We start from the raw sequence: 415,396 nt of genomic DNA on the forward strand, positions 1-415,396 counted from the left end.
AAGTTTTGTGTCTCCAAGCAGAATGCTCGTTATCAGCAATGAAAGTCGAAGAGATACAGAAGCTCGAGTAAAATTCTAACTGCTGTGAAATGAACATCGTTTGAGCTTGACGTGTATTTATAGATTGCTCATTTAACAGCAAATAATCGGGAGAAACATGAAAGGGTTACAGTCGTTTATAATAAGCAGTTTTCAGGTATTCTTTGCTTATCTTGAACAAATACATGATCTTTGTCAAAGATATGGCGATTTTTGAGCGTACGATCGTTTCTCCAAATTTTTATGTCGGCAACTTTATTTTGTTGTCGAGATTATACGCTGTTGTTATTCAAGTATTCGTTTCACAAGAACTTCTGTTGCTCGCATTTCCCAAATCACTGTTTAAGAAATTGCCCATTCCGTAACAGGGTCATTCTTACTTTTTCTTTAAAAATTACTAGGAAAGCAAGAATGCCATAGAACGGTTTTATACTAGTGAAAATACCTGTCAGACATAACTTCAACTGTTTGTGTTATCTGGCTGTTTTCACAAATATGCAAATTTAGGAATTCTTAAAGTGCCTATCTTTAACTATTTCACGCTTAAAGATTCCTCTAAATCTTTTCGCCTACCTTTTGGCCAAACGAAGTTTTGTGTCTCCAGGCAGAATGCTCGTTATCAGCAATGAAAGTCGAAGAGATACAGAAGCTCGAGTAAAATTCTAACTGCTGTGAAATGAACATCGTTTGAGCTTGACGTGTATTTATAGATTGCGCTCGAGCTCCGTTAATTAAGTTTATTCATTTGGCGATCAGATAAAAATCAATGAATGATCAGAGTTATTAAAGTCCATTTCTAAGCACGAGAGACACGGAAGTTTGTTTCAGAAGCATTTATGCATAGAAATACCGGTTTATTTTTGAGCGGGAAATCTGCATTTATAATAGCTGGGAGTTTGGGGTGTTTTTTGGTGTAGTTTTTTTCTGAGGGGGCTCGGGGGGGGGGGGGGAGGGGGTGTGGAAGTGGTGCCTTCGTATCCTCTTTTGTTCTTTTACACAGTGGCCTGAATTTGGAACAGTTCGGGGAATTGATTATCAATTACTCTTCGTTATGCCATGTCACCCCTTAATGTGGGAGCGCCGTGCCTCAATTTACGATAAAAAAATTTATGGCCGCCCGGTCCATTTATGTAGTTCTCCGCCAGGTCTCTCAATAGGCAGGTTACGAGCCTAGTGGCCCATCCGGCCGGAGCTCATACCGGTTTCCGCAACGTGAAGCGACAACGAGTATTTTTTACTCCACCCGGATGGGATGCTATTCCATCGCAGGGCTACCTCCCTTCCCGAAAAGCTAAAGATTGACTGGTAATCATTTTTTAACCTGGGTAAGGAAAGGGACTCTGGGAGTTGAGAGGCTTTCCAAAGAACTTAACGCATTGTCCCCCAAAAGCTCTATCCAGGACTGTTTGGTCCAGAGTCCAGCGCAGTGACCATTGTTAGGCCATCACGCTCCCCAACCGTGAAAGAAAGTGCAAAAATCTGCTTGTATAAGCCCTGGGGTTGTACAGTTTGGTACGAAATGTGGGCTTTCAAATGTGGTAGGTCTTATATCCGTGGTTGGGGTGCGGTGGCTTAAAGCGAAATTAAAAAAACTTCTTGTTTTCTGAAAAACGTTTTTATAAACTGATTTGAATTACATTAATGAATTAAAGGGACAGTGTCACCAAGATTTAATAAAATTTAAAACTCTCAAGACGGTAACCTGGTAGGAAAAAAGTGGCCTTAAACTTTGACAGTTGACTTGGAAGAAATATATGGGCCTTGAATTGGGAGGGCTTATGAGAGAAAAGGATAAAAACGGGAATTTCACAGAATCTGCTCAACAGCGTACTCTCGAACAGCTTTCATTTATCTGCCCACTGTCTTTTCTCTCTCCAGGTTTTAGTAAGGCCAGACCGCTATGAGTGGATTTACAATTCATATTAACACTTTTTTGAGATTTTTAAATCCCGGTTCGAGCTTTGGGGGGATATTGCGTTGAGTTCTTCGGAAAGCCTCTGTACTATCATACCGTATCTACTCGAATAAGCGCTGCCCCCGAATAAGCGCCGCCCTCGAATAAGCGCCGCCACCGGCGCCGCAGTCCCGATGCGGCGCTTATTCAAGGAAATCTGTTTAACTAGAAACAGAATTCTTTTCCATTTCTTTCCATCAAAAGCGACGTTCTGCAGTTCAAAGTGCTTGTTTTACCGCTCAGTTTTTCTATTGAACATTCTTCAGTACAATCTTCAGCAAGAGACGACTTTTGGCAATCAGGGGACCCTATTTTAATAAATGTAAAGGATTAGATTCTTTGTGGCGTCAAACTTTTTAATAAGCGCCGCCCTCGAATAAGCGCCGCACTGGAGGCGTAAAAAATTTAATAAGCGCCGCGGCGCTTATTCGAGTAATTACGGTAGTCCCTTTCTTCACCTAGCTAGGTCGGCGATAAGGACATACGTGATGTAAGTCATGACGCATCACGAGAGGTGTCCTTATGGAGCTCGAGAGGTTCGACTTTAATAAAAAAAAAAGTCCGAGATAACAAAAACAGCCAAGTTCTCACCTGCTTTTTTTGTAAAAATCTGGACGAAAAACATTTGTATCTTTTAACTTGCCCTAGAAAGAATTGATTCGAAATTCATTTCAAATCAATGAGGAAAATGTGTTAGCTTCACTGTTATGTTGTTCTTGCCGCGAGTAAGCCACGCCTTCTTCGAACACGATAATTACTGATGACACAAACGTAAAGTCATGTTCATTTCAAAATCAGCTCGCATTATGCTTATTAACAGATGAGCTCTTTTGTTCAACATTCAGACCACTGTGTCAGAGATCTAAAGAGGATTCGGAGGCACCACTTCCACCCCCTCCCCCCGCCTTCCTACAACAACACCAAAAAAAAACCCCAAACTCCCAGCTATTATAAATGCAGATTTACCGCTAGAAGCCGAGTATTTTTTAACCGCGTCAGTCAATAATAAACCGGTATTTCTATGCATAAATGCTTCTGAAACAAACTTCCGTGTCTCTCGTGCTTAGAAATGGACTTTAATAACTCTGATCATTCATTGATTTTTATCTGATCGCCAAATGAATAAACTTACTTAACACATTTAAAAGCCCACATTTCGTACCAAACTGTACAACCCCAGGGCTTATACAAGCAGATTTTTGCACTTTCTTTCACGGTTGGGGAGCGTGATGGCCTAATAATTGTCACTGCGCTGGACTCTGGACCAAACAGTCCTGGATAGAGCTTTTGGGGGACAATGCGTTAAGTTCTTTGGAAAGCCTCTCAACTCCCAGAGTCCCTTTCCTTACCCAGGTTAAAAAATGATTACCAGTCAATCTTTAGCTTTTCGGGAAGGGAGGTAACCCTGCGATGGAATAGCATCCCATCCGGGTGGAGTAAAAAATACTCGTTGTCGCTTCACGTTGCGGAAACCGGTATGAGCTCCGGCCGGATGGGCCACTAGGCTCGTAACCTGCCTATTGAGAGACCTGGCGGAGAACTACATAAATGGACCGGGCGGCCATAAATTTTTTATCGTGAATTGAGGCGCGGCGCTCCCACATTAAGGGGTGACATGGCATAACGAAGAGTAATTGATAATCCATTCCCCGAACTGTTCCAAATTCAGGCCACTGTGTAAAAGAACAAAAGAGGATACGAAGGCACCACTTCCACACCCCCCTCCCCCCTCCCCCCCGAGCCCCCTAAAAAAAAAAAACAACACCAAAAAACACCCCAAACTCCCAGCTATTATAAATGCAGATTTACCTCTCAAAAATAAACCGGTATTTCTATGCATAAATGCTTCTGAAACAAACCTTCGTGTCTCTCGTGCTTAGAAATGGACTTTAATAACTCTGATCATTCATTGATTTTTATCTGATCGCCAAATGAATAAACTTAATTAACGGAGCTCGAGCGCAATCTATAAATACACGTCAAGCTCAAACGATGTTCATTTCACAGCAGTTAGAATTTTACTCGAGCTTCTGTATCTCTTCGACTTTCATTGCTGATAACGAGCATTCTGCCTGGAGACACAAAACTTCGTTTGGCCAAAAGGTAGGCGAAAAGATTTAGAGGAATCTTTAAGCGTGAAATAGTTAAAGATAGGCACTTTAAGAATTCCTAAATTTGCATATTTGTGAAAACAGCCAGATAACACAAACAGTTGAAGTTATGTCTGACAGGTATTTTCACTAGTATAAAACCGTTCTATGGCATTCTTGCTTTCCTAGTAATTTTTAAAGAAAAAGTAAGAATGACCCTGTTACGGAATGGGCAATTTCTTAAACAGTGATTTGGGAAATGCGAGCAACAGAAGTTCTTGTGAAACGAATACTTGAATAACAACAGCGTATAATCTCGACAACAAAATAAAGTTGCCGACATAAAAATTTGGAGAAACGATCGTACGCTCAAAAATCGCCATATCTTTGGCAAAGATCATGTATTTGTTTAAGATAAGCAAAGAATACATGGAAACTGCTTATTATAAACGACTGTAACCCTTTCATGTTTCTCCCGATTATTTGCTGTTAAATGAGCTGATCCGCTGAATTGGCGCTGAAATGGCCAATTTACTAGAGGTTCCATAATTTTTTATTCTTAACGGTTACATTTCCCCAATTTTTTTATTAATGGAATCAATTCACCAATGAACAAGCTTTGTTCATGGTAAATGGCTTGTTCTAAATCGAGATAACAGTGGAGTTATAAGCCTTTCATTTTGTAGTAAATTTGAGACTGTTCAAAACATCGTTAACATACCTTCGAACTTCTTGGCCGTTGATCATCCAAACTCAACATTTGCCAAATCTATTTTGATATATAGAAAGAAGAAAGATAGTTCTTTATAACTATGCCAAGTATGATCGAGAAACTGTGACGGCAGGTTCAGTGTCGAACTAACAAGAACACCTTCGATCCGCCATGTTGGCGGGCCGTCACGGACGCTTCAAATCGGCCTTCTCGATATTTTCCAAAATAAAAAGAATTGAAACTTTTTAATATCCATTTGGTAGTTAGGACCCTAAAACAAGACTGCATGCCAAATTTCAGCGAAATCGGTGAGGTACGGTGTCCGCGAACTTTAAAAAAAGCTCGAAAATTATGGAGTATTACACTTAAATACGCATCTATTTTTTTCAAAAAAGGATAAAATGGGGTTTCAAATACCCGCATTGAGCAGCGTTTTCGAAAAGTTCCGTTTCCAAATTAATTGTCTCCCGTCCACACAAAAACGCAAAGCCGGCGTTTTCAAATTAATCAACTTTGAAGAGCGTTTTCAAAAAGTTCCGTTTTCGGTGGATAATTTATCCGTTTCAGTGTGGACGGCTGGCCAAACCGGAGAAGAAAAGATGCGTTTTCAAGTTTTTCCGGATTACGGGACCTTATCGAACCTTAAATTGAAAACCAGCGCAAAGTCGCGTGTGCGGGTGACAGCTCGTAGGATTGCAGTTTTTTCCACTTGTTGTCGTCAATTGTGTGGGAAATTTTGACCCAAATGTTCCAGCTGACATTCCAAGAACTTGCAGGATGGAAAAGTCGAGACAATTTCTTAACTTTTCTGAAGTTTGAGTTAGTTACGTTTAAGGTAACGCTACTTTCGTAGTGTACGTTCACGTCGACCATACAATAGGCGACAAACGTTGTTGAGACAGTTGGTTGAAATGAGTGCTAATTTTAGTCATTCTACTCTAAATCCGGTGTAGATTGTGGCACCCCCCCCCCCCCACCCCATGTGGCCAACCCTTTTCAAACTTGTTCAGAAACGAAGCAAATCTTACAGATAGCAAATCCACTTTTGTTGCAGGGGAAGGTGGTGGTGGTGGTGGGGGGGGGGGGGTGGGCTAATATCGAAAAGGTGAGGTCTGTAATTTGTTTAAGGTACTGACTCAAGAAGACCAGAATGTCTCAATGACATATTTTTTGCCCATTAAAAACTCTCAGCCAATGAGCATGCGAGAATTTCTTGAATTTCTTGTATTAATTGAATGTACTTGCTTCAATATAACTAATTAATTCTCTCTTCATGTTTCTAGTGATTGGCCATTTTAATTGCTTTGGTTTCAAATTTGCCACACTCAGTTGAAAATCTATGTTATTTGCAGTCCATTTACTAAATTGTTATGCTTTTGCATATATTGTATAACTTATCTTCCAGTTAATTTGATTGGTTTTTATGTATTTGACAGCCGTTACTCTGTTTGAGCAAATTGTATTGTTTGAAAGGTTTTACAAATTTCAGGGCTTAAAAATTGTTGGCTAAGACTGATGATAGAAAATAGACAGATCAACAGGGTGTACATGAAGTAACAGTCGTTGCCATGCAGTTATTCTCCATGGATACATTCACTTTCTCTTCAAGGTTCTAATCTTGCAAGTGTCATCTCTTGGGATACACAGTCTTTGGCATTTTGAATGCTGATTTCCTGCCAGGAGGTTGGGCGTAGTTCCAAGGATATGTAGCATGTGTTATAGGTGTCAAGTATGTGTGCTTTTTGATCACCACTCTGCCTAGTTGACTGTACAAAAACTGAGCACCTGGGGCCTAGAAAAGAGCAAAGAGTTTTGATAATACGTAAGCAACAATGTGCAATCAAAGTTGATGAAGTTACACTTGAGCCACTGGTGCAAGCGCAATGGAGCTCATCCCAGGTCTGACATAGTACAAAGTTACTAGGGTAGTTGCAACTCCCCCTGGAGGTTCTGAAGGGGATGCAAGTCCATTGTAGGTTACTCCCTAGGATTACCCATTATTCTGGGGAGGGGGTACTCTCCCAAAATGCATATACAGGTATGGGCTGCCCAAGGGGGCTGTGATTTTGGGCTCCCGATCTAGAATGGGGTATCCATTTTAGAGATGATTCCTAGAATGCGGTATGATATTTCGAAGGCATGAAAGTTTCGAATTCTCAGCAGCCAAAACAGCGTGTAAAAAATTGACCTGTTTCTAGAATGGGGTATCAATTTCAATGCAAATTCTTTCAAAAACATAGGTGCTACTTTGGAAAATGGGCAGCACATACCCATCCAAAACATACCTGAGTACCCTCCCCCCAGGCCATTTATACTTCTAGGTGGAGAGAGGCACTGTAAAAGTTATAAGTGTCTGCCCTTAGAAGGCCACAAAAAAAAGTCGCCATAAAAAAAAGCTAGAAAAATCGATTTCAGGCTACACAAAGAAAAGTATACACTGGTCAGTGTTTCTTCATTTTGTTGTCAGTAGTAATTCATATTTTCTTTAAAATAATAATAATAAAAAAGGTTGGATGCCTGTGGCATAATTGGTTCCTTATGTCGTCTTGGGCCATCTACTACTGTAACAGTACTAATCATGACAAATTAGTTCTCGGCGGGTTAAAAAAGTGGCTCCCTCTATTTTGTTCCATATCTATTGCAAAATATAGCAAAATGTTGCAAAATTTTAGATGTTTTCTTCTGGTTCCCGCCACCTTAAGAATCTCACCTTCCCATCCTCCAATCCCTTTTCTCCCAGGTTCCTGCCCTCCTTTTCCCCCTCCACATGAGCCATGCACTTGCCCAAAATTAATGGCCTCACAACCTGTCATCAGCAAGTGTCTATTGGCTAGCTACCTTAGTATTTGCAGTTTACCCCATCAATCCATGTAGGGTATTTGTCAAGGGATTCTATTGTTCTCTTGACATAAGCTTATTCAAGTTTCATTAAGCCCGGGCCAAACGAGGATGAGAGTTGACTCTCATGAGAGTTTTCGTCAACTCTCATCGACTATCATCGACTCGGGCCAAATGAGAGAAAAGACTCTCATGAAAATTCAATTCGTTTAAGTCGATAAAAGCGCATGAGAGTCGATGAGAGTGCACGAGAGTTTCAGGCCAAACGAGAGCGAGACTCTCATTACATGTAACTCTCACCCTCGAAAGTTTAAGATAAAAGTTCCCCTAGGCACGAAATATATCTCCCCCCAATTTTATCTGGGGGAAAATGATTAAACAGTCAACAAGCCAAGTTTCCCTAGTGCGTAGTGTGACCACAACTATTGTTTTGTAATTTTGAAATTTACGTTTTGTACCTTGTGATCTTGCTTTGTATGCCTTGGTAACGAACGTGCTTCGGGTTTTTCTGGTTTACTTTCTTGCCTTTCATGAGCTCGATAAGTTCGATCACACACGTTTTCCTCCTCAGTCATTGCCCTGTTAACGTCAGTCGCAGAAAAAGCTCAGTATTTCAAGGAAATTTTCAAATAAAACGCGAATTCATTTTCGCCTCGCTTACTGAAAACACAACAATGAAATGCAAAGAAATGCAAGGCGCTGTCTCAGTCGGTCCCAGTCCTAGGACCGTGCGTTAAAGATGGCGGGAAGTTCACAAAGCTAAAACTCGACCTTCTCGATAAACAAGTTGATGAGCAGAAGATTTCGGGTTCTCTTTGGCTTCAGATGGAAAGGAAGCGAAGTTTAGCTTGGAGAGCTTCTAATGGAAACATATACTCTGCTAGAAAAGTTAAAAGAGACCATTAAAAGCGATTTTCGAGGTAAGCTAAATTAGATTAGATTGTTTATTTCTCAGTCGAGGCAGCTTCACAAATTAGTGCATGCAGAGCTTTTCAAGCTTAATAAAGATTTCTTACACTATGAAACCCATCATTGTACATATTCGGTTTTATTTCCTTGATGGTGAAAATATCAGTCTTGCTTTTATAACTTCGATGAAGGGGTTTATATACCTGCCAACTCTCACGCTTTTAATATAATTAGCATTTTTTTTCGAGCATTTTAATGAGGCAAAAGCATTGAGCATTATTCGAGCATTTTAGTGGCATTTTCCGGGAAATATGATTTTTTTCCCGAGAAAATAAAAAAGAAATTAATTTTTTTAGAGAAAATGAAGACTAAAACTCAAAATTCAACTTCAACTGTACTTAGCCTCGTAGATGATTTCGAGGATTATGTTGTTTTGGCTGTATTTATGAACTTGTATACGTTGTTGTTGTTTCTTACAACACTTGTACGTTTTTGTAAGTGTTAACAGTTTTTTCAAAGTTTTTTTCAAAAAAAAAAAAACTGTTTGTATAATGAGCATTATCCGAGCATTTTAGTGACTTTTTTGAGGGAGACCGAGCATTTTAGTGGGAAAAATGGAGCATTAAGGTGGAGCATTTTAGTGGGGAAACAAAAGCATAATGTACAAAAGCCTAAATATAATAGGCGAGTCTCACGCCTGCGAGTTGAAAACTTCGATATCACGCCAACTCACGCTTACGAACCAATTTCTCACGCCTAATTGAAAAATGTGAGTTATTACAACTATAACTGAAGCACTTTCCAAAAATATGTAAACTCAAAGCAATGTGAGAAACCAAAACTCCATGTAAAATGAGTAAATGACGATACTTTCCCCGAAATCTCAAAGTTTTTGACAAGAAAAGCATTGTGAACGAGGTCATGTTTAGGCACTGGGATTGGGATATGTTCGGAACGTCTTTGGAATACCTCGGATGTCTTAGGAAAACTTCGGACATGGTCATATCATCTTCGGAAATCCTGGCACTCTCAGGATAAAAATCTCACGCCTTTGACCCAGAGTTGGCAGGTATAGGTTTTATTTGATTCATAACCTTAACTTATCTAGACTAGTCTAGAGTTTTGTTAACTTATGTTGAGACTGTATCTAAGCTAATTAAAATTAGCTATAAGCTTAATTAGAAGTGCATAAATTTAGGCACCCTTTTAAGGGAGTGAGTGGGTACGAGGGGGTGGGTCAGCAAAAAGTACTTCACAAAAGGGGAGGGCCAGAGGATGTGACCTCGATCCCTCCATTTGCACCAGCTTTCCCCTGCCTCTAAATAATGACCGGTCCCTTACTTGGCAGCTATTCACGGCTGTATTTGATTCTGGCCAAGTCTCGGTGGTCAAGTGGTGGTGGGGGGGGGGGGGTCTTAACTCAGGGGCATTGGGATTTTGGTTTTTGATGATGGGTGACACCACGTGAAAACAATCAATACAAGTATACGACCCCATCTTAAAGGATAAATTGGTTTTTTAGCTGTTTTGATCTGAAGTAAGGAAATTATTAATAGATTTTTCTTGTTTGGTCTGGAATACTTGGGTAGGGGACTATTGGCTCCACCAATGTTCAGGGGCAGAAACCTTGTGTTTGAGCATTGTCCCCTGAGCATTGGTTGTATTATTGCTCTTCCGGTTCCCCAAACACTGTTTGAGTATTTCTAGCAAGTCATTGTATTTTGTTCCATATTTCTGTAAATCCCAGAATTTGAAGAGAAGTGCAATGAAGCGAATAAGAAGATTCAGCATTTGGAGAAAGAAAACAGTCTGGTTAAAGGGCTGAACAATCAACTTCAAGAAGAAAATGCCAGGTATAATGTTTAATTTTTATTACACATATTTATCACTTTGTTATATTGTAGTCTCAGTCACAATATAAGATTAAGATAATTATATTAAAAACCCCTATTCCACATGTACCGGTACTTTGGTCAAGTAGTAAACACCAACAATAACAACATCTTTATTATTTTGTAATCTTTCTTGCCTCTTTCTTCTTCTTCTTAAAAGGATTATTTCCAAAAAAAAATATTAAAAAAATCTATTACATGTAGAGTACTGGCTGTCTGGAGTAACCATAGGGGCTAGTGGAACCAGACAGCCAGTTGACATTAGCATTAAAGATGAATACCAGTCCGTACTGCGCAATCTCGGCTGCAATGTTTATGTGAGCCTCACACGAAGGAATGTTTACAAGCAAAACTAAAATTCCGTGACAAACTTACCTTTTTCTTCATTATTAACGCCAGATATCCTTGCAGAACAAATAATAACAAGTAGAAGAACCTTGACGCTATTTCTAACCGACGTTTCAGCTCATCGGAAATTCTTGAACGAAACGAACTGTAATGGCGGACTAAAAAACTTTATGTATGCTGCCACCGAAGTGTAACGTTTCAACGAATTCAAAACAAAAAGGAAAACAAACCCCAAGTCTGCGCAGTACGGACTGGAAATCAGCTTTAAATGAAAAAAAAAAAACTACAGGCCGGGAGGTTAGAACAAAATGCACACATAAAAAAAAAAGAGAGAGAGAGACTTTCACTAGTTGCTGTGGAAACTACATAGAGCACTTCTATGTAAGCATCAGTCTAGTATTTAACCACCTATAGAGATTTGGGGTATGGATTTCATCTTGATGAAATCTGTAAAAAATGAGCAGAAGTCTGGAGATTTTCCCAATCTGTGGGGGGTGGGGACAGCGGGTCCAAGGACTCTGAACCTCCCATTTCCCGTACCTTTTACTCCCAGTTCCTGCCCCTTTCTTTGGTGGTTCCTGCTTCTTTTTGCTATTTTGTATTGCAAAAAATTTGTAATATTGCAAAACGTTTTCTCGATTTCTCCCAGTTCCCACTACCTGGGAATCCCACTTATTGCCATCTCTTCTCCTGCCACGCATACCCCTCCTCCTCCACTCTCCCACATTCCTGCCTCTCCCCTGTCCCCCTCCAACAACCACAAAAACTTTGTGATTGTTAAAAAAAAAATTATTCAGTGAGTCAAATATTTTTTCTAAAATTTAATAATAATTGTAAAATCTTAAACACTACATGTAGCTCTCACCCCACCCCCTCCCTTGACATTATATTCCGGTGTCTCAATACATCATGGCCACCTCACGCTTGCAATAATACTGTAAACACCTTTAGACTTTCGAACACTAGCATCACATTCAGTAGAGTAGCATTACTGTTTATTTCTTCAATTGCAACAACAGAAACTTCATGGAGTAACAATAACCATGATGAAGTCTCTTCAAAGGGAGTGAGAGGGGGACTTGTTTCTTAATGATTTTGTGGAGATGGACTTTTTCTAAATACTTAAACATAATTTATACAAGGCATAATATTGTTGTCTACACTTTGGGTATTTAAAATGCTAACAGTCTATCTTTCTTATATACTAGTCTTAAAGAAACCTCAGCAAGATTAGAAAAAGAACTTGCATATAAGGATGAAAAACTCAAAAGGTGTGCCTTATAATCATAAAGTCTCCTGGATAAATTCCAACTTTTTTTTTATTTTTATGGTTAATGTTACATATTTTATGCAAACAACTAAGTTTATATACTGCAGGTATTTACAATGCCATCCAGAAAAAGTATTTGCTTGAAGAAGTGAGTCTGGAATTTTGTAGTAATTAAAAACCAGAAATAACTAATGAGTTTTCTCTTTTAATTTTCAAGAAAGAGAGTTTTGGAAATTAAGTTTTTCAAATGTTAAATAGTGCAGTTTAATGTTAAATATTGAAATGATTAACCATTTTAACCCATTTTTGAATTAATTTTGCTTCCAGGAAACATGAAGAATTGTGTAGAAAAGAGCAGTGGTGGAGTCAATATCTAAAGACAACTGAGCATAGACATAAAGGTCTGACAGACAGTCATGTAAACAGACAGTTATGTATTACATGACTGTCTGTTTACCAGCCATTGTACAGTTGAATCCCGATAACTCGAACCTTCAAGGGAAATCGAAAAAGGTTTGAGATATCAGAGTTTGAGTTATCAAGGGTAAAATAAGTAAGAAAACAACCTGGAGGGGAATCGGAAAAGGTTCGAGTTAGTGGGAGGTTTGAGTTATTGGGGGTTCAAGTTATCGAGATTCAATTGTAGCTACATGTAGAAGCTAGGAAAAGCTCTAAAAATAAAGTGAATGAACTGGAATGAAGAAAGTTCTACTAGGGATTTTTTAAGGGGTGTGTGATAAGTAAGTGATGTCAGGGAAATTTTGAGGTAACCACTAATTCTTCCCTGATTTAACTATTTTTTGTCAATTTTGAACTGACTTGCAATGATCTAAAGGCAATAAAATATGTATTGATTAATATTAACAGAAAATTGCAACATTTCATATGCCAGTTTAAACCCCTTCCAGGGTGCAAAGAAATCGAATTTTCCGAATTTTAATCCCAACAGGTTTTTAAAATTTGAAAATTCTGGTGTCTTGCAATAGTAGACCACACCCCCTAACTTTCACACCCTCCCCCCCCCACCCCAGATAACAAGCCCCCCCAAAATGTTTTATTATAAGAATTTTACAGTGATACTACATTAATAAAAATGTTGCCATGTCTTTTTTTCTGAGACAATTTATTTAAATGTGTTTTTGTAGTCAAAACTTCAACTTTTGTATTTTCTTTCTTGATCACAGCAATAAAAAAGTATGGTTCTTTTCCTGCTCACATCCTTGAAAAATATGTGAACAAAGATATCAATGAATTGATGTAAGTTGCTCTGTGAAAAATTTGTAAACATTACAGGGCTGCAAATAACAGTCGGTCATCGGACATTGGCCGACCAAAATTTTCTCATGTCCAATGAAATCCCAAGTGTGGTCGGACATGATATCCGGACAATTTTTTTGATCATAAATCATCTACGGCAACAATAAATAAGAATCTGTCCAACCACAATTTTGTTTTGTCCAAACAAGATGGTGTCTTAGTAGACCATATGTCCTTTCAAGTGAAAAAAAAATATTTGCAGCCCTGACATTAGTTCATCACCAAGTAAATTGTCTTGACAAGCTTTTAGACCAGTCGTTAATAACACTCACCATGTTTCATGCAGATATAATATATTTTTATTAAATACTGTAGCTTCACATTGAGGCCCTATGCGTCAACTTGGCGCCAGGGGACAAGTGAAGTGAAGTAGCTTCACATTATCTCTTTTACTCGTTAAGTACATGTAATATGCCATCCTTCTAGAGCACGACAACCATGTATAAACGATTATGCAGTTTTGAGGCCTAGTAAAATGTAATCCAGGTTGGGCTTAGGTGCATAGAAAGCCCAAACTAAGGTTGGGGGAGGGAAGGGTACTGCTAGTATTGAGCCAACATGCTCTTATAACCCTTTAGGGTTAAGCAATATTTCTCTTTATTTTTCATCTCAAAGTCATGACAATTCTCCTTTGGAAATTTATTTAAATCATATTGATAAACTACAGTAAGATAATTTTTCTTTGATGCTAATATAATTTGACCGCGTCAATTCTGTTCCAGGAATGATGTGGCCCCTGACAACTGTTCTACTTTACAAGACAGTGAGCTGAGCAAGAAGCACAGAAACCTGTCCACCTTTAAGATCAAAAGGAAGGTTCGGTACAACAAGGTGTCAATGACAAGATCTGGCGCTGCAGAGGAAACAAAAACAAAGGCGTGTCATGAAGATAACTCGCAAGTCAGCAGAGTGAGTGAACAGCATGAAAAGTCAATGGAAGAGGTTGATGTTCATCTTTTTCCTGATGCCAATGAGAGTACAAAGCTTTACCAGAATTCATCTCACAACCTTGGCAGAAAGGTGTTAGCAGATGGAATTCCTGTCCAACCTGAAATTCTGGTCCAAGAAACTGAGGATGTCTATTCAGAAGAGCTTGCTGATGGCTTTCATTGCCCATTAGGCGCCCCGTCTGCAGCAAGTACCCCACTGGCCGCAGTAGACTCTCCCCTGTTTGCTTATGACAACGATGACAATGATGTGAGCGTTGACATTCTAGAAGGCATGCCTGGAAAATCTACTTGCGATGACACTGTGGATCTTTTAACCAATGCTAAGGCTCGACTGGAAAATCTGCCCAAATCTGATTCGCAGTTTCCTGTTGACCTGTCATACACCCAACCACAGTCGCCAACCATTCCAAGCCGCACTCGCTTTCTGCAACAAGATTTGAACCTGACGGCAGACTGTTCTGTGTCACTGTTACCTCATGGCATGGACAAGGAGGAGGAACAGAAACCCAAAACTGATTCTCAGTCCAGAGTGACCAATGACAATGATGAGACGGTTTTCATAAGCAAAGAAACGGAAGAACGGCCTCATAAAGAGAGAACTGAAAACTGTCACAAGAACAAAGCAACAAAGCAAACAACTCTAGATGCAAAATATTTAAAAACAAAAGTAACTTTGAGCGAAAAGGATACTAATGCAGGCAAGAGAAAACGGGAAAGTTCCGATGAATGCGAAGACAGTACATGGCCAAGTAAAATTAAGGAATCAACGGTTAGTGTTGACTTAATTTATCAGAATTAATCACAACAAGCTTTTTGCTATTTAGTATTTAAACTGTAGTTTTGCAACTGGCTTTGATGCATTTACATGTTAAAAATAAGACATGTTCAATGTGAGAAAAAATGGAGTATGTGGTCGATGCAATGCACCTGGGCCGGATTTTAATAGATAGATTTTACAATTGCACAAGGGGAAGAGCTGAGTAAACCGTAGAAGCCATGCAATTTACAACAGGACGGTAATCATCAACTTCAATTTGATTAGGGTAAATAGGCGACGTTTCGAATTTGGAATGCAGCCGTTTTCAGTGTTAGCTCTTCATCGATGCAAATAGCTAATGCCGACTAGCTAAGGGTACGGTGGCTAATATACCTTAATTAACATTAAGTTGACAATTAACCCGCCGATGCAGCACAACAGTTTCTTCAGAAACTAATTGCTTAGATAAAATTTATAACTGCCCTCAAACACAGTGAATTTCCTAAGTATACAAAGAGTTTTAAGGGGGCTAGGTCACGGTATTTTAGTTTATTCGATTTATTTTTTTAATTAAGAGCTCTTAACTTCAAATTGGCAGAGCAAAAGTCATTTATTGGCAAAATCACGGTCACAAAACAGGTTTACCCGAACGAAATCTGTTTTAATCTTCTCGAAAATTGCCCATCCATGTCGCTTTTTGGCCTTTCTGTGTTCCTTTTGAGTTCTTTTACAGTTTTAAGCCGTTATTGTCATTTCAGTTAAGGTATCACGGAAGGAAAACTGGCGTTTTCGTTCCAAGTCAAATTGTGTGAAAACCATCAACGATAACCCCAATAAAGTATATATTTTCTGAAAGCTTATTGAATAAAGATTGTAATTTTGGATTTTGCTTTGATCATATAGACCATAATAAGCAACGTCAGCATTTTGTTTGCAATTATGATGTTGCGCAACTTAAGGTTTATTTGAGAACACATTTACATGAGAGCCAAAACTTTTATGTGGAATTTGATCTACATATATTGGTCTAAAAAACGGTGTCTCAGATTTTCTTGCTCCATTAATTTATAATGAATTTTTAAACTTTAAAATGGCATTTTTAGGGCTTCTTTAGGATTAAAAATTCATAAAAAATTAATGGAGCAAGAAAAGAAAAATCTGAGACACCGTTTTTTAGACCAATATATGTAGATCAAATTCCACATAAAAGTTTTGGCTCTCATGTAAATGTGTTCTTAAATAAACCTAAAGTTGCGCAACATCATAATTGCAAACAAAATGCTGACGTTGCTTATTATGGTCTATATGATCAAAACAAAATCCAAAATTACAATCTTTATTCAATGAGCTTTCTGAAAATCTATACTTTATTGGGGTTATCATTGATGGTTTGCACACAATTTGACTTGGAACGAAACGCCAATTTTCCTTTCGTGATACCTTAATTCTATGAACATAGAAAGGAGAAGAACGACACGTACACATGTCTTGGTTGTCTCCAGAAAATATCAAAAAACTATCTCTGTCGGTTATGTGGGCCAACTTCCTGTTAGGTACATGTAGTATTAGCAAATTTTGCCATTGTCAATGTATTCTTCTATAAATACCAGAATTAATTATATTTAACTTACCTTAAATAGATCAATTTACACAAATTTTTCAATCCTACACCCTTTAGGAGGAGCCGTCTAAAACAGTTTTTAAAGTTCCCATGTTGCCACCACCCAAAACTCCAGAAGTAGTTCTATTAGAGGAGTTCCCTGCACGAGGATCTGGAAAGAAGTCTTGTAGCACTCCCCTCAGCAGCAGTGGAGATATGACAGGGCTTTACACAAGTGGTATGGACCTGTTCGGCAATATGGACGATAATCGGTCACCAGGTAAATCTCGCACTGAATGAGCTTTTAAATTTCTTTTGAGTAACTTTGTGATTTCACTAAGGGCCTGTTTATTATATTTGGAGAAAAGTTGTCCCTGGTTGGAGGTTTACCCTCCATACCAAGCCATCCTGAGCGAAAGAGCTTTACAACAATTCCCTCTAAATAGCTGCAAACCGTTTATGTGCAAAATGACAAGGGCACGTGCTTGAAAGGCAGAGTGACCCTTGGGGGCAAGTCGTGACGATTCAACTTTTTTTCCATGTAAACATTTTGACTATGTGGAAGGCAATGGTGGGCTAATGGTTAGTGCAGTGGACGTCCGATCAAGTGGTCCAGGTTCGAGCCCTCGCCAGGGTACCGTGTTGGGTTCTTGGGAAAGTTGCTTTACTCCTATAGTGCTTGTCTTCACAAGGTGTATAAATGGCTACCTGCTAATTTAGTTGTGAGAATACCTTCTAACTTGTCCTTTAGCACTCTTACGCGTTAAGTCTGTTTGAAATTTGCAGATTTGCAAGAAGAAAATGAAAGAGAACAAGATGGTTCACAAGAAAGTAGTGACAAGGAAAATGTTTTAAACAAGAATAAGGTGAGTAGCATGTTTATAGCTGTTTGTGTCCTGCCACCACCTGTTGACACAATACAGTACCCATATCTCGTAGATAGAAAACTCAATCTGATTGGTCAATTTTATTTTTTCTAAGAGCGACTCCTTTCCAGCGCTTGATTTGAAGTGTTTTCCTTTCTCCAGGGCGAGAAGTACATGCTTTATGAAGATCTTTCCTTATTAGCACTGTATTAGTTCGTTCCGTACTGTAAAGTAAGATTCTCCGCTTTTTTTCCATCAAGAAAAAAACTGCAGTACAGACCACGAACTCAATTGATATGAGTATTGAATACAATACAAAAGGCCATTTCCGAGTTACCCTGTGTCTCTGTCTCAACACAAGTCTACGTGCGAAACCATACAGGCCCATTTTAATACAAATGAAACTCATTTTCATTTGAATGGTTTCGCACGTACTCTCGTTTTGAAACAGAGGCAATGGGTAACAAGGAAATAGCCTATACAGTGCATTGTAGTGCACTGCAGCGCATTACAGTACGTTACATTCAATTGCAGTGCAGTGCAATAATTTTGGAGTCGTCTGACCGATTTTCTTTCTTCCGTAGCAGAATGACAACAAGGTGATACAAGAAGACAAGCTCACAAATGAGGACAAGTGCCCACCGATAGAAGTGAAGTATGTCAATCTCTTTATTTCGCATGTATATATTACGTTTTTGTCATTGTCTGAATTCTTCACTTCATTTGTGCCTTGTCCAGAATGAATTACAATCTTTATACTTTACTAGGAATGGTGCCGCTGAACCGAATTTCAAATATGTGGAAGTTGTTCGAAAGAAAGATGAAAGAGCCAAGTTAAACGGGTATAAATGCCGTGACTGCCAGGAGGTATAAAATTATTATAAATGTGAAATGTGATACTTGGGTCTTGCATCATTTGTTGGTGTGAGTTGACGTTGCGATATACGTGAATGCTACGTTTTTCGTACGTTTCAGATCTTTTCATTCATTTACATACATACATACATAAACTTTATTTAAGTGTCAATGGTATTTAGCTAAAGAGCTAATTGGGGACACTAAAATAAATATTACAATTATAATATTATAAATACTACATTTGTCTCTTTGAGGTTTTATACGATCTCCTGAATGAAACTTTTAGACAATTTAAAAAAAAAAAAAAAAAAAAAAAAAAAAAAACTGTACCAAGAAAGAGAATGGAATCGTTGCTTAGTGGATTTGAAGTAAATAGGGGAAAATGGTGAATTCTGCAATCGACGTATAAAATAAACTTCATTCTCCTCGACTAAGCTCATTTCGTTTTCTTTTTCAGTATTACCAGGGTCTTAATCTTCCTGAAAATGAGCTGAAAAAGCGTTTGAAGCACTGTTCACGTCACCGAGCAAAGTTCTCCCCTCCCCCCTCCACCCCTCCAGGATTCTGGAACCTAAGTTTTCCCGACACTCAAGAATACATGGACAAAGGCTACCTGAAGACTGAGTCTCAAGCCCCGGCTCCAAAGAGACTTCGGAAAACACGACGAAATAAGATCGCAAAGTAGCGACACTTCTCCGTTGATGTTACGGTTGGTGCCGAAGAAGAAACGGTTTTTTCGTTAAATCGCGAAGATACGTCCAATAGTCGCCAGGATCACCGATGATGTCAAGATATTTGCCGAGGACAACCGAAGATCAACCGAACAGTAATTGAAATATTAACAAAATTCATCATGGAAGACAGATCCTCTGAATTCTATCAATTTTCAACATAGGAAACAAGTGTAAAGCCTGCATTACATACACTGTAAAATATAAACCGTTAGGGTCGGAATATTTATTGCATGGATACGTGCAAGAAGCTCTTTTTTTTTTTCAAAAAAATAAAACGCAAACAAAAGCAACATCAATTCACCAGGTGATAAACTCTTTCATAAAGAAATACAAAAACAAAACACATAAAACAATTTTTTTGCCGTCAGGTCTTAAAAGGTAACTGGCATCAGTTTCCAGCACTTTGCTCTTTGTACTTTGATGGGTCAGCACTACAAATGTAATGGTAATGGTATTAAACAAATACCCAACATTGTTAAGCAAATTGTGGTTATTTTCTTAATATCACTGGTTACCATAGCAACAGTATAACCTGTAAAAACACCCTTAATTTTAGCTTTAAGCGCTTATAACTCAAAAACGAGCTCTTTGACCCCATTTTTCATTACCGAGTAATATCAGTATGGCAAGATACAATTTTTTGCATTTTTTTTTTAAAAAAAAACCTTCGGAGCGGTTGCCTAGCCACCTTAAATTTTTGAAAATGTTCTTGCTTTGTGTATTCAGTTATTCTAAAGACGATCTGTCGAAAGTACTCTCGATGTCGCTGAGTTGTGGTTCAACTCAGTCATGAATGGTGGGTAAACGCCATGGGTTGTGGATAACAAAAAGTAACAGAACAAAACAGCTAATTTTGCATTTGTTAGCACAAATGAATATCATTATATATATATTCCACCTTTACACTATGATTAGCCAGTGAAGCAGTCCTTTCTTTTTCAAAAAAACACAAAGAGGCCAAAAAAATGTAGAGTAGGGTATGTGAACGCTTCGATCCGATTCCCACGTTTTCAGCTGCCAATTGACCATAACATGGATGACCAATATCTTTGATACAAACCGACGTTAAACTTAATGTTTCTTGGGAGATGATAAGATGACGTTCTCCTTCCCCCGGTTGAGTTACGTTGCCTTTTACTTCCCTTCTCCTTCCCAAGAGTCTGTAGGGTGGGTCGGCGGGCGCGCTTGCGCTCACTCGATATCCAATTTTTTTTCGGCTTCATGGGTTTGCCAAATTTCCTTACAAATGGTGCTCCGCTGGCGCGCTTTGCGAGCTGGAGCTCCACTATCGCATAAAGTTTTCCAAATAAGGACATGTTCGAACTAGGCCGACAAGTTTGGTTTGATGTTTACAAAAAAAAATATTAATAAAATATAAAGAAAATGAAGTAGAATAAAATAAATATTTTGAAATTGCGTTATTTTTGTCTGTAAAAGAAAACATGCAAAAGTCAGATATATTGTGATTGAAAGTACGGTTAAGACAGCAAGTTTTAAAAGTAATATATTTAAAAGCAGAACAGCAGCTAGTTTCCCTTTAAAAAAATATATTACTATTGAATCCTTTTTTTAAACGTGAGCCTGTTTTTAAATGCGTCTAAAGACATTTGTTTTGTGGCAGCTGAGAAACTCCACCGCTTAATGCCATGATTGTTTTGGTGGTTTTCTGAAAGGTAATTCCAGGTGCGGAATTGTTCTTTGTAATTTACAATGTATCAATCTTCTACAGCTATGATACAGCGGCTTTGTTTTCGATATAAAAGAAAGAATATCCCCTACCTTTGACTAATACTTGCTTTTGTAAATAGGTGGGTTATTTTCAGTTTTTAATGAAAACTCTTCCCAGGAAACTCAATTCGGGCAATAAGCTGCTATATCAACTCTGCATGTCGCATGCGTGAATTGAGTTAATTGGAATGCTCATGCTGATGTCCTTTTGAAAAAAAAAGGAAACAAAAAAACAACAGTGGCTTTTAGCTTAACTTTTCCGTGTATCAAAACACTGATGCTGACTCCGGTAGATGCCAACAACTGTTGACAGGAGAAATCAAAAATAATCTCTCAGGTAAAGTAAACTTCCTCATTTTCTTATTTTCCTTTCTTAAATAGCTTTTCTTCTTATTACAACTAGAATTAAAAAGGCAGTATGAAGTTACCGTATTCCTCCTAATTTTCGCGTGTACTTAATTTCGCGAAAATTCGGGAGCCGAATTTCGCGAAATACGAGTACTAGTTTTCGCGATTGCAAAAAAAAATTAGAGCAAAAGTGTATTAAATTTTGCAATTTTGTTAGTGCTTTATGGATCAAGGAACTACTAGAAATGTACAAAGTTCTGGCTCATTGTAACTACAAGGAGCCTGCAAACGGAAACTTTTTAATTTGGTGTCTATACTAAAGATCGATGTTTTGGCCGATTTTTAAAGATGAATTCCAGTCCGTACTGCGCAATCTCGGCTGCAATGTTTATGTGAGCCCACACGAAGGGAATGTTTACAAGCAAAACTAAAAATTCCGCGACAAACTTACCTTTTTCTTCATTATTAACGCCAGATATCCTTGCAGAACAAATAATAACGAGTAAAAGAACCTTGACGCTATTTCAAACCGACGTTTTAGCTCATCGGAACTTCTTGAACGAAACGAACTGTAATGGCGGACTAAAAAACGTCATGTATGCTGTCACCGAAGTGTAACGTTTCAACGAATTCAAAACAAAAACGTAAACAAAGCCCGAGTCTGCGCAGTACGGACTGGAAATCATCTTTAAGCTGAAGAAAACAGTAATCAAGGGAGGGTGCTAGTCAAAAACAAGACGGAAAGATATTTCCAAGAGTAGATATTTACAGTTCCAAACATTTAAAGTTTTTATTGTTTTGATCAATAATATTTTCCCGTATTTAAATTTCGCCCAATGTTTTCATCGCGCGTATTAAATTTCGCGATTATTTTAAAATCGCGAAAATTAGTACTCGCGAAATTTAGTAAGAATAAGGTATTTTATGTTCTTGTAGCACAAATAACTTATTTTGCGCGAAGGAGTCGGTCTACAGTTGAACATACGTACATTCTTTCAATATACTGTTTAAAATATAAGTGCGGCCTAGCCAGACTAGCTATGATGACCATGTTCCATCGCTAACTGACAACTTTGAAACACCTAGCTTTCGATTGCTGAGCTGCAATCAAGATAACGCCATTTTCTACATTTGAAAATGAATATTATATATATGACCACAGAAGTGCAATGAAATTAATCGTTTCTGCATTATTCTCGTAGTATCCTGTGTTGTTAATTTCGGCAATGTTTACATTTTTAGAACACACTTCATTGTTTGACAGGTGTTTCGTACGCTTGAGTCAGTTTTGTCGGTTTTTCGAAAGTGAAACGTCGTCAATTAATTTATGATCAATGTAACTTCTCTTTCTAGTATAAATACATTTTCAAGGTGACATGTGATGAGAGTTAAGAATAAAATAGAACTGTCAGATTGATGTCTTAGCAACAAATTCAGAAGAGCATAACAAAATGGAGGTTCATCCTTAAGGCTGCATTCATTCATCATTCATCGCGCGAAAAAATCATATTTTCACACGTGAAAATAACATGTTATTTTCACATGTGAAGATATCGATTTCGAAACATTTTCTAACAAGTTTGCCCTGTTTCAATGCTGAATGAGCCAAAGTAAATCGATATTAAGTCGAAACATCTTCGGATCTTCCTCGGCAATCTTCGGCAATCTTCGGATTATTTCTGAAATTTTTGGAAAAGTTCGGAAAATGTTCGGAAACATTCGTACGACCTTCGGACAACATTTTTCAAATCTTCGGAAATCTTCGGAAAATGGTCGGCAATCTTCGGAAAATCGTCAAAAACATCGTAATTAGTAGGTTTATATAATAAACAGAATATTACATGGTTGCTGAACACTCGAAGATAAATTTCATATCTCCGCGCAACCATGTAATATCCTCTATAAGCCACGATCAGATTAGTCTTCTTTAGGAGTTTAATCTATATTTTTGTCAAGCATTAGCGTCACTTTCATTCGGAGTTTCCCACTGATGTCCAGGATTGAACGCACTTTCAAAAATTAGCGTTTGACGAAATTCTGCAAACGCAACGATGTTTTTTGGTAACTTTACGGCTTTTTATCATGTTTACAATTTTCCGTAGTTTATTGTCTTGCAAATTTTCGCGTCTTGAAGTGCATTGAAATGCTTATTCGAACACTTCATTTAAGCCTGCTTGCAGATTTGAAAAAAAATTACAAAATTCGCGATTTCTCTCCACTTTTACGGTTTTTCGTCATGTTAACGATTTTCCGCAGTTCATTGTCTTGAAAATTTCCGCATTTTGTAGTGCATTAAAAGGCTTATTCAAACACTTCACCTAAGTCTGCTTGCTAAGCCTGCCTGCCTGTATTAGTGTAGTTTTTGAGTCTAATGCTTGCGTGCGCTTTGCGCATGCGCATTAGACTCTTTGTTATATGAAAAAAGCTGTTAGCAATCCCAAGGGAATGGTTCGGGATCGATAATCGTTCGCTGTAATGTAGAAAACAATGATCAGCTGCAAGAACGGACTCCGTACGGACACGCACGATTAGTTTCAATTAAAAACAGCCAATCAGCGACACGTGTTCCCACGCATAATTAAAAGTTCTTTCTCAAGTCACGATTATTCAACACTTGAACAGGACGAAATAATTTTCCAGTTAAGACATTTGTAAGCTTTTTGTGAAAATAAATCTTCGTTTTCAGTTCAGTTAAGCACTTGTGTTTTCGTCTTGCTTAAAAAGCAAGACGTCTTTGAGAAAAAATATTTCGACGGCGACTCGCGTTTATTTACACAATGCGACCAAATATTTATTTTGTTTTAAAAAATAGAAAACTTTACCTCGGTTTTTGTATTTAAGTCATTCGAATTTTGACCAATTTTTTCTTTACAGTGCAAACAAAAACCTTCAAAAATAAAAGATGTACATGGATAAATGTAAATCAAGTTACGCGACTAAATCAAAATGCGTTTGTTTGGCCGCTTTGCAGTATTACACTGTCCCGGCCTTTGCCATACACTGAAATCGAATTTCATGCTTTTACGACTCTCAGAGATCTTAAGTTCTTCTTACAGCTAGAAAAATCATAAAATGGTTACATTGATATGGAAGTGATGATTCGCGAAATTTGTACATCATGATAAACAGTCTTCGCTCCTGTGTATGGTAGCTCGATAATAATTGCCTAGTTTCCAGCGTTCAAAAGGTCATCATTATATTGACGTGAGCATTTACACCCGTTTTTAGGAAAATCTGTCACTAAGTGCTTACAGTACAATGGAGTAACAGTCACTATTTCAAGTGCTTTTATTGCAAAATCTGTTTCAAGAGTCATCATCAAAATGGTGAAAAATCTGAAAGAAAACGATGTGAAGTTCTTCAACCCTTGTTGTAATGAACATGCTTTTTGTAAATCGTCACGCAATCTTGTCCAAATGTTTAATCGTTTCTGCTTTTACGGACAATACGGAAGAAGTAACATCAACTCCTGTTCATACTTTAAATTTTGTGAAGCATATAACATTTATGACTGTTTCGTTTTCATCCATAATCATCCACGATGCCCCTAGCTTGCTATAAGCATTTTAAATTAAACTCCCGAACACAAACCTCTAACCAATTTTAACCGGCTTACGAAAACCGCGCAATCTGTATCACTATGCCATACGGCATTAGACTCATGTCACCCTTGGTGACCTATTTTTTAGTTTTTACCAGTGTCCCCTAATTAGTATGGTGTTTTCCCAGGCTATAAGGTTTTTGACACTTAAGTTAAGTTTCTTATCTTATCTTATCTTTAGATTTGACAAAATTTACAAAATTCGCGATTTTTCGCTACCTTGACGAGTTTTCGTCATGTTAACGATTTTCCGCAGTTTATTGTCGTAATTTCATGTTTGTGGTAATAGAGTGTTGGTGCATTAGAAATAATCTCAAATTTCTTGCCAGAAGACAGCAGTTAAATTATTTAAGGGGGGAATTAGCAACAACAAAATTAAACTTTTTTTTCCGGAATGCATGATATTTTCAAATCACTTTAAAACTTCACTTACTGTTTGAAAGTAAGTGGGACACTTGCATAAAATGAACGGTTTACTAATAAAATAACATCAATAAATTTCATAGCAATGGAAAACGTGTGGGCTGTCATCCTTGTGTTAGGTATGTGAAGTCATTATCTTGACATGAATTTCAATGCCACTGCACTGAGTTGTAGTAAATTAGTTGTTTTGTTTCTATCCCATTTTTGAAAACATGTGATGGCTTCGAGTTGCTAAAGTAACTAGACAGAGGCGAAATGGCGAAAAAAAGTGATTCCTTTACTAGGTCAAGATGGTGGGAATCACCGCACAGTTCGCAAAGCACGATGATACTAATTGATAAGTATTACCGGAAGTATGAACACCACTGGTAACCGTTTCCTTCCCGAGCAAATTCTCCGCTAAAAAGCAAGACAGATATAGCGAGCGAACTGGCTTTGTGTACATACTTCGTTTGCATGAGAACACAACAAAAGGACCGCAGTCAAGCTGTTCGCCGATTGGGCAGAATAATACAAAGGGAAAACAAAAGATTTTTCTGCCCAATCACGAGGCAGTATTCAGAGAGCTTTTTGAACTGGTCCGGTAAGAATCTTTCCCCAGGGGCACTTTCAGTCAATAGAACTTTTATATGCTGATTTATGTAACTGGCAGTTTCGCACTATTTTTTACCCGCTTTTTCGCGTTTCCCTTGCCCCACTAACTGCCCCTGGGTCTCCGAGGATGTTTCCAAACACGTGTGGTTTTCAACTCGTTTTTCATTGGGTTTCTAAATTCATCCACCTGACCAGAATGGGGCGTTCTGGTAGGCTAATAACAAATGAATAATTAATGAGTTTGAGAAGGGTTAGTCTTAAGTTTACAAACGAAGAACCAATCAGAATGCGACAATTCTTTTCGCACGTGCAACATGGACATAAATATGCAAAACAAAGCATGAAGGGATGGAGAAAAAGAAAAACAACATGCCAAGAAAGTACATATCACCAATGTTAGCAAAAATAAAGCTTGAATTCTTCGGCTTCTAGCATCCTTACTTCATTTTATTTTCTTCAACGCCGAGATGCCGTGCAAAAATAGAAAAAATAGAAGAACAACTAGACACAGATCAACAACAAGGACTGTCATGAACTAATTTAAATTTGAAATTATTCAAAAGCTAATCAGAACTAACTATAGTTAACTGCATTGGTGTGACCGCAAAGATGACCAAAAGCACTAACTATAGTTAGGTATGACGTCACGTAACTTGAGACTAACTATACTTAAACTTTAGTTACGTCGTAGATGTGACCGCAGCCATTGCTTTATTTTGTTAATGGATAAATGAGGCCTCTTAAAAGGAAAATATATACAGTTGAATCCCGATAACTCAAACCCTCAACAACTCGAAACGCACGTTATCTCGAGCCTTTTTCAAATTCCCTTGAGGTACTTTTCTTACTAATTTCACCCTTGATAACTGGAACCTCCTTCGATTCTCATTGAAAATTCGCGTTATCTGATTCAATTGTTATTTCTTTTTTTCTTTTCAAGGATATTAAGCAACAACCCTTTGCAACACTTGCCTGCAGGATTGTTTTATAATATGACTTACCTAAGGCTGCTGTAAGGAAGACGAATCACTATTCTTGTTCTATTTCTTAGAGAACACATTGTGCCATGAAATATAGTTTAAAGCACATATTACTATATAAAAAAAATTCTTTTCTCAAGACGTTACAACTGATGTTCAGCCAACGGCATAGAATTTAGAGAGTCGGAACTGAAGTGGAACCCACAAAAGAAAAGTGAGAAATGATTTGTTTTTGCCTGAGGAAAATTACAAGGCGTTAACGGGATTACCGCTGTGTTGCTTTACCAACTGAGCTATGAAGCCTTGATACGTTGGAAGCAGGTCAATTGCAGGTCCTAATGTCCCGCATATGAAGTAGATGACAAAGTGAATATATGAACTCGAAAGACATACCGTAGAATTCCGGTTATAAGCCCTGGGCTTATACAACTTCGTAAGGTGTTTTGAGTGGGCTTATAAACGGAGGGGCTTATATCTGGGAGGGCTTATAAGCGGAATGAAAAAAACATTTCTAAAAGAGCCATGGGACTGTTGATCGAAATACGTTTTTAAGTTAGAAACGCATAATAAAGCAACATTTAGCCCTATTCAGTAGTGTCATCCGGCAGAGGGGGCTTATATGGGGGGGGGGGGGGTGGGCTTATAATCGGATGTATTTTTTTGTTTCCAAGAAGATGGGCCTATAACCGGGGGGGGCCTAATAAGCGAGGGGGCTTATAACCGGAATTTTACGGTATATGTGACCTGCAGTGTAAGCATGAAATGAGTGATTATTTGTTGCTAGGTATTTGAACAACATCCAGTTGACGGAGTTTTTTTTTTTTTTTTTTTTTTTTTTTTTTTTTTTTTAATTCATTCACAAAAACAATAACACTTATTACACGAAAAGAAACTACGTAAAAAATTACTTACATTAACAACATACAAAAAAAGAAAAATTAAATAAATAAATAAAAGGGCGACTCCTCTGCCTAAAAAGGTTTCCTTTTGCCTATTATTACATCAGTTCATTATTATTATTTTTTAACAAATATTATACGCGATAGCTACTTCATATAGTTCAGTTTGATTAACAGCAGTTACTAATAATTAATATTTAATCCTAAATGTTATTTATAGTTAATAGTTGATAATAATTGACGATAATTGGTGCAGAAAGATATCCTAGATAAGTAATATAAAACAAAAAAAGTATATTTATCTCTCAAATGCACTTTGGCCTTGGTTCGCTTAAAGAAGGTTAATATACGAGGGAGTTTTTTTTTTTTTTTTTTTTTTTTTTTTGGCAAAAAAGACTACGTAATGTCGAGAAGTGGAAGTAAAAGATTCCATTTCCTAGAGGTAGTATCTAGGTTGTTGGACTCTATATGAAACTGCGATTTAAGGGACACAAGAAAAGTTGTTAAAACCGGGATCTTCTTGTTGACTCTGCAGCTCCATATATAGTTGACGGAGTTGCCTGCGAGAGTTTTCAGTAGGAATACTCTGCTAGAGGAGCTGTAAGTGGAATTTTTCTTCTTTACTTATCAGACTTGTCCGAATTGCAGTACATTGCAATGCCCCTGCCGTGTGAATGATTTTTGTTTCATATCAAAGCAACCCTGGTTACAGTATTCGCACTGTAATTTTCGAATTTTTTGAACGTATCATATTGCTTTACATGTAATTAACAGTTAGTTGTGATTATTTTTTGTTACAGATTTGCATGAAAACCAGTTGACGGAGTTGCCTGAGGAAGTCTTCAGTAATAATACCCGCCTTAAAAGACTGTAAGTGAAAAGTTACATATGACAAGTTTAAGCTGGCGGACTATATAATAACTTTAATTATTATATGGCTACCATAGTACGCGCGCTCTGATTGGCTGCTGAGCGGGCATTATTTTCTTGTAATGACCGGGCATTATGAAAATTTTTCTCGGCTCGACGGTTTTTTGAGTTGTGAGTAAAAGCTACTAGCAAGGGGGCAAAAACAACAAAAAATGCCGACAAAATATAACTATCTTTTCAATAACTGAAAGAAAAATATAAGCATACCGATACTTCTTTAGTATGAGCGACGAAGAGAGCCACAAGAGAGCGAGTTTTACCTCCAGTGTTTTTTCCCTTGATTATACTCTTTTTTGAATAGTGCTTAAACGCCATATAATAAATAACTTATTAACCTCGTCCGTTCGGTCATTACAGGGGAATCTCAGACCGAGGCCTTGATGTATTGACCGAGCGACAGCGAGGTCAATACATCAAGGCCTCGGTCTGAGATTCCCCTGTAATGACCTCACTCTCGGTTAATAAGTAGTATTTATGTGCTCAGCGTCAGGGGGTTACGTTAATATGTTTATAGCCTGTTTATGTGGTTATTTACAGTTTTTATAGTATAAAATGAACTTGAAATTTTTGTCAACAAGCGTGTTGTCATGTTCTCATGATCATACCTTTCAAACGGGGACAATATCTCTTATAAATTGTTAAAAATGCGGAGAAATAAGAATAAAAATTGCTGGATAAAAATTATTTATCCACGGTATCACATTCATCAATTGCTGGTCTTCCAGAGATCCGTGCTATTAACTAATATCAGAAACCCCAGGCGCGTAGGAGGGGGGTTCGAGGGGTTCGAACGAACCCCCTTTGGAGGTCAATAATGGAGGAATGAAAACACGATTGTTGATTTTCAGCTTTTGGCAAATAGTGGGGGAATGAAAAACAAACTTTGAATGTTGCAGCTTTTAAATTAACCTGCACGAAACCGGTAAAAGTATCGGGAAAGTATTACATTGTTAAGAGAATGGGCTCTCCCATCTTTCTCACATATAAAAATACACAAAATGACCATGCTGCACGTTTTATTTAATAACTCAATAAAAATACACAAAATGACCATGCTGCACGTTTTATTTAATAACTCAATAAAAATACACAAAATGACCATGCTGCACGTTTTATTTAATAACTCAAAAGGTATTTACAGTAGTGAAGGTTTCAATATCTCATTTGAAAGGACAGAAAATTTGCTTTCTAAGAGAAACACATCTGCTTCATGAAAACTTACCACGTCGCAAAAAAAAAATTCAATCACAGGAAATTAGTAAAAATAAGTCACAAAATTTTAGCAAAACTGAAATAGTGCAGAAACGCTCTATTGTACAAATTCTCAGGTCTACGAGAACATTTTCCCTGTTCTAAGATGAAAACTATCCTGAAAACCTGATCAAAATCGACCGAATTTGGAATTAACTACGAATTATTTTTCCTGCGAAAACACAAGGATTGCATCTAAGTAACCATGGCAACGGCTGGTCAAAGCTTAAATTCCGCGTTCCTTCTAACATTGAAAAAATCGCTTCAAAACAGGTTTTTACAAAGTATTTGAGCTTTACATTTTGAAAAAACCATGAAAGACACAAAATGTATGACATAGGCGAGATGCGAACAGACCGAAACACGTGCGAAGCAACATGAAAGATCATTTACCTCAATGTTTCGCTTCGAATTTCGACCCAAATGTCCAAATAACTTTCTCTGACACTCGAAAAACCTTTTGGATCATCATCCTTCTCAGAGACCATCTTCACGGGCTTTTAAAACCTATTAAAGCTCGTTCGACCGAGTCCGCCATCTTGGTGAAGGAATGGCTTGTCTGCAAAAATCGTCATGTAAGGCACATTCAAGTGTCTTGGCCCAAAATCGCTAGGTAATTGGCTAATTATATCCACTTCCTGTACACCAAATTTGGAGGGGAACGGAAGTAACGCGAATTTCTCAGAATTTTTTGCGATTTTTGGTCGAATTCGACAAAAATCTGGTGCACGTGACAAGAAAGGGTTAAGTATGATACACCTGTCGATCTGGACGAAATTGTCAATCTATTTCAAGGCCTCCACCCGAGGATGATGCAATTGTCAAGTTTGCTTTACGAATAGTCCTGTAGTGAATGACGGTAAGTAAGTGGCCTCAATATATCCTCGTGACCTAGTATTATATGTAGTCAAAATAATCCTGTCGTTGAAAAATATTTCCTTAACAAGCGTTCGGGATTTGATAAATGGAATATCAATAGACGACCTGTTATTTTACACTCCATCGAGTTTGAAATATTGACGTGCACAATGCTGAAAATAGCATTTCCGGGCCTCTAGATTTCAAAATATTCTGGGGGGACATGCTACCAGACCCCCCTGGAGGCTCGCGCCTTCGGCGCTCGTATTTAATAATCCCCTTATAAATATTCCTGTCAATACGAACACCCTTCCAAAAACCCCAGCTACGCGCCTGAACCCATAAGGGTTGAAACGTGTAACGCGCGCACACAGCGTTTGAATATTCATTTTGCTATGTACCATATTTAGAAACACAAAAAATTTGTACGCGAATGCTTTATACACGCAATGCAAACGCAAAATAATTTTTGGTTTTGCTGTAAGTTGCTTGAATTTTGACGTAAACGGTAGTCCATGAGCCAAGACCCCAAAAATGGATTTTCGTAGCACCCCCCCTTCATACCTAGTAAAATTGGTATCAAATTAAAGCTTAAGGAACTACTTGTTACCAGGATGGTAACTGGTGCATAAGGGAGATAGGGCAATGTTTTTTCGAGGGGATGGTAGGGATGCTTTTCACTTTGTGAATACAAGTGATGACAAAATTCTGCTACAACTCACTAAATACTCGGCCCAAAAATTATTAAATCTTTTACAAATATGCTTTAAATTAGTATTTTGTCATATTTCACACTTTTCATGATTCTGTAACCAGCCTTTTGCACCCGTTGCCATGGAAACCATGAATATATCTTATTGTAACTGTATTTTATTAATTACAAATTCTGTTTCCCATGATTACAACCCAGTTATTACGAAAAAAATATTTTTTTTGTTTTCTCCTTGTAATTGCATTTGTTTTTTTGTACAACAATGTCAAAACTTTGTTCCATCATGCATTTAGTAAGCACAAGGCAGGGTCCTTCATCTTTGAAATTTGATGAACTTACCCAAGACGGACAATTTGGCCTGTCCCCTCGGTGTCCGTATTAATTGGGTTCCACTGACGGATCAATACTAGGACTATCTTTCAGTTGACGCAACAATTATGATATCAAACAGATGGTCAATCATTTGTGAGCAAGTTGCGATTACTTCCCTGTCATTATAAGTTCCTATAGCAACGGTATAACATGTTAAGAACACCCTTAATTTTACCTATAAATGCCCATAACTTAAAAACGAGTGCTGCGACCGACATCTTTTATTATTTTATTTAATCAACATGATAAGATGCAACTTTCTGCAAATTTTAACAACTGATTGTTTTTAATTTAGTCGAAAACAAACAGTTTTTCTTCACACGTCTTCTTTACTTGTAATGCTGGTTTAGATATCACAAGACCGTAGAGTAATTAAACAAGTTTATGTCGATGATAGTTATGGGTATTTTAATAGTTCCCAAGGCGAACAATTAATATAGAGTTAATTCAGTGGCTATATCTTAACAGAGACTTGACTGACAATCACTTAAAGGACTTGCCATCTGGAATTTTTGATAATAATACTCAACTCCGCGAACTGTAAGTGGGATTATAAGTCAGCTTCATAACAAAAGACGAATATATCCATGAAAACGTCAACGTTTAACTTCGTCCTTGAGCTAGTTGTGTAAAGCTTCTTGTCTGATATAAATATAATATGATTTTTACAAACTGGGTATCTTTGCTTTATAACCCCAACGCAAAAACAATTTGATCACAAATTTGCTTGAAGGTAATTTGTTCTTCCCGTTGCGTCTCGTGGCAGTATGTCGATTTTTAATTCATTAAAATTTAAGGAGATGATTTTGTTGATAATACTGAATTTGTAAATATTTCTGTTAAGGATATTTGTTATCTACATTATACAATATTGGTTACGTTTTGTTTATGCCATGGGGACAAGATTAAGGAGGCTCGATGTAGTTTTTTTTAGCCGAAGGGTGGTTCTTTTTAAAATTTAAAATTATCTAGGAAGGCAATGTTCGATTTTTGCCAAAATACACCATAATAATGATCAAATATGACCAAATTTTATTTTTTTATCTGTCACTTTGTCACAAAGGTTACCATAGCAACGATTGACGTTTTCTTTTGTTCTCAAACAAGCTTGATTTTCTCGAAATCTAGATTGACTCTTGGTGTTTATTTTTTGATATGTTAAAGTTTAGTACATTGACTAACTGTTGACGAAATTTTAGAAAAATCTGTAAGAGCGTTTCCAAGTAAATCAAGAATGAAATTTTCAGAAAAAAACTGTTTTTATATAAAATAGGCGCTTTAAAATTGTTTCGTATTATCTGAGCACAGTTACTCTCACTGAAATATAAATACTTACACCATCAAAGACCATTAACTAAAAGCGAAAGATTTTCCTAAAATTTTGTGTACAGGTAGTCAATTTACTATACTTGAACATATTAAAAAATGAATACCAAGAGTCAATCTAGATTTCGAGAAAATCAAGCTTGTTTGAGAAAAAAAGAAAACGTCAATGGTTGCTATGGTAACCTTTGCGACAAAGTGACGGGTAAAAAATTAAAATTTGGTCATATTTGATCATTATGGTGTATTTTGGCAAAAATCGAACATTGCCTTCCCAGATAATTTTACTTTTCAAAACGACCACCCTTTGGCTAAAAAAACTACATCGAGCCTCCTTAATAAGTAGTTTCAGTATTGCTCAGATTTTCTAATTTCTCCAGGAAAAGGTTCAACTCCATCTTATATAGTGTTTTTTCCCTTTATAGAGCCTTATTTAACAATCAGTTAAAGAAATTGCCACACGGAATTTTTGATAAAAATACTCTGCTCTTTATGCTGTAAGTAGAAATACTCCGCGGCTTCATAACTTCCCTCTCCACAATTCTTCCTCACATCGGCCCCACATCGGCCCCATATCGCATCACATCGGCCCCATATCGCATCACATCGGCCTCACATCGCATCACATCGGCCCCATATCGCATCACATCGGCCCCATATCGCATCACATCGGCCCCATATCGCATCACATCGGCCCCATATCGCATCACATCGGCCCCATATCGCATCACATCGGCCCCATATCGCATCACATCGGCCCCATATCGCATCACATCGGCCCCATATCGCATCACATCGGCCCCATATCGCATCACATCGGCCTCATATTGCATCACATCGGCCCCATATCGCATCACATCGGCCCCATATCGCATCACATCGGCCCCATATCGCATCACATCGGCCCCATATCGCATCAAATCGGCCCCATATCGCATCACATCGGCCCCATATCGCATCACATCGGCCCCATATCGCATCACATCGGCCTCATATCGCATCACATCGGCCCCATATCGCATCACATCGGCCTCATATCGCATCACATCGGCCCCATATCGCATCACATCGGCCCCATATCGCATCATATCGGCCCCATATCGCATCACATCGGCCCCATATCGCATCACATCGGCCCCATATCGCATGTCATCAGCCTCATATCGGCCTCACATCGGTCCTAATTATGATCAATTAGTATTAAATCATGAGGTGGGGGCTAAGGCAAACAATAGAATTGTGGTGGTTGTGAAGGTGGTGGTAAGGTAGGAAAATAATACACGACTAAAAATGCGGCATAGCGGTGCCGGACAACCGAGTGTGCGCAGTAGCTATGGAACGGTTGCTAAAGGCGTAGTGAATAGCTTGACAAAGTTCTCCGTTTGGTTCGCATGTTTTGGTTTTGACCGTGCACAAAACACAATAGCTATTTGCCTTTTGTTTCTTCCTTTGATGTTTGCCAGACATCCAAACAACAAACTGTGATAACGACTAAGTGACCAGACTGGCAGAAATAAGGCTTGCGAATTATACTAATTAACGTAACTCCAATGATTCTGAAATGATTTGCCATTTTTTTGGTTCTTAAATGTCAACCGTTAATAATAATTGAGGTCACCTAGAGGATCGCGTGCCTGTAAAGACGGTGGCAAATATGGACACATTATTCCGACACATTGCTAACTGTGATGTTTCTTAGGTGAGCAAACGGGAACAACACAAAGCAAATGTCTTTTCATGATGCGCAAATTGGGAAACATTTGCTGCGTACAAAAACGTTTCTGACAAAAAAGACAGAAACGTTTTCGTGTCTCGGACAGAAATGTTATGCGCGCAACAAATATGGCGCGTACGAGGTGAAACCACAGGTTTTTATTTTCCCGAGCACTCTACGATTATAAAGGCCTAAAAAAAACATTTTCAACTTGCAATATCTCTGCGATGCAATGTCCAATAACTTTGAAACTTCAGGATATGTTTATTTGGCTCTTTTATTAACACACTTGCAAAACAATCGAAAAAAAGAATATTGTTGGGTGAAAAATGGTGGCTTTTTAGTTTCGTTATCTACAAATAAAATGCTGAAACAAATATATTCAATTTGTTGTCGGTTACTTTGACAGAAACATATAGGCCGTTTTTTTAAAAATTGGCGTGATTCTAGATTATAAAATAATAAGATAGTACGCGCGCTCTCATTGGTCGATAGGTGAGTTAAGATGAGAGTATGTAAGCACGGTTGTGACGTCACGCTTTCTGTGTAAAACTGCCAAAAAGACTTGCAAAGTAATTTCAAGTACGATACTAAAAAAATGGAATGGAATGTGTTCCGGCTTTCTCTTCCCATACAGTGTGTAAGCTCGAGGAAAAAAAGCAAAAGAAAGAAGAACCCCAGCGCTTTTCCTGGAGGGAGCTCAAGCGAACGACAAAATATGCAACAAAATACGCAGTGAACATTTTTCAATGTTTTCATTTAATTACTACAAAAAAATTCCCTATAAGACATTCTTTATTAGAAAAAAATTATAGGCCAACGCAAACGAAACTATATGCTACAAACTGTAAATCTTTAAGCTTAACTGATTCAAACTTTGCACGGCCGATCGGTTGCCGTCTTTTTGCCGGCAAATCTGCTTAAAATGCGATTAAAATGACGATTAAAATGTATTTTCTCAGAGACTTCCTTAGCGTAAAAATTCTACTGTTACATTGGCAATAATAGTCGTGAACTTTTTTCATTCAAAATGGGCTTGGGGAAGAGGAAAGAATGGAAATATTTGTCAACAAACCAAAGCAGAATTTGATGTCAATTTGAGGTTTATTCTATGCTTGAAGCACATTACAAAGACGGCGGAAACGACAGTAGAAGAAACTGGACTCGTTTAGATGGCTATCTGAACAATTTACCGTACAATAAATGCATAACATTTACTACTACTATTTTTTACCGATAGTTCAAGTGTTTACGAAAGTGCTCAAAATACTAATTTACGGGCTTACAATATTTTTAGGGTTCTGTGTAGTATATTTCGAATGCCCCGCTTACCTGCCAAAGGGAAATTTCATACGTTCAACCTTCTTTCCTTACGAGTGTTGAATACGCACGAATTTTTGACAAAATGTTATGGCGGCAGGGACGCGAAAACGGCATTTCACGTTTTGTTTTCAGTAAACATCATAAAGTAAGGTAGGTCAGGGTTCTTCCATTGGTATATAGTTGTATATCTGGGCCACTTTCGTGACAATTGAAGAAGAAAGAACTATAAAACACAAATACACAACAGTTGAGATCGAAAAGTCCCGCGATCGAGTAGGTTGGATATTTATGATTGTTTTGTGCTTGACATTTTACTGACTGAAATCACAAATGTTGCCCGTTTCTGCCATGTGCTTGGTTTTCTTTGGCAAAGGAATATTGCTTATTGTGTTCGCACTGCACAAATAAGTGACACAGGCTATAAAATCATGCTTTATTTTTACATGTAATTAACAGTCAATTGTTATCATTTAATGCTAGATTATTGAATAACAACCAGTTAACAGAGTTGCCTGCTGGAGGTTTTAGTAGGAATCCCTGGCTACGCTTTATGTAAGTGGAATCCTTCTTCTTTATCAAACAACATTATGTCTATTCACACCGGGAAGAGATAAATCCAAAACCCGTTTTTCCCTGTGATTTATTTTCTGTCGTTGTATGTCTAACTCTAGGGAAAGATGCATTTTGCAGGGGAGTAAAGCGCTTCCTTTAAAAAAAAAAAACTAAGCCAAAAGATTGATCCCCTGTAGCTTTTTTATTTTTAATTTTTTTATTTTTATTTATTTTTATTTTTAATTTTTTTCTTAGATGTATATAGTATAGTATTTTTTAAATGCATAAATGTATATAGTATAGTAGCATAGTAGTATACAGTAACTTAACGATTATAGAGTTTTAATTGTAAATATCATTTTATTTGTTGGGTTAGGGTTAGTTTGGTAAATGAAGGGCTACTCTGTAGAAATGTTACCAATAAAACCATTATTATTATTATTATTATTATTATTATTATTATTATTATTATTATTATTATTATTAAGTGCTGTACCGAAATATCAGCATTTCAAAACATAAGATGGTTAAAAACTTTCTGAACATGTCTTTGCTCCAGTCTAGATAATAAAATTACCCAAATTTAGAAACACCATTACATCATCGATGTGAAATAAACATTTAAGTCGGTTACGCCAGCCATCAGTGCGAAATCTGACTATGTCCACGCTGGGAATTTATTGCTCTGAAATCGGCCAAATGTATATGTGGGCGCGTGATAGGAGGGCCGAATTCTCCAAGTTATAACTCTGGTTATATTTGAGTTTTCGAACTGAAATTTACACATACAATAAAGCTCCGTTAAACACATATTTTGCACTTGAGGTTGCCATGGTTACTGGTCACGTGACTGTTAACTGGCGGAACTAAAATTTGAAAACTCTCAGAGTTTATTCCAGATTCATTATTAAGCCAACAATAAAGATATCTTACATGAATGTAGTACACAAAAATCAGGAAAACTTGTCCGATTTAGAATCTCAAATTTCACTACTGTGACGTCACAATTAGATACACTTAAAATGGAATGCATGGAATGTTGTCAATATCTCTAAGACTCTGAGTGATAACGAAGTACAGCTTTCAGTAATTTACTTTGCTCAATGAGATTATTCATTTATTATATTATCTATCTATTATATTATTTTATCTGTCTTTTAGATCAGTACGGTGAAAAACGGAAAAACTCAATTTTATGACGTCATTTATTGTGACGTCACAAAATTGAAATTCGAGATTCTAGATCGGACAAATTTTTCCGATTTTTGTGTATTAAATTCATGCAAAATATCTTTTTTGTAGGGTTAATATTGAATGAGGAGAAACGTTTTTAAGTTTCATTTTCGCCATTACATAGTCACGTGGCCAGTAACCATGGCGACTACAAGTGCAAAATATTTTTCTAACATAGCTGTCCTTCATGTGTCAATTTCAATTTGATATGTTTAATATAAGCAGAGTTATGACCTAAGTGAATTCACCCATCCTATCACTTAGCTACAAAAGCATTGGCCGCTTTCAGAGCAAAAAATTATCGACGTGCAGAGAAGTCGGTTTTGGCGTTGTTATAATATGAAAACACAAGAAACAACAGTCCATCGAAAATTACAAACACAACCTATGATAGTCTCCTTAAGCGTATTACACAGGGATCCAGTCTTCTTAACAGGCTTATTGGCTTATTCACTATCTTTTTTACCGATAGTTCAGCTTTTACGCATTTCAAAGGCATTCGCATCCTTTCTGAAGTCAGTTTCGGTTAAAACATGTGAAGTTTTCACATCGCATGGTGTATCTGTATCACGAATTTACGAATAGGTGACCGCATAGGTTTTATCATAACAAAGGTGGCGGTGACTTGTTTTAAACTTGTCTGAAAAGATCCAAAAAAGCCCGGTCTGAATAGGGTTAAGAACTAGCTGCTGCTTAATATTCAAAAAGAGCGTTCAACACCAAATAAAAAAACCAAAAATTAGCTGTCGTGGCTGACGTTTCCCAAAATACGCAAAGTTTGGTCATCTCACGTTGTTGTTCTGCAGAGAACGGCTATGAAACGTACCAAAATTCAAAACGCACGTGCGAAGCTATTATACCGCTCATTAAATGGAGGTAGGGCTTTCCACAAGTTGCTCGGCAACTTTTTGGCAACTTTTCATGTTTCGAGCAACTTTTTCCCCTTCGAGCAACTTTTTTCCTCTCGAGCAACTTGTTGCATCTTGAGCAATTTCCAGACCGAAGATCTCCGAAGATTATCCGTATGTTGTTCAAAGGCCATACGAACGTTTCCGAAGATTTACGAAGTTTGACGAAGATTTTCGAGAAACGTCTGAAGACGTTTCAACATTCAGCTAATTCTGCATTTAAACATTACAAAAACTCCTCAGCAAACATGTCGTCATCATTTTACAAATTTTCCCCTTGATATGTTATTTAGATACTTTTTTGCGGTAAAATTGCATAAGACTTCTTAGAAATCTTTTTTTGTTTAGAAATCTAACCCTCAAAGGGAAATTAGCATATATTTAAAGCAGCGAAGCAGCGTTGTGGATTTTTTGGAGCAACTTTCGAGCAACTTTTATTATCAGTAGAAGCAACTTTTTTTGATTTTTGGGCAACTTTTGAGCAACTTTTTGAGAAATTACGGGCAACTTTTTGGGAAATCTCGAGCAACTTGTGGAAAGCCCTAGCTGGAAGCCAGGAGTTATAAAATGGTCTTGACATTTATTTAAATTCTAAGATGCGGTCTGCGGAATCGGTGTGCGGTCGTCTTCAAAAGCACCAATTATGGCGCCACAGGTTTTATTTCCGACAGTTTTCCCGAGCACTCTACGATTATGAAGGCCTTAAAAAACACTTTTCAACTTGCAATATCTCTGCGATGCAATGTCCAATAACTTTGAAACTTCGGGATATGTTTATTTGGCTCTTTTATTAGCACACTTGCAAAACAATCGAAAAAAAGAATATTGTTGGGTGAAAAAATGGTGGCTTTTTAGTTTCGTAATCTACAACAACAACAACAACATCCTCTTTATTTCCTTATCATTAAATTACAGAATTATTATATATATATATATAAAAATATATTGCTAAAGATAAGGGGTTCTGGGAACCCGAAATTACCACTAGGTTAAAAATGCCGGGTTGTCAGTTTACAAATTGAGTAGTCAAATTTTGGCCGGACACACACACGTACACACGGACACACATACAAAATATAATATAGAATATAATATATACCAGAAAATAAAGAAGAAAAGAAGCTGAAATTACACGCGTAATCTATATAATAAATGCTCAAACAATATATAATAAATGCTCAAATAAAATGCTCAAACAAATATATTCAATTGGCGTGATTCTAGAGTGCAAAACAGTAAGTGACGTCATGCTTTAAAATATATACAAACGGCTTTCACATATAACCGACCTGCTTGAATAGACAGTAACAATTCAGCATTTCCGGTTGCTTATTTAGGGTAAGATAACTGATTATCCGTTACTTAATAGTTTTGCGTTAAAAATTATTTGATCATTTGTTTCAAGTGTTTACAAAAGTGCTCAAAATACTAATTTTCGGGCTTTCAAAATGATCTGTTAAAGTGCATCTTTTTGCAATATTTGTAGGGTTCTGTGTAGTATATTTTGAATGCCCCGCTTACCTCCCAAAAGGAAATTTCATACGTTCGACCTTCTTTCCTTACGAGTGTTTAATACGCACGAATTTTTGACAAAATTTTATGGCGGCAGGGACGCGAAAACGGCATTTCACGTTTTGATTTCAGTAAACATTATAAAGTAAGGTCGCTCAGGGTTCTTCCATTGGTATATATGTGTATATCTGGGCCACTTTCGTGACAATTTAAGAAGAAAGAACTACAAAACACAAACACACAACAGTTAAGATCGAAAGTCCCGCGATCGAGTAGGTTGGATATTTATGATTGTTTTGTGCTTGACATTTTACTGACTGAAATCACAAATGTTGCCCGTTTCTGCCATGTGCTTGGTTTTCTTTGGCAAAGGAATATTGCTTATTGTGTTCGCACTGCACAAATAAGTGACACAGGCTTTATTTTTACATGTAATTGACAGTCAATTGATATCATTTAATTGCTAGGCGATTGAATAACAACCACTTAACGGAGTTGCCTGCAGGAGTTTTCGGTAGGAATCCCTGGCTATTCTATATGTAAGTGGAGTCTTTCTTCTTTATTTACCAAACAACATTATGTCTATTCACACCGGGAAGAGATAAATCCGAAAACCGTTTTTCCTTGTGATTTATTTTCTGTCGTTGTATGTCTAACTCTAGGGAAAGTGCCGAAATATCAGCATTTTAAAACATAAGATGGTTAAAAACTTTCTGAACATGTCTTTGCTCCAGTATTAAGAGAGGTAAAAATCTAGATAATAAAATTACCCAAATATAGAAACACCATTACATCATCGAAGAGCCACCCAGAGAAACTTTAAAGAAGTTCGAGCTAAGTACGTAAAGAAGTGAAATAGAGCTTGAGGGACCTACCAACGCGTGCTTTTTCGGATACCGCTTCACATCACTCGCTCACCCCAATCCAACCAGGTTTTATCTTGGAAAGAGTTATGTACACGCGCAGTTATCAGAGAGTGCCAAACAAATCGTAGGAGAGGAAACATGTTAACCAAGCAAACTGAACGCCGTGCCTATATAGTAGGCTCTAAACAGTCACAGTAGTTTTTGACAGACAAATTTCTTTGCATGCTCTACTGGGAGGCTATCACTGTTCAGGTCGAGATCCTTAACATATTCATACCGTGCTTTTTGGATCTTTTCAGCGGATTTCCCCCCTCCGTAACTTCCACAATAATTAAGCAATCACAGTGAAACCGGCGTGAATAACTTCGCCCTGGTTCATCTGCGGCGCAGTGGGGTTGGTGAACGCACGGAAGATGAAACCACGGTGCTCGTGCCACCACGACACCCAGTTAGTCAGGAAAGCTCTGCTATCGTCGGCTTCAATAAATAAGTCCATGTCAGATTTGGCGGCCTGGAAACCAGTGGTAGTTGTGCATAGTAAGAGCCTGTCGCACAGTTGTTTGAACTCGTCACTGCCCTTACTGTCAAGTAAGGGCAGGTCTTTGAAGTGGAACTCGCACAATTTTATATCAGCGTCATCCCAAAAGACCTTCAAAATTCGGGCTATATTAGCTCCTGTCATATCGCAACACCAACCAATAGGGTTAAATTTAAAGCTATCATAAGCAGCCACTTTCCTATGGGCTTCATTAAATAAACGCCAAAAAGGTTCGACGTTTTCTGTGTTCTTGCTTTCTGCTTCCATTATAGCCATCGGTATTTGCTAGGGATGGTAGACACTGGCCGTTAGCGTTACAAACCCTTTGCACCGTTTCCTTTTACCGTAAAAAAAAAACAGAATTCTTTACTCAGAAAGTGGTCTCCTGTTTTGTCCATGTGAAGTGCCATTGTCATTTTTGTCTTGCTTGTCTTTAAGACAAAGGATGGCATGTCCGGGTTTCCACTTTTGTCATTTTTCTTATACACATAAAGGGGATCCTTTTTATCCGCATACTCCTTAAACGATATCTTTGCCTCAAAGTTGTGTCCAAAAGGCTCTATATCCTTCCTTAATTTCTGTTTCATGTTGGAAGCTCGCTTCTTGTCCATTACTGCACTGAATTCTCTTTCGACGGCGTTCCAGTCGGAAGGTTTGATGTTTGGTTGATTTCGTATCATTTGTTCGATACTCTTCACTTCCTTTTTTGGACGATTGTAAATGACGGGGCAGGTGAGATTGCCAATGTGGTAAACTGTCACTGATTTAGAACCATCACTGAGGTAACTTCGCGCAATGCAGGCAACATATTATCCTACTTTACCACAGCCTTTGTAAACCATTTCACCCCGTTTCTTTTCGAACTGCCTTGTATTTTTAACACCAAATTCTATTCTAAAAGGACATTTCTCTTCTACGCATTTATATGAGCCCTTAAAATCCGCAAAGCGCACACGACCATGTTTTTTCCATTCCGTGGGACATTTTTTTTCATTTCCTGCCATCTCTTAGGTATTCAGGTCTTTGTTGAAAAACCCTTGATGACGTACACGTCCCACGAATATTTTTAAATATTGCGTTGTTTTGGCTTCTGGGGAATTATGGAGTCTTCAGATTCAGATTCAGATTTTTTTTGCAAAAAAATACGCATAATGTAAAAACAAGTCAGTGCATATGGTTAAGGTAAGACGTAAGATTTCCCTCACATAGCGAAATATTACTGCAATATATATTTTCTACCTGCTTCTAATGAGCACCTCTAAAAGGATGTCAACTTTGCGATCCTCTTCTGAGACTCCAGAGGCACTATAAAAAAATACAATTCGTAATAGGTATTCCGAATGAGTAGAATTAGGGATTTATTGTGCTGCTCTCGTCCAATCAGAATGCAGTAATTTTGTTTAGTGTACTACAAGTCGAATAACGGTAGCCCATGGATGACCTGGTAAGTACAGGACGTACAATGGTAACGGTAAAGGGTAGTCTTGTGGCGTTTTACCTGAACGCAGGTTGTAGCAGTTCTTCGTCTGAAGCATCCTCTTGTTCTATTTTGACTGGTTCGTCAGGGCAAGCCCCAACACTGACATAATAACAATAACAAAAACATGAGCAATGTTTATCACCTACAGTCTTGAATCGCTTTTTCCAAAGAAAAGTTGTGATTCAGTCGCCTATTTATAAATTCGGCTTAAATTGCAGTATCTCACAACAATTCTTCCTACATCGTAGCGATTTTAGTCACGAAAACAGTTTTTGTCACTCTCTTAGCCTTGGTGATTGCACTTTCTTTACCTCGATTAAGCATTGAAGATATCCTTGGCTTTCGCATTTGAAGGGCGATGACTCTGCCCTGTCTTCGTCGGTGTACTCTTAGCAGAGCTAAGCCGGTCAAACGACATTGTAAGATCAATCAGATTAGCATCCTTCTCCTTCCCTCGTTTCTGCAATGGGAACATTGTTGCACTATGGTTATTGGTTATTCTTTTTAACTCTGCTTTATTTTTTAACGCCATGAATTACGCCGTCTTTTAGTCCGATTAGCCACCTTCAAATTGATGAATGGACCAAGCCGGGGGAGGGTGAATGGAGTGCGCAGAGCAGCTGTGGTCAGAACATTAAAAAACATTGCTGCGAGGCACAAGGCATTTTTTCCTCTAGAATGCCCCTCAAAGGCCTTAAATGTTCTAGCGATCTGTAAAATTTTTAAAATAGTTTGTAATTCATGGCATTGAGAGTTATAAACGGATCGCGGGATGGGAAAGCGAAAATACGAGAGATTTGGCTCATTTTGACTCCCAATTTTATACAATGTAACTGCACACTATTTGACCATCGTTTAACTACCATTGAGGCTTAAAAAGAAACGCTCATTTTCCTCACTGTATGGTCTATTCCCCAAAGCCTCACTTTCGCGTCTTTATCTTGCGCACCTAAATATATCGGAAATGGGCTATTGTATATCAGTTAATCATTTGCTTTTTCTTAACGGGGCCCTCCCGTAAACCACGTTTGAGTGATTGGAGGCTTTCTCCTAAAATAAGTTACTATTGTATTTTTGTTATAATTGTTTTAATATTATTGTTGTTGTAGTCACAAAAAAACAAACAAACAGATTTTGCAATTCTCTAAATTAGGAATTTAATGCACTCAAGATAAATTTCTACAAATAAAAAAAAAAACAAAGTTCCTACACTACAGTTTCTACACTACAGTTTCTACCTGACAAGACCAGTCTATCCGAAATGCAGCAACTGTTTGAAAGGCATCTAAAGTAGCGAAGGCCCTAAACATTGGTATATTAAACAGATTTAGCCAAGCCTAAAAGCGGAGCTCCCAATTTACTGACCAATAAAAAATATAACACTTGAGCCCGCGATACAATGAAAACCATTAATTGGTCAGCGGTAAACATCAAATTTTTTGACCTCGATGAGTTCTATATGTGAGCCCGCGATATGGTCATGTGATACTGGTCAACGAATAACTTGTTTTGACAGCTGTCATTTGACCATGACATGTATGTCCAATATCAAAGATATAAGCTGGCGTTAACTATGACCTTAACACGCCCGCGAGCCATGTCACTAGCCATGATGACCATGAAAAACCAAAAGCAGTGGGTCTATTTATTTTCTGGTGGTATGGGACTCCGCTCTGCGGCCCTCCGGGCCCCTGGGAGCTCCGCTAAAACCAGTTTTCAGTTATGGCAACGTAAAAATACAGCTGCGAATTGAACGATCGATCTCCACAGGAACATGCCAATAGTTGTCGATCCAGCGCTGGTAAGAGCGGCGTAGATAGTAGACATAAAACATTTTAATCAGGTGAAGAAGAAAGGGAATGTTGTCCGTTTCCGTGTAAAAATGTATTTTGGCCTGGAAGACAGTTTTAACAGGTTTTGACGACCATCCTCGATCAGCTCGATGTCGAGTCCAATCGACCACAGCATTGAAGTCTTCGCATGCAGCATGAATCTCAGCCGGTGATCGCCATTCCAGCAATTCAGTCACAAACAGCATCACATACTAAATCAATATTTGTCGCTGCACCTCGTTTTGAAAAGTTGTGAACTCAGTAAAAATAAAGGAGGGAAAAAAAGAAACTAGCACTTCGACTGTACTTCGAGCCATGTTGAACATTTTTCGCGCCTCATTTCATGTATTTTTTTTTCTGTTTTCTCTCGTTGACCACAACCAATCAGAGAGCGCGAAACGTTTGTAACGTAGGAAAACTCCGTTTTTACCCGCTGTTTTCCTCTGACTGACTAATTTAAATTTCACTGGCGTGGACCGTATGGCAGGAGGAGAACGCATATTGATCGCGAGCTCAGCGGGTTTTATGGATCAGTCCCGTGGGTATCGGTCGAAAGCACATGCTTTTTCAGCGGTTGGACGCCATCTTGAGTCGACTGGCCGTCAATACCTTCGATCTCATTCAGAACTATATGGAGTCGATTTTGGAATCGCACAAACGTGTTTTGCTTGAAGAAATGGCCGAAATGGCATTGACCGAAAATAACATGCATAACAGGGTTTTACTAAGGGAAGTAGAGTTTAAGTCCTCCACCGAACGTCGTTAAGATAGTAGCCTTTTGCGGAAAGTTGTGAGCTTCTTCGCGGCCATGTGACGGGAACTGGTATTTTTGTTTTCAGCTAACACTTCAACAGAGGGAAATAAAAATTTCATCTTTATCAGTCACATTATATAATCACTAGTACGAGTACATTAGCATCGCTCTCCCTATAGTTGCACGCGCGCTTGCTTCTTTTTAATTAGGTTAACTTCGAAATTTATCTAGCGTGTTGCTTTCCAACGCAATGTAACGTATGTGCCGTACCTCTTGTAACTTAGACTGCTTCAAGATCTTAGACTCTGCACCTCCTAAGTATCAAGTTAAGCTTAAGGAGTTTATGTACATCAAGTCTTTCCCTATAGTTGCACGCGCGCTTGCTTCTTTTTAATTAGGTTAACTTCGAAATTTATCTAGCGTATTGCTTTCCAACGCAATGTAACGTATGATTTGTAACAGGCACGTTTTAAATCACTGTAAACTTTCATAACCGTCACACTGACGATGACGGATGTACCGTCGAAACATGTTTGTGAAACTTAAAAAAGTCTTATTTATTTTTGAAAATTTCTACCATGTCTACATTTTTGCTGCTGTCTCGACCATGTTCTGAAATGTTTTTCAAAATCTTCCGTTATCAGAGTTACAGAGATTAAACCAGAAAATATCTTGGTAACATTGAAATGTCCAGCACTTAAAAAAGAAAGATGATTGAACAACTTTGAGGCAGTCTTGCTAATAGGAAATAAAATATATTTTTATTTTGCGTTAGCTATTGAACACTTTTGATTTTATGTCGCTAGATCGCTAGAAGCTACTACAGGGCCTTCTTTGGCCAAGCATGGCTATGACTCGCTGCACACGTTAAAATTCAGGAATCAAAATGAATACCCGATTCCCTCTATAGCGCGCGCCTGCAGGGAATCACGGTAGTTGTATTCATCAAACCACGCGCGAGACTCAGCAATGTGCATCGATGCTGAGTCTCGCTCGTGGATTGATGAATACAACTACCGTGATTCCCTGCAGGCGCGCGCTATAGAGGGAATCGGGTATTGTCAGTTTGTAGATTACGATTGCATGCGAACGGCTTTGTATTCAAAGTTTCTAGGGGACCAGCCCCAAACGATATTGTTTTAATGCAATTGTTTTATTACATAATTATTGACAGTTTTATAGGCAAACTTTACTCGAAGTTACTTCCAAGCTATTTGTTCTTAATATTTGTGTAATTTCGTTTGCAGAGACCTGTCCAATAACCAACTAGAACACTTATCCGCGGGAGTTATTAGTAATTTAACTGGCCTACAAGTGCTGTAAGTACGACGCATCGCTTTCCTCCTGATTTATTTCTTAGGGTTTATGCAGTGCTACTAAAATGTAGATCTTTTAGTTATTGTATTCTTCGATTAGCTCTGTCGGAATGCAGTCTATGTTCAAGATGGACACTCCTGTAGAAAGATCTATCCAAACTCTACAAGTTGCACATCACAAAAATCTGCTGACGTGTAAATTGGTGACGTCAGAAGTGGTTGAATGGCCATTCCTCCAAATCCCGGAATAATCCAGACTTAGCATATTAAGGGTTAATACAAAGATATGTTACTCATCAAAGTTTCAGCTTGCAACGAAAGCTAAAACCTACGAAATTCTTCTCTGAAGTAGCCCAAAACTCGGCAACGGAACGCCGTCATCTTAGAGCTGGTAATGTATGCGTGACGTCAAAGAGCTCAGTTTGAAGTTTGGCGGGAAAATTTAAATACTCGAAACTCCTTGTTTCTTTGTAGTGGCTTTTGCTTGTCAAGATACCTTTCTATGCAGCTCCATTTTGCTCAAACAGAGCTCCAAGAAATACAAAAGAGATCTTTCTTTTCACCGTCTTCCAATATTTAAAAGAACAATTGCTCAAAAGCGAACACAAATATTTTAGTGTTCCGAAAACTAAATGGAAGACTACTTCGGAGTATATCACAGACACAGTCTCCTGCGTGGAAATATCAAAGAAGGAAAACGTCAGACACAATACCAACCATTCTAAAGAAATTTCCCTCTGTTACTCCCTTCAAACGTCATGAAAGCAAAAGGAGGCGAATAAATAAGGAAAGAATAGAGGTTCGTCATTTTGCTCACCGTATTTTCTCAATCAAACACCCTCGGCGTTTATTCCAAACTTGGTCTGGTCAACCCGGCGTTTACTTCAAACCGGCGTTTAATCGGGGTCCGGTGTTTATCAACGAAGTGCAATTTTCTGTATTTTTTAGGCTGATTTGTTATTACATATCCTTCGAACCCACGATTTTTCGCGTCGTCCGGCCCGACAAACTAGTTACTATAGAGGAGTTACTTGCGAGGGATGAATACAATGGTCATCTCAAAAGTCAACACCACTACATTTGGACTACAATCTGCAAGGTACACTGCTGTTAAGGCGTGGAACTCGATTCCAGACACAATGCGGACGCTGACGTCAATTTAAGGCATTTAGGAAGGCAGTACGTCAGCTGACCTTCAATACATCGCAAGTCGGATAGTGTATTTTATATATATATATATAATTGTAAACAGTTTCTTAATGTTTTGTGTTTTCTTTTTATTGCCATTTTTTCTCGGCACATTAACATACTTTTGCTAGAGGCCTAATCAGCCCCATCAAAGTGAGGTTAAATAAATGTTATTATTATTAGGATGATTATCACCAAGGTTACGGAATTGAATACGGAACGTGCATGTTGCAATCAAGATTTGTTACAAACAGAACATAAACAACTAATAAGTTCATAAATGACAATGTCGCCAACGGCCTTCGCGGTAAAAACGTCCTCCTCCACTGTTATAAACAACAGTGCGTAAGTCATGACAATTGCTGTTTCATTTTGTTTATAGCATCCATCCTTTATATTTTACGCCGGACGTCTCCTTGATCATTAAAAAAAAAAAATACCAAAGTAACAAACCGTACCAGTTTGTCGTAGCAGTGCTATTTTAGAGAATATATTTACTTGTTTGCTCGACGGCAAATAAACGCCCGAACCTCGATCAAACGCTCCCTGGCGTTTATTTAAAGCTAGTAGTCTTGACCCAGAGTTTACACGAAGCCGGCGCTTCATCGAGGACCCGCGTTTATCGAGAAAATACGACGACGGCAACAACAACAACAACTAGAAAAATATTAATAATTACAGCATGAACAAAAATTAACTTAAATCGGCAAAAAACTTCTCAGAATTGAAATAACAAAACGGGCTGAGTTGTTAACTTTGGGTTTGAAGATGGTGACTCCATTGTTTCCTGTTGTTTATTCGATGAACATGATTAATAATGGTGAGTGCGCCACAACAGAGGTCTAGAAAGGCTTAAGTTTAATGCTTACATTTGTATATCGCCATTGTTCGCTTATTCCTTCTTATTGAGTACGGTTTGATGTCTTTACTGTCTGTGTAAATGATCTGTTTCTTCTTTTTTGCCCCCGTAATCCTGTAATTTGGGTATTTTTTAGTTAACTTTTGAACGGGACAGAAGGCGGGACCTCCATTTTGCTTTCGGGACAAGCGAAGTCCATGAAAAACATCCACCTTTACACCCAAATATTTTTCTCAAATCGGCTTCTTAATAGGAGGTTTTACTCCTTGAATATTAACGTTTAATCCATGTGTCGTTCCGTGTCGCTTGATTTAGCCAAACGTAATTTATATCTTTCTGTTTGAGTGCAAAGGAATTATTTATATGCAGAATATGTTAACAACTGACGTACAAAGTCGACGTACATCAAGAACCATGTAACCTGTGCCAAACTTCCTATTTCTTTTCTCGTCCATATTTTGTCCACGAAATTCGCTTTCCGCAAAGCTAGGAGGCTAGGAACATCTCCCGCAGTCAGGGGGGTGGGGGGGGGGGGGGGGGGGGAGGTTGGAATTGAAGATGGTGACTCCATTGTTTTTAGTTGTTTATTCGTGACCGACTCATCACGGCCAGTGTGACGTCATATGGCAAAGAGAGAGCGATTTCCTCGGTTTAGTCAGATGAAAAGGATCACAAGTTTTTTTTTCCAAGCATCGCAAGTACTTGCACCACACCGTCGTATCAAACTTACTCAATAAAGTGGTCCATTATCATAAGAGCATATCTGCACATGGAAACCCGGTAAGCTGCAATTTGTCCAAAACAGGGAAAAGATGAATTTTTAAACTTTAAAGTAACTTTAAAGCAAGTTTTGATGTTTCGGTTAGCGATCGCTCGTATTATGAACACTCTGCTTCCTGTTCAGTGTGGAGTGTATGTTTGTGTCATTCGTCCGTTTGATTCAGCGGGCACTGAATGTTTACAATGCAAAGCCGAGAAGTGTTTTGACATGTCCAAGCTAATTAACCGTGCGAAGCCGGTTCATAATCTGGCTGGCATTTTTTTGTCGTTTTTTTTTTTTTTGTCGGTAAATCGTTCCAGACCCACGCGGCCCAGCCGGCTCCTTTGTCACGGTCACGCAAGATTTGATGACCGCTTGGACATGTCCAAGCTATTTTAATAAAAACTACCAATATGTCAGACCCATGCCACGCGATCGCTCGCCTGTAGCTATAAATAATCATTCACCTATTTTAAAAATATTTACGAACACTCTACTTTCTGTGTGAAATAGTTATTTTTGTGTTATTTAGGCGTTTGGCTCGGAGCAAGTACAAGTCGTACAATTTACCCGGAATGTGTTGAATATTGCAAAACAACGACTTGTTTTCTGGATATTCCAATTTTTGTTTTGAATTTATTCTGGGAATCGAAACGTATATTGCAAGCTCAGCAAGAATGTGTCAAGGCACGAAATACACGTCATCGCGCCAGGGGAATTACCTTCGCACTCATGCTCTATTTACAGCTAATTCGAGAAAGGTTGTCGGAAAGACTAGTCTTTATTTTGGCGTGAAATGGACTTCTTTTAATGCCATTCATGAACTGGTTTGGGTTTATTTTATTGAACATTCGGACAAAAATAAATATTTGCATGCGTAAGCAGGCATTTATGCGGCCAGGCGTGCTGAAGGAAATTTATGTCACGCACACTCCGTGACTCACACAAACACGACTTGTGTGTTTCTCAAGTGACTGCTTTTCTAAAGATTTTTTACTGTGCGGCGCTTTGCCTTTCTAGCCAAAGAACTGAAAGAGGTGGTCAAACACTAACCGCACGGTTATAAACTGCTTGCAGATTCTTGTTAAAAATGAAACGATTACCCACGGGCCCAGGGGACTCGTTGATCACGCAAGTTTTGATGTTTATTGGCGATCGCTCGCCTGTAGTTATAAATAATCATACTTATTTTTTTCTAAAGCATCTATCCGGTCCGGAATCCGGAATCCTTGAATTTGATTGGCTGTTGACGCGCGTTCCGCCGGTCCAGTTTTTTTCTATCCGGACCGGCTTTGCCAAATTTTTTCCTTTGGTCGCTATCGCTGGGCTAACAAACACATGAAAGTTTTGCTCTCCAAAATCGGAGTAGCTACCCACCAACCTCTGTACTTGTGAAAGGACAAAATTGCAATGGAATTAAAGACCTCGAAGTTCTTCAAAAGGCGAGTATTAATTTCTTTCACAACAAAATCGAGTGTTAGTTTACCGTTCGTACTAAGTTTGTCGTTGTTTGTGCACTTCGTCGAACTTCGCAAAATATTCACGCCATTGCCAAGTTGCACAGGTTTTCAGACTCCATTTATGAGTTAAATTGCCTCGTTTATCTGTCTTATCTGTCACTTTTTGCAAACATTATCTACTATCATTCAAGAAAATAAGATTCGTTGATTGAAAACGGTCAAATTAATCTTCCAATGTTGTGCCGTACGTAGACGACCAAACTACTAATTTCATTCAGTTACGCTTTCGCACTGTTTATCAGAATAAAATTCTACTCGGAATCAACGCGGAGATTATTAATTCGTCGTCTGCAAGTGTGAATAGCTTGAGAAAATGCTTTTCATTCAGAGTATTTTTTAGTCGGCGAGGGTTTACACGCTGCGAGTAGTTTCTTTCAAGACCTTTAAAGCAGTTATCGCGGGTTTGATTCGGAAGCCGAAATCGATTTAAAAGTGTTTAGTTTTGTGCTACATTTGTGCTATATTTATTACTTCATTTGTTTTTCTTAGATTTCTCAAGTGTAAATTAAATATGCTGAACCCTTCCTTGAGTACGGTTCATTTTAGCGAAGCTATTTTATACGGAATTTATAAATATAGCAAACAGCATTATTATTCACTCTTGCTAACCCGTCGATCGATTGAACAATGAACTTGAATGCGCGCGTAAAAAACAAAGATTTTGCGACACAATCTTTCTCGGTTTCTTTAACCAAACAAATTAAAGTAGGAAAAAAATAAAAATGTTATTTGCCGGCCTAGGTCGGTCCGTATAGGGAAAAACTGTGCCCGAGGTCTTGAGTACGGCCCGAGGCCGTAGGCCGAGGGCCGTGCTCAAGACCGAGGGCACAGTTTTTCCCTATACGGACCTCCCGGCCGGCAAATAACATATATATCTATTTTAAAAATATTTACGAATTCTCAGCGCTCTGTTTTTTTTTTGTTAAATATGTATTTTTTAATTCAAGCGTATGGCTCGGAGCAAGCACTGAGTATTCACGTTGCGATTTGACATGTCCAAACTACTTATAAATGAAAAATGAATTATTTTTCGTGTGTTATGCATGTGTTTTGAGTTTATTTTTGGAATCGAAAGGAAATTGCAAACCCAGCAAAAATTTGTCAGGGCACGCCGGACAAGGGGAAATTACCTGCTGAATCACGTAGTCAGGCATTCTCTATTTGCGTGCTTTCAATCACGCGACTTCGCAAATGCCACTGAAAGCTGTGTTTTTCTAGCAAAATAGCAGTTAAACTTCAAGAACTTAATTTTTAAGCTTCTTTTATTTTAACCAAAATCAATTTATGCCATTCAAGTGGTTTGAGCGTATTTTATGTAAGATTCGGCACAAAATAAATATTTGCAAGCCCAGACAGAAATTTGTTTATGCATCAGTGGATCAAAAAAGAAATGACGTAATCAGGGAAATTTCGCTTTAATTCTCCAAACTTTTTGACTGGTGCAAAACTCGGACTTGAGTCGTCGGACGACGCTAAACGGAGAAATACAACGGGATGGCCTCAGTCTACTTTTTATTTTTGCGTGAAATGGACTCCCTTTTATTGTCATTTAACTGGTTTGGGTTTATTTTATTCAACATTGGAACAAAAAAAATATTTGCATGCCTAAGCATGAATTTATCCGGCAAGGCATGTGGCATAAGGCAAGAGATGATGCAATAAGGGAAATTCAGCTCACGCACACTCCGTGACTCACGCAAACACGACTTGTGTGTTTCTCAAGTGACTGCTTTTGTAAATACTTTTTTACTGTGCTGCGCCGTACCTTTTTGACCTTTCTAGCCAATTTTAAAAAAGAACTGAAAAGAAGTGGTCGAACATTAACCGCCCGATTATAAACTACTTGAAGTTTTTTGTTTTATATAACGGAATAGGCAAAATCGTGAATTCGTTGAATTTCCCGTAAAATAGCTTTCTTCAGCTTCAAGAAAGCCCAGATATGTCTTGATTACAGTTCATGTAGACGAGGAAAATTGGCTTATTTTTATGTGACAAATATATTTGGTGCGAAGCTGGTGTGTTAAGCTTTTATGTGACGAATAAAAGTTGTCACATACGAAAAATTGCACGTGTAGACGACTCGGCACATAAAAGTGGCAAATATTACGACAGAACAAGTGATCCTCAATCTCCCAACCTCCCACTTAGCACTGTGCTGCGCGTATCTCTGTGCGTATCTCTGCTGTTCAAGGTCATTACTGGTGCACTGAAATTTGAACTGTTGACAAATAATTGTTGTGCCATCTACACGATCAAATATATTTTGTACATAAAAATTGTCACATAAAAATTCCGGCTTTACACTTTTACATAGATTTAATAAACGGTGTTTGTATTATTTGCTGGAAGGTGCTTGGAAAACAACCTCCTCGTGTTTTCTTCTTTATTTACCATACAATATAATTTAAATGAGGCAGTAGAAAGCAACAATGTTTGTTTGTTTGCTTCACAATCCGTCCAGAATCTTAAGGTTAAACAGTTGTATTCAAGTAGAAATCCCACTAATATCTAACACCTTTCAAGATCACGCGCTACCCTATTTAACAAACTTCCGACGAACCTTAAAAACATTGTGGACCATGATGCATTTTGCAGGGAAGTAAAGCGCTTCCTTTTTACAAAAATCTAAACCAACAGATTGATATTCAGTAGCTTTTTTTATTTTTATTTTTATTTTTTATTTTTTTCTTAGATGTATATAGTACAGTATTTTTTTAAATGCATAAATGTATATAGTATAGTAGTATAGTAGTTTACAGTAACTTAACGATTATAGAGTTTTAATTGTAAATATCATTTCATTTGTTAGGTTAGGTTAGGTTAGGGTTAGTTTGGTAAATGAAGAGCTTCTCTGTAGAAATGTTACCAATAAAACCATTATTATTATTATTATTATTATTATTATTATTATTATTATAATTATAATTATTATTATTATTATTATTATTATTATTATTATAATTATTATTATTAACGACTGTGTTGGGAACCTTAGTTTTCTCCTGATGCATTAAGTTTTCAAATAATTAAACCAAAGGCTTTTCACTTGATTTTAATTTGTTCGCGATGATTTTTACAACTTTGCAGTAAAGTCTAGCCAGGGGTTAGAGGTAATCGTTACAAACCGGACAAAAGTACCAAACTTGGCATACAAAGACCATTGCACATATCATTTTCAAAAATCTAGTGCCCCAAAAAATCCATTTTGTTGGAGGCGGGTGTGACGTTTGTTGCGCCGGTTGAGGATGATGTTTGTATAATTATTCTCAAACAAGTCTTGCTTCAATTATACCAATAATGTTCCTCAGAATAATAAATAATAAAATCATAAAACAAATTGCAGATATCATGGGAAACAAATCGTCGTACTTTCCAAGAGAACTATGTATTTCATGACGATAGACGAACTGAATATTCAAAGCAGACACTCAAATTCGCTGCGGTGTAAATGTTCTACCAAAGAAACCTTAATAAGTTTTAGTAGCGTGTTTTAAAATAAATACATGCGCTGCCCAGTATTTCTTTTTATTACAAGGAACGGGTAGTTAACTACATGTGAGCAAAGATCAGAAACTGTGCAATACTGGGATATTATTTTATCCTATTAAGCAATTAAATTCTTTCTGTACTTTCTGGAAATATGCGGCTATGGCGTTTAATGTTTTCACGCAGTTTGAATTTTTACTGACTGGCGATATGATGTAGAAGTTTTTATTTTATAGAGCTTATTATAGCTTGAAGCGTCAAAGTGATTAAATATCTTTATCATTAACATCATCGTCATTTACAAAACCTTTGCCGTTGTCTTAATATAATCATTGTGACTGTTGGTGTCGGGATCAGTCAATTCGAAAAAAGAACAAAAAGAAAAGACTATAAAACAATCAATTTTGTTCAAAAATAGTAAAATTTGATAATTTCAGTTCTTTTTGCGTAAGACAGCAGACAGAGCCAGGTTGATCAAAGGATTAGTCACTATAACGTGCAAAGTGAAGTTTGTTTTGTCAACATTTACTTAATGGATATTGATTCATCAATTGACCAGTCAAATGTATCTAGTGAATCTCTGTTGAGATGCTTGGCAAGCTGAACACCTCAGATTCAATGTATAGATTCAATGTATATTATTATCAATACACGCGGCCAAATTGAAAATCGCCTTCTTGAAAACACGCGCTTTGCGGGCCGCAAATGACTCCTGGCGGGCCGTTAATGCATTAACGGCCCTGCAGCTGATTGGTTCTCGGTTCATCAACCGATTAATTTTAGCCAATCAGCGTCGCTGACGTGGGAAAGCCATTCAGGTGCGTACGCGTACAGCAAGCTTTGAAGTTAACGCAACTATGCGCAGCCTTGAACAGTTTCTCGCGAAGCGAATTGTGTTCGGAAAGAAAACTCAAAGTCCATTTGTTGTAAATGGGACAAAATGCAGCCAAAAAATCGGATTTAAGCAAATGCACAAGGCGAAGAGACAAAGAGAGCAACTTCTTGTTGTCTTGCGAGAAACGAAACATCGTTCACTTGAATTGTATAATTTTCCGGTCGAACTAATATAGCAGCAGCTAAAGCAGTTGCAGGAATTTTACGCCGAAGCTCAATCGGAAAATGTAAGTTTGTAAAGTCTTATTATCCATGAATCAACCCATTGCTTAATTATTATTTTCAGAGACACTGCAGCTAGCTCTTTTTTACTACAACTGCATGCACAATAAGACATAGGCCTCAGTAGTATCGTGTAAAATTTTCATTTTGCGACGAAGTACTTGTGTTATTGAATCTAAGATGTTAACCTCATTAAATGCATTTGTTACCTAACTGGATGTTATTTGGCATTTTATATTGATAATAATGATAATAAAATTTGACACTACGCGGCGCAAATAAACAATATTCCCTCAAAAAGTCATTTTATTCCCTTATTCTCAGTCGATTTTTTTTCTCCCCAAAGGTCAAGAGTCAAATTTATCTAAGCATGGATAGATGTTTTGGTAACTTTTACACGTGCGCCGCCGAACATCCGAATTTTTCGGACATACTTTACTGACTGCGGTTAGAGTTTATCTATCCGGCAACCGAGTGACCAAGGAAACGAGGGCCTGAGAAATAGACGGCTTATAGCTGGGGATGATACAAAATCAACAATAAAAGAGTTCTCGTTTAGGATTTAACCAGGATTCATTAAAATATTATAATTTCTAAACATTTTCACATACCCTACAAGATTTATTAAAAAGTCATTAATCCAAACTCATTTTTTCTTGGGAAAATGTCACATCCCATTTTATTTTTTTTTTATTTCTGCACGGTGATTACTTTCAAGTATAACACCACCATACCTAAAATATAATTAACAAAATATGTTGGTTGCGATCCTAACCTCTCTTGTCATTAATCTTGTAGTGATTTGTCCAATAACCCTTTGGAAGGATTGCCTTCGGGAATTTTCCGCCACACTAGGTCGCTTCAATATCTGTAAGTATTCAAAATATTATCATTAATAATTCATTCAAAAAATACCAGGAAAATTTGTGTTTAACGAGTGTCGTAATATCTGATAATGACACGGCTAAATTTTAAGTCCAATTTCCTTGGCCGAAATAACCCAAAATCTTAATGTTAGTGCAAGAATAAAAAGTTCTACATCAGAGGTTTTTGAATAAGCTCGCAGTTCGTGCTTTATCTAGTCTAAAGCGCCTCGTGTTTTAAACTTAACGTACGAACTGCGAGTTTATTAAACATTACGAAATCTTTGTACGAAATGTAATGTATTGTAAAATCCCGCAAGTTTTGATTTTCCTTCCGTTATAAGTGATGTAAAGCGCATGGGTTCGATAAGAATAAAGGAATAAAAAACGCACCCGAGTGCATTGTTGAGTTATATAAGCACGCGGGAATTTTTAAGAACACGAGAGAAGTGCATAGAGAAGCACGAGGCGCAGCCGAGTGCTTCTCGCACTTCTCGAGTGTTCTTAAAAATTCCCAAGTGCATGTACAACTCAACAATGCACGAGGAGAAAGTTTTTATTTCTTTTATGAAATGTTAAAGAAATTGCGCGCGCTAAAACTTGTGACGTAAGCAGCGTGCATTATAACTCAATAAAGCACGCGCGTGACGTATGCAGCGTGCTTTATGGAGCTATAATGAAGTGAAACTGACGAATTACAGCGCGCGCAATTAATCGGACATTTTATAAAAGAAGATATGTAATAGTGGTGCACGTGGGGCAATTAAAACTAAGACCGCAATGTGTGAGCTTATAAGATTAAACAAGCATTTCTTATACTACGAGATACCATCAATTTAAACGTGACCCTAGAACGACGGAATTCAACATTTCTCAATAAACATAATAATGGTATTCTTTTTAAAAAATATGGGGATTACTTTGAAATGCAACAGAGAAGTAGAGTCGGCAATTGCCATATAAATTAAACAGGCTATAACAACTAACCTACAACAACGATGATGATAATAATAATAATAATAATAATAATAATAATAATAATAATAATAATAATAATAATAATAATAATAATAATAATAATAATTTTTTTTTTTTTTAGAAAAATAAATAAAAACTTTATTAACCAATTTCTAAAAGAATTACAATGATTTGACTATTCGAATAAGGACTTTATATATAAACATATTATTTACATAATAATAAAAACAGTGTCTTTAAAAATGTAGAAAAATAGTAAAAGCGACTTCGAGAGCAATAATAAAAGAAGAACTATATATTAAAAAAAAAATATTCGATCTAAATTGCAGTACGAGAATTCTCTACTTGAAAGTCCATATCATAAATGTCAATGTTCCTGTTTCTCTTTACAGTTCTTGATCCCCTTAGGCAGATTAAGGCGGATCGGAGGATCGCAAATGAGACTTTTGATCTGATCCAAGACACCGTTGTTGCGTAATCCTCCCCTTTCTTTGCGGCGATTAATTCTGCAAGCCTACTGTGATACCTCTTGCACTCCTCGCCCATTCCTCCGGTGGATGTAAACACCAATGGAGTGAAAGTTCCCTGTTCTACTTGAAGAACCCTGTCTGCGTAAGCCCTCTTCTTCTCATTCTCATGGTTACGGTATATCTGCTTGGGGGTTTGGTCCTTGTAGGAATCCGCGTTGGGGTGACACACCCTCACATCAAAGAACGCGGATCTCTGCTTCTCCCAAAACCCCCGGGCATGTATATCTAGGCGAGCATCTGGCGTTGTGTTAGCGCCGCTTGGTAGCCTCTCTCCAGTCAGTTCTTGAAGGACGGGCTCTATTTCGACATCATTACAGACCATCTTAAGCAAGTCAGCCTCGAGGTCACGGAGTTCATTATGGCGCTGAATTATGAATCCGCCTCTCCTACAAATCATTGCATGATCGATTGTAATAATAATAATAATACATAGATTTAGGCAGGCCTTAAAGCGAAGCTCCCAGGTTATTTGGCCTTTATACTTTTTAAGACTGATTTTTTTATTCATGCTATTTTCTTATATATAATACGTATCCGTTTTCACTATGAACAACAACAACACCACATAAGAGTAAACAAATCGATAAATCAAAAAAGGATTATGATAAGCTTTCTGTGCATAACCCCCCAAAGATAAACTAGCTTAAACTCTCAAAATAAACAAGAACAAAGAAAGTGTTGCTCTAGAAAATATTCATTCCCCCACCATAACTCGTATGTTACAGCGTTACATAGCATACAACTGGAAATGGAACCCTATTCGATGGAACTGGTAAGACGATACGAGTATTATTATTGCCCGATACCAAAAATAACAGTTTTTTGCTACCAAACCGGAGTAAAAGCTAGCCGCAAGCAAAATATTGACATTCTGTCATTCCGCCAAGTAGGGCCCTCCAAAACAATAACATCATTTTCCTTTATAGAGTCCCTTTGAGCTCTTATGGGTTTAACTTTGCTTTATTATATGTAAACTAAGCAAAAATTCTGGAGAGGCAGGAATAATGTTTGTTAGTCCTAAACTCAGGCATAGATTGCTCTTGCAAGCATGAACAAAACATAATATGACATATTTAATTCTACTAAAACAGAAGGCTTTTATTATATTACAACAAATAACTGATCTGTGAGACACACCCACACATCAAAATAGCTGTGTTCAATGTTTTATTATTTGATTTCTGAGTTCGGTTTTTATGAACTAAAAGTTTGCCTTAGAACAACAAATATCTCATCAGTTTATTATTGTATTTGTGACGTTAGATAAGTGACGTAAGAACCTGGGAACGAGGTTGAAACCACTTGCAAATTCAAACGATCCGCGACACTCCAATGGAAGGGCATTTGTGGATTTGAGTGTCTGTTCTCCTGTCTGGCAACATTTGGAAGACTTGAGCCCAAGGCATTGATAAAAGTCTCTTTATAATTATTTGTTGGCTCACTAACAGGGTTTCTCACATTTTCTTCAATTACATTGCATCAATAATAGGGTGATCCATAGCTTCTGTCGAGATCAGGAAGGGAACTGACATATCATGCTTGTCATCTAAGGTAATTAGTTTGAAAGAAACTTCAATCCATCCTTCGTATGGGATTTCTGTACCATTAGCTGTTTTCAGATCAAGTCCTTTGTCATTTAGCAGTTCATCCATTTAACGACTCTCAGCTATAGGCAGGTTCTCAGCAATCCAATCCTTGGAACCAATAGAAAATTGGGCACCATTGTCCCATAATGCTTCAGTTTGAACTCACTGAACCATACATCTCTTACCCACCAATTATGCAACTTTACCTTGTTGTTTGGTGTTAGGTGACTAACATACATGCAATTGTTAGAAACATCTCTTTTCTCCAGGTAAGTCAGGTACTTGATTGCACTACACAACAGCGTATGCTTCATCCAGTGGGCTGTTTGGCATTTCTGAGAACAATAGTGTACTGAATGACAATTTGAACATTACTTTAAAGATAATCCTTTCCTGCCACAGTTACACAAACATGGAACCTTTTTAATGTGGTCATCAGCTACTCCCTGTCTCGCGGTGGTAGCCTCCTTCGGTTTCCCTGATGTGGTATGCTGGCTGCACCCCAGCGACATCCTCGTGCAAAATTGTCACTTGAACCACAGCAGAAACAGAGGTCACAGAACTCGTGGTTTGTCGTTTGGCATGCTGGGCAGACACTTCTCCTTTGGTTCTCAAATGGTTGCTAGAGTGGACTCTTTCTCTGTCTCTGATATTCTGGGTAGCCATAGCTTCTTTAAAGACAACAATATCCGATTGGACAGTCTCAAGGGTGACCATCAGGACGTAACAAGTCGATAATTTCGATAGTCGATAAAATTCGATCGTTGTCGATCGAATTCGATACTAATCAATCGACAGATATCGGAAATCGATAAAAGTCGATCACACAATTTCTTGTGATTATCGACTTTGATCGACTGCGATCGACAAGTATCGGAAATACAAAAAACTGTGGTGTTACGTGGTGTTCCAGTGTTACGGCGGGCTACAATGAAGCTGCATGAAGTTCTTGCCATCATTTCGCAAGGTAATTTAAACATTCAATACTGTAATCAGCTGTAATGAATAACAGACGACTTGGTTGTTTAGTTTTTTATTAAACTTTATTGCCATACGGACGGAATAATACACTTCCATATAAAATTCGTTCGAGCTATTACTGGTTTCGATAGTGCTCGGTATTTGTCGATAATTGTCACTGATTTGTCAATCGACAAGTTTAATTTGTCGATAAAGGTCGATAATCAGTTGAAAAACTTGTGATTATCGACTTTTATCGACAAATTAAACTTGTCGATTGACGATTATCGACAAATATCGAGCACTATCGACTTATCGACTACGTTTCCGATGATCGACTTTGATCGACTTGTTACGTCCTGGTGACCATTAATCTGTCAGGCCTTTCAGCCTTCGCTTCCTGTTTTGACAGGATTTTTTGGCTGCGTTTGATCACCTGAATCGACCTGCGTGCCGTCAACTTTCAAGCAATTGACTGATGTTTTTTTTTGTGAATGGTAGCTCCAAGCTTACCCTTTCGCTCTGACTCTTAAAATACGACCACGTTGATTTGTGCCATTAACTCTCAATCCGTAACATCTACTTTGTGGGTGAACGGCCGCAATTTGTTACGGACAGATTTATCTTGTAGGCCAGTTTCAACAGCATGCAGAAACAAGGGTGCATCGGAGATGATTCGTGTTTTTCAGTACCACCATCAGCTTGCGATGCAAAGAGAACCTGTTGTCGTAGATGAAGTGCCATGCTCGACCTACTCGCCGTCAGCTTGCAAGCAATTTACTCTGATGTTTTTGTGATTGGTGGCTTCAAGCTTACGCTTCCGCTCTGGCTCTTTAGATACGACCACGCTGATTTATGCCATTAACTATTCATCCATAACATGCAGATGATGCCATTTTCCTTGACCTGTCGAAAGCATTCGATAGTGTGCCTCACGAGTGCCTTCTACTTAAGCTTAGCCGCTACGGTATTGATGGGCCATTGTTGCGATGGTTAAGAAATTTCTTAACAAACAGGCATCAGAGGGTCGTGATACGTGGCACCCACTCTAGTTGGTCCCAGGTAACATCTGGTGTGCCCTAGGGCACAATTCTCGGACCTACTTTGTTCCTGATTTATGTTAACGACATAACAAATGTCGTTACATCTACTATCAAACTGTTTGCAGATGATACAAAGATCTACCGTGAACTCAATCATGTCGATGATACGTTTGTACTACAGTCTGACCTGGAATCTCTAGAAAACTGGACAAAGAGTTGGCAAGTTAAGTTGAATTCTGAGAAGTGCGAAGTAATGAGAAAAACGCTTAAGCAGGACAAAAGTACACATCCTTATTACCTGTCAAATATAGAATTAAGATTTGTCGACTCATATAAAGATCTAGGTGTGAACATGTCGAGGGATTTATCCTGGTCGAATCACGTGGACGTAATTGTGAACCAAGCTAACAAAGTGCTGGTCTTATTAAAGCGTACAGTTGAGAATAAGAACAAAGAAATTTTTCCATGCTTTACAAGTCATTGGTGAGACCGATCCTAGACGAGAGTACCTGTCCTTAGTAGAATGTTATAAAACAGTGTTCGGATTAAATGGTCTAGACTTTAACGATTATTTCGAGTATTGTAGAAGCAAAAGCACCAGAGCCAACCATCCGTTTAAGATCCAAACGAAATCAGCAAGAATTAACGCATTCAAGTATTCCTTCTTTGTTATAATTATTAAGGAATGAAACAATTTGCCAAACTATTTCTTCGGACACGACATTAATGTAAATATTTTTAAATCAAACCTTAAAAAGTGGATGGACATTCATTAATTATATGCCACAGTACCAGATATTATAGATATTTTAGATTTTAACTTTTAGATTGTTAATTTTTTATGTAATACTTTTTAAAATTTTTAAATTTTAGATTGTAATTTAGTTAGGGGACCTAAATAGGGATGACCTCATGGTCCGCCTTTTCAGATACAATTTGTGTAATACCATTTGTGTGTTTGAATAAAGTATTATTATTATTATAACATTTACTTTTCTAGATGAAGAGCCGCAATTTATTATTTACAGTACCACCCTCAGCTTGCGATGCAAAGAGAACCTGTTGTCTTAAATCAAGGTCCCTGATTAAGAAGTCCTGGGGAGTTTCCTTAGGTCTGGTTCGGTCTTAACATCTGCCTTAGGTTTTCTAAGGTAAGCTCTTTCATGGTTTCTAGGTAGAATCTAAACTTCAAGCTGGGGTTTATAGTACGAATGACTGCATCAATTATCTTACGTTCTTTGTATCCTTTCTCAAGTTTTGCATCTATTTGGCGCAACTAAACTAACGAAAGGCAATCTGTCTTTTTGTTCCTCCCCTCCAGTAACACCAATGATCTTACAAGCGATCTTTAGAGCAGTTTTTACATCAACGCGGGACACGTTACCTTCTTCTGGTGAGTTTGTGTCCTGGCGCTTTACCAAAGCCTGCTCCATTTTCTTCTTGTAAGACTCCACCATTTCCTCGAATTGTTTACATAGTGCTTTGTATTCCATTTTCGGTTTGGCCGACTCTTCTTAGTTTTGTCCTGTTTCTTCGGGTGGTGATGGCGTCCCAGCAATAACATTCTGAAGTTCCGTAAGATATTCAACTTTATTTTCCGTTTTTCCAAGCTCAACTTCTACTTTTGCACGAACGATCCGCGACATGGCAAGCTTACTCTTCCCTTTGTATTCCTTTGATTCCAAACCCACATACTCCGCTAACTGCTTCATTCCACGATCGGGAGCTTACAAATTCCTCCCTCGACTTGAAGTTGCAGTTCTTCGAGCTCTGAATCCGTCACCTTTCTTCTTCTTACCACATAAGTTATGTTCCAGTGCAATTAAACTCTGGTAAACACAATTTACCGCCATGACTTCGATCGACATTCCTTTGCTTTGATCACGGTCTCCACACAAAACAAACGCAAGACATCGGTTGAACATCGGTCCTGACAGGGTCGCCATTTGTTAACAGGTAGGAGAACCGACAATGTCCTTTTATTGGGTTGTCTTCTCGAATAATATACAGCAACCGATCGAACAAGCACACCAAACAGATCGAACGAATTTTAAACCTCGTTCCGAGGTTCTGCGTCACTTATCTAACCTCACAAATACAATAATAAAATGATGGAAATTTTTACTCCACAAAAACCAGACTCAGTCATCAAATGATAAAACATTGAACACAGCTATTTTGATTTGTGGGTGTGTCTCACAGATCAGTTATTTGTGAAGCCTTCTGTTTCAGTAGAATTAATTTTATTTTTTGATCATGCTTGCATGGTTTTGTATACAAAGAAATGCATGGTAATTATTTCACCAAGCAATCTATACCTTAAGTTAGGACTAACAAACAGTATTTCTGCCTCTCCAGAATTTTTGCCAAGTTTACATGTAATTAAGCAAAGTGAAACCCTTTAAGAGTGCTAAGGGACTCCTATAAAGGAAAAATGTGTTATCTTTTTGGGAGACCTTATTTGGAAGAATGAAAGAATGTCACTATTTTGCATTCGGCTAGCTTTTACTACGGTTTGCTAGCAGAAAGCTGCTATTTTTGGTATCGGGCAATAACATACCAGTTAGGGTGGGGTATGGATATTTTTTAGAGCAACACTGTCTTTGTTCTTGTTTAACTTTGAGAGTTTAAGCTAGTTTATCTTTGGGAGGTTATCCACAAACTGCAAATGATAATCCGTTTTTGATTTATCATTTTTCCACTCTTATTTGGGGTTGTTGTTTATAGTGAAAGACGATACATAAAAAGTATAAAGACCAAATAACCTGAGAGCTTCACCTTTCGGCTTCCTAAATCTATATAATAATAATAATAATAATAATAATAATAATAATAATAATAATAATAATAATGATGATGATGATGATGATGATGAAGATGATGATCATGATGATGATGATGATGATAAGAGTAATGATTTTTTTGCCATGACAACCCCACGAACAGTGATCACGCACGTGTTCATCTTTCATCAAGGTGTTCTAGCCAAAACCATTCAGCATACAGCCTTCACAAAAATCACACGCCAGAGCAATTTGTCTTTAGCCTTAAGCATTATGTGGCGATAACGAATCTCAAACCGACGAAGTCTGCAAAAGATGATCAATACAAACTACCTTATTATAGGAAATTAACGCGTCATGAAATTAACGCGAATTTCAAACATTCGCGTTAATTTAAGTCGCGTTAATTTTTGTTAACGTTAATTTCCGCACCGTTAATTAAGTGGAGCGTTAATTTCCATGACATTAATTTCCATTATTTTGGGTCCAGTTGCTCGTTACAGTCCAGACGTTCTTGACACCAAGGAAAAAGCATTATTTTGTCTGCCACTATCCTTGATACTGCGAATAACACTCAAAGTGGAAAAAGTACCATGCACATTGTTTTTGTTTAAGATTATACGCCTACAAGTGTTGAAATAAACTTGTTTCTGATGTGTGCGTCGCGTTAATTTACTTCATTTTGAAATGTTACCCCCTCATTCGCGTTAATTTCCTTTATTGAGAAGTAATTTTTCCTTCAATTCGCGTTAATTTAAGTCGCGTTAATTTCAAATACCTTAATTAACACGATCGTTAATTTCCTATAATAAGGTACACTCGTGACGATTTCAGAAAGTAAAAGTTTTCGTAGGTACACAGTTACTGTTCAACAAAACCTGCTCTCAGTTTAAATGAAACTTTACAATGATCAATCTACCGTTTCGATTTATAATTAATCATTTTTATGTATTATCGTAGTAAGAAACTTACCATTAACGAAAATAATTGTTAAAGGTCTTTGTCCGATATCGGAGTACAATCTCTGCCACAGGGGATTTTAAACAACTATGCAGAGTTAGCTTTTCTGTAAGTACAAAGGCTTATCTATTTACTCAAAATTGGTTCTTATTAATTTATTTTTCGTACTTTAACACACTCATTCCAGCTTTCTTCAGTATCGAGTTATTAATAAAGTTAGGCTACTAAACAAGCTTTATGCGCTGTTGCTAAACCCGTTGTGCTTGCACGGGTAGACAAAACATAAAAAAACCTAGAGAGGACTTGACTTATACTAGTACCCGGATATTCTGTCATAGTTATTATTAGTAGCGTAACTTGACTCTCGTGCTATGTACGTTGTGTTCCTTTGTGAAAGTTGTACAAAGCCGTAAAAAATACATCGTAAGTTGTGAAACCGCGAATAGAATATTTTCTTTACCAGAGCATAGGAAGACTTTCTTTGGGCTCCTCGCGTATAATTTCTTCCGTACACTTTATGCGTGGTAAGCCCAACGAAGGTCTACTACCAAACTAAATTCAGTTTCTTTGTAAAGGCGCATCGATGGGGGGATAGTAATAATACTGTGAAACTGACGTGTTAGCTAAGTGTGTTAAACACTGAAGTTGAAATTAACGTTACACGAAAATTTCCCCTGGCATTTGGCCTTTTTTTAACTCTTGGACGTACAAGCAAATTCATACCCCGGACATCGTGCAAGGGGGAGGGAGGAGGGGTAGATGGACCCCCCCCCATTGGGTTTTCCTTCTATTAAAGCACAGCGAAATTATTTTGCTCTGTATAGAAAGCCCGTAGCTTTCTCTTCACGATGACGTAATTTTAATTGGCCTTGACGTAATATGACGTCATTAGTACCGCCATCTTGGATTTCACCTTTTTTTTAGAAAGTCAGAAAATAACGAAAATTGATGCAAAAGCAATCCAGAACGCTTATGGATTGTAAAAATAAACAAATCGTACGATTTCCTTTAAAAAAATGGAAAAATTAAAGAAAAATTTAAAAATAACGATTTTTGCGCCGACCAGCCTGTAGCTTTTGAAAGTTTCAGCATGGAAGAGTACATCCTGTTTTCAAAACAGGATGTACTCGAGGGTTAAGTTATGAGACCCATCTAAAGGAACATCATCGATCTCAGACAACTAGTGCTAAAAACTAAATTCGATTTGTAGAAAGGTAAAGATATCCGATCATGTATTACCGTGATAGTTTGAAGAAAACCTATTGTAAACGATCTTTAAGTCGAGTTGGCGAAGAAGGAAGAACGAAAATGGTTACACTATAACATTACGCACAATAGTGACCTTTCTCCAGGCGGATTACAATTAATCGAGAAACACCAACGAGCGGGCGTTAGATCTTGTGAAACTGAAAACTGCAGTAAAATAGCGACATCACTTAAAATTAAATTATAAATTTATAATTATAAATTCTTTTTCCTACGGATCTTTACCGTCCTTTTCTACCTTTGTTTCAAATATTAATTTTTACTGTTAGTATTTTATAATTGTTATCACTTCTTTTTTCTTTTATTTGTAGAGATCTTTCTTACAACGATATCCAATACCTGCCAAAAGGATGTTGTAGTAAACCGTTGAGAACTTTGTAAGTATTTGTTAAGAAATGTGGTATTAGGAACTGGTTTGATTAGTGCATTGTTTGCTTTCTTTCGGTACGACATAGCAAATGAACAATCTCATTTTGAGCGATTGAAAGATCACCCACAATGAAAAAAAGGTTCATTTCTCATCATTTCTGATGTGGACTGTGAATTAAATAATGTGCGATAAATCCAAGAGTCAGGCAGCGAGCCCTGAAACAAAGTTCATTTAAGGCACATGCAAAGATTTGTGAAAATAAGGCCCGGTTCAGACGCCGTACTTTTCATGAGCCGAACTCAATTCGAATTTGGACCGACCCAAATTGACAAAAGTACGCCTCTTGATTCAGACGCCGTACTTTTTGGTCGTTGAGGTTTTGGCCGGCTGATTGGGTCTTTCTTCTTAAGTTCTTAGCTTGTTGTTGGACAGGTGCATCCTCGGACACTCTTGACTCAATAAGTTGACGGATGGTAGACTGCACAAGTTTTGTTTTTGTTAATTTATTTATTTATTTCAAACACACAGATTCTAGTTACAAATTACAATTAACGAAAGCGCTACACTAGTAAAAGTTTACAAATTATAGAATACACTACATTACGTTTCACAATATTACTTTTGATACACTACATTAACAACCTGTTTAAAATTGCAGTGACCACTTTTTTGATTGATTAAAGTAAAAAAGCTCAAGTGCGAAAATATTTTGGAAGTGCTTTTTTCAGTCGTGATTTCTTTAAGAATTTCAAGTTTTCCATAAAGTAACAATAGAAAGCATTGGAAATCTAGGACATCTCCGCGCACGCTTGTGCAAAAAATACAGTATTTAGTTATAAGTAGACAATAATTGAGTGCTTGCCAATGCTTTGTTCTATCATGCCAGCCGTAAAGTACATGGGTTGCGGATAACTTTATAGTTTCATTGGTCTTTTGGTGCCACCAGTTTTGGAACAGTGTCCAGAAGTCAACTGATAGAGTGCAGTTTATAAGTAGGTGATGCAAAGTTTGTTGTTCGACGTTGCATAAGTTGCATATGGGGTTTTCTGACAGGCCGTCTCGATAAAGTGTGGCGCGAATTGGAAGCACATTGTGAATCACTTTATACTGAAACTCTTAGACTGCACAAGTTGTTATGGGTACCACAGCCAGAAAAAGGGTCACTTTGAGGCGTTTATACTCTGGGTGAAAAGTTTTCACGTAGAAGAGATCGTGAATGCACGGTCGTGCACGGTGTTCAACAATGGCCGTTTATATCTTACATCCTCATGGCTAAGATAATGTAATGGTAGCCCGGTGTCCGTAGGCTTTCGTTACACCTTTGCGTCTAAACGCATCCATTGCTGATGATATTCATTCCCAGAAAGGAGAGTCTGCAATTTTCTTTAAGCTCCATTGTGAAGTCGATAGAAAGATGACTGTTTTTTAATGTCATTAAGAACTCAGAGGCTGTTTCTGCATTAGGCATTGTTCTACGCGTATCATCGACATAGCGTTTGTAAAGGGCAGGCATCTTGTTTCTGGCTTCTAGCTGTTTATCTATGTTACACATAAAGGCGTTGGCCATGAAAGGTTTTAGTGGTGAACCCATAGCAACAACATCTATCTGTTCGAATAGATCTCCCTCGAACTGAAAAAGCTAATTTTTGGTGGCAACTTTTAACAATTAAATCAGATCCGACCTCGAAAAGTTAAGATTGTCTTCCTTGTTAAACGAGTCATTTTCGAAGGCTCTTTCTGTGATGTTCTCAATGGTTTCATCTACAGTTACGTTGGTGAAGAGTGAGAAATACGGTTGCAATTCGACACCATACAAATATGCAAATTTTGCATAAATTTATTAAAATAGTGAAACAGGCAAACATGTCACGAACGCTAAAATGCGATAAAATATGAAAAAAATGTAGTTAAACAGGTTAAAAAAAGACTTAATACTTCGAAAACAATTAAACTTGCCCATCTTTACGGTTTACCAAAACCCACAAGAAAGAGCTAGTCGTGTGTCCAATACTGTCTGCTACGGGAACGTAAAATTATCAGTAGCAAAGTCGTTGGACGAAAAGCTGAAACCCATGTTACAATTCGCCGAAGAACTCCACGGAATGATAATTAATGACCGTGACATCTTATAGTCGTATGACGTATCCTCACTCTTCACCAACGTACCTGAAGATGAAACCATTGTGAACATCCCAAATGTCGAAAGACCGATCTCCACGATATTTATGTGCATGTCTCCGGTTGAAAATAAAATTTGAAAATTTTCCTTTCTTGGTCCATATGTGTTTGACCAATCAGCGCGCGCGTAGTACCTCCGTTCATTACGAAACGCAAAAACGCACGAGCGTGACGAAGGCTGCGTGCTTTATTTTGATCAACTCGAACTGACCAATCGCAGCGAGAGCCATTTTTTGAATATTTTCTAAAGCGTTATAAGCCAAGCTTCCCGACCAAATTTCATATTGACCTCTGGATATTATACTAAAGGTCGCAAAGTGCCGAGTCACTATTTGTAGTACTGTATGAAGTACGTTTTAGAACCACGTGACATAAATTGTGTCATCGGCCTCGTGCGAGTGCTATATTAAATTCTTCTTCACCCGAACGCAGGTAAGAACGAATGTTTGAAATTTTACTGCGATCGCTCTTGCAAGAAAAGCAGTTGACTTCGTAAAGACTAAAGCATCTTTGACGCTCTTCAGAGGGAATGTATGTAGGCTGAGAAATGAGCAGAATCTAAATTACTTTATTTTTTGCTGATCAACAGGTCTTTGCAGAGTAACCAGATTGAGTCTATTTCAAACACGACCTTTACCGCCTCTATTCCAAATCTGTACGTATTGTCACGTTTTTTTTGTGTACATTCAATAGGACTTAATTTCTTGAAGCCAATATTCTGCTGTTCGATATTTCGAAGGTTTTAAATTAACTAAATTTAATGATCGTGTAAGTTAGAGTGTCAAGCTGTCCTCCCAAGCAATGAGTTCATTTCTGGAAATTCGACTTTGTTTTAAGCTGTAATCCCCTTCGTTTGAAGTCAACAGTGTAGAAATGAAAATTATACGATCTTAAGAAAGGCCAGGCCATTGTGGTATTTTAAATTAAAAAAAAGGTAGCGGTGAATGGAATTAACAAAACGTTTGATTGAAAAATGATAGTGTAATTGTGACCCTCCACGGGATTTTGGTCACTTTGGTGTTGACACGCGCACGACACGCTCGCACGGTAAGACAAAAGAGACACGATTTAACACGGAACAACCGTGTCCAGTAAATCCCTCATTAAATTTTTCCTGTTAAAGAAATTTCAAAGAAAGAAGTTAGAAAGAGTTCTGGATTCAGCGGGATTTGAACCCGAGACCTCCGCGAAAACCGGTGCGACGCTCGAACAACTGAGCTACTAAGCCACGCATTGGGAGCAAGGTCAATTGTGATCTCATATCTTTCCATGAAGTGAATACAATTACGGAAATGATATGAAATAATTCATATAAATGGGCTCTGTTCCCGATGTTGTAGAGTCAAGAGATCAAAGAAGTTGTTCGAAGCGCTCAAAAATCAAAAGCAGCTGCCAGATGACATGACACATTCTTGCCCTAATAATCGATCCTTTTTAGAACTTTAATTTTAAACCTTTAAGTGAGTTTGGACTTCTTATAAGGTTAAAAAAAGCACCTATTAAATGTTCCTCGAACAGTTTTGTGTATCTATTGATTCCATTCAGAACTAGTCATTTATTCTTCAATAATTCAGACCAATGAAATTATCGAATATTTACCTTTTTGTTTTTTGGGCTTCCTCTTCAGTGTTCGAAAATGATCAAGAATTTGGTCAAATTGTTTGCTGCCCTTTTAGGTCATTTGCAAAAAAACTTGACCAAACTTGTTTGGTCAAGGTTGGTTGATTTTTGCATATTTCTTGGACTGCGTCTCGGGCCATAAACCCGCAAAATTAGTTTGGCCAATATCCAGTCTTCATTACCACACTCTAATTCAATAACCGATATATTTTACATAGAAATTAAAATCCTACAGCCGACATACATCTCGGAAGTCCCAATGTTATTTCTTTTATTTTCTAAATTATTTTTGTCAACTTTTAGATTTCTAAACGGTAACCGTTTAAAATATATTCCATATCGAGCCTTCTATAATCTGCATACGGGGCAAGACAGATACCAGGTTATGTGAGTATCAACCAGTAATCTAGGTCAGTATACATGTACGAGTAAAACAACGAGTACTACAAGGAGAACTGCGACGTAGTTTCTTGGAATGTTGTAAGGCAGCATTTGGCAAACAATCGAACGAAAATGATCTTTCTTGGTCGGGGAAGGAGGGAGGGGGTGTTTTCCTTCTCAATATTCGGATATTAAAAAGAAGGTGGATTCCTCTCCCCCTCCCCCCCCCAACACTCGATAGCAATTTTAAAAAAGGACTTTTCTTCTGTGATGCTGTAACTTTCTGTAGCTGCTTATTCATTACCCTCGGAATTTTCGATATGCAGGTTTGCCCAATTATATAATTTTGCAATCTTTTTTTCAGGGTGATTTTTAGCACAATTACAAATTTGCATCGTTTTACATTTCCTTTGCATTTAAGCTTGATGTTTATGAACTTTCCGTTATATATTTTCTCACTTTCTAAGAAAACAGTGATACCCATGAGAGCGGATCTAATGACGTCATGACACAAAACATTGCGTCATCTTGTTGGGCAAACGCAGGGTTTTTATTTAATGTAAATTAATTTTGACGTGCCTCATACCCACTCTAATGGGTTAGTTTGCTATATTTATTGATAGCTATAGTTTCTTGTATTCATTGCCTGTGTGTTTTATATATAAAGTTCTTCTTAGAACATATAAGCATGCGGTCAATAATAATAATAATAATAATAATAATAATAATAATAATAATAATAATAATAATAATAATAATAATAATAATAATATTAAATATATGTATAAAGTGGTCATGCGCTTAGCTTCATATCTCAACGAGATAGCTAGTTTACAGGCATGCCACTGAAACAGAGGAAACAAATAATTTTAAATGAAAATGACAAGGTTAAAAAACCAAACTGGCAGGCGGCAGACCAGTTGGCTATATACAAAGCGTGGTCGAGGATTTGAACTCAGAATTTCCGAGAAACAAATCCAGCTAGTGGCAAGGGCATGTCTTGAACCGGGACCTCCGGATTACAATACCAGCGTACTAAACCACTCGGTCACGCTTGTCTCCCAAATGTTTAGCTTATTCTAAACTACGTCGCTTATTAACTCCAATGCTTGATAGTTATTTATTTTGCTGTTGTTTTTCGAGAATGTTGTCGGATAATCCTATAGAGACAATCGAACCAGAAGCATTCAGGCTTGGCGTTCCGCATTTATCAGTGTAAGTAAACTCTCCAAATGACTGATAGTTTACTAAATTTAGTTTAAAAATGGGGTTCGTAGCTACCATCTAAAATAAGCTATCCCCTCAAGGACCGTGAAAAGTAACGACAACAACAACAAGCTTGATAAGCTTAAAATCAGGCGGTTAATAATTAAATATCCGCTGGGGGTTACGAATTTGCTTGTACGTCTGAGGGAATAAACATGTATTTCCCTTGCTCTCAGCGTTGAATTCAGCAATATAAACTGATATCTAAAAATTATGCTTCTTTCATGACATCCTGCGCTAGACATGTATATTTAATTTCTTCTTTCCACAGGTTTTTGTTAAGGACGAAGCTAAAGATGCTGAACCTTGAATCATTCATTGGGCTTGGTGGCATGGATTCTAAAATGTAATTTCATGTACACAGTGATTCCTGCCGTAAGAGAACACAAAAATGCTAAGCCTGTGTGGTCGCCTACGAGAGGTGTCCGCTAATGAGAGGTCAAACCATAGGGGAGATTCACTTAGAGTAATAGGCTGTAGTCATTTGACTTAAATCCATGCACAAAATGCGTCCGTAAACACAACAAGTGGCTATTTCTAACATAAATAGTGTTTCGTTTCCGGTTGGCGGAACGGTGCATAATAATATAAGTGATAAGTATGGCGGGAACGAGAATGAGAATTACGGAAGAATTGCGAAACAGTGACGCTTTTTGTATACATGCTATTTCCTATGTGCTAATTGCTTTGCTTACAATACGCCCTTAGGCGGTAATTCTTCCGTGTGAGTAAACACGACACAACCGAAGCCATCGTGTCCTCGTTTGCTTTTCTAAGCGCTCTTATTGGTGGAAATTTACAAAGTTAACAATAAGGAAGAATATAAAGCTACAATGTTAACACTTTCGTATTATTTTTTCCAGGCTGATGACGAATCGAACTGTTAGAACACTGAAATACCAGAATTGCATAATATATCTGTCAGTATCTAAATTCAAAGAAGGAAAAAATAAATAAATAGATGGTTCGTTTTGTTTGTATATTTATATAAAAGCTACATAGAAAGTAAACCCTATCCAGAACGGGGGGGGGGGGAGGGGCGGGGGGGGAGGTGCCCGCGCTGACTTTGAACGCTTATAACTTTTTTTAATATTGAACCAAATGCTGCCAAAATTTGCGACTGTATCTTAAATTTATCTGGAAATAATTTGGTATGATAGGTTGGTTTGTCAGGTACTATACGTCACTATTGCAACGGCTTTTTTGACAGGCAATGTTTCCAAAATTAGTAATTATCGTGTTTCTATTCAATAAAAAAACTTTAATGCATTCATTTTCACCATTGTACGGTTTGCGGAAATTTTGGTATGTCAAAAATGATATTTAACGTTGCCATGGCAACGTCATAAATACAAGCAGTTCTTTTCAAAAATCGTCATTTTTAACATTTTAACATTTTTTGAAATAGAAATGTACGGTTTTTGTGGGGGCAAAGCCCGCACATTGTCGTCGACTGAGGGATTTATTTATTTATTTGTGCGTGGGTTTGCTTGTGTCACGCGGTCTTCTGCGAAAGAGCCTGAAGCCGGAGACGGGAAAGAAAATGAGAGAGAGCCTGGGGATGAGCGTGTCGAGTAGAAATCGGCCATATTGGATTTTGGCGTGTCGTTTCTTTTTGTACTGTTTTGATTTCAGCTGTTCCTGTAGTTGCTCGTCATTACAGCAGCTCACGAAGTCATACTAGCCAACATTTCGTTTGGCTGGAAGTCTGTGCAGGTTGCACATCAATTCAAGAGGAGCTTTTACGCTTACGCAAGCCAATATTGAGAGCCGCAAAAGCGATGTAATGATCGATCTCTTTCGTATCTGTCGAGCTAGCGTCGTACATGTAGCAATATTCGAAAACTAAATCGGGTTTCACATAAGCTTCATTAACGATGGATCTATCTAGAAACCAGAGCGTTGGCTAAAATCGAGTGCGTGGCTGCTTGTTGGGAACAAAAGGAGGAGCTTTTCAGATGAAACAGCACAATTTAATACATTTGTACTTGAATCAGTCTATATGGCTATATGTTCTGATATATGTAAATTATTCTGCAATGCATACCTACGGAGCGATATAATAAACAAACCATTTTAGTGCTACTGGTTAAAAAAGAAAAAAAAAGAAAAAAAGAAAAAAAATTGTCTCCTCTGGGAATCGAACTCGGGACCTCTCACGACCTCTCGTTCCCCAGTCAGATGCCTACCCGAGTGTGCTACTGAGACATACTTAATAACGTAAGGCGAAAATATCTTATATCAATGTAATAGACATTCCGCTGTTTATCTGTTATCATGTGCATCAAAGAAATGTTTGAATCACCTGCTGCTCATAAATTTTCAAGGAATGAATTTGCAAAAAATCGCAAAGATTATTTGCCGCAATAAATAGCAGCCTTAAGGTAATTGAATGTACTAAATGAATTCACAAAAAAGAAGAATCAAATTTGAAATTATCAAGCCCCCACACGTACGCATCGCGGACCGATTTTTTTGCACATGCCATAAGCTTTCTGGCTTGATTTTGCGTCAATTTCTGTTATATTCCCTGACTTTCTAAAACACCGTAAAATCCAAGATGGCGGATCTAAGATAGCGACTCTAATGACGTCCGTGACGTCATATGACGTCACAGCCAACAAAAATTATGTCATCTTGTAGAGTAAGCTTTCTACTTTTTCATCTTGTAAATAGTTTTTAAACTGAAGAAAGCCCAATTAAAACGTGATTAAATTACTCTACCGTCAGCCCAGAAGTGCTCTATGAAGTTTCTTTAATAGTTCACCAGCCTACAAGCCGTATATAGTTAAGAATTAGACCACTAGACCGAGTTTTGTATGAGTGAATTGTTAACGGGACGCATTTTTTTTAGTATAAAATCTAAAGGATTGCAGTCTAAAACGCATAGTTTTATGCTAAGAATCAACCCGCTCCCAGTCGTGTTTTATGTAAATAGAAAACAATGGGAGACCCAATCAGATTCGCGGATTTCCAATGGAACATGGCTGGGTTTCTATTATAAGATTTATAGCGGCCTAGATGGATTTAAATAAATAGAAATATCGTTGAATAAAGCCTGCCTACCGTTATCTCAAAGTTTCCCTGTTTGTGCTGGCCGATCTTAACGACATTTTGTCGATTTTTCCACTCCGGAAGTAGTATCCACCAAAGAAAAAAAGTAAAAGGCTGGGGACCTTGGCAACAAACCACCTTGAATTTCCGGAAAATACGATAGTCGAATGGAACTGCATTGTAATGCACACGGTGTGACGTACAAGGTTGAATGCCAGGGACGTGAAGATAAGTACATTGGTGAGACAGCCAGAATTGCCTAAACGAGAGGCATAGAGTACACAGAGGGTTTAGAGAACCAAGACGAGAAATCAGCATTATGGAAACTGCGTAGAAAAACATGGAAAGGAAGAATTCAAAATGTCTTTGACTGGGGTGTATGGTAATCAGAGAGCGTGAGAATCAACCGAGTGGCAAAGAGATCCCTCATCAACACGAGGAGTGGAATTATGTAAAACTTTCTAGAGTAGTGCCTGACGAAGGAGAAATATGATGTGGCACTCTATGTGAGGCCTTGCATGAAGTAGGTGGACTATCCAAGACACTTGGTGCATTTTACACTGAGTACCAGGGCATCTAGAATCCAAATCCAAGATGGCGGAACATGCCTGACGAGGCTGAGTTTTCAGCGAAATTTATAGCAGTGACACAAAGATATACAAATACTTTTAAAGACAGAGAATGTCAGAAAATTACCGAAGTTTAATTGTACTATTGCGACTAAGACGATCACATCGTGGGAGGGTACGCACAACATTAAGATTTTTATATCCGTTTACGCCGTTATAAATCTTGATATATGCGGCTCGTATGGCTGGTCATACAGCACGTCGGGGCTGCCTGTGAAAAGTGATAAGTGTCAAACGTTTATATATTCGTTATTTCTATCAGTATAACAATCTACAAAATGATTGATTTATGGAAAGAAACACTTGCGTTTGCTCCTTTTGTAAAGAAAGATATTTGCTTTCTTCTAGGAATCCTCTCGTTTCCGATTCAGAAGGTATCACTGTCCGAGACCCCACATTCAAAAAAGCGGAAGCCTATATTTCCAGTCTCTTGGCTTCGGGATTCAGACTAAAAGATGAATATCGCGATAAAAACACATATATACCGTGTCCCTTGGGAACATTTGTTGATCCTTCCACTAAAGGAAAAGGAGGATGTCAAAAATGCCCTCCAGGTACGTTCTACTGAACTCCTCCTGTTGATCTAGTAATATGTGTGTAATGTCAGTTACCAAATAAAGCTATGGTAATATAAATGTAAATTAATCTTAGTTCGTTATGAGCAAAGGATACTTGTAACCTGACTTCATTATTCGAAACAATTTGGATGTCTATTATATATACCGGTGACGAGTTTTTGTCTAGGTTAAGACAAAAACTAGCGGAAAAGTCTTAAATCTCATGACATTTTTGACAAAAGCAAAATTGTCGATACAAGACAGAGACATCTTGAAGAGAACAAAAGGTTAAATAATTAGTACAATAGCTTTGCAGTTGCTTCTAGCATCCCTGCACAATTCTCAGCACGGCCGTCGTGGGCAAACATCAAATATGCAGTACCACATGGTGAAAAAATTCTAAAACAATTCACAGTTAAAGTAAGCATGTTCTCATGCAGTAGAAAATGAGTTACCACAAGATGACGTTTTTTCTTTTTTCACTCTCACATTGCGACAAACACTTCACTTATAAACATGCTTTGCCAATCGCGGAATGGTTTTGCAGCTGAATTATAATAGTAACAGCGACATCACGGTGCATACTACCGGAACAATTTTTGAGTTCTTTTTTGTTTCGTTGCAATTCGGGCCAAACACAACAGCCAATCAACAACGTATTGTTATCTGGCATTATAAGGGGCATGAGAATGCAGATTGTCATGAATTGTCCTGCCTTGGGGCAGGACAGCGGCCCCTTTTTTCTGTTTTGACAAAATTTGTCCAGTCCAGACAAGTTGTTAGCACTTGTTTTTGCGATTGTTTGACAAAATGTATCGCGCGTGCAACGAGGACCAATCATAAGACAACTGTTTCTTTATTGTCATGAATTGTTGGACAAGTTTTGCGTCTCAAAAACATATTCGCACTTGTTTTTTGTAACAATTGACACATTAATGATGAAATCTACCAATTGTTACAAAACTTGTCCGCTATTGCAAATTGGCACTTAAAAAATAATTGCTTTGTTAACAACAGTATATAAGACTCTTTGGTCTTATACTGTCGAGAAAGGCACTGGGGGGAGGGGTACCAAACCTAAGAATTATGAAACGAGTATTTTAATCAATACCACATGATATTGTGTGTGCAAATTTGGAGTTGAAATATTATCTTATATCATAACCCCAGATCTATAACATAATAAATTACGATACGTTTTCTCATTACAAAAATTGTGCTTGTCCTTTTTTCAGGAGGTTTCTACTCTGACACCCTCGGCTTCGTGGCCAAAACTTGCAAGAGATGTCCAAATGGTTCGTTTGTTGCATACGACAAAACACCAGGAAAACAACATGGAGATTGCAAGTCTTGTCCCTTAAATAAAGAAAGATTAATTAGGGAACCTTGTAATGAGACCAATCTTTATTCGTCAGCGTTTCTTTGCAGCGTTAGCTAATTTAAGAACCAGGAAACATAAATTATTTGACAATTAAAACACGAATGGCATTTAAAGTGGCGAATCCATGTGGAAAGGGTGAAAAGGAAAACAATGTTGGTATACACTGGCATCAATTCGTAAATCAACCTGTGAAAATGTCGGAATAACAATTAGTGTTTTGGCACATGTTAAATTAGTAAAGGTAATCGCATGATTTTACATGAGTTCGGGTAATTAAAAGTTCTCTTTTTTTTCGTGTCGACTTCATTCGTGGTCGGGCGGTATTTACTTTCCCAGATTTCACTTGAACTTTTAAACAACAATAATTCCGAAAACTGTTCACCAAACTGCTCTTTTTGACGTTCAAATGTTTGGTTCTGTCTGGGATTGTCGATATTGACAGACTGACGTTCTTAACGTTGTTAAGTTTCTAATAGTTTGACTTCTATGGTATTTTACTACCCAAGCTTAACTTAAATTTGTCAGTGTTTGCAGGTTATCCTTTCCTCCTTTCTCTTTGGTCATTTCCCTATCCTGTTAAGTACTGTTACCAGAAACGAGCCGCATTTTTTGGCAAATGTTCAAGGCGGTGAAAATATAGAATTTAGTCGAACAAGTTCGTGAATTAGTGGTTCCAAGTCCTCCCATTTGTGACTTGTATCAATGTTATATGACCTGACGCAAAAACGTTTAAAACGCAATTACTCAAAACCAGGAAACAAACAACTCGCATAAATACATAAAATAATACCAACATTGAAATCTATTTACAGTTTAATTACATTGTCCTTGGTGTTATTAAAATCTTCAACAGGTACAGAAACTGACTTCTTTGCTGGAAACCGTGCTTGTAAATGCCTGGAGGGACAGTATCGAACCCACATGTTCAAAGAATGTTTCAAATGTGGCCAAGGAGGACTGAAATGCCAAGATGACTATGCTTCACTGAAATCTGGTCACTGGTGGGAATGGCGAAACAAGAGTCACAATGATCGCTACAAACTTTATATTAAAAATCTCTTGACATCTTCGCCAGCCTTAGATGTTTTTCATGTACAATACCCTTTTCCGATACCAACACCTTATAAATGCCCAACAGATGAGTCATGCAAGGGTGGTCTAGACTCCCCGTGTGAGAATGGTTACGAAGGTCCACTTTGCAGTGTTTGCAGTTCAGGATATTATAAACAGCTGACACTCTGCACACGATGCCCGTCAAAGAAGTGGATTATAGCTCAATTATCGATTATCACGATCATTGTGTTAATCATCGTTGCCGTCTCTGTGTGGACGAGCAGAAGAAAGATTAGGAAGAAAGAAGAAAACTTTCTGATAGATAAGTTCTTTTCAAAGGTGAAGATCGTAATTGGTTTCTATCAGGTCACTTACGGTTTGCTGGAGTTGTTTTCTTACATCAAATGGCCAGGTTCTCTTGAAACTATCGCAAAGTATTCGGGATTTCTCCAGTTGAATGTCCTGCAAATAGCACCTATCCAGTGCCTATTCCCCGGATTACACTTGGATGCCTTTGGAAGCCTCTTCGCTACGACGGCAATGAATTTTGCTGTCATTTGCTTAGCCGGAGTCGGTTATGGTCTGCATAAACTGATCATCTCGAGAAATCACAGCCTAGAGGAAGAAGAAAAGTCAAGAAGAGTCTCACAATCAAAGGAACTTGTGTACAAAAATGTGTTTTTCTTTCTTTACGTGACATACCTCAGCACGTGTTCGAAGACAGTCAATGTCCTTCCACCTGCTTGCAGAAAGCTTTGCCGAGACGACAAAGAAGCGGTGTGTTCCAAGTACCTGAAAGCAGATTACAGTGTACCATGTGACGGCCAAAAGTACAATCACATGCTTGTCGTGGCATACATTTCTATTGCTTATATCTTTGCCCTTCCGGCTGCCTCATTTATAGCCCTTTGGAGACAACGAAGAGCACAGTCAGCCACAGAAGACGCGAAGAAATCCCAGGATATCACCTCTGGCAAGGAAATGATAAATGGATTGCGTTTTCTCTTTGAAAATTACAAAGCTCGTTCGTGGTATTGGGAACTGGTTGAAACGACCCGTAAAGTGATCCTTACATCTGGTCTGACTTTGGTAGGACAAGAGAGCAGGTCCTACATTGGTTTGGCATTGGTTATCGCCGGAATGTATGGGATCGTCTTCTCCTGGATCAAGCCCATTCAAGACAGTATGGAAAACAAATTAATGGCAGCATCTCTTGCCGTAACTGTGGTAAACTTGGTTATTGGATCGGTGAGTAAAATTCCTTCAGAGAACGTAACTGGCTGGATTGGGCCCGATACCGACGCCATCTTGTTCAAGATATTGGTGTTCGCAGCAAATTCGATGGTGATTGGCCTACTTGTTGGTAAGGTGATTTTTGTTTGATTTCTTCCTTTATTTCCTTCCTTCTTTTGTGAACGTTGGAGGGTTATGAGTTTGACAATATTGTTGCTTCCCACCTACCTCCCACCTACCTACCTACCTACCTACCTACCTACCTACCTACCTACCTACCTACCTACCTACCTACCTACCTACCTACCTTCCTACCTACCTGCCTGCCTGCCTACCTACCTACCTACCTACCGACCTACCTTTTCTACCTTCCTACCTACCTACCTACCTACCTACCTACCTACCTACCTACCTACCTACCTACCTACCTACCTACCTACCTACCTACCTTTCTACCTACCTACATTCATATTTCGTTTAAGCTCCCTAAATGGCACGCTACAGCGTCACGTGATTATGGTCACATATTGGTCCATCAAAAAACTGTAATTCAGGAGTGAGATAACAGATATGTTTTCCTTTGCTGGGGAAAGTTTTCACAATTTTAAAACAAAACGATAATTACCAAGTAATGTAAGCAATAGCTCCTGATATAGTTTCAGCATCATGGAGTAAAGCCTCTTGAACCTCGAACCGTAAAATTCGTCTGACACAATTATATGCAAACACGTTTACTCATGTTACAATTGTTGTTCCAATTTAATTTTTCTCCTCTACTTCCAGTTCAGTACGCTTTACACCTGTATGGTTACGTCAAAGAATGGGTCAAAAATCCACACTGGTCGTTTACTTGCTGCCTGGCTCTGCTTCTCCCTCTCAACGATTTACAGGGGGAAATTCGCGGTTTGGCTGGGACAAACGTCCTCAACACGCAGCTACAAACAGGAGAGTTTGGAATGGTTACATTTGAAACTGCTGTACGAGACAGTGGCGCACTCGATGTCACTCTTAAAGAAGTCTACGAAGCTGATCATGACACAGAGGAGGAGCAGGATAACAGTCTTCAGGGCGCCAAGAACAACGACCAGAAATGTGACCAATGGACACAGACAGAGTTATTTTCTATCCCTGTATAACCATGAAACATACACCCGATCGAATTAATATTATGTATTTATCAGTTCTATCTACTCGATTTTTAGATATTTAATCAGAGTATATGCATGTAGCTCTCGTTCCTCTTGCATAAAGATATGTAAAACATTTTACAAGTTTCGGCAAAAGCTAAAGCCTGAACACTGAAGGATTATTCATCCATTTTATAATCATATTTGTTTTTTTGAAAATGTGATATTGCTTGTGCTTGCAAAAAAGTGTTTGACGACAATAATTGTATTTATCACTTGTGCCAGCTATGATAGAATATGTAGAGGATTTTGCACATGAAAACAACAGGTTGTTTATTCCATATTTATCATGCTGTAATATCGTATCACTTGTGCGTGCTGTTAAAAAAATAAAGCCATAGACGTTTTTTAGTTATTTAACTCTTGTACCTGATACAAATAGTAGGTAGCTATATGTACGTGGGCTGTAAATATTTGGCAGCGATACGAAAAAAAAGTGATGCACCCGTTTTGATTTAACTTCGAAAGTCTTATCACTTACACCATAATCTCACTGAAACAATTGTGAGGCATTTTGTGACCAGTGTCAATAACCCGGGGGGGGGGGGGGACTCCCATATAAAACGGACGGGGATGCTCGTTGGAAATTTTGAAAAGAACCCCTAAAAGAGACCAATCTGGGTGTGGCTCAAGCCTTTCTTGACCCCTAAAAGATACCAAAAAACTAAGAATGGAGTTTATATTTGTATATTTCTTCGTGTGTAACCCTAAACGAGACCATTATGGCGAAAAATATTGGCGTTTTGGGCGTTTTTTCCCGGAACACCCTAAGCGAGACCAAAAGTCCGAAATTTACACCCCTAAGCGAGACGACGAGCATCCCCGTCACTTTCATATGCGAGTCCCCCCCCCGGGGGGCCAATAAACATCTCGTTTATTGATACAGAATACAGAGAGCTTATTCATAATCTACATTTATGTATCCTGTTCCTACTAGATTAAATGCTATGCATATAAACAAGTATGTATGTTTTGCTTTGGCAAAGCTCTGTTTGCTGGGATAATGAAAGACAAGACTACCATTTGGCAGATTTTGGCAACGGGTGTGGCAGTTTATTTTTTGTATCAAGTATAGAAAGCTTAAAATATGGAAACCTTAAACTATTATCCCAGCAAAGGTGAGGGAGAACCCGCCAACCCAAATCAACAACGACAGAACGGAGGGAGTGGAGGGAGGGGGAGATTTTCTTGACTATTTGGAAGCCATGCTGGAAAGGGCGAGGTAACCACGCTTGCATAGCCTAAGAGCCCGCAAAAATGTGACCGGAAGTAATCGTAGAAGGGAATTACACCGGAAGCTGGGAAAGACTTACGAAACAAGCTACATAAAACCATTTATTTTTGCAAAAACGATATCCTTTAGAATACAGCCGCTGTATACGATTAATGGAATTTTAGCAGGTATTATCTTTTTATAATAAAGTGCCAATCTAACAATCGTTCTCATTGGTTTAAACAGCGTGCCTTATGGGACTACAAAGCATGGAGATGACAAATGATCTCGCCATCTTCTGCCGTTTGTGCACGCATGCAGCTTGTTTTTGAGAAGTGATTTCGCTAAGTGGCTTGCCTCAATTATTAAGTTATGTAACTTGGATGCCAGTAGATACAACGGTCACAGCTTCAGTGTTGGTGCCGCTACTTTTGCAGCTGAACAATGTCTTTCTGACACCCAAATAAGGAACTTGGGAATATGGAAATCTGATGCTTTCAAAAAATATATCAGAATAACTTCTCTCAAATCTGTTTCTTAAATTTAGTTTCTAGAGGTTAGATGTTGTTGCTTGCAGGGGCGGCGCAACTTCAAGAACCCAGTATTTAATTTCTTGAGATTTAATTATGTATACAAAGAAATTTTATCCTGTGGTATAATATCTTAAACCTGAATGGAATTTGTGCTAGGGTGGGGCGTGCTCTTGCTTTGCAAGGTCTTGCAAGGCGGTTTATTGCCCTCACCTTCGCCGGCAATACATGTTTGTAACGAAAGTTTGAGTTCACAATATATTGGATATTCAGAGTTTAATAAACAGGCCATATGTCAATTTTCACATAGCCATTTTTTCTCCATCTCGTTGTTTGCATTGCCTTTACGAACGGAGCACAGCACACATTTCATTCTGTTTAACAATTTAAGAGTTTGTGGGTTGATTGAAGCATAAAAAGATACGTTGACGCAATCGTTTATGATAGCTAACCCCATTTCACGCACGCATTTTAATATTGCATCTTGGTTAAAGCCAACTCCCTGTACTTCTTTTGGGCTCTCGTCATTTCCTTGCGTGCTTTGTAACAAATGAGAGCACGGTTGTGGCCTTTAAATTTGTCAAATAAAACATGGCAACCCATCTTTTAGTTAGTAAATAAAAAACAAGTAAGTAACACAAAAAATAAAAAGAAATGTTGATATAGATACCTGTAAATGCCAAGATTCCAAGGTTGCGCATTACTTAGAAAACTTAACAATTACAGGAATAGCGCTGTGCGAGACGATAGACGATTCGAACTCCACTTGATAGCATGATTAAAAAACACATTTCATCACAGTTCAAAGTTCAAGAATAGCATAGGTAGCGACGGTGAGGACAGGAGATAGCTTATTGTAAAACAGATCCAAAAATAACGATTTGTAGACTTGTAACTACTAGTAGCGACGAAACAAAGTTCGTAGTAGCGATGGTAGCAATAAACGTAGCAGTAGTAGAATGTGATTGTTGGTTCGAACTGAAATACGATAGTTAAATATAGTATTTAGCTACATATGGATTTAACGAGCGTGATAATTCGATAATAGATACTTGAAATGTGTCTCCAGTAAAGCTAATAACATAAACTAACAACTATAAAGAAAAGATTCGATGCCGAGAACATCTTACAAAGTGGTACAAAACTGAACTGGATTTAAAAACACTACACACATATATCGAAATCACGAGCAATAATTTGGTAAAAATCAAACAATTGCAATTATAGCGTGACGATAACACCTAGCGTTGAAAAGGCTAATTACTCGGCAATTACGGCTAGAAAATAAGATAAAGAACTACAAACTTACTTTGGTGACGGCTCGCACAAAGATAGCTGAAAACCAAAGTCTTCAAGAAAGGTAGCCTGTAGCTGATCCTCTGATCGTAGCGGTTGCGGAATAACTAGCGACTAAAGCTATTGCGAGTCGCTTTTATAAGGTACAGCTACGTGATTATGCCTAGGGCGTTGCACAAACGAGTATACTAGATAAAGTCATTTCCTAAACAGCAAATTTAGCTGTGAGTAAGCATGAATTCGCAAATTCCTAAATAAAGCGTCATGCAGTTTAAAGCACGTTCTACTAACGGAAATTACAGCTATAATTATTACTAGAAAATACCTTAAAAAATAATAAGAAAGAACTGGGGGCGTTTCAAAACTAACAATACCTTCCAGTAACTCCTGCAAACCTACAAAACGTTAATTAAAAGGAGCCTTTCAAACCGTGGGGTTTCATCATTGCAAGCAGAAATGATAGCGGGGCCCCACAGCGGAGCGAAGGGCCGCAGAGCGGAGCCCAATAACCATAAAAAATCCACAGAAATAGGAAAACGATGACCTTGAGTTTTCATGGTCATCACGGCTAGCGTCATGGCTTGCGGGTGGGTCCGTCCGTCCGTCTGTCCGTACGTCGCCCACTTCAGAAATAGATTAACCCTAACCTCTTTGATACTGGGCATCCACGTTATGGTCAGTTGACAGCTGTCAATACAAGGTGCCTGCTGACCAGTATCACGTGACCATATCGCAGGTTCAGGTGTATAACTCATGGAGGTCATATTTTTTAAAGCTGATCGCTGACCGAAAATTGTTTTCTATTGAAACGCGGGCTCAAGTGCTATTTTTTTTATATGTGCTATCTACATATATAATTTAATATACATACCCTTGTGTAATAAGCAAAGCGTTTTTCGATGTATACTCTAGCCACACTGAGACGAATATAAAATACTTTGAAACTAATCAATAAACTCGAACTCAGCATCAGGAGCAGGCATCTAGATCTCGTTTATCAATGTCTGATTTTGAAAATTACGAAAGAGAACGATTACAATAAGTATGTTAACTCCTAGACACCTAGAGTACTCTCGTACTAAATTGTCTACTTACCACGGTAGTGTACATCGGGTCAAGTCCGCCCAGTTCGTCCTTCCGATTGGTTGATTAATTGCATCAGCATTTGCATGCGGATGTTGCAGACTTTGTTTGTGCACTCGCGTACATACGTGAGCTGGTAAGAAAATATAGTGGATTTTAAAGATTTCATAAAAAAACGATTTCTTCTTTTGAACGTCTCTTAAGTGAGGTGGCTACAGACACGAAACAGTCTCTAGTTCAGGCTTGTTAGTTCAAAAACAGGTCAATGACCATGTCTGTGAAGAAAAATATGTGTATATGTGGGCTGTTTTAAAATGGTGATGTAATTCTCACGTCATCATCCCACGTGACGTATACCAAAAGATAGATTTCGGACAAACTATATATCCCCTAGTTTTAATTGTGATTGCTTAAATATTCTGGAAGTAACGAAGGGGGATTCCGCCCCCCTCCCCCCCCGTCTGAAAAGATCGGTCTGAATAGGCTTTAACTATAACACAGAATGTTTTAAAGTTAGGGCATGTTCATAGTAGCCTGGAAAACTTGGATTGGTGTTTCCAAAAATGAATGAATTAAAAAATAAAGCAAAGTTAAAAAAAAAAAGGTTTTGAAGCGGCTGTGAAACTCCACCGCGAAATGCCAAGTTTGCATTGGCGGTTTTCTGAAAGTGATATTCAAAAGTTGCTAGTTTTAAACTAAACAGGTGCGAAATTGTTCTTTGTCATTCACAATGTATAAATTTTCCACAGCTATGCTACAGCTGCTTTATTCTAGACATAAAAGAAATATTCCCTACCTTTGACCAATATATGCCTTATGAAATAGGCTGGCTATTTCAGTCGTCTCAGGAAACTGAGTTCGGGTAATTGTACTGCTTTGTCATCTCTGAATGTCGCATGCGTGAAATGAGTTAATTGGAGTGTGCATGCTGCTGCCCTTTTGAAAAAGAGAACAAAGAAACGACAGTGACTTTTAGCTTAACTTTTCTGTGTATCAAAACACTGATGCTGTCGCCCTTAGGAAAAATCAAAATAGTCTTTCAGGTAAAGTAAACACCCTCATTTTCTTATTTTCCTTTCTTAAATAGCTTTTCTTCTTAGTATTCTAGAAATTAGTACACACAACTATAATTAGAAAGGTAATATGAAGTTACGTTATTCCTACTAATTTTCGCGTGTGCTTAATTTCGCGAAAATTCGGGAACCAACTTTTACGAGTACTAGTTTTCGCGATTGCAGGAAAAATTAGGCAAAAGTGTATTAAATTTCGCTTTTTAAGTGTTTATGGATCAGTTCTCAAAAACTAAGGAACTTCTAGAAATATACAGAGGTCTGACTCAATGTAACTACAAGGAGCCTTCCGGCAAACGGAAACTTTGGTGTCCATACTTAAGAGGTTTTGGCCGATTTTTAAGCTGAAGAAAACAGTAATTATAGGGAGAGTGCTTAATAGTCAAAAACAAGACGGAAATATATTTTCAAGGATAGCATTTGCATTTCCAAACATTTAAAATTTTTATTGTTTTGATCAATAATATTTTCGCGTGTTTAAATTTTGCCAAATGTTTTCTTCGCGCGTATTCAATATCACGATTGTTTTAAAATCGCGAAATTTAGTAAGAATAACTTACTTTGCGTGAAGGAGTCGATCTACAGTTGAACACACTTTCTTTCAAAAATACCGTTTAAAATATTTGCGCGGCCTACCCAGACTAGCTATGATGACCACATTTATAAAACGTGTAGGAATTTTCCATCGCTAAACAGCTTTCAGTTACTGAGCTGCAATCAAGAAAACACCATTTTCTACATTTGCAAATGAATATTATATATTTAACCACAGACGTGTCCCGAAATTAATCGTTTCGCATTATTCTCGTAAAATCCTGTGTTGTAAATTTCGGCAATGTTTACATTTTTAGAACACATTTCATTGTTTTACAGGTTTTTCGTACGCTTGAGTCAGTTTTGTCGGTTTTTCGAAAGTGAAACGTCGTCGGTTACTCGTCGTTCTCTTTCCAGTATCAATAAATTTTCACGAATACATTTGACGAGAATTAAGAATAAAGTAGAACAGTAAGAATGGTGTCGACGTAAAGTAAGATGTCAGCAACTGAAAGCATTCCCAGTGTGACTAAAACTTGAAGAACATGGAACTACAGTTTTGTGATCGTTGAAAAGCCTGAAATACACAAAAAGCAGTATCTGATGCAGTTTTATCGGTACTTTATGGCGGACATAATACATTGACGTAATTCCATGTCTGTGGTAACAGAGTGTTAGTGCATTAGAAATGAACTCAAATTTCTTCCCAGAAGATAGAAGTTTAGACGCATTTCGCTGAAAGTTCGAGCAATGAGTGCAAAAATTAGGTACCAAAAACCTACTCATCGTACGTTAACATTTTATATACTATTTAAAACACCTTACTGAAATTTTTTTGTCTTAGTGATCCCGTGATTAAACTCTAAGGCATTCTCGAAAAAAATTGAAGTCAAACCTCGTAAAAATGTTATAACGCGCGCCATTTTGTTTCTACCGGTGTTAAACGTCCGTTTTAACTGAAATGTAGATAATTTCGAATCTTTTTTTTTTCTCGCGGGGTCAGGACAGCTTGAGCTAAAGTTTTGATAAGTTTTTGTTAGCTGTACTCGAACTGTTACCATGTTATGAGATCTCTGTGGTAACCAAAGTTTGCCTGTATTGCTCGAATGTTCGGCGGAAACCATCTTAAACTAGTTTTGGGATGTAAAAATATCAGCCACGACAAAATTAAATTATTCCACGGATGGAATGAATGATATTTTCAAAAAGTCCCATTTTAACTCCACTTAGTGCTTGAAAGTAAGTGGCACACTTGCATAAAATGAACGTTTTACTAATAAAATAACATCAATAATTTCAGAGCAATTACAGATGCGAAAATGAAATCCAGGGAAAACGTGTGGGCTGTCATCCTTGTGTTAGGTATGTGAAGTCATTTAACACATGTTGACAAGAATTTATATGCCACTGCACTAAAGCTTGACGTAACGAGTCATCACGTATGTTTCGTAATGGGAAGGAATAATACTTACCGTCGATTTTATAAATATATTATTATTATTATTATTATTATTATTATTATTTTGTACAGCTGCGGTTGGTACTTCACAGGGAAACAATGACCGTAAGTATAAAAGTTTAAAAAAGCAAAGTTACTCCGTGTCACGTTTTTTTTTCAATGAATTTTCCGAAGAAAAAAGAACCAAAAATCTCTGTGTGTTTTTCTTATTTGACTCTAAAAGCGGAGCATATCAAACTCTTCTTTCCTCAACCCCCACTAACCCCACAGTCTTAATATGCAGACTTATGCGACAAAATAGAAGGAATATCAAATGTCTTGTTCTTATGAGCTGCATTATGTGCATTTATCACAAAATTCAGAAACGCGATAGCATTATTTTTTATATTAATAGCGCACCATTTAAGATTATTGACGTCCCTTGTATTTCTCTTTTGATAAGAATGCCCTGAACGATGTGAATGCACCTCTTTTTTTTGGGATGATATGTCTATCAGGTGTGAAAATCTGACTTCTGTTCCAAGGCAAATACCGGCAAATACGAGAACTCTGTAAGTATCTTTCCCCGGCAAAAATGACAATTAATACTGAAAACGCGTTAACCACCCTCTCTATCCCAAAACTACTGATTACTGTTAGGCGAAATAAACATTTTTTTCTTCACACGCTGTTTTATTTTTAGTTTTGCAATTTATAACTTTAGTGATCTAATAAATTGGTTATTTTAACAGTCATATATGTTATTTGCCGGCTGGGAGGTCCGTATAGTGAAAAACTGTGACCGAGGTCTTGAAAATGCTGCCCGAGGCCGCAGGCCGAGGGCAGCATTTTCAAGGCCGAGGTCACAGTTTTTTACTATACGGACCGACCCTAAGCCGGTAAATAACTTATTTATTTTTTTCCTACTTTAATGTGTTTGATTAAAAAACACCTAAAAAACCTACAAAGACTTTCTTGCCAAATGTGTTTGTATTTATATACGCGTGCATCCAATGTTGAGTCGATCGCCATAAGCTACGCCAAGAGTAATTAATGATCTGTTTGCTATAAGAGCTTACTGCCAAACAAAATAAATTCACTTTAATGAACAGTACTCAAGGAAAATTTCATCTCAAAAAAAAAGAAAGCATCTGAAATAATAGAAAAGCACAATGTAGAACAGAGCAATCAGCGAGTTGCGAAACACTTTTAACTCCATTTCGGCTTGTGAGTTCTTTAGTCAATTAAACTTACTTTTCGGACTGGAGAGCACTTAGCTATTTACATTTGTATTTAACGAGTCAAAAGCCTCTGTGTTGATTCCCACAGTATTCTGTTTTGACAAAACGTTTGCGAAAGTGAAACTGAATGAAGCTGAAATGTGTAGTTTGGTCGCCTGCACAGTGGCGGCACAATATTGCGAGAATTAATTTGACTGTTTTTTAATAAAGCATCTCATTTTCTTGAATGGCGATAAGCAGTATTCGGTTTTGGAGAAAAGGAGCAGAGAAGCAAGGTGTTTGAAAGGATAAATCGAGTCTGTAAACCGGCGACTTGCAGTTAACCACAATGGCGTGAAAATCAGTGCGAATGCACAAACAACGATCGGCAAACCACGGCCATAACTTCATTTTGTCACTAAATAAATACTAAATAAATACTAAATACTCGCCTTTTGGAGAACTTCAAGGCCTTTAATTCCACTGCTAATTTTCCCTTTCAAATTTACAACGGTTGGTGAGCAACTACATCGATTTAAATCATTTTGGAGAGCAAAACTGTCATGGGTTCGTTCGTCTCGCCGCGAAATGAAACTCACGAAAGCGTTACCGTGGCCCGTGGGCAGAGATAGGAGAATCTTGCCCGCGCTAATAACCAATCAGATTGCAGGATTCGTTACCGTGCCCTCTTGGAAAAAAATAAATTAAGTTATCTACGGATATATCCGATTCGATGTCGGTTTCTTTGCTAGAACGTAAATTTGAAGCTTAACATGGACTGATCTACCCGATAAAAACCTCACAATCATATTTTATAATCAAAAACATTTAACAAATTTTGCTTAATAAGCAATACCACCACATAAAAATGTAATCCGAGGTTGACATCCTTCAGAAGCAAAATTTATAAGCATTATAAATTAAAGTTAATGTGACAACCAAGACCCTTTACATTGTGTGACATACTATCCAGGCAAATTTTGCTGTCACGCTCAAAGGTCATCCTTTGTTCACGTGCAAACAACATCTGATTTCACGCTTGGCCAATCACATGCCAGCTTTCACGCAAACAGTTCGTCATAGTGATTTTCCTCAGTTCATCCTTGCCATGTGCTTCAAAGCAAAGCTTCTCACTTAGCCTGCTACAAAATTTTTGTCGGATAAATCCCAAAAAATTCCGCCTTTTTCTTCCGAGTTTCGAAACCTACTTGGTTTAGAAGTGACGTTTTCCTTGCATCATGTCACCCATACGGACTGGTAGGACGTGTTATGGCGATTGAAACGCACAAAAAAAAAATCATGTGAGCGCCGCCATCTTTCGCCATTCGACAAATGCACAGTTGCAGGAACTCTGCCGAAGCAACGGGTCGGCACACATTTCTGGAAAAAAGATTAAAGGACGGTGGCATCGCACAGACCGCTCACTTCACAGAACAAATCGCAGATCGAAGCCCGTCTACTAGAACTCTCCAGCAGCGCGCCAGCCCTGTGGCATTTTAAAACGAAGGAGCAAATCTCCGAAATCAAGCAGCTCATTCAAGATTCCGTTAAATCCGCGTCCAGAGATATTGCTAGAGAAGCCGCTTGTGCTGCTGCCGAAGTTATGCAGTCACAAGTCCCGTCTTCGTCGCCTTCTTCATCACTGCAAGTTGTGAATCCAACTAACCCCGGAGGTGTTGACATTTTACGCCCACAAGAACAACATCGAACTTGGCAGAGTCTTCAACTAATAAATGATGGGCCGCTTTCACTAGCACCTTGCTGTTACGGAGCTCCATTTCAGGACGTCCCGGCGAGCTACGTTAAAGAAATCCACACTGGTAAAGTTTCACTTGACAATACCCCCTAGTGAATTATTTTCCTATTCACATTCACCACCTGCTTGAAATGTTTTCATGGTAAGGAGAAATTGCATGCTGATTACACCTCGGAGTGGAAGGATTTGTTTGTTAATTATCAATTTGTTTGTGATTCGTCTTGGGGAATACACTGCGTGTATTTTTGGGGATGAAGTGCTCCCAAACAGGTCATCCTTTGCCCCATAGACTCACGTGTTTCTGTTATTCTGGGGCATTGAGCCCCAATCCAGCTTTCTAACATTGTTACCATAGCAACTAGGTAAAAATCTTATAGGATAAGGACCTCTTTCATGGGGATCTTGACCCCTTGGAGAGGGTTGGGGGATTATCACCCCCTGGCTGGAGAGGATTGTGACCTCTCCTTTAGCTCCCTAACTCTGATAGGATAAGGACCTCTCTAGTGGGGGATTGTGAACCCCCCAGAGAGGGTGTTGAGAGGATTGTTGACCTCTCCTTTAGCTCCCTAACTCTGATAGGATAAGGACCTCTCTAGTGGGGGATTGTGAACCCCCCAGAGAGGGTGTTCCCCCTTGCCAGAGAAGATTATGACCTCTCGGTGCCATGTAGTGTTAGTTCAGTCCTGACCTGTATATGCATTTTGGAGCACTTGATCCTCAACCCCCTTTATCCCACAAACTTGGTAGTGTGTGTCTTTTTCTTGGTCCTGGGTTGGGAACATTAACATAAAATTTTCATCTTTAATTAAAAGTTGCGAGAGTTGTTATCTGGATTCAATTGTACATTTCTTTTTTTCTGTCCAAGGTTACTAAGCGACAACCCTTTACAATACTTGCCTGCAGGAATTTTTTATGATATGACTTACCTAAGGTCGCTGTAAGTAAGACGAATCAGTATTCTTGTTCCTATTTCTTAAAGAATAAATTGTGCCATGAAGTATAGTTTACCTTTTCTCACGACGTTAGAACTGATGTTCAGCTAAGAGAATAGAATTTAGGGAGTCGGAACCGAAGCAAAACCCACAAAAGAAAAGCGAGAATTTATTTATTTTTTTCAGAGGAAAAATACAAGGCTTTAACGGGATTCAAACCCATGATTTCCGCGTCCACAATACCGCTGTGTTGCTTTGTAGGTCCTGATGTCCCGCATATGGAGTAGATGACATAGTGAATAAGACATATATTTGAACTGCGGTGGAAGCATGAAATGAGTTGATTACAATCAACTCTCTTTAAATGGACCTCTCTATAAGGCGGATACCTCCATAAGTGGGACACATGGTGATGTTCTCTTTCGTTTTCCAGTCATTTTACTGTAACCAAACTTTCTATAAGACGGACACCTCTCTACGACGGAAAACGGACACTTTGAAATCATTAACGGACACTTGAGGGGTGCTTTTTATTAGTGAAAATACTTCCAAACTTCGTATCGACCTAAAGTATAGTTAGTCAGCGCTCTTAGATTACGTGTTTACCAAGCCTACTAACCACGAACAATGACGCTTAAACGGATTACTTCTCTACTTACGAGTAAGGGCACCAAAGAGGTCGTTTTTTACTTACAGTATTACATTTGTAGAAACTCTCCACTTTTGCTTTAACAAGCGAATACGGTCCGTTTATTAGTATAGGTAATCACATGATTTCGAGTGCAATTTGGGATAAATAAGCACGAGTAAATTTTTCAAAGACTAACAAAATTGCACAAGCCCGTAGGGCGAGTGCAATTTTTAGTCTTTGAAAAATTTATTAATAATATTCATGAAAAAATTGCGAGAAAATAACAAGCCCAAATCTCGTACAAAAAATATTTATTCAAACTCGGCAAAAAAATCATTCGTTCATTCAAAACAAGGTCAAAGCCCAGACAACGTACAGGCCGGGTTTCTCAATGCTTCAAAAGTTTTTAGCCGAAAAATCTGGCTAAACAGTTCAACAATTTATCCAAATACAAGATTCTGGGTTTTACCTCATCTAGAGATTTTCTTTGCTTCGTACTTGTCGAGCTTTGCTTGAGCGCTTTCGATTCGACCTCCAGCCAAGTGAAGCTGTTTCGCTTTTCTTTTCAACACTTCCTTGGACAATTCTCTGTCCCGTACAGTTCTCTAAGTAAAGTGTCTTTCAAGCGATGTATTCATTATTTTGAGGCTATCTGGTCCATAATCTTTGCCAATTGTTTGTTTTTGAATTCGGCAAATTCGGCGTAAATAAGTTCGCTCAAGCAAAGCGTGAAGCTTAGTCGGCTTGTAGTTTCCATTTCGTCGGCAATTTCCTTCTTAAGAAACCAGTTATTCCTAAACGAGAACCAAAAACCAATGCTTTTCAGTGCTATGGTATTTATAGCTGTCTTCTTGTCCTCTACTGTGCTCAAATCGCCAGCCATTTTTTTCACTCGCATGTCGAAGCAGATCCAAACTTCGCGCCATTCAGATCGCGTGGAAGCGTTTGATTGGCCCCCTGTGGCTGCCTTTGTTTATAAACCAATCAGGATGCCGCGTTTTATTCTTTTTTTGCGCTAAATTTCGTCATTTCTTCACTGAATTTTGTCATTTCTGCATCGAATTTCTTAAAAACTGCATTTCTCTAAGCCAATCAGATTCGAGAAATTTTTCGATGTATATTATTATGTATGTCAAAGGTTTGTTGCATTGTGCAAAGATTTAGCTTTATTCTGGGCTTTATTACCTCAGAATTACTGGTGTCATGTTACCTCGATTCTCTTCAGAGCGGACACCTTTCTAAGACGGACAGTTGCGTCCAGTCCCGTCCCATCCCGAAGTTGTCTGTCTTAGAGAGAGTTCACTGTATCTGTTGCTAGGTATTTGAAAAACATGCAGTTGACAGAGTTGCCTGTGAGAGTTTTCAGTAGGAATGCCCGGCTAGAGGAGCTGTAAGTGAGATTTTTCTTCTTTACTTATCAAGCAATATTAAGGCTATATCTATTCACACCAGGAAAACCCAACTCTTATACTCGTTCTGCCCTGTGATTGGGTTTCTGCCGTTGTTTGACTAATACCTGGTCTAATTAAGTGCTGCACTGTATAAACAGCATTCCTTGTAACGAAATATGGTTCCTGAACACATTTTTACTCAAGTCTCCACTATAGCGGTTTTTTTAAGATGTCAACGGTGATAAAGGAACTGCGAAGTGTTTTAACACTAAACTCTCCTGTTGCAGTTCGTACTCCACGCCGCTCAAAGGGTAACTGCAATTTGATACAAATACTCGTCCCTTAATATTACAGAAGTTACACAAAATGAATGATCTCAACGAGATCTGACACAAAACACATTTTAGTACCGAATGCACTCGATAGTTATTACGAATTGGGTAGGCTGGCTCTTAATGTTTTTCTTGGGTTTATTACAACGTCACAGAAACACTTTGGGAGTAACTGCAGAATACTTTGCTGCACGATCAATATTCTACACAGGTTGCAGCTGGGACCTGAAAATTAAACGAATAAAGAATAACTTTACGGATGAGAAATTATTTTCACTCCGAGGCCCCGCTCCCTCGCGAGTACGCCTTCGCGCTTGCTTCCAGTTCTTTTAGGTTTGTTTTCGCGCGTTCAAAAAACAATTTTCCTCGCACGGGCTTACTTTCGTCTCTCTTATATTCTAATTTTGCAGATCAAATTTTATTGAGAAAATAGAAAAAGACTCAATTAAAAATACAAAAATTTATAGTAGGCTGTGAATAGTCTTAATTCGTCAGGCTGCCGCGCAGTAATTTTTTTCTACACAATGATCGCGGAAGATTTTTACATTTGGGTGTTTTCTAGAGCTGAAGTCGGATAAATACATCTATTGAGAATATTGCACATCAAGACCAAAAACAGTTTAATAAGAAAATTAACGATAAAAAAGTAACTTGACGTTTCGATGACTTCATGTCATCATTATCAAAAGTGAAATGTGAAAAAAAAATAACATACAGGTATATATACGAAAAAAGAAGTGTAAAAAGAAAAAAACAACTTATGTATTTTTTCTTTTCACCATGATATCCACATTACAAATTCCCTGTGGATAGATGTCATAAATGGACGTTAAACATTATTTTATCAGGACCACATAGTCAGCAGCAAAAGCAGCGAATGCCAACAGGGGCCCTTATAAAAAGCGTTAATAGTTGTGAGAATTTGTTGACACAAATGTTCGAATTGAAGTACACTGCAATATATTGTACCTGTTCTACCCTGTGAATAATTTTTGTTGTCAAAGCAACCCTGGCTACAGTATTCACATTGTAATTTTTGATTTTCAAATACAAGAAAGGTTTTGATGTATCATATTGGTTTACATGTAATTAACAGTTAGTTGTGATTATTTTTGTTAGAGATTTGCAAGAAAACCAGTTGACGGAGTTGCCTGAGGAAATTTTCAGTAAAAATACCCTTCTTGAAAGACTGTGAGTGAAACGTTACAAGTGACAAGTTTAAACTGGCGGACTAACTATAATTACGTGCCCACCGTGTAGAGATATTGCGTTTCGTAACACTGCACGTGCCCTGGCCTGTGCCGTTTTAATCACCAGTTACTTGCTTACTTTGATTTCAGCCAATCAAATTCATATTTTGTAACAATTTAAGTACAAAGACTGTCTGTATGTTACTCATGGAAGTCTGCGGTTGTGTGTAACCTTTGCGATTAAAACGTTTAAACAGGGGAACCCATCGAGAATATAGTTCAAAACCACTTAAAGATAGCACCGTTGAACGTATTTTAGTATTTAAACGGTAGATATAGGCATATTTTTATCCCCTAAAAATTTTTTATCTGTTCGGATTTCCTAGCTGAAAGTCTAGTGATTCGAAAGTTATAGGGATCAAAACTTACCTTTTCGAAAAACGTCCAGCCAGAGAAGGGCTCCCGAAAATTCTAGGTGACCTTTTTAGAGTAAAAATCCGTTAAAAATGAACAATTATACCATTTTTTAGATATTCGAAAATCCTAGGAAAGGCAGGCAAGCAAAAAAAATTACAATGAATGTTCCGAAAATTCTAGATCTCAAATCGTCTTCCGAACAGATATTTTAACGAAATATTCCGTTGGGTGCCCCTGGTTTAAAGCTGTTCTTGTTCTTGTGTGTTATTACACATCAATTTCGCTACACAGCATTACGTTAATATGTTTTTGATAACTTGTGTTTTGCTCTCACTGTCTTTCTATTAGCCTGTGTATGTGATTATTTACAGTTTTTATGGCATAAAATGAACTTTACATTTATAATACGTGGTCTTTTGGTCGGCATTTCTTATAAATTGTTAAAAATGCAAGAAAAAAGAATAAAAATTGTTCTAGCGCTTCTTCAACGCTGTGATATTTTGTAAATCGCCAACAGTTTAGGGCTTTTTCCGAGGAAATTTTAGACAGTTGTATCTCGATAACTCGAATCCTCAATTACTCGAATCTCCCGCCATTACGAACCTTATTTTCGATTTTTTTCTAAAAGTCATTTTCTTACTAATTTAACCCTCGATCGACATTTCGAACCCGCTATAACTCAAACCTCTTTTGTTCCCCTTGAGGATTCGAGTTATAGAGATTTATCTGCATTTGTTTTTTTTCACGTTCGTAGGTACTTGAGGAAAAATAATTTAAAACACTTACCTACAGGCATTTTTAACCATCTAGTCAACCTAAAAAGGCTGTAAGTAAGACGAATCCCTTTTGGGGGGGGGGGGGGGGGGTGTCCATCATCCCTTACCCCTTGTTTAACGAATTTGATGTACATCCTAGGGTTAATAAACTAAGACAATCGCAATTTATATCACAAGATTCTCACGCTAGCTACAAAATTATAAACAATTGATCATGACGTAAAAATACTCATTTCTAAAAACATATATTGTCCTTCAATGTCCGATTTGGAATTCATTGTAATATTGTATAAATTGATTCTACCCCAACATTGATTTTCGTTGTCAAAGCATTTCTGGTTACAGAATTTGCACTGAAATCTCTGATTTTGAATGACTAAATGAAAACTTTTTTTAAGGTGTCGAAACCTTTCAAATATGTGAGACAGGTTTTGAACGTATCTTATCGTTTAAGGAGGCTCATAACGTTTCAAGCAATTTCCAGCCTTTATACTTTGATGGCTCAGTACTACAAATATATTTCAGTTGGTGCAACAATAATAATATCAAACAAATGTCCAATTATTGCTAAACAAGTTGTAGTCATTTTCACTACGTCACTGGTAACCATAGCGACAGTAGTTACCCTTAATTTTAGATTAAAGTGCTGATAACTCAAAAACAAGCTGGGTTAATCCCCATTTTTATGATGAAAGAATGATTGCTATGTTAAGATATAACTTTTGGCAAAGCTTAAAAATATTCTGTTCTGTGGGTTTAGAGCCACCTTAATTTTTCAAAAATTTAAGGTGGCTCTGAGCCCACAGAACAGAATTTTTTAAACTTTGCCAAAAGTTGTATCTTAACATGCTGATCATTATTCCATTATAAAAATGGGGGTAACCGAGCTCGTTTTTGAGTTATTAGCACTTAAAGCAAAAATTAAGGGTGTTTTTAACAGGTTATACCGTTGCAATGATAACGGGTAATGTCAAAAAAATAATTGTAACTTGTTCATCAGTGATTGGGCATCTGTTTAATACTAAATTGTTGTATCAACTTAAAAAGAGTCGTAGGATTGATTTGTCAAAGTTGAGGTGCTGAAAATTCAGGAAACAGTGTTTTAAGCCACCTTAAGAAGTAATTAACGGATGTTTGTGATTATGTATGTTAGATATTTGGAAGACAACCAGTTGACGGACTTGCCTGAGTCAGTTTTCAGTGAAAATACCCGGCTTGATAGGCTGTTAGTGGAAAATTACAAGTTACAAGTTTAAGCTGGGCGACTATAGACTTACTAGTATTACCTGACTAGTATAAACGTTAATATGTTTTGATAACCTAGGCAATGGCTCATTGCCTTTTTACATGGTTATATACATCTTTGATAAGGCTCCTAATTAAGCATCCTTTAATATAAAATGATCATGAAATTTTATTTTCTTTGGTAAACAAGAGTTCTGTCATGTGATACCATTCAAAAAAGGGACCCCATTTGTTACAAATTGTTAAAAATGAGGAGAAAAAAGGCTAATAATTGTTCTTGCGTTTATTTGAAATTGTGATATGTTTTCAATCGCCAAGATTTTAGGCCTTTTCTCGAGCACACATATACAGTTGAATCCAGATAACACGAATATTCGCAAACTCGAACCTTCGGCAATTTCTCGAAATTTTTTTTCGATTGTCAACTAGGCCATTGCCTTACAAATTTTAGCCTCGAAAACTCGTATCCCAGATAAATCGAACCTCTTTCGATTTCCCTTGAAGCTTCGAGTTATCAGGATTTAACTGTAATTTTTTTTTACTTTTGTAGGTACTTGACCAAAAACCATTTGCAACACTTACCTGAAAGAATTTTTTTAATAATCTAACTAACCTAAGAGAACTGTAAGTAAGACGAATTCATCATTTCTCGTTCGGTTAAAAAATCCTTTATATATATTGTCTGTTAGAAAATGTAATGTGGCATAAAATATACTTAAAAGCACATTTAACTACTATAAAGTTGTTATTGTTCTCTTTAACAAAAGATGGTTCATTTCCGCCACAATCATGTTTTCAATAAAACCAACGTATTGTTTTTTTAAATACTTAAAAATACTTAAAAACTGAATTTCAACCAACGAAATAGAAGTCAGGCCTGGCTAAACTGAAATTGAACCTTCAAAACGAACATATTTTCTTTGAGCGGAAAGAATAACCGAATTATTCTTCACAAAAAAATGTCAAAATTAATTGTTTTAAAGGAGCTGTGTCACACTGAGTATTTTAAGTCTATTTTCTGATTGCTTTCAAAATGTAAAAAGCCTCAAAATAATAGTTTTCTAATGTAAAAAAAAAAAACAATGTTAGAGTAATAAAAATCCTAAAATAAACAAGGATGGTTTTGACTGACAACGATTAAGAAGGATAACGAACAACAAACTTGAAAGAAATTGAGATGCATTGTCCACGACGTGCTTTTTTAACCCGGTATTCTCTCGGTTCGTTGATTAACAGAACAAAAATTAAAGCAGTGTCAATTTCTGTTTCAATGCTGCAATTTCTTTTTTTTTGTGGTTTGTGAACTTTTACGTTCCGTTGTTTTGGTTCAAGTTTAGTTTTTTTGGAAAGAGAACTTGATATAAAGGATTTTGACAAAGACGAACTGTAATAAAAAAGTGTCTGAATTTCTTAATAAAGTCGAATAAAACATCAACAATTATATTCAAATAGTCTGCAATGTCAAAGAAAGCAAAAAATACGTTTTCGTGTTTGATTCTTTGTCGCAAAATTAATTGAAATTTCGTAGCTTACTCAAACTATGACGTCCCACCCGTTAATGTATTTCACCGCACACTAATGAGATTTTATCGCAAAAAAGGACGAAATCATTCCTACCATACTGCGGCTTACAGTATGAAACAGGTCCTAAAACGTCCTTTATGATTTCTGTCGTTTGTATCACGTAATTTATTTTCGGTTTTCCTAAACATTTTTAGCTGAAATCACGAGTCACGGTCATCAAAGTGAGCAGATCAAATGCCATTTTAGACTCGGAATTAACGGATTGTGGCCATATTTGAGATTTCTCCATTTGCCACAAGCTCAGTTTTTGCTCAATCAAGCGTCACGCATAACCCCTGTACCACCCTGATGAAACGTTCGATCATCAAACGTGGGCTACCTGTGCTTCAGTTTTAAGTTTATTACAAGTAATGCATACTTTGCTTTATTTAATGAGATCATTAATGAGACTGGCTTTTAGGCTTCTAGCGAAGCTCCATACCTAAGAAAATTTGGTAAACCCAACATGCTTAAAAAAATGGTCTCAGTGAACGACCATCCACCCACCCGTCGGCGCGGACATACGCTGGGGATAGGGTAGTGGAGTCACAAGACAAAGTTTGTTGCGCGGTTGTCTCTGTGTGAGTTGAATTGAATACGAAGGAAAGTCAGCAAGAAATATATTTCAAGTAATGTCTCGAATCGAACTTGTCGGTAACGTGAAGTAAGGGACAGACTCAAATGTTATGTGACCAATGTTGATGAATTGCTAAGCCTAATTTAATGACCTTTTTCGGGAATTCTGTGCTGCTTTTTAGCTTTTTGCCTGCATTTACATTCGTCCTCTTTACTTGTATATGTGTCACGTGTACATTTTCTATCCTTTTCAATATAAGTCTAGTAAACTTTTGAGCTAATTTTCTTAAAACCATAAGTTGATTTTCTTTTTTGTGAGTTTCTTTTGCGTGTGCTGCGAACATACTTTGTTGTGCCTTAAGTTGGCCAGTTTTAACGTGAGTGATTGTCTACTATATAAATGACATTTTTGCCGCCTATTTACTAAAATGCAAACACTATTGTAAAGTCCATCTTCGCTTCTAGGCTTGCATTTATCTACATATTGTTTTTTTTTTCTTTTTTTTTGGAATATCCACTAGCGCATGCAGTTTGGAATTTCTATCATTAGAAACATCAAATGATAACTACATTGTCAAAACCCAGCATGTTAAGTTTTCGAATACAAGACGGTTGAGATCGAGAGTTTTGCGATCGAATAAGTTGAAGATTTATTGTTTTGTACTTGACTTTCGCCGAATTAAATCAAATATATTGCAGTGTGTTGTACCTTTTCTGCCCCGTGATCGTTTTTTTGTTGTTGTTAAACAATCCTATCAAGGTTAACGTGCCCGCACTGCACAAATAATTGGGATAGATTACAAACTCATGCTATATTTTCATATGTTATAAACATTTGATTGTTATTATTTGTCGCTAGGTATTTGGAAAACAACCAGTTTACGGAGTTGCCTGCGGGAGTTTTCAGTAGGAATACCCAACTAGATGAGCTGTTAGTAGGATTCTTCTTTTTTATTTATCAGACAAAAGTAAAGGGCTTGCCAAACGGAAACGCAAGTGGACGCAAGTTTGCAACTTGCGTTTACTTGCGTCTCTATTTGGCCAGAACTTGCGTGCACTTGCGTTGACTTGCGACGACTTGCGTTCACTTTGGTCGAGATCAAATTTGCACGCAAGTCGACGCAAGTTTTTCACCGTTTGGTCACCCAACGCAAGTCAACGCAAGTTTTGCTGCTTACTTCAAATACTGAATTGCAGCGCGCGCAGTAGCATTTAAATAATGGTTTCTTTGACAACTTGTGTGCACTTGCGAGTCCGTTTGGCCACCCAACGCAAGTTTGTACGCAAGTTGAACTTGCGACTACTTGCGTCCACGTGCGTTACCGTTTTGCCAAGGCTTAAGCCTATTCACACGGGGAATATGTAAAGCCCTGGCCAAACGGTAACGCAAGTGGACGCAAGTAGTCGCACGTTGAAGTTACGTAAAGACTTGCGTTGGGTGGCCAAACGGACTCGCAAGGTAAGTCCCAAGTGCACGCAAGTTTGCAAAAAACCATTTTAAATGCTACAGTATTTGAAGTAAACTGCAAAACGTGCGTTGACATAAGTGAAAATTTGATCTCGACCAAAGTGAACGCAAGTCAACACCAGTGCGCGCAAGTCCTGGCCAAACGGAGACGCAAGTTTAACTTTCGCCTACTTGTGTTGCCGTTTGGCCAGGGCTTAACAGATTAAATGGGAAATATAGAGAAGAATAAAATTGCCGTACACACGAAGGGAGACGGTCGTCGTGTTCGCCGTTTTCTGTGAAGTTGGAACTTCCTTTCCATGGCGACATCAGTTGACATGTGCACATTTATTTTCCTACTGTGTTTTCAAATAAAAAAACGTGTAATATAAAAGATCTCAAATAAAAAAATCACTTAAATCGAAAATCCAACCTGGTTGAAGATCAATTGTGTTCTACTGACATTTCATTTTCAGAAATCACTAAAAATCACTAGAGGCCTAACACGCTTCATAATACTGAGGGTAAATAAAGTTTTCAGTCATTTTCATTGCAATGTACTCAGTACTTGCTGCTTTGTGATTGATTTGCGTTGTCAAAGCGATACTGGTTACAATACTCTAAATTTCCGATGCACAAATATTTAAGACAATTCCTGAACGCATCTTATCGCCTTTTATTTAATTGACGAGTTTCTTTTTTATTATTTGTTGCCAGGTATTTACAAGGTAACCAGTTGACGGGATTGCCACAAGAAGTTTTCAGTAATAATATCTTGCTTTATAAGCTGTAAGTTGGAGTATTCTCCTTTACTTTCGAGACAGTATTTACAGACATCAGTTAATTTGAGGGGAGGGGGGGGGGGTTGATGCAAAAATGCGAAATATCGGTCTACATGACGAAAAAAGGGCATGTAATATCTAATTAAAAATGCAGGAGGTTCTAAACGAGTCCTATCATTTTAAATGTAATACATTGTTGTTGTGATTATTTGCTGAAGGTTCATGTCCGACAACAATTTTACAGACTTGCGCGTGGGGTATTTTAGCAGCAATACTTGGCTATTGTACCTGTAAGTAAGCCTAAGGAAAGTATTAAAGCCGTTTTGCCCTGTTATTTATCTTCTAGCCTTGTCTGAGTAAACCTGGATATACTAGCTACCAATAAATGTTTTGATATTATCTTTACTCCATTCTAAAAAATCAAGATAATCCAAATACATAATTCGTTTACATCTCTCTTCCCCCGGTTGCACCCGGGCGTCCACCTACTCCCGTGATGATGCGACATAAGTGAAGAATAGAAAGAGAGATCGAAGGAAGGAGCACTACGCTCCATTCCTTTTTCCCGCCATCTGCTAACTTCAATCCAACCATGCGTTACCTCGAAAGGTGGTATCTTTACGCGCCCATGTAAGATAATGCAAAATAAACATTGCAAAGTAGTAAGCTAGAACGTCATTTAAACCGAACAAGTTTAGCCGCACGTGCTGTAAAATGCTATTTTCCAAATAACCGCATTTGTGAGCCGTTAGAGGAATAACAAGTAAAGGGAAAAATAGGCAAACTCACCAAAAAATACTAAAGAGAGTTAAAACATGGCGTTGAAGATCAAACTGGAAAAAAATATTGTACTTAGCATGCGAACTACCACTTTATCTAAATTATAGACGTGCAAAACTTTTCATATGAAAATGAGTTTCATTTACATGAAAATGAAAAAGAGAGTTAGTGCAAATTTTCGTATGATTTGATTCGCATGAAAATTATGATTTAACAACTTTTAGGCTGTGTAGCTTAAGCGAAAGAGAAAGCTTTTTGTGTTTGCTATTGAACGCTTTTTCTTTTGGAGTTTACATTTTAAATAACTCCAAGCCCTTCTTTTGTCAACATTGTTATGATTCGGAGCACCCGTTAAATTGAAGGAATTTGAAGTTAATTGTCAGTTTGCATCCTTAAGTGATACTGTTTTCATGCTATCGTTTTGCTACATGATTATTGCAGTTCTCTAGGAAACTTTATTTTGAAGTTAGTTCCATGTACTTGTCTTTATATTATTTTTATTATTCTTTTTGAAATTTCGTTTGAAGATTCTTGGACAATAGCCAATTGGAACATTTACCTACGGGAGTTTTCAGTAATTTAACCAACCTATTTTCTCTGTAAGTACGACTTATCATAAACCTAATTGATGTATTTCTTAGGGGATATGCAGTGCTATAAATTGTAGCTCTGTTAGTTATTGTGTTCAAACTAATATGTCATCTCATTCTTGTATCATGTAAACGTGCGCAACACGTAAATCGCGGACTTGTTAGTCAAACGGGTCACGAGATAACAACCAAACTTTTTTGGCTGACAGATTTACCAAATTTTCTTAGTTATGGGGTCCCACTACCTACAAGGAAACCAACATAGAACTTGCAAGTTAGGGGCTGTTCACATGATACCAGAATGACATTCATTCCAGAACGAATTCATTTCATCTCTATATATTTCTCTGCATCTGTTAACATGATACCGAGACGAAATTTCGTTCCCGGCTTAGTCATTCAGGAATAACTTCATTTCGGTTTTTATCTCAAACGGAATTTTCGTTGTGGTTTGGCATCTCATTCTGGGATCATGTAAACTGGGAACTAACTCCGTTCCGGGAACAACCACAACCGCACACCGCCTAGTCTGCGGTGAATGATACATTCGTATTTCTCTCATGGTTTTTTTAGATGTCTTGCTCAAACACACAAACAACAAACAGTGAACAAGCCCATCCCGTAACACCTTTCAGTACATGCCGCGTAAGCCTTTAAACTTATGAAGGACAGCCTTTTCTCGAAACGGTAGTATAGATAGCACAATTTGTGAACTTATCTTATACTATAACATAGAGTTAATAAACAGTTTTTGTATTCTTTGTTTTCAGAAATTTACAAAACAACCAATTGAAGGAGTTGTCTTCGGACATTTTTAATAGCAATATAAGGCTTGCAGGACTGTAGGGTTTGGTTCTCTTCGCCTTTATTTACCGGGCAATTTAATTTTATTGAGGGAGAAGGAAGACAAAAACTATGCTGCGAACCAGCCTGACGCACAATGATTTTCGCGTGATTGTAGAACACTGTCGTTAAAAGATAACATCACGCGTATTGATCAGCACGTTGTATTTATAAAGTTTGAGACTGAAAATATTTATTTTTTTGGTTTAGCTTGCCTGGTTAGCTCAATTGGTAGAGCGCCGGACTGCTGTGCGGGAGGTCGTGGGTTCGAACCCAAGACCGGACCAGCACTCAGGGTCTTTAAATAACTGAGAAGAATGTGCTGCCTTTGTAATTACATCTGCAAATGGTTAGACATTCTAGTCTTCTCGGAAAAGGACGATAAACCGTAGGTGCCATCTCCTGTATCTTCAGTCTTATAACAGGGGACGTTAAAGAACCCACACACTATGCGCAACGAGTAGGGCACGAAGCTCCCGGTGTTGTGGTCTGGTGTGTAAAGCGCATTTGACGTATGGAAAACGCGCTATATAAATTCATTATCATTATTCATTATTATTCATTAAAATAGAAAATAGAGTTTCGTGCGAGTACTTAAGAATTTCGACAATATTGTTGGTTATCGTAATTGGTTGAGGATGCTGTTGGTACATTTTGTAAACACTTCTTGGTTTCTCCATGTATTAATTATAAAAGTCAATTATACCAAAGATTGCTCCTCTTGTCTACTGAATATGGTAACCCAGCAAAACGACCGCATTACACTTGTCAAAAAGCTACCATAAGAATTTACCGAAGGTACATTTTTTCTTGGGGTTTTATAATAGCAATACGCGTGCAGAGCGCGGCCCAGCGTGGCGTGGATACCATATTTTAGAAAAGTTAAAAACGTTCCTTGTCACCTCTGAAAGAAGAGAAGGAACCATTTTGGCGTCACAGCAACCTAACAGAACACTTAAACAGCAGACTGTCGGCATTTTTATTCCTGCCAATTTTTAGCTATTCACTTCCACACTAGCCTCCCACGCAGTCGTTCTTAGGGGCGATCGTGTTTCACTCCTCCCCACGAACGCCTGCTTAACCGAGGCCAACATTTCTGTCCCATTGTTTTACTCGCCAGACAAGCTACCAATGACCATTGAGGTATTGTCTGTCGGTGAACAATCAAAATGATCGCGGAGATGCGGCATGCGGGCTTGAAGTATTTCACTTTAGTTATGCATGTTACGATGGTTAAAACACCGGAAAAAAATATCGATTGGAATAATTCAAGTGCTTTTTAAGCAACGCTTTGATTAAGTCATCTGCTGGAAGGGTTAGAAGATTTGAGAAAAGTGCACTTGATCTTCCTCGCCTACATGTAGTCCAATCGACAATCTGTGAGAACATCAACAAAATACCAACACAGCGGATCAGCACTGCTTCAAAGAAGAGATCTCTAGTATTTCCGAGTCAATAAATGGAAGGGTAAAACAACAATGAACCGGCCAAGTTAACAAACCCGTAGAGCTTAGAAATAGTGACCACAATATTATTCACCGCACGGCCGGTGAATTTTTTTTTCCATTCGGTGATACTTGCCCTTGGACGATTCTCAAGGTTGACTGTTGTGTTAAAAGGCTAGCTTTGTATTTTTCCCGTCGATAGTTTGACGGTCCTTCGTTTTAAGGGTTGCGAAAAATACTTTTCCTTCAAGGAAACGCATTTAAAGTGATAAATGAACCACACACAAATATTATTTTCTCGAACGGCAAAATCCCAACGGAGCTAACGAATCGGTGAGACTGTCAAACAGCAAAGGACAAGTTTAATATAAAGTAAGCTATTAACCGTAGCCAGCAAATTAAGAAATTGCTTTCATCTGAATGAATTTAAGCGAAACATCCTAAAAGTCAAATCACACGGTGCTAACAGCTCTCTCGTTCCGCGAAGAGCGTCTTGTAGTCAAGGTCAAGGTCAACCCTCTGGATTTTGGTAGGTAAAATCTAATTCGCTAAGCGGCGAAAAGGAATGTTGGCCTTAGTTAAGCAGGCGTTCGTGGGGAGGAGTGAAACACGATCGCCCCTAAGAACGACTGCGTGGGAGGCTACTTCCACACGGACTTGTCGAAATAAACGGCTGCTGCAAATCGTTTTCATACAGTCTGGATTTCTATCATTTGAGGCATCAGATGAAAAGTGTTTTGCAAAACCCCAACGTGCACGATGAATGTTCTCACATACAAGAAGGACAATTCGAAAACCAACGGTCAAACAAGTCTAAAAAAGCAGGTGGAAGATTATTTTGTACTCGACATTTGATTAACTCAATGCACAATGTATTTTTCCTGTTCTACTTTGTGATTGGTTTCCTTTGTCAAAGCAACCACGATCACTTTCTGCTGCATTTATCTGTTGCTAGGAACTTGCAAGACAATCAGTTGACGGAGTTGCCTGAGACAGTTTTCAGCAGGAACACCATGCTTAAAGACCTGTACGTGACATTTTTTCTTTTATTTACCGGACAACATTACCGGTAAGCCGGAGAGCCAAAATTTTAATCTTATACTCAATCTACCCCGTGACTCGTTTGTAGTCGTTGACTGAGCAACACTGTGTATAGTGGATGTATGTCAAAACGCATCACCGGATATATATCCGAAATTTTCGGACATCCCTTAGTGACTGAGATTAGAGCTTCTCGATCCAGTAACAAGTGACAAAGGGAGTGAGAGCTCCGGGAAATAGACTGATAGACTGCTTGAAGCCAGAGATGATATACTGTCAATAACAAATCGTTTCTCATATCCTACAAGATTAGGCCGAGACCCAGTCGCCGTATGGGCGACGGCGACAGGCGATGCCATTACGGGGATTTGGGCGACAGGAGCGACTGGGAATGGACCAGGCAATACAGTTGTGGAACATGACATGGGAACACGGACACAAGGAACAAACCAACACTAGAGCGCTTAGGGTGACTAGGCGAGGGTGGGCTTTGGGCGATTTTGGGCCCAGAATAGGCCTAAGATTCATGAAAAAGTCATCAACGAAAGCCTCAAAGCTTGTTTTTATTACTTAAATTGTATATATTATTTATATTATTCTTTATATTTGAAAAAAGCAACCCTTTTGTTTATTAATGTTCTATGCGGCGATTACTTTCCTTTAAAACACAGGCATATCTTAACACATTCAACAAAATATCTGGTCTTAGTCTCTCTTGTCGTTATTCCTGTAGTCGCTTGTCCAATAACCCCTTGGAAGGATTGCCTTCGGGGATTTTCAGTACAAATAGTATGCTGGCAATTCTGTAAGTAATAACTAGCCCTGCCCATTGTGCCCACTGGCACGTAGGGCAGCAACAAAGGTCCTCCACTGCTGTCTGTCTTTGGCCAGCTGTTGGATGGTGTTCCAGCTTTGGTTTAAGCCCCTCAATTATGTCTCTACCTCAATTCTGTCTCTACTCTACTGTACTATAACGTTCTCGTATAATTGGACGTCTTCAAGTTGAGGGGAGGGGGGAGGGGGCTTATTTTAAAACGCATGAGGGAAAATGGATGTAACGATTTTCAACGGAATTTAGCAAGTAATGTGCAAAATTTACATCAAGCAATGGTCACAAAACGTTCTTTTCAATATTTAAAAACCCCACGAGTAAAAGAAAGGCATTACATTGTTTCTAATATACTACTTATAATCTTATTATTATATACTACAGTATGGGGCCCAGTTCTCGGCCACTTCAGACGTAAACTTGTATTTCTTTCCTCAGAATAACCAAAGAAACTTGAAGTTTCTCCCAGAGCTAGCTTCATCATACAGCTTATTTGTGTAAAGCTATCGACCGGTCAATATTTGATTTGCCCGACCAATAATAAAAATAAAAGCTCCATTTCTTCATTTCCATGGGCCCAATTCTCGGCCACCCGGGCCCAGTTCTCGGCCACAAAAAAGCTTGTACGTAATTTTCTGTATAAAAAGGCTCAATTAATTTTCTTAGTCATAAAATCACTCTGTATCTTATTTATGTTCTATGGATCCCAAATTATTTGTATGAGGCTTTGTTTTCTTTAGAAAAGAAGGTTTTTGCCGCGCCTAGGTGTAGGTTCTGGCAAAACCGCAGAATTGCGTTGTGTGAGCAATGCATTTATATGGTTTATTTTGCAGTGAAAAGGTCCTGAAAGAGTTAGGTGTTGTAGAAATAATGTACAAGACAAGAGTCAGCTTAAAACTTAGAGATTTAATTGAACTTTATTTTAAAAACATTTATTTCTTTCATTCTGGCTGCAGCAGATGAAATTATATTAACACCAAAGCGCTAAGCTGTGATAGCGAGCAGGGTGGCCGAGAACTGGAAAATACGCAAAAGTCACACGAAAAATTTTGCAGTAAATAAAGACCAAAAAAATACAGTTAAACGAAAAGTTAACTTAAGCAGAAAGCTAAATTATTATACGTTTCACATGCCAAAGAATTAGCTCGTTTGGAAGGGGCTTTCGGATAAAATACGAATTTAACTACATCTATGAATTTAAAGAAGCAGTAAACAAACAAGTTTTCGGGGAAATAAATTCACCTACCTCCGCGTAAACTCGACGTCTGAGCTTTTTATAGCAAGTTGAGGGATCAAAATCAAGATACTTAGTGCACAAGAATCATGTTATCGTTTGATGAAAATAACTTTTTCTTTTAATTCAACTGGGACGTGAAAAAACGCGTTGAACACAAAGTGGTCGAGAACTGGTCCCGGCCGAGAACTGGGCCCCATACTGTACTTATATCTTATATCATAATTTAGCAAAATAGTAAATGGTTTGAACCCAGGAATTCCAGTAGTTCGGTTTGTGTGATGGTTCGAATGAGAGTAATTATAAAATAACTGTTGTTGAATAGAACACAAACTCTACTGGGACTATGTTGAATGCTTCAACTACAGTACCAACTATTTTCAATGACTTTAGAAAGATAAAAACTTGGTACAGAAGCCTAGAGCATACGCTTCTCAACAGACGTCAACAGCTTCCGGCACCTAATAGGTGACTTATTCAAGGCGTATGCAAAACAGACGAATGTGCCTCAAACATGACATGTAATTTGTGTTGGTCCTGATTAACATAAATTTATATTTTGCCGACACGTATCAGAAAACTGGGGCGAGGGTAGTGCGTGAGGCCTCACGGTTTGGCGGTTTGAAAAGTGTCCGTTGAGAAAGTTGCGACATTCTACGGTCAGCCTTCCTCGGCTTCACACTACGTATACGTTGTTTAGATTTTTCCTTTCCCCTATTTTTTCCCATCATGGATGAAGAGAGCGTTCGAAAGGTCATCGCAGAAAACAACCAAGGTCTTCTTACTCAGATCCAAGATCTTGTTAAAACATCAATTTCGGATCTCAAGCTTACAATGAGACCATTGCTTCACACCAAATGTCAGAAATCAAAAGGTTAAAGCGTGATCCTGATCATCATTTGAACAAAAAGAGCAACGAGGAGCAGTTCAATGCCAGCAAAGCAATTAAAGATGCTGTCGAGGACGCGCAGACCGCCCTTGATAATAAACATTTGCAAAAGACCAAGGAAGCGCTCGACAAAGGTATGGAGTTGTTGAGGGAACGCTAGAAGTTAATTTTATTGGCAGACAAATTGCCTTACCGTTGGAAAACTGTGGTTGAGTATAAGCATCATGATCTTGCGGACGATGAAGTGGACGAGAAAAAGATCTACAGGGCAGAGTCTAGAGCAGCTAAATCTACCAAGCGGTTCGTTTCTCGCTCAGCTCAGCAAAGAAGATTTGTAACGCCTGTCACCGCTGCGACACCGCAACTTTCCGCCTCACAGTTGCCCAATTTATTTTCGCGTGTGTGCCCTCAGATGCACAAGATTTCTTGAGTTTACTGTTTTACCGTTCGGCCTCAGTTCTGCACCTTTTCTGTTTACTAACTTACTTAAGCCTTTAGTCAAGAAATGGAGGTCAGAGTCGAAAGCGATTATTGTGTTTTTGGATGATCGCCTCGGGGTCGCGGCTGACGAGAGCAAAGCGAAAATTGAAAGTTTACAAGTTCATGTTGATTTGCTTCAATCTGGCTTTCTCCCCCAACGAAGCTAAATGCATTTGGGAGCCAACGCAGATTATTACATGGCCTGGGGCCGTTTTAAACACGGAAACGTCTGAAATTTCTGCTACTAAGAAGCGTGTTACTTCTTTACAAAAAGATTTGTCGTCTCTTTTGGCTACTTCTTGAATTTGTCTTCCAGTTCGTAAGATTGCTAGTGTTTGCGGGAAGATTATTTCCCTTGGCAACTGCGTTGGCAATGTCTCCTGTCCAGGAATCTGTTTGCTGTCATCAACTCTACGCCATCTTGGAATGCTTCCGTTTACCTCTTCAGACGCCTTGGCTTAGCTCAATTTCTGGTCATCCAATGTGGCAAGCCTAAATGGGATTCCTATGTGGCCTGTTAGCAGTAAACCTTTGAAGATTGTCTATTCTGATGCCTCTGGCTCTGCTTGTGTTAGTTTTTTTGAATTCGAGGGCAAGATCTTCCATCAAAACTGGTCAGATTTCGAGAAAGCCTAGAGTTCTACGTACAGAGAGTTGTTAGCTGTTTCTTTGTCCTTGAAGGCGTTTATCTTTGAAAGCACAGTCAGTCACCTGGTTTACTGACAACCAGACTACTTCGGCAGCTAGTTCTGGTGTGTCAGAAAGAAACCTTCAGCGCCACGGTCGATGGGCTACTGCCACAGCAAAGAACATTTATGTTAAAGATTCTCTCGCCAGTAGACTTGAAGTATCTAAATCATTGTCTCTATGAGCTCAAGCCCTTTCTTTTACTTTCTATCTTGGGCTTGGCTGACCAACGCGCCATGCCTTATAGCGGTTTTGTGTGTTTGGTTGTGTAGTGAAGGCAAAATATGTAATTTGTGTTGGTCCTGATTAACATAAATTAATATTTTGCCGACACGTATCAAAAAACTAGGGCGAGGGTAGTGCGTGAGGCCTCACGGTTAGGTCGTTTGAAAAGTGTCCGTTGAGAAAATCGTGACATTCTACGGTCAGCCTTCCTCGGCTTCACACTACGTTGTTTAGATTATTTCATCTGTTTATTTACTTGTTACTTTGTTTCTTTTGTAAAATTGTTGTAAACCTTAAAACCCCAAAGGTGGCGCCATTAGGCCTTTCTCGATTATGCTAGTAAAACTGGCATTTAATGCTACTAGAAATTCTCCAATAAAGCCAAAAAAATGCTAAAATAATGCCTGATTTCTTTAAAAAATGCCACATGAATTCCAAAGAATGCTTTGTTTTAGTTCAAACAAAACGTACTATATGCTCATATCAACAACAGGTGATACTGTAGTGTACTGTAGTGATCGATCTCTTGCTATAGATGATGGAACTGGTACCCGGTCTATCTTGCAAGTTCGTGGCCGACGCCATCTTCGCTGAAGATGGTTGTGAAACTTTAAGATTATTTATCCTTTTGAGTGCTGAAATCTGGATTACAGTCATGAAAAATGACAGAAAAATGCTAGCAATTCTTTTTCAAGAAAAAACGAAAAAAATGCTCGTTTTCCCAAAAAATGCCGAACAAAATGCTAGCATAATCGAGAAAGGCCTAGGCGCCATAGCATTGGTTTGGAGTGTCTGACCAACATAAACGCAGTCGCAATCGTTACACTTGACCTTATATACAATTTCTCTGGTATCCTCTTTCTCGATCCTGTCTTTTGGTTTTTTCAGTATGTTCGAGATGGTACGTATAGGTTTATGGGCGACCTTGATGTTGAAGCCACGAAGAACGTTTGCGATTCTTTCAGAAAAACCTTTGGCGTAAGGGAGGATAACAGGACCACGATGGTCGATATCATTTGTTTCTTGTTGTCTACTCGGTTGGCGCAGATTGTGAATAAAATTTGCAGGGTAGTTGTTAGTGGCGAGGGCTTTCGCTACTCGCTTAGTTTCCGTGATACTTCCTCCTCGGTGGAAGGAATGTTCCTCGCGCGATCCATGAGAGTGCGAGCGACCGAGTGTTTATGCTGGGGATGGTGGTATGATTTGAAATCCAGGTAACGATCGGTGTTAGTAGCTTTCCTGTAGACAGACACGGTGATCGAGCCATCTTCTTGTCTGGTTGTTTTGGTGTCAAGAAAGGCAATGGAAACTTCTGATTCTACCTCGATTGTAAATTTGATGTGAGGGTTGATGGAATTTAGATGTGAGTGGAATTCATCTACGCGTTCCCTTTTTACACATACGTGGCTGTCAAATGATATTGACCATCGTGGCCTTGTTATCCTCCCTTACGCCAAAGGTTTTTCCGAAAGAATCGCAAACGTTCTTCGTGGCTTCAACATCAAGGTCGCCCATAAACCTATACGTACCATCTCGAACATACTGAAAAAACCAAAAGACAGGATCGAGAAAGAGGATACCAGAGGAATTGTATAAAAGATCAAGTGTAACGATTGCGACTGTGTTTATGTTGGTCAGACATCACGCGCGCTTAAAACACGTATGAAAGAACACGCAAAGGCCATCGCAACGTTGGATAAAAACTCTTTGTTGGCAAAACACCATATGCTTAACGACCATCAAATAGATTTGGAGAGCGTCGAAATTGTTGACAGGTCAACGGTGTGGAAACAACGACTTATTCTTGAAGCTTGGCATTCTGTGCGAGATAGGAACGCTATAAACGAACACATAGCGCTACTTAACGTTTACAATAGCATTAAGAATTCATAGACTCATTAAGAATGCTCTAGAGACTTTTGTTGCACTCGGAAAGTTTATTTAGTTTTTATCACACATTCGTTACATATTTTAACAGGACGCCGTTGAACTCGCATTTTTATCTTGCTGAAGAAGGCAACAGTAGTGGCCGAAACCTCCAAAACAATATTTTTAGCCAGTGTCAACTTATTAATTCGAATTAATAATATCACTTCTTCCGTTTAAAATGGGCAGTCAGTTTCAACGAAACTGACTTATGACATCATCGATTGACAAAAACTTTTCACTTGACTATGAAGAAGAAATTCCAGCTCAGTTTATCGAAACTTCAGTCACCGTAAACAGCTCTTCTTGAAACTACTCTCATCCAGACCATCACACTATACCATCTGATCGTAACCTATCGAGAATGCTTTGAATATATGATAAATTTCAAGCAATGTTTGATTCGTAGTACTGTACTTATTTTTTTCTCGATATTCGATTAACTCAATATACAAATGCTGCAATGTATTTTTCCTGTTCTACTTTGTGATTGGTTTCTTTTGTTAAAGCAACCACGATTTCTTCCTGCTACATTTATCTGTTGCTAGGTACTTGCAAGGCACTCAGTTGACGGAGTTGCCTGAGACAGTTTTCAGCAAGAACACCAGGCTTCACGACCTGTACGTGACATTTTTTTCTTTTATTTACCGGACAACATTTCAGATAAGCCGGAGAGCCAAAATTTTAATCTTATACTCAATCTGCCCTGTAATTCGATTTTAGTCGTTGGTTGAGCAACCCTGGGCATAGTGGATGGGCTGTAACATCACAGAATTTAAAATATGTACGACAGTTTCAAATCTTATCTTCACTGTAAATTGGGAGCAAGGTGAAACGTGAGTGGACACTTTCCCGTGACAAGAATAGAATGGAGTAAAGTATGTAAAAGAATTCATATACTATGAACTGCGGAAGAGATGTCAAGTAAAGATGTTATCTTCGCAGTGAATTTGCATTAACATACGTATTCAAAAAGAGCTAAACGTTATATTGCTACGTCCCGATCTGGACGAATGACGAACTGGAATACCCAAAGCAGACATTCATACACGCAAATTCACTGTAGTGGAAATGTGCTGGTGGTAATTTATACACACACATCACCGGATATATTTCCGAAATTTTCGGACATCCCTTACTGACTGGGATTAGTCGATCCGGCAACCGAGTGACCAAGGAAATGAGAGCTCTGGGAAATAGACCGCTTATAGCCGGTGATGATATAATGTCAATAACAAATGGTTTCTCAGATCCTAAGAGATTCATGAAAAAGTCATCAACGAAAGCCTCAAAGTTTGTTTTTATTATTTTATTATCTTAGGAAAGTCATCCCTTTTGTTTATTCATGTTCTGCTCTTTCCTTTAAAACACAGGCATACCTCAATACACTTAAAAAATACTTTGGTTGCAATCTTAACCTCTTTTGTCATTAATCTTGTAGTCGCTTGTCCAATAACCCCTTGAAAGGATTGCCTCCGGAGATTTTCAGTACAAATAGTATGCTGGTATCTTTGTAAGTAAGAAGCTTTCTCGTGTAATTAAACGTCACCAAGCAATAGAGAAGATGAATTACTGATTTGGATGAATTGTAAATTGTCGCAAATTTTGATTTTCACTCCGTTATAAGTGTTTTTAACTACATGTGTTTGATACAAAAGACGATAAGTAAAAGGACTAATAGAAGTGAGGCAATTAAAAATAGGTCAGCATTGCATGCATGTATGCTTAGTATAAAATAGCATAAAAACGCAACCCTAAAAAATGGAATGCAACACGTTTCATATAAACAACGTGGATTTTTAACTATGGGGTAGGTGACTATTTTAAAACGCGTTAGGGAAAATAGATTTGACGATTATGAACGACATTTAGGTTTGTGTAAAATTTACATGAAGCAATGGTTACATCTGGCAATATTCACAAAACGTTCTTTACAATATTGAAAAACCCCACGAGTAAAAGAAAGAGCAATACATTGTTTCTTATATACTACTTTTATCTTATTATAATTAACCTATCATTACTTAGCAAAATAGTACTTACTATTTTCCATGACTTTCGAAAGATAAAAACTTGGTACAGATGCCTAGAGCAAACGCTTCTCAACAGACGTCAACCGCTACCGGCACCTTATAGGTGACTTATGCCAGGCGTAAGCAAAACCGACGAATAAGCCTCAAACATGACGACGGAATTTGACTAACAAAAGACGCATCGAAACTGTCCAATGACTAGTGACAACCTTAACACGAGTGTTACAGCCAATAGCATCACTTCTTCCGTCTTAAATGGGCAGTCTGTTTCAACGCACCTGACTTATAACATCATCGATTGACAAAACCTTTTCACTTGACTATGAAGATGATATTCCAGCTCAGTTTATCGAAACTTCAGTCACCGTGAACAGCTCTTCTCGAAACTACTCTCATCCAGACCATCACACTATACGATCTGATCGTAACCAATCTAGAATGCTTTGAATATATGATAAATTTCAAGCAATGTTTGATTCATAGTACTGTACTTATTTTGTACACGACATTTGATTAACTCAATGCACAAATACTACAATGTCTTTTTCCTGTTCTACTTTGTGATTGGTTTCTTTTGTTAAAGCAACCGCGATTTCCTGCTGCTTCATTTATCTGTTGCTAGGTACTTGCAAGACACTCAGTTGACGGAGCTGCCTGAGACAGTTTTCAGCAGGAGCACAAGGCTTCAAGACCTGTACGTGACATTTTTTTCTTTTATTTAACGGACAACCTTACCGGTAAGCCGGAGAGCCAAAATTTTAATCTTATACTCAATCTTTCCTGTGATTCGTTTTTAGTCGTTGGCTGAGAAACCCTGAGTATAGTGGAGGGGCTGTAATATCACAGAATTTAAAATATGCACAACTTTTTCAAATCTTATCTTTACTGTAAATTGAGAGCAAGGTCAAACGTGAGTGGACACTTTCCCGTCAAAAGAATAGAATGGAGTTAATTATATAAAAGAATCCATATATATGAACTGCGGAAGAGATGTTAAGTAAAGATGTTATCTTCGCAGTGAATTTGCATTAACATACGTATTAAAAAAGAGCTAAACGTTATATTGCTGTTAACGTGGGGGAAAGTTATCGTACTTTCTAGGGGAACTGCGTCCTCATCTGGACAAATGACGAACTGGATATTCAAAGCAAACATTCATACACGCAAATTCACTGTGGTGGAAATGTGCTGCCGCAAAGATCAGAAAAAAACTGATCACTGTCGCACAAACAATAAGTAGAATCGACTTTGATCTTTTCAGTTCTTTTTTTGCGCACATCTTCCTTGCTTTGTCTTGTTTAATTAAATTTCCTTAGTAGAATAGCATTTCCCCCAAAAGAACAGGGATTCAAATTATCTTAGGATGAGTAATAATATCAATGAAAATTTTATTCATCCAGGGTGAAAATTTAAAGCTACAAAGCTTATGGGGCTGCGTACAACTAAAAAATTAAACATTCATGTTAAATGATATTCAAAAAATGTTAAACGAAATTCACTACTAACTACAATTTAAAAATTCAATAAAATTTGAAAACATATTCTTTCAGTGTGAATGTCTTCGTGGATAGCGCCTCGAAGCTGATATTTTCGAGAACGCTCTTGCCTCTCACTGTAGATGTGTTGGTAATGTATACACACACATCACCGGATATGTATACGTAATTGGACTACATGCTGTCCAATTTGGAAATAATTTGATGAAAAAAATTCCGAGGGCAGCCAAAATTGGACGAGGCCGTAGGCCGAGTCCAATTTGGCTGTCAGAGGAATTTTTGGAATCTAATTATTTCCAAATTGGACGAGCATGTAGTCCGGTTACATATTAATTATATAGCTTGTAGTCAGTCAATCCAGCGTAAACAATAAACTTATGTCCAGAACGGGAAAAGCATTCAGCAATAGTGGGCATAACACAGCACATACAACTCACTCAAAGCATTGTCTTCACAAATAAAACTTAAACAAAACAGTGCAATTTTATTCACCTGAGTTTGCGAAGCTTGCTACAAAGTGAGTGAAAACACTGCATCAATCAATGAAAGTCGTAAACAAAGTGTCCGAAGAGCGTTACAACTTCTTGAATCTGACATACTCCTTTCCACAATCTCGTTCGTACTTCATCGCTGTCTTTTCTTTTCGAATTTCAGCAAAAAACGACAAAGAATTGCATCTAGCTCATGGCGATGAATATCTGACAGATTTTCTTGCTTCGCCTCGCTGCACTTACGTTCACCCAAGTTTTGTACTATTGGAGGTGTTTTGCTCTTGGTTTTTGCTTCTTAGTGTAGCTAGCTCCTCTTCTGACAACGTAGAAAATTTCTCTTTGTTGTTACTATTGCTGAAAAGCTCAAAAGGAATGGAAAAACGTAGCAAACTTGCCTTATAAAATTCCGCCATTGTCGACTAACAATGCGACAAGTTTACAGGGCTGACGCTATGCTTTGTGCTAATTGGCTAATATCTGTCACAGGTTGTTTTTTCTTCTATTTGATTGGCTGAGATAAAACTTTCCAATTTTTCTTAAATTGGACAGTTTGTGTATTTTACCTGAAAAAGTCCTAATTGAAACTATCCAAATTTAATCCCAAATTGGACAGTTCTCAGAAATTAAGGAAAACTAGCTGCGCTGACAATATAGGATTTACTGACAGCTATATAATTAATATCCGAAATTTTCGGACATCCCTTTCTGACTGAGATTAGTCGATCCGGCAATCGAGTGACCAATGACACGAGAGCTCTGGGAAATAGACCGCTTATGGCCGGTGATGATATAATGTCAATAACAAATGATTTGTCATCCTAAGAGATTCATGAAAAAGTCATCAACGAAAGCCTCAAATATTGAAGGACCGCAGCCAGGGTACAACATATTATAAAATTTGAAACGATCTCTGACTTAAAAACTTTAAAAATACAAGCTTTCGGCTGTTTGAACTACAGCCTTCGACGGGTAAAATGTAAAAAGGTAAAATATGCAGTGTGTGAAGTTGCCAAATAAAAATGCTAATAACTAAGAATATTTGTTAAAAAGAATGCGAAATAAAAATGCTAATAACTAAGAATATTTGTTAAAAAGAATGTTGTACTGTCCAGGTAGAGGACAGGAATTGTTATCCGCATTGGGAGTTAGCTTCGAATGCCACGCTTCCAACGTTTTTCTTGTTCTAGAGCCGCCTTTGTCAATGACAGATGCATTATCAAAGTCAATCGCGTGATTGTTGGACCAGACGTGATTGGCAATTCTTGAACCTTTTGCCGCGGTTTTTACATTTCTCAGGAGTTCTTTTTTCCTGGTGTTGAAGGCTCTGCCCGTCTCACCAATGTAACACCATGAACACTCAGAACAAGGAATTGACTTTGATAATGCATCTGTCATTGACAAAGGCGGCTTTAGAACAAGAAAAACGTTGGAAGCGTGGCATTCGAAGCTAACTCCCAATGCGGATAACAATTCCTGTCCTCTACCTGGACAGTACAACATTCTTTTTAACAAATATTCTTAGTTATTAGCATTTTTATTTCGCAACTTCACACACTGCATATTTTACCTTTTTACATTTTACCCGTCGAAGGCTGTAGTTCAAACAGCCGAAAGCTTGTATTTTTAAAGTTTTTAAGTCAGAGATCGTTTCAAATTTTATGAAAGCCTCAAAGTTTGTTTTTATTACTTATATATTATTTATATTCTTCTTCTTTGAAAAATGTCGCATCCTAGGAAAATCATCCCTTTTGTTTATTCATGTTCTGCTCTTTCCTTTAAAAACGCAGGCATACCTCAATACACTTAACAAAATATTTTGATTGCGATCTTAACCCTTCTTGTCATTAATCTTGTAGTTACTTGTCCAATAACCCCTTGAAAGGATTGCCTCCGGAGATTTTCAGTACAAATAGTATGCTGGTATCTTTGTAAGTAAGAAGCTTTCTCGTGTAATTAAACGTCCCCAAGCAATAGAGAAGATCAATTACTGATTTGTATGAATTGTAAATTGTCGCAAATTTTGATTTTCACTCCGTTATAAGTGTTTGCATGTGTTTGATACAAAAGACGATAAGTAAAGGAATAATAGAAGTGAGGCAATTAAAAATAGGTCTGCATTGCATGCATGTATGAGCTTATCAATTTAAACAAGAATTGCTTAGTATGAAATAGCATAAAAAGTAACCCTAAAAAACGCAACATGTTTCATATTAACAACGTGGATTTTTAAATATGGGGTGGGGGACTGTTTTAAAACGCATAAGGGAAAATAGATTTGACGATTATGAACGATATTAAGTTATGTGTAAAATTTACATGAAGCAATGGTCACAAAACGTTCTTTACATTATTGAAAAATCCCTCGAGTCAAAGAAAATACATTGCAATATTAATCTTATATACTAGTTATATCTTATTATATATTAACCTATCATAACTTAGCAAAATAGTAGGTGGTTTGAACCTAGGAGTACCAGTAGTTCGTATAGTTGATGTTGGCTAGAACACAACTAGCAAAGAGAAGTAGTGATGTCAACAATCACAATCACCTGGTCTTTATAACCAAAGAATCGACTGGGATAATGTTGAATGCTTGACTACATGTACAGTACTAACAATTTTCAGTGGCTTTTAAAAGATAGAAAGCTGGTACAGAAACCTAGAGCAAATACTTCTTAACAGACGTCAACAGCCACCGGCACCTTATAGGCGACTTATTCAAGGCGTAAGCAAAACAAACGAATGGGCCTCAGACATAATAATAATAATAATAATAATAATAATAATAATAATAATAATAATAATAATAATAATAATAATAATAATAATAAAGACTTTATTTAAAATGAGGGTATGACGGAATTTGACTAACAAAACTGACCAATGAGCAGTGACAACCTTTACACGAGTGTTACAGCCAATAGCATCATCCAGACCATCACACTATACGATCTTATCGTAACATATCGAGAATGCTTTGAATGTATGATAAATGTCAAGCTGTAGTGTATTGAGCTAGCGGTTATGAGCATGCGCACTTATGGGCATTCTGTTACCATGTGCTTTTCGAATAAAACCAAATACATGACAGTGGCGACGAGGATGAAGTCGAAGGAAAACGTCGAAAATATGACCGCTATCGGGAAGATAGAGAGTTTTGATGAGACACAAGAGAAATGGGAAACTTATGCGGAACGTGTAGAACAGTTTTTCTTAGCAAACAATATCGATAAGGACCGCCAAGTGCCAACCTTGTTACGCTTGATCGGGAGCAAAACATACACATTGTTGAAGGACCTTCTTTCACCGGATAAACCAGCCACGAAGAGCTTCCAAGAGATCGTCACGACCCTTCAGGAACAATTGAGTCCTAAACCATTGGAAATAGCCAGGGGGGGGGGGGGAAGAAACTCCCTTTGTTACACGACTGAAAAAGGGGACATAGCGGTGCCGGGCAACCGAATGTGCGCAGTAGCTATCGAATGGTTACTAAGGGCATAGTGAATAGCTTGACAAAGTCATTGTCTAGTTCGCATGTCTTGGTCTTGACCGTGGACAAAACACAATAGCTATTTGCATTTTGTTTGTTCTTTTGAAGTTTGCCGGACATCACAACAACAAACAATGATAACGGTGTCCAGTCTAGCAAAAGTAGGGCTTGCGAATTATACCAATTAAAACTAAGTAAGTAGGTAAGTAAGTAGGTAAGTAAGTAAGTAAGTAAGTAAGTAAGTAAGTAAGTAAGTAAGTAAGTAAGTAAGTAAGTAAGTAAGTAAGTAAGTAAGTAAGTAAGTAAGTAAGTAAGTAAGTAAGTAAGTAAGTAAGTAAGTAAGTAAGTAAGTAAGTAAGTAAGCAAGCAAGCAAGCCAGCAAGCCAGCAAGCAAACAAGCAAGCAAGCAAGCAAGAAAGCAAGTAAGAAAACAAGCAAGAAAGCAAGCAATCAAGTAAGTATGGTTTGGTAAGTTTAGTGAGTAAGTAAGTAAGTAAGTAAGAAAGTAAGTATTAAAACCGACAGTGTTATAACAATAATACCTTCCTTTTACTTCAAAAACAGTCATATAATTCAACAAACATAACTAATAGAAGTGTACATATTGCAGTAATTATTGTGTACATCGACTTCTAACGATATCTTTTTATCTCAGGTCACCGCCATCTTTGAACTACGTAATGAGTTGTGGGATTGACCGGTCCCGCGAGGTCTAAAAAATCTTGTTTAAAATATAACGCACTGTTGCGGCCATAGATGTAATTTTGCGATCAAAAACAAATATCGGCTCAGTTTAACTTTACACAGTTTCCCAAGGAGGCAAAAGTTGAGGGAAAAAACGGAGACGCTAACGATTTTGATTGTGCATAATTTTCCAGCCTGCCCCCCCCCCCCCCCCCCCCCTCGAGTTTAAGGAAGAGAAATACGTCATGTTGTTGTTGTGGAAATTATGGGGTTTGCCAGAGTAGCATTCTCCCGATAATTCAAACTCGCCAACGCCCGTAGGAATCCGGTTAGCCGGGGGGTTGTTGGAAACCTCGCCATCTCCAAAAGCTAAGCTGTCAGAGGGCTCAAGGTAGCAGAACCCAGCTGCGCAAACTGACAATCATCTACGAACTATTTAAATATTTTTGCAAAGTCTTTCTCTAAATAGATACAAAACTACCGTTTTCCCACCCATCTAGCAGCCAGCATTTCAAAGCCTGAACCAGGTCCCTCTATGGCCATTAGCTCTTGTAATGAGTTACTCAACACAAATAAGGCTCATACGACATGATATGGAAGCCCTCCAAAAATATTGAGAGGTAGAGTAACGTACAGGTATACAAGGCGAGAATTGCTATCAAAAATGCCCAAAGGTAACTCCTTCAACTGGTTGTTGTCCAAGTACCTACCAAAAAACAATAACAGCAGTACACATTTCGTTTTTAACTGTGACCGAAATGTTTACTGGATAATAATAATAATAATAATAATAATAATAATAATAATATAATATAATATAATATAATATAATATAATATAATATAATATAATATAATATAATATAATATAATATAATATAATATAATATAATATAATATAATATAATATAATATAATATAATATAATATAATATAATATAATATAATATAATATAATATAATAATATTATTAATAATAATAATAAGTAGCAGATTTGAAATTGCGAGCACGATTACATGGCCTGTAGGTGACATGCGATGCCAAAACAAATAAATAACTAGCACTGTCAGTTATAAGTGGCACAGCTAGATATAAGTAGCAGTGACGCTCCTTATAATTACCACAGTTAGTTATAACTAGCTCTGTCAGTTATAACTAGCACTGTCACCACTGCAGATGGGCTTTAAAATGGCGATTCCATACTGTGCTCTCCAAACATTTCGACTGATAACTCCAGTACGGGATAACGTACAGACCTGAGACTTGGACAAGTAGTTTATATAGTAGTTATCTACAACCTGTAATATTCTTGATTTTTCTGAATAGTTTTGAATTCCTTTTTTCGCGGCGTGACAGTGAAAACCACCTATACCAATATTTTACACCCTCACAAATCTTCACAAGCCCAAACCGGTGGGAAGACCAACCATATCCGGGTGAGAGGGCCCAACTAAAAGAATCTCATCTTTCGTTGATAGATTATCACAACCAATTGCTCAAAACCAACAATCCTACATCAAGGATACTACCGACTTTATCAACTGTGTGGAAAAAACAAAGATACAGCAGAATACAATTCCAGTATCTATGGATGTAACCAGCTTGTATACTGATATACCACATGAAGAGGGAATGGAAATAGTATGCCAAGCATACGAAACGTCCCACAATAACAACCGTCCTATCCAAACTCACTTCCTAAAGGAAATGCTTGGTTTAATCTTATAGGAAAATTATTTCCAATTTAATGGCGATAACTATCTACAAACTCATGGAACTGCCACGGGTACAAAAATGGCAGTTGCATTTGCCAACATCTTTATGGCAAACATTGAAACAAGACAAATTCGCCAAAGCAATATCAAACCAAGAAACTTGAAACGATACATTGATGACGTCTTCTCCCTTTGGGATTATGAAAGACAAGACATTTGTCAATTCACTGAACAAGCAAACAAATTCCACCCCAGCCGCCATGTTATCTTATCACAAGACTGATTCGTGCAGTTAAAGTTAAATCTGTGTTATCCTCGAGCCATCCGCCTTGGTTAGGCGTACTAAGCTACCTCGGGAATAAAGTGGTTCCTGTGAATCACAACGGTGTTTATTTGTGTTTGTCGAAACTCATCGCGGGCGAACAAGTACGACGTTCGGAGGCAGCAACACAGTTAATCATTTGAGCAGGATCACGATCTTTATAATCTATAATAAGAGCCAAAAATATGCTTCGGTAAAACAAAGGAGAGGAAATCTGTAGTATTTTTCGGACATAGTTTTGTAACAAGTATTCATGGTTTCCGGGTTCATAAACTCGACGGCTGTTAAAGTTAATACTCGCTTTAAATGTATCGGCCGGTGACCGTTATGGAGTTAAGAAACCTTTTTTTATGTCAAGAATCGTGACCTCCATTTCTGACCTAAATGTACATCGATGTCTAACATTGGTGTCTGAGCTGTGTACAGTCAACTCGCGTTATAGCGGACACGCTCGGGGCGTCGTTTCGTGTCCGTTATAGTCCGTTATTTTGTCCGTAATAGCGAGTGTCCCCAATAGCGGGGTGTCCGCAAGGCGAGAGTTGACTGTACATCGTGCAATACAAAAAGCCCCAAGCAAATAAAGACTGCACCACACCTACCAATACATTTAAAGGCTCATTTGAAAAAAAAAATGGAGGTGGTATATCTGTGGACAATATTCCATATCTCACACAGGCAAGAAATACATCCTAACGTTACACGACACGGCATGTGTCTCAAATGTTGTGAAACTTTTTCAGTTCACCCAAAATGGATGCTTGGAGTGCAGCAGACACTTTTTTTTAAAGAAATCGCGAGTCGTGGGACGTGGTTTTATGGAACTTCTGTCCACCACTTTTAATGTAACCCGAATAAAACGTTATGTTGATCCTGCCTGCAGTGGTCGTTGGACAGCCATTTACCAGACGACTACAATTACCAATCACAGGATAGAATGGGAACAGTAATATTTGTGATATCTGAATCATTATATAGCAGTGACAATAAATATACAATCAACTCTCGCCTTGCGGACACTCCACTATTGCGGACACTCGCTATTACGGACAAAATCCAGATCCCCAACGAACAAGGTTTGACTGGAAATGACTACCGTTATTACGGACTCTCGCTATAACGGACACGAAACGACGCCCCGAGCGTGTCCGCTATAACGAGAGTTGACTGTAATAAGAGTTTTTTTCCAAAATGCTGACTTTCCAACGTTCTGGAATCATGCGCGCTCAAGAGGAAAACCGAACCTGTTAGACAGGTTTAGAAGACTACAAATATCATTAAATGGGTTAATAATAATAATAATAATAATAATAATAATAATAATAATAATAATAATAATAATTTTTTTATAATAATAATAAACACTTTATTAACCAATTTCTAAAAGAATTACAATCATTTACAATGATAATAATAATAATAATAATAATAATAATAATAATAATAATAATAATAATAGCGCAACTTCTATATAAATACTCAGTTGGGCTTAACAATGAGCTTAAATTAAAAAAATTATTATGAAAATTAGCTTAAGATCACTATTTACATTATTTAAAAAAACTATATACGCTATATAAAAGACAATTTGGATTGTTAATACTGAATAACAATCTATTGAAAAGCTAAATTAAAAAAAAAATGAGTATTAAATAGATTTAGCCAAGCCTAAAAGCGGAGCTCCCAATTTACTGACCAATAATAGAAAAAATAAAGCACTTGAGCCCGCGATCCAACGGCGGTAAACTTCAAAAAAACATTCAACCTCGATGAGTTCTTTATGTGAGCCCGCGATATGGTCATGTGATACTGGTCAGCGGATACCTTGTTTTTACAGCTGTCAATCGACCATGACATGGAAGTCCATTATCAAAGATGTTAACTGGCGTTAACAATAACCTTAAACCGATTTCTGGAGCTCCGGCCCTTCCGCTATTAATGGCAGTTTTAAAAGCGTCAGGTGTCTTTATCTTGCGAATACAACCAAGAGTAAAAATATCGTGAGATATCTGTACATGTTTCGCGCGTTATTTGTACTCCACGAAGCGTAGTTGGATAATAAAGTACAGTAATAGGCTTGTTTGGTGTATAAAGGAAACTAATGCCACTTACAGTTCAAAGAGCCTGGTGTTTCTACTAAAAACTCCTTCAGGCAACTCCGTCAACTGGTTGTATTGCAAGTATCTAACGTTATATAATCACAAATACCATTTATTTGTATGGGTAATCAAATGGTGACAAGTGAAAAAGGCCCGGGAAATTATAAGAATTTTGACAAAATGCAAGTGAAATTATTCTATAATTTCACGAGTATACCATTTGTTTACATTTTAATATCATAGGTGACAAATTGCGTTTGCAATCTTAGATGTTTTTGACTGGTACATTGCATCGCGAACTCTGAGCTTTGAAAAGTTGAAGGCATACATTTTGCTTAAGTTCGCAAGGTTTTTTAGTCTTTGAATAAAACCTTTCAGAGATTCCTTTTTGCCGTTGACAAAAAGTTTCAAAGATGAATCAACTGTCAATTATTTCTCACATTATGACCATAGTTCGTCTTGAATGAACTGAAAACGGCGCCCGTGTAAAACGCTTAAAAATCCGCTGATGACGTTTTGAAATATAAAATATCATCAAAAGTTTTAGTACATGGCCAAGGCTAGCTGGCTAAGATAAAATTCAAGAGAAAATGTACAAATTTTAAGCCTTAAAACGTCTTTTATTCCGGACGCCATCTTGCCGCTAACTACGTTGCCATGGCAATTTTATAATTTCACATGTGAAATTATAAATTAATGTTGAAATTTCGCGCCAAAATTAAGGAGTAATTTGTCACCTATGATATTACTTCAGAAATTAAATGTGTCTGGTTCGCTTCTTGACAACTTAAACGAGAAAAATACGTTGTAATTGTTGTGATTTAAGTTAATTACGGTAATACCCCAGATGGCATTGCGCATCCCTACTGCGCATGATTTCACGCGCGATTAGCGCGCGTTCATTAAAAAATGGCGGCTTTTTCTTTACGGTTTTACCTCGCCAGAGAGGTACATCGTCATTTTCCCGAAAACGAGAACGGTGATCCATCATTTTTTCCTGTTGTTTTGAATTGAATAGTTACTTTTTTCTGTAGAATAAATATGAACCAATTCTCAGTGTAGAATAAGAAATAATCGTCGGAAACGGGAATTTGGAAAATAATTGAAAGTGCTGTTTTATCCGATTGAGCTCATATTTGGCACAGTGAAAGAACTTTTTATCCCAAACAATCGTATGTTTTTTGTTTTTTGAATTTAACGGTTTATGGCGGGAAAATGGCGTCATAGTGCTGAAGGAAAATTTTTATTTTATTGTTATGGCACAAAAAGTGCATTTTTCTAAAAGACCTCGCTGAGATAAAGTGAAATGCGAAAAAAATATTGAAAAAGCTCAATCCGTCTTGAAGATATAGAGTTTGAAAATTTGAATTTTCCGCCATTTTGTTACTATTTTTAGAACAATTACAAAATTCAAATCTTTGTATATTCAAGGCGGATTAAGATTTTTGAATTATTCTTTCGCATTTCACTTAATCTTAACGTCTTCTTTTAGAATCGTGTACTTTTTGTGCCATAACAAGGGAATAAAAATTTGCCTTTAGCATTGTGGCGTCATTTTCCCGCCAAAAACCGATAAATTCAAAAAACAAAAATCATGCAATTGTTTGGGATAAAATGTTCTATCATTGTGCCAACTTTGAGCTCAATCGGATAAAACAGCAAAACGTTTTTCCGAGAGTGCCGCATCAAGCGTTCTGCTGGCCCGGCGTGAATGATGTTTTAAAAGCCTTTAGGCTCGTGCGAGGCTCAGGGAAGCAGGGTCGATGGAACCCATCCCCAGGGTTTTCGTTCTATTAATGCAAAGCGACATAATTCTGCACTGGATAGAAAGCCACTAGCTTACTCTACAGGATGACATAATTTTTTCCATGTGACGTCACATGACGTCATAAGAGCCGTCATCTTTGATCCGCCATCTTGGCTTTCATCATTTATTACGAAGGTCAGAAAATAACGAAAATTGATGCAAAAACAAACCAGAATGCTTATGGAATGTGAAATTAAACAATTAAATCGTACAAATTCGTCTCAAAGCACTGGAAAAATATAGAAAAATATAAACAATGATGAATTTTTGCCAGACCTTCTTGTTTTTATGACATTGCCAAATATCATGAACACATGGTCGACATATCAAAATTCCCGTAAGGGATGAACGAACAGCTACTGTATAAACAATGATGATTTTTTGCCAGACCTTCTTGTTTTATGACATTGCCAAATTCCATGAACACATGGTCGACATATCAAAATTCCCGTAAGGGATGAACGAACGGCTACTGAAAGATTTAGCATTAAAGAGTAAATCCCATTGTCAAGGGTGCCTCTTACTTACAATTCTATCAGCCTGGTTAAGTTATTAAAAACTGCTGTTGGTAAGTGATCCAATTGGTTATTCCTTAAGTCCCTGGAAATCAAATTACAAAAAAGTTGTAATGAGCTTATGGGAGCTGGGATTGCTCTGAGTAATGAGGCCCGGGTTCGATTTCCGTACCCGGTGTTACATGGGGGTTGAATTTGTTGTTGATTTTCGTCCTTGCTCCAAAGGTTTCTCTCCAGGCTCTCCGGTTTTCTTTCCTCTAAAAACACTTTTTAAGATTTTTATTCCACCGGTTATCCAAGGGTCACAGGTTTGAAAGTCGAAATAATGTTATTATATTTTAATATACTGTTATTATATTATAATGTTGTTATGTAACACCAAATAACCTGAACTTCGTCAACGTTGACACGAATAATGTAAATACGGCGCTATATTTGAAATTGTAGGAAAACTTGTAAAAAAACAGCGGCAGCAAAGCCCTACCTCTAGAGGAGGGATGGTGAGTAGACAAAATTAACTTCAACACCATTTAAACGTAAAGTTATGTAAGGGATAAATACCAAAGTAGCAAAAGGTCAGCAAAGATAAGTCTTGCTTTGGAATAGGTAAGAATAGGAAGGGTGCATAAGTGGAGGAAAAGTAAAAGACGATGACGTCAATCATGACTAAATCTGATCCATATTGTATTAATTTTGTATATAACCTTGCGCGCATTTTTAACGCAATAGGAACAATAAAGCTGCACACTCTTGCCCGCTGTCCTCACATATTGGTTAGTCAAAGGCCCCGTCCACACTTTTTGGGTTAAAAAATGTCTGTTCCTCTTCATGGCATAGCAGTAGACTGGTGTATCAGCTTAAAGGTTTCAATCGTCAATAGGACTGTTGTGCCCTCCTGTGCTCATTTAAAGTATTGTGTGGGAAGAAGGGTGATCTGTACGGCGGTTTCAATAATGTAATCTGAATAACGTTGGTCGAATCTTTGGCCTTTCTTTTGTATTTATGACACTTTTAGTGTATGGGAAATTAAGAAGAAGTATTACAACTTACAGCCAATCACATTCAATATTGCTATCAAAAACGCCCGAAGGTAGCTCCTTCAACTTGTTGTCTGCTATTTTCCTAGCAAATAATATGAAAACACCGTTAATGAATTTATTATTTTGGACGGAGTTGTCCATACAGATTACTAATTAGGGTACAGGAATTCGCTTATTTAGACTTTTCTTCGGGATATTGGCAAATGGAAATCGATCCATAGAACATAGAAGATTAACTTTCTAGATTGCAAGAGAAAATGGCAGTAGAGAATGATTGCTACCGCACTGAAAAATGTTTCATAATAATCGAGCTAGTTTTACAAATTCAGGTTGTCTTCATAGAAAAAACAAAGCACCCGGTGCCCAGGATATAGGAACTTTAACTGAAATTAAATCAAAGAAAATACTTGTCAACTAAATTACCCATATAAAAGTACCAAAGACATCACTGACTTTGACCTAAATCTGATGCGGCAATGTCTTGACAGCCGATTGAATTTGACTACTTTGTTTTTTTTTTCTTTACAATATTTTTAACTCTGAAGTTCATTGTCGTTAACTACAAATGACTCCCTCTAAAAACCGTGACATTGTATTAGGCCAGTATTGCGTTTTTGTTCTTCAGTTTTTTCGAAAAATCTCATTCTTTTCTAACAACAAATAACGCAAGAAACCGCATTCAATCAACAAAGTGGATACAGGCTGGAATTGCGTCAATGAACGTCACGGCACTCGCAAGGATGACATACAAAAAATGCGTCAGACGGTTCCCGGTTGGAGTTGCGAATGAAATCTAAGATCGGTTTAGTTCCCAGTAAAAACACTCTCTTCCATAAAACAAAGAAGGCCGTAATAACTGGTTGAAATTAAGTGATGGTAATTCAGGACACAATCTATGGTGGGACTTGCACATAGATCTGGCTACGTGATTTTCTTGTACAGTTTAAAGGTCGTCACAATTTGGGTCTGAAAAGGTGACAGACACAATACATCGTACGAGGATTTCCTGATTACCTGAAATTTCTGTTTTCATTAAAAATTTTTATTTTTGTTAAATTATGGCAGAGCATTCGGACACAGTTATTGAAAGAATAACATAACTTCCATTGCACTGCAACTGATCAAGAAGATCAAGGCCGAGTCCCACTTACAGGGTATCTAGGTCAGTTAAAGTTTCAAAAGTTCCTGCAGGTAAGAGTTCCAAATGATTATTCGACAATGACCTAAAGAAGAGGTCAAGAAAAGGAATAATTATTAGCTTAGAAGTAAGTTTAAGATCCAGTTACCTTATAAACTAATTGCGAATTTGAAAGGGCAATACCGCATTATATTGATGGCTAGCTGGGAGAAAATCACTTCCACATTGGGCGGAGTACGGAGCCCAATACGAAGAATACATTTTCTCTCACCGCCGTCGATATAATGCGGTATTGCCTTCTCAAAATCGCAATTGTTTTGTATCGAGATTAAATCATTTGTAAATAAAGGTGACGGGCCTACACGTGACACCTTTGCCGTTCTATGTTATGTTCGGTCTTTCGACCTTATTTGCTTCTGACGTCTTTCTGATGGTACTGTATTTATTTGGGCATTATGTATTGAATAGAGCCGTAAGATTGCGGCCAAGGAAGTGTCTAGAGGTCATTAATCCGCGCTGCATTGTTTTCGTTTGTAGAGTTGAATGACACCCTCTAAATCTGTCCTCTGCCACATGTTGAATTTCGAATTTAAAAACCGTACATATTCTCACAGAACCTAAACGAAATTCATATAGTGTATCTAAGCAACAATCATTGAAAAAGCCTTGGCGCAGTTGCTGTTTTTCTCACCCGAAAAATAAAAAAGTTTTGTACTCCCCCTTTCTTCCTTTCGATGCAAAAAGACTGCCTTACGTTGCTGCCTACTTTTGCTCACAAACTTAAACGCATTGCACGAGGAGTTTTAGCACATTTACTATCCAGCACTGAAACGGGGGGATGGGGGTGGGTTGGCCAACGACTTTTGTCAATGATTGCAAGTTTTCCGATGTGCCGTGCAACAACAAAACAAAACAACTTGACCAAAAATTAACTTCATTTACCCGTTTCTTTTTTTAGCAAGTAAACGATCATGACAGTATTGTACTCAACGTAAGCAGTTGAGAAAATCAAACCTCAAACAAATTTAGGCTTTCACGGGAATCGAGCACATGACCTCTACGATACCAGTGCTGCTCTCAAACCAACTGAGCTATGAAGCCAACCGGGAGCTTGTCACTTGTGAACCCAGGGGGGGGGGGGGTACTTCCTATAATGGCCTATACGGGGAGGCTCCGCCCGAAAGGGGTACCTTTTTCAGGCTTCAGGTATATAAAAGGGTAGGGATTTCACGAGGATAAGTATAGGAAAGGGTATGAAAATCTGTCATTTGGCTATTTAAAAGGGCCTTTAATTAAAATACTTCGAACGGACGCAATTTATGGTTTTATTATTTTAATTTATTAAGCGCTACATAAAAATGACAAGAAAACGTCCTATTTCAAGTCCACGCCATGTCTCTTAGGTATATGAAAGGGGTACGTTTTTTCAGTTAAAGGTATACGAAAGGGGTACAATTTTTGTGAAAAATGGCATATAAAAGGGTAAGGGGTTAGAACTTGGGGCGGAGCCTCCCCGTATAAAACTTTTTTGAGTAGCCCCCCCCCCCCCGGGCTTGTGAGTTCGTAGTATACCCGTGGATGGAGAAGATATGAAATGAATACATGAAATCGATATATCTGTACTGCGGATATACATTTTAGGCAAATGAAAGATCATCGCAGTAATGTTTTCAACTTAAGCAGTTGAGAAAAGCAAGCCTGAAAACATCCAGGCTTGAACGGGAATCGAAACCATGCGATACCAGTGCAGCTCTCTAAACTGAGCTACTTAGTCAACCGGGATTTAGCCACTTGTGAGTTCGTAATATACCCATGGATGGGGAAGGTATGAAATGAATATTTAGTAAATAACCCCTTCAGGCGGCTAGTATATTGGAAGAAAATGCCCGAGGCTGATAGATTGTCGAAAAATGAACAGTTGGCCGAGGAGCGAAGCTTCGAGGGCAACTGTGCCAAGGGCACTATCCTTTTAGCCAAGGGCATTATCCTTCAATATACCAGCAAGCTTGAAGGGGTTTATTTATTTTATAACCCTCCGATTAAGTTCTACAACGCGCTTTATTGTAGCAAGTTTATAGGAAATACCTGCAGTGATAAACTCGGCGTAACTGTGGTTAAAATAAATGTAGTTGATTGGTTTAAGTGAGCTTTTAACTCTGTGATTTCTTTAAAGGTTAGAATTGGAAAAGGTGACTCTATTCGTTTGTTTTGTGCTTGCCTTCAAAATCGGGCGACGGATATCAAATCGGACGGGGTATATTCGCTGATACCCGTCGTCCGATTTTGTAGCACGTGATGCGTTTTATCCAATGAGCGCGCGCAAAAAATTACTGGGTGGGTTATAAATGAATATAGCTAGGTATATAATTCTGATATTAGATTTCTGCTACGATATCCAAAGTAACTCACACAACTACAAAAAGCAAATCTTAAGGCAGGGGTTTTCGCCTCCTCTTAATATCAGTAAGCTTGATTTTGTCTGTTAAATGAAGAACAAGAAGCCAACTTACAGCCACCATATTCGAATGTTACTACTAAAAACTCCCTCTGGCAACTCCATCAACTGGTTATTCCACAATAGTCTGGCAACAAATTGCAACAATCAGCCGTCAATTAAAGGAAAAACCGTTATATAAAATCAGAAATTGTCTCTCAAAGATGAAGATCGATTACCACAATGCGTTCGCAGTAACCAGGGGCGCCCTGTTAAGGAAATCCGCACACAAACCACTCATGCATTGTAATGTTGCAATTTAAGTAGATAATAAAGAGTGCAAGATAAACACTTTTAACTTTTTGCGTCTTTGAATATTTGTTTCAACCTCCTTGTATTTGCAATTGGGTACATGCTGCTGGATTTCGGCACTGCGGTTGTTATTTCCAGCCGCCAGTGGTAGTCATTTGTCAATTATGTTGTTATTTTTTTCAAAACATTTTTTTCGTCGCGCTTTTAATGTCTTAAGACGGAAAACTAGTGAAGGGAAATCTTTTAGTTTAAGGCAGAAAAAAATGGCATGGTATTAAAAAATACTCAAAGCAGTTGTGTGGTTTTTAGTATAGTATATTCCAAAACAAACTCCAATTGGAAAGAGAGTGGGTTAATCCCGGGGATGAAAGATGATTTTCTTAACATTGATTGAAATAGTTTTTGGCGAGTCCAAGTGAGGTTAATTTTATCTTTGATTAACAAATGCAAAATCGACAAATCTTCACGCTTCTGAAAATAATTATTTTTTGTATAAACTACAGGACGTTACATGTCAAATAGCCAGACGACGGCAAACGTGCAAGAAACCCCCTGAGCAGTGAGAATGGGGGAGGGACAAGCCTGCAAAATAGCTGTATCTAGCACTGGTAAAGAAATATTTAATACATTAATGCCATGTTTGATCTTAAGATTTGCGCGTTTTCGCTGATGTTTGTATATTTTTGTCCAACATAATATCCAACAAAGGGGGGAGGGGGGTTCACGGGCATCCCAGTTATTAACTCTTAAATGAGCTCAGGAAACATTTCGGCAATATTCCAAACTTTTCAAGCATTTTCCGACGAGTTTCCAGCAGTGATCCGAATATGCTTCGGCTAATAGTGATGCACTTTACAGAGTCCAGTGTTTAAGAGGCAAAAAGATAAATAAAATCTGGCATAACCATTAGCCGTCCGCATCCACCGTCCGTGTCCATACTTTACAGAGTCCCAATTTGCTTCACGACCGTTTCTCTGCCACGACTTTTTTTGGATCTTTTCAGACCGGGGGGATTTCCCACCCCCCCCCCCCCCCTCCTGTAACTTCCAGAATATTTAAGCAATCACAGTGAAACTAAGAGGATATATAGTATGTCCAAAAATCTATCTTTTGGTATACGTCACGTGAATGATGACGTCATGTCACGTGACAATTACATCACAATGTCAAAACAGCCGCCATCTTGGATCTGCCATCTTGGATTTCAATTTTTCCAAAACGTTAGAAAACCGCCAAAAATTACTGCAAAGTACTCAAAATCAATAATACTGTGCTTAAAAACCGTAAAATGATGAAAATAATAATAATAATGATAATAATAATAATATTGCATTAAAGTTATTTTTTTATAAATTTGGGAAAACATGTCTGTCATGCCATGGTAACGTTAAGTTTCTAACACAACAACCTATCCCACCAAATTAACCCAAGATAAATTTTAGATAAACTCGCCAATTTTGGCAGCGTTTGGTTGAATCTTGAATAAGTTATAAGCGTCCAAAGTCAGCGCAGGCACCTTCCGCCCCCTCCCCCTACCCCCCCGGTCTGGATAGGGTTAAATGCGATGCTATTGTCGATAAAGACGTACTTTCATTATGCAAATGCCGTTTTCAGTAGTTAGAAGCGGATTAAGCTTATATTTGACCAGAAAATGTCAAAATTTTCCAAAACATGCGCTTTTTCGAAACAATCATGGCGCCAATAGGTTAAAGTGCTGCTACTATACTCAGCACCGTTAGTCAAATAATGGCTGACAACTGATCACAGAGATGCTATAAGTATTCGGCACCCCGAGTTAATATGAATAGGTTTGATAATAAATGGCAAAAACAATGAACGAATGAATGAATGAATGAATGAATGAATGAATGAATGAATGAATGAATGAATGAATGAACGAATGAATGAATGAATAATATAAGTTCTTATACAGCACATTTACAAAGCTCAATGCGCTTCAAAATTAGAATTATGGGATGAGACCGAACTTCAGCATATCATGCGCCTTGGGCAGTCGCTATACGTCAATGTGTATAATCTCACCCCACCACCCAAACTTGAGATACATGTGAATAGAACAGACCACAACACCGGGAACTTCTTTCCCTGATCTTTACGATTAGTGTGTGGGTTCTTTAACGTCCCCTGCTGATCATAACACTAAAGATGTAGGAGACGGGGCCTACGGTTCGATAAGGACTATAAGTTATCTTCCTTATCCGAGAAGACTAGAACGTCTTAACCATCTGCGGATGTTACAAAGGCAAAACGTTCTCCTCAGTTATGTTAAGACCCTGAGTGTGAATCTAAAGAAGCACAGGCCAACTTACAGCTGCTCTAGTTGGGTATTGTTACTGAAAATACCCGCAGGCAACTCCGTTAACTGGTTACTGTGTAAGTTTCTAGCAATAATTAATCAGAAACATGTGTTACTATAATGCAAAATTATATGATACCTCCACAGACTGTCTTAAGTAAGCGCCTACGGACAGATAATACCAATTAACAATTAATTACAAGCTACGCTATAACATACATTTAGAACCCCCCCCCCCCCCCCCCATACACACACATACAGTGCGTTATCGACGATAATGCACAAAAATCGTGCATTATTAAAAAGTGTTCAGCTTCAAGGCTTGTAGAAGTGGAAGAAAATGATATTCCTCAAGTTATCAACGATTCAATACCAAAAAAATACCAAGAAGAAAACAGCCTGGAGTGTTTTTATTTTCAAAGGTAAACTGAAGCTCAATTTTTTTTTGTGTGCGATTGCCTGCTGGCTTGCAATTGTGAAAGTGATCGACTCGCTGACTGTATTTATGAACGACTCCATTTATGAACGACTCCAGCTAAAGAACATTTTAAAAGACCATTTTATTCTTTATTTATTTACAGCTTATTTTGGATTTCTATATTATTGATATTAGCCTGTGTAAATATCTACAACTCAAATTCTTCAGTATTCATTAACCATTTTCAGACCGGGCTTTTATGGACCTTCTCTGACCGGGGGGAGGGGGGGGGGCTTCGGAGGCCCCCCCCTATGTAACTTCCAGAATATTTAAGCAATCACAATGAAACTAATGGGGTATATAGTATGTCCGGACATCTTTCTTTTGGTATACGTCACGTGGGATGATGACGTCACATCACATGACAATTACATCATGATGTCAAACAGCCGCCATCTTGGATCCGCCATCTTGGATTTCAAAATTTTTCAAAAATGCTAGAAAACCGTCCAAAATTAGTGCAAAGTACACAAAATCAATAACAATGTGCTTAAAATTGTAAAAAGTTAAAAATAATTCCATTGAAGTTAATTTTCATGAATAGAAACACTAAAATTACAAATTTGGGAAAACATGCCTGTCAAAATGCCGTTGCCGTGGTGATGTCACCCTCCTGACACATCAACCAACCCTACCAAATTATTGCCAGAGAAAGACCCTTGTTTTTAGGCCATCGTAACTTGATTAAAAATATAACACAAACAGCGGTAATAAACATTATGAAAATGCGATTTTTCATAATGTTTATCACCGCTGTTTGGGTTATATTTTTGCCAGATAGATTTTAGGAAAACTCAGAAAGTTTGGTAGCGTTTGGTTGAATCTTGAAAAAGTTATAAGCATTCAAAGTCAGCGCGGGCCTCAAAAGCGCCCCCCCCCCCCCCGGTCTCAATAGGGTTAAGTGATGAAAAGAGTGTTATCATCAGGTTTATAAAATATTTACCTCGGTTGAAAACAAATGTAGCCAAAAATTGATATGACCTGAGTATTTCTTCATGAATAACATTTTGTTTTCTGGTAAAGAAAGGGGGAAAGAATATTACTTACAGATTATTTAGCTTGGTGTTCCTGCTGAAAACTCCCGCAGACAACTTTGTCAAATTGTTTTCTTGCAAGAATCTAGCAACAAATAGTAATAAAAACCGTTAACTAAAGCTTACTTGAAGACATTGCAAAGAGAGAAGCTAACCAAAAATAGGGTTTCCCATGAAAGCCACAATATTTTTCAGGCTTCTTCCTTTGTAATTTCTAGAACTGCCACTTCACTTTGGGGACCATTTTTTGAGGATCATTCGTTTTCGTCCGTTCTTTTCACTTAAAACAGACAACCGTACAATAACACGACAAAATCAAGAAATTGATTCATGTATATGTAAATTGGATATTCCAGTGCGGATACCGGAATCAAATTTTGCTTTAACAACGGTGAAAAATCACGCAGCAGAAGCGGAAGAACGCATTCTTGTAATGTATTTGTAATTTGAGATAATCAATTTTCTAGTCAAAAACAGTTAATCTCGATTTGTTTTATCCTTGGACTTTCGACTTCAACCGACTTAGGCTTTGAATATAAGTATTATTTAATATCGACAGTGACATTTTGCAAGGATGGTGTGGGGAGAAAAAGTCCAAAAACTGCAAAAATAAAAACCGAACGTCAGCTTTTGAGTGTTCTTCAATAACATAATACGTGTAATAAATAGAAATGCCGGACTGCACATTCAAAAAAGGCAGCGTAGCAGATACATTTATCTTTTTCTATCCGCAACCATGCTTTTTGTTGCATATTTTATGGCTGAAGGTAAAAAAAAAAAAGTATTCCACCGAAAGTCTATTCTTTGTGCCAAAATCGTCTTGTTTAGGACAAATACACTAAGATATATACTCCACAACTTTCCACGACCGAACTAGAGTATAAAGAATTCGTTGTACTTACAGAAGGTATAGGCTAGTAAGATTATCAAAAATTCCTGGAGGTAACTGATGCAATTGGTTGTTGGACAAGTCCCTACAAAAGTAAGTTATAAAAATACCAACTCGTGTGGAGTTAATATTTTCTAAAATAAAGCCTGATGCGATTAAGAAAAGAGGGTGATAGGGAGCTCGCTTTTGCTATTTTACTTTCTCGAACTCCAAAGTTAAAAGTACAATTTGCGTTCAAAACAAAGGATTTACTTTTTTTAATATACACACATGGAGAGAAGATAATTTCACTCCGTTTATGATAATTCTGATATCGCAGCAGTGTATTTAACTGTCAACTTAACTTTAATGTTTATCTCGCTCTACATGTTCTCCCTATGAAATAAACTCATTTATTAAATGTAGTAAAAGCTGGCCCTATCTATTTATCGATCATGGTGTATAAGATGACGTGTGTAGTTGCATTTAGCTAAGTCAAGTTTTATAGCTGCGAGTTCCCGTCGTTTACTCCGAGTTGGCTATAACCATTCGTATCTAACATGGGCGAATGCAATTATTATTTTATTAAATTATTCTTTAGGTATAAATCGACTGGACATTTCATTTTGATGTAAACTAAGTGGTAGTATGAATGAAACTGAAACAAAAATTGTGCACATAGTTTAACAGGGTAATTACGTATAAAGCGGCAAGAACATTATTGAAAGGTATAAAATTTACTGAAGGGTTGAGCCTAATTTTATGTCGTACACTGAATGAACTCGGGTCAGTTTGCCGGTCTTACCATTAAGTGTTTGCTGCTTTTCTTCTCCATTCAATCGCTCTTGTTGTACAAGTATTTACAAGTATTTCCAATTAGACTTTTCGCATCGTTCCTTTTGTTTTGGGTAGTTTAGTTAACTATGGAATTTTTGTGTTTTTTTATGTGGTTTTTATAGGGACAGCACTGGCGATTACTGTATTTCCTGTAAGTAAAGCTCCCCAAATTTAATTTGCTATTTTCAGGCAACTTAGAGCAGTTATGTTATAAAAGAATTGGTTCATGCTTTTAGCTGTGCGTATATCGACTTAAGGATGCGCTTGGGAGTTTAAAGAGCACTCAAGAAGCTAAACAGGCCTACTCTGGGACCCAAAGTCGCCGTAGCTTTGGGCGACTTACGGCGACTTTAGGCGATTTTAGCTTATTTTGTCCAAAATTACGGGCGATTTTGGGCGATGTTAGGCGATTTTGAGCTACGTTAGGCAATTTTAGGTGACCTTTTAGGCAATTTTGGGTGACCGACCTAAGTACAGTTGGGGTATACATGTACATGGGAATCAACATGGTACACCATAAAGCATTGTTACAGAAAATATCTATACTATTTAAAGCGACTTAGAGCGACTTTGGGCCACTTTGGGCGACTTAAGAAAGACTTTCAGCAAATTTCAAATATCGCCCGGCAGAAATTGGAAAATCGATTTCCCTCATATTTTGCCCACAAATAGCCTTTAGCTAGCCTTGAAATTTGATGTAGTTGTTTTCGTCTCGAAGCGCTTTAAATCCGTGAAAAACTAGAAAAAGGAATTTCGCCCACAAGATCGCCGAAAATGGCCGAATTCAAAGCTACAAGTTGGCAACCTAAGTTTTAACTTAGTTCGCGTGCAAAGAAGAACCTGAATTTTTGAATACGTTTTCTTGAACGGCAAGGTATTCAGCTTCTAAAATTAGGTAATAACTTGACTTGAGCGTCATTCGAGAATTATTTACTAATTTTGTAAAAATACCGATATCTACTGATGGGGAAATCCTTTATTTAGGGATAAAATTCAGAATGTTTTTTCGCCATGTGCCATAACTCCAAATTTCTTCAAACTTTGGCTGTGGAAGCCTTTTATGCTATTGTAACTTATGTATGAAAATCAGCTTGGGTTCTCTTTCGAGAGATTTTTGAGGCGCATCTGAAATAACCGAATTTTAACGAAATAACATCAGCAAACGGTAAACAGCGGACTGTTGCCGTGTTTTGGCGCCAAGCGGTCTTGTCAAAAAAGGCTTATTTAAGCCGACAGTTGTGTTACGAGTTCTTAGTACTCATAAGCCAATATCTTGTTTAGTAAATACAGGTAGAATAAACTCGATTTTAGCGCCAAAGTAACAATATTTAACTGGAACAAGCTGAATGAATTTCTCGAGTGTGAGACATATCTTGACGAGTTGTCGATTTCATGTCGCAAGACGAAAATAGAAACTAATTTGTATTGTGGGCCCACTGCAATTAATGCATTTAAAGTAACACAATACCGAAAGAAAGATTTTCCAAATCAAATGTTAAGTAGAAAACTAAGGTCTTCCGTAAACACTTCAAGTAATAAATGGTATAAAATTTTTAGTTTTGTGTGACATAGCGAAAATTAAAGAAAAATGTAAGAAATGACCAATTTACAAACTGAACTGTTCGACACATATTTAGGAACGAAGCGAAATTAAACTAAACTATATCTTTGCGTGGTTTTTTGTTCAGTAGACCGCGCGTTTTTGATGGTCAATGGAAAGAGTTAACCGGCAGAAAAAAATAAAATTAGGAGATATGCCCTTTTTAAAAAATTTTAAAACCAAAGTCAGATGCAACAGAGCGCCGTTTGAAACAAGCCAAGCCCATTCCTACCCCCCCCCCCCCCCCGCCACTGAGGTGGGCGCATACCCCTACTCAATCTTCCCAAATTATTTCAACAACTGTGTGTCTATAAACGATTGGTAAATACTAGGTAGTTTAGACGATCCTGCTTCATGGCGCTTTTGGGGGGTAATTCTTTAGACGTCGGAGAGCAGAACATGTATGCTTTGAAGTCTCCGATGCCACCATTTCAAATACGATCTTACAGGTTGTGGACCTTTCCTAGTAGCGTTTTGGGAAGAGAAGTTTCGTTAAAAGATGGGAGGGGCTAGGGGGAGCTTGCCCCAATTTTTTGTTGGGGGAGGGGGAATACAGTCCCCTGCTCCGTCACCTATGAAATTGGTACTGCAGTAAATTCATCCCTTACTGAAATGTACATGTTTACGTCGGTAATTAGTAATGCAAATTGTTGGTCGTTTCAGGTCAGAATTTAAAAAGATCAGAGCCATAATCGAATTTGAAACGATCAGGGGCCATAATCGATGGCTCCTGAAAAAAAAAATTATTTCGTACCTGATTTGAAATAAAATTCGTTCTGTATCCAGCATCAACGTTCTTAAAAAAATTAAAGGTTCTTATATAAAGAAAGCGAGTATATATTCTTCCTGGCCTTGAACAATGTTGGTCACAGTTACTTCTGGCAGGAACAATTCTTCGAAAAAGAAACCAAGAGATCCACGTATTGCTTCTTTCGTTTCACCTTAATATGACTGGTGTCGATTTCAAAGTGATTGCAGATTTCTTTTAGCATTTGAATAGCAAAAGAAGACAGCTTCGAGGAACGGACGAGTTCACATAGGTTATAGCAGTCATAAACTATTGGATGCTCCAGCGACACTTCCTGCATGACTGTATTGGTCAACTCTTGAAGGGCACTCTCCCTCTCTGCGTTGTCCACTTCCTCATCACTAACATCTGCTACATCTTGCCGGCGTCGCTTAGCAGCCAGGCGACTAAAAAAGCTTGCTATCTGCTTGGAAGTCAGAAACTCGGCGCTTGTAAAGAGACGATTCCCTTCACTGTCCCTGGCTGTCATCATGGCTCTTGCAACAGCGTCTGGATCCTCTTTTCGCCCTGATGTCTCTCCAAGATCGAATTTCTTTGTCAAGTAATTTCTCTGACTAGTATTGAATCTAGTTCTTTTAACTTGCGACGACCGCAATGCCCAGCCCATGGGAAGAGACACGCTTCCTGTCGGTCGTGGTTTAGGTACTTCTGTTGGAATGTTTGGGACGATACCAGATTGCACTTCAAGTCTCTCTGAATAACCAGTAATGGCTCTGTCAAGAAGACTCTCGTTTTCAATAGCGCGGTGATGTTTGCCGCAATCAAGGTGCCGCTGAAGTGAGGAGAAACGCTGATAACGTTTAATACATCCTTCTTCAGGACAGGAAAAGAGACTTACATTTGATTCATCAGAAGAGGATTCGTCAGAGCTTGGTGAATCGCTTGGGGCCGGTGTGTCAGACTGTTTCGAAGGGATCTTTGGTTTCTTAGATTGAATTGTTGTAAAGTTCGCTTTTTGTCCGTTAGTGACGCTGTCAACTGCTGATAGCCCTGGAAGTTCCGTATTTGGCTGGAAGTCGAGATTGTCCCACTGAATCAATTTCCCAGGACCAATTTTATAGGCCCTCCATACAATCAGCCCTTCGTCGGTGTACTCTATGTTTGAAATAGCGCTGACACCTTCCAACATGATAGCTGAGAACGTCTCGGGCTCAGGGGGTCCTGAAACGGTAACGTTAACCGATGGTAATCCACCCGCTGAGAGAATGGCATCCTTCATTTCCTCTGCGCTTTCAATGTTGTTCCCTGAATTGAGATAAATCTTCATATGGGACTTAATGCCGGCTGCTTTCCTATCACACGCTCCTTTGCCTGCTTGCGAATCGCAAAAATCCAGCCTCTTGATAGAAACGTCATGTTGTTGGCTGATTAGTTTTGCTCCCACTATGGTTGTGCCACAGTGGTAGCAGCCTGCGTTGTCTTGCCAGTAATAGGTCTTCTTAACTTGAGGCTGAGCTTCTTTGACTTGTCTTAGCACATCTGACATGACGGAGAGTACTGTACAGCCATCCTGGTTGCAACTCCTGAATACATTTACGAACGTCATCATCTGGAGGCTCTGGTCGTCGCCTCTCCTGATGGCTACAGTTATGTGCCACGAAATACCACGTTTTGCGTACCAATCGGTCTGGCTTTCTCTAAATTTGCGGGGTAGAAATTTCATAGCCCAATCTTGGACTAAAACAATGGACGTGCTGTCGAGTGCATCCAGTTGGCTTAGCCTTGCTTCTTCTTGATTTACTGACCGCAGCAGATGCGCTTTCCAGTTCACAATGTCTTTCCGAGCTTTTCTCATCACGAAACAAAGCTCTTCTTTTACATCACTAGAAGCCAGCTTCTCTATTGCAGCCTCGATTTCGTCCATAGTTTTAGTAAGATCATCGCAATTGTCACAGCTGGTGTTGTGCTCATGTGAACACTGGGACTGGTAATCACGGTCTTTAGGGTCGTTGAGTGCGTAGACTCTGCAGTGGTCAGCGACATTCGAGCTCGCCGAGACATGAACCTGCGAATTGAAGCATACAAAACTAAAGCCCCGGCTAAACGATAAAACATTTTCGTCCAACATCATGTTGGAAGAGCATGTTTGACCGTTTAGCTGCCTCTCTCAATATTGCATTTAAATGGTTTCCCCTGTTTGATCCAGATCAAACATTTTCATCCAACATTTTGCTTCACGCGCAAATGTTTGACCGTTTAGCCACCATTGCAAAGAAAGCAAGTCAGAGCGGGAAAAAGCAACCAATCAGAAACCGAAACTCTGTGACGTCGCGCCATAATTTCAGCGGTGATATGCACAAAGCTCTCTTTGGTAGATGTTTTTAATCAAACATTGTTTGCTCGTTTAGCCACTCCATGTTGTGTGCCACGAACACGATGTTGGACGAAAATGTTTGATCATTTAGCCGAGGCTTAACGTCACAAGTAAACTATGTGAAATATTTTTTTACAATAACTGAGCGAATTCTCGCGCGCTGATTGGCTAATTTTCATTGTCAATAAGAGGACAGACGCATAAAACGCGTCGCTGACGAAATCAGGGAAGGTTTTTTCAAACTTTTCAGCACTGATTTAGCGCTGTATTCTTGATGAGGCGAGAATTATTCCACAAAACAAGTAGTCTTCAATGAGGAAATCATCTACAATTTATCGGTTAAAGCTTAAGAAACTATTGCAGCCTGAGAGCGAAAAGATGAGGATGTTTATCGAGGATTTAGAGCTGAAAATTGGTGGTGAGCGGGAATGTGTGCTGTCAGTTAAGAAGCTGAACCGCGTTTTTGCGGATTATTTTGTGACCACTTTTCACTGGATTGAAAGTCAGTTGAACAATTCGAATTTTCTCTTGTATTTCTGGCCGTATTTGTACCAAACTTTTAATTTACGAGCCTATGATTCTCCGAATTACAGCGACGAAATTCAGTTAAATTCTGCGGCCGTACGGCAATCGCATCTTCCTCGTGCATTTATTTCCTTCGTTTTAAAATCAGTTTTGGCTTTTTGTTATTGTAAAAAACAAATTGACATCAGTTTTTTTTTTTTTTTTTCTTTTTTTTGATTTTTAAGTTTGTTGTAGATCCACTCGCCGCAACACTTTGACAATGTTATGACACAATTTGTCATCAATAACAGGACAAACGCAGAAAAAACTGATGTCAATTTGTTAACTCGAAACAAAAGTAGGTTAGAGCGTGTACATGACAAGAACAACTAATTTGATATTTCACTTTCTCGTTCCATGTTTTGTTTCCACGGTTGCCATAAAGTACACCGATTGTTTGATTCCCAGATTTTAAGCTAAGATCTATTATAAACTACATCTTTCAACATCCAGGGAAAAATATGGAGTTGAAAAGTAACGTAAGCTTCTACTTCAGTTTGTAGAAAACAGACAGATCAAGGAAAATGGGTACACTTACCTTGTAATCAGTCTTTAGGTAACGCTTGCATTTCTTTAGATGTTCTTTCTGTTCTTTTGCCCACGACATCCCCATATTCATCTCTCCCAAACGGTCAGCAACACCTCCAAGGATATCAAAGGCTTCCGCACCAGCTGAACTAATGTAATCTATTCCCTGTAACGACTTCCGGGTGGAAGCAGGGCACACTTCAAGAATACGTAGAAGAGTACTGCGACTCATAGGAGTAAAGCCACTCTCTTTAGAATAGGCTTGGTATTGCTGAACAATGCGCTCAGGTATCATATTTCGTACCACGTTTGGTATTTTGATTACCTCTTTCGTCGATAGTGTGACCACCTTTTCTCCAAACGGAAGGTCTTGTATGATATGAGGACTAGTAATAAAGTCCAGAAAATGTGCCAGCTTGTCTTCTGGAACCACCATTCTTGTTCGTGAACTTGGCGGCGGAACTGGCGCACCTCGTCCGTGGAGGAGAATATGCTGTCTAGCCACCGTGAAACGATATCTGGTTAATCCAGGTATCCACTCTTGAATCTTTGCAAAACTAGCTTTGTCGGCCATGATGGAGAGAATCTGTCTGCGAGTATCCCATTGATCCGCATTGTTATAGCAAGTTGCAAGGGCTTCCAAGAGTGAATCATCTGTAGTTGCAGAACGCCTCTCAGCATCTACTTTAAACAACCGTTTCGTTTCTTGAGATTCGGAGAGTGCGTGCCATAACTGACTTGGCTCCTCTGGTGCTACTTCACTTAAAACAGCTGAAACGGCTTCCCTAGCTTTATGCACATGCTGTCGTTTTGTCCGCTCACTAGCTTCATCCCACGGTGTTCGCAGTGTATACCTGATAGGGCTGACATCTCTACTTTCCAAAAAGGTGTTCAAAAGCGCTAAGGAATTAGGGGCGTTTACGACCGTCGATGTGGAAACGTTTTCCGTCAAATTCCATGTATCATCATACGACGCATCTAACTGTATAGAAAGGATACTTTCAGAGGCGTCTTTCTCGATATCGTCACGATGCAATTGGAAAGGAGTACTTGCTGCAACAGGAGCTTGACTTCTTGGTCCCGACTGAAAGGCAATAATAATTATACTAGCGACGCAAGCACAAGCGCAAGTATAACAGCACTTGTTTCACTGTGAAAACGGCTTCAAAGCAAGCAAAAGCTCAAGCGCATTGAATTTTTATGCTTGTGCTTGTACTTGCGGCAAGCACAAGCACAAGGACCATTTTTTTCCTTTTCGCGTGCTTATGCTTTTGCTTGCGTCGAAGCCGTTTTCACTATGAAATAAGAGCTGTTATGCTTGCGCTTGTGCTTGCGTCGCTAGTGAAAACCAGGATTTAAGGTGCGTAAATTTATCATGAAACATACATTAGAGCAGATAGCCCAAAAGTGTGACCACTTTTAATGAGTTAACATTCGTCCGTGCAGTTATTATCCAATCAGAAGCCGAGGACAGCTTTCCGTTGACGTCTGATTGGATTATATATGTACGGAAGAACGAGAATGATGATTGAAATTTACGTTCCCTCAAGGTAAACAACTCACATGCAAAGATTGATTGCAAATCTATGGGCAGTTCAAGATAATTTGGAGCAAGAAAACAAAAAGAAAATAAAGCTGGGAACGTCAAACGGGAAAAACAGTTGTGTTTCTGAAATTTTAGGCAACAGAGATCGCAAAAAAACCCGGCAAAATATTCTCAGGGTAGAGTGGAATCCCCAGTATGGTGCCACGCCTTTTTTTTTATCTCAAAATCTAATTTTCCTGTGAGTAAACAACCCATAGACAGAGGTTTTATTGAAATTCTGTAAGCAGTTGTATTTCTTTTTCAAATGGGCTTACTTCCGGGGAGGGCTTACATACGATGGGGGGAGGTGAGGCGAGGTTATTTTTGAATGGATTTTTGCAATGCATTTGCGTTTCTATTGGGACGTGATTCCGTACGTTCTCTTTTTGGGGTATACAATACCAGAAGGCAAAGCTTTTTAAATATAACACTTTAAAACCCCAAACAGTGATCGTTTAGTGGGGTGGGGGGGGGGGGGGCATTTTTTGTTATAACTAACAAAACAATCTCCAGAGCAGCAGCCTACAATCCGAAAAATTGTACTTTCTCGGCTTTAAATCGAGAGCGCTTATTATCTGAAAGGTTCTTGCGTTAGGTTTTTAGGGAACTTATTTCTTGGAGGGAGGGACTTTCCTGAGAGAGAGAGGGGGGGGGGGTGGGGGCTTTCGGATTTTACACTAGTAGTATCTTGTCTAGAATTGGTTTACACTGTTAACCACGCTCAGTACAAAAAAGGTAAAACGAGCTCAGTATTAGAGACTCACGATGGTAAGATTCTCCATGGGGACGAGCACTTCTGTTTTGTCACTAAGCTCTTCAGCAAGTGCCTCTCTGCTTTCTGTTGTAGATTTTGCTTCACAATCGAGTTTTGAAAGTAAAATACGACAATTACGACAAACACCTAAAACAAATAAAAATTCACATCAATATTAACATTGAATGGGACATTGTCATCAGTGTTTGTTTTTCCCGTGTGATAAGAAGAACTACTTTTGACAACAAAGTCACGTGACGAGGCTGGCATATCCCTCGGAGTATGAATCTTTTGTTTACGAAAATGATCTTTAGTTTGTAAAGGAAATTGCTACTTGTTTAATAGCAATGTATGTTCATTGTAATCTGTACAAACCTGATCCGACGGCAACAAATACACCTGTCCTCTGATGTATCATCTTTGCTCCCCGTTTTCCAAGGCCTCTCTCTGCTTTAGGCCATCTTCTATCTTCGCTATGGCCCGATAATTTCTCAGGAACCTGGCATCGCTGAGATCCACGGCGCCATCCAGTTCCCAAGGAAGATCGGTGGTAGGGACAAATAGTGAACTGACCAATGTTTTCAGGAAAGGTAAAAACTGCTGCTCTGGCAAGAATCAAATCAACCTCTATTTCGACATCTGAGATCCCCCATGTAGACTTATGTCCCGCTATTTCTCGAGTACAGTATAACAACGGAATAACTTCTGTCTTCTTCGCCTTATCTCTTCGCTCGTAGGTGCAGGAATCTCCGACAATAGCGCTAAAAGAACACTTCGCTTCCATACAGAAATAATGATAAAAAACACGTTTCCTTCAAACTCGCATTCTAAGCGTTTCCCGCGCTAGTATCAAGGTTTTCTAATTTGTAAACGTCAATCAAGATCATTATCAACGACCAAATGTAAAAAGTACGCCAAAGTATCCTGTGTGATGTGTTTTACGTATCGTGTTTTAAAGGTAAGCATTTTATTAGCATCTTATCTGCCAAATACATTAAATAATCTTGCCATCCTTTTTAAACAGTGTTCGTTCACGAAGCAGTTTTACACATACTGTTTACATTACGGCGACAAGGAATCTACAGAAATCACGAAATGCCGACCACAAAATTAATTACCGTCGTACGGGTAAAATAAATATTTCTTCTATCGATGACAGTGTTTTATCCAAGAATGAATTTTTTTGCCATGATATTTTAATTTTAAGAACCAATTTATATCTTGTGGTTAAGAACGGAGACATGTTTGTAAAGGAATTTCAAAAGATGTATTGGATGTTTCAACAAGCCGGCTGAAATGAACAACCAGCAACCATTGTTTACATTTGCTGATAATTTCGTTAACATTTGGTTAATTCAGCGGCGCCTCGAAAATCTCTCGAAAGAGAACCCAAGCTGAATTTTATACATAATTTATAACAGCATAAAAGGGTTCCACAGCCGAAGTTTGAAGAAATTTGGAGTTAAGGCACATGGCGAAAAAAAATTCTGAACTTTATCAATAAATTAGGGATTTTCCCATAAGTAAATAATGGTAGTTTTACAAAATTTGTAATTAATTCTCGAATGACGCTCAAGTCAAGTTATTACCTATTTTTAGAAGCTGAATACCTTGCCTTTTAAGAAAACGTATCCAAAAATTCAAGTATTTCTTTGCACGCGAACTAAATTAAAACTTAGTTTGCCAAATTTTAGCTTTGTATTCGGCCATTTTTGGCGATCTTGTGGGCGAAATTCCTTTTTCTTGTTTTTCACGGATGTAAAGCGCTTTAAGACGAAAAAAACTACATCAAATTTCAAGGCTAGCTCAAGGCTATTTGTGGGCAAAAAAATGAGGGAAATCGATTTTTCCAATTTCTGCCGCTAATTCAATTTTTTGATTGAAATCTGCTGAAAGTCGTTCTTAAAGCGATTTTGGGCCACTTTAGGCGATTTTGGGCGATTTTGGGTCCCAGAGTAGTCCTCTAAACGAACAAGTCTTCCAGATAGCAATCGTCGGGGAAAGGGGATTATATCGAAGAGGTAAGGGATTAAATTTGTCTAAGGTACTAAATGAGAAACGCGAGTCTAAAAACTTTTGACGTTTATTGTAGAAGATCACTGATTCGTTGTACTTACAGATATTTTAGGTCAGTCAGGTCGTAAAACATTCCTGGAGGTAACGTTTGTAAGTTGTTTACGGACATATAACTACACAAGTAAGTAAAAAAAATACAAACAGATGTGGAGTAAATATTTTCCGGGAGAAAGTTTGGTGGTTTTGGGTAAAGGGGGCAATTGGGAGCTGCAAAAGCACACGTTGGGTTGTTCTTCAAGCCCCCTTTTGCTCCCCTAATTTCAGAGACTATATAGAACCTATTTTATTCCTAATGTCACAGCGCAGGTATTTTTTGCTGCGTTACTCTGACAGCGACCGAAGAGCACATCAAGGGTAGGACGAGTGTACGACATTTGTTCTAGCCGGTGTGAACAGCCTCAGTGTTGTCCAGCGACAACAAAAAGCAAAGATTCTTCGACTCTCCCTTGTTTTACATGATGTTATCTTGTAAATAAAGAAGAATTTCACTTACAGATTCTGTAGCAGGTTGTTCGTATTGAAAAATCCCGCAGGCAATTCTGTCAACTGGTTGTCGGACAATTCCCTAGAACAAATAGAACCAACAATCAAGAATTTTTTTTTTTTTTTTTTTTTTTTTTTTTTTTAATTGCAAACACACAAAAGCACATCACTTACAAAAATACAAAAAAAGTATGCCCACTACTCAATACAAAATAAATAACTTGTAAAAAGAGAATATTGAAAAAAGGTTTTATCATGAAAGTACTTTTTTAGGCATCTTTCTTTGCAATTTCTAGTACTGCAATTTCACTTTGAGGATAATCGATTTTCTTTACAACGATCCACAGTTTGGATGCTGGAATGCTCAAATAAGGCAGCGTAGCAGATACATTTTTATTATATAGCCGCGAAACTGCATCCGGGACTGTAGTCGCGTATTTTCCATATCCTCACTAGCGAGGATATCGATGACGTCATTTCCCGCCTTTGCACGGTTGTTTATGCAAAGCTGTCAAAGTCGGTTCGGAAATGGCGAGCTATCGAGATCGATTCGTGAAGTTCACTGAAGCCAAAATAAATGCCTTACTGAGGAGCAGGAAAATGCTAACACGAAGAAGAAAACTTCTTATGACTTGAAATTATTTAAGAAAGATCCTTGCTTGTGGAAAGTCAGACGAAGAGAGGGAAAATCAAGAAATTCCAGCCGCCGAACTGCAATACTTCGCGATCAGAAATCAGTAGAAAAGCGGTGAGTTTGAGCAGAAACAGATTTCAAAACGGCGAATTATTTATTGTCAGTGACATTGATGAAAGCTTATTATTGTTTTTACATTTACGTTTTACATCTTCTATACAGCTTCAGTTCGCGAAATTTTGCCTTTCAGTTTGGCAATTTGCTCAATTGTTATATCTAGCCGTCGCTCGTGTTTAAGCTTTTGATTAATAAAAGTTGTTTTAACTTTTACTTGATGTATGATTTTTGTCTATATAATAAAAAGAAAATTACACGTTGGCTTGAAGATATGAATTTCATTTTCTCGTGGTAAAAGCAACATTTTACTCACTCGCTGCGCTCATTCATAAATTATTGCGTTACCACTCGAAAATAAAATTCATATCTTCGCGCCGCCGTGTAATATCCTCTATATCTTTTTCTATCCCCAACCATGCTTTTTGTTGTAAATTTTATGGCTTAAAGCAGGGAAATGAAACCCCCAAAAGGTATTCAACCGAATGTTTAGTCTTTGTGCCAAACTTGTCTTGTCTAGGACAAATCCCCTAAGATATATACTCCACAACTCTCCACAACCGAACTAGAATATCACGAATTCGTTGTACTTACAGAGAGTATAGGCTAGTAAGATTGTCCAAAATTCCTGGAGGTAACTGATGCAATTGGTTGTTGGACAAGTCCCTACAAAAGTAAGTTATAAAAAAAATACTAACTCGTGTGGAGTTAATATTTTCTGAAATAAAGCCTGATACGATTGGGGAAAGAGGGTGATAAGGAGCGGAGAATAATAAATAAACATGTTAACTGACCACTCCACGAATGAGGATTTTCAGGGCCAATGTAAACTAACTTTGAAATAAATATTGTAAATGAACATAACATGATTAAGGATCCCAACTGGCAGGAGGCAGACCAGTTGGATATTTACAAGCGTAGCTGAGGAGTTGAATTCGGGGCTACCGAAAACAACACCAGCTAGTGGTCAGAACGGGACTTGAATCCGCGACCGCTGGATTTCAAGTTCGGCGCTCTAACCACTCGGCCACGCTGCCTCCCACGTTGGTCGGTCCCCGCAGGCTCGCTTTTGCCACTTAACTTATCTCGAACACCAAAGTTAAAAGTACAATTTGCTTTCAAAAGAGACCTTTAACATTCTTTGATAGACAAAAATGGAGAGAAGATAATTCAACTTCGTTTATGATAATGCTGATATCGCAGTGTAGGTAACTGTCAACTTAACTTGAATTTTTTTTCGCTCCACATGTTATCCCTATGAAATAAACTCATTCCTCGCGACGCGAGGCCGAAGGCCGAGCGTAGCAGGGTGTATAATTTTGTTCCTCTAAGGGCTCAGGCGGGATGAAATCTCGTGTGGAGTTTACGGTCATATATATATATTTATTTATTTATTTATTTATTTGTGAGCTTGGTGTGTGGCGGAAATGACGTCACACGGCCGCGCGCTGGTGGCCTAATGGTAAGGCGTCGAACTTCAAATCAGATCTTCGGGACTGAGGCTGGGGGTTCGAATCCGGCTAGGTTTTTTTTTTTTTTTTTTTTTTCCTTCTTTTGTGGGTTCGAATCCTGAGCCTTTCATTTTTATCGTTTTTTTTTTTCGGATTAAAATAACACTGATTTCCACATAATACTCCCTCAACGCCTATATTTAGGCTATAAACCTATCATATCAGGGGCCCGCGGGCGGAGGGTTCGAATCCTCCTGCCGTTCGTTCTTTTTTTTTTTTTTAATGCCCTCAAATAAATGTCCAAAATGTGACTATCCAATAATTTGTCGATGATTTTGAAAATAGTCTGCGCTTCCCAACGCTTTATACCTCTTTACGAACCAGAAAGAGCCAACCCAGAGCTTCGCGAGGCCCTGCGAGTCACGTATTACTAGTTTATAAAATAGAGTGCGAGCTAACCCTATCTATTGAGCGATCATGGTGTATAAAATGACGTTTGCAGTTACATTAAGCTAAGTCAAATTTATAGCTGCGAGTTCCCGTCGTTTACTCCAAGTTGGCTAAAACCACTCGTATCTAACAAGGGCGAATGCAATAAATATTTTATTAAATTCTTCTTTTAGTATAAATCGACTGGGCATTTTATTTTGATGTAAACAAAGTTATAGTATGAAGAGGCGGGAAAATTTGTGGCGCGGTGTTGACTTCTTGAGTTGAATAAAACACGGGAGGAAAGCGAGCGAAAGAGTTTTCTTCCTAAAATTTTTCTCGAAAAATCTCCTCAAAAGCCGTCCATACAACAATTAAGGTCTACATGAAGATCCGAAGCAATAGCTTTCCCGGAAATTATGCGCCTTGTTCGAGCGAAGGAAGCAATGGTTAACATTGTATTTGTTTACCGCTGCACAGCTGGCATGCATTAAGCCTACTATATTACGCTAGAACTAAAACAAAATTGTGTGCATAGTCTAACAAGGTAATTACGTATAAAAGGCTAGACCATGATTGAAAGGTACAAACTTTACTGAAGTGTTAAACCTAATTTTGTGTCGTACACTGAGTGAACTCGTGTCAGTTTGCCAGTCTTACGATTTTTTTTTTTGCTGCTCTTCTTCTTCATTCTGTCGCACTCATTCTACATTTACAAGTATTTCTAAATAAATTCGCATCATTCCTGGATTTTTGGAGGTTTTTATGTGGTTTTTGTAGCGAAGGCCCTGCCGATTACTGTATTTCTTGTATGTTAAGCTCGCCAGATTTAATCTGCTGTTTTCAGCCACTTTTAGAGGAGATATGTTATAAAAAAAATTGGTTCATTTAGCTCTGCGTATATCGAGTCATAGTTGCACTTGGGAGTTTGAAGAGCACCCAAAAGCTTAAAGAACAAGTCTTCAAGATAGGAAAGGGGAAAGGGGGTTATAACGAAAATTTGAGGGATAAAATTTGTCAAGGGACTAAATTAGAGCCACGAGTCTTCAAACCTTTGGCGCTTATTGTAAAAGATCACTGATTCGATTTACTTACAGATATTTTAGGTTAATCATGTTATAAAACATTCCTGGAGGTAACTTTTGTAAGTTGTTTTCGGACATATAACTACACAAGTAAATAAAAAAAAAACAAAGCACATATGGAGTATTTTCCGGGAGAAAGTTTGGTGGGTTTGAATAAAGGGGGCAATTAAGAGCGGGAAAAGCACACGTCGGGCAGTCCCCGCAAGCCCCCTCTAGCTCTTCTAATTTCAGAGACTATATATAAACTATTTTATTTCTAAAATCACAGCGCAGGTACTTTTTGCTGCGTTGCTCTTACAGCGACAGACAATCACATCAAAAGTAGGAAGAGTCTAAGACATTTGTTCTAGTCGGTGTGAAAATCTTCATTGTTTTCCAGCGAGAACAAAAAGCAAAGATTAGTATTTTCTGAAACTTGCCGTGGAATATAAAGAATATAATCTTTTTAATGGCAAACCCTGCACGTTTTGGCTTGATTTGATGTCAGAGGAGGAAAAACGATTAAAGCGAGCCACAAAAGTATCTTAGCTAACAATAACATCTTCATTATAACAACTATGTCGAACTTATTCCCTAGAAGTACATATTCAATAAAAAATAGAACTAGGAGATCACGAATTGGTAATACTTACAGAAGTGTTAGGTCGGTAAGGTTATTAAAAAGTCCTGGAGGTAACTGTTGTAACTTGTTTTCAGATAAGAACCTAAACGAGTAAATTAAAAAAAAATACAAATGCGTGTGGAGTTAATAGTTACCTAGAGAAAGCTTGGTGGGATTGAGAAGAGCGGGTGATTCGTAGCGGGAAAAGTACACGTTATAAATAAAGGAGAGGATTTTCACTTACAGATACTGCAGCAGGTTGTTGGTATTAAAAAATCCCGCAGGCAATTCTGTCAACTGGTTGTCGGACAATTTGCTAGCAACAAATAGAACAAACAATCAATAATTGATAATAGAAAATAAATAAATTGTAAAAAGAGAATCTTGAAAAAAAAGCGGAATCTCTCGTTGCAATTTCTAGAACTGCAATTGCACTTAGAGGATAATTGTTTTTCTTTACATCTATCTACAATTTAAATTTCTTTGACATTCTTTAGGTGAAAATGTTAAGACATGTTTGGAACCGGTCTTACGTATTTGTAAACCGGATTTTACATTGCGGATACTGTAACCAGCTGATCCGTTCTGTTCCAAGTTTTGGTAGTTTTAACTATGCATTATGGTATAACTTAAAAGTTAGACCATAATGCATAAGTATCGTGGTTTCCCTTCGCATGTGATCAAGCGCTCGTGAATAAATGTGTTGGGATTGTGACTTCTTATCGCTTACCGTGTCGTTTCAATCATATGGTAAGGTTTTTAGCTCGTTTATGTTATCACAATTTGCTTTCCGAAAGTAATTCCAGCTGTTCTATTTGTGTAAGTTATTACGGCTTGCCATAGGCTTGTAATCCAGGAGATAGATTCAACTCGGTATGCTGACGTGAGCAAGTGACACACAACTCGTTGTGTTCCGTTGAAAGACTGGTTTTCTCGCAGTAATTGGCTCTTTACAGTCCGACCCGGATTTCTAATAAAATAGTTCCGCTAAAAATGAACCGTACTCACGAAAAGGTTTACAATATGTTATTTACGCTGAAGATAAAAGCAGATGAAGTAATAAATATAGCACAAATATATCATTAAACAAAACACTTTTAATGTATGGCAAAACGAGAGAACGTGTTTCCACAAACACCCATAGCCCGCTCATGTTTCCCAGTTTAGCCACATGCGAAGCATTGTTTTCAGCGTCAAATTTTGTTTCCGAGAAGCAAAATTTGTTTCTGCTATATTGCTCTCGCGCTTGTTGGATATGAGATAGTTATAGCCAACTCGGCACTACGCGCCTCATTGGCTATCTACCATGTCATATCCAACTCGCACTCATGGAATAATTGTTAAATATTAAATATGTATATGTTTTAATAATTGGATGACGCAGGACTCTACGCAAAAGGCCGGTAAAGGCCGAATCAAAGTTAAGCTTTAACATAGTAGACTACTATGCGCCAAAACAACTTCCGGTAAGTTGCAAACTTACCGGATCGTCACCAACAATTAACTCTTGGATGTTGTTAGGTCCTTTTCATTCATTTCTAAAGCAAGTTAACTGAGAAAATTTCGTTTATTTAAGCGAACCTTCGCACATCAACAACCAAGCTATTTTAAATATCACTTTCTTTGAACAATTTGCGTTTCTCAGCTATGGCTTCGAAAGCGGAGAAGTCCCTCGTGCGTGACACAAATAAATAAATAAAAATAGAACTAAAAAATCACGGATTTGTTGTTCTTACAGGTATTTTAGGTCAGTAAGATCATATAAAAATCCTGCAGGTAACTGTTGTAATTCGTTTCCGGACAGGTACCTAAATAAGTAAATAAAAAATATACTTATATGGACGAGTGTGGAGTTGATATTTTCTTAGAGAAAGCTTGGTGGGTTTGAGAAGAAAGAAAATCACACGTTGGGCAGTCCCCGCAAGCCCCTTTTTGCCTCTTCTTATTTCAGAGACAAGAAATAACCCATTTTTTTCTAATATTACAGCGCAGGTACTTTTTCTGCGTTGCTCTGACAAACACTGAAAACCACATAAAGAGTATAACGAGCGTAAGGCGTCAAGACATTTGTTCGAACCGGTGAGAACCTCCTTTATGTTGTCCAGTTATTAAAACAGGATCGAAGATTCCCACTAAAAGCCTCTCTAGCCGTTTTATAATCAATTTACAGCTCTCCCTTCCCATCACGACTAATTTGATGTTATTGTGTAAACAAGCAGAAAAAATACACTTACAGATACTGTAGCATTTTGTTGCTACTGAAAATTTTCGGAGGCAATTCTGTCAATAGGTTGTCTGCCATATTCCTAACAACAAATTTAAACCGGCAACAGTTAATTAAAGATTACTTGATAAGAGAAAAAAAAATTACGTAGAAAGAACATTAAAAAAAGCTAAAAAACAAAAAACAAAAACAAAAAGCGCTTCCCGTAAAAAGCCCAAAGTTTTTTCAGGATTCTTTATTTGCAATTTCTAGAACTGCAATTTCACTTTTAGCATTATTTCTATCCAAAGTTTGAATTTCTTTAGAAATCTTTAGGTCAAAATGATAAGACACGTTTAGAAACTGACTCGTCTATTTGCTCTGCGGATACTGTTACCAGGGTCGCTTTCACAAAGACAACCAAACACAGGGCATAACCGGAAGAGTGCATCGAATGTTTACCAAAGAACAATTAGTTTTTGACTTGTTCGATGGTTAGGCCTTCGTTTTCAACCGTCCGTAGCTATAGTAACATATGTGTGCCTTTTTCAAAGAAGTATGCAAAAAATATTTTTTTTAATCGAATTGATGTCAGAGAAGGAAATAAAAACCAAAGTGAGCCATAAAAGTATCTTAGAGAACAATAACATATTAATTATAACAACTATGTCGAACTTTATTCCCTAGAAGTACATTTTTAATAAAAAAAGAACTAGGAGATCACGAATTGGTTATACTTACAGAAGTGTTAGGTCGGTAAGGTTATTAAAAAGTCCTGGAGGTAACTGTTGTAGTTTGTTTTCAGATAAGTACCTGAACGAGTAAATTAAAAAAAAAAGATACAAATGCGTGTGGTGTTAATAGTTACCTAGAAAAAGCTTGGTGGGTTTAAGAAGAGCGGGTGATTCGTAGCGGTAAAAGTACACGTTGGGCTGTCTCCGAAAGACCACTTTCGCTCCTCTAATTATAGTTACTATATTACCTATTTTTTTATTTCTTATATTACAGGGTGGTACTTTTTGCTGGGTTGCTCTGATATCAACGGATATTAAGGGTAGAACGAGTGTAAGACATTGGTTCTAGCCGGTGTGGGCAGTGTTTAATGTTGTCCGGTTATTAAAACAAAAGCGAAGATTTCCACTTTAAGCCTCTATAGCCGTGTATTCTTCAATTTTCGGTTTTTCCTTCCCATCACGACTAACATAATATAATCTTTTAGTATAATTTCAGAGGTGATTATAAGAATTGAAGCATTCTGATTGGTCGAGAAGCTCGGCTTATGAGGCTATATTCACCCCGCGCGAGGTGATTATAGCTTTGAAGGCTTGGTTACTTAGCCACGCCACCTTTGACATCCAGGCAAGTAAACATGGTCGCTTTTGCTGAATGAAAATTTCTTTGATTTGAAAGAAACCCGTCCAAGTCCTGGATATTTTAAACACTGGTAATTTTTCAAATTAACTACCAAGGCTTTTGGACCGAAAATATTCTCAATAGATGGTTCTCAAGGCATTAGAAATGATCGTAAACACGGCGGTTTTGGCGATCGATGAGAAACTCAGTCAGATCGATTGAGCAAACACTATTTAGTTCTCTTCTTACCGGAGCTACTCATTTTCGAGAAGATTCCCACATTCTCTTAGAAGTCATCAACAATCATACAAAGGTAACGGACATCTATCTTTCTCATAGTGTTTGTTTTGTTCCGTTTTATTGCTTTAACTAAATAAATTCTGATTGTAATCGATGAATTAAACTGGTTTACACCGTATGCAAGCGAACACTTGTGTTTGCTGTTTTCTTGTTTGCTATCGTTATTTTTCAAGTTCTTGATGATCACCTCTAAAAATTATACTAAAACAATTATTCGCCTTAGGCTCAGTGATTATTGTTGAATAATCCCCTCGACTTCGTCTCGGGGATTATTCAACAATAATCACTTCGCCTTCGGCGAATAATTGTTAAATATATGAAGCAGAAGAATTTCTCCCACAGTTTCTGTAGCAGGTTTTTGCTACTGAAAACCCCCGCAGACAATTCTGTTAACTAGTTGTCTGCCAAATTCCTAGCAAAGAATAGTACCAACAACCGTTTATTAAAGGTAAAAAAGAGTAGATTAAAGAAAAATAATCAACTAGGGTGTTTCGTGAATGCCATTATTTCCTCAGGCTTCTTTTTTGCAATTTCTAGAGCTGCAATTTCACTTCCAAGATCACTTCTCTTTCCAATATCTATCCACAGTTTTAATTTCTTTAGAAACTTTAAGTCAAAATGATAAGACACGTTTAGGACCGGAATCACCTATTTGTAAATCGAAATTTACACTTCGCATACTCGCCAGAGTCGCTTTAACAACGAAAACCAAACACAGGGCAAAACCGGAAGGGTACACTGTAATCTTTGTGATTTTAGTGCATCAAATGTCTACTGCAGAACATTTAATCTTTAACTTGTTCGATCGTTAGGCGTTTGTTCGTATTTTGATCATCCAATTAAAAAACCGATCTATATGAGGCTTATCTCATGTGCATCATACTTCATACACTGTGATCTGGTTGATAAAAAATATAATCTTTTTAATAGTAAACCCTGCTCGTTTTGGCTCGATTTGATATCTGAGAAATCGAAGGAAAAAACAACCAATGTGGTATTTTCGAGGTGAAAACAGAAATCAACAGGCCGACACGGCAGCTGTTGATTCGCAATCTTTTCTCCGAGAAGACGGCAAAAATAAATTTTGATCAAGGTTTAGCCGAACGCCTTGGTATCGCACGCCCCTTTTATACTTATTTCATATACTGTGTTCTGGTTGATAAGGAACAGAGTCTTTTTTACAGCAAAACCTCTATCGTTTCGGCTCGATTTGATAACAGAGGTGGGGAGTGAGAGAAGCTCACCTTTTGCAAGCTCCCTTTCTTTCCTTTAATTTCAGAAACAATATAACCAGTTTATAATTATGATATTGCATTGCAGGTAATTTTGCAGGGTTACTCAGACAGCGACTGTAAACGAATAACAGAGTTGAACGAGTGTAAGACATTAGTTCTAGCCCCTGTGAACAGCCTTAATGTTGCCCATATATTAAAAAAGAATCTAAGACTTCCACTTCAAGCCCTTTCTAGGGACTTATTCCACAGTTTTCCGCTCTCTCTTCCCATCATGAATAACATAATGTTATAAAGCAGGAGAATTTAGCAGTTTGTTCCTACTGAAAGCTTCCGCAGGCAATTCTGACAACTGGTTATCTCTCAAGTCCCTGGCGACAAATAGTACCAACAACCTTTAATTATGGTACTGAAGAAGATAAAGAAATTGAAAAGAGAGGTGTTTGGACCTGAAAAGGACTTCCCGTGAATGGCCCAATATTTTTTTAGGCTAAGATTCCCACTTCAAGCCTCCCTAGCCGTTAAAGGGACTATGTCACGGATTTTAACAGATTTTTGAGAGCCAAAATTTATATGTGTCGTAGGAAACTTAAATATAATAGTCCATTTTTATTAAAAATTGCTATATTAAAGAACTTAAAATGTTTAAAAGCGCGTTTGGCTGCGGATGGCTCGGACGGAAATGGATTGCAATTTGAAAACGTTAGCGAAGTTGTTTCCGCCCGCCTTAAAAAAAATATGGCCGAAGTTTGATTTCTATCCCCAAATAAAGGTTATATTTTCAGTTATATGTTCAAAGATAAGGTTATCACTTATTTCAGAACAGTTTTCTAGACCAAAAATCTGCGAAATCCCCGTGACAGAGTCCTTTTAATTCCTCGCCTTTCGACTCTCCCTTTCCATCATGAATAACATATTAATGTTATCTTGTAAAAACAACGGAAGAATTTCATTTACAGTTTCTGCAGCAGGTTGTTCCTACTGAAAACTTCCGTCGACAATTCTGATAACTGGTTGTCTGACAAGTCCCTAGAAACAAATAGAACCAACAACCGTTAATGAAAGGTAAATTGGTACTGGAGAAAATATAGAAATTGCAAAGAATAGAGATTAAAATACAATACAACACAATACAATACATACTAGTTATGCAACGCTTTCGAGTGGTATACTATGGAATATCCCACGAGTCACTTGTATTTTCTCGTTATACACACGAGCCTTTAGGCGAGTGTGTATACGAAGAAAATACAAGTGACAAGTGGGATATTCCATAGTATACCACGAGAAAGTGTTGTGTAACTATTTTATACCATGCCATAGAAAATACGCTTACTAAATTTCATCGAGAATAAGATCGCAGCGAACGATGGGAAGGTTGAGTTGAATACCGTCGAATATACAACGGCTTTACTGTATTCTGATTGGCTGTATTTTTTATGGCATGGTATAAAATACAATATAATACAATACAATACAATGTTGAAAGAAAAACTTGAAAGAAAAACTACTACTTCCCATGAAAGCCCCACTATTTTTTAGCTTCTGTCTTTGGAATATTTGTAGAACTGCAATTTCACTTCGAGGATCAATTCTTTCTTTACATCTATCCACAGTTTCAATTTCTTTAGAAATCTTTAGGCCAAAATGACAAGACACGTTTAGAAAACCGATCTCACTTATTTGTAGATCGTGTTATACAATGCAGATACTGTAATCAGAGTCGCTTTGACAACGGAAACCAAACACAGGACATAATCGGAAGAGCGGATTGTAATATTTGCTAACAATTATTAACGTCCTCGTGCGGAGTGGCCGTCGCCTTAAAATTTATTTTGAGAAAGCTATTGTTACTAGGAAATGTGGACGTAAGGTGTTGTTTTTGAAAGGCATTGAAAAGTGTCGTTCTTCATTCAATTTTAAGTTTATATCATTTATTCTGCTTAGAAAGGATTTTTGCGAAATCGTCCATATTCTCTGCCATTCTTGAGAGTGATCGAAATTGTATTTTAGTTTTGAGACATCAAATCCAAATTAATAGCTAGTATGATTGTATGCCACGGATAATTCATGATCAGGGGCTTGTAATAACGGAGGTGGTAATGGAATTTCAAACTCGTCCTTCTTACTTTGGGCGCCAGGATGTTGATCCACTGCAAAAGGAGGCGGTAGATCGAGCTTATCAGGGTTTGCCAAAGGGTCTAAATTTTCGCTTAGTGGAGATGGCAAAGGATTTAGTGGAGAAAACAATTTTTCGGAGCAGTTACCGTCTCAAAAGTCTTCGACCTGTGCCAATGTACCCGTCTCGCGCGTGAAAAAATAACTTAGCTTTCTCTCTTGTCAGCAGATTGAAGGAATTAGTTGCATTCGACTCACAGAAATGAAAGTTCCTAACGCCAATAAGAAAGCGATGGGACCATGCCTCTAACAACAGTGAAATTTCAAAGGAAACAAAATATACACCCGTCTTTGTCCGTGTTTATTGTCCATATACCCTCTAATCATACGATTAGAGTTGACTCCACGTGCGCCTCGCCTCGAAGGGGCGAGTTGACTCACACAGCAGCAAGTTTACAACTACAGAGCGTTCGTCGATATAATCCCCGCTGCCGCGCTCTCCGAAGAGATAGGTTTGCCCTCTCAGGTATTTTGAATCCCAGAAATAATTTAATCACCGTGTTAAAAGACGCACGATACACAATCTTGGAAGCTTATGAATGTTGTGAAAGAAAGCTTCGAGTCAGATACTCCGACCGTCAAAAAACGTTTTGTTTATGAGCCGAGCAATCACCAAATGTTAGAACTGTTTCTTTTTCGCGACCTGCGCGTTTCCCTGCTAGCGGTTCCGCCTTTAATGGCCACGCTACTTGACTTGACGTTAGGCTTGGCTTTCCTTAAGTTCCTGACATTTTCGGAAGGAAAAAAGGAGAACACAGTTGGTTGGCGATGCAAGAGGTACTTGCTCTGCTCGGGTTCCTCCGTCAATCTGTTACACGGCTTTTTTCGGAGTCTGGGGGTCTTTTTTTTCGCCGCTGTTTCCCAGGGATAACTCTAAACTGTATTTCTAACGAACGAGGTTTAATAAAAGTTTATCCGCTCGCTTCAGGCACTGGAACCAACTGAAGGTTGCACTCTGCAACCTCGCCAAAATAATCCACACCCTATTTTCACAACTTACAGTGTTTAGTTAACATAAATTACCTGGAGTTTTATGATTGGCTCAAATGTAATGTTTTAGAATTGCAATCTTACCTGGTAACGGCGTTGCTCTTTAATCTGTCTCAAACCTCGTTTTTACTTTTGCGTTAAAACTTACAATTCCTAACGAGCTTACCGGCCTACTAAAACGGCTGATAAAAGTGAAAGTAATTGTGAGTTTCCCGATACCAATCGCTGGAATTGCTGGAACTTTGCGGGTTTTTCCTATCATACGCTATCTGTTTTCTAATTGGTCAATTCAATAGAACAAAGGTTGTCAGAATAACATATATATTTCGAGTCAGCTAGGCAAGCTAATTTAAGTAGTCCGTTGTTCATAACGCCGTTGTTTATGCTGTTCGAAAAGACCAAGAATGTTTAGAAACAGCTAAAACTAAGATAATTAAGAACACTTAAAGATGTAAATTTAGCCATTAATAATAATGGCCACATAATAAGTGAAATATTATGCAAAAACAATGACATTACTTGTTAAATTTAGCTAAATTAAGCCAAGCAATAGTTGTTTACAAAAAGTGATTTAGTCGATCTGGATAAGTGAAACCTCGCAAAGAAAACAAAGAAAATTGGATTAGAGCGTGGAAAATTTCCCACGAGAAACGTTTCCAGGTCACAAAACAAAACGTAAATTGCTTCAAGAATATTTGCATAAATCATTTGCAAGTTCTGGCACTTGTAAGTCCCTAAGAAACGATCCGGTCATGAAGAGTCTTTAAGTTAAATGTCAATATGCTAAACTTTCTGGCACGTATAAGTTGCCTAGCAACGTTCTGGTCATGAAAGGCAATAAGTTAAAAGTCAATAACTTGAAAGTCAATAAGTTGAAAGTCAATAGGTTAAAAGTCCATAAGTAAAAGGTTAATATTTAAAAATTCTGGTACGTATAAGTTACACAATAGCGATCTGGTCAGGAAAAGCCAATAAATTAAAAGTAAAGATCTCGTTTTAGCAGTACCTGAGAATTAACATAACTGTATCAACTTCTAGTGGATCAGATAAAAAGTGATTACATTGATTAACACGTGAAATAAGTCAAACACGCGAATCGCCTAGAATTAGGTAATGCACAATCGAATGTAATAAAATTTAGAAATAAAAAAGCTAATGTGATAATATATAAAAAAAATGTGTGTCAACATGAAATAGAAGAAGAATTTCACTGACAGCTCCTCTAGCAGGTTGTTTCTACTGAAAACTCCCGCAGACAATTCTGTCAACTGGTTGCGTGACAAGTCCCTAGCAACAAATAGTAGCAACCAATAGTTAACTAAAGGTGAAAATAAAAAAAAAGATAAAGACTTTGTTCTCGCAGTGAAATTGCAGAAAAAAAAGAAACATGATTTCTTTTCAGGTTTCTTTCTTTGCCATTTTCTTGAATTGGAGTTTCACCGCAAGGATCATTCCTTGTCTGTATATTTATCCACAGTTTGAATTCTTGAGTTTAAATTCTTCCATTTATTTTACTGCCAAATGAGAAGACACGCTCATTAAAATCGGTCTCAGCTTTTTGTAAATCGGATTTTACAATGCGGATACTGTAACCAGAGTTGCTTAGACTACGAAAAGGATACACAGGGCAGAACAGGAAGAAAACATTGTAATATTTTAATCAAATATAGTTGCTTTGACTTGTTCGATCGTTGGGCATTCGTTTTTAACCGTCTTGTATTCGAGAACTTTCGCACGCTGGATTTTGGCAATACAATTATCGTTTAATGTTGACAATGATACTGAGAAGCTCATACTTTGGTAACGTGAGGGCGGGAAGAGTAGGTAGAAAATCTGAAAAAAGTTAAAACCCGACCGTTGGATGTTTTGGTATTCCTAATGTTTTTCGTTGCACATTTATTTGCTAACAGCCGGGAAATAAAGCATTAAATTGGCCGAATGCCAAATTATCTGTAAGATCAGAAAACCTGTAAGACTTGTTGTTACGCAGAGGGAAAAACACGAATTTGCAAATAACAAAGAAACTGCCTTTACAACGGCTACGTTTTTCCTGTTTAAAATTCTTTTCCAAGTATTGTTCATGTATTGTGAAAATATTGGAAGATTTCACGGAAGGAAATCGAAGAAAACTGCACTTAATTAAAGCCACGTAAACATCAAAAGAAACATTTGTTTTGGCAGTCTTATGTGAAAACCAGATTACGAAATATATCACTAGCGCACCACATCATATGTGATTACCCTTTGGAGCACTCTAAAGCGACAAGTGAAATCACGTGGACGTTAAAAAGCGCGCACGTATTTTCAACTCAGAGTTCAAATGAAGCTGAACTTGATATTCAGTCCGTTCGGCTGAACCGGTCCTAGCTGAAAAGTGATTCCAATTTCGCGCTGCTTGTGTTGATCGTTTCTTCTATTTTTAAGGCCGAATGTGAGAGATACTGCCGCTGTTTGGCGACTCAAGGTTCACTCTCAAGGACACGCCAACAATGAAACGAACAATGAACCAATACTGACTCTTTTGAGCAACACGTCTTAAATTTGTTAAATTATTATTAAATATCAGTGTTTAGTAATACATCAGTTTAGAACACGACCCCACAAGCATTTTGCATAAAACTCTTAACGTTTTTAAATAAAGGAGATCATGATGATGATGATGGTGATGATAGCTGTTTGCAGTTGGGGATGTTTGTTACCCTATCCAGACCGTGGGGGGGGGGGGGGGAGTGCCCGCGCTGTCTTTGAACGCTAATAACTTTTTTTTAATATTCAGCCAAACGCTGTCAAACTTTACGACTTTATCTTAAATTTATCTGGGACAATTTGATATGATAGGTTGCTGTGTCAGGAACTTGACGTCACCTTGGCAACGGCATTTTGACAGGCATGTTTTCCCAAATCTGTAAATTTCGTGTATCTATTAATGAAAATTAACTTTAATGCAATTATTTTCACCAAAATACTTTGCAGTATTTTTTGGCGGTTTTCTGACGTTTCGGACAAATTCGAAATTCAAGATGGTGGATCCAAGATATCGGCTGTTTTGACATTATGATGTCATTGTCACGTGATGTGACGTCATCATCCCACATGACGTATATTAAAAGTTAGATTTTCGGGCATACTATATATCCTGTAAGTTTCATTGTGATTGCTTAAATATTCTTGAAGTTACGGAGGGGGGACGGAATCCGCCCCCCCCGGTCTAAAAAGATCCAAAAAAGCCCAGTCTGAATAGGGTTAATGTTTTTTTTTTTTTATCTCTGGAACTAAGTTGAAGGTTTCCTCATTCTTATAACACAGCTGCTACGACAGCTGCTACCAACCAGTAAAATGGCAAAAGGTGGGATTCAAAAAGCACGTTTGAATAGGGACAAGGTACCTAACTTTTTATTGGTATACGTTGAGAATAATTATGCCTCGTTTTGGACGAGACAACTCAGGGCCGTAACTAGCAGGAGGCAAAACGAGACAATTGATTTTAACCCAAAATGAAAAACAAAATATGCTTAGTAAAGAAAATAATCCCCAGTTAAACAACTTTTTTTTCCAAGAAATATCTTTTAAAAAATGTATAAAAAGGTTTTCAGAGATTATAGATTTCCAAATTTTCTGGAGGGTATGCCCCCAGAACCCCCTGGCAAGATTTTGCCTCGTCTATGCCAAGGTCAGGTTACGGCCCTGCAGCTGCAAGCAAATTCTTTTTTTAATCACTTCATATTTCCCATAAGAGACAATAAATAACTTTCACTTACAGATCTTCCAAGTAAGTAAGGTTATAAAAAACTTCTGGACGTAAGACAAGCAATTGGTTTCTGGACAAGTCCCTGCCAAAGTAACAAAAAGGTTAAAGTTCCAAGATCAACCTATATTGAAGAATGCTTAATAATAAGTTATGGCCTATCTGGGAAACGTTTAATACACCCGAGAGATAATGTTGGGTTCCTGGACTTCAATGTGTGTTCATATTTGTAACGTATTGCCATTGCAGTGCTCATTAATAAGACTATGTCGTACTATGGCTCGACATGCGCTCAATGTTCATTAATTAATTAATTAATTAATTACTTAATTAATTAATTAATTAATAGGACTTTTACTTTTAGGAAAGTTTTAATTGTCTGGACATTTGCTTTTAGCAATCTCAAATCAAAAATAAGTCAAGTCCAATACCCTAGGCAATTCGTGTTAAATATTTCTTTTATTTTTGCTATACAGTCTCAATACTGCAGTATAGCATAGCTAGGAGAGCGTGCACAAAATCCATTAGTGCACGCTGATGACAATTTTGTGCACGCTGATGATGTAATCGAGTAGAAATCTTACTGAGAAAAACCCACAGACTGTGTTTTGTCGAAAGTGATGCAATCTTGTCTTTGGTTTATGGAAAATGAACTCTTTCAATCTTTTTTCAAGGATATGAGCTTTAAGGCAAAGTGTTTCTTATTACAAGACGGAGAGCGAAGGAGAAAAAAAATTTTCGCCGTCAATCTCGTGTGTGCTTTCTTTATTTAAACAACAAAAACTAACTCGCGAGTCTCAGAAGACTAAAAGCTTTTTTTTTCACGGCCCTAACGTCTAAAAAACGTCCAACTATGAATTAGAAACTAGCTACATAATGAACGTTTTCGCGTTTTACGCCATACACCAAAGCGTCAACGGCTCTCTTGCGATTTCTGCCGCTCGGGAAAAGTGTAATTCAGCGGGCGATTCATTCAACCACCTTTTAAAAAAGAAACACTTTTTTGATCGTGACCCTTCCACAATCACGAATGTAATTGGTCGAGAAAAATATTAAAAATTAACCATCGAACAGAACGTTTTGACCCTTATAACCCTAAACATACAACGAATCTGCTCTTTGTTCTGTTCTGATTTTATACCGCTCGGGAGTAACAATTAATTCAGCGAAAGCTAACCTTGGTCTCAGAATCGACAGGAGCATTTGGTGCATACGCTTTTTGTCGGAATGTCTCCTTCGCTCTACCAGCGAATAAACTCATACTTCTTATTTTATTTATTCGCCATTTGACAAAATCTGTAACACTCATGTAAACTTGTACATGTGCAATCGATTGATCGCTGTATGTTTATTTTATCACACGAAGCGTAAGATGTGCTCTCGGCTACGCCTTGAGCAACTCTTACGCTTCTTTCTCTTCCACGAGAGCATGGATAAGTCTTACTTACAGGACCTCTAGGTAAGTCAAGTTATTAAAAACTCCTGGAGGTAGGTATTGAAATTCGTTAGAAGTCACGCGCCTGCGAAAGCAAACAAAAATAGGGGTTAAAATTCCAAATTCGACTAATATCGAAGAATGCTGAATAATAAGCCTTGAAATTTTGTAAATAACCATGTCGTAAAACAATGGAGGCAAAATGAAATTCCTTGAGGATAGATCCTAGGAAAAGTTTAAAGGAGAAGTTCATTCAGAAATGGCACTTTTTTTTCTACGCGCCAACGGAACGTTAATTCCAAGATATGTTAGTTACCAAAATTTCAGCTTCCAAAGAGTACTCAAATAATCAACCACTGACATACCAAACGGAAACTGGTACGTACGATTTAACGGTGTTGACTATAAGGTCGGATTCTATTTGCCGAAAGTGGACTGGAGTCCTGGCCCGGATTTACGTACAAGATTTAAGAGATTCCACCAAAAGTGTTAACTGTTACTTGATGGGCCACTGAAAAGCCGAGATAGCACTCAGAAGTGTAAATATGTGTTACCTTGGTCGGGCGACCACGGTCTTGATTTATTCAACACATAAACGCTTACAATCGATCAACAGAAAGACCTGAAGGAATATTGTACAAGATTTGAAGATCACGTTAAACCACTGGCTAACCACATCCTAAACAGATATTACTTACAACGCCTGAAGCAGAACAACCGGCCTCTTGATGCATTTCTGACTGAAGCAAGACTACTCATACAGAATTATGGATATAAGATTTACATGATGAACTCATGCGTGACACATTAGTATTTGGCACCGACTCGGAAGAAGTCAGGAGAAAATGCATTGCCCGTGGTAACGAATTCACTTCACAAACGCGAAGGAAATTGCACGTACCGAGGAAGCGACACAAATGCAACTGAAATCCATGAGTGAGTCTTTGCTCCCTAACCAACCACAACAACTGGACGGTGAAGTGAACGCAATCAGCAAAGGAAAAGAAACAGAAGGTAGAAGAAGTAAAGGTAGAGTAATCAGATGGCCTGAAAACAAACCAAAGCAGTGTTACAGATGCGCAGATAGCTTTCATTCCAAAGGTCAACAATGTCTAGCTAGTGGAGTAGAATGTTACAACTGCAACAGACGTGTTCATTTTAGTTCGCCGATCTAAGTCGAAGTCAGATGTCATCACCCTGCAGAAGGACCAGCCTCAAGGTGCAACAAGTGAATGCCCAAGTTATGACAGAGTCTTCCTGGGAAAAAAAGAAGTAGAACAGAGTGCCCCTTTGAATTCAAGACCCAGTACTCTGATGATCGCTGGTATTGAACAGAGAAAAAACCCGCACCAAAGTCATGACCGAGATTCAGGTCGCAGTGAATCTTTCTGAAACGCATACTGTACCCATAACTTGCAAAGTTGACACTAGTGCAGAAGTAAAAGTCATTTCTAAACAAGAGAATCACAAATTCATCCCAGTCCTCGCCACAGACACCTAGGTCCTTCCCAATAAAGAGTTACTGCATATGGAGGTCATGCCGTAAAGTAAAGACCCTTGGTACCTGCCAACTGTACGTCTATCAAAATGGCAGCACGAAAGAGTTCACTTTCAATGTCACTTAAGTACCAGGACCAGCGATGCTCGGTTGTAAAGCCTGTGGGGATCCGGGGCTGATAAAATTTAACGGCAGTTTGGAAACCTCCAAGCAAGATAAAGCTACCAACCCTGAAGCTCAAGCACCCTCCAAATCACAGCAGAAGATTGATGGTTCAGGATCTAAACCCTCGACACTCAAACACACACCACACTAGATGAGAAAAAATTCCTCAAGGAATTCAGTGATTATTTAGAGGGCCTGAGAACCTTCAACATGAAACCCTATCACATCACCCTAGATCCTGACGCTCAGCCTGTCATCCACGCACAACGTGTTGTGCCAGTACATCTACAAGGCATGTACAACATGGTAGAACTCAGCGTTCTCATAGCAGTAAGCGAACCCACCGACTGGGTCAACTGTATTGTCCTTTCTGAAACGACTAATGACAGAGGAGAAGTCACAAAAATCAGAGTCAGTCTTGACCCATGCGATTTAAACAAAACAGTAAAGCGTAAACACTACTACACTAAAACAATCGATGAAGTGGTAACACAGCTTAATGGAGCCAAATTTTTCAGTGTAGTGGATGCCAAAAATGGCTACTGGCATGTGCCCTTAGATGAAGTCAGCTCTTACGTGACTACTTTTAACACCCCGTTTGGGAGGTTCCGTTTTACCCGACTCCCCTTTGGCCTTGTTGTCACACAAGAAGTGTTCCAAAAGCACCTAGATGGACTGAAAGGAGTGACCGGCATTGCTGATATGAAACATTAGTGTTTGGAGATACAAAGAAAGAGCACCATGAAAACATGGTGAACCTCATGACAAGATCCAGAGCAAAGGGAATCAAATTCAACAAGGACAAGCTACAGTTCAAGTGTCAAGAAGTATGCTTCTTTGGACACAAATGGACCCCTGATGGCATCGAGCCGGTTGATAAAAAAAAAATATCTGCAATTCAGAACATGACCTCTCCTGAAAACCGCAAAGATCCCCAAAGCTTTCTGGGTCTCGTCAATACCTCAAAAGATATTCAGGAAGATTGGCCAGCATCACAGCACCACTGCGAGACCTCGCCAAGAAAGACATAGCATAAATATGGGGACCTGAGCACCTCCAGGCGTTCAAGCAAGTCAAGGAAGAGTTCACATCAGTGGGAGTGCTCCAATACTTCGAGCCAAGCATCGAAACCGTCATTCAAACCGATGCTTCCCAGAAAGGTCTAGGAGCGGTCCTGCTACAGCAAGGACAACCGGTATGCTATGTCCCGAAAGCACGTACAGATACAGAGAAAAACTACAACTATTTTGAGAGAGAAACACTGGGTGTAGTATGGGGTCTGGAGAGGTTCAGTTACTTCATTTTCGGAAAGCATTGTACAGTGAACACTGATCATAAGCCTAATAAGTCAATTTTTTTTAAAGAAAAGCTTGTCTAGTTACCCACCCAGACTGCAGACGTTTTTAATGAGAGCCCTGAAGTATGATATCACTGTTAACTGCGTGAAAGGTCCTGATGTGCCAAAAGCTGAATCCCTCTCTAGAGTCAGCCCTCAGCTCGCCTCAGCAAATGACCAACTTCCAGAAATACATGTCCACCACATCACACAAAACCTTCCTGCATCTCCAACATAGCTACAACAGATTCGAGACGAGACAGAAAAGGACCCCACTTTGTCATTGCTAAAGGAAACTGTCTTTGAAGGATGGCATCAGAAAAGAGAAAAGTGCCCTCAGTTACTCCATGACTACTGAAAATTTATATTTTCAAAATCACCACCCACATGCTAAAAAAAAACTACATCGAGGCTCCTAAATATACCGCGAGAGACCATGTTGGTTTCTTGGACTTCAATGCGTGGTCATTATTGTAAAATTGTGCGACAGCCATGCTCGATATTTTATAGGACTAAAGTAAAATTTCTGGAGATCAAAAATAAGACGAGCCCAATAGCATACATTTTATCGAAACAGTGGTATTAATATTCCAGTAATTAAAAAACATTAAGAATTAAAAAAATTAGTAAGATTTCGACTACTTCGATCACGCTGACTACAACAATAATTGCAAGTTGATATTTTCCTTTCTGCTGGTGATAGCATTTTTATTTATTGTAACGTAAACTGGTCAACTTTAAAGGACCTTGCCCTTCAGTACTTTTACTTTTGTTTAAAAATGGCCGAATGAGTAACATGGAACGTACTAATTTCAACAAGGTCCAAAGCTTGGACCAAAGCAATGCATCACTCATCAAAATACAAATCGGGTTTTTAAAGGGTTCTTAGTACTTGCTCCATCTTATAAGATTCATACCAGCGTGTCTTGACAACAGTTGATAAGAGGTGATGGCTCAAATGAGGTTTGTTCTGAAAGTAACAGCTCGGGAATAACTATTGCTATATATCAAACGCTAATAAAAGCATTCATTTTCCAAAGCATAGTTCCGTTTGTTCATTTAAAAAGTGTGGAAATCGTGATTTTGTGTAAATGTCTTTGCCGTTTATGCAAGAGATATTCTAGATTCTAAAAAAAATAAAACCTTGAGGCCTCTTTTGTAACATTAGCCGACGACTTGTCCCTGTGGCACATTTTCGGGATTTTCTTCATGGAATGTGTAACTTAAAATCCATTATGCAAAGAATAAAAAGGTACGTTTCTCGTTCAGCATCAGTCATAATAAATTTATGTCGGCGTAGGCTAGTCAAAGTACGTAGATTTTCGTTTTGATTGTCCAATAAGCCTGGCGAAAATACTAACAGTCTTCCGGTGTTCGCTGGAAATGGCCCTGGAACATACGTCAGCCATCTCCATCTACACGAGACGTCTGTTAAGGATCGGTTCCAATACAAAGGGTAACAATAGCATGGTTGAGGGCAGGCTAATGGAATAAGAAATAAAACGTTACTATGAAAAAAAAAACGGTTCAGCCTTAAAAGCGAGGAATGTAATAGTATTTCTTAATCTTGAATCATAATAAATAATGATTATGCTGACGATGCTGCTGCTGATGATGATAATAATAAATATTACACGGAGTGGACTTCAATCACTAAAATTAGGTGCCTATGTTCGAATTCTACACGCGTGTGTTAACTAATATATTAAAAAAATATCCTACAAAAACAAAATTTTGGATGACGTATTTCGTAGAAAAAGTTTGATTGACACAAGGTTTGCACTGTTTCGAAGCAATGCTATGTTTTCAAAGAAAATTGTCGACTCCGTAGTAAACTTAAGCTTCTTTATCATTATCTGCTCCATTTTGACTAGAGTGGTTTGCAATAAATAATTAATTATTGTACTTTTAAACTTACTTGAAGAAGACTTCCCAACAATAATTACAGCTGTGCAAAAAAAGGTATCCGTCAGCATTGTAAAGTAGCAGTTAACAAGAACAATATATGACAGAGATTTAGCCAAGCCTAAAAGCCAAGCTCCCCGGATATGTACTTTTCTATTTATTTGAATCTGAATTTGCGCGATGATACAACTTACAGGCTATTTATTTTATCTTGAAGAACAACATCCATGGAAAGAAAAAAAATTCATGTTGGCAAAATCCCGGCACTTCCATAGACAGAAAAGAAAATGAGGTTTCGAGCCCGCGATCACTTACCCATGTCAGGACTCTCCTCCCTCTCCCCCACAGTTTTTGAGGACAGACGGATATACGGACGCTAGTACAGTCACATGACTAACATTTTTTTTTGGCTAAATGGGTTTACCAAAATCTCTTATCCGTGGAGCTTCACTTTTACAGAAAACTACGTTGGTTCTCCCTTACCAACCACAACACTATTTGTAATATGTTTTTTAACTGTTTTTAAAAACTATTTTTTAACTATTTTTGAAAAACAGATTAAAAATAGTGTTTAAAGTATATTTTTTATGTAGTTTTTGACTGTTTAAACTGTATTTGTAATCTATTTAAAACAGTATTGAAACGTATTTTTCAAATGGTGTTTTTGAGCTGTTTGAAACAGTATTTTAAACATATTTTGAAACGTTTTCTAGATTCCAAAGAGGCATGTTGGAATTTAAAATATATTTCATTCAAACAGGATTACAAATATATTTTAAATTCTCACACTATTTGTAAACTATTTTTAAAATGTTTTTTAACTCTTTTTAAAAACAATTTTTTAACTATTTTTGAAAAACAGATTAAAAATAGTGTTTAAAGTATATTTTTCATGTCGTTTTTGACTGTTTAAACTGTATTTGTAATCTATTTAAAACAGTATTGAAACATATTTTGAAATGGTGTTTTTAAGCTGTTTAAAACACTATTAAAATATATTTTAAAAACTTCTTCAAGATTCCACAGAAGCAGGTTGGAATTTAACAAATTACAAACAGGATTACAAATACATTTAAAATTTGGTGCTTAAAATAATAAGTGTTTGGGTCGAGTACATGAAAACAACAATTAAGTGTGGCTTCACTTTGAACCAAAACAAAGGAAAGAATGGGGATAAAGGTGGTATCTGTTGTAATTATTGAAAAACAACACTGTACAGGAGAGGTGCAGGTAAGGAGAGGGGAAGTTCAAGCGCGAAGCAGGAACATTTGAATGCTCGTGCTTCGTGCTCTCCCTCACTTGCGCTTTGCGCTCAAACTTCCCTTCTCCCTCCCCTTTGAACGCCGGCCACGCAGGCTATGTATGACCAAACATATATCTCTAGAGGTCAAGCCTGAGGCTTTCAATAGCAGTGACCAACAGCCAAAAATAAATTTCTAGCTGACACTCACTCTGCTTTCATACTCTCAAGTTCCCAAACTCTTTAAAAAGTGCATTCCACAATTTATGAATGAGCAACAACAGTTAATTGTCCACTTTACTTTACAAACACTGAGTGTGAAATAATTTGTAAAAGATTTCAAACACTTAATTATGAAGACTCTCAAAAAAATCTTACATGTGCATACAGCGGATTCAAGTTGAGCGTTTAACGGCCACAGTTGTCATGTTCGTTGTCATGGTTGAATTGTTTGCGGTGCGAGGCAAAATGACAGACGTTGGTAGGCGGGAATGCAAACATTCTGTCTGGGAAAACAACAACATGCTTTTTCCCAGACAGAACGTCGTCATTCCCATCTAGCAACGTCTGTCATTTTGCCTCGCAACGGAATCAATTCAACGGTGACAACGAACATGACAACTGTGGCCGTTAAACACTCTTGTAACTTGAATCCGCTGTGAATACATGTACATGTAATACTATATGTATACAGCTGCACATGTATATGTAAAGGACCTCAGCCTCCATCATTTTCTATACCATTGAAATAATGAAAATTTAATTGCACAATGAAATGGAATCTTTTTTGCAATAGTACTGCAACTTACTGTATGTCACAGTGTTAAAATGAACATGACATGCTTCACATGGCTGCTAAGGGTTCTTTTAATACTTGTTTAATTGTTATTTCTAACTTATTCTTAGCTCAACAAGTGTACATGTATCTGCAGGGTTTTCCTTTTGGCCAGGTTGTTCTGTTGGTATTTTTCTGCAAAGATAATAAAAAAATAGACTTCAAAAATTAATTAATTTACATAATAAAATTATGCACTCACAACAACATTATGAAACCCTAAGAAATGATCTTCATGATTACATTTAAAAAAAATACAAATCCCATGCCTTTTGTGTAAATGTGATCACTTATTCGGATACACTTAAGCTTTATAATGTAAGTTTATCATTAGAGGAACATGTAAACTCTGATGATAATGCGTCAGTCAATTGAAACCCTGGTCTCCTGACCCCCAGGACTTAGCTGGGATTTAACATGTCCAAAGCCCAGGGTTCGAAATAATGGCTGGTCAACGACAATGTCCGGACTGATTGGGGAGTTGACCAGTCAACCTTTCGTCTTGCCAGTCATATGTTGACCAGTCACATTTGATCATATTAAAAATGAAATAAATTAAAAAGTCCATGCTGTAGCTTTGTACTGCATAACTTTGATCTGAAATTGTGGGTGAAATGTATGTGTAATGATGATAGTACGGGTTTGTCTTACAAACAGTGGAACTATGGAACTCTTGGTAATGTCATGCATCAAGTTTTAGACTCTAGGTTATAATAAAGGGTACAATGAGTTTTGGTCCTGAATATGCAACATAATGCACCTTTGACTATGCAGTTTTTCACCCACTTAATGAATGTAAGCTTTCAGTACAGTCCAAATGGCCTTGGGCCTTCTGTCTAAGAATTAAAATAAAAATGCTGCTTTCACTTAATTCATAGCCTGCGTCGCAGCCGGATGTGTGACAAAACCTTGGTATAGTCCATCTGTGAAACACAGCCAAAAAGCTTGTTCTGATATCCTGCAGGTTTGCAAGGATCTGTGTATTCATTTCTGATTGGCTAGTTTCACATTACTATCATTACTTTCTAACAAGCTTTTGTTTTGTGGTCATGCTGACAGACTTTCTTTGTTTATACTGTGCAAACAGAATGTTGGCGCGAAGATTTCCAAAGATAGCAGAGTACCTTGCGTAACAGACAATCTCTCTCCAGGCGCACACAGCAAGCGAAGGAAACTGCTAGCGAAGGAGTACACCTTGACTGCTAGGAAGTCATAGGAAGACTTCAGTCAAAGCTGTAAAAGAAGCGAATTGAAATTAATCACCTTCGAAATAAACAAGCTCGCTGCAGGAATTTTTTGGAGGTCACAATGCATGTTTGAATTGCCAACAGCCATGGCAAATCTTTAATGTTCCACTTTCTCCAATTGATAATTACAAAATTGTCTTTTAATACTGTTTATAAAAAAAGCTGTCCATCTCAGACTATTGATTTAGGCGATTACGTCGAACTGTTTTCATCCCGTGTTTAGAAATAAATTTCATTTTAGCTTAGTAAGTCTTGCATGACCAGTTTTAAGTTTGATTTCGTCCAGTGATAAAGCGCGTTCGAAAGTAATATGAAACTAGCCAATCAGAAGTGAATACACAGATCCTTGCAAACCTGCGAGATATCGGAACAAGCTTTTCGGCTGCCTTTAATTTCGCAGACGGACTAGACCAGGGTTTAGTTCGTCTGCAACGCAGGCTATTAATTCAGAGCAGCTACCAGTTCGAGCAGATTTAAATGTGCAAGTGACTGACTTTCTTCATTCATCTATAATATATACATTGTACAGAGCTGCCATTTTGAAATCAAACTGTTGATTGGGCTAGACTTGGCAAAAGAATGCTAGGACTACAGTCCTCGCTGATCAATAATGAAGACCATAAATGAAATGGGACTGAAAAAAGGTTTTGTGTGACAGAACAATATTATCCATGGTTATCTTAGGGTACATGTATAGTCACTGTACATATACATGTACATGGGACTGGACCCAGGCTTGTGCTTACATGTACATGTAAATGGAACCTTTCTGAAACCAGTCTGGTACGGAAACTACAATCCTAGCTTAAAATTGTTGACACATATTAAAAATTAACTAGTAATACGTGACTCGCAGGGCCTCGCGAAGCTCTGGGTTATTGTTACCTAGTAACGGACAAAATACAGCAGACAGAATAGAAACAGAAACTGAACAACAACGAACTGCACGATTACAGAGACTTCGACAAAATACAGCAGACAGAATAGAAACAGAAACTGAACAACAACGAACTGCACGATTATAGAGACTTCGACAAAATACAGCAGACAGAATAGAAACAGAAACTGAACAACAACGAACTGCACGATTACAGAGACTTCGACAAAATACCGCGGACAGAATACAAACAGAAACTGAACAACAACGAACTGCACGATAACAGACCCAGCAGTTTATAGCCTGAATAGGCGTTGAGGGAGTATTATGTGCAAATCAGTGTTACTTTAATCCGAAAAGAAAAACGATAAAAATGAAAGGCTCAGGATTCGAACCCACAAAAAAAAATAATAGTAAAAAAAAAAAAAAAAAAAAAAACCTAGCCGGATTCGAACCCCCGCCCACAGTCCCGAAGATCTGATTTCAAGCCAGCGCGTCACACCATTAGGCCACCAGCGCGCGGCCGTGTGACGTCATTTCCGCCAGACACCAAGCTCACAAATATATATATATATATATATATATATATATATGACCGTAAACTCCACATGAGATTTCATCCCGCTTGAGCCCTTTGAGGGACAAAATTATACACCCCGCTACGCTCGGCCTTCGGCCTCGCTTCGCAAGGAACAAGAACTGGTATTCACCGAAGTGGAGGTGAATAGTAATCCACCATGTTCACTGACACTGAGGTGAATAACTGTTTTAGTATGTACATGTACCACACAAGTTGAATAACAAGCGGACCAAAACATCACTTTTGGTAAACAAAGCGACGCTTGAAGGCAGTTTGTTTCTCCTTGACTACTTAGAGTTGAATAGTACTTTGCTAATCACCTCCGAGTTAACCAATCAGCACTGTGTAAAGCACTATTCACCTGTGTGTTACAGTATATACTAAAATGTACATGTAATGGCAGTTATTATCGCATGGCAAATTTAACACTTGTTTTTATTAAATCTCATCACACTCTCAAGGCTGCAAATAAGTTTTTTCACTTGAAAGGACATATCTCCTACTAAGACACCATCGTGGTCGCCAAAAAAAAAAAATTGTGGTTGGACATTACCAATTTGTTGCCGTAAAATGAATTTGTGATCAAAAAATTGTCCGTACATTATGTCCGACTACAATTGCCATTTCATCGGACATGAGCAAATTTGGTAAGCCAATGTCTGGTGACTGACTGCTATTGCAGCCCTGTACTCTGCTCTAAATACCCCCATCTCCCATCTCGCAATCCAATATTGTATGATTGTAGCAAAGAGCTCATGAAAACAAACTACCACATTGATAGGGGAAGGGGTTGGAAAAGTGGGGCGAAATTAAACCATATTACAATAAAATAGGTCCTAATAGTTAGGTCACTCACATACATGTAATATGTACAATGTAAAAAACTAAACTGATTGCATCTTCATAAAAATTGAGTGAAATCAAGGCATTAATTTATAAAATCCAAGCAACGAAATATTTTAGTGAGCCTGATTCCTTCACTTTGTTTTTGCATACGAAAGAAATCGGATTTAGTCTATAAATTATTTCGCAGGCTGAAGTGAACTGAACTTGTAAAGCTTACTGAACGTTCTGTTCAGTTGAAATTACAGTGCAGTGACATGAATAATGTACTACAGTATAGAATCCCGATTACTCCAGCCCTTGGTTTCTCGAAACTTCCTCCAATAACTGACTTTTCCCTTGTGAAGTATTTCTCCGTAATTTTACTCCAGATTTCTCAAAGCAGTTTCCCCCGGACTGGAGGTTCAAGATACACACAACTTTTGCTTCGTGTACATGTGCTTATGTGATAGATCTTTTAAGTGCTTAAATCAATTCAAGCTTACCTTTAACGGTGTCATCAATCCATACGGCTGGAAAATGCATCTTTCCGAAGGTGAATCGTCGATTAAGAAACTATTTCAGTTGAGATTTCAACCAACTATGATGGAACATACGTGTACAACTCTGAGCTCGTTTATATAACGACTAAAGGCAAAATTTAAAATGGCGGTGTGGTTCGAGAAGGCCCGGAACGGATCACGTGGTCTGTAAAATTAATGATTAAACACACACGTGACAATAGCGCGCCCAATTTGCAACAAGCAGCTATTTCAAAAAGAAATAGTGTTTCGTTTCCTGATTGCGGAAGGGTAAGAATAGTGTAACACTTAAGGAGAGGTGGGTTTGGGGTTTACTTTAATTTGGAGAAGGTCCTAGTGTATGTTAAATTTGCCGAATTTATGCACGAGTGCAGAATGAAAAGAAGAACTTCATATTCAGTAGTAACTTAAATTCTCATTTTACACCTACTGTCGATTTTATGTAAAGGAGACATAAACTAAGTCCTGCTGCAGTTTGGCTTTCAAGAGTTCAAGTAACACATAAATATTTCTCTTTATAGGAATAGCATATGTCTTTATCTCCAAATTAAGTTAAGTGAAGGGAGCTTGCCTTTATCGTTTTTACTCATCCAGTGGAAATTAAAATGATTTTTTTTATTTCTGCATACCGGTAACACTTTTTTGCTTAAAAATGGCACCCGATAGCATAACTTTGGATGTTACATGAATGGAAAAATAACTTACAGAAAAAATTTAAATATATTCCTATCAATGTGGGGAAACATGAAACCACAAGAGTAAAATGCAAGATCAGAGTAATGCAATTAATTTAAATGGTTTATTTTTTGAAACAAACAATCCTAAAATAAATCAGTTCCATAAATAAAGTGTTTTGTGACTACTGATCTCTGATAAAATGCAAAACAACACTTTAATCGAAGATGAAATTATTACCTTTTGACAAAAAGCTTGAGGTATATACTTCTCTGAGTTGATCACATGCTCAAATCAAATAAATGCCAAATTCATACAAACCAAAACCCTGGTCGACAAGAACAGAGATAAGCACACTGTTTCGAAGCCATTTCTTTAAAATGAAATGCCAGTTGTCACTTTACAAAGACACGTAAACAACCAAAGCAAATTAATGTAAAAAGCTACCATACACAGATTTTTAACAAGGATTTTTAATTAAGCAAAATTCAAGTTTAAAGAAAGTTATATGTTATATATAGTCGTACCAGGATTGTATTTTGCTCGATCCGCGCTGCACGCTCTCCCGGCAAATATAAAATTATCTCCACAGAATAAGACACAGCCAAGTTGCATCTGGTAACACTGATAATAACGATTTGCATTTTTGGCGATACTGTGGAGTTTTGATCAGACCGCGATGGCTTTGAATAATCCAAATAATGTTTATATCATTAATTTAATCTCAGAATCTGCACCAGCAGTTGCAACGGTAGTTAATATTGAGCGTTACAACAACTAAGGAGACGAATTTAGTTCGACACGGCAGTTGCACACCTTGCTATACGATACTGTCCATACAAAATTTAAACTTTGAGCAGAACTTATTTATCAACTTTCCGTGCAGACTCGAATGTTTTTGCGACGCCGACGTGACACTGATCACGCAATTCCGGGTACATCCACGCGAGAACCCACGCAATTTTGCGTGTATTCGCGCTGTTTGTGACGTCGAAGATGCCGTGAAATTTTCCTGTACAAATAGAATAGGGCAATCTCCCACATTTATACATTCCTCTGTTACATGAAGTGAAATTAACTTTGTAAGTCACCTGCAAATATGCACTTCTCTTTGTAGCGCACTTGCTCTACCGTGCGAGCAATGCAAACACGAGATACGCCAAGTCATCCCGTTTTTCTTTGCGCTTGTAAACACTGATTGGTGGAAATTTACTTCCGTTTCAGAATAATATTAAACGCTACGAGAGCTTTCTCTAGTTTTCTTACAATACATCGCTTTAGTCAAACTTAAAACCATTGCAGTCGTTAGATATTTCTGTTTGCAACGAATCTAAATTTTTTTGGTCATGCTGAGGAATATATTTCCGATATTTGAAGAACATGACTGTTTTTACGAAATTAATTGCCATCGGTCATACGTATTTACTTTGTGGTTACGACCGTTCTTGTGATTGGATAGCAGCCCCCCGTGCGAGCAAACACGACAAGTCATCCCTTTTTTGTTTGCGCTTGCAAACACTGATTGGTGAAAATTTACTTCCGTTTCAGAAAATCGCTAGAATGTTTACTTAACAATTAAACGCTACGAGAGCTTTCTCTAGTTTTCTTACAATACATCGCTTTAATCAAACTTAAAACCATTGCAGTCGTCAGATATTTCTGTTTGCAACGATTCTCAATATTTTTTTTATCATGCTGAGAATATCTTTCCGATATTTGAAGAACATGTTTTTACGAAATTAATTGCCTTCAGTCAAACGTATTTACTTTGTGGTTACGACCGTTCTTCTGATTGGATAGTAGCCCTCACTGTGTAAATAGTTCACATCGAAGCCAAAATAATACCGTATCGTTTCTGAGGAAACGAAACAAAAAGTGCTGTACGCTGGTACTGCTGGTGGGAGAAATTCTTGGATTACAAGCACAAGATTCCTTTTGTGAACAAAATCTGGGATTCCATGGCTAAGTAGAAGGCGCCTTTTGTGTATAAAGGTCTCAGGTATGAGATTAATTAACATTTAATTCACAGATCCCGTTAATCACGGCTGTCCGTCTGCCGGGAGCTTGCAACTCGTTCCCTCTGGAACTCCTGTGTTTTGTTTTCAGTGGGTTTCAATCGATATCCAGACCGGCAAAACTTGCTAATTGTTATTTTTCGATTTGCCTATAAAATATCTAGAAGCTTATGATACCTACGAGGCTCTTAAACGTGTATAAGTCGGTCTATTTTCCTCAGATCTTCAGTGTGCGCGAAATGAAGTGAGATAAAACGGAGGCGGGACTGGGGATAGGGAGTAAGGCAACCTCTCAAAATAGTGCAAAAATAGTGTATTTAAAATATGTTTCTATGTTGATCCTGCTTTTAGTATTTCAAAACCACATTGTAAATATTCTAGTCAGCTGAACAAAAATTTACGTATGTTTAATTCAGATTTTCGTAAAACGTGATCATGAGTTGATATTTCAAATAGATTTTAAATATTATGTTTAAAACCTGTTTTATACTGTTAACTTGTAAACCACACTTTAAATATCCTATTTTAAACCTATTTAATACTGTTAACTTGCCAACTACATTTAAAATATCCTATTTTAATCTGTTCTTGTACTGTTAGTTTACAAACTACATTTTAAGTCAACAACCATAGCGGATACAACATTCAAAACATTGTCAAAGTAGCATTTTTAAACTATTTAAACTAACTGTTTGTGGTAATTGTTTTGAAACAGATTTAAAATGCACTATTTAAACTCTGTTTTAAAACAAAAATACCTTGAAAATAGATATAATTTTTTTCAGTATCATAAAATACGTTTCAACTATATCTAAAATATAATTCAAATCGGAAGCAAAATTTAAACTTTTTTACAAAATAGCACAAATTAAAATAGCTCTAAATGCTTAAAAATAGTGTTCAAATCATCAAAATACTTTCAAATCAGCTTCAAAACAGTTTCAAGACACAGTTGGTTTGGTAAGGGCTTTTTCTTTTCTCTTATTGAAGAGACAAACCAAACAAATCATTACCTTTTATTGTTAATTCAATCTTATACCTTATTCTTACTAATTTTCGCGCGTACTTAATTCTGAGCATATTCGTGAGCCGAATTTCGCGAATATTAATTTTCGCCATTGAGAGAAAAATCAGAGCAAAAGTGTATTAAACAAGTATAATAGTTACAGTTCTAAACATTTAAGGGAGGGGTGGTGGCTTAATGGTTAGTGCGCTCGACTCCGAGTCGAACGGCCCGGGTTCGAGCCCTGGCCGGGGCGCCGTATTGTGTTCTTGGGCAAAATAGTTTGCTCTCACAGTGCCTCTCTCCACCCAGATGTATAAATGGGTACAGGCAAATTTATTGCTGGGGGTAACCCTGCGATGGACTAGCATCCCATCCAGGGGGGGGGGGGGTGGGGGGTAGCAATACTCCTAGTCACTTAATGCTACGAAAGCGGGGATAAGCTCCGGCTGTATGGGCCACTTGGCTCGGACACAGACTTTACTTTTACCTATAAACTTTCTAATAGTCTGTTTCTGGTGCAAGACTAGAGTCGCCTTGTAGCAAGTCTAGGTTGCTTACTGCACTTTTGAGGAAGAAAATGAGCCCAACTCTCAACTCTTTTAAAAAATGTTCAGAAATGTTTAATCTGTCATTAAAAATGTGAATATTGTTCATCGTGGTGTAAGATAGGTAATGAACGTTTATTCGCTTGTCTCACGATAGAATAACTTTGAGATGCTGATCGCAACGTTTCGTCTGCAATACTGCTAGTCTTCATCAGGCGATGAAGTCGATTGTTTACGCGTCGCTATTTATGCACGTTGGTTCGCTGTGATTGGTGCATTTCGATCCTCATTATTATTCCGACTAACAGATGATGTTTCCTCAGAGGTCCGCTTTGTAGTTGAACGGCTGTCATGCTTTCTGATCGTAGGTATCCATGCTTCAGGAATTTCAATTCCGCTATCTCTATTGATGTTATTAGAATGAAGACTTATTTGGATAGCCTCTTTGACCCTACGTGTGTATCGGTGAGGGTCACGATCGATTAACTTGATTTGATTCCATAAAGGAATATGCCCCGTTTCGTTTGCGTGCTCCGAAACTGCGGAGGTTTGTGTATGAGCAAGCCTTATGTCTCTGTCGTGTTCTTTTATCCTGTCTTGCATCGCTCTCCCTGTTTCCCCTATATATACTTTGCCGCATTCACATGGAATTTTGTACACAACACCGACCGTCTTGTTTGACTGGTTTTAGGGCGTCTTTCGGTCGTACTAAGTAAGACCGAAGAGTTTTGTCAGATTTAAAGACGGTGCGAACGCCTTTTTGTTGTAGGCAGCGGCGAAGAACCTCTAATACACCTTTTATGTAGGGTAAAACCGCAGTAGATTTAAATTCCTGCGTGGGTTCGTTGTTGGCTGTTGGTCTTGTGGTCTTAGTAAGTTTTCGTGTGAACGAAGCAGGATAATCGTTAGAAACAAGTACCGACGATAAATGTTTCTTTTCTTGAGAGATAACTGATGGTTTTGTTATGAGGTGTTTAGCTCGGTCATATAGACACTTAACAATGCCACGCTTCACTGAATGAGGATGGTGTGAGTCATAGGCTAAGTACTGATCAGTGTGTGTGGGCTCTCTATATACACTGGTAGTAAGAAGGCCGTTTGAGTCCCTTATAACTGACGTGTCGAGAAAGGGAATGTTGTTATCTTTCTCGGTTTCCATGGTAAAACGAATAGTGGGCTGTGTGTTATTAAGATGTTGTAAAGAGCCGTCGACTTGGTCTCGATCTAATATATAGATAGTAAAAGTGTCATCTACATATCGCTTCCAGTTCTTAGGTTTGTAGATCGCACTTGCAATCGCACGCTCCTCAAAATCTTCCATGAAGATGTTAGCTATAACTGCGGAGACAGGGCACCCCATAGCGGCTCCGTCCTTTTGTTCGTAGTTACCAACTCTACTCATTTCGTGAATACCATCAACCACGAAATAATACAAGAAAGGGAAATCATGGTATCATTTGACGTAGAATCTTTATTTACGAACGTGCCAATCGAAGACGCCGCACTGTTAATTCAAAAGATCTGTTTTGGCCCCAGAAATGGGGCCGAAACGGTGAGTAAAATACGGTACCTTTTTTAGGGCTCTTTTAGCCCTTTTGTAACAGAGCTTTTTTGGCCCCATTACAAAGGGCTGAAGTGGCCCTTTTTGGGGAGTTCAAATGACCCAAAAGAAGAGCCATTTTGGAAAACTGTGGTGCTATTTTGGATTTTAAAAGATCTGAATTGGCCCTAACTAAGGGGCCGAAACGATACTGCTTTTCTTAAATAGCCCTCATAGGAGCTGTTTCTAACCCTCCCAAGGCAGTAAAAATGACACTCATTTTGTAGTAGTTTTGGCTCATGCTTAGCTTAAACACATCTACCCGTCAGAACTAAATCAGCACCAGCACTTGCTATCAGAGTCGATGGTTATCTGCTTGCTATATGGCTGTCATAATGACCACTACCGGTCCTCATAATAACCCTTACAGTAGCCAATTCCAACTGATAGCTAGGGACAAAAATAGCACACTTTTTGTGACCAAATGAGTCCTAATTTTTTTATTTTTCTGTCTAATAAATTGCAGTGACCACTCATGTACACTCATGCACAGCCCTTAACATGTGAATGTTATTGTAACATGATTTTTTAGGAGTCATTGTGGTATTTTACTTGCACACAATCACCGCAGCTTTGTGCTTTTTATTATATGATATTACAGTTGGCGAAAGGCATTACTTACTGCCAGCATGCTATATGTTTCTTTGTAAAAATGCAATATTGTTTTTATATGCTTAAGCTCTAATCACACAATGCTCTGGTATAGAATACTGTACAACACCACTCCTTTGCACACAGCAAAGAATTTGTCGAAGTCAAAACTTCCAATGGCAACAATTTGTGGTTGAACAAAAATGGCAAGGTCATCATCAACTGAAGCAGCTCTCTGCAGAAAAAAAAAAAAAAAACAAGAGATAAGTCCCCTTACTACATACAGCTGACCAAATTAAACTAAATGTAAACTGCTAAAGTACATGTAGTAACAAGTTAAACTTACTAAACAAGATAAAGTCAAACTGTACATTTAAAAGTCCTTGTTGTTATGATATTCAAGTATTTTTAAACTATATAATGTAGTAAATTTATATATAAAGTACTGCCCCAACCAGCAAATAAAAATTAACCGCAAGCAAAACAGAGTGGACACTTCGTGTACACATACCAAAAAATAAAAACCTGTACACTGTACATGTACATCTACAAAATGAGCTTATTTTGAAATTATTGGCTGCGGCCGCACTTAGAGAGTTGACGGGGTAATTTTTTAGAAACCCGGTTAAAAATTTCCACAAAACTTAACTCGGTTCAAGTATGGTTACGATAACTAGCTCGGTTAAACTTTTTTAGAGGCCGCATTAAGATCAGACAAGACTGAAGTGTTGTCATGATTTAGCTACTTGTAAATAAATGAAATGGCTGGCTATCTTAATCATGTTAGTTATCATATGCCCAATTATTTTTCTGCTTTTGAGATTTATTCAATTTCTTCCTCTACAATAATTTCTCCAGGGTGTTCAGAAGTAAATGTTGAACAGGTTGAACTTTCGCCACCCTCTGATGAGTGAGGGGAATGTGGTGTTTCAAGGCATGAATGAACCATGCAAACTTGCCTGTTATAGCGAAGCTGCAGGCCAAGCTTGCTGAGGATGCCACGATAGCCCTGACTGAGCCAAATCATTGTTGCCCCGGTTCTCCAGTTCTCTAGCTATAGTAGTGAGGGAAATTATAGAATTAAGCCATGAATTGTGCCCAGATGCCATGTTTGCGTGTGACAGAAAACGAAATCTCATCTCACACAGTGGTGATTGGTTGACGATTAAAACAATAGTTGAATCTGATAAGAAACCGCTAACCTGGTTAAAACTACCCAGAAAGGTAGTTTAGAATTAACCTAACCGGGTTATAAAAATCCATTGTTCTTTAATTAATTTCCATGGGAACCACTAACTTGGTTAAGGGTCGGTTAACTCTTCAAATATGCGGCCGCATCAGACAGTTTTGATAACCCAGTTAACTTTAATTGATTAATTGGAAGTAACCCGGTTAACTCGCCAAGTGCGCCCGCGGCCATTGTAAGCTAAACAGTGGCTTTAAGTTGTCAACTTCCACTATAATGGATGCCTTTTGGACAAAAGTTTGGTCTCTGTTATGACAATGTGTGAAGGAATTGGGACACTGCATCTACAGTAAATGCTGACTAAGATTTTGGAGAACTTGGCATTAATTAGGCAAGCTAGTGCACGGAGACATATTGTCAACAATGTGATTTACATGTATCAATGCCTAACAAGGTAGGATACTATAAAACAACAATCACCATTCCAAACAAAAAAAGGCTTAAAATAATTGTTGACAAAAAGCTGTTATTGAGGATCTACATGTACAGTGCTCAGTAATTGTGAATCCCAATTACCTAATGATTATTAATTATGAGCAATTTAACTTTTAACTATATTAAACTATGTGACAATTAATATTTTGTGCAGAATTAAACTCAAAAAAGATATACATGTATATAATAAAAGGAACCAGGCAGAAATTGTTACAGGTAGTTTTAAAATACAATGTAAATGATAAAATCTGGGATTTTACTTAACTTTGGACATCCCAACAATATAATTTCCGATCTGAAAATAACATAATAGTATGAGCAATTATATCGTTTCACACTCAATTTCCAAGACATTTCAATATACAAAATAATGGAGAAATTCAATTAAGACAGTAATAATTATGGCAAATCAAGGTTTCTTGTCTAAAGCGGTTTAATTTTGTTTGTATACATGTAAACCTTATTTAACACAATTTTTTAAATGGCTTTTGATGCTCAAGATGTCACAAATGTAAAATTTAATAATGCTTTTTAGTTTAATATGTTCAGTAAATCAAACTACACTGCATATACATGTACATGTATATTTATGGACCTTGGTGAAATAGGTATACATGTGTTATAGGCCTTTACACGCAGCTACTGTGCAGTGTAGTGCAGTTCAGTGTGATTTATCAATGCTTTACAGAAGGACACCTTAGCATAAAGCTAAACACCAACCTGGCATAAACCTTAATCACACCAAACATGTAAAGCAGCACTGCACCAAAAGTAAAGGGCTCAGGATATAAATTATTGTCATAATAATAGTCAAGGTACATGGCACTAAACAGTGTGATTTAAAAATACCTAAAAGGATAGGATACCTTAGCATAAAGCTAAACACCACCCTGGCATAAACCTAAATCACACCATAAAGCAGCATTGCACCAAACAAAAAGTTCTGCTAAATAATAATACATGTAGTATCAGCCAGTGCAATGTTTTATATTAGCAAACAAAAACAGACATATTCAATGTAGATCATACGATATCTGCTATATATTCAATAAGTCTTTAGGGTTTATTATTTACATTTTGTACACAGGGCACATAATCAGTAAAACTGTTCTTCCTAGTGACCCTGGTACATTTAATATCAGTTAGTAAAACATGTAAATTTCATGTCAGCCTAGAAAAAATGAACCATTTTTTCACGACTAACATGTACATTAACGAAGATGTGTCTTCATATTTAATATATCATTTAGCATCTCAAAACTTGAGGAATTCTTACCTTCACAGTTGACAATCTAGCTAGGATAATTTAGGAATCACTTGGTTCAGGCTCGATTCAGGCAGCACATGGACACAATCGAGCTTACCTTGGTCATCAAGAGCGGTCGAAACAGGCGTACAAATCTGAGATCCGATGCAAGAAGTCTCCATACAGCTGCTTAGCTCTTAGAACTGTGCTTTACGAGAGTAAAACGTTCTTTTCCGTGCATAAAAATTAACTCCAGTGATGATGAGCGACCTTCGAAACCGTTGCTTTTCAGAATCAAGCGCCAAAAGTACCGAAGGGGAGGCCGGGAAGAACATATATTGCGCATGTTCCGTCCAGAGCCTCTCGGCCAGCGCAAAATGGCACGCAACGCGCGCAACGAAACAAATAATCGTAACAACGGAATCTATCAAACAACAGAAAATCATGAGAAAACAAAACATTTCTTGACACAATCATATTTTAATAAAGGGGGGATCGATTCAAAAATCACGAGTCCATCCCTGATATCTGTATACATTATAAGTCGACTGGAACTGGGCTTGTTTCTCAAATTTTAAATCACGCATAATTGTGTCGGGATATCACAACAACATGATACAGACAAAATGCCTTTTTTTCGTAATTTTCACTGTTATACAATGTATAGTTAAAAGAATGTGATGTCCACAGCTATACCTAGCATGTGAAAATTCGACTTTCTCTGTCCATAATTAAAATGCACAAAACGACCCAAAAGATAAGGTCTAAATCAGTACCGGGCCAGTGCCAAATTGACCCTTTAACTGGGGCAGCTCAGATTTATAAGAGAAGTGACTCTTATAGTAAGGGCCAAAACAGCTATGATGGCTAGGGCTGTAATGGACTTGAGAGCTGAATTGGTTTTCAGTGAAGGCTAAATTGGTTTTATATGGGGACGAATTGGTTTTCGTAGGGGCCATTTTGCGCAAAATTTTCAAAATAGCCCTCAAAGGGGCCAAATTAGCCCTTGGCCTATTGGGGCTAAATCGGCACTTTGGGGCTAAAACAGATCTTTTGAATTAACAGTGCGTGAAGGCAGCACTTCGCAAACTAGAAAACGATCCCGGTCTTGCTGACCGCACAATCCTAAGACTTACACAAATAGCCGACCTTTTAAACTTTGTTTTACGATCCACGTATTTCCAGTACAATGGATCAATTTACGAACAAAAGGACGGAGCCGCTATGGGTAGCCCTGTCTCGGCGGTTATAGCTAACATCTTCATGGAAGATTTTGAGGAGCGTACGATAGCAAGTGCGATCTACAAACCTAAGATCTGGAAACAATATGTAGATGACACTTTTACTATATATATATTAGATCGAGACCAAGTCGACGACTTTTTACAACATCTTAATAACACACAGCCCACTATTCGTTTTATCATGGAAACCGAGAAAGATAACAACATTCCCTTTCTCGACACGTCAGTTATAAGGGGCTCAAATGGCCTTCTTACTACCAGTGTATATAGAAAGCCCACACACTGATCAGTACTTAGCCTATGACTCACACCATCCTCAGTCAGTGAAGCGTGGCATTGTTAAGTGCCTATATGACGGAGCTAAACACCTCATAACAAAACCATCAGTTATCTCTCAAGAAAAGAAACATTTATCGTCGGTACTTGTTTCTAACGGTTATCCTGCTTCGTTCACACGAAAACTTACTAAGACCACAAGACCAACAGCCAACAACGAACCCACGCAGGAATTTAAATCTACTGCGGTTTTACCCTACATTAAAGGTGTATCAGAGGTTCTTCGCCGCTGCCTACAACAGCAAGGCGTTCGCACCGTCTTTAAATCTGACACAACTCTTCGGTCTTACTTAGTACGACCGAAAGACGCCCTAGAACCAGGCAAACAGGATGGTGTTGTATACAAAATTCCATGTGAATGCGGCAAAGTATATATAGGGGGAACAGGGAGAGCGATGCAAGACAGGATAAAAGAACACGACAGAGACATAAGGCTTGCTCATACACAAACCTCCGCAGTTTCGGAGCACGCAAACGAAACGGGGCATATTCCTTTATGGAATCAAATCAAGTTTATCGATCGTGACCCTCACCGATACACACGCAGGGTCAAAGAGGCTATCCGAATAAGACTTCATTCTAATAACATCAATAGAGATAGCGGAATTGAAATTCCTGAAGCTTGGATACCTACGATCAGAAAGCACAACAGCCGTTCAACTACAAAGCGGACCTCTGAGGGAACATCATCTGTTAGTCGGAATAATAATAAGGATCGAAATGCACCAATCACAGCGAACCAACGTGCATAAATAGCGACGCGTAAACAATCGATTTCATCGCCTGATGAAGACAAGCAGTATTGCAGTGGAAACGTCGCGATCAACATCTCAAAGTTAATCTATCGTGAGACAAACGAATAAACGTTCATTACCAATATTTAATCTTTCTCGTATTGCAGTTTGTTACAGCTTACAACAATTAAATACGATACCTACACAATAAAAGTGCTCATAAACAGCCTAAATAAACGACCGAGGGCTCAACAGGGGACTGGACACAAGTAGTTTCAATAGCCCAATTTCGACAATAGACATCACTACGAGGCTCTGAGAAATAAACCCCACCAACTCTATAGTTTATTCCCCGGAGCCTCGTAATGAGGTCTATTGTGTAGGCTGGATTTCAATATATCAAATTGTGCTTTTTCTCGAAATCTGCATAAATGACCCCACCACAAAAATTCAGACATTACAAATTAGCTCTGATTAAACATTTATGCAAATAAAAATAAAAATCTGTAGGACAGATTTCTCGCAAACTAGCAAAATGTGATATTTTGCCCATTTTAAAAATTGCCCAGAATCTGTTCAACAGATTTTTTTTTGGTAAGTTTTGGCTGTAGACGTGACTCACTCCTATGAATTAATTTTGAAAGTTACATAATGGGTTTTACGGTACGTTTTTTGAGAAATGTTGGGTCAAAAACAGGTTGAGACAACCTTGGAGGATAATCAAATTGCGCATGCCCTTTTATTTGAGCGCACGCTCATGTGACGCCGTGCGTCGCTTGCGACGAAGAAAGACATATTTTTAGCTGCTCTGCCGACGTTTTAGCTACCTTTCCTGAAATTTTTTTCCTTCCAAGGTTTAAATTCATGTCTAAAGGCATTTGGAAGCTTCCTCTGGTATACCAAGTTGGCTTCAATGTTCTTAAAATAGTTTTGGTTTCCTTTAAGAGTTGCTAACGCAATTTTTGTCCGCGCCAGTAATATTGACGACAGGCAGAAAAGCGTAGCGCGCTCCTTTGGACCCTTTGAGCCTCGTAACAACTGAAGTAAGCCACTGTAAGTAATTTCACATACCTAACAGAAGGATGATGGCCCACGCGATATCCCTGGATGACATGTTCGTATGTTAAGTGGCCCTGGAATAAATGATATTTCTTTATTAAACATTAAATTTAATTCGCGTGTGCCACTTGTTTCTTATAATTGAACTATCGTGTATTCTGAAAAATGATTTGTTTGTTTTTTTCTTTGTCTTTTTGATATATTTTTTTTATCAGTTTAGCAGTACGGTTTCATACCAACCACCAAAAATCGAGGCCTTTTTTTATTTCAAAGGGGAACCTACACTTAAAGGGATTAACATGAAGACTCAGGGCTTTACCAAAAGAAACTTCATTGACACGCAACTATAAGTTAACTCGCGAAGTTTTTTCGAAATTTTGAAAGGAGCATTTACTCTATAATGCTGAAACTTTTAGTAGCTGTTCATTTATCCCTTGCGGAAATTTTGATATGTCAACCATGTGTCATGGATATTTGACGTTTATCATAACAAGTAGCGTCATAATTACAAGCAGGTCTGGCCTAAAATCGTTTAACATTTTTCTTTGTTTTTCCAGTTGTTTGAAACAGAATTGCACGATTTGTTTATTTTTACATAGCATAAGCTTTGGAGCATGTTTTTGCATCAATTTTTGTAATTTTCTGACTTTCTAAGAAAATGATGAAATCCAAGATGGCGGATCCAAGATGGCGGCTCCTATGACGTTTTGTGACGTCAAAACCAACGAAAATGTTGTCATCTTGTAGAATAAGCTAAGGGCTTTCTGCACAGTCCTAAATAATTTCACTGTGCCTTAATAGAACGAAAACCCTGGGAAAGGGGTTTCATCACCCCCACCCCCCCCCCCTTGTTTGAGTTTGTTTGTACGTCCGAGGGTTAAGACACTTGTTACTTTGCCATGTCTTTTTGTGTCAATGGCAGAATGATGGCTCCACAAATGTAACTGATGGGTTTTGTTTCTAACAGAGGAAAGAAAATCATCCTTCAGAATCAGCATTAATCAAATTCTGAAGTATTATTTTCTTTCTTCTGTTAGCAGTTAACCCGGCACGCTTCCCAACCAGATCAATTCTGACGAATAAACACATAGAAGCGTTATTCCCCAAGCGCCTGTCGGTTCCTTGTTTTTAAAGACACTGAAGACATCACCGTGAAACTCTTATGAATATTTCCCTCGCATGCGACCTGTAGAGCTAATTCAGCATTAGATTTAGTATAGACTACTTTTTGACCGATATTCTTTTACTGAGCAATAACTGTATTATTTACAAAATATCGCCAATTTTTAAGGTAAAAAAAATGACAAAATAGTGGCTTTGGTAAGACAAATTAGACGTTTTAAATTCTTCTTTACGATTTCCTTCTTTCTTCTGTTAGAAAATGATCGCGCTCTCCAATCTGAGCAACTCTGATGAGACACACGCATAAAACTAAAACCTTAAGCGCCAGACAGTTCTTTGTCTTTTAATAGCCTAAAGATCTCAGCATGGAAGCTCTTATGAATATCTCAACAAAAGACCTCAACGAGCAGTAGATTTAGCTTTGATTACTTTTTCAATTGAACTTTTAAACTAACCACACAAGCACCCCTTCCATGTTTATTACAAAAAGCTGACACTTATCTGAATTGACCTGACGACAGAGCGTTTAACACAAAAAAGTTATTTAACCTCAGAAATAGGTTAGGGCATTTTTTGGTTTGCCAAGTCCAATTTCTTCAATAACGGCATGATTGTGTCGCGAGAAAAAATGTTTTTTTTTTTTTAAGTAACCTTATATTTTGTTTTTCTTTCTTCTTTTTTTTTAGCAGATGATCGCGCTTTCCAAGCAGAGCAACTTTGAAATAATATCAGAAAATCGGTTCTGTTTTTAACCCTATCCAGACCGGGGGGGGGGGGGCGGAAAGTGCCCGCGCCGACTTTGAACGCTTATAACATTTTTAATATTCAACCAAACGCTGCCAAACTTTGCGACTTTATCTAAAATTTATCTGGGAATAATTTGGTAGGGTAGGTTGTTGTGTCAGGAACTTGACATCACCATAGCAACGTCATTTTGACAGGCATGTTTTCCCAAATTTGTAATTTTCGTGTTTCTATTAATGAAAAATAACTTTAAAGCAATTATTTTTACCTGTTTACGGGTGTTAAGCACATTTTTATTGGTTTTGAGTATTTTCCAGTAAATTTTGGGCGGTTTTCTGACGTTTTGAAAAAATTTCGAAATCCAAGATGGCGGATCCAAGATGGCGGCTGTTTTGACATTATGATGTAATTGTCACGTGATGTGACGTCATCATCCCACGTGACATATACCAAAAGATAGATTTTGGGACATACTATATATCCTGTAAGTTTCATTGTGATTGCTTTAATATTCTGGAAGTTACGGAGGGGGGGGGGGGGAATCCGCCCCCCCCCCCCGGTCTGAAAAGACCAAAAAAAGCCCGGTCTGAATAGGGTTAATACACCAAAGACGTCACATAAAAACTCTTCTGAAAATCTTCCTCACACGCGACATGTAGACCTGACTCAGAAAAAGTTTAGTTTAACTTGCTTATTGCACTGATATTTTATATTAACTACCCAAATAACCGGAATTTTGCATAAGATGAACTAAGTTTACTGTGCCGAAAAGTGACCGACAATCATAGGTTTAACCTGAAGACTGACCGCTTCACTAAAAGAAAGCTATTTGACACATAAAACAAAAGTTAAGGCACTTTTTACTTTGACAAATTAAGTTATAATTAAGCGGAATGACAGTTAAATAAATAAAAGCGATTTTAACATACCGGAAAGACGACTTTCTTTCTTCTGTTAGCAGATGATCGCGCTAAAAGACCTGAGCAACTCTGATAAATAAAAACACACAAAAACGTTAGGCCCTAAGCGCCTGTCGGTTCTTTTTTTTTCTTTACTACACTTAAAACATCAGCATGAAACCTTTTATGAATATCTCCCTAAAAGGCCAGACATGAAGTCCTGACTCAGCAGACATAGATTTAGTTTTGTTTACCTTTTTTCACTGAGATTCTTTTACTAAACACCCAAATAACTGGATTATTTACAAAAAATCGACCAATTTTTAATACTGAAAAGCTGACACTTATCAGGATCAACTTGAAGACTGAGTGCTTTACACAATGAAAGTTACGTAACGCAGTCCAGTTGTTCTGTCAATAATTGAGCGATAGTTTTGGCGAGAAAAATAATGCAGTTTTAATTTATCTCAAATAGTGTTTTCGCCCTCTTCTTTTAGCAGATGATCGTGCTTTCCAAACTGAGCAACTCTGATTAATTAACACACAGAAACGTTAAGCACTAAGTGGATGTTGGTGCTTTGTTTTCAATAGACAAAAGACATCAGCACGAAAACTCTTATGCATGCGAAATGCGGAGCTGACTCAGCTGAAGATTTTGTTTTACTGACTTTTTAAACTGAAGCTTTATTGAACCCGAATATATAACAGGACTATTTATAAAAATGGACTATTCTTAATACAAAAAATAACCTACACTTATCAGAAGTATAGTTTTGTTCATGGCACAATGTTTGCCTCGGTAAGAAAAATTAGACGTTTTATGTCTACTTGAAAAATTTAATTATTTCTTCTGTTAGCAGATGTTCGCGCTTTCCAACCGGACCAGTTATCCCTGAGGGCTTGTCGGCGTTTTTTTAAATACACTTAAGAGAGCAGCATGGAACCTTCTATAAATATCTTGCAAGCAGGACACATTACTATCTTACTCAGCAGTGGATTTAGTTTTGACTACTTTTTTTTTCACAGAGACTTTTTATTCAAAACCGCAATATACCGGTATATTTACAAAATAAAGAGCATTTTTTAATACAAAAAGCTGACATTATCTGAATTAACCCGAAGACAGAGCGTTTAACACAAAGAAATTCATTGGGTGAAGGAAAAAAAAAAGGAAAGGCAATTCTTGATTTGCAAAGATCAGTTGTGCCAAAAACATAACGATGAGAAAAAAGTTTTTCTTCTTCTTTTGCTAGCAGATGATCGCGCTTTCCAACCTGAGCGACTCTGATGAATTATCACAAAGAAAAGGAAGGCCCAAACACGGATCTGCTTTCTTTTTATAATACAGTAAAAACATCTGCATGAAATTTCTTATGAATATCTTACTTTTATGCGACACGCGGACCTGCTTCAGCAGAAGGATTAGTTTTGATAAGCTTTTCCTCTTAGATTTTGATTCACCACCCGAATAACCGGACTATTTACAATAATCAAGGATAAATGGAAAAATAAATTTCCTTGTGCTGCGTGATACTTGTTAAAGTACAAATTATAAAATAAGTTCTCGCTGAATTAGTATAAAGTGCCCTTAAAATAGTATAAAGTTCCATACGTTTCGGGCTCAGCCCTTCTTCAGTGGAAATCATGCAGTTGACTTTCCACTGAGAAAGGGCTGAGCCCGAAACGTATGGAACTTTATACTATTTTAAAGGCACTTTATACTTATTCAGCGAGAACTTATTTTGTAATTTGTATATTTACAATAATGGACGACACTAGGATAAGCCTAGAGGCTGAGCGATTTCCTATTACAAATTTATTTGGCAGAGGAAAAAAAGCCCTTTTTGCCAAGTCTAGTTGTGTCAACATCAGAGTGATGGCTTCGGCAAGAGAAATAGGGGGTTAAATTTGCTGAAAGCCTATTTTATTTATTCTGTTAGCAGATGATAGCGCTTTCCAACCTTATCAACTACGATGAGTTAACACAAGAAACGTTTAGATCTTAACGCCTTTTGGTTCTCTTTGTTTTAAAACACTTACGACATCAGCATGAAAATTTCTATGAATATTTCCCTCAAATCGGACATGCAGACCTGACTCAGCAGTAGATTTATTTTACTAACTTCTTGCACTGAGATTTTATATTAATCACCCGAATAACTGGACTATTTACAAATAATTAATGGACCGTTTTTACTGCGAAAAGTGACCGTCACTGATCGGGGTTATACTGAAGACGGAGCCCTTCACGCACGAAAGTTACTTGATACAGAAAAAAGGTAAAGGCACTGGTTACTTTGCCAAGAAGTGATTTGTTAATGGCACAATGTTTGCCTCGTTAAGAAAAATAGACATTTTATGTTTACTTTTAAGATTATTTTTTTCTTCTCTGTGCAGCTGATCGCACTTTCCAACCTGAGATGTTCTGATGACAAAAATAGAACGTTTATCCCTGAGGGCTTGTCGGCTCTTTTATAAATACACTAAAGAGAGCAGCATGGAACCTTTTATGAATATCTCGCACGCAGGAGACATTAATATCTTACTCAGTGGTAGATTTAGTTTTGACTACTTTTTTACAGAGATGTTTTAAACAAAACCGAAATAATCGGTATATTTACAACCTGAAACCATTTTTCAACCTGAGCATTTCTAATGACAAAAAGAAACGTTTTTTTCCCTGAGGGCTTGGAAGCATAGAACCTTCTATGAATATAAAAAAGTTTTTCTTCTTCTTTTGCTAGCAGATGATCGCGCTTTCGAACCTGAGCGTCTCTGGTGAATTAGCATAAAGAAACTGTAGGCGCCAAACGTGGGTCTGCTTTCTTTTTATAGTATACGTACAGTAAAAACATATGCATAAAATATCTAAATTTTATGCGACAAGCGTACCTGACTCAGCAGAAGAATTAGTTTTAATTAGTTTTCCACTTTGATTTTTATTCACCACTCGAATAGCAGGACTGTTTACAATAAAAGCCTAAACGTTGAGCGATTTCCCAGTAAAATTTTATTTGGAACAGAAAAAAGGTTAAGCCCTTTTACTTTGCCTAGTCTAGTTGTGTCAAAAGCAGAATAATGGTTCGGCAAATAAGACAGGGTTTTTAATTTGCTTAAAAGATAATTTTATTTCTTCTGTTAGCTGATGATTGCGCTTTCTAACCAGATAACTCTGATAAGTGAACACAAGAAACGTTTAGCCCTTAACGCCTTTTGGTTCTTTTTGTCTTAACACACTAACGACAAATTATATGGATATTTCCCTCAAATGGGACATGCAGACCTGACTCAGCAAAATATTTTGTTCTCTTAATTTTTTTGCAATGAGAATGTATATTAACAACCCGAAAAACTGAACATTTTACAAAAAAATTAATATATATTTTTAACTGGCACAAAGTAATCAAATCTCATCAGGATTGGCCTGAAGACTAAGCGCTTTACTCAAAGACAGATCTTTGACACAGAAAAGTTGAGACATTTGTTACTTTGCTAAACCTAGGTGTGTCAGTGGTAAAATGTTCGGAAAGAAAAAACAAAGGGTTTTAACTTACCCGAGAGTTGATTTTCTACCTTCTGCTAGCAGATGATCGTGCTTTTCAGCCTGAACAAATCTGATGAATTAACACACAGAAACGTTGGTCCCTAAACGTCTGACGTTTGACTGATTTCTTCTTTTTTTTTCAAATATACCAAAGAGATCAGCTTGAACCTTTTATGAATATCTCCCTCGCAGGCGATATGAAATCCTGACTCAGCAGAAGTTTTAGTTTCGCTTACGATTTTTCACACTGATATTTTTTATAAGTACCCAAATAAATGTACTATTTACAAAATTTGAACCATTTTGAATGCAAAAAAGCTGACACTTATCAGAAATTGCCTGAGAACTGAGCTCTTCACCAAAAGGAGGTAATCTGACACAGAAAACTGTTAAGGCATTTATTGCGTTGACAATGATATTTGTCTGAACGTCAGAATGATACTTTTTGTAAAAACTTCACTTTACCTAAAATCCGGATGATGTGTTCTTCTGTAAGCAGATGATCGCGCTTTGCAACCTGAGCAACTCTGATGATATAACACATGAAAGTTAAGCCCTAAGCGCCTGTCGGCTCTTTGTCTTTTAATACACTAAAGAAATCAGCATGAAAATCGTTAAGAATATCTCTCTCGCTGTGACATTTAGACCAGTCCAAGCAGAAGATTTTCCCCAAAATATTTTGTTTTATTTTCTTTTGCATTGAGATCATAACCACCTGAATGACCGGACTGTTTAGAAAAAAAAAAAATGGACCATTTTCTTGTACAGAAGGTAACCGACACTTGTCAGGATTTACCTGAAGACAGAGCGCTTTACCCAAAGGAAGTTATTCAGTAAATAAAAAGTTAATGCATTTAATTTGTTACTTTGTCAGGTTTAGGTGTGTTAATGGCAGAATGATAGTTTGGGGAAGGGAAAATAGAGGGTGTTTAATTTACCTCAGAGATGATTTCTTTCTTCTGTTAGAAGATGATCGTGCTCCCAACCGGAGGAACTCTGATGAATTAACACACGTAAAAGTTAAGTTCTAATTATAAGCGCCTGTCAGTTCTTTGTCTTTTAATACACTAAAGAAATCAGCATGAGAAGCGTTATGAATATGTCCCTCGCTGTGACCATCAGATTATCGCGACTATTTTAAAAAAATGAACCATTTGTAATACAAAAAGTATAAACGACACTGATCAGTATGTTAAACTGGAGACTGAGCGCTTTACACAAAGTTAGTTATTTGACACAAAAAATAAATAATTGAGGCATTTTTTTGGTTGTGTCAATAGCAGAATGATAGCTTCGAAAAAAAAAAGGGATTTTCAATTTCCTTGAAAAAAATATTTTTTCCCTTCTGTTAGCAGATGATTGAGCATTTGCGCTTTCCAACCTGAGCAACTCTGATAAGTTAACACACTTAGAACTTAAGCGCCAGACGGTCCTTTGTCTTTTAATAGACTAAATAGATCAGCATGGAAGCTCTTATGAATATCTCCCTCGCTGCGACATTAAGACCTGACTCAGCAGAAGATTCAGGTTTGCTTACATTTTGTAGCGATATTTTATATTAACTACCCGAATAACCAGACTATTTAGAAAATGGACCATTTTTACTACAAAGGTATTTTACAATGATCATGCAGGATTAACGGGCAGACTGCGAGCTATACTCAAAGGAAGCTATCTGACGCAGAAATAATGTAAATGAACTTGTTGCTTTGCCGAGTCTAAATAGTTGTGTCAATGCCAGAATAAAATTTTCCGGAAGAAAAAAAAAGGTTTTTATTTTTATTTTAATTTTTTTTTTTTTATTTTCTCCCTTGCAGATGATCACGCTTTCCAACCTGAGCGACTCTGATGAATGAGCTCACAGATACGTTAGCCCTTAGTGCCTACCGAGTGTTTGTTTAATCAGCGTGAGAAATCTATTGAATATTTCCCTTACTTAAAATAGACCTGAGTCAGCAGGAGATTTAGATTGGATTGAACTTGATTCTAAACTTTATTGTCTGATTTTGATATATTTGGTCTACGATATTACTTGCCCCCGATGCCAGTAAAACAAATAATCAAGGCGGAGCCTAGGGTTGACGTAAAAACAAGGTTTACACACTACAGTACATAAAAGGGAAGAGAGAAAATATTAAAAATGACTCCTTTTTCAATGAGATTTTTTATTAACAACATGAGTAACTATTATCCGAAAATGGATCATACAAAAAAAGCCGATGCTTATCAGTATAAACCTGAAGATTAAGAGGAAGTTAGTTAGCTCAGAAAAAAATAGTGCACTATTTTTGTTCAAGATCAAATCCGAATCCGCCTTATTTGAAAACTTTGTGTGGTATAGCTTCACTGAATCGGACAGTAGGTATTGCTTTAATGCCAAATAGGTATCGCCTCAATGGTTTTTTTTGCGTCAATTCCGCCAACATACAAACGAAGACATACTGAGGTGATCGGAACTTTGTTTAGTATTCGAAAAACCCGACTATTTCCAAACGTGGACCATTATAGTCGACGATAATCACGATTAACCTGAAGACTCAGCGCTTTACCTAAAAGAAAAGTAATAGAAAAGTAATAGACATTATCCAGAATAAACGTGACGGAGCGCTTTACCCAGAAGATGTTATTTGAGATAAACAATGTTAAGGCACTTGTTGCTTTGCCAAGTCTAGTTGTGTCAATGGGAAAAAAAGAGAAAAGAGAGGGTGAAAAACGATTTTTTCTTGTGTTAGTATATGATCGTGCTTTCCAAAAAGAGCAATTCTGATTAATTAACACAAAGAAACGTTAAGCCCTATGCGCCTGTCGGTTCTTTTTCTTCTAATAAACTAAAGACTTCAGCATTAAAACTTTTATGAATATCTCCATCACATGCGACATTTAAACCTTTCTCAGCAAAATATTTGTTTTGCTTACTTTTTGCACGGCGATTTTATATTAACCATCCGAATGAGCGGACTATTTAATTTTACAAAAAATTGACCATTTTTAACACAAAAAGTAACCGACACTTACGAGGAATAACCTCAGGACTGAGCGCTTTACCTAAAGGAAGTTATTTGACACAGAAACAAAGTGAGGCAATTGTTGATTTGCCAAGTCCAGTTGTCAATAACAAAAAATGGGTTTTTAATCTACCTGAAAGGCGTTTTTATCTTCTTCTTCTTTGAGTAGATGATCGCCCTTTCCATACGGAGCAACTCTGGTGATTAACACACAGAAACGACAAGCTTCGAGTCCCTGCCTGTTCTTTATTTTGAAAACAATAAAGACATGAGTAGGAAATTTCTAATTAATATCTCACTCGCATAAAAGGGTACGAAGAATGAAGGATACAAACTGATCTTTAGACATATTCGTTTTCCTCACCTTGACACCGAGCGGAAACTCATAGCTCAAGCTGCGTTTCACAGTACGCTGCTTCTGAACAGACCTGAACTGCAGATAGCTGTGATCACAAGACCATCCCTTACTTTCCAATGGTTCAGTCACACCATCCTTAATCTGACTCACTGAACCTTCTAGTAGTGTCTTTTGGTCAGCTTTTGCCGTATAATGAATAGAATATTTCTCCTTCTCTCTTACATGGTCGGTCGAATTATCCGCTTCAATTTTTAACTGACGCTTCCTCGTGTAGGACTAACGTCGGAGCTCTGTTACGCAATCTGTCATTTGATTGGTTTGGAGAGCTGCTAGTATTTTCTTACTTCAGACCGTGGTCATCTTGTACACAACATTATGTAAACGAATAGAGATGTGCCAAAGATTTAAATTAAAAGTGCAGATGTTTAAACTTAGACGTTTATTAATCATGAATATGACATCAAAGCTTGAAAATACCTTTGCGCGTTCTCCTAAAAATAACCAAAAGCCTCTTGATTGCATAGGGAAATTAATTAAACTAAAATATATTCACTGTTGATTTGTTTGCTTGATAATACCACTGAAAAGCTTATCGCCACAGGTTTTGCTCATTTACCAACTGATAGCTATCAAGGACTCGTCCTCGGTTTATTCTTCGGTAAATTCTGCTTTTTAGCCTAGTGACCCATCAGACCGGAGCTTTTCCCGGTTTCAGTAGCATGAAGCCACTAAGAATATTTTTCTTCTCCGTGGAAGGAACGGCAGTTATGCTTTTTTATTTTACCACAGAAGAGGAACATGCACTGTCTTCATTTAATATCGTAGTTGAGACGGTTTTAAGTTCTCGACCGACTTGACCTATGTAAACAGAGCATGCAGAAGCAGGCACTTTGATGTCGCAGTTAGGTGGTTTAATTTCTCGACGGATAAACATAATTTGTGTGTAATGATTGTGTTTGCTAGTTGCCAGATTAAAGCAATAATATTTCTGTTCTTACAGAGATTGATAGAATATAGTATTCATACCACAGGGGGCCCAGACAAACTGTTTGTGTATGGACTGTGCACATTTACATTTTTATAGAGAATGTATGGAATTTACCGCATGGTTTGTAAAATGGTGCAAAACATTAACAAATTTGTGCTGAATAAATTGTTAAGTTTCCTACCTTTTGTGTAGTGTCGTTCTTTTGGCTCGAAATGGCGAATTTGAGTCGATTGAAGGGTATTTTGCTTTCGCTGTTTACTATACATCTAATTATATGGAAAGGGTGGAAACTCCAACAGCTCCAAAGTAGAACACTTCCAGCGCCGAGCCGATTTTCGACCTGATAATCCCATCGCACAGCTTTCAAACTACGCACCAGAAAAGAGGAAGGCTTGACGAATCTTCTCGTATCATTTGATCGAAAATTTATCCAAACGGTCCGGAACAAGCCCTCAAACGAAAACGGGTATCCAAAAATTTTAAGCCGTCCGAATGCGTAGCACCAATTTGTGGTGCCGAAGGGAAACGCTATTCCCCAGCCTCTTTGTGATTGGATACAATTGAACAATGGTCGTTCAAGATTTTGTTTCGTGGATAGGGAGGCAAAGGCAAAACCAATACTCAATAGTATAGGGAGTGACGTCAATTGTGCGACACAACCTTAGGACCCTCGCGCAAAATATGGCAATTATGACGGCGATGCCGAAAGCGACGCATTAACATTTAAATATGCGTCGTTGTAACTTGTCAGTGTGGCGAAGTAATTATGAAATATTCATACTGACTTAAGAAACGAGTAAGTACCTACATCTAGTCGGTATGAGTTCATTTTTAAAGCTAGCTAGCTTCAAATAAAAGTCAGCGTTAATTTTTCAACGAAAAAAATATTTTACAGCCCTAAAAAATATCAGGCTTTAGTCATCTCACCTAGTTGTTTTACAGAGATTGCAAAACAATACACCCACATGTGAAACTCTCGTGCAAAACCGTTGTTGTGATTTGCTATTCTTTTGTTAAGGTCCAGCTGTATGGGAAAACCCCGCGAAGTTCCATCACGACTTTCGTAGCGCAGAAAATGTAGGCGATCGCGAGTTTGCGGGAAAGTGGGATTTTTTCGCGACATACGAATATGGCAAGGTACTCGTGTTTGAGTTCCTTTATTTTTCTTTCTGTTTTTGATGTTTTAAACATTTATGGCTGCAATCACCGAAATAGTCCTCATTTTCTAGGTTCGAAACCTTAACTTCTGAACAATCTGAAATCCTACACGGAGCCGAAGCTGGGCACAATATTCTTGTAACTGGAGAGGGAGGAACAGGGAAATCTTTTGTGGTGAAGGCTATCAACAGTTGACTGCTAAAGCAAGGGAAAAAGGTTTTCATTGTTTGTGGGAGCGGTGTTTCGGGAAGAGTGTATTTGGAAGTAAATAAACAGACGTCAATGGCGCACTCCTTTTACTTCGACGCATACAAGTTACAGCGACGCATATTTAAATGATACTGAATCGCTTCCGGCATCACCATCGTAATTGCCATTTGCGTGAGGGTCCTAAGGTTGTGTCGCACTATTGATATCACTCCCTATACTATTGAGTATTGGTTTTGCCTTTGCCTCCCTATCCACGAGACAAAATCTCTAACGACCATTGTTCAATTGTATCCAATCACAAAGAGGTTGGGGAATAGCGTTTCCCTTCGGCACCACAAATTGGTGCTACGCATTCGGACGGCTTAAAATTTTTGGATACCCGTTTTCGTTTGAGGGCTTGTTCCGGACCGTTTGGATAAATTTTCGATCAAATGATACGAGAAGATTCGTCAAGCCTTCCTCTTTTCTGGTGCGTAGTTTGAAAGCTGTGCGATGGGATTATCAGGTCGAAAATCGGCTCGGCGCTGGAAGTGTTCTACTTTGGAGCTGTTGGAGTTTCCACCCTTTCCATATAATTAGATGTATAGTAAACAGCGAAAGCAAAATACCCTTCAATCGACTCAAATTCGCCATTTCGAGCCAAAAGAACGACACTACATAAAAGGTAGGAAACTTAACATTTATTCAGCACAAATTTGTTAATGTTTTGCACCATTTTACGCAATTCTACAAACCATTCGGTAAATTCCATACATTCTCTATAAAGATGTAAATGTGCACAGGTCATACACAGTTTGTCTGGGCTCCCTGTGTTCATACACCTTGTTGAACACAATTTATGTATTATGTGTATGAATGATAATTTTTGTGAGTTGTTTCCTTTTAACTATTTTAGATTCAAGTTTTCGCTTGTTGATCGACCACAACCATAACGAATCTGACGAATTAGGATCCAAGAATCTATTACCTTTTTCCCTTTGTAACGGAATACTACTGAGAACGACAAATGACCCGAATGATTGTGTTTATCCACTTTTCTACTTGCGGGCTCAAAACTAGTCATACACGCTTAGAGACAGCTTTTATATTAATTACGAGCGATAATGACCGGCTTCTCTTGCTGATGATGCAGCAGATTTGCATGTGCCACATCAGTTCGCCGTCGAACATTTAAGAAATCGAGAGTCGACGAGACATTCAATTCACCGTAGTTGGCCGCAATTGTCCTACTTTTTTAGCTTTTTCCCTTCGCTGTCGCTATTTCAAAAAAATTACTCTTAGTTCTCCACCATCAGAGAAATGCAAATTTTTAGAGAAAAACATTGAATGACCGCTCATACTGCGGGAAATATAAACAGATGGACAGTGATGGGGCCAATAAGTTATTTTTTGTGAAAAAAATTGTCAACTCTTTTCTCTATTTACTCGTGTTCGCCGCAAGATCGTAACGATGTATGTCATTTTTGAAATGTTCCTGTTTTTAACCCACTCTTTGAATCCCTGATCTCAAAATTTTGCGATCGGTAATTCGCCAAAAACTACAATCATTTCATTAAAAGTAAACGATCCCATTAAAATTAGTAGTCCGCGAAGGATTTCGCACAACCAATATGAGGTATTTTAATTCGAATCTACATTATTTCAAATATAACATATAAAACGAAGTGAGCTTGAGCTAAAAGTAATACCGCGAGCTTCCGCAAGAAGTGGATTCTATAGTCTTAAACTGTGTTTGCGAGGCTGTCATGTAATAGTAATGTAAGTAGTTATGCTTTTATTGTAAATAGTCGTGCGTTTTTAACATGAGCTTCTGGCTCGGGAGATTGGGCAACCACTCCAATGTCTACGACTTTAAATAAATACCATACCATGCCAACACTTGGCGTCACAATAGCTTAGGAATGCTGACGACGAATGAGCCCCAGACTGCAAGGATTTTAAAGTCGTTTAATTAAAATTAAAGACATAAAAAATAGCCAAGGTGCGTCGGTGATGCTCCTTTCCATCTCCCTTGTCAGCCCTCTCTTATGAAGAGAATGGGTCGTTGCTGTTTTTTTTTTTTCTTTTTAATTATTATTCTTTCTGTAATACCCTACAAGATCCAGCCCTTCTCATAGGGTTACAAGGCTTCTACAAATTCTGCTCGGCAAGCTTAAGCAACTTTTTGCGGCCAAATAAAATTGTGAGGAATTGTAAGCTTTTTTTTCCACGTCAATGACAACTTGCATTTCTGAATGAGCCTACCTTCAGGTTAAAAGAAAAATAGAAAAATAAGCAAACAAGCAATTAATAGGATTATGAGTGTTTAGTTTTGTTACATGTGAACTAACGATCCCAAACCCGCCAGTTAACAAGTGGGCCAACGTTAAACGTTTCCAGCGGTTATTCTACCTAGCTAATTTATTGAGCCGTCCATGCATTTGAACTTCAATTAACTATTGCTGGTTTTCACTGTCACGCAATCAAAAAATATATTCGAAACCATTCAACTACAGAAGATATGAATTTCAAATATTATAGATGATAAATAGATTAACAATTTCTCCAAGTTTCGGGTCTTTGCGGTGTACCGCTCGCGAGTTATTTTCCGAACCTTTCTACGCAAATTTATAAAGCTTAGTATGGAGCCACCATAACTGTCCTGCCGAGGGACACAGTAATGGCCGCCGTGATGTCAGAGAAACCATCTGGAACTCAATTCTGTTTACAACAGCGGCCATCCTTGGCTTAAGAGCTAGTACACTTTCACATAAACACCACTTATTATATCTGAAATTTTCAATCTGCACAAAATGGAAAGGAAGTGCCTTTTTTCAAACGAAACAGCTTTGTCACGGCACTCAGCTTGATGTCACATACGGCAGAGAACTCAAAGATTCAAAATGCTCTGTTCTAAAAACGAATGACACTATCGATCTAGAAATTTGCAAAAATATATGTTTTTAGTTTATCTTTCGCCTAATAACAACGAAAATTTAACAGGCCTAGTGAATTTTGATTTCAGAATTTTATGACGTAACATGAAAACCAAGAATTGGAACTTAAGACGATAAAGAAATTGTAGCTGTAGAAAGTAACTTTTTGCATGTTCAGAACAACTTTTTTTCTTTTGTCGAGCAACTCTTGAGGAAGTTTAAGGCATGTGCAGTCATATCTACTGTTTTTCAACGACAATGATTTGTCGTAACACTTTAACTATAAGGATTTGTTCTACCTAAAGGCCACTGAGGCATCACTGAAACTATCGTGTTCCCACTAAGGGAAAGTTTTCATTCCTCGATACGTTTGTGTAACTGCACAATGCTTATAAATCAGCCTAGGGAACACAGCTTTCTCTGGAATCCACTCTATTCAGAGAAATTGGCGAGACCTGATGTCGTCTAAACATTAGGTCAGGACTCTCTGTACTGCAGCGGAGGTTAGTCATGACATGCCTTTCCTGCCTGGCGCTTGAGTTTTCCACCACCGAGCGGGAGTTTGGAAAGCTGTTGTTCCTCCTGTTTTCCCATCTCTGCTTCTTTTGTAGATACGCAGCGCGGATATCACTGCTTCGGAGGACGTGCATCATGAAGATGAAAAATCCCTAAAAAGATATGTGCTTTTTTGAGTATATATATGCAACCTTGTTAACTGCCCTACTCAAAAAAAAATGTTGGTCATTTTTTCCTTTTGAATATTACCAAGTTTAATATATCAATTTTCAAACATGGCACCGAGGCTTTCTCCCTAACTTCTTTATTTTATTTGTAATGTGTAAGTCTCTTGTGGGTTTGCAGAATTTCTACTTCCCTTCATGAGGCATGCAGAGTAAGACCTTCATCAAGTTTGACAAAATGGCCTTCTAACCCATATGGTTTTGTAATTGAAAAAATGTTAAATATAGAAACAAATTGCCAACAACCCAAATAAGATTTCGGCCAACAAGATTTTTTTGCCCTACTCAAAAAAAAAATGTTGGTCATTTTTTCCTTTTGAATATTACCAAGTTTAATATGTTCCTATTATTATTATTATTATTATTATTATTATTATTATTATTATTATTATTATTTTCAGTACCACTATTGGCTAGGAAAAATGTCCACTTTTTCTATCTTGTCAATTAAGCAAGAGATAAACACAGGAGAAGGTGAAAATCTTGTTACCTGGAGAGAGTTGAGGACAGTAAAGAGGTACTGAAACACAAGGCCAGCATCCGTCACGGATAGGATACCAAACACCCAGGTCATTCCCAGAAGAGGAAACAGAACTGCACATGCCTTCAAGCCCTGTCTTTAAACACAAATAAAAAAATCGTTGAACGGTCAACTTGAATAACATGAAGGGAATTGAAAAGTTAGATAGCGGCAGGACATACAAAAAGAACAACATGAGAAACTGAAACTTTAGTAGCTTATAACAAACGTGTGGGAAGCGCTGCAGCCTTGTCGTTTATGCGTTTCGCCTCCGGATTAGCAGGCAGGTATCGAGCCTTGGTCGAGGTCATTGTGTTGTGTTCTGGGACAAGCCACTTAACTCTCACAGTGTCTCTCTCCGCCCAGGAATGAAAATGGAAAATGCAGGGAAAGTAACCTCATGATGGACTAGCGTACATCCACTGGGAGTAGAGATACTCGTATTTATCTCACGCTATGAAAACCAGAGATTAGCGTTGGCTGATGGGTCACTAGGCTCGAATGTAGATTTAAACTTACGTAAAGTTGGAGATGTCTCTTGTACTCTGCCTTTTTGTCATCTTATACACCGCGCGACACAAAATTATCGAGTTTACCTAAAGGATTCAACAACAACAAAAACGAGCGATGTCAACGATAATTCAACAGTTTTGTACAACACACTAAGATGGAAATTAAAAGTAGCACATATTTACACTCCGATCATTTTGCCAAAGTATAATCAAGAAACGTAAAAGAAAAGACTAAAACAATAAGAAGCCTTATAGCAATTCCTTTACCACGCAAATCAGGAGGACTGGGGCGGCAAAGGTCCAAACCAAATTATTTGTGAAGGACACCCAACAGCTGCATTGTAAACGAGAAGAAAAATAAGGTTCTCTCATTAGTTTGTCCAAAGAATACGAAGAGGCATTTCTACCATGTCAAAGATGTCAAATGGTCATAACTTAGGATTACATTCTAATCTAAATTGAAGGCTAGTTAAAGAAGTCTTTTTTTCTGTGATGTAGATGCTGAACATTGTCAGATACTTACAAGTCACTACGTACATAACTTCCAACTCCGCCTTCTGTGCAATAAGCGATCACTATCGAACACACCACCATAAGAAATGGGAATCCTGCAAGAGGAAGCACGCGCATTTGGTTTTCTAAGCACATGTTTTAATTCTGCTACATAGCCAAGGGACCTTTTGCAGCCTTTTTGTTATTCTTTTGTGTACAGGGAAATTGCACTCCAATCCTCGTTGCAGGTTCAAATTCTTTTTGGTTTTAGCGCACGCAAGCGAGGCTTGAAGGGCAATTTTCATGAACACAAAAGAATAACAAGTAGGTTGTAAAAGGTCTATTAGGCCCGGTTCAGACGGCGTTCTTTTCATGAGCCGAACTCAATTCGAATTTGGACCGACCCAAATTGATAAAAGTACGCCTCTTGATTCTTGACGCCGTACTTTTTGGCCATTCCGAGGCCGTTCCTAATACAGTTCCAATAAAACCAGTCAAAATACATTATAATAATTTATGAATTCGGATCGGCACATTATAAGTACGGCGTCTGAATCAAATCCGTTCCAAAGGCGTTCCACAGGCGAAATTCTCGGCCAAGCCAGGCGGGAAGAACGGGTGAGCCGCTCCAAATTGAAATAGCCGTTCTAATTTGATTCAGACGCCGATCTTTTCATGTACTTAATTCAAGGAATTAGGTTCGGCTCATGAAAAGATCGGCGTCTGAACCGGGCCTTAGTTGACCAAAGTATAGACTATAGAATGCATATCATCATGGAAAGTGTACGAGTACGGTGCAACTTTTACGTATGAGTTGGTGAGTTGTTGATCTGACTCGCCAAGAATAAAGTCCATATTCTTTGTAACGTCTTAGCTGTTTTTTTTTTAGATACCTATCATTAGTTATGGCATTATTTTATATTGTATGATTGTATTGATCATTGTTTTCAAGAATATTGTTTGTTAGTATATACTCAAACAGTGGATAGCGTTTTTAGCGCGCTGATTGGCTACTCAAGCTTCGAATACCCTTTGCTATTTACCTCCGAGCAATGCGTGCGAGAAAATTGTAATCATTAACAGGAATAAACTAGTCAAAAATCATCCTTTCGGGCTATATTATCTTACTGTTTAAGTATATACTAAAACAACTATTCACCTCAGTGGCATGGCTAAAGGTGAATATTAACCTCGCCGCTTCGCGTCTTGGTAAATAATCACAACGAGTCACCTCCTCTTCGGTGAGAAGTTGTTAACTATCATATCGTAAAGATTTCGAAAAGAAGGCCAAAGCATGACCGAGATCGGCTAGAGAACGCGATACCATGCATTCAACAATTCGAAAGTATAACGCGCAATAGTGTTGTTCTAGTTTTTTTTTTCTGTTAGATTGAGGGTCACGAAATTATCAGTAGCTTTAAAAGCTTACTGTCAAGTGTTAGCCTGCTTAAATAAAGCGTTGCTTTGCTCTGCTTTGCTTTGCATTACTTTACATTGCTTATGAGTATGTGGAGTAGTATTTTTTTATATTTAAGACCTGAATGGTAGTTATTAAACTTTTGTACCTACCCCAAGAGAATGCATAGAAGAGCTCAATTATCACAATTGCGTAAAATACTTCGACAACCTTGAGGTATAAGTAGATTCCTTCCATTAGCATCCATGCAAAACCGACCAGATAAAAATAGTGGATAGACACTGCCACAAATATGCAGGCTTCCTGTGAAGAAATAATATAAAAAGCAGAATGAGTACAAGGAGAGGATTGGAGAGGACGAGAAGAGGGGTAATGCCACCCTTCTAATATGCTGTTTACTGTAACGTAGCTGTTTATTTATCAAACCCCAAAAAGTTATAATTATAATAATTAATTATAATCACATGCAGGTTTTTCTAAAATGATGTTGTCTTTTGTGATTATATTCTTCATTTTTCCAGTTTTTTTGTTAACGTTAGCAGAATTGCTGGTCTCATTTAAAGTCATATGACGTCATATCCAACAAAAAATGCATCAACGTTTAAAGCAAGAAAAGAGCTTCCTATTTATTGCAAATTAATTTCGCTCTGTTTTATCACAAATACATGTACAATCTAACTCCGGCCAACTCACTATCGGTATTACACGCCTAAACTTGAAATTTGTATACTAAATTTTCCAAATGTTTGTTCTTCAAAAAACACTCTTCGCTTGGTGTGCTCACAGGAACAAGTACAAACCAATTCAACTCACAGGAATAAGTACTAAGCAACGCATATATCACACAAAAAACTTTAATATTTTTTAAAATATCCCGATTACTCGATTCTTATATAATTTCTTCGCTAAACATTGTTTAAAAACAGAGGTCAGTTTAGTTGGCAATTGATTTTTCTAGATATAGTTACCAGTTTTGAAGTAGCATCAATTCCCGCAAGAAAAATGATTTGTGCCACGGCTATGGATATGACGAGATTGAGTCGTATTTGGCACTGCTCCCGTTTGATGTCCCTTTCGTGAGAAACAAGACAAACAACATTTGCATTTAGAAGCCAGAGAAATAAAACGCCTAATAAGGGTAAAGGCATGACTGTGGAGAAGGTTACTTACATCAAAACCAGATAGGCTAGAACAGTAAGAGTTTCACCCAAAAGCGACAGTCCGCAGCCGATATAAGTAATGGCTTCCAAGGCCAGCTCATGTTTGGCAGCAACCTGTAACAAAGTTAAAAAGAAAGCTTAACATTGGCTCAAGTTAATAACGGTCACTAAACCATCTTTAATTTATGGGGAAAGATAATTACTATGTCAGTTGACTTCTGCCTCGTCCGTTAAGTAACAGGTGAATTCCCCAAGATTTCGGATGACAGAAAATAACGATATTCTGACCATATCGGGCATCGTGATAATTTGTTAAATAATAAAGAGGGATATACTCACTTTAGTTTCTCCCACTTGCATAAGAACGGCAAAGTTCGTCAGATGATTGCAACTGCACACAATGTTATGCTTAGTTTTGTTGACCAAAGTGCATCCTCTGTTTGACCAAGAACCGTTAAATCGACTCCTGCACAAGAGCAAACAAAATGGTCAGTAACAGGAAGATTTAAGATGTTCCTTTAGTTTATATCTGCAGGCACAAAACCCATTCTTACCAGAATGAGTTTTGTGCCTGCAGATATAAACTACGAACAGAATTATTTTTAAGTCGTTATGGAATATATAAATTAATTGGTATACACAAAAAGAAAGAGAATAGCGTACCTGATGTCAAAGTCCCAGAATACACAGTACAGCTGATCATCAAATTTAGAAGGCTTTAAGACAGAAAAGAAAAACAAACTACGCATAAGATATGTGCTTTTCTATGGGAATTATGCACATTATAGGTTAGTATGCGGTGATAGAGTTTTAAAAATTAGCATTCATTGTAATTTCAAAAGCAATTTTGGTTTGTCGCTACTTCAAGCGTCTTAGTAAATAAGCATTACAACAACAATTTCAACAATAAGATGATGATGATGATGATGATGATGATGATGATGATGATGATGATGATGATGATCATGTTGATGATTAAAAGAAAGAAATGTATACCCACCTCTTGTAATGTCAATGATATGGTAACGTTTTGTGGCAGCAAACGAGAGGGGGTAGGATATATAGCACAAGCGATAACTCGTGTTTGGAGTTTTGCATTTTTCAGTTTCTTCCTGAAAAGTAAATTTCATTCAATATGTTGCTTTAAAAGCCCTTAAATATGACAGCAAGCATGCCGAAACACAGAATATGTTACTTTAACGGAAACGAAACAATCAGATTTACACATAATTCGAAGTACACAAACTAGGCAATGTAAATAGCTCAATTAAGCAGAGTTTGCTATGCTAATTTCTATACCACCTGATACCTACCCTTCAAGAAAGTACTGACTTTCATCTGGTAATAATTGATGTATGTCTTTATATAATATTCCAACTACCACAGTTTCTGTGTACAAAATGAAACAAAGAGCAAGTAAAAACTTCCTATGGGTAGCAAAAGTGTTCCAGTGTAAATAAAACTATAGTTATCAGAGTCGAAATAAGTGGAGAAGTGGTCGCAAGTTAAACCCATGACCTTCCAGAATACCGCTTGGACGCTGTAACTCATGGTGAGCGAGGTCATATACTGGGTTCTTATGTGTGACACATTTCCTGCTAACTTCAAGGCTCAAATATGTCCAAATGATAAATTTGAATATATGATAAGTGGTGACTTAGATTAAAGTGAAAATAAGTGGAGAAGTGGTCGCAAATCAAATACTCGGAAAAAAAGATTTTCCGAGTTCCCCAATGGGAGTCGAACCGTTGGAGAACTCGGAAAATCTTTTTTCCGAGTATTTGACTTGCGACCACTTCTCCACTTATTTTCACTTTAATCCAAGTCACCACTTATCATATATCAGAGTCACATCATGATGATTTTATCATCAAAAATCTGATTGAATCTTGTTGGCTACCAACAACTTCATAACTTCAAGCGGTTTATCTGACTGTTAGTTGAGGGAAAAAGTAATCAACCTATAGTCTTGTCAAAGTCACGAGGAATTTGCGAGAGTATCACCTGCTGGCTGGATATTTGCAAAGTGATTACCATTTCACCGCGGTCAAACGTCTCAGGTAGTTTTTCTTTCTATTTCGGGGAATTTCGTTTATATTAAAGAGCAAGTATGAGCAAGGATAGATAATATAGTTGCTGAGTGCAAATATATTTCCATTCCTTCGATTTAAGCGAGTATTTTTACTTTAAAAACGTTCCGCAACCGAACCGAATGCTTTGACAAAATGGAGCCGACAAGTCCGTATTTACCTGTTTTCCAACACGTAGAACTTTTTTAGTAAAGCTCCAAAACATTAGTAAACTATTAGAATACTGGTTAAGTATCGATCTTTGAACAGTGAAAATTAGAACCTTATCTTTACCGTACTTTTCTTGTTATTTTACGTATTTTTATCGTTTGACCGCGGTCGAGATTACCATAGGCCTAGATAAACAGACGTCTCCCTCAACGCGCACAATTTAGCCCTAATCACCAATTCCAGAGAAACGTAGGTTTGATGCCACTTTGTTACATAGCCCCTATTATAATGAAGCAACTTTTAAAGACCCGTACAGTGTCTCTGATCCTCTTTTGCTCAAACGGATATGAATTTTCGCGCTTGGAATATTAAAGTCAGCATAGTCCCGATGAACGTTAACGAGGACGAACATTCGTTTGCTGTATTTAAATTTATAATGAGGGTATAACTTGCATTGCTGGTGTAACATATTGGGTTTGATGTAAATATTATTTCTAGTCTCAGAATTATCACGTTTTAAGAAATCTTTTATCGCAAGTCCAAGAAATTGCTCAAATTCGTGGGAAATGGTATAGCTGGTCACAATGAAGCAATTTGCTTTATTGAAATTTATGAAACCAAATTGGAGAACGACTGCAGGATATTATTTAGTGTTAATTTATCTTTCTAAACCGAACACCATATTTTGGGTCCCATAAGAACAATTTCATTTATATAACTCGTTTATTTTTGCTTTCATTCGTTCATTCCTTCTTTCGTTCATTCAATCATTCCTTCTTTCATTCATTCATTCATTCATTCATTCATTCATTCATTCATTCATTCATTCATTCATTCAATCATTCAATCATTCCTTCTTTCATTCATTCATTCATTCATTCATTCATTCATTCATTCATTCATTCATTCATTCATTCATTCATTCATTCATTTATTAAGCGATTCTCCAGAAGGATTGCAACAATCACTTCACGTTATTCATAAGCACGCTCAAGAATGGAAGCTAAAAGTAAACACCAAAAAATCAAACATCATTGTATTTAGTGGTAACGGTCAGAACAAACACAAAAAATATTTTAAATACGACAATGAAACTTTAAATATTGTCGCCAAACAAACATATCTAGGCATAGAAATGACATCTTCTGGTCGTTACACCTATGCAAGAGAAATAATTAGCAAAAAGGCTACCAAAGTTATTTCCATCATTAAACGATTTCTATCCAACATTGATTCATCAACAATTGTGATACGAAATAAACTTTTTGATGCTTTAGTTGAACCCATACTTTTGTATGGTTGTGAAATATGGGGACCCGAACTTTTATCATGCAAAACACATTTCGATAAAAGTACAATTGAACAAGTTCACATCCGGTTTTGCAAACAAGCATTAAATGTACCATGGTATGCAGTAAACGTAGCATGTAGAGCAGAACTAGGTCGATACCCTTTAGCAATAGACATTAAAGCATTTATCTTATGCTATTTTCAAATATTAGAACATAAGATAACCAATCTCATATTAAATGATGCATTTCTTTACGCCAAAAAACATACTAAATCTGTTAGCTTATTAAATGATGATGAAGCATTAGGAATTCTCTCCGATAATGACACATCAGCCCCACAACTTTCAACGAATTCTTGCTCTAAAATTAAACATAGGTTAAGAACAAATTATTTTCAAAATTGGTCAAAGGTCCGAAATTGCGCGTCAGTTAGCTCTAGAGAAAAATTCACTCACAAAGAAGTTAAATCAAAGTCTCTTCGAGATATCGACGTTTTTGCATGAAGTATGAGTCGAAGGTTTATCCTGTGCATTGTTCTTCGAACTTATCATTACAGTTTCTTTGTAGTTTAATTTAACAATTTCCTATCTTCGCGGAGGAAATGCAGCCATATAATTTTGTCAAAAATGGCTCGTTCGCGCCGGGTATTTATACACATACAGGTATTCCTTAACATTACAAAAATAAACAGTGCAAATTTCAGCGAGATCTGACAATTCTATACTTTAAAACTGCAAGGACCTTTCGAGGCAGTCGATTACGGCAGCGAAATTAGCAAATGAAACAGCAAAATATGCGTTCGACGCTTTGTTTTTGCGACGCTATATTTGAATTGTTATAGGTAGACCGCCGTTCAATGTGTTCAAGGCCGTATCGTTACGATTGCTCCATGAAAAAGCACGAAAAAAAAAAATACGGATATTTCCGACTACTGTCGGAGAAAACATTGCGTAAACAAATCGTTACACTCAAGCTGCGTTTTGTCTAGGCTCGGCGAGGGTCGGATATCAAGACCCAGGATTAAACAAAAGCCACATATACAGTGAATGCTTTCGAATTATATTTGAAGATGAAATACGAAAGAATTTTGCTGTCTTTGACTGAAATTCCACTCGAACTGCGTAGATACTATCGCATGTTGTAAAGCCGATTCATGCAACATTGCTCTCAACGCGATGTAAGTGCTAGTGATTATTTATTCGTGTTTTAGTTACGCAATCCATTGTTTGTGCGACGCTTTTTATAGATCGCCTTTCAGACACACGTGCGTTGAGATAAGAAAGCTGACATGTCACTTTTAAAATTGTTATATAATGTTTGTAAATGTGACAAGTCACGTTTTTTCCACGAAATCGCAAGTGATCACCCACAGCGGAAAGTAATCCCTTGAGAAATTAAAACAGTCCCTTGAGAAATTAAAAAAGTCCCTTGAGAGTTTACAAATATGTGGATCCAAATTTTGTCTACTAACCCCTATTCTACCATTTTTGCTTGTAAACAAGCAAAAACGTCGAAAAAAGATTACCAATTAGAAGAGTATCTCACTACAGTTAGAAATCCAGCGCATCGAATAAAAATAACTAAATTACGATTAGGGGTACATTCCCTACGCATACAGACTGGAAAATATGAAAATGCAGGAGCATCCATACCAGTTGAAGAAAGAAAGTGCTTGGTATGTAAGGAAAACCACATAGAGGACGAACAGCATTTTTTAATGTATTGCAAAGGGTATAATGATATTAGAAAAGAGCTTCATTCCATCGTGTCACAAACTGATCCGGCTGATCATGAAAAAATAAAGTACCTTCTTAAACTAGATAATTATGCTACCTCTAGAATCATAGCTAAATATATCTTCCTAATGTTTCAAAAAAGAAAAGAAATTTTAAATTGAAAGTTATATCAATAAATAGTTGTATAATTAATAGTCCAATAATTACCGTAGACGTTTGCATTGTAATTTCATTGTTTGTTATTAAGTAATTTGTTAGCATAGTTGCTATAACACTTTTATTGTAACTAGACCAATACCTCCCTTTGGAGTGTAAGGCACAATAAAGATTTACTGTTACTGTTACTGTTACTTATTCAATCATTCATTTATTCATTTTTTCATTCATTCATTTATTCATTCATTCGTCACATACCTTGTTTCTCAAAGAGTTCTGCTGGTAAAATGATCTTGTCTTTTCTATAAGCAAGAGGTTGTTCCCATTCGTCCTCAGAAGGAAACGTTACGTCGTCTGTATGACCAGCGCTTATACTTTGTACCTCCATCACTGTTAACATGAAGAAAGTAAGATATATAACAAATTATGTTATTTGTTGGCTTAAAAGGCGAAGAACTATTGAAAGATACGAAACAGCGTTGCGTATAGTAGCGTAAGTTTAAGTGACTAATATTCGTATAAAAAAAGCGACCTAATGCTGTGGGAAAATCAAAAAATGATTCAGAAGCTCTTCTCTCAGAATAGATATTTCTACTGATAAAGAAAATACTTTATTTTAGAAAGGTATACTTAAATCGAATCAATCGATGTGTCTGAGATTTGGATATACCTTGAAGAATTAACGCTTCTGTACAAGTAGCTGCTTGTCAGGTTTTTTTAAACGGCTACGCATATTTTGGCCTTAATTACTTCAGTATAAAAAAATAATTTACTTTTTATGCAATCTCGTCCCTAGAGGCCGCGATCCTTCTGGTCTGCGCCAGGAATCGGGACCTCTGGGCTATTCTGAGAAGCCGCAACAAAGGCGTCTGAATCTGATTGGCTGTTGAAAACTTGTTCGTTTCACCACAATCTCTTGCGCACGCGCACAAACAAAACCGATGTCCTGGTTCCGGTTTGGATTCGTCTAGAGCCGTTGAGTTTCCCGACCGCTGGTCAAGGGGAACGTAGGCTTTGGGAACGAGATTGACTTTTATGTGGCAATTTGACGTCGCCTTAATTGTTCTTTGCTGCTTTTTAACTAAATGAAAACTGCTAAGTTACTCACCAAAGTGTTTTCCAAAGTAAGTTATGTTAGAATTGATGGTACCATTTTTAGACAGATGTTTCGTGGCGTACTTAATGGCAAATTTTTCAAGCTGCTGAACGGCCAGCAACAAATTTACCGCCGTTTTCTGATAGGAACTGTCTTGGAACTGTGTCAGCAACATTGAAGTCTCGTTCACTGCAATCTAAAAGCGTCGACACTAGTATTATCCCTTTTTAGTTTACAGGCCTTTTTTATGATGAAAAAGTATATAAGCGGTTTCAATCAAAACTAGTGCTTTGTTAATAAATAAATAAATAAATAATTACACAAACAAGATATAAAATAAATAAAATTAAATAATTAAATAATTAAGTACGATTAAATAATTCTACGGCTCGAATATTACAGCTTTCAGTCTAAAATTTGGCATGAAGTATCTCTGTATGACTCTTCATAACCCTACATTTTTGTTTTTGATGAAAATCTTTCGAGAGCCGAGAAATTAGCAATTCTGTTAAACGTGCCCATACATTGCTCTGTAATTAATAATGAAATAAGTACCATTAAATAATTCTACGGCTTGAATATCACACCTTTCAGTCTAAAATTTGGCACGAAGTATCTCTGTTTGACTCTTAATAACCCTACGTTTTGATTTTTGATAAAAATCTTTCAAGAGTTGAGAAATTTGCGATTCTGTGATGTACCTATACATTGCTCTGTAATTATGTAAATCATCTCTGTGATTAAATAATTCTCGCTCGAATATTACACCTTTCATTCTAAAATTTGGCATGAAGTTTCTTTGTATGACTCTTAATAACCCTACATTTTTGTTTTTGGTGTGGATCTTTCAAGAGTCGAGAAATAAGCAATTCTGTGCAACGTGCTCATACATTGCTCTGTAATTGCATAAATTTAAATCATTCGCTACGCTTGAATATTATTGCAACATGCAGTGCAGAAATTTGGTGGAAATGTATCTCTGTACGACAAACTAAAACAAGACGATTTTTTAGTGTTTTGCTTACTCATAACCGAGTAATTAAACAAGTTTTTTTAAAGCGCGTCCAAATATAATATCAGTTAAAATATACAAAACAAAATATTCTGTACCATACAAAGTTACGATAGCTCAGTTGGTAGAAAACACTTCTACAGAAGTTGTGTATGCCTTGGTCGTTGGTTCAAATCCAAATGGAAGCCATTATTTTTCTTTTTTCTCTTTTTTTTTAAAGTCAGTATGCCGTTTTATTTAAAAGTTTAAAGGCTGAACAAACGCAACAGTAAATTTTTATATTTCAGTATGTTGAGATCGAACGCCGGTTATTTCAGTCAGTGAGACTTCAACCGCTGATGTCAATAGAATTGGAACGCTTGTAGTGTAGAAAAAAAACACCACCGAGAAATCAAGCTATGCGAGCGAAATGTTCGTTCGTATATCTTTATCTTAATTTTGCTGGGCAAATGTCCCAAGAGTGTGCGTCCAGCAAAAATTGTACACAATTTGATTCCTTTGCTGACTAGGAAGCTAGGAGCTACGTTGTTTGATATATAAGTGGTGTAGGGTCACTTTCCTGCATGTTTAGAAAGTTAAAGACTATCGCACCTTTCAAATAAATATTAGCGAAATTTCATAAAAGTATGAGCGAAATTAAACATTTGAAAAAATAAACACACTTCTAAATTTCAAAGACATGTTTCGGACACTCCGTATCCATTATCAGTTTGAAGATGTTTCTTTCAAAATTTGACATTTACACGGGCACACGTCTCAAAGAGGATATCCCGCTCCGTATTGTCTCCGTGACACTCCCCGAATAAGTAGTACCGCTCTACTTTTCCTCTTTCATGGATGTGGCGTTCATGGTATTTTCTAACTACATGTAAACGGATGATTTCGGAGAGTCAATAACAGTGAAATAATGTTAAATGTTATAACCGACCACGAAAATCACAAAAAATGATTGTCACTATCTTGTTTGTGCGGTTGCCCCTAGATAAATAAATAAATAAATAAATAAATAAATAAATAAATAAATAAATAAATAAATAAATAAATAAATAAATAAAACCTCTGGTCAATTTGACAATCCCAGGTTTTGAACACGAAAAAGGTAAAATACACATCATCTACTAGGTATTATAACCCACCGATTAATTCTCACGCGCGCTCATTGGAATAAACGCATCACGTGGTACGAAATGGGACCACGGGTATCAGACAATAATTATCCCCCGTTCGATTTGATATCCGTCGCCCGATTTTATAGACAAGACAAAAATAAACGAACAAAGTCACCTTTTCAAGTCTAACTTTTTAATCAAATCACAGTGTTGAAAAATTACGTAAACCCAACAACTTGAATTGCATTTATTTCGACCGCATCTAGGCCGTAATTATCACTGTAGGATTTTTCTATTTGCCGGCGATAACGGGCGTTGTAGAAATTACTCGGAGGGTTTTAAAATAAATAAACCCCTTTCTGGTTTGCTGGTATATTGGGAGATAATGCCTTTGGTTAAAAGATTGTCCTCAAAATTTCACAGTTGCCCTCGAAGCTTTGCTTCTCGGACATTATCCTCCAATATACCAGCCGCCTGAAGAAGTTTATTTACTAAATATTTAACATGGATTCAATTTTGTCTTGCGGCTGTTCCAGTTATAGATCACAGATAACGATAAAATGTGTAAAGACAAAAACGTGGTCCACAAACCGTTGTCCGTTTTCTGTGATCTACAACTGAACAGACCCGGCCTATAGCGAAAGACCCAGAACCGCGCAGTATCTCGGTTATTGTATACAAAATCAATGATGTAGTTAATCCTCAAGCTGAAATCAAAGCTCCCTAGCTGTCAACCTACCCGTAGGGAATCTTTATCCTCAACACTAAGCTGCTTCATTTTGAGGAGATATTCCTTTACCTTTGAACAAGAAAAGAAACGATAATTATCACTGTGTGAATGTACCCTTTTAATACATTTTGTCAGTCTGTAAATCGAGTTGGATTTAGAATAATTTTCGTTGGGATCATTACTTCTGCGGGAAACTAGTTGAAAAAGCATTGAAGGGAACAAGTCATCAACCCATTTGTAACGAGATCCTCGGTATAATGAACGGCCCGGCCAAATACAGTTACAGTGAAATGTATGAAGAAGCATCCCCGAAAAAAAAAACAAATCCCCCTTAAAAACGAATTCACTTTCCAGTATCTTGGCATTTTTTTATATCGGAATCCTAAACTGTAGATGTACCTGGAGCATCCAGATTTGCTTTTGTAGCCACCAAGGCTAACAGAAAAGCATTTAATTTTAGTCAGACTTCCATCATGTGTATCCTAAACTCCCTGCCTTCTTATTTGTGAGACAATAGGGAGGGACTATTGGCAAAAATTGCATTTTTAACGTCAGGTAAGGTGATGTCAAGAATATATGGAGCCCAGCCTATATAGAGATATTTACTGCTTAATATTTTTTTACGTCATGCTTTCTCTGTTTGACGCATGCTTTAGGTAAATTGGCGCAAAGGTTTGTTGCTGTAAAGTTTAAGCGGCCTTCACACGACAAACTATTGGCCAACTCGTGTTGGCAAACTCGAGTTGGTGTGTGTGAACGACGCAGCAACGGCAAACAAGTTGGCCAACTGTTGGCGACTTAATAGAACTTGTCTCTATTCTCTATTCTCTATTCTCTATTCTCACCAACAGTTTGCCAACCGTTGCATCTGGCATTGGCATCCTAAAGCGTAGCAGGTCTTTTGTTCCATTTAAGACATTACTATGTATCTATAACTCTTTAGTACAACCCCATTTTGATTATTGTAGTGTCGTTTGGGGGAATTGCAGTAAAACTCTGGCAAGTAAACTACAAAAACTGCAAAACCGTGCTGCGCGTATCTTGACCTCTTCTTCCTACGATGTCAATGCTGATGATCTTATTGCAAGACTTGGCTGGGATAAACTCGATGTCCAATTTAAATTTAAAACAGCCGTCATGGTCTATAAATCACTCAATGGTCTTGCACCTGACTACCTTAGGACGATGTTTTCTAATAGAAGCGATACGTGTACCTATTCACTGAGAGGGTCCGCGGGTAAACTAACTGTTCCGCTCCCCCGCACTAATTTTCTTAAAAACAGTTTTAGCTATAGAGGTGCGGTGCTGTGGAACAGTTTACCTGTCGACCTTCGGCAAGCACAAACTCTCACTAGCTTTAAATCCGGCTGCAGCAGTTTCGTTTTTGGCTAAAATCAATGTAAATATTAACATCACACGGCATTCATGGAAAGCAGGCATTTCTTTTATTATAACTAATTGTAGACGACTAATGTAATTTAAATTTATTATGTAAAATAGGTATTAAGTAATTTTAAATAAGTATTATGTATTTTAAGTCCTGATGATTTTTACCGTGTTGAAATAAAGATTATTATTATTATTATTATGGTTGCCAACTGTTGTTGTGTCGTTCAGACACGCCAACTTGAGTTTGCCAACTTAAGTTTGTCGTGTGAAGGCCGCTTAGTCTTTCTCCAGCAAGTTAATGCCTGACGTTAGGAAAAAAATTAAATTTAGTATTTTTCAGTGGAGGATTGTCAATTTCCTTAACAAACAATAAATTTAAGAGTTGTGGATTGTCAAAAAAAAAAACCTGACATTTCACAAGTTCGAGTTTATGCCGGCGTATCGTCTTACATAAAACAATAAATCACAGCTCACCTGCTTCTCTGCAATTGAAGGTAGCATCGGTAAAATGCTTGTTTGTACATATGGATTTGATTTTGACGGCGTTAATGTTGTAGGTAAACCTGAAAAGGAAGCATATTTGAGTTTATACAAAAATGGAAAAAAAAAGAAAATGGAAAGTGGTGGAAACAGTTAACATAGGCGCCGTTATGCAAAGTAGTCTCTGCTAGACTGAATTGTGTTTCTTTCGCCTTTCCCATTGGCTAGAAGCTTACAGTTAATTTTGGGCATGGACATTCTACAAGCTTTGGTAGGTTTCAAATACATGCTGAGAATCTATGATTTCAAAGAGTTCACCCTGGTGCCTGGGCATCTTTTAAACATGCACACAGTAAAGTAAACATGTTTCCATCGTATTCCATGAAACCATACGTAATTCGTTAATTTCTTCCAACGCAGTTTGAAAGAATTCGCTTTTGCGAAATCCGGATTACTCACGATCCGGTCGACTGTGATATTCGCATTATCAAAAACATCCTAATCGAGTGATTTTTAATAGTGTTGCATGTTTAAATTACTTAAGTGTTACCGTATCAAAAACGCAGAGTCAGCTAGAAAAAGAATCTTCGAAAACTTATAAAGTCATATTGATACTACACTCTTTTTTTATAAGAATACAGTTTTTCCGACCCAAGCTGAATATTCTTATTTTTCTGTCGATTTTAGGCTGAAAATATTCTCATGAACATTCTTAGAAAATACCGTTTGACATTTCCGTTTTAGCAAGTATTGGTTAATCAATTACAAATGTTTGGTGTCCACATTTGTATCGTGTTACATCGTGCACATGTACCATTGCTTTTCGTTGCAGCGTGGCCGTTTTGACTTTTAACAAAGCATTCCTCACAGAGATAAAGTGACGGAAATGAAAATACCTGATTTTTTGTTTCAACTAAAAACTATACTCTTTTCAAATACTCAGCCTCGGGTTTATTCTTAAAATATTCTTAAAAATTCGCAAATTTTAGCCTCGATATTCTTTTAACTAGATTCTTATAAAATAAAAAGAGTGCATCAGAGTAATTTTACAGTGCGTGACTCAGCAAAAAAAAAAAAAAACATTTCACTGGACTAGAATTGAGTTTTTTAACCTATCAAGGTAAAGCTATATCTGACTACACTTCATGCAAATACCTTTCTATTAATTTAACACTTTCGCTTTTCACTAAATTAACTATTCACCTTTAAACCCTACGCAGATATAAGGATATTTTTGGCTGCAGTTTTCCATTTCCAGTACTTCATTTTTTGTGACCAAGAAGCAATAAACTTTAATAGGGCCAGTGGTAACTAAGTCCTCGACATAAGATACGTTTAGTATCCGGTACAATTTCTTCGGTCGTGGTGTAAAGTCGCCTCCATCACTCCATCTCCACTCTGCTTCGTCAGATTCGTTTGTACGTCTATAAGAGGAAGCCTAACTTTATAAGTAACATTTAACAGCCAGTCTCCATAGCTGGCGGTCCTTCCCGCGTGATAGCAAAATCATAACGGCGAACCATGAGAAAACAGAACAGTACGAACGCTAACCCGGTTTTATGCTTTCTTCATTGCTACCCCTCCAACACTTTCCAACATATTCAATTTGTTCAATCAAATAAAACCTGGCATTCATAAAAGGGTCCAGATATGAAGACATCCTCTATATTTCGCTCGTGGAAACAAAAAAAAAGTCCGATTATAACCCCCCCCCCCTCCTCCCCGGATATAAGCCCCCCTCTACCGGATGACAGTACTGAACAGGGCTAAATGTTGCTTTATTATGCGTTTTTAACTAAAAAACGTATTTCGATCAACACTCCAGTGGCCCGTTTCGGAACGTTTTTTTATTCCGCTTATAAGCCCTCCCGGATATAAGCCCCTCCACTTATAAGCCCACCCAAAAACTCTTGTGAAGTTGTATAAGCCCAGGGCTTTTAACCGGAATTTTACAGTATGCCCAGACTTCTTTTCTGGTTGGCTCATTTTATTTATTTATTTATTTATTTATTTATTTATTTATTTTTAGTGGGGGGGGGGGGGGGAGCAGTCCCGCACCGGTTCAAAGCGTCTCTCTGATTGGCTGATTCACGAGAACAATAGAAAATTATTTATTAAAATAAATACTTTATATGTTTTGTGGTGATTTCTTTCACCGTTAGTAGTTTCTCTAATTTACATCCCATCTAAGGAACATTTCTGGCTTATCATAGGTATTTTTTAATAGCAACGGCAAACATGGGAAAGCATGGATAAGCACGGCTATGACCGGAGCCGGCCATTTCTGGCCGAACCGGCCGAACCGGCCGTACCGACGGTACCGGCTGTACCGGCCGTACCAGCGGTACCGACTGTACCGGCTGTACCGGCTGTACCGGCTGTACCGGCTGTACCGGCTGTACCGGCCGTACCGGCCGTACCGGCCGTACCGACCGTACCGGCCGTACCGGCCGTACCGGCTGTACCGGTTGTACCGAGTGTAACGAGTGTACCGAGTGTACCGAGTGTACCGAGTGTACCGGCTGTACCGGTTGTACCGAGTGTACCGAGTGTACCGAGTGTACCGAGTGTACCGAGTGTACCGAGTGTACCGGCTGTACCGGGTGTACCGGGTGTACCGAGTGTACCGGGTGTACCGAGTGTACCGAGTGTACCGGGTGTACCGAGTGTACCGAGTGTACCGAGTGTACCGAGTGTACCGAGTGTACCGAGTGTACCGGCTGTACCGGTTGTACCGGGTGTACCGGGTGTACCGGGTGTACCGAGTGTACTGAGTGTACCGAGTGTACCGAGTGTACCGAGTGTACCGGCTGTACCGGGTGTACCGGGTGTACCGAGTGTACCGAGCGTACCGAGTGTACCGGGTGTACCGAGTGTACCGTCTGTACCGAGTGTACCGGCTGTACCGAGTGTACCGGCTGTACCGGGTGTACCGGGTGTACCGGGTGTACCGAGTGTACCGAGCGTACCGAGTGTACTGTGTGTACCGAGTGTACCGGCTGTACCGGCTGTACCGGCTGTACCGGCTGTACCGAGTGTACCGAGTGTACCGGCTGTACCGAGTGTACCGGCTGTACCGAGTGTACCAGCTGTACCGAGTGTACCGGGTGTACCGAGTGTACCGAGTGTACCGAGTGTACCGGCTGTACCGGCTGTACCGAGTGTACCGCCTGTAACGGTTGTACCGAGTGTACCGGCTGTACCGGCTGTACCGGCTGTACCGGCTGTACCGAGTGTACCGGCTGTACCGGCTGTACCGGCTGTACCGAGTGTACCGAGTGTACTGAGTGTACCGAGTGTACCGAGTGTACCGGGTGTACCGAGTGTACCGGCTGTACCGAGTGTACCGAGTGTACCGGGTGTACCGAGCGTACCGAGTGTACCGAGTGTACCGAGCGTACCGAGCGTACCGGGTGTACCGGGTGTACCGGGTGTATCGGGTGTACCGGCCGTACCGAGTGTACCGGGTGTACCGAGTGTACCGAGCGTACCAAGTGTTCCGAGTGTTCCGAGTGTACCGGGTGTATCGAGTGTATCGGGTGTACCGTGTGTACCGTGTGTACCGGGCGTACCGGACCGTAGAACGTTGAGAGTAAGAAGGAGCCGGTATCACAAAAGTTTGTAATGAGATGTACTATAATTATCGTACAGTAATTCTGGTTCACAAAGTTCTCAAGCTTTACGCAAAAGCTCGCGGTGATTCTGTGTCATTCTGTAAAACGTCAAACCTGATTTTTGATGTTTGGTGTTGTTTGAAAATATTTATTTCAACAAGAAAGTAGGACAGAAGTTGGCAATAGATTGAAAATAATTCAGGTGCATAAGTCTGACGGACTTCCCTAGGCCTTTATTCCATCTTTCGGCGTGACAATATTTCGTGGGAATTTATTTTCTCTATTTGGAGAAAAGTATGTTAAAACATTAAAAAATATATGTCCAATAATGTTTTAGTTTTATTGGAGACATATGCGGCTTTCACAAACGACTTTGGGAAATACTTTGTGCAGAATATTGTAACGATCCGAAGTCGGCTTGACACGGATCCTGCTTTTTCACATGTAGAAAATGACACTTATTGTCGGGGGTTGAAGCGGAATAATGAATATTGAATACTGGCTTTAAATTGTAAAGGAATATTGAATATTGGCTCAAAATTGTAAGGAATATTGAATACTCAGTTTTTTAATCAAGAATATTGAATACTTGCAAAGAGAAAATAAGTTCTCCTCACCCTCTCTGTCTCCAAATGAGAATCTCAGGTGTTCTATATTTTCGATATTTGGCAGGCGCTCTGCCTCGTGTTAAGCTTACAAAATTTGCCACGCGGACTACTCCCCAAGGGAGATATTATTTTAGTGACGTCACTTTCAAAGCACATGCTTCAGTTGACCGCTTTAAATTTCGACGCTTTGGTTACGGTCTAAGAACTGTTCGGATTTGTAAAGATGGGAAAGCACAGGAAAGACAGGTAAGTAAAGCTTTTAAACTATTTTTAACTTGAACAGATTTCCAAACCATTAGCTTACAACAACGACGACAACAACAATAAAAATCGAGAGTTCTTTTCTAATCGATTTCTAAGTGTACTGTTTAAAATCCAAGTAGACCCATGCATCTTCGCCATAATGAACGCGAAAATGCGGGTAAAAATAGCGCAAAAATTGCGAAAAAAATCAGCATATTCGGCCCCGTTTACACGGGTCCGGACAAATCCAGGGTTTCTTGTCGTACACGAACAGGGAGAACAGCAACCCGTACTAGATTACGGTGATGTCGAACTTTTTTGAAAAATCACAAAACTGATCTAACGGCTACAGCTGAAAATAGATAACGCATAAAGCGGTGCTCAATGTAAAATGTGTCATGATATAGGAATAATACTCAGATTGGTAACAGAATGCTACTTTTAAATTATGTGGCCCGTTGCCGTACTTGTGGGCACTTGTACCGTTCCTGTTATTCCTGAAGGAAAACACTACATTTATCTTTTATCCGTTGTTCACTTATTCGTTAAGAAGTAACTCTTGATAGACAAGTCGTTATGGTTACGTGCAGCTGTTGTCTTTTTATTTCTGTTAGGTGTACTAATTTCGACTTGATTGCACGAGTGATGATGTTAAGGAGATAAACGCGTTTTCGAACAAGTTTGTACAATGGCCTACAAAAGAACTTGTTATAAACATCGTGCAACACTTCATTGTTTTCCAGATTATATAGACTCATTGGTTGGACCGCATTGTCGTCATTGTTTGTTTAATAAAGCTTTTCACTGAAACATGTTGCTTGGCTTATTTTTTTGGGGGGTACTATTTTGCTAGTCAGCAAATAAAGAAGCCACATGCGTCTTACACTTTAATCAAGGCCATTGAATGTGAAACTAGAGGGCACCATTAAAAAAGGATGTAATAAGAGATGAATTAACACCTTCCAGAAGGATAGCAGCAGAACAATGTCCAGTGTCCTGTGCACAACTTGTGAATTAGAATAGAATATTTGACCGCTCTCGTTTTGTGTGTCTGAAAATTGTTTACCTGGGAACATCAACCTATTTAAAGGAATAATGAATATCGATCTCAAAATAGGCAAGGAATAATGAATACTTGTGAAAAATGGGCGGGGAATAATGAATATTTAAAGTGAAAATATTCCGCTTCAACCCCCGATTATTGCGCTGCTGTTGCTGACCATCGTTTGCTGGATTTACGCTGCTGTCTTGTAATGATGTTAAGTACTAGCAATCAACTGAAATACTCTTTACATAGATTGCAACCGAATGACCCGGTTTTGTGGACTTTTTAAATTACCTCCTCAGGATCGTACCGTTACTGATGTTCGAGACAAGGAGTTGTATATAAACTATAAATTTAATTTTCTAGTAATTTTCTTCGTGCAACCAGTGTGCGCGCTTATTTGTGCAATGTACCTTATTACATATAATTTTCGCGACACTTTTCCTTTTATTTCGCGAATTTCGATATTCCAAAAAATCGCGAAATAAAAGTGACGCGAACAATAAGTGTCGCGAAAAGTGACTCACATTATATCAACAATAAAAAAATAAGTTTAGTACCGCTAAAGGAAGGAAGGAAGGATCAGTTTTGAGTGTAAATGAATGTTGTCATCAATTGGCTCAAGAACAATAACTCATGCACATACAAATATGGCCTACTTGTAGACATTGTAAGAAGTGCTCTGTTGTCTGTCAGTGATGCATGTGTTTGTTTCCAAATCAGAAGTTTCCCAAACTTTAAGAGATCTTAAGATAATTCGGTTGTAATTCGCTCGGTGAGTATTCGTTTTCTTCGTCCACGTTGTAAGCTCTGAAAAATATCAATCTTTTCGGTAGTTTCTTTGCAAATGTGAGAGTACACGTTTTGTTTTAGCAGGTTTAGTTGGAAATTTGAATTTGCCGTCTATCGAAAAAATACACGGCTTGGACCATTTTCATGGAAGTGGTCCGTATGGCAAAATCCCGACCAAGAAAGAACCAATCAAAACGCTCGGATTTGTTTAAGACTGGCTTTGCCATATAATAGTAGTAAATATAGTGGTAATAGTGGTGAAGGGGATATGCATGACGTGTAATTTTAAAAAAATAAATTACTCACCCGAGAAAATTACACACACACACACACACACACACGACACACACAGGAATCACGAAGTAAACGATTGGACGCAATAAGTTGTGTAAAAGACGCGTTCTCTCTGCTTTATTAATCCTTTTTGGGTTTGTGTTTGTTGTAAACTCAACGGCAAATTTCGGTGAACATGCATCGCTTAAATCGTAGTACAGGTATGAAAATTGGCATCTAAGCCGGTACGCTCGGTGCGCTGGGTACACCCGGTACGCCTGGTACGCCCGGTACAGTCGGTACACCCGGTACACTCGGTACGCCCGGTACACTCGGTACACTCGGTACACTCGGTACACTCGGTACACTCGGTACACCCGGTACGCCCAGTACAATCGGTACGCCCGGTACGCTCGGTACACCCGACTGTACCGACTGTACCGGCCGTACCGACTGTACCGGGTGTACCATAAACAACGCGATATAACTCAAACAGTTCCAACACAATAACAAAGCTTACAAAACTGACAATCTCAACAAAAATAACGTAAAAAACGATGCATCTTGTCGAACAGACGAACATAGCCAAATGACACCAACCGTTTCGCCGACCAACTTTGGCTTCACAACCAAAGCTCGCGTGTGATTGGTCCGGTACGTCTCGGTACAGAATTTATAAAATCAGCCAAAATCAGCCAATCAGAGAGCCGCTTTGAATCGGTGCAGGACAACTGGGGGGGGGGGGGGGATGGGAAAGGAGAGGGGAACCTGATGGTGATGGTAGGGGGAAATGTCATTATTGGAAAAAATTGCATTTTTTCCTAAAAAGATTCCATCCGGACAACAAAACACACTTCAAGCCGACCGAGACTTTTCAATTTACACATATTTCCTCGTGCCACCCACCTGGCGTCAAATATGGTTTCAGTAAAGGCGAAGGAATAAGATTGCTTAGATCAAACTCTTTGGAAAAAGGGTTTGAAGAGAGGCTTTTGAAATTCAAACAACGCCTCCACGCACCTGGGTATCCGAAAACATCATAGAAAGGTCTTTGTCAGAGGTCAATTTTGCCTCTAGACAATCGGCACTTACACAAAAGAAAAAAGTCACGCAAAGATTTTGCCTTTTGTCACCACATACCACCCGGCTGTTAAAATGTCAAACAAATACTGATGGAACAATGGTGCCGCCTTTTCTGAAAACAATCTTTAAAAATAGGTCACCAAGGGTGACATGAGTCTAATGCCGTATGGCATAGTGATACAGATTGCGCGGTTTTCGTAAGCCGGTTAAAATTGGTTAGAGGTTTGTGTTCGGGAGTTTAATTTAAAATGCTTATAGCAAGCTAGGGGCATCGTGGATGATTATGGATGAAAACGAAACAGTCATCAATGTTATATGCTTCACAAAATTTAAAGTATGAACAGGAGTTGATGTTACTTCTTCCGTATTGTCCGTAAAAGCAGAAACGATTAAACATTTGGACAAGATTGCGTGACGATTTACAAAAAGCATGTTCATTACAACAAGGGTTGAAGAACTTCACATCGTTTTCTTTCAGATTTTTCACCATTTTGATGATGACTCTTGAAACAGATTTTGCAATAAAAGCACTTGAAATAGTGACTGTTACTCCATTGTACTGTAAGCACTTAGTGACAGATTTTCCTAAAAACGGGTGTAAATGCTCACGTCAATATAATGATGACCTTTTGAACGCTGGAAACTAGGCAATTATTATCGAGCTACCATACACAGGAGCGAAGACTGTTTATCATGATGTACAAATTTCGCGAATCATCACTTCCATATCAATGTAACCATTTTATGATTTTTCTAGCTGTAAGAAGAACTTAAGATCTCTGAGAGTCGTAAAAGCATGAAATTCGATTTCAGTGTATGGCAAAGGCCGGGACAGTGTAATACTGCAAAGCGGCCAAACAAACGCATTTTGATTTAGTCGCGTAACTTGATTTACATTTATCCATGTACATCTTAAATTATTTTTGAAGGTTTTTGTTTGCACTGTAAAGAAAAAATTGGTCAAAATTCGAATGACTTAAATACAAAATACGAGGTAAAGTTTTCTATTTTTTAAAACAAAATAAATATTTGGTCGCATTGTGTAAATAAACGCGAGTCGCCGTCGAAATATTTTTTCTCAAAGACGTCTTGCTTTTTAAGCAAGACGAAAACACAAGTGCTTAACTGAACTGAAAACGAAGATTTATTTTCACAAAAAGCTTACAAATGTCTTAACTGGAAAATTATTACGTCCTGTTCAAGTGTTGAATAATCGTGACTTGAGAAAGAACTTTTAATTATGCGTGGGAACACGTGTCGCTGATTGGCTGTTTTTAATTGAAACTAATCGTGCGTGTCCGTACGGAGTCCGTTCTTGCAGCTGATCATTGTTTTCTACATTACAGCGAACGATTATCGATCCCGAACCATTCCCTTGGGATTGCTAACAGCTTTTTTCATATAACAAAGAGTCTAATGCGCATGCGCAAAGCGCACGCAAGCATTAGACTCAAAAATCCTCCGATCATCTCTTTCAAAAAGGGTAAATCCCTTAAAGACATGCTTGTTAGAGCAAACATATACTTTAAAGGTGTCACATGTAATGCGACGCAACCACAAAAGGCACATAGGCCACACAAAGGCACATATTTTATTTGAGCTTATCGCGTTCCGCCAGATCGAAGAGTTGAGTGGGGCGCAAAAGCAGACTGTTTTCCCGGAGTACAATTGAAATGACCTCTTTTCGTTCGGTTAAGCGACCAAATGTATACTTTAAAATCGCAAAGGATCACTACTAGTACAAGCATGCGCGATCGTGGGGGAATGCGAAGAGATTACTTGAATTTATGCTTCAAGCTAATTAATTTTGTCTCTGAGTGTGAATAGTGATATGGGGGCTGGGTATGAGGGTGTTATAAAGAAAATGCAGATAGGAGCATCTCGATCTTTGTTGTTTCTTTGTTTTAGTGATAATTTTTACATGCCGTTGCTAACAAAATGCTTTTCATTTTTGCCGAAACGGGGTTTGGGCTATGTTTTAATTTTTTTCTACCTTATTGTTACTTAATTTCACGGGACTTAATTTTCGCGATTTTCGCGATTTTTTAAATTAAAGACCCGCGAAAAAGGTTCTCGCGAAAAATAACGATGCGAAGTTTAATACCCTTCTATATAGTTCGTTATAATTAATCAACGTTACGGTCAGTTTACTATAAAATTATCTTGGTGCAGTCGTCAAACTTGCTCTACTTTGTTACAAAGGAATAAGTCAAACTGTTTTAAGTTTCGTGTTGTTATATGATTTTGTTCAGTGTCATCGGAAACTATTGCTTTGGAAAATTAAAATCAGTTGTGCCGACTTACTTTTTGTTAATGCAGACCAGTATTTTGACGATTTTCGTGAAATTTAGTTCCTTTAAACGTATTTTTTGGCCAAATCGCGAAATTTTAGTACCGCGAAAATAAGTGACAACAAGGTAGTTCTTTTTGTCTACAAACATTTAATCTAACTATGACTGACGTATTTAAAATTACTTACACCTGCAGACCCATCCAATACTTCTTAGTGTAATTAAAGCTTGAAGAATCTTTCACACGGCTTAGTTCATCTGGTCTATTAATCTTTGCAAGTTGTTTGAAATGATTTTCTTGACATGCTTTATGTGCCTCAGTGTAATTTAGTTTATCGGAAAAAAACTGGTACTGCGCGCTGCTGGGAACACCTGAGAGAAGAATGTACGACAATTAACACTCGCTCTAAAATAAGCTCTAATCCACATTAGTCTAATTTTCAGAGGTGAATATAAGAATGCGACATTCTGATTGGCCAAAAAGCTCTGGTTTATGACGTGAAATTTGTTAAATCAGTGAATCTCGTTAAATTTGTTAAGTCAGTGAATCTCGGCGAATATTCCCCGAGACGAATTCACTTCGCCTTCGGCGAATAATTGTTAAATGTAAATACCATATATTCAACCAATCAGCAATAATATATACTACTTATTAACCGAGAGTGAGGTCATTACAGGGGAATCTCAGACCGAGGCCTTGATGTATTGACCGAGCGACAACGAGGTCAATACATCAAGGTCGAGGTCTGAGATTCCCCTGTAATGACCGAACGGACGAGGTTAATAAGTTATTTATTATATGGCCTTTAAGCACTATTCAAAAGAAGAGTATAATCAAGGGAAAAAACAATGGAGGTAAAACTCGCTCTCGCTCTCTGTGGCTCTCTTCGTCGCTCATACTAAAGAAGTATTGGCATGCTTAACATTTTTCTTTCAGTTATTGAAAAGATAGTTATATTTTGTCGGCATTTTTTGCTGTTTTTGCCCCCTCGCTAGTAGCTTTACTCACAACTCAAAAAACCGTCGAGCCGAGAAAAATTTTCATAATGCCCGCTCAGTAGCCAATCAGAGCGCGCGTACTATTGTAGCCGTATAATAAACACTAAGGATTTAACAAATTATGAATATTTTTAGGAATTTTACTCTTAACCCTATTCAGACCGGTCAAACGTGTGAGTAATGGACATGGGAAAACGAGCCTGCAATGTCCCTTACATTTTCAGTACGTTTCGGTCAGCGGTTACACAAATAAAAAAAGTCACTGACTTACTTACTTACAGACCCGTTGGCATAATGGTACTGGCTTTGCTGACAGAGCCAGTAACCACAAAAAGACAGGATATTGGTCGCTTTAATTTCAACTAATGATACCTAACGATCAAATTTAAATTTATCATATGAATAAGAATTCTGTCACATGAATTTTAATGTGCATGATGAAACCAATCAGTAATATCTATTTGCTTGCTATAAATTGTTTCTGCGTCCGTTATTAAAGGCCATACAATTTTTAATAGCTAATAATACTAGATTTAAAATTTATCATTATTATCTTTTACTTTAACTTGCAACATTTATTTTCAGTGAAGGCAAATTTCATTCCGGATCAACTGTCCAGCTCCTCTGAATTTGGATTATACCTTGCTCATTTAATGTGGAAAGTTACCGCCTTTTTTCTTTATCGTGGAAAGTTACCGCATTCTGGTAAATGGTTTTCACAGCAAGAAGGAAGGAAAACATCAGTAATGGTCTTGGAACCACCCAGGGTAAATAATCACAGATACTGCAGTTGTGAATAAAATATAAAAAAAATGAAAAAGGTATATATTTAGGCCATCCCCCTGTTTTCTTATTGTCGTCCAGCAAATCGAAATTTTCGCGTTTTCCAAAAAACAATATGCCATGCGAAAGATAATGCCGTAGTCAAACTTTTTTTTTTACCTTTAATCTGCAAAACGAACTTTTTTAATTAAATATTTTTTCTTAAAATTAACCTTTTTTTGCAAATACAGATTCATTACGGCATTTCTTTATGTTGAATAATAGTTTTGTTGGTTTTTCATTTTTTCCATGTTTTCGTTCGATCTCGTCTTCCACGATTGCCGCCATGTTGATTTTGTAATTACGTCTTGTTGTATGTTTTCAAACTCCACGGCAATGATGCAGGGGTGCTATGCCTCCTAGTTTGAGAAACATTGTGATTTTTTCAGCGTTTTTTTCTTTTACCTTTTTTAATCGACCGACCCACCCAAAATCGGGAAACGCATTCGACATTAAACGAAAGAAAAAACGAGGATTACCTCAGGAAAAATGGAAAAAATTAATTAGTATCATACAAACCGTGCAAAAATATCACCAGAGTGCCAACAATCAGCAGCTTGAACATGAAAGTCTTCTTCATTGTGATTCTGAAACACAGCAGTAAACATGGAAAAGAAAAACGCAAATAGCAGTTATTTCATGAATCAGTCGTAATCTTTAACTGCAGTCGACCTTTTTAAAACACAGTACGTTTTTGTTGTTGATGGCGATACCATAATTTCCGTACGTAAGAAAAGTGCATCATTTACCATATCATTTTAAAATTAACGGGTCTGGCAGTTTACGTCAGGGCAAACAATTCGCTGTGAAAGTAAAACAGAGGGAAAAGTATTAATAAGACGAGTTGACAACTTTTACGACATTTCCTTTGTTGTAGTTATAGTCCAATCCTCCCTTCCTACCTTTTGTTTGGTTTACGTTAAAAGGTTTTCCCATCATCCCGTAATAGGAGGGCGAAAATGAGAAATTTCACTTTTTTGAAACAATAAACTGAACCGACACTATTAAATAATGTCAAAATCCGCTTAAAATGGCGTAAATTTTGCCCTCAATACATCGATTCGCGAAAAAACCGGAAGTTGCATGGAAGCGAGGCTAAGTGGCCCTCGCCAGTTAAAAAATATAAAGTTTACATGAGCGTATGGGGCATTTCAAGTCGGAAAAAGCATTTCCTTCACAAATTCGCCACAAATCTTGATCCTTATAAGTTCAAAAGTAAAAGAGAAGTAATTTATGGTCTAGCTGGCGACAGGTGAAATTTTAACAGCTTGGCGGATGGATTTTGCTGCCGACTTCTGAGGGCTGGCTCGAATGAATATTCCTTCGCCAACAAAGGATGAATTTCAGCCGCTCGCTTGAGGTGGATAACAGTCAATTTAAGATTTTGTTGATCGATAAAATGACAACCTTATAATTCACAAGACCTTTTAAAAAACAGATTTTGCTCTGGGAGGTCCTTTAGTTTTCGATATGAACAAAAACTTTCCAGCATTGACAGAGAAACTTGTGTAAACATGTCAGTGGCAAACATGTCAAGTTTCCATAATTCTGTGACTGATAAAATACAGCATATATTTTTGAGAATTTGTGATAGGCATGAACTTTTTAAAGTTAAAATCAAATTAAATTTAACATACATTTGTGTTGCAAGAGAAAATTTCTTCAGGTTAATATCGATAAAATAAAGCCGCCTTCGTATCCAAAAAATATTTATGAGGAACCGAAGCAGAGTTGTTTTGTTTTATATAGAACTGTTATAGACAGAGAAGCTCGATCGCATTAACATTTCTCACAATCTTACCGTTTCTACATTCTGTTACTGTTAAAATATAATTGAAGGTATCTAGCTGTCGCTCCAATTTGTGTGACCGAAATGCGGTAAGACATTACAATTAATCTACGCTAAATGTATACATAGTTAGACGCAAATGTTGAGTTGTTGCCTGCCTGCATTTCATCGCTCCCGCTACTACGCACAGACCATACCTTCGCTTTCTGTTAAAATTCGATCCAGTTCACAAATGAAGCAATTCACGTCTGTGCAAAATGTTATTAATAAAAAACCGGCTGAATGTTTCGATTGTTGAGGGATTTTTCTGACTAATACATGTAACAACAAACCCCATGACATGCGCGTTTCTCTGTCAAAACAAACCGCTCTATTTGTAAATATTTCTTTTGATATGAAAGGCAGCTTTATTTAATTGATATTAAACTGACTTTCCTTGCTACTCAAAAACATATACAACTCAATTTACACCTGAAACAGTTCATGTCCATCAGAAATTCTACTTAAAAAGCTGCCGCGCATATTTAAAAGTGACAGAATTAGAATCTTCAAAATATTTGCGAGACATCGCCAACACAAGTGCTAGTTGCTCTTAGATTATCTGTTTATACCGGAATTTCAATCGAACTGAAAACCGAAGAGCCTCCCAAAACAAAAACTGTTTTTTAAAGTTCTTGTGAATCACAAGGTGTTTTATTGATCAACAAAATCCAAAATTGAGCAAAGAAGGACTAAACTGAGGTTTTGAGTATTAAATTATTCGATTACAGAGAAGTCAACAACAACCGGCTTACCGCTAAACTGTAAAAGTAAAATTTCACCTCTCGCCTGTTAGACCTTAACTGAATTTCTTCTTTTATACTTTTGAGCATATAAGGATCAAGATTTGTGACGAATTTGGGAATGAAATGCTTTTTCCGACTTGAAATGCCCCACGCGCTCATGTAAACTTTATATTTTTTAGCTGGCGAGGGCCACTTAGCCTCGCTTCCATGAAACTTCCGGTTTTTTCGCGAATCGGTGTATCCAAGCAAATTGCTTATTAAAAGACGGGTCATTTTGTGTCACTGAAACCCAAGCTTATATTTGTAAAGGGCTTGCAAATTAGGCGTTGTACTACATTTTCACATTTTGTTTTCTCAGACAAGGTGGCAACCCACAAGTAATTCTAGCTTATCACAAAGTGACTCTCTTTAGAATTCAAAATTCATAATCGAAAAGAATTAGATGCCATCTAGTCGACATAAGAAGAGACATTTAATTATTGACACACATGTCCCTTTTCATAATCGAAAAGCCGATTAGATGCCATCTGGTCGACATAAGAAGAGACATTTAATTATTGACACACATGTCCCTTTTCATTAAATCGAAAAAAAAAACAAGTGATAAAAAGTCAACAAACGCATTGCAGCTCGTCTCTTTTGTTTTTTTGTGTGTTTTTCTATAGAAACATCCGTTTTGGGGTCTAGTAAGTTAGCATTTCCGGAAACAATTCTTATAACATTATTAGTCATAATAGTGATATTCTTATAACATTATTAGTCATATAGTGAAATGATATTTGTCAAGACCTTTGCATAAATTAAGGAAAACCCAGTCTTTAAAGCCTGGTTTTCACTAGCGACGCAAGCACAAGCTCAAGCACAAGCACAAGCAGAATCACGCAAAAAGGACAAATTTTGACCCCTGTGCTTGTGCTTGCCGCAAGCACAAGCAGAAGCATTAAAATACAATGCACTTGTGTTTTTGCTTTTGTTGAAACCGTTTTCACGGGGAAATAAAAGCGGTTATCCTTGTGCTTGTGCTTGCGCTTGTGCTTGCGTCGCTAGTGAAAACCAGGCTTTAATGACTTTCTCTCAAAACATACAGGTGAGAAGTGCGAAAACGTCACGAATAAAAGAAAGCAACCAATAATTATTTTCACCCTTAGTGAAAACGGCAAGTGACTATCGCACAACAGCGAACGAGCTTAGTGATTTCCGAAAAAGAAACCAGCTTTTGTAAGGTGTTCATTGGAGAGGATCTGATAGGGGTTTAGTGTTTAGTATTATTTGCTCATAACTTTTAGTGTTTGCTGTTACATTGGCCAATTTTTTAATGTTTACTGTGTACGGAGAAAATACATTTAAGTGTTTGGAGGGTTTTTCATGGAAAATTTTGGCATTGTAAATTCATATCTGCTCTTCAAAAATCGGATAAAATCACTCATGAACTCGGAGACTTTTTCGAATTTCTCTCCGGAAACCTTCGGTAGTATTCGGACATCTTTGGTAGTCTTCGGAAATCTTCGGCAGCATTCGGAAATATTCGGTAGTCCATGGAAATCCACCAAAATGATGGGAAATCGTCGGAAATGGCCTAAAACGTCTTCATATACTAAAAAAATAATATTGGCTTTTTTGAAGCCGTTTTTGTTCTTTTCTAGGTGAATATGTAGTAGATAAAATATGAGCGGGAGATCTGCATGGGCGTTTACAATGGCGAGCCGATAGGCGAGCCATTGTAAACGTCCATACAGATCGGACGCGAATATTTTATTCTACTTGTGAAATGAAAACAATAAATTGAATGCAAAGTATTGTTATGAGAATCAATACAGATCTGTATCAAAAGTTAATGAATACTGATTAGCTGAACAGGAGTTTGTATCAAAAGTTAATTCTATTGTTTAATTTGTATTGGGGTTTCTTTATCATTCATGGGCTACAGAATCTAGCTTACAGAGTGATACATGACCAGTTCTAGACTTACATTTTCCCCTTATATCATCCCTACATGGCAAACTTTGTCAGTCATACACAGCCCCACGCAGCCATTCATAGTCATACTTTACTCCCATAACGATCTGGCGGGCAGCCACGTACGGTCTTCTTTCTGTCTAATGTAATAAATAACTAACAAGTTAGTATACTTAACAATTATTCCACAAAAGCGCCCGTTGGATATGAGATGGCCGGCTATTATCATCTCATATCCAACAGGAGCAAGTGGAATAATTGTCTTACTTAAGCGATCAAACGCCTTCGAATCCTACCTATGCTGCTTTGTTTTCAGTGATCAGTGTATTTTTGTTTAGAAACATCCTCGGGCACATAAATGAGTGAATCAAATGGGAATCACTCATGCGCTGTTCCCATCGTGGCTCTTAGCTTTGATGGTAGCGGCAGTGGACCTGTAACTTGAAGCTTGTGAGTTTGAATCCCACCGTAGCCGCTGATTTTCTTTCAGTGGTCAGTACAGAGTATTTTAGTTTAGAAACTGGTCGTGGGTTCGAATCCCAACCGTTCCGATATCAGCTATGTTATTTAGCCATATCTAGTATTTTGTATTTTAATTACTACTTCAGTCAAACTGACATAAATGACAGTTCGTTCTGTGACCAAATGGACACCGGCACACGCTCAGGTTCTTGCACTTGCACTGGCATGGAAGCACAATGGCAGTCATTCTGGCACCGGCTCTGTGCCATGAAGTCAGACGGAAGAACTAAAATACCGCAATATTTAGAGAGGAAGCCACTTCAGCCGTAGCTGGTTTTCATGCGGGTCCTCTATCCAGATCGAATTGGAATTTGAAAATGTTTTGTTTGATTTTTTTTTTCTCAGAATCGAACTAACAGCAAAATCGGCCAAACTACTTAGCCATTTATATTCATACTTAACCTCACATAACAGTCTTGTAAGCAGCCACGCCTTCTTCCTGTCTAATGTGATTCATAGCTAACAAGTTAGTATACTTAACAATTATTCCACAAACGCGCAAATTGTTGAATATGAGATGACCGGCTATGGTCGTTTCATAGCCAACAATAAGCGTGAGTGGAATTATTGCTGTACTTACTATAAACAATCATTTCATAGTTATTAGTAATGTTTGTGTTGTTTAGTTTAGAATCATCCACTGGCCTATTAATGAGTAAATCAACTGAGAATCACTCACGCGCTGTTCCCATCATGGCTCTGAAGCTCAGATGGTAGAGCAGTAGACCTGTTACCCGACGTTGTGGGTTTGAACCCCACCTTAGCGTCTGTTTTGTTTTAGTGGTTATGATTTACAGTCTTCCTTAGTTTAGAATAATCCTCAGGCACATATAAATGAGTGACTCAACTGGGATTCACTCATGCGCTGTTCCCATCATGGCACTGTAGCTCAGATGGTAGAGCAGTGGACCTGTAACCCGAAGGTTGTGGGTTTGAATCCCACGTAAGCCCCTATTCTGTTATAGTTTTTTGGATATACAGTTTATTTCAGTTTAGAAAAATCCTCAGGCAGATAAATGAGTGAGTCAGCTGGAATTCACTCATGCGCTGTTCCCATCATGGCTCTGTAGCTCAGATGGTAGAGCAGTGGACCTGTAACCTGAAGTTTGTGGGTTGGAATCCCACAATGTACTTACAATTAACAACCCGTTCTCGAAAAACCCAGATCATTCATTTCTTTTAGATATTTGAATGTACTAATAGACAGACAATATGTAATCCCCGCTTGAATACAGGCAGTCCTCTGGGGATTACAGCCGGTAGGTAACTGCAATGGTCACTGACACCCACTGAAAAATTACGTACCTTAACCACCTCTCTGCTACCCAGATCACATGATATTCTGAGTTGACTCGTAGACACTCGCGATACTTACGTGCAATGGCAAAGGGTGGAATTCCAGTAGGCGGCATAGCAGCTTGCCCCCTCTAACTGCAACCGGTCCTCGGGAGCGTGCAAGTAGACAAGCACCAAGTGGAACGCGCGAAACCCTCCACCCAGCTTGGGATTACGTTCTTAGCTTAGCTTGTTTTGGTATTGATCCAGGATTTTACGAAAAACGAGTTGTTACCTGAGCAGCAGTCTTGAACCTGGTGACTGTCTCCAAAGATTATCTGAAAAATAAGTGAAATATCTATTGTCCATCAAAAATTGTCGGCTTCCAATTAGAAATGGCGCATATCGGTAGCTGAAATGCTGACGATTCTAAGAACTACACGAGTACATGACACCCTTTAAGAGAAGAAAGATCGGATGTTTACTGGCTCTTTCGAATTACTGAAGAGCCCAACTTACTGTCCTGAGATGATCCTTACCGAGTTGTATAACCGGAATTTTATGGATTTAAATCCAACCGACAAGTACATAGTACCCATGGAACCAGACAAGTACATAGTACCGAGTCCGTGCCGACTGTGTCGTTCCTAGGGAGCGATGCAAGTAGACAAGCACAAAGTGGAACGCGCGAAACCCTCAACCCAGCTTGGGATTACGTAAAGTTTTAGAATAATCTAGGAGTTTTACGAAAAACGAGTTGTTACCTGAGTAACAGAAATTATCCACGTAGTCAACAACCAGTATCCCAACCTGGAAGATCAAAGAAAATTAAACACCATGAAGATTAAAAAAAAAATAAATAAAAATGTTGTTTATAGTGGTCATGCACTTAGCTCCATATCTCTTAAATTAAGATAGCTAGTTTACAGGCATGCCACTGTTACAGAGGAAACAAATATTTTAAATAATAAACATAACAAGGTTAAAAATCCCAACTGGCAGGAGACAGACCAGTTGGCTAGTGGCAACAGACCAGCTAGTGGCAAGGGCAGGTCTTGAACCGGGGACCTCCGGATTACAATACCAGCGCCTTAAACCACTCGATTGGCCACGCTTGCCTCCTTAGGATTGACTGTTTAGTTGTTTTGCGGTAATAACAAATTCTTAAGGACACTTAACGTCAATTTGCAACTTTTACTGAAAGCAAATCCCAGGCTATTTGGTAATTATATGAGAGAAAAGTTTTAAACTATCAATTTACCTCTATAAGGCGTGCATTTTCCACAGATCCTGTCTTATCTATAACCACGCTTGAACTCTGTGACTGCGTCCAAAAACCTTCTGAAAAATAAGAAAAATGTCATTTGTCCACCAAAAATTGCCGTCTTCCAATAATGGTGCAGTACAGTAGCTGAAATGCTGACCATTCTGAGAACCACACGAGTAAATGACACCCTAAACGTTTTTGCTTACGCTTAAAATTCTAATAAGTGAACATTTTGAAATACAATTGACTATAAAAATGAGCGAAATACTGGAAAGATAACGGTTGCAGTTTCGAGTAAAAATACAAACGAAGGTGACAGAGTAATTTGCGGTCATTAGCGTTCAAAGCGTCAGTAAAAGCCCTATAAAATATAATCTATCTGGTGATAATATAAGACAAGAGTTTTTAATTCAACTCTTAAGTTAACTTTATAATGCGGACATTCAGTTTTTCATTACCTTTCCTGTTTAATCTGTGGCCACATACTTGAACTTGGTGACTGTTTCCAAAGATCTTTGAACAGAAAAAAATAAAAGAATTTTTTGTTATCCTTTGAAGTTCAGCTACCACAAATAGAGAAGTTCCGACTAGCTGAAATGCTGACGATTATGAAAACTACACGAGTAGATAACGACCTGGCCTAAAAGAATAGAAAGACCGCCGGGTCTTTACCGGCGGTCTTTACTGTAAAGCGCCATGAGCCATGGGATATGGCGCTATATAAATCTTTTATCATTATATAAATCTTTTATCATTATCATAATTACTCTGTAGAGCCATGCATATAGTAACTATTTAGTTAGATCAGTGTTTACCGAGTTTTGTTTAGACACGACAAAATTTTCAGAAGAAGTCTTGTTCACTGGCCTCAAATAAGGTTTAAGTTACCTGTATAATCCGGCTTTCAGTTTTTCATTGCCTTGCTTGTCTTGTCTGTAGCCACATACTTGAACTCGGTGGCTGTATATAAAGAGTCTTCAAAAGTTCTTCTAAAATTAATAAAAAAATAGAATTGTACATTATCCATCAAAGTCTGACGGCTAGCACTTAGGAATGGTGCACTTCAGTAACTGAAATGCTGACGACTCTGAGAACCGCACGCGTAAATGACGCCCTGAAGGGTAGAAAGATTAGGTTTTCGCGGGGGCTTTAAATTACTGTAGAGACCTAATTGCAGTTCTGAGGTTAGCTTTACCGAATTACTGTTGAATTCTAATATAAGAACAATTCAAAATACAATTGACTATGTAGGAAAAAGCGAAATAACACTACGTCGATTTGGAATTAACTTGACTCCTGTTCACAGGCTATTATCAAGTAGAAAGACAACACATGCATGTACGGTTGCAGTTTTAATACAAAGAACAGAGAAGACAGAAAGACAGAGTATATTAAAATGATAAGTGTTTCGCGGTCATTAGCTTTTTAAGTGATAATAAAAATGTTCAGAAATAGTCTTGCTCCTAAGTTACCTCTATAAGGCGGGCATTCAGTTTTTCATTGCCTTTCCTGTCTTGTCTGTGGCCACATGTACTTGAACTTGGTGACTGTATCCAAAGATCTTCTGAAAAAACAAGAGAAATATCTTTTGTCCATTAAAATTGTTGACTATTTTTAGGAATAGTGAAGTTAAGTAGCCGAAAAGCTGAACATTCTGAGAATTACACGAGTAAATGACGCCCTAGAGGGTACTATCTAGCCCTTATTAAAATTCTGAGATTAGCTTCACCGAGTTATTGTAGAGAACATTTCGAAATACAGCTGACTATGTAAGAGAAAATTAGCGTAAACTATACGGCGTTTCAAAGTTATCTTGACTCCATTAATTACTGAAGTGAAAGACAACGGTTTCAGTTTCTACTGAAATGCAAAGAAAATGATAAATTATGTTAGGAATATCAAGAGAAGTAAGAGAGTGTTTCGCACGGTCATTAGTTTTAAAGTGTCAGTAAAAATGTTCAGAAATAGTCTTGTTTTTAAGTCTCAAATAAAACTTCAAGAGTTCTAAATTTCGCTCTTAAGTTACCTCTATAAGGCGGGCATTCAGTGTTTCATTGCCTTTCCTGTCTTGTCTGTGGCCACATACTTGAACTTGGTGGCTGTATATATCCAAAGGGTCTCCAAAGATCTTCTGAAAAAAAATATGTGTTTTGTCCACCAAAGTTTGTCGGCTAACGGCTAACACTTAGGAATTATTCAGTTCAGAAGCTGAAATGCTGGCGATTCTTAGAGCCACATGTGCAAATTACGCCGTCAAAGGAACGTTCGCTTACCTGCAAGCAAAGTTTTGGTTTCATGGTAGTGAACAACTTTTAAGAAGCTTGTTCCTGAAAACAGAGTTTTTGCTCAAAGTCAGCAAAACTCGCTGTATGCTTTAAAAGCGAACTCGTTAACTTGAAGTTTGCGGAACATCGGTAAACGTAACGCGAAGTAGATCTAACTTTGTCCAACGGTTTTAGTTGAAGCAAACTGAAAGACGGTTGCGAAATTTAAAATCGCAAGTGGGGCTGAGGTGCGCATAAATGAATAGAATGGCCTAACTATAAATTATGAATTATAAACAAACGTGCAAATTTCTCACGTGCGCGCAACAAAGCATTTATTTAATAATACGTTATTGCAAAATTCCCACATTGGCGTACGATTCCATACTACTTATTTACATAACAGGTAGTGTTTTTTAAGTGCGGTTACACGGGACGAATTTGTATTCCCCAGGCGTTGGTTTCTCTGTATACTGGTATGCATTTTTATCTTTTTACAATAGAAATGCAGAGGCATCTGCTAGGTAAATGAATTTTACGATAAATGCATAAGTGCAGGGTCGTAACCAGGTATATTTTTTCATCACTGATCCCAAATTTAAGCTCTAAAGTTTGATTCCTGATCCCCAAAATGTGGTTACATTTGATCCCTGATTCCATTCTGATCCCATCTGATTGGCTGATCCGGATCCCATGACATGCCATGATATGTGACCCGGGATCCCGGGTCCATGATCCTGATCCCGAGGCTGTGATCCCTGATCCCATATACCTGGTTACTACCCTGATAAGTGAAACTATTTTTCTAGTTTCACAATCAAATCCACGCACTTCCTGTACCTCCTATGCTGGATTTCCACTGACGCGTATTTCTTTACGTGTGTGACGCACGTTAACGCACGTACAAAATTACGCGTCAGTGGAAATCCACCTTAACTCGTGCTTCCGTACGTTTTTCTCCCGCACACCGCCCTTTTCTGTAACGGTTATTCTCTTAAAAAATAAAACGAAATGTTGCGAATTTTTTCAATTTCTCCCGGTTCCTGCAACCGTATGAATCCCGTTTCCCGCCCTCTCTTCTTTCCCCGCCTCAAACCCCTTCTATCCCGTGGATCGTTTTCCCGGGACCCCGGCACCCCGGCACCCCGGCACCCCGACCCTGCATTTTCCACTAATCCGACAGAAAGTTAAATTTCAAGGGCTGACAGTTTCAGTTCCAAGCGTTTACAATTTTTTATTGTTTTGATATATTTAATTTGGTATTAATTCCTGCGTGTTTAAATTTCGCGCAATTTATTTTTTGCGTGTATTAAACTTCGCGCCGGGTTCTTTCAAAATTTAAAAAAATAAATAAATGGTGTTTATAGTGGTCATGCACTATTAAAGCTTCATAACTCTACGAGATAGCTAGTTTACAGGCATGCCACTGAAACAGAGGAAACAAATATTTTTAAATGAACATAACATTCCAACTGGGAGGAGCAGACCAGTTGGCTATGGTCGAGGATTTGAACTCTGGACAACCGAGAAACAAATCCAGCTAGTGGCCAGGGAAGGTCTTGAACCGGGGACCTCTGGGTTACAACACGAGCGCCCAAAACCACTCGGCCACGCTTGCCTCCTTAAAAATCGCGAAAATCGTGAAAACTAGCACTCATGGAAATTAGTAAGAATAAGGCAATTATTATTACAGTCAACTCTCGCCTTGCGGACACCCCGCTATTGCGGACACTCGCTATTACGGACAAAATCCAGATCCCCAACGAACAAGGTTTGACTGGAAATGACTCTCGCTATAACGGACACTAAACGACGCCCCGAGCGTGTCCGCTATAACGAGAGTTGACTGTATTTTTGCCGAGCCGGAGGGAGAATTAGTTCAAACACTGGCTGTCCCTAACTGCCCTCCCCTCCCCTCCCTGCCCCCACCCTCTCACCCCATGAATAAACCCGGGGAACTAATCATGGGCGGCTTCCGACGATAGACACGATACGACATTGCGGGATGTTCTTCAATTTTTTTTTAACTTTTTAAAACTATCGTGGAAAACACGAAAATCAGGCCCTGACGAAAATATATCTATTTTCTCTTCTCTTCTCTCCCACTCCCTCACGAAGAAAAAACCTGAAAGGAACCTGGAAACAAATATATTCAGGCGCCATTTTTGAAGACTAAGAAATGGATCTAAACCCTTCCTTCCCTCATTTGAAACTTCCTTTCTGTTGCGAGACGATGTGAAGCAGTGCTGTTCACGTCCTGTTACTTATGTCTGGATGGAAACCGATCCAAAGTACGAGTTTGAGGCTCCAAAATGGTTCGACTTTACAGGAGATTTCGACGATGAACTCAACGACGAATCGAGGTCAGTGCGACGTTGTATGAGTTGTATTTGTAAATATTGATGTCTTTGATGATTATTGTAAGCTTATTGCTCGCTAATTAATAATGGTAATAGGACTGAGTGGAGTCCAGTTTGGCCTGTAATCATACGAGTGATTAACGAAATCGGACGACCGCGATTAAGCTCGGGAGTCTGATTTGACTAAGCACGAGTATAATTAACATAGGAACCGAGTTTTCGCCAGTCTTAGAGCGAAATATACCGCTTGTTTTTCAACAAGGCAGGAAGCTTAGCACAGTTTCGTTGCATTTTGCTGTTTAATATAAGCTACACTGCAAGTCTTTATTTGTTGCTCGGTTGTTATCTGAAAAAAACCATTGGTATGGCCAATTGAATGATATTCGATAAAATAAATAGTTAATACCGGTATCCTTGAACAATAACTCTCATATTGCAACATATATGATACAGTATACATCATGTTTTGCCTCTGTTCCCGATATTTCTGCATAATACATATGGCTCCGCCTCAATTTAAAGTCCAGCAGCGATTGCATAGCTAAGAATAACGAAAACTAAAACTTGAGAACAGTGAACTCCTAAAGTAAAACAGTGGTTTGATTGCCCGGCACTTTCATTTTTTTGTTATAAAGTTGGATTTGTTGTCACTCTGTCACCACGATTTTTGATCTGATGTATTTGGTTACTAAAGATGGATTGGGGGGGGGGAAAGGGGGAAAGGGGAAAAAAAAGTACAAGGGGTGCTTTCCTTTTTTCAAAGTGCGACCGGTCAGACCAACAGGAACTGACCATTGTAAAATGGAACGACATTAATTTTTCCGCTTAATCCAGGCCTAACGAGTGGAACAGTCCTTTCCATGTAACATTCCTTTCCCCAGTTCCCTGCATTTGTTAGAAGCTACTGAACTACATACCGTATTTTCTCGATTAAACGCCGGGTACCGAATAAACGCCGGGTCTGCAAGGTAGAGTTGAAAATAGGCCCCTTAAGTATCTATTTAGGGTATGATAAGTTATATCTATATCAGCCAGATACATTTTTGTCAAAAACAACGAATAAAAACTGTTTCTTAATGAATACCAGACTCGAAAAAATGCAGGAGTCGAATAAACGCTGGGTCCACCAGGTCAAGTTTGTAATAATTGCCGGGGGCGTCTAATCGAGAAAATACGGTAATTTGTTAACTAAAGTAAGACAACTAAACAAAAATGTAAAAACAAAATATGTAAAAATGGAATGGTACATGTAAATTTCGGTCCAACTGCATGGTCAAAGTGGACCACCTCCAGAGATGGTCCCAAATATTCTGATCAGACGATACTGAAACAGACCTTTCCATTTGACTTCCGACTGAAAATTTCCAAAATATTTGGCTTATTAATGGAAAGCACCCTAGGTGATATCCTCTACATGTATATCTTAGTACATGTATATCCTAAAACAGTGGATAGCATTGTTGATGTGATCTGATTGGCTTGTCAATCTCCAGATATCCTTTGTTATCATTCAACAAATTTTACGTGTGTGTTACCCATAATATATATGGTCAGACTGTTATTGTTATCTGTGTTTATTTATGGCGGTTTTCAGTGAACTGCGAACTCTGAAATTCAAAATCCAACAAACGATTGCGTTTTTCGCTGCCGTCAATCATAATAATTATGCCGACAGCCAACGAACCATGAAAACAGAAACAAACAAAATGGATCGAAATCTACCAATCACAACTGACAGACGTGACCTTTTGACCCGGTTGAAGTGAACGTCTGTTTCCCGAGAGGTCTGCTAAGATGATTGACAGCAGCAAAAAGCGCAAACCGTTGGTCGATGATTGAATTTCAGAGTTCGCATTTCACTGAAAACCACAATAATTGAAAAGAAAAAAAAAATGACTAACAGGCATTTTGTCAATTTTCAAACAGTCCAAATGATTTGTGGTTTGAGAGAGTTCATCCATTGCATGAACCAAGGGATCCATCACATCACGATGGAACCACTAAACCACTGCTTGCCACTTCTCAAGTCAACAAGGCAGCACCTTCAAACTCAAAGCCGCAAACCAGCAAAGCAAAGAAAAACTACAATAGCAAAAAGTCCTTAGGAATAAAGTCAATCCGAACCCGACGAGGAGAGCATGAAAATGCAAAGAATAGGGAGAGCAGTGGAAAGGGATTGAAAAGTGAACAGTCACAAAAAGCCGATCTACGGGTTTGCCTCAAAGAGGGAAAGGACAATTTACAAGGGGGTAGTACAGAGGATGGAAGAGAAACCCCTGATGAGATTAAACACAACAAGCAGTGCAACTTCACCCCACCCTGGACAAACTCCCCTGAAGCTCTGAACAAAACAGGTACACATCTATGTTGTGTGTGATTTTTATTGCGTGTTTACTTTTTAGAAGCAATTCACTGAAGACCTGTAATGGCTAGGTCCAATTTTTGAGCACTCACAGGGTGCTCATTGTTGATTATCAGCTAATCAGATTCTAGCAGAAGTCAATTAAAAAATTGCAAACTTTCAAGTCAGACGTGGTTTGAGCCCATATATGTTCTTGACCAAAATGAACACAGGCTCTAGGGATGAGATGAACCCAAAGATTGTGACTGTTGATTTCTGCCTGACAGTGACATCCTGTGAGATTGCCATTTGATACATTCTCGTCCCCAGAGCCCACAATCCTTCTGGTCTGCACCAGGGATCGAGACCTCTGGCTGGCTCCAACACGAGAAGTCTGTGATTCACGGACTCATTGTCAAATACGACAAATTTATCTCAGTGATTGGCTAAAAATAAAGAGCGAGTACAGTTGTACCCTGCGCATGCTCACAAATCGGAACCGGCCAGAGGTCTCGATCCTTGGCGCAGACCAGAAGGATCATGGACTCTGGGGATGAGAATGCTGTGTATATAACGTGGTTGATAATAATTATTGATAATAAATTAGAAGAGCTTGAGGTAATAGGTGATACATTGTACATGTATATGTAAGGCTAACCTCATGGAAATTGAAAGCGAATCTAATTTATTGTCAAAGTAGAAAATTTCTAGAACTTCAAATATTGAATTCTTCTAATTTCTCTAAAACAAGGCTATCTGTGTTCATTCTTGACCTTGGGTTGATTTAAATAACATTAATTCTTCTCACAAGGTCTGTAATCTAAGGCAAACCAAGTTGTTACATGCTGGTTGCATGAGTTATGTACATTGTATGTTTAGCCACGCATGTGACAAGCTGTTGAAAATTACTTGACGTACAGTTACAGTAGTAATTCTCAGCTTCCATGGGATCTCAACATTACCTCTGGATACAAAATAAATTTTTTTGTCATCGATCTTGCACAAATGCTTAACTTTAAGTTTTCATTACTGACAGGTGATACATCACATGCAAACAAGAAGAAAGAAAGAAGCAGTAGCCTGACTGATGCTACTGTCTTCTCACCATGCCGTGTTCCAGCTCATCAGTCTCCACTGTCCCCTGCTCGAGTCCGAAGACTCAAGTCTTCCACTGGATCATCTTTGTCACCAAAGAGTTCTTTACTGTCAAAGGCTGTCAATGGAAATTGCCACCAGGCTAGTCAATGTGGAAGGAAAAGGAGACTTTTACCTGCTATTCCTGATGCAAAACAGAATCCAGTTGTTGCTTCTAAAATTACCTCATCTCCTAGTAGGTTGCCTTGTCAATTAAAAAGTGAAACAGAAGAAAGCAAGCTGGATGATCAAATACAGGTTGACCCTGGGGAGGCAGCTTTAGGTGTTTCCAATAAGCCATTACGAGCAACAGAGTCACAGGTTATGGAAGCTGTAACTCAAGACCAACACAGCAGTGACGCTTCTAAAAGAGAAGATAAGCACATGTTAAGCCAAAGGCCTCTGGAAGCCATTCCTGAGAACTCCAATGGCAAAGGAAAAGCTTTACCAACAGAAAGTGATAGACAGAGAAACTTCAGGAGTGAATCAGAAACATCTCCCAATGACACAAGCTTGGAGGCACTCTTAAAGCAGCATAACAAGAAGGTTGCCGCTGCAAGGAGTCAGTACGATGAAAATGGGCGCAAAATCAGGACTGCAGAGCCTAACTTTTGCCCTGCTCCTTCCCACAAGCCGTCATCATCATCATCATCATCATCATCATCATCGGCTTGTAAGAGATCCACTACGCCACTGGAAAAACCTGTGATTGCTGCAAAGCAAAAGCGACGTTCTTGTGTAGCTGCTGTCAGCAATACACGAAGTGAAACAGTGAAACCAAAGACTCACTCAAAGTCATCTCACACAAATAAAAAGGTAGAGACAGTTAAACCAGCAACGAAACAGAAGCGTCGCTCTTGTGTGGCTGCTCTTCAACAAAGTGGGCAAGGAACCAATACTGAAAAAGAACTGCGAGATTTAATTGCTCAGCATAACTCCAGAGTTAATGCTAAGAAATCTTAATTCTACTTAGTTCTACATGTAAATGCTAGATGCAGTAGAATTCTGATTTCTCTAACCCTTAGGTTTTTCAAAACTCCTGATTTCCTGGACCAACTTTCGTTTCCCTTGGAAAGTAACACGTGTTTTTTTTTTTTTTTTTTTTGTTTAAAAAAAAATTAGTAGTACTTCTCTGTAATATTATTTTACCCTTGATTTCTTTAAGCCCGGGCCAAACGAGGATGAGGGTTGGTGAGAGTTCAAACTCTCACTCTTGTTTGGCATGGATCTCTCATGCACTCTCATCGACTCTCATGTGCTCTCGTGGACTTTAAACATGTTCAAATTTTCCATGAGAGTTGATGAGAGTTTTCTCTCATTTGGCGGGTTGATGATAGTCGATGAGAGTTGACAAAAACTCTCACGAGAGTCAACACTCATCAACTCTCATCCTCGTTTGGCCCAGGCTTTAAACTCCTGACTTTCACTTCCCCTGTAAGGTTCGAGTAATCAGAATTCTACTTTGATAAAAATTATGTTATTATAGTGATAAATATTACAATAGTTACATAATCTATTGATGTACATAGTAGTATACCAGGGGGAGCTATCTGAGCTAGTTGAGGTATCGGAGTGTGTAGTTTCATAGAAACGCAACCCGTCTAATGCATCCACTAGACAGTACATTAATATACAGTGTAACTGGTTACCAAGTACATAGAGCGGTTTTCACTTGAGTGTCGAAAGTAATTTGCGTTTGCTTTGGTTTTGCGTTCACTACGCTTAGTGATTGGTTTAAAAATTTCGCGCCACTTCCTCGGCCAATCAGGAGTAAAAACCAAAACCAATTGTGACTCGCTTGCGCATGTTTTCCCGCGCTTTGTGCCGACTACCCGGTACATGTAATTGGTTCGAGTTTTGATTGGTTCACTCGATTGTCTGTGTCCTTTGTATTGGCTAGAGTAATTACTTTGGTTTTGGTTTTACGACACTCAATTGAAAACTGCTCTATCCATCAGTACAGTGACTAATGAGAGAAAGGCACTTATTATCGAAACTAATGTTTAACAAATTTGACATGCCCATCACATGGCCAGTCAAAGTATAATGAACAAGTAAAAACATGGGTACCTTACCCTTTGAGTCTCTTTGTTAAGTCTTTCTTGGGGAGTTTATTTTACTAGTTATTGCAAAAGGAGCAAAGGTGAGAAAACTGGTTTTGTTGGCCAAAAATGAAAGGTTGCAATAATATACAAATAAGTGTTTACTTTTAAGTAAACTTAAGTAGTCTGAAAAATATATGATTATGTACCTGAGTACTTACAGGTGTACATGTAAGATAGTTTTACAGTTACTTCTAAGGTAGGTGCTCTGTAAAAAAGACTTCCCTTCAGTACCCAAAATGGTGTTCAATAATGAAATAATATAATGTTTGAAATTGTACTCTGTCACCTTTTTGAGTTACAAAATAATGTACAGTCAACTCTCGTTATAGCGGACATGCTCGGGCGTCGATTGTCCGAGCGGAGTCCGCAGCGGAGTCATTTCCAGTCCCCCCGCCGGGGACGGCGCCAAGCAAGGCCGCAAGGGGGGCCGCAAGGCGAGAGTTGACTGTATAAGAATCTTTTAGAAAAACAGTAAACTCCTTGCAGACACCTCTATAGTACAAACAACTCTGGTAGCTATTACAGACAGTTCACCCAGTCCAAAAGAGACTAAAATTCATACAAACTCTACCTCCATAACACAGACTCTTCCATAATATAAAGGACACTCTTTTCTCTCACTGATGTTCATATTAAAGAAGTTCAACTTCATCTACATGTATAAGATCTACTCGTTATTACTTATTGGTAATTTTTTATCATCAGCCAAAATGAAAAGGGTAAAAACTTAAGTGTGCAAAAACATGGTTTTGCTTCCTTGCCAAGTACAGTCTCATTACCAGTGACCATGTAACCTTTGACCAGTGGTCAGGAAGGTCAGAAAGCTATTGTTGCTCGATCTTTCTGCTCTGCTGGAAGTAGGGGAAAACTGGCTGTGGGGGCTAGATTGAGTGGTTCTGGATAGAAAATATCCATTCCCACCCCAAGGTCCGGAGGGTCGTTAGAAATCCTGAGGCGGAAGGAGGGGGGGGGGGGGGAGGGGGGGGTCACAAAGGCCAAAATAATTATTTGTAAAAAAAATAAGGAGTAATCACTTCCCAGCGTGGTGGGGCAGGGGGATGTCATACACCATTACAAAAAAAATATGTAAAGTGCACTCCAAATAAGAAGGAGGCCTGGTGAAAAGGCAAGATGGGGGTGGGGTAGAACTTTATTTTGAGAGCACCCTTCAATCTTGAAAAGTGACTTTTTGCAAATGGGGTGTGGTTTCTTTGTTGGATAGTGGCTGCAGCCTCTTTGTTCTTTTCTGGGCCAATTTGTAAAATATTATGTATTGTTCAGATTTTTCCTATCCTCCTTGCTATCCGCCACTCTGCAAATTCCGCCCTTCCTTTTCCTTTCCCTTCCTTTTCCCGCCAGTTAACCACGCCCATGATATGGAGGATGGGTGCCGGGAACCCCCGGACGAAGACCTGACACCACGCGTGTCCGTGAACGCAACGCACTGAGCCGACAAGAGCAGAACCGCTGACCACCAGGACAGCGACACCCCCGTGTGGACTTGGAAATTGCTTTATTTAACTTGGTTAAATCGCATTTAACCTCATGAAACGAGTGTCTAGAACCCAGTTCTCCCCATACTTTCTGAAGAAGAGCCCTCGCGGGTTTATTTGCTGGTCAGTGGCTGCTTTTCTAAAAATACCACGATAACGAGGCTACTGTCCGCCATATTGAAATCTGTGGATACAAATTACCTTAAAAAAACTCAGCGTTTTCTGCAGAAAATGTCTTTATTAAATAAGAAAAAGAAGTCTTTTATTGGAGTACCGGCGCCTCTTGGATACGTGCCTGGCCTTGGAAGAGGGTTAGTATCGAATTTAGGTTGCAATAAACAATTCCATCTGATCTGTTCTACTCGAGGTCTGAGTTTCATTATCATGGACGTATTATTAACTCACATTAATTTTGTTTGTACCACTGCAATCTTTGTTTGATTTCTGCAGTGCGACTGGTTTCACAACTCGTTCAGATATCGGTCCAGCGAGGGATGCAACAGACATAAGGTGAAAAGTTTTGCAGATTTATATAATTTTATTATGAAACTTACATATGATGTTTTCAGAGCTCCATGTTTATATAAGCACTTACATGACTGTATTTCAAAATGACTTAATATTTCGACTTTAATTTAAAAAGTTGCCCTATTCGAGTAAGCAGTAACTGTATCCTTCTCTATTAAGCTCCTTAAGTTTCAAATAAACAACCATCTATTGCTGGTTTTCACTGTCACACAATCAAAAAATAAATTAGAAACTTTTAATTAAAGAATTTATTTTTAATTTTTTATATTAAAAAAAAAAAAAAAAATTTTTTTTTTTTTGTTTTGGTTGTGGTATTTTCCGAACCTTTCCACGCAAATTTATAAAGCTTAGTATGGAGATTCCATAACTGTGTCCTTCCGAGGGACACAGATATGGCCGCCGTGATGTCGGAGAAACCATCTGGAACTCAATTCTGTTTACAACAGCGGCTATCCTTGGCTTAAGAGCTGGTACACTTTCACATAAACACCACTTATTATATCTGAAATGTTCAATCTGCTCAAAATGGAAAGGAAAGGCCTTTTTCAAAACAAAACAGCTTTGTCACGGCACTCAGCCAGTCGCATACGACAGAGAACCAAATATTCAAAATGCTCTGTTTTAAAACGAATGACACTATCGACTGGAAACAAAAAATATATATTTCTAGTTTATCTTTGCCTAATGACAACGAAAATTTATCAGGCCTAGTGAATTTTGATTTCAGAATTTTATGACGTAACATGAAAACCAAGAATACCATCTATACTACCCCCTCCCACCCACTCCCTTCTGTGGGGATAGTACATGTATGGACAATTTTTTGGAACCACAGATCTAGCATTCCACAAGTAAATTTACATGTTAATGAGGTGGAACCAAGTGACCCTACATTCTGTTAATATTTCCCCATTACATGGGAAAAATTCACAAACAAACATCAATGGTTTTATGAATGGTAATTTTGCTAAATCCCATTATAAAACCATGATAGAAAAGCTGATCTCTTTCCATAAGTGTTTTTGGGTAAAAGCCAGAATGGAAAAAGAATAAAAACCACCTAATGTGATTTTAGGTTTTTTCCTGTGATATTGCTGTATAATTACTGTGAATTTTGTAGTGGGGAGAAGTGGGTGATAGCTAAGTGTGGATTTAAAGAGGATCCCCTCTCTCCTGATGTATTATTGTTGATGGTGTTGTTTGGACTTTACAGTGATGAGCGGCATGGAAAGCCAGGTTTTGCTGCTGAAAAGAAACCACAAGAAGAAGAGGAAGAGGATTTGAATGAAACAAACTATGATGAGGTATACTTCTACATGCAAATATGCTTGACTTCAGCTCAACTTTGAAAGCATGCTTGTAAATGCTGTACATAAACATACTCCGTAAAAACTTAAATCTTAGTTTAAGATGTTTCCTTTAACTTCAGCACCAGAACAATGGCTGAGACTGTTGAACAGTTTTCAAAGTTTATCTTGTTTACTTTTACATTGTAACTTGGTATTATAATGCCCACAAGTCACATATTTGCTTGAAATAAAGTTATGGCTTTGTCATTTAAGATCCCTATATGGAAAATATTTCTTTGAAAAAATTTCTTTTGAATTCATGTAGTAAGGCAAAACAAATAAAGTAGACTTAAAGATGATTTCCAGTCCGTACTGCGCAATCTCCGCCTGCAATGTTTGTGAGTCTCACAAACAGAAGAATGTTTACTAGCAAAAATAAAAATTCCAGGACAAAACTTACCTTTTTCTTCATTATTAACGCCAGATATCCTTGCAAAACAATAATAACGAGTTTAGGAAGCTCGACGGTATTTCAAACGGACGTTTTAGCTCATCGTGAATTCTTGAATGAAACGACCCGTAATGGCGAACTAAAAAACTTCATGTACGCTATCACCGAAGTGTAACGTTTCAACGAATTCAAAACAAAAATGAAAACAAACCCTGAGTCTACGCAGTACGGACTGGAAATCATCTTTAACTCAGCGCCTTTAATTCATTATCAAGTTTGCAGGATATGGTGGCAGTCTATTCTCCAGTGGCCCTTATGAGAAAGATGATGAAGAAGCAGATGCCGTTTATGATTCTATTGATAGGAGAATGGATGACAGAAGAAAAGAGAGAAGGTAACATTGATAATAATTGTGTCCTATAATGAAACAGAAATGTAGTAATAATCAGTAGAGCAGATTTCTTGGTGGTAAAAACAAAACCAAAGTAATCACTCTGGCCAATCACAAAGGACACAGACAATCCAGTGAACCAATCAAAACTCAAAGCAAATACACCTGTACATGTAGCCAGTACCAAGTGCAGGAAAAATATGTGAGCGAGTCACGATTGGTTTTGGTTTTACTTTGAATTGGCCGAGAAAGTGGCGCAAGAGTTTCTAACCAATCACTAAGCAAAGTAATGCAAAACCGTGTAAAGGCGGATTACTTTTGACACTCAAGTGAAAACTACTGCTCTATCACCAAACAGTATGCTATTGCCTTGCTCACTGTGAGTCTCTTTGAAGCTCAGGGGATAGAGCACCTGCCTAGTATTTGGGAGGTCATGGGTTCAATTCCCGTTTGGGACTCCCATTTTTTCTTTGTCCCACGCTCATGACATTATGGATTTCACCCCCTGACCTTAAAATTTACCATCTTTCTTTATTAATCACCAAGCTTTGTTTTTGTGAATGTTATTTAGGGAGAAGCGATTTAAAGAAGAGATTGAGCAGTATCGACAGGAGAGACCAAAGATCCAACAACAGTTCTCTGATCTGAAGGTATTTGTCACTGCTGCTTAATTAAAAGCCTACCACCAGGGTTTTCATTAAGAATTGTAATAGCAGGAGAATAGTGTTACATGATATGTATTTAAACAGAGAATGATTTCTAAAGGTTCCGCATCTTAATAAAAAAATAGGTACAGGTGTACAGGCCTTTGGAATTTAGCTGGAGAATTCTACGTAGTAGCGGAAGAATTCTCCGATCTCTGATGCCTAATGAACACCCTGCTACCACACAGTAATTCTTATGTAAAGCCTAACTTATAAATACCTTTTCTTCAAACTACAGTGCATACTTTACACATACATGTACAGAAGTTACATGTACAACATAGATATCCCTACATGTATTTTGTTTTTGGTTTAAAATTTACGTTCAACACAGTGTAGCCCTGTTTTTATTAAATGTAAGTCCTGTCAAACAGGATTTTAAGTAACTTTAAAAGGAATTTTGTCCATAAAGAATTCCAGCCGTCAGTGCTTTGATAATATTAGACTGTAAGTTGTGGTTAAATTTATGTTTGGTTTAAAATTTTTCAAACCAGTTTGATTTATATTGTTCATTGTCTCATATTTATTATCATAAATTAGTAAACAAAGGAAATAAAAATCAAACTGGTTAGAAACATTTAAAACCAAAGCGAAATTTAATTTACAGCAGATACATGTACGTGTATGAGCCTCACCAAACTTAGGAATTTTCTTTTATTACGGTTTTCAGTGATATGCAAACTCTGAAATTCAAAATTGCACTGCAGTCAATCATAATAATGGAGACAGCCAACAAACCATGAAAAATAGAAACAAACAAAATGGATCAAAATCTACCAATCAAAACGGATGGACATGACCTCTTGACCCAGTTGTCAAAGTGAAGTTCTGTTTCCCAAGAGGTCCCCTAAGATGGCTTACTTTTAACCGTTGGTTGAGAATTGAATTCCAGAGTTCGCATTTCACTGAAAACTGCAATAATTATTGTTCAGGCCAGGACGCCGATCTTGTCGGGTTTTTGTTAGTATTCAGTTTGTATTGAAGTTGTTGTATTTTTTTGCCAGCGTAAACTGGGCGACGTGTCTGAAGATGAGTGGTTGAGTATTCCAGAGGTTGGAGACTACAGGAACAAGAAACAAAGAAATCCTAGGACAGAAAAGTGAGATAAATAAAATGTAGTTTTAACAAGAGATATGCAAGGAAACAGGGACAGAGCTGTGCTCTACAAGAGCCTGGATGCCACAGGCGACTTTTTTTTGTCCTTGGTTGGGCACCCAAGATTTCTTTCATAAGAGTCTTCGGGGAACCCTGCAATTGAAGAGCGGCGGGAATAAACGGCCCCTGGACTTTCTGACTAAATCGAACATTATCGAAACAGCTCCAAATTGCGCATGCAGGTTTGTTTACGTGTGCTTAACAATGTCCTGTCTTTCATTTCACTGGTCTTTGTTTCGTTTTTGAAAAATTACACATGCAAAAAGACAAGGTTTTTGCTCGCGCGGCTTCTTTTGTCTTTTCTTTTACAAACGATAAACAAAGGAAACCTTTTGTTTCTCAAAACGATGAAGTCAGCTAAAGTTTTGGGATTACAGGCCTAGCCCCAACCCCTTAGCTTAACCCTAGCGAAAAAAGCTTAACCCTAAACCCCAAGGGTTAGGGTTAGGGTCTGACGCTAGGGTTTCATTTCAAATTTAGGGTTAAAAAGCTAAACCCAAGTTTAAGGGTTAGGGTTAGCGTTAGCGTTTCAAGCGGCTAGCTTTCACTGCAGTCTGCTTGCGGTTAGCTTCTTTTTGTTGTTTCGGGCAAGACTATTGTAATCTGTTACCGTTAGCTGTAATTTTGAGGTGAAAGTGAAATAAAGACTGATTGTTGATTGAATACGTTTGCTCGTGTTGTCACATTATACTAGTTTTGCTTTCAGTTAAGTGCCGCCGGCTTGCTCTCACTTCTATCTCCACTCCTTACATCATCACACATCTACAAAATCCCGCGAAAACAAGATAAACTAAGGCACGAATCGATTGATTGATTGATTTATTGATTGATGAATATTTAATGAGGCACAGAAAATAATTTTGCAAGGGGAGGTCCCCCCCCAAACCTATAAAGAATTTTTTAAAGTCTAAAACCAGGTCACTTCTCGGCAACTTTGTCGCGGCAGAACCCAAGCGGACCCTGTAAAACTCGCGTTGACGAAGTTCCCGGCAAGAAACCTCTTGTTTTAGGCCTTCTATGCGGCCAGGCTCAAACTACCTTGTTTGCAACGTTTTTTCCGAAGCGCTAAACAGCGCTGTTGTACAAAACAAAGGCAGAAACATCACTCAGTTCTTCGAGCGATGCTGTAAACTTACGGGTATTCAGACTTAATGATGTCCTTCAACCACCTGGCAGCCGCAATCGAGCTTAAACTATAAACTTTTCCGTTTTACTTTCACAGACACGCCATTTCGCTTAATTCAAACTCTTCCGCCTCTAACATGTGACCTTACGTCACAATGCAGTATCCAGTCCTACGCTACTCAAATCAACAAAAGACATGCGCAGCGAGTCGAAGAAATGCTTGTTAAATGGTTTCTCGTCTTCCGTAGACGCTTAGAAAACCCTACAGGGAAAGATGTACTGTACACGCGATGCGTTGGAAAACTCAGACTGCTAGCTGACTGGGAGCACGTAAGCTTGCAAAATGCCTTTTTTTTTTGCATACATAATTTCTGAAAAACGAAGAAAAGACCAGCCGAATGCAACACAGGACAGTGTTTAGCACACGTAAACAAACCTGCATGCGCAATTTGGAGCTGTTTCGATAATGTTCGATTTAGTCAGAAAGTCCAGGGGCCGTTTATTCCCGCCGCTCTTCAATTATTCTAAGAGCACAGCTTTGAGGGAGCAAGGTTTAGCAAGTGGGGCTCTGGATCAAGCAGTCAGGGTTTAAGCACTGCTTGCCAGGGTCTGCATATACATGTAGGATTGTAAATGGGTGGTTTATTACCAATTAGAAGTTTTCAAGGTTACATAGGTACAGTGCATGTAAAGAAACTATAAAACTATGCATATACCTGGTTAACTGTTTAAGCCCCGGCTAAACGATCAAACATTTTTGTCCAACATCATGTTGGAAGAGCATGTTTCACCCTTAAGCCACCTCTCTCAACTTAAACTGGTTTGTTCCCCACGTTTGATCAAGATCAAACATTTTCGTCCAACATTTTGCTTTGCAAGCAAAAGTTTGATCGTTTAGCCACCTCTGCAAACAAAGCAAGCCCAGGCGGGAAAAAGCAACCAATCAGAAACCAAATCTATGAGAGGGTTCAGAGGTAAAACGCACAAAGCGTTTTGTGGCCTCACTTTGTTTGCTTGTTTAGCCACCCCATGTTTTGTGCAACAAACAGGATGTTGGATGAAAATGTTTGATTGTTTAGCCTGGGCTTTAGAACAGCCTGACAAAATAATGGGAGTCAGACTAGTAGCAGCAGTATTCCCAGCTGCTTTATGCGGAAACCTACATGAAGATTAAGTGCCAGGCTTTTGAGCCACTAAAAATGATTTCCCATGTACTTAAAGTGAAAAAAATGATTTTGTTTTTGCAAATAATTTGAAGGGCCCTTCAAAATGACTGCCTACATTGTAAGCAAATGGAATTTTCAGATAATCTGATAATTGTAAATGTATGTTTTGTACTTACACTGTACTCTTGATCCAATAGCAGCAATCCTGTTCAACTTACCAGTTAAAGGGACTTTGTCACAGATTTTATCAAATTTCTGAACAGCCAAAATTTATATTTGTGCCGTAAGAAACCTAAAAGTAATGGTACATTTTTATAAGAAAATTGCTTTTATTATTAGAGCTTTGAAACTGTAAACAAGCATCATTGGCTACGGATGGCACGGATTTCAGACTAGCTGAAATTTGATTTTATATTTGTATGTTTTTTTAAAACAGATTCACCCCAGTACCAGACAGTGTTCTGCATAGTGCGCTGCTGAGTGGGGATAAAGTGACAACCCTTGATTCACGGCAACAGGTAGATATTTTAATGATGGTAACAAGTCTTTATTAGCAATAAGAATAAGCAAACTTTTTTACTAGCTAAAGAAAAGTTTTTATTTTTAATATTTATTGCATTATTCACATAATGCATTGTACTGTGGTGCCACACACAAAAGTTTCTGGTAGTTGTAGTGAGGGCTAGGTGTCTCACATGAACCACATGAGAGGTTCTTCACTGGCAACTGCATGAAACCTTTATAATGGGCTCTTTGCATGGCACAGTCATGTGACCTTGTCAATCATAGGTCTACAAAGTCACATGACCTAATCAATCATAGACATGGTCATGTGACCTTGTCAATTATAGACATGGTCATGTGGCCTTGTCAATCATAGACATGGTCATGTGACCTTGTCAATCATAGACATGGTCATGTGACCTTGTCATTCATATACATGGTCATAGCACGATGAATTTAGCAATGTCGCCAATTTTGAGATAGCTGACACTTAAGCATGATATTCATGCTGCAATTTTTTCCTTACAAACCCATATTTTTTCCTGTTGAAAATAATACATGTTCATGTACATGTACATGGACCAATGCCATAGTTTGTACGAGTTTGTACATGTAATAGGAAGGTGTGAACATGTACATGTATGTAATTTTTCAGACATGGTCCAAGGAAAAATAATACTTCTTACTTTGTATGCACATTCGTACTTACAATATAATACAGTCATGTACTTTCCCTCGCAGTAGTGAAACTGTTTTGCACACAAAATGAAAGTTAACACAACAAACTGATATTTATTTTTAATTAATCTATTTCACTTCAAGAAATATGGTGGACTTCAAACTCCGTTTCCTGGTGGAGTGACCCCTGGTGGTATGACAACAGGATTCTCAACACCATCTGCAGATCTTGACTTGATTAAAATCGGAGAGGCCAGGAAATCTCTTGTTGGTGTCAAATTGGATCAGGTATGTACAATGAATAATTCTTGAGTTATTTTTGGTAGAACCAAACTTTATTAACAAATGATTTTGTATAATTGCAATGAATGAGGGTATTTTTTTATCTTGTTTAAATGCAGTCTATTTTACTCCAAATGTTTCATTCCATTAGATTTATATTCTAGAAACTCTATTCTATTCTATTCTGTTCATAATAATATTCTATAATATAGTATCTATAGATGTACAATGTATAATAAAATAATAATATAATAATAGTCAACAATAAAATAATAAGTATAGTCAATTGCCACAAAAATTATATGAATGTGTAAAATAATTAAAATTAATTTTTATTAAAAATGATTTATCCTACTTGACTGTAGAAAACTTACTCACTCATGTTCCTGACTACTGTACTGACTTACAGGATTACACCCAGGGAACCTTGGGTTGGGAAAAGAAAATTCTTGTTACAAATATTGTGTTACATTCACTTGCTTGCTAAAATTGCAAGAAAGAGGTTACGCATGGCATGCATGTAGCTTATGTACATGGGCTTGACCTGGCACTTCCGTAATATTGAATCCTCATTTATTAAACAGGGTTATCACTCACAAATAATTATGTAATCTATTCATTAATACTTACTAGGCTTCTGATTCAGTGAGTGGTCAGACTGTAGTGGATCCTAAAGGTTATCTCACTGATCTTCAGAGTTTAACTCCCTCGGCTGGTGGAGATATTGGGTTAGTAGACGATGACGTCTCCCAGAGGAGACTTACATGTAAGGAAACAGATCATAGAGATGATGATGAAATTTTTGTCATACATGTACATGGTATCATTTCTGAATGCTTCTCTTGCTTTCTGCTCTTAAAAAAGAAAAGTATACCAAAGCTGTGCTCTTCGAATTCTCTTGGGTGTCCAAAGGCTCTTATGTAAGAAATCTCTGGTGCCCAGCTCTTAAAAGCTTTCATGGAAGCAAAGTTATGCAAGTCACCCAAAGACTTGTAAGAGTAAGTCGCCTGTGGCACCCAGGCACTGCTAGAGCACAGCTATGTGTACTGTACAATCAGCTCGCCCACTTTTTGGAAGTCAACACTATTTATTGTCTGTAATAGAGAAAGTCCATAATAGCAAGAGTTACTTTGATTTAGTAATTCGTATTTTTTTGGGACTTCAAGTTGACCATTCCTGTAATAATGAGCTGTCTGTAATAGTGAGGTTCCTGTAAGTTGGGAGTTGACTGTAAACTAATATTATATGCAAGTTTGTTCACATGACCATTTCATGCTTGCTAAGCATTCAGGTGAAAGTGACTGCCTTACAAAAGGTTCATTTTCACTGATAGCCATGTCTTTCAAACAAGTAAAGACAGTACATCTTGTACACTCTTAATGCCTGGATTTACTGAGCCCTTGAATAACACACAAACCCTGAAGTTCAGAACCAAATAATGATTGTTTTTTTTTTTTTTTGCTGCCGTCATTCATAATTATGGCAGTAGGCCTGCTTGATTGACAGCAATGAGCAAAAATGTGACAGTTGATTGGACAAAGCTCACATATTACTTAAAAGTAGCGTATATGTGCAACCTACAGTGTGCTTAAGTGTTGAGTTGATTGAAAAAAAAAAAAAAAACCCAGCCAAAACAGTGTTCTCAGAGTAGTACCCCTTAGAACTGTTGTTTTATCTACAGAGACATAAAGAAAGCACGACTTTTACTCAAGTCTGTAATCACTACAAATCCACAGCACGGACCTGGTGAGTGACAGACATGTATCATTATGCCTTTTTATGAATAAGGAAATAAAAGTAGCTGACAACTTCTGTGTTGAATGTTTGTTCAAAAAATAGTTGTGTTTTCTTGTAGCGTGACATCTGGCATTCCATAATTTTATACAATACAAGGTCAAACACTGTTCAACCCTCCAAGTTTATTTTTTTCCTTAGTGGCCATTTGGCCACCGACTGCTCAGGTTTGGTCGCCAGTGAGAAATTTTAGTCGCTAAATTGAGCTCACGCTTTCAATCCTTCTTCTTAATTTTAGTCACCAGGCTGGCGACTTTGGTTCCAATTCAGTCGCCAGCTCCAAAATTTTAGTCGCCATGGCGACTAAAATGGTCTTAAGGAGGCTCGATGTAGTTTTTTTAGACTAAGGGTGGTTGTTTTGAAAATTAAAATTACCTAGGAAGCCAATGTTCGATTTTTGCCAAAATACACCATAATGATCAAATGTGACCAAATTTTAATTTTTTACCCGTCACTTAGTCACAACGGTTACCATAGCAACGATTGACGTTTTCTTTTGTTCTCAAACAAGCTTGATTTTCTCGAAATCTAGACTGACACTTGGTGTTTATTTTTTGATATGTTAAAGTTTAGTAGATTGACTAACTGTTGACGAAATTTTAGAAAAATCTGTAAGAGCGTTTTCAAGTAAATCAAGAATGAAATTTTCAGAAAAACACCGTTTTAATATAAAATAGGCGCCTTAAAATTGTTTCGTATTATTTGAGCACAGTTTCTCTCACTGAAATACAAATACTTACACCACTGAAATACCATTAACTAAAAGCGAAAGACTTTTTGCTTTAATTTGTTAAAATATATCGACTGCCGATTGTAAGAAATTATAAGAAAATACCAAAAACTTCATTCTTGATTTACTCTAAAACGCTCTTACAGATTTTCCTAAAATTTTGAGCACAGGTAGTAAATCTACTGTACTTGAACATATCAAAAAATGAATACCAAGTGTCAGTCTAGATTTCGAGAAAACCAAGCTTGTTTGAGAACAAAAGAAAACGTCAATGGTTGCTATGGTAACCTTTGTGACAAAGTGACGAGTAAAAAATTAAAATTTGGTCATATTTGATCATTATGGTGTATTTTGGCAAAAATCGAACATTGGCTTCCTAGATAATTTTAATTTTCAAAACAACCACCCTTCGGCTAAAAAAACTACATCGAGCCTCCTTAACTTGGAGGGTTGCTGTTTTGAAATTTTTACTGGAAAATTAAAGATTTCTGTTAACTAATTAAAAATTAATGTAATTAGAACTCATCAAATATCATTTGTCTCTCATAGTGTTTATTCCTACTCATTAGTCGATCGCACGCAACAGACTAACAGATTTTGTCCACTGGCCCAACAACGATAATGTTCATCATTGCATAAAAAAGACTAGATCATTAAGTTGTTGTTTCTGGCTGTGAATGAACAGGCTGCAGCAAGATAGAATTCATTAAGTATGTTTCACGTGTTCTTTAGTTCCCACCATCTTTTTCTACATTCTAGGCTGGATAGCTGCAGCTCGTTTAGAAGAAGTGACTGGTCGCATGCAAGCTGCACGTAACACAATCGTGAAAGGAACTGAGGTCTGTTCAAAGAATGAAGATGTCTGGCTTGAAGCAATCCGTCTGCAGGTTTGTGTTTTGGAATTCCACTGTACAGTCATTTACCGTACCCAAATTCGCAAGTAGCCAATCAGAAGCGCGATTTACTGTCCTGATATCCTACGATATCAAGTCACTGACCTGATATGCCACCATATCACGGTCACTTTGAATTAAAGTAGTGTTTCCGTACTATGAATTGAAAAGAGGTTTTACCAATAAAACAGAAACGCGTATTTTAAATTAGCTGGTGCTTACCGGTCGTAAAATGAGAAAAACTTTCCCGCCAAAACTAAACTTGAGCGCACTCGCCAATTGCGCGAAGTTTGCCGACGAGTACTGAAACATTCACACTGAAACAATAGAGTTTGAGTTTCCAAATTTTTTCGCTGAATTTGGATTTTGAAAATTTAGGGAATGAAACTCTAAACAAACGAGCAAAAAAAATGTTAGAAGAGGACTTGATAAAAGTGTTGAAGACCAAAAAAGTATCGGTACAAGCAAGTCAACACATTTTGCACTACGTGTCTGGCAAGCATGGCTTCAACAGAGCGAATAATATCACCGGATTTTTGGCTGAATTTGGGTACGGTAAATACCTAATAGTACCTTTTTGGTACGCTTCGGCGGCATATCAGGCTCGTTTGGTCTCGCCATGGGTATTTTGGCTCGACTGCGTCTCGCCAAAATACGAACCATGGCTCGACCAAACTCGCCTGATATGCCGCCGAAGCGTACCAAAAAGGTACGATTAGGTATAAGTAACATCTATGGTACACTGTATGCAAGAAGTTGTACATTGTTGGTTGTAGTTAGGAAGATGAATTACAGAAAATAGAAAACTTTAATTCTCTCACACTGAATGCCATTTGTCTGCCACACAAGTATGCAACTGACATCATTTTATGGACAATTCACAAAATATAACAGACAGAGCAAAAAGAGTCTGTTCACAAAACTTACTGATAGACTGGCATGGGGTTGGGAGGGCAGGAAAGCTGTTGCTTGGTATACATCTAGCAAGAAACCAAAACTGAATAAGGTGACCAAATGTAACATGATACAAGTCATACAGTATGATCCAGTTCCCCATTCAGTGTGTGAGAACTTTATTTCTTGCCTCTTTCGCAAGCTCAGCCAGCAAGAAAAAAACATTCACCCATGCACTGTATTAGTATTTTTTTTTACTAAACATGAAGTTGATATTCCCCCCCTTTATTGGAGGGGGGGGGGCACTCCCTACAATGGACTATACAGAAATAGTCCATCAGAAAGGGGTACCTTTTCCAGGCTGGAGTTATATGCATGCATAAATTATGCACTTTATGTAAGGGTTACTCAAATGAAAAGTTTTAAAAGGGAATAAGGTATACTATAGGTGATGATAATGATGATAGAGATGTGAAAGAGATTCCATTTGCAATGGAAGATACAAAAATGGGGCAAACATGTAATGTACATTTCTATGTAAAAATGGTAACAGTCGGGCCTTTGGGTGGAGCCTATATAAAACTTTGCTGAGTGCTACCTTCCCCTGGCTAAAATAAAATATTATTGACACTTAACAAATACTTTCTAGCCCCCAGAGACAGCCAAATCAGTTTGTGCTCAAGCTGTTGGCCAGCTGCCACAGTCTGTCCGTCTGTGGATCAAGGCTGCGGCATTGGAAGACGAGGCTAAAGCAAAGAAAAGGGTCTACAGAAAAGGTAAATAGACTAATATTGCTTTTACAGTCAAACCCACCCTCAGGAATTGGTAGATCTTGGCCACTTGGTATTTGACAGTAGTTCCTTGCCATAAGGCGCGGAAAAAAAACAGGGTGCTCTAAGCAATTGTTAGCTGTGGGGAGACTCATGCTTAGCAAGACCATTTTATTTTACATGTAGGTTCACATGTGACAAGCATCCAGCATATCGCTGGGATCAGCAGTGTCAAAACTTCATCGTCCTGTGTGGAGATTAGAGAAATTAAAATGAGAAACATGAAATTCTGTTGTCACGAGGGTGGGATAAGGAAAATGTACACCACTTATGTAGTCAAGTTTTGTTACTACATTTTATGCAACATGGAAAAATGATACGTGTAGTGTGTTACAGTATGCTTGTTGTTGGTGTCTCCCTTTAGCTTTGGAGCAGATTCCTAACTCAGTTAGAATTTGGAAAGCTGCTGTGGAGTTGGAGGGACCGGAAGATGCACAGATTATGTTGAGCAGAGCAGTGGAATGCTGCCCAACAAGTGTTGAGGTAAAGTACAATGTACAAAAAATACAATTGATAGTGCACTGGGAGCAATTGAAACATTGACAAGCACATACTGTATTTAGCCGAGAAAACCCTCACATGGCATAAGCATAAGCACAAGAAGTGCTTACAATATGCTTATCCCTAAAAAGGACAGCAAAATAATTCTTCTTATGCACTTTCTTGCTCGTGCTTATGCCCAGTGAAAACGAGCCTTAAGTTTATCCCACAATCTCCCCAGTGCTCATTAATGAGACTTTGTAGAATAATTTTTGTTTTACTGTGGATTTTTTTCTAGCTTTGGCTTGCTCTTGCACGGTTGGAAACTTATGAAAACGCAAGGAAGGTTAGTGTCTTTTTAAATCTTTGCTGGGCATTTTAGTATCTTTAAAGCTACTATGCCCTGACAGATTGTCCTTGTACTGTAGGTGTTGAACAAAGCTCGTGAGAACATCCCAACAGACAGGCAGATTTGGATTACAGCAGCTAAACTGGAAGAAGCCAATGACAACCTTCCTATGGTGGAGAAAATCATTGACAGGGGTAAGAGTACCTTGTGATATTCAGTGGAGGGGGACATGGGGGGAGGGGGGCTGGGAGAATAGGGGCAGCTCGAGGGGTACGCGAGGTGGGAGAAGAGAGGTCGGGAAGCGGGATTCCCAAGGTGGTGGGAACCGGGAGAAGTTGACGAAAATTTTGCAACATTAAATAATGTTTTGCGATAGAAATAGCAGAAAGAGGCGGCAACCACTCATGAAAGGGGCGGGATCCGGGAGTAAAATGTACAGGAAGCTGGAGGTTCACACTAACCATTATCCCACCACGCCTGTCATCGTGTTTTGTATTAGTTTCTATTTAAACTCCTTGCCACTTTATGTTCTCTTTTTCTTGTACTCTAACTTGCGCGAGCTTCACATTTTAGCCTGCAGAACAGGCGTTTTTTTTGCGGGTCGAAGCACGAAGTGCGAGTTTTTATTCTGCAGGCTATCACATTTTTGCGTACGTTGACTTTTATCTCCTCAGCTGTAACATCGTTGAAAGCAAATGGCGTGGAAATTAACAGAGATTTGTGGATTAAAGATGCAGAGGAAAGCGAGAAGGCAGGCAGTGTGGTTACTTGTCGGGCTATTATGTAAGTACATGCAGTAACTTGTGAGGAATGCGCATTCCAATCCCGGCCCTCTGTCACGCAACGTTACGCCCTCAAACGTTACGCCGTCGGGTGATTGCATGTGGCGTTGTGTGACATAGGGCTAGAACTGAATTTAAGAGTCGCATTCAGTGGAATCTAAAGTTTTGCATTTACAAGTACAGTAAGCAGGACATGTGTCACGCATAAGAACATTGTTTAAAACCTTGCCTACCACGAGTCGCTCATAGCTCAGTGGTTAGAGCGTCCAACTGGTATCTGGAAGGAGATTGGTTCGTACTTCCGTTGGGAGCTTAGGAATTTTATTTTCTGAGTAAATTCAACTTGATTGTTCTTCTTCATTTATTCAAATTTTCTATGTATTTTTAATGGCCTGATTAACTTGAACATTCAAACCGTTGTCCAAAAGTGTTTGCCTGTGTGTCAAAAGCACAATTTTCCGATTTCCCAGTAAACATTTGGGTCGTAACGTTAATGGTTTATTCTTTTCATGGGTCGACGCTTTTTCAATCCGGTGTATGTGAAAAATGCACTGTAGGGCATAAGGCATACCTGTTAAATTCCCGTTCTAATCCCTGGGTATATACAGCTTCGTAAGGGGTTTTGGGTGGGCTTATAAACGGGGGCGTTTGCATCCGGGGAGGCTTATAAGCCGAATAAATAAAAACGTTTCGAAACGAGCCTCGGCATTGTTGATAGAAATGACTTTTTTAATTCAAAAAGTCATAAAAAGAACATTTAGCCCTGTTCAGTACTGTCATCCAGCAGAGGGGGGCTTATATTGGTGGGGGAGGGGGGGGGGGGGGCTCATAACCGAAATTTTACGGTATACATGTAGGGTGAAAATAGGATTTTACTTGTAGGGTGAAAATAGGATTTTACTTCACGATTGATCGTGCATTTTGTCTGTAGTGACATCGTGATAGGTATTGGTGTGGAAGAAGAAGACAGAAAACATACTTGGATGGAGGATGCTAACAGTGTAAGTAGAACAGCGGAACAAAGTATTCAATTCTCACACAACATTGTGACCCTCTTGTAAAATTCATTAATAATTCATGAGGGTGCAAACCAATCCCAGCACTGTATTCAGATCACATGTACACAACTATAAACCCCAATACAAATCAAACAATAGAATTAACTTTTGATACAGACTCCTGCTCAGCTAATTAGTATTCATTAACTTTTGATACAGATCTCTACTGATTCGCATAACAAAACTTTGCATTCAATTTATTGTTTTCATTTCACAAGTAGAATAAAATATTCGCGTCCGATCTGTATGGCCGTTTACAATGGCTCGCCTATCGCCTCGCCATTGTAAACGCCCATACAGATCTCCCGCTCATATTTTATTTACTACTTAAAGGATTCTCTGTTTTTGTATGTCACTCGTGCACTATCGCGGCATTTCTTTCAGTGAAAATCTGAGTCCATTTGCCATCCGATGTAAATAAAAGGTTTTCCTTTGCCCTGCCCAGGGTATCAGAGTTTTTTCCTCACACGCTTTGACGTAGCCTACAGCCTTGACCGAGACAAGAAATGTGCAAGAAAAGTCAGTAGCACCTGGGTGCCTGTGCTCTGGCCGTTTTACAAGTTCTCTTGAGATCTATTTAGACGCAGACTTGACTATTTATTCTTATTAATTCCGCCTTTTTTTTCCCAGTGTATAGCTAACAATGCTTTTGAATGTGCAAGAGCTATCTATGCCCATGCTCTCTCTGTGTTTCCCAGCAAGAAGAGTGTCTGGCTGAGAGCTGCACACTTTGAAAAAAATCATGGAACAAGGTGGGTCACTTCTTAACGCAACATAACGCAACGCAGCATATCGTAACGTAACGATTAGCTTTAGCTCCATCCTTCCAATAAGCGCCATTGTCCATGTATTAAGTAACTTGCGCCTTTATGGAGCGATCTTGGCTGACGTCATTGTTTTCATTTTGCCTCATTAGCATAAGACTTTGCATGGAGAAGGCATCCTGCTATATCCAAAATAACTCCAGAAGTTTAAAAAGCTTATGAAACTTATAATCGGCGAAATTTTCAGCTCTTCACGTGTAATATCAAGGAGATATTAGCTTTCAAAACTGCAAAATTTCTGAGTGGCAAAAGCGCTAATGAGCCCATACATTATTTGTAAAATTTTGAGTTTTCAAACCCGCGTCAAAGAAAAAGTATTTGACACATCACGCTCAATTTTTTTTCCAAAGTTAATCGTGTAATGCTCTTTCAATATTCGTAACTGATATTTTTGTAGATTGATCAGAAACTGAAGCGTCTATGAGGCAATTATTGTAAACAAAGATTCCCCTATACAGTGAAACCTTGATTTAACGAAGTGCCAAGGGACTGGGGAAATTTGTTCGTTATATCGAGGGTTCGTTATATCGAAAACCTCGATAAAACGAATTTGCGGTAAAAACAACCAAGATATTCGTTATATCGAGGTATAGTTAGCCGTTTTTCACGCTGTTACGTTGCACTACCCAGCATTTACTGAACTGAACGACTGTCAAAAATATCAAAAATATAATTTGCACTTTATTGTCTAATATCCTCATATATATGGACATAAGTCTTTAAAGTTGTTCTCCTGTTACAGGATTCAAGTATTTTCATCCTTGTTGGTCTGTTCTTTTGTTGCGCGTTAACTGAAATTCGTTGTATTGGCCCGGGGTATATTTTACGTTTGGGCTTCCGGATTGTGTTCGTTATAACGAGGGTTTCGTTATATCGGGGTACTGTTCCAAACATTTTGCTATAACTTTGGCCGGGCTGAAGAATATCGTTCGCTATACGGAGGACTTCGTAGGCTCGTTAAAACGAGGTTCCCCTTTAGTAGTAGCTGTGATTACAACACTACAGTCAACTCCCGCCTTGCGGACACCTCGCTATTACGGACACCCGGTTATTACGGACAGGAGTTCAAGTCCCGGCGAATAAGAATTACTGAAAATAACTCCCGCTATTACGGACTTTCTCTAATACAGACACCAAATGTGGTCCCGAAGGTGTCCGTTATAGTGAGAGTTGACATTATTGAAAACTGAAACTAAAACTTTATTAACCCTCGGTATTATGAAGCGTGTTAAACCTCTATCGTATCGGTGTGTACGATAGGCAAAAACGTATCGTCAAAAAGGCATCAACGAAAACTCATTAGTTTTGACAAACCTTTTTTTAAGGTCTTCTACACGAGTAGGCCGCCCCGCGAAGGGATAACTAGCTGATAACGCTCTACACTTGCACTGTCCCAAAACCCAGTTTCTCATTGTTAGGTCTGTCTGATCTTTTTCCTTTTCAGAGAGTCGTTAGAGACTCTGCTACAGAATGCAGTCAAGCACTGTCCCAAAGCAGAAGTCCTGTGGCTAATGGGGGCTAAGTCTAAGTGGATGGCTGTAAGTTATGTTTTGTAGCACTGATTGGTGATGTAGCTTACTACTAATAGTATAGTAACAAGGTACAGCACATTGTGATTGAAAGTGATAACTCTCCACAAATCTGTGAAAACAAAGGCAATTTTCTCCAGCGTTTAAAGGAAGTTTCTCTCCCGACAAGACATTTTGAAATCAAGCACTGTTGTCTGAATTCACCTAGACTGTTCACAGTCCCGTATTTTTCCGTGAAGTCGTAGAGATCGATCGTCATCTTGGTTCATGAACGCGAGCGAAAACTGTGGAGAGTGCAAAAACCCCATGGTGGGAAAGCGGGTGTTTCTAAGATGGCGACCCGTCGGACTCAACGATCGATCTCTACAACTTCACGGAAAAATGTGGGGATTGTGAACAGTCTAGAATTCACCGCCAACTAGCCGACCAGTGAAGATTTTTTTTTTTACGGCCGTCGAAAAATCGGCTAGTGTGCGGCGGGCTTTATTAACTACATGTACCAAGCCTAACACCTTCTTAGTTTTAGACTTTGGGGGACCGTGCTTTTCCGTCTGTGGCCCCTAACCTATGGAACAAATGAATTAAAAACGCATCATTTTAGACTTGCTTTTATGTCATTATCGATTGTTATACATAGTGTATTTTGTGTTTTGTTTATAATATTATTTAAGTTTGGAGCCAGGTTTTCTGTACGTTTTGATTTAAAGGAAGAAAAAAATGCCAACTTAAACACAGACAGATGACAAAGCTTGGCCAAAAAAAATATCGAACGACGTTTTACTGCTGTTTTTGTTGTTATCCTTGTCATAACGTTATCCGTTATTGCAACCTCGTTCTCAGAGAGACACTGGGAACGAGGTTGCTGTTATTGCAGTATTTTATTTTCACTTTGTTTTTTGTAGGGCGAAATATTTCAAGCTCGTTCTATCCTGGCTCTGGCGTTTCAAGCCAATCCGAACAGTGAAGAGATTTGGCTGGCTGCTGTAAAACTAGAGAGTGAAAACAATGAAGATCAGAGAGCAAGAAAACTGCTGCAGCGAGCGAGACTGAACGCTTGTACACCCAGGGTAAGTTGTAGAAGCTACATCATGCATCGCGCATCTTGAGGAGTTAAAGAGACTGTGTCACGGCTGAGTTAAGTTTACGTTATAAAGTTTTGCCAAATACTCGCTATGAAACTTAATGTTTGCAAATAAATTACTTCTATGGATCTAAACGACGAAATCGTAGCTTCATTGCAACCAAATGTGTCTTCCGGGCGTTATAATGTAAAGTTACAAGCAAACAAGACTAACTTTGAAAACTGTTCAGCCCAACAATATTTCAGATATGTCCAGGATTGAACGCTCATGAGATGCACGTTCCTCATGTCAGGCATCATAAAGTGTCTCCATTAATAAAAAATCACCACAACACACCAAATTCTGTCAAATATGAAGTAATATGGAAATGTCAAATAACACAGTCAAACATGAAGTACTCATTAAACAATACCTGCGTTCAATCCTGGACATAAGTGTGCTGTGATATTGAAATGTCCCTTCACTGTTTTAAGAGGTTATTTTTATATTTCATCAAATTTGATGGTCATTTCCCATGCCTATATTTGGTTAAAATCCGTGACACAGTCCCTTTAAGCCTAATCTCACGCAATCTTGACCATTCTTGTTCCTTTTTTGTTTATTTTTACCCCTTTGGTGTTTAACTTCCTAAATATACTGTGATTTTGAGAGAGTTTCTTTGATCCGAAGATAACTTTGAATATAATAGAAAGTTTTCCTCCATGGGAAGACTGCGTGAAAAGCCAACAGAATGTTTGCGTGAAAGATTTGCGTGACAAGCAAATGGACCTCTTAGGCAGAGGCTTGTACGTATTTTTAATGGAGATTTATTTTCTTGTTTTTCAGGTCATGATGAAATCCATCAAGTTAGAATGGGTGTTAAGAAATCTTTCCGAGGTAAATGAAACAATGTGTAATTTGAACTAATGATGAAACTGTAAGGTAATATAAATTGCAGTGCCTTGTTGTGGAGTTCCTTGGAGCTGATGAAGGGGAGGGTTGTCCAATATACACGACCTGATACGGATCGTAAAAATCATCACTCCAATTGTACGGTTCGTACGGTTGGTACGAGTCGTGAAACAATGAGTCTACGAGTCGTACAGTTGGTGAAGTGCATATGATTAGTGAGACTTAGTATGACTTAGTATGATTACTGTGAGACATAGTGGGTACTATCAGTGCTATGATTCGTACGGTTCGTACGGTTGGTACGAGTCGTGAAACAATGGGTTTACCAGTCGTACAGTTGGTGAAGTGCATATGATTAGTGAGACTTAGTATGACTTAGTATGATTACTGTGAGACATAGTGGGTCCTAACAGTGCTACGATTCGTACGAATCGTACGGTTCGTACGAGTCGAGAAACAATGAGTTTACGAGTCGTACAGTTGGTGAAGTGCATATGATTAGTGGGACATAGTGGGTCCTAACAGTGCTGCGAATCGTACGAATCGTACGGTTCGTACGAGTCGTCAAACAATGAGTTTACGAGTCGTACAGTTGGTGAAGGGCATATGATTAGTGGGACATAGTGGGTCCTAACAGTGCTACGAATCGTACGAATCGTACGGTTCGTACGAGTCGTCAAACAATGAGTTTACGTTTCGTACAGTTGGTGAAGTGCATATGATTAGTGAGACTTAGTATGACTTAGTATGATAACTGTGAGACATAGTGGGTCCTAACAGTGCTACGAGTCGTACGGTTCGTACGGTTGGTACAAGTCGTGAAACAATGGGTTTACCAGTCGTACAGTTGGTGAAGTGCATATGATTAGTGAGACTTAGTATGACTTAGTATGATTACTGTGAGACATAGTGGGTCCTAACAGTGCTACGATTCGTACGAATCGTACGGTTCGTAGCGAGTTTCTTTAGCACACACTCTTTATAGAGCGAAGAATACATTGCGTTTAGCGTGTTTGGGCCATCAAACGCTTTTAGAACGAAGAATATACATTGTGTTTACCGTGTTGTGTTTAGCGAGTTTCGCTAGCACACTTTTTATAGAACGAAGAATACACTTCGTTTAGCGTGTTTGGGACATTTTCTAAAGCGTGTTTGGGTTTCCACGTTTTTAGAACGAGAAATATACATTGTGTTTACCGTGTTGGGAACGTGACGCTTACAGAACGAGAAATATACATTATGCTTGGTGTGTTTTGCGTTTAGCGTGTTTGGGACATTTTCTAAAGCGTGTTTGGGTTTGCACGTTTTTAGAACGAGAAATATACATTGTGTTTACCGTGTTGTGTTTAGCGAGTTTCGCTAGCACACTTTTTATAGAACGAAGAATACACATTGCGTTTAGCGTGTTTGGGCCATTCTAAAGCGTGTTTGGGTTTCCACGTTTTTAGAACGAGAAATATACATTGTGTTTACCGTGTTGGGGACGTGTGTTTACCGTGTTGGGGACGTGACGCTTACAGAACGAGAAATATACATATGATTATGCTTGGTGTGTTTTGATTACAGTATCACGCTTTATCACTAATGCTATGCAGTTAGCAAACTGCACGAGTCGTAAACTATTGTTTCACGACTCGTACGAACCGTACGATTCGTACGATTCGTAGCACTGTTCGGACCCACCAAGTCTCGCTAATCATATGCACTTCACCAACTGTACGACTCGTAAACTATTGTTTCACGACTCGTACGAACCGTACGATTCGTACGATTCGTAGCACTGTTCGGACCCACCAAGTCTCGCTAATCATATGCACTTCACCAACTGTACGACTCGTAAACTATTGTTTCACGACTCGTACGAACCGTACGACTCGTACGATTCGTAGCACTGTTCGGACCCACCAAGTCTCGCTAATCATATGCACTTCACCAACTGTACGACTCGTAAACTATTGTTTCACGACTCGTACGAACCGTACCAACCGAACGATTCGTAGCACTGTTCGGACCCATTATGTCTCACTAATCATATGCACTTCAACAACTGTACGACTCGTAAACTATTGTTTCACGACTCGTACGAACCGTACGACTCGTACGATTCGTAGCACTGTTCGGACCCACCAAGTCTCGCTAATCATATGCACTTCACCAACTGTACGACTCGTAAACTATTGTTTCACGACTCGTACGAACCGTACGATTCGTACGATTCGTAGCACTGTTCGGACCCACCAAGTCTCGCTAATCATATGCACTTCACCAACTGTACGACTCGTAAACTATTGTTTCACGACTCGTACGAACCGTACGACTCGTACGATTCGTAGCACTGTTCGGACCCACCAAGTCTCGCTAATCATATGCACTTCACCAACTGTACGACTCGTAAACTATTGTTTCACGACTCGTACGAACCGTACCAACCGAACGATTCGTAGCACTGTTCGGACCCATTATGTCTCACTAATCATATGCACTTCAACAACTGTACGACTCGTAAACTATTGTTTCACGACTCGTACGAACCGTACGACTCGTACGATTCGTAGCACTGTTCGGACCCACCAAGTCTCGCTAATCATATGCACTTCACCAACTGTACGACTCGTAAACTATTGTTTCACGACTCGTACGAACCGTACCAACCGAACGATTCGTAGCACTGTTCGGACCCATTATGTCTCACTAATCATATGCACTTCAACAACTGTACGACTCGTAAACTATTGTTTCACGACTCGTACGAACCGTACGACTCGTACGATTCGTAGCACTGTTCGGACCCACCAAGTCTCGCTAATCATATGCACTTCACCAACTGTACGACTCGTAAACTATTGTTTCACGACTCGTACGAACCGTACGATTCGTACGATTCGTAGCACTGTTCGGACCCACCAAGTCTCGCTAATCATATGCACTTCACCAACTGTACGACTCGTAAACTATTGTTTCACGACTCGTACGAACCGTACCAACCGAACGATTCGTAGCACTGTTCGGACCCATTATGTCTCACTAATCATATGCACTTCAACAACTGTACGACTCGTAAACTATTGTTTCACGACTCGTACGAACCGTACGATTCGTCTAATGGTTTTTACGATCCGTATCAGGTCGTGTATATTGGACATGGATGATGAAGGGATGAAGGAACTATTTCGGGAAGAGGCGCTCATATATTTACTAGTAATACGTGACTCGCAGGGCCTCGCGAAGCTCTGGGTTGGCTCTTTCTGGTTCGTAAAGAGGTATAAAGCGTTGGGAAGCGCAGGCTATTTTCAAAATCATCGACAAATTATTGGATAGCCGCATTTTGGACATTTATTTGAGGGCATTAAAAAAAAAGAACGAACGGCAGGAGGATTCGAACCCTCCGCCCGCGGGCCCCTGATATGATAGGCTTATAGCCTAAATATAGGCGTTGAGGGAGTATTATGTGGAAATCAGTGTTATTTTAATCCGAAAAAAAACGATAAAAATGAAAGGCTCAGGATTCGAACCCACAAAAGAAGGAAAAAAAAAAAAAAAAAAAAAAAAAAAAAAAAAAACCCTAGCCGGATTCGTACCCCCGGCCTCAGTCCCGAAGATCTGATTTGAAGTTCGACGCCTTACCATTTGGCCACCAGCGCGCGGCCGTGTGACGTCATTTCCGCCACACACCAAGCTCACAAATAAATAAATAAATAAATAAATATATATATATGACCGTAAACTCCACACGAGATTTCATCCCGCCTGAGCCCTTAGAGGAACAAAATTATACACCCCGCTACGCTCGGCCTTCGGCCTCGCTTCGCGAGGAATTACTGGCTCGTCCGTCCGTCCGTTCGTTCGTGCGTGCGTTCGTTCCTTTTCCTTCCTTCCTTCCTTCCTTCCTTCCTTCCTTCCTTCCTTCCTTCCTTCCTTCCTTCCTTCCTTCCTTCCTTCCTTCCTTCCTTCCTTCCTTCCTTCCTTCCTTCCTTCCTTCCTTCCTTCCTTCCTTCCTTCCTTCCTTCCTTCCTTCCTTCCTTCCTTCCTTCCTTCCTTCCTTCCTTCCTTCCTTCCTTCCTTCCTTCCTTCGCTCGCTCGCTCGCTCGCTCGCTCGTCCGTCCGTCCGTCCGTCTGTTCGTTCGTTCGTTCGTTCGTTCGTTCATTCGTTCACTGTTAAGCGTAAGATTGAATCTGATAGCATTTTAAAAAGAAATAGTAGTCTATTCTTTGAATGGAATACATATCTTCAGCGTCATAAAGTCCATTCCTAGACTAAATATCTCCTCGTTAGCAAATTATGCTTCGCCACTCAAATTTCTGTACCTTGTTCGACTTTGAAAGCTTTCTCTATTTTTACAATTTCTAATGACCTTGCTGTCGTTTGTTTTTCGTCACTTTATTTATCAGGCGGAGAAGCTGTTAGGTGAAGCTGTTCAAAGATATCCTGATTTTGCCAAGGTCAGTAGGATTTAACTGCAATAAATATTATACAGTTTAGTTGTCTTTGTGATAATAGTAAATTGCGAGCTTTAGCCATCCTCGGAGACCCAGGGGCAGTTAGTTGGGCGGGGAAAAGTCTATACGGGCGAAAAAAAAAAAAAATCGGCGAAGAAAACTCTAAGAAGATGCGGCTGCTGCTTTCTCTTTCGTAAACGGTCAATGCCATATCTGCCCTAGTTTAGGCTTGGTTTAGGTCTAATTTAAGCTCTGATTATTAGATGAAACTAGGCCTACATGTAGATGAGACTATTATTAGAACTTAGTTTGATTCACGCTTAGGTGACGGAGGTTTGGCGGGTCAACGTGGTGGGTAGTTGTGAGTGAGCCTGGATGCTAGCGCATTATTAAGTGTCAACTATAACATGGGGCTATCCTCCACCGCGGTCACGAAGAAATATGCACAAAATAAGAAAAGTACTGCAAAGATAGGTATTTCACAGTTCAAAGTTCGATCATAACCGGTACCTAAGGGTTACTAAGTTTTGGAGTTACAAAAAGTACGTGTTTGAAAATAGCGATATGCGGACTTGTCGGCGCCATTTGTTAGCACCTTTGGTTCGGATCGAACTTTAAAAGTACACTGGTTACCTGAGGGAATGGGATATGCTCACTCGGCAATTTTTTTATCTATCCTTGCTCTTATAACACTTCATTGAACAAAAAAGGTGAAATGGAAGAAAACCTGCCTGAGACGTTTGACCGCGGTGAAGGGCTATCCTGACAATCAGAACGATTATATGGAAACCACTAGTCTGTTGACAGAGAGAACTTCTCAGGCCAAACCATGAAATCTAAAACAACTAAAAGCAAACATTTACCATTTCGTATGTTTAGCGGTCCGAGTTCTGAACACACGCGAGTAGCACGCGCGTGAGTGTAATTGGCACAAAGCACAAGGCACACGACACGCGTGTAACAGTTCAAGTCCTCGCAAACGTCCTGAAGAAGAAGCGTTCCGTGTGTGTTTTAGTGTACGCCGTGAGTCTGTAGGGTCGCAGTGGTTAAACTGGTGTTCGGTTATCAACTTGCATTGTTTTTCCTTCTTCTTTATTTGAAAGTTATGGATGATGAAGGGACAGATACACGAGGAGTTAAATCAACTGGATAACGCGAGAGAGGCCTACAAACAAGGGGTAAGTGAATAGATTGGGTCTTGGCTATGCTTGAGCACGTGAATTTTAGTGGAATTTTGAAAGGTTTAAAAAATGGGTAGAACAAAAGAAGATTATTTTTGGAGCACCACCAGACAGTTAACCCCTACGAAAGAGGACCCCAGGCCCCAGTTGTTCAAAGGGTGGATAACGCTATCCACGGGATAAATCACTATCCAGTGGATAGCGAAGTAGGTTTTGTATGACAGTTATGGGGGGGGCCGGTGGGTAGCGTTATCCACCCTTTGAACAACTGGGCCTTTTTGTTACGGGACTGTTTGGTGTCCATCTACTACTTTCTAACTTCAAATTCCAATTTTAAAACTACATCAAATCTTCAATATTTCTTATCTCTCTAAATTTTACAAGTACTTTGAGAAAAACGTTCTCCTCCCAAACATCCCCAAAAAACACCCAAAAATTAACGACACACCCCAAAGATTTATGGCATGAGCATAAGGTTTTTGTATTGCTTGAAACGTAAAGGAGATATTTCCAGTAAACCCGTGTTAAGCAACGAAACAAAATGGTCTTTACGTTTATTCTCGTCTTTAAGCTGGTCCGGTCTGCAAGAGAGAAAAATGTCAGATAATCAATTTCTGTGCAAGACATTTTAGTGTGAGCCGAACGCTACGAGTAAGTAGGGACTGCTCGTATTCCATTGTCCATTGTGGGACTGACTTTATGGATTTTTTTCACAGACTAAAAAGTGTTCTCGTTCTATTCCAATCTGGTTGTTATTGGCCAGGCTTGAAGAAAAAGCAGGTTTGTTATGAATTGTTGAGTTCGTTTGTATTTCGACGTTTATGAAAATTTCACCCTCAGATCCCTGCGTCCCCTGTTATTCATTATTTTGAATTAATTCGAATTTTTTTTGATTGGCTGTTTCTCTCTTATACATTCTTTTGAAACATCGTGACTGCATACATGAAGATCGTAAGTCCTACAATCTAGGAGTGGAAATCCTGTGTCCCCGGAGCCCTTCGTTTCTCGTGCCAAGGCCTCGCCGGCTAAGAGAAACGAAAAGGGCTATGAGGACGAGAATGTCACTGGAAAAATGTAATTTCTGACGTTTGAATGAATGAATTAGACAGAAATTACTATTCTGACGGCACGGTTGAGAGGTTCGCGGGTTGTTATGGGATGTCTAGGTATATATAGGTTTTGGCGGGAGATTTAGGTCATTCTACGTCGTCAGTCCTCGTCTTCGCTTGCTTTTCTTTTTTCTTTAAAGTGTTGTTTGTTCAGCTTTTGTAACTAGTCTATTGAAAATGCTCTAGATTATTTAGTGCCCTTTCTCTCGGGGTCTCGTGCTGCTGCATTAGATGAGGAATACGTTTCCACTTATTTTTGGCCACTTCTAAAGGGTGGTTTTTAGTGGGTTTTCGTATCTGGCGTAGCACACAACTTAATACTCTTAGAACGAACTGTTGTTTTTTTGCTAGATTCAAGATTGTAATCAGGATACATTTTGTATCAGTTGACTGTATCAGGATACATTTTCATCAGATGACTGACTGACGCGCATCAGATGACTGACTGACGCATCCTCAATAAACTCTTCACATTGAATGTCTCGTGTTAGTGTAGTCAGAATTTTTTTTTTCTCAGTACTATTTTACTAACATTCGCTTTACAGTATCACCCCGCATCCTCACGGACACGACTACTTTATCACCGTTCTTGAAGGCTGACTAAACCTAGCACTGGGTTAGCAGTGTGCAGGAGCTCGTCGCATATGCCCCTTGTAAAAATGGTTTAGCTCGCCACGGGTCCCCCATAAGTTCGGTAGTAAAAACATCTGATCGGTGCGCGGAAGGTCATTGCTTAGACTCGCGTCAGGCTCTCAGATTTTCCTCTTTGTCCCTTGATCTGAATAACTGAATACAGTTACCACAGCTTGACCAAGCTTAGAATTTACTATGTCTGTATATATCGTGTATTATTTTTTAGGGCACACTACGAAAGCAAGGTCAGTTTTGGAACAAGCACGACAGAAAAATCCCAAGTGTCCAGAATTATGGTAAGAAAGCGGTTTTTTAATACTCTTCTGGTGTAGCGAACTTCACTGAACGAACGAACGAACGAACGAACGAACGAACGAACGAACGAACGAACGAACGAACGAACGAACGAACGAACGAACGAACGAACGAACGAACGAACGGACGGACGAACGAACGAATAGCTGAAGTAAGTCGACGTCTCATTCTGGGCGTTCAGTTCAATCGCTTTCAAGCTACAGCTCAGATGATGTTTTTTTTTTTGTCTTTTTTCTCAGGCTTGAGGCAGTTAGAATAGAAACGAGGGGAGAACGAAAAGAATTTGCAAGAACGTTAATGGCTAAAGGTATTGTGCATGCAAAATAATTACAAAATAATAAACCACTTTATTCAAGCGTCCATTTGTTGAACACTATAGCACTCAAACTGAAAAATCGTTTAATTGTAGAATGCGTGTCAAATACTGAGTATTTCGCTGGTGGAAGGGCTAATCACTTGGCTACAAACATCCGTATGGCCTTGACGTTAAACCATAAACCATGGCTAGCAACACCTCGAACGAAAATTGCAAACTCAGTTTGTTCTTCGAGGAAGGAACTTTCTAACCGCTGACCCGTTTGATTGTCTTTTAGCCATGCAAGAATGCCCTGCTTCCGGTATTCTGTGGGCGGAAGCTATCTTTATGGAGAGCCGACCGCAGAGGAAAACAAAAAGTGTGGACGCTCTCAAGAGATGTGAACACGACCCACATGTACTCTTAGCAGTGGCCAGGTTAGAAATGACATCCGTACTGTCCCCTTCGCTCCCCCGTCTTCATCCTCCCCCCCCCCTCCCCCCTCCCCCCCCCCTCCCCCCTCCCTCTTTTGTCCCCAACGTTATATAATGTTTCCTTCAATTTCCTTCAGGTTGTTTTGGAGTGAGCGAAAAATAAGCAAAGCAAGAGAGTGGTTTAACAGGTAAGTCGATAATTGTTTGACAAGTTTTACGAGTTTGTTTGAAAGTTTTTTTACACTGTCATATTTGCTTGATTTGTTAGCTTTAAAACAATGTTCTTCATTCCACAAGTCACTAGATTACAAGATTTCACCTTAACGTTTTCCTGCGGTCCCCTATATAATTTATCGCATATGTGTTGTATGGTTAACTCTTGCAATCGAATTTAGCGCCCGAACATGTCGTATTGTTTTTTTCAATCAAACTCGCTAGTGTTACCATATTGGAACTTACATAATACAGACCTGGGACGAGAGTGGGCACCCAACGGTTTAGAGTATTGTTTTGGTGACACGGAATGACCTCTCCGTTTGCATTACATTTCCAATCGATTATTTCAAACAGTTGGCTTTTTTTAAATCGCGGACCTTATTGCGTACTTTCTTCCTACCGATAGGAGTGTCGTAAATGCTTTTGGGCTAAATATCGTGTCAGGCAGTCACTTATTTCATAATCATTCCCAGCATTATATCATACAGCATTTAGGCACTTTTGTGTAGAGTTCAGTTTACATATATGAACAAATGTACCTTTTTTTCTCTGTAGGGCTGTCAAGCTCGACCCAGATCTCGGCGATTCTTGGGCTTGTTTCTACAGATTTGAACTGCAGCATGGAACCGAGGTCAGTTTGTTTTCCATTTTGTATTTGTATTCGGGAATTTGACTTATCTCGAGCAGTCTCGAAAGAGTTATCACGGTGGCAGGGATGTTGGCAGAATCCCCTCCCCTCCCCCCACTCCACTTCCGCACCCCACGATAGGCATGAATAGATTGTGCTAGTAAATTCAGGAAAAGTTGCTTCACAATATACCTAAAAGTTGCTCTAAAGTTGCTCAAATATCAAAAAGTTGCCACCAAAATTTAGAAAAGTTGCTTGCTCTAGAGTCGTATTGTTTTAGATAAATACTCAAAATGTGTTTGTTTGTTTGTTTGTTGCCATTTAAACGTAAAAAAACATTTTCATTAAATAATCTTACAATCATTAAAAGAGGCAAAAAGCCATTGTTATATGAGAAATATAAATACTTTGTTGCAATCAATATACTCTTTAAACTCAACATAACTTCAATAATAAATAAAAAACAAGAAAAAAATTAAAATTAAAAATTAAAAAAAAAGATAAAAAAATATAACAATCCTTCGCAATGAAACGATCTTTTATGGTTTGGATCGGTTTTATATCAATTTGTTGCTCAAAAGTTGCCAAGGAAGACGAAAGTTGCCCTAGGTTGCTGATACCACAAAAAGTTGCTCAAAACGCTAAAAAGTTGCTCAAAAGTTGCCGAGCACAATCTATTTATGCCTACCCCACGCAACCATCACTCGATCAACAGCAACAAAAATATTAAAACTGCTCGCATAAACCAAAGCAACGCAACAAATTTTCAGAGAATGTCTCTTTTTATTGTAGTTGTTTGTGTTGTTCAAACGCAAGTGCACTGCTTCCTTGTTCCTGTTCCTTCTTACTCGAGACGTCATAACTTCAACGTAGTAAAGATTTTTTTAATGTATGTAAAAATCAAAGTCTCTTCGAGATATCGACGTTTTTGCATGAAGTATGAGTCGAAGGTTTATCCTGTGCATTGTTCTTCGAACTTATCATTACAGTTTCTTTGTAGTTTAATTTAACAATTTCCTATCTTCGCGGAGGAAATGCAGCCATATAATTTTGTCAAAAATGGCTCGTTCGCGCCGGGTATTTATACACATATTCCTTAACATTACACAAATAAACAGTGCAAATTTCAGCGAGATCTGACAATTCTATACTTTAAAACTGCAAGGACCTTTCGAGGCAGTCGATTACGGCAGCGAAATTAGCAAATGAAACAGCAAAATATGCGTTCGACGCTTTGTTTTTGCGACGCTATATTTGAATTGTTATAGGTAGACCGCCGTTCAATGTGTTCAAGGCCGTATCGTTACGATTGCTCCATGAAAAAGCACGAAAAAAAAATACGGATATTTCCGACTACTGTCGGAGAAAACATTACGTAAACAAATCGTTACACTCAAGCTGCGTTTTGTCTAGGCTCGGCGAGGGTCGGATATCAAGACCCAGGATTAAACAAAAGCCACATATACAGTGAATGCTTTCGAATTATATTTGAAGATGAAATACGAAAGAATTTTGCTGTCTTTGACTGAAATTCCACTCGAACTGCGTAGATACTATCGCATGTTGTAAAGCCGATTCATGCAACATTGCTCTCAACGCGATGTAAGTGCTAGTGATTATTTATTCGTGTTTTAGTTACGCAATCCATTGTTTGTGCGACGCTTTTTATAGATCGCCTTTCAGACACACGTGCGTTGAGATAAGAAAGCTGACATGTCACTTTTAAAATTGTTATATAACGTTTGTAAATGTGACAAGTCACGTTTTTTCCACGAAATCGCAAGTGATCACCCGCAGCGGAAAGTAATCCCTTGAGAAATTAAAACAGTCCCTTGAGAAATTAAAAAAGTCCCTTGAGAGTTTACAAATATGTGGATCCAAATTTTGTCTACTAACCCCTATTCTACCATTTTTGCTTGTAAACAAGCAAAAACGTCGAAAAAAGAACACATTTGGCTAGCGAAGTCGAAAGTATCAGTTTTGGTTACTGATACTTAAATTAATGTTAGTATTTTAGATTTTCGTGTCCATTTTAAACAATATGCTGCTGTTCAAGGTCATAATTTACCATTGAGCAGAATGCATTCGTAACCGGGAACCAAATTCACAACAGGATGTACAATTGTAAAAAAGAATTTAAATTTGTATACGTAATTGGACTACATGCTGTCCAATTTGGAAATAATTTGATGAAAAAAATTCCGAGGGCAGCCAAAATTGGACGAGGCCGTAGGCCGAGTCCAATTTGGCTGTCAGAGGAATTTTTTGAATCTAATTATTTCCAAATTGGACAAGCATGTAGTCCGGTTACATATTAATTATATAGCTTGTAGTCAGTCAATGTCTAGAACGGGAAAAGCAATCAACAATAGTAGGCATAACACAGCACATGCAACTCACTCAAAGCATTGTCTTCACAAATCAAACTTAAACAAAACAGTACAATTTTATTCACCTGAGTTTGCGAAGCTTGCTACAAAGAGAGTGAAAACACTGCATCAATCAATGAAAGCCGTAAACATAGTGTCCGAAGAGCGTAACAGCTTCTTGAATCTGACAAACTCCTTTCCACAATCTCGTTCGTACTTCATCGCCGTCTTTTCTTTTCGAATTTCAGCAAAAAAAAAAAAAAAACGACAAAGAATTGCGTCTAGCTCATGGCTATGAATATCTGACAGATTTCTTGCTTCGCTTCGCTGCACTTACGTTCACCCAAGTTTTGTACTATTGGAGGTGTTTTGCTCTTGGTTGTGCTTCTTAGTGTAGCTAGCTCTTCTTCTGACAACGTAGAAAATTTCTCTTTGTTGTTACTATTGCTGAAAAGCTCAAAAAGAGTGGAAAAACGTAGCAAACTTCCCTCTGAATTCCGCCATTGTCGACTAACAATGCGACAAGTTTACAGGGCTGACGCTATGCTTTGTGCTAATTGGCTAATATCCGTCACATGTTGTTTTTTCTTCGATTTGATTGGCTGAGACAAAACTGTCCAATTTTTCTTAAATTGGACAGTTCGTGCATTTTACCTGAAAGTCCTAATTGAAACTATCCAAATTTAATCCCAAATTGGACAGTTCTCAGAAATTAAGGAAAAATAGCTGCGCTGACAATATAGGATTTACTGATAATTAGTAGAAAAAAAATCGTCAATATTACCCAAGTTGATAATTAACTCCCAAGCCGGTTTTCTTAAACATTTAAAAAAATACAGTATTTGTAATGTGTATTCGATTCATAACATGATGTATAATAATAGATACGTCCTTTCTACTAAAAAAGGATCAATGTCAGTCCTATGTTGATAATAGGCTTCCAACTTGTTTTACAAATTTACTTCTCTCAAGAGCGGTCTTTGTTCTGTGGAGGTGATTCGTAACGGGATGTACAACTATTGAAACTTCCGTTTAATCTATTGAAACACCTTCCAAGATATGATTAATCTTACTTCTTCGCTTTTTTTTTTCTTCTTCTTCTTCTTGAAAAACAAACAAGTCCAAAGCGATCTGTTTTGGTGTGGACTCGATCCATAACAGGATGTATAATTGTAGAAAATAAATTATTTGTAGAAAAACGATGCGTCAATACTACCCAAGTTGACAATTAACTGCCAAAGTTTGTTTTTTAACGCGACTTTCTTAAAAAAAAAAATCGATTCTTAACAAGATGTATTTAATAACTGAAGAAGCTTCCTTTTTACAAGAACGGGTCAATGTCATATGTTGATAATTAGCCGACGACTTGTTCCAAATTGACTTCTCAAAAAAGGTCTTTGTGGTATTGCCTCGATTCGTAACAGGATGTTTATTTATAGGAACTTCCTTTTATTTTATTTTTTCTCCTTGAAGAACAATTAAGCCCAAGGTGGTCTTTTTTGGTGTAGACTCGATTCATAACAGGATGTATAATTGTAGAAACTTCCTTTGTCCAAAAAAAAATTACCCTGGGTGCCACAGGTTTTTTTTTTTTTTTTTTTTTTTTTTTTTTTTTTTTTTTATCAACGATCGCGGTTTCGCCGCTCTTTGTCGCCGCAAAGAAAAAACCCTCTGGCACCCAGGGTAAAAAAAGATGTCACTCCTCTAAGTTTTTAATTGACTATTTTTTTTTTTTTTTTGGTTTAAGACTTAGTTCCTTAAAGAAAAAAATAAGGAACACAACAAAGACGATCTGCACAAATTGGACTCAATAGCTGAAATTGTAGTTCTCAGCGGTTTGCCTTACAAAAGAGACAACTAAATCAATTTGCATTATGTTGATTGACCCTTTTGCCACGTTCGCATGTCTTTTTAAGGAAAGAATATATAATCGCAGGCTAAGCTGTTATAACAGCTATTTATATAACCTGCGATCAGGCGTTATTTTTCTCGCGGGGGAGGGAAAAAAAAGAAGCCTGCCCGCGGACTATTTATAAAGAAAGTCTTCTTTTGGAAACTTCTTTTGTGCAAAAAGAAAAATGTTGATGTTCCAACTTTTTACTGGAGCTTTTTTTGGGCTTCTCTTATCCCAAAGAAGTTGTAAAACAAGTCCCGAAAAGTTAGTTAGATTTTTTTTTATTAATACAGATGGAAATTACTGTAGAATATTCTATCATTTTATGTGAAGTCTGACAATAGAACTACGTATGTGATATATTTAAATGTTGTCGTGAGAAATTGCGGGTGCTATTTTAAAAATAACGACAAAACAATAGAAGTGTTTTTGTTAAGATGATGTTCGTGTTTTCATAATTGCGTGTCTTGAGACCGAGTGAAACATTTGCGGCAAAAATATTTATTTTTGAATAGTCACGACTTGATCAGTGCTCGTTAGGACAGTCACGAAATATTTATGTCACTTCAAAAGAAAAGGGGAACATTCAGCAAAAATCTAAATTTGTTTTGTGGGTATCAAACTAGTCTGTTCCAGGCTCTCGGTTTGTGAGGAAGAGCGAAAAGCGAGAGGGGAAAGAACGTCTTTTCCGCGCTCGCCCGATTTTTCGCCCTTCCCCACAAACCGAGACCCTGGAAAAGGCTAGTGTCAAACCAGTTAGGAAAACACGATTAACGGTTTTCAAGGGGAAACTGTTTAAATTTTTTGATCATAAATCCGGTATTGGTTTAATGATTATGTTAGCGATTTCTGGTAGGATAGATCGATGACTGGTCTAGTGGCTTGAAGTTTTATTTTATGGCACAAACCCACATGTTGGTGGGCAGTTAAGGCACCCTGTAATCTGCAAGTCTTAGGTCTTCAATTTACGGCGAAGTGTGGTTACAATGGCTAGAATCTAGTCACAGCGATTTTAGCGGTACAACTTGTCTTAACCGCGTGACACCCGCGTAATACTCCCACGCTTCACGCCGACGCTTTACGCCCTCAAAATTGGCACGAAAATCAAACAACAACAATTGTTCCAATTGAAAAGTCGAAGGGAAAAACAGTAGCTCTTGTACTGACCTGTTATTGGTTAAGACAGCATTTAATATATTAAATAAAAAAAAAAACGATTTACAGGCTTTCTAAGGAAAATTTTTAAACTGTTTTGTTGTTAAGTCATTGGCTTTGGTTATGTTAGCGGTTTCTGGTATGGTGCATATCGATGACCCATCTGATAGTTTTGCTGTCATAAACCAACATCACAGTGGGTAGTAAAGCCACTAGCGGTCACATACGCCACAGCCGCGCGGGACACGCACGTAAGACACCCACGCTTCACGCCCACGCATAACGCTTCACGCCCACGCGTAACGCCCGCAAAATTGGCACGAAAATCGAACATGACAAATTGTTCGAATAGAAAGGTTCACAATGAAAACCAGTTCCTCTTTTTTTCACCCCTAAACGATAAAGACAATATTTAATTTCTTGCGAAGAGCGACGATGGATTGTTTTAAACTTCTCTTAAACAACAACTGCTTCCAAATTTGAGCTATATTTTACATTTGAACGCAAAAAAATCTGACCAAAATTGCTTTCAGTGCAGAAACCGTTGTGTTTATAGTGTTCTAATCAGTTCTTTAATTGGTTCGGACACTTGAAAAGCATTCACTTCGAAAATATTTTGGTGACTATTTTTATAATTATCTTTTGTTTACTTTTTTCGCTTAAGTTTTAAATATTATGTCGTAAGAAGACTGTACTTGTAAGTAGCTTTTCTAATGAAAATTAAAAACAAAAATCGAATTTATCTTTGGTTTGAAGATAAAATACAGTGATACCTCATTAAGGGGAATCAGAGCTAACGGTATTACTCATAAAGAAATTTGTTATTCAAGATTTGCTTTACGTTGTTTGATAAATGAAAAGCTCGGTTACCGATAATTTGTACGGCTAATTCACATCACCGCTAAAGTGTTAATTCTTAAAATCGAACAGATTTGACGGCTGACCCAAACAAAACAGTATTAACAACTCTGGTAAACTTTCGATCGTTCCGCCAACACCATCTGCGCGGTAAATATGAGAAACCTTCAAAGGCAGGCCGCACAAATAATCTGTCACTTACGTCAACGGCAATTTGTTGAAAACAACATCTCTCGTACTGATAATTTACATGAGGGCGCTTGTTTCTAGTTGAAAGGACTTCAGTTAAATTGCTCGTTTTGCTCTTAAAGCAGAGAAATCTCGGGACTTCATCGTGGTGGCGTCGCTGTACAGATTTTCTGTCTTAACTTGAAGGGAAGTTACTTTTTCATTTAAATCTTCAAATTGCGGTCCAGACATGTGATTAATTTTTCATGTTTTTGAAACACCGTGCGTCATTAACCAAATAACTTATTCACCGAACAGTCCGCAAAGATTATTCTGAGATTTGTTTTGAACTACACATGTCTAGCTTTTATATCCTTCTTGGCAAAATTTCTCCCAAAATTATTAACTCTGCACCTGCAATCCGAAAGAAGGGGACCTATCGACAGAGCCGATTTTTTTTATCAGGCACAAACACGAGTTTTGATTTCGGACGGTGACGTTTTTTGCACGCTCCAGGTTGCATAACGGACGTTTTTGTTGATCGCTTGGTCTTTAATGAAGGGTTTTTCACGCAAGACGCTTTTAATTAAAGTGTTTTGAAACTTTTGTGTGTTCCATGTGTGCGTTCGTTACAGATTAAACTCAGTTGAAAAATTGCGGTTCAGCTACTCTTGTTAGTCGTGGTATTCGTCTTAGATTCAGAATCGAGAATGCAAGATTTCAGAAATAGAGGGAGAGTTAAAGGGACTGTGTTACGGATTTTAACTAAATTTAGGCGCTGGAAATGGCAACCGAATTCGTTGAAATATAAAAAACCTCTTAAAATAGTGAAGTGACATTTTAATAACACAGCAAATGCAAAAGAAAGTACGGATGGCCAAAAGTGAAGAAGATGGAAACGGATTGCGATATGGATTTTTGAAATATTGTTGGCCTGAACAGTTTTCAAAGTCAATCTTATTTGCTTGTAACTTTAATTTATAATGCCCGGGAGACACATTTGATTGCAATGAAGGTATGGTTTTGTCATTTTGATCCATCAGTAAAAGTAATTTCTTTGCAAACATTAAGTTTCATAGCGATTGATTGGCCCATCAAGCGTGAAGCGAAAAAGATTCTGTCACAAGGGTAGATCTTTGGAAGAGCGAGAAAAGTTGTAGTCGACGCGAGCCATTAAAAAAAAAAGTCACTGGAATGGAATTCGGACACTCCCTTTGTCCGTTGATGTCACATTCTGCTACATGTATGAAAATTTAATATCCAAATGTAGGCATAAAAGCAAATATTTTAAATAGCCTAAAAAGATCACTTTCATACAGTGCCATGCTGTTTGTGACGTCACAGTGCACGCGATCAAGATCAACTGCTCGTATTCCATATATGGATGTACTTAGTTTTGTCCAGGCTCTATTAATGTTAAAATTTTGTGTACAACTGTTTTAACCGTCCAAATAATCATACGTTACAAGTGGAAGCGAGCATGTGACACTTAATAATTTCGCAATTAATTTTTCAACTTTGCAAGTTGACCACTCCACATTGAAAAACAATTGCTCTAAAACTTGACTTTTGTACTTATTTTGGAGAGCTTTTTCAGACCATGGTATTATGATCTGTTTCTGCGTCCGTAGAGTTTTCAGATACTAACGAGACAACTGATTTAGACAAACCGTATTGTTTGATACCTTAAGGTTGCCCGTTCCTATTTATTTACGCGATGGTTGCACTGTTCCACTATTTGTGCGTCAGTTGACATGATTGCATAAGCGAAGCATTTTTAGATACAATTTGACCAGCATTTTGTGCAGGGAGTTGCACGGTCAGGATTGTCATGAAACTTCCTGATACAAAACTTGAGAGCTCTGAGGCTTATTTGCTAAAGTTTGGGAGAAATCTGTCGGGATTTAAAGTCATAGACATTTTTGGTAAAAACTAGATTTTCAAAATATGTTTAAATCTCAAAAGATTTTATTCCGACTGAAAAACGAATGCCATTTTCCGTAAATTCGAACATTTTTCATTCAGGACGCAAAAATTCGAAGAAATCGGTGAAATGAACTCATAATAAAAGAACTTTCAATTATATGTGACTCCATAGCTCAGTTAGTAGAACATCGTACCGCCAACACGGACCTGGGTCATGGATTTAAATCCTGCTTTGCAACTAACGGTCACATGATACAATATCTGCCATGCTGAAGAGCAAACTACGCGCGGGAAATCCAAAACAGCTACAGTAAACACCCGCGTGTAAGAACCTAGTGGTTTAAGAACCTGCTGGCAGAAATTTGCCATTTTAATACCCCAAAATATAAGAACCTGTTTAGCCAAGCAAATTTCAGCAGGTTCTTATATGTTGGTTATCGAAAATTTTTATGAACATTTTTAACAGAACATCCCAAACTGTATTTACAAATAAAGAAAAGACAGATTCACATAGACTGTAATTGTCTTCTTTGGACCTTGCATGAGGCTTGAAGCAATACAGTTATGAATAAATGCTGTATAATGAAGGACCAAACCCATTTTTTTTCTTCTCGTACAATCAAAAACTATGGCTCCTCCTTAGAAATTAAGAACCTTATTAAGAACCTACTTAGCCTAAATTACCAATAACTACCCCCAAATACAAGAACCTATTTTGCCAAACTTAGAAAACTGTAAGTTCTTACACGCGGGTGTTTACTGTATTTCAACCAGCCAAGCTTGACTTTTCTTTTCTTTTCTTTTTTTTCCTTTTTTGGATGCCCCAGTCCGTTGCTTGCTCTCTAGCAATGTGGATTTTGAATTGTGCTATGTGACCGTTAGCTGCGAAGGGCCTGCGGCGGGGGGGGGGGGGGTGGGGGGGGGGGGGGGGGGGGGGGGGTTCACGCTGATGTCCTGCAGGCAGTAAAAACATTGATAAGGATAACAACCTCTTATTTTACCGTAAAAACGGCTTCGATGCAAGCAAAAGCACAAGCGTATTGCATTTCACCTCAACAAGCACAAGCATGAGGGTCGCATTTTTTTTTCCTTTTCACGTGATTGCACTGCGCTTGTGCTTGCGTCGCTAGTGAAAACCAGGCTAAGCACCGCATGAGAGCAACTAAGTTTTCTTGAGGTATGGAGTGGAGCGAAATTGACTTTGCTAGGGAAATGTGCGCGTGAGAGTCCTGTTGGCCTGATGGTTAGTTCGTTAGGAGCATAATACCGTAATACATCATGTTCTGCGGCGTACTCTGACAGTACCTTTCTCTATCCAGGGAAATAAATGAGTACTAGCGAGAGAAGGGGGGGGGGGGGAGGGGGGTAATCCTGCGATGGGCTAACAACGGATAGCATACTCCTAGTAGGAAACGCTGATAAGTATGGCCTCATGGGCCACTTGGCCCCTCAGTTGATCAGCATTCATTTTCTCCCCAGAATGTTTATATAAAACTAAGCTTCCAACAGATGTTGTGAATAAGGGAAGCGATCTCTAATTAAAAAAAAAAAAAATTTAGTTAGTGATCGAATTCTCCCAAATTCTGCCATACGAAATCGAATGTCCTAAGGCGAGTTTGTATGTTAACAAGAAGGCTCTAAAACTAAAGTCTTTTGAAATTGGATTTTTAGATTTTATTTTTTGTTTGTTTGTTCGTCTCCAGGCCCAACAAGAGGGCGTTATGCAACGCTGCACGATGGCCGAGCCTCATCACGGGGAGAACTGGTGCGCAGTATCCAAGGCTATCCCCAACTGGAGACTTCGGACCAAGGACATCCTTCCAATTGTAGCTAAGTCTTTGAGGCCCATTGAAAAAGAGTAACGGTAAATGTAGATAGACACAATGGAGTCGTTGAGAGAACAGTACACAATTTCCAGCTTTTCTTGATTCAACCAAGAACACCAGTGTTCGCTGTACACCAGAGCACCTCTGGAACGCTTCTTCAAGACGTTTTCGAATACTTGAACTGTTACGCGCGTGTCGCGCGCGTTATGCTTCGTGGCCATCACATCACGCGCGTGCTACTCGCGCGTATAACTGAACTATGATTAGAAATAAAAAATCCATACAAATTCGCTTAGACGAAACACATTTTTTTACTAAGTAACTAGCAAAGGTAGTGGTACTCGTTAAAAAAAATAAACTTTTATTTATTTCTGCAGTATTTCGTTTTGTGTTATTCGCTACGTTAAAGAAAAAAAAGCATTAATAATTGAACAGCTAATTTCTTCTACTCTTATTTCTTCTAATGAGGTGTCGTTTGTGAATGTTTGAGGCAGGGCTTGTCTTCTTTTGTATTGGAACAAAAAACTGTATTATATTCATTTTCTCCTTGTAGTTAATTTAAATTTTTCCGTATGCTTTTCTAAAGAATTAGCTCCAAATGTTGAATACGTTTATATGAAAATTTTCACAGTGTGCTTTTTTCTCATATTTGCAACAGTCTAAAAACTGTCATTGTGAATTGCATGTTCTTAATAGTAGCTCCTCTTATATTCTCACTTAACATCTGCCTGATTTAAAAAACGTGCGTGCTAACACTCCCCGTACATATCTATTCATTAGACGATTCTTTGAAATTTGCGGTCATGCATCTTGTTATGAACAAAGCCTAATATACAACGTGCAATAAAATAATTCAGCAGATATAACTTTGTGGTTGTTTTCGAGCGATTCTGTGTGGGTAAATGTAGCCCGTTAGCAGTGTTATAATGTTGCCTTCCTGAATAAAAAAAATGCCTGAACTGCAACGTAACTACAAAGTAAAATGTCATTTGAAACCAAATGGGGAGAAAAATAAAACAGGCGGTAGTTCTGAAAAGAAACCCTTACTTCTCTATATTTTTTAAGGGTGTACGTCGCTATTTACATTAAGCCGTTTATTGTAATTAAAACCCTTTAATACCGAAGTATTTGAAGTATTCTCTGGACATAAGAACGTGTTTCAGTTCTTTTGGCTGGGACGCTAAAAAGCAATTCCTGTCTTAATTGAAACAAAAAAAGAGTATGAAAATAAACTTTAATTACCGCTTTGCAGTACATCGTTGTTAAGACGTTTTTTTTTTTAATAGTCGCTATTCTTTGCGTGTTTGCAAGGGTTTAAATTTCTTATCAAAAGGGACTTTTTTACAATTCGCTTTGTTAAAGCCTTAAAAGCCTAGGAAGAGAGGCTTGCTACAATTTCGCATTTCAGTGGCGACGATACACATTTAGATAAGGGTTTGTCGCGAAAATGAGACAAAAAAACTAATCGCCTAATTTTAATTACGCCATAAAACGAAGAAAACCTTAATTACAAAAGATCTACCTAATTGTGTGCGGTTTTAAATGCTCTTAGCGTCGGATTTTGCGGTAAAAGTGTTTTCTGAGAAAACACTTTTCATGAAAATCATTTGGCAAGTTCTTTCTCGCAAACTTAACCCCGAATCAACAAAAATCGTGTTTTATTTTATTCAATTGTATTTTTTATAGTATACAAAGGCCCTTTGGGTTTGTTTTTCGTGTTCGTATTAGACAGGCCTTTATCATTTTATCTTTTTTTAATTCCCATGATCTGCTTGAGGTTTTTAAAATGGCTTTGTTTTACCCTATCTCTAAAGTATCAGAGATGATTCGATCTCCGCTGGGCTTTATTCCAAGCTAATTAAAATTTATTCTCTTTCTTTTTCGCACGATAAGTAGACATCGGTTTACCAAGGCTTGGCCCAAATTCATAACCATTTTTTTTTTTCCTTGTGCGAAAGCCCATCTCCTTTTAACCGTATGTAATTAACGGGGAAGAAAAAACAAAAAAGAGGAAAAAAAATGAGAAATTTATCTGCAATCGACGCTATATTTTTTTTTTTTTTTTTTTTTTTTTATACCCCCTATTTTTTCTTTATTTTTTTTTTTTTGACAAAGGCATTTATCTCTGCTTTTAAGGAAAGTTTTCCTGCGATAAACGAAACTAGATAAAAAAGAATGTTTCTTGTACAAATTGAAAGTTTTTTGGGGGGATGACTCTCGACAAAATTAGTGTTTGTTTTGTTTCTTATGGACTCGTGTGAGCTCGTGTTACTAAACTCGTAGTCAATTGCACCTGCTCGTATTTAATCGTAGAGAGTCGTGTGGATTCGTCTCATAATCTTATTTGAGTCGCATTGGCTCGCGTTAAATTCGTATTTTTTTTTCCTGTGCGCTCGTGTTTAAGTCGTATTAAGTCGAATTTGCTCGTGTTATGTTCGTAAGTGGGTAAAATAAGTATTTAGTCGTGTGGGCTCGTTCTAAATACATGTTCTGTTGTTTATTCAGCATTAATAGTTTTCTTCCTTATATATGGCCAAAACATGATCCCTTTAACAGCGATGTATAGTTCTCGTCTTACAGGTGGTCGCAGTTTATCTGCGGTGCCGTGTTTACCCATAGCAACCTCGGCCTGCGAGCAGAGATGCATGTCCGAGTCCAGCTGTCATGTAAGCAAAAGGGAAAATCCCTATGCAACATCCCGGCCTTGATTGACATTGCCTTTCTGTCGCAGAAATTAGCTGTTTTTGAAACAGTTCACATATTTAAGTACATTTGGAGAAAAATAAGAGATAAATACGTGCTATTACGGATGCCGTTTCTTTCACGCGGGCTGAAACGTTCACTATAACACGTTAATATCGCAGGTGTAACTGTATATATCTCTGACTCATACCTGCCATCAATGATGTCACAATCTCACTTCATTTACCTTTGAATGGTTTTTCACGAGAGTTGCGTCAATGGCCCATTGTTCTAGCTCCTGCACTCAGGTTTCGTGGCGCGAATTCTATTATGTTGACCACCAAAAACAAAGTGCAACCTTGTCAACCTTTGATCCCCTGTTGCAATATAACTGTTCGACGTGCCTAATCGCGTTTAAAGGACGATTCAGTCAGCACGTATACCGGGCAGATGTGAGCTGTATGAAATGAGTATTGCACGCATGGTGAATAAATAAATTATTTACTAACGATCAATTCTCGTTTCCTAATTATCCCGTTTTTCTCGACAATGGCTTCTATTATGGATCACTTTTGCTGGCTCTCGACGGCTCCCTTTTATGTACTTCTTCTTTTTTTTTTTTCTTTTGAGAGAGAGATATTTGAAAAACACAAACTTTGTAACCAAGTTGCAATTGAAAATAGCGTAACAATAGATCACAGGCCTGTGACTGCATTTCCGTTATGTTTTTCGGAGCTTAGATGTTTTCATTACTGTCAGTAAAATGAATTCCAAAATGGAAGCAAAGAGGTTTGCCAAAAGCACAGTCGTACGTGCAACAACAAGAACTTCAAAAAGCCGCCCTTAGTCGCTTTATTAGCGGCTGCTTCAGTTCTTTTTGGTTTAAACAGACCCCAGTTTTTCAAAGTCTTGTATAGCTAGACTGAAACGACTACACATCTCTCGATGCAATGCTATTCTTCTGAGATTCGAGACGAAAAATTAAGGACGCGGCACTTGTCACCGATTCGTCAATTTGGGCAAAAAATAGCAACCTCGAGGGATGAACGAGCACGCAAAAAGGGGGTCTGTAAACCAGATTATCTTGTATTAAGAGTAAAAGATTGTTTAACAACGGTATTCGCAGCTCGGTTTTACATAAGTAAACACTTTCTCTCGTCTTCGTATCAGGCTGTGGAAAAGTCCGCGCCATTTTCTGTTTTCATACTTTTAAATAAAGCCAATACAAGGCAATGATGTGTCAACCGTATTGGCATAACGTCATGCAATACGACAAATTAGCCAATCAGGGCGCGCGATAAATATACATACGACAATAAGAGTTCTGGTAATCGGTAATTGTGGATAATGATCAAGACATGATCTAAAGTGGAAATTTTGAAGAAGCATGAATGACTTAAATATCGTTTTGTTTTTGTTCAGGTTGCTATGAACTCGACCGTCGTTAATAGCTACTCAATTCACATTCTGTCTCCTTGTTGTATGACATGTACTTTAGCTACGAAAAACCCATTCTGTGAATTTTAACTTGAGCAAAGCCCTAAAGCAGTTGCAGGGGTTTGCGCGGTCGTGCGAGGCATGCCTGTGCAATGTGCCCTGAATTCTATACGCTAAATGTGATGGAAGATGTTTCGCTAGTTTTCGACTTTTCCACGAGGAATTTGTTTTTTTAGTTTCCTCCCGCTAAAAATTAACGCTTTTTTACGTGTGCATGTATGAACGTTCTCCAAAACTCGCCAGCTGCAATGCGTGTATTGAATAAATTACATTTACATGTTCTTTTAATACCGAGCTTTGCGGATGGAAATTACTAAATCCCATGCAGCCAGCAGGGCTGTTAGCCAGACCGCTTGTCCCGAATAACATAGAAATGAAATTAACATTGCCCCCCCCCCCCCATTGTTGAACTGAACTTATATGTTATGCCTAAAAACGGGCGTTCTGTAGAATGAACCGTTGAAAGGGAATTACTCCCAGCGTAATTGCGGTACGAAAACGTTGTCGACGCGGCATTTTTTTGACCTGATGTTTTTTCGACGTTCCTTTTGAGGGCGTAAAAGTTAAAAGTTGGATTGTTGTTAATTTGTAATCTTTCCCATTCCCTGCAGGAGATATTCCGTTTTGTCTGTTTGTGTTCATATTTTGAGGCTGTCACGAGTTGAAAAGTTGAAATAGCTTGTTTTAACTCGTCAATCAAGTGGTTTTCAATACATTACTGTAATCCAGAAAATACCAAGGGGTCTTAGCTATTGAATTAGAACGAATAGATGTGTAAACACTAGGCTGAGCTGTAATTAACAGTGATAGTATTTATTTGCAACGCCACTAACCCCTACCGTGTTGAAATCATTATTTACGTTATCGTGGCCAACTTTGAGGTTTAAATTATTTGGTTTCAAAAAAACTTGGAAACGCGAATCGTTTGTAAAGCTTAGCATGCAAGAGCAGGCCTATGAAATTCTTTGTTATTTCGCTTTTTGCGATCACACCGGGTAAATTTATTACTATTCCTAAGGTAAAACTGAACTAATATTTGCTGAAAATGTCTGTGTGTTTTGGCGCGCTCGTGTTATGCGCTACCCCTTTTCAGTTCATCGCACTTCATAAAAAAATGTTTTCCTTTCGAGTTTGGGAACAACACAACGCGAGCCTGATAAACGTACATTGCATTTGAAATTAAAAATTATCGTACAAATAGAGTCTGTTAGCACCTTCTGGTGCCTCAGTTAAAAACAGTGAACTCGTCCAAATAGAGCAATAAATAATTGATGTTAAATGTAGTAAATAGTACTGCTCACAAAACAGTTCTTGCATATATCATAAAATCGCTGAAAAACACTTGCTAATAAAACTGCTACAATTATTGATGATTTTTCCAAAACCTCAAGAATTGTATAACTTGAAAGTACTTCATGTATGTGAAGTTTGAAATTTCCCTTTCTCGGACTGTCTCAATGAATACGTTATTGCGTTTGTTGTTTTCGTTAAGACCAAACATGGAGAAATGTTTATATTTAAAGCTCTAGAAAAATATTCTCTAATATTGTGTATTAGCGATGTAAGCGTTGCACTTGAAATTGGACATTACTTGTGACTTTTCTTAAATTAATATACCTGATACAACCCTTTCGCGATCCTTCAAGATCTTAACAATTTAATAAAAGTAGTAGTGAAAGAAAATGTTGGCGTATTTTTCTTATTGTGGAATTTTTCATTTTTTTTTGGCATCGAGTAAACTTCGTTTTAGTTTCCACAGCGACGCGTTTTACACCAAAAAACGTGTAATTAACGTTTTCATTAAATCCGGGAAGACCGTCTAAAGATGTTGTTTATGTCGGAAAAAATAGAAAGCAGAAGTTAAACACGCCGCCAAGCACGTAGTATGGATGTTAAAAATATGTAAACGCCGATATTTTTGCGTATATTAGATGTTACAAAAGCCTTAACCGGTCAGCCTTCGAGAGCATCCGGTATCTTAAAAAGGGCAAATTTCGTTTGGCGTAGCAGGCAGTAAATTTCGCCAGCCACATGTTAATAAACCTTCGGGTCTTTGATTAAATCACACTTTTCGTTATTTTTATTTTTTCGGCGTAATATTGCATCTGAGGCTCTGGTCGTTTGCCAATACGCAACACCTCTAAGGGTCGAACAGAGAGTTTCAATTGGAAATAATGCTTTTGTTGTTTGGCCGTACGATTTGAATGGCTTTGCGGGATCTCCACTTATTTACATTTCGTACACCTCTACTGCATAATAACAAAAATAAAGACAAAAACCTGGCATCCTCTTTGTTTTGTAGAAAGTTTTAATTTCACATTTTTTTTTCGCTCTAAAGTTCGCGGTAAATACATGTGTGCAATTTATTTTAAAAGAGATCCTTTTTACAATAAAGAAACGATTTCGTATCGGAAATATTTGAACCTCAATTACTCTGTCAAAAACACTCTAAGATATTTCCTTGCTGAACTATAAAAAATATTCTTTACAAACATGACTTCAACGACATTTTTTTATATATACAAATGAAAAATCATGTTCTAATCGATGTTTTTTCTTGTGAAATTGAAACGGCTTTTTTCTGGTAGAAAATGATACAAAATCTCTTACAGCACGTCGAAGAATTGATTCAAACGAAAAGCCCGCGTCATGAAATATTCACATAACTAAATCTCGAATCGTTTTGACCGGGCGTTCCTCGACAAATTTGCTTCGTATTAAAAAGGTCTTTTACCCTCCCTCATTTGCGTTCTCGTGGATTTCAAGGACAACATAATGCCAATCCGTTAGAAATTCTCGTATTTTCTTTTTCTTCTACAGTTCTTTCAAACTGTATTTTTCTTCTGCCATATGATAAATTTGTCTGCATACAAATGAATTCTATTAATTAAACTTTCATATGGTTGAATAACAGGTGGCGTTCCCGCACGAATCACTTAAGTGTGATTGATTTTATATATTTTGTAAAACTATCCTAAACCTTATCGCTCTTGCCATACCCTTTTAAGGCGATAAGCTTGTATTTAAGGCCAAAAGAAGGCGACTTCGTGAGAAACAAAACGCATTTTCAACAACAAAATATCTGCCAATTAAACGTGTGGTTGTTTTGGACGGCTGGTAGCTTTACATCCAAAATTTAGCTCTTCAAAACGGCTCTAACAACATTGCAACGCGGTGAATAAACGTTCCCGTAATTAAACTGTGGTTGGGAATCATTTGTGCTGGTCGCTGATAAGCAAGGAAATAAGCGGTGTTTTGTAGACCAAACTAAGAAATAGCTTTCTATTTACAATGTCGAAAAATATCCTATATCACTTCTCTTACCATTTTGATTAAGGCGGGCGGCTTAAGTCGCCGCTTGTGTTGAATGTAATGTATACGGGACTCGTTAAATCGAGGCCCGTTTACGATGAAGGCCCTTATACGTTGTAAATGTGATCTCCTCCTCAAAGTTTTTAAGCAGCGTCGTGGAATAATCGGTTGAGTAGCGATCAAAAACGATAGAACCTCGTGAAGTTCCCAAGCGAGAGCATTTTTCGCATATACAAGGTCCCTCGCCGATAAGTTGTTCTGCCGGCTCTTTGGTCTGGCTAGCAGTTAAGAGTCTTAATGCTAACTGATTCATCACTGAACCTACAATAGTCAAACCGAAAAAGATAAAAAGCAGAGATATTCCCACATAAGTGTCGTCGAATCGTTGTTCTCGGCTGTTTTGCAAAGCGACATAGTCGCCGAATCCGATAGTAGTCACTGTTATAAAACAATAGTAGAGTGATTGAAAATATGACCAGTTCTCGTAGTAAGAAAAGATGAACGCTCCGGAGCAAACTGTTACAATCATGGACACCAATCCAAAGAGAACCACCAGATTCGCTGTGTTTGAAACCTCCGTGTTTTTCATCCCCAATTTCTTTTTCACGCGTCGGAACATGTGCGCTAAAAATGTGTTTAACCGTTCGCCGATCGATTGAAACATCGTCAGCGCGAGCGGTATTCCCACCGCTGCATATATCATGCAAAAAATCTTTCCACGGTCTGTCTTGGGAACGGTGTGCCCATAACCTAGTATTAAAACAAAGAAAGAGTTTCAAGTCAGTGCGAATTTGAATTGTACATGGTTTGTGTACTTGTACAATAAGTTTGTGTGGGAGGTTTTGTCGTGCGACAGGAATTTTTGACTGAAACTGTCCCCGACGCACTTCGATTATTATGCGCGGGCTTTTGTTTATTATGGCAAACAAAGTTTGAAGAGGAAATTCCCCAGTTAGATGTATCACAGTTTAACATTAGAGCACGGAAATGGTTTAAGGAAGTGCTTTTTAAGACATGTATGCGACATCGCGGCTTTGTTATAATTAAAACTTGTTCTACCAAACTCAGGAGTTTTGTTTCGCTTATTATTTTGCCGTTTCGTTTCGAAGGCGCTCGACTTAGTGCTTTTAAGAAATTCTCCGTCCGCTTCGATGTCGGAAAACAACGGGTGTTTCTACAGGTGCCGCGCGCAATATTTAAGATGAGCTCACTTCAAGAGTTTTTTCGCTCGCACTACTACCGCAGTATTAATTGCTGTAGAGCCTTTGCGTATCGCATTCAATCAAGCTAATTTCGTCGCGTCGGACGCGATGTAACTTACCTATAGTCGTAATGACTGTGGTAGCGAAATAAACCGAGCCTGCGAAACTCCACTGGTAAAGGTCGGCATCGATATTCGCTTTGCTATCGAGGTACTGAAGCCATTTTTTGACGTCTTCTTCGCTGATGTTGTACTTCTTTGTCAATGTGTTGTGGAGGATTGTCATGTTTTCACGCATTTCTTGATCCTCGTCGTATTCTAGCGCGCTGAAAATCGCCGCGCCGACCAGTAGATAAGACACAGAGCATATCGTTAGCAAAATCGTACGAAGGTTTTGCGTTTTCATTTCGTCGGTTCGATCATATTTGTCAGCCGCAAATCACTTTGAATAGATCCCGTTTGGCGCGTAATTTTGCCAGTAGCCGTAAAGTTCGAGCTTGTGTTTGTGTCCCTAAAGCCTAGCACATTGTTGCGCCTAAGTGTCCTCTCATTGGCTATCCTTAAGAACTAATTTGAAGCAATTACAAATTTGAAGCTTATTGTGCCTCATGCGTTACCACGCGCCCGGCAGATGGTGGCAGTCGCGCGTGTCAAACGCCTCAAACCACGCCCCAACTGTCAAATTACCGCTACCAGCTGACGTTAGATTTTGCCCCCTTGAAGCAGACTCGATTATGCGACAGCACAAAAGCGCCATTCATGGTTTTTTGCCAATACTTGCTGTTCGCTTGTCGCCGTTGGAGGCGAAATTGAAAAACATCTCGAGTTCAAATTAATTCAACACAGCCTGCATTTGTGACGGGCACGTGCGTTGCCATGGAAGCCGGCTGCATGTTTTCGAGATGGTTTTAATTTAGCGATTTAATCACAGAATGATTGAACACGTTTTAAAATCGACATGTTTCAGAGTGATTGAAAGACGCACGTCAGCAAAGCCGATCAAAAAAAAATATATCTACACATATTGGCCCTAATAGGATATATTGTAAGGCAATATTAAAAGATAAATTTAACGATTCTGTTTCGCCATTTTGCATTTAATTCCTTCAATCATTAGCGAGGCCACCATCCAGTTAGCATTAATATTACAAATAATATCGACGTTGGCTTTTATTTACTACATTTAAGGTCATAGCTTAGTAAGTGTAAACAGTCATTTGCGATACGTGCTGATGTGGTATAAGCAATTTGAATTTCTCGCACCATGTGCTTAGATGGGTTTTCTCCCGTCGAGAATTCTTATTTGTTGTTTTGTGTTTTCTGTGCCATATTCTCGCCCTCCTGTGTCCAATAATTTATAAAAGTGCTGCTATTTTTTTCCTCGCCTGATACCCAAACGTTATTGCTTATAACTAATCAATGGTTGAAATTGAATAAAATTGAAAAAGTTGAATTTAAACGCGCGGGAACAAACACTATTGTTTCAAAGCTGTTAAAGTGAAGGCCGAATTTCTAGCTCCGTGGTATTGTATTTTGATTAGCTATCTTTGATTTTATAAGTAAAATAATTCGTCATTTTATAATGGTAATCCTGGAGGCAACAAGTCGAAACCTTGCGGAACATGGCTATTTTTTTCCTTTTCTTCTTTTTTTTTTTCAGTTTCGCCGGCTTTGAAAATGAAATTTGTGCTGAGGAAGAGAGCATGGTGCAAATTGTTTAATTTTTATATATTAGAAATGTATACTAAATGTCAAAATGACACTTGTAATGCCTAAGTGTCATGAACTTGGCAAACGTTTCAGCTTGGATTAAGGACAGCTGAAGAACCAAGGTGAAGTGTATTAAGTAAATAGCTACTACGCTCATTTTCCGCTCGCAAAAATTAACCAGCTTGACTTGCTGGACCTTAAAGGGGTTAGGTCATGGAATTTTAGGTAATTTTATTTATTTTCGTTAATTTAGAGTTCTAAACTTTAAATTGGCAGAGCAAAAGTCTCTTATTGGCATGATTACTCCAATAACAAACGAGCATTGCAAATGGCACTTTTATACAAATTGAGATAAACTTGAAAAAAGTCGGGCCGACGTTTTTCAGGTTTACCCGAACGCAATCCGTTTTAATCTTCCTGAATTTTGCCCATCCATGCCCCTTTTAATTTTGGCCTTTCTTAGTTTCTTTTGAGTTCTTCTTCAGTTTTAAGCCGTTATTGTGACATTTCAGTTAATTCTATGACCAGTTGGTCAGTGCCGAAATTGTCTTCAACGGCGTGATATAGCCCCATTAAAGTTACCGTATTTTCTTGATTAAACGCCGGGCCCCGAATAAACGCCGGGTCTCCGAGCCAAATTTGTAAGTAAGCCTTCCAGGCATTTATTTGAGGTGTAATATGCTTTAGGTACGATGGCAAATTACGTTCATGTCACATATAATGATTTAAAACCCTTGTTTAATAAACATTTTGCTCCAATAAACTGCACCATTCAAATAAACGCCGGATCCACGGAGCCAAGTTTGAAATAAACGCCGGGGGCGTTTAATTGAGAAAATTATACTCATACGTACATGTTTATGTCTGTCAGGGTTGCCACAGGACAGGAAATCATCATCATTCATTGTTCCTTTTCACCCCCTTGGGAGCATAGGATGTCCACCAGTTTCCTCCAGCGTACACGGTTTTTTTGCTAGTGTTTTGGCTCTTTCCCAGGAGTAGCCTTCTTCTTCCAACTCCTGCAGCATGGATCGCTTCCAATTGTTCCTTGGTCGTCCAACTTTCCTCTTTCCCTGTGGGTGGTAGTGCAAGGCTTGTCTTGTCACACTGTTACATTCTCTTCTGAGAGTGTGGTCAATATGGCCAGGACAAGAAATGGTCAAGGAAAAATAAAATTCTTCAAGATCAGGGAAGAGTGAGGGACGGCTAAGTCAGGGGAAATTGACATTTTGAAGAAAAGTCAGGGAAAATTGGAATATAATACCGCTGATTTTAAACAATTGTTGGCTGGAATAAACATTTCAGGTCAATGTGATCTCAGCGATATGTTTTGTTTTCTTTGTTTTGTTTTGTTTTTCTTGGAATTGGAAGGCTGGGGGCCGCCGCTTTATCCGACATTTTAAATTCACTTCGTCACGAAAGTTTTACTTTTATCAGGGAAAAGTCTTGAAAGCTTATGTATGTAAGCTTATGTCTTATGTCTTTTATCAGGGAAAGGTCTTGAAAGCTTATGTATGTAAACGCAAGACATTTTTCCGTCTACACGAGTCCGGTGATCAGTCGTACGAAATCGGCTACTCCTGGCTACGCGAGAACGATAGACGGAATCGGATACGCCAAATATCTGTCAGACGAGGACGCCTGGGTGCGAGACTGCTTTTGAGCATGCCTAAATTACTTGATGAACGAACAAACGAATGAATGCAAACGTTTTTAATGTGTCAATCATTCTAGTGTTATTACACTCTATATTAGTGATACAATTAAGATGATAATTATTAATTAACAATAGTCCTGTCCACACGAGAAAAGGTGAACGAAGATAGCTCTCCGTTTTTGAAATTTTTTTATTTTTTTTTTTGGGGGTTTTTTTTTTAAATTTTTTTTTTTTTTGGTGTGGGGGGGAAAAAAGGGACTGTGCTGCGCTGCGCAAAAGAAGAACGTAAAATTAACATCGCCTAATTCATACTAGAAACTGCAGACTAGAAGTATATATCGTGCCGGGGGGGGGGGGGGGGGGACTTCCATATATGAGCTATATAGGTATGAGCCGCTGTATTTAGCAGATTAGTCTGGGATAGGGTATAGAAAACAGAGAATTTGGGTCCAGAATAGGTTTTATCATATGACCCGTACGGACCCGCGCGCACTTTCTTTGTAAAACAATATGAAAAGAGTCCCGTATAAAGGCCGTACGCCTCGCTCTAGCAGGGCCGGAAAAAGCCGTACGGCCCTACAAGAAAAGCGTACGGCACCGCTACTGCCGCGAGATGCCGGAATTGGAACCAGGTGATTCCATGGCTTTGAATTCAGATGAACGATAGTTAAGATTTTTCTAAAAAGCAAGAATGTCCAACATGTTTATTAAGATTTTACTATCTAGAAAGCTATGTAGTTTGCAGGCGCAAAAATTAAAACAAAATAAACGTGTTTAAACTTGGCAAATAATGAAGAAATGATATTGACAACAACAATAAAATCGAAATAAAAGCCGTCAAAAAACAACGTAATCGGACAAAGACGTATCCTGGTTTGAAGTCTCGGTTCAGGACGCACGGACCTCGCTGCGCTTGGTCCGTACGTCCTGACCTCGAGCCAAATATTTTCCCGTCCGGCCCTCCCACTCAGTCAATAAGTACATAAATTATTTGCCGGGAGCGCGAGACTGATCAGTGGAATCGCGAATTAAGACCACAATAGGTATAGAAACACGGTAGAGAAAGAGGGTTTCCTAAACGTAAATAAATTCATCGCGACAACGTTGTTGGCAGATGGTTCTCCATTAAAGTGGCCGTTTTTATACTATTGACGAGTAACCCGTCTACACTAGCTTCGGCAAAAATTTTGTTGCTCGTCTGGTTATGCGCGCCTCTAGTATAAAGACGGGCACAAGACAAGTTACGCGTCTAGACGAGCTTGCTTTCGGTATCCGTCTTTTAAGAGGCATTTCGAAAAGTAGCTCGTCCAGACGGGTAACTTGTCTTGGGCCCGTCCTTATACTAGAGACGCATAACCAGACGAGCAACAAAAGCTAAGTTTTGCCGAAGGTCGTCCAGATGGGTAACTCGTCTCTAGTATAAAAACAGCGTCCTGATACAGACCTAAACACATGCAAGTACTCTACATTCCAAACGGACTGTTATCGGGTGTATTTTCACAACCTTCCAAACAACTTTTGTCTTTGGTTGTAGTTTCGTGCCAATTAAACTGATAGAACTGAATTTTTTGAACAAACTAACATAATTTTCAAGCATCTGACAGATTACGTCTCTTTGTTTGTGAAAATCACGGTCAGGGTGAAAATATTTTAAGAAAAAAATAATAAATAAAAAAAAAACCCTTTCGTTTTATTTTATTATCTTGTACGGTTATTGCACCGGCGTGATGGGCACTTGGCTCGAACGCAGACTTTCCCAGTTTCCTTGGAAATTATCTGTTCCTTATAGCTTTCGTAAACTGTTCGCTTTTAGAAGAGATGTCCGCAGCTAAGTATATCTCTGCATATTGTGGCAATGATTGAGATTACTGTATATGATATGAAGGAGATTAGACTGCAAAACAGTCGTATCTTTTGCGAACGCGCTCGGTCTTCGAACGAGAGCGAGAGGTCTGGAGCCGATGTCAAAACTGTGAGTGAGACTGGGGAGAGACGCTTAAGGCTCGCAAAACGATCGGCGCTTCGCGCCTTAAATGCGCGCTTTTTCGAAGAGACAGAAAAAACGTGTGTTTTACAGTCTAGAAGAAGGAGATGTGATTCAATTAAATTCGCGGGATTAAAAGGAGTACATGTATCTTGTTCTCATGTTATAAAATCCTAAATTTCTAATACACAAAATGCTAGTTAACCTTCTTTATAAAATGTTACCTAAAATTGTCATTGTCTGTCATTGTTTTTCTTTTCAAGACCTTCTGAGTGAGGTAATGGGGGCGTGGGGGAGTGGTTGCTTAATAGATAGCGGGCGTTATTAAAGAGGGGGTTGGGGATGGTTCCAAACCACATATATGTAACACCCGCCCTGTTAGTCTCATAGTATCCAAGGGAAAAGAAAATGTGTTCCAGAAATGGAGAGGTTCCGAGAATTCTACTGTGTTCACTCGCTTGGGGGAGGTAACCCACTTGTGAGAAAATTTAACTGAGCTCAAATTACCTCTTTTTAAATTATTTAATAGCGTTGCCTCACTTTACAATCTTAAGTGCTTGCTATCGTTCTATCTTTCTTACATGCTCGCTTTCTTTAACTTGTCTTTTACATCTTAGTTTTACAAGTGATGCTTATATGTGTATTCATTGTATCTTATTATAGGAAATAAACGCTTGTGTTAATTAAGGTATTGAAATTAAAACAAGACTAAAGTTAACGTAGCCTCCTACGCAGTCGTTCTTAGGGGCTATCGTGTTTCTAAAGTTAACGCGGATCGAAGGAAAAATTACTTCCCAATAAAGGAAATAAATAGAGGGTAACATTTCAAAATGAAGAAAATTAACACGAGGTACACAAAGAAAACACTTGTTGCGATAACAGGAACAAGTTAATTTCAATACTAGGCGTATAATCCGAGACGAAAACAATGCTTGTGATACTGTTTTTTCCTAGGAGATAAGAACGACTGGACTGTATTGAGAAATTGGGGCCAAAGTAATTGAAATAAAAGTCGCCGAAAATAACGCTCCACTTAATTAACGGTGTGGAAATTAACGTCAACAAAAAAAACGCGACCTAAATTTACGCGAATTTGTGAAATTCGCGTTGATTTCATGACGCGTTTATTTTCTATAGTAAGGTAATTATAATATTATAATAATTTTAACGTATTCACCTAGATAGGAAATAAACTAATGCAATATAGAAAGATATATAAATCAAAACCTATTCATTCCTATTCACGATTATTTACTTTTCACCTATTATATAACAAGCATAAGCAATATCTCCAGAGTTAGTTGATTAAAAAATTAAAACTTCATCGAATAAAACTAAACTATAAATTTTTTTTTGCGACTTAAGAATATAACATGAATTATGCTAAAATAGTTCATGAAGTAGAGGAAAAACAGGAAGATCACAAATGTACTTTTAGCTAAGATATATATTTCTTATACCATAAGCACTCGTTTATTATGCATTATTCTTGCTAATATATTCCATATTTCCACTTGTTATGAAAATGCACAAAAAAAAGAATAAATGAACTTTTAATCAAATCCAACCTGGAACCATCTTTGTCACATAGACATGTATTTGTACAATCTGAATACGTTTTTGAATGATTTCCTGCATTACGACCTTTCGTTAAGCGTTTTAAGAATACTTTAAAGCCCAAATTGTCGAAATGCTAAGAACGTTACGCTGTACCCCAAAATAACTGTTCTTATAAACCCTCGTTTTTTTGAAACAGAAAAGCACAATTTGTTTATTTTAACATTCCATAAGCATTCTGGCATGATTTTACATTAAATTTTGCTAATTTCTGACTTTCTAAGAAAATGGTAAAATCCAAGACGGCGAATCCAAGATGGCGGCTCTTATGACGCGTATCACACTTTGAATTATTTGAAAATAGTCCTGTAGAAACCTTCGTAACGTTGTTAATCAGCACTTACTACTGTTTTATTTTAACAGCAAGTTTAAAGTCTAAGCGTAATCTGGAACCTGATTTTCTTGAAGATGTAGCTTGAGGTTGATTCTACTCAACGAATCCACAGATTTAGTGAGTAGGACTGGGATGGAGCACTTCCTGTATTAGCATTATAACCAAAGTCATATTCAGTTTCGCTAGTTTGTTTGTCAACAAAAGAAGCGGAGTCAGTTTCCGTTATTCCAATCCCGTGATCAGCACGTGAGCAAGCATTTCCTCCTCCACCAATCATCATCACTGATCCATCACCACCCCCATAGTCACACCAGAAGCCGATATTGTTGGCGCTTTGGATGTCTCCACTGCACTCAGCCTTTTGAAACCCGTCTGTTGACTTGTACTGACCGCCATATTGAACCGTGCAACTTCCCAGGCACTGGTCACTGGCCCAAACTTTGCCATTTCTAAAGTCGCCATAACTTGTGATTTTAGATCGGAATGTTTTTCCAGCCAAACAGTTACCTGTGGTCTGTAACAAAGGGGTGTGACTGGGATCATCACTGCGCGTGATCTTAAACTCTTTGCCACTGACCAACCAAAAGGCTGGTGAGATCATGTCAGTGTTAATGAATGGATTTGTTGTTGTTCCTATGGCAACTTGCTGATCATACCACAAGTTACCACTGTCACTCATCCAGTTCTTGTTGTCTTTATTTGAAAATCGGGCAACAAGTGTCCATCCTTTGCTATCTGATGTCATGTCACAATAGACCTATTATAAAACAGTAATCTTTTTAGTCTTTATTTAAAGAAAAGGCAAACAATTCTCTAAAATGTGATCAAAATAATTATGTCTTCCTTAGCAAAGTGTACACTTCACCGATATGAAGAATAAAAGAAAGAGCATATAACATATAAACAAACTGATACAGAAAACGAACTGTTTTAGTTCGTTTGTCCTTCAAAACCATTAAACTTTAAACCTTTAGTATCAAAATAAATAACAATACAATCATACCATAAGACTAGAAGAAACAACATGCTACGAATTGCGGGCGACATTTGTCTTCCTATCTTTCTCTAGTGTATTCAAGTTTTGTTTTTCTGTTTTTGTTTTTTTTTTCTGTTTAATGTATTTTATATGTTTTGTCTCTCTTCGCCTACTTCTGTAAAATTCCTTTTAATATCGAATACTTTTATTTCGTAGCAAGAGACTGTCAAAAAGTGCCTTGCTTTTATGTGTTGTTAACTACGCTTCGTTTAGTACGAAAAGCACTCTGTAACACTCGCAACAAACAGAACTTTTTAGCACCCTTTTATGATAAAAGCTCGGTTTCAATTTAAAAAGGTAAGCATCCGCGTGTGATCAACTTGAAAGGTTCCCAATGTTAGACCGTAAAAGCGTCATATGCCAGCGGTTGGCATGTGCAATCTCGATTTTTTTTTAATTTAGGAAGCGTTCCCCTTCGTCGCCTGCAATAATTCATACTAATCGAGGCGGGGGCAAGCTCACTCAAATTAGGCAACTAAAAGCAGATTGAACTAAACATCCCGAGCCCCTGATTTCTCAAACGTAACGTACTCCGTTAACTCGAACCAAATCTGTTTCCCAGAGGGATAATTTTCCTGCAATTTAACCCTTCCCTAAAAATAACTCGAACCAAGACAAGCTAAAGAAAAAACCTCTGGATTTTCATCACGAAGGAGGCTTGTAAATTATAAGAATCGTTTGCTCTGTTGGAATGCACCGATACAATATTGGACATTGTGGCAGAAAATATTTATCTCACTTCCTTTACCTTTGAGCAGCGTGTCTGCTCACGAGGACCATTGTGGAAGGGGGGGACTGGGTATCCCGTATCTCATCAATTTTTGGCCTAAATATCCTTCATCTCGTTAATATACCTCTAAATTCGTTTGTTTGTCGCCCCATTGAAGTCCACGTGAAGTAACCCTTGTGGATTATCTCTTTCAATCACCAATTAATTCACGCGGAAATGACAGAATAATTTCCAGATAGACAAAACGACAATACGATTTACAATAGGCAATTTACATACGTAGCTTAAGAAGTATATTCCTTTGGTTTTCCCCAACTTTAATTTTATGTTCGATAACCCAGAATCTCTCGTTTAAATATCCTGTTCCCGTTAATTTCTCGCCAAATATTCCGTATCCCGTTTATTTTTTGCCGATTACCCCTAATAGAGCCTCGCTCACTTAGCTGTAATGTTTTTTCATAAGTTCTTCTCTCAGTAATTTCTTTAATCATTCAGCGACCTTTTAAAAAGCTAACAATAAACACGGAACCTGCATCCGTTAGTCCTTCTCATGATTAACCGCTTTTTTATTTTAGCAGAAGGACAAAAATGAAAATTGACGCCTACTTCGTTACCTCAAAACCTTTAGCTGGATGGTCCCAACAGGTTCGAGGTAATATGACTCCACTGTTATCTACCACAAGCATATTTTGCAAATAAAAGGATGAGAAGGGATGGAAAAACATGTTGTGTCCTACGTACTTGTTTACGCTTAGTCGAGCAGTACTATCGATAACTGTAATCACGTGTCATTATGGTGCCACTTTCAATGATCAATCATAACTGAGACTGAATCACGTACAGTCAAAATTTGTCTCTTAACATTGTAGTACCAAGTACAAAAATATGTCCTAGCTTCAGTAGCCAGACGAAAAACAACGTATCAGTGTTTTACGGCAATAATCACGCTCAAAGAAAAATATATTTAACATTAAGCCATTCATTTACTACCAATCTAAAGGCCAAGTGTTATGCCAGCTGATAAGATGCGAGTGCTTTTCTGATCAAACATACGTTTAGGCAGTTTAAGATAGCCTTAAGGTATTCGATTTTTCTTTTTATTTGAGGCAAAAACAAAATACTGAATTTCTTTGGTGCATTTGTTAGTTTCATTGGTGGAAATACTACGTACAGGACAAAAGGTTCGAAAACAGAAAACAAGAGAGTACTTATTAAGGAGTTACAGTGGCCCTTATAGCTACCCTTAAAGTCTTCATGTAATATTTTTTCCTCTTGAAGAATTAGTTTGAGAATAATATAAGTGGTCGAGACAGCAGCAAAAATGTAGAAATTTTCAAAAATAATACGACTTTTTTAATTCTCACAAACATGTTTCGACGGTACATCCGTCATCGTCAGTGTGACGGTTATGAAAGTTTACAGTGATTTAAAACGTGCCTGTTACAAATCATACGCTACATTGCGTTGGAAAACAATACGCTAGATAAATTTCGAAGTTAACGAAATTGAAAAGAAGCGCGCGCGCGTGCAACTATAGGGAAAGCGTCAAATTGATGTGTTTGACCTGTTGATTAAGGTCCGGCTTTTCCCACTTGATGTACATAGGCTCCTTAAGCTTAACTTGGTACTTGGTGGGTGCAGAGTCTAAGATCTTGAAGCAGTCTAAGTTACGAGAGGTACGGCATGACTCTGAAGCCTGCAAATGCTTATAAACGTGAGAAGTTCTGTCCGATGACAAGTGCTCGTGCACGCGCGTGGAGAAATGTCGGCTTGTTTCGCCAACGTAACAAGCATTACAGCTTGCACAAGAAAATTTGTACACGATGCGCGTACGGAGCCTGTCAGGGAGAGGATCTTTCACGTTGAACAAGTTCTTAATTTTAAAAGTAGAATAAACAAATGTGATGTCGATGAGTTTACAGAATCGATCGATTAGCTTGCGTACCCTTTGTTGTGCAACACCCGAAAAATGCCCGATGTAGGGGATCTTGAAATAGTGCTTGGGCAACTCCTGTTGCTCGACACCTGTTGAAGGTCGTGTGTCGTTCCCTTCTACTGCTCTCGTGACATAACGGCGGAGTAACATGTCTAATACATACTCGGGATAGAGATTCTTACGCAAAATATTAAACAAATTCTGAATTTCATTGTGAAATAAACCCAACCACGTGTTGTTGATCTTAAACGGGGCTGGTTAAAACGCTCATCGACAGGCCTTTAAGATCAACAACACGTCGTTGGGTTTTCACAATGACATTCAGAATTTGTTTAATATTTTGCGTAAGAATCTCTATCCCGAGTATGTATTAGACATGTTACTCCACCGTTATGTCACGAGAGCAGTAGTAGGGAACGACACACGATCTTCAACAGGTGTCGAGCAACAGGAGTTGCCCAAGCACTATTTCAAGATCCCCTACATCGGGCATTTTTGGGGTGTTGCACAACAAAGGGTGCGCAAGCTAATCGATCGATTCTGTAAACTCATCGACATCACATTTGTTTATTCTACTTTTAAAATTAAGAACTTGTTTAACGTGAAAGATCCTCTCCCTGACAGGCTCCGTTGCGCATCGTGTACAAATTTTCTTGTGCAAGGTGTAATGCTTGTTACGTTGGCGAAACAAGCCGACATTTCTCCACGCGCGTGCACGAGCACTTTTCATCGGACAGAACTTCTCACGTTTACAAGCATTTGCAGGCTTCAGAGTCATGCCGTTCCTCTTGTAACTTAGACTGCTTCAAGATCTTAGACTCTGCACCCACCAAGTACCAAGTTAAGCTTAAGGGGTCTATGTACAACAAGTGGGAAAAGCCGGACCTAAATCAACAGGGCAAACACATCAATTTGACGCTTTCAATTCCCTATAGTTGCACGCGCGCGCGCTTCTTTTAATTCCGTTAACTTCGAAATTTATCTAGCGTATTGTTTTCCAACGCAATGTAGCGTATGATTTGTAACAGGCACGTTTTAAATCACTGTAAACGTTCATAACCGTCACACTGACGATGACGGATGTACCGTCGAAACATGTTTGTGAAAATTAAAAAAGTCATATTATTTTTGAGAATAATATAAGCTTTTGAAAATTATTATCAGAACGGAGTTGCATGTTGATGAAGTTTGGCCTCACCCGAAATGCAGAAGTACTTTTAAGATCTATGGTATAGATGCCATTCGTCAATCCTGAGTGTCCACTCCGGATCTGGTAACACGACTCACCTGCGTAAAAAAAGAAAACAAAAAAAAAATAAATTACTAAATAAAAACAATTAGCTGTTATTTCATTAAAAAGCAATTAAAAAAATAATACTGTACGTTTTTTAAAAAATACACTTAAAAGGATATCTGGAGTTGACTAATAGATCAAAGAAAGTTAGGACTATTCGTCTTATTGTCAATTAACTTTTCGAAAATTAGTCAGTGATGATGAGGATGTGTGTGGATATGATGATGATGATGTTTGGTATTTGCCTGTGACATAAAGGTTATTTTTTCTGTTGTAAATAAATAAGAACAAACGAATATATCGAATAACTAAGAATCCACTTTATTATAGCTATTTTTAACCTTTCAGATTCACAATCGTTACCGCTGTTGCGGTTTCTGCTCGTCCGTGCTGGTTTGTCGCACGGCAGATGTAATTTTCGTCACTGTTCGTGTTCACTTCGAGGCATCCTTTTTCTTGATTAGCAAGCTGTGAACCATACAACTGGTCGGCACGTGACCACTCTACCCTAGGAAAAGGAAAGCCTGTAGCTTCACAACAGAGGTTTAGGGCGGATCCTCGCACTACAACAACTTGAGAAGGAGGCTTGTTGGTAAACACCGGCGGCTCTAAAGAAAGAAACGCATGTACATAATTAATGGCGGTACCTAGCAATATAATCGTGGACTGTTGATTTTCTTTTTAACTAACAGATCAAGGAAAAGGTCAGAAGGTGTTCTGCATAAGAAGCGACATACGTGTGACAGGAGAAAATATACCCATAGAAGAACAGAAATACAGTCAGTCATTGACATTGTGCCAGTTTAGAGATTTCAGACCTTGTCAAAAGTTGTCAACTTTCCGAGGCCAAGCTCGATAAGGCAGCAAAGTTCTGCATTAACTATGTTATATTTACCAGTTTGTGCCCAGACAGTTGAGCAATAGTATAGTTTGCTGAAAACAAAGGACCTAACCTATTTTTGACATCATTTAAATAACATAGAAAGTTATATCGAGGACTTCGCTATTTCGAGGTTCGAGAAATCGAGGTTTCACTGTATATACCTTTTAGTCGTAAGATGCTGATGGCCTTAAGCATTCCAAAACCGGTGTATACCGTGCACATGTATGATCCAACATGAGACCTTTGTACATTGTTGATCCGCAGGACGCCAACTTCTGAAGAAGTATCAGTGAACAAAGCACCTCCAAACTTACGCCACGTTATTCTTTTAGATGTTTGACCATCAACCCAGCAGTAAAATGTCGCCTCTTTGTTGATGAAGACATCCAAGGACACTGGAAACACCTTGATCTTTGGTGAAATGATGCACTCTCCTTTCGGGCCTTGGAGACCCATCGAGCCCTTGTTGCCTTTTAAGCCAATCGGGCCTTTCGTTCCTGTACGGCCTATCGGCCCAACATCTCCTTTTACCCCACGAGAGCCAACGGGTCCTTCCTCGCCCATTTCACCCTTAATTCCTGTTGGTCCTTGTGGTCCTCGCTTTCCATTTGGCCCTTGAGCTCCTGTAGGACCCAAAGGTCCTTGTGGGCCTGGTATCCCAGGAGCTCCTTTTTCTCCCTTGTAGCCAGTATACCCTTGAGCTCCTTTATCTCCGGGGGGTCCTGGCGAGCCTTTTATTCCTGGACGGCCCATCGGTCCAACATCTCCTTTTTTGCCAGGGTAGCCAATGGTTCCTCCCTCGCCCATTTCACCTTTAATTCCCTGTGGTCCTTGTGGTCCTTGCCGTCCTGATTGGCCTTGAGCTCCTGTAGTACCCAAAGGTCCTTGTGGGCCTGATATCCCAGGGGCTCCTTTTTCTCCCTTGTATCCAGTATACCCTTGATCTCCTTTGTCTCCCGGGGGTCCTTGCGGGCCAACTTGGCAGATCTTGCCTGGTGGGGTGCATACTTTGTTGATTACAGTATGAATTTGCTGAAGAGATATTTTTGGAGAAGTTTGAGTCTGGGCAGCAACTTCTCGTCTATGTTTGTGATGACGGGCTTCCACGGCATTTTCAGCATATTCAGCATCTACATAATGAAAGAAGGTTCAGTCAGTTAGTGATATTATCAAGACACTAATTCTGCACATTACCACCCGGAAGTTTAAATAAGCTAGGCAATTATTTAGGCAACCTAAATAAACGGCACGCAATACATGCAGAAGCGATGACGTTTCCCAAGGGGGTCTTAAAAATTTTCAGGAAATTTGTCAAAAAAGGATAACGTACATGTAAATAAAAGTAGCTGACAACTTTTGTGTTGAATGATTGTTCAACCAAAAGTTGCGTTATCCTGAAGCGTGACGATACTTCTTGCAAGCGACATGCGAGGTCAAGAGCCACTCTCTCGTTTATACTTTGTATCAGCCCTTTCTAACTTTCCAGGAGTATTTTGCTTCGTGTTTTTCGCGGCGGTTTCTTATTAACTTGAACACTGTTCGATTACATTTATTCCTGTAGCTAGTTCCTAGTCCCATGTGGTTCTATTAATCGGTCGAGCACAACAGAATCGAATGCAGTACAGAACTACAGAACCCACCGACGCCTTACGTCATTAAGCGATCTTCGTCGCTTAAAAAGTGATAGCCGGAACCTGATAGCATCCATTTCAAGGATTTTAGCAATATTTCTGGCCTAATTTGTTCTAAACGGATAAATTAAAGTAAATCGCCATTAACTGATGAGCCATGCCGCTCTTTCGAGTTGGGACTGCGTACGTACTTTAAGTAGGAGAAGGGAGGAATCGGGAGGGGGTGGGGTAGCGTGGGATGTCCAAACTCCTTGCCTCAAAATAATAATGCAGCTTCTTGTTGATGACTGCGAATTAAGAAACTTGCCAGTCGATGCCTTTGACGTAAAATTTGCTCTTAACTCTTATAGGATTTACATTCATCTATAAAAACGTCTCGCATAAACTTCAAGCTCTGATTTGAACTGTTTCAAAACGGTGATTTCACAGATTATCAAGTAATTTAATTAACCGAATAATATTTTCTCGACATTATGTCATTATGTTATGTTTATTATGTTTGTTGAGTGTCCCTCTGTGGTTATTGGAGGTAATGGCTCGCAGCTTTTTAATTGTGTCAATCAAACAAAGTTCTCTCCATGTTAATGGTACTTTCGACGAGAAAATGCGCAAACCTTGTTTTGATCCTTTCAGAACTCTCAAGCCAAAAGTTTTTCAAGGTCATACGGAAATTGCGGTACAGGATGTTTCGTTTCAGTAATAGCTGATCAGTAAAGTTATAAGCACACTTCCTGTAATTCGAACAGTAATGTTTATCTTATTACTGTACCCAGTATCCCCAAAATTTCCCCTCAAAATCATGCAAAATACCAAATTTGGAATAACACAGTATACGTTATACCCATGAAAGCCCCAATTTTAGGTTAAAATACAGTATACCCAGTTTAAAATGCCCCTGTATACCGTATACCTAAAAACCCTGACCGAACCTGTTTTTTAGTGGTAATTTGTTTCAGAGTAAGAAATGATATTCTTGTATAAAATCTAATGCGGAAATTAGCGCGGAGCTGTTGTTGTCTTTCTGACGATCCGACAGATGGCGTTTCCTTGAACACAAAACAATTACCGAAAAAAACTTCTGAAGGCCTGATCAACTAATTCTCAAAACGCGCTGATCATATAAAATTGTCTTCTACTTACTCTCTGGCGTTTCCATTTCGTCTTTGTTATCTGTTGTCTGCGGTGATCGTATCTCGATGCGCCTTTCGACATTCGTAATGCGCAATTCATTCGTCTCCGTTTTCCTGTTTATCGATTCCATCCTCAGAAACAGCGCCACAATCAACAACATGGAAATAAAGGACAGAACCGAATAACTTTTGTGATGAACGTCGCCAAATTTGGCGGAAGATTTCTTGTTTGTGTCCATGATGGATTCCAGTTAACAAACAGTTGTTAAATGAAGCTCGACTGCCGTGCTAACTGTTTGATTTCCCTTCAGCAGTTTCATGTTCCTGTCATACGGGACATGCCAAGACATAACTGTAAAGCGCCGGAAACCGTTATTAAATGATCTGTCATCGTTTGAATGAAACTCAGTTGAACCTTTTAACACCAAAATTGATGAATTGAACAGTTGTGTATTGTAAGGTCATCAGAGTTTTTTAATGTTGTTTTTCTTTTTTTTTTTCGAGCGCAGCCGGACGGTATCCTAACAATCTTACATGGTTAAAGAATTCTTAGTTTATGATATAGTGTTGAGACTCCTTGTATTATTAAGAGTGATAAACCACCATATTTTTTATACCCTTGTATACTTCCCCCACCTCCCCTTTTTCCACTTTGAGATGGCGACGAGACCCAACGACTCGCTGGAAATCACAGAATCCGTCACTGGAATTTTGTTCATTTTCCCGTTTTTTTTTTTTTTTTGGTGCGCAAGGGTTCTTTGTATTCATGTGAGTTTGACGAAGACAGCTTGCTTTGTTACTCTTAACTAATTATAACAAACACAAAACTCTAAAAAAACTCTAAAAGCGTCTCAACTGTTAGAGCTTCCTGTCTTTTTTTGTCTTTTCTTTTTGGAGCTTCCTGTCTTAGTAAGCTCAAGGCTATCACTTACTTTCACTTCAGACAGGACATTCTAATCTCAAGCTAATTTTCAGTACAACTGACGTTGTAAATGAGTCTTGTGTGTGTGACAACAGAAGGTGTAAAGTAGGGAATGCAAACGTTATTTTATTAAAGAAAAAGCCTAGAGAAGCATATTTACAAACTCTCTCATCGCTGACTCATAGTGTTTAGATCAAAGGTGAAGTAAGTTGATATAACAGCGTGCCTATGAGAGGTTAGCAAAGGGGGTGTTGTCATCCCATTTCACGCACAAATTTTAACCAAATTCACGTGTCACGTATACCTGAAACAGCAGAATTCACGAATCACGTGCCTTTTCTAGCTATTTTCACGCGTCACGGTCTAATTTTTGCCCTATTTTCACGCGTCACGTTTTAATTTTTGGCCTTTTCACGCGTCACGCATAAACCCTTTGCTACCCTCCTATGAGAGAACCAGACAGGGATTGAAAAAGCTCAAATCACCAAGTTCGCTCACTGGCATGACCTTGGTGTTTGTTTTCTCCAAATCTGTAATAAAGTAATACGAACTAACAAAGTGCCTTGCAGCAATTAGTCGCTTAATTGTAGACTTCGAGATTTTTTCCGTTTTTTTTTTTCTAGAAAGCGCGCATTTAGAGTATTCATTTTCTATACCGTTGATTGGTCAATTGTAACTGTTGAAAATATCGTACGGATACTAGCGTATGAAGAAAAGAGAGGTTTATGTGTTTAAAAGCGAGTTGTTGTATATTGTGTTCGGCTTACGGTCTTGTTTTCGATGTTTTCGGTTTCAGAACTCACGCAAATCTTCGCCTACATTTGAATAAAAGAAAACGAGTGTATATAGTTGGATCGGCTAGTGAGTTTTAGCTGCTCGATAGTTCCAACTCACTGAAAGAAAAGATCCTCCGATGAAAACTGCTAAGTAAGTCTATTTTCATTGATATGTTTGCGCCGAAATGGCCTCGCGCGCTACATAAATTAACACCTTTTGCCCTTGGAGGCTCCCGTAATACCCTTGGGTATTGAGCATAGTATTTATACGCCCTCTCGACTTCAGGGCTTTCTCATATGCGTTCATGCCCCGAGAGTTCGGTTTAGGCTACTTTTTTGTTCTGCCTTCCTCGTTTCCGTCGCTGAGCACCTTCCTTTCTTCATGGCTTACGACCTTGTGAATATCCCGTCAAGAGATTTGTCGCCGCTTGCTTGGTTTTGCCTAAAACGTTTTTTCAGTTTGCTTGCGTTAATTCCACTCCGTTCGCTAGGAATGAGGTAAGCCGGTTTCCTTCGTTATATATGTTGTCATTGTATCGCTGCTCGTTTTGTTGTTTTACCTCGTGTCAGGCAAGTTTCGGTTTGGCGTGTAGCTGCCGTTAGTCTTGGTGTTAGCCTTGCACATCAGTTTTAACCGGCGGCGTGTGTCGCCTATGCTACTAACTCAGTATATTATGGCGTGTGGCTTTACCAGTTTGTTTATTTGCCCTGTATTGCCTTCAAGTTAGTTTGTATGCCGTGTGTTGCCTTCAAGTTTGTTTTCACGGCGTGTGTCGCCTTCAAGTTAGTTTTTATGGCGTGTGTCGCCTTCGAGTTAGTTTTATGGCGTGTGTCGCCTTCAAGTTAGTTTTTATGGCGTGTGTCGCCTTCGCGTTAGTTTTATGGCGTGTGTCGCCTTCGAGTTAGTTTTATGGCGTGTGTCGCTTTCCAGTTAGATTTATTGCGTGTGTCGCCTTCGAATTAGTTTTCATGGCGTGTTTCGCCTTCAAGTTAGTTTATGGCGTGTGTCGCCTTCGAGTTAGATTTATGGCGTGTGTCGCCTTCGAGTTAGTTTTTATGGCGTGTGTCGCCTTCGAATTAGATTTATGGCGTGTGTCGCCTTCGAGTAAGATTTATGGCGTGTGTCGCCTTCGAGTAAGATTTATGGCGTGTGTCGCCTTCGAGTTAGTTCCCATTGCGTCTGTCGCCTTACCAGTTAGTTTTCATGACATTTCCATGGTGTGCACCGCCCTTAATGCGCTTTTCGAGTTTGTTTTATTTATGGCGTGCCTGGCCTTGTTCGGTTCTGCATGGTGTTGTTGGATTGTGCGATTCTGCCACCCTTGATGTTTGTTTTCTTCCGTATTTTATTTCTCGGAATGTGTTTGGAAAGTGAAAGAGATATTGTTGTTTCGTTTTTAATTTTTGTCTTGTATCCTAGAGCACTTGTTTGTTTTCTTTTCAGTTTAGTTTCTTAGCAATTAACGCTGTTGACGTTGTAATTTATGCAACGTGAAATCATCAAGTTAGACTTTTCTTCGCTTTACTTTTTCGCTACGAGTTGTCATATTCACTCTGTGGAGTTAATTTATAAGAATAGCCGTGCATGGGAATGTGATGGGACTCTGACTTCTTAGAATTTTCCCTGCAGTCTTGTACGACTTTCATTCCTAACTTTTTAGCAACTCTTTTGCCTTTACCACTGTAAAACGCAAATGTCGTTATTATCAGCAAAGTACAATGCTTGATTTTCAAAGCTTTGCCTCTGCATGTAAAATGCAAATGTTGTTTTTCCCATCATAGAAAAGTACACTGATAGCTTTAATGCAAAACGTTGTTATCAGTTTGCAGTCATCAGGTGTTTCGATGTGTGTTTCATGTAGACAACCATGTTTGTTCCTACCTACATCAGAAAGCATCCGTCTACTTCGTTAGGCAGGAATTTTTTCCGCTTTGTCAAAACCTACAGCTTTACCTGTTTTGTGCAGCTGTCGCCGGTGGGGTCTTAGTGCCAGAAATCGCCCCAGAGAAGGCGAAATCTGTCGGAGGTTTTGATCTGCCAAACAAATGTTTTCCTATACTTTGCCTTCATATATTAGACTGTGTATTATTAATTTGCACTAGGTATGTATAGAGGTGTTCTGGTCAATACAATCAGGTTTTTTTCGCTATCAATTTGGTCGATCTGGGACGGGTTTTCTAAACAATACCCGATACTCTGTCTTTGACGGGGTCCCTGGATCGGCCTAGTTGGTGGCTCCCCATTTCCTTGTTTACTTGTCTTTGCGTTTGTTTGTTTCTCCCTTTTTGTTTATTTCTACATAAGAGCGTTATGAAATCAGTTTTACCTTTAGTCGCAATGTGCTTAAGAATAGGATAGGTCTGCACCCAATTGCTGCAACTGGAAAGGGGAGCCCGCCGACTGGGCCGGTCCACTCCCGTCTATCCAGATGGTTGCCTCAGGAAAGGTCTATGCTTGCGAATCTCCGTTTTTTACCTCAGGTTTCATCCACTATAGCCTTACTATGTGGCTTCTCATCCTTCGTGGCTATACCCACCATTGGGCATTTCTCCGTTACCTAGAACTCCATGTGGACTGATGTTAAGGTGTTCTTTCGTTATGTTTAAGGGTACTTGTAAAAGTCAAGGCTGAACAGTCCTACACCTTCTTGTGCTCATCTTTCTAAAAGTAAAGTTATTCAAGCCTTTTCTTGGCGGCCATTGTACCCTGGCCGGCTTGCGGGAAAGGTATTGAAGTGCCCCCACTCATGATCACTTGGTTATGCCAATCCCCCGTTGAAACATTTTTACCTCGCATGCGCTATCAGTAGTGGTTTTCCCATCTGGATCAAAGAGCATCCTTTTTTATTCGGCTTTTGTTTCTTGCCTCCCTCGCTTTGTTCCCAGGTACATTTGTTTACCCATCTGCGATAACATCAGAGGATGAGAAAGGTTAGCGTGTCTGTTCGACTTTTGGCGGACAAAAAGACTTAATTCCGTCGACCTTAAGTGGAATGGCTAGTGTTTTTTATTATTTAACACCCTCCTTTTCGATTGGAAAGTCAGTGTATATTTGTGTCATTCTTTCACTTTGTCGCAGCCAGCTGTATTCACTGTCTTATTCTATCACGGTAATTTTAACCGCCCTAAGAGTCAATCTTTGTCTCTGCTCAAACACTGAATTTTGTTGAGTATTTTGCAATTGTTTAATCTGTGTTCATGATACCCGTCGATAGATAAGAAGTTCAAGTTTGCTTCGATCCCAAGATAGGATTTCTATAGTCCCCAGTGTTACAATTGGTTATTCCTTTGCACTTGCCATCCCTGCCGCAAGGCTATATCTTGGTTGGTCTGTCTTAAATTTTAACATTGGCGTTCCCTCGATTTGTGGCCCGCTATCTGCCTATCGCTGAATTTCCAGGGCTTCTCTTATTGCTGTTTGGGTTTCCCGTTTAGTTTCTCAATTTTAGACGGTAGAGTTTATTCGGCTTTCGATAAGTCACCCTTAAACTTGCTGATGCATGGTTCATTCTTGGAATGCCAGTATCAAACAACGTCCTTAAAATTCTCGATTTTAATTCTCCGCTAATTTTGCTACTACCTGAATATCTCGCAACTTTTGACGGAATTCTCGTAATGCGGGGAGTGCGTTCTTTCGTGTGCGCTATGCCATTTTTGCTGTTTTACAAAGGGTTAATGCACCATTGCTATAGCCGTCCTATAATCTCGTGCACGTCAGTGTCATGCAAATGTGAAAGCATTAGGATTGTTTCCCCGTTTATCACATTCGTCGCATTTGAATGTAAACTGTTTATAAATGATATTTTCAGCCGTAAATCCTGGGGGTTTTGTGAAGGTGCACTGCGTTTAACAGTTAAGAAAGTATTCCGAAGTAAAGGCGTTTGAACAAAGTATATGTCAGTTTCCAAGCCGCTCACAGTACACGCTTCAGTTCATTTTTAGCAGTACCGACCGTACGACTTTTTCGTTTCATCTTTTTGTCCTTGGCCATTGGTTAGAATTAGAAACAAGCTATCAGCTTGTTGTTAGCTCATCTACAACGACAACTACCATTTTTTAGGCGGTGACGCCTATATGTTGTCGCCCGTGGACGGGCAATGTTACGATTACTCCAACCGAGTAGCACTGGGAACTATGCACTTTGATTGTTTACTCAGTTTCGGTACGCCATCTTTGATTGCCATGAGTATGAATCAACTTAGAGCGTACATCATGCAAAACGCGTTTGATTTCTACAGTGGAACGGAGGTATGGGGTCAGGAGAGAATGATGTACTGGATAATTGTGAGTTCGCTTACAGAACTTTTTAACCGTTGTACGTGTATTCATCAAAATAGGCATACGCGATAAGAATTTGACGAGTGAAGGCCGGTTAGTGTCATAACTTTTGAGACCGTTCCAGTATAAAAAGGCCGGCCAACCGATGGCAGTATCTTGATTAGATTGCAACGGTGAGCTATCTGATCTTTGTTTGTTTTGGCGTGCGTTGTTATCGATAATAATGTAAGTTTAGGTTAATATTATTTCCTCTTTCCTTCGCGACTCGCCATCTTCCTTTTTCTGCTTTTAATAATATTTATCTCAAGCCATTAAAAATAAAACAGTGACGGTATCCGTATTCCTATTTGTATGAGAAGCCAGAATTCTAAAAGAATTTCTACCCAATTGCTGATTTAGCTGATCTAAAATGTTTTGTTTGATAAGTTGCATAAATACATGCAAGTGATTCTTGTTAGCGGTGTTGACTTGATTACATTTCAATACGAAAATGTCACACAATCTTCAGTATCGACTTTGTGTGGAAATCAATCCTGGGCCTTTCTGTTGCCAAATGATGAAGTTCATAATAATTAAATGTGCTTATTTTATTATACTGTACGTATGTAATGTATTGCAAGTTCGTTTTGTAGTTAAAGCAAATCAAAAATTAAAATAAATAAAAAAAATGCAATTTCTGGGATCAACATTGTAAAGCGTCATCGCCTGTGCATGCATGTATGCGTGCCGGTTATTAAACAAGGCAGTTATGGTTAGGTATTATGCTTCATTGAAAAGTTTTGGTGATTTTCACTCATTGCTTTTGTTTTGATCACAAAGAAACCCCTCCTTTTAAAGTCTTTGATTTTGAATACATTTACTTTCAAACAATGTAGATAATTTGTTCAATTTAAAGTGCACGCGGCCTCGTTCGTGGGAGGTGAGGCATTAACAACAAGCGCTTCCATTTGCCTCGTTTTGTAGCGTTCTATGGTAACGTTGAGTCGAATCTGTGCGTTTTTCAGGAATATATCAGTGCAACGCGCGATTTGATTGCTTTCAAATTTAGTGGATTGCAATAACACTCTATGAAGTGAAATAAAATCAGCATTTACCCCTTACGTCTCTTTCTGTGTTTTCGTAATTTTATTACGGCTTTTTTACAGTAGTACACAAAACCACTCCGGCTTTCTTTGTGATATTTACTGTAATACTTAGTCTTTAGCGGCATTTCATTGGCCTGACTTCCTTTCCTGCGCGATGGTTGCTTCCATTGTATTACACAACTCGTACTCTCTCCCTAATGGTTCTTTGCTTAGCTTTTGCCTAAGATTCAACCTTTTCTCGAGAGCAGCAATCGAAACTCGGGATAGTCAGGTTATTACTTTCTCTTCTCATCTGCTTTTTTCGATGCGGGCATCCATTCAGAAGAAAAAAGCATCTATCTTTCTCCCCGCAGTACTTCATAACAGGTCTGCCTCTTTAGCCCTCTGTCAGTGGACTCTTAAATCCTCATGCCATCAACCTAGTGACTTCCTCTGAGTGTAAAGATCGATTATGTTGTGCATTTTCTTGCCTTGCCCACGTCCGTCCCGTCATGCATTTCTCTAGTTTTGTCAAATTGGCCAATCAAGTCATTACTTTTTAATGTTTATTTGAAATTAAGGGCCACGTACTTACAAACTTCGCCGTTATCTCCCAACCAGTTTTGAATGCTTCAATAAAAGACTCCCGCTTTGAAATTGAGCTTCTGAGAATGGGAGGAATATTGGCAAAAATTTGGGCTTTTGCTTGGTAAAAGCCAAAAATGTGGGCCTTTAGTTGATATTTTGGTTGATTCGCGGCAGTTTGTGTTTGGGTAAGAAATTATTTTCGCCCCATATCTTAGTATCTCCGCGTGTGCCATAGAGGTGCAGCATAACAATGAAAATTCTTCTACTATTTTCATTGATATGTTTGCGCCGAAATGGCCTCGCGCGCTACATAAATTAACACCTTTTGCCCTTGGAGGCTCCCGTAATACCCTTGGGTATTGAGCATAGTATTTATACGCCCTCTCGGCTTCAGGGCTTTCTCAAATGCGTTCATGCCCCGAGAGTTCGGTTTAGGCTACTTTTTTGTCCCTCCCTCCTCCCCTCAGCGACGGAAACCTCCAGCATGCTGCACTTCTTCGCATGCGTGGAAATTATTTTCGCCCCATATCTTAGTATCTCCGCGTGTGCCATAGAGGTGCAGCATAACAATGAAAATTCTTCTACTATTTGTCACCCACGGTCATGTAAGCCAGATTTAAACTAAAACCGGGGCCATATGTCAGATATTTCATTTCTTATACCAAGACAAAAGTATATGCTCCGTATGAATTACATACATCATGACTTATGACTTTTAAAATATCTTTTAAGGTCGCATCGTATGAAATAACCGCGAAAGCAGAAGTGGAAAAAATGTATATTTTAACAATCAATAAAATAATTGAGTGCATATATTGTCACGATGCTATTTTTAGTTGGATCGGCTTGAGAGTTTTAGCTACGCGATAGAACCAACTCACTGAAAGAAGCGACACTCTGATAAAGGCTGCTACGTAAGTCTGACATGGTCGCTGACATGTAAAATACACCAGATTTTGCGGTACACCAAATATTTATTTTTTTATACCAAGATAAACATATATGCTTGAAATGAATTACATACATCATGACTTACTGAAAGATATCTATCTTTTAAGCTCGCGGGGTACTAACATTACTAAACAGCGAAAAAAAGAACTGGACAAACAATTAATTGTCTATTTTAGTAATAGTCGTAGACTGCGTTCAGTCTGTTTCTTTTCCTAGCGTGCTACGCGCAAAAACGATTTATCCGATCGCGCGTAGGATTTCAGGAACAAAAACCGACTGCTCGCAGTTAATAACAGTATTAATAGCACGCAATAGGCGATTTTTGTTTTCAGCAGTGCGTATGCATTCAAGCTACAGTTGAATTCTGTTATTTCGAACCATCAGGGAAACAAAAAAAAAAACGTATAAATTTATTTCCTGTACTCTTGATTAGTCTCGTATATCTTAAACGCCCTCTTATGATCTTTAGAAAACAAACATTTTTGCTCACTTCCAAAAATAAAAACATTCTTATTTGCAAAGGTCATGTAATTGCATCTTATTAGCCAATTATGACCACAAGTTTGATCCTTTCGAATATTTTATCTAAAAATTAAAGTGGGAGAAACTTCACGGTTTAAACCAATGCGCAAATTTGCGCGGAGCTGTTGTTGCCTTTCCGACGATCCGACAGCTGGCGATTACTCGAAAACAAAACAATTTACTAAAACAAGCTCATGAAGGCCTGATCAACTCATTTTTATTGTCATTAAAAATTGTCTTCTACTTACTCTCTGGCGTTTCCATTTTGTCTTTGTGATCTGTTGTCTGCGGTAATCGTATCTCGATGCGCCTTTCGACATTCGTAATGCGCAATTTATTCATCTCCGTTTTCCTGTTTATCGATTCCATCCTCAAAAACAGCGCCACAATCAATAGCCTGCGTTGCAGACGAACAAAAATACGGGGGTTTTGTTCGTCTGCAACGCAGGCTACACAATCAACAACATGGAAATAAAGGACAGAACCGAAGAACCTTTGTGGAGAACGTCGCCACATTTGGCGGAAGATTCCTTGTTTGCGTCCATGATGGATTCCAGTTAACAAACAGTTGTTCAATGAAGCTCGACTGCCGTGCTAACTGTTTGATTTCCCTTCAGCAGTTTCATGTTCCTGTCATACGGGACATGCCAAGACATAACTGTAAAGCGCCACGTCGAAAACCGTTACCAATTGATCTGTCATCCCTTGGAGCAAAGTTTGTAACCTTTCATTTGAAAGGATGATACAACCTAGTTTTTTTTAACATGCATATTATTTTGTCATTATTCTCAGCGCGCGATCGAGCAGGCGGTATTCTCATAACCCTGCAGGGGTTATTCTAAAAATATACCGAGACTTCTTGGTAATGAAACTCGTCGTGTTATAGAAGAGTGATATAGCAGTGTATGCTTAACAGTGAGTGAAATATCAGATCTCCTTACTAACCTCAGCTCTTAAATAACCCATCCAAAACATCTTCGCTCCTTTATCTAACAGGTGGACCATTTTTTACGTTGCTTACTTTGCAATCTTTTTACGTTATTCTTTTGCATTAATTCATTTGGTTATTCCGCGAATCCAAACACCTTCATAATCCCTACCCTCCATCTAAAAAACTACTATGGACCACCCCTTTCCATATTTTTTCTATAAAAATGTTTCTGTGTCAAATAAACAAACACTTACGCTTGTCTACTTTGAAAATTCTATGAATACGGCACATGAGAACTGCAACTGATCAAAAGTCGATAGTGCTGGAGGGGGGGGGGAGGGGAGAGGGGGACCCGGCGATGACAAAGAATCCTATTCGAAGTGACACCCTTATTTGCTTTCTGCTAAGGATACCGGTGAATAACATAGATCAGATGCGGACTGCATCTGCATGTTTAGGCAGCGCGGCATCGATGAGGTACATTGACTCATTTGTCAAATCACACTTTCGAATTCGAAAAAAAAAATAACATCCTACGAAACAGAAATTTATGACTAACCTACAGCCTTAATCGATTATGGCTCTAGTTGTTGGATTTAAAAAAAGCTAAAAAGTTTGTTAAAAACGACGACGTTTCGACGTTAGGCTAACGTCATTATCACGTCAAAATGAAAGTTGATAAAAAATGTATATAAAATATTAAGTAAAAACAATTGATGTGTTAAAATGTTTAAATTAAACAAAGAGTTTCGCACGGATGGAGTCCGATTGCGTCTTCAAGCTCGGATTTCGTTCCTTTTATGCAAAGCATCTCATAGACGAGGCAATCAAATATCCCTTGGCACTTTCGGAGAATTCGAAACTGGCTTTCGTTGAGGAGGCTATTTTCCCCGTGGGCTTCCAAAAGGTGTTTTCCAATCGCCGAGTTTTTATGTTCAGCAATACGTTGGTGAAGGTGTCGGGCTCTGTAGTCGACATAATCTGCATCGCACAGATCACATGAAAATAGATAAACCACGCATTGTTGATTTACGATCGGAGGCTTGATTTCTTATATTTTTTGTAAAATGCAGAATAAAGCATATAAAGAACGAATAGTGTGGGCATGTATACGCACAATTTGAATACATTTCGGAATGATTTACTATAGCTACAGTACCATTTTGGGTTAAAACTTGAAAAAGGAGTGTTTTAAGAATACTGTCAGACTCAAACTGTCGAAATGCTTAGAACATTAAGTCGCACCCCCAAATGATGTTCTTATAAAAAAGAGTGTATCACACATTGCACTAATTGAAATAAGTTCCATCGAACCCTACGTAACGTTGTTAATCAGCACCCACTATAACATATATATTTTTAACAGCAAACTTAGAGTTCAAGCATAATCTGGAACGTTACGTTCTTGGAGATGTAGCTTGTGATTGATCCTACTCAACGAATCCATAGATTTAACGAGTAAGACTGGGATGTGGCGCTTCCTGAACAATTACCCATATCAGGACAATAACCAAAGTCAAATTCCAGATCACTGTCTTGTTCAACAAAAGAAGTAGAGCCAGTTTCTGTTATTCCAATCCCGTGATCAGCACGTGTACAAGCATTTCCTCCTCCACCAATCATCATCACTGATCCATCACTAATCCAGTCACACCAGAAGCCGATCTTGTTGGCGCTTTGGATGTCTCCACTGCACTCAGCCTGTTGAAACCCGTCTGTTGACTTGTACTGACCGCCATATTGAACCGTGCAACTTCCCAGACACTTGTTACTGGCCCAAACTTTGCCATTTCTAAAGTCGTCATAACTTGTGATTTTAGATCGGAATGTTTGTCCAGCCAAACAGTCACTTGTGGTCTGTAACAAAGGAGTGTGACTGGGGTCATCACTGCGCGTGATCTTAAACTCTCTGCCGCTGACCAACCAAAAGGCTGGTGAGATCATGTCAGAGTTAGTGGACGGATCTGTTGTTGTTCCCACGGCAACTTGCTGGTCATACCACCAGTACCCAGTGTCTTTCATCCAATTCTTATCATCATTGTTCGAGAATCGAGCAATAAGAGTCCATCCTTTGCTGTCATCTGTTATGTGGCAGTACACCTAATGAGGGACGAGCGAATTATGTTGAACACATGATTAAAAATTTCTATTTATTGTATAGAGGAGAGTGTTTTACTGGGAACTAAACCACTCGTAGATTCCATACGCCACTCCATCCGGGACCCGAGTGGCGTATTTTCCGTATGACACTCTTGCGAATGGCATATCGCTCACTGACGTCACGATTCGCGCCTTTTCTACTTTGTTGAATGAACTTGGTTTTGTCTCGTTTGTTGTTAGCAAGCATCGACCCGAAGGTTTAATTTGTTTAACTAAGCATCGAAAAATATGATTTTTCCAAAAAAGTTAAGAACGAGAGCACGATAATGGAAGCCTTGACGATTTCAAAGTTTTTACAGGGAATTCATCCCAAGGGATTTCACAAGTGCAAGAATAGATGTCGTAAAGACAAAAACAAAAGCAGTTGAAAACTATCGGCCGTCAAGACTTTGCCGCATTTGATTCAAGTCAAAGTCAGTAGTTTTTTCAGTTCTTACGTCTTATTTAGTTGACAAGTATTTTGTTTGATTGAAATTCAGTTAGTGTTTCTATATCCTGGGCACGGGTGCTTTGTATTTTCTATGAAGACGAACGCTGATTTGTAAAACTGGCTCGATTATTCGAAAACAGTGAAATAAAAATCGGCAACATCAACTACATTTGGTCTCCATATAATAAAAGGAGCATGACACGTTGGCTCAAAGATATGAATTTTATGTTCTCGTGGCAAAAACGATATCTCACGAGTGAGCGTAATATAGCGAACGAGTGAGATATCGTTTCTGCCACTCGAACATAAAATTCATATCCTCTCGCCACCGTGTAATATCCTCTTTGAAAATTTGTTGGTCTATGGTCGGATCATCTCCGGACCTTTCTTGGAAGTCTTCAACAAACTTCGGAAATCTTCGGTGATGTTTGGTAATCTATAAAATTTTCAAAAAATGCTCGGAAACGTTTTTTGTAACGTGGAAGATGAATGGATTGATAATTTTTATTTTAAGGCTGTAAAATTATCAGCTTTTTAAAAGTTCGAATCAACAAGTTTTTGGAAGTTGATTGTATAATAAAATTGAACGCTAAAAAATTAGATCGACGTTTCGACCGTTCGACGGTCATTTTCAAGTTAGGTGTTAGAACAAGGGCAAGACACAAAACCTGACCTAATTGAGTTGCTTGGAATTGCCACAAAGAATCAGCTGTTTCAATTTCAGGGAAATTTGTATGAACAGGTGGACGGTGTTGCCATGGGGTCTCCGCTCGGACCTCTTATGGCCAATACTTTCATGTGCGGCATCGAAGAGCATTTAGAAATCCAAAACAAGATGCCTGCATTTTACAAGCGTTACGTCGAAACGAAATCCATCCCTCTGTCAGTTTCACAATGGAACTGGAAGACAACAACAAACTACCGTTTCTAGGAATGGAGATTATCAAAAATGGATCCCAGCTGGACACGAAGGTCTACAAGAAACCGACAGATACTGGGCTTCTATTACACTAGCAAAGCCATGTTGATGTAAAGTACAAGCACTCACTACTCAAAACAATGCTGAATCGCGCATTCAAGCTTTCCTCGAACTGGCAACTTTTCCATCAAGAATGCGAACGTCTTAAGGAGACCTTTGCCCGTTTACAGTATCCAGAATCCCTCGTAGAAACCACCATCCGACAATTCGTCGAGGCGAAAGTTGTAACGGGAAATGCGTGTCCTCGACAACAGCAGGTCCCTAGTCAGCGAGAGGTTCCTATTAGAGTCGTTCTGCCGTACAAGGATCAAAAAGCAGCAAACTCAGTACGCAGACAACTGAGCGATCTCAGCCGAAAGATAAACACCGAGATCCGTCCAGTTTACACCAGCCGTAAGATCAAAGACAATTAAAGTGAAGGAACAGAAACCGCCCATCGTACACCAACAAAGCGCTGTTTATTATTATAAGTGTGATCTGTGTGATGCAGATTACGTCAGCTATTCTTGTCGACACTTGCACCAGCGCATCGAAGAACACAAAGGATCGTCTATCGGACATCACGTGAAAGAACAACATGGAAAGGAGCCACACAACATCGAGAAGAATTTTAAGATTTTAGGGAAGTGCCAAAGCAAGCTTGACTGTTTGATTTTTGAAATGCTTTTTTTATTAGACTTCTGAAACCGAAACTTAACAAACAGAGTGACTCGCTCCGCGCGAAATTATTTGTTTAGATATTTTTAGGTATTTTAATGTTCTTATTCTCGTCGTCTTATTCCCTTGCTTTACGTTTTTAATTATATCTTTTACAACTATGCATGCCATTCGCACAAAGTTATTTTTTAGCCATTTTTAGCCTTTTTTATTCTTATTGTCTATTGTTTGTATGTACATATTTTAGCGCTTTTACTATATTTACACATGTAATTTTATTCTAACACCTAACTTGAAAATGACCGTCGAACGGTCGAAACGTCGTTCTAATTTTTTAGCGTTCAATTTTTAAAAGTTACTACACATGTTATTTTGATCTGACAGTTCGGTCTGTGTTTAGCCCGCTGTACTAATTCAAGTTGGTAATGGCTTCTTTATCATGCCTACCTTAAATAGCACACTTCCATTTCTTAGCAGGTATTCCCCATTTGGTAACTTCTGGTTTACTTTCATTTGAAAATCATCACATGAAGAAGCATCTGAAAGATGATTGAAGAAAATAATAAAGTAAGCGCAATGTTCTAACAGTCGTATTTTTACTCATATTGTTTCGCAATCATTTCAGCCTTTTCATGATAGCTTTCTTATTAACAGTTGTCACAAGGTTTTTTTTATTTTTCAGGGAAAATTAAATGATATTCATAAAAGAAGAAGAACACCGTTGCAGTTGACAACTTGAAATGCCGCCAATTCTATCACACTCCTGGTCTTTAAAATTTCTATATTGAATAGGCCATCTGTAACAATCTCGTGTTAGCCCAAAACTTTCTGTAACTTTTCTGTCATCTCTAACATCGCTTGATGCAAGACATTCTCTTTTAAATTAGAGCACAATAACCTGAATCTTATTTTGGAAAGGCGTACGGTGTAAAGACATAATTTTTTTCAACATTAGTGCAAATTGAAACAGTTCCTTACCGATTTTAGTTTCACATTTTTCTCCAGTCCAAGGTAGTTTGCACGAACATGAAAATGTTTCTTTCCTTTCATCAGGTACACAAGAGCCACCATTGAGACAGCCGGTCATGAGGCATCCCTGAAAAGTTTAAATAAGAACAAAGAACCGTGAATGTCAAAGCACACGTGCACAAATATAAATGCTAAACGACTGCCATTTTTAAGCAGATGTGCGCGTGCTTAATTCTCCTTCTTGTGCACCTGCCGATTTTCGTTTTTCGCTCTCAGCCATCGTATAGCGTTGAAACACTATGATGATGAGCATATTTCAAAGTAAAATAGACTGCTACGAATTGTTAAACCACGTTTAAAGTACGTTCAGAAGAATTTTGCGACCCGAGTTAGTGATAAAAAGACCTAACGAAACTTGCAGTCGCATTTCGATGTTAGAGTTTATAACAACTCTTATCTACTGTGCACCTGGCTAATGCTTTTCCAATGTGGTAAAATACTGTTCAAACAAACCACACATTAAACGATTTGCTTGTGAAACTCGATTAACAAGAAATACGAAAATACCTTTAAAAGCAAAGAAAAAGTAACTCCTTGTTGATCATGAAATTTGGTGTTTGCGTCGATGGCTCCGTGCTTGTTCAGTTCGCAAGTTCCCTTGCCATTCTTGGCGGATGGCATCTTGAAGTTTGTGGAAGTACACCAGGAATTTCTCAAGCATGAATGGCTGCACGACAACAAACTGGGAGACTCAAACCGTTTAACAACGTGGCCTTTAAGCCGCTGATTTTCCCGCGTCGTGACGAATTCTGAACGAGAAATGGCAGAGTCTTCTTTGCCGGCGAAAACGGCGATATTTACTATTCCTTGAAACAGGAAAATAAGTAAAACCATTTTTGCGTCCATCACTGAACAGATGTCGGTAGGGAATAGAAAGAGACTTTCAAAGTTTATTTTTAAGGAGGGGTTTCGATTTTGCGTCAATTGAAATAAAACGTAATGATTGGTCTTTTCTGGTTAGTTAAATATTTGGAGGCGGTCCATTGGTTGTTACAGTAAAATGGTGGGGGGACTGGGGGACTGGGTATGGACGGGAGTTATTACCACCCCCCCCTCCCCCTATTAACATAAATAACACCGGTTAGTTAATTCCCTCAATGAAGTGCAAGCATCAGTTGACAATCCGTTGTTATGCGTGAGAAAACAAACAAGAGAACTGCGACAGTTTTGTGAGAGTTAACTAAAAAATCGTTTAGATATACATGAGTTATGCACAAAGATCCTGTGATGCAATATAGGAATTTTTCCAAGGCGTTTGTCAGCCTTTGCGGCGAAACGATGATTATTTAATTTATGCAAAAACAGCAGCAGATGTTTTCTTTTGACAAGGAGGAATTTGTGAAGAAAAAAAATTAAAATTCATTGAAGTTTTTAAGTTATGGCATCTTTTTCTGGTTATAACAGAATGGGTGAAGCTTTAAAACAACTACAGCAGAATCCCGATTTCTCGAACGTCCAATGCAAGGGAAACGAAAGTTGGTTCAAGAAAGCGGAGGTAAACTTACAGAGAAGTTAAGTGCAATCCAAGGGAAATGAAAATTGGTTCGAGAAATCGGGCGTTTCGAGAAACCGAGGATTCTATTTTGTTTGCATTTTTAATTTATATTTGTAACTCTATTTCGTCATGTAACCCTACAGTATAAATAAATATCTATAGAACGTAAAGTTACTTTGTTTTCTTGTTACCTGATAGATTGATGAATTTCCTTTTTTTTTACCATTTATAATTCATACAGTGTGTACATTGTGACTTTCTGTTCCTAACGTACTGCTCTGCGGAATATGATTTAACCTCTTTAGAGCTTACCTTATTATATGGAATTAACGCTTTATGAAATTAACGCGAATTTCAAAAATTCGCGTTAATTTTAGTCGCGTTAATTTAACGTTAATTTCCGCGTCGTTAATTAAGTGGAGCGCTAATTTGCATGGCCTTAATTTCCGTTACTTTGGAACCAATTTCTCGATACAGTCCAAACGTCTTGACACTTATGAAAAGACATTATTTCATCAGGGTGGAAATCTACCGGATCAGTAAAACTGTGAAAAACGCTCGAGGCGCTCAGTTTCCTTTGTGTTAAAGTAAATCTGTTCCTGAGTAATTTTTCCTTTTAAGTCGCGTTAATTTCAAATACCTAAATTAACACAAGCGTTAATTTCCTATAATAAGGTATTCTTATATTAGACACGGGGAACGAGGGTAATCTGGAACCGAGTTGACGTAGTAGTTCTACACCAGGTCACCTTCACCAGTTATTCCAGCGAAAGTTATTGTTTGTCACCCTTCACTCAAGTCTTCAGAACATTTTATAAAAGAGTGAAAACAATTGCAAGCTTAGTTGGAATTCGACTTTACCTTTATTTCAGCGTACGATTTTTGGCCAAGCCCGAGCCCACCATGATCTATGTATTGTGTGCCTGAGCACTTTTTCTCGCGCTTTAACTACCATAGCTTGCTTCCTCACCCAGGTGGACTAACATCTCATCCAAGATAGGAGTATTTCGTGTGCTAAAATTCTCCTTCTTCAAGTTCTAATCAGTAGAACAATATTGCAGTTTGATTAGAAGACAAGATAGGAACAAGAGTTAATGCGGCTTCTCCGATCCACAGTTTAATTGGGTAAATGTGCATTGTTGTTGCTTTCTTTTTGGTGAAATTTATCTGAGTAAAGTGGACTAATTTTGGGCGATTACTGAGGTCAAAATGATATTTATAATTATAAGCCAGCGATACGATAACGCAAATCAGTCATGATACAAAGTACGAGCGCTGTGTAAACTTTGGCATAATAGTTTACGTGGCCAACTTAAAGCAGCTGCGAGCTTTATCAGGGATATACCTAATTACAGGAATTTAAAGGGACAATGTCACGAGAAATCGTCTAAGTTTTTATTTAAAATATTCTAGATTTATGAGGATGCACTCACTGTTAAGCAAAATAACCTTTAACCAGAAAAAGAAAGGCATGAAATCATTTTCCCAGATAATAAACTGCAATCAATGGTTTTAAGGAATTTTCTTCCAAAAAACTGTCAAACTTGAAAAACGTCGGCCGACGTTTTCAAATGTTAGGGAACTTCTTTTCTAACAGCCTGTACCCAAACCACGTTATAGCAATTTTCAGGGCTTGTAAAGTACCTTTTAGCAAGGCAATGCCCATCCTCGGAGACCCAGGGGCAGTTAGTGGGGGGGGGGGGGAAGTCTATACGGGCGAAAAAAAAACGGCGAAGAAAAGTCAAGAACGAGAAGAAGAGAGAGAGAAGAGTCTGGTCTTTGTAAATTGTGCCGTTGTACTGTTGAAATGCTCGGAGATATTAGCTATGTTAAAAGCTACTCTACAATCCGAGGGTAAATAAAGTATTCACTTCACTTCACAAGAGCCCCACTTTTCTTTGCCGAGTTATTTTTCGCCCGTATTGACTTTTCCCCACCCCCACCAGCTGCACCTGGGTCTCCGAGGATGGACAATCAATTCATACCAACAACTTCATTGGATTTTCAAAATGGCACTAAATCTTGGTGATACTGCCCCTTTAACGCGAAAATTCGAAGTTCGCGTTAATAAAAGCCGCGTTAATTTTTGAAAGTGTTTATTTGATTTCCGCGGCATTATTTAAGTGTAGCGTAAACTTACGAAATCTTATTTTCATCCCAAATTCTGGATATTGTCCGAACACTTATAGCAACTAAGAAACAGAAACCTTCTCTTTTCTGCACGCTATTTTTCAATCTTTTACAATGTAAAAGCCTTAAAGATATGTCAACTGCAACATTTCCACTTCATTTTTGCTTTCAGAAATGCGGTTCTCGACATCCTTTTGTTTTGAACTGCAACTGAAATGTATTTAGAGACATCAATAATCGCCGTAATCAAAACAAACGAGGATAAAGGGTAACACAGGTAATCCCTCTTAATTTATTTTTAGACATGGTACCCAGTACTTCCGCGGATATAAACGCGCGTTGCGTAGATGTTCTCGAGCGTTTCCGTGGAGAATGCAAAGACCAAAACATGGCGGTCGGCGAAGGTGGGATAATTCTGGTTGTCCCCCGAGAAAACGAGAGATAACATCCACGCAATGCGCGTGGATACGCGGAAGTACTGGCTACCATGTCAAATCAACTTTTGAGGTGTCTCCTTAGGAATAAGGCCTGTATGGGGGATTCACTTCCTTAAGGCCGGTAATACGGGCGACATTTTTGTTCAACTTGTCGCCCAACATTGTTACATTGCAAGTTGAACGAGTTGTTGCCTGTATTACTACCACGTGCTCAACTTTTTTCGCAACAAATTTCAGTGTTGCAAGTTGCAGCAACATGTTGCACAAGGTAGAACCGAGTTCTACTTTTTGCCACATTTTTTTTCAACCTGCAACACCGAAATTTGTAGTAATACGGGCAACAGCTCGTTCAACTTGCAATGTAACAATGTTGTGAGACAAGTTGAATAAAAATGTTGCCCGTATTACCGGGCCTTTACCCTTTATCCTCTCTTGTCAAAACTATAACACAATTCTCGAACGTGATTGCTTTTCAGCAGTCCGATTTGAGCACTAATAGGAGAGTGTACGCGTCATGCCCGTGTAATTGGACAGTTCGCGTCATTTTGCAATTGCGCGCGCTGTTGTTGTGCACTTCGTGAACTGTTATTTCTTTCAGTATTCACAACGACTTTTAACCATTTCGCCGGTAATGTTTGTTTGTTTCTCGAAATTTGTCATAGTGTTGATTAATTGGTAATAGGACTTCTTGTAATCGTACTCATGGTTACACAACTCGGAATACCGCTTTGCGGTTTAAACTTCCTTGATTTGAAAAAAATTCCTCCAATGTGCGTTATAATCAAAACTATAACAAAATTCTCGAACGTGATTGGTTAACAACAGCCCGATTTGAGCACTAATAGGACAGTGTACGCGTCATGCTTGTAATTGGACAGTGTAATAGGACAGTGTACGCGTCATGCCTGTGTAATTGGACAGTACGCGTCATTTTGCGCGCGCTGTTGTTGTGCATTTTGTTGAGTAAACTGTTATGTTTTTCAGTATTCACAGAGACTTTAAACCATTTAACCGATAAAGTTTGTTTGTTTCTCGAAATTTATTATAGTTTTGATTAATTGGTAACAGGACTTCGTGTCGTCCAATTCGGTCTGTAATCATACTCGTGATTAAACAAATCGGACTCCCGCTTCGCGGTCGTCCGATTTTGTTAATCACTTGTATGATTACAGACCGAATTGGACTCCACTCAGTCCTATTACCATTATTAATAATTTCAAAGACCTTAATTTACTGGAACGTTAATTTCCTATAATAAGGTAGTTACTCGTTTATGGGATAGAAACGCGCACGAGAAAGACATATCCAGGGCTTACGGAAGAAAAAATACAGTAGGGAAAGGAAAGGGAAAATCGATTCGAGAAATAAGGAGTAAAATTGCAGTGTTCGACTGGCTGAAGCAAATCTTAGGGAAACGTTTTCATTGTTTCAGTTATCGAGAGGTTCAAAAGATCGAGTGTTCCTGAAATCGGGATTCCAATGTATCGAACTGTTTGTTCTCTGTTGTGTAGCTTACAGATGGGGGTGTAAGTTCTGACTGAAGGTAAGGGGACAACATGCACCTTCACCCAGCATCGTGTTGGGGGAAGATGACGGATCGTTTACGCTGTCTCTTTATCAGGCATTTTATCTCCAACATTCTGCCGGCGATATATTCACTCGCTTGGCGGAGGGAACCAAGTTGTGGGGAATTTTAACTGAACACAAATTACGTTTTTTAATTTTTAATAGCATTGTCTTACTAACAATCTTTAGTTCTTGCCTACCATTAAGCAGTTTTCTAACAAATTAGTTTTACAATCGGTGTTTATATGTGTTTATATGGGTTTCTCCAATCATTTAAAAAATATTTCCCTGAATAAGAATTAAGTTAATTATATAACCCACGAAATAAAGATACATTCCCATCATAATTTTCAAGACCTGTGAAGATCTTGGGCCGATATTCTCCCTGTATAAGGCCCTCGGGCTCAGTTAATAAGAGGCATAAGCTGATTTAAAACAAGATACAACCTTTTTCTATAAAAACGTTGAGGCTAAGAAAAGACAAAATCTTAGAATACTTTGATCAAAAACCAAAGGAAAAAGTTTAAGTTCATTTTTTTACGAATAAATGGACATTCAGTAAATCCAAATTGGAAACCATCCTTGTCACATGAACATGTATGTGTACAATCTGAATACGTTTTTGAGTGATTTAGTGTAGTACCACTTTGAATTAAAACTTGACAATATAGGAGCGTTTTAAGAATTTTGTCAGGCCCTAATTGTCGAAATTCTAAAAACTGTTAGTCGCACCCAAAAATAGATATTCTTACAAAATAGAGTGTATCACACATTGAATTAATTTGACTAGTTTCATCGAACCCTACGCACCTATGCCAATCAGCGCTGAATACATTTTTATTTTTAGCAATCATAGAGTTCGAGCATAATCTGGAGCGCAACTTTCTTAAAGATGAAGCTTGCGGTTGATTCTAGCTACTCAACGGGTCCACAGATTCAACGAGTAAGACTTGGATGCAGTGCTAACTGTTTGAGTACCTTGACCAGGCTGATAACCAAAGTCATGTTCCGGTTGACTGCTTACAACAAAAGAAGCTTCGTCAGTTTCTGTTATTCCAATCCCGTGATCAGCACGTGAACAGTTTTTTCCTCCTCCACCAATCATCATCACTGATCCATCATAACTCCAGTCACACCAGAAGCCGATCTTGTTGGCGCTTTGGATGTTTCCACTGCACTCAGCCTGTTGAAACCCGTCTGTTGACTTGTACTGACCGCCATATTGAACCGTGCAACTTCCCAGACACTGGTCACTGGCCCAAACTTTACCATTTCTAAAGTCGCCATAACTTGTGATTTTAGATCGGAATGTTTGTCCAGCCAAACAGTCACTTGTGGTCTGTAACAAAGGAGTGTGACTGGGGTCATCACTGCGCGTGATCTTAAACTCGCTGCCGCCGACCAACCAAAAGGCTGGTGAGATCATGTCAGTGTTAATGGACGGATCTGTTGTTGTTCCATTGGCCAGTTCCTGGTCATACCACCAGTAACCTGTGTCATTCATCCAGTTCTTGTTGTCAATGTTTGAGAATCGGGCGATTAGAGTCCATCCTTTACGATCAACTGTAATATCACAGTATGCCTGTTCACAAAATAATAATAAGTGATACATTGAAACCGTATGAACTATTTCTGATAGAAGAGACTGAGAGTTTCTTGTCATTGTATACAAGCATGTTAATTCAGTTTTAATTGCAATTCAATTTTTGCCCGCAAGTATTAATCAATTGTAACAGACACTTTCCAAAAATACCGCTATTGTGGTCTGTTGCTGGTCAGGTTTCTTAAACACTCATAGTAATTCTTGAAAGTAAATGAAACAAAATGCTACTTTGAGAAGGTTTCGGTAATGTTTAAAAGTTGCACAGCTGTAAAAAATTAAGTACATTTAAGAATTGTATAAAAAACACCTTGTGTCAACAGCCTCTATTTTATGTTTTTGATAATATAGCCTTCAGCTATGATTCATTTTAAATTAATCTTTAAGGTAAAATGACTTATTGGGTTTTCAAAATATATATATATATATATACAAATAGTAAGATAGAGAGTAAATGTAACTCGAGTTTCACGCACTAAGCGATCATCAGACTGATTGTTAGAGTGAAAAAACTTCAGTTATAAACTTAAGAGGCAGTCGCCATAATTCCGTTCTGCTAATTTTCGGATCAGTAACACAATTGCCTTCAAACTTTGCCTTCGAGTCTATCTTAATTCAAAAGCAAATTAAATCACCTTAGTTTTTGCAAATATCGTAAAATATTTTTTTTATGAATTTTTTTCGATTGGACCGCGACTGGCCTATTTTTAGCAATGGCGACAAGTGAAAAATAGGAAAATTGTCGAGTTCACCGCTTCAAAATTATAAGATATTAGAAATTGTTTTACTTTTCCTGGATTAAATTGAACCTTTATTTATGCAAAGCACACAATTTCGGTTCGTTTAAAAGAAACTTACAATACGAAATAATTTTTTGTTTGCAGCCTACTTCGCCATAAACGCCAACAGCTCAAAAATGCACATTTTCAACTGGCCATTGCGCAAAAGTCCAACTACTTCCGCGTAATATTTGTATCTATACCAACTAAAAAGAAGTCAAAGAGCATAGAAATGTAAAAATATGTTGTGGTTTAAGCGAATTTTTAGCGCAGCCAGGCAGCAACTTTGCTGTTGTTGCGAGCATGTTTATTTACATTGACACAAGAAAGTCGCTCACGCGAAACGAATTTAGCATGAATAACACAATATTTCGCAAACGTCCTAGCTTAACAAAACTTTGAAATAACAGCTGACACAACAAAACATCATTTAAGACCCGAAAACCTCACCAGCTAGTCAAAAATATATATACTGTCGCCTACCTGCAAGTCAACCGCACAAGGTCAAGTCCGCCATGCAATTAGATTTCGCATTCCTTTCTAGTTTTCGTCGAGCATAGTATTCGCAGAAAGTTTCGAATTAAAACCATTGCCCATAAAACACTTTGCACAAACCATATGATTCCGATAATATGAACAAATGAAGGAAAGTAGCGGGCAGCACAACCGAAGAAATTAACCGAACACAAAACATCGGCTTGAACGCGAACGTTGATTGAAAGTTGTGTCACGCAATCTAATCTAACCACGTTATGTGCCAACTGAAGAAATCAATAATTGACTGTACAAAATTTTAAATATTGTTTCACACTGTCCGGAGCCTGATGTTGTGCTGTCTTCGTGTGTACCATTTTGGTGAGTTTAATTGAAGCCAAGCGTGCATTATTTACCTAGGTTGTTTTGATTTTCTGATTTCGACCACTACCGTTATATCTTCCTTTCTTGATGTTTCCATCTGTAAAATTTTTCGTTCGCTTTTCAAATACAAAAAACTTACTTTAGTAAAATGATATATAGTTTCTGTTAAGTTGTAAAAAAAATTGTAATCATTTTGGTGAGTTTATATTGAAGCTAAGCGTGAATGATTTACGTAGAGTTTCTACGTAGGTTGTTTTGATTTTCTGTTTTCGACCACTTCCGGTATGTGTGTGTGCACGTGTGTGTGTTGGGGGGGGGGGGGGGGGGGGGGGGGATTAGGTCGCTCGCGCATGAAGGGAAACTTCACTGTAGTTTGTAGTTGTTTAAGCTCCATTTACATCAGAAATGGTTAAAAATGTTTATTTGATATGTGTTCTGTACTGACACTGAGTGTTCTGTATAATGTCTCTTTTTTACGCGTACAGAGGCCAATAAAACAAAATCTCTGTCACGTTTATATGAATGTAATGTGAACTAGGTTTACCAACCTGATCCAATCGGGACAACCACTCCATGGAGTTTCATAATCTCCTTTGCCATCCGAGCATTTATTTATTACAATTTTATGGCTAAGGCTAAGGCTAAGAAAAACACGGCCAAAGGATGAACTACAAAAGAGTCAAGGACCCCATATTAAAGCAGATCACCTAAGATACTAAGATAAAAATACAAAAAAGAAAGTGAAATTATAATAGTAATAAATAAGTAAACAAGAAAAATATTTAAAAATTTTGCTGATCCATTTATAACATCTCTGCTTTTGATGGCTTTCTTACAACCGCGGTGGGTTGGATACTGGAATGGCCTGCGCTGTTTCCAGTATTCCCCAAGTGAATGACGATGCTTAGGACATAGAAACATTTTACTTGCCTTTGATGGAGGCAATTCAAAAACACCGGCTCTGGCCAAAATAAGTTCGTGTTCCGTCAAATTTCCCGCGACAAACACAATACCATACTGACAATATATTACTTTATTTAAAGTGGGAAACATGCTTAGCTTAGAATAGTTAGTTTACAGATGTTCCACTAAAATAAGAAATAAAAGAAAACTAAAATAGAATCTATAAGAATGGCACGAAGTTAAGTGGTTAACTACCAGGCCCGTAGGCTGGGGGGGGGTTCGGACGACCCCCTCCCCCCCCCATTGAAAAGGTCCGGTCTGCGGAATGATACAGCATATTGTCCGCTTAAAAGAATTTTCACTGACGTTATTTGTATTCAGGAGTGAATTTATTTTCAACAAAAATAACATAATAAACTAGTAAACCTTTCACCTGTATTCCCCTCTTTTCCAGTTTTCAGACTAGAACCAAAGGCAGATCGTATCACAACTGCATCTCATATTGATTCCACTGATTTGAATATATATTGCAGCCCGTTTAACAAATTTCAACAAGTTCTGAGAATTCGGAAGGGTAGGCTTAAGCAAAACGCTTAAAATTTATTTCTCTTATGCAAAAGTCTCATTTTTAAAGCCATCGACATCTGCATGCTGTAGCAAGTGAATGCGAGCATCGATGGGGAAAGTCGCTTGTCTAACCTTGCTCTTCTATGCATCCACTATGATACCCCTGTGCACCTTGACGCGAACGAAAGTAGGCTGTTGAGCTCACTTACACCCCGTAGACAATAAGCTCTGATACGTAACGGTGGTAATGGCTTGGCCAGCATATATATAGGCTAGTACTCTAGGGCATACAAATTTTTCAGCATCTTTTTTTTTCAGTTCAGGCTGGAGCTTTTTTCAAGTTAAAGTGAAAGGCAATATTTACTGGCAACGGATCACATATCTCTACCCTTTCGCGATGAGATCAAGGCTCATCGCGCAAGTGAAAACTGGCTCCGGACCAATGCAAACACGTACAATGTTATGTGGCGTTAAAGAAAAGCTCGTTTATATAGGAATAAGTGAAAGTGCAATCCTCTGTTGTGAAATCTTTGACTTTATGTGCTTCCAAAATACAAGAAAAATCGCCATAAAGTAAAAAAAAATCCCCATGGCAGCGTACCCACTGTTGGATCCTCGAAAACGGCGGCCCTTGCGGTCCAGTTAACCAGATCTATAGTCCAGTCCCTGAACTCTCCCTTCCGCGCGTCCTTTAGTCTACAGCTCTTTAAAGCTGGCTTTGTATCGCCCCTGATGGCATTTTGTGTGCACTGCTAAAGTGAATAAAGACAAAAAATACTAAGCAAATGTTCAGTCCAACTCAGTTTGGTCCGCTTTAAGAGAAAACGAACCTACCCGGGCAAAAACCAGGCTACGGGCCTGACTACGGAATCATTACAATCTCCAAAGCGAACGAGCTCGGTTATTCCCCTTAAATTACCACAACTACCTTTGTACTTCGAAGTGTATGACAGAAAGCACAACTCCTCCATTTTGTTGGAAAATGTGAAAACTTCACGAGAACAAGACAAAGTATGATTGACATGTGCTGGATGGCGGCGGGTTTTTATAGGCCTCTTTTTGTTTTTGCTTTTTTCATTCCTGATCATTCGCATATCTTTTTCATTTACATATTTGTTTACAACTAAACAGAAACTATATATCATTTTACTAAAGTGAGTTTTTTGTATTTAAAAAGTGAACGAAAAATTTTACAGATGAAAACATCAAGATAGGAAGATATACCGGAAGTGGTCGAAATCAGAAAATCAAAACAACCCAGGTAAATAATGCACGCTTGGCTTCAATTAAACTCACCAAAATGGTACACACAAAGACAGCACAGCATCAGGCTCCGGACAGTGTGAAACAATATTTAAAATTTTGTACAGTCAATTATTGATTTCTTCAGTTGGCACATAACGTGGTTAGATTAGATTGCGTGACACAACTTTCAATCAACGTTCGCGTTCAAGCCGATGTTTTGTGTTCGGTTAATTTCTTCGGTTGTGCTGCCCGCTACTTTCCTTCATTTGTTCATATTATCGGAATCATATGGTTTGTGCAAAGTGTTTTATGGGCAATTAATGGTTTTAATTCGAAACTTTCTGCGAATACTATGCTCGACGAAAACTAGAAAGGAATGCGAAATCTAATTGCATGGCGGACTTGACCTTGTGCGGTTGACTTGCAGGTAGGCGACAGTATATATATTTTTGACTAGCTGGTGAGGTTTTCGGGTCTTAAATGATGTTTTGTTGTGCCAGCTGTTATTTCAAAGTTTTGTTAAGCTAGGACGTTTGCGAAATATTGTGTTATTCATGCTAAATTCGTTTCGCGTGAGCGACTTTCTTGTGTCAATGTAAATAAACATGCTCGCAACAACAGCAAAGTTGCTGCCTGGCTGCGCTAAAAATTCGCTTAAACCACAACATATTTTTACATTTCTATGCTCTTTGACTTCTTTTTAGTTGGTATGGATACAAATATTACGCGGAAGTAGTTGGACTTTTGCGCAATGGCCAGTTGAAAATGTGCATTTTTGAGCTGTTGGCGTTTATGGCGAAGTAGGCTGCAAACAAAAAAATATTTCGTATTGTAAGTTTCTTTTAAACGAACCGAAAGTGTGTGCTTTGTATAAATAAAGGTCCAATTTAATCCAGGAAAAGTAAAACAATTCCTAATATCTTATAATTTTGAAGCGGTGAACTCGACAATTTTCCTATTTTTCACTTGTCGCCATTGCTAAAAATAGGCCAGTCGCGGTCCAATCGAAAAAAATTCATAAAAAAATTATTTTTCGATATTTGCAAAAACTAAGGTGATTTCGTTTGCTTTTGAATTAAGATAGACTCGTGGGCAAAGTTTGAAGGCAATTGTGTTACTGATCCGAAAATTAGCAGAACGGAATTATGGCGACTGCCTCTTAAAGTTTCAAATTTAAGAACGGTTGGAATGGCGCCTCCTCTGATTGGATGCTGTAAAGAACTTGTTCTCATGACGACATTTAGTGACCAGCTCAGATTTCTTGTTGAGGAGCAAAACATCGCGAGCGGATAAGATGCAGAGCTTTTCAGACAGACATAGATTGCAGCGGGAAGGGTTGCCTCTGTATGCGTTTGCTCTCTTGATGATGCGCCAATTAATTTGATAGTCGGTGTTGCTGTCTTTCAAGTGCCAGATGTGTTTCGAAAGTACTGTAGCGTGCGAATGTTCGCTGATTCCAACCACCCTCCATCCGTCATTAGGCAAATTCCTGCGTCTATTGGCACAAGAATATCAGGATTATCTTGCGACGCAGAAGAGTTCAGCAAAACCTCCCAGCTTTACAACGATGCCCTAAAATCCAGCGGTTACAAGGAGACAATTCAATTTGACAGAAATCAAAACCAAAGAAACCAAAGAAAGAGGTCAAGAAATATAATCTGGTTTAATCCGCCTTTTAGCCGAAGTGTTCAGACAAACATCGCAAAATCCTTCCTAAACCTGGTTGATAAACATTTTCCAAAAACAAGCAAACTCCGCAAAATCTTCAATAGAAACAGTCTCAAAGTCAGCTACAGCTGCACTACCAACATGGCAAATATTATCAAGAGCCACAATCAGAGAATCCTTACTGAAAGCGATGGTGTTAGTAGCGAAAAAAAATGCAATTGCAGAAATAAAGACCTTTGCCCTCTCGATGGTGCGTGTCTTTCACGTAACGTAATCTACGAAGCCACTGTAACAACAACAACCGGAAACACAAACACTTACATTGGAATGACAGAACACGAATTCAAAACAAGATACAACAACCACAAACTCTCTTTCAGAGACCGAAAACATTCGCACGCTACAGTACTTTCAAAACACATCTGGCACTTGAAAGACAGCAACACCGACTATCAAATTAATTGGCGCATCATCAAGAGAGCAAACGCATACAGAGGCAACCCTTCCCGCTGCAATCTATGTCTGTCTGAAAAGCTCTGCATCTTATCCGCTCGCGATGTTTCGCTCCTCAACAAGAAATCTGAGCTGGTCACTAAATGTCGTCATGAGAACAAGTTCTTTACAGCATCCAATCAGAGCAAGCGCCATTCCAACCGTTCTTAAATTTGAAACTTTAAGTTTATAACTGAAGTTTTTTTCACTCTAACAATCAGTCTGATGATCGCTTAGTGCGTGAAACTCGAGTTACATTTACTCTCTATCTTACTATTTGTATTTAGCTCTGCATATTCATGCATAGAGCACTCCTAGGATAAGTGAAGCAATCTCGTCATTGTTTATTCGTTTATATATATATATATATATTTATTTATTTTTGTATTGCTAAAGCACTCACCAGATATCTGAAAAAGGTTGCTGTCAGCTCGTAGCTTCCAGAAGATCTTGCTGAATACTTTGTCACGACCTCTTCACAGGAATTTACTACAGGAAAGAAAGACGGTTGTGAAAAAAAAAAACGGATTACGTCACCTTAATAATGCTGACAGCAAGTGCAAAATATTCAAAGAACAAAAAGCGGCTGCCTAGCTACAGGCTCAGCCATACGTTCTTTGTGACTTTTGTTGTCAAAAACAGCCATCCAGTCATCAAATTGCCAGTGTCAGTAAATTTGTTATTTTAGAAGTTGTACTTCTAAGGAGTGAAAATTAATTTGGGCCATACCCACAAAATAATATTCTGGCACCTTTAGGGAATGTTTTTGAAATTTTCCGACCATCACCCCCGTCATTTTTATGGGGGATCCCCCTGGGGCAAAACACTAGGAACTATTTGATACCTGGTTTCCTTTGAATGCCTAACGTAGTTGAAGCTGTATCTTTTCCAACCTTGTTGCTGGCTGTACACACATACGAACCAGTGTCTTCGACAGAAAAATCGCGAATGCTTAATACACCGTTGATAACATTACTTCTTCCTTTTGGTAAAGAGCCCAAGGAGCGTGTCCATGTGATAGTAGACGGAGGGTAACTGAACGCTTCACAAGAAATTGTTGCCGTGGTTCCTTCTTTGAAGATCAAAAACTTCCTCGGCACTTTAGTCAGCTTTGCAGCGACTGTGAATAAGACAGAATACAACTGGGATTATAAAAAGAAATACCAAAAACTTTTCTAAGTATACTTAGCAGACCACTGGCTTCTGTTTTGTACGTTCAAAATAATATTATCTTGGTGTTATTTTCGGAGAGTTTACTTCTATTGTGGTGTCCTAATGGTTATTGTGATGACTCCGGATCGAGCGGTCCGGGTTAAAGCCCTGGCCGGGGTCACTGTTTTGAATTCTTGGGCAAAACACTTAAAGGAGAAGTTCACTCCAGAATGGCCATTAATTTTTTTTACGCCAATAAAAAGTTTATGCAAAGATATGTTATTCACCAAAATTTCAGCTTCTAACGAGCGCTTAAACCGTACGAAATCCTTTTCTGAAGTAGCCCAAAACTCGACAACTGAACGCCGCCATCTTGGAGCTGTTAATGTATGCGTGACGTCAAAGAGCTCAGCCTGAACTTGAGCGGGAAAATTTTAATTACTTCAAACTCCAAGAAATACAAAAAGAGGTATTTCGGTTTTCACCGCCTTTCAATATTTAAAGAACAATTGCTCAAAAGCGGACACAAATATTTGTGTGTTCCGGCGTTAAATCGGGGTCCGATCGAGTTCATTATCGAAGTGCAATTTTCTGCAACTTTTTCCTTCGAGACCCTCGATTTTTCTCGTCGTCCCGCTCGACAATCTGTCTCTGGGTCTCCGAGGATGATCATGTTACCAATGATGCAGTATTACATACGGTACGTGCATGTTGCAATCTAGATTTGTGACAAACAGAACATAAACAACCAAGAAGTCCATAAACGGCAATGTCGCCAATGTCCTTCGCGGTAATAAACGTCCTCCTCCACTGTTCGCGTCATTCATGGCGACATGAACGCGAACATTGCTGCTTCGTTTTGTTTACAGCATCCATCCTAGTTATTTTACGCCGGACGTTTCCTTGAACATTATAAAAAATTACCAAAGTAGCAGACCGTACCAGTTTCTCGTAGCAGTGCTACTGAAAAGAATATATTTACTTGTTCGCTTGACCACAAATATTCGCCGGGACCTCGATCAAACGCCCCCAGGGTTTATTTAAAAGTTAGCAGTTTTCACCCGGCGTTTATACGAAGCCGGCGTTTAATCGGGGACCCGCGTTTAATCGAGAAAATACGACGAAGTCAACAACAACAACAGAGACTTTCTCTGGTTGATTAAAAATCCTCCCTGAAATAAAGTAAAAAAGTGAAATAGCATAATCGTAACATTGGTTGGAATTGCGTCTGCCTTTTTTGTGTGTGGGTATTTTCACTCAGGAGACTGGATCTGTGATCTTCTTCGAAGCAGTCTTCCGTATAGTTTTCGGAACACACAAATATTTATGTCCGCTTTGCCAGGAATTATCGTTTCTGCCCATTCTTATAATCCATTCGTGAGCATTTTTTCTTTTTTAGATATTGAAAGACGGTGAAAGGTTTTTTGTATCTCTTGGAGCTCTGTTTGAGAAACATGGAGCTCCACAAACAGGCATTTTGACAAACAAAACAAGGAGTTTTGAGTATTCATACTTCAGGCTGAGCTCTTTGACGTCACGCATACATTACTAGCTCCAAGATGGCGGCGTTCAGTTGTCGAATTTTGGGCTACTTTAGAGAAAGATTTCTTAGAGTTTTAGCGCTCGTTGGAAGCTGAATTTTTTTTTTTTTTTTTTTTTTTTTTTTTTTTTTTTAATATCTTTATTGCCATTTTAACATTGTACAAATGTTACAGTGTAAGAAAAAAAAAGAGCAGACGTAAGTTACAATTAAGTTACGTAGTTTATAAACTGTTACAATTTACATATGAAAATAAAGGTACAGGTACATAGGAAAATAAAGTAAATGAAAAAATATAAAATAAATAAACAAGGAAATAAGCTTACATAAAGTCTTTCCACTTTAATTCGAAATTGTTAATAGTTTTATTTCTAACTGCAATATGTTGTAGAGTATCCAATCTGTTTTTTAGAAAAGGAGGAAAGCCGTCAAAAGGTACATCATCGCAGTCTTGGGTCGTACAAAAGATATAATACTTAGCTACAAGTGATATGTAATTTAAAATATCTTTTGTTTGTATGGCGTTGTCATGCCAGCCGTAAAGGATATCGCGTTCTGAAAGAGTAATTGTATTTTGTTGTTTTTCGGACCACCACTTTTGAAATGCAGTCCAGAAATTAGAAATTTTTGGACATCGGTAGAGTAGATGAGGCAATGTTTGCGGCTGCGTTTTACATAAATGACAAGTTTCAGAGTCGCATAAATTCATACGAAAAAGCGAATACCTGGTAAGAAGTATATTATGGATGATTTTATATTGAAAGATTTGAAGCTTTGTTTCGATCGTAATTGCAAAAGGGAAGTTGTAAACATTTTTTAGGCTTTCTTGGGAGAAACCATACCGTAGAAGTCTTTGTTCAGCAGTTGGAGGTTGGAAGTAATGATCCGTAATAGCTGCATAAACAGAACGGGTGTTAATAATATTGCGTAAAGGGGATTCTTGCGACGCATTTTCGTTTTCAAATTGGTCTTTTGCTGCTTTGATTTCGCATCTCCAGCTTGGTGGAATTGCGTTTATTAGACCATAATAAGTTGTGAACGGGATTTTCAGCTGAAAAGTTTGTTGAAATGTGGTATGCGATAAGAAACCAAAATCATCATCAAGCAAGTCGCTAATAAAGGTAATGCCGCTTTGGTGCCATTGTTTTAAATAGATCATGTGTTTGTTTATTAAGATGTTTTTATTATTCCATATAATTTCATTTTGCCGTTTAATATTGTCTTCTGAGATAATATGTTTGTTTTCCTGCCAATGCTTTAATATCACTTGGTAAAAGGGTGGTGCATTGTTTAGATCAAGTTGCCTTGAATTGTATCTGCAGTTTAATAGGAAAGAAAGGCCGCCATGTTGCCTAAAGAAATGTTCAATGAGAATTTTCCAGGAGGAGGAAGAGTTTTGGTGTATCCTGTTAATCCATCCAGGAGTTTTGAGTATTCATACTTCAGGCTGAGCTCTTTGACGTCACGCATACATTACTAGCTCCAAGATGGCGGCGTTCAGTTGTCGAATTTTGGGCTACTTTAGAGAAAGATTTCTTAGAGTTTTAGCGCTCGTTGGAAGCTGAAATTTTGGTGAATAACATATTTTTGTATAAACTTTTTATTGGCGTAAAGAAAATAAATGGCCATTCTGGAGTGAACTTCTCCTTTAAATCTCACTGACAGTATCCAGAAGTATATTAATTATGGATAGCGATGGAAAAGCATTTTATCTAGGGGTGTAGGGATACAGCTAGTTGTTTCATGTCGAAACGTCGGTCTGATGGGCCGTTATATATGTAATTAGACTACAACCCACACTTTACCTTTTAAAATTCTTCGATTTAGAAGAGTTAATTATTCGAGGAGAGTTTGAGTCTTGGAGAAAACTTTCTAGAACGTTAACGCACTATGGACGTTATTGCAAAGTTAGAAAACATTTTCTCAAATACATCAAAAGGAAAACCTATAAACCATGTTTGATAAGAGATATGGACTTCTCTGTTCATGATCAGCTCTAAGCTGATAGGAATTATTAACCCTCGGACGTACAAGGGGGAGTGGATGCAACTAGAAAATTGTTTTTAAAAAGCTTTTTTGTGTGGTCATAATAGTTTCTGATGATTTCTGAACATGACTCTTGGGGTACCGACCCTGTAACCGAAAATGACATATGAAAATCAAACAAGTAATATACCGGTACTCACCTTCAACTATAAGGGTTACAACTTTGCTATCTTTCCCCAGAACATTTACCGCTGTACACGTGTACTGGCCAGAGTCATTAAAGGTTGTGCTTCTTATTTCGAGTCTCCCGCCATTTTGGTTTATCGTCGCTCGTCCTTTAGCGAGAGAGCCACCGACTTTCCCCCAGGACATCACTGGTTCTGGGTTACCGCTGGCCGAGCAGTAAAAAGTAGCGGCCTGGTTCTCAGTGACCGTTTGAGTGACAGGTGATACAGTAACCTCAGGAGTTGAAATGGATTCGCCGGGATCTCCCTTCAGCCCTGCGGCACCTCTAGGTCCGGTATCGCCTGTTTATTATAAATCATTACGTAAATTTAAGCGTAAAATGAATTTTTAATTAAGTTCATTCAAAAATACGAAGATCACTTGAAGAACGCCTAATCTTCCCCAGTCGTCTTTTTTGTTCCTCCTGAGTCCAGGGAGACTTGATCAAACTGAAAACGGAGAGGCGAGACTGAGAGACGACTGGAAACGACTCAGGTCTAAGCTGGTCTTAATTTAATAATCGTTGATTTTTTTCACAGCCACTCTATTTTTTTCAACACAAAAAAAACGAGGGAAACAGCGTAAGGGAACGCTACGGAATTGGGAAAGGAGTAGGGGAAAAAAGTGAAAAAGATTGAGAGACGATTTTACGTACAGTCCCCTATTTTCCACCACCACTCGTTTCTCTCTTGCTTACGCTTATGCTTTCGCGATCGCTTCCAGTCCTCTAGCGATACTTTTCGCGAGTGTCGGTAGTAAATTTCAATGGAGCCAATTAAAAGTAACTGAGCGAGACGAACGAATGTTTATGTGTTGCAGTTGTTTTACCTTTATTGCCCTTTTCTCCTTTGACTCCTTGGTTTCCCATAATACCTTGCTTGCCATGTCTCCCAGGTAAACCCATGATGCCTCGGTCTCCCTTTTTACCCTTAGCACCTTGCGCTCCTCGTCTTCCTCGAGAACCTCTATCTCCTTTCTTACCGGGAGGACCTGGGACGCAAACTTTCTCCATTGGCTGGCACAGTGATGTTGGTTTGAGTTTATTAACCTGTTTGGTGATTTTCACTGCGAACATGTTCTATGGTGAGAGATTTGTTGCTGACTGAGATCAAACTGCGTCGAACTTTGGTGTTGGGATCTATAAAAGAAAAAAGTACTATGCAAATATGCATACCACAGTGACGCGATCAAGCGTCTACATTCAATAAACACCCCCCCCCCCCACCCTTTCAAAGGCTCCCCTGTCTAATAATTGTCTCTTTGTTAACAAACGCTCTTGTTTTCTAAGCGTCCTATACCAATAGGCGGTTCCCGAAAGCCTGGAACAGGCTTGGTTCTACTCTATTTCAAATACACCATCATCAGAGTGCTTTAAGAAAGATCGGTGGTTCATCTTTCTTCTAAACTTGCTTACATCATTTAAAGATTACAAACGAGCTGGTCTTCTAAGTACATGTCTCGAATGTTATTTTCATACGAGGGCTAATTTGCAGCTAGCAAAAGAAATGTCTTTTGTTTTATTCCTTTAAATGATTATATCAAAAAGTGTCTGCCTTGAGCTGTCAAAATAAAATAAGGGCGCGAGGCGTTAAATCGGATAAATTTAACTTAAATAATTTGACTTGAAAAATTTGGCTTGTGCTAGTGCCAACAAGGTTACATTCGGTCCGTATGAAAACCCATGACGGCATGCCAAATATTTTATTATTCTTATGCTAAGATATAACAAAATGTTTAATAATGACTTAAGAGGAAATCCGCCAGAACTTCGAATAGTTATTGGAAAAAAGTATGTACCAAAACTATTTACACCTGATAAGATTGCAAGCTTTTGTGTTACTGCTTCAAATATCTTATCGAAAGAAATCTTTTCTAACAACACCAAACATCGAAACTAATTTCGAAGTTCCACTGAATTCCCATGAATCGCTTAAAAGATGTGAGCTTTTGCCCATAGCTTGTGAACTTTGAATATCATTTTCTCAGACTATGATAAGAAATTGTTGTACCAGAATTATTTCCACCTTATTGCAAACTTTTTTGTTACTGCTTCAAATATCTTATCAAAAGAAATATTTTCTAACAACACCAAACATCGAAAACAAATTTCGAAGTTCCGCTGAATTCCACTGAATCGCTTAAGACGAATGTCCAACATGGCTTCACGTGAGATTTTGCCCATAGCTTGTGAACTTTAAAACTCATTTTCTCAGACTGGAATAAGAAATTGTTATTGGTGTTATCACGGATAATTACTTACATCTTTACCTTTTATCAAGAGTAGGAAATAACGCAATAGGATTTAAATTATTCTGGTACTTGATTTTTGTCCAACTTTAATAAATATTACTCGACTTCCTAGTGGATTCCGTCTTAATACGAGACTTTGAACTTTTAGGTCGCGCCATAAATAAAAACAGTTGTCTATTTTGGTGTCAGTGATACGGGATGTTTGGTTTCAGTATTGCGTGATCAATGATGAACTTAAAAACGCACACTTCCTGTCATTTGATCAGTCACGTATTAAGCTGCCTCTTTCTTCTGTTATAAACAACATTCTGGATCACTTTCAAGTAGGCTTTTTATCCTGTACTTTACTCATGTACCTTTAACACACATGAACTAAACACAGGAGAACGTACTCAGCTGCCAACCAGCGAGGAAATTAAAGCAAAAGTGTTCTCGTTGCTTTTGGTTATGCTCTATTGGTTAGGGCCTTTGAAAGGGTCACTAGAGTAAACTAACACTGTTTGATTTTTTCGCATATTTTTACTGAATTTTCAAATGGAATAAACATTTTGAGAACGAAATCTTATTGCCCGATTTTGCGATCTATGGTTCTGTGGCTTTCCGAAAAACAGCTTAGCGTTTTCTCGTGCACAAAACGACATCTTTATCTCTCTGAAAATAACATACATCTGGAAAATTCGGGGCTGTAGACCCGATAAGCCTGAATTTTCAGTCGATGCCTCAGTCGGCTCATTATTAGTACTCTGAGCATAAAAAGTTGTCTTCTACTTACTCTCTGGCGTTTCTATTTTGTCTTTGTGATCTGTTGTCTGCGGTGATCGTATCTCGATGTGCCTTTCGACATTCGTAATGCGCAATTCATTCATCTCCGTTTTCCTGTTTATCGATTCCATTCTCAAAAACAGCGCAACAATCAACAACATGGAAATACAGGACAGAAACGAAGAACCTTTGTGGAGAACCTCGCCACATTTGACGGAAGATTTCTTGGTTTCGTCCATGATGGATTGCAGTTAACGGACAGTTGTTCAATGAAGCTCGACTGCCGTGCTAACTGTTTGATTCCCCGTCAGCAGTTTTATGTTTCTGTCATACGGGACATGCTAAGACATAACTGTAGAGCGCCGGAAACCGTTATTAATTGATCTGTCATCGTTTGGATAAACCTTTAACCTTTCATTGGCAAGGATGAAGAATATTGTTTTTACTAACACGTGCATTTTTTTGTCATTTTGCTCAGAGCGTGATAGAGCAGGCGCTGCTCTCAGAACCCTGCAGGGGTTATTCCCAAATATTTATTATAAATGAGACTTTGTGTTGTAGAAAAGTGATATAACGCCATGTGTTTTAAACATTAAAGTAGCGAGTGAAACAACAGATCTCCGGTATGTCGACTAACCTTCCACCTTAAGGAAGAGATACACCTGAAAGCCGTTCTACCACTGCTTGACGTGGGTTTAACGGTAATATCTCGCTCGTTCGCGATAAACGCTACAATCGTTACAGGAATCTATGTTTTGGGATGTTTTGTAAATTTTTGGGTGATTTTGGGTGTGTTTGTGAGGAAAGAGTTTTTCTCAAAGGGTTAGTGAAATATAAAAAAAAAAAAACATTGAAGATTTATTGTATTTTTAAATTAAGGATTTGAAGTTGAAAATTATTTAGATGGACACCACAATATCTCGTTACAACCAGGAGTGCTCTTGCGTGGGGGCCCAAGGGCGGATTCAGGGGGGGGGGGGTGGATTGGGTGGCTAGCCACCCCCCTTGATCCACCAGAAAAATGAAAATAAACATATTAAAATAGAAAATAAGGACAATGTACATCCACCTTTCATAGTCAGGCGGCCGTTCAAAGTTAAGAAAGGCCATTTTTCCAAAATAGGAGATTTTCGACAGCCTGTTTTACGAACTTCTGGCTTAATGTAACAAAACATGTGTGTATAATTTGAAAAAAATTAGATTCCTCTTAACTTTTGAGAGTTGTTTTAGCCTTGCTGGAATGATTTTCTTCTCCATTTACATTTTTTTAGCGAGTGTTCGTACCGTTTTTTCGCATTGAAGCGATTTCACAAACAAGCCCAAAGTTGTCCCCAGGCCACTTTGCCAAGGGCTAAAAATGTTCAAGCATGTGGGTGAGCGAAAAACGCATATCTGTTCTTTCCTGTAAGTTCGTGGCCTGTCAACTTTAAATTTCAATCACTGTTCATTTCATAAGAACTAGACTTTTGTTCCGAAATATAACTCAAGGTAAGTTGAAGAAAGAATATTTTGCCAAATTATCAAGGAAAAACAATGGCTTAATAACTTAATTGACAGCTGTATAAAGCTGCTCAGAATCGCGGAAATCACGTCTAAGAGGCTTCAACTTTTCAAAATTTTCTGAGGGGGCATGCCCCCAGACCCCCCTAGGCGGATGGAGCCTTCAGCTCCAATAAATATGTGCCTCACATTTAAACTCATTTGCACTCTCACTTTCAAAAAACTGCCTAAAACCCACCCCCCCCCCCTCGAAAAAATATTGGTAAACAGTCACCCCCCTTTGAAAAATCCTGGATCCGCCCCTGGGGCCAACTGTCTGGTGGAGTGGTGGTGTTCCAAAAATAGCTTTCTTCCTTCTACTTCTTCTTTAAACCTCTTAAAATTTCATTTAAATTCCGCCTTGGAAATTATTGTTCATTTATTACTGTATATGATATGAAGGAGATGGAATTTAATTGAATTCGCTGGATTGAGAGGAGTATGGGCGAAGGGGAGCTGTACTTAGTTTATATTGCCTTATATGAGAACGAGGGAAAGGGCTTTTTTTAACAATACATCTGTTAGTTAAATATAGTGGACTTTTCAAATGTTCACTGTTGATTTGTAACACATTTTCACAAAGCACTAGCTATAAAAAGTAAACGTGGTGGATTAATATCTTTCAAAAGGCACAAATACCTTGTTCATGTTTTCTTGTTTACAAATTGTCATGATTGACCGTCTTGAAAAAGGAGGGGGTGGGGTGGAACTTAATAGAAAACGAAAGGCTTACGATAAGCTGATGAAGTTTTTTTAGCAGTTTGGATTCACATTACATTTTGATATTATAGCATATTATTACAATATCTCAGATTAACCGCGGAGAAACAGTGTTCCTCCACGTACTACACTTCGAGGTATGATGATATGTTTTGAGATATTCTTTTATTAGTGATGGAGAACGGGCGCAATGTAGGAACGAATTAACGTAGTGGCTTGACACCAGGGTTAACCATCAACTATTGTTCCAATAATGGTTACTGTTTGTCACCTTTTACTAGCACTAAACGTTTTTGGACTTTTGTATACGCTTAAAAACAAGTCCAATCTTAGCTTGAATTCGACTTTCCCTATATTTTAGCGAACGACTGTTGGCCAATAAAATTATGGAGGCACGGTGGATTAATGATGAGCGTGCTGGATTCTGGACTGAGTGGTTCAAAGTCGAGCCGACCGGGTTCTTTATGTTGTGTTCCTGACGCTTCCTGATGCTTTAACTACCATAGCTTTCCTCTCCCCATCCAGGTGGACAGCGTCATCCCATCCGAGATGGGAGTGTTTTTTGTGCTAAAATTCTCCTTCAAATTCTAGTCAGTGCAACAATATTGCAGTTTGATTAGAAGACAAAATCAGAACAAGATAAAATACAACTTCTCTGATCCACCTTTGTTAAAAGGTGTTAAGAGGTGGAACGGAATTTTTGGGAAGGTACGCGCACTTCGCGTAGTTGTTGTTGCAGAGGAAATCTATCTGATTTCGTGGCGATAAGGTTAGAATGATATAAGCAAGTCATACAATGAAGCAAATCAGTCGTGATGCAATGCGCGGGAAACCGAGAGCCTTAAAACGAGCGCTGTGTAAACTTCGGCACAGTGGTTTCAATGACCAACTCAAAACAGCTGTGAGCTTTTTATAAAAACTCGTTGATGAGATAGAAACGCGCGCAAGGGATATCTTGAAACTGCTTATCGAGGAAAAATACGGTGAAATCCCCATGTCTCGAACCTGCAAGGAAAACGAAGATAACGGTTTGAGAAATAAGGAGTATCATTACAGTGTTCGACTGACTGAAGCAAATCTAATGGAAACATTTTACAGTTATCAAGCGTTCATGAAATCGGGATTCCACTGTATCGAACTGTTTGTTTCCTTAATTAAAATTGAAGCACAGCCAGGATGAGACATAATGAAAAACAATAGAAAACGTTCACCTGCTTAAATATTAAAAATAATGAGCTTTCGGCTGTCACTCTACAGCCTTCGACGGATAAATAAATGGAATACAAAATGAATATATATACAAAAAAGGCGAGATGAAAAATAATAATAATTTATTTTTATCTCCGACATTCTGCCGGCGATATATTCTGTCCTTTGGCGGAGGTTACCAAGCTGCGGGAAAACTTTACTGAACTCAAATTACGTTTTTAATTTTTAAAAGCATTGCCTTACTTTACAATCTAGTTCTTGCCTACTATTAAGCTGTTTTGTAACAACGTAATTTTACAATCGGTACTTATATGTGATTTCTCCTTACAAATCATTTTTGCAATCGTTTTAACGTATTTCTCTAGTTAAGAAGTAAGTTAATTAACCCACTAAATAAAGATACATCAATCAAAACCTATACATTTCTATCATAATTTTCAAGACCAGTCAAGATCTTGGGCCAATAATTTCTGAGTGCGGACCTCGAGCTTGGTTAATAAGATGCAAAAAAATGTAACCCGCCAAAGCTGATTTAAAACAAGAAAAAAGACAAAAGACAAAATTTTAGAATATGGTGATGACAAACCAAGGGGTGAAGTTTGTGTACAATTTTTTTACGAATAAACTAACATTAATTAAATCCAAATTGGAACCATCCTTGTCACTTGAACATGTATGTGAACAATCTGAATACGTTTTTAAACGATTTAGTTTAGTACCACTTTAAATTGAAACTTGACAAAGGAGCGGTTTAAGAATATTTTCATGCTCAAGTTGTCGAAATGTTAAGAACGTTGACTGTACCCCAAATAAAAGTTCTTATTAAAAAGAGTGTATTACACATTGAATCAATTGAAATTAGTCATTTCGAAACCTACGTAACGTTTTTAAACAACACCTACCACTATTCTATGTTTTAACGGCAAGTTAGAGTTCAAGAGTAAACTGGAAGGTAACTTCCTTGAAGATGTAAATTGCGATTGAGCTCACTCAACGAATCCACAGATTTAGTGAGTAGGACTGGGATGGGGCGCTTCCAGAAGCGTCATTGCCAAAGTCGTATTCATCTCCGTTGCTAAGAATAAAAGAAGCCGCGTCACTTTCTGTTATTCCAATCCCGTGATCAGCACCTGAACAGGTTCCTCCTCCACCAATCATCATCACTGATCCATCACCACCACTCCAGTCACACCAGAAGCCGATCTTGTTGGCGCTTTGGATGTCTGCACTGCACTCAGCCTGTTGAAACCCGTCTGTTGACTTGTACTGACCGCCATATTGAACCGTGCAGCTTCCCAGACACTGGTTACTGGCCCAAACTTTACCATTTCTGAAGTCGCCATAACTTGTGATTTTAGATCGGAATGTTTGTCCAGCCAAACAGTTACCTGTGGTCTGTAACAAAGGAGTGTGACTGGGGTCATCACTGCGCGTGATCTTAAACTCTCTACCGCTGACCAACCAAAAGGCTGGTGAGATCATGTCAGAGTTAATGGACGGATCTGTTGTTGTTCCTATGGCAACTTTCTGGTCATACCACCAGTACCCATCATCACGCATCCAGTTCTGGTTGTCGATATTTGAGAATCGGGCAACAAGAGTCCATCCGTTACTATCACAGTAAACCTGGTATGCAAATAATGAATTTTGTGTTGAGTTTTGAAAGTTTCAGTTAGCTAAGGCTATAGGGTGAAAGCCGAAAGCGCGTGTTTTGATCAACCTAAGACGGTATACCGGGCAACAGAAAGCAGCCAATGCAGAAATGGCTGCTTTCTGTTGCCCGGTAAGGTTTTTTTAAAACTTTAAAATGTTTTTAAGAAAGTTTTAAGTGCCTTTGTTGTAAGAATACAAAGTTGTAACTCAGTAAAATTTAATAGCTTTGTATCGAAAAAAAGGCATCCTCTACTTTACCTTTCGGATCCCGCGTAGGCCCGAAGGAAGAGTGATGGGATTGGTGCGTTCTCGCTTGCCCCTCAAGGAGCTATAAAAGTCCATCTATTATAGGCTGACAGCTCAACAGGAAATGAACGTTTGAAAAACCAACTGAAACAGCAGTGCCTGCACTCCAATTTGCTTACTGGCGAAGTTTATAAATGAGGTCTGAGCGCAAGTCAACTGGGTCGACCAATAAACCGTTCCAATTATAATGGAAGCTTTGAATTTAGTGTCTTGTGCCGTACCTGTTAACAAACATCGTTTCCAGCAAAGGCAACATCAAGACACACATTTTCATCGACATATTTACTGCTTTGGATTAAAAATCTCTTTAATCGATGGCCCACCATTCGTGCGTATAGGTGACTCTTTTTGACGTATAAAGGTAAAGTCTGCGTCGAGCCTAAGGGGCCCATCAGGCCGAAGCTTATCCCGGTGTCTCTAGCATGAAGTGACTAGTAGAATAAATATTTACTTCTCTTGGATGGGATACTAGTCCATTGCAAAGTTTCCCCCCAGAAATAGTTCTCCCAGGGGCGTAGCGAATGAGAAGGGGGGGGGGGGGTTCCTTGGTGCCCGTGACCCTCCTTTTGGGAATTTTTTTTGTAAAAATATATACAAACTTTGGCGAAAACGCACAAATCTGAAGATCAAACTTGGCATCAAAGTATTAAATCTTTCTTTACCAGTGCTAGATACGCAATTTATGCAGCTATTTTACAGGCTTGTCCTCCCCCATGCTCACAGCTCAGAGGTTTGGATTCGCGCTTGCTGCCGTCCGGCTCTACGACATGTAACATCCGGTAGTTCATACACAAAGTAATTATGATTTTCAGAAGTGTGATAATTGGTCGATTTTGCATTTATTTGTTAATCAAGATAGAGTTAACCTCACTTGGACTGGAGAAAAACTATTTAAATTAATGTTAAATAGTCACGAAAACCATCTTTCATATCCGGGATTAGCCCACCCTCTTTCCGATTAGAGTCTGACGGTTTTGGAATCTACCATTTTTTAAATTCCATAAAGACCTTCCCGGTTAACCAATTACAGTCCAGGAAACGCAGGAAATGGCCCCTTTGAGAGTCCAATTTGAAAAATGTCCTTGGGAGCATGCACCCGGACCTCCCTAGAGGTTCGTGCCTCCAGTACTTATGCGCCTTCCCACTCACGTCCTCCAGTTAAACATTTCAATACTGTTCTTAACAATATTATTGAAAACCCTGACTCTGACCGCTCGTACAAAAAAATGTCACTTCTAGCAAAACACAACGTGGATGTTGACGTGACAATCTGTTAAGTACCCTTGGTGTAACATAGTGAGTTTGACTCCCCTTTGAAAAATCCTAGCTACGCCCCTGTCGCCGGTACCCATTTATACACCTAGGCGGAGAGAGGCACTATGAGTGTAAAGTGTCTTGCCCAAGAACACAGCACAATGACCCCGACTAGGCTTGAACCCGGACCGCTCGATCCTATGTCCAGCGCGCTAACATTTAGGTCACCGCGCCTCCCATATTTTTGACGTATTAAAGCTACCTAATTTGTTTCTAACATTTTTTTATGTGCTGTATGAATTGTCTTTAATGTTATCAAATTATTGTCTAAAGTTGTAAGCTACAAGGTAGGTCATACAAAGTTTCTGTCTCTCAAAAACTAATTTTGAATTTAAAAGTTCCAGAAATATTCATGTTTTGTCGTCCGCTTTGGCTGCCTGATTTTCTATCAAACTACCTTCAAAACGCATGAAATACTGTCCACTTCTACTATACTAAGAGGTAAATTTAATTGTTTTGTGGTCGCATTTTTCGGAACTCTAAAACAAGCAAATAACTTTTTTTTATCGACTGGGTGATGTGGACGTTTCAGTTTGATCTTTCTTTGGCCGTAATTTGATTTTTTAATCCCTTGCCGTGACGTCTGTCAGATGTTAGTTTATTTCATATTGCTTTAATTTTTTTCCAACTAAAGTGGCCCGCGGGTATTTATGAGGCTGACAGATCCCTAATTTTTTTTTAAGCGCGTTTTAAAACGGGATAACTTGAAGCGATTGCTTAGATTTTTGTGAATCTGAAAGATTAATCCTTAAATTATATAAAATTATAAATTTTTTGGCGATCAAACGCGATTTGTTTAAGCTGTGAGCGATTTTCGGAAGCCTTCGTTTTTAATAAATTGCGATTATTTTTAAAATGCCACGGTGAATAACCTCAAAACGCTGCCAAACAGTTAAAGATTACTCACAACAACTTACAGGAAAATTCACTCCGTAGATTTACTGAACGAGCAACTTCTTTATTTGCCTTTAAAAACTGTTGTGTTATGTGTCTGTCTTGATCGTCGCATAAATGTGAAACTTATAATAACGCAGTACCAGCCAGTTTTGAGGCTGATGTCACGTTAATCTCGTGTGTAAAAGTTAAAAAAAATCGTGTACATACATCAAATGTTAGCAGTCAATAAAGATGGATGCTTTTCAGCCGAATATTTGAAAATATCAAACAAATGACTTAATTTCAAATTACGAAAAATTTGTCGATTTGTTTTGCACTTTTTTTATGCTGCAGCTAGAACAGGATATTGCAAAGGTTGTGCCGAATTTCAGCGTGTTCCTTTCATACGGTTTGAAGAATTTCGGTCGAAAAGCCAGGTACATTTGCTGTCCAAGTTGCAGTCGCTTTGTAAACCCCGCAACCTTAAAAAAGTAAATTTTCTCGCAGAAGAGATTCAAACAGTATATTTAAGTGAGGTTTTCCAAAGTGCCTAGCGACGACAAAACATAAAGCGCGACCAAAATTGATTTATTTAACTAAACTTGTCCTGAAAATAATGTTAACCCCATCTACATGTATTTCGAGCGCGAGCTGTGAATACAAACTGACTCTGAGTTTTTTAAGTAAGGCCATCCCCTTTTCTTCGTTTATCGTCGTATGTGTTTTCTGATTTTGGGTCGGTCGGTCGGAATAAAAAAAAGTGGATAAGGAGGCTGGAACTAGGAGGCCCGGTACCTCAGCATAATATCCGTGGAGCCTGGAAACAAGAAGACGTGATTATAAAGTCAACATGGCGGCAGTGAAGGAAGGAAAAATCGACGTTGTGGTCATGGTTAAACTCAACCGACAACAGCGTAAAAAGGATGAACCATTATTTAAAATAATGTGTCATTGCCTTCATTATCTTCTGTATAACAATTGTTTTGTAAACGCGAAAATCTGGGTCGGTCGGACGACGCTAAACAAAGAAAAAAAGGGATGGCCTAATTGCAAACAGATGTCTTTGCCTCAATGAAGTTTTCTTTTACATTGAATAATTGGTAGAGAGGATTTAGTGTACAGTAAAAGATGTTCAAAGTGTGCAAAAGGCAAGAGATAAAAGTTTAAAGTTTTTGATGCGTACGTGCGTGCGTGAGCAACCAAGTTGAGTGAAGCGATGTCAATAGGCCATTTCCGAGTTACCCTTTGCCTCTGTTTCAAAACGAATCTACGTGTGAAACCATTCAAATGAAAATGAGTTTGATTTGCATAAAAATGGACCTGTAAGTGAAACTCATTTTCATATGAATGGTTTCGCACGTAGACTCGTTTTGAAACAGAGGAAAAGAGTAACTCGGAAATGCCCTATTAATTTTCAACAACCACGAAAAATTCCGCGTCTCTTTCGTAAGCGAAACAATAACAGGATCGCGAAACTATTGTCTATTGCTAGAAAGCAGAGAATTTACTGTACTCTTAAGAAATTTTTTGTGCCATGAGTTACATTTGCCCTGCTTTAGTGCTTTTGCCGCTTATTTCACATCGTTTAGGCTTGCCTTAATTTATACATTATCACTCGTTTAATTTAATCAGATGGTTGTAGCTTCTTCATTCTACATACCTTTCCATTTATTAGCAGGTACTCTCCATCTGGTAACTTCTGATTCGCTTTTTTCCGAACCTCTTCGCACGACGGAAGATCTGAAATCAAAGATGAATGGAAAGCTTCTTGTCAATATCTCCTTTTTTTCTTCAATTTGTTGCTCTCTCTCTCGTAGAAGCTAACAAAAGGAAAGCTTTTATAAGAATAAAATATAAAACTGTTTTCTATGTGTGTATTTTTTTAATAAAAATGTAATTATTACAATGCACAAAATAGCTCGTGACAATTAATACTACTGACTTTACTTTAGATGTTGTGTGATTTGAATCAACAGGACGGTATGTTCCTTTAGTCCCATAGCTTTGCAAAGATATAGTGACGAAGTACTGCCATATCAACCTGTTTTTTCTTTTTCATAGCTAAATATCTTGATAAGCAGCAAAGTCCTGAAAAATTATTTGTCGTCTATAAATCCTTAACGTTTTTCTGTTTGTTGTTGTTGTTTCTTGTTCCTCAGTACACACAGAGGAGTAACATGCATTCTTTATTTTCTTTTTTATTATTTCGGGTCAAAAGTCACAGAGTTAGAAGTGACAGTCTGCCAGTATTTTCGATCTTATCTACTGAAGGTCAGGATAAGAACTGTTTGCCTAAGCAACCGCTTCTGTGCATTTGCGTGCCACGTATTCGCTACGTACAGTTGAATCTCGATAACTCGAACCCCCAATAACTCGAACCTCCCGCTAACTTGAACTTTTTCCGATTCCCCTCCAGGTTGTTTTATACTAATTTTACCCTCGATAACTCGAACTCCCGATATCTCGCATCGAACCTTTTTTTTTGATTTCCCTTGAGTGTTCGAGTTATCGGGAGTCAACTGTAGTTCTCCCAGAGGGCTTAGGTACTGTTTTTTTTTTCTAGAATTAGCCAAAAACCAACTTGTCTGTTATAAAACGACATAGCTTCTAGGTGTTTATTGTATCACTTATTATTATTGAAATTCTTTGCGGTTTTATTTTCTTATTTTAGGAGAATATATTAAAAAGGATTCCTTGTTAAGAAAGTTAATAAGGGCACAGAATACACAACCTTTAGCAGTAACAACTACTCTAGTTGTTGTTTCCGCTAGTCCAAAGCGGTTTGTGGCGCGACAGACGTAATCTGCGTCACTGCTGTACCTGACCGTGTCGATTTTAAGGCATCCTTTTCCCTGAAAAGCCAGTGTTGTAGCAAAAGAATGATAACCACGCGACCACTGCACGTTCGGAGGAGGAGAACCTGTTGCTTCACAACAGAGGCTTAAAGGAGATCCAGGAACAACAACGACCTTTGAGAGAGGTTTGGTGGTAATAACCGGCGGTTCTACAGGGAGAAACAAAGAAATAATTACTTACAGTAACCAGTTATATTATTTTGTTTTTCGGGTTTGCCAGTAACGGGAATTTTTTTCTTAGAAGTAGATAAAAGAGAGCTAAAAAGGGTTTTTGGGTAACTGCAAACATTAAATCTAAATGTTAAGTGTGGAAGGAGAAAATATTGTCGTGGAAGAACAACAATTCAATTAGAGAAGTATCTCATAAAAAGGAATCAAACAGCGAAGACTCGGATTAACGGCATTATTACAGTTACCCAAGAAATCATATAGCTATTAGACAAAATATATCAATACCTTTAAGTCTCAAGCTGCTGACGGCTTTTAAAATTCCAAAACCTGTGTAGACGGTGCACATGTATGATCCAACGTGAGACCTTTGTACATTGTTGATTCGCAGGACACTAACTTCCGAAGAAGTATCATTGAATAAAGCACCTTCAAGCTTACGCCACGTTATCCTTTTAGATGTTTGACCATCAACCCAGCAGTAAAATGTCGCCTCTTTGTTGATGAAGACATCCAAGGACACTGGAAACACCTTGATCTTTGGGGAAATGATACATTCGCCTTTCGGTCCCTGTGACCCTATCGAGCCTTTGTAACCTTTGTTTCCTTTTAAACCAATAGAACCTTTTACTCCTTTACGGCCCATCGGTCCAACATCTCCTTTTTTGCCAGGGTAGCCAATGGTTCCTTTCTCGCCCATTTCACCCTTAATTCCCTTCGACCCTTGAGGTCCTTGCCTTCCTGTCGGGCCTTGAGCTCCTGTAGGACCCAAAGGTCCTTGTGGGCCTGTTGTTCCAGGGGCTCCTTTATTTCCCTTGTATCCAGGATACCCAGGAGCTCCACGGTCTCCCGGGGGTCCTGGCGATCCTTTTATTCCTGGACGGCCCATCAGTCCAACATCTCCTTTTACCCCAGGGGAGCCAACGGGTCCTTCCTCGCCCATTACACCCTTAATTCCCTGTGTTCCTTGTGGTCCTTGCCTTCCGGTTGGGCCTTGAGCTCCTGTAGGACCCAAAGGCCCTTGTGGGCCTTGTTTCCCAGGGGCTCCTTTTTCTCCTTTGAATCCAGGATACCCATGCATTCCTTTGTCTCCCGGGGGTCCTGGCGGGCCAACTTTGCAAATCTTGCCTGGTGGGGTGCATACTTTGTTGATTTCAGTATGAATTTGCTGAAGAGATATTTTTGGAGAAGTTTGTGTCTGGGCAGCAGCTTCTCGTCTATTTTTGTGATAACGCGGTTCCACGACATTTTCAGCATATTCAGCATCTACATAATGAGAGAAGTTACAGTCAGTTAGTGATATTATCAAGACACTCATTCTGCACAGTACTACCCGGAAGTTTAAATGAGCTAGGCAACCTAAATAAACGGCACGCAATGCATGCAGAAGCGATTACCTTTCCCAAGGCGATCATAAAAAAATCACGAAATTTGTCAATAAAAATGTAAATAAAAGTAGCTGACAACTTTTGTGTTGAATTATTGTTCAACCAAAAGTTGGGATATCCTGAAGCGTGAAATCGATATACGATACTTTTTGCGCGCGACATGCAAGTTCAAGAGCTGTCTCTTTCGTTTATACTTTGAATCAGCCCTTTCTAACTTTCCAGGAGTATTTTGCTTCGTGTTCTTCGCGGCGGGTTCTTATCAACTTAATCTCTGTTCGCATTACATTTCTTCCTGTAGCTAGTTCCTAGTCCCATGCGGTTCTATTAATCGGTTGAGCGAAACAGAATGCAGTACAGAACTACAGAAACCACCGACGCCTTGCGTCATTAAGCGATCGTGGTCGCTTAAAAAGTGATAGCCGGAACCTGATAGCATCCATTTCAAGGATTTTAGCAATATTTCTGGCTTATTTTGTTTTAAAAGGAAAAACTGAAGTAAACCGCCATTAACCGATGAGCCATGCCGCTCTTTCGATCGGGGATTGTGTACGTACTTTTAGTAGGGGAAGGGAGGAGTGGGGAGGGGGTGGGGTAGCGTGGGATGTCCAAACTCCATGCCTCAAAATAATGATGCAGCTTCTTGTTGATGACTGCGAATTATGCCAGTCGATGCCGTTGAAGTAAAATTTCCTGCTAAACTCAGGGGTAGCTCTGTGGTTATCGAAGGCAAACGTTCGCGGCTTTTCTATTGTGTCAATCAAACAAAGTTCTCTCCATATTAAGGGTACTTTCGGCGAGAAAATGCGCAAACCTTGTTTTGATCCTTTCAATTACTGGCAGAAGAAAAAAACAAATCACGAACTCTCAAGCCAAAAGTAGCGATACAGGATGTTTCGTTTCAGTAATGCCTGATTAGTGAAGTTGTCACCACAATTCCTACGTAATTCGAACAGTAACGTATATCTTATTACTGTACCCAGGATACCCAAATTTTCCCCTCAAAATCATGCAAAATACCAAATTTGGAATAACACAATATACTTTGTACCCATGAAAGGCCCAATTTTAGGTAAATATACAGTATACCCACTATACCCAGTTAAAAATGCCCCTGTATACCGTATACCTAAAAACCCTGACCGACCCTGTAGTGGTAATTTGTTTCAGGGCAAGAAATGATGTTCTTGTACTTTGCGCGGAGCTGTTGTTGCCTTTCCGACGATCCGACAGCTGGCGTTTCCTCGAACACAAAACAATTTCCGAAAAAACTTCTGAAGGCCTGATCAACTAATTCTTGAAACGCTGATCATAAAAAAAATGTCTTCTACTTACTCTCTGGCGTTTCCATTTCGTCTTTGTGATCTGTTGTCTGCGGTGATCGTATCTCGATGCGCCTTTCGACATTCGTAATGCGCAATTCATTCATCTCCGTTTTCCTGTTTATCGATTCCATCCTCAGAAATAGCGCCACAATCAACAACATGGAAATAAAGGACAGAACCGAAGAACCTTTATGGAGAACGTCGCTACATTTGGCGGAAGATTTCTTGTTTGCGTCCATGATGGATTCCAGTTAACAAACAGTTGTTCAATGAAGCTCGACCGCCGTGCTAACTGTTTAATTTCCCTTCAGCAGTTTCATGTTCCTGTCATAACCTTAACCTTTTAACAACAAAATTGATGAATTGACCAGTTGTGTATTGTAAGGTCGTCAGAGTTTTTTAATGTTGTTTTTCTTTTTTAGAGCGCAAGCGGGCGGCATCCTAACAATCCTACATAGTTAAAGACTTCTTTTTTATGATGTAGTTTTGAGACTCCTTGTATTATTGAGAGTGGTAAACCACCATATTTTTTTATACCCTTTGTATACTGTTCATTTATTTCGAGGCAAAAAAGGATATTGTTGCATTATTTTCAGGGAACGAGTAATTTCTCTCATATTTTCGTGAACTTGGCGCAAAAACTTTGATTTTGCGAGCCAACGATTCGCTTGAAATCACAGAAACCGTCAGTGGAATTTGGTTCATTTTCCCGTTTTTTTTGGTGCGCGAGGGTTCTTTGTATTCATGTGAGTTTGACGAAGACAGCTTGCTGTGTTACTTGGCACTATTCACAGCAAACAAAAAACTCTACAAAGCATCTCAACTGCTAGAACTTCCTGTCTTAGCTCAAGGCTATCATGCTTTCACCTCAAACAGAACATACAACTCTCTAATCTGATGTTTAATTTGTAGTAAAACTGATGTTGTAAACTAGTCTCGTGTGTGGGTGACAAAAAAGAGAGGCAGAGTAGTGGAAGCATGTGTTTATTTTATGCCAGGCCGAGAAGCCTAATTTCAAACTCTATCATTACTTACGTATCGTGTTTAGACCAAAGGTGAGGTAAGTTGATATGCGAGCATGCCCATGAGAGAACCAGAGAGGGGTTGATGTAAATTAGACAGAGGTTGATGTAAATCAACAAACCTCCTTATAAATGACCTTGGTGTTTGTTTTCTTGTCCGAATCTGTAAGAAAGATAATACGAACTAACAAAGTATTCCGGCTGCAGCAATAAGTTGCTTAATTGAAGACTTTGAGACCCCGCTTGCCGATTTTAGAGAGCGCTAAATTTAGAGAATGCATTTTGCGCGCGCGTTATTGGTCAATTGTAACTTTTGAAGATGTCATACGAATACCAGCGTACAAATACTAACTTGATTTGATAAAAGGTGTCTCCCGAAATTTGACATGACACCGTAGTTCTGAAGCCCTATTTCTGTAACGAACGCTGAATGAGGGCTAATTTTAGCTCAAGTTTAACGTAAGGTACTCTAGTTTATGTGTTTTTTAACCAAAAAGACTGCATATACGGCATTTTGTTTAAATCAAGAATTCTATCAATTTAATTAAGAGTGTTTACAACTTGAAATGTGAGTCAAAATTAATACCAAGATAGACATAAGAAAACACTCGGCGGAGAGCTGAACTGTAGCGTTCTTAAAGCATGCACGTCTCAAATAAACTGAACTAAAGCATTCTACATCGACATTCGATTCAACTTTAAGCAAATCAGGCGAAATATCTGAGGAAGCGGGCATGTGTTATCTCAATTGTCAACTCCATTGTCGCGGCCGGAAATGCACACGATCGCATCGCCTCCCACTAGCGAATCACAGAGAACTATGAACTATGAGTGTTAGCTAGGCGGAGAACGCCTAAAATTGAGGGAAAAAGAAAACTATGTACTCACATCAGCGCTTGAAGCGATTCCTTGGCTATCCAATCCGACATGTTTCTTTTAGAAATAACCGACAATGTCCCGGATGTATTTGAATGTGGTCGAGCGCGTAACGCCCGCTTCCCAAACTTCAACAGTAAAAAACTAAGTCTTTAGCCACGGTAAAGTTCAAGCCAAATATCGTTATGACCGCCTTCAAATCAGCCCGTATAGTCTAGTTCCGAGTCCTAATTGATGTGGCTAAAGACCTTTGCTGTCTAAAGCAAGCTCAACATTATCTGTACCTGGCAAAACGAGCCGACCGGTTATCTGTGTTTAACCGCCTAAAGCTCGGTTTGAGGTACGATAACAGCCGACGCACAACTTGCAAATCGTAAGACTTTCACCTTCACGGGACTTAATGATGTCCTCCGGCAAACTTCCTTTAGACAGCAGAATGGAAAGCTATAGATCACAACTGTTCAACTAGTTAGCGCGCGCAACTAGAATTCAAATGAAAGAGAGGGGTTGGAGTTAGAGACTGGGCTAGACTAACCACAAGTAATTCTAGGGGGAGGGAGACGGGGGGGGGGTGGAGGCAGGGAGGGAGAAAAAAAAGTAAGATTGCATTCACTACATTAGACAGGGCGACATTTCATTGGAAGAAAGCCGAACAATTCTCCGTATCCTCAAACAAAACAAAAAAAAACAAAAAAAAACAAAAATGAAACCCCATACATTCCTTAACAGCCCGATAGCCACCTTTTATCAAATCAAGGTAGAAATAAAGAAAAGGTGTATGCGTCAAGAAACGGGTTATTGTTTATAGGGCAACTGTAACGGTGTTGTTTTTGATTTTTTTTTTTTTTTTTTTTTCAGTTTTAGAACTCACAGAAGTGCTCTTGTGCATTTAAATTATAAGAAAACGAGTGTATATTTAAAATTACTAGATAAAAGTTGACACTGGCTTAAAATATGTACAGGACGTTTCGGCTACTGCTGTAGCCTTCTTCAGCAATATGTAAAAAAGTGATAATAAACGTACAGAATTAAGAAGGGGGGTTGGAATTTAAAACTCGAATAAAAAGGATAAAAATAGGGGGTGGCATGCAATTAAAAATTGTTAAGGTTCTTATAAATGTTCGCGAATGGGATTTTAAGTTGGATCGGCTTGTAAGATTTTAGCTACCCGATAGTACCAACGCACTGAAAGAAGCAAACCTCCGATAAAGACTGCTAAGTAAATCTAACTCGTGCCAGCTATTGTCAGTGTCATGTGAGAGATACCACCAGATTGAAAGTGAAACTAGGGTGATATGCTAAATATTTCATTTCTTAAACCAAAACGACAATATATTTTCCATATGAATTACATATATCATGACCTACTGACAGACACCTATCTTTTAAAGTCGAATCGTATAAATTAACGAAAACAGAAGTTAAAACACAGATGTCTATTTTAATAATAGAAATGAAACAATGAGTGTATATTGCCACGATGCTATTTTTAGTTGGTTCGGCTTGAGAGTTTTAACAATTCAATATACTAACTCACTGAAAGAAGCGACCCTCTGATAAAGACTGCTAAGTAAGTCTAACATGGTCGCTGACGTGTAAAAGATACCAGATTTTGCGATATGCTAAATATTTCTTTTTTTATACCAATATTAAAATATATACTTAATATGAATTCATACATCATGACTTACTGAAAGATATCCAAATAGTGAAAAAGAATTGTAAAAAACAATTGTCTATTTTAGTAATAGTCGTAGACTGCAGTCAGTCTGTTTCTTTTCCTAGCGTGCTACATGAAAACACGACCTTTCCGGCCGCGCGTAGGATTTCATGAACAAAACTGAACCGACTGCTCGCAGTTGATAATAGTCGTAATAGTAAGCAATTGGTGATGTTTGGTTTCAGCAGAGCGTTAAAACTACAGTGGAATCCCATTATTTCGAACCATCAGAGGAAACAAAAAAATACATACAAACATATTTGCTGTACTCTTGATCAGTCCCTTAAACGGCCTCATTCTGTTTTTAGAAAACAAAAATTTTTGCTCCGTTCCAAGAAGACATTTTTAATTGCAAAAGTCATGTAATTTTGCATCCTATAAGCGAAATATGACAACAAGTTTGATCCTTTCGAATTTTTTATATGAAAAGTAAAGTGGGAGACAATTTAAAGTTAAAAATCAATGCGCAAATTTGCGCGGAGCTGTTGTTGCCTTTCCGACGAACCGACAGCTGGCGTTTTCTGGAACAAAAAACAATTTCCGAAAACTTCTGAAGGCCTGATCAACTAATTCTCAAAATGCTGATCATATAAAAATATCTTCTACTTACTTTCTAGCCTTTTCAATTCATCTTTGTGATCTGTTGTCTGCGGTGATCGTATCTCGATGCGCCTTTCGACATTCGTAATGCGTAATTCATTTATCTTCGTTTTTCTGTTTATCGATTCCATCCTCAAAAACAGCGCCACAATCAACAACATGGAAATAAAGGACAGAACCGATGAACCTTTGTGGAGAACGTCGCTACATTTGGCGGAAGATTTCTTGTTTGCGTCCATGATGGATTCCAGTTAACAAACAGTTGTTAAATGAAGCTCGACTGCCGTGCTAACTGTTTTATTTCCCTTCAGCAGTTTCATGTTCCTGTCATACGGGACATGCCAAGCTAAGACATAAGTGTAAAGCGCCGGAAACCATCATTAGTAATTGATCTGTCATCGTTTGAATGAAACTCAGTTTAACCTTTCAACACCAAAATTGATGAATTGAACAGTTGTGTATTGTAAGGTCGAGTTTTTTAATGTTGTTTTTCTTTTTTTAGAGCGCAAGCGGGCGCCATCCTAACAATCCTACATGGTTAAAGACTTCTTAGTTTATGATGTAGTTTTGAGACTCCTTGTATTATTGAGAGTGATATACCACCATATGTTTTATACCCTTGTATACTGTTCATTTATTTCGAGGCAAAAAAGGATATTGTTGCATTATTTTCAGGGAGCGAGTAATTCCTCTGATGTTTTCGTGAACTTGGCGCAAAAACTTTGATTTAAGAAACAATTATACTAATTAGCAAAACTTTTATTATTTCCCCACCTCCCCCTTTTCCCCTATGAGATGGCGGCGAGACCCAACGACTGGTTGGAAATCACAAAAACCGTGATCGAACTTTTGTTGATTTTCCTGCTATTTTTTGTGCGCGAGGGTTCTTTGTATTCATGTGAGTTTCACGAAGACAGCTCGCTGTGTTGCTCTGAACTTATCACAACAAACACAAAACTTCAAAAAGCGTCTCAACTGCTAGAACTTCCTGTCTTAGCTCAAGGCTATCACTCACTTTCACTTCAGACCTGACTTCAGACAGGACATACAAATTTTCTAATCTGAAGTTAATTTGCAGTAAAACTGACTTTGTAAATGAGTCTTGTGTGTGTGACAGCAGTTTAATAGTATCTCTATTTCATGTAAGGAAAAAGCCAAGAGAAGCATATTTTCAAACTCTAGCATCACTGACTCGCCGTGTTTTTAGCAAAGGTGAGGTAAGTTGATAAAAGAGCGTGCCTATGAGAGAACCAGACAGGGGTCGATAAAGCTCAAAACACCAATTTCGCTCAAACATGATCTTGGTGTTTGTTTTTCCTCCAAATCTGTAAGAAAGATAATATGATCTAACAAAGTATGCTGAGGCAATTAGTCGATTAATTGAAGCCTTTGAGACTCTTTCAGCATTTTTAGAGAGCGCGCACTTAGAGTACGCATTTTGTGCGCGCGTGGTCGGTCAATTGTAACTTGTACTAGCGTACGTCACTAGCATCACAGTCATCATGTAAGTGATATCAGATTTAAAACTAAACCCAGGGTGATATGCCAAATACTTCATTTCTTACACCAAAATAAACATATTTATGCTTCATATGAATTACCTTTTATCACTGATGTAAATCTTTTAAGTAAATTTCACTTTTTAATAATATTTTTACTGTAAAGCGCCATGAGCCATGGATATGGCGCTATATAAATCTTTTATTATTATTATTATTTTTATTATTATTATTATTATTATTATTATTATTATTATTATTATCATTATTATTATTATTATATACATTATGACTTAGTGAAAGATATCTATCTTTTTATGGTCGCATCGTATTAATTAACGAAAACAGAACGGCAAAAACAATTGACTATTTTAGTAATGGTCGTAGACTGCGAGCAGTCTCTTTTTTTTCCTTAGAGCGTACAACGAGATAACACGATTTTTCCTGTCGCCCGTAGGCGACTGCTTGCGCAGTCTATAATAGTCGTAACAATATGCGATACAGGATGTTTGTTTCAGTAATGCATTGCAATTGAAGCTATAAACATATTTCCTGTCATCTTGATCAGTCAGTAAACTGCATCTCTCTTCTTTGGAAAACAAACATGTTTTGTTCAAATCGAAGCAGATATCTTTATTTTTTATTTGTATAGGTCTTGCAATTTCGCACCCTTTCAGCCAAACAATGATCCCAAGGGGTAGAAACTTTTCGGTTAAAAACCCTTTATATCACCCAAAAGTGTGCGAAGCTGTTTTCGACATACCGAAAGTAAGTGTTTCCTCCAAAACAAAACAACATTTTTGACCTTTCCAACAAGAACAACAAGCCTGGTTAACTCATTATCAAAACACTGATCATGATAAATTGTCTTCTACTTACTCTCTGGCGTTTCCATTTCGTCTTTGTGATCTGTTGTCTGTGGTGATCGTATCTCGAGGCGCCTTTCGACATTCGTAATGCGCAATTCATTCATCTCCGTTTTCCTGTTTATCGATTCAATCCTCAAAAACAGCGCCACAATCAACAACATTGAAATAAAGGACAGAACCGAAGAACCTTTGTAGAGAACGTCGGCACATTTGGTGGAAGACTTCTTGTTTGCGTCCATAATGGATTCCAGTTAACAAACAGTTGTTCAATGAAGCTCGACTGCCGTGCTAACTGTTTGATTTCCCTTCAGCAGTTTCATGTTCCTGTCATACGGGACATGCCAAGACATAACTGTAAAGCGCCGGAAACCGTTTGTAATTGATCTGTCATCGTTTGAAGTAAACTTTAACCTTTTCTTGACAAGGATAATAACATACATATTATTTTATCATTATTCTCAGAGTGTGATCGATCAGGAGGTATTCTCAGAACCCTGCAGGGGTCATTGTAAAAAAATATACCGAGGCTTCCTAGTAATGAAACTCGTTGCGTTGTACAGTATAAAGAAGATTGATATAGCAGCATTTGATAATGGGTGGAATATCACATCCCCTAACTAATCTTAGCTCTTAACCCATCCGCAAACATCTTCGCTCCTTTATCTAACGGATGGGCCATTTTTAACGTTGCTTACTCTGCAATTCTGTTTTGATGTTATTCTTTTGCAAGTATTGGTTATTCCCCAAATCCAAACACCCCAATTCCTCCCCCCTCTCCCACCTCAAAAAACACTATGGTCCAACCCCTTCCATCCGTATCAAGTAAATTTATTTGCCGTAGCATGCTTCTTTATCTCCTGACGTACTCACTGGATCAGCACATCTCAAAACCGACTTATTCACTCAAGATAATTCTCCAGTATTGCAATGCACTTCCTTACTTCGACTGTTGATGTTTCAAAATTATAGAGGAATGGATAGGAAACGTTAAACGTTCCTATTAGCATGAACTATATCGAATAATATTCACATTTATGTTAACCTAAACGTAAAGTTTCCTCATTTGTTGTGCCTTGTCGTCCTTGTAGCCCAAAACGGCGAATTATAGCGATTTAGTGGGTTTTTGCGATGCTGTCTACTGTACACATAGTAAGATATGTACGTATGACGGTTTTTGTATGCGGCTTTGATCGCCATAGAGTAAAATTGTCGTTTTCTCGTCAACTAGTACGGTGCCCCGTCAATGATTAACGAATTATGCGGTATATACAAGATCTTTCTGCTCCTAAACGAATATGGTGACGTAAATCTATTCAGTTCGTTTTAGGGGAATTTCCTGAAAGTAATAGTTTCACAGTTCGGCGCGTCCCATGGTATAGCCTTCTACGCGGAAGCTCTCTGCGCTTGTCACGCTTTCCCTACCCTTTCGTAAGGGAGGAACGCGTGACCCAGTAGGCTACCTACTAATTTTTGTTTATGAAACGAACGGGTGCAAGTAAAACACTCGTCCCTGTGTCCAGAATAAATCCTTTGGACCTTCGATTAATTCACTTTTGTCCTTGCAGAGACAAAAAATGTTTAACAACTAGCCACCGACACTAAGGGGAATAGTTGTTTTAGTATATACTAAAACAGTGAGATGATATAGCACGAAAAGAAGGTTTTTGACTAGTTTATTACGTTATCGAGTACAGTTTGCGCGCGCGAGTTGCTCGGAGGTGAATAGCAAAGGATAATTCAGAGTTTGAGTAGCCAATCAGCGCGCGCCAAAAACGCTATCCACTGTTTAAGTATATAATAGATATATATATTTACCCTTCGCTTAAAATGATACAACGGTGGAGCTGTATTCAGAACGTCGGCAAAATAAACTGAACTCGATTGACTTTAATATTTATTTAATAACATTTCCATTACAATACTTAGTTCCAGTCTTCCTTTTTTTCATTTATTTCCAATGCTCACTTTTTTTTAATTTGTCTTATGACATTATTTTTCAAGCAGTGCTTAATACGTCTTTTTTCCTTTGTAATCATTTTTTCAATCGTTTTAACACAATCACCTGGATAAGAAATATGCTGACCCACTAGATAAAAGATACATTCAATTAAAGCCTATTATTTGCCATTCACGATAACTTACTTTTCATCGTTTAAATCACAAGCAATGATATAAGCGTTATATCTAAAGTAATTAAGAATAAAAATTAGCGAAAATAAGCCACGACGTTTCGAACTCATCTTGAGTTCATTATCAACTAGATAACATGAAATAACGGTCGGGTTTAAGTTTAAATGCAAATAGAGGTGATAGAGTATATTAGATCTAGAATATTTTAAAGAAGTGTTTCGCGGTCTTTTCTTCCCAAGATCTTTCAGCTGTTTGCGTACTGCGTCAGCGGACCTCTGATCTTTGAAAGGTAGGGTAATCCGCACGGGTTTGTTTGTTTCTCGGACAGCCTAGTTTGTTTCTCGGTCAGCAACAAACAAACCCGTGCGGATTACCATACCTTTCAAAGATCAGAAGTCCGCTGACGCAGTACGCAAACAGCTGAAAGAGCTTGGGAAGAAAATTGGAACTGAGCTACAGCCGGTTTACAAAAGTGCTAAGATCGGCGACAAGCTAAAGTTACAAGAGGAGAAACCTGCTTTGGTGAACAATCAATGCGTTGTTTGTTCATTTAAATGTGATCAGTGTGATGCTGATTATGTGGGTTACACCACACGACATCTACATCAGCGCATAGAGGAGCACAAAACTTCAGTAATTGGCAAGCACATAAAAGAAATCCACGGTGTCGTGAGTCCTGACATAAGAAATATGTTTTCCGTTTTAAAGAAATGCCAAGGGAAACTGGATTGTTTAGTAAACGAGATGCTTTTAATTCGCGAGAGAAAACCAGCACTAAACACGCAGGCGGACTCAATACGTGCGAAAGTATTTACCTAATTAGATACAGCACGCACTAACACTGTGAACGCTAATGACCGCGAAACACTTCTTTAAAATATTCTAATATACTCTATCACCTCTATTTGCATTTAAACTTAAACTCGACCGTTATTTTATTTTATCTACTTGATAATTAACTCAAGATGAGTTCGAAACGTCGTGGCTTGTTTTCGCTAATTTTTATTCTTAATTGTGTATCGAAATGTTCTCTTATTAGAATATCTAAAGTAAGTTGATTTAAAAAATCTAAAACTTCGTTTAATAAAACTTAACTTTCTCAGAGGTGAAACACACCCATGACATCATATATTAAACCCCAGCCACCAAGATATCATTCTTCGTTAAGAAAGTAAATCCATTCCCCGAATTGAACGTAAGCCCGTCTCGCTAAAATCATGAGGTGTCACAAACCTCTGGCAGTTGCCATTGCTAGAAGACAACAAAGGGGGTTAAATCAAATATACCGAACGGTATTTTTCCACCGAAATATGGGTATATGTTCTGTTTTGGTAATAGTGGAAACTTTACTTGAAAGATCACAAATTACTTAAGCTAATTAAGATATAAAGAACTCTCATGCGTTTAACATCTACCATTCTCGCATCATCCATCATTTATTATGTTGTAGATGCTGCCATTTCTCAAATTTCAATCAATTTTCTTAAGCTCATTTCTTGGATTGGTAATGGCATCCACAATCATTAAATTCTCACTTAAACCCAAAATTACACAAAATTACAACCCCGAAAATTAGGACAAAAATAGTTTTATCTCAATAAAAATTTCATACACCGCTGTATTCGATAAAAACGCTACAGCAATAGTTAAGGATCCGAGACGAACATTTTGTTTTAGTACCATCAGCAGCAGTTCGTTTCAAATCAAGACGACGTATCTAATGTTATCGCGTCCTGACTATTTCATGACCGGCGTAGAACTTAAATTTGTTTGAAACCTTAGAAGTTGATAAACACGTTAAATTTCATATTTCTTCAATTTGTACTGATTTAAAAAAAAATGTCGTAAGAGTGTTACGCTCAAGCTAGGTCATAATTTATAACAAAATGTTTTTTTTAACAAGGCCGAGAAAGGACAGAATCTTACAACATGGTTAAAACATACATGTACACAAGGACGAAATAAACGTTGATTTTTGTTTTCATTTAGCATGGAAATGAAAATAAAAATACAGAACGAATAAACCTCTGTTCAAATCGAACTTGGAACTAACCATATTATTACGTGACAGTGACGTGGACATGTATGTGTAGAATTAGAATTACGTTTTGAAATGATTTACTACAGTATATCACTTTGGTTTCAAACTTACACAAAGAAGATGCGTTTAAGATTATTGCCAGGCTGAAATCGACGAAATACTAAGAACGGCTGCATCCCCAAATTAGATGTTCTTCCAAGAAAAAAAAGAATTAATTGACATTAGTCAATTAGGGCCTATCAAATCGTACGTAACGTTGTTGATCAGAACTGATTTTAACACATATTTTTTACAGAAAACTTAGAGTTCAAGCATAATCTGGAACATAACTTTCTTGAATATGTAGCTTACGATTGGTCCTAGTCAACGGATCCACAGATTTAACGAGTAAGACTGGGATGTGGCGCTTCCTGAACAAGAACCCTCAGCAGGACAATAACCAAAGTTATATTCCTGATCACTGCCTTCAATAAAAGAAGCTTCGCCAACTTCTGTTATTCCAATCCCGTGATCAGCACGTTTACAAGCTTTTCCTCCTCCACCAATCATCATCACTGATCCATCATAATCCCAGTCACACCAGAAGCCGATCTTGTTGGCGCTTTGGATGTTTCCACTGCACTCAGCCTGTTGAAACCCGTCTGTTGACTTGTACTGACCTCCATATTGAACCGTGCAACTTCCCAGGCACTGGTTACTGGCCCAAGCTTTACCATTTCTAAAGTCGCCATAACTTGTGATTTTAGATCGGAATGTTTGTCCAGCCAAACAGTTACCTGTGGTCTGTAACAAAGGAGTGTGACTGGGGTCATCACTGCGCGTGATCTTAAACTCTCTGCCGCTGACCAACCAAAAGGCTGGTGAGATCATGTCAGCATTGATCGATGGATTGTTTGTTGTTCCCATGGCAACTTGCAGGTCATACCACCAGTAACCTGTGTCATTCATCCAGTTCTTATTGTCGCTGTTGGAGAATCGGGCGATTAGAGTCCATCCTTTGCCATCTGATGTCATATCACAGTACACCTATCATAAACCAGGATTTCTTTTAGTTGTTTAAAGTTACAGGCAAGTAAACTGATTTCTGTGAAATTGGTAAGTAACATCATTACCTAATTGTACACGCTATAACATTTCCTGAAGGAATACTAAGCGAATAAAAGATAAAAGGCCAAACAAACAAAAACAAATTCTTCGTTTAAAAAATTCAAGCACGTAATAACGCTATCATAGAAAGGTCGTGAATATGGATGAATTATGTTTCATATATTTGACTTAGCTCATTTCGGCAACCAGTCCACACTCCACGTGGTATGTGCAACCTTTTGTCAGTTTATAAGTCTCTTTTTTTCTTTTGTTGTTGTTGTTGTTGTTGTTGTTGTTGTTGTTGTTGTTTTGATTCATTAAATCGGAATCGAATCTTTGGCGCATTTGTTAATATAAAATCGGAAATTTTACCCTTAAAAACATCGATAAGAAAAATGGATTTCAACCTTACCATTTTTGCAAAATAGATGCCGTCAGGATTTTCTAATCCTCCTTGCTGGATCTTGTCACACGACGCACCTGTGTAAAATAACGAAGAACTTTGAGTGAAATACCTCAGAGAAATAAACAAAGGCTGTTCGGAAATAATAACCCCATTTACACGCGCCAAAAAATCGGCACGGCACGGCAAATTTTTGGCACCGTGACCAAACCATTTTGGCACGGCACTGCCCATTTACACGACCAAAACAAGAAGGTTCTCTCCTGCTAGGCACGGTACCAATTTTTATCTTGGCACCCCTACTTTCCATCGGTTTACTTGCCGAGAAATGGCAGAAAAATGTTTTGCTTTGATAGTTCATCGTGCTTTCAGTGCAAAACGCGAATTTTATCGGAAAGGAACGAGTTGTCGACCATTCAACATAATGAAGAGTGTTCAGGGGCAAAACAAATCGACATCTGAAAGGAGTTGACGTAATCAGAAGAAGAAGATTGAAAAGTCTGAAAAATAAATGGCTCTTTGCAGTGATGGTGGAAGTGGCTGACTTACGGTGATTTTTTTAGAGCGGGAGCTTTCTCTTATCTTCTGCCTCGGTGGCATTCTTATCCCCCAAAACTTCTCTTTTTGTACTCTTTTCGCCGACCACGTGACTAAAAGTCTCTTGGGGCGAGAATGACGCAGGGGCCGCTATTTTCGTAGAAACAACGCATGCGTCACACTTGTTTTCGGCACGGTGCCTCGATTTACCCGTGCCGAGACTACCTCCTGGAGGTAGTCTCGGCACCCCTAAAAAATTGGGCACTGGTGCCACATTTTGTTTGGGACCGGTACGTTTACACGTCGATAATTGGGAGTGCCGTGCCCAAAAATTGTCAGCACGGTGCCAAAAATTTGCCGTGCCGTGCCGATTTTTTTGCGCGTGTAAATGGGGTTAATATTACGGCGCGGGTAGATTCTAGCCACAAGAGAGCTTCCTCGAAGGCTGCTAGACACTTTATAAATTCTCCAAAGAATCGCCCTTTGTTTACGTTACTCAGATCACGAAAAAGAAAATTCCTTCATTTACGGCTTCTGCAACAAATAATAGATTATTTTTATTCCCTAATTTACATGTTTACTGTTAAATCCATATATATCTGAGACAAGAGTCAGGTATTATGTCGTGGGTATGTTACAAAATGAAACCACAGTTACATAGCCATATCCCCTCCTCCCCCGCAAAAAAGCCAATAGCAACCGAACCAAAGTGAAACAACTAAAGCCTCAGCTTCAAGGTGTCACTTTGCATGAAATTACGGGGTATCGGCATTTGAATTAAATTATACACATCAGCCTCAAATTCACATAAATAAGTCTTTTGCCTATACAAGGTATTGTTATTACAGCAAGGCGCCCAAAAGTGTGACCACTTTTAATTTATTTACATTTTTTCGTGCAGATTTAATCCAATTAAAAGCCGTGGATAGCTTGCAGTTGACTTCTGATTGGATTAAATCTGCACGAAAGAATGTGAATAAATTAAAAGTGGTCACACTTTTGGGCGCCTTGCTGTAAAATCTTGGCGCCATTTATGCAGTGTCTTTAGTTGCTTCAACATGTAGTTTACCTGTCTCTAACGTTGTGACACCCAGGGCGGTCAATGATCTTGTAGATCCCAGTTTATTTGTAGCTGTACAAATGTACGTTCCAGTGTCCTCAGGTTTATAGCCCTGAATAGACAATGACCCGTTGTTGACTCTACTCCGTCCTTTTGGTAAAGCGAAAAGAGGCCGGCTCCACTGAATAACAGGCGATGGAAAGCCAAAAGCGTCACATGACAGTTTTATTATTGCTCCTTCGTGAAATGTATACGAACGATCTGGAATCTTAGTCAGCTTGGGGAAAACTAAAATTAAGTACAAAAAGAAAATGCTGTAAATGAGTGGCATGCAAAAATTATATCACAGGAAGACAAAACATCAGATTAAAGGAGCTACGTTTTGGACAACGGCACTTATTAACAAATTTGTCGTTTGGAATCCGGTTTAATCTACTTTATCACCTTAATTGTTATCGTCCTTTTTATCTTCGGTGTACTATTACTTTTCAGTCTACATAAAGAGAAACTATTATTTAAAGTTTTCTTCAATGTGGAAGTAATTTTGTTTATAGGTTGTGGGGAATCCCAAAACCTCGAATTGGACTTCGTGTTCGAGTTCGAGTTAGACCTCGAGTTAGACTTGGAGTTCGAGTTCGAGTAAGATCTCGAGTTAGACCTCGAGTTAGACCTCGAGTTGGACTTTTTTCTTGTTTTAAAAATTAATTATTAATTATTAATATTAAAGTATAAAATTATTAACTTTTCATTTATTTAATTGTTTTTTATCAGTTAATGATCAACCAAATAAACCAGGGCCGTTAGGAGAAACCAAACGTAAACTGGCTTATTTTGTCGATATCTTTCAAGGGTTTCTCAATTTATCGTATAAAATTCTTCATGGAGTTTTCAAGGGAGGGAGGTAAAACCAAAACACCGATCTCAAGAGACAAAGCACTCAATCAAAATAATGCAAGAAGCATAACATTTACAACACAAAATGTGTATCTAAAACCAACTTTTAGCTTTCTCGACGTAAAGCTGAAGCCAAACAAAGATGAATAAGTGATAAGATACAGTACATCTTGCAACAGTATTTTGGAAACAGCTGGGCTCAGCACCACAGTATTTTCCCGGAATATTTCAGACCTTGTCCTTGCAAATAGAAATGAGACAAAACAAACCGCGTGAGTGACGTGTTAAACCCTACAAACAAGAAACCATACGGAGCGGAGAATTATTATATTTAGATAATTCGTTCTTTCCTTCGTCATATATTTGAGTTTAGACAAATGACCTGTAGACATTTGCTAGGCCACACTCTTACGGCTCTATTCATGCAACTACACTGCCTCCAAATACAGCATATAGTGCCCTTCAGAAACAAGTGAGACAGTAACCCCATACTGCAAGACGATTCAGGGGACTAAGTGTGGTTTATACTTTATGTAACTTAAATGTTTGTCCGCCTGTTTGTCAATCTTGTAAACTGTCTTGTATTTTTGCTAACTCGAAGTCCAACTCGAACTCGAACTGGAAATCAAACTCGATGATTTACGACTCCCAATGTATTATAGCTGTTCACCTGGTTATTTTCAAACAGAGTTTTTCTTGGTCTGAGGTTTGAATTTGAAATGGCACTTTGCTCTTTATTTTTCGCGAAAGAGGCCGCCATCATTTTTACAATCACGATAGGTATACTCCGTTACTTTTAAAGTAATTACCATTGTGACAGTGGCCTACCTTCGACAAAAAAGTTCGTCATTTTCTGATCTTGTCCCAAAGCATTTCTCGCGATACAGACATACTTTCCCCTGTCGTTGTAAGATGATTTTGGAATTTCAAGTTTGCCATCATTTGTGGACACACTTTCATCTCCAAGAGATCCATTTACTTTGCTCCAGGTCACCACAGGCTTTGGGTTTCCACTGGCCGAGCAGTAGAACGTAGCAGTCTGGTTCTCAGTGACCGTTTGAGTCTCAGGTGACACGGAAACCCTGGGTGATGAAATGGACTCGCCAGGATCTCCCTTCAAACCCATTATCCCTTGGGGGCCAATAGCGCCTGCCAAGATTAAAAGCAACACATACAATTAACATATAACATGTATTTAACAATTCAACGATACTTTTTTACATTTACTGACAAAGAATTCCTGCGCGCTCATTAGTTGAGAGCTATATTCGTTGAGGGAATAGAATATAAAAATCAAAGTCTCTTCGAGATACCGACGTTTTTGCATGAAGTATGAGTCGAAGGTTTATCCTGTGCATTGTTCTTCGAACTTATCATTACAGTTTCTTTGTAGTTTAGTTTAACAATTTCCTATCTTCGCGGAGGAAATGCAGCCATATAATTTTGTCAAAAATTGCTCGTCCGCGCCGGGTATTTATACACATATTCCTTAACATTACACAAAGAAACAGTGCAAATTTCACCGAGATCTGACAATTATATACTTTAAAATTGCAAGGACCTTTCGAGGCAGTCGATTACGGCAGCGAAATTAGCAAATGAAACAGCAAAATATGCGTTCGATGCTTTGTTTTTGCGACGCCATATTTGAATTGTTATAGGTAGACCGCTGTTCAATGTGTTCAAAGCCGTATCGTTACGATTGCTCCACAAAAAAGCACGAAAAAAGTACGGATATTTCCGACTACTGTCGGAGAAAACATTGCGCATATAATTGCGGCGTAAACAAATCGTTACACTCAGGCTGCGTTTTGTCTAGGCTCTGCGAGGGTCGGATATCAAGACCCAGGATTAAACAAAAGCCATATATACAGTGAATGCTTTCGAATTATATTTGAAGATGAAATACGAAATAATTTTGCTGTCTTTGACTGAAATTCCACTCGAACTGCGTAGATACGATCGCATGTTGTAAAGCTGATTCAAGCAACATTGCTGTCAACGCGAGGTCACGCCCCTAACGACCTAGGCTGATGACGAAATAGAATGGCGCTTGCATGTAGCGACCAAATTTGGCCTAATTTTTAACCGCTCCTAAGCTAAAAGAAGCCCCCATCTCTTGCATTTGTTTTAACTTCAATAATATCTTTGAAAAGAGCAAGTTTTTTGGTATGGTTTATTTTTGACGTTTGTAATTTTTAAACGATGTAAGTGCTAGTGATTATTTATTCGTGTTTTAGTTACGCAATCCATTGTTTGTGCGACGCTTTTTATAGATCGCCTTTCAGACACACGTGCGTTGAGATAAGAAAGCTGACATGTCACTTTTAAAATTGTTACGCTTTTTATAGATCGCCTTTCAGACACACGTGCGTTGAGATAAGAAAGCTGACATGTCACTTTTAAAATTGTTATATAACGTTTGTAAATGTGACAAGTCACGTTTTTCCACGAGATCGCAAGTGATCACCCACAGCGGAAAGTAATCCCTTGAGAAATTAAAACAGTCCCTTGAGAGTTTACAAATATGTGGTTCCAAATTTTGTCCACATAACCCCTATTCTCCTACTTTAGCTTGTAAACAAGCAAAAACGTCGAAATGACGTAGACTAAAACGCAAGCCAAATTTCAGCCAACCCTTTCTTTCCGAGAAATCGTTCATATGATAGGTCTGCGTCAATTTCACAAGGTGCTTTGCGTTGCGTTCAGGTTACGTCATTTTTGGTTCTCGACCAATGAGCGAGTGAACTTGTGCCAGTTATTCTGGGAAAAAAATACAACTCGTAATAGTGGCCGCTTTCGGCTGTTTCATAGTTCAGGATATAAAGCTCTTGCAATGGTATCAAACAATTATGTTTTCAAGATGCTCCGGAAATTGACCTAACACTGACAGAGTTAAGATGACTTTACTTCACGTCGAAGCCACTTAGATAAAAGGATATTTATTTTGCAAAAATAAATGGTTTTATTTAGCTTGTTTCGTAAGTGTTTTCTAGCTTCCTGTGCAATTCCCTCCAACGATTACTTCCGGTCACATTTTTGCGGGCTCTTAGGTTATGAAGGCGCGGTTACATCGCCCCTTCCAGCATGGCTTCAAACTAGTCAAGGAAATTGTCCCCTCCCTCTGCTCCCTCCGTTCTTTCGTTGTTGATTTGGGTTAGCGGGTTCTCCCTCACCTTTGCTGGGATAATATTTTAAGGTTTCCATATTTTAAGCTTTTTATCCTTATATAACACTTTAATTTACCCTTTTATCACTTACTGTAATTCAGCCTGGTCTTCTACATATATAACTAATTTAAATAGAATTTTTTATTTACAAAAACGTGCTGTGCGAGCTATTACCAACTCAGACTATCGAGAACATTCTGCCCCCTTATTTGCTAAACTAGGCATCTTAGATATCTTCCAAGTCAATGCTTTTTGCAAATTGCAAAAAGCAGTTTACAATACTATTCCAGCGTCCTAAAATTTGGAATTCTCTACCAGAATTCTCTACCAGAAATGGGTCTGAAATTGGCCTAGCTGCACATTCACAGCGAAATTATTAACTTATTGCTAACCCGAGGTGGCCTCCCCCATAAGCCTTGTGGTTTCTTGGAGGTCTCCTCTCCCTATCCATTTAAGTTATTTTGTATGTTTAATTCTTAAGTGGCAAATAAATGATGATGATGATAAAAAATAAACGGCCACACCCGTGGCCAGAATCTGCCAAGTAGTCTTGTCTTTCATTATCCCAGCAAACAGAGCTTTGCCAAAGCAACACACGCATACCGTGTTTACTCGAATAAGCGCCGCCCTCGAATAAGCGCCGCATTTCGGACAAAAAAATAATAAGCGCCGCCCCCGAATAAGCGCCGCAGTCCCGATGCGGCGCTTATTGAAGGAAATCTGTTTTAACTAAAAACAGCACTACAAGGCAACTCTAAAACGAAACTTGGATATTTCATTTCATCAAAAGTGATGTTTTGCAGCTCAAAGTGATTATTTTTTCTGATTTTACCGCTCACCAATTAGTTTTTCTATCCAACGTTCTTACAATACGTAGTTCTGTAAATTTTTTGAAGGCCGTGAACTTTGCCAGGACAGCTAAAGCCATTTCTCTCTTCAGCAAGAGACCAATACTGACAATCAAAATACGTTATTTCAACTTATGTAAAGGAGTAGATTTTTGGTGGCGTCGAAATTTTTAATAAGCGCCGCCCTCAAATAAGCGCCGCCCTCGAATAAACGCCGCACTTGAGGCGCAAAAAATTTAATAAGCGCCGCGGCGCTTATTACTTGTTTATATGCATAGCATTTAATCTAGGAGGAACAGGATACATAAAGGTACTTTACAGGAAGCCCACAAATACAAATATCTCTTTAGATTTGAAAATGATAAAAGTCTACTTTGGGATTCTTAATTTAAATGCTATCATTGTCTCCTAAACATGTTAGGGTAAATATCATTTATCTACACTGCAAATTTCAGTGAAAAATTAAATTCAATCCTAATTTTAAATCATGTCGTTCCCAATCAGTCTTGATCTTTCTTAGAAGTTATAATCTATGTCCCATTTCGTATTATTTTTTCCTTGGAACTCATGAAACTTAATTTAGCCAAGTTCAACTTTTGGCTTATGCGTATGCGTCAAACATATTTACTTGATTTTATCAAAATCTTACTGCAGTGTAAGAAAGTGCATTTCTAGATAAATTTAGCACTTTAGCGCCAAAAAAATCAATTGAACTGTTTAAAACGTGTCTTATAGTAATTTCAACAAATTAAGGGTTTAAAATCTTGACAAAGCTCCTTTAGAAAACCATTTTTTCTTACCTTTCTCGCCTTTTTCTCCTTTTGTTCCCTGGTTCCCCATAATACCTTGCTTGCCGTGTCTACCAGGTAAACCCATGATGCCTTGGTCTCCCTTTTTACCCTTGGTGCCTTGCGCTCCTCGTCGTCCTCTAGAACCTCTGCTTCCTTTCCTACCGGGAGGACCTGGGACGCAAACTTTCTCCATTGGCTGGCACAGTGATGCTGGGTTAAGTTTATTAACCTGTTTGGTGATTTCACTCCGAACATCTTCTATGGTGAGAGATTTGTTGCTGACTGAGATCAAGCTGCGACGAACCTTGGTGTTGGGATCTATAAGAATGAGGAACTGTTAAAGTATGCATACCACAGTGATTAGATACGTGTCTCCTTCCAACACTCCATCCCTTTAAATGTGTTTTGTTAATAAGTACCCCTATTCTAATAAGTGTTCTGCCGGTTTCAAATACATCACCATCAGAGCACATTGAGAGCTATTCATTGTTTATCTTTCTTTTGAACTGCTTATTAAACCTTATTCAGACCGGGCTTTTTTTGACCTTCTCAGACCGGGGGGGGGGGGGGCTTCGGAAGCCCCCCCTATGTAACTACAAGAATATTTAAGCAATCACCATGAAACTTATACGATGTATTGTATGTCCGAAACTCTTCCTTTTGGTATACGTCACGTGGGATGGTGAATAGTGGTAGAATATTCACCGAGATTTCAAAGAATAATTGTTTTAGTATATACACACGAAGTGATCTCAACAACAAGCGATCTCAAAGTTTACAGAAGGAAACCATTTAAAGTCGATTTAATTGACCTCTCAATTCATGCGTGGAAAACGTACATATAACCGGCACTAACCGACATGCGCGAAACAGTTTACAGAATCTCCAAACATGGCAAATCTAGTTAATCTTCGATAAAATCCTCGTCACAATCTAGAGAAATGGTCCTTTAACGCCACTCAAACCTGCAATCTGATCAAAAACCTGCTTGCAAAACATTTTGACCGTTGAATCAAAGCTTTTGAAGTTCACTTGAATTGAAAATTGAAAGAGCAGTTGGCGAAGGATCCACCTGAAAGTTTGGATTATAAGCTTACTGAATGTCTGCAGAACTGTGGTGAAAACTGGATGTTTTCTTGCACAAGGAAGAGCGACTTGACGGTAAGCAATTGTTTATCGTTTTAGTAATCGAGTTGTGTGGACATTGTGCTGCAAATTGCGAAATATGTAGTCTTCTCTTACTTTGAAAACCATCAGGCCAAATTTCTTAGCCTTTTTTTGTCTTTTCTGGTTCAGCATTTTCTTGTATTCTTAGTATTTGAGATTCAGAAACGCCGGCGAAACGCGAGTTTACGCCGGCCATTTTGTTTTAGTTTGGATCAAGCATTATTCACTCCGTAGGGAGTGAATAATGCTCATTAGCCCGAGATAGTGAACCAATCAGATTGCTTGAAACACCAAGATCACTGAGTGTGTATATAATAAGTAAAAATGTGCTTTAAACCCGTAAAAATGTCAAAATAATTCCATTAAGTTGATTTTTGTTAACCAAAACACGCAAAATTACAAATTTGGGAAAACATGCCTGTCAATATGCCGTTACCATGGTGATGTCAAGTTCCTGGCACATCATCCAACCCTACCAAATTGTTGTCAGATAAATTGTAGGAAAACTCAGAAAGTTTGGCAGCGTTTGGTTAAATATTAAGAAAGTTATAAAAGTTCAAAGTCAGCGCGGGCCTCAAAAGCCCCCCCCCCCCCCCCCGGTCTGAATAGGGTTAAATAATTCGAACAAAAGAACTGGTCTTCTAAGGGTCTAGGCTGTTATTTTTATAAGAGGGTAAAATTCCACCAAGCAAAAGACCTCACTTTTTTATAATTTCAGATGATTTTATCGGAAGCTGTCTGCCTTGAGGTAATGAAATTAAATAAACGCCCCAGGCATTAAATCGGATAAGCCATGGGTCATTACGGTAATTTCATTTTGTGCTTAGCCTGCAGAACAGGCGGTTTATTTTTTGCGGGGTTATTGCGAGGTCGCGCGAAGCACGAGGAAAAAACATTTTTTTTCTTAGCGCTTCGCACTCGCCCCCACGCGACCCGCAAAATAAAAACTCGCACTTCGCGCTTTGACCCGCAAAATAAACCGCCTGTTCTGCAGGCTACGGTACTTGTGTTAGTACAGTGCCTACAAGGTTACTTTCGGTACCCATCAAGCCCGTGACGGTATGCCAAATATTTCACTTCTTACGCCAAGACAAAAATAAATGTTTATTAACGATTTACTAAAAGACTCTGAACTTTTAGGTCGCGCCCTATAAAATAACAAAAACAGAAGTGGAAAAATAACGGTGTCAACGCTGTCAACGGTACGGGATGTTTGGTTTCAGTATTGCGTGATCACTGATGTTATAAACACACACTTCCTGTCATTCGATCAGTCACGTATATTTTAAGCTGCCCCTTTCTTCTTTCGTTAAAAACAATGAATCACTTTCAAGTAGGGATTTTATGCTTTATATCTCTTGTACTTTTAACACACGTGAACTAATTACAGGAGCACCTACTCGTCTGCCAACCAGCGAAGAAATTAAAGCAAAAGTGTTGTCGTTGTTCTTGGTTTTGCTGTCTTGGTTAAGGCCTTTGAAAGGATCACTTCAGTAAACTAACACTGTCTGATCTCTTCGAATATTTTTTTTACTGAATTTTCAAGAAGAAATATTTGAAGAACGAAATCTTATTGCCCGATTTTGCGAGCTATGGTTCTGTAAAACAGCTAGCGTTTTCTCGTGCACAAAACGACATCTTTTAACTCTCCGAAAATAACTCACATCTGGAAAATTCGGAGCGATATACCCGACAAGCCGACAATAATTTTTAGTCGTGCACCTCACTCAGCTCATTATCAAAACTCTGAGCATAAAAAGTTGTCTTCTACTTACTCTCTGGCGTTTCTATTTTGTCTTTGTGATCTGTTGTCTGCGGTGATCGTATCTCGATGCGCCTTTCGACATTCGTAATGCGCAATCCATTCATCTCCGTTTTCTTGTTTATCGATTCCATCCTCAAAGACAGCGCCACAATCAACAACATGGAAATAAAGGACAGAAACGAAGAACCTTTGTGGAGAACGTCGCCACATTTGGCTGAAGATTTCTTGTTTGCGTTCATGATGGATTCCTGTTAACAAACAGTTGTTCAATGAAGCTTGACTGCCGCGCTAACTGTTTGATTCCTCGTCAGCAGTTTCATGTTCCAGTCATACGGGACATGCCAAGACATAACTGTGTCAGAAACCGTTATTAATTGATCTGTCTTTGTTTGAATTAAATTCAGTTTAACCTTTCAACACCAAAATTAATGAATTGAACAGTTGTGTATTGTTAGACATGCCAAGACATAACTGTAAAGCGCCGGAAACCGTTATTAATTGATCTGTCATCGTTTGGATAAACCGTTAACCTTTCATTGGCAAGGATGAAGAATATTGTTTTTACTAACACGTGGATAATTTTGTTAACGTTAAAGTTAACGCGGATCGAAGGAAAAATTACTTCCCAATAAAGGAAATTAACGCAAAATAGAGGGTAACATTTCAAAATGAAGGAAATTAATACGAGGTACACAAAGAAAACACTTGTTGCGATAACAGGAGCAAGTTAATTTCAATACTAGGCGTATAATCCGAGACGGAAACAATGCTTGTGATACTGCTTTTTCCTAGGAGATTAGAACGACTGGACTGTATTGAGAAATTGGGAACAAAGTAATTGAAATAAAGGTCGCGGAAATTAACGCTTCACTTAATTAACGGTGTGGAAATTAACGTTAACAAAAATAAACGCGACTTAAATTTACGCGAATTTGTGAAATTCGCGTTAATTTCATGACGCGTTTATTTTCTATAATAAGGTAATTATAATATTATAATAATTTTAACGTATTCACCTAAATAGGAAATTAACTGATGCAATATAGAAAGATATATAAATCAAAACCTATTCATTCCTATTCACAATTATTTACTTTTCACCTATTATATAACAAGCATAAGCGTTATCTCCAGAGTTGATTAAAAAAATTAAACTTCATCGAATAAAACTAAACTATAAAGCGACTTAAGAATATAGCATGAATTATGCTAAAATAGTACATGAAGTAGAGGAAAAACAGGAAGATCACAAATGTACTTTTAGCTAAGATATATATTTCTTATACCATAAGCACTCGTTTATTATGCATTATTTTTGGTTTGTATCAAATAACCTTAAGCTTGGTTTGAATGGCACTGCCCTTGACTGGTTTCGACCTTATTTGTCTGAGCGTTCCCAGCGAGTCTCTGTTCATGGATCTGTGTCTGAGAAGTTTGATCTGCGCTATGGAGTCCCTCAAGGCTCATGTCTTGGCCCGCTTCTGTTTACAGTCTATGCAAGCGCATTATTTGATGTCGTCAGAAAGCACCTGCCAACTGTACACTGTTATGCCGACGACTCGCAGTTATACATCTCTTTCTGTCCAAAGGAGCAATCTGGGCAGGCTGATGCAATTGCTGCTATCGAACACTGTACTCAAGACATTAGGCAGTGGATGTCTCAAGACAAGTTGCTCATGAACGATGCTAAGACAGAACTTCTTCTGATTGGCACCAAACAGCAACTGGGCAAACTCAGAATTGATAACATAGTGATTGGCACCTCTCCCATTGCTCCGCAATCCCCCGTTAGAAATCTGGGTGTGTGGTTGGATTCCAATCTATCGATGGGCGACCACATAACGAAAACAAGCTCTGTTGCGTTTTATTATTTGTATAATATTAGAAGGATTAGGAAATATCTTAGAAAGGAATGTACGAAAACATTGATGCATGACTTTATCTATAGTCGAATTGACTATTGTAACAGCTTATTATATGGACTACCGGCATGTCAGCTACAGAAATTGCAAAGAGTTCAGAACTCAGCCGCCCGCCTTGTTTTAGAACAAAGCAAATATTGTCACATTACTCCTCTGCTTAGATCACTCCATTGGTTGCCTGTCAAGTTTCGTATTGTCTTTAAGATTTTATTGTTAACGTTTAAGGCTATCCATGGTCTCGCTCCGCTTTACATTACCGAACTTATATCTGTTAGGGATACTGGTGGTAGATACAGCTTAAGGTCAAATGATGGAATACTTTTAAACTTTCCTACCATCAAGTCTTTTATTACCCTGGGTGACAGATCTTTTTATATGGCTGCTCCAAAATTATGGAATGATCTTCCCATTTTTATTGGAAATATTTTATCTGTAAATAGTTTTAAAAAGTATCTTAAGACTCATTTGTTTCAGAAGGGGTTTTTAAGCTAATTTTTATTTTTTATTGATTGTAGTTTTACACTTATCATGTATTTTAGTATTTTTATTAATTTTACGGCCAGTTAGTGATTTATATTTTTATAAATATTGTAATGCGCAAGTGAAAATCCTTGATTGATACTTGCGCAATATAAGTCCATTAATTAATAAGTCCATAAATTGACGACAAGCCGACAGTGTGCGTGTGCGGTGACGCCTTTACAATCGATCATGCAATGATTTGTAGGAGAGGCGGATTCATAATTCAGCGCCATAGTAGTATAGAGGGAGTCACACAAATACCACCTCGAATTAGACGCTTTTATCACAGCTGGAGCGCGTTTTTTGACAAGTGTTAATGAGTCACGGTAAATTCCCCGACTTTGTTTACCCACGCGGAAAAAAACAAAATTTGCATACCATGTTCAGGCAAGCCCTTGACATGTTCAAACAAGCCCGTGACTGTCACGCTCTCAACGTAATTCGACAAATACCACACTGAATTAGACGGCAATGAGTCATAATTGATATCACGTGCATTAAATCAAAAGAACAATAGTTGTGCACGTGTAAAACAATAGATTTTACATTCCAGAGTGCTTAGAACTCAGATTTTAAGCACACAGGAATGTAAACAACTTACTAACGTCTAAAAATATCATTCGGGTAAACCCCGGCACCCACGCACAAATTTGCATGCCGCTCGCGGCTTCATGTCAATTGAACATTTGTGCTTTTTAGTTACATGGCTTTCAGCAAGACCTTGTTGACCGCGAACAAAGCAAGTCAATTTGACAAGTTTGTTGAGCAACAAATTGAGCGAATGCCTCAAATGTCGGGCCCACTTCGTGAAGTTGTCCGTAATATACTGGATGAACCGATCCCTTTTGAAGTGCAAAAGCGTTTGCTAAAACCGTTGCTTGCACAAAAGTATCACCCAAAACCCCCTCAGCGACATCGTCACAAAGAAAAGAAGGAGCAAAAAAGGAAGAACATTCAAAATGAATTTGATCCTTTTGTACCACACGAAAATTGGGGGGTACCAAATTATCAGAATGAGATTTTAAACCTTCTTGATGTCGCGGAAGACGAGGGGGAGGAAAAGAGTGGCCGGCGTTTTATTCGATGGCGCTTCATTAGAGGTCTGGAAAAAGACCTTACACCAAACTTTATGGAAAAAATTCGAGAAAATGTGAACACAGCGTTTTATATCAGGCATGTTTACTCGTATCAGTTGCGCAACATTGAAGATGATACGGTCATTGTTTACTACATTAACAAAGGCTCACCTTGGATTCATAAGCTTTCTGCAGCGGAAAAATGGTTGACCGAACAGGAGACAAAACGCCTGGCTCCTGACAATATTAAAAGACCTTCTACAAAGTGGAAGTTTGAAAGCTTTTTTAATGTTGATGTAAAGGTTGTGCTTGACCGACAACCGCTGTTAGGCACAGGCCCTTTACCAGACTTGCTTCGCAACCTTGCGCATGGCCGGTCGATGGTTGCGCTAGATACCTATCTTGATAATTTGTGTCTATGGCGTTGTATTGCTGTGCACCAAGGAGCGCGTATTGATCGAAGCACAGCAGCAGCCCGTCGTCTCGCAAAGAGTTTCTTCAAACTCGAAACTGTGCCGACCGACTGTCCAAAAACATCTCTTGATGAATTAGATAAAGTTGAAAGGCATCTGAATCAGGGTGCCGCTTTCTCTGATTGGCTCGGCATCCGAGTTTATGAGCCTGTGAGGGTAAAAGATGAGGAAGTCGTATGGCATCTAAAAAGAAACCCTCCAGCTATGCTAAAGAACATTTTGACAATCGGCATTTACGAAGGGCACGCGTTTGTCATTAAAAATATTGAAAAGTTAGCCAATACGTATGCATGCGCCCATTGCAACGCGAGATTTACAAAAGTTTGTAACCTTAAACGGCATTATCAAACTTGCAGCCAAGGAAAAACAATAATTGATTGCCCGGGCAAAAAGGTTGAAGAACCACAGACAAGCTTTGAGAAGGCTTTCTATCCAAGCAATCAAGCTTCCAAAGAATCGCTTCGGTGGCTTGACCAAGAAGCCAAGCGGCGGACAATTCACATTCACCACGCAATGTGCGGACATGGTGGCGAGCGTTGGGTTGAGCGCGCACCTGTCGACGGGTACGACCCTATTTCCAAAACTGTATTTCAATACCACGGCTGCCACTGGCACGGGTGTCGAAAATGTTACCCGCAAGATCGTAACAAAATCATTGACCGCAACGACCAAACACGCGAAGACAGGTTCAAAGCCACAATGAAACGTACAAGATTGCTACGAAGGGCCGGCTACCGCGTGATCGAGGCTTGGGCGTGCGAAGTAAGGAAAATCGTTGTTGATACACCGCGGGCGCAAACAAAAAGCTACCCGCACGCGATTTTGTACGATTTCGAGGCGTATGGCGACAATAATCAGAGAAAGGAACCAACGCCAACACTCACGATCGAAAACGCACACGTGCCAATCTCGGTAAGCATCGGTGACACCCTTGAAAGAGAGCCCACCCACATCTGTGAAAGAGACCCCGCGGAGCTGGTCCGCAAGTTTATGGAAGAGCTGGAGAGACGCGGAAAAAACATCCGGGCTCAAGTAAGAGCGAAATTCATGCCAAAAGACGTTGGCCTGCTTCCAAAAGCGCAGCGACAAAAAATTGAGGAATGGTGCAACCAGGTACCTGTTGTTGGGTTCAGCTCTGGCAGTTACGATCTGAATCTGATCAAAAATAACTTTGCAGACCGCCTTGCTGACACAACGGGCAAAGTCAGAGTGGCAAAAAACTGTAACAAAATCATGTTCTTGCTCACTCAGGGCTTCCGTTTCCTTGACATTATCAACTACCTTGGGCCAGGAACAAGCTATGAAAAGTGGGTTAAGGCATACGGATGTGAGGCTACGAAATCGTGGTTTCCTTATGAGTGGTTTGACTCCCCCGAGAAGCTTGACTACCCAGGGTTGCCAGATTATCTTGCTTGGTATTCAAGGTTGAAAAACTCATTTGTGCTTAAACTTTCAGAATGGCGAGCCTGCAAGAAGCTGTTCCGAGAAAAGGGTATGCGCACCTTCGCAGACTGGCTGCGCTATTACAATAACCTCGACGTGTCTCCTGGCCTGGAAGCTCTTGAAAAGATGAAAGCTTTTTACGCTGAAAAGAGGATCGACATTTTTAAAGACGCAGTCAGTATTCCAGGAGTTAGCTTACATTACCTGCTCAGAGGATCTGTTGAAAGAGGGGCTGAACTTTATTCTCCTTGCAAAGAAGCTTACGAAATGTTGAAAGAGGCTGTTGTTGGAGGACCAAGCATAGTATTTACAAGGTACCACAAAGCAAACGTAACAAAGATCAGAGATCACCAGTACTCTGCTCCGCATCTTTGCAAAAACATTGTCGGTTACGACGCAAATGCTCTTTATTTATCAACAATGTTAGAAAACATGCCTTGTGGAAAAGAAGTAGTCCGCCAATATGCAGGATTTGAAGCTGCAGAGGCTAATTTACTTACGCAAAAACTTAAGCCTGAAAACTGGGGCGAATGGTTCGGATTTGCTGAAGTTGATATTGAGATTCCAAAAAAATTATGGAAAAAGTTTGAAGAGATGCCGCCATTCTTTTTAAACAAAGAGGTTCCAGGCGAAGCTGTTCCACAACACATGTATGAATACTTGAAAAAAACAAAAAGAAAACGTGGAGATGGTAAAAAGCTCGTTGGAGCCCTTTCTGCCAAAAAAATTCTTTTGTATGCTCCACTGCTGCGCTGGTATGTGGAACACGGGGCAGAGATAACGGCGGTTTACCGAACGATTGACTACCAACCGAAAAAGATCTTCCGCTGGTTTGTGAAACAAGTGACAGAGGCGCGTAGAACAGGCGATGTTGATAAGGTCAAGGCCTTGCTGGCTGACGTGTTTAAGCTGTTAGGAAACAGTGCTTACGGGAAGCTGATAGAGGCACTAGAACGGCAAACGAATGTGATATACACCAAAGATGAGAAAGTAGTTGATAGAGCTCTACGAAGCGCGTATTTTAGTGACTTAGATGAAATCGGGCAAGCGTACGAGTTGGAAAGCCGCAAGCCCCGGATAACAATCAGCAGGCCTTTTCAAGTTGGGATCGCGGTTTACCAGTTGGCAAAGCTGCGCATGCTCAAGTTTTACTACGACTTTTTAGACAAGTATTTTGATCGAAAGGACTTTGAGCTCATTCAGATGGACACGGACAGCTGTTACATGGCCATTTCTGCTTCGAAGCTTGAGGACATCGTAAAACCTGAGCTAAAACAAGAATTCGAGGCCCAAAAAAAACAATGGCTGGCTTGGGACAAGTGGAGCGGCCGCACACCCGGTCTCTTTAAGCTAGAGTGTGTGGGTAGCTGGATGATTGCGCTCTGCTCAAAGTGTTATTTCATCGAGGAACCAGAGGGTGAAAAAAAGAAGTTTAGCACCAAGGGGATGTCAAAGACGCAAAACGAAATAAGATGGCAAGGATTTAAGGCCGCTCTGAATGGTCATAAGGACATGGCAACAAACAGAGGCTTCCGTATGAAGGAAGGAAAAATGGTAACTTACGAGCAGGAAAAACTGGGTTTGAGCGCCTATTACGACAAACGTTGGGTGCTTGAAGATGGAATACATACCGAACCGATTGAATATCACGTTTAGCTGGCATTGACTGGTGGAAGGGCGGTATCAGGAGGTACGACGAGCAGCTCCTCGCGTACAAAGCCACGCTTGGGGCCATCGTGCAAGTAATACAAAACAGGTTCGTTCGGTTTCATTACAGCTCTTTCAAGCGAAAAGACTTTCAAAGACCAGATTGGATCGGTGGCGCGTTTTCCGCCCCCTTCCAACTCACCCGGCTGGTACAAATATCTTACATTCACGGAGGAGGGGAGCTTTTTTTCGCTCTTACCAACAGGCCTCAAATAAGGAGTCGACGGCTTGGCAGCAACGGCTTTTAATTTAATAGCTTCTGAGGGTTTTTTGCCCGTCAGCCGTGTAACTTCGTTGTTCAGAGCGGCAATAACTTCGGGTAGCCTCTTAACCCACGCTGTCGACCGCTGGCCAGATGGCAGGTTCAACTCGACACTGTACTGATAACCAAACAGGCGCTCTGCCAGTGTGCGGTTAAAACGTTCAACAATGGCCTGATCTCTGTGAATGTTAACACGCCCGCGTCGAATGGCTGTTTTTTGATTTGCCATTTCTTTGGTAACAGCGCCCATGAATTCGCGCCCGGGGTCAACTTGCAGCATCTGTGGCCATTTCAGTGCACTACGCCTGTAAATTGCCTGAAAACCTTTTGCAACCTCAGTTGAATCTTTGGAGGTCAAAGGCTCGGCCTCTTTGTAACGGCTGGCAACGTCAACAACAGTCAGAGCGTATTTGTAAACTTTTCGCCCTCGCGGCAATCTGTCATGAGGAAGAAAAAGAAGGTCCGCCTGGTGGACCGCGTTAGGAGAAGATACGTCAAACTTTGGACGAGGAACGTATCGTGGTGCGGGAAGGTAGATTTGCCAAAAAGCTTGTTTTCCGAGCCACCTTTTTGCAGTATCTTCGGAAACCTTTGTGGCTTTGGCTAATTTTTTTATTGCAGAAATTCCTTTCCAGTATCCTTGCGGGCTGTAGTAACGTGACTCCAATTTATTATTTTCCATTTGAACTTAAAAGACTTAATATAACATGGAAGAAAAAAAAAATTCGTTGATTGCACTTGTACCCTTGCAGGCTTTAGTGATAATATGACTACGATTTATTATAACTTTGTCAAATCTTTAAGCCTCAAGTGGCTAAAAGACAAAAAACCATTTGTTGATGACCCTTATGGTGTGCTTTACGGGGCAGAACCATTGTCAAAAAAAGATATCCAAAATTTCTGTTTGGTTCTTGTTGCGAAAAAGAAAACTTTTGAACCAATCGTTTTTCAAGAACCTCACGGTTTTGAATATCTGGAAGAGACAGAAAGAAGATCGATTTCGCCGGTGCCGAACTTGTCATATTTGAAAACAGTTTTAACAAAAAACCGTATTGTTTGGCAAGATTTTGATCCATCAAGGCTGCGATTTTTGGCAAACGTGGTGAAAGACTGCCAAAAAAAAAACATATTAACTACACATGTTTTTTGTATTTTTATTTTAAAAAGCTACCAGATTCTTGGCCAAAAAAAGAAGAAATGATCAAAAAGCTGGAGGAAAATTTGACGAAAAATGAAAAAACGAAAAAAACTGCCGAAAAACATTTTCAAGATTGGTGGGAGCGAGCGCTGTCAGTGTGATTTGAGTAACGCAGTTTTGTTTTTTTCGAAGAGAAGGCACTGTACTTTTTGACGATTTCTTGGTATTCTTCGTCAGAAATTTGTCCGTCTTCAAGGGCCGCAGAAGTGAGAGAGTTGATTGCAAACAGAGTTTCTTCCGCAAGTGAAAGTATTTTTTTGTGTTTTTTTGCTTTTTGCAAGAAAAACTTGACAGTGACGCCCAAAGAAGTTGAAGTGAGAGAAAAAACTGTTGCTATTCCAATCAAAGGCCCGCCAACGACAATGCCGACAGCGGAAAGCGAAGCTGCGAGACCTGAGCCGGTAAGAATCGTCGCGGCACCGCCCGTTAAAGCGCAAGCTGTTTGACAGCGAGTATGCCAGCGCTTGAATTTGGCGGAAGTCTTTTCGTAGTGGGCCTGCTGATTTTCCAAGGTCAGTTTCATTGCCTTGATTTCGGCTCGTCTGTATTGGGTAGCGGGGGCCATTATACTTGAAGACAAAAAAATTTTTTTTTTTGATTTAATCACAATAATGATTAACCCATTTTCCTGTTTTTTTGTTATAAACTGTGGCTGAGCAAGAAGGGTCTTGGTTTTCTGAAGGGTGAGTCCAAAACTTTTTGCTGAAAAACCCCGTTTTGGTGTTGAAAGCGCCCTTTGCTATGTCTCCTGACCAATATTTTTCAAGAAGCTTTTTATCTCCACCGAGAGCTCCTGTTAACAACATGCCGAGATCTTGAGCCTGCTTAAAACCAGGAATTTTCTCACCGACCTTTTTGTTGATCGTTTCACCGACACCCAAGCCGACCTTCTGCTTTGACGCGATAGTGTTTCTTGCCAAAGTGTGCCCCCACTGGCGCTTGTTTTTGGGAATTGCATCAAGCGCCTTCACCATTTTTCTGTCTGCTGCATGTTTGCAACCTTTCACGTCTTTTTTTCCTTCGCACACGGAATAATCAACGTCGTGTTGCATCGCGACTGCGTCTGTCGCCCCGGTAGGCTTCTGCATGATTTTCAATATCTTTCCGGTCTTCGGATCGTATGTAAGCTGCTTTTCAAGAGGATTGTAGGGACCAGTGTAGTTGTGACCTGGTAGAGTCCAACCTTTTTTTGGTTTTGGTAGCTTGCCGATGGCTTTGTGAATGTCAACGCCTGCCCCCGTTTTGTTTGAAACGAATCTTGTTTTCGTTATTCCGCAACTGGCGCATTTCACTTTTAACATTTTTCGGCCATTTTTTGTCATCTCGATTTTTTCGCTTCCCTCCACATTGGGAGTGAACTGTCTTTCTTTTACGCAATAGACTTTCATTTATATACCTGAAGAAAAAAATTCTGTTTTTTGCTTGGCTTTCCAAGCGTCTTTAGGAGTCCAAAAACCTTTTACAGGGTCATAACGAACAACCTTTTTTATGCCGCAACTGATGCATTTTGCTCCAAGAATTTTTTGACCTTCGATGTTTATCGCAGTTCTTTTGGTATAAGGCTCGTTGTAAGTGCAACGCCTTTCTTTCACGCAGTAAACTTTTTGAATTTCCATTTATTTTTTTTTGTCTTTTTTTGTTTAATTTATGTTCTTCGAAAATATTTGACATTGTCGCCCACTCCTTTGAATGCTTGCCCCGCAAGTTTCGCAGCTGCCGTTGCAAACGAGGGAGAGGGGCCAGACAAAAACATGCTTGCTCCCTCAGCGATTTTGTCAACCAAGCGTGTCTTGTGCCTTGCTAAAGCGCCTCCTTGGCTCTGGCTTTTCGAAAGGAACCTTGTTTTTGTGATGCCGCAGCTTTCGCACTTGGCTTTCAACATTTTTCGGGCATTTTTGGTTATTACCACTTTTTCACTGCCGGGCACGTTGGGAGTAAACTTTCTTTCTTTAACGCAATACACCTTCATTTTATACTTGATGCAAAAAATACTTTTTGACCACAGCTTCGTTTTTCAACAAATCACCAGAAAACATTTCAAGAATTTTCTTAAACGACCGCCCTTTGTTTCGTTCGTTTAAAAAAAGCAAACAGTAGTAACCGCACCGCACGCTTTTTTCCCACTGAAGCTGGTTGTCGTTTCGCAAAAAGCTCTTTTTTTCCTTCTAGAACAAGCTCATTTTCCCATTCTGCGGGTGGAGGCAAACCGAAAGAGTCAAAGTACTCATAGCTTTCTTTTTCGCTTTTTTGAAAGCAACAAACCCAATGGGTACCAAGGCCGCCCAAGTCGTCCATGTTGATTATGCAGGGAGAGTGATTTTTTGGCAAAAATTCGTTTCTTGAAAAAACACCTTTTATCGGGATTTTGAGTTGATCACACCACGCAAACAGGTCAAAATCAGTTAAAGGAACGTCCTTAAAATTCATTTTTTTTCTCCCCAAGTTCCAATGAATGGAGGCGGGCGTTGCATCACGTGTGCAGGCATAACTCTCATACCATTGCCACCTTTTGGCGGTTTTACCTGCATCCCTTTTCCGAGAACTGCGGCCTTAACAATTTTGAGTGAGTTCTTGATCTGCGTTTTGCTCATTTTCAGATCAACTCCCCTTTTGTCGCTGACGGCTTGCTTGATTTTTTTGATTTGACTGGCGGTCAAATGCAAAAGTGCTTCCGACTCCTCCGGAAATGTCTTCGTACTTTAGTCTCAGTGTAATTGCTGTTTTGTTTGAAAACGCCTTGGCAAGGCTTTCTTTTTGTCCCTCAGAAAGCACGACCTTACGCGGGTAGTAAGAAGTCATCTTGTATATATTTTGTGAAAAAATTTAGACCGCAACCAGTTCGTTACCCACCGTCCTCAAAACCATTTCGGTTTCATACAAAATAGCTGCGTAAACTATGTAATCCTCATCTGCCGCTTCGTTAAGTCGGTAGTGAAAAACCATCTGCTTTGGGTCATTTGTCAAGTTGTCTTTGTTTTCTCGAAGGTCGAAGTAAAGAAAAGGGTAAAGTGTTTCGAAGTTGCTTGTATGCAGCTGAACCCCTGTATTGTAATCATTTTTTCGGTAACGGTAATTCATCGCGTCGTTGAGGATTCGCAGCTTAAAATTTTCGTCGTACTCCAGCTCAGGATAATACTGAGAAGAACCGCACTGCAGCCTGCAAGTGGCGAGCTTTGCTGAGTTGTCACCATCAATATTGAAAGTGTCAAAAAAGTATGGGTTCTCGGAAAGAGTGTTTACTTTTGCGGATCGCTGAATGAAGATGAAGACGTGCTTTGCGTCTTTGATTCCGGGATTTATTTGCCAAGCACCAAAAGCATCACGCCGGCGGCTGCTAGGCTGCATCATTTCATTCATGTAAGTCCACTTTCTTGGTTTTAAAAAGTCTTCGTTCGCAAGCACTTGCCCTTCGCTCGTGAAACTTAGCATCGGAACCCAAAGCTCAAAGTTTTTCACAACAATTCGCCTTGCTGTAGCGCCTTCCTGCCAAATCAATTCTGCGTCAAACTGCAAGGTTATTTCAAACTCAAGCTGCATTGGCGGTAAAAGCTTGTCACTGAGCCCTTCAAAAAAAGAGTACCTGTTAAGAGGAATGATCGTGTTTACCATTTTTTTCTGGTTTGACAAAGTTCCCCTTTCTTTACTTCCAAGGTTTGTTGATGCCGCTGTTGTTATACGCTGAGCAGTTGTATCTGGATACCAAAACTGGCTTTTTGCGGTGCTTCTGGCGTAGTCATCAGAATAATCTAACAAGTTTTTGATAAATATCAGCTTGTGAATGTTGTCAACATCATAAAGTGTTTTGCCCGCAGATTTAACCACAAGTTTTTTCAACAAAGAAAAAGAGCCGTTAATTGGGGCCGCCTCGGTGTTTGCTGCAATTCCCGCGCTATCTGCGACCACTTCGAATGTAAAATCTGCTCGGAAGTAAGCGTTGTACCAGTCGTACCAGTTGTCCCTGTCAGTCACGAAAAATTTGTAGCCACTTTTGGCCTGGCGCAGATCGTTTCCAGGAATGGAAATGGCCTTCTCTAACTCAAAACGCACAAACTCAGTTTTTTCCAAAAACTTGGCGCTTCTAAACATCGCTCTCAAAGCCGGGTATATATATTCTGCAAAAAAAATTTAATTTTCTGCGATCATTTGGTTCACCTTCAACATTGCTTCTCTTCTTATATTTTCAAGCTTTTTTCTCGATGTTGGGTTAAGCTCTTCTTTTTTTCTTAAAATATTTTCAAGCTTTTTTCTTGATGTTGGGTTAAGTCCTTTTTCTTTCACCAAGTTTTCAAGCTTTTTTCGTGAATCAGGTAAAAAACTTTCTTTTCTTTTTAAAACTTGCTGAATTTTTTCTGCGCCGCGCTCTGAAATCTTTTTGGTAGTTTCTGCCGTTTTTTCAACCGCTTTTCCCACGGCTTTTTCAGCGGCTTGTTTGGCAACCTTTTTTGCCTTTTTTTCCCCTTTTTCGCAAATCGTTTTCCTATTGCCATTAGAGTATCTCTTATGACCCCCGTTCCTTTGTGCTGATATCTGTATCGACCTCTGTCGTAAACTCTCGTCCACTCGCTTGGGTGATTCATCCTATACTTTGTCAAAAAAATCATTCGTATTCTTCAATGAAGATGCTCAAAGCGACAGGTTGATCGTTCAAAAAAAGGTCATTTCCAAGTCCGTCACTGATTCTGATTCTTATCGAGTTAATTCGGTATTTGTTAACTGGATGCCACAAGAGTCGACGAGGCTCTTTCGAAAATGGATAAGATATTTGAAGAGTCGATGTTGACAACGTGTACAAAACATCGTCTTCAATGTTGTCAACAGCTCTTGAAACAAGGTCGCAATGAACATAAATCCAGTCTACCCCTCTCGTCAAGTTTGGAACATGATCGCCAACGTTGTTTGCATCGTTCAAGATTTTTTTTTCAAAACCAATAAGATCTGAAAAATTGCCTTCTCTTAAATCAAGCTCGTAATCCTTTGCAATCAAAATTGTGACTCTGTATGTCGTGGTATAAAAATAAAGTTCAAAAATGTCTTTTGAATCATCAGTTTTTCCTGTAAGAGTTTGAAAAGCGTCGTTCAAGTCTTTGTAATCATACATTCCATCAGGAATGGTAACATCAATCCAGTCTGAGTCACTTTTTTTCCTCCATTTAAATTTGTTATTGTTATATTTTTCTGAAACATTGTACCAAGAATAGCTCATTGTTACAAGCTCGTTCATTGCCGCTTTGTACCTTTTTGAAGGGTCCAAAACAATTGGGGGTGTAAAGTGAATTTTAAAGTCATGAGGTTCATTTCTTGCATCACTCTTTTTCGCAATCGCGGAGTTGAGCAAAAGGTTAAGATGTTTCATCCTATATACTTATCAAAATTTGTTTTTGCTTCTTTTGTTGTCAGCGCTTTTTGTTTTGTTAACATTTGCAGCAATAAAACTATTTGTCTGCGCAACTTTTTTGAAGTGTTTCCTGCCTCAATTGAACCGAGGCTTATATAAAGCCTGTCAACAAGAGCGTTTACATCAACAACACCACTCCCCTCTTGATCGGGTGGTTCTTTTTCAAAAACGGAAGAAGATTTTGCTTTCATTTCTCCACTTTTTTCTAAAATTGCGTCTCGGGCTTTTTGTATGTCTGGAATAGTGTAACCGTGATATTTTGATTTTGGGCTTTTCACGACATAGCCGGGGTTGTCTTTATTTTTCGTTAACATGCTGTTCAGCACCTGCAAATCAGTTGATTCTGATCCCTGGATTCCTGGTTGTTGTGGTGTTCCCCATTTGGCTCGTTCAACCGACTGAGACAAATCTTGCGAGGGTGTAGCATCTCCATTTTTTGCATCATCACCCCCTTCTGCATCATCATCACCTTCTGCATCATCATCATCATCATCTTCCTTTTCCGCAAGAGGTGGGGCTGGTGATGATGTTAATGGTGGTGATGATGTTGGAGTTTCGTCTTCGAAATCTTGGTCAGATTCAACCATCGAATAGTCAGGCACTTCTGGTAACGGCGGCGGAGTTGGCGGGGGTGTTTCTTCATCTGGCATGAAATCTTCACCAAATGGGTTGTAAAGATCGAAATCATCCAGGTTATAGTTTGGGCCTTCTTCAGCATCAGTTTTCATTTGCGTGGTAAAGGCGCGGTCTAGCCTTCGTGTCAGCGGTTTAAATACCTCCTCACCTGAAAGCTGTCCGAATTCTTTTTCAACCGCTTTGTTTTTCATTGCAGTAAGTATTTTTTCATTTTGCTGCTCAACAGCGGCCTTTTTTTCAGCAAGTGTTTGCCATTTTTTCATCGACATCTTTTTGCGTATATATATAACAACCAAAAAATGAAGATTCCGAATTACGATCCTGAGTTTTATTCACAAAGTGCTTTCAAACAAAAGCATCCAAGCATGCCATCAGACACCTTTCGCATGCTTGTTTGTGGTCCAAGCAACTCTGGAAAAACAAACATTCTTTTACACATGCTTTATGAGCTTTTGGTTTACGACAAGATTTATCTTTGCGCAAAAAACCTTCATCAAGAAAAGTACCAGTTGATTCTTGACGATTTTGAAAAAAGAGTCAATCCAGAAACAGGTTATGAAGTCATTGAAGCCTCACAAGAGGTTCCTCCGCTTGAAGAGCTGACAGATGATAACCAAAAAATTGTCATATTTGACGACATGGTTTGTGAAAGCAATCAAAACGAAATCATCAATTACTTCATAAACGGGAGGCATCGGCAATGCAGCGTCATTTATCTTTCTCAATGTTTTTTCAAAGTGCCGAAAAATATTCGTGATAATTGCAGCCACTTTTGCATTTTTTCGTTTCTTCCAAGAGAAAATAACCGTATTGATGATGAGCTTGGTATAAACAGAAATCTGCTTAATCTGGCAACAAAAACAAAATTCTCTTTTTTGTATCACGACAGGCCAAAAAAAACTACGAAAAAAAATTTTGACGAATATATATAAATGGGTGCTTTTAACGGAGACACAGGTCATCCTTCAGACAGCTCATCAACAACTGGCCCTCCCGGCCCCCCTGGCCCAAGAGGTTCGATTGGCCCTGCTGGTCATAAAGGCGACACTGGCCCCCAAGGCCCTCAAGGTCCTACTGGTCCTGCTGGGCCTCAAGGTTCTCGTGGTCCTACTGGCCCCGCTGGCCCGAAAGGCGACACTGGTCCTCAAGGTCCCCAAGGCCCAACTGGCTCAAGAGGTTTCGTTGGTCAAAAAGGCGATAAAGGTGACAGCGGCCCAACTGGCTCTACTGGTCCTGCTGGTCCACAAGGGCCCCAAGGTGCAACTGGCTCTGCTGGCCCCGTCGGTGCAACTGGTCCTGCTGGCCCTGCGGGTCCAAAAGGTGAAACAGGTCCAACTGGTCCCGCTGGGGCCACAGGGCCTGCTGGGCATACTGGGCCTGCTGGAACAAAAGGGCCAAAAGGAGATGCCGGCCCAACTGGTCCTGCTGGTCCACAAGGTCCCGCTGGCCTAAAAGGTGACCCTGGACAAATGGGTGTTGTTAATCAAAATTTGGTAATGAACGACCATTCGATCAAACAGCTTGCAAATCCTGTCGGAGACCAAGACGCTGTAAACTTAGTTTCAATGCAAAAGTATGTTTCAACTCACTCAATTTCTTCAGGAGTAAACGAAAATTTGTTTTCACATTTGTTTTTTTCTGCATCTTCTTTTCAAGGTGTTACAAATGTTAACTCATTAACAGTTGTTGACAATTTTACCTCTGGTGTTCACTTACTCAAAGAAAGCGCTTTTCGTTTTAATTTAGTAAAATCTGGAAACAGTTTCAATTCAAGACTTAAAATCGGCCTAACCGGGTTGCCCTCTGGTGATTACACTCTTTGTGTTGAGTTTTTCTTCCCAGAAAGTGATCTTAACTGGAGTTTAAGTGCTTCGTCACCTTTTGGAAGTAACACTGTCAATTATCATACAAAAAGATTCAACAATCACACGCCAAAATATACGAGAACAATCATTCACTCACAAAAAAATGCGTCAAACAGTGACGATAAACTTTTTATTGACATAACCAATCCTGGTTACTCGGGGTCACAAGCAAGTGAGCAAGCTTATTTGATTGCTTATGGTGTAAAGGGTTATCAAGCGGACGTGCCAAGCGATGTTTTTGAAAAGCCTTTCATTATTTCAAGTGGAGACCTGGTGCTTGAAACGAATATTGATATGAATGGGTTTGAGTTAAAAAACTATTTTCCAAAAATAACAAATTTTGTCATAAACGGTTTTTATGATGGAACCGATGGTACAATTACTCTTGGGGGCCATTTTCACCCAAGTTCTGTTGTTTTTTATTCGGTTAAATTTAATTTTAATTTAAATTACTTTATTATGCCCGTTGATGGAAGAATTGAAGAATGGCAGTTTCTTATTTTAAGTAAAAAAGATGATAATGTTGTAAATGATAAAGTACAGGTGGCGATCAAGGTTCAAACAGAAAATGGTGCAAGGGGGTCAGCCACACGCAGTCCAACCGTTTCTAATTTCCAAAAACAGGACCTTGTTTCATTAGAAGCATCAAAAGGAGACAAAATTTTGGTCGCAATTTCAAATAAAAACGAAGCAATAAATACAAAAACAGGTTTGTTAAATTTAATAATTACCGGTAAATATTAAGACGTACAAAAAAAAACAGTTTTAAAAGAGTCAATTTCCTGTCAAGAGGTTTGCGACAAGCTCTTTGTCAAAAGTTTTCAACTGTGCGATCGCCTCTTCTGACAATAAAATCACTGTTTGATTGTTTTCTTTAGCAATTTTATTATGTTGAAAAGTTTGTAAAGGGGGTCCAATAAACCTTTTAACTTTTTTTTTCCCACTTGTTATCAAAACTCCAGTTCTTCCTCGGCCCATCTTGATGTATATTCCAATGTCTGCAAATGTTCAATTGACATGAAGCCGCGAGCGGCATGCAAATTTGTGCGTGGGTGCCGGGGTTTACCCGAATGATATTTTTAGACGTTAGTAAGTTGTTTACATTCCTGTGTGCTTAAAATCTGAGTTCTAAGCACTCTGGAATGTAAAATCTATTGTTTTACACGTGCACAACTATTGTTCTTTTGATTTAATGCACGTGATATCAATTATGACTCATTGCCGTCTAATTCAGTGTGGTATTTGTCGAATTACGTTGAGAGCGTGACAGTCACGGGCTTGTTTGAACATGTCAAGGGCTTGCCTGAACATGGTATGCAAATTTTGTTTTTTTCCGCGTGGGTAAACAAAGTCGGGGAATTTACCGTGACTCATTAACACTTGTCAAAAAACGCGCTCCAGCTGTGATAAAAGCGTCTAATTCGAGGTGGTATTTGTGTGACTCCCTCTATACTACTGCCATAATGAACTCCGTGACCTCGAGGCTGACTTGCTTAAGATGGTCTGTAATGATGTCGAAATAGAGCCCGTCCTTCAAGAACTGACTGGAGAGAGGCTACCAAGCGGCGCTAACACAACGCCAGATGCTCGCCTAGATATACATGCCCGGGGGTTTTGGGAGAAGCAGAGATCCGCGTTCTTTGATGTGAGGGTGTGTCACCCCAACGCAGATTCCTACAAGGACCAAACCCCCAAGCAGATATACCGTAACCATGAGAATGAGAAGAAGAGGGCTTACGCAGACAGGGTTCTTCAAGTAGAACAGGGAACTTTCACTCCATTGGTGTTTACATCCACCGGAGGAATGGGCGAGGAGTGCAAGAGGTATCACAGTAGGCTTGCAGAATTAATCGCCGCAAAGAAAGGGGAGGATTACGCAACAACGGTGTCTTGGATCAGATCAAAAGTCTCATTTGCGATCCTCCGATCCGCCTTAATCTGCCTAAGGGGATCAAGAACTGTAAAGAGAAACAGGAACATTGACATTTATGATATGGACTTTCAAGTAGAGAATTCTCGTACTGCAATTTAGATCGAATATTTTTTTTTTTTTAATATATAGTTCTTCTTTTATTATTGCTCTCGAAGTCGCTTTTACTATTTTTCTACATTTTTAAAGACACTGTTTTTATTATTATGTAAATAATATGTTTATATATAAAGTTCTTATTCGAATAGTCAAATCATTGTAATTCTTTTAGAAATTGGTTAATAAAGTGTTTATTATTTATTATTATTATTATTATTATTATTATGTTCCTTACGTAATGTTTGCTTAAAGTCCTTAGCGCCGAGACCAAACCATGGTCCTGGGGCACTAAAGGGTAGCCAGTTTTTAGCTTGACAACACCCTCCTCAAAATATGCGCTGTACCCAGCAAGGTTATCTTCTGTAGTTCACTGATGCTTATTTGGCCGGGGATTCTTCCAATATAACTCTCTAGTCCCTTTTTGATAGCTCCAAGTGCTCCAATGATAACTGGTATCGTTTCCGTTCTCATGCCCCACATTCGGCTTGTTTCGATTTTTATTATTATTATTATTATTATTATTATTATTATTATTATTATTATTATATTCCATATTTCCACTTGTTGTGAAAATGCACAAAAAAGGAATAAATGAACTTTTTATCAAATCCAACCTGGAACCATCTTTATCACATAGACATGTATTTGTACAATCTGAATACGTTTTTGACTGATTTCCTGCATTACGACCTTTCCTTAAGCGTTTTAAGAATACTTTAAAGCCCAAATTGTCGAAATGCTAAGAACGTTACGCTGTACCCAAAAATAACCGTTCTTATTAACCCTCGTTTTTTTGAAACAGAAAAGCACGATTTGTTTATTTTAACATTCCATAAGAGTTCTGGCATGATTTTCCATTAAATTTTGCTATTTTCGGACTTTCTAAGAAAAAGGTAAAATCCAAGGCGGCGAATCCAAGATGGCGGCTCTTATGACGTGTATCACACTTTGAATTATTTGAAAATAGTCCTGTAGAAACCTTCGTAACGTTGTTAATCAGCACTTACTACTGTTTTATTTTAACAGCAAGTTTAAATTCTAAGCGTAATCTGGAACCTGATTTTCTTGAAGATGTAGCTTGTGGTTGATTCTACTCAACGAATCCACAGATTTAGTGAGTAGGACTGGGATGGAGCGTGTCCTGTATTAGCACTATAACCAAAGTCATATTCAGTTTCACTCGTTCCCAAATCAACAAAAGAAGCAGAGCCAGTTTCTGTTATTCCAATCCCGTGATCAGCACGCGCACAACTGCTTCCTCCTCCACCAACCATCATCACTGATCCATCACCACCACTCCAGTCACACCAGAAGCCGATCTTGTTGGCGCTTTGGATGTTTCCACTGCACTCAGCCTGTTGAAACCCGTCTGTTGACTTGTACTGACCGCCATATTGAACCGTACAGCTTCCCAGACACTTGTCACTGGCCCAGACTTTACCATTTCTAAAGTCACCAAAACTTGTGATTTTCGATCGGAATGTTTGTCCAGCCAAACAATTACCAGTGGTCTGTAACAAAGGAGTGTGACTGGGGTCATCACTGCGCGTGATCTTAAACTCTTTGCCGCTGACCAACCAAAAGGCTGGCGAGATCATATCAGCGTTGATTGAAGGACTATATGTTGTTCCCATGGCAACCTGTTGGTCATACCACCAGCTACCATCGTCCAGCATCCAATTTTTGTTGTCGTTGTTTGAGAATCGGGCGATTAAAGTCCATCCTTTAAGATCAGCTGTAATATCACAGTACACCTGATAACAAAGTAAGTGTAGATTTGAAAATAAATTGCGTCTATTCTTACTTGTAAATGAGAGTGGACTAAAGTAAAATAAGACGTATCTGTACTTTATGCTAAGGTAACCTCGTTAAGAACAATTTCGTTTAGGTGTCTCGTTTTGCTATTAAACAAGTAGAATTTCTCCTTAGTTTTCTGTATAATTTTTAAGCTTTCTGATGATAGTCCGTCAATTGATTAGTTAAGGAAAAATCCGTAAAAATTCTACTCAAACGAATAGGCACTCTTTTTATTTCTTTCAAAAATGGTAAATTTCATTTTTAAAATGTTTGGTGGAGATTGTTCTTTTTGGATTAAATGGCGCCCAATTAATTATATAAAAATAAGTCACGCCAGTCAATCCTTTTAAAAACCACAGCCGGCCCAGGCGTTGTATGCGATCAATGTGACGTATAATGCGGCCGATTGTGTAACTCTGGTTCTACTGTTTGAGACATATATATATATATATATATATATATATATATATATATATATATATATATATAATAGGAGCGGTTACACGGGAACCTTTTACCGTGGGAAATTGCCCTTTTATCACGGGAAACGGTTTTTGGTAGTGTGACCGACGATTCCCGAAGTAAATTTCCCGTGTTTAATATCCATGGATACGTCAAAAAGATCACACAAAGCGCCCATGACATTAACCGTGGTAAGTTGCAATGATGTTTTGATGCCCAAGGTACAAGAGCCAATCACGATGCTCCGTTTGACAGCAACACGTAACCGCAAAGTTTCTTCGCAGCTTTCATTCGCGCCAAATGACAAACCCGCTCGCGCCGGTATGAGTAACTGTGGCTTTGAGACTGTGAATATGTCGGAAATTCGGGCAATGCTGTTTGTATTTTATGCATTTCAATTGATTTCTCTACCTATTTACTAGACCGGCTACTCAAAACAGCGGCTAAAATCAAAATAAATTTTATTATTGTTAGAAATTCGAATATGCATGGTGATTTGTTCAATATTGGAGTTCTCTTCAACCGCCAATATAATACAAGACAACGAAAAGTAAGCCAATTTTATTTCAATTATTTTCCACATAGAGTATTTAGAGCAATTTTCGAAGCATTCTCATACATTGTCTTTCGGCTGAAAACGTTAACGCAATCGCCAACATCAATATGTCACGTTGATCGAATACAACGTCTGGACCGCGCAAACAAATAGGTTCTAAGAAATAGACGTTTATTTAGTATTTACCACGTCCAGTGACTCTCTTCTTCATCCATACCACCTTGTGGTCTTATCGCGTGCACTTTTGTGCTTTTTTCGCACATCTTTTCTCAAAACAGCTGTATGTATATATTCCGACAAGAGCTCTCATGTCTACAAACATCTACAGTCCCCAGCGGAATGTAGAAACTCATTTTCTGCGGAGTCATTCAGCATCTTGGACTCCGCCACGACCAAATTCCAAATAAAAATCAAGAAAGCTTTATTAAATAACTGGGAGAACCCCGCTTTAAATCAATGTTTTTCTTACTCTGTTCGCGTTCTTCTGGTTTCAACATAATAATATATTTAATTTCTGGTATGTATGCTTGTCAGAGCAAACTTTTAACACCTGTTGTTAAAAACTTTATTAACACCTGTTGTTAAAAACTTGTCTATTAATTTTAATATTCAAATAAGGCCAAATAAAAAACAAACAAACAAATGTTTCTCGTCCCCGTCCGCTTTAAATTTTTGGGCCTCTTCTCTTTTTTTAATATTTGTTATTGGGAAAGTTGTAACGAATAAAAAACAACAGGCGTTACTCCTCAAAGTACAAAGAAAATTCTGTAAGACATGGATTTTGTCTGCGTTTAAATAGGAACTCACGCCAAAATTTATAAGCCTCGGCACGCTAGGTCTTTACTGGAGAGCTCAGGATTTATTTTGCAAGTTCGCTTCTGGAGAATTTGACGATAGAGGAAATAACAAAAAACGGCAAAAAAAAAAAAAAAAGGCGCCCACCCGCTCTCCTTTTTAAAGAAATCCGGACGAGAAACATTTGTTGCTGTTGTTTTTTTTTACTTGTCCTAACTGACGATGACAGTTGGTTCTTTTGAAACATGTCAAAAGTTAAAAGTTTCGTCTTTTTCTAAAAAGTCATCATTGCTGCTGGTAAGGTCTTTTGGCAAAAATGATACACGACATAGCAATAAAATTAATGTAAACGTACAGTAATCTTAAGTAGCTTTTTCACTTAACAGGTGGTATATTGCTGAATCACTTACGGTATAACTGAAGGCGTTCGTGATCAGTTCGTAGCTTCTGGGACTTTTTGCGGAATATTTAGCAATAACCTCTTCGCAGGGACTCACTAAAAGTCATAGAGACCAAAACAAATGATCCTGATTAAAACATCATTACTTTATCAACTTAGATTGTAGCAAACGCACCAGCAATAAAACTTAGACGTTGAGTAAACTTAAATTTATTCTCGACGACTGAAACTTGTGACTTGATTACCAATGGTTTCTAGGACATTTACTAAAGAAATATATTACACTAAGAACCGAAATAACGGCATGCAACAAAGGAAATACGATAAACGAAAGAAACGACATATACCTGACGATTAAGATACGCGGCGAAAACGGAGATACAGCATAAACGAACGTAGCTTTCTTTGAAGGTTAGCAAACTTCTCTTTGCAGTAAAACAATTTACATAAAACGCGCGAAAGACGGGACTATATAGAATATATATAGAATATATAGAAATTGCTATATTTAGAGAAGAAGCCACATCAGCGCTAGCTGGTTTTCATGCGGGTCCTCTGTCCAGGTCGAATTGGAATTTGGAAATGTTGGTTTTTCAGGAGGGAGGAAAACCGGAGAACCCGGAGAAAAACCCTCAGGAGCAAGGCGAGAACCAACAACAAACTCAACCCACATATGGCACCGGGCCGGAATCGAACCCGGGTCACATTGGTGGGAGGCGAGCGCTCTCACCACTGCGCCATCACTGCTCCCCCAAGGATAGAGGTCAGAACATGGATAGGGCCACAATGCTCTACCAATGCCCCTCTCAGCCCTCTATTTTGTGGTAATTTTCTTCTATCATTGAACGCAGGGAACAAGGATCGTCATGTCGCAGGGACAAAACTGCTGCATGTACCTGCTTCATTTACTTGCGAACAAAATATAATGCATGAATGTGTAATGTTTGCCCAATTGTTTTATACAATAAAACATCTGCTTTCTAACAATAGCGGCAACCATTACACGTCATAAAATCCAAAATCGCGGCGCGCGGAAACTTTAAAAGCGATAGTCTTATCCACTTTCTATTGCTATTAAATGTTATTTCTCCCTTAGCTTGTTCTGTAAAATTTTGAATTTAGGCATTATTTCAAACAATTCAACGTCAACTTGTCGTAAGAGTGGAGGTTCTCTTTTAATCCCATAATTAGCCTGCGTAGCTGGCGGGAGTCGAGTGCGAGTGCTTGCTTCGAGCGGGCGAAGCCCGCGTGCGTGACCCGGCCCGTCTCAAAGCAAGCACTCGCACTCGAATCCCGCCAGCTACGCAGGCTATCCCATAATCCACCCCTGCTCCTAACCCCATAAAAATGAACGGTCCCTTATGTTCGTGCAGCCACTGAATATAGTGTTGCGTGTTACCAGTCAAGCATGCGCAGGAAATTCCTGTACTGAAATATTCCTTCTCCTGTTTCCTTTCTAACCGTCTTAATGGCTTAATAAAATTGAAGCGGGTCAAGCACTCAATTGTTCGTACCGTAAGCTTAAGCTGATATCATTTTGATCGCTAGTATGGTCTAGTATGTAAGAAAGATCGGTGTCGAAGTCATTTAAAGTACGACGCCATTTAAAACCTAATGCACTTATATCCTGCAATCCTTTATTCAAGCTACATTTCTCTCACAAACTGATGGCCTCGACAGCAAAAGCGTCATGACCTCAGCTCACTAGACGGCATTAGCGGGTACTTGGTTCAGACGTCTTTTCTCGGGAGCGCGCGACCAGAGGAGTACGTCTGAAATACAAGCTAAC

The 415,396-nt window shown here is 38.5% G+C and overlaps 17 protein-coding genes, 2 long non-coding RNA genes and 1 pseudogene across 27 annotated transcripts in view; 8 read left to right on the top strand and 12 right to left on the bottom strand.

Moving 5' to 3' along the window:
• Positions 1-19,479, top strand: part of LOC144666328 (exocyst complex component 3-like) — a 51,962-nt gene extending 32,483 nt beyond the window's left edge. Inside the window, exons 26-30 of one of the 2 annotated variants that reach the window (XM_078527727.1) lie at positions 16,755-16,956; positions 17,463-17,542; positions 18,130-18,197; positions 18,310-18,409; positions 18,858-19,479. In XM_078527727.1, coding sequence (XP_078383853.1) covers positions 16,755-16,956; positions 17,463-17,542; positions 18,130-18,197; positions 18,310-18,409; positions 18,858-19,085 — 678 coding nt within the window. In that variant the 3' untranslated portion in view covers positions 19,086-19,479. Of the gene's footprint in view, positions 1-16,754; positions 16,957-17,462; positions 17,543-18,126; positions 18,198-18,309; positions 18,410-18,857 lie in introns of both variants that reach the window. The other variant, XM_078527726.1, reaches the window with a different exon arrangement.
• Positions 6,065-8,329, bottom strand: LOC144666459 (uncharacterized). The gene is made up of 2 exons (XM_078527901.1): positions 8,092-8,329; positions 6,065-6,587 (listed from the first exon to the last, which is right to left on the bottom strand). The coding sequence occupies exons 1-2, from the start codon at positions 8,206-8,208 to the stop codon at positions 6,423-6,425; spliced, it is 282 nt and encodes a 93-aa protein (XP_078384027.1). The 5' UTR covers positions 8,209-8,329; the 3' UTR covers positions 6,065-6,422.
• Positions 19,480-34,299: 14,820 nt separating the features above from the next.
• Positions 34,300-71,914, top strand: LOC144665000 (uncharacterized). The gene is made up of 8 exons (XM_078526188.1): positions 34,300-34,418; positions 40,863-40,934; positions 47,113-47,184; positions 56,909-56,980; positions 65,850-65,921; positions 67,391-67,456; positions 70,217-70,282; positions 71,551-71,914. The coding sequence occupies exons 1-8, from the start codon at positions 34,300-34,302 to the stop codon at positions 71,636-71,638; spliced, it is 627 nt and encodes a 208-aa protein (XP_078382314.1). The 3' UTR covers positions 71,639-71,914.
• LOC144666330 (cysteine repeat modular protein A-like) lies at positions 71,624-83,427 on the top strand. 2 transcript variants are annotated; one of them, XM_078527732.1, is made up of 8 exons: positions 71,624-71,634; positions 72,772-72,843; positions 73,166-73,240; positions 73,758-73,814; positions 76,926-77,131; positions 78,370-78,493; positions 79,367-80,931; positions 81,585-83,427. In XM_078527732.1, the coding sequence occupies exons 2-8, from the start codon at positions 72,773-72,775 to the stop codon at positions 81,935-81,937; spliced, it is 2,451 nt and encodes an 816-aa protein (XP_078383858.1). In that variant the 5' UTR covers positions 71,624-71,634; position 72,772; the 3' UTR covers positions 81,938-83,427. The 2 variants fall into 2 exon arrangements, with proteins under 2 accessions (XP_078383858.1, XP_078383857.1); XM_078527731.1 differs by lacking the exon at positions 71,624-71,634 and having other exon boundaries at positions 72,399-72,843.
• An 8,733-nt stretch (positions 83,428-92,160) lies between these two features.
• LOC144665001 (uncharacterized) lies at positions 92,161-105,626 on the top strand. Its single transcript, XM_078526189.1, has 9 exons — positions 92,161-92,192; positions 92,994-93,065; positions 96,534-96,605; positions 97,776-97,847; positions 102,041-102,112; positions 103,346-103,417; positions 103,629-103,700; positions 104,718-104,789; positions 105,551-105,626. Exons 2-9 carry the CDS (start codon positions 93,046-93,048, stop codon positions 105,624-105,626), a joined length of 528 nt encoding a protein of 175 aa, XP_078382315.1. The 5' UTR covers positions 92,161-92,192; positions 92,994-93,045.
• A 17,526-nt stretch (positions 105,627-123,152) lies between these two features.
• On the bottom strand, positions 123,153-158,722 carry LOC144665002 (uncharacterized). The gene is made up of 18 exons (XM_078526190.1): positions 158,709-158,722; positions 157,457-157,528; positions 156,747-156,818; positions 156,249-156,320; positions 154,757-154,828; positions 154,544-154,615; positions 151,541-151,612; positions 150,209-150,280; positions 149,757-149,828; positions 138,684-138,755; positions 137,795-137,866; positions 136,283-136,354; positions 133,717-133,788; positions 131,220-131,291; positions 130,079-130,150; positions 129,042-129,113; positions 126,720-126,791; positions 123,153-123,279 (listed from the first exon to the last, which is right to left on the bottom strand). Exons 3-18 carry the CDS (start codon positions 156,812-156,814, stop codon positions 123,153-123,155), a joined length of 1,203 nt encoding a protein of 400 aa, XP_078382316.1. The 5' UTR covers positions 156,815-156,818; positions 157,457-157,528; positions 158,709-158,722.
• A 1,831-nt stretch (positions 158,723-160,553) lies between these two features.
• LOC144665003 (platelet glycoprotein IX-like) lies at positions 160,554-199,037 on the bottom strand. Its single transcript, XM_078526191.1, has 8 exons — positions 198,975-199,037; positions 191,740-191,801; positions 172,866-172,895; positions 172,309-172,429; positions 167,962-168,033; positions 166,527-166,598; positions 163,984-164,055; positions 160,554-160,629 (listed from the first exon to the last, which is right to left on the bottom strand). Exons 2-8 carry the CDS (start codon positions 191,780-191,782, stop codon positions 160,554-160,556), a joined length of 486 nt encoding a protein of 161 aa, XP_078382317.1. The 5' UTR covers positions 191,783-191,801; positions 198,975-199,037.
• LOC144666481 (uncharacterized) lies at positions 174,942-179,187 on the bottom strand. The gene is made up of 3 exons (XR_013573195.1): positions 178,960-179,187; positions 176,052-176,160; positions 174,942-175,062 (listed from the first exon to the last, which is right to left on the bottom strand). It is a non-coding gene; the product is annotated as an uncharacterized LOC144666481 (long non-coding RNA).
• Positions 185,248-186,479, bottom strand: LOC144666483 (uncharacterized). Its single transcript, XR_013573197.1, has 2 exons — positions 186,387-186,479; positions 185,248-185,662 (listed from the first exon to the last, which is right to left on the bottom strand). It is a non-coding gene; the product is annotated as an uncharacterized LOC144666483 (long non-coding RNA).
• Positions 199,038-206,794: 7,757 nt separating the features above from the next.
• Positions 206,795-235,571, bottom strand: LOC144666333 (adhesion G-protein coupled receptor D1-like). 2 transcript variants are annotated; one of them, XM_078527736.1, is made up of 19 exons: positions 235,041-235,571; positions 232,889-233,072; positions 223,955-224,175; positions 222,746-222,834; positions 220,892-220,951; positions 218,044-218,227; positions 217,194-217,325; positions 212,825-212,900; positions 212,512-212,623; positions 212,175-212,227; positions 211,851-211,977; positions 211,522-211,625; positions 211,320-211,422; positions 210,504-210,654; positions 208,966-209,050; positions 208,710-208,776; positions 208,450-208,526; positions 207,901-208,027; positions 206,795-207,338 (listed from the first exon to the last, which is right to left on the bottom strand). In XM_078527736.1, the coding sequence occupies exons 1-19, from the start codon at positions 235,099-235,101 to the stop codon at positions 207,072-207,074; spliced, it is 2,280 nt and encodes a 759-aa protein (XP_078383862.1). In that variant the 5' UTR covers positions 235,102-235,571; the 3' UTR covers positions 206,795-207,071. The 2 variants fall into 2 exon arrangements, with proteins under 2 accessions (XP_078383862.1, XP_078383863.1); XM_078527737.1 differs by lacking the exon at positions 232,889-233,072.
• LOC144666625 (uncharacterized) lies at positions 221,510-222,430 on the top strand. The gene is made up of 2 exons (XM_078528025.1): positions 221,510-221,538; positions 221,662-222,430. The coding sequence occupies exons 1-2, from the start codon at positions 221,510-221,512 to the stop codon at positions 222,272-222,274; spliced, it is 642 nt and encodes a 213-aa protein (XP_078384151.1). The 3' UTR covers positions 222,275-222,430.
• A 10,940-nt stretch (positions 235,572-246,511) lies between the features above and the next one.
• LOC144666361 (uncharacterized) lies at positions 246,512-251,286 on the top strand. The gene is made up of 3 exons (XM_078527779.1): positions 246,512-246,742; positions 248,666-249,093; positions 250,117-251,286. The coding sequence occupies exons 1-3, from the start codon at positions 246,654-246,656 to the stop codon at positions 251,175-251,177; spliced, it is 1,578 nt and encodes a 525-aa protein (XP_078383905.1). The 5' UTR covers positions 246,512-246,653; the 3' UTR covers positions 251,178-251,286.
• Positions 251,287-253,941: 2,655 nt separating this feature from the next.
• LOC144666327 (pre-mRNA-processing factor 6-like) lies at positions 253,942-294,630 on the top strand. The gene is made up of 30 exons (XM_078527724.1): positions 253,942-254,123; positions 254,263-254,322; positions 255,554-255,644; positions 256,356-256,474; positions 257,043-257,121; positions 258,180-258,274; positions 261,058-261,139; positions 261,948-262,091; positions 262,719-262,813; positions 263,767-263,831; positions 265,369-265,496; positions 267,046-267,172; positions 267,591-267,709; positions 268,005-268,052; positions 268,135-268,249; positions 268,730-268,838; positions 269,769-269,838; positions 270,526-270,647; positions 272,164-272,257; positions 273,151-273,315; positions 274,156-274,206; positions 278,611-278,661; positions 279,762-279,836; positions 280,556-280,619; positions 281,808-281,877; positions 282,136-282,203; positions 282,490-282,628; positions 282,763-282,813; positions 283,397-283,472; positions 293,543-294,630. Exons 1-30 carry the CDS (start codon positions 254,044-254,046, stop codon positions 293,699-293,701), a joined length of 2,811 nt encoding a protein of 936 aa, XP_078383850.1. The 5' UTR covers positions 253,942-254,043; the 3' UTR covers positions 293,702-294,630.
• Positions 294,631-295,805: 1,175 nt separating this feature from the next.
• On the bottom strand, positions 295,806-303,293 carry LOC144666396 (potassium channel subfamily K member 9-like). The gene is made up of 2 exons (XM_078527827.1): positions 302,478-303,293; positions 295,806-301,906 (listed from the first exon to the last, which is right to left on the bottom strand). The coding sequence occupies exons 1-2, from the start codon at positions 302,761-302,763 to the stop codon at positions 301,233-301,235; spliced, it is 960 nt and encodes a 319-aa protein (XP_078383953.1). The 5' UTR covers positions 302,764-303,293; the 3' UTR covers positions 295,806-301,232.
• Positions 303,294-309,245: 5,952 nt separating this feature from the next.
• LOC144666334 (uncharacterized) lies at positions 309,246-328,367 on the bottom strand. Of its 3 annotated transcripts, XM_078527739.1 has the most exons (6): positions 327,866-328,367; positions 327,649-327,797; positions 315,700-316,668; positions 314,997-315,263; positions 314,560-314,648; positions 309,246-310,416 (listed from the first exon to the last, which is right to left on the bottom strand). In XM_078527739.1, exons 1-6 carry the CDS (start codon positions 327,943-327,945, stop codon positions 309,757-309,759), a joined length of 2,214 nt encoding a protein of 737 aa, XP_078383865.1. In that variant the 5' UTR covers positions 327,946-328,367; the 3' UTR covers positions 309,246-309,756. The 3 variants fall into 3 exon arrangements, with proteins under 3 accessions (XP_078383865.1, XP_078383864.1, XP_078383866.1); XM_078527738.1 differs by having other exon boundaries at positions 327,649-328,367; XM_078527740.1 differs by lacking the exons at positions 327,649-327,797; positions 327,866-328,367 and adding an exon at positions 318,310-318,691.
• A 210-nt stretch (positions 328,368-328,577) lies between these two features.
• On the bottom strand, positions 328,578-334,432 carry LOC144666373 (uncharacterized). Its single transcript, XM_078527797.1, has 4 exons — positions 334,094-334,432; positions 333,536-333,653; positions 333,005-333,096; positions 328,578-330,431 (listed from the first exon to the last, which is right to left on the bottom strand). Exons 1-4 carry the CDS (start codon positions 334,430-334,432, stop codon positions 329,766-329,768), a joined length of 1,215 nt encoding a protein of 404 aa, XP_078383923.1. The 3' UTR covers positions 328,578-329,765.
• On the top strand, positions 330,758-332,584 carry LOC144666626 (uncharacterized; annotated as a pseudogene).
• A 5,596-nt stretch (positions 334,433-340,028) lies between the features above and the next one.
• On the bottom strand, positions 340,029-391,361 carry LOC144666349 (uncharacterized). Of its 3 annotated transcripts, none has more exons than XM_078527764.1 (6): positions 391,080-391,361; positions 388,147-388,455; positions 384,157-384,477; positions 382,444-382,722; positions 380,847-380,914; positions 340,029-340,796 (listed from the first exon to the last, which is right to left on the bottom strand). In XM_078527764.1, exons 1-6 carry the CDS (start codon positions 391,306-391,308, stop codon positions 340,134-340,136), a joined length of 1,869 nt encoding a protein of 622 aa, XP_078383890.1. In that variant the 5' UTR covers positions 391,309-391,361; the 3' UTR covers positions 340,029-340,133. The 3 variants fall into 3 exon arrangements, with proteins under 3 accessions (XP_078383890.1, XP_078383891.1, XP_078383889.1); XM_078527765.1 differs by lacking the exons at positions 380,847-380,914; positions 382,444-382,722; positions 384,157-384,477; positions 388,147-388,455; positions 391,080-391,361 and adding exons at positions 347,730-347,815; positions 348,171-348,446; positions 352,205-352,531; positions 353,058-353,367; positions 355,252-355,390 and having other exon boundaries at positions 340,050-340,796; XM_078527763.1 differs by lacking the exon at positions 340,029-340,796 and adding an exon at positions 379,633-380,374.
• LOC144666337 (uncharacterized) lies at positions 358,896-368,883 on the bottom strand. Its single transcript, XM_078527745.1, has 5 exons — positions 368,602-368,883; positions 366,170-367,147; positions 365,590-365,862; positions 364,519-364,598; positions 358,896-360,335 (listed from the first exon to the last, which is right to left on the bottom strand). Exons 1-5 carry the CDS (start codon positions 368,828-368,830, stop codon positions 359,700-359,702), a joined length of 2,196 nt encoding a protein of 731 aa, XP_078383871.1. The 5' UTR covers positions 368,831-368,883; the 3' UTR covers positions 358,896-359,699.
• Positions 391,362-410,132: 18,771 nt separating the features above from the next.
• The window catches only part of LOC144666335 (uncharacterized), an 84,345-nt gene continuing 79,081 nt past the window's right edge, over positions 410,133-415,396 (bottom strand). The window contains exons 4-5 of one of the 2 annotated variants that reach the window (XM_078527744.1): positions 413,618-413,703; positions 410,133-411,351 (exon numbers count right to left, since the gene is read on the bottom strand). In XM_078527744.1, the coding sequence (XP_078383870.1) occupies positions 410,692-411,351; positions 413,618-413,703 (746 nt within the window). In that variant the 3' untranslated portion in view covers positions 410,133-410,691. The remainder of the gene's footprint in view (positions 411,352-413,617; positions 413,704-415,396) is intronic. The other variant, XM_078527743.1, reaches the window with a different exon arrangement.

Source organism: Oculina patagonica, chromosome 9 (assembly GCF_052425735.1).
Source record: "Oculina patagonica isolate OP01 chromosome 9, crgOcupat, whole genome shotgun sequence".
In the NCBI taxonomy this organism is placed as follows: domain Eukaryota; kingdom Metazoa; phylum Cnidaria; class Anthozoa; order Scleractinia; family Oculinidae; genus Oculina; species Oculina patagonica.

Excerpts from the sequence above, each read along its gene's own strand:
- LOC144666459 (XM_078527901.1), bottom strand. The coding sequence starts at position 8,208 with ATGACTGAGGAGGAAAACGTGTGTGATCGAACTTATCGAGCTCATGAA. Across the intron at positions 6,588-8,091 it reads ATACAAAGCAAGATCACAAG|GCCCCAGGTGCTCAGTTTTT; the intron begins GTACAAAACGTA and ends GCTCTTTTCTAG.
- LOC144665000 (XM_078526188.1), top strand. The coding sequence starts at position 34,300 with ATGTCATCAGCCTCATATCGGCCTCACATCGGTCCTAATTATGATCAA. Across the intron at positions 40,935-47,112 it reads AATCCCTGGCTATTCTATAT|AGACCTGTCCAATAACCAAC; the intron begins GTAAGTGGAGTC and ends TTTCGTTTGCAG. Across the intron at positions 70,283-71,550 it reads ACCGCCTCTATTCCAAATCT|ATTTCTAAACGGTAACCGTT; the intron begins GTACGTATTGTC and ends GTCAACTTTTAG.
- LOC144666330 (XM_078527731.1), top strand. The coding sequence starts at position 72,734 with ATGCTTGATAGTTATTTATTTTGCTGTTGTTTTTCGAGAATGTTGTCG. Across the intron at positions 72,844-73,165 it reads GGCGTTCCGCATTTATCAGT|GTTTTTGTTAAGGACGAAGC; the intron begins GTAAGTAAACTC and ends TTCTTTCCACAG. Across the intron at positions 80,932-81,584 it reads GGTGATTGGCCTACTTGTTG|TTCAGTACGCTTTACACCTG; the intron begins GTAAGGTGATTT and ends CTCTACTTCCAG.
- LOC144665001 (XM_078526189.1), top strand. The coding sequence starts at position 93,046 with ATGACTTACCTAAGGTCGCT. Across the intron at positions 103,701-104,717 it reads AATACTTGGCTATTGTACCT|ATTCTTGGACAATAGCCAAT; the intron begins GTAAGTAAGCCT and ends TTTCGTTTGAAG. Across the intron at positions 104,790-105,550 it reads TTAACCAACCTATTTTCTCT|AAATTTACAAAACAACCAAT; the intron begins GTAAGTACGACT and ends CTTTGTTTTCAG.
- LOC144665002 (XM_078526190.1), bottom strand. The coding sequence starts at position 156,814 with ATGGCAGACAACCTATTGACAGAATTGCCTCCGAAAATTTTCAGTAGC. Across the intron at positions 154,616-154,756 it reads AACAACCTGCTGCAGTATCT|GTTCTTATCTGAAAACAAGT; the intron begins GTAAGTGAAAAT and ends TTACTCGTTTAG. Across the intron at positions 149,829-150,208 it reads AACAACCTGCTACAGAATCT|TTATATGTCCGTAAACAACT; the intron begins GTAAGTGAAATT and ends TTACTTGTGTAG.
- LOC144665003 (XM_078526191.1), bottom strand. The coding sequence starts at position 191,782 with ATGTCATCCAGGGATATCGCGTGGGCCATCATCCTTCTGTTAG. Across the intron at positions 168,034-172,308 it reads CCAGCGAACACCGGAAGACT|GCGCGTGACTTCTAACGAAT; the intron begins GTTAGTATTTTC and ends TTGCTTTCGCAG. Across the intron at positions 164,056-166,526 it reads CTTACTTACTTGGAAGATCT|GGACTTGTCACGCAACCAGT; the intron begins GTAAGTGAAAGT and ends ATTTGTTGCTAG.
- LOC144666625 (XM_078528025.1), top strand. The coding sequence starts at position 221,510 with ATGCTTTCTCTGTTTGACGCATGCTTTAG. Across the intron at positions 221,539-221,661 it reads CTGTTTGACGCATGCTTTAG|TTGGCCAACTGTTGGCGACT; the intron begins GTAAATTGGCGC and ends ACGGCAAACAAG.
- LOC144666333 (XM_078527736.1), bottom strand. The coding sequence starts at position 235,101 with ATGAAGAAGACTTTCATGTTCAAGCTGCTGATTGTTGGCACTCTGGTG. Across the intron at positions 212,901-217,193 it reads AGAACTCTTTGAGAAACAAG|AAACTGTGGTAGTTGGAATA; the intron begins GTATGTGACGAA and ends TTTTGTACACAG. Across the intron at positions 208,527-208,709 it reads CAGTCCTCCTGATTTGCGTG|GTAAACTCGATAATTTTGTG; the intron begins GTAAAGGAATTG and ends TGAATCCTTTAG.
- LOC144666361 (XM_078527779.1), top strand. The coding sequence starts at position 246,654 with ATGGAAACCGATCCAAAGTACGAGTTTGAGGCTCCAAAATGGTTCGAC. Across the intron at positions 246,743-248,665 it reads GAACTCAACGACGAATCGAG|TCCAAATGATTTGTGGTTTG; the intron begins GTCAGTGCGACG and ends ATTTTCAAACAG. Across the intron at positions 249,094-250,116 it reads TGAAGCTCTGAACAAAACAG|GTGATACATCACATGCAAAC; the intron begins GTACACATCTAT and ends CATTACTGACAG.
- LOC144666327 (XM_078527724.1), top strand. The coding sequence starts at position 254,044 with ATGTCTTTATTAAATAAGAAAAAGAAGTCTTTTATTGGAGTACCGGCG. Across the intron at positions 262,092-262,718 it reads TTGGTGTCAAATTGGATCAG|GCTTCTGATTCAGTGAGTGG; the intron begins GTATGTACAATG and ends AATACTTACTAG. Across the intron at positions 265,497-267,045 it reads TTGAAGCAATCCGTCTGCAG|CCCCCAGAGACAGCCAAATC; the intron begins GTTTGTGTTTTG and ends AATACTTTCTAG.
- LOC144666396 (XM_078527827.1), bottom strand. The coding sequence starts at position 302,763 with ATGAAAACGCAAAACCTTCGTACGATTTTGCTAACGATATGCTCTGTG. Across the intron at positions 301,907-302,477 it reads CACAGTCATTACGACTATAG|GTTATGGGCACACCGTTCCC; the intron begins GTAAGTTACATC and ends TTTTAATACTAG.
- LOC144666334 (XM_078527738.1), bottom strand. The coding sequence starts at position 327,916 with ATGTGGCGACGTTCTCCACAAAGGTTCTTCGGTTCTGTCCTTTATTTC. Across the intron at positions 316,669-327,648 it reads CAAAATGGAAACGCCAGAGA|ATGCTGAATATGCTGAAAAT; the intron begins GTAAGTAGAAGA and ends TTCATTATGTAG. Across the intron at positions 314,649-314,996 it reads AACGATTGTGAATCTGAAAG|GTGAGTCGTGTTACCAGATC; the intron begins GTTAAAAATAGC and ends TTTTTTACGCAG.
- LOC144666373 (XM_078527797.1), bottom strand. The coding sequence starts at position 334,432 with ATGGACGCAAAAATGGTTTTACTTATTTTCCTGTTTCAAGGAATAGTA. Across the intron at positions 333,654-334,093 it reads CTTTTTCTTTGCTTTTAAAG|GGATGCCTCATGACCGGCTG; the intron begins GTATTTTCGTAT and ends TAAACTTTTCAG. Across the intron at positions 333,097-333,535 it reads AAAATGTGAAACTAAAATCG|ATGCTTCTTCATGTGATGAT; the intron begins GTAAGGAACTGT and ends ATCATCTTTCAG.
- LOC144666337 (XM_078527745.1), bottom strand. The coding sequence starts at position 368,830 with ATGGACGCAAACAAGAAATCTTCCGCCAAATGTAGCGACGTTCTCCAT. Across the intron at positions 367,148-368,601 it reads CGAAATGGAAACGCCAGAGA|ATGCTGAATATGCTGAAAAT; the intron begins GTAAGTAGAAGA and ends CTCATTATGTAG. Across the intron at positions 360,336-364,518 it reads ACCTGCTAATAAATGGAAAG|GTTTACTGTGATAGTAACGG; the intron begins GTATGTAGAATG and ends TTTGCATACCAG.
- LOC144666349 (XM_078527764.1), bottom strand. The coding sequence starts at position 391,308 with ATGAACGCAAACAAGAAATCTTCAGCCAAATGTGGCGACGTTCTCCAC. Across the intron at positions 380,915-382,443 it reads TGTCACAACGTTAGAGACAG|GTGCGTCGTGTGACAAGATC; the intron begins GTAAACTACATG and ends TATTTTACACAG. Across the intron at positions 340,797-380,846 it reads GCATCTATTTTGCAAAAATG|GCATACTGTGATATTACAGT; the intron begins GTAAGGTTGAAA and ends TTTTGTGAACAG.